Source organism: Podarcis filfolensis (genome assembly GCF_964270895.1).
Source record: "Podarcis filfolensis genome assembly, chromosome: W".
Taxonomy (NCBI): domain Eukaryota; kingdom Metazoa; phylum Chordata; class Lepidosauria; order Squamata; family Lacertidae; genus Podarcis; species Podarcis filfolensis.
Genome location: NC_139619.1, coordinates 25,650,990 through 26,227,705, shown reverse-complemented (window position 1 = coordinate 26,227,705; position 576,716 = coordinate 25,650,990). Strand labels below are relative to the sequence as shown.

At 43.8% G+C, this 576,716-nt stretch overlaps 4 protein-coding genes and 1 long non-coding RNA gene across 5 annotated transcripts; 3 read left to right on the top strand and 2 right to left on the bottom strand.

The window, feature by feature from the left end:
* Positions 1–90,034: 90,034 nt before the first annotated feature.
* LOC310753880 lies at positions 90,035–382,605 on the bottom strand. The gene is made up of 2 exons (XR_014543485.1): positions 382,252–382,605; positions 90,035–91,885 (listed from the first exon to the last, which is right to left on the bottom strand). It is a non-coding gene; the product is annotated as an uncharacterized lncRNA (long non-coding RNA).
* Positions 241,350–286,985, bottom strand: LOC310753851 (E3 ubiquitin-protein ligase RNF4-like; the record flags this gene model as incomplete). Its single annotated transcript, XM_083595212.1, has 3 exons — positions 286,900–286,985; positions 245,382–245,592; positions 241,350–241,840 (listed from the first exon to the last, which is right to left on the bottom strand). Exons 2-3 carry the CDS (start codon positions 245,590–245,592, stop codon positions 241,350–241,352), a joined length of 702 nt encoding a protein of 233 aa, XP_083451338.1. The 5' UTR covers positions 286,900–286,985.
* LOC310753850 (E3 ubiquitin-protein ligase RNF4-like) lies at positions 245,538–291,173 on the top strand (the record flags this gene model as incomplete). The annotated part of the gene is made up of 3 exons (XM_083595211.1): positions 245,538–245,623; positions 286,931–287,141; positions 290,683–291,173. Exons 2-3 carry the CDS (start codon positions 286,931–286,933, stop codon positions 291,171–291,173), a joined length of 702 nt encoding a protein of 233 aa, XP_083451337.1. The 5' UTR covers positions 245,538–245,623.
* Positions 382,230–402,810, top strand: LOC310753841 (uncharacterized protein). The gene is made up of 2 exons (XM_083595201.1): positions 382,230–385,004; positions 400,829–402,810. Exon 1 carries the CDS (start codon positions 382,846–382,848, stop codon positions 383,902–383,904), a length of 1,059 nt encoding a protein of 352 aa, XP_083451327.1. The 5' UTR covers positions 382,230–382,845; the 3' UTR covers positions 383,905–385,004; positions 400,829–402,810.
* Positions 402,811–461,407: 58,597 nt separating this feature from the next.
* Positions 461,408–549,185, top strand: LOC310753860 (serine/threonine-protein kinase Nek6). The gene is made up of 5 exons (XM_083595230.1): positions 461,408–461,535; positions 502,165–502,272; positions 530,057–530,151; positions 542,317–542,430; positions 548,812–549,185. Exons 1-5 carry the CDS (start codon positions 461,508–461,510, stop codon positions 548,920–548,922), a joined length of 456 nt encoding a protein of 151 aa, XP_083451356.1. The 5' UTR covers positions 461,408–461,507; the 3' UTR covers positions 548,923–549,185.
* The last annotated feature ends 27,531 nt before the right edge of the window (positions 549,186–576,716 follow it).

The following is a 576,716-nucleotide window of genomic DNA, read 5'->3' as shown; positions in this document are numbered from 1 at the left end:
TGAAGATAAAACAACTTATGAATTTCCATGTAAATGAGCCCAAACATCTTGCTCACAAAACTCTGCATGTCGTGATATCACAACCCTGCCATGCCCTAGTGCAAAACGATACCCTTTTGACCAACTTTGATAGCCAACAAATCTAAGTCTCTTTGCCTTGGGATCACCTTTCCTTCTCTGTCCTTTTGGGATGTGAACCCAAGCCCAACAACCAAAGGTTTTAACATGGTCCAAAAACGTTTTTTTCTCCCATAAAGCAAAAAATGAGGGGTATTGTTTATGGTAGAATGAAATAATCTGTTCTGTATGTAATTAGCACAGAGAATTGCTTCTCCCAAAAATTTTCTGGATAAGCCAGAATCACATAGCATAGAATCTAGCATTGTTTGCAAAGACCTTATCTGGCAATCTGCAATCGAATTTTCTTCAGGTGAAAAAGGACACGATTTATGTTGACTAATACCATGTTTTTACAACCATATCTGGAGGGCTTCAGACATGAACTCGCCTCCACGGTCACTCTGCAACTGGGTAACTTTGTAGGGAGACTGCCTTTCTATATAGTTGACCCAATTTTTAATCAGTTGACCAGTTTCACTTTTGTGTTTTAACAAGTATACCCAAGTATACCGGCTATAATCATCCACAAGAACCAGAAAAATCTTTGCTCCTACTTCAGATTCTGTAAATGGCCCACAAAGGTCTGAGCGTACTAAAGCAAAAGGCTTCTTGCTAATTCCATTACCTTCAGGATAAGATTCCTGTTTACTTTTAGACTCCTTGCAGGTATTGCAGTCCAGAAAAACTGAACATTTTTTCATTCTAATTCCCTTACTTAATTCTGGCATTTTTGCAATACTGCGGAAATTGGCATGCCCCAAACGACGACGCCACAGATGCTGGCACTCATCATGCAAGGCTCTATTACAGGCTTTAACACATGCCCCAGACTCACTTATTAGCTGGTCTTTCAAAATAATAATAATAATAATAATAATAATAATAATAATAATAATAATAATTTATTATTTGAACCCCGCCCATCTGGCTGGGTTTCCCCAGCCACTCTGGGCGGCTTCCACAGAGACCAAAAATACACTAAAATATTACACATTAAAAACTTCCCTGAACAGGGCTGCCTTAAGATGTCTTCTAAATGTCAGGTAGTTGTTTATCGCTTTGACATCTGATGGGAGGGCGTTCCACAGGGCGGGCCCCACTACCGAGAAGGCCCTCTGCCTAGTTCCCTGTAGCTTTGCTTCTCGCAATGAGGGAACCGCCAGAAGGCCCTCGGCGCTGGACCTCAGTGTCCGGGCAGAATGATGGGGGTGGAGACGCTCCTTCAGGTATACTGGGCCAAGGCCATTTAGGGCTTTAAAGGTCAACACCAACACTTTGAATTGTACTCGGAAACGTACTGGGAGCCAATGTAGGTCTTTCAAGACTGGTGTTATGTGGTCTCTGCGGCCGGCCCCAGTCACCAGTCTAGCTGCCGCATTCTGGATTAGTTGTAGTTTGCAGGTCACCTTCAAAGGTAGCCCCACATAGAGCGCATTGCAGTAGTCCAAGCAGGAGATAACTGTTGGAACGTCGCCTGCCCGGGAGCTGTGCCAGCCTCCCAAAAACATTTCAAAGGCGAATTCCGGTGGCCGAACCCCTGGCTGCCGTTCAGGAATCTTCCTCTCAGTCCAGGGCGACCGGTAACACAAGCAGCCTCTCTCTTATGAGGAAGCATACCAATTTCCCTTATACAGCAACAAAAGGGGGGAAACAGTCTGTAGTTCCATAACTACTTTTATTTACTGCATAACAAACAACAACACGTAAGATTGCATGTCTCAGCAGTCAAGCTCTGGGTTTTGCGACACAACCCTGCTCTATCCTGAGAGCGGAAGGAGGGAGAGAAACTCCTCCCAGCACACACTGAGAACAGCCTGAGAAATAGAGGCTCACTTCCCTTCTCACACTTTGAGATGCCACCTGATGTAAACAGCTCCTGCTGTTTCCTGCCAGCGTGGCAACTGGTGGGGGCTGAAATCCCAACAATAACTAGAGCATGCACCACTCTGGCGAGACAGACCGTGGCCAGGTAGAGTCTCAGCCTGCGTACCAGGTGGAGCTGGTAGACAGCTGCCCTGGATACAGAATTGACCTGCGCCTCCATGGACAGCTGTGAGTCCAAAATGACTCCCAGGCTGCGCACCTGGTCCTTCAGGGGCACAGTTACCCCATTCAGGACCAGGGAGTCCTCCACACCAGGCCGCCCCCTGTCCCCCCAAAACAGTACTTCTGTCTTGTCAGGATTCAGCCTCAATCCATTAGCCGCCATCCATCCTCCAACCGCCTCCAGGCACTCACACAGGACCTTCACCGCCTTCACTAGTTCTGATTTGAAAGAGAGGTAGAGCTGGGTGTCATCTGCATACTGATGAACACCCAGCCCAAACCCCCTGATGATCTCTCCCAGCGGCTTCATATAGATGTTGAAAAGCATGGGGGAGAGGACGGAACCCTGAGGCACCCCACAAGTGAGGGCCAAGGGGTCTGAACACTCATCCCCCACCACCACTTTCTGAACACGGCCCAGGAGGAAGGAGCGAAACCACTGTATAACAGTGCCCCCAGCTCCCAGCCCCTCTGGACGGTCCAGAAGGATGTTATGGTTGATTGTATCAAAGGCCGCTGAGAGATTCAGCAGAACTAGGAAACAGCTCTCACCTTTGTCCCTAGCTCGCCAGAGATCATCAACCAGCACGACCAAGGCAGTTTCAGTCCCATGATGAGGCCTGAATCCCGATTGGAAGGGATCCAAATGGTCCGCATCCTCCAGGTGTGCCTGGAGTTGTTCAGCAACCACTTGCTCAATCACCTTGCCCAAGAATGGAAGATTTGAGACTGGGCGATAGTTGGCCATACTGGCCGGGTCTAAATATGTTTTTTTAAGAAGCGGTTTAATGACCGCCTCTTTCAGCGGATCTGGGAATGTTCCCTCACAGAGGGAAGCATTCACCACCCCGCAGAGCCCATTGCCCAGCCCTTCCCGGCTTGCTTTTATTAGCCAGGATGGGCAAGGATCAAGGAGACAGGTGGTTGTTTCACGCGTCCAAGCAGCCTGTCCACATCCTTGAGAGATTTGATCAGCCCATCTGGAGCTGATATAGCAGAGTTTAGTTCCGCAGACGAAAGGATAAGCAGGTATTGTGCTACATGCTAAAGTTTATTTCTCATCTATACCAAGAACACACAAACATACATCTTTTTTTTAATAAATATTTATTAGAGTTTTCAATTTTATACAAACAAAAAAGAAAAAGAAAAAAAATATTAAAAACAAATCAATTTCAATACCAATTTTCAATAACATATTCCCTTGACTTCCTCATACCTCCCCTTCTTGTTTTCTAGTTCAAATTGTTTATCCAGCAAATCCTAATCTCTTAACATTCCATTTAACTAACACCTTATTTTCCAATCAACTTCTTAAATTTTGTAACTTAAACAATATTTATACCAATTCTTTTTACCATAACAGCTAGAGACCACGTAAATTCAATCCAGCATCTTTCAAAGTTCATTAATTTTGCAATGTTTCTGTAGATAGTCCTTAAATTTCTTCCAATCTTCTTCTGCCGACTCTTCTCCCTGGTCGCGGATTCTGCCAGTCATTTCTGCCAGTCCCATACAGTCAATCAACTTCATCTGCCATTCTTCCAGAGTGGGTAGATCTTGCGTCTTCCAGTGCTTTGCTATAAGTATTCTTGCTGCCGTTATAGCATACATAAAAAAAGTTCTATCCTTCTTTGGCACCAAATGGCCAACTATGCCCAAGAGAAAAGCCTCTGGTTTCTTCAAGAAGGTATATTTAAATACCTTTTTCATTTCATTATAAATCATCTCCCAAAAAGCCTTAATCTTTGGGCACGTCCACCAAAGGTGAAAGAATGTACCTTCAACCTCCTTACATTTCCAACATTTATTATCAGGCAAATGATATATTTTTGCGAGCTTGACTGGTGTCATGTACCACCTGTATATCATTTTCATAATATTCTCTCTTAGGGCATTACATGCCGTAAATTTCATACCGGTGGTCCACAACTGTTCCCAGTCAGCAAACATAATGTTATGTCCAACATCTTGTGCCCTTTTAATCATAGCTGACTTAACCGTTTCATCCTGTGTATTCCATTTCAACAGCAAGTTATACATTTTTGACATGATCTTAGTTTTGGGTTCTAGCACTTCTGTTTCTAATTTAGATTTTTCCACCTGGAAGCCAATTTTCTTGTCCAAATTATAAGCCTCCATTATCTGGAAATAATGAAGCCAGTCCTGCACTTTATTTTTTAGTTTCTCAAAGCTCTGCAATTTCAGTCCACACAAACATACATCTTGCCTCTGTGAGAGCAGAGAAGCAACTCCCTCTCTCCAACAAAGAAATGACAGAACACTGAAAAACAGGAAACCAGTGTACATCACATCCAGTCTCCCATTCCCGTGGGAATCCAACAGTAACTTGGACTGTGGAATGTAAACAATGTCTTGTGACATGCATTTGCTGCTCAGTGAGGGAAATAGAAACCAACATCCTCCCCCTTTCTGTGTACAACATTGGGCAGCGTGTTCGTACAATATCAGTACAAACCCAACTTCTGTACATAGGTACAGTGTTGATCTCTTGATACAATCTTGGTCAATACATCAGCAGGAATTTCATTACCTGGCATATAGGACACTGTTACGAGTCCCTTCTGAACACATTCCCTAGCATGTTGCAGTTTCAATTGCAAGTGCTTCGTGCTTTGCTTACAACCTTCAGAATTCAGCAAAACCAAACATGCTTTGTTGTCTTGATAAACCTGGACTGGACATTTGACAGGAATTTTCATGTCTTTGCACAATTGTAACAACCATTCACAATCTTTAAGTGAATAAGACAGTGCATTCAGTTCAGCTTCACAAGTACTTAAGCTAACTGTTGTTTGCTTCTTCCATGACCAATCAAATAGACCCTGATTGTACATGTAGCAAACTCCAGACGTGCTTTTCCTGTCTGTAGTGTCACCACCAAAACTTGCATCTGCAAATATCTCAAGACCACCAGACTTCTGATTGTTAAATCTCAGTCTGTAATGCATAGTGCCTTTCAAATAGCGAGCTATGTGTTTCAGAGCTTTCCAATCCTTAACAGTAGGATTGTTGACTTGTCTGCTTAGCAAATTACAGCTAACAGCAATGTTGGGTCTTGAACATCTGGCAAGGAAGTTTAGTTTGCCTATCACACTTCTGTACAGTGTAGTGTCAGAAAATGCTCCTTCAGTGTCATCTACCTGATAACCTGTTGTCATCGGTGTGTCTACAGGGTTAGCATCCATCAGGTTTAGTTTGCTTAACACATCAGCAATTTTCCGTGACTGGTGTACTAGAATATTACCATCCTGATCTCTCTCTATTTCCAGAGATAGGTTGTTGGTTACCTCACCAAGATCTTTCATGTCAAAGTGCTCTTTCAGTTGAGCTAGGGCGTTATTGTACATTGTGACATCTTTCCAAAAGAAAAGAATATCATCAACATAAAACAAGCAATACAGCTTCTTTTACCCTTCCTCTTTGACAAATACACATGGATCAGCTTTCCCTTGCTGAAAACCTAGAGAAAACAATACTTCAGTGAGTTTAGTGTGACAACACCGTGCACTCTGTTTGAGACCATAAAGTGATTTCTTCAGAGAACAAACAAATCCCTGTTTTACCTGTACGCCATCAGGTGGAAGCATATAAAGTGATTCACCTAAGGTTCCGTACAAAAATGCTGTATTCACATCGTGATGAGAAATGTGTAGATTCTCTTCTGCAGCAAGTTTGAGCATAAGCCTAATGCTCTCATATCTCACGGTGGGTGAATAGGTCTTGTGATAGTCGTCTCCTGGTACCTGTGAAAAACCTCTGGCTACCAATCTGGCTTTTTGTCTGACTATCTTGCCATTCTGATCTGTCTTTGCTTTGAAGACCCATTTGCTGCTAACCAGCCTCATCCCTGGAAATGTTGGAACTGTTGAATGGTTTCTTTAAATGTAAAGGTTCATCATTGTTCCACCCGATGTGTATGTCTTTAAGGGGCCAGAGCAAGGGCCAGGGTAAATAACGAGACCCGGTCTTACAGCTGTGAAACATAGCAGGTGCTGCTGAGTTGTATTGATTAAGCTGTGTCAGCAATTGGGTGTAGTATATAAGGAGCAGCACCTAGCTCTCCCATTACCTTGGGGGATGGGTTGGTGGTTGGGTCATGTTTGTTTGTAGATGCATTTAGTGTATAAGGAGTTTTTGTTTTTGTAATTAAAACCTTGTTTGAGTTATTTTTTAGTCCCTTTTTAATGCATGGTCTCCCCAGCAAGCTCTCTGCAGCGTTACTATACTACAAATAGCCAACATCTTTGGTTATGGGCCAAGCTGCTGAGTGGATGACTGCATATTTTTGGACTCTGAGAAAGGTTTGAAAACTCCTTCTCCTGTTGGCATAGTTATGTGGGTCTGGAAGAGATCCAGAATGGTTGACCGGGTTCCAGAAGCTGAGAAGGCTCTGGTCTTCCCACAGCTGACAGATGAGAACTATAGTTTATGGTCTTTTCGGGTGGAGGCGCTTTTGACCTCTAGAGAAGTATGGACCTATGTAACTGATGACCCTCCTGACCCTGTAACTAATGCTTGGTCAAAAGGAGATGCGAAAGCCAGGGCAATAATTAATTTGGCAGTCAGCGACCAGCAAGTAGTCTATATAAGAAATAAGAAAACTGCCAAAGAAATGTGGGACAGTCTTGCAGCAGTGCATGTTAGAAAAGAGTCAGCGTCTGCATTGACGTTTTTCAAGCAGCTGTACCAGACGCAGTTGCAGCCTGGTGGTGATTTGGCAGCACACCTGAGACGTCTGGAGGCAATACGCTGCGAATTAATTCGAAGGGACATGGAGATACCTGATATTCAGTATGTTTTTATCATTCTTTGTTCCCTTAATAAGGACTTTGATGGTATAGCTAGCCAGATATCTGCTGTTCCACCAGCACAATTAACTGTGGAAGGGGTAACGGCAAGATTAATGGGCAAGTTGGACAGAAGGGAGGCTTGTGCCATAAGCACTCCTATTTCCAAAAAGAATGAGGAACACCATATGCAAACGTGTGGTGACACAACTGCATTTAAAGCTGCCAAGCGTTGTTGGTTCTGCAATAAGCAAGGACATTTTGCAAAGGACTGCAGATCCAAAAGAAAGCAAAGTACTCCCAAGTCTGTTTCTGTTCATCAGTCACGGTCGTCAGCCCAGCAGCCGACATCGTACCGTAAAGACAGAAACGAGCTGCGAGCTTTTCATGCTCGGACAACAGATCGTAAGAGAATTAAAGGCGCCAAGTGGAATTCTTTTATTGTGGACTCAGGAACATCTCACCATATTTGCAACGATCGAAGCTTGTTTATTTCTTTTGAAGAGGAAATTGGTAATGTACATTTAGCCAATTCACAAGTCTTGCAGTTGCTTGGCAGGGGTACTGTTAAACTTGACTCTTTAAACATTACAATAGCGAACTGCATTTACTGCCCGTCAGTGGACAATTTATTATCAGTAAGGTGTTTTGCTCATCATGGCATAACTGTGTTTCTTAAAGTCAATGTGTGAGTTTTTCGATGGGAACAAACGTCTATTGTATGCCCGGGAATCTGATGGTTTATATAGACTGTATTTTCGCACCTACTCCCAATCGCCTATAAATTGCAGAGCAGCACAGTCAAGCCAGGGGTTGAGGAATGTAAGGCCACATTCCGGGTGTGTCCATGAGGTGCACAGACTTTTAGGACACCTGAATTTTGCTGATGTAATTAAGACAAAGAATATTGTTAATGGCCTCAACTTAAAACCATGTAAATTCTTTATGCAATGTCTATCCTGTTGCAAGAATAAGATTAAGGTTGCACGCAAGGGTAGGTGCTCAGATAGGAAAGTAACTGAGCCATTTGAGCGTGTACATTGTGATTTAGTTGGGCCACTCCCACCATCCTTAGGAGGTTCTAAGTACTGGCTCACTCTGATAGACCAGTATAGTAGATATTGTTGGACTTCTGCAATAGCTGAGAAGTCCCAAGCATTTGAGAAGTACAAAGTTTTTTTTTGTAGCTGGGTAAAAACGCACTTTAACAAACCAATTAAGAACCTGTTTTCTGACTGGGGCGGGGAATTTGTTTCTGAGGATTTTGAGAATTTCCTGGAAGCGCAGGGGACTACTCATGAGTTATCTTGCCCCCGAAGTCCCTGGCAAAATGGGCTTGTTGAAGTTGTGCAGCGTGACCTGCAGGCAGGGGTTAAAACTTATCTGCACGGTGCTAATCTGCCCAAAGACTTTTGGGCTGAAGCGCTTAATGCGTTTTATGTTAGAAATCGCGGCTTTTTGCTGGTTGAAAGACTGGCTACTTCTTGAGAATACAGATATCTTGGATTTAGAAGGGTTCAATAATACTTTTGGGTGGCATGCATATTTGTGGTACGACAAGGTTAAAGCTCATAAAGCTTTTAAAAACCATATTGTCAGGAAAGCACTGTATAATGTCTGGATTAGGTATAAAGACTTGCTGGAGAACAAAACTCCCAGGTGGTTGTCCCCAATGGAGGCAAAGGCTGTGAAAAAACTTAATATGGAGTCTAAATGGCCGAAATATTGGGAAATTTTGGAACAAGAAGGGGATGTAATGAAATTGCAGAGTTATGAGAAATTGAAAGATTGGCTCCATTACTATCAAATAATGGAGGTTTTTAAGTCAGACAGGAAAATTGGCTTCCAGGTGGAAAAATCGAAACTGGAGACAGAATTACTAGAATCCAAAACTAAGAACTTGTCAAAAATGTATAACTTGCTGTTGGAATGGAATACACAGGATGAAATAGTTAAATCAGCTATGATCAAGTGGGCACAAGATATTGGTCATAACATTATGTTTGAGGACTGGGAACGGTTGTGGACCACCGGTATGAAATTTACAGCATGTAATGCCTTGAAAGAAAATAATATGAAAATGATTTATAGGTGGTACATGACTCCAGTCAAGCTTGCAAAAATTTACCACTTGCCTGATAATAAGTGTTGGAAATGTAAAGAGTCTGAAGGTACATTCTTTCACCTTTGGTGGACATGCCCAAGGATTAAGGCTTTCTGGGAAATGATTTATAATGAAATGAAAAAGGTATTTAAATATACCTTTCTGAAGAAACCAGAGGCCTTTCTCCTGGGTATGGTCGGCCAATTGGTGCCAAAGAAGGACAGAACATTTTTTTATGTATGCTACAACAGCAGCAAAAATACTCATCGCAAAGTATTGGAAGACACAAGATCTACCCACCGTGGAAGAATGGCAGATGAAAGTGATAGACTATATGGGACTGGCAGAAATGACCGGCAGAATTCGAGACCAGGGAAAAGAGACGGCGGAAGAAGATTGGAAGAAATTTAAGGACTATCTTAAGAAACATTGCAAAATTATTGAAGGCTAGAACGATGTTGATTCAGAAATTAAGGAGTTAAAAGCTGTAATGATTATGTGATTAAGAAAAGAAAGGTTAAAAAGTATATAGAAATTAGGGAAAGGATTTGCTGAATTGACTTAATTAGAGAATGGAATACAGAAAGGGGAGGTATGAGGAGGTTGGGAAAGTAAGTTTTATGAATATAAGGGATGGAAACTATACCTGTTTTGTATGTGTGTTCTTTCTTTTTTGGATTGTATGTATTTTTATTTTTGTTTTTATTGTTCTATTTATTCTGTTTTATATAAATTCCTAAACTTTAATAAATATATTGGAGTGGAGGCAAGATGGCGGCTGTAACAACTTCTCCTTCATGAACCCTCCGGATTACAAACCTTTTATAGCCTTTTATAGCCTTTTATAGCCGTCTTTTTAGCTGTTTTTATTAGACTTTTAAATCATTTTACCTTTGTTAGAAGTTTTAATCGTTTTACTTCTATGGTTGGCCAATATACGTATCAACAAGGATATTCAAACCTTCTGCTGATTAGTACCGCCGCCTTGAAGATTGGGTTATGCTGAGCAGCGGAGGAGGAGTAGCAGAGGAGTTGCAGCCATAAAAGATAAGTTCTCTTTTGTCTCCGTTTACCTCTACTTTGAACCTCCGTAGTCAGTGAGACAGCGACAAATGGGTCATGGCAAGCGACCAAGATCTGCTGAGAAAGGTTGTTCTCCTCCAAGAGCAAAGCAGTCAAAGCTTGAATCCCCCCACCATCTACTAACAATAACAGCAAAACGGAGCAAGTAACTGTTTCTGCGGTCGAAACATACAACCGCTTCTGGCCTCTGTATGATCAAGGAGAGTTGGAAAAGCTGGCTGATTCAGCGGGGGATGGAAGCCATAGGGAAGCCCTCCTCCCTGACACCTTAATTACCCCTCCGTCACTGAAACGGGAAGCATTAGGGCAAACTGCCCATGATTTAGTACCTGATCAAATACAACTGGTAATCAGGACTTTAAGCTTCATTTTCAAGGAATTGGAGGGGATTTCTTTGTCATTGAACAAACTTTCACGGGCCCTTCTGGCTCATCTACCTTCCTCAACTGAGCTATCTAATTTGCATCAATCTCCTGTGCAGCTTGTAAGTGCCTTAAAGAGACAACTTGATCAGAAATCTCTCCTTAAGGGCCTAAGATGCAGGCTGCCTCTGCTCCAAAGGAATAAGCAATCTTTGATTTTTCAACCTAACAAAATATGTTTATCCATTTTTTCCCGTGACGCCCCCAGTCTTAGGTGGAATAACCTGAGGATGGCTAAAGGGTACCTTCGTGATTTGTTAAATATTCCTTTTTTCCAGATAGATCTTATATCTGTAGCACCCCTAAATGCCACGCCCTGGCCAAGGAAATTTATGCTCTCCTTCCAGTCTGCAAGGATCCCACATCTTCTTGCAAGACAAAAAGATCGGCTGGCACCCTGGGAGATTGTAACAACAAGAGTCTTTAAGGACATGAGTGTTAAACCTCTTTTTGCCAACATCTCAACTGGCAATGAACGCTCGTTTCCTTCTTCTGTTCCTATAATAACGGGAAAAACACCTAGCCGGGTATCCCCTGTTCCACCTGCGACCCCAAGTGCCCATCTAGTTACGTTGAGGAATGATCCAATTGCAAGCGGAGATTGGAATATCCCTGAAGAGAGAAATCTTATCTCCTCTTATGGAAAACTCCCTTCAGAGGAACAGCAGGCTATTCTCGATAGATTGGATCTACTCAAACAAAGACTTCTATCGCAAGGGGACCCCTCTATACCGATGAGAGAGGAGAGCAGGTGCTCCACGTCCCACATGGTGTCTCCATCAAATGCCCTGATAATTTCTCAACCTGAGACCTTGTTACCCCCTAGTGATCTGAATCAGCAGCCACCTGTTGACCAACAGCACCATTCTACCGTGGAGGAAGTCGATAAACTCAATACTCCCGTCTCAGTCCTTATGCCCAATCAAAATATGGAAGTTGATGACTCCTTTGCCTCAATGCCTGAGCTAGAATCTACCCTGCCTGAAGATCACCAGGAAATGACTATGCATGCACCATCCTCACGTTCATGTCCTTTAATACATCTGCGTGATAATTCCTCTCCATCTGCGCAGCAACTACAAGTGATGGCTGGAACACCTCTTAGCGCTACCCTGGTTAAGACTGATAATTCTGACGGATCTACTAGTGTAGCCCACCAAAGACTTGTTACTACTCACCTCAATGAACAGCATCCGACCTCACCAACTTTGCCTAATTCTTCCTTCCCGGCAAAGCCCTTCCTGCCTGTTAATGTTACCAAATCATCGATACAATTAACACGGAAGAAGACCTTATCCGCACAAACTAAAATTACCGATTTCCTTATGGGTCCTCGTTCTACCTCCAAGAACCCATTAAACAACTCAAAGTGACAATTACCGGGACAGCACAAGGACTCGACATTATCAATACTTAGCTGGAACATTGCTGGTTGGAGAACCAAAAAATCAGACCCCGAATTCAGGAAGTACATAAATTCATTTAAAATCATTCTATTCCAAGAAACATGGGATGAGGAAGAGATTACCATAGACGGCTTTGATCTTCTAACACTTCCGGCCTCCCCTTCTTTGAAAGGTGGTCGCCCCAAAGGGGGCCTTTTGATTGGAATTTCACTCCAACTTCGCGCCAAATTCACTCTGGTACGGGCTTCCCCGCCTTTTGCTCTATCTGGACTGATCACAGAAGGGAAGTCCTCATTACTAATTACTAATGTTTATCTCCCCCCCGAAGGCTCAGCGCCTGATCTTGATTGGAGATGGGAATCATTTGAAAATCACCTACTGTCATGTCATACTAAATGCCCTAACTCGTACTCCTTAATTGGGGGAGACTTTAATGCTCGTATTGCCACAAATTGGGACTTACTAACCAAGTCCAAATGGTGGACTCCCCCATGTTTGGACAATTTTGACTTGGAACATGCCAGAATTAGAACTTCAAAGGACAACAGAGTAAACAAAGCAGGAGTGACCCTTTACCAAATGGCCATTCGCCTGAATCTAGTATTTTTGAACGGCACCTTCCCCCCCGATATACCGGGGGAGTTCACTCACCTGGGACTAACATCTAACAGTGTTATCGATTACCTCTTGATCTCCGCAAATCTGGCCGTTAATGTACTTTCCTTTCAAGTTGAAAACCAACATTTCAGTGATCACCTCCCAATAGTGACCACTCTGTCATTGTTCCGGTGCCAGAATGACAATAAACACTCAGTCCTTCTGGAAACCTCATCATCGATCAAAATAAGAGGGATCAAATGGTCGGAGGCTGTGGCCCAAAAATACCAGGTTTTCTTCCATAGGGAAATCAACGCCTACTTACCTCAAATAACTACTGACTTACAAGATTCCAATTCGGTTTTGAAACTTTTTAACCTTCTTATAACAAACCTTACCACTTTTTTTACATCACCTCCTCAAAAGGCAAAAGTGGCGCATTGCAGTGCTGGGGCCCCTTGGTTTAACACCTCTTGCAAACAAGCAAGATCCCTTCTTCGTTCCATCTATAATGAATACAAAAACTCTAATGCTAAGGCTCTACCATCTTCCTATTTACAAGCCAAAAGAGCATACAAACAGACTTTAAAGCTGGCCAAACGCGAGTGGTATCAAAAACGTTGGCGAGCCTTGATTGCGGCCTCGAGATCCCGCAGACCACAGGAATTTTGGGCTCTGATAAACAAAAGAGCAAGGAAGTACCCACTGACGATTATCCCTGCGCCCACATGGGAACAATTCTTGAGTAAATATTTCTCCTTGGCAGAGGAATCCAACTCATCCACGGAACTCCGAGCCGACCATCTACCTTTGTGGCCCTCCACTGACCCAGACCTGATAATGGACTTGATATTAGATCTGAAAACGGGCAAAGCCCCCGGGCCGGATCTAGTCCCTGCTGAGGCTATTGTTGCGCAACCGAGGTGGTGGGCTGAAATTCTGGCCAAAGTCTTTGATGCAATTAATTCTACGGGGCTTATCCCTAGGTCATGGAAGGAGGCCGTGATCGTGCCAGTCCATAAAAAGGGTCCCCCTGCTGACCCGGAGAACTATCGGAACATCAGCCTTTTGTCTATCATCGGGAAAATTTATGCAAAATTTTTGCTGTCCAAGCTGTCCCATTGGGCAAATGACTCAAATTTGATTGGCCATGAGCAAGCGGGTTTTAGGAACAGTTACTCGACCTCTGACCATATGGTAATCATGTATCATCTTGCCAGAAAATATTCTGCCCCGAGTCGGGGGCGCCTATGTGTCGCTTTTATAGACCTAAAGGCTGCCTTCGACAGTATCCCAAGAAATTGCCTATGGAAGAAATTAGAGAGATGGGGCATAGATAGAAGGCTGTTATGGCTTATAACCCAATTACACCATGGGTCGTCGGCTAGAGTGAGACTCACACCGGCGGGAAACCTATCCAACGAGGTCCCAATAAATAGAGGTGTGCGCCAAGGCTGCATTTTGGCCCCACTCCTCTTCAACCTGTTTATTAGCGATATGAAGCTCTTTCTGAACGAGTCTCATGCCAACATTCATGCCCCCCGCCTAGCTGATTTTCGCTGCCCTTTGCTCCTATATGCCGACGATGCAGCGATCCTTTCCTACTCTAGAGTTGGTTTATGCAGAGCTTTAAAGATTTTTGCGGCTTATTGCAAACTTAACCATCTGACAATTAATCATGGGAAATCTAAAGTCCTGGTCTTTTCCAGGTCTCGGAAAACTTACAGCTGGAAGTTAGATGGAGTCCAATTAGAACAGGTTTTTAAATTTAAATACCTGGGAGTCTTTTTTCATTACAATCTAAGCTGGAAGCCACAGATACAGTATTTACTAAACAAAGGGAAAACAATACTTTATACTCTACTCCAATTTCTTGCGGCCGACGGAGCCTCTCACATCCCTTCTGCATTGAAGGTATACCACGCAAAAGTGGTTTCCACCCTCTGTTATGCTGCCCCACTCTGGGCCCCAGGGTCCAATTTAACATCACTGGGGACATTGCAGAATCAGTTTCTCCGTCGCCTTCTGAAACTCCCCATGTGTGTGAGCAATGCAGCCATACGTCTGGAGTTAAGGATTGCATCATTGGAGACTGTCATCTGGAAGCGAGTCTTGGGCTATTGGCTGTCCAGCTGGCATAGGCTTCCCGACCATTACCTTTTTCAGTGCCTCTGGCGGGACGTCTTTGTCAATCCGTGGGTAGGAAAAATCCATGCCAAACTTCTGAGCATCGGAATTTCCCCAGCAGACTCCTTAAAGATGAACTTACGCTCAGCCAAAAGCCTTATTGAGCAAAGATTAGCAGACATTGAAAATCAACACAACCTCGCCAGGGGTGGGGGTGTCTGCTCCCCCAGGTATCACGGAATAACCCCACCACTTGGCCTTCCATCATACATGTCATCTCTTTCATCAGTACCACACCGACGTGCATTTATTCGTGCAAGGTTCAATGTCTTTCCATCAAACCTGCTGAACCACAGATTTTCCAATGGTTTGGTGTCTCCGCTGTGCGTGTGTGACGGGGAAACTGTTGAATCTCTTTCACATATAATGTTCAACTGTCCCCTACATAGCATAGCCAGGGCTAAATTCCTGGGTCCTGCTTTACTGCGCTTGGTTGGCAGGCCTGTTGAGTCACACGCCGCACTGCTTTTGCAGGATACAGATCCTTCTGTAACTCTGCAGGTGGCGAGATTTCTGAATGCGGTTATCTCACACCCAAAAACCACCAAAAAACAACAACAACATCAAAACTAATTGGACTGTTATGTTGAGAGTGCATGTCGGAGTTCGTCTTTAGTTTTCCTTTTCTGTGATCCATCCCTTGGAGCTCTCCTGGCCCCAAGCCGTCACTTGGCTCTGCTCAATGACCCACCCTTGCATCGTGGTGTTCACCTTCTGTTGTCGGATATATCTTTTTTTATGTCCCTGTGTTTTTATGTTTGTACATATTTTATGGGCTAATAGCCGTAAATAAATAAATAAATAAATAAAATAAATAATAAATATATTATTAAAAAAAAGGAATTTGGGAGACTTTTGACCCAGGCGTCCACAGCTTCAGAAACATGCTGCAACCAATCTGCTGCCCATAACCTGCTGGTGTTTCACAACTTTGACCTGTTGCAGGACTTTAGCCAGACCTTAGCAGAGCATACACAGAGTTCTCAAAAGCAATCAGCTGCAGGCAGGATGGACGAAGCAGGAACCAGTAACTTGTAACTTATAGGTGTTTATTATTTACATCGACTGACTTCAAGTTACTATGCACAAGAACAGAACAGAACACGGATCTTAACTAGCTCTCTCTCACCACACGACTCTTAGACTCCAAACTGACCAAACATGAACACATTCGAGTCAGTAGGTCATAAAGCATTACGCCTGTGAGAGACCTTTACCAATGGTAGAGCTGTTTCCAGGCTCCTATCTCCAGGCAGAAATTCTCCTTTCTGCTCAGTCATATTTGGCTGTCGGCCAACTCTTAATTGACTCTGTGTAAAGCTGCACAGAAATGCACATAGTCAAAAACACAGCAAGGGACTCTTCTCTTCTCATGAGGTGGCCAAAGTCTTGGAGCCTCAGCTTCAGGATCTGTCCTTCCAGTGAGCACTCAGGGCTGATTTCTTTAAGAATGGATAGGTTTGATCTTCTTGCAGTCCATGGGACTCTCAAGAGTCTCCTCCAGCACCATAATTCAAAAGCATCCATTCTTCGGCGATCAGCCTTTTTTATGGTCCAGCTCTCACTTCCATACATCACTACTGGGAAAACCATAGCTTGAACTAAACGGACATTTGTCGGCAAGGTGATGTCTCTGCTTTTTAAGATGCTGTCTATTATTTTTTTTAATAAATGTTTATTAAAATTTTCCATCTTAATAAAAAAATCAAAAAAGAAAAAACAAAAAAGATTAAAAACACATAAAGTTTACAATCCGTATTTTCAATAACATATTTCCCTGACTTCCCCTCACCTCCCCTTCTTATATTCCAATTCAAATTGTTAGTTCAACAAGTTCTTATCCCCAATTTTTAACCTTTTTATATTTAGTTCATTTAAAAAAAAACAAAAAAACCCAATTTTAACTTATAAACATCAATATTTGTACTTCAGTGCTCATTCTTAAAACCTTTTTCTAAAGTCGACCCAAATTCCCTTCCACGAATTCCCCAATTTTCATACTAATAACAAAACAAAATAAAAAAAACAGATTATAATTGTACACCCTTTGGATTCCCAAACCCCACCACCCCCTTTCCCGGTTTCGATCCCCAACAGATGTCCATCAGTCATCTACTATCAGCCTGGAGACCTCACGTCCGAGGCTCTTAATTCTCTCTCAATTCCTCTCTGCCGGTTTTTTTGATAGTCTTTAGTATTAAACACCAGATCTCGGAGAAGCTCTGTCCCCATAAGGTCCATGTTTCTTCCAGCCAGACCTCCATACTTAAAAGTGGAGCCCGAATCTTGTTTCTTGCTCCTTTTAAGTCCAATTGTCCCGAAAGCTCCTACTTCCACCTTAATCAAATTTGTAATCCATAGGTCTTCAGATCTCCACATAAGGAGATCTCTCCATTCTTCAATCTCCAATTCAAACCGGATTTTCATCATCCAGTACTTATTTTCCTTTGTGTCCATCATGTCAGGCCTCTGGCTCGATTTCTTATTTTCCTTTGTGTCCATCATGTCAGGCCTCTGGCTCTCCTTTGTCATCTGCAAAATTACAGCTCCTCCTTCCTTTTCCTCAGAAACAACATATGTCTCCTTCTCCACACTCTCAAAACTCTCAAGTTTCTCTTTTTGTCCAGCTGCATGGGCTTCCTGAGTCAAATCCTTATCAAATTCAGTGATATTATTTACTGTTAAGTTCAGAGTTGCAACATTTGTAGCCAAAACATCCATTTGGCCTTGTAGCTTTCCCAAGAGAACAAAAACTCTGTCCAACCCAGCTTGAATTTTCCCTCCTCCAGCCATTCTTGTAATGTCCCAAATCCCCCTCTAGAGGGATTTTGGTAACTTAGTATTCTTTCCAGTTCAAATCCAAAAATCAAGTTAGTTTGTATCAGTTCTTCCTTGTTTTCAACAAAATATAACCAAATTGCAACAAATATATCCAGCAGAGACAGCAGAAACAAAGTTCTCTTTTTCCTTCTTGACAGCTAATTTTGACAGCTGTCAAACTCTTCTATATCTCCTCAACAGGCTCTCTCACGGATCACTCCCGGGTCCGGGGGGGTGGCACTTCAGCTCTCAAAATTAGCTCTTATCCTCCAATAAAATTATTTATGCTTATACTGCCAAATCGTGAAATTAATATCTTTTACCCAATGAAGAAAAAGAAATTCTCTCGACCTTAGTTAACTAGTCCTTGCTTTAAATTATTTACAAGACGGGGAGGCGGACTTCCTGTTTGCACCTTCCCCGATCGTGCCAAATTCAACAAAAAAAATTCCTTTACAGGTCCAATTTCCGTACTACTCACGGGTTGTTACTTTTAGAATCCAATTGTTCACAAGAAGAAGTCAGCGCTCTCCGACCATGGCATGCGGCTTCACTCCGCAGGAGGAGCAGTCAACTCTCAGCACCGCGCCGCTCACCCCGTCCCCCGTTCCGAAGCCTTTAAAAAGGCTCCTTCGCAGGTCGGGGGGGCGCAAATGGTGCCCGCCGAGTCACCAGGTTCACAGGCTTCAGCGCCTGTGATTTCTGAGGGTCCCCGCGTCGCCGCAGCGGCAAGACCCAGCTCCTGCGAAGCCGATTCCCTCCAGAGCTCGGAGGGAATCCGCCATTAGCCGATCGCGCTAACCCGGGAGTTTTTAAGATGCTGTCTAGGATTGTCATTGCTTTTCTCCCAAGAAGCAGGTGTCTCTTAATTTCGTGACTGCTGTCACCATCTGCAGTGATCACGCAATCCAAGAAAGTAAAATCTCTCACTGCCTCCATTTCTTCCCCTTCTATTTGCCAGGAGGTGATGGGACCAGTGTCTATGATCTTAGATTTTTTGATGTTGAGCTTCAGACCATATTTTGTGCTCTCCTCTTTCACCTTCATTAAAAGGTTCTTTAATTCCTCCTCACTTTCTGCCATCAAGGTTGTGTCATCTGCATATCTGAGGTTGTTGATTTTTCCTCCAGCAATCTTAATTCCGGCTTGGGATTCATCCAGCCCAGCCTTTCGCAAGATGAATTCTGCATATAAGTTAAATAAGCAGGGAGACAATACACAGCCTTGTCATACTCCTTACCCAATTTTGAACCAATCAGTTGTTCCATATCCCGTTCTAACTGTAGCTTCTTGTCCCAAATAGAGATTTCTCAGGAGACATATTAGGTGATCAGGCACTCCCATTTCTTTAAGAACTTGCCATAGTTTGCTGTGGCTGACACAGTCAAAGGCTTTTGCGTAGTCAATGAAGCAAAAGTAGTTGTTTTTTCTGAAACTCTCTAGCTTTCTCCATAATCCAGCACATGTTTGCAATTTGGTCTCTGGTTCCTCTGCCCCTTCAAAATCCATCTTACTCTTCTGGGAGTTTTCGGTCCACATACTGCTTAAGCCTGCCTTGTAGAATTTTAAGCACACCCTTGCTAGCGTGTGAAATGAGCGCAATTGTGCGGTAGTTGGAGCATTCTTTGGTGCTGCCCTTCTTTGGGATTGGGATGTAGACTGATCTTCTCCAATCCTCTGGCCACTGCTGAGTTTTCCAAACTTGCTAGCAAATTGAGTGTAGCACCTTAACAGCATCATCTTAAAAAAAAAATAATAGTTCAGCTGGAATATCATCACTTCCACTGGCCTTGTTATTAGCAGTACTTTCTAAGGCCCATTTGACTTTGCTCTCCAGGATGTCAGGCTCAAGGTCAGCAACCACACTACCTGGGGTGTATGAGACATCCATATCTTTCTGGTATAATTCCTCTGTGTATTCCTGCCACCTCTTCTTGATGTTGTCTGCTTCTGTTAGGTCCTTTCCACCTTTGTCCTTTATTATGGTAATCTTTGTATGAAATGTTCCTTTCATATCTCCAATTTTCTTGAACAGATCTCTGGTTTTTCCCATTCCGTTGTTTCCCTCTGTTTCTTTGCATTGCTCATTTAAGAAGGCCCTCTTGTCTCTCCTTGCTATTTTTTGGAACTCTGCATTCAATTCCCTGTATCTTTCACTATCTCCCTCACATTTTGCTTGCCTTCTCCAAGTCCACCTTTCCTTTTGAAGCAAAATGTCATTGAAATGGGGGAGAAATGCCCTGCATGAAGTCTTGGGTTTGCAATTTTGGAAGAGGGGAGACTGTAGTGCTGCGGAGCGGGCAGGCTGGCGAGGCCCCATAGATTTAGAGGCCCGAGTTGTCCTGCCCTCGCATGAAGTCTTGGGTTTGCAATTTTGGGAGAGGAAAGACTGTCTGTGGTGTTGGGAAGTGGGCAGGCTGGCAAGGCCCCCTAGATCTAGAGGCCCTAGGCTTCAGCCTACTTAGCCTATACATAAATCCAGCCCTGCCTATGTCACAGTGATCACAGGCCCATTGATCATGTGCAAGGTATTCCGTGTGTTGGGAAGGAGCCTCCTGTTCTGGGCCAGGTGGAAGAGTGACTCCGCCAGATGGTTGAAAGTGGAGGAATGCCCATCCTCATCTGCTGCAGCAGAAGACTGGGTGGTGGGGTCAAAGCTGATCCCGTGGAGCACGTGAGGAGTCAAGGCTTCCTGCATGAAGGCCTCGCTTCCCCTAGAAGTCCCTGCCTCCTAGTCTGTATTCACTTTCTTCTTCAGGTACAGCTCCAGCATGTTCTGGATGGTGCACCTGCTTTCGGGGGAGAGCTTGTAGAACTGGTCATACTGGAAGAATAGCCATGAGACGGGTGAGACTCCTGCAAGGAGTCCCCAAAGTCAGGGGAACAGAAGCGCATTTGAAGAGCCTTGCTGGGTCAGGCCATGGCCCATTCAGTCCAACATCCTGTTGGCATAGTGGTTCCTTCCAGATGCCCGTTTTTGTCGATTCATGATTGTTTCTATTCATGATAGTAGGAGGGCAGTTATATGCAAGACTGTATTCAGTACTGTTTGTGCCTGCAAAGCTTTCGGGACAGACATACTCTGACACTTCCAACCAGTGCCCCCTAACTTCCAGCTGAAACCAGGTACCTTTTTCATACCAGAAATGTTCTTCAGTGGTGAACCATGGCATCTCAAATTCCAGGGGAGCCCTGTACGATGCCAAAATTCAGTGCCCCCACGCCTCTCAATGTCCATTCAACATCATAGTTGCGGTGTCCCCTGTGGGGCTCGCAAGGCTTCACGCCAGTGTGACCAAACCAGTTGCACTCCCCTAAATCCACCTAAATGTTATGGGGTGGCGGGGGGGGGGGAGAGTTGTCCCACTTAAGTCACACTTTATAGCTCAAGAGGGTCCCTCTGGCTGATAATATTATAGCAGCACAGGGGACGCATCACAGAACAACTTACAAAGCAAAATGACATGTAGTTGGTTCACCACAACTGCAATATTATTGCAGCAGTGACCTGCAAAAAAGTCTGCAACAAGTCACTGGCTGCAGTAATAGTGCCCTGCTATGTCTTTCACACATGGAGCAACTGGGAAGAGCTTTTGGGGGTATCCAAAAATAAGATAGTATAGAATAAATAATTCATATTTATTATAATATACTGCATATGTTCTCCACACATACTGTATAGGAGGACATGCAAACTTGTATGCAGGGGTATACAAGCTTGTAAATTAGAAGAAAAAGTTTTATTTTTAAATAATCTCAAATCCTCGCTGTGGGAGCAGGTAGCCAGAACGGGGGGCCTTGTAAGTGTGCACCATGGCAAGGCAGGCATTAACAAATATTCTTCCCCTCTTTGACTGTGTATTGGTTGAAAGGTGTGCAGCTGAGACTGTAACAAAGGAGGCATTGTGATTCCACAAGCCACCGTTACGGCAATTGGAACAGGCTCTAAAGGCAAGGAGGGAGATACTCGTCCAGTTGTAAATAATTTCTTTATTTTCCAATAAATGCAAGTTCTCCCAAATTGCCAAGTTTCATTCCGACTTCAAAATAAAAAGAATGCAAATATCTATCTGTGTCAGAAGGTGGTGTGATAAGCACCTGGGAGCTTTCAGGGCTTGCAGAAGGTTGAGTTGGCTAGTAGAGGGCAGGGAGAAAGTCAGGGCCCTGCCAGACTGGCTTCCCCTGTGACAAATGCCTCCCCCACCCCAATAACAACAACCCCACTGTAGGGCCTCACATGCTGTTGGCAATGATGTTGGCAAGTGCGTGGCTCAGGAGCCTCTTGTCCTCATAAAGGGGCTGCAAGCCCACTAGAAGGCTGTAGTCCAGGCATAGGCAAACTTGCCCCCCGGCTGTTTTGGGACTACAATTCCCATCATCCCTGACCACTGGTCCTGTTAGTTAGGGATGATGGGAGTTGTAGGCCAAAAACATCTGGAGGGCTGAGTTTGCCTATGCCTACTGTAGTCTATCATGCCAAAATCCTTCAGGAATTGTGTGTCCAGCTCCATGTGAGTCGTCATCCAGGCATGCTGTGGAGCTGCATGGATGAGAGATGGGCATATTCGGCCAGTCAGGGGTGAAGAGCTTGCAAGATCCCCTGTACTGAGCAGAAAAGCAAACTCTTTGGCCTCCGAGATCTCTCCTAACTCTCAGCAGCCCTCACTGTGAGCCATACTAGAGGAATTTTGTCCTGCTTTTGCTGAGCTACAACACAGGAGCTCACCCCCAGGTGGCCATGATGTGGTAACCCCGGCGAAGCATTGCAGAGCAACTGAGAAAGCAGAATGTTTGCATGGACAGTCCATTAGAAAGCTGCACTATTATTGTATCGATAGCACATTGCAAAATAAGGCCCCCCTTCTCGCAAAAAAATAATAATAATCTTCCTATTTATTTATTTATTCAAAATTATTTATTTATTTCATAAAATTTGTACACTACCAGATGATAAGAAACATCAAAGCCGTTTACAGAAAGATAAAACCATAAAATCAGGAAAAACCTACAGTACATTAAACACTGAAGAAGTGAATACCAGAATAGATCAGAACTCACTCCCAAGGTACGGGGAAGAGACGTGGCTAAGATGGCAGGACAGCTTACTCTATGATGTTAACCCCTTCATACACTAATTAGACTGAAACATGTTGGTTATACAGTGGTACCTCGGGTTAAGTACTTAATTCATTCCGGAGGTCCGTTCTTAACCTGAAACTGTTCTTAACCTGAAGCACCACTTTAACTAATGGGGCCTCCCGCAGCTGCCGCGCCACTGGAGCGTGATTTCTGTTCTCATCTTGAAGCAAAGTTCTTAACCCGAGGTACTATTTCTGGGTTAGCAGAGTCTGTAACCTGAAGCGTATGTAACCTGAGGTACCACTGTATGAGACTGGTTATCCCACACAACATGCTCTCACACAACCCATGCCCTCCAACTGAAACCCCATTTCCTGAACAATATCAACATTGTGTTTTGTGCCTGTGAACTGCACAGTGAATACTTTTATTAGAAAAGAAAACAGCCTGGTGTTTCAGCTTCTCACGGTTGTTTTATTCAGTGCACTGCTACAGCTTGTCACACCCAAATCCTCCAAAGGAATTTGCCAAAGTGCTTTTCCAGGCAAAAGGGGGCAGAGGGAGAGAAACCAAGAACCTCAAATTCACTAGACCAGGGATGGGGAATTCTGTGGCCCTCTAGATGTTGTTGGATTCCAGCACCCCTGACCGTCAGCCATGCTGGCTGGGGCAGAAGGCCATTGGATCTGGCAATATCTGGGAGCCCACAAGATTCCCTGCCCCCACCCTACACAAACAACAAGACACTCAGCTGTGAGGCATGCCTCTTACTAGAGGGAGGGTCACTCCAGAGGCAGCTGTGGCATGAGGGTGCTGGATCCCCTAGGAAGCGTGCTTTGAGATCTTCCTTACCACATGGCACTCTGGCAAAAACACAACAGTACTAACAACCATATGGAACCACACCTCAAAGCTGGATCAGACTTCCCAGATCCTGTAGCCTACATCAGGCGGAAGTCTGGGGCAGAGGGGCCTAGAGTGGGAGTCAGAGCTGCTCTTAGGGCTGCATGTCTGTGTTGGGAGCTCCGTTCGACCGAGCCTTTGAAATCGCCTCCTATGTGTTTAATGACCTGAGCCTTTGATAAGGCTCCAGGCACATTCGTCAATCAGCAGAGTTCCCAGCACAGGGAAGGATGAGATCGTATGAGCTACATGTTTAAAGAGTTTTATTTCTAAACTACGCAGAACAGAAAAGACATTCTCTCTCTATGAAAGCAGAGAGCAACTGAACAAAGGAACAAAGGAAACAGGAAACCACTAACGTCACATCCTGTCTCCCTTCCCGTAAGACTCCAATAGCCTGGACTGTCTCTGGAATGTAAACGCAGTCCTGTGGCTCCAAGCAGCTGCACAGTGATAAGAACAGAAACTAACAGTCTGAAGCATGGGCAGAAATCTTTGGGTGTGAGGTTACATGGGGCTGTCTCTTTGTGTTTTGGTACTGCCAAGCCGCCAGCCAGCCAGAGGCAGGCAACCAACTGGATTCAGGGGCAAACTCCTTTGCAAAGCCAGTCTGACTTCACCGAATGCAATGGCAGAGTGACCATTCGCCCCGTGATTTGCTTCGCGGTGAAATGGCGTGTGTTCCTCAACCCAGAGAACCTCTCGTTCAACGTCAAACTGGTCTAAGGAAGAAAAGCATAAGAGTTAGTCTTGAATCCCCACACACATGTGCTGGGAGATGCCTGCACACCGCACATGTAAAGCACATCTCCCACCCACCCACACCCAAAAAGTCCTGGGAACAATGGTTTGTTATGGGTGCTGGGAATCATAGCACTGTGAAAGGAAAACTAAGTTTCTTAGGATTCTTTGGAGGGGGTGGGATGTTGAATACACAGCCCTGCTGAACGCAGAGGGATTTAGCTTTGGAGACAACACATGCATGATGACAATCTTCATGTGAGTCCCTGGTGACCTTCAGCTTAAACACAAACTGCTCTGGAGTGAGAAAAATCCATCACACTCAAACAGCCCAGCTGAAGGATCCTGGAAGTGTGTGGGGAAGAGCATTTATTGCTCGGGGGGGGAAAGTCCAGCAGGCTTCTGTTGCACAGTAAGCTTTCCAGGCTTCTGAGCGTAGCAGAGTCAAAAACACAGCGGTCAAAGCCCTTGGCCTTCTGTATTCTGTGTGTGCAGTTAGTGTGCATAAATCAAGAGCTCACACAGCTTTCCTAAGCTAAAGCGCTTATTTTACAGCAGCATAGATTAGCCAGTGTCGAACAGATCATAACTCATGACTGTTCCATACAAAAGCGAAACCAGAATGAACAAAGAAAATAGACCCCAGAAATGACGCAGGATCCCTCCGCCCCACAGTAGGCAGAACTCATACACTGAGCTGTTTAACCCTGTAAGCTCAGGTTCTCCTCACACCCCCTCTCGTCCTGGGCTACTGGGGGCTAGCAAGTATCACCACTTACCCCAACTTCAGACCACCACAGAACTCCCCATGACGCTGGAAGCTCAAAGGTTTAGTGAACCCATCTGCCAGGTTATCATGGCTCGTACAGTACTTCAGCCACACCAAACCTGACTGGATACTTTGACACACATTTTGGAAACATATGTAAATTGCTTTTATTCCTTCAAGGAATGTGCCCTCTATCCCTGTCTTTTCCAAACATTTTATAAGAAAACGCCAGGATACATTGTCAAAAGCCTTTTCGGCGTCAATGAACATTAAAGCTGCGGGGATTTCATTTTTGCATTCTAAGTATTCAATGATGTTTATTGTATGTCTTATGTTGTCTTTTATTTGCCTATTAGGTAAAAAACCAGCCTGATCGGTATGGATGAGGTTAACTAGACACTTTTTAAGTCGGGTCGCCATTACGTCTGCGAAGATCTTGTAGTCATTGTTCAGTAATGAAATCGGTCTGTAGTTCTTAATGATCTGTCTGTCCGAATCAGGTTTCGGTATCAACGTAATGTATGCTTCTTTCCAGGATGCTGGTGTTCTTCCTCCTCCTAAAATCTCATTCATTACTTCACATAGCACCGGTGTTATAAGTTCTTCTAGGACTTTATAATACTTGGCTGATAGACCATCTGGGCCTGGGGCTTTCCCCAGTTTCATCCTCTTTATCGCCTCTTGAATTTCCTCTACTTTTATGGGTTTGTTTAACAGACTTCTTTCCTCTTCCGATATGTTGTTAATTCTGTTTTCTTCTAGATATTTTTCTATTTCTATGGCATCTTCTTCTTCTCTTTTATATAGGTTTTCATAGAATTTGAGGAAGCTCTTTTTTATTTCATTAGGGTCCTCCAAGATTTGTTCTTCTACTTTTATTTTATTAATAACGTTTTGTTTTTTCCTTTTTCTCAGTTGCCACGCCAGAAACTTTCCAGTTTTATTTGCCGATTCGAAAATTTTTTGTCTCATTAACTTAATTCCCCATTCTACCTCTTGATTTATTAATGTTGAGTATTGTGCTTGTAATATCTTGTACAGTTGCTTGTTCCCTTCATCACTCGGTTTTTCTATCAGATTCTTTTCACATTCTCTCAATTGTGTAATTAACTCTTCTTCTTTTTTTTCTCTCACCTTTCTTCTTTGACTATTTTGTTGTATCAAAAAACCTCTTAGCACTGCCTTACTGGCATCCCAAACTATGTCCATGTTTGTCTCCTTATTGATATTTAAATCAAAGTAGTCTTTTAAGGTGGTTTTAGCCTTTTCAATCACTTCTTCTTTTTCAAATAAATAGTCATTCATTCTCCATCTGTACATACCCTGAGTTTTCCAATTTAAATGTAATACTATTTGGTTGTGATCAGATAGTGTTCTAGGAAGTATCTCACATTTCGACACTCTTATTGTTAATTCTCTTGATACCCATATCTGATCCAACCTGCTCCAACTCTGATGCGGCTCTGAGAAGTGAGTGAATTGTTTTGTCATGGGGTTTTTATATCTCCATATATCTATTAAGTCTAAATTTTCCTCGAGGTCATTAAACGATCTCGGAAGTTTCCCTTGATTTAGATTCTTCCTCTTTGAGCTTCTATCTAGTTCTGGTTTCGGCACTCCATTTAGATCTCCAAGTAGGACCAGTTTATTATTCCCTAGATTTAATAAGACTTGTTCCAATTTTTTGAAAAACTCCAACTTATTTGTATTTGGCGCATAGACTGTCACCACGTTGAGTTTTCCTCCCTGAAAATTGATTTGCACTCCTAAGATTCTTCCTTCCTCGTCCTTACATATCAATTTAGGTTCTAATTTCTCTTTCACATAAATTGCTACCCCTCTTTTTTTCTTGGAATCTGAGTTAATGAATTCTATTCCCAACTTTTTATTTATTAAAATATGTTTGTGTTTTTTGGCAACATGTGTTTCTTGGCAACAGATCACATCAACATTTTTTTTCTTTATAATTTTCTCAAATTTATTTCTCTTGGACTTTTCATTAAAGCCATTCACATTCCACGACAGAAACTTAAGGGTCATTTCAGCTAACAACCCTCTATCCTAATTTCTGATTTAAATTCTGGTGCTTCTGTTTCCAATGGTCTCTACCTCTTCCCCCTCCTTTTCCTCCCCCGATCCTGCACCTTCCTCCTCCTCCTCTGTCTCCCCTCCCCTCCCCTCCAATCCCTCGGCCTCTTTCCCTCCTCTCCCTCCTCTTTCCCCCACTCTCCCCTCTCCTCTTCCAAATCTTTCTTCTTCCCTACCCAGGTCCTTTTCGTATCTTCTCAAAAACTTTCCGGCTTCTTGTGTGTCTATCAGTTTGAACTTTTTATTCTTATAAAAAAAGGAAATCCCTTCTGGGAATTCCCATTTGTACTGTATTGTATTTCTCTTCAGGACATTTGTTAAATGCCTGTATCCTTCCCTCTTGCGCAGAATCCTAATTGGAATTTCTTTATAGATAATGATTGGACAATCTCCAATGATTAACTTTCTTTTATAGCTTGTTCTTAATATAGTATTCTTCATTTCCATTGAATTAAATATTACTAAACAGTCACCAGGGATTTTTTTTGATTTGATTTGTTGTGATTTTCCTCTTATTCTAAACACACTTTCTATCGTGTATGCTACTTGTTCTTCTTTTATTTCCAACCATTTTGCAAGTTCTTTAACCATTTTTTCTCTTATATCTTCATTTACTTCTTCTGCAACTCCTCGGAATTTTAAATTAAGTTGTTTCTGATGCATTTTTGTCATGGCTAAATTGTCCCATAATTGATTTTGCATTTTATTTAAATCTTTTATTTCTTCCTTTAATTTTTCTGTTTCTTTTTTTTTGGGGTCTCTCAGATCTTTTTGAGTTTTTTTATTGGTTTCTTCAATTATTTTTGACTTGGCTGTCAAGTCTTGTACCTTTCTAGAGAGTTCTCCTACAGCACTTTCTATTTTCTTATCTATCTGTTCCCGTATTTCTCCTAATTTGTTTTCCATATGCAATTCATTTTGCTTGAATTCCTCTTTAATCTTTAGCCATAAAATGTCTAAATCTCTAATTTCCTCTTGTCGGGATACCTTTCTCTCTCCTGGTGTCCCTCCTACTTTTTTCCCATTTTCCCCCGACATTTTATGGGTTAATTCTCAGTGGCTGGCTTTACTTTTTTCTCTCTCCCCTAGGGGGCTCACAATCTTTCCTTTACCCTTTCAGTAATTTCAGTACCTTTATTTATATATTCCTATATTATTTTCTTATATCACTTTGCCACTCTTATTGACATATCCTCTTTAATTACCATCCAACCTATATTCCCCAAAGGAAAAGAGAGATCTTTCAATGGCTTATTCAGAGTTATCCAATCCCATTAGCTTTACCAAGAGTCTTTTGTTATCATATATTTAAATTGTGCTAATATGTTAGTATAGCTGTTTCAACAACAAAGAAAGAGAAAGACAGAACGGAGGGCAAAAATCAAAAATAATATTCTCTTTTTACAGTCTAGAAAAGATTGTTCAGTTTCTGTACTCTTCAGCCACTTGTCGGCCTAATCCGTTTCACAGAAAATACGTCAGACTTTCATTGTTTTCTATTACCTCGAGATTTGAATTTATTAGTTCACTTTATGGTCCTAGAAAGGATGTAGATATTTCAGGGAGTTCTCAGTGAATTATATCAAATAGTCTCCAACTTTTCAGAATCTGAAGTTATTCAGCATGTCATTTACTTAAAAAGATGTCTTGGTTTAAATGCTAGTCCTGCTTAGGTTGGTGGAATCAGGGTAAATTTTCCTCAGGGCTAAGGGTAGGGAAGATAGATTATTAGTTATGTTAATTATAATGGGGAGCGAAGGAGAAAGGAAGATATAAGATAAGAGAAGAAAACAGATACATAGAAATAAAGAAAGAGAAAAGAGAGGGACAAAATAACCAGATAATTTTCTAATTCAAATCAAAATGTAAATATCCTAAATACCATAAGAGAACAAGGAGGGAAGGGGAGAAAGTGGGAAGAGGAAAGAAGCCAGGGGTTTATGAGCGGGACATAAATGCAGCCTCTGCGAAAAGTTCCAGAGTTCAAGGGGTCCTAGGGTTCTTTGGACTAAAGTTCAAATAAGCATACGTAAAATAAATCCCAGAAGCGTCGATAAATTCCCAAGGTTGGGGGAAGTTAGAGAAAGTTCTTTTTCCGAGTATTTCTATAATTTCTTTGGGTCGTATTTCCAGCTGTCCTTTTAAGCAGTTCTAAGAAGCTCTGTTTTAAATGGCTCTATGAAGTTTCCTTGCTTGCTCTTTTTTTTTTTTTGTCTGCCTCCCCCGAAAAGAGCAGAGCATGTGTCATAACAGTGGAATGTTTCAAGTTCTTTTAATTCCCCACAATAAATCCCGAAACGTTTACTTTGTATTCACTCAGTCACTCAGTCAGGCGAGGGGATACTTCCTTCCTCCACCTTGCGACTTTGTAGCCTGCGCCATTTTAATCCTCTTCCGAGGTGAATTCCTAAATTAAATCATCTAACATCCGACGTTCTCTTAGTGTATTTTCAAATTTTGTAGCATTAAATAAGTCTACTCACACTAAGGGTTCCGTTCTTACAGTTTTGGAGGTCAGTCGCATTCTTCAGTGGGAGTCAGAGGCATCGTAATACAGGGTCGTTGCTCTCCCTTTTGTGCTAGCGGTTTCGCTGCCTCGAGATCTTCCAAGAAAAAAAAACACCCAAAAAAACAGCTGACCGCATCCACACGGCTGGGTATCTCTCCCCCAAGGGTCTCCCCCTTGAGATTTTTGGGGGGCGCAGTGCCTTTGCGGCACCCCCAAGCCCCTGTATTACTCGGAAAACTCCTCCGGAGATTTTCCTCACTCCCTGTCTGTTCGCGACGAAAACCGGAAACAATCAGACATTCTGAATTTCTCAAGCAACTGCTCAATCTTGCCTTTCTGTCTGAGCAAGAAGCTACCATCCTCAGGGGGCCACTAGGTGGCGCATCGGAAGATGGCTGACAATAACATCTCTCCAACCCACACGAGGTAATTTGGAGGCTATGATGGGGGTAATTAGCCTCCTTAACCCCCCCAGGATTGTGGGGGGGACGGCCCTTGCCTGCTGTGCCCTATACCACCCCCGAATTTGTGGGGGTGGGGGCACTAGGCACAAAGCCCTCCTGTGGGATTTCGGCACTCCTGGACGCCGTCCCTGATTCGCGCCGCTAGTTGCAAGCATCTTCAAAAGAAACAATTTGGACGAGATAAATTGCACATGCTTCAAGGAAAAAGGGGAGTAAAGACTGCTGACAGAAGAGATCTCTGATAACAAGACAAGAATAAAATATGAGAAGATACGTCAAGATACGGTACGACAAATGACTGAGGGGGGAGGGGGGAAAACCTGCCTTCCTTTTTCTTATGTGATTTAACAAGAATCCCCTCCCCTAATGAGTCAGAAACTAAGGACTTAAGCTGTGGATTTAAGGCTGTGTGGAGATAAACTTTCGAACCAAAGCAATGTTTCAAGATGAAGCTGGAAAGCTAAGAGTTTTGGAATGACGCAGTTAAAAATGCCGTCGCCATTTTGGGAGGCATTGTTGGAGCTCTTGGGTCTGGGAGGAGAAAGAGAGAAATAGAGTTGTTTACATATCGTGGATCAACTTCTTGTGGGGAATTAAGAGCGACAAATGCCAAATTTATGATGGAAAGAGCAATGTTATCTACGAAGGAGATATATGGAAACCATCTGGACTTAGTGGAGGAACGGGAAATCCACACAGGATTATTATTTTGCTTATCGGCTTAAGAAGACTAACAGAAGAGATCGTAAAGGAAAAATAGAAATTATATGAACAAGATATGATGTGGAAACACCAAGATAAGACTGGATAGAATTATGAATTTTGTTTGGACTGATTGGGACATTAATGCAGTAATAAGAAGATGATCTGAATCCCCCTTTGGATCTTGAAGTATGGGTTCCCCCAACAAAATTTAAAAATTTGGCTTTGTAATTTGGAATTTATGTGATGTGATTTAATTTGATGTGATTGGCCAGTTAATAAAAATTATTTTTTTTTAAAAAAAGAAGAAGCTACCATCCTCAGTTCTAGCTATCTCCATGCCCAGGTAGATCTTTACTGCACCCAGGTTCTTGAGCTGAAAACGTTTTCCAAGTTCTTTGGCAAACTTCTGCACCTGCTTGTTTGCCCCTGAGGAGTATGTTCAGTTTCTGTTAATTGATTCTCATGAAAACTTACAGATTCTGGCTTCACACAATTAACTCAAGGCAGTGTCAATTTACTCTTGGCAGAAAGCCAAGGTCTGCTTGACCTAGAAACTACTTACTCTGATTGGTTAACGGCCAGCACTCAACTCTGTTATCTAGGAGTGCTAGTACAGTTTGGGTTGGGTGTGTTAGGAGTAGAAGTGCTGTGTATGGTTAAGAGAGAGAGAGAAAGAAAGGATTTATTTTGTTTTGCTTTGTATGCAGAAACTCTGCTGGTTTTATTTTTCCTTTTAATAAATCCTGTAAATAGTTATTCTGAGTCTATCTGACTAGTCATTTCCACCTCAACTAGCTTATTCGCTGTGCAGGAAAACTCTGCTACGTTTGGGCTAAAGCCATTAGAGCTATGCCTGACACTTCAAAGTTCCATGAGGTTATGGGTATTGTGCTGCCAGCCTGAGTTGTGGTGGTGTCAGCATCAACGGTGTTGGTTCCAGTAGTTCCAGAAGTTGTTGTTCCCGTTGGTGCAGCAGATGGACACTGGCTGGTTCCTGACTGTTGTGAGCTGGTGACGCAGTGGACACAAGGACAACAGCTGCAGCGTGTGAGTGCTGGGTGCTGTGGTTCCTGTTTTCTCTCTTGGTGGTCGTGAGTAGCTGGTTCCGGGTTCCAGGGACATCGCTCTCAAGATGGCCTCACAACCAGTTCAGATGGCTTTTGAGCGTCTGAATGACTCCAATTACTTGCTGTGGTCGGAACGCATGCAGGCCGTGCTGCAGAGGGATCGTCTCTGGCAAGTGGTGAGTAAGTTTCCTGCGAAGCCTGATGATGAAGACCTCGATAAAGACCAAAGAGCAAGGGCCACAATTGTCTTGGGGCTGGAAGATTCCCAGTTGCCATATGTGAGGGGAATCAAGACAGCTAGAGGTGTGTGGCAAGCACTTAAAGAACTCCATGTGCGTGAGACAACGGTTTCCAAGCTGTTCATTCGCAAGGCATTGTACAAGGCAATGTTACAGCCTGGGGTTACAATGCAGGAACACCTACACAGTTTACAGTTAAAGTTTGCTGCGCTACAGGAAAGAGACTGTGCGTTAGACCAGCAGGAGAAGGTGGCTATTATTTTGAGTTCTCTCCCGGAAAGCTGGGATAATTTAGTTTTGTCTCTAGAAGGCATACAGGAGCGTGATTTATCAGTCAGTTACGTTACTGGGCGTTTGATTGAAGAATGGCAGAAGAGGCAAGAAAGGTTGTTTGCTGCAGAGGCTTCTACAGGCGGGGGGTTTGGAAGGAGTTCTCATGCCGTGCCAGAGGTGAAGCAAAAGCAGCGTACCGATGAGGAGTCAGCATTTGCTGTTAGGCGTTGTTTCCGATGTGGGTCTTCAGCGCATCTAAAACGACAATGTCCAGAGTTGGTCAAGTCTCAGTGGCCGGTGCAGGAGCAGAGACGAGATCAGCAGCAGCAGCAGCAGCGTAAAAGGAAATTCTTCAAACGAAAACAGTCGGCTCAGCTGGTGACCGCCGAGGTCAAGATTGCTGATGAGAAACAAGCTGTCTGGGTGGTCGATTCGGGAGCCTCTCGGCACATCGTAAATTCAGATGAATTGTTTGTTTCCAAGAACTCAGCACAGCGCAGCCAGGTGGCTCTAGCAGACGGAAGTACTTCCGAAGTGATTTCGGGGGGTGCAGTTTTTGTTCCTTGTCTTCGTGAATGCCTGCAAAATGTACTTTGTGTGCCTTCATTAAGGAGCAATCTGATGTCTGTAGATTGTTTGCTAAAAGCTGGGTTTAAAGTGTATTTTGAAGGAGACAGTTGCATTATTAAGAAGGCTGGTGAGACTTTAGGCACTGCTAAGTCAGAGGGAGGCTTGTTTTGGCTTAAAGCGGGATCTCAAGTTGCAGCAGTAGTCAGTAAATCTCAGCCTGCAGTGAATAACAAAGCTATACATGACAACTGTGTGCATAGGAAAATGGGGCATGCTGGCTGGAAAAGTGTACTAAAAATGTCTGAATTGGCTGATGGGGGTGATTTAAAGAGTTGTAACAAGTACCTTGATTGTAATGTTTGTAAAAAGGTTAAAACCCACAGAGTCTCTTACCCCAGAAGTGACAGAGTTAGTGAGTCACCGCTACAGCTGGTTCACATGGACGTAATTGGTCCATTTGCTGTAAGCAGGGGTGGATCGCGTTTTTCATTAACAATTGTGGATGACGCCACGCGTTACTCTTGGGTTTTTCCCATGAAGAATAAGGGTGACGTGTTCACTAAGTTTAAAAGCTGGGTGGCATCTGTGGAAAGATTTCTGTCCATTAAACTCAGAAGGATTCAGACGGACAGAGGTGGCGAATTTATGTCAAATGCTTTTAGAGATTGGTTACAAAAGCGTGTGTCAGGGAATCAGGAGCAGGAGCAATGGGGAGAGAGGAATGGGAGAGTGAAGGGGAAGAATCCGAGGGCAGCGTAGGGGAGTATGACAGTGGCCCGAGAGATTCCATGAGCTTCTCCAGCGAATCAGAAGATTCCCAGAAGGGGGCGCCAATGGTCAGGGCAAGGGGGGTCCCAGGGGGGACGCACCAGAAGCAAGGAGCCAGAGGGGAACCCCAAAACAGCAGTGGAGGATCGGGACCAGTTTCCCCACCAGAGCGTAGTGGGGGGGAAGAGTCACATGTGTCAGGGCCAGCGTCTCCTCCAGAGAGGGAGTCAGGGCTGACCACGCCTCCATCGGAGAGTGGAGGAACGGAAGGGAGGTCAGTTGCAGCTAGCCCCCCCCCCCAGAGGGGGAAGCAGTGACAGCAGCAGCAGTGAAACGGTCAGGAGGAAAGCTGCTGGCTGGGCACGCGCGCCAAGTTCAAATGTGCAGGCGCGCGGGACAGCAGGAGACCCGGATGGGGAACCAGCTCCTAAAGCCCGCCGGAGGGAGGGGGAAGGCTCAGGGGACTCAGCGTCAGAAGAGTCTAGAAAGGGCGAGACCCCAACGGCCAGGCGGAACCAGAGGCGGAAGGAACTGAGGAAGAGGTGGGGTAAGGCTAGAATCTTAAATTGGTGTCAGGGGGGAGGAGACTCAGACGGAGCATCAGCGGTCTGACAGTTGAGACGTAGAGCTGCGCGCTGCGGCTCTGGAAGTGAAACTGAACTTCAATAAAGACTTTTGTACTTAACAACGAAGCAGCGTTGGTCCTTTGTGAGCTGGGACCTAGGGTAGCTCTGACAGCGTGGCATTGGGCATAGAAAAACGAACGCTTTTTCCCCAGAGGAGAATGGCGTTGCAGAGCGAAAACACAGATCTTTACAAAATATGATGTTTGCCATGCTTGATGATGCTGATTTGCCCATGTCTTATTGGGGGGAGAGCATGCTCACCGCGTGTTATCTCCAAAATAGGCTCTTTCATTAAACAATAGGTACAACTCCGTACTTTAAATTGTTTCAGAAAAAACCCAAAATTGACCATTTGCATGTGTTTGGATCAAAAGCCTGGGTATTAATTCCAAAACAAATGAGAAAGAAGGGAGATCCTAAGACCAAACAGTTAGTGTTTGTGGGTTACCAGGAGCTGGGAAAAGGTTTCCGCTTTGCTGAAGGGACAAATGGCATTGTGATCTCCAGGAATGCCAGTTTTTGTGAACATAGTGGCTGGGAGAGACTACATGCCAATACTGAGGTTTGGTTTGAACCTTCCCAGGAGCTTCATGACTCTGAAGGTAAACATAGAGAATCAGAGTCTGAGGGGGAGGAAAGTTCAGATAAGAGCTCTCAAGAAAGTGGAATTAGCCAGAGACCAGTTGCTAAGCAACAAAAGAGAGGTCGTAGTTCTGAGGAGGAAAGTGGGTCAGAAGAAAAATTTTCTCCCAGAAGATCTAAAAGACAAAACAAAGGAGTGCCTCCGGTGCGTTTTTCTCCAGATACTGCAAATGTGTTTAGTGTAATTGCAGAGCCCAAGAGTTTTCAGGAGGTGTTAAAGTTACCAAAAGAGGAGGCAGAGCTCTGGAAACAGGCAATGGAGGAAGAGATGTCCTCTCTGAATGAGCACAAGGTCTTTACACCAGTAGCAGTGCCTGAGGGGGCAAAGATTGTAGGCTGCAGGTGGGTGTACAAACTTAAACCTCTGGTGACAGGAAAGTACAAATACAAAGCTCGTTTAGTGGCTCAAGGATACTCTCAGAGGCCTGGAAAAGATTATGACGAGATTTTTTTCCCCTACTGCTAAGGGGGACAGTGTAAGGCTGATTCTAACGCTTGGAGCAAAGAGAAAACTCCTGTTAAACCATTTTGATATCCAGACTGCATATTTACATGCATCAATATCAGAAGACCTGTATCTAGCCGAACCGCCTGGTTATGAGACAGGTTCCAATAGAGTGTTGAAATTAAACAAAGCTCTATATGGTCTCAAACAGGCTGCAAGATCTTGGAACAAATGTTTCCACGAGGCTTTAGTGTCATTTGGTTTCAAGCAGAGTACAGCTGAAAATTGTGTTTATGTACGTGGTACAGGCAGTGATCAAGAGTTTTGTCTGATTTATGTAGATGATGTATTGTATGCTTGCAAAACAGATAAACAAACTAAAAGGTTTGCCAAGCAATTGTCCAGTAAGTTCAAAATGAAGGACTTAGGCCCCCGGTTAGGACATATCTAGGGTTGGAAGTGTGCTGGGCCCAAGATGGCAGCTGCCTAATTAGTCAGCAGAACAAAGTTAAACAACTACTGACTACATACGGGATGCAGGATTGCAAAGGGACAGTGGTGCCTATGGATCCAGGTTTCATAAAAACACTTCATATAGATGAGAGTCCTGAATTTGAACATCCTGATGTATATCATTCTGTAATTGGAAGTTTATTGTATCTAGCACAGTGGTCCAGACCTGATATTAGCTACGCAGTAGGCATATTAAGTAGATTGGTCTCAAAACCCACACTAAATGCCTGGAAAGGGGTAAAACATGTTCTGAGATACCTCAAACAGACAATTGGCTATATGTTACAATTAAATTCTTCAGAGGATGAAATGTTGTGTTGCTACTGTGATAGTGACTGGGGAAATTTGCCAGATAGAAAATCTGTCACAGGACTAGTCATAATGGTCGGTGGAGCTTTAATCAGCTGGCGGTCACGCAAGCAAGACGTTGTAAGTGTGTCATCAACGGAATCCGAGTACGCCGCATTGAGTGAATTGTGCAACGAGGTGATTTATTTCAAGCATTTGTTAGCAGATTTAAATGTAAATTGTGGAGAACCAGTACGAGTTTACATTGATAATCAGGCTTGTATAACCTTAAGTAAAACAGAGGGTTTCAAATCACATTCCAAACATATCTCTGTAAAATACCAAAATGTATGTTGCTGTGTACAAGACAATATAATCACATGTACTTATGTATCAAGTGAAGAAAATGTAGCAGATGTATTAACTAAACCATTGGCAAAGATAAAGAACAAGCAAATGTGCAAGGGTTTAGGTTTGCTGGAAAAATAATCTCCTACATAGGTGTTATTTGATGTTAATTGTCCAGCAGAATCTGTGAGGGGGTGTTCAGTTTCTGTTAATTGATTCTCATGAAAACTTACAGATTCTGGCTTCACACAATTAACTCAAGGCAGTGTCAATTTACTCTTGGCAGAAAGCCAAGGTCTGCTTGACCTAGAAACTACTTACTCTGATTGGTTAACGACCAGCACTCAACTCTGTTATCTAGGAGTGCTAGTACAGTTTGGGTTGGGTGTGTTAGGAGTAGAAGTGCTGTGTATGGTTAAGAGAGAGAGAGAAAGAAAGGATTTATTTTGTTTTGCTTTGTATGCAGAAACTCTGCTGGTTTTATTTTTCCTTTTAATAAATCCTGTAAATAGTTATTCTGAGTCTATCTGACTAGTCATTTCCACCTCAACTAGCTTCTTCGCTGTGCAGGAAAACTCTGCTACGTTTGGGCTAAAGCCATTAGAGCTATGCCTGACACTTCAAAGTTCCATGAGAGTATATGATGTCATCAACAAAGACTAAAACCATTTCCTGTGACTCTCCTGACCCTGTGAGGTACAGGCAGCTGTCAGCAAGACTCTTCCTGAAACCTAGCTTCTCTAAGGCTTCATTCAGGCACAAGTTCCAATTTCTGGCTGATTGCTTTAAGCCATAAACGGACTTGTGAAGCTTCCATACAGTATTCAGCTCATTGCCCTCAAACCCTGGAGGAGGAAGTATGTACAGATCCTCCTGGAGGTCTGAGTTCAAATAGGCCACATCCACATCAAAGTGATGCACCTGCAAACTTCTTTGTGCAGCAATGGCTAAGAGCATGTGCAGAGTTTCACTTCTGGAAGTAGGAGCATATACCTCGGTATAATGCAGCCCCTTCCGCTGTGTGAACCCTCTGGCTACTAGCCTAGCCTTGTACTGTGGTTCTCCAGTTGCTGTGGGTTTAAGACAGTAAACCCAGCGGCTGCTCACGGCCTGTTTGCCCACTGTCAACTTCGTGAGGGAGAACACACCTAGAGACTCCATAGAGCTCATCTCCTTCTGTGTTGCCTCATGCCATTTCCTGGCTTCTTCCTGAGGCAAATTCTGAACATCCTCAAAACTCGCAGGTTCACACTGTGCCATACCAACCCACACACTTGTGACTGCAAACCTGTCAGGAGGTTTACCTTTCGTTGTCCGAGTTGAAAGTCTCAACCCAACTTCAGGTACCCCCTCTGACGCAGTAGGACCAGCCAGAACATCCTTGGCATCAAAGAACTCCCCCTCTGACTTACTGTGCCTTCTAGACTTCTCAGCTGAACCTGTGGGTGATGAAGGAGCACTTCTATGTTCAAGCTTCACAGCTTTAGGAGAAGTTTCCCCCCTACCTGCTCTGGGTCAGGACTCTGTGCCTCAGCAGCAGGTTCAACCTCTACCTCTTCCTCATCAGCAGAGTCCAGCAGACTCTCTGAAAGAACATCAGGGTTCCCATGTATGTGTGTCCACCCATTCTGCTCACAGAATTCAGCACTGTTGCTGCGCAGAATCCTGGACTGATTGCCTGTTGGATAGGCAAATCTCCACCCCTTGGTCCCTGTCTCATAGCCACAGAAAACCATCTTTTGGGACCTAGGGCCACCCTTTCTGTGCTTGGCCTTTGGCACAAGGACCCAAGCCTCGCAGCCAAATACATGGAAGAAATGCACCTTTGGCTTCTTGCCGTGCAGCAGAAAATAGGGTGTGTCCCTTACAACAGAGTTGAACGACCTGTTCAACCTGAAATTGGAATTCTGCCAGGCCTCCCCCAAAAGCTCTGAGGGAGCCCGGCATCAAACAGCAATGCTGCAGACATTTCCTGCAGCGTTCTGTTCCGGCGTTCTGCAACGCCATTCTGTTGGGGTCTGTGTGGAACTATCAACCTGTGTTGTATTCCCTTCTGGTGGAAGAAACTTTGCAGCGCAGACCCGGTGGATTCCCCACCACAGTCACTCTGAAAGTTTCACATGCGTGTGGAAAATTGCAGTTCCACTGCCGCAATCCAGTCACTGATCAGTGACGCAGCTTCACTCTTGTGTCTCAATGTGAACAGCCACCCATTTCGCGAAAAACCATCTGTCAGAGTGAGCACAAATTTGGCCCCGCCCAGACTGGCTACTGACATAGGGCCACACAAATCTGCATGCACCAGCTCAAAAGGTTTGGTGGTTACCCTTTCAGACCTTGGGTAGGAGCACATTTTCACTTTTGCATGCTTACATGCTCTGCAATGAAGAAATTTAGCACATGACTTCATTTTACACCCCTCAGTGCACTCTGGGATCTTCTTCATGTAACCCCAAGACACGTGACCCATTCTTCTGTGCCAAAGATGTTGACACGCATCGTGGACTGGAACGTTGGCACATTGTGCTTGAGCTGCTTCCGTGGTACCTGGACCTGCAAGAGAAGCGTCTAGCATAAACAGCCTATCTTTACACTCCACACTGACCAGTTGTTGCCCATCTCTGGAAATAAAACACATGTTATTCTCAAAACAGATGCTGTAATCATCAGCAACAAGAGTGGCAACGGATAACAGACAGCAGGACAATCCGGGGATGACAAACGCCTGTATCGACTCCTGTAAGAAATCACAGAAAAGTGAGCCAGACTGTGTCAATGCATGTTTAGTTCCATCTGCAAGACAGATTTCCCAGATTTTACAGAGATGCAGTTCCGCAAAAGACCACTAGATGGCATGAGGTGGTGTGATGCTCCAGAGTCAATCACAAAGGTCAGTACAGCGTTCTGTTCACAGCTCTTTACTGTTGCCATAGAAGCTGCTAAGTGCCTATGTTCAGGGCCATCCCTGCCAGTCGCCTTTGTCTTTTGCTTCCCATGTTTTGCAGACACAGATGTGCCGTCTCTTATCTGCTGGTTGCTACGGGACATGACCTTGGGTCCTTCTGGAGCTTCTACAGGGCAGTCTCTCACGAGATGGCAGGAGATCCGCATCTGTAGCAGCATCCACTCCTTCCTGCGTTCCCTGCACCCCCACCTTTGGGTGCACAGCCTGGGCCTGCACGCTCCCCAGCTCTCTGCTCATGAGCCTCTGCATCACGTGGCCTCCCGAAGACAAAGCAGCAGCTCCCAGCTGTGATTTCAGGAACGTGGCCTTCAACTCCCACTGGGCCTTCAACTCCCACTCGGCCCTTGGCTCCCGCTATGGTTGCACAAACTGTCTCCAGCGCCTGCCAAGCAGCTTGAGCCATCTTGAGACCCTGCAGGTGGGGCAACAGCAAAGCATCAACACTTGCCCTCAGCATACACAGCTTTCTCTGCTCTCTCTGCAAAGCAGCCTCCACGTCCGCTGCAGCAGCTCCAGCAGCAGCCTGGATCGGAGGGGGGGGCTGGTTCCCTCTGAGAGCAGCTCCAGAACCCTGTGGCCAAAAACCATCCCCTTGCTCTTCTAGACCAGTCCTCCCAATTCTGGTCAGTGAGCTTCTCAAACTGTACATTAAAAGCCTCTTGAAGCTCTGCCATCTCCTCCCCCGGGACTTAGGAGTGCTCACGCGTATCAGCCGTCTTCCGAGGAGAGGCCTCCAGCTTCTCTGCCTCTGCTCCAGCACCAGGAGGATCTCAGAGCTGGGCTTCTCTGCAGCTCTTCAGCACACAGCACAGCACAGACATGAAAGCTCTGCTTGCCTTTACAGTGTAATTCTGCGTCCATAACCTCTGAAGTTTATTGCTCAGGGGGGGAAAGTCCAGCAGGCTTCTGTTGCACAGTAAGCTTTCCAGACCTCTGAGCGTAGCAGAGTGAAAAACACAGCGGTCAAAGCCCTTGGCCTTCTGTATTCTGTGTGTGCAGTTAGTGTGCATAAATCAAGAGCTCACACAGCTTTCCTAAAATGTTTATTTTACAGCAATATAGATTAGCCAGTGTCGAACAGATCGTAACTCATGACTGTTCCATACAAAAGCGAAACCAGAATGAACAAAGAAAACAGACCCCGGAAATGATGCAGGATCCCGCCGTCCCACAGTAGGCAGAACGCTTACTGTTGAACCCTGTAAGCTCAGCTTCTCCTCACACAATAAGAGCCTGGAGTATGGCTGCTTCGTGAGCGATTCAGTGAACAGTAGTGCAGAGTTTCATCTCCCTGAGAAGGGGCACGTGCTCAGCAAAGCTGTCTCTTGCTTCTGGTCCTAAGAGTTGGGGTGGGGGACGTTAGGATATAGTTCCGTTCCACCTTGACTGGTTGTGCAAAAAGCAGACGACAGTAAGCCTAAGTTCCTGTGAAGCAGAACTCAATGCCTTGTCATTTTCACTCATGGATTGTGAATGGTTGATGCAACTGTTTCAGGACATCAGAGTTTCTGTGAAATGTCCTATACAGGTGTATCAAGATAATAGATCCTGTTTGGCTTTGCTGAGCTCAGAGAGTTGCAAACAAAGAACCAAATACATGCAGATTAAGTTACATCGTGCAAGAGAGTGTATTCAGAAAGGACTCATTCAGGTGTCCTACATGCCAGGAAATGAAATTCCTGCTGATCTGTTGTCTAAGGTTGTTAACAGAGAACAACTGAAGGTTTATGTACAGAGGTTGCAATTGGGTTGAACCACAGGTACTACAGGTTATACAGAAAGGGGGAGGATGTTAGGATATAGTTCTGTTCCACCTTAAAAGGGAACAGGCTGTTGTGTGTCACATGCCTGTTTACTTCCAGCTTCTCTCTGGGAACTTCCGTTTTGTATATAGCTTTTGTTCCGGCTGTTTTCTGGACACGGAGGCAAGCAGTCATGTTTATTCTTTGTTTTGAACTACATTGAATAAAGCTGTAAATATGCTCTCCTGTCTGCATCTTTCATTGTGGAGACTCTGCTGAAAGGGTGTGCACGGGTCTTGGAATGTCTCTGAGGCTCGTGTTGCTAATTGACAGATACTGTTCCACGGGAGACTGGTGATTGTCGGGAGACAACTGGGGGCCTGCCTGATGCCTCCGCCTCCCTGGCAGTATCCCAACAGGGACATGGAGGTACAGGGTGCAGCCTTCTGTAGAGGCCGGAGTCTCTCTCCTGCCTCTCTCTGCCACCTCTGAGGTGCCCTAAAAGGCAGATAGCAGAGGAAGCGAACCAATAGTCACGTTCATCTGTACTGGCTCAGTATGACCTATTCTGACAGATGCTGCCTTTCATAGTCACGCCCAAGAGCCTTTCTGCTTCAGAGATCTGGGGCTGAACCCGGGATCTGCACGCCAAGGCTGGAGTAAGAAAGAGCCCTTGCCAGCTGGCCACTTTGGGCGCCTGCCTGGAGAGTGGAGCCCAGGGGTTCAAGGGACATCGTGCTGCTCCTGGCAACCCCCACCCAACCTGACGTCCTCCTCCACCTGAATTCCGCTTCCCCTGGGACACATTTCCTATCCTGGAGCGGCTGGGGAGGATCGCTCCCCACTCCCCTTTCCAGACCCCATTCTCCTTGTTCTTCTTCTTCATGCCCCCTCTTCGCTCCTTCCAGCCTGGTCTCCCTCCCCATGTCCATCGTGCTACGGAAAAATCTAGGTGTGAGGCTGCTCAGTCACCCAGCTTGTCGGGCAGAGCCCGCGGGTCCCTGTGGAATAAAGGAAGGATTCCAGCCACCAACCAGACCAAATAGCTGTAGACCAAAGTTTATTGCGCAACAGGTTCTAAGAGGAATTTTGCACCCCGAGGATGGGGTGACAAAGACTTTTAAAACTTTCCCACCATATCCCAGAATACAGTTCCTACAGTATCATTGCTACATCATTGCTACATCACTGACATGTCACAAAAGGGAAGGGGTAGACAGAGGTTACACTAGTTTAACCTTGGCAAACATGTCCAAACAAGTCCTTGGTACAAGATTAGCATAAGCAGACATGGCAGGGCAAGACTCAGGTATAAGATTAGCATAGGCAAACACCTCTGAAGTCCCACCACCCAAAGTACAATAGAACTTCCTTTGCATGTCTGGCCCCTTGGCAAGTTTGGTGATTAGGCTTTCCTTGGCCAACAATCAGCTCAGCAATTGTCACCTCTGGGAACTTCCTGGAGTTCCGTTCAAGGTGAAAATAGCTTTGGAATGGAGGAAACGGGCAAAGGAGTTGATTTTATATTATTTTTAAAGCTAGGTAACTTCCCTGAGTTGTCAAGTTGAAAGGATACATTCAGGCATAATATTTGTAACATTTACCGTATTTTTCGCACCATAGGACGAACCGGACAATAGGACGCACCTTGTTTTAGAGGGGGGAGAACAAGGGAAAAAAATTATTCCGCTCTCTGCCCAGCGCCCCTTCAGCGAAGTGGCAGGAGGCGCTGCGCAGAGAGTGGGAGAATTTTCCCCCTCTTGTTTTCCCGCTCTAAAACAAGGTGCCGTTTAAGGTGCGTTCAGGCGGCTACCTTGGAAGCCTGGAGAGCGAGAGGGGTCGGTGCGCACCGACCCCTCTCGCTCTCCAGGCTTCAGGTTCCTTTCGACCTGCGCTTTGGGGCTGGCGGGGGGAAGCCCACCACCAGCCCCAAAGAGCAGGTCAGGGAGCAGCGGAAAGGCGCAGCGGAGAGGCTGCTGCCATAGTCACGCGTCACTTCTCCAGCAGGGAGAGGGTCGCGGGGCTATGGCTTCTTTAGCCCCGCGCGCGCTCTCCCGGGTGGAGAGGTGACGCGCGCCTATGGAGGCTCCTGCCATAGGCGCGCGTCACTTCTCCAGCCGGGAGAGGGTCGCAGGGCTATGGCGTCTTCGCTCCATAGGACGCACACACATTTCCCCTTCATTTTTGAAGGGGAAAAAGTGCGTCCTATAGAGCGAAAAATACGGTAACTTTAAAGATGTGCCCCCTCCCGTAATTTCCGTAACAGTTCCCCCCTTTGGAGATAAATTTGCTTAGGTTCCGTAGGAACCGCAAATATTTTCTCCGCACTTAACTACAGTTCAGACATAGACATATTTCCCACCCCCCTTTGGTCCTGTATGTTATATAGATATGCACTAAATAATAACCTGGTATCCACCCTTCCAGATGTGTGGGTTTATGTAAACCTGAAAGGGACTTGCAAGTCACGCCTCTTAAGGTCATTTGCAAGTATAGCAGTGCACATAGCTGGACATAGGATATCACATAAGAATAACACATGTTGCATTTTGTTACTAAATTACTTGTGGCATTCTAGCACTTTGGGAGAAACATTTTCTCAATAGTGGTCTATGCTTTACATTTAGCAAGAAGGTCCACCAAAGACTGAAAAATGCAGTTTTGTTTCTGCCTTTGTGTGTTCTCAGGTGTCAAAGTTAGTTCTCTGGTCTCACACCTCCAACATACCCACAGCAACACCTCCTGGTGAATCCCCTTAGGGCTTTCAACTTGACCATGTTGCCTTCTCCCTGGCACAGGTTTGGACATGTTGTGAGATAAATTTTGCCTTTGCCTTTTTGCCTTTCTATGGGATTGCATCATCATTATTATTGGTGTTGGTCTTGCACTCTAGGAAAGTTGCTCAGTTGTTCTAAGGGGGCCAGAGAAAGTTCAGTGCACCTGGGATACATGCCCAATCAGAACTGAGCCCAATTAGAATCTATTTTGCCCCATGGTTCTCAACATTCCAAACCAATCTGTTAAAACAAAACCATTCTCTAAAAGGGCACTTGTCCAAATTAGTCAATTTAACTCTATAAGGGATTATTCCTGCTAAATCAAGGCATATATACGTTCATGTATTTGGTGTTTTCATGGATCCTGAAGCTTCTCCTTGGTAAAATTAAAATTGGGTAGAGAAGAGTGGGCACACAAAATGAGAGCAATTATGGGGGAAAACCTTAAGATTCACCATGTGCTATCTGAAGAAAAAAACTATATGAAAATGATATACAGATGTTAGCAAAAATATATAAAATAATAATAATGTGTTGGAGATGTAAACAAAGTGAAGGAACCTTATTCCACATGTAGTGGACATGTCCCCAAATAAATAAATAAAATTTGGGACATGATCTACACACATTCCTATTTGGCATTCTAACCAAAACATCCCAAACAATAATAAAGAGTGTTGGTTCAAAACTACCTGATAAAATATGGTTCCAAAAATAATACTTGGTTGTGCTTAGATTAATTTCACAGATATACGGGAAAACTGAGATTAATAAATAAATACAGAACAGTTGCTACTTAAGGACAGTATTGAAACTGCAAGAGATACAGAGAAGTCATAGAAGGGATTCAAAATAGTTTTCTGGAACAGAAAGAAAGTGATTGCAAAGAAGTAGTACAAAAGTAATTTTCTGGGAACTTCGTGTATAGAAAAAACAAATCACGGTTTCCTTTGAATACTTTGGTATACACATTGTAAAAAAAAATTAAATGTGACAAAATTAAAATAAAATAAATAAAAACGGGTAGAGAAGGCTTGCACACTGCAGAATGCCAGGTGGGACAAGGAAATATGATCATCAGTTGACTTAATCTAAATATTGGACTACACTGTAGCCTGTTTGATCGAAAAGCATGTAGTATATGAGAATCCTCCATGGAAAAACTTGGGGTGTAAGTCAAACCCTTCTGTTGTTCATAGTTATGCACCCTACCTTATACAGAAACAATTACACCCAGAAATTGGGTTTCCCCCCCTTTGTGGAAGTAACACATTATCAGACACATTTCAGCTTTCCTACATAATAACACATAATACACAAAACATACAAATTATTAATTCTACACCAGTTGCATATCTTGAGGCAATCATGTGATCTTGAGACAATTCTTGCTGCTTTTACATGTATCTCCAAACTTGGGCACAAGTGCATTTCTTGCCTGCCTTTGAGTCACTGGGAGGAAGTTAACAGCACTTCCAAACGTAGCTGAAATGTTATAGCTTTTTAGGTTCTTTCCTTCTTAGGTTGTGGTCAAAGAGATAAAATGTCCTTCATAATTCAATTATTCAGTTTCTCTTTTATGGGAAGAAATTGTTGTGGCCACTGTGATGCATTGGCAGGCTGCTTAGCTGGTGAGGAGATGGTCTTAACATTTGGTCTCCCTTAAAGCATCCTTTGAAAATAGGCCTGCAGGGAGGTTGGGGTCTGAAGACATAATTAGTTTTTGTTGTTGTTGTTGTTGTTGTTGCTGCTTTTTAAAGGAGGAAGATAATAGTCAAGAAAGGGGAGAATATTCTAGAAATTTCTTCTTGGGAAGCTGTAAATAATACAAAATCATAGTTAAGCATTTTATTCATTTAAATATTATTGTCATTTACATTTAATTTCCTTCACTTAGTTTGGCTGTGGAAGAAACAAAGGGACAAAACCTTTGTTAATTTGAACACAATTGGCAAGTTATTAAACATTTTGCTTATGTGGGTCTGAATTCTCTTAGAGGTTCACGTATCTTGTTCGGAAGGGAAATTTTTTATTTCCTGTGAAAATCTCTGTCAGGAATGATGTTCCTATAATGCATAGGTATATAGTACTCACAAAACAAAACTGGATAAAAGAAGACAAACTCAGTGGGAAAGCTGTGAAAATAATTTTGCATGTTAGATTGGAACTTGGCAGCCTCTTAACACTTGATGGTTCTCAATGGTTCTTAATGGTTCTGTACTAGGGCAAGGATTTTGGGCAACATAAAGAGAAGGGGTAATTCTCACTGCATTTCCCCTTTACAGAAAGAAATTTTATTTTAAGTTTAATGTGCAGAGCATAACTTTGTCACCTCTTAGTTAAAACCTCCCTTTTCTTCTCTCTCTCTCTCTCTCTCTCTCTCTCTCTCTCTCTCTCTCTCTCTCTCCCCCCCCCCTTTTTTTTGGTGCTGTGGGAGAAAAGAAGGGACAAACACTTTGATAGTGGGGTTCACGTATCCTGTTGAAAGGGAAAACTATTTCATGTTGAAAATCTGCCAGGAAATGCTGTTGCTAAAATGCATAGGCATATACACACAAACAAAACCTGTTATAAAATTCATTTAAATCCCTGGGGGGGGGGGACTACTCAAGAGAGGAACTCACAGCGGGAGTGCTCTGATATTTACCTGTGAAAAGAATTTGGCATGTTAGTGTTGTGACGTGGGGTTTGTGATTTCAGCTCTCTTGACATAATATGCTGGAGACAGTTCTGTAGTAACGCTTCTTTATTACAGCAAACAAGACTGAGAACTGAGGAGGGGAGAGCTACATTTATAGGGACAGGGAACTAGCTAGAAAGGATACATTTTGGAGGGAACAATATCAGGCAATCACAGTCCTGCCTTTTGGAGGAAACCAATAAGACAGAGGATCCAAATACAGCAGCTTAAATGAACCAATAGTAGCTGTACCCTCTGGAACCAAAAGGCAGTTACTTTACCCTAATGCAAATACAGACAACAATAATACAGATATAAAATCCTTTGACTCAATACACAACAGTTAGATTTGGAACTTGGCAACTTCTTGACTTTTGATGGTCCAGTACTTAACTCCTTTTGTTTTTCATTAAGTAGCCCCTGGAGCAAAGGACACATAAGGGTGATTTCCCTCAATGGTTCCAAGTTTTACATAAAGAAATTTGGATAAATTTCTTCCTGCAGTCTGCTCTCTCTCCAAACCTCTTTCCCCCCCTTTCTCCCCCTCCTCTTTTTTTTAAAGCTGACATAGCCTCTGTGCATGTGCAGAGTTCAAGTTTCAGCAAATCTTTTATACCATTAAAAGTGTTGCATCTTTTGGCTAAATTACCATTTGAATAAAGGAAGGGAAGGGTAAGGAGTAGATTTAAAAAATAGGGTTAGATTTAAAACAAAGACAGAAACTCAGCAATTCAAGTTTTCACCAAAGCCAGCAATAGAAGTTGGTCAAATTAAATTTCTGTTAACTCAGTTCTAAGAGATCATGTTTCCAGCAGCCCAGGCAAAGAGAGTACCGTCTCCTTTATGTACAGGAAATTAGGGTGCAGGTCTCTATTAAAAAATGTGGGCTATCATTATTTTGTGTGCTCCCCCTCTGGTCATTCACGGAACAAACAAGCCAATCCCTTATGTATGGGTAAAAATGGCCAGAGACTCAGAATTCATAAGATCTTTAACATTCTCAGTCATTTCAGCCCTACCATTTGCAGATAAAATTATCTGCCCTTTATTTACAGGGATGGTCCAGGCTCATTCTGCTTGATTATGAATTTGTATGTGCTTAAACTTTGAAGACTTTGAAGTCTGATTTTTAAATAATAGACAAAATGGTAAAAACTGTTAGATAATCACTCAAATGCTTGTTATCACCAGTTCTACTTCAAAAACATCACGGCTTTCACCTCTCACCTTTTAAACTTTATTCCAAACTCTAAAAACCAATCGTTCCATCTTTCTGTACCAAAACACAAAGCTGGGCTGAACTTCAACCCATCACCATACACCAGAATTTAAAAATTACCCTCCAATGCTTTGCAGACTCATTGTCTTCCACATAGCCATAAAATTGGGAGAGTTGGAAGGGACCCTGGGGTCATCTAGTCCAACCTAAAAGGATACAGGGTTCATAGCAAGACACATAAAATACCCAGGTTGGGCGACGTTTCTAGAGAAGAGTTATAAAATAAAGATAAAGAGTGAACAATTTCCTGACCTTGCATTGTAAGGGTAAGCCTAGTATAAAGGATAGGAGTAACTTAAGGGTTAAAATAAGCACACACAGAAAGTGAGAAGGGGTGAGTACCTTTCACACCAAATGGAGTTCCTAGCAAACATTGCCCCCCCCTTTGCAGTTTCCTCATGAAAGGAAGCTTATTTGGGAGAAAATTTACGTGTTAAGGCACAGAAGTCAGAAGGGGAGGAAAAGGAGGGGGAGCAGCGACATTTTCCAAGAAAAGAGGCCCGGAAATCCTGGCTGATCTTACAGAAACTGATATCAGGAGCCTTACAATAACCCTTCTGTCCAACCGAATCAAAGTTAAAACTGGACCCAGATTGACAATTGCTGGCTATGGAAGCTTCTACCTTTAATAACATTTTTCCTAGAAGGAACACCATATTTTCATAGTCATACAGTAATAATACCTTCAAGGATTCCTCAGAACAACAACATTTTTCTCTCAATAGGAGACCTGCCTAAGGCTTAATGAAATACAGGGAGGCTCTACAGACATTGCATTTTAGCTTGCGAGGGCATTTGTGCTGATTGCAGCAGAAACATTAGGCTAACTTCACAGCACATTCCAAAGTAGACTAGAACACGGCTGCGGACTAGCTCTCTCATAAATGCAAGTTGCAAGGAAACATTTCCCATCAGAGTTACAAATCTCTTTCCTCTTTAGTTGCATAGGGAAGGGGGGGGCAATCCCCCTCTCAGAACACAGGTAAACCCCTGCAGGGGATTTTCTTACCACTTGGAAGGAGACTCTTTTGGAGCCTCTCTTGAATAATAAGCATTTGCACACACCTCCATGAAGTCCATATGAATAGTGTTACGGAATGGAGGGGGGGGGGCATATGAACGAATTCTTACTCCCGAGTAAGAGACGTAGAGCCCGAGGCGATGACCTCAAGGGAACCCTGCCACACTAGGACTCCCCTCGCCCCGTCACAACGTTGCACCAAGCACCACACAAAACTCCAAAACCCCAAGAATAAAGCACCATTTCTGACCCCGTATCCCGATGTTATACACGATTGATATATTTTATGAATGAACAATGTATTTGCATGAGGATGTGCTCTAGCCAATCAGATTGCATTGAATGTAGCCCTTCAGCCAATCACAGCAATGCCATGGCTTTGCAGAGGGAGCTCAGCTTGAGCTGTTTTGCACGCTCCACTGAGCGCTGACAAGGTGATGACAGCTCCCGCTGCGAGAACAATGGACTGAGTCAATTGAAACCTCGTTACCCTGTTAATCCAATCAAAACTAGATACAATGTAGCAATGTCAGGCCAGGCCACTTCCGAAAAGAACCGTCTGTATTAAAAACGCCTAAAAACACTTGGAAATTCATAGCAAATCACTGGTTTCACCGGTTCTCTTCATTCCACCGCCAGTCTGCTTCGTTGGCCAAGGACTTGGGAACCCCTCGGTCCCCACCAGAATTCCCCAAGCGGGAGGTCACGTACTCACAGGAAGGTACTTTACTCGTAGGTGACAATCGCTGGGCAAAAGCTCTCCTCCAGACTCACCCAGGCGGCAGACTATGCAAACCAAAGTTCTATTGTCCTCTTAAGTAGGTGCTTAAAATGTACTTCCCAAGACATATCCTGTATTTGCATGTTACCCCAACACATTCCTCCTATGTTAATCATGTATAACCCTCCCCTTTTCTGATGTAGTAATGATGTAGTGATGATGTTTAGCGAACTGTATGCTGGGATAAGAAAGGAACTTTTAAAAGTCCTTGTCACCCCTTTCTTGGGATTCAATTCCTCTTTGAACCTGTTGCACCATAAACTTTGGTCTACGCTATTTGCTCCGGTTGGTGGCTGGACTCCTTCTTTGTTCCACAGGGACCCACGGGCTCTGCCCGGTGAGCTGGGTGGCTGAGCAGCCTCCCACCTGGATTTTTCCAGAACAACAGAAACTAGACTAACCCTCTTGAGAGAAGAAAGGTTTTGCTCCCACTGCAATGTTGTAATCTAAATAAACACATCTTCCTACAATTGAATAGTAGCCACCTATCTGGGGGAAAATAAAGCGGTATGCTGAGAGACATTGTTACGGTGGAGAGCAAATCTGTTTTCAACAATCTAACATCCAGAGAGATGTCAGCCTTCTTTATGGTCCAGCTCTCACTTCCATACATCACTACTGGGAAAACCATAGCTTGAACTAAACGGACCTTTGTTGGCAAGGTGATGTCTCTGCTTTTTAAGATGCTGTCTAGGATTGTCATTGCTTTTCTCCCAAGAAGCAGGTGTCTTTTAATTTCGTGACTGCTGTCACCATCTGCAGTGATCACGCAATCCAAGAAAGTAAAATCTCTCACTGCCTCCATTTCTTCCCCTTCTATTTGCCAGGAGGTGATGGGACCAGTGTCCATGATCTTAGATTTTTTGATGTTGAGCTTCAGACCATATTTTGCGCTCTCCTCTTTCACCTTCATTAAAAGGTTCTTTAATTCCTCCTCACTTTCTGCCATCAAGGTTGTGTCATCTGCATATCTGAGGTTGTTGATTTTTCTTCCAGCAATCTTAATTCTGGCTTGGGATTCATCCAGTCCAGCCTTTCACATGTTAAATAAACAGGGAGACAATATACAGCCTTGTCGTATTCCTTTCCCAATTTTGAACCAGTCAGTTGTTCCATATCCCGTTTTAACTGTAGCTTCTTGTCCCACATAGAGATTTCTCAGGAGACAAATGGAGAGCTACCTTTGAAAGCAAACAAACAAAGGTGTCTTAGGCACATCAATGAACCCAGTCACAACAACTGTCAACATGCAGAGGGCCGGGAGGCCAGCTGATAAGCCCCAGCTCGGACGTCTCCTTCCATTGGCCCATGCTCCTACGTAAATCAGCAACCCAGACTTCAAAAGCCAGGGCACGCTATTAGCAGAGGGTACTGCGCACACAGAAGTAGGCATGAGGCTTGTGAAGTCATTCTACAGCTACAGATTTATTAAACATAAATCAGGACAAAGAAACATGTTGTCTCTCTCTCATGTCATCTCAGAGAGAAAAGCAAAAGCAAAAGCTATACACAAACGGAAGTTCCCAGCATACTGTGCTGGAGTGTAAACAGGCATGTGGCATGCAACAATCTCATGCCTGTTCCTTAAGGTGGAATGGAAATGTCAAAACACTGTCATGCTGAATCCCCTTCTCAGTGAGAAAAGCCTCAAACTGCTGAGAAGTGAATTCTCCTCCACGGTCAGTAAATAAACACTGCAGTTGCTTTCCATGGGCATTTTGCAGCCAAGCACAGAATTCCTTGAACCTAGGAAACGCTTCTGATTTCTGCTTGAGCATGAACACATGAATGTACCTGGAAAAAGCATCAATCAATACCATGAAGTACTTTGCTCCACCTAGAGAGGTTGCAAGTGGACCAAAAAGGTCTGTGTGGACAATCTGGTAGGGTTTCATAGAATCATAGAATCATAGAGTTGGAAGAGACCACAAGGGCCATCGAGTCCAACCCCCTGCCAAGCAGGAAACACCATCAGAGCACTCCTGACATATGGTTGTCAAGCCTCTGCTTAAAGACCTCCAAAGAAGGAGACTCCACCACACTCCTTGGCAGCAAATTCCACTGTCGAACAGCTCTTACTGTCAGGAAGTTCTTCCTAATGTTTAGGTGGAATCTTCTTTCTTGTAGTTTGGAACCATTGCTCTGTGTCCGCTTCTCTGGAGCAGCAGAAAACAACCTTTCTCCCTCCTCTATGTGACATCCTTTTATATATTTGAACATGGCTATCATATCACCCCTTAACCTCCTCTTCTCCAGGCTAAACATGCCCAGCTCCCTTAGCCGTTCCTCATAAGGCATCGTTTCCAGGCCTTTGACCATTTTGGTTGCCCTCCTCTGGACACCTTCCAGTTTGTCAGTGTCCTTCTTGAACTGGGGTGCCCAGAACTGGACACAGTACTCCAGGTGAGGTCTGACCAGAGCAGAATACAGTGGCACTATTACTTCCCTTGATCTAGATGCTATACTCCTATTGATGCAGCCCAGAATTGCATTGGCTTTTTTAGCTGCCGCGTCACACTGTTGGCTCATGTCAAGTTTGTGGTCAACCAAGACTCCTAGATCCTTTTCACATGTACTGCTCTCAAGCCAGGTGTCACCCATCTTGTATTTGTGCCTCTCATTTTTTTTGCCCAAGTGCAATACTTTACATTTCTCCCTGTTAAAATTCATCTTGTTTGTTTTGGCCCAGTTCTCTAATCTGCCAAGGTCGTTTTGAAGTGTGATCCTGTCCTCTGGGGTGTTAGCCACCCATCCCAGTTTGGTGTCATCTGCAAATTTGATCAGGATGCCCTTGAGTCCGTCATCCAAGTCGTTGATAAAGATGTTGAATAAGACCGGGCCCAAGACAGAACCCTGTGGCACCCCACTAGTCACTCTTCTCCAGGATGAAGAGGAAGCATTGATGAGCACCCTTTGGGTTCGGTCAGTCAGCCAGTTACAAATCCACTGAGTGGTAGCATAGTCAAGACCGCATTTTACCAGCTTCTTTACAAGAATATCATGGGGCACCTTGTCAAATGCCTTGCTGAAATCAAGGTAGGCTACAACCACTGCGTTCCCTTCATCTACCAGGCTTGTAATTCTGTCAAAAAATGAGATCAGGTTAGTCTGACATGACTTATTTTTCAGAAATCCATGCTGACTATTGGTGATCACAGCATTCCTTTCTAGGTGCTCACAGACTGTTTGCTTAATGATCTGCTCCAGAATCTTCCCTGGTATTGATGTCAGACTGACTGGGCGGTAATTATTTGGGTCCTCTCTTTTCCCCTTTTTGAAAATAGGGACAACATTTGCCCTCCTCCAGTCTGCCGGGACTTCACCTGTTCTCCTGGAATTCTTAAAGATGACTGCCAGTGGTTCTGAGATCACATCTGCCAGTTCTTTTAATACTCTTGGATGCAGTTCATCTGGCCCTGGAGACTTGAATACATCTAAACTAGTCAAGTATTCTTGTACTATCTCCTTAGTTATTCTGGGCTGTGTTTCCTCTGCTGAATCATTTGCTCCAAATTCTTCAGGTCGGGCATTGTTTTCTTTATCGGAGAAGACTGAGGCAAAGAAGGCATTGAGGAGTTCAGCCCTTTCTGTGTCCCCTGTTTGCATTTCACCATCTTCTCCTCTGAGTGACCCCACTGCTTCTTTGTTCTTCCTTTTGCTACGAACATACCCATAAAAGCCTTTTTTGTTGCTTTTAACCTCTCTAGCAAGCCTGAGTTCATACTGTGCTTTAGCTTTTCTGACTTTGTGTCTACACGTGCTGGCTATTTGTTTGAATTCCTCTTTGGTGGTTTCCCCCCTTTTCCATTTTTTTGTACACATCCTTTTTTAATCTTAACTCGGTTAAAAGTTCTTTAGATAGCCACCCTGGCTTCTTTAGGTACCTTCCATGTTTCCGTTTCATTGGTATTGCCTGAAGTTGTGCTTTTACTATCTCCCTCTTAACAAACTCCCAGCCATCATGAACTCCCTTTCCTTTTAGTATTACTGTCCATGGGATCTCACCCAGCACTTCCCTAAGTTTTATGAAGTCGGCTTTCTTAAAGTCAAGAAATTGAGTCCTAGTATGCTTGGCTGCTCCTTTCCGCTGTATAGTAAACTTCAGAAGAGCATGATCACTCGCGCCTAATGATCCTTCCACTTCTATCCCACTAACCAGGTCATCATCATTGGTTAGGACCAGATCTAAAATGGCTGTTCCTCTTGTTGCTTCTCCCACTTTCTGGACAATGAAGTTGTCTGCAAGGCCAGTGAGGAATCTGTTTGACCTTATGCTCTTGGCTGAGTTTGACATCCAACAAATATCCGGGTAATTGAAGTCCCCCATTACTACTATCTCCCTTCCTTTTGCATGCTTGGCCATCTGTTCCAGGAAGGCATCATCTATGTCCTCCGTTTGGCTTGGGGATCTATAGTAAACTCCCACAATGAGGTCACTGTTATTCTTCTCTCCCTTAATTTTGACCCAAATGCTCTCACTTTGGCTTTGAGGTTTTAAATCTTGGATCTCTTCACAGGTATACACATCCCTGACATATAACGCCACTCCTCCTCCTTTCTTGTCTGGTCTGTTTCTCTGAAATAGATTGTATCCCTCCATTATTACATTCCAATCATGGGACTTATCCCACCAGGTTTCAGTGATGCCTATTATGTCATATTTAGTTTGCTGTACCAAGAGCTCAAGCTCATCTTGTTTATTTCCCATGCTTTGCGCATTAGTGTACAGACATTGAAGTCCATTAATCATTCCCCCGTGTCTCTTATTTAAGGATTTTTTCCTCCCACCACTAGGTCTGCGTGCTGTTTGCTCCATTTGGTCTATGACATTTGGATGATCATCTTCATCAATTGATAGACTCCTACCTTCAGGAGCACTGTCTCCCTCCCCCACATTAGTCAGTTTAAAGCCCTCCTGATGAGGTTTCTGAGATTTTTGGCAAAAACATTCCTCCCAACCGTTGTGAGGTGCAGCCCATTGCTTGCCAGAAGTCCATCTTCAAGAAACTGCAGTCCGTGATCTAAGAATCCAAACCGTTCCTGTTTACACCATTTGCGAAGCCAGCTGTTCACTTCCACTATTTTTCCCTCTCTCCCTGGGCCACGTCGTTCAACTGGGAGGACAGATGAGATGACAATTTGTGCATTTAATTGCTTCAATTTCCTGCCCAGAGCCTCGTAGTCTCTTTTGATCTTCTGGAGGCTATTGCTTGCAGTGTCATTGGTTCCCACATGAACCAAGAGGAAGGGGTATTTGTCAGTGGGTTTTATGATTCCTTGCAGTCGTTCAGTTACATCTTTGATCTTAGCCCCGGGGAGACAGCACACTTCCCGAGACATCTTGTCAGGCCCACAGATCACTGCTTCTGTTCCCCTCAGTAGGGAATCCCCTATCACCACTACACGCCTCCTCTTAGGTTTGGTCGGGGTTCTTCCGTGAGCTGTCCGTTCCACGGTCGCCTGCACATTCCCTGAGGACTGACTTTGCTGCTCGTCTTCATATACCTGATCGACTGTAATGAGGGAGAGATCCTCAAATGGAGTCTGCTCTTCGTCTTCCATGCTAGGGGAGAGGACCTCAAAGCGATTGTGTATTTCTAAACAATCAGAGCGAACCCTGGGCCTCCTACTTCTTTGAGTCACGTTTCTCCATATATCTGGCTCCTGTGTTGGTGAACTAGCCTCCTTCTCAGGGGAGTCCCCTGTCTCCTCCTTGGTGGAGACGGTGTGCTCTGTTGCTTCCAAGAAGAGCTCCAGCTCTCTAATTCTTTGGAGCGTAGCTACACGTTCCTCCAGTTGCTGGAGATGCCTACCTGCCAGAAACCTTGCCCTTTGGTGCAACCCTCACCTTGTGCTCTGCACATGACTTCCACTTCATGTAAAACCTGCAGGGTTTGATGGTCATGCCTTGAACCATCTCTGGCATCTTGGTCAGTGCCTGCCATCCCAGGTGACCGAACCGCCTGTGGTGAGAATGTATGCAATCGAAATGGAGAATTTTGTTAGTAGTCATAACACAACAAGATTCATCACTCTGCACATTGACAGCATCATCAACATAAGTTATGCTGCACATACCTCAGGCTTGTGGGATTTGATCAGAAATTATTGTTAATGAATTAAACCCAGTCAATGCAATGCGTTCATCGCGGACACAATGGCTTGATGCATATTTTATAATTCCTCATAGTAATCCCATCTGATCACTACATCTCTGGATATTTGCACTCCTACATAGGCTGAGCCTGTGACCTGGCTCAGGAACTAAGTATTTGTGATTACAAAAGACTGGCCAGGCTCCCCAGGGTATCCAGTCAAGTGAGCATTAACAGGTAACTTTCCAGGCAGGAGATAAACAACGCACTCAGATTTCTGTTGTAGACTGCCCTTTCTGTGATGTAAGTACGATGTATCTGGGGGGTGGTCTTGAGCTACACCCCTTCTGTAATGTAGGTATGATGTTTCTGGGGGTGGCCTTGGACTCCAGGGCGGGCAATTTAAAATGTCTATATATGGGCAGGCATACCTTTGTTTGGGGTCCTCCTGTTTCTCCTGCGTGTGGGGGGAGCACCGTGTTGCAACAGTTCAATAAAGATCAGGCTTACTAGCTGCTTTGCTTCTCAATATTCTCTGCTTGGCCTCTCTTATTTTCTCCGACCGATGGAGAACCTACAAAGGACTCTAGAAGGGCTCTTGTGTTCCCCATAAGGGAATAAGGGCAGATTTTTGTTTATTCCAATATGCAGGACTGGGCTGCAAAAGATGGAGTTCGGCCTCATTAGGTCCCCCTACCCCCTCCTTAGGTGGGCCACCGTGCGTCCGCCTCGGCATCGCGCTTCACTATTCTGCAACTCAAGATAACACTGAACTGCTCTGCAGGGTTGTTGTAATGATTGCAAGTCAAGGCATCCGAAGTGCCTTTGAACATTGAAAAGCCCCTAGTCAATGCTTTGAACTACTGTCGCTTTAAAAACGAAACTCTGATTAGTAACAGTTTGGGGAATTAAAAATTGGTTTGTTCTGGGGGCGCTGAAGCTCTGTTCTGGGTTGAAAACCCAGTGAGACCACTGGGCCATCTAGTTCTGTATGGTCTGCCATAGCCAGCAGCTGCTCTCCAGAATTTCAGAGAACAGGTTTTCAGAGCTCTGTTTCCCATGAATGGATTTAAACTGCCACTTTTTGCATAATGTGCCTCTCCCAGTGGGCCATCCAGAGCCATTTGCTGCATAGCGTTCTACATCCCATGTAGTCCTGGTTCTTCTAGTTCAATTCAGTTAATGCTGCAACTCTGCAAGTTTGGCCACATCTGCTTTATACATTCAAAGCACCATCATGCCACTTGACATTATAACAATTGCATCTTTGTATTCAATCCCTTCAGCACGTTGGACTGCAGTCTCTCAAGGCTCATCCACAGTTACCTTGTGCCCCATGCTTCCTAGGCACAGGTCCGTGCTTTAAAGGCACTGTGTCCGAGTGTTTTGTTGTCCCAGGGCTTTCTAATTTTGACTCATTTTCAGCATCCCTTTCCAGGGCAGCTTTATTTATTTCATGTATTTAAGGAGTCCTCTGTGCGTGCCAAAGGCTTGTTGCTGAGACAATAGGAGGCTGCCTTATACTGAGTCCCACTATGGCTCTATCTAGCTCAGTGTTGTCCACAATGGATGGCAAAAACTCTCCAGGGTTTCAGAGGGAGGACATTCTACCTGGAGATACAACAGATTGAACCTGAGAGCTTCTGCATGTAAGCAGGTGCTTTACCACTAAGCTATGGCCCTTCTCCCATTGCTTCTGCCCTGAATGAACTGCAAGCCTCTCCTACAGTCCTCCCAAAACTCTCTTTTGTGGCTACACTCTGCAGGAGGTAATTGGTAGTAGAAGTCGAGCTGTCTGCAAAAGTGACTGAATCAGTGAGAAGGCTGATCTGTAATGAAATGCTGACTTTCAGGCATCTCTTGAAGACCTTTTTTATGCCAACAGCTCTGTGCTATCATTTAAACATTTCTTGAGCACCCAGACATTTTAATTATTTTGACTGATTTTAATGTCCACCATCCACCCGCTTTTGTACATTGCTGTATTTTATGACATGCCCTAGCTTCTGATAAGCCTTTCACTCAAACCAGTTAGACATGACATGAATTAGTAGTTTTAGCCACCCGGCATGTATGGAACAGACCCTGACGAATCAAATGACAAAGCATAATTAATCCCCCAGCTGAACTGAACAAGGAGCAGCAGCTGGGGTAGAACATGCAAACAAGAAATTATTAGTTCAAGGTACAGAAGCCCCAGAACACCCCAGCCACATGGAGTTAAGAATAGCAATTCCAGATTAAAGGGCTTGCATCTGAGACATTTGTTCCTTCCTTCTTTCCAAGACAGGTGATGTTCCTACGAATACATTGGAAATTTTGAAAGGACCGTGGGCATTTCCCCTCCACAGCTGAAGATTCAGAGCTAGCTATCTGAAGAGGGGAAAATACCAGGTCTTGCTCAGCTGGAGATGTCTTATTTCCTTTGAAGATATAAGCTAATGAGAATTTTAGGCTGCCGGGGTGGGGCAAAATCTGAGGATGGGGAAAATGATATCACTGGCAGTCACATGAGAGGCTGCTGAAAATGCACGTGGAGAAACAATGGGTCCTTGTACTGAGGGGACTGTTTGACCTGCAGGAGGAAGCCAGTTGTTGAAATGGAACATGGATCTGAGAAGGAGCTTAGAGGGAGATTTCAACATCCAGCTGGAGCCATCAATGGCAGTTCATCACTAGTTCAGAGTTGGGGAATCTTTTTCAGTTTTAAGGGCCATATTCTCCTCTGGGAAGCCTTCCAGGAGCCGTGTGCCTGTGGTGGGAGGGGCCACAGGTGAAAGTGGGTGGAGTGATGAATGTAAACTTTGGTTTCCTAAGGGAGGCTGGTTTCTACACACATTCAAATCTCCACTCTCTGTCCTTCATGACTCAAGGGTGTGAGGGGAAGGGTAGTTCCTTTGGTGGGGGGCACGTTGTGCTCCTTCTAGGGTAGTTTGTGTGAGGAGAATCAGAACTTACAGGGTTAAACAGTTCTGTGTGTCGTCTCTGCCTACTGAGGCGTGGTTTCTTTCACATGCAGGAATCTTTCTTTGTGTGTGAGTTACTTTTGCTTTTCGCTGATGAACCGGGAGGATGGCTGCTCGATCTCCCGGCTGATTTATTTTGCTATGCTGTACATGATTAAAGCCTTTTTAGATTAGCAAGAAGCTTGTGTGTGGAATATGATTTATTGCACCTACACAAGGCACACACCGCTGCTGAGAAACTCTGTTTAGAGCCAGGAAGAAGTCTTAAGGCTCAGAGGCACAGGGAAGTGTGCTGGATGCCACTCTAATCCACCTTTCGTCACTACAGCTCTCACCTGCGGCTCTTAGAAACTGTCAGCCTGCAGCAGCAGCCACACCCCAGGAACGGCTTCAACTGGCGGGCTAACCAGGTGAGGGGAGTTGATGGGTCTCAAACCCTCAGTGAGTTAGGGGCTTCCCCTGCACGCAAAGATAGTGTCAGGTACTGCCTAGAGGAGGAGGAATGGCGGGAGGCTACAGCCAGGGAAGCATCAAAGTGGGAAGGACGTCATTCGGCAACTTCTCCCTCTAAGAAAAGTTACTCTCAGGCAGATTCAGTCACTGTTAGGCCATTTGAACTTTGCTTGCCGAGTGGTTTCCCCTGGCCGCCTATTTTTGCGGCCGCCTCGCGAGGTTGTCAGCAGGCTTGCGGTCACCCCATCACAGGGTTTGCCTATCCAAAGAGGTAAAATCCAATCTGGAAGTCTGGCTGAAGTTCTTGGAAAGGTATAATGGAATTTCCTTGTGGCAGGATAACATGTCCCTACAAGTAGACTTCCAGGTGCACTCAGATGCATCAGGTTCTCTAGGGTTCGGTGTTTATTTCAGCGGGCAATGGTGTGCCCAGCGCTGGCCCACAGCTTGGCAGGGGGGTCCCATTACCAGAGACTTAACCTTCTTGGAATTCTTCCCGATTGTAGTGGAAGTGCACTTGTGGTCAAAGGAATTCAGTAACCATAGGGTATGCTTTCACACTGACAAACAGGCAGTAGTATCAGTCCTATCCAAGCAAGCCTCACGGTCACCAAGGGTGGGGGTCCTTCTACGTTCCTTTGTCCTCTTGTGCTTAGAGCTCAATATCCACTTTTCCGCCAAATTTGTGCCTGGTGTTAACAATAACATCGCGGATGCCTTATCTAGTTTTCAGATGGACCGCTTCCGCTCGTTAGCACCGGACGCGCATCAGCTGCCGCAGCCATTCCCAGAACACCAGTGATGCAGGGAGTATTAGCCTCAGTGGCGCGTTCCAACTTAAGATCTTACAAGAAAGCTTGGTTAGATTTCCTAAGATTTTGCAATAACTCCAACGCCACCAGAATCAATCCCCCCCCGCCAAGTCCGAGGTTCTTTCCTACTTAGTGCACCTGAGACATCTGGGCCGCGCTGCTAAAACCCTTAACATGAGGCGGCGATATCATTCTGCTGCAAGGCAGCTTATTCTTCCGACCCATGTGCGGACTTTGTAGTGTGAAAGGCTTTGGAGGGCTGGCGTAGGCTGCAGCCTCCCAGTTGTGATAAGAGGAAACCCATATCGTTTGACATCCTTTACCAGATCCACAAAAAGTTGAGAACTGTATGCTGGTCAAAGTACGAGGCCCGCTTATTCTCAGCGGCATATTCCATTGCCTTTTTCAGTGCACTTCGCATTGGGGAGGTGGTATGCGAGGGTGGCCCACACTCCTCTTCCCGGGGTTTACTGTTGAGTGATGTCACGCTATAACGGGAGGATTTAGTCTTGCGGATTCGTAGCTCCAAAACAGACCAGTACTGGAGGGGGGCTTTAATTCGACTCTTAGCGAGCAAAAAATCGGGCCCATGCCCGGTTAAGGACACTAGACGCTTCTTGTTTATGAGATCTAATATCGCAGGGCCACTCTTGATCCATGCCGATGGCTCACTCCTGACACGGCACTAGTTCACCCACGTAAGCATTTAACAATTGCAGCATGCGGCCTGCCCCCCGCGGATTTCGCGGCGAACTCATTTCGTATTGGGGTGGCCACTACGGCAGTGCACCTGGGCCTATCTGCTGAGAGGATAAAAGACTTAGGCCGCTGGAAGTCGGATGCGTATAACCGTTATGTTAGAAAAAAATTATGACTGCTTACCTGTCAGGGATGATTGGTGAGTGCTAGAAGAGATAAGAGTCTGGGAATCCATCCATATTTACAAGATTTATTGGTTTCTTCTTGCTATTTACTTGGAGCTCTGAGAGTCAGCCTGCATCATGGTGAGTCAGTTGCAGAGACTGAAGAAGCTTTCGTTTTCTTCCAGCAGAGCCACTTCCTGAACCCAACCCCCTTCCTTCCTCTGTTACGAGAGTGGCTGGGCCCCGGAAGTTGCTCCCCCCTCTCTGATTCATTGCTTCCTGACAGCCCTTTGTCACCCCCCTCATCTGAGGAAGTACAGCTGCTAAGTAACGGAGGCTTATCTCTATAAGTCCCCATTCTCTCCCCCTTCTCTGCCTCCAATTCCCTGACATCCACCCCCTCCCCAAAGGCCCCCCTCTCCTCCTCAGGAGAGACGGCTGTTTCCGTTTCACCCATATCGGGAGTCGTGGGAGGGAAACCTAGGAAAATCTCATCATCATCTTCTGTATCCGCAAACACATCCCTCCAGCCCTCCCACAAACCCGCAGTTTCCCGGCGACCCTTGAGATGTCCTTTTCCCCAGCCATTTCCACCGACTTCTTCCTGCCCCGCCCCTCATCGTCCGATGGTGGGAAACCCTCGAAGTCCTCTTTGTCATCCATCGGCCCAAACACATGTTTAAAGAACTTACCCGGGGTTTTGGTTTGTCGGGAAATAAATCGTGGAACTCCTCCACCAGATACTCCTCAGTGATGCAACCTTCCGGAACCCATGTGTTTTCTGAACTGGGCGCCCCTTCCCAAGCCACTAGATACTCTAGTTGCTCCCTGTTCCAACGAGAGTCCAGTATTTCAGTCACCTCGTTGCATTGCTCCCTTTCCTCTATTTCGGGCGGTGGAACCTCCCCTTCCCCTCTACCCTGCCGGATGCCCCCTTCCCTGTAAGGCGACAGCAGTGACCTGTGGAAGACGGGATGAATCCTCATGCTCTCCGGCAGCCTTAACTTAAATGCCACTGGATTGATCTGCTGTAGGACCTCGAAGGGCTCCACCCTTTGGGGTTTGAGTTTCTTGCACCCCCCTTTCCAGGGCAACCCTTGCGTGGACAACCACACTCTGTCCCCAACCCGGATGACCTCCCCTGGTCTCCGATGCTTGTCTGCCTCCCTTTTGTATACTTCTTTGGCCCTTTCCAAGTTCAACTGGAGCTGTTGGTGAATCGCCTCCATTTCCTCCGCAAACCGTTCTGCGGCAGGCACACTCCACAACTCCTCCCCCCTTCCCGGGAAAGCCCTAGGGTGAAACCCGTGATTGGCGAAGAAAGGAGTCATCCCTGTGGATAAGTTCTCCACGTTATTGTAAGCAAACTCCGCCAGTGCTAATTTGTCCACCAAGTCATTCTGTCTCTGACTGACATAACACCGCAAATACTGTTGCAAGACAGCATTTGCTCTCTCTGCCTGCCCATTGGTTTTGGGGTGCCTCGCTGTCGTGAAGCTCACCTCTACTTGCAGCAAACTCATGAGCTTGCGCCAAAACAGTGAGGCGAATTGGGTCCCCTTGTCCGAAATCACCTTAGAAGGGATCCCATGCAACCTAAACACATGCTCTACGAACAGCTTGGCTGTTTCCTCCACCGTCACTGCATGTGAACACGCCACAAATTGACACATCTTGGTTAGGAGATCCACCACCACCATAACTGCTGTTTTCCTCTTAGACCTGGGCAGGTCAGTAATGAAATCTACCGATACCACCTCCCATGGCCTCCCTGGTGTGGACAAAGGCTCCAATAACCCTGCTGGAGCAGCCCTCTCCCCTTTGGCCCTCTGGCAGGTGTCACACCCTCTTACATATTCCCTCACGTCCTCCCTCACTTTAGGCCACCAAAATTCCCTAGTAACCAACAACATGGTTTTGTGTTGCCCAAAATGTCCTGCCGTGGAGCTGTTGTGAAGTTGCTTGAGAACTCTGGCCCTTAGGGATTCCCCTGGAATATACAATGCCCCCCGATAGAACAGAAGCCCCCCTTTTTCCTCGAAACCTCCCTCAGCTCCCCCCTTCCCTTAGCTCGTCCATCTTCCGCCGTGCAAAGGCATCGTCTCTGATCAATTGCATCAGTTCATCGTCCTTCACCAATTCCCCCCCACAAGTCCACCTTTCCTCGGGAAACATGAGCCTGGCTACAGGAGGTCCTTCTTCCGCCAGGTACTCTGGTTTGCGAGATAGCGCATCCGCCCTTGCGTTCTGCTCCCCTGGCATGTACTGAATCCTAAAGTTGAAGTTGGCAAAAAACTCCGCCCAGCGTATCTGCCTTTGGCACAGTACACGTGCCATACGCCAGTACTCCAGGTTCTTGTGATCCGTGCACACCTGTATCTGGTGCCTCGCACCAATCAGGAAGTGTCTCCATTGCTTGAACACAGCTACAATAGCAAGCAATTCTTTGTCATAAATACTGTAGTTTAGCTCCGACTTCTTCAGCTTCCGGGAGAAAAAGGCACACGGCCACCAATCCCCCTTGCCATCTTGCTGCATCAGGACCGCTCCGATGGCCCAGTCCAACGCATCAGTTTCCACCCGCAGCGGCAGGTCGGGGTTGACGTGCAGTAGCTGCTCCTCGGATGCAAAAACCTTCTGAAGCCTCTCAAATCCATCTTGTGCCGCTTCAGTCCACATAAACTTCTTCTTCGCACTAAGACAGTCCGTTATGGGCGCCATCAACTGCGCAAAGTTTTTGATGAACTTCCTGTAGAAGTTGCTGAAACCCAGGAACCGTTGAACATCCTTCCTGGTCTTAGGGCTTTTCCATTCCACCACAGCCTTCACCTTCTCAGGATCCATCGCCAGGCCCTTATCCGACAACCTGTAACCCAGGAACTCGACCTCCTTCATGTGGAATTGGCACTTCTCCACCTTCACCCACAGGCGATGCTCCTTTAGCTTGCTCAGGACTTCACGCACGTCCTTCACGTGCTGCCTTTTGTTGTCAGAAAATACCAGAATATCATCCAAAAAAACAAACGCAGTTACGATACAGCAGCGGCCCCAGCACGTGGTGCATGAAAGCCTGGAAGCATGGGCTTCCACATTGCAAGCTGAAAGGCATGACGAGATATTCGAACGCCCCCAGCGGGGTAAAATGGTGGTTTTCCACTCGTCGCCCTCTTGCACCCTGATGAGATTGCACGCCCCCCGGAGGTCCAGCTTAGTAAAAAAATTTCCCTTCCGCACTCTCGCCAAAACGTCGTCGATTCTCGGCATGGGGAAGGCCACGGGTTCCATCAAGGAGTTGAGAACGCGAAAGTCCACGACCAGCCTCTTCTCACTCGTCACTTTCTTGTCCACAAAGAACACCGGGCTGCCACCCACAGCTTTGGATTCCCTGATGAATCCCCTTTTTAAGTTTTTGTCAATAAAGTCTTTCAACTCCCGCAACTCTTGATCAGACATGGAATACAGCTTCCCCACCAGCAGCTTGGCCCCCAGGACCAGGTTAATCTGGCAATCATATGGCCGGTGCGGCGGTAACGTGTTGGCCTCCCTCTCACTGAACACTTTGGGGACCTTTTTCTGGCAGCTTCCTTGCCCCATGGAGTCCACACGCTTCCGTGGCGTGACTCTGTTGAACCCTCCGGGCACCAGCTCCAGTTAGCAGAGATTAACACAGCGTCAGAAGCAAGCAGCCTTGGGTGCAGCAATAATTCAGGCAGACGCTCGGTTTCTTCCTTATCTTACAAGTAGCTTTAATCTCGTACAGATCAACAGATCGTTAATCTCCCGGTGACAGCGCACTCATCTCGTGTGCAGCTAGACCCACACTGCGTGTGTCTTTCTCTCTCTCTCTCAGAGATACTGACCACTCCCAGTGTTCTAAACACGCCTCCGAGAATGTGAAGCGTCACTCAGAACTTCTTAACCCTGTAAGTTCTGACTCTCTCAACAAACACTTCCTCCAAGTCTCGGTATTGTGGAGATTCCGCCTTTCCTTCCCATGCACGTTGCCGCCATCTTGGCCCCCCGACTCGAGGTTCCCCTACTCCCAGGCAGTTCTCCAAACAGTGCGCCGACCCAAAAGTCAGGGACCGCTGGTGCCAGGAAACCACCGGATTCTGCAAGGCCAACCAACTCATACCCAGAATAATGGGCGGACCAGCCAACGTGGCTACGTGGAAAGCAATGGTCTCAGAGTGCGTGGAAATCCGCATCCTCATGGGAGGAGTCTGATGGGTCACTTCCCCTCCCAAAAGTTCCCTTCCATCAATAGTGGTCACTTGCAGAGGAAAATCCAAAGGCCGAAGGTGCAATTGGTGCTGCGCAGCAAAGTCCCTGCTGAAGAAATTGGCACTGGCTCCTGAGTCCACTAGGGCGTGGACCTCCATTGCGTGGCCATTTGGGAGCTCCAGCAACACCCTCACCACTATGCCCGGTTTGGGGTGCCCTGGTCGGGGCTCTTCGCTGCTGCTGCTGCCTGGCTGTTGCCCCGGTTCACCACCAGCCAGGCCCTCCCGTTTCCCTGCACCTGGGGCACTTCCTCTTCTCCCTGTGGTGTAGCCCCCACCATTCCCTGCCAGTTACGATGCTCCGGACACACTCTGGCAAAGTGTCCTGGCTTCTGGCATAAAAAACATTTCTTGGCAGCCTGCCAGTCTTTTCCCTCCTTTTTACTCTGCAGTTGGGCTTTTGAATGTTCCCGCGCGTGGGCTGAGTCAATTTCCATGGGCTCTGGCTGACTCTGACCTTCAGTAGCCTCTGCCGGCATCTCAAGAATGCGATCTCCATGGAAACGCCGCCCTCTGCTCTGCCTTCTCTCCAGCAAACGGGCTTCCTGTCTGAGACCCACTGCTAAGGCAGCTTTGGTTAGCGCGTCCATATCTTGGGGTCGAGGCCCTCTGGCAAGCTCATCTTTCACTTCAGAATTCAGCCCGGCCTTAAACAGAGCCTGCACTGGTTCTGAACTCAAATCCCACCCCAGCTTGTGGACCAGCATTGCGAACTGGGACCAGTAACTGTGCACAGTCAAATTGCCTTGCTTCAAAGCCAAGAGCTCCTGCTGAGTCATATCAACTTGACTCTCGTGTAAACATGACGTCCATTGCCTCAAAGAACTTTGCCAAGTCCCAAAGAGCATCATTATTAGCTGCTATCAGTGGCCTCACCCAATCTCTAGCCAGGCCCGATTAGTGGCTAATTAGAAAAGCAACTTTCTGCACATCGTTAGCAAAATCAGCCCCCTGCAGTTCTAGGGCATATTTCATCTCCTTTTTAAATCTCAAATATTCTTGAGAATCCCTGTTAAATTTACCCACCAGCGTAGGCATCTTTCTTCCCAGGAGGTTCCCTTTTGCTTCTCTTTGATGCGCTCAACTCTCTTCCAATCTGATACGCAGCTTCTCCGCTCGAGACTCCAGACCGGCGTTGCATTGCTGTAAATCAGCCAACTGCTTCTCCATTGCTCTTATCTGCTCTCTCCTACTAGCTCCCGGCATAAGAGTCTCTGCAAGCTGTCAGGGGTGATTGCTGAGTGCTAGAAGAGATAAGAGTCCGGGAATCCAGCCATATTTACAAGATTTATTGGTTTCTTCTTGCTATTTACATGGAGCTCTGAGAGTCAGCCTGCATCATGGTGAGTCAGTTGCAGAGACTGAAGAAGCTTTCGTTTTCTTCCAGCAGAGCCACTTCCTGAACCCAACTCCCTTCCTTCCTCTGTTACGAGAGTGGCTGGGCCCCGGAAGCTGCTCCCCCCTCTCTGATTCATTGCTTCCTGACAGCCCTTCGTCACCCTCCTCGTCCGATGAAGTACAGCTGCTAAGTAACGGAGGCTTATCTCTATAAGTCCCCATTCTCTCCCCCTTCTCTGCCTCCAATTCTCTGACATTACCTTGGGTTACCTGACCTTGGCCTGTCGTTTCAATTCTCTTACAGGAAATATGAGGGCTCGCATCTGGATAATCGGGCACAGCATTGTGCATTGGGCCAGGGCCCGCACAATCAATACCGGTCTCGGGCCACACCTCAACTTACCTTCAAACATCAATACATCCTGGATTTCCCGGAGGGGAATGCGCTGGGCTGAAATGTTGCCCGCAGTAAGGGCCAGAGCAGCAGTGGAGGGCCCCCCAGATGCTTTAGTAATTCAATTAGGCAAAAACGATTTAGCATATCGAAAGGCAGTCGATTTGATGTGGCATATTTTGGGGACTTTGAGGAGCTGAAGGCTTCTTACCCAGACATCATCATTCTTTGGGCCTCATTGATGGAGAGGCGGGTTTGGAGAGATAGCCGGTGCCCAATAGCCATAAATAGGGCTAGGAAAGCCTTGGATCGGGCTGTGGTGCGTAGAGTGGCAGCCCTGGGTGGGCGGGTCATTGACCACCCTGGCATACGTTTCAACAATGAGGCCCTCTACCGGTTTGATGGCGTGCATCTTTCGGATGCAGGAAATGACATTTGGCTGACTGATATAGCAAAGGGGATCAGGGATTGGTTGCAGGTATGAGGGTATTGGCGGCGAGCAGTTGCTCGAGTAGCGGTTAGGCATTGGTAAGGAGGGGTTAAGAGGATGTGGGGGGGAGGAAACGCCATCACCTCCCTCCAAAAGCTAAGGGTAGTCCGATAAAGGATTCCGGGGGGGGGGGGGCGTGGCCTTGTCCGAAGCCTATGGAGGTGTGGGCCTAAGGCATGCCCCTGAGCGGTGACCTGGGGGAGCTCCTAGTTGACGTGCCTCAGCAGGACTCCCCCTTATGGTGTTAACCCTTGCCGGTCTTCATGCAATCGGGCTGGAGCCGGCTAGTCGATAGGACCAATCCCTAAGCCAATACCTCTCATTCCTGAAATCAATAAAGTTGTGGCCTAATTCACCCATTAACCTTAATACTTGGTGTCCTGTGTCTTTATTTCTCCCTGGTGGGAGGCGGGAACTCGCCACACAATAAGCCCAGAGCAGGTAGGCCTTTTTACTCCCAGGGAAATGACCAGCAATTTCATGCCAAATGCAGCAGAGGGGAGAAGCACAGGAGCTGCTATGAAACAGGCGATCCTCAAATCACAGCTGTTTGATACAGGGATGGAATCAATCCTTTTGCTTCAGTAAAAACCTCAAGGGTCGTCGGTTGTGGTTAAATGAACTGGATGGTGTTACGAAGGATCTCAAAATGAAACACTGTTTTTCGATTTGAAAACTGTTGAATGATCTTTACCAATCCTGGGAACAGTACACTGCAGTGGTGGGTAGTTCCACAGACCCTCCTCCTCTGCTCAAAATGCATACAGACCCATCTTTGCATGGGGAAGATCCAGACAAAAGGAGTCTGTTTTCACAGTACCCGCGGAGGGGTTTACACGGCTCCATCCTCTTGCCTCCCTGCCCCCCCCCATCACTGTTTCACTCCGGAAGGTGTCTCAGACCTGGCTGGAGCAGCCACAAATGACAGGCAAAGAGACAAGGTCGTGCCCAGATTCAGGCTTCCTCATGGTCGTGTGGAATCTGTACACGTTTCTGTTGGCTCTTCCACTAGTGATTTAGCTGTACAGGATCGGACTTCATTTCAGCCAACAACATCCTTCCTCTTCCTCTTCCTCTTCCCCCTCCCTCTTCCCCCGACAGCATACTAGAGTTCATATGGATTTCAAAGCATGCTTTTAGAACTTGTATGCTTAGCTTTAAACTCCACAAAATGAGCCTATGGCTAGGATGCTATTTATCAAAGTCTGTGTCCATTAAAATATGTTCAGATACAAGTATGCTTTCCCCCTTGTTATACAATTATTATTTTTAAAATTGCATTTAACTATTTACTATTTAAACAGCTTATACACCACTTTACTATAATCATCTCTGAAGTGACATACGAGAAATACATTGCAGAAAAAGTTAACATTGATGACATCAGACTTCCATTAAAAAGATCTGCTGGAATAAAAAAAGGATTCGGTAGGTGCTGGGTGCTCAACAGGGAGGGGGGTCCTGCCTGATGCTCTCAACTGACAAGATGTAGGTGTGGTTGAATCAAATGGGAACAGTGACCACAGTGCTATCAAATTCAACATACACAGTATGTAAGTGGACAATTGCGAAGGAAATCCAGAACAGTCACATTTGACTTCAAAAGAGGAGACTTCCTCAAAATGAGGGATTGGGTAAAAAGGAAGTTGAAGGGGAAAAGTCAAGGATGGTGAGCCCTTCTGTGCTCCAGAGGGCCTCTTGTTCTGAGCACTGCAGAGGGAGGCAAACATGTCCTTCCTGGGGGCTGGTCCCTCCCCGCCCTGTTCCTGTTCCAGCTGCAGCTGCCTCCTTTTGGGGCATGGCTCACCTTGCCTGCTCCTGTTCTCCTCCAACACAGACAACCTTACTTGTCTCAGCCATCCATGCAGACTGTTTAGGGGGGCTTGAGAGTGTGTGAGCAGACTTTGTAATGGGAGGAGGCAGGCCTTGCAGAGAAGGAATGCTGGGGGCAGGCGTTCAAACTCAGCCCTGAAGCTCACTGGGTGATCATGGGCCAGGCAATCACTCTCAGCCTAACCTACCTCAAAGGGTTGTTGTGAGGATAAAATGGGGGGGGGGGAGAGAATACTGCACACCAACTTGACCTTGCAGGAAATGGGGGCTATAAATGTAATTGTGTTATTTGTACCCCACCCACCTCACTGGGTTTCCCCAGCCTCTCTGAGCGGCTTCCAACACACATAAAAACACAATAAAACAACAAACATTAAAAGCCTCCCTATAAAGGGCTTCCTTCCAGAGGTTTTATAGTTGCTCATCTCCTTGTCACCTGTAGGGAGGGCATTCCACAGAGAGGCTCCCACCACCGAGAAGGCCCTGTGAGGAGAACCTGAGCTTACAGGGTTAAACAGCTCAGAGTTCTGCCTACTGTGGGGTGGAGAGAGACTCTGCATCACTTCTGAGAGTCTCAGTTCTTTGTTCTGTTCTAGTTTCACTTTTGTCCGGGACAGACACAGTTTGTACGATGTTCCGTGATAATGGTTAGAATGCTGTAAATAAAGTGCTTTTAGTTTTAGTAACTCTGTGTGAGAGCCTGATTTATGCACACTGTTGCACAGAAGACAGAAGGCTTTATTCCTGACTGCTGTGTGACTCTGCTTTTGCTAAGAGGTTTGAAATGTGTGCTGCCGCAGCAGAACCCTACCGGACCCTATGTCTCTGAGCAATAAATTATTACAGAGGCCCTCCCTCTGCCTGGTTCCCTGCAACTTCGCTTCTCACTGGGAGGGAACCACCAGAAGACCCTCGGAGGAGGGCTGAATGATGGGGGTGGAGATACTCCTTCAGGTATACTGCGCTGAGCTTCCTGACCTAACATTTGCCTCGCTTAACATAATTAATTAATTAGTAAGTGAAGTTTCCCTTTTCCATTCAAGCAGTACAGGAAGTAAGAAGGTGCAAAAAGGCATACTACTTCTAGAATTCCCAACTCCTGACATAAAACAGCACAAAGGTTGCCTTTTCTTGACCATCAATCAACTGTGCAAAGTTTCTACACCACCCCCTATTGTGCTTAAATACAGCCCCATCGGTCAGCCCGGACACTGAGGTCCAGCGCTGAGGGCCTACTGGTGGTTCCCTCATTGCGAGAAGCGAAGTTACAGGGAACCAGGCAGAGAGCTTCTTGGTAGGGGCGCCCGCCCTGTGGAACGCCCACCCACCAGATGTCAAAGAAATAAACAACTATATGACATTTAGAAGACATCTGAAGGCAGCCCTGTTTAGGGAAACTTTTAATGACTGATGTTTTAATGTATTTTTAATCTTTTGCTGGAAGCCGCCCAGAGTGGCTGGGGAAACCCAGCCAGATGGGCGAGGTAGAAATAATAACAAATTATTATTATTAAATTATTATATGCGTTAGAAACAGAATTTGCAGGAGCAGTCTTTTCTGGCAGTGCCAAATAAAGCTACTGATCCATTTCTAAGTCCTAAAATCCACAATTTCTCTGAATACCTGAAAAACCCAGTGGTGCAGGACCTCCTAGCATGGCATCTGCTGGGGAACATTTCCTAGCACTTGGCTGGGAGCTGCTGCAGCGCTATAGAGTCAGGAAAGGCTTTCTGTATATCGGTAAGTCCCAACAATTGAATATTAACCTTCAAAATCCTCTGTATCAATGTTTGTATTTGTATCCCATATGTTTTTAGCTATTTCACATGTCCATCAAGCATTAGAAAATGTCCCTTCATCTTCTTGACATTTCCAACAAACATTTGGCATATTTTCATATATTCTAAATAACTTCTCGGGAGTTAGATACCAGCAATATATATATATATATATATATATATATATATATATATATATAGTCTATTTTAAGTCATAACTCAATGTATATGTTAACCCTTTAGTCTACATATGTTACCAGTATTCCAACTGTACAGTATAACCAAAAAAATGAAAAAATATTGCTCCTTTAATCATGCATTTTTTTAATCTGTTCCTCTTCCATTTAGGATTTCAACAACAGTTTGTACATTTTTGATATCACATGATGTGCACAATTGTATCTCAAAACCCGTCTTACACTCTTCCATATCCCAAGTCTTCATTTCCAACTAGAATCTCTCAATCAATCAATCAATCAATCATTTATTTGTATGCTGCCTTTCCAAATTTCAAACCATGTGTAAGGCAGCTTACAAAAAAATAAAATATTACATAACTGCAAACATAACAAAACTAGTCATAAACAATGAACAAAATATCAAAAAGTACACAACGAAATTGGAAAAAAATCCACATAAATAATAAGATTCCATGTAAATCATATAATCCAAACTAAAGAAATTAAAAATTAACATCAGCAACATCAAAAATCCCCCCTCCCCGGAAAAAGAAGCCATAAACAACACCCCAGCCCTCTTTTATTAAGTGTAAAAGAAAAAACCCTTGTTTTAATTTTACAATCTCCCCGTTTCCACTTTAAGAACTCTCGATAAGACTTCCTGGCATGGTGCGCTCAGTGACGGGTTGAGGAAAGTGCTTTGCTGCAGTAAGAGTGCTCCCAGTCACGGGTACAGGATAAAAGGACGGGGAAGCGAGGGCGACACAAACCCTGAAGAGGTCTGAGAGGAGGTTCCAGACTGGAAAAAATAGATCCAAGCAGCGCACAAAGGGGTTTTCTGCCATTCCAGCACAAAAGTGGAGGAAGGTGGAAGAACCTCAGCGCAGAAAGATCGCACACCCGACCGTGAGACGCCCCTTAGACCCGAATGAGAAAGCACTAGGCTGCTCCAAACTAAAACTGTAAAATCAAGAGTACTCATGAAGGAAGACGGTAACAACGTCGGTTTAAATTAAAATAAAAGGAGTACGGACTAACTTAATATTATAAAAGACAGTAAAGCTAATTGAGAGAGGAGCTTCAGCGTTCTGAGACTTAGCAAGTTGTGGAAAATAAGCCTTGTAAAGAGGCGGAAAATAAAAACTGAGACATACCGAGTACCTGCTTCTACAGGGTGATGCTCTGTTGAGAGAGACAAGGAGCTGAAACAGCATGCAGCAGCAGCGGTGACAACAAAGCAGTGGCCATTGAGAAGGAGAAGGAGACCAGCGTAAAACAAAGGGGTGAGTGGGGGGAAAAAGAAGGAGGGGGAGGAACGTGTAGGATACAGTGGAGAAGAGAAGGAGTAGGAAAGATTTGAAGACCAGGCAGCGGTGGGAAGATAAAGATAAAGATAAAGAAGTGAAAGGGAAGAAGAAGAGATATATGAAGGGAGAGAAAGAAGGAGGAAAAAGACGCTGGCAGGTTCGTGAGGGAGAACACACCTAGAGACTCCATTGAGCTCATCTCCTTCTGCATCGCCTCATGCCACTTTAGATAATCCCAAGGAAGTTAATAAGTGTTTTATAAAATATTATAATAAGCTATATAAAGCAGGAAATGAGACAGAGGATGAAATAAAAGAGTATTTATGTGGAAAGGCTATACCTAAAATTAAGAAAGAAAAGATTCAAGACCCAAACTCCCCAATAACCACGACAGAGCTACATCAAGCGATAATTAAGATGAAATTGGGAAAATCCCCAGGTCCGGACGGTCTTACCGCAATACATTACAAAAAATTAGAAGAACCACTATTATCACCTATGAAGATACTTTTAAATAGAATACTAGAAGACGGGAAGATTCCCAATACCTGGAAGCAGGCTCACATAGTAGTAATCCCGAAACAAGGACAAAATAAAGAGTTCATAACCAATTATAGACCAATATCATTACTAAATAATGATTACAAGATTTATGCACAAATATTGGCAACAAGATTAAAGACAGTTTTGCAGGATTGTATAAACAAAGAGCAGGCAGGGTTCTTGCCGGGCAGGAAAATGACTGATAATATAAGAACAGTGATCGATATGATCGAGTATTTAGACATGAAACCGAGTAAGAAGGTAGCCTTTGTATTTGTGGACGCAGAAAAGGCATTTGACAAAGTTTCATGGAAATTTCTAAAAATATTATTAGACCAGATGAACATGGGAGACCAACTTATAAGAGGGTTAAAAGCAATCTATGAACAACAAGAAGCAAATATAATAATAAATAATGATATGACTCAAGCAGCAGCTTGAGGGCCTCCATCAAGGCCTCCAGGACACTGCTGCTGCTGCTCTGGTGAGTGCTGGGTGGACCGCCCCCTTTCCTGCCAACTCCATCTGGCCTAGGGGGCGGGGCCTGCACTCACCACCACAGCTTGAGGGCCTCCATCAAGGCCTCCAGGACACTGCTGCTGCTGCTCTCGTGAGTGCTGGGTGGACCACTCCCTTTCCTGCCAACTCCATCCGGCCTAGGGGGCGGAGCCTGCACTCACCACAGTTTAGAGGCCTGAGCAGCTCCCTGCAGCAAGTGACAAAATGGTTTTAAATGTTTTAAGTGCTTTTAATTTGCTGCACTTTAAATGGTGGTTGTTATTTTTTATAATATTCTATAATTTTATTGTTTTAGTTCTGCTTGGGGTTGGATAAGTATTTAGTCAGGGTGGGGAGTAGTTTAATTTTAGCTGACCTTTAAAGCCCTAAACGGCCTTGGCCCAGTATATCTGAAGGAGCGTCTCCACCCCCATCGCTCAGCCCGGACACTGAGATCCAGCGCAGAGGGCCTTCTGGCGGTTCCCTCATTGCGAGAAGTAAGGTTACAGGAAACCAGACAGAGGGCATTCTCGGTAGTGGCACCCACCCTGTGGAACATCCTCCCTTCAGATGTGAAGGAAATAAGTAGCTATCCTTGTCAGCATCGCCCTTGAGCCAGTGCCACCAACTGGACTCATACACTTCAGCCCCGACTGGGCTAGGTAAGCTGAGTAGCACTTCCAGAGACCACCTTCTGCACAGGAACAGGTCTAAGTGCTGTGGACACACAGCTTAGAGTTGTGAGCACCGGATTCACTCCAACAAGAAGACAGTCGTCGCACAGCAGAGTACAGCAGAGTACAGCAGAGCATAAACGACTCGGAGAGCAGCTATGTAGAATATCTTCTTTATTCTATCTATAACTATAATACATAACTATATACAGAGCTAAATGAGGTCTAAACGAAAATGCTGAACTGCACTGAGTGTCTGCAGCTGTTCTTAGCAGCAACCTTATCTATACACACGATCTCTCTCTAACACTGAGTCTCTCTCTCTCTTTGATGTGAGGCTGGAACGGAATCAGTAGAGAGCAGAAACCGCCCCCTCCTCTCTGGAAAATCAGCAGAGAACATCAGCAGATTCTTTGATATGGGAGGGGTGAAATCTCCTCAATCCTATCTTTAGAAGACATCTGAAGGCAGCCCTGTTCAGGGAAGTTTTTAATATTTAATGCTGTATTGTTTTTAATACTTGATTGGGAGCCTCCCAGAGTGGCTGGGGAAACTCAGCCAGATGGGCGGGGTATAAATAATAAATTATTATTATTATTATTATTATTATTATTATTATTATTATTATTATTTTAAATTACAGAAGGGTACCAGACAAGGGTGCCCACTTTCACCATTAATATTCATTTTGGTTTTGGAAATACTAAATCAAGAAATCAGACTAGATCAAGAAATAAATGGAATATCCATAGGGGAGAAAATATATAAAATAAAGGCATTTGCTGATGATTTAGTGTTAATGGTGGAAAACCCAAAGGAAAGCATAGCAAAGGCTCTAGAAAAGGACTTCCGGTGGAGCGCGATCCTGCCACAAGCGAGGATTTTTCTGTGAGGAGAATCCTGCGCTATTTCGGGTGATAAGGGGAGCTACAGGGTGCAGTAGCCCCCAAATTTAATCTCTGGGGGGATATCCGGAGTGACAGGTTCCCAGCAAAGCCAGGAGCAGCCCGCCCGGCCGTAAGGTAACTCCAAAAGGAGCGAAGAGAACGGCAGAGCAGGGCTGCGGGCTACGGGAAGCCATTTTCTACACCCGAATAGCGAAGCCCCGAGCTTGCAAGAGAAGCGCTCCATTCTCAAATAGAAGAAATTCGGACCAAATTGGATTATAATTTTATAGCAACAAAATAAGGAAGGATTCGAAACATAAAGAGAAAAGTTGTTTTTTTTAAAATAATATTTATTACTTTTAAACCTTACAAAAAAGAGGAAAAAGAGAAGGAAAAAAAGGGGGGGAGGAAAAAAACAAAAAAAAGAAAGAAAATACAATACAATATAATATATAAACAATACACAACATTAAGACATTAGGCTAAATAAAACAAAGCAACAACAATTTAAAAACATACATCATACCATTTCAATGCCCTATCTTTCATTCCCTCGTTTCATCGACCTCCTCTCACCTCCCTTTTTGTATTCCACTTCTATTAATTATTTCAGCAATTCCTTTCCATCTTTCACTATTTTCTGTCATATAATTTTCTTAACTTATTTTAACCTTATTTTCCATTAATACTGTAATACTGATTAATGCTTAACTCCTTATAACATTTCTACTAAAGCCATGTAATTTCATTCCAACATTTTTCTAACACTCATTAATTTTGCAATATTTCTATAAATAAACTTTAAACTTTTTCCAATCTTCTTCCACCGTCTCTTCTCCCTGGTCTCGGATTCTGCCAGTCCTTTCCGTCAATTCCATATGGTCCATCAACCTGGTGATCTTCTGTCCGAGGCTCTTAACTCTTATTCCAAGTCCCTTCTGCGGATCTTCTTCATATTTATACATGCACTTTACTTTGTCTTCTGCTGATCTTGTTCTTAATTTCCTTCCTTTGATGCTGAAGAGTAAGTCTCGGGGAAGCTCCGACTTAGCAATGTTTTTATTCCTTCTCGGCAGTTCAGCCAAATCTCCATAGTTAAAACTGAAATCCAAAAGATATTTCAGGACGTGTTTCAAAATCCATCCAAATCTGAAGGTCCCCACAACTCCAATCTCCTCCTGACCCAAGTCCAGGTCCCAAATGTCAATACATCCCTGCATGGGGGGATCTATCCAACTTTCCTTCTCCAGTCCAAGCAGGGCTCCAATCTTCAAAATCTGACTTTCTCTAAATTCAGTCATGGAAAGCAATAACTTATATTCATCAAATTGCCTCTGTGAAGCTGGGGCTCTCTCCTTTTCCACTTGTATTACTTTAGGTTCAACAACAACAACTTTCTCCCTCGCCTTCTCCACAATTTGCCGTGTCAAAGTAGATTCCCGTGTCGATTCCTGAGTAGTTTCTGTATAGATATTCACTTTTTGTCCCAAATTAGTCACTTTTTGTCCCAAGTTATCAATTTTAATAGTCATCGCATCCGTCTTCTTATGGAGCTGTTCCAATGAATCACTTATCTTGCATAATGCAATCACTAAGGCTTCTTCTGTCGACATTCTTACCGATCCAAGGTCAATCCCTGGTTCTCACGATTTTTTATCAATCAATCAATCAATCAATCAATCAAATCCATTTATTGTGAGGACCATGCCTGTGCACAAACATCAACACTACAATAGTTAAAAATATTAAAATTCATTACATACTATGCCAACAAAACCTTCTTCCCACAGAATAGAAAAGGAGGGAAAACGAGCAACGAGTTAAACAGACGATGAAGGGGTCTTTACATTGTCGTCCATAAATCTTTCCCTGGCTTTCATGGCCTTCGTCAGAAAAACCGCTACCACATGGGTAATGCGTGGGTTTGCATCAACTACCAAAAATTTTACTCTATCTTCAGGACTGGTTATAGAATTGGGTATAATTTGCAGCAATGCGTCTCTAAAGCCCGAGTAAATGGGGCAATAGAGGAGGTAATGTGTAAGATCCTCTTTAATTTTCATAAGGCAAGGGCATAAACGGTGTTCTACTGCGGTTTTTGTGTATCTACCGGTCAAATAAGCAGTTGGCAATGTTTGGAACCATGCCATAATAAAAGCTCTCCGAAGGGTGGGATCAGTGATATCCACCAAGTAGTTGGCACAGATTTTGACTGCTTTTACTCGAGGGAACCAGTAGGAAAACCCAGAGTTTTTTATCTTAGTGGAGTCCAAAAAGGCGTCTTTTTCAAAGATCCATTCCCGAACTTTATCAGGGCTCCACAATTTGAGAGTATTAAACTCAGGTAGGTTGTATCTAGATAAAATGTCTAGTAGGTTTTTATGCCAAGTGGTATTATTTTGCAATGATACAAAGGCTTGTGTCAGAGCTACCCTAGGTCCCAGCTCACAAAGGACCAACGCTGCTTCGTGGTTAAGTACAAAAGTCTTTATTGAAGTTCGGTTTCACTTCCAAAGCCGCAGCGCGCAGCTCTACGTCTCAACCGTTAGACCGCTGATGCTCCGTCTGAGTCTCCTCCCCCTTGACACCAATTTAAGATTCTAGCCTTGCTCCACCTTTTCCGCTGCTCTTTCCTCCTCTGGGTCCGCCTGCCCGCCGGGGTCTCGCCCTTTCTAGCCTCCTCTGACGCTGATTCCCCTGAGCCGTCTCCCTCCCTCCGGCGGGCTTTAGGAGCTGGTTCCCCATCCGGGTCTCCTGCTGTCCCGCGCGCCTGCACATTTGAACTTGGCGCGCGCGCCCAGCCAGCAGCTTTCCTCCTGACCATTTCACTGCTGCTGTCACTGCTTCCCCCTCTGGGGGGGCTAGCTGCAACTGACTTCCCTTCCGTTCCTCCACTCTCCGATGGAGGCGTGGTCAGCCCTGACTCCCTCTCTGGAGGAGACGCTGGCCCTGACACATGTGACTCTTCCCCCCCACTACGCTCTGGTGGGGAAACTGGTCCCGATCCTCCACTGCTGTTTTGGGGTTCCCCTCTGGCTCCTTGTTTCTGGTGCGTCCCCCCTGGGACCCCCCTTGCCCTGACCATCGGCGCCCCCTTCTGGGAATCTTCTGATTCGCTGGAGAAGCTCATGGAATCTCTCGGGCCACTGTCATACTCCCCTACGCTGCCCTCGGATTCTTCCCCTTCGCTCTCCAATTCCTCTCTCCCCATTGCTCCTGCTCCTGATTCCCTGACAGCTTGTTTAGCCAATAAGGTGTTCGGGGCATCTATGAGGTTGGTGAAAAAACACAGGAATCTTAAGTGGGCCCTGGCAGACACAGAGGGTAATCCTACTTCCACTCTTAGGAAAGCTGCCGGAGTGCTCTGAGGGAGGCCTAGAATTCTTCTGAGATAAAAATTTTGGAAGATTTCAAGCCGTTCTAACATCTGGGGAATGATTTTTTATCTTGCAGCTGGAGATTCCCCCAGCTCAACACTTGTAACAGTTTCAAAGGCTCCCTCTAGAGGGAAACAATTTCTATTTGTATCAATCCTTTTAAGCACAGTTCAAGCAATAAAATCAGTTTCAATTTTCAGTTACTTTTACTCCTTTTTAAACGCAGAAGGAGACAATGGAAACAATGTATTTCTCTTATTTAACTATCTGTCAACATACGTTTTGTTCACAGTCAATGAACTTTTCCAAAACGTCAAACTTGCTAGCAGCCCGTTTCCAGGTTCAGAGCAGTGGTAATTTAACTTTCTTCACTCTCTCTCCTGCAGGCTTGAGCGGTCCAAAATTCCCCCCCTCTTCTCCTGCCTCCAAGGGGGGTTTACTGATTTTAGCCGATGGAAGTTTAACCCTTTACAAAGGACTTTCCAAGACTTTAGCTTGCAGCCTCTTTGCTTCAGTCTATTTACAAAAGGGGAAGGAGGACTTCCTGTTTAGAACCTCCCCGTTTCGGTGCCAAATTAAGACATTTAAAAATCCAATTTTCTGTTCTACTCACGGGTAGTTGTTTTAAGATCAAATTGTCCACAGGAAAAAGTCAGCGCTCTCCAGCAACAGCAATGCGGCTTCACTCCGTGAAAAAAGCAGTCGATTCAAAGCACCACGCCACTCACCCCACGTCGCTCCGGATCCCCGAAACCGGGTTTCCCTGTGAGTAGGGGAGGTGCAAAAGGTGCCAGCCGAATCCCACGTTCACAGGCTTCTCCCGCCTGTGATTTTTGGTGGGTCCCCGCCTTCGCCGTGGCGGCCAGACCCTAGTTTCCACAAAGCAAATTCCTCCCGATCAGAGGAATTCCACCATTGTCCGGAGGCGCCAACCCAGAAGTCCTTCCGGTGGAGCACGATCCTGCCGCAAGCGAGGATTTTTCCGTGAGGAGAATCCTGCGCTATTTCGGGTGATAAGGGGAGCTACAGGGCGCAGTAGCCCCCAAATTTAATCTCTGGGGGGATATCCGGAGTGACAGTTTCCCAGCAAAGCCAGGAGCAGCCCGCCCGGCCGTCAGGTAACTCCAAAAGGAGCGAAGAGAACGGCAGAGCAGGGCTGCGGGCTACGGGAAGCCATTTTCTACACCCGAATAGCGAAGCCCCGAGCTTGCAAGAGAAGCGCTCCATTCTCAAATAGAAGAAATTCGGACCAAATTGGATTATAATTTTATAGCAACAAAATAAGGAAGGATTCGAAACATAAAGAGAAAAGTTGGAGTTCAGCTGTCATCTGGAATCAGGACAGATGCAACGCAGCGCGCAGAGCTGGAAAGGGAAAGTGAGTTGCCACTGGCAGTTACTGTTTTCTTTCTCTCCCAGAACTTTATTTAAAAGTAACTCTTTAAGAAGCTACAAAGTATTAAGGCTGCTAAAGCTAGAAAGGGAGAGCAGAAAGTTAAGATTGAAGAAGTTTGAGGTCTTTGATGTAACGGAGGGAAACACAGAGGACTAAAGTGCTTGGTTACTTTCACTTTTAAAAGAACAAAGAACTCCGAAGCGGAAAAGGAGCTTCCGACTCCATTATTAAAACTTTGTTGGAACAACGGTAAGGTGGAAACAGCGGACAAAGGTTGTTTTTCTTTTTTTAGACTTTATTATTGGAATCTTTAATACTAAAAAGCATTATAGCTGCCTCTGTCATTTAAGTACATTAATATTTGCAACTGGGAAACCCCTTATTTTTCCCCCTCTTTTTTATGAATTGGGAGCCTCTAAATTTAAACTGCATATACTAAAGGAGGTGTCTGTTATCCTAGTGGAAGGAACGAGTTACTACAATTTGTTTTTCTTCTATTTTTTCTTCCTGGTGAAGGGATATAATACTGAGAAGTGACTTGCGCATCTTTAGTTTGGGGAAATAATCTGCGCTTGTTTTCTTACTGTTTTCTTTTCTTCATTTTTTTTTTGGAATTACGCCTCTGGAATTCTGTCACTTGGACATAATTTATCAATTGGATTATCAATTGGATATAATTTTGGAAAGGGTTTTTTATGGAAAGATCTCTGGGAAGACTCTTGGGAAGATTTTTGGAAATTTTTGGAAATTCCTTCTCCTTTGGGCAAGGTATTGGATTAATTTGGGAAGCAATTTTTTCCGGAGGAATAGCCTAATTGGTGGCAAGAAGATTGTTTTGTTCCGGTTTCTGCTTTGATCTCATACTCCTCATCATCCCAAAATTTCGGTTAAATTATATGCTATAATTATAATCTGGAAAATTGATAAAGTGTAAAAACTGGTTTTAATTAATATTTGAAGACTGTTAGAATATTTAATAAAGATGACACACCAGCAAAAGAAGGGGGCAGATGGGGGGACACCAGCAGAGAGGAAAGGGTCTAAACAAGAAACAGAGTTTAAAGCAGAAATTTTGAAGATGTTTGCTGAAATAAAACAAAGTGAAAAGAATTTAGAATCAAAATTAGAATCAGTAGATATTAAGATTGGGAAAATGGATAAAAAAATTGATGAGACAGTTAATGAACTTAAAGGTCAATTAAAAGAGGTATCTAAGAGAACTCAATCACTGGAGGAGGGATTTAAGAGGACGAAACAAGAAATGAAGGAAGTGAAGCGAGAAGAAGAGAGGATTAGAGTGGAGATGTTGGAATTTAATAGATCACAAGAAGAAATTAAAGATTTGATTGCTATGAATGAACTGCGACAGAGGGAAATCAACCTGAGGCTGAGAGCCGTTCCGGAAATTCAGAATGAAAATATCAAAGAGAGATTGATATCGGAATTAGCCCAATGGATGGAATTACCAATAGAAGAGGTAGCTAAAACAGTACAAAATGCATTCAGAATGAGAGTAAGAACATCTAAAACAAGAAAATTTCCAGGAGACTGTTTAATCACTTTTAAGGATAGGGAAATGAGAAATTTGATACTACAGAAGAACAGAGAGGAAAGACTGTATATAGATGGAAGTTACATAATCATCTTTAAAGACATACCATTAAGATTATTGAAACGAAGAGACCCATACAAACCATTGGTACAGGTCCTTAAGAAAAACAACATTGAATTCAGGTGGGAATTTCCGGAGGGAATTTCATTTTTTTACAAAACTAAAAAGCGCAGATTGACGAGTCCAGAAGAAACAGGGAAGTTTCTGAGAAGGTATAAGGAACTAAAAGCAGAAGATGGAGAAATTGGAGAAGTCAAAGGAGCAGAAAAAGGAGCAGGTGCCAAGGATGAATCAGAATCGGGGGAAGAAGAAGAAGAAGAGAATGGGAAAAAGTCAGAAGAAGAAAAAGAAGAGGAAGAAGATAAATTATAAAAGAGAAAAAAGTAAACAAAATTTATTTAATTGGAAATTGCCATGACACTAAAATTATGGAATTGGAATAAACGGAATAAAATTGAACAATTCTTAAAAAAGAAAAATCTGGACATTATATGTTTACAAGAGACACACATCGCAAGGAAACACAGAAAAATTAGAAAGATTAGGAAACGAATTTGTATCTTCAGATAAAGAGAAAAAAAGAGGGGTAGTTCTATATATTAAAAGTAAAATTGAATCACAACAAATCTTCAAAGATGAAGAAGGAAGGATGATAGCAGTACGGATCAAATGGCAGGGCGAAAACTTGATAATTGTCGGGATCTATGCACCTAATGGAAATAAGACAGACTTCTATAAAACCTTAGAAGAAAAATTGTTTGAGTATATGGACCAGAAAATTATAGTAATGGGAGATATGAATGGAGTGGTCTCATTGGAAATGGATAGACTAAGAGATGGATCAAGCAAAGAAGGAAAACTGCCTAAGACTTTTTTTTCAATGGTCAAGAATTACAATTTGATCGATATTTGGAGACTCAGATATCCATTGGAAAAACAATTCACTTATTTTTCTGAACCAAATCAGTCAATGTCAAGAGTAGATCAAATATGGGTCTCGAACGAATTGACCCCAAGAATTATTCAAATTGAGATCCAACCAAGAATAATTTCAGACCACAATCCAATAAAAATGGAATTGAAAGGATTCGAGGAAAGAACTTTTAGATGGAGAATTAATGATTACCTCTTTGACGATCAAAAAATTATTGAAAAAGCACAAAAGAAATTAACTGAGTATTTTGTGGATAACGGTAATAAAGGAACGAAGATGAGCGTAGTATGGGATGCAAGCAAGGCAGTGATGAGAGGCTTTTTTATCCAACAGAATTCATTGAAGAATAAGAACAGAGAAAAAGGGGAAAAAGAAATTCTAAAGCAGATAATGGACAATGAACAAAAATTAATCAAGAAACCAAATAATTCAAAAATAAAACAAGAGATTAAGACTCTACAAACACAATTTGCAATGATTATAAATAAAGAAATAGAATTGAATATTAAAAGGTTAAGACAGAAAAATTTTGAATTCGCGAACAAATCTGGTAAATGGCTTGCGTGGCAAACCAAAAAAAGAAAGGAGCAAAATACAATTAATAAAATTATCGTAAACGGAGAAGAGGTTGACAATCCGAAAGGAATTAGAAAAGGATTCTTGGACTTTTACAGACAAGTATATAAAAATAGAGAAAGAAATAATATGAGGAAAATAGAGCGATTTTTGAAAGAAAAAAAGGTGCAGAAGATCCCGGCAGGAAAGAAAGACCAACTGAATGCTCCAATAGGAAATGAGGAGATAAAAGAGGCTATAAAGGAACTGAAAAGGGGGAAAGCCCCTGGACCAGATGGATTCACATCAGGCTACTATAAAGAACTGAGAGATGCTTTAATGACACCATTGAAAGAAGTCATGAATAATATTTTAAAAGAAAGAGACATCCCGGAAACATGGAAAGAAGCATTTATTACACTTATCCCTAAACAGGACTCAGACTTAACACAAGTTAAAACTATAGGCCTATTTCACTGCTCAATACAGATTACAAGATATTTGCAGGGATTTTAGCGAACAGACCGAAAAAAATATTGCAAGAAATTATTCACAAAGATCAAGCGGGTTTCCTTCCAGGCAGGCAGATGAAAGATAACATAAGAAATGTAATCAATATTTTGGAATATCTGACTGCCAGGAATGAGAAACAAGCTATATTAATGTTTGTAGATGCGGAAAAGGCCTTTGACAATATTGCTTGGGATTTTATGTTGAAGAATTTGGAGTATATGGATGTAGGGATAGAGTTTTTAATGGGATAAAGGCAATCTATACAGAGCAGAAAGCAAAATTAATTGTTAATAATGTGACTACAGAAGAAAGCAAAATAACAAAAGGAACCAGACAGGGATGTCCACTTTCTTTTTTTTTTTAAAAAAAAAATATTTATTGAAATTTCAAAAAATTACAAAAATAAAGAAAAATAAAACAAAAAATACAAAATACAGAAAAATAAAAACAATTATAAACAAGTCAATCTTTCCATATCTTATCTTTCATTTGCTTATTTCCTTGACCTCCTCACACCTCCCTTTTTTGTATTCTAGTTCAATTAGTTAATTCAGCAAATCCTTTCCATCTTTGTTTTTATCTTAGTAATTTATCTTAATATATTGTAACTTTACATTCTCACCTGTTAACAATCCATTTTTACTTACTCCTTTGTAACATTGCTGCTAAAACCACATAACTTCATTCCAGCATCCTTCTAACATTCCTTAATTTTACAATATTTCTGTAGATAGTCTTTAAATTTCTTCCAATCTTCTTCCACCGACTCTTCTCCTTGGTCTTGGATTCTGCCAGTCATTTCCGCCAGTTCCATGTAATCCATCACCTTCATCTGCCATTCTTCCCGGATGGGTAGATCTTGTGTCTTCCAATACTTTGCAATAAGTATTCTTGCTGCTGCTGTAGCATACATAAAGAAAATTCTATCCTTCTTTAACACCGATTGGCCGACCATGCCCAGGAGAAAGGCCTCTGGTTTCTTCAGGAAGGTATATTTAAATACCTTTTTCATTTCATTATAGATCATCTCCCAGAAAGCCTTAATCCTTGGGCACGTCCACCAAAGGTGAAAGAATGTACCTTCAGTCTCTTTACATTTCCAGCATTTATTATCAGGCAAATGATATATTTTTGCAAGCTTGACTGGTGTCATGTACCACCTGTATATCATTTTCATTAAATTCTCTCTTAGAGCATTGCATACCATAAATTTCATACCTGTGGTCCATAACAGTTCCCAGTCAGCCATCATAATGTCCACAGGGATGTCCACTTTCACCACTACTATTTATAATGGTCCTAGAGGTTTTTTTAAGGTTGATGAGACAAAATGAATTAATAAAAGGGGTAACAGTTGGCCAGAACGAGTACAAAGTGAAAGCCTTTGCAGATGATCTAGTAATTACAATTGAAGAACCATTAGAAAGTGTAAAAGAGGTATTGGATGAGATTGAGAAATTATTGGCTTCCAGGTGGAAAAATCAAAATTGGAAACAGAACTGTTAGATCCCAAAACTAAGATACTTTCAAGAATGTATAACTTGCTGTTAAAATGGAACACGCAGGATGAAATGGTTAAATCTGCTATGATTAAATGGGCACAAGATGTTGGACATAACATTATGTTTGCTGACTGGGAACAGTTGTGGACCACTGGTATGAAATTTACGGCATGTAATGCCAAATCTTTGGCCCAATCAATCAATCTTTGGGCCAAAGATTTTGGATACAATATACAACTGAATGATTGGATAAAATTTAATGAAATTTACTGCGTGTACTACAATAAAAGAAAATGTGATGAAGATGATGTATAGATGGTATGTAACACCAGTGAAGCTAGCAAAGATGAATAAAGTAAGTAATAAATGTTGGAAATGTAAAGAAAAAGAAGGAACATTTTATCATAATGGGAATGTAAAAAAGTAAAAAGCTTTTGGGAGATGATATATAATGAGATGAAAAAAATGTTGAAATATACATTTGTTAAGAAACCAGAAGCATTTTTACTAGGAATAATAGGAAATGAAGTTAATAAGAAAGAATGGAAGTTGTTTTTATATGCGGTAACAGCAGCAAGAATATTGTTGGCCCAAAAATGGAAACAAGAAGAACTGCCTACGATTGAAGAGTGGAGAATGAAATTGACGGACTACGCGGAACTTGATAAATTAACAGGAAGGATCCGGAATCACCGTGACCAGAGATTCACTGAAGACTGGACTAAATTTACAGAGTATATGCAAAAATTATGTGATGATCAGACAACGTTTGTAGGTTTTCAGGAAGTTCTGTGAAAATGTAAGGTAGAAAAAATAAGGTATAAATAAGATATTAAGGTAGTGCAATATTAAGTAAGAAATGTGGAAGAAGTAAATAAAATGGAGAATTTTCAGACAGGCTGAGGGAAGTCAAAAAAGAAGGTGTTGGTGATAAATAAGATGTTTTGTTTTGTATGTTTTTATATTGGAAAATTAATAAAAAAATATTTAAAAAATCAAATAAAATGAATATCTTGTCGGAATCTCCGTTCGACTGAGCTGATAAGGCTCATCTTCAGAATCGCCTCCCGATGATTAATTGACGACCTGATCCTTTGATAAGGCCTCAGGCACGTCGTCCCAGCAGAGCATCAAAACAGCACGCGGAAGGATGAGATAGTATGAGCTACATTGCTATGCTTTATTTTCTAGCTACGCAGAGAGCAAAGAAATATACATCCTCTCCCTGTGAGAGCAGAGAGCAACTGAACAAAGGAACAAAGGAAACAAGAAACCACTAACGTCACATCCAGTCTCCCTTTCCCGTGAGACTGCAAGGTCTCTGGAATGTAAACAGAGTCCTGTGACTCCCAGCAGCTGCTCAGTGAGAAACAGAAACTAACACATCTTGCCAAAACTCCTGTTCCTTTTTCAAATGATTCACATAATAGGTAAAGATGATTATTTTAAAAAATGGAAAACGGACCTAACAAAATTTATATGGCAAGGCAAAAAGTCACAGATCAAGCACAAATTATTAACCGACATAAAAGAGTGGGCCCCTTCATGGATCACTGCCTTGCCGTGGCGAAGGGGCTTGAAGAACTCAGAGAAGCTATGAACTATGCCGAGCAGGGCACCCAAGATGAACAGGTCATAGTGGAGAGTTTTGACCAAACGTGATCCACCTGGAGGAGGAACCGGCAAGCCACTCCAGTATCCCTGCCAAGAAAACTCCATGGACAAAGACAACAGGCATATAAAAGTTATGACGCTGGAAGATGAGCCCCTCAGGTCGGAAGGCGTCCAACATGCTACTGGGGAAGAGCGGAGGACAAGTACAAGTAGATCCAGAGCTGATGAAGCGGCTGGGCTAAAGCCGAAAGGATGTTCAGTTGCGGATATGCCTGGAAGCGAAAGGAAAGTCCAATGCTGTAAAGAAAAATATTGCATAGGAACCTGGAATGTAAGAACCATGAACCTGTTAGGATATTTCCGTTCCACCTTAAATGGGAGCAGGATGTTTGTATAACAGCCTGCGTGTTTCCTGTCTCACAGGATGTTTATGTTGTCTGTTCCTTTCGTTTTCTGCTGTTTTGCCTGAGCAGTCGGAGCAGACGGTCATGTTTTCTTTGTTCTGACCAACGCCAAATAAACTGTAAATATGCTCTCATGCTTGTGCAACTTTTGCTGTGTGAATTCTGCTGTTAGAGTGTGCACTAAGGCCTGAGGCTTAGTGTCGCTAAATTGCTGATACTGTGTGACTACGGGAGGTCGATGGATCGTCCGGCACCGAGCTTGGGGGCTCAGATGGACTTTATCTCCCTGGCAGTATCCCAACAACAGGTTTCGGGCCCAGATTCACGGCACTTGCAGGAGAGTAAGACTGCGACAGACTGCTGAAAGGTATGTTGGAAAAGCGAAAGAAGAGGCTTTTCTGTTTGCCGCGGCAAGAGCTTTTGATGTCCGGCTGGCCTAATTGGCCTGGGAGCCGAGCCAAGCAGGCTTCGTGATTTATGAGAGCCAAGATAAGGAGTCTTTGAAGGCATAAAGGCTCCCGGCTGAAGCAAATAGCTGAGATGGATCTTTTACAATCCTCTGAAGCTGCTCCGTGTCCACTAAAGCTAAATGGCCACAACTATCAGACCTGGGCAAGGTACTGTGAGGGCCAGATGAGAAGGCTTGGTGTGTGGAATACTATTTCTGAGGACCCCCCAGCCCCTGTGACAGATGAATGGAGGGCATGGGACTCGAAAGCCATGGGGGTAATTTTGCTCTCAGTAGCTCCTGAAGAGTTAATCACCCTGGCTGGCAAGGCCAGTGCCCGTGCGATGTGGGACGGGCTTAGAGCCTGTCATCTCCGGCAAGAGGCTGGGTCTGTGTTGCTTTATTTCAGAAAGCTGCACAGGAAGCGTTTGGAGCCAGGGGAAGACCTTAGAGCCCACGTTTTACATTTGCAGCATCTCCGACAGGAATTGACTCAGAGAGGTTTCAATATGCCTGAGTCACTGTTTGCAATTCTCATCCTGGACTCCCTGGATGAAAGCTATCATGCCGTATCAAGTCAGCTGGCGACCCTCCCTGCGCAAGACCTCACTGCTACAAAGGTCTTGGCGACTTTGCAAAACGAATACGACAGGAGAAATGCAGCTGAATCGGCTTGTGCGCTTCAGGGGGAGCAATGTGGGACAGCATTCCAGCCTCCAGGGGGAGCCAAAGCGTTGGCAGCTGTGAAGTGCTGGAACTGTGGGAACCAAGGTCATACTCAGAAGTTTTGTCGAAAGACTGGAAATAAACAAAGGAAAAAGCCTGCAGATGGCCCGAAGCAGAAGGGGAGTGGAAGGCCAGGGAAAAACAAGGCTTTGTTCGCTGGCACAGCTTCACCAAAGGCTAAAGGCACGTCTGATGGCCAGGAGCAGGGGGGCAAGCTGCAAAAGCCCACGCTGGTGGAAAACAAGGTTCCTGCTTCGAAGGAAAAGGCCAGGTTTGTAGTGGATTCAGGGTGCACGCGCCATCTCACCAAAGACCGCCATCTGTTCATCTCCTTCACACCTCAAGATGGAGAGGTCCACCTGGCTGATGGAAGGACTTTGAAAGCTGCAGGAGTTGGGACTGTGAAACTTGCAAGTCTGCATACTACCATCAGAGATGTACTTTTTGTTCCAGGAGCTGCGGACAATTTGCTTAGTGTCCCACAGCTGAATGGGCGTGGTTTTGAGATTACCTTCAAGAGGACTGTCTGTGTCATCAGAAAAGGCAAAGAGGACATTTTGCATGCAAAGTTGTTGGATGGTTTGTTCTGTCTAACTTATGATGACAATGCTGTTATATCTAATGCTGATTCTTGTTGTGTTGCACAAACTAACAAGGTTCTTCATGCAGGATGCATTCACAATGCACATAGAAGATTTTGTCACCTCTCTTGGCAAGCGCTAGCCCAGATGCCTGAGTTGGTTGAAGGTTTGGACATCAAACCTTGTAAATTTCACATGAAATGTGTATCTTGTGCAGAGAACAAGGTGAAGGTTGCTCCAAAAGGCAAGGAGTCTAGCAGGCAGGCTTCCAAACCCTACCAGCTAGTTCACGCAGACCTGGTTGGGCCTCTAGCGCCCTCTTTGGGAGGAGCAAGGTACTTCATGGTTCTAATTGATTCTTTTTCCAGGTACATTCATGTGTTTATGCTCGAGCAGAAATCGCAAGCATTTCCTAGGTTCAAGGCATTCTGTGCTTGGTTGGAGAATGCTCATGGTAAACGTATTGGCTGTCTGTTTACTGATCGGGGCGGGGAGTTCACTTCTCAGCAGTTTGAAGCTTTCCTGACTGAGAAGGGAATCCAGCATGACTTGTCAACGCCTAGATCGCCATGGATGAATGGGCTTGCGGAGAGAGCAAATCAAACGTTGCTGCAAGGAATAAAAACCTTGTTGCATGATGCCAACCTCCCTGAGAAGTTTTGGGGGGAGGCTCTCTCGAATTTTGTTTACACTTTTAATCGCAGACTGTCATCACCTATTGGCTGCACTCCCTATGAGAAAATGTTTGGTAAGAAACCTAACACCAAGCACTTGAGAATCTTTGGTTCTGACATGTGGGTACACACCCCACAAAGCAACAAGCTTGGGAAGCGTGGGGCACATGGTTTGTTCATGGGGTACGAAAAAGGTGCATACAGAGTATGGATGACTAACTCTAAATCCATAAAGTTCACAAGGAGTGTTGAGTACAATCCTAAGTGGGGGGAAAATGTGGGAATTTTCCAGAGTTACCCAGAGGAGGATGAAGGTGATGTGAAGAAAGCAGATCATGCTGAGAAAGCTGAGGAAACTGAGGATGATGATGATGATGATGATGATCAGAGTTCGGATTCCAGTTCAGTGGGCGGCGCTGCTGCTGCTGTCAGTGACAGTGATGACACAGCAGACTACAAGAGCGCAAAGGCCTCAGTCAGACCATCTGATGCGTCTGACAATGAACTGGAAGAACCACTGTTCACCATTGGTCACTTTTCTCCTAAGAAGGAGGAGATGAGTCCAGAAGACTTGCGTCTAGTTCGCAGGTCTGAAAGGGCGACCAAAGGCAGACCTCCAAAGAGATTTGCTGATGAGTTTGCTAAGACGGCAACTGCTGTTCTTAGTAGCTCAGAGAAGGTGTGGGAACCTTCAAGCTTCAAAGAGGTCCAGGAGTTAACCTCTAAAGATGCTGAGCCTTGGCTTAATGCCATGAAGGCTGAAGTTGATTCCTTGAACAGGAACCAAACTTGGGAACTGGTACCGATAGTCCCAGGGATGAGACTGGTTGGCAGCAAATGGGTCTTCAAGGCCAAGACAGACCAGAGTGGCAAGGTTGTCAGACACAAAGCCAGATTGGTTGCCAGAGGTTTTTCACAGGTACCAGGGCAGGATTACCACGAGACCTACTCACCCACGGTCAAATATGAGAGCATTCGGCTGATGCTCAAGATAGCTGCGGAGGAGAAACTGCATGTTTCCCATCATGACATAAATACAGCTTTTTTGTACGGGATTTTGGGGGAGGAGCTGTACATGCTTCCACCTGACGGGATGCAGATACAGAAGGGAATGGTCTGTAAACTGCGGAAATCCTTATATGGTCTCAAGCAGAGTGCCAGGTGTTGGAACACAAAACTCACTGAAACGTTGCTTTCTCTAGGTTTTCACCAGGGCAAAGCTGATCCGTGTGTGTTTGTCAAGGAGGAGGGGCAAAACAAACTGTATTGTTTATGTTTTGTTGATGATCTTCTGATGTTTTGGAAGAATCAGGCTTTCTACCAAAGCACCCTGGCTCAGCTGAAGGAGCACTTTGACATGAAGGATCTTGGTGAGGTATCCAACTATCTTTCTCTGCAGGTGGAGAGGGACCAAGCAGGTAATTTTCTGGTACACCAAACACAGAAAATTGCTGATGTATTAACCAGGTTGAATTTGGTTGATGCAAACCCAGCAGACACACCGATGGTGACAGGTTACCAGGTAGACAGTACTGCTGAAGCGTTTTCTGACACAACGCTGTACAGATGCATTCTAGGCAAGTTGAATTTCATTGCTAGATGTTCAAGACCTGACATTGCTGTAAGCACTAACCTGCTTAGCAGACATGCTAACAATCCTACTGTTCAGGATTGGAAAGCTCTGAAGCGCATAGCCCGGTATTTGAAAGGGACTATGCACTACAGGCTGAGGTTCACCAGTCAGAAGACTGGAGGTCTTGAAATCTTTGCAGATGCTAGTTTTGGAAGTGACACCACGGATGGTACAAGCACTTCTGGAGTATGCTACATGTACAACCACTGCCTGTTTGACTGGTTGTGCAAAAAGCAGACGACAGTTAGCCTAAGTTCCTGTGAAGCAGAACTCAATGCTCTGTCATTTTCACTCATGGATTGTGAATGGTTGATGCAACTGTTTAAGGACATTGGGGTTTCTGTGAAATGTCCTATACAAGTGTATCAAGACAATAGATCTTGTTTGGCTTTGCTGAACTCGGAGAGTTGCAAGCAAAGGACCAAGTACTTGCAGATTAAGCTACATCGTGTAAGAGAGTGTATTCAGAAAGGACTCATTCAGGTGTCCTACATGCCAGGAAATGAAATTCCTGCTGATCTGTTGTCTAAGGTTGTTAACAGAGAACAAATTAAGGTTTACGTACAAAGGTTGCAATTGGGTTGAACCACAGGTACTACAGGTTACACGGAAAGGGGGAGGATGTTAGGATATTTCCGTTCCACCTTAAATGGGAGCAGGATGTTTGTATAACAGCCTGCGTGTTTCCTGTCTCACAGGATGTTTATGTTGTCTGTTCCTTTCGTTTTCTGCTGTTTTGCCTGAGCAGTCGGAGCAGACAGTCATGTTTTCTTTGTTCTGACCAACGCCAAATAAACTGTAAATATGCTCTCATGCTTGTGCAACTTTTGCTGTGTGAATTCTGCTGTTAGAGTGTGCACTAAGGCCTGAGGCTTAGTGTCGCTAAATTGCTGATACTGCGTGACTACGGGAGGTCGATGGATCGTCCGGCACCGAGCTTGGGGGCTCAGATGGACTTTATCTCCCTTACAGTATCCCAACAGAACCTGGGTAAGTTGGATGTGGTCAAAAATGAGATGGCAAGAATAAATATTGACATCCTGGGCATCAGTGAACTAAAATGGACAGGAATGGGCGAATTCAGTTCGGATGACCATCATATCTACTACTGTGGGCAAGAAACCCGGAAAAGAAATGGAGTGGCCCTCATAGTCAACAAAAGAGTGGCGAAAGCAGTACTGGGATGCAATCTCAAAAATGATAGAATGATCTCGATACGAATCCAAGGCAGACCTTTTAACATAACAGTAATCCAAGTTTATGCACCAACTACTGGTGCTGAAGAAACTGAAATTGACCAATTCTATGAAGACTTACAACGCCTTATAGAAGTGACACCAAAGAAGGATGTTCTTCTCATTATAGGGGATTGGAATGCTAAAGTAGGGAATCAAGAGATAAAAGGAACAACGGGCAAGTTTGGCCTTGGAGAGCAAAATGAAGCAGGGCAAAGGCTAATAGAGTTCTGTCAAGAGAACAAGCTGGTCATCACAAACACGCTTTTCCAACAACACAAGAGACGACTCTACACGTGGACATCACCAGATGGGCAGCATCGAAATCAGATTGATTATATTCTCTGCAGCCAAAGATGGAGAAGCTCAATACAGTCAGCAAAAACAAGACCTGGAGCTGACTGTGGTTCGGATCATCAGCTTCTTATAGCAAAATTCAAGCTTAAACTGAAGAAAGTAGGAAAAACCACTGGGCCGGTAAGATACAATCTAAATCAAATCCCTTATGAATACACAGTGGAAGTGAGGAACAGGTTTAAGGATTTAGATTTGCTAGACAGAGTGCCTGAAGAACTATGGATGGAGGCTCGCAACATTATACAGGAGGCAGCAACGAAAACCATCCCAATGAAAAGGAAATGCAAGAAAGCAAAGTGGCTGTCCAATGAGGCCTTACAAATAGCGGGGGAGAGAAGGCAAGCAAAATGCGAGGGAGATAGAGAAAGATACAGGAAATTGAATGCAGATTTCCAAAAAAATAGCAAGGAGAGATAAGAAGGCCTTCTTAAACGAGCAATGCAAAGAAATAGAGGAAAACAACAGAATGGGAAGAACCAGAGATCTGTTCAAGAAAATTGGAGATATGAAAGGAACATTTCATTCAAAGATTGCCATAATAAAGGACAAAAGTGGTAAGGACCTAACAGAAGCAGAAGACATCAAGAAGAGGTGGCAAGAATACACAGAGGAATTATACCAGAAAGAAATGGATGCCTCGTACACCCCAGGTAGTGGGGTTGCTGACCTTGAGCCAGACATCCTGGAGAGTGAAGTCAAATGGGCCTTAGAAAGCACTGCAAATAACAAGGCCAGTGGAAGTGATGGCATTCCAGCTGAACTATTTAAAATTTTAAAAGATGATGCTGTTAAGGTGCTACACTCAATATGCCAGCAAGTTTGGAGAACTCAGCAGTGGCCAGAGGATTGGAGAAGATCAGTCTACATCCCAATCCCAAAGAAGGGCAGTGCTAAAGAATGCTCCAACTACCGCACAATTGCACTCATTTCACATGCTAGCAAGGTTATGCTTAAAATTCTACAAGGAAGGCTCAAGCAGTATGTGGACCGAGAACTCCCAGAAGTGCAAGCTGGATTTAGAAGAGGCAGAGGAACCAGAGACCAAATTGCAAACATGCGCTGGATTATGGAGAAAGCCAGAGAGTTCCAGAAAGACATCTACTTCTGCTTCATTGACTATGCAAAAGCCTTTGACTGTGTCGACCACAGCAAACTATGGCAAGTTCTTAAAGAAATGGGAGTGCCTGATCACCTCATCTGTCTCCTGAGAAATCTCTATGTGGGACAAGAAGCTACAGTTAGAACTGGATATGGAACAACTGATTGGTTCAAAATTGGGAAAGGAGTACGACAAGGCTGTATATTGTCTCCCTGGTTATTTAACTTATATGCAGAATTCATCATGCGAAAGGCTGGGCTGGATGAATCCCTAGCCGGAATTAAGATTGCCGGAAGAAATATCAACAACCTCAGATATGCAGATGACACAACCTTGATGGCAGAAAGTGAGGAGGAATTAAAGAACCTTTTATTGAGGGTAAAAGAGGAGAGCGCAAAATATGGTCTGAAGCTCAACATCAAAAAAACGAAGATCATGGCTACTGGTCCCATCACCTCCTGGCAAATAGAAGGAGAAGAAATGGAGGCAGTGAGAGATTTTACTTTCTTGGGCTCCATGATCAATGCAGATGGTGACAGCAGCCACGAAATTAAGAGACGCCTGCTTCTTGGGAGGAAAGCAATGATCAACCTAGACAGCATCTTAAAAAGTAGAGACATCACCTTGCCAACAAAGGTCCGTATAGTAAAAGCTATGGTTTTCCCAGTAGTGATGTATGGAAGTGAGAGCTGGACCATCAAGAAGGCTGATCGTCGAAGAATTGATGCTTTTGAATTATGGTGCTGGAGGAGACTCTTGAGAGTCCCATGGACTGCAAGAAGATCAAACCTGTCCATTCTTAAGGAAATCAGCCCTGAGTGCTCACTGGAAGGACAGATCGTGAAGCTGAGGCTTCAATACTTTGGCCACCTCATGAGAAGAGAAGACTCCCTGGAAAAGACCCTGATGTTGGGAAAGATGGAGGGCACAAGGAGAAGGGGACGACAGAGGACGAGATGGTTGGATAGTGTCTTTGAAGCTACAAACATGAGTCTGACCAAACTGCGGGAGGCAGTGGAAGACAGAAGTGCCTGGCGTGCTCTGGTCCATGGGGTCACGAAGAGTCGGACACGACTAAACGACTAAACAACAAACAACAAAAGAGCGGGGTGGCTTTGAACTCCCAGACCTGAGAATATATTACGATGAAGAAGAAGCAGAAAAGGAAGACAGACTATAGATAAACAAATAAAATTATTTAATTTGACTGCAAGATGGCGTTAAAATTATGGAATTGGAATGTTAATGGGATGAATGATAAAAGAAAACGAAACAAAATTGAACAATTTCTCAAGAAGAAAAATTTGGACATTATATGTTTGCAGGAAACGCACGTGGCAAGAAGACACAGGAAAATTTTGATAAATAAGAGACTAGGGAACGAATTTATATCATCAGATAAAGAGAAAAAAAGAGGTGTGGTTCTATACACCAAAAACAAAATTGAAGCCAAACAACTCTTTAAAGACGAAGATGGGAGAATTATAGCAGTACAGATCAAGTGGCAAGGCGAAAACTTAATAATTGTCGGGATCTATGCACCTAATGGAAATAAGACTGATTTTTATAAAACTTTGGAAGAAAAACTATTTGAATATATGGATCAGAAGATCATAATAATGGGTGATATGAACGGTGTGGTCTCTCTACAGATGGATAGATTAAGAGAAGGAAGAAACAAAGAAGGGAAACTTCCAAAGTCTTTTTTCTCAATGACTAAGAATTGTAATTTGATTGATATTTGGAGGCTTAGACACCCGCTGGAAAAACAATTCACGTACTATTCAGAACCAAATCAGTCAATGTCAAGAATCGATCAAATTTGGGTTTCAAATGAACTGACTCCAAGAATTCAAAAAATTGAAATTCAACCTAAAGTAATCTCAGACCATAACCCAATAGAATTGGAATTAAAAGGATTTGAGGAAAGATCTTTTAGATGGAGAATTAACGACTATTTACTGGACGACGAAAAGATTATGGATAAGGCACGAAAGAAACTAACCGAATATTTTATAGACAATCTTAATAAAGGCACAAAGATTAGTATTGTTTGGGATGCAAGCAAAGCAGTGATGAGAGGTTTCTTTATTCAGCAGAACTCACTGAAGAACAAATTTAGGGAAAAAGGGAAAAAAGAAATCTTGAATCAGATTATGGAAAAGGAGAAAAAATTAATTAAAAAACCAAACAGCTTAAAGATCAAACAAGAAATTAAGATCTTACAGACGCAATTTTCAATTATTATAAATAAAGAAATAGAATGGAACATCAAAAGACTACGACAGAGAAACTTTGAATTTGCGAATAAATCAGGCAAACTGCTTGCATGGCAAACTAAAAAGAGAAAAGAACAGAATACAATCAACAAAATTACTGTGAATGGAGAAGAGAAAGTCTCCCCAAAAGAAATTAGGAAAGGATTCTTGGACTTTTACAGTCAATTATATAAGGATAAAGAAAGAAATAATGTGAAGAAAATTGAAAGATTTTTAAGAAATAAAAAGGTGCAGAAGATCCCGACAGAACAAAAAGACAAGCTGAACACCCCAATTGAAGTTGACGAGATTAAAGAAGTCGTAAAGGAATTGAAGAGAGGAAAGGCCCCGGGACCAGACGGATTTACATCAGGATACTATAAGGAAATGAGCGAAGTTTTGATGACCCCATTGAAAGAAGTAATAAATAATATTTTAAAAATAAGAGAGATTCCAGATACATGGAAAGAAGCATTTATAACATTAATTCCCAAACAAGATTCAGATCTAACACAAGTTAAAAACTATAGGCCTATTTCTCTATTGAATACAGATTATAAAATATTTGCGGGTATCTTAGCAAAGAGAATTAAAAAGATATTAATGAGTATCATCCACAAAGACCAAGCAGGGTTCCTGCCAGGCAGACAATTGAAAGACAATGTTAGAAATATAATTAACATTTTGGAATATCTGCATGCCAGGAACGAGAAGCAAGCGATACTAATGTTTGTGGATGTTGAAAAGGCCTTCGATAACATAATATGGGAATTTATGTTGAAAAATCTTGAATATATGGGGGTAGGAGAAGAGTTCTTTAATGGTATCAAGGCAATATACACAGAGCAGCGAGCTAAATTGATAGTTAATAACGTGGTTTCCGAAGATATAAAAATATCTAAAGGAACAAGACAGGGATGTCCGCTCTCACCATTGTTATTTATAACGGTTCTGGAGGTCTTTTTAAATGCAATAAGACAAAATAGTCGAATAAAAGGGGTAACAGTAGGTCAGAACGAATATAAAGTGAAAGCTTTTGCCGACGATCTGGTTATAACGATGGAGGAACCTTTAGAAAGTGTTAGAGAGGTACTGGAGGAGATTGAACAATTTGGGATGGTGGCCGGGTTCAGATTGAATAAGAAAAAAACCAAAATAATGGCTAAAAATATGGAGCAGGATAAAACAGAAACATTGCAACAACAAACGGAGATTGAAGTAGTGAAGAAAGTAAAATACTTGGGAATATGGTTAACAACTAAAAATATTGACCTGTACCAGAATAATTATGTTCAAATATGGAAAGGTATAAAAAAAGACCTGGAGGTGTGGAATAGAATGAAGCTGTCCTTTTGGGGCAGGATTTCTATAATTAAGATGAACGTGCTCCCAAGGTTGCTATTTTTGTTTCAGACAATCCCCATAATTAAGGGGAGCGGAACCTTCAAAGATTGGCAAAAAGTGATATCAAGGTACATCTGGCAGGGCAAGAAGCCAAGAATAAAATATAAACTACTCACAGATGCGAAAGAGAGAGGAGGCTTCGCCCTGCCAGATTTGAAACTATATTATGAAGCAGCATGTATTTGCTGGCTAAAGGATTGGATTAAGCTTGAAAATAAGGAATTATTAGATCTTGAAGGTTTCGACAACAGGTTCGGGTGGCACGCCTATTTATGGTGTGATAAAAAAAGGGTTCACAAAGGATTTGGAAACCACATCTTCAGAAATTCGTTAATAGAAGTATGGGACAGGTACAAAAGTCTTTTAGAACCAAGGGTCCCACATTGGTTATCTCCGTTGGAGGTCATGTGTGTAAAGAAAGTGAACATGAGAGGTAATTGGGCTACATACGGAGAATTGGTAACGAAGGAAGGAGGAAAATGGCAACTAAAACCATATGAACAAGTAAAGAACTATGTATATGATTGGTTACACTACTTCCAAGTAAATGAAATGTTTAAGAAAGATGTAAAGGAAAAGGGGTATATAGAAAAAGACTCTAGGTTTCAATTGGATATAATTAATAGTGAAAATAAGACTTTGTCAAAAATGTACAAGATATTGTTGGAATGGTGTACGAAGGACGAAGAAGTTAAATCAGTAATGATACACTGGGCTAGAGATTTTGGACACAATATTCAATTTGATGATTGGGAGAAACTATGGAAAGAAAATTTAAAATTCACTGCATGCATGGGATTGAAGGAAAATGTGATGAAAATGTTCTACAGATGGTATATCACACCGGTCAAGCTAGCCAAAATGTATAAAACGGATAATAAGTGTTGGAAATGCAAAGAAAGGGAGGGAACATTTTATCACATGTGGTGGGAATGCAAGAAGGTTAAGAACTTCTGGGAAGGGATATATAATGAACTAAAAAAAATGTTAAAGTATACTTTTGTCAAGAAACCAGAAGCCTTTCTTTTAGGTATCACAGGAAAAGAGATAAGAAGGAAAGACTTTAAGTTATTCCAGTATGCGGTTGTGGCAGCAAGAATTTTACTAGCCCAGATGTGGAAACAGGAAGAAACACCGACAATTCAAGAGTGGAGATCGAAATTAACAGATTATGTGGAGTTAGATAAACTGACTGGAAAAATAAGATATCTTAAAAATCAAAAGTTCATCGAACATTGGGGAAAGTTTGTAGATTATCTGAAAAACTTATGTGATTCACAAACAACGCTAGTGGGGTTTCAAGAAGCACTGTAAAGGCTAAGATGTACTGTTTGGAAAATAGATATTGGTAAAGGTGAAAGTTAAAAGGCAATGCAAAAAAGGAAATGCGTTATAGTTAAGAGTATATATGGATGATTACCAGAAAAATCGAAGGAAGTCTAAAAAGTATAATCTGTGAAAATTTGGTTAGAAATATATGCTCTTTGTTGTAAACTAATAAAAAGTATATTGAAAAAAAAAAAGAGAATATATTACGATGCAGCATGCTTTAGTTGGATCAGAGACTGGATTAAGTTAGATAATAATGACATTTTAGACTTGGAGGGATGGAATAACAGATACGGTTGACATGCCTATCTAATTTACAACAAAGTGGCTGTGCATAAAGAATTTCTAAGCCATGTAATTAGAAATTCATTATATAAGGTCTAGGTGAGACATAGAAGGCTGTTAGAACCGAAAACCCCATGGTGGGTTTCACCGTTAGAAGTAATATCGGTTAAAAAGAAAAATACGATAGGAAGAATGGCAACATACCAGCAGCTCCTAAAGGAGGAACAGGGCCAATTAAAATTAAGACCATACGAAGAGGTGACCCAATACTGCACCACATGGTTACAATATCACCAAATTGCCCAAATATTCAATCAGAATAAAGCAATAGGATTTGAAAAAGAAGAATCAAAATTACAAAAAGTATTATTACAAAACTCAAAAAAGAGTATATCCAAAATGTCTAATTTATTGTTAGAATGGGAGTTAAAGGATGAAGAAGTAAAAGAAGTTATGACTAAATGGGCATGCAATATAGGATACGTAATTCGGCTGGACCAATGGGAGAAATTATGGAAATGTGATATTAAATTTATGGCATGTTATACAATCAGAGAAAATTTCATGAAAATGGTGTACCAATGGTACTTAACTCTGGTAAAATTGGCTAAAATTTACAAATTAAAATCAAATACCTGTTGGAGATGCAAAAAAGAAATAGGAACAATGTCTCACATATGGTGGGAATGCCGGCCTATTAAACAATTCTGGAATGAAATTAATGAAGAAATCAAAAAGATGTTTAAAATATCTTTCAGTAAAAAACCGGAGGCATTCCTTTTAGGTATAATTACAAACGATATTCCCGACAATCAAAGGAAAGTATTCCTTTATGCAACGACAGCTGCCAGGATGCTTATAGCAAAAAATTGGAAAGGGAGAAAAATACCATCAATGAAAGAATGGCAAATTAAATTTTGTGAATATATAAATCTGGCAAGACTCACAGCATTCATAAGGGGACAATCGGACCAGAAATTATTAAAAGAATGGGGATGTGCTAAAGAGTATATGAAAAAACATTGTTCTGGAGTAAGCATATTGGTATGTAATGAATGATGCTTTACAGGGTTAAAAAAATGAAAAATGGTGTAAAAAAGTACAAAGATGGAAGTAATCTACATTAGACACAACAATACAGTAAGAGTAAAAATTTTGAGGTCTTAGAACAAAGGAAGGAAGTCAATATGTGTATATGTATGTAATGACTAGATTAGAATGGTGTGTGTGTTCTGTTTTTCTTTCTTGTTTGTATAGTATTATTTTGGATTCAATGTTTGTAATTTTTGTTATGATGCTATGATTTTGCATTGAAAATAATATATATATATATATATATATATATATATATATATATATATATGAACTCTCGATAAATTAACCATTTCTTTTTATCCGTCACCCTTTTTTCTATAAAAAGTGTCTTCTGGTGAAACCCAAAATAGAGTCTTTGTGTATAAACTAACTTTATATCTATTTTCAGATTCTTAATACACGTCTAATACAGTGGTTCTCAGGGTGCGGATTTACTCTAACTTTATCTACCACAAATATCCAAGCCCTCTAATACAGTGGTTGCTAACCTTGAGCCTGACATCCTGGAGAGCAAAGTCAAATGGGCCTTAGAAAGCACTGCTAATAACAAGGCCAGTGGAGAGGAGAACCTGAGCTTACAGGGTTAAACAGCTCAGAGTGTGCGTCCTGCCTACTGTGGGGCAGAGAGACTCTGCGTCACTTCCGAGAGTCTCAGTCCTTTGTTCTGTTCTGCTTTCATCCGGGACAGACACGCTTGCATGATTTTCCTTGATTCTGGATAATGTCGCTGTATTAAAGTGCTTTTAGTAACTCTGCGTGAGAGTTTGATTTATGCACATTGACGCACAGAAGACAGAAGGCTTATTTTCTGACTGCTGCTAGCCTCTGCTTTTTCTCAGAGCCTTGGAATGCCTTTGGAATGCGTGCTGCGAAGCAGAGGCCTGCTGCAGCCGAAGTGCGCAGGACTGTTATCTCTTTGAGCAATAAATCATTTCAGAGGTAATTGAGCCGAAGTTTTTACGCTGTCAGAGAAAGCCTGCTTTTATGCGCTGTGTGCTGAAAAGCTTTTGGCTGCTGAAGAAGGAAGCCCAGCTCTGAGACCCTGCCTGGAGGAAAGCAGGGGGTCTCACTGGCTGCAAGCTGTGTGCTGCAAAGTGTCGCTGGAGGCCTCTCCTCGGAAGCCGGCTGGTACGCGTGAGTACTTCTGAGCCCCAAGGGAGGACCAGGGGAGGAGATGGCTGAGCTCCAGGAAACTTTTAATGTGCCGTTTGAATGACTGACTGGGCAGAACTGGGAGGACTGGTCAAGGAGAACACGGGCGTGGCTCACAGGGAAGGGCCTGTGGAGCTGTGTTCAACATGAACCTACCCCAGCGGCTGCTGGTGCTGATGAAGCAGCGAGGGTGCAGGCAGCCACTGCGCTGAGAAGGGACCAGAGAACGTTGGGGCTTTTAATCCTTGCCTTGGATTCCTCCCAACTCCCTCATGTTGACGGTTTAACTACTGCGAAATCCTTCTGGGACGCTCTGGAGTGTGTCCATCAAAGAACGACTGCTGGGGCCAAGATCCATACTACTATTAGTCTTTTTGAGATGAAGCTTATGCCGGGGGGGGGGGGGGTTCGATGAGAGAGCATATAACCCAGATGCTGGCCTCTTTTAATAAGCTTTGACAGCTGCAAGTCCCTCTCTCTGAGGAGCTCAAAGTGTACATTCTCCTGAGCTCATTGGACAGGAGCTATGAGACGTTGTGTTTGACCTTGGAGTCTATGCCGGCGGACCAGCTGAGTCTGGATTACATTGCGGGGCATCTTTGCAACGAGGAGGCTCGCAGACAGAGAGCTGGGGTTCGAACTGCAGACCCAGGCTGTGCTCCCAAAGGTGGGGGTGCAGGGAATGCAGGAAGAGCTGGAGGGGAGACTGTGAGAGCTTTTGCTACACGCCGTTATTATCGATGTGGTTCCCCCTCCCATCTTGTGAGAGACTGCCCAGTGGAGGCACAGGAAGGGCCCAAGGTCGTCTCCCGGAGCAACCAGATAAAGAGTTCTTTGAAATGTGTGAAACAAAAACCAAAGGCAGCTGGCAGAGACGGCCCTGAACATAAACATTTAGCAGCTTCTATGGCAACAATCAGGAGCTGTGAACAGGACGCTGTGCTGACCTTCGTGGTTGACTCAGGAGCTTCGCATCATCTCGTGCCCTCTGGTGGTTTTCTGAGGAACTGCACCTCTGTAGTCTCTGGAAAATCTGTCTGTTTGGCAGATGGGACTAAGCGTGCTTTGACGCAGAGTGGCTCACTGTTTTGTTCTTTCTTACAAGATTTGATACAGGCGTTTGTCGTTCCTGGACTGTCCTGCGTGTTGCTATCCATCGCCGCTCTTGTTGCTGATAATTATAGAGTCTGTTTTAAGAATAACATGTGTTCTATTTCCAGGGATAGGCAACAACTGGTCAGTGTGGAATGTAAAGATAGGCTGTTTGTGCTGGAAGCTTCTCTTGTAGGTCCAGATGCCACGGAGGCAGCTCAGGCGCAATGTGCCAACATTCCAGTCCATGATGCGTGTGCTCATCTCTGGCACAGACGTCTGGCTCACGTGTCGTGGGGTTCCTTGAAGAAGATCCCAGAATGTATTGAGGGGTGCAAAATGAAGTCCTGTGCTAAGTTTCTTGAGTGCAGAGCGTGTAAGCATGCAAAGGTGAAAACGTGCCCATACCCAAGGTCTGAAAGTATGACCACTAGGCCGTTTCAGTTGGTACATGCAGATTTGTGTGGCCCGATGTCAGTAACCAGTCTGGGCGGGGCCAAATTTGTGCTAGTGCTGATAGATGATTTTTCGAGGAATGGGTGGCTGTTCACGCTTAAACACAAGAGTGAGGCTGTGCCGCTAATCAAAAATTGGATTGCGGCAGTGGAAATGCAATTTTCCACCTGCGTGCGGAACTTTCAGAGCTACCGCGGCAGAGAATTCACCGGGTCTGCGCTGCAAAGTTTCTTCCGCCAGAAGGGAATTCAACACAGGCTGACAGCTCCACACAGTCCCCAGCAGAATGGCGTTGCAGAACGCCGGAACAGAACGCCGCAGGAGATGTCTGCAGCGTTGCTGTTTCATGCCAGACTCCCACAGCACTTTTGGGGGGAGTCTTGGCGGACAGCCAATTTTAACTAGAACAGGTCGTTTAATTCAGTGGTAAGGGACACACCCTATTTTCTGCTGCACAGCAAGAAGCCCAAGGTGCATTTCTTCTGTGTTTTGGGCTGTGAGGCTTGGGTCCTCATTCCAAAAGCCAAACGCAAAAAGCGTGGCCCTAGGTCCCAAAAGATGATTTTCTGTGGGTACGAGCCAGGGACCAAGGGGTGGAGATTTGCTTATCCATCAGGGAATCAGTCCAGAATTCTGCTCAGCAACAGTGCTGAATTCTGTGAGGAGAGTGGGTGGACACGCATACATGGGAACCCTGATATTCTTTCAGAGAGTCTGCTTGACTCTGCTGATGAAGAAGAGGAAGAGGTTGAACCTGCTGCTGAGGCACAAAGTCCAGACCCAGAGCAAGTAGAGGGGAGAACTTCTCCTAAAGCTGTGAAGCTTGAACACAGCAGTGCTCCTTCTGCTCCCACAGGTTCAGCTAAGAAGTCCAGAGGACACAGCAAGTCAGAGGGGGAGCTCTCTGATGCCAAGGACATTCTGGCTGGCCCTAGTGGGTCAGAGGGGGTATCTGAAGTTGGGTTGCGCCGTTCAACTTGGGCAACGAAAGGGAAACCTGCTGACAGGTTTGCAGTCACTAGTGTGTGGGTTGGTATGGCACAGTGTGAACCTGAGAGTTTTGAGGATGTTCAGAAACTGCCTGAAGAAGAAGCCAGGAAATGGCATGAGGCGATGCAGAAGGAGATGAGCTCAATGGAGTCTCTAGGTGTGTTCTCCCTCACGAACCTGCCAGCGGGCAAACAGGCCGTGAGTTGCCGCTGGATTTACCGTCTTAAACCCACAGCGACTGGAGAACTGCAGTACAAGGCTAGGCTAGTAGCCAGAGGGTTCACGCAGCGAAAGGGGCTGCATTATACCGAGGTATATGCGCCTACTTCCAGAAGTGAAACTCTGCGCATGCTCTTAGCCATTGCTGCACAAAGAGCTTTGCTGGTGCATCACTTTGATGTGGTTGTAGCCTACTTGAACTCAGACCTCCAGGAAGAGCTGTACATGCTTCCTCATCCAGGGTTTGAGGACCGTGAGCCAAGGTACTGTATGGAGACTTCACAAGTCGATTTACGGTTTGAAACAATCGGCCAGAAATTGGAACTTGTGCCTTCATGAAGCTTTAGAGAAGCTAGGTTTCAGGAAGAGTCTTGCTGACAGTTGCCTGTACCTTAAAGGGTCAGGAGAGTCACAGGAAATTGTGTTAATCTTCGTTGATGACATCATTTACACCGTAAGGGCAGGCAAACAGATACAGAAGTTTGCCAAAGAGCTTGGGAAGCGGTTTCAGCTCAAGAACCTGGGTGCAGTGCACTTCCGGGACTGCTGCGGAAAGGAATGTCAGTGAGCTAAGTGTCGGCTGTGACACGGAGCTGGCAGAACGGCTTTGAGGGCAGCGCCAGAGCTCAGCGCACCCCCAAAAAACCCCCACAGGAGTGTGGGGACCCAAGGGCTCCTGCAGAGCGAAAATTCTCGCCCCCCGGTGGCTGTTTAGCACACGGGAGGAAAGGGGGAGAGGCTTGAGGACGCTTCCAGGCATCATCGTGGCCCCTGCCAAAGCTACATTCCGACACCAGAAGCAGCAGACCTTTCTAATTAGAGGTAAAAGCCAATAAAACAATTTAAAGGTGCAATTAGACCATAAAACTTCAATTTGGCGAGACGGAGATAAAAGAGGAAGTCAGTCTCCGATCTTTGAGGACAGGCTCTGCAAGGGATTATTTTTGCGAATGTGACTCGACTTTGTTTATTGCTATGGAGAATTGCTACAGCTAAATCTGACTGGATTGTTACATTCTAATGTCTTGCAATTTTAACTGTGTCCAGTTACTCAATGAGATATAAGTGGAAATCTACACAGCTGGAGGTTTAAGCAACTTTATAAAAATTTGGAGGAGCTAAAGAAGAAAGGGGGAAGTAGAGACAGGGAGCCTGCAGGGAACTCTTGCACATTTGGGGGGCAACCTCCTAAACAAAGTGGAAAAGAGCCTGGAACAGCTTCCCAAGTATTCTAAAGTACCCCAAAAAGAAGTCGGAGAGCTCTCCAAATAAGAGTTGCTAATCAAAGCCTCAGGGACGCGGGTGGCACTGTGGGTAAAACCTCAGTGCCTAGGACTTGCTGATCGCATGGTCGGCGGTTCGAATCCCCGCGGCGGGGTGAGCTCCCATCGTTCGGTCCCAGCTCCTGCCCACCTAGCAGTTCGAAAGCACTCTTAAGTGCAAGTAGATAAATAGGTACCGCTTTATAGCGGGAAGGTAAACGGTGTTTCCGTGTGCTGCGCTGGTGCCTGCTCTGGCTCGCCAGCTGCAGCTTCATCACGCTGGCCATGTGACCCGGAAGTGTCTTCGGACGGCGCTGGCTCACGGCCTCTAGAGCGAGATGAGCACGCAACCCTAGAGTCGGACACAACTAGCCCGTACGGGCAGGGGTACCTTTACCTTTACCTTTAATCAAAGCCTCAGCTGCTTGCGAATTGGAACTTTAATTGCCTGTGAATTTACAACTTGGAAAACAAGACTACGGTCATGGGATTAAAAATAAGAACGAGCTAAAAGGACCTGCAAGTTTTGGAAATACTGCAAATCACCACTATTTGAGAGACTATAAGTAGATAAGTATAACTTAAAGAATAATCTCTCCCCTGCTGGTTCTTTTTTATCTGCTTTGTGCATTTCCTTTGTTCCAAGAAAATATCGGAAATTGGAAATTGGACTGACCCAATATACTTTTTAAGTTTACCTCCCTTGCTTTTGGAATATTAACTAATTGGCTCCCCCCTTATTGTTAAATATTGCATTGTATATTTATATATTTTATGTTATAGGTTTTATTGAAAGCCTCCACCCCTTTCTTCTTCTTCTTTTTTATATTTTTCTTTGTTCAGGGGATAAAAGTGAATGTGAAAGGGTGACAGGGAGAGAGATAGTTGACAAAAGTGAAAGAGAAACTGGGAGAAAGCTGGGAGGGGGGGATAGCTGTACGATTGAACAGACTTAGAGCTGACAGGTGTGACCTTGAACAACTCATATAACACTGGGAACCAACAGATAAGAAATGTCGGGGCCAGACAGAATAACAACACGGAAAACAGCAGCTTCGGTTGCTGCTGCAGCTGCAAGACGGGCCAGTGTACAGGGTGATAATGGGGGAAAAGGCGACAAAGAACAGTTAGACCCTTTTGCACTGCAGCTTTTAGAATTCAGGAAAGAGATGACGAAATCAATGCAAGAATTTGCACAACAGGTCCGTAGTGACATGGAAAAATCTAATTTATCATTGAAGGAACAAGTACACAGAGATATTGAGAACTCAAACAAAGTTCTAAAGGAACAGTTTGGGATATTGGGAGACAAGGTTAGCAACTTGGAGACGAAAGTAGAAAAAGTAGAAAAATTAAGAGAGGAGGTCACAGAAGTAAGGGAAGAACAAAAAGGGATGTTAGGATTGGTGCAAGGGGTTCAAGAGAAACAGAGTGATTTGGAGGATCAGTTTTTTTACTTTTGCAGCTACGAGAACGGGACAGGATGATCAGAATCAGAGGTTTACCAGACTCTGACTCTGAGCCAGTCCTAGAGACATATGTGACACAGATAATTTCAGAGTGGATGGGGGAAAGTACAGATTGGCTGGATGGTTCAGTTGAAAGCTGTTTCAGAATTAAATCGTTTCAGAGCAGAGAACGGAACCGTCCAGGAGACATTTTGTTAACATTAGTGACAAAAATAGTGAAGGACGCAATCCTTCAGAATAGCTTTGAAAATGATCTCGTGGTTGCTGGACAGAAAGTAGACATCTTTAGAGAAATTCCTCTGAAATTGAGATTAAGAAGAACAAAATACTGGTTTTTGACAACGGCTCTTAGGAGAGCCGACATCAGATACAAATGGGAATTTCCTGAGGGTATCTCCTTTACATACATGAAGAGGAGATATAAGCTGACATCAGAATTTCAGGCGAGAGAATTCCTGGAAAAAAATAGGAGAGACTTAGACCCTAAACAAGACAGGGGAGACCCCCGATCTGAGCAAAAGAAAGCTTTAGAACAACTTGCACTGGAAGAGGCAGCTTCAAGGAAAACAGATATTGTAACTGACTCTGGAAATGGCCAATCTTAAATTACTGAGTTGGAATGTTAATGGATTAAATTCTGGAGCCAGATGACATCAAATTGGACATGTAATAGCAAAACAGAGATCGGATACAATTTGTCTCCAAGAGACACATATTGCAAAAAAGCATAAAAGGGTCTTAATTAACAAAAAAATTAGGTATGGATTTCATCTCATCAGATAAAACAAAAAAGAGAGGAGTTGTTTTTTATATTAATCCTGCACTTGAACCCAAATTGATTCAGAAGGACGAAAAAGGCAGAATTTTAATAATACAAATTAAAATCCAGGGAGAGAAAGTGATACTGGTTGGTATTTATGCCCCTAATGATAAATAAGCAATTTTTTTCAGGAAATTAGAAACAGAACTACTTGAATTTGCAGATCAAAAGATTATTTTAATGGGAGACTTAAATGGAGTTCCAACTTTAGACAAAGACAGATCAGCCAGGAAAAAAGAGACTAAAGAAGGTAAACTGCCAAAAACTTTTTTTGACATGACTCAAAATCTAAAGCTGATAGATATCTGGAGAGTGAGACACATGTTTGATAGAGAGTATACTTTTTACAGCCATGTACATGACAGCAGTTTGAGAATAGACTCTATATGGATTTCCAAAGAATTGGAAACAAGAGCCAAAAGAATTGAAATCAATCCCAGAACCTTTTCAGACCATAACTCCCTGACTATGGAATTACAAAAAGAAAACCAAATCTCTTTTAGATGGAGACTAAATGATGATTTATTAGATGATCACAAATTTGTTGAAAAAGCAAAAAAGACCTTGATGGATTATTTTGAAATAAATAGTCAAGGGCTAACAAAGTTACAGATGGTCTGGGATGCAAGCAAGGCTGTAATGAGAGGACTCTTTATACAACAAAATTCATTTAAAAGGAAATTGAGAGAGAAAAAGAAAAAAGAAATATTAGAGGAAATTAGGAAAAAGGAGAAACAGCTGCCAAACAAAGCAAATAAAGAGGCAGTAAAACAGGCAATCAAAACATTACAAACCCAATACGCAATGATTATAAACGAGGAAATCAGCTGGAAAATAAAAAGAGTAAAACAAAAATATTTTGAGCATGCAAATAAACCGGGGAAGTTGTTAGCCTGGCAGTTGAATAAAAGTGAACAAAGGAACTCCATAAATAAAATTAACATAAATGGCAGAATTACAGACAAGCTGAAGGAAATATGAGAAGGGTTTGTTAAATATTTTTCTGAGTTGTATAGACAAGGGAAAGAAAAAAACATTTAAGATAGAAGAGTACATCAGAAATAGCAATATGCCATATTTAAAAGAAGAACAAAGGAACACCCTTAACTCCCAGATAACAATGCAAGAAATACTTGACGCAATAAAAAACTCTAAAAATGGCAAGTCTCCAGGCCCGGATGGCTTTACGGCAAAATATTATAAGGTATTAAATGAACAATTAGCGGACTCATTGAAAGATGTTGTAATGGTTTCTAAGGGGTTGCTCGTGCGTAAGCAGGTACCTATCTCCCTAGCTGGGTGCAAACACCTGGCTGGGCTGCCAAAGTGAACCTCATCTGTCCGGACCGCCACTCACCCGTGGCTGACTCAGTCGCTGGCAGAATCTGTGAGTGGGAGTTTCTTAAACTTCTTCCAGCAAAGAAGCTCTTTGACGCCTAGTCTCCGCCTACCCTCTCTGCATGAAAGCCTTCTGCGCAGGGAGGGTGTGGGCAACGGAGGACCCCTACTCTCCCCGCTGGTCCCAGGCAAGGAGTCATGGGACCGCCTTGCCACTTCCCCCACCTGCCCCCCTTCTCCACTGGTGCTACGCTGATTCTCTTCCCCAGAAGATGGGCTGCTTCTCCCGATCCCTGGATGCTCTCTGGAATCCCTCTGGCTTTTGTGCTCTCCCTCCAGTACTGATGGCAGTTCCCTGACAGATGTCATGAATGAAATACTGAACACAGGCGAAATCCCAGAAACATGGAAATAGGCCTATATAAAAGTAATTCCAAAACAAGATGCAGATTTGCTGCAAATTAAAAACTATAGGCCCATTTCCTTGTTAAATAATGATTACAAATTGTTTGCAAATATCCTAGCTAACAGATTTTTTTAAAAAAATTAAATGAATATATACATCAAGATCAAGCCGGGTTCCTACCAGGAAGACAAATGAAGGAGAATATAAGGAATATTCTGAATATAATAGAGTATTTGGAGGCTAAAAATGAAAAGAAAGTGGCAATGATGTTTATAGACGCTGAAAAAGCCTTTGATAATGTTTCTTGGAAGTTCATGATAAAGCTGTTAGAACAAATCAGAAGTGGTCCCAAGTTTTTAAATACAATAGCAGCAATCTATTAAGAACAAAAAGCTAAACTAATTATAAATCAGGTGATAGCGGATGACTGTAAGATCCAAAAAGGAACAAGACAAGGATGCCCATTATCACCATTATTGTTTATTCTGGTCTTGGAAGTACTTGTCAAAAACATAAGAGCAAATAAAGAGATTACAGGTGTAAAAACTGGGAAAAGTGAATTCAAGTTAAAAGCGTATGCAGATGACCTAGTGATAACAGTGGAAGAACCTAAAACTTCACTCCCTAAAGTAATAGAAAAAATTCAGAATTTTGGGGAAGTGGCAGGATTTTGTTAAGGTGTGAAACCTAAGACGCTGGCAAGTTAGCAATGTCATGTGACTTTAAGTAGTCAAGCTCGTTAAGTTGTTAAGTTGCTCAGTATATAAAGAGTGTTTGTTTTCTCTGCCTGTGGGGCGTGAAGCAAAAATGTCTGAAAGCTCCGGAGGTGTTTCTGTTATCTTTCTGCAATAAACCTGTCTTTGGAAAGACAGGCTTCCCTGTGTCATTATTTCTTTGCTGCTGAGACTTTGAAGCTTGTACTGCAACAAGAATCTCTGCACTGGACTTAATTAATGCTCTGCAAAGAGAACTGTTGCTGGTGGCGCAGCGGAAGCGTTTACTGGACCAGTACACAGACTCTCTTAGATTTAAGCTAAATAGGAATAAAACTAAATTATTAGTTAAAAACATGAAGGAAGAAGAAAGAACCGAATTAGAACAAAACATTGAGATTGAAGTCCATAAAAAGGTTAAATATTTAGGGATTTGGTTAACATCAAGAAATATAAACCTATTTAAAAATAACTATGAAAAAATCTGGCTTGAGGTAAAAAGAAATTTAAAAATATGGAGCAGAATGAATATCTCAATGTTAGGAAAAATATCAGCGATTAAAATGAATGTGTTGCCAAAAATGCTATTTCTTTTTCAATCAATACCAGTCATCCTGAAAGATGAATGCTTTAAAAAATGGCAGAAAGAGATTTTAAGATTTATCGGGGGGGGGGGGGCAAAAGGCCAAGGATAAAACATAAAATACTTACAGATGTAAAAGGTAGAGGCGGGTTTGCCCTCCCAGACCTTAAATTGTACCACGAATCTGCTTGTTTGGTATGGATCAGGGACTGGATGAGACTGGACAAGCAAGAGGCATTAGAACTAGAAGGACATGACAACAGATTTGGCTGGCATGCATACTTATGGTACGGGAAAGGGAAGATTCATAGAAGCTTTTACAACCACATAATCAGGAAATCATTAATGAGAGTATGGGAAAGATATAAAGACTTATTGGAACAAAAGACTCCGTGGTGGCTTTCACCACATGAAGCATTACTGCTCAAACCACTTGGAAAGAAAGGAAAATGGCTCACATATGTTGATTTATTAAAGGAACATGATGGAAAATGGAAATTAAGAGATTATGATGAGATCAAAGACCATTTTCAGAGTTGGTTGCATTATCGACAACTACATGAAACATATAAAGAAGACAGTAAGAAAGGATTTAGTTATACTAGATCTAGGTTTCAAACGGAAGTGATTGAAGGGAAAGTGAAACTACTGAAGGCCGCATATAGCATATTATTAGAATGGGAGACGAAAGATGAAGAGGTAAAATCAGTTATGATTAAATGGGCACAAGATGTAGGTCACAAGATTACGATGGAAGATTGGGTTAAATTATGGAAAACTGACTTAAAATTTACAGATTGTTCCCTATTGAAGGAGAATTACATGAAGATGATGTACAGATGGTACACAACACCAGTGCAGTTAGGGGAAATGTACAAAACTAGTTCAAATATATGTTGGAAGTGTAAGGAAAAGGAGGGAACATTTTATCATATGTGGTGGGATTGTAAAGTAATTAAAAAAAATTGGGAAATGATATACAATGAATTGAAGAAAATGTTCCATTTAACATTTGTTAAAAAACCCGAGGCATTTTTGTTGGGGATTGTAGGGAAAGACCTGCCAAAAAAGTTGAAAAACATCTTCATGTACGCGACAACGGCCGCGAGAGTTCTGGTAGCACAAGGATGGAAGACTGAAGAAACCCCAACTAAAGAATCATGCCCTCTGCGACTCCCCCACTCCCCAGTAAGCCCTAATAAGGGCTCCGAAAGTGAGTGGGGTTGGAGACGTGGGCACTGTGGAATCGACACGCTTCCTTCACAGCGCGAAGCTCCAAGTCTGGCGATTGTGAGCGGCCAATTTCTCCATGAAAATTTAAATTCGGAAACCGTGAGTAAAGAAAAGAGAGACTTAATTTGGACTGTCAAAATTAGACTAGAAGGGATTTAAACACAGAGGTCGATCCCTTACCACTGATTTAAAAGTGAAAGCAGTTATTGCTGACCGAAGCCGTAAGCTGGAAAAAACTTTTTGAAAACTTCCAAGTAGAACTGTTAAGTCTCCGCTTCCAGCAGGGGGAAGCGGGGGGGGGGGGGGAATCTTTAACGAAGTGAACCCTGCATGTGTGAGATTTGTTGGAAAAGAGACTCTTGCTTTCTGAAGTGGACCTCCCGGCACGGGAAGGCTAGACTCCATTGTGACGTCACAAAGGGAGAGGAAATCTTCAACTTTCATTTTCTTCTTTGGGGGATACAAAGTAAACTGCAGCTGCCTGAACTGGATATTATATTACAAAAAGTATATTTCACCCTCTGCGAACATTTTAAAAGTGTAAAGGAAGTCTGAGGAGTATTCAATAATTTTTTACAAGAGTAAAAAGGAAAAGGGGAGCTGCTGAACTGCCTGCAGGGGGCTGTGGTGGGAAACTGCTTCGTCTCCTTTCTCTCTCATTTGAGTCTGTGACTGACCTTGAAACTGCAGAACAGTTATGAATGGGGAGAAGGGAGAGAAGATAGATAAGAGCAAGCCAAGACGGGGCTCTAGAGCTGTTACCTTTGAGGAAAATGTGGTGCTATTACTAACTGAAATTAGTAATACAAGAATTAGTATACAAGAACTGAGAAATGATTTTGCAGACGTGAGAACTGAATTGAAAGAGGTTAAGACAGATGTCTCAGGCCATGAAACTAAATTGATGCAATTAGAGACAGTTAGAGTCCCTGATGTAGAGAGCTTACAGCAGGAAAATTCCAATGCAATAGCTTTTCTTCAGATGAAAAACGGGAAACCCACTTAAGAGTGAGAGGTGCACCCCAGTTAGAACAGGATAATCTCAAAGACTGGCTAATTGACCAGTTTGTTGCATGTTGGGACCTCCAAAAAGAAGAGTTAACTTCTTGGATTGAAAAGGCTTACAGATTTGGACCCAAAAAAGACTCTAAAATTATACATGATTGTATAGTGGTCTTCAAGACCAAGGAACAGAGAGATAATATCTTGGGCCTTCACTATAAAAACAGTTTTAAAATCAAGGATAAATCAATTGTTCTGTTTAAGGAGATCCCAAAACATTTTTTGAATCTGAGAAGCAATTGCGTGGCGAGATCCCGCCTCCCACCAGTAGAAATAAAGACACAGGACACAGTAATTTAGGTTAATGGGCTAAAATTAGGCCACAACTTTATTGGTTACAAGTAATGAGCGGTATTGGCTTAGGCATTGGTCCTATCGACTATCTGGCTTCAGCCTGATTGCTTAAAGACCGGGAAGGGTTAACACCAGCAGGGGGAGCCCTGCTGATGCACATCAACTAGGGACTCTCCCGGGGTCACCGCTCGAGGGTGCGCTTTAGGCCCTGACCTCCATAGGCTTCGGACGAGGCCACGCCCCCCGGAATCCTTTACCAGACTACCCTTCAATATTTGGGGCAGGTGATGGCGCTCCCCCCCATACATCTACATAGCAATACCCATACCAGTGCCTAACCACCACGCAAGCAAAGCTCGCCGCCAATACCCTCAAACCTGCAACCAATCCCTAATCCCAGCCATCATATCCGCCAACCACACATCGTTTCCCGCATCAGAAAGATGTACGCCATCCTTTCGGTAGAGGGCCACTTTGCTGAACTGGATGTTGGGGTGGTCAATGACCCAGCCCCCCAGAGCTGCCACTCTACACACCACCAAACGTTCCAAAAGCTTCCTGGCTTTGTTTATTGCAATAGGGCACCAACAGTCCGTCCATACATAACTCTCCGGCAGCGGTGACTCTGGCAATGAAGCAATCAGTTCATTGAAGTCATTGTAAATGTTCCACATCAAGCCCACGCCTTTCCGATCGGCAAAGTCATTTTATCCCAGCTAAATAACCAGAGTATGAGGGGACCCTCCAAAGTGGCTCTGGCTTTCACTGCAGGCATAAATTCTGCCCAGCGCATCCCCCTCCGTGAGATCCAGAATTTATTATTATTATTATTATTATTATTATTATTATTATTATTATTATTTTATTTTAGTGGAAGACCAACCTGCACTCTAGGCCACAGTTAACAGCATCGTTTCTAGCCCAGTGGACAATGCTGGGCCTATAATCCAAATGCACACCACAACGTCTCCTGAAAGCAAAAAAAGGTAACAAAGCCAGGTCATCCTTCATCCTTTCAGCTGAGAGTCCCAAATGCACTGCTGTGGTGGCGGCCCCAATCCTAAAGGAGTTAGCCGTGAATTCAGCTGAGGGTAAACCACAGGCAGCAATCGCCCTTCGCATAACGCGCGTGAACTGATGCCGTGCAAGGCGGGAGCCATCCAAATGTATGAGGAATGGACCTGAGACGGTTGGTCTCACGTACCTGAAATGTTTAGTGTCCTTTACTGGGCATGGCCCGTTGTGACTAGTTGCTTGGAGCCGAATAAGGACCCCCTTTCCCTGCTGATCAGTTTTGGAACATTGGACATGCAGGACTAAATTGGATTTGAACAAGGTCAGGTCTCTCAAACTTCCCCGGGCAGCGGAATCTGGATGGCCCTCACAAACAACTTCGCCAACGCGCAGAGCGCCAAAGAAGGCAATGGAGAATGCAGCTGAAAATAACCAGGCCTTGTCCTCGGACCAACAGATACTTCTTAATGTGTTTCCTCTGCTGAATCATTTGCTCCAAATTCTTCAGGTCGGGCATTGTTTTCTTTATCGGAGAAGACTGAGGCAAAGAAGGCATTGAGGAGTTCAGCCCTTTCTGTGTCCCCTGTTTGCATTTCACCATCTTCTCCTCTGAGTGACCCCACTGTTTCTTTGTTCTTCCTTTTGCTACGAACATACCCATAAAAGCCTTTTTTGTTGCTTTTAACCTCTCTAGCAAGCCTGAGTTCATTCTGTGCTTTAGCTTTTCTGACTTTGTGTCTACACATGCTGGCTATTTGTTTGAATTCCTCTTTGGTGGTTTCCCCCCTTTTCCATTTTTTGTACACATCCTTTTTTAATCTTAACTCAGTTAAAAGTTCTTTAGATAGCCACCCTGGCTTCTTTAGGCACCTTCCATGTTTCCGTCTCATTGGTATTGCCTGAAGTTGTGCTTTTACTATCTCCCTCTTAACAAACTCCCAGCCATCATGAACTCCCTTTCCTTTTAGTATTACTGTCCATGGGATCTCACCCAGCACTTCCCTAAGTTTTATGAAGTCGGCTTTCTTAAAGTCAAGAAATTGAGTCCTAGTATTCTTGGCTGCTCCTTTCCGCTGTATAGTAAACTTCAGAAGAGCATGATCACTCGCGCCTAATGATCCTTCCACTTCTCCCTCACTAACCAGGTCATCAACACTGGTTAGGACCAGATCTAAAATGGCTGTTCCTCTTGTTGCTTCTCCCACTTTCTGGACAATGAAGTTGTCTGCAAGGCCAGTGAGGAATCTGTTTGACCTTATGCTCTTGGCTGAGTTTGACATCCAACAAATATCCGGGTAATTGAAGTCCCCCATTACTACTATCTCCCTTCCTTTTGCATGCTTGGCCATCTGTTCCAGGAAGGCATCATCTATGTCCTCCGTTTGGCTTGGGGATCTATAGTAAACTCCCACAATGAGGTCACTGTTATTCTTCTCTCCCTTAATTTTGACCCAAATGCTCTCACTTTGGCTTTGAGGTTCTAAATCTTGGATCTCTTCACAGGTATACACATCCCTGACATATAACGCCACTCCTCCTCCTTTCTTGTCTGGTCTGTTTCTCTGAAATAGTTTGTATCCCTCCATTATTACATTCCAATCATGGGACTTATCCCACCAGGTTTCAGTGATTCCTATTATGTCATATTTAGTTTGCTGCACCAAGAGCTCAAGCTCATCTTGTTTATTTCCCATGCTTTGCGCATTAGTGTACAGACATTGAAGTCCATTAATCATTCCCCCGTGTCTCTTATTTAAGGATTTTTTCCTCCCACCACTAGGTCTGCGTGCTGTTTGCTCCATTCGGTCTATGACATTTGGATGATCATCTTCATCAATTGATAGACTCCTACCTTCAGGACCACTGTCTCCCTCCCCCACATTAGTCAGTTTAAAGCCCTCCTGATGAGGTTTCTGAGATTTTTTGCAAAAACATTCCTCCCAACCGTTGTGAGGTGCAGCCCATCGCTTTCCAGAAGTCCATCTTCAAGAAACTGCATTCCGTGATCTAAGAATCCAAACCGTTCCTGTTTACACCATTTGCGAAGCCAGTTGTTCACTTCCACTATTTTTCCCTCTCTCCCTGGGCCACGTCGTTCAACTGGGAGGACAGATGAGATGACAATTTGTGCATTTAATTGCTTCAATTTCCTGCCCAGAGCCTCGTAGTCTCTTTTGATCTTCTGGAGGCTATTGCTTGCAGTGTCATTGGTTCCCACATGAACCAAGAGGAAGGGGTATTTGTCAGTGGGTTTTATGATTCCTTGCAGTCGTTCAGTTACATCTTGGATCTTAGCCCCGGGGAGACAGCACACTTCCCGAGACATCTTGTCAGGCCCACAGATCACTGCTTCTGTTCCCCTCAGTAGGGAATCCCCTATCACCACTACACGCCTCCTCTTAGGTTTGGTCGGGGTTCTTCCGTGAGCTGTCCGTTCCACGGTCGCCTGCACATTCCCTGAGGACTGACTTTGCTGCTCGTCTTCATATACCTGATCGACTGTAATGAGGGAGAGATCCTCAAATGGAGTCTGCTCTTCGTCTTCCATGCTAGGGGAGAGGACCTCAAAGCGATTGTGTATTTCTAAACAATCAGAGCGAACCCTGGGCCTCCTACTTCTTTGAGTCACATTTCTCCATATATCTGGCTCCTGTGTTGGTGAACTAGCCTCTTTCTCAGGGGAGTCCCCTGTCTCCTCCTTGGTGGAGACGGTGTGCTCTGTTGCTTCCAAGAAGAGCTCCAGCTCTCTAATTCTTTGGAGCGTAGCTACACGTTCCTCTAGTTGCTGGACTTTGTCTTTTGAGAGGGCAATCAACATGCAATTGCTGCAGGTAAAGCTGCCTGCAACCTTTGGCAAGATGGCAAACATTGCGCAGGAACCACAGGCGACTGCAGCTGTTCCCTCACCCTCCATCTTGAGAACGTGTCGTTGGGGCTGACTACAGCGGTCCTCCATCATAAAAAGCGTGAAGACAGGACAAATAAATCCCCCCCAAAAAACCTAGGTCTCCCCCAACAAACGTTTAAGACTACCTCCCCTAAATCTAAAAGATGGATCAAACTGCCCTACAAGCTCTGATAAGCTCCTCCCACAGCTAATCACCTACTTCAACAGAAGCCCTGCCCCCTCTGACCTTTGCACAGGGAGAGCAGCCCAGAATAACTAAGGAGATAGTACAAGAATACTTGGCTAGTCTAGATGTATTCAAGTCTCCAGGGCCAGATGAACTGCATCCAAGAGTATTAAAAGAACTGGCAGATGTGATTTCAGAACCACTGGCAGTCATCTTTGAGAATTCCTGGAGAACAGGCGAAGTCCCGGCAGACTGGAGGAGGGCAAATGATGTCCCTATTTTCAAAAAGGGGGAAAGAGAGGACCCAAATAATTACCGCCCAGTCAGTCTGACATCAATACCAGGGAAGATTCTGGAGCAGATCATTAAGCAAACAGTCTGTGAGCACCTAGAAAGGAATGCTGTGATCACCAATAGTCAGCATGGATTTCTGAAAAATAAGTCATGTCAGACTAACCTGATCTCGTTTTTTGACAGAATTACAAGCCTGGTAGATGAAGGGAACGCAGTGGATGTAGCCTACCTTGATTTCAGCAAGGCATTTGACAAGGTGCCCCATGATATTCTTGTAAAGAAGCTGGTAAAATGCGGTCTTGACTATGCTACCACTCAGTGGATTTGTAACTGGCTGACTGACCGAACCCAAAGGGTGCTCATCAATGGTTCCTCTTCATCCTGGAGAAGAGTGACTAGTGGGGTGCCACAGGGTTCTGTCTTGGGCCCGGTCTTATTCAACATCTTTATCAACGACTTGGATGATGGACTCAAGGGCATCCTGATCAAATTTGCAGATGACACCAAACTGGGAGGGGTGGCTAACACCCCAGAGGACAGGATCACACTTCAAAACGACCTTGACAGATTAGAGAACTGGGCCAAAACAAACAAGATGAATTTTAACAGGGAGAAATGTAAAGTATTGCACTTGGGCAAAAAAAAATGAGAGGCACAAATACAAGATGGGTGACACCTGGCTTGAGAGCAGTACATGTGAAAAGGATCTAGGAGTCTTGGTTGACCACAAACTTGACATGAGCCAACAGTGTGATGTGGCAGCTAAAAAAGCCAATGCAATTCTGGGCTGCATCAATAGGAGTATAGCATCTAGATCAAGGGAAGTAATAGTGCCACTGTATTCTGCTCTGGTCAGACCTCACTTGGAGTACTGTGTCCAGTTCTGGGCACCACAGTTCAAGAAGGACACTGACAAACTGGAACGTGTCCAGAGGAGGGCAACCAAAATGGTCAAAGGCCTGGAAACGATGCCTTATGAGGAACGGCTAAGGGAGCTGGGCATGTTTAGCCTGGAGAAGAGGAGGTTAAGGGGTGATATGATAGCCATGTTCAAATATATAAAAGGATGTCACATAGAGGAGGGAGAAAGGTTGTTTTCTGCTGCTCCAGAGAAGCGGACACGGAGCAATGGATCCAAACTACAAGAAAGAAGATTCCACCTAAACATTAGGAAGAACTTCCTGACAGTAAGAGCTGTTCGACAGTGGAATTTGCTGCCAAGGAGTGTGGTGGAGTCTCCTTCTTTGGAGGTCTTTAAGCAGAGGCTTGACAACCATATGTCAGGAGTGCTCTGATGGTGTTTCCTGCTTGGCAGGGGGTTGGACTCGATGGCCCTTGTGGTCTCTTCCAACTCTATGATTCTATGATTCTATGATTCTATGATTCTAATTTATTTTATTTATTTATATATAGTTTTTATTTTTTTATGTTTTGGAATTGGCATAGAATGTCATAAGTTATGGGCCTTCTACCATCACTGCTAGGAGGCTGCAGTCTGCGCCAGCCCTATAGTGCCCTTCACACTAAGAAGTCCGCTCCAGGGTTTATGGATTAAACAACTTTACAGAAGAAGGAGATTGCCACCTACTGGATGATTAAGAGTCTTTGCTGCACGACCCAGCATCCTCCAATGTACCAAGTATTGCAGAACTTCAGCCTTGGTAGGAGGTGTGTCAAGCCTAGCATTTTTAAATTTGCCTTGAAACTCCATAAAGTCCAGCCAAGCCTTTTTATAAGATCTAAACGTGGACAGGGTTCCTGAAGCTAATACTCCCTTCAGGACATCATGTTCCCAAGGCTCCAAAGGTGCTCCAGGAATGGCTGTGGCAATTGCTGCGCCTGAGCATCCGTGATGTCATTGTTAACCCTAGGTGTCAATTTGGCAGAGAAATAGATGTTTAATTCTAAGCACAAAAGGACAAAGGTCCAGAGCAGATTTGCCACTCTAGGAGAGTGCAATGATTGCTTTGACAGGACACTGACAACCGTTTGATTGTCGGTCCAGAAGCATACCTGGTGATTCCTGAACTCGTCAGCCTGCAAGTGCACCGCAAATACGATAGGAAAAATTCTAAGAAGGTGAGGTCACGCTTGATAGTTATTCCTTGCCAACGCTGAGCACACCAGTGCCCCCTAAAGTAGACACCAAACCCCAGGGAACCAGCTGCGTCAGACTGTACCTGAAAGTCTGAACGCAGCATCAAATTGTCCTGCCACAAAGAAATGCCATTGTACTTATCCAGGAACTTTAACCAAACCTCCAGGTCTGACTTGACCACTTTAGAGAGGCACACTCTGTGTTGAGGAGCACACAGTCCCGCTGACAGCTTAGCCAATCACCCGCAAAAGGGGCGGCCAGGGGACACTACCCAGCATGCAAAGTTGAGGTGACCGAAGAGTGATTGACTCTGGCCAAGGGTGACCTTCTTGAGAGGAAGAAGTTGCAGAATTAATTTCTTAAGTGCTGCTAGCCTCTCCCTTGGTAGGCGGGGTGTCTGTGCAATTGTGTCCAATTCAATACCCAAAATAGGTTATGGTCAAAACTGGACCCTCTGTTTTGTCTGCCACCAAAGGTACCCCAAGCTCCTCAGCCAGGGAGGTGAAAGCCTCTAAAAGAGAAGCACAATCAGGGCTATTACTAATGATAAGAAAAAAGGGGGGGAGTTATCGAGGTAATGGGTTACCCCTTCAGAACCAGTTCTAAAGCGAAGGGCCCAGTCCAAAATTGTACTAAATGACTCAAAGGCTGCACAAGCTACTGAGACCCTATCAGCATAGATTTGTCTATGAAATAAGCCCCCTCAAAACTAAAACCTAGCCATAGAAAGTCCTCAGGGTGAATTGGCAGGAGACGGAAAGCTGACTCAGTGTCGCACTTAGCCAAGAGCGCCCCCCTGCTGAACCTGCAAATAAGCTTTATAGCCTGATCAAAGGAGGCATACTTCACAGAACAAGGCTTCTGTGGTATTGCATCATCGACTGAGCCACCTCCTAGGGTAGGGTAGGTTGTGGATCATAGGATACTCTCCTGGAGTCTTTTGGGGGGACAATGCCTAAAGGTGAAATGTGTAAACCCGCTATAGGTGGCTCCCTGAAGGGGCTGGCCACCCTCCCAGCCAGAATTTCTTTATTTTCTTTTTTGCAATAGCTGGCATTTCCCAAACTGATTCTTTGGTTTGGGGGGGGGGTCCCCTGAGTTAGGGGGTAATGAAACAAGGATCTTGAAGCCATAAGAAAAACTCTTCACTAGGGTACTTTGCTGCCTCTTTTTTAGGGTATTTATCGAGAAGGGTTCTACGAGGTGAGAGCTTAACAGAAGAGAACACCAAAGCCAAGGGCCAAATTCATTCCAGTTTGCGGCTGCTCTTTTGGCAGGCCTGTGAGCATTTCAAGACCCCTGGTGGAAATGCCCCCTACTGCCCGGAAAGGACTGTTTACCTTTAAAACATGAAGACGCCGGGTGGTTACCTAGGCACTTCTCACATTCATGTGCATAATTACAATTTTGGCCCCTGGCACACACCCCTGTTGTATTCCAAGCAAACCTCATGGTGAGGGACTCGCTTAGCTTCAAATTTTCCAACTTAGAGGGATCTGGCTGCTTCTTTTCCACATAGGGACCCACATGCTCCATCCAGTAATTCTGGTTGCTCAGGTCCTAGCAGGTGGTGGGCAGCAGGGAAGCATTTCTGAATTGTCCTCGGCATCAGAAGGCTTACTTCTCTTGCTCTTCTTGGCCGAATGCTGCTTCTTAGACTTCTTTCTCCCTTGTCCATCATTGGTGACCAGGTGCTGTTCTGCAGCCACCGACACTTCCTGTTGCCCCTGCGTCTCTTCCTCCAATGATGTTTTGGAGCCCCCTTCCGCGGTAAAGGCTGAGGTTGTGAATCCTGTAGAATACTGGGAAAGTCTGGGGTAGACTGAGAGGCAGAAAGGTTATAATTGGAAGCATGAGGCCTACCACCTAAGGATCTGGCATTGGAAGCCAGGGGACACGTAGACTGTGATCGTGTGTGAGGATGCATAGATGGATTGCTACCTGAATGTGGAACCCTAAATAAGGAGGCCGAAGTGCAAGGGATCTCCTCATTGCTGGACAGTAGTACTCACTATTTGGGAAGAGGACGCAGTGACCATAGGCCTGAATTGTTGGTAAAAGGTTTCAAAAGCAGAGAAAAAACTGACTAGGCCTGTGGGTTGCAGGGCACAGGAGGCTTCCCTGACCCATCTTGAACACAGGACCCACTTATATTGGGGAGTTCTTGGGGAGGAACAGAAGATTGTGCCTGTTGGGTTCTCTTGGAAGCCATTATATCGCCCGCAACAGTAATCCTTGTACTCTACTCTAAACTTTAATTGTGCAAATTGGTCAAGCAGGCCGGGTACTGTTTAGAACTTTTAACTTAAGCCTTTATTACAAGAGGACACTTTAGCCCAGCCGGCCTAGTTCTGATTGGCTGGCCCGGGGATGACGCGGCTGAGGATTTCCCAGATCGCACGGGGCTGGGAGCCAGACTCCGTGCGCGTGTTGGGGCGTGATGCCAACAACAACAACAACTACAACAACAACAACAACACCTCCTCCCGAGGTTGGAAGTGGCTTTACGCAGACCTTGCTGGCACCTTAAGAAGGAAAAACATCTTTTTTAGGTGGGAATTCCTGGAAGGTCTCTCTTTTAAATTTCAGGGAAGAAAACAAAGAATCAAGACTATTGGAGAAAAGGAAAGGTTCCTGAAAAAAAACGCAGTCAAACTTGGATTGGAAAGTCCACAGCCACTGGGAGCAGGGGCAGCGGCCCCTTAATAAGAAAAGATGGCATTGGGAATCTACTCTTGGAACGTTAACGGATTAAATTCTCGACCAAAAAGGATCCAAATTTATCACGTGTTAGCAAAACAGAATTTGGATATACCGGTAATTTGTCTGCAAGAAACCCATGTTATCAGACTACATAGACAAATTCTTCAGAACAAGAAACTTGGACAGGAATTTATTTCTTCAGATAAAGTTAAAAAAAGAGGAGTGGTTTTTTATGTTAAAGAAAAACAGAATCCAAAATTGATATTTAAAGATGAGGAGGGAAGATACATAGCAGTTGACATTAATGCACAAGGCGAAAAATACTTATTGTTGAGAATTTATGCACCAAATGATGGCAAAGCAGAATTTTTTAAGAACCTGGAAACAAGACTTTTGGATTACAAACTGATTTTAATGGGAGACCTGAATGGAGTTGCATCAACATTAATGGATAGAACACAGAGACAGAAAATAATGAATGCTGGCAGACTACCAAAGACTTTCTTTGAAATGGCAGACAAATTTGATGGCAGACAACAACAACTACAACAACAACAACAACAACACCTCCTCCCGAGGTTGGAAGTGGCTTTACGCAGACCTTGCTGGCACCTTAAGAAGGAAAAACATCTTTTTTAGGTGGGAATTCCTGGAATTCCTGGAAGGTCTCTCTTTTAAATTTCAGGGAAGAAAACAAAGAATCAAGACTATTGGAGAAAAGGAAAGGTTCCTGAAAAAAACCGCAGTCAAACTTGGATTGGAAAGTCCACAGCCACTCGGAGCAGGGGCAGCGGCCCCTTAATAAGAAAAGATGGCATTGGACCGACCTTGGGAACAAAGTGAACTCAAATGCAGAAGCAATTGGGAAATTATTGGAAGATTCATCTACAACACGAAAGATAGCTGAGGAAGCTAAAGAAATCGCAACTGCTGCTGAGGAAAAGTTTCCACCAGTTTATAAGAAACTAGATGAGTATGAACTGGCACTCTCTATGCAGGATATGCAACGTAAGGAGAGGAATTTAAGGATTAGACTTGTGCCGGAAAAGGAAGGAGATAACCTGGTGGACTATCTGACAAAAGAATTTTCGGACTTTTGGAAGCAGGAGTTGGACAAAGAAGAATTTAAGATAGAAAGCGCATTTAGATTGGGAGCAAAGCAGAGGAAGAACAGACCCAGAGATTGTTTAATAACTCTAAGATCAAAGGAGGAGCGAGACACAATATTGAACCTGCATTTCCAAACAACCCTTCGAATTGAAGATTTTCATATTGAGATCTTTAAAGACATTCCCAAAAGTATTTTGGACGCAAGAGGATTCTACAAAGACTTGGTGACACTGCTGAAAAGGAACTACATACCATTCAGGTGGGAATTTCCCCAAGGCTTGTCTTTTAAATATAAGGGGAAGAAAAGAAGAATAAAGACAGTGAGTGATAAAGACAAGTTATTGGGAGAACACGAAGAAGACCTACAGAAAGAGACATTTCCAGGACAAGGGCATCCGTCATTGGATAAGGACACAGAACCACCGACAGACGAGGAACAAAAACAGGGAGCTGTAGGAGGAAGAGGTAAATAATCCCATCATGGCTTTGCAACTTCTAACCTGGAATTGTAACGGTTTGAACATTCCTAGAAAGAGAAAAAACATATTTCACGTTTTAAAAAAAGACCAATTGGACTTGATTTGTTTACAAGAGACTCATGTGACAAGAGCACATAGAAAACTATTAATAAATAAAAGATTGGGACAAGAATTTATATCTTCAGACAGAGTAAAAAAGAGAGGAGTGGTGATCTATGTAAAAGAAAAGTTGCAACCGAAACAAATCTTTAAAGATGACCAAGGAAGATATCTGGCAATTGAAATTCAATCCCAAGGAGAAAAGTATCTGATAGTGGGAATCTATGCACCAAATGAAGGGAAAGCTGAATTTTTTAAGAAGTTGCATGAAATTTTGATGGACTATATGGATTATAACTTAATTTTGATGGGAGATATGAATGGAGTAGTTTCAACAAATATGGACAAAGCACAAAGACAGGTAATAACAAAAGATGGAAGACTACCAAAGACTTTTTTTGAAATGACTGACAATATGGACTTGATTGATATTTGGAGAACAAAACACCCATTAGAAAGAGAGGGAACCTTCTTTTCTGAAGCCAAAATGACATGGACAAGGATTGACCAAATCTGGGTGACTAGCAGTATGGCGCCGAATATAAAGAAAGTGGAAATCTGCCCAAAAACCTTCTCCGACCATAATGCAGTAAAGATGGTGATGAAGCAAACAACAACTGGCTCTTTTAGATGGAGAATGAATGACAACTTATTCAGAGACGAGGAGATTTGCAAGAAGGCCCAAAAAACTTTGAAAGATTACTTCGAAATTAACTTGAGGACTAAAGTAGAAAAAAGAATAGTATGGGATGCAAGTAAAGCCGTGATGAGAGGATTTTTGATACAACAAAATACATTAAAGAAGAGAAAGCAAAATGAGAGGAAGGAAAATTTTTTGGAAAAGATAAAAGAAGGGGAAAAGAAATTAAGATCGAAGCCGAAATCGCAAGAGATTTTAAGAGAGATTAAATTCCATCAAACACAATATATGGAGCTGATGAATCAAGAATTAGAGTGGAAAATCAAGCAAATGAGACAAAAGACCTTTGAATCTGCTGATAAATGTGGCAAGTTACTGGCCTGGCAAATAAAGAAGAGACAAAAACTCAACACGGTAACAAATATAGAAGTGGAAGGAAAGAACATAAGTAACCCAGCGGAAATTAGGAATTGCTTCCAGAACTACTTTAGACAACTTTACACACAAGGGCCGCAGAATGAAATGGACATACAACAATTCCTCGAGAAAAATGGGCTGAAAAAGGTTTCACAGGAAAGTAAGTCAATTTTGAACCAGGAGATATCAGCACAAGAAATAGAAGATGCCATTCAAGGCATGGCGTTGGGCAAATCACCCGGGCCGGACGGACTGACTTCCAAGTACTACAAAGTTTTGAAGGAAGGATTGATACAACCTCTGAAGGAAGTCTGTAATGAGATTATGGAGGGGAAAAGGGCACCCGATACGTGGAGAGAGGCCTACATTACACTTATACCAAAGACAGAGACTGAAAAGACTCAACTTAAAAACTACCGACCCATCTCGTTACTAAATGTGGATTATAAAATTTTTGCTGATATTTTAGCAAAAAGATTGAAAAGAGTTTTGATGGAGGAGATTCATGGGGACCAAGCAGGCTTTCTCCCGAAAAGGCATTTGTCGGACAATGTAAGGAATATAATTGACATTTTGGAAAAGTTGGAAGTGAAGATAAACACTAAGGCTGTTTTGATATTTGTGGATGCCGAGAAAGCCTTTGACAATATTTCTTGGAATTTTATGCTGAAGAACCTCCGGGGGATGGGGGTAGGCCAAGGGTTCGAGAATGGTATAGGTGCAATATATTCTGAACAGAAAGCAAAATTAATTGTAAATAACGTGGTTACAGAAGAGTTCAAGATTGAAAAAGGGACACGTCAGGGGTGCCCTATTTCCCCACTACTTTTTATATCGGTCCTGGAGGTTTTGCTTAATATGATTAGGAGGGACCAGTTGGTTAAAGGGATTCAGGTCGGAGCTAAACAATACAAATTGAGAGCATTTGCAGATGACTTAGTACTTACATTGCAAGAGCCAGAAGCTAGTACGAAAAGAGTTTTGGAAATAATTCAAGAGTTTGGTCAATTGGCAGGATTTAAACTGAATAAGTTAAAGACAAAGGTACTAGAGAAAAATTTAACACAGACTGAAAAAGAAAGGTTTCAGAATGAGACAGGGTTGACCGTGGTTAAAAAAGTGAAATATTTGGGTATAAACATGACAGCTAAGAATGTGAACCTATTTAAAGACAATTATGATAAAACTTGGACAGAAGTGAAAAAAGATTTGGAGATCTGGTCAAACTTAAAGCTTTCCTTGTTAGGTCGAATCGCAGTTATAAAGATGAATGTATTGCCAAGAATGTTGTTTTTGTTTCAAGCATTGCAAATAATGGAGAAAATGGACTGTTTCAAGAAGTGGCAAAAAGATATATCTAAATTTGTCTGGCAGGGCAAGAAGCCCAGAATTAAATTTAAGATATTAACGGATTCAAAGGAAAGAGGGGGGTTTGCCCTGCCAGACTTTAAACTGTACTATGAAGCGGCAGCTTTCTGCTGGCTAAAAGATTGGCTGCTTCTTGAAAATACAGACATTTTGGATTTGGAAGGTTTTAACAATATTTTTGGGTGGCATGCATATTTGTGGTATGACAAGGTTAAAGCGCATAAAAGTTTTAAAAACCATATTGTCAGAAAAGCACTATTAAATGTCTGGACCAGATACAAAGATTTGCTGGAAAACAAAACTCCAAGGTGGTTGTCGCCAATGGAAGCTAAGGCAGTTAAAAAGTTAAATATGGAGTCGAAGTGGCCAAGATACTGGGAAATTTTGGAAAAGGAAGGGGATAAATTGAGATTGCAGAGTTTTGAGAAATTAAAAGGGAAGGTGAGAGATTGGCTGCACTATCATCAAATAAATGAAGCGTTTAAATTGGACAGTAAAATTGGCTTCCAGGTGGAAAAATCAAAATTGGAGACAGAATTGTTAGAACCCAGTACTAAGAATTTGTCAAAAATGTACAATTTGCTGCTGAAATGGAATACACAAGACGAAACGGTTAAATCAGCTATGATTAAATGGGCTCAGGACATTGGTCATAATATTTTGTTTGCTGATTGGGAGAAGTTGTGGACCACCGGGATGAAATTTACGGCATGTAATGCTCTGAGAGAAAACATTATGAAAATGATATATAGGTGGTACATAACCCCAGTCAAGCTTGCAAAGATTTACCATTTGCCTGATAATAAATGTTGGAAATGTAAAGAAAAGGAGGGTACATTCTTTCACCTTTGGTGGACGTGCCCGAAGATTAAGGCATTCTGGGAAATGATCTATAATGAACTTAAAAAGGTATTTAAATATACTTTCCCTAAGAAACCAGAGGCCTTTCTCTTGGGCATTGTCGGACAGGGGGTGTTAAAGACGGATATAACTTTCTTTTTGTACGCTACAACAGCAGCTAGAATACTTATTGCAAAGTACTGGAAGACACAAGAACTACCCACACTGGAAGAATGGCAGATGAAGGTGATAGACTACATGGGCCTGGCAGAAATGACGAGCAGAATCCGAAACCAGGGAAGAGAAGCAGCGCAGGAAGAATGGAAAAAGTTCAAGGACTATTTAAAGAATTACTACAAAATTAATGAAAGTTAGAATGATGTTGGACTGGAAAGTAAACGGTTACTATTAGTAAGGGTTAAGACAAGGAGAATAAGGAAAGATTAAATTTAAATTAAAATAAGGGAAGATTTGCTGAGTAATTGATAAAAATTTGGAATACAGAAAAGGGAGGCATGAGGAAGTCGGGGAAGAAAGGTATAAGAAATTAAGATATGAAATGGTACATGTTTTTTGTTTTGTTTTTTGTTTATGTCTGTTTATGTATTTGTTATATGTTTGTTACTGTTATAAAAACCTTTAATAAAAAAATAATTAAAAAAAGAAAAAAGAAAAGATGGCATTGGGAATCTACTCTTGGAACGTTAACGGATTAAATTCTCGACCAAAAAGGATCCAAATTTATCACGTGTTAGCAAAACAGAATTTGGATATACCGGTAATTTGTCTGCAAGAAACCCATGTTATCAGACTACATAGACAAATTCTTCAGAACAAGAAACTTGGACAGGAATTTATTTCTTCAGATAAAGTTAAAAAAAGAGGAGTGGTTTTTTATGTTAAAGAAAAACAGAATCCAAAATTGATATTTAAAGATGAGGAGGGAAGATACATAGCAGTTGACATTAATGCACAAGGCGAAAAATACTTATTGTTGAGAATTTATGCACCAAATGATGGCAAAGCAGAATTTTTTAAGAACCTGGAAACAAGACTTTTGGATTACAAACTGATTTTAATGGGAGACCTGAATGGAGTTGCATCAACATTAATGGATAGAACACAGAGACAGAAAATAATGAATGCTGGCAGACTACCAAAGACTTTCTTTGAAATGGCAGACAAATTTGATATGTCAGATATATGGAGAATAAGAAATCCAACAGAAAAAGGCTTCACATTTTATTTAGTTGCAAATAATTCATTTTCTCGAACTGATTATTTATGGCTATCCAGAGACTTGGTTCCTAGAATAATTAAAATGGAAATTTGCCCAAAAACTTGCTCTGATAATAATGCAGTGTCTATGGAAATGAAATTATCTCTGCAGGGATCTTACAGATGGAGAATGAACGACGACTTGCTGAGGAATGAGCAAATAATTAGTAAGGCCAAAAAGGCTCTAAAGGACTATTTTGAGATAAATATGAATACAGAGATGGAAACAAGAGTCGTTTGGGATGCAAGTAAGGCAGTAATGAGAGGATTCCTCATACAACAAAACTCAATCAAGAAAAAGATACAGAATGAAAAAAAGACAAGATTTTGTTACAACTAAAAGATAAGGAGAAGAATTTGAGAAGTAATCCAAAGAATCGGCAGATACAAAAGGAAATCAAAGCTTTACAGATCCAGAATTCACAGATTTTAAATCAAGAAACAGAATGGAAATTAAGAATGATGAGACAAAGGAACTTTGAATCTGCAAATAAATGTGGAAAACTGCTAGCTTGTCAGTTAAAAAAGAGACAGAAACAAAGTACTGTCAGGGAACTGCCATCAGCTCAGAGGCGAGAGGTGGAAGGGCAGTTGTGTTATAGGGAACATTCGAAAATCTTGCGAAGCAGTTCCTCCTCCAGCGAGGAGGAAAGCGCCACCTCCAGTGGAAAGCAGGTGCAGTGACCAAGGGATGCTAGGGAGAGCCTCAACACCGAGCCTGAGCAAACCGGAGAGGAGGGAAGTACCCCTTTGCCAGCGCCCATTCTGCGCAGTAGGTTTCGGTGCAGGGAGGGGTGGAGAAGGCTAGGGGTCACGCGACTGTTATGCTGGGGGAGGTACATAGATCGACCACTCCCAGATTCTGCTAGCGATTGAGCCAGACATGAACTAACGACACTCTTCACTGTAAATAGTTTGCACTAAGAATAAAGCCTGGAAAAGTCTTGCCTGTTTACACTCAAGCAACCACACCAGCACCTGACAGCAATCTGGGAATCTTTGAGGTTTCTCGTGACCACTGCTGCTGCTGCACTGTGAGTTGGGGAAGGCCGCTCCCTCCTCAGGCTGATTCCACCTGGCCCAGGGGGCGGGGCCCAGACTGACTCACCACTGCCACAGCTTAAGAGGCCTCATTGAGGCACTGGGACACCACTGCTGCTGCTGCACTGTGAGTTGGGGAAGGCCGCTCCCTCCTCAGGCTGATTCCACCTGGCCCAGGGGGCGGGGCCCAAACTGACTCACCACCGCCACAGCTTAAGAGGCCTCATGAGGCACCAGGACACCACTGCTGCTGCTGCACTGTGAGTTGGGGAAGGCCGCTCCCTCCTCAGGCTGATTCCACCTGGCCCAGGGGGCAGGGCCCAGACTGACTCACCACCGCCACAGCTTAAGAGGCCTCATGAGGCACCAGGACACCACTGCTGCTGCTGCACTGTGAGTTGGGGAAGGCCGCTCCCTCCTCAGGCTGATTCCACCTGGCCCAGGGGGCGGGGCCCAGACTGACTCACCACCGCCACAGCTTAAGAGGCCTCATGAGGCACCGGGACACCGCTGCTGCTGCTGCACTGTGGGGGTTGAGGAAGGCCGCTCCCTCCTGTAAGCCCATTCCACCAGGCCTAGGGGGCGGGGCCCACACTCGCCACCGCTACAGTTTTAAGGACACTGCAGCAAATGTTTAAAATGTTTTTATATATTTTAAAGTGTTTTAAAGGGGTTTTTACTTTTTACTTTGTTGTACCACCGTGAACGGTGGTCTGTATACATGTATTTTTATTTTGTTCCGTTTTATGTTGGTTTGGGGTTGGATAGCGAGTGGGGTGGGGATTTGTTTTGTTGGTACAATTGTTTTTGATTTGATTTGTTTTTATTTTGTAAATGGAGGTTGGTTTGAGGCTTGGGATTGCTACCGTGGAGGGGCGAGGGAGGTATGGCGGTGGGGGCAGATGTTATAGGCGAAGGGGATCGAGATACGGATATGCTCGTACCCCTTCCAATCTGCGCCCCATCCCGAGGGACGAAGGTAGGGTGAGCAAGGATTACTCACCTCCGTCACTGGTGTTGTGCAATGCCAGGTCTATAGGCAACAAAACCACCACCCTGCGAGACTTCTTCACCTCGCAGGGGGTTGACCTGGCTTGTGTGACGGAGACCTGGGTGCGCGAAGGGGAAACTGTTACCTTACGACAGATGGCGCCCCCGGGTTTCTCCGTCCTCCACCAGTCGCGGACTGTGGGCCGGGGGGGGGGAGGGGTGGCATTATTAATCCGGGAAGATTGTTCTTTCAGGGCTCTGATTTCAGGGCTTTGATTTTCAAGATGGCGGCAGGCTAGGCAGTCAGCCCCAGAGCTCCACAAATTTTAACTTAGTTTTAATTGATTTTATCTCGTTTTAACTCGTTTTAGACCAGTATTTTATTTTTCTTAATCACAACTGTTTCTTTTAGCCTGGAGCTTGAGAGCAGAAGATTGTTGAGCTGTGAGCAGAGAAAGTGCCGGATGAGTCAGCGCCTTGTAGATAAGGAACAATAGACGACACCATTAATCTTGAAAGCCTGTGACTCCCACGGCAAAGGAGCTCAGCAATTGGTTTTAATTACTTGCCTAGAGCAGCAGCAACCTTGACGCTGCTCTGCCCCTCCGTCACTCGCTCGCCGGGTCTCTCCACAGTCTCACGACCACTCAAGACTGAAAGAAGGTGGTGAGACAGAAGCAAGGAGGCGACGAGGTAAGATGCATTTGCCGGAGTTCATTTCGAATCCGCCCTAAACTTTGTGTTGCGGCTCCCAGCCCTTCAAGCTCTTGCTGAAGATTGTACCAGGGTGTTGGAGCCCATGCCAGGAGCTCACATTACTGATAACTGATAACTGTAAAGCCTGCATTGTAAATTAGCTTTAATGAGCAGATAACTGTATTCTCCGGCAGTCTTGGAAGCAGCCTTTGTCTCACTGGCTTTGCGCCGGCCCACATCCGGCTGTATTTCTATTTTTACCACTTTTATTACCTTCTAAGCACTGCTATTTTAAAAGACTCACAACGATGGGCCAAGGCAAACGCCGAAGGGATTGTGACGAGGTTTCGCCCTCCCCAAGAACTAAACAATCAAAAACTGACCCCCCCGTGTCTGGCAAATGGAGTATCCCCACTGATCACTGCTATAGGGTGAAAACCCAGAACCGTTTCTACCCTCTAACGTCTCCAGAAACAACGTCAACTCCAGAGGAATTATTTTTACCCCAGACTAAAACTGCGGACGGCAAGCTCGGAGGAAGAGGGAGCCCCCCACTGGGGGTGGTGCAGGACGCCGGAGCCGAGGACTGCGCTAGACAAGAACAACATGAACATCTCCATCTTGTGGTCAGAACCCTTAATTGCATATTCAAGAAGATTGATGTGCTATCCTCCCAGCTATGTAGCCTTGAACAGAAAATTGATAACCTCGGGTCAATGTCTAAACCAACTGTAGATACGGGGGAAATGAAGTGCCAGAGGACCTTACCCTCAACCAAAAAAGGAAGTGAGATCCCTAAATATAAACTAAATACTGCACTGAAACATCAAGCATTGTCCCTGCAACCTAAGAAAATCTGCCTAAATATTGGGGTAGGGTCAGCAAGGTGGCTCACCTTGGGTGGGGTTAAAAAGCAACTAAGCAACCTCCTAAACATAGAAATCACACAATGCGATCTCATTGCAGTATTACCTTTGAACCAGCACCTCAGGCAACAGAGAGTGATGCTTGCGTTTTACTCTCCAAGGATCCCTTCAGCTATCATCAGGCAGAAATCACTCTTGGCTAGGTACGATATCATCCCAACAAGAGTTTTTATGGATAGCATGATCCATCCTCTTCTACTTGCCGACTACAGCACGGAGCGGACCCTGTCGGAGAGGTCGGGAGCATCTCGGGATATTGAGCCTCCTTTTCCGGAGGATACCCATCCATACCGAAACTGGACTTACCCTACGCCCCCACGAGCTCTAAAGGAATCCACTGGCGCATGTAATTCTCTGACCCCGCCGGAGGAAAGAGAGCTTTTAGCCACCTTTGGCAACCTTCCACCGAGGGAACAACAAGAAATAATTGATAGATTAGAAGTACTTAATCATCAGCTCATATATGTCCAGAAGAACGGAAAAGTCCTGCCCACTTCTCAGGATAACCATGCCAGCTTTTCGGAGTCGTGTTCTAAGGAAGCAGGAAGACTTCCACACCTCAGTCCAGCTCCTAAACCCATGCCTCCCCCACTTGTGGGCAAAGCCCATCGACGCTTGGCAGACCCAGGTTTTGCCTCACAAGTTGGCCTTTCATCTCAACTCCTGATAAATTTTGACTCGCCCTCCAAGAGTCCCCCGCTGAAGAGTGTAATTCAGAGTCCCCTCCACCAAAACAATTCCTTACCATCTAATCCATCTATGCCGGAATTGGAATCCTCATATTCCCCTGAGCGGCACAGACCCGACATACAAACGGTATCTGTACGTCGAGCACCCCCAGTACCTTCGCTAGCATCAGGTCAGGGGAGCGTTCCACCTACATCAAAAAATGATCCGGATTTGACTGAAGACCCGGCCGGACATATAAATCAAATGGTTTCATTGGCGACCTTCAGACCTCGCGGCGGGGCAGTCTCTGCAAATCCTGTGGAGTCTCCTACTGAAGTGGCCACCCTTGGGTTAGCCAGCGGGAGACCCGCTCTGTTGTCCCAGTCTGAACACCCCACTACCAACTCCAAGATTAGGTACCTCCAGCAGGTGCCTGCCATGCAAAGTAAAATAACCGACTTTTTTGTGGGGTCTGCCCTGCCTCCAAAGGACCCACTTCTCTCCCTGAAATGACAGCGAATTGAACACAACAGGAACTCCCCCCTATCAGTCCTCAGCTGGAACATTGCGGGCTGGAGGGGAAAAAAACATGAGCCAGAATTCTTGGAGTATATCAATCGGTTTCATATCATCTTGTTTCAAGAATCGTGGGAAGTAGAAAAAATTGTTCTAAATGGCTTTGAGCTTCTAGAACTCCCTGCCTGCCCCTCCCTGAAAGGAGGCCGCCCTAAAGGGGGTCTAATAATAGGCATCTCCCTCAACCTACATTCTAAATTTACTCTAGTACAGGCCTTGCCTCCCTACGCCCTCACCGGGCTGATTGCGGGGGGAAAGATCTCGCTCCTAGTTACAAATGTTTACTTGCCACCTGGGGGTTCTTCCCTTGAACTGGGCTCTAAATGGGGCTCGCTAGAAGAGCATTTGCTCTCATGCTATGTTAAGTTTCCTAACACCCCGGCCATAATTGGTGGCGATTTTAATGCCCGTATGGCAGCAAATTGGGACTCGTTGACCAAAGCCAAATGGTGGGTTACCCCAAACCTTGATAATTATGACCTGGAACACATCATGAAGAGAACTTCTAAGGACCACAGAGCAAATGAGGCTGGAGTACTCCTCTATCAAATGGCCATCCGTTTGAATTTGGTCCCCTTAAATGGCACATGCCCCCCCGATATTCCAGGGGATTTCACTCACCTGAGCGTTAAATCAAACAGCGTCCTCGATTACCTGTTGGTCTCTAGGGATCTATTTAAGTGTATTTCCACTTTTAAGATCGAGAATGTACAATTTAGTGATCACCTTCCCCTTGTTGCTAAGCTTTCCCTGAACTGGCAGCCGGAGGCTCATAGACATGCGACTCAGATGGTAACCAACGAATCTTTCCAAGTAAGAGGAATCAAATGGTCGGAGACACAGGCTCAAAGGTACCTGGAATTCTTTCAAAAAGAAATCCTCGGGCCCCATCCCAACATAGGCTCTGCCTCAGACGAGCATAGCATAGTATTGAAGCGCTTCTACCATCATATGACTGATCTTACGTCCTTCTTCAGGTTACCACCCAAAAATTTAAATCGAAACGAGTATACTTACGGTGCTCCCTGGTATAATTCTCAGTGCAAACAAGCAAGACAGCGCCTCCGTGCTATATATAATGCATACAAGACCTCTGATGCATCTACTCTGCCAGCTAGCTATGCACAAGCCAAGCAAGTTTACAAACGCACGCAGAAAATTGCCAAGCGTGAGTGGCAACATAATCGTTGGCAGGCTTTGATTACTGCTTCAAAACCACACAGATCCAGGGAATTCTGGTCTTTGATTAACAGAAGGGGGAGGAATTCCCCAAGGGCAGTCATCTCTGCACCGACATGGGAACGGTTCCTGAAGAAATGCTTCTCACAGGCAGATGCTCCCTCCGACCATCTGATGCACCTGTTTACCCACCTACCTATTTGGCCTCCCACCGATCCTGACGAAATAGCCAAGTTAATAGCTCAGCTGAAACCGGGCAAAGCCCCTGGGCCCGACCTGATCCCTGCTGAAGCCATCAAACTACACCCACAATGGTGGGCCGGCATCTTGGCCAAAACCTTCGATGCAATCAACGCTTCCGGTCTCATCCCCAAAATATGGAAGGAGGCCATTATTGTACCAATTCATAAAAAAGTTCTCCAACGGAGCCGGAAAACTACCATAACATCAGCCTCCTTTCGATCATAGGGAAAATTTATGCCAGCTTTTTGATGACTAAATTATTGCGATGGGTAGATGAGACTAACCAGATTGGCCATGAACAAGCAGGGTTCAGAACTAAACGCTCTACAACCGATCATGTGATAGTTCTTTATCATCTGGCACGGAAGTACTCCTCCCCCCCCCCCGGGGCTACCTCTGTGCTGCCTTCTTAGATCTAAAGGCAGCCTTTGACAGCGTTCCTAGAAATATTCTTTGGGAGAAACTTGCGAAACAAGGCATTGATAGAAGACTCTTATGGCTCATAAGCCAGCTCCACGAAGGTACCCTTGCCAGAGTGAGATTCACTCCAGCGGGCGACCTTACAAATTTGATACCAATAAACAAGGGAGTGCGCCAAGGATGTATATTGGCTCCCTGCCTATTCAACCTATTCATCAGCGACATGCGAGCACCCCTAGTCAACTCATCTCCAAGTACACACGCGCCTAGACTAGCGGATTACCGCTGCCCACTCCTTTTATATGCGGACGACGCGGTAATTCTATCTTATACACGTGTTGGACTAACCAGAGCTCTGAAGATCTTTGCCACGTATTGTCAACTCAATCAATTAACCATCAACCATGCCAAGTCCAAGATTCTGATCTTCTCCAGAAGCCGGAGATTATACAAATGGAAGCTTGGTGGAGCAAAAATAGAGCAAGTCCTAAAATTTCAATACCTAGGAGTTATTTTTCAATACAATTTGGGGTGGAAAGCTCAAATTCAACACCTACTTAATAAGGCCAAAACCTTGTCATATGCGCTCCTCCGATTCTTCTTTTCGGACGGAGCTTTGCATGTTCCCTCGGCCCTAAAGGTGTTCAAGGCAAAAGTGGTTGCCGTGCTTGCTTATGCTGCCCCGCTCTGGGCCGTGATGACAGATCTTGCTCCCCTTGAGACTCTGCAAAGCCAATTCCTACGTCGGCTCCTAATGCTCCCCCTGTGCGTAAGCAACGCAGCCATGCGACTAGAATTGAAGGTCACATCCTTAGAAACTTGCCTGTGGAAGCAAGTCTTCAATTACTGGTTATCATTGTGGCACAGATTACCAAACCATTACCTTGTCCAATGCTTATGGCGAGATGAATTCTCTAGCCTTTGGACTAGTAGAATTCATGCCAAACTCCTGAGTTATGGAATCTCTCCCTCAAATTCCCTAAAACTAGACCAAATCACTGCTCAAAGACTGATCCGCCAAAGACTGGATGACATCGATTTACAGCGAAATTATACGCTGGGGGGAGGTGTTTGTTCGCCCCAGAACATTGGTATCACTTTAACTTACTGCGTTCCATCATACCTTTCCTCCCTTTCGACTGTTGCCCATAGACTGGCCTTCACCAAAGCGAGGTTTAACGTTTTTCCCTCCAATGTCCTGAGACATAGGTTCTCAAAGGGCCAAGCCCCCGTCGTGTGCGAATGTGATAAGGTGACGCCGGAGTCGCTCCAGCACATTATGTTCACTTGCCCCTTGTTCAATGTGCCACGGGCAAATTTGTTGGGATCAATCATACAGAAACTAGAGGGTACCCCACCAAAATTCCACCTTGCCCAAATCTTGCAGGACAAGGATACCCACACGACCCTGAAGGTGGCTAGGTTCCTAGTTGCTGTCCTTTCCCAAAAGCGACGCCAAGGAGCACTACAAGCAAATTAAGGCGTAGTATGCCTTTCCATTTTATAGTATTTTATTGTTATAGTGGTGTTTTAGCGATTGTTTTTTTATTTCCCTACGGCACAAGCTGTTATTTAGGTGTTGTTTTTACCTGTATGGGCCTATGGCCGTAATAAATTTCTCAAATATGCCAATAAATATGCTCTTTCAGGGCTCTACCATCGCCATCGATTCCTGGCATTGAATGTGTTGGCCTAGTGTGGGGCTCCGAGGTGAGCTTGGCTGTCTGGCTGGTGTACCGGCCACCTAGCGCACCAGCAGCCACCCTGTCAGGCCTGCTGGAGGCGGTGGCCGGCTGGGCCTTGGAGTTCCCTAATCTATTGGTATTGGGGGACTTCAACATCCATGCTGATGCCATTCCCTCCTCACAGGCTCTGGACCTGGTGTCTTCCATGGCGACACTAGGGCTCTCCCAGTTTGTTTCGGGCCCCACACATCAAGCAGGCCACACGCTGGATTTGATCTTTGGCGCCGGTATAGATGTGATCATGTCTCCTTCGATGAAGGTGCCATGGTCTGATCACTACGCTCTGAAAGCCAGGATTGATTTTCCACCCCCACCCTGCTTAGGTGGCGGGCCAATTTGGGCTCGCCCGCAGAGGCTGATGGACCCTAATAGATTCCGTCAGGCCTTGCGGGACCTTGCTCCCCCTGGCGACTCATTGACTGAGCTTGTTGAGGGCTGGAATATCCAGCTCCTAGCAGCCATCGATGAGATCGCACCTATGCGCCCTCTGCGACCCCGCAGAAACCGGGCTCCCTGGTTTACCGAGGAGCTTCGGAAAATGAAGCGGGACCTCAGACGGCTAGAGTGAGTATGGCGGGGTGCCCGTGACGGAGCCTCAAGAACATCTTATAGGGTTTTTATGAAAACCTAAGAGATGGCAGTGAAGGCCGCTAAGAAGTCCTACTTCTCAGCCTCCATTGCCTCCACTAGCTCTCGCCCGGCGCAATTATTTAGTATAATTAGGTCTTTAACATCCCTTGAAGGACAGCCAAATTTAAATAACAATCTGACACACAGCTGTGAGGCATTTGCGAGCTTTTTTGCGGAGAAGGTCCTGTTGCTCCGCCATGACCTCCCTGCCAATTTGGATACAATAAAGGAACTGGAGGCCCCTCGACTGTCCTCGGGTCCAGTATTGGACCACTTTGACTGGATATCCCCAGCCGATGTGGACAGACTCCTCCGAGCTGGAAAGCCCACCACCTGTCCTCTTGACCCGTGCCCGTCTTGGCTGATTAGAGCGTGTCCAGACGAGGTGCGGGCCCCCCTGGGTGATATCATCAATTTGTCCCTTGGCACCGGGATATTCCCAGGGGAACTGAAGGAGGCAGTGGTGCGTCCGTTCTTAAAAAAAACATCATTAGATCCCTTAGATCTATCCAATTACCGCCCGGTTTCGAATCTTCCATTCCTGGGTAAGATGATTGAGAGAGCGGTTGCTGAACAGCTTGGTAGGTTTCTGGATGAAACATCGGCTCTGGATCCATTCCAGTCCGGCTTCCGCGCTGGTCATGGGACCGAGACAGCTCTGGTCGCCCTAACAGATGATCTCCGCAGGCAGCTGGATCGAGGCGGGTCGGGGCTGCTGATTCTTCTAGACCTGTCAGCAGCCTTTGACATGGTCGATCACGAACTCCTAGACCACCGCCTTGCCGACGTGGGGATCCAGGGCACCGTCCTCCAATGGCTGCGCTCGTTTCTCTCTGGTTGGGGACAGAGGGTGGCGCTTGGGGGGGAATTGTTATTGAGAGAGTCAGAACTTACAGGGTTAAGAAGTTCTGAGTGACGCCTCACATTCTTGGAGGCGTGTTTAGAACACTGACTGAAGTGGGAGTGTTCAGTATCTCAGAGAGAGAGAGAGAGACACACGCAGTGTGAGTCTAGCCGCACACGGAGAGGGTCGACATGAGTTGCGTGTCACCGGGAAAGTAACGATCTGTTGTTTTTGTACGAGATTAAAGCTCTTTGTAAGATAAGGAAGACACCGAGTGTCTGCCTGAATTATTGAGCACACAAGGCCTGCTTCTGCCGCTGTGTACTTTACTCTGCTAACTGCAGCTGGGGGCCCGGAGGGAGTAGAGACGCAGGGAAGCGTGTGGACTCCAAATGGGGCAAGCGAAGCTGCCAGTAAAGTTCTCCAAAATTGTCATCGCGCCACTCCTTGGTGTGTGGAGTGCCTCAGGGTGCGATTCTCTCCCCGATGCTTTTTAACATCTTTATGCGCCCCCTCGCCCAGCTTGTCCGGAGTTTTGGGCTGGGTTGCCATCAGTATGCCGATGACACCCAACTCTATCTGTTGATGGATGGTCATCCTGACTCGGCCCCAGACACACTGACCAGATGTCTGGAAGCTGTGGCTGGATGGTTACGTGGGAGCCGGTTGAAGCTAAATCCTTCGAAGACAGAGGTCCTCTGGCTGGGACGGAGCGATATGGGATTGAGGGGGCAACTCCCATCTCTTGCGGGGGTGCAATTAGTGCCAGCATCGTCCGTTAAGAGTTTGGGTGTGATCTTCGATACCTCCCTCTCTATGGAGGCGCAGATTACAGCTATAACAAAGGCGGCATTTTTTCATCTCCGCCAGGCTAAGCAGTTGGCTCCTTATCTCTCTCGCCCTGACCTAGCCACTGTGATCCACGCGACGGTCACCTCCAGACTGGATTATTGTAACTCGCTCTACGTGGGGCTGCCCTTGAGACTGACCCAGAAACTCCAGCGGGTGCAGAATGCCACGGCGAGACTCCTTATGGGGTCTTCGCTGCGAGATCATATTCATCCGGTACTATACCAGCTGCACTGGCTCCCGGTGGAGTACAGGATCAGGTTTAAGGTGCTGGTTTTAACCTTTAAAGCCCTATACGGCCTAGGACCCTCGTACCTACGGGACCGCCTCTCCTGGTATGTCCCACAGAGAAATTTACGGTCTGCAAATAAAAACATCCTGAAGATCCCAGGCCACAGAGAGGTTAGGCTGGCCTCAACTAGAGCCAGGGCTTTCTCGGCTGCGGCTCCAATCTGGTGGAACGCTCTGTCACAAGAGACTAGGGCCCTGCGGGACCTGACATCTTTCCGCAGGGCCTGCAAGACAGAGCTGTTCCACCAGGCCTTTGGTCAGGGCGCAGCCTGACCCCCTCCTCTGGCAATCTGCACAGAATTTTGCTTAATGGTTGCCATCAATTTGATTTTAATTTGATTTTAATTAATTTTATAATGAATGTTTTTAGAATGTTGGATTATTTTGATTGTTGTTAGCCGCGCTGAGCCCAGCTTCGGCTGGGGAGGGCGGGATATAAATAAAATTTATTATTATTATTATTAGCAGCGAAAAGGTAGCACGATGAGCAAGCCAGGGAAAGGCGCTGAGACGGAGGAGGCGAAAACCATAATAGCCCTGGCAGAGAGGAACAGAGAACTGGAGGCTCATATAGCTGATCTGGCAGCCAGGCTTGAGGAACACCGAGCACAGGACCACCAGGTCAGAGTTACTCCAATTGGGAGAAAAGTCCCAGCGCTTGTGAGCAAGTTGGGGGGGAAGCCTCAGGATTACAACGCTTTTAAAGCTGAGATAAAATATGTGTTGGACTTGCAAAAAGGGGAGTTTGCTAATGACCAAGAGAAAGTTGCTTTCGTAATTGCACACTTGAAGGGGGGTGCTAGAGAATGGGTCAGACCCCTGATAGCAGCGGAGAACGATGCCCTGAAGGACCTAGTAAAGTTTTATCAGGTGATGGATGCGATGTTCTCCAGTGAAGTGGAGGGGAGTGTGACGCGACAGGAGTTGCTGAATTTCCGGCAGGGGTATCTAACAGTCCGGAGTTATTGGTCACGCTTTGTGATGCTAGTGCACAAGTTAAACTGGGATTTAGCCTCTGAACCCCTGCAAGCGCTTTTTGAGGCAGGCTTGAATCCAGAGGTGAAGGAGGAACTATCCAGGGGTCCGCGGGTGCGATCGATGGATGAGCTGACCAAGGCAGCGTTAGCCATTGGGGTTTGACAAGAGGTGCGTGCACAGGAGAGGAAGGAGGCCAGAGGGGAGCGTTTCTACGGCAACCACTTTCCTGAAATGCCAGCAGGGGCTTCCCACAGGCTGCCGCCAGCAGAACCTATGGAAATCGATGGAGCCCCCGCGGGGGAGGTTTCAAATGCTGGCGCTCTAAAGAAAAAGGAGGGAAGGGACTGGAAGTCAGCCAAAAAGTGCTTCATCTGCCAACGCCCCAGGCATTTTGCCAAGGCTTGCCCGCAGAAGAAAGCCTGGCAAGGCATGGTGGGGGCCGCGGGCAAAGAGGAGGAGGGAGACATGCCTCAGGTGCAGGGAAACGAAAGGGCCTGGCTGCAGACCAACAGGGGCAGCAGCCAGGTGGGCGACCAGTAGAAAACCCCCGACCAGATCCTCCCAAGGCAAGCATAGCAGTCAAGGCGATACTAGAGCTCCCTAATGGGCACCCAATAGAAGTCCAGGCCTTAATAGATTCTGGTGCGTCAGCCAACTTTTTCAGGAGAGACTTTGCTTTAGAACACCAGCTACACCTGCTGCCACTAGATTTCCCCTTGCATGTGACCACCATTGATGGGAGAGAGCTACTGGGAGGGGAAGTCACGCACCAGACACCCCCGATGAGGATGAGGGTTTCCAAGCTCACGGAAACCATTGCCTTTCATGTGGCCACCTTGGCGGTAACCCCCATAATTCTTTTTTTAAAAAAAATAATATTTATTAACAGTTTAAAGGGTATAAAAGAAAGAAAAATAATTCAACAAAACAATACAATACAAAAACAAAAACACTACATAACACTGACACTAAAAACATTAAATTAACAAAATACAACAAACACAATTTAAAACACATCCATAATTTCAGTATCTTATCTTTCATTCACTTATTTCCACGACTTCCTCACACCTCCCTTTTTGTATTCCACTTCAATTAACTGTTTCAGCAAATCCTTTCCATCTTCCTCAGTTTTCTGTCCTGTATTTTATCTTAACTTATTTTAACCTTATTTTTTTCCCTTTAATACATTGAAAATCTATTTATACTTAATTCCTTATAACCTTTCTGCTAAAGCCATATAACTTCATTCCAGCATTTTTCTAGCATTCATTAATTTTACAGTATTTCTGTAAATAATCTTTAAATTTTTTCCAGTCTTCTTCCACCGACTCTTCTCCCTGGTCTCGGATTCTGCCAGTCATTTCCGCCAGTTCCATATAGTCCATCAACTTCATCTGCCATTCTTCCCGGGTGGGTAAATCTTGTGTCTTCCAATACTTTGCAATAAGTATTCTTGCTGCTGTTGTTGCATACATAAAAAAAGTTCTGTCCTTCTTTGGCACCAATTGGCCGACCATGCCCAGGAGAAAGGCCTCTGGTTTCTTCAGGAAGGTATATTTAAATACCTTTTTCATTTCATTATAAATCATCTCCCAGAATGTCTTAATCCTTGGGCATGTCCACCAAAGGTGAAAGAATGTACCTTCAGTCTCATTACATTTCCAACATTTATTGTCAGGTAAATTATAAATTTTTGCAAGCTTGACTGGTGTCATGTACCACCTGTAAATCATTTTCATTAAATTCTCTCTTAGAGCATTACATGCCGTAAATTTCATACCTGTGGTCCATAACAGTTCCCAGTCAGCCATCATAATGTTATGTCCAACATCTTGTGCCCATTTAATCATAGCAGATTTTACCATTTCATCCTGAGTGTTCCATTTCAACAGCAAGTTATACATTCTTGACAAGTTCTTAATTTTGGGATCTAACAATTCTGTTTCCAATTTTGATTTTTCCACCTGGAAACCAACTTTTTTGTCCGAGTTATATGCCTCCATTATTTGGTAATAATGAAGCCAATCTCGCACTCTGTTTTTCAATTTCTCAAAGCTCTGTAGTTTTATTCTGTCTCCATCTTGTTCTAAAATTTCCCAATATTTCAGCCATTTGGCCTCCATATTGAGTTTTTTCTGAGCCTTCGCTTCCATTGGAGATAACCATCTTGGGGTTTTATTTTCTACCAAATCCTTATATCTTATCCAAACATTAAACAGTGCTTTTCTAACAACATGGTTTTTAAACACTTTATGTGCTTTTACCTTATCATACCACAAGTATGCATGCCAACCAAATACATTATTGAAACCTTCTAAATCCAACACATCAGTGTTTTCAAGAAGCAGTCATTCTCTCAGCCAGCAAAAAGCAGCTGATTCATAGTAAAGTTTAAGGTCTGGCAGGGCAAATCCGCCTCTTTCTTTAGCATCAGTTAATATATTCGAGGCTTCTTGCCCTGCTAGACAAATCTAGAAATATCTCTCTGCCACTTCTTGAAACAATCCTTCTTGTCCAAAATTTGCAATGTTTGAAACAAAAACAACATCCTTGGCAGTACATTCATTTTTATCACAGCAATTCGGCCTAACAATGATAACTTCAAATTTGACCAAATTTCTAAGTCCTTTTTCACTTCAGTCCAACATTTTTCATAGTTATCCTTAAATAAGTTCACATTCTTAGCAGTCATGTTAACCCCTAAATATTTCACTTTCTTAACCAATGTTAATCCTGTCTCCTCCTGAAACTTTTCTCTCTCATTCACAGTTAGATTTTTCTCTAAAACCTTGGTTTTCAGCTTGTTCAACTTAAAACCTGCAACCTGTCCAAATTCTTGAATCAGTTCCAATACCCTTTTAGTACTAGATTCAGGCTCCTGTAAAGTCAATACTAGATCATCTGCAAATGCTTTCAGTTTATACTGTTTAGCTCCCACTTGTATACCTTTTAACCAATTGGTCCCTTCTAATCATGTTTAACAGAACCTCCAGGACCGAAATGAAAAGCAATGGAGAGATTGGGCAACCTTGTCGTGTTCCTTTCTCAATCCTAAACTCTTCTGTCACTACATTGTTCACAATTAATTTTGCCTTTTGTTCTGAGTAAATTGCACCTATACCATTTTCAAAACCTTGGCCTACCCTCATCCCCTGTAAATTCTTCTTCATAAAATTCCAAGAGATATTATCGAAGGCTTTCTCCGCGTCCACAAATATCAGAACTGCTTTAGTATTAATATTCACTTGTAATTTTTCTAAAATATTAATTATGTTCCTCGTATTATCAGACAAATGTCTGTCTGGGAGAAAGCCCGCTTGATCTTTATGATTTTCTTCTACTGACACCTTTTTTAATCTTTTAGCCAAAATGTCTGCAAAAATTTTATAATCCACATTAAGCAACGATATGGGGCGGTAATTCTTAAGCTGTGTCTTTTCAGTCTCCGTTTTCGGTATAAGTGTAATATAAGCTTCCTTCCACGACTCTGGTGCCCTTTTCCCTTCCAATATTTCGTTACAGACTTCCTTCAATGGTTGTATTAAGCATTCTTTCAGAGTTCTGTAATATCTTGAAGTCAAGCCATCCGGTCCTGGAGATTTACCTAATTGCATGTTCTGAATGGCCCCTTCCACTTCCTGGTCCGTTATTTTATAGTTCAACATTAGCTGTTTTTCCTGAGAGATTTTATATAGTCCATTTATTTTCAAAAATCGATCAATGTCCATTTCTTTCTGCTTCTCCTGTGTATAAAGTTGTTTAAAATACCTCTGGAAGCACTTTCTAATCTCCACTGGGTTCTGTATATTCTTTCCTTCCACTTCCAAATTTGTGATAGTGTTAAGTTTTTGTCTTTTTTTCATTTGCCAGGCCAACAATTTTCCACACTTATTTGCCGATTCAAATGTTTTTTGCCTCATCTGTTTGATCTTCCATTCTATTTCCTGATTCATCAATTTCATATACAGTGGTGCCCCGCAAGACGAACGCCTCGCAAGATGAAAAACCCGCTAGACGAAAGGGTTTTCCGTTTTTCGATGCGCTTCGCAAGACGAATTTCCCTATGGGCTTCCTTCGCAAGACGAAAGCCCATAGGGAAATCTCCAGGACAGCGGGGAAGGCTGGCGGTGGGGCGGAGAGACCTCCTTCCGCCGCCAGCCTTCGGAAGGCTGCTCCGAAGGCTGGCGGCGGGAGGAGGTCTCTCCGCCCCACCGCCAGCCTTCGGAAGGCTGCTCCGAAGGCTGGCGGTGGGGCGGAGAGACCTCCTCCCACCGCCAGCCTTTGGAAGGCTGCTCCGAAGGCTGGCGGTGGGGCGGAGAGACCTCCTCCCGCCGCCAGCCTTTGGAAGGCTGCTCCGAAGGCTGTCGGTGGGGCGGAGAGACCTTCTCCCCGCGCCAGCCTTCGGATGGCTGTCCTGAAGACTTGCGGTGGGAGGAGGGTTTTCCTTCCCACCGCCAACATTCAGAATGCTGTTCTGAATGTTGGCGGTGGGGAGGAAAAACCCTCCTCCCACCGCAAGCCCCGGGAAAAGAGGAGAAGCGCTGCGCGCCTTCCCCTCTGTTCCCGGACCTGTCCTGAAGGCTTGCGGTGGGAGGAGGGCTTTCCTCCCCACCGCCAACATTCAGAATGCTGTTCTGAATGTTGGCGGTGGGGAGGAAAAACCCTCCTCCCACCGCAAGCCCCGGGAACAGAGGAGAAGCGCTGCGCGCCTTCCCCTCTGTTCCCGTACCTGTCCTGAAGGCTTGCGGTGGGGAGAAAAGCCCTTCTCCGCACCGCCAGCCTGGCAAGCGGTCTCCATAGGAACGCATTAATTGATTTTCAATGCATTCCTATGGGAAACCGTGCTTCGCAAGACGAAAAACTCGCAAGAAGAAAAAACTTGCGGAACGAATTAATTTCGTCTTGCGAGGCACCACTGTATTGTACTTGATATAACTTTATCTCTTTCAGGATCTCCTGTGACTTTGGTTTTGTTCTCAGTTTCTTCTCTCCTTCCTTTATTTTATCCAAGATTTTATCCTTTTTTTCATTTTGAATTCTTTTCTTGATTGCGTTCTGTTGTATCAAAAATCCTCTCATAACCGCTTTACTTGCGTCCCATATTACTCTCTTTTCCACTGTAGTATTCATATTTATCTCAAAATAGTCTCTCAAAGTTTTTTGGGCCTTCTTGGTCACTTCTTCATTCCTAAACAAAGTATCATTCATCCTCCATCTAAAGGAGCCAATTGGCGTCAATTTCAGTTCCATCTTCAGAGCATTATGATCAGAACAAGTTTTGGGACAAATCTCCACTTTACTGGTCTTCGGAACCAGTCCTCTAGTTACCCAAATTTGGTCAATTCTTGTCCAAGTCATTTTAGCCTCAGAGAAGAAAGTTCCCTCTCTTCCCAGAGGGTTCTTCATTCTCCAAATGTCAGCTAAATCCATATTTTCAGTCATGTCAAAGAAAGTTTTTGGTAGCCTACCATCTTTGGTAATTACCTGTCTCTGTGCCTTATCCATATTTGTAGACACCACTCCATTCATGTCTCCCATAAAAATCATATTATAATCCATATAGTCCATCAGAGTCTCATGTAACTTCTTTCTCTTCTTGGTGCAGAGCTAACAACTTGCTCATAAATACAAGGAAGACAAAGGAGCTTGTGGTGGACTTCAGGAGACAGAAGAGCAATATCCAGCCACTTTTGATTGATGGGGTCTGTGTGGAGAGGGTAACAACGTTCAGATTTTTGGGCATTGAATTACAAGAGGATCTGTCCTGGAGTGTCAACACAAGGGGGCTTGTGAAGAAGGCGCAGCAGAGACTGTACTTTTTGAGAATTCTAAGGAAAAACCATCTTCCGCAGAAACTGCTGCTTGCCTTCTATCACTGTGCCATTGAGAGCGTGCTCACTTATGGCTTATGTGTGTGGTACGGAAGCTGTACTACCCAGGACAGGATGGGGTTGTGCAGAGTTGTTAAGGCAGCAGAGAGCATTGTTGGCTGCCCACTTTCCACCTTAGAGCAGATTTATGCCACAAGGTGCCATAGGAAGGCACTGGACATAGTAAAAGATCCATCGCATCCTGGTCACTGTCTCTTCGAGCTCCTGCCGTCGGGACGGAGATACAGGACGATGAAGACAAGAACGAGCCGTCTTAAGAACAGCTTCTTCTCCAGAGCGATCTCAGCCCTGAATGGGAAGCCTGGACTTTGAAAGTCATCTAATCTTCCTTGCTGTACTATACTGTATTGTTTTAATTAGTGTTTTTATGGAGCAGTCAAGTAATTTCGTTGTCCCTGAGAGGGGGCAATGACAATAAAGATATTATTATTATTATTATTATTATTATTATTATTATTATTATTATTATTATAAAGAATTCTGATTTTCCTTCATTTGGTGCATAGATACCTACTATCAAAAATTTCTCTCCTTGTAGTTGAATTTCAATTGCCACAAATCTTCCTTGATCATCTTTAAATATAAATTTCGGTGATAGGCTCTCCTTTGCATAAAGAACTACTCTTCTTTTTTTTACTTTATCCGATGAGATAAATTCATGGCCCAATCTTTTATTACTTAATATCTTCCTGTGAAGCCTTATCACATGTGTTTCTTGTAAACAAATCAAGTCCAATTGTTCTTTTTTCAATAAATGAAAGACTCTCCTCCTTTTTTCCGGGGAGTTCAGTCCATTTACATTCCAGCTCAGTACTTGCAACGCCATAGTGTAATTACTCTGATTTTCCTCCAACTGCACCCAATGCTTGCTCTTCTTCTATTAGTTGTCACTTTCACTGGGAGATCCAATCCAAAGGTTAGTGTTGCTATATCCACTATTCCTCTTTTTGGTGATCTTCTATCCAATGCTCTTTGCTCTAGTCCTCTATCTGGTGATCTTCTATCCGGTGCTCTTGGCTCTTTTCCAACTTCCTTCTGTAGATCTTCTTCGTAATTATACAGAAACTTTACTTTGTCTTCTACTGATCTTATTTTTATTTTCCTTCCTTTGAAACTGAAAGATAGACCTTGGGGAAACTCCCACCTAAAGATGATTTTATTCCTTCTCAGCAGAGCAACCAAATCTCCGTAGTTAGACCTAAGATCCAAGAGATATTTCGGGACGTCTTTAAAAAATTCCACTCTTGACTGTTGTACTTCTAAGGTCTTCTGGTAATGCCAACCCAAAATTCTGTCTCTCTCTTCTTTAGTTCGGAGGGTGATCAAACAATCTCTTATTCTATTCTTTTCTTTTTTGCCTCCTCTTCCAAGTCTGAAGGCCCTCACAATTCTGAACTCTTCTTGATCCAAGTCCAAGTCCCAAAAATTAGCAAATTCCTGCGTAAGATAGTCTATCAAACTTTCCTTCTCCAATTCAGGTAGTGCTCTGATCCTCAGATTCATCTGTTTTTCTTTGAGCTCAATCATAGAAAGCGTCAGCTTGTGGTCATCAAGTTGCCTCTGTAGGACTGGGACTCTCTCTTTCTCCAATTGTGTTACTTTACCTTCCACAGCAGCAACTTTTTCCTTAGCTTCCTCTGCTGTCTGCCGTATCAAAGTAGATTCCTGTATCAATTTCTGAATAGTTTCTGTGTTGGTATTCACCTTTTGTCCCAAATTATTTATACTATCTGTATTTAGAGCAATTTTAGTGGTTGCAGCATCCACTTTTGCATTTGTCGCATCTGCTTTCTTGTTAAGCTGTTCCAATGAATCATTTATCTTACTTAATGCGATCGCTAGGGCCTCTTCTGTTAACATTCCTCTTGATTTAGAATGTGTTGGCGCAGCCGCAGAAGAAGAAGGGGGCCCTGATGTTGAGGCTCTCCTAGGTTGCTGCCAGGACTTCCCAGACCTTGTTGTTTTTTCCTGGATTGGCTGGTCTATTTTTCCCTTTCCATCTGCCATAACACTTGAAAAAATTCAAGGTCAATCCCACAGTCACACAGTTTTTATCTTGCAGCTGGAAATTCCCCTAATCCAGCTCTTGTAACAATTTCAAAAGCTTTCTCTAGAGGGAAACAGTTTCTGTTTGTATTAATCCGTAATGTCTCCTTTTAAAACACAGTTCAAGCAGCTCAATAAAGTTCAATAAAATTAGTTTCAATTTTCAGTTACTTTTACTCCTTTTTAAAGAGCAAATAGATACAATGAGAACACTGTATCTCTCTTGTTTAGCTAGCTATCACCGAATGTTCTATTCACTGTCAATGAACCTTCCAAAACACGTCGGTCTTACTAGCAGCCCATTTCCAGGTTCGGAGCGGTGGTATTTTAACTTCCTTCACTCACTCCTGCAGGGATACACAGTCCAAAACTTCCACCCTCTTCTCCTGCTTCCAAGGGGGGTTTAGTATTTTTTCCGGTGGAAATTTAGTCCTTTACAATAGGCTTTCCAAGACTTTAGCTTGCAGCCTCTTTGCTTCAGTCTATTTACAGAAGGGGAAGGCGGACTTCCTGTTTTGAACCTCCCCGTTTCGATGCCAAATTAAGATGTTTAAAAGTCCAATTCTTCAGTGGGTAGTTGCTTTAAGATCCAATTGTCCACAGGAAAAAGTCAGCGCTCTCCGGCAACAGCTATGCGGCTTCACTCCGTGGAAGAAGCAGTCGATTCGAAGCACCGCGCCACTCACCCCACGTCGCTCTGGATTCCCGAAACCGGGTTTCCCCGCGAGTAGGGGAGGCGCAAAAGCTGCCCGCCGAATCCCACGTTCACAGGCTTCACCCGCTTGTGATTTTTAGAGGATCTCCGCCTTCGCCGTGGCGGCCAGACCCGAAATTCCACGAGGCAAATTTCTCCCGATCAGAGGAATTCCGCCATTACCAGAGGCGCCAACCCGAAAGTCCCGGTACCCCCCCCCCCATAATTCTGGGAATGAGTTGGTTGGCACTCCATGACCTGGTGGTGTTGTGGCATCAACGATCCCTTACCTTTTGGTTGGCACACTGTGGGAACACTGTTTGGGGGAGGAGGAGCCACGGCTGGCTATGGCCAAGGTCACCGGAGTGACTCTGGAGGAGAGGTAGAGCGTTCCACAACAATATGTGGATTTGAAGGAGGTCTTCATTGACAGGGAGGCTAACAAGCTGCCCCCCACCAGGCCCTATGACTGCCAGATCAATCTGGTCCCAGGGGCCAAGCTGCCGGTGGGTAAGCTGTATTCAATGTCCGACCAAGAGATATAAGAGTTGAAGCAGTTTATTGACAAAAATTTAGAGAGGGGTTTCATAAGGGAATCCAAGGCGGTAGAGGGCAGTAGAGTATTCTTTGTGGACAAGCGAGGGACAAACGAACACCGCTTGATCATGGACGTCAGGGTCGTGAACAGTCTGACGGAACCCATAGCCTTCCCCATGCCCAGAATTGACAATGCTTTAGCGCGAGTCAGGCAGGGGGAAAATTTTACCAAGCTGGATCTCAGGGGAGCGTACAACCTGATTAGGGTGCGGGAGGGAGACGAATGGAAGACGACCATGTTCACCCCCCTTGGGGCATTTGAATATCTCGTATTGCTGTTTGGATTACAAGGGGGCAGCGCCTGCTTCCAAGCCTTCATGCACCACGTGTTGGGCTCCCTGTTGTACAGGAATTGCGTTGCCTTTTTGGATGACGTCTTAATCTTTTCGGAGGACGAGGCACAGCACGTGAGCGACGTCAGGCAAGTGTTGGAGAGATTGAAGGAGCACCAGTTATGGGTCAAGCTGGAGAAATGCCAATTCCATGCTCGGGAGGTCGAGTTCCTGGGGTACCGGCTGTCGGATAAAGGGCTGGCCATGGATCCGGAGAAGGTGAAGGCAGTGCTGGACTGGAAGAGCCCCAAGACAAAGAAGGATGTGCAGCGGTTCCTGGGATTCAGCAACTTCTACAGAAAGTTTATCAAGAACTTTGCACACTTGACAGCGCCTATAACTGATTGTCTCAGTGGGAAGAAGGCGTTTTCGTGGACAAGGGAAGCGCTGCAGGCCTTTGAAAGTTTAAAGAAGGCCTTTGCATCGGAGGAGCAGCTCTTGCATGTGGATCCTGGGAAGCCTTTGAGGGTGGAGACGGACACTTCAGACCGAGCCATCGGAGCAGTGCTGTTGCAGCAAGGTCGGGGGAGGATTGGAGGCCTTGTGCCTTTTTCTCCAGGAAGCTGAGCAAATCGGAGCAAAATTACACTATTTATGACTAGGAATTGCTAGCCATTTAAGCGACTTTTAAGCAGTGGAGACACTTTTTGATCGGGGCGCAACACCAGATCCAGGTATGAACAGACCACAAGAACCTGGAATACTGGAGAACAGAGCGCGTGCTCAACCAGAGACAGATCAGATGGGCGGAGGATTTTTCTCAGTTTAACTTTATTTATTTATTTTTTGTAAAAAATTTATTAGTTTTTATAATATCAACAACAAACAAAAACACAAAACAAACAAAACATAACAAACATAAATCATAACCTTATTGAAAATAAAACTTTTTTACTTTGTAAAATGACTTCCTCATTTCCCCTTAGTTGAATTTCATTGCATATCCTTATAACGGTTTTCCAAATCCCAATTTTAATACCCTTTAAATTAAACATTAACATCTTTAAATCTTCTCCTTCTTGTATTAGACATATTATTTTATCAGTTAACATAAATACAATCCTAAACCCATTAAGTATCTGGAAGCTATTTCCAATTATTTTAGCTTAACAAATTTAGCTAAGTAATCATTAAATTTCTTCCATTCTTCGTGGTGTTCCTCCTCCTTCTGGTCGCGGACTCTTCCGGTTAGATCTGCTAGCTCCATAAAATCCATCATCTTCATCTGCCATTCTTCTACTGTTGGTAATTCTTGAGTTTTCCACTTTTTAGTTAACAAAATACGAGCCGCAGTTGTGGCATACAAAAATCGATTAACATCTTTCTTGGGCAATTCCGAACCTGTTATTCCAAGAAGAAAGGCCTCTGGTTTCTTTATAAATGTATATTTCAACATTTTTTTCAATTCATTATAAATCTTTTCCCAGAAGTCTTTCACCTTGGGGCAGGTCCACCACATATGAAAGAATGTTCCTTCTTTTTCTTTACATTTCCAACATGTATTATCACAATTATGATACATCTTTGCTAATTTTACAGGAGTCAAATACCATCTATACATCATCGTCATAATATTTTCCTTTAACAAAGTACATGCGGTGAACTTAACCCCTTTCTTCCACAATCTTTCCCAGTCCTCAAACATTATATTATGTCCTAAATCTCTTGCCCAGTCTATCATCACCGATTTAACTTGTTCATCTTTCGTATGCCACTCCAGCAAAAGCTTGTACATTTTAGATAAGTTTTTACCTTCAGTATCTAACAACTCCATCTCCAACTTAGATTTTTCCAAGGCAAAACCATTTTTCTTATCCAATTTATACAATTCGTTAAGCTGGTGGTAATGTAGCCAGTTTAGCTTATCTTTAATTTGCTCAAATGGTCTTAATTTATAACCTTCCTCTTCCTCTATTAATAAGTCATAATATCTCAACCATTTGGTATCCATATTTAATTTTTTCTAGGCCTTTGCCTCCATTGGTGAAAGCCATCTGGGCGTCTTTCTTTCTAAAAGGTCTTTGTATTTTATCCAAACATTATACAACGATTTCCTAATTATGTGATTTTAAATGCTTTATGGGCTTTTACTTTATCATACCACAAATATGCATGCCAACCAAACACATTATCAAATCCCTCCAAATCTAGTAAAACTGTATCTTCTAATTTCATCCATTCTTTAATCCAGCAAAGTGCGGCAGCTTCAAAATAGATTTTTAAGTCTGTCAGAGAGAATCCCCCTCTTTCTTTAGAATCCGTAAGTAATTTATATTTAATTCTAGGTTTCCTCCCCTGCCAGATAAATCTAGAGAGAGCTTTTTGCCATTCTTTAAAACATTTCACATTGTCTATAATTGGGAGGGCTTGAAACAAAAAAAGCATCTTTGGCAGCACATCTTAATCACAGAAATCCGGCCCATTAATGACAATTTTAAGTTAGACCATACCTCTAAATCTGTTTTAGTTTCATTCCATATTTTCTCATAGTTATCCTTATATAGATTCAAATTTTTCCCAGACAGGTTCACCCCCAAATATTTAACTTTTTTCACAAAATCTAGGCCCGTTTTTTCTTGTACTATTTTCCTTTCTTCATCATCCAGATTTTTCTCTATTACTTTGGTCTTGCTCTTGTTTAATTTAAATCCTGCTACCTGACCAAACTCATGTATTAGCTCCAGTGCTTTAACTGCACTGGAGTGTGGATCTTGTAATGTCAGAACTAAATCATCCGCAAAGGCTTTTAATTTGTATTGTTTCGAACCTACTGTAATACCTTTAACTTGTTCATCTTTTCTAATCATACTTAGCAAGAGCTCCAGTACCGAGATAAACAGCAGAGGGGACAGTGGGCACCCTTGCCTGGTTCCCTTCTCAATTCTAATTTCCTCTGAAACCACATTATTTACAATAATTTTAGCTTTTTGTTCTTGATAGATCGCTTTAATACCATTTATAAAATCATGACCTATCCCCATACTCTCTAAGTTATGTAACATAAAACTCCAAGAAACATTGTCAAAGGCTTTCTCAGCATTGATAAACATTAACATTGCTTTACAACTCTTTCTTGCTTCTAACTTTTCCAAAAAATCCACAACATTTCTAATATTGTCTTTCATATGTCTTCCAGGCAGAAATCCTGCCTGGTCTTTATGAATATGCTCAGATAAAACCTTTTTTAGCCTATTAGCGAATATATTTGCAAAAAAATTATAATCCACATTAAGTAGGGAGATTGGTCTGTAGTTTTTAACATTGGATCTATCCTGACCCTGTTTAGGAATCAGAGTAATGTAAGCTTGTTTCCAGGTTTCAGGTGCTCCCCCCCCCCCCCCCGTAAAATTGAATTAGATATTTCTACCAGAGGTTGCATAAGCCAATCTTTCAATGTCTTATAATATTTTGCTGATAGACCATCAGGTCCTGGTGTCTTGCCAAGTTGCATTGAATTTATTGCATGTTCCACTTCCTGACTTGTAATTACATCATTTAGTAGATTCTTTTAATCCTTCGGAATCCGTTGCAGTCCGTTGTTCTTTATAAATTGCTCGATTTTCCCTAGATCTTCTTTTTCTTTTTTATACAGTTGCTTATAATATTTATAAAAACATTTTCTAATGTCTGCAGGTTTCTCTACTGATTTTCCTTCTGTAACGATGTTTGTAATAGTACTTTGTTTTTCTCTCTTCTTTAATTGCCAGGCTAATAATTTCCCACATTTATTTGCAGATTCAAAATTTCTTTGTCTCATCCTTCTTATCTTCCATTCAATTTCTTGGTTTACTAACTGTGAATATTGAACCTGTAAGGCTTTAATTTCTTTTTGGATCTGCAAATTATTTGGGTTTCCTCTAAGCTTCTTCTCTTTGTCTTTCAGTTGTTCCATAATTTTGTCTTTTCTCTCATTCTGTGACTTTCTCCTAATTGTATTTTGTTGTATCAGAAACCCTCCCATTACCGCTTTGCTGGCCTCCCAAATCACCCTTATTTCCATTCCTTGAGTCATATTAAATTCAAAATAATCCTTTAGGGTTTTTTGGGCCTTATTTACAATTGATGAATTTCTCAACAAATCGTCATTCATTCGCCATCTGAAGGAACCCTGAACAAACATTTTCAAGTCCATAGAAACTGCACTATGGTCCGATCAAGTTTTAGGGCAAACTTCTGTTTTTGTCACTTTAGGAACCAAGTCTCTGGATATCCATAGATAGTCCATTTGCGAAAATACTTGGTTTGCATCTGTAAAAAAAGTGAAGTCTCTTTCCATTGGATTTCTAATTCTCCATATATCTGACAGATCAAATTTTTCAGTTAGATCAAAGAAAGTCTTCGGTAGTCTGCCAGAGTTCGTAACCTTTGATCTCTGAGTTCTGTGCATCAAAGTAGATGCAACTCCATTCAAATCCCCCATCAAAATAATTTTATAATCCAAGTATTCCAGCAGACTTGCTTCCAGGTTCTTAAAAAATCCCGCTTTGCCATCATTAGGTGCATAGATTCCTAATAACAAATATTTCTCGCCTTGTGCTGAAATTTCAACTACGATATATCTTCCTTCCTCATCTTTGAAAGCAAATTTTGGATTCCATTTATCTTTGATGTAGAAAACCACTCCTCTTTTTTTGACTTTGTCAGAAGAAATAAATTCTTGACCCAATCTTTTATTTATTAGAATTTTTTTATGTAAACTTGTAATGTGGGTTTCCTGTAGACAAATTATGTCCAAATTTTGTTTCTCCAAAATATGATAAAATTTTCTCCTTTTTTGTGGCAGGTTCATGCCATGAACATTCCATGAATAAATTCTCAACGCCATATTGTCTATTTACGAGGAGGCTGCCTCCGCTCCCCTCAGCTGTGGAGTTTGCAATCCAAGTTCTGCTGAGTGCTTCTGCATAAATCTATCCTTCTCCTGAAGATTCTTAATCTTTTGCTTTCTTCCTTCAAATTTGAAGGATAGGCCCTCTGGAAATTCCCACTTGAAAAAAATGTTCTTTCTCCTCAGAATGTCTGTCAAAACCTTGTACTGGGATCTCAAATTCAAAAAAAACTTAGGGATTTCCTTAAAAAGGACCACCGCTTTATCAGAGACTTTGAGGCCTTTTTTATAGTGATGTCCCAAGATGATATCTCTTTGTTCCCTGGTCTTAAAGACCACAATACAGTCGTAGGTTATTTTAGTCTCTTTTTTAGGTCCAAATCTGTAAGCTTTCTCCACCCAGTCTTCAACCTCCTCTTTTTTCAGATCCCAGAATTCAAAAAAAATGTTTTATCACACATTCTCTGAGTTTATCTTGATCCTGTTCCAGATTAGGAAATCCTCTCAATCTCAGATGAGATTGTTTCTCGGCCAGCTGTAAATAAGCTATAGCTATTGCATTTTCCTGTTGCAAGCGTTCCAGGTCCTGGACCCGGACATTCTCCAATTGTATCAATCTTTCATCATGTGTATTAATTTGCTTTTTGACAACTTGCATACCGGTACTTAACTGGTTAATCCTTTCTTCCAATTTATTTACAGCGCCTGTGTTGCGGTCCAGTCCTTCTTTAATATCATTTAACGCTGACAATACCGACTCCTCAAATTGCGTCGGTGCTTTAGAGCCACGTCTAGGCTTTTCTTTTTCTGAAGTCATAACTGAGGAATGTCAAGGTCAATCCCACAGTCTGCCAGAACAATGGAGAAAAACAGTTTCTCTCCTTTCCACCAGCCAAATCGAAAGCAGCTTCCTTAGTCTTTAAAACTGCTCAATCACAACAAAAAATATGGCAGAGAGAAGTTTATCCAAAGCTCTCTTTCTTGAGAGGAAGTAAGACAGTTTTTATCACTTTCTAAACTTACTAGTCAGTGCAGGACAATTTATAAACTGTTCAGTCGAGGTGGAGATTAAGTTTATTCACTTTCATTATAAAATTACCATGGAGACTAGCCTTTCCTCTCGGCTGGTCCGCTGCCAAAAGAGGATATCTCAGTCTAATTAGGCAAGTTTCCAATTGTAAGAAATCATTCACACACCCCTATGTTCCCAAAGAAGGGAAAGGGGGAAATTCGCTTCCAGTTTTAAAACTTTTTCTTTATTTTTAGGCTTTGGTCTTTGCACGCCGATTCATATTTTTGTTCAACAGAAGGGGAGCGACCTCCTTTTTCAATATCTCCCTTATCCTCTCAGATAGCTCTAAGATTGATTTAGGAGTACTTACAGTTCCGAATTGCTTATTCTTTTTTATGGAGGAATTGATCACTGCTGGTTGCCAGTCTCAGAGCTTCGCAGCTTTGAAGCGAGCAGTCGTTTCCGCTGAGCCGCGTCTCTACCCCACTCATCTCGGAGCTCTTACGAGCTTACCGGGGACTGGAGGAGTCGCAGATAAGGCTTGCCAGATAAACCAAGTCCTCAGAACGCCTGATCTGAGGTTTTTATTGGGGAACTGTGTCGCTCTCACAGTCTCTCCCTTCTTCAAAGTGCTGGAATTCTTTCAGCTGAAAGAATCCATGACTGCCAACCAGGAAGTCCTTTCTCAGTTTAACTTTAAGATACAATATGTCCCTGGGGGGGCAAAACGTGAGGGCGGACGCACTTTCCAGGAAACCAGAGTACATGGAAGAGGAAGGGCCACCCGTGGCCAGACAAATGTTCCAAGAGGACAAATGGTCATGTGGGGGAGCACTGACAGGGGAGGCAGAACTGGTTGGGCCCACCAGACACGATGAGTTTGCTAAAACTAAAATTAGGGAACTTAAGGATGGTCAGGGAGCAAATGGGGGTTTTGAGGAGAAAGGGGGGCTGTTGTTCTACAAAGGGGCACTATATGTACCGGGAGAGCCAACGAGAGCCAAAATCCTCAAACAGCTCCATGACAACCCCACAGCCGGGCATTTTGGGCAACATAAGACCATGCTGCTAGTCACCAGGCAGTTCTGGTGGCCCAAGGTAAGGGAGGATGTACGGGAATATGTCCGAGGGTGTGACAGGTGTCAGAGGGCCAAAGGGGAAAGAGTAGCACCGGTTACCAGAACCCTTACCAACACCGGGGAGACCCTGGGAGGTGGTGTCTATAGCCTTCATGACGGATCTGCTCAAGTCATGAGGTAAGATGGCGGTCATGGTGGTGGTGGTCGATCTGACCAAAACGTGTCACTTTGTTGCATGCTCCCATGCAGTGATAGCCGAGGAGACTGCCAAGCTGTTCACGGATCATGTTTTCCGGCTGCATGGGACCCCATCGCAGGTGAGCTCGGACAGCGGAAGGCAGTTCACCTCGCGGTTCAGGCGCAAACTCATGAGTTTGTTACAGGTAGATGTGAGCTTCTCAACGGCAAGACACCCAGAAACCAACAGGCAGGCCGAGAGAGCTAACGCCATATTACAGCAGTACTTAAGCTGCTACGTCAGTCAGAGACAGAAGGATTGGGTGGAGAAGTTAGCGCTGGCTGAGTTTGCATACAATAATGCTGAACATGTGTCCACGGGGATGAGTCCCTTTCTGGCCAACTACAGGTGTCACCCCAGGGCCTTCCCAGGACGGGGGGAGGAGGAATGGAGTGTTCCGGCTGCAGAGCAGTTTGCAGAAGAGATGGAGGCTTTGCACCAGCAGCTCCAGTTGAACCTGGAGAGGGCCAAAGAGGTGTATAAAAAGGAGGCAAACAAGCATTGCAGGCCAGGGGAGGTCATACGGGTGGGGGACAGAGTGTGGTTGTCATCTCAGGGGTTGCCCTTAAGAGGGGGGTGTAAAAAACTGCAGCCCAGAAGACTGGGGCCCTTTGAGGTGATCCATCAGATCAACCCAGTGGCATTCAGGCTAAAACTGCCAGACAGCATGAGAATTCACCCGGTGTTTCATAGATGCTTCCTTTCACCTTAAGGGAGGGACACAGCTTCCCGGGAAGGGAGGAAGGGGCGGCCACCCACCGCCACATAGAGGAGAGGTGCCCGTTCCACCTGGAGTGAAATATTTCCGTCACTTCATTACAGGTGAAACTCGGAAAATTAGAATATCGTGGAAAAGTTCATTTATTTCAGTAATTCAACTTAAAAGGTGAAACTAATTGTCAGGGTATCAGGAGCAGGAGCACTAGGGAGAGAGGAATTGGAGAGCGAAGGGGAAGAATCCGAGGGAAGCGTAGGGGACTATGACAGTGGCCCGAGAGATTCCATGAGCTTCTCCAGCGAATCAGAAGATTCCCAGAAGGGGGCTCCGATGGTCAGGGCAAGGGGGGTCCCAGGGGGGACGCACCAGAAACAAGGAGCCAGAGGGGAACCCCAAAGCAGCAGTGGAGGATCGGGACCAGTTTCCCCACCAGAGCGTAGTGGGGGGGAAGAGTCACATGTGTCAGGGCCAGCGTCTCCTCCGGAGGGGAGGGAGAGTAAGTCAGGGCTGACCACGCCTCCATCGGAGAGTGGGGGAATGGAGGGGAGGTCAGTTGCAGCTAGCCCACCCGAAGGGGGAAGCAGTGACAGCAGCAGTGAAACGGTTAGGAGGAAAACGGCTGGCTGGGCGCGCGCGCCAAGTTCAAATGTACAGGCGCGCGGGACAGCAGGAGACCCGGATGGGGAACCAGCTCCTAAAGCCCGCCGGAGGGAGGGAGAAGGCTCAGGGGAATCAGCGTCAGAGGAGGCTAGGAAGGGCGAGACCCCGGCGGGCATGCGGACCCAGAGGAGGAAGGAGCAGCGGAAAAGGTGGAGCAAGGCTAGGGTCTTAAATTGGTGTACAGGGGGAGGAGATTCAGAAGGGTCATCAGCGGTCTGACAGTTGATAAACAAGGGAGTGCGCCAAGGATGTATATTGGCTCCCTGCCTATTCAACCTATTCATCAGCGACATGCGAGCACCCCTAGTCAACTCATCTCCAAGTACACACGCGCCTAGACTAGCGGATTACCGCTGCCCACTCCTTTTATATGCGGACGACGCAGTAATTCTATCTTATACACGTGTTGGACTAACCAGAGCTCTGAAGATCTTCGCCACGTATTGTCAACTCAATCAATTAACCATCAACCATGCCAAGTCCAAGATCCTGATCTTCTCCAGAAGCCGGAGATTATACAAATGGAAGCTTGGTGGGGCAAAAATAGAGCAAGTCCTAAAATTTCAATACCTAGGAGTTATTTTTCAATACAATTTGGGGTGGAAAGCTCACATTCAACACCTACTTAATAAGGCCAAAACCTTGTCATATGCGCTCCTCCGATTCTTCTTTTCGGACGGAGCTTTGCATGTTCCCTCGGCCCTAAAGGTGTTCAAGGCAAAAGTGGTTGCCGTACTTGCTTATGCTGCCCCGCTCTGGGCCGTGATGACAGATCTTGCTCCCCTTGAGACTCTGCAAAGCCAATTCCTACGTTGGCTCCTAATGCTCCCCCTGTGCGTAAGCAACGCAGCCATGCGACTAGAATTGAAGGTCGCATCCTTAGAAACTTGCCTGTGGAAGCAAGTCTTCAATTACTGGTTATCATTGTGGCATAGATTACCAAACCATTACCTTGCCCAATGCTTATGGCGAGATGAATTCTCTAGCCTTTGGACTAGTAGAATTCATGCCAAACTCCTGAGTTATGGAATCTCTCCCTCAGATTCCCTAAAACTAGACCAAATCACTGCTCAGAGACTGATCCGCCAAAGACTGGATGACATCGATTTACAGCGAAATTATACGCTGGGGGGAGGTGTTTGTTCGCCCCAGAACATTGGTATCACTTTAACTTACTGTGTTCCATCATACCTCTCCTCCCTTTCGACTGTTGCACATAGACTGGCCTTCACCAAAGCGAGGTTTAACGTTTTTCCCTCCAATGTCCTGAGACATAGGTTCTCAAAGGGCCAAGCCCCCGCCGTGTGCGAATGTGATAAGGTGACGCCGGAGTCGCTCCAGACATTATGTTCACTTGCCCCTTGTTTAATGTGCCACGGGCAAATTTGTTGGGATCAATCATACAGAAACTAGAGGGTACCCCACCAAAATTCCACCTTGCCCAAATCTTGCAGGACAAGGATACCCACACGACCCTGAAGTTGGCTAGGTTCCTAGTTGCTGTCCTTTCCCAAAAGCGACGCCAAGGAGCTCTACAAGCTAATTAAGGCGTAGTATGCCTTTCCATTTTATAGTATTTTATTGTTATAGTGGTGTTTTAGCGATTGCTTTTTTTCCCCCCTACGGCACAAGCTGTTATTTATGTGTTGTTTTTACCTGTATGGGCCTATGGCCGTAATAAATGATATTCTGACAGTTGAGACGTGGGGCTGCGCGCTGCGGCTCTGGAAGTGAAACTGAACTTCAATAAAGACTTTTGTATTTAATTAGAAAGCAGCGTTGGTCCTTTGTGAGCTGGGACCTTGGGCAGCCTTGACACTAATATATGAGATAGACTCATGACATACAAAGCGAGATATGTCAAGCCTTTATTTGTTATAATTGTGATGATTATGGGGTACAGCTGATAAAAACCCCAAATTAACAATCTCAGAAAATTAGAATATTGTGAAAAGTTGCAGTAGCTATTCAATCCATAAAACCTGCAGTGGGTTCAGTAGGAAGCACAATCATGGGGAAGGCTGCTGACCTGACAGTTGTGCAGAAAGCCATCATTGAGGGGGGCCACCAGGGGGCGCGTTGGAAGATGGTCGATAATAACATCTCTCCGACCCACACTAGGTAATTAAGAGGCTGATATGGGAGTATGCAGCCTCCCTTGCCCCCCAAGGGAATGGGGGGCACTGCCTTGCCTGCTGTGTCCATAATTCACCCCCGGATTCAAAAGAAGGGGGTGAGGGCACTAGGCACGAAGCCCTCGGGTGGGGTCGGCTCTCCCGGACGCTGTCTCTGATCGCGCACTGGTTTGCATCAGCTTGAAATATATAATTGGAAAAAGAAGCAAATGCACATACTTCAAGTGAAGATCGGGAGTAAAGACTGCTGATTAATGGGATCTCTGTGATGCGGAGCCACGGGCTGGACAATAAATTAAGTGAAGACTCATCATTGAAAGATCGGTATGTCGGAGCGAAACGGAAAGGGGGGGAGGAATTTTTTTTTCTTTTTTGTCTTATGTGAGTACCCAATAACCCTCCCCCCCCCCCAGAGAGAAAGAATCGTTGCAAATTACTAATCACAAGCAGGAGATTAAGAACTGTGTGGAAATGAATTACTGATCAAAGAGAGGACTGGTGGGAATCATCGGGAATGGAAAGAAAGCTTTGTGACGCAGTTACAAATGGAGATTCGTTAAGACAGGCCTGCCCACAGAAGGACGAGGGGGAGGAGGACCATGGTCATCGGAATGTGAATGTATGGTTATCGGAATGTGAATTTGACCTGGCAGGGCCCCCTGAGATACAGATTGGCAGTCCTGTGGAAATCAACGGACAGACTGTGGGAATGTCCTTTACGGAGGTGTGGAAATGGCGTCTGTCCTTTATGTGATATGGCTCTTGGAGAGTGTAAAATCCACACAGTATATGTTTGTTTTCAACCCGCTTGTGAAGATTATCAGAGATCACAAAGACAGGAATATATGATAACAAGAAGATGAGGAAAATAACAAAGAGACTATCTGGACAGAACTGGACAGAACTGTGTAATTAAAGCAGTAGCAAGAGTGATGTTTGGATCCCTTTCGGAGCTCGAAGTATGGGTACCCCCAACAAAATTTTAAAAATTTGGCTGTATAATTTGGAACTAATGTGATTTGGAATTAATGTGATTTGATTGGCCTGTTAATAAAAATTAATTTTTTTTAAAAAAAGAAAGCCATCATTGAGACCCTCCATAAGGAGGGAAAGCCTCAAAGGGTAATTGCAGAAGAAGTTGGATGTTCCCAAAGTGCTGTATCAAAGCACGTTAATGGAAAGTTATGCAGAAGGGGAAAGTGTGGAAGAAAAAGGTGCACAAGCAGCAGGGATGACCACAGCCTGGACAGGATTGTCAGGAAAAGAACATTCAAACGTGTTGGGGACTTTCACAAGGAGTGGACTGAGGCTGGAGTTAGTGCATCAAGAGCCACCACACACAGAAGGATCCTGGAGCTGGGCTTCAAATGTCATATTCCTCTTGTCAAGCCGCTCCTGAACAAGAAACAACGTCAGAAGCATCTTGCCTGGGCTAAAGGAAAAAAAAGAACTGGTCTGTTGCTCAGTGGTCCCAAGTCCTCCTTTCTGATGAGAGCAACTTTTGCATCTCATTTGGAAACCAAGGACCCAGAGTCTGGAGGAAGAATGGGGAGGCACACAATACCAGATGCTGGAAGTTCAGTGTGAAGTGTTGATTTGGGGAGCCATGCCATCAGCTGCTGTTGGTCCACTGTGCTTCATTAAGTCCAGGGTCAACGCAGCAGTCTACCAGGAGATTTTGGAGCACTTCATGCTTCCTTCTGCAGACAAGCTTTATGGGGATGCTGACTTCATTTTCCAGCAGGACTTGGCACCTGCCCACACTGCCAAAAGTACCAAAACCTGGTTCAATGCCCATGGGATTACTGTGCTTGATTGGCCAGAAAACTCGCCTGACCTGAACCCCATAGAGAATCTATGGGGCATTGCCAAGAGAAAGATGAAAGACATGAGAATGAGCAATGCAGAAGAGCTGAAGGCTGCTATTGAAGCTTCCTGGTCTTCCATAAAACCTCAGCAGTGCCACAGGCTGATAGCATCCATGCCACGCCACATTGAGGCAGTAATTGATGCAAAATGGGCCCAAACCAAGTACTGAGTACATATGCATGCTTCTACTTCTCAGAGGTCCAATATTGCTCTATTTGCAGTCCTTGTTTTGCTGATTTCATTTAATATTCTAATTTTCTGAGATTGTTAATTTGGGGTTTTCATCAGCTGTACACCATGATCATCACAATTATAACAAATAAAGGCTTGACATATCTCGCTTTGCATGTCACGAGTCTATCTCATATATTAGTTTCACCTTTTAAGTTGAATTACTGAAATAAACGAACTTTTCCACGATATTCTAATTTTCCGAGTTTCACCTGTAATGAAGTGACGGAAATATTTCACTCCAGGTGGAACGGGCATCAGCTAGAGTACTTGGTTGCCTGGGAGGGGGAGCCCAGTTCAGAAAACGCGTGGGTTCCCACAGAATCTGTCACAGATGTTAGAGGGGGATTTTCCACTGGTGGCAGATGACAGAGACTGTGACACCATGAGACTGGTGTAAAACCAAATTAAATAAAGGTTTTATTTCAAAACAACAAACAGCAAAGCTTGTGGGTATTTTTCCTGCAGGCAGAGTTCAAACTGCAGGTTTTTTCCTTTTGTAGTCATAGCCAGCTGCAACCAATCAGCCCAGAGCTCACAAAAACTGTTCTTAAAGGTACAAACATGTTTCTGTGCAGAATGATTGTTTTCCAACACCCCTTCTCATTCAAACAGAAACAGAAACAACAGTACTTTAAACATATACAAAAACGTATTTACACATCACGCACAACAATTCCTAATTTTGTCACTAGTTGTGCATGTTTTTCAAAAGTTAGGGCTTTTGTAAATATATCAGCCACATTTTGCATACTCTCACAGTACTTTAGCATTATCAGGTTTTGCTTCACATTTTCAGTTACATTTTGATACTTAATTTCTAAATGTTTGGATTTATTTTTAAACTGCTCAGATCCAGCCAAAGTTTTTACAGTTTGATTGTCTTCCAATATATAATAATAATAATAATAATAATAATAATAATAATAATAATAATAATAATAATTTATTATTTATACCCCCCCCCCAATCTGGCTGATTTTCCCCAGCCACTCTGGGCGGCTCCCAATCAAGTGTTAAAAACAGTACAGCGTTACATATTAAAAACTTCCCTGAACAGGGCTGCCTTAAGTTGTCTTCTGAATGTCAGGTAGTTGTTTATCTCTTTGACATCTGATGGGAGGGCGTTCCACAGGGCGGGCACCACTACCGAAAAGGCCCTCTGTCTGGTTCCCTGTAGCCTCACTTCTCGCAGTGAGGGAACCGCCAGAAGGCCCTTGGCGCTGGATCTCAGTGAACGATGGGGGTGGAGACGCTCCTTCAGGTATACAGGACCGAGGCCATTTAGGGCTTTAAAGGTCAGCACCAACACTTTGAATCGTGCTCGGAAACATACTGGGAGCCAATGCAGATCTCTCAGAAACGGTGTTATGTGGTCCTGGCGGCCACTCCCAGTCACCAGAGTAGCTACCGCATTCTGGATTAATTGGAGTTTCTGGGTCACCTTCAAAGGTAGCCCCACGTAGAGCGCATTGCAGTAGTCCAAGCGGGAGATAACTAGAGCATGCACCACTCTGGCGAGACAGTCCGCAGGCAGGTAGGGTTTTAGCCTGCGTACCAGGTGGAGCTGGTAGACAGCTGCCCTGGACACAGAGTTAACCTGCGCCTCCATGGACAGCTGTGATGGACAGCTATTTGAACTGGATAATCACATTGTATATCTAAATCATTGAGAATTTGAACGTAAAATTTTATTTCATTACACAACTCCGATAAAGCACAGTATTCAGCCTCTGTTGAAGATGTGGCCACGATACCTTGCTTTTTGGACTTCCAACCTATCAAGGAATCCCCAAATTGAAACACCATGCCAGAAACTGATTTTCTATCTGGCAGGTTGGCCCAATCGCTGTCAACGTAACACTGCAATTTTGTAGACCCTGAGCATGGTAATCTTAAACAATAATCAAGTGTATGTTTTAAATACCGGAAAATACGTTTTAAACCCTTCCAGGCATTTTCTGTGGGATAGCTTACTAGTCTGCTCAGTATTCCAACTGCATAACTCAAATCTGGTCTGCTCCACAATGAAATGTATAATAAACTTCCAACTATTGAATAGTACATTTCAGGATTTACTGGTTCTGTGCATTCTCCTTCATTCTTGAAAAAAACTATTTCCATTGGGGTTTTTACTCCCTTGCTGTTTTGCATATTGTTTCTTTCAAGTACCGGTAACTCCATTATTTTATCTTTTTGACTCAACAAAAAACTTCCCTCGTTTGTCCTTTGAATTTCTAGACTGAGATAATTTTTTACTGGACCCAAATCTCTTACTTTAAATTCCTTTCTTAGTTGTTCTGCAAATTTTTCCACTTGCTTGTCATTTTTTGTAGAAAAAAGCAAATCATCAACACAAGACAAACATATTTCTTGTTTATCACCCTTTCCTTTAGTGTACAAGCAATTATCAGCTAAGCTTCTTTTAAAGTCAAGATTTTTTAAAGCATTATCAAGACACTCGTTCCAATTTCTAGCTGATTGTTTGAGCCCATAGATTGCTTTATGTAACCTATATACAGAATTCTGTTCACCTGCCTCAAAACCTGGTGCTTGATTCATAAAAATTTCTTCATGCAGATTTGCGTTAAGGTAAGCTGTTTCAGTATCAAAATGATTTACCTTAAACCCACGTTGTGCTGCAGTAGCTAGCAATAAATGTACACTTTCGCTCCTTGCAGTAGGAGAAAAGGTTTCATCAAATTTTTCACCTTTTCTTTGCGTAAAGCCTCGTGCTACCAGCCTAGCTTTGTACTTAACACTACCATCTGCCAAGTGTTTTATTTTATACACCCATCTACAGTCCACTGCCTTTTTTCCTTCTGGCAATGGCTCAATAGTGAACACATTATGTTCTGCCAAAGATTTCATTTCTGCTCTCATTGCATTTTTCCACATTACTGTTTCCTGGTGTGGTAACTTTAAAACCTCCTCATAATCACGAGGTTCTTTCTTCACATCAACAGTTTTAACTTCTTGTATAGTAAACCTTTCTGGAGGTACCCCCTTATTGCTTCTTTGTGATCTTCTAACTTGAACACTCTCCCCCTCTGAACTATCTTCCCCTTCTGATTCATCTTGCTCAGGAGAAATTGGTTCAGCTTTAGGAGATTGTGTACTGGGACCCTCATCCCCTGATTCCTCATCACTATCACTTTCAGAACTTTCTTTAATTTGTGGCTTTTCTTCCTCAGATTTCACAAATTTATCTATCATTTGAAGATAAAACAACTTCTGAATTTCCATGTAAACGAGCCCAACCATCTTGCTCACAAAACTCTGCATGTCGTGATATCATAACTCTGCCAAGCCCTAGTGCAAAACGATACCCTTCTGACCAACTTTGATAGCCAACAAACCTAAGTTTCTTTGCCTTTGGTTCTCCTTTCCTTCTCTGTCCTTTTGGGATGTGAACCCAAGCCCAGCAACCAAAAGTTTTAACATTGTCCAAAAAGGGTTTTTTTCCATAAAGCAAAAAATGAGGGGTATTTTTTACGGTAGAATGAAATAATCTGTTCTGTATGTAATTAGCACAGAGAATTACTTCCTCCCAAACTTCCTGGATAAGCCAGAATCACATAACATAGAATCTGGCATTGTTTGCAAAGACCTTATCTTGCGTTCTGCAACTGAATCTTCTTCAGACGAAAAAGGACACGATTTACGGTGACTAATACCACGTTTTTTCAACCATATCTGGAGGGCTCCAGGGTCACTCTGCAATTGAGTAACTTTTTAGGGAAACTACCTTTCTATATAGTTGACCTAATTTTTAATCAGTTGACCAGGTTCACTTTTGTGTTTTAACAAGTATACCCAAGTATAATCATCCACAAGAACCAGAAAAAACTTTGCTCCTCCTTCAGATTCTGCAAATGGCCCACAAAGGTCTGAGTGTATTAAAGCAAAAGGCTTCTTGCTAATTCTATTACTTTCAGGATAAGATCCCTGCTTACTTTTAGACTCCTTGCAGGTATTGCAGTCCAGAAAAACTGAACATTTTTTTCATTTTAATTCCCTTACTTAATTCTGGCATTTTTGCAATACTGCAGAAATTGGCATGCCTCAAACGACGATGCCACAGATGCTGGCACTCATCATGCAAGGCTGTATTGCAGGCTTTAACACATGCCCCAGACTCACTTATTAACTGGTCTTTCAAAACAAACAAACCATTTTTTAGTGACGCTGTAACCACTTTTCCTGCTTTCTCTATTTTACAGCCTGAACCAGAAAAGGTTACCTTAAATCCCTGTTTAACAAGACTTGTAACTGAAAGCAAATTCTTTTCTAAACTTGGTACACAGAAAACATTGGTAAATTTGGTGCTTAAACAGTTAATATTCACACTACCCTTTCCAGCTGACTCATGCACTGTTCCGTCAGCTAGTACTACATTTACAGATTTACAAGGTTGCTTTTCTACAAGGGCTTGTGCAGACTTAACAAAAATGTTTGTCACTGCTGAGTCTAAAATCCAGTCCTGTCCAACGTTGTGACTGGTGCCTCGAACTGCTGCAGAAACATACTGGACTCGACTCTCCTTGTCTCCTCGCTTCCCAACAAACGCAGGTCGCCCTTTTCCTGTGCTTTCTCCCACAGACACAGCGCACTGTGGTACTAAATGCTTGGTTGATCCACAACGATAGCATCTTCTGACAGTGAAAGCTGCTTCCTCTGCGTGGTCAACACCCTCTTTAGGTTGCCGCTCGTCATCGGCTGCATATCGTTTACTGGACCACCTCCCATTTCCGGAGCTATGGTGAGGTGTTGTTGCCTGCCTCTAATGGGGTCTTTCCTCCTCATCAAGCAAACGCCCAGTTAAGAAATGCATCGTTAATTGGCTTTCTGGAACTGCCTCCAGGGTCATCACTTAATTTCCCCATTACTCAGGAAGTGAAGACAGCACAATTTAAACCTTCCTCTGCTCAGAAAAATGTTCCCCAAGTTCATTTAACTGTGAAAATAAATCACACATTTTTTGAAGGTGTTTTGAAACACATTCACCCTCACTTAGTCTGGCTCGGTACAGAGCTCTCAGAGTAATTTTGCTGCCAGCAGTATCTCTAATGTGTATCGCTCTCAGTGCTTTCCAAATCTCACTTGCTGTTTCAAGGTCTCGCAAATGAGATAACGGAGACTTCTCTAAACTCAAAATTAAATTGGCATAGGCTTTGTCCTCCAGCCTTTGGTCTGCTTCATCTACCACTTCATCCTCATCTTTTACAGGAGGGTTAACAATAACAGTCCAAACATTGTTCTTTCTTTTAAAATGCCCGCATCTGTGAACTCCATGACATATAATTGGATTCTCCCAGTTTCTCTACTGTAAAATATGATGCTCCCCCTTGAGCTCCAGCTCCAAGTCCAGTCATGGCTTCACCGCTCAGTCTTTACTCACACGTGGCTTGAAGAGTTGTTCGGCTCCTGGTCTCAAACAGACACTCTGCCAACGCCTTCACCTTCCCACAGCCAGCTGCTTGAGAAACGCTGAGTTGCTTCCAGTCTCTGGGTTCTTTTCCACAATCTGTCTCTGCGCACTCAGAACTGGGCCCATAACCTGTTAGAGGGGTTTTTTATCCTCTGGTGGCAGATGACAGAAACTACGACACCACAAGACCAGTGTAAAACAAATCAAAAAAAGGTTTTATTACAAAACAACAAACAACAAAGCTTGTGGGTGTTTTCTCCCTGCAGTCAAAGTTCAAACTGCAACTTTTCTTCCTTTTGTAGTCATGACCAGCTGTACCCAATCTGCCCAGAGCTCACAGAAACAGTTCTTAAAGGTACAAACATCTTTACTGTTTCTTTGCAGAATGACTCCCAACAACCTGCTTCTGGCGACTAAGTAGCTGGCATCCCTCTCCAGACTTGTGCTCAGAGCAAGACTGTTGGAGCAACGGTATGACCATGCCTCCACTCAAACCTAAGTACTCTCCCCTGATTGGATGCCTGCAAGCAACCTGTGAGTTCTCCTACATGGACATTGCTGCTGTGCCTGCCTCTTCAAGCCCCTCTGGTGCTGGAGGACAGCAGAGAAGAGGACAGAGGAGATTCTTCCGCTCTGCCCATCTCTGACGGCTCAGACTGTATCCATTCTTGCAGCTCCTGCCTTGCAGGAGGCACAAACTCTCATAAATCCCTTCCCTCTCCCCCTGGATCTGACTCTGGCCCCACGGCCTCCGCCACACATTCCTTGGACGCTTGCTAGTCCCTGTTCACTGCATTGCTTTGCTTCAATTTTTCTTAAAGCCAATGCTTTTTAGGTATGCCAACTGCAAAGATGCAAAACAGAAAGAAATGAAGACAATGAGAAATCAAATCAAAACAAAATAAATACAGCAAAAAGGCACAGCCATACCATTTGCTTTTGTGGGGTTTTTTTTTGTTTTTTTAGTTTTTGTTTTTCCATGTATACATCCGCTAACAGTATTTCTCTAACAATTTTCCATATTTCCCCCCTCCTCCCCTGGACTTCCCTCATATTCCCATTTTGTTTTATTTCCATATTACTCATCCTGCGTGTTGTTTCCCAAAATTTCCCCAATACTTATAGTCTTACTTTTTGTTATATGCAATTGTGTTTCTTTATTCAAACCCTGCCAGTGAGTCCAATTCTTTATGTTGCCTCTTCTTATATGTTGCAAATGGTTCCCATTCTCTTTTTAAATCTTTGTTATTATTTTCATGTAATTTATCTGTTAATTTTGACAGTTCTGCATATTCCGTAAGTATCCCTTGCCATTGTTCTTTTGTTGGTATTTCTTCTGTCTTCCAAGCTTGTGCTAATATAATTCTTGCTGCTGTTGTTGCATATTTAAATAATTTCAGGTTTTCTTTTTTTAAATCTTGATCTATAATTCATAGGAGGAATGCTTCTGATTTCTTAACAAAAGTCTTTTAAAACATTATTTTCAATGCATTATATATCATTTCCAATAATTTCTAACCCTTTTGCATTCCCACCACATATGATAAAATGTACCATCTTTTTCTTTACATTTCCAACAGGTGTTAGATCCCTTTTTATACATTTTTGCCACTTCCTCTGGCATAATATACCATCTATACATCATTTTCATATAATTCTCTTTCAATAAAATACAATCTGTAAATTTTAAATTCACCTTCCACATCTTTTCCCAATCTTCAAGTTGTGTATTGTGACCTAAATCCTGAGCCCACTTTATTTGTGCTGACTTTACCATTTTGTCCAGCGTTTCCCCATATAACAGATTATACATTTTTTGAGTAATTTTGTATCACTCTCAATTATCTCTTTTTGAAAGTTTGACACTGTGTAGCTGAAACCTTTCTTATTGTCTTCCTTAAACTGTTCATTTAATTGTCTATAATGTAACCAACTTTGTAAAAAAATCTTTAGTTCCTCATATTCTTTCAGCTTTAACCCTTTTTCTGCCTGCCCTGAAGGCAGCCCTGTTTAGGGATATTTTTAATGTCTGACGCTGTATTGTTTTTGATATTTGGTTGGAAGCCGCCCAGAGTGGCTGGGGAGACCCAGTCAGATGGGCGGGGTATAAATATAATATAATATTATTTATTTATTTATTTATTTATTTATTTATTTATTTATTTCTCTGTATGTTGGCCATTTCCTCTCTTATTAAGAGGTTTTAATGCTAATGCTTCCACTGGTGAAAGCCACCATGAAGTTTTGAGTTCTAAAAAATCTGTTTATTCCACACTTTTATAAGCGTTTTTCTTATTATATGATTATAAAAACCTTTGTGTTTTTTATCTTTCCCATACCATAAATATGAATGCCAACCAAATCTATTATCATGTCCTTCCAAATCTAATATTTCATCTCTCTCTAATTTAATCCAGTCCCAAATCCACATGATGCAAGCTGCTTCATAATACCATTTTAGGTCTGGAAGGGAGAAGCCTCCTCTATCTTTAGTATCTATAAGTATTTTGTATTTTATTCTAGGCTTTTTCCCATTCCAGACAAACTTTGAAATATCTTTCTGCCAGTTTTTGAAGCAGACATAATTACTTATTATCGGTACTGACTGAAATAAAAATAACATATTTGGTAGTGCATTCATCTTTATTGCTGCTATCTTTCCCATCAGAGAGAGATTACTTCTGTTCCAAATTTCCAAATCTTTCTTAATCTCATGCCAAACTTTCTCATAATTATCCTTATATAAATATAATTTTTAATTGGTAAGCCAAATTCCTAAATATTTGACTTTTTTGTGAATTTCTATTTTTGTGATCTCCTGCAATTCCTTTTTCTCCTATTCCTTCATGTTTTTTGTTAATATTTTTGTCTTTCCTTTATTTAATTTAAATCCTGCTACTCGCCCAAGCACTTGTATTTTTTCTAAAACTTTAGGGAGACATAATTTTGGTTCCTCAACTGTAATTACCAAGTCATCTGCAAATGCTTTCAACTTAAATTCATTTTTCCCTGTTCTTATTCCCACAATCTGTTTATCTGCTCTTATGTTTCTGTTCAAAACCTCCAGGACCAGGATGAATAATAAAGGTGATAACGGACATCTGTTGTGGTTCTGAACAGTTAAGAGTTAACACTCCAGGAGTGTTCTTATCAACTGGGTGCACTGCCCACATGACCAGGGCATTTTCCTTTGATCTGTGCTCTCTGGGGGCTGCTGAGAACAGTCTGTCTGAGAATGAGAGCAAGGTGACTTCCAGTGGCGCGCGATCTTGCCGCAAGCGAGGGATTTCTCAGAGCGAGGAATCCCAGCTATTTCGGGTGGAAAAGGGGAGCTACAGGGTGCAGTAGCTTCCCATCAAGCCTCTGGAGGGTGTCCAGGGCATCAGGTTCCCGGCAGTGCCCTAAAACTGCCCGTCCAGCCGTCAGGTAACCCCCAAAAGGGTGAAGAGTACGGCGCAACGGGTCAGTGGGCTATCGGGAAGCCATTGCTGCATCCGAATAGCGAAGCCCCGAGCTTGCGAAGAACAGCGCTCCGCTCTCAAAACTAAGAAATTTGGACCCAATTTAAAGCGTAAATTCTAAGATGTGGAACTAAGGAAGGCTCCAGATTAATAAGGACTTTTTTTTTCCGAGTTCAGCTGTCATCTGGAATCAGCTTTGACGCAGCAACTTATGCAGAGCTGGAAAACGAAAGTAAGTTGCCACTAGTGGCTATTGTTTCCGTTTCCCCGTAACTTTTAGAAACAAAATAAAGAAGTTAAAAGTAACTTTGTGGGACTTTGAAGAAGGGAAAGAAGTAATTGGATTAAAAGGGGAACAGAATGTAATTATGGTGGCGAATAGAGATCTTTGATGGAACGGAGGACATTTAAAGAGTGAAGTTCTTTGTTGTTCCACCTTCGCTTTTAAAGACAAAAGACAGAGAACCAAGCGGTTTCTGACTCCATTGTCAGTAATAGAGAAGTGCAACCTGAAAAGGCTACAGTTGCAACGATTTAGCATATCCCCTTTGTTTCTTCTCTTTTTTATTTTTTTTATTAATTGGACATAAAATTCAGACATCAAAGTAGCAGACGGAATTTGGTTATTGGGATTTATTAATTTATACTTTTTTTCTCTTAAATTTGGCCATTGACTCCCTAGTGGACGGAATAAGCTATTACAACTTGTTTTTCTGGGCTCCTTTTCAAGTCAGTGGAAAATTTTTCTGAAGTGACCTTGGCTCATCTCCTGCTCTATACTGCTTTCTTTGTGGATTTTCTTTTTTTGGATATTTTTGGATAGCAACGGTAGACATTTATTATTATTATATTATCATCCCTGGGGTGTTCAAAGGAAACATAATTTGAATTTGGAATCAAGTCCCTCATTTATTTTTTTCTTTTTGGACTTCAATTTTATTTGGACCCAATTTTTGTTTGGATGTTAACTTTATTCCTTTGGATCTAAATTTTACCTGGATTTTATTGGATCTAAATTTTATTTGGATTAATTATAATACCCCATTTGGATTACAAGTATAAAGGCAGAAGGAAGAACCCAATTAAGGATTAGTCCAATTGGGGGCAAGAAGATTGTTTTCATTTGTGCTTGTGGTGGTGGAGGGTCCTCTATTTCCCCCCAAATCATTGAGGGATCAAGTATTTTTGTTTAATTTCTATTTTTCTTTTTTCTGGATTTATAAGATACTTTCATTTGCAAAAAGATCTTGATTTTATATTTTTGTTATTTCTCTGAATTTAAATTTGTAAATTAGGTATATTTGTGATTTGATCAGGTGGGGAAGTATTAAAGGATAATTTTGGGAAATGGCACATCAACAAAAGAAAGGGGCGGAAGGGGGGACACCAACAGATAGGAGAGCATCCAAGCAAGAATCGGATTTTAGAGAAGAAATATTGAAAATGTTTGCAGAAATTAAACAAAGTCAAAAGAATTTGGAAACAAAATTAGAACAAGTGGATAATAAAATGGAACAAGTAGATAATAAAGTTGGGAAAATGGACAAAAAAAATGATGAGACAGTTAATGAATTGAAAGGGCAAATAAGAGAGGTTTCTAAAAGAACACAATCAGTAGAAGAGGGGTTGAAAAAGACAAAATCGGAGGGAAGTGAAGCGAGAGGAAGAAAAGCTGAGGGTGGAGATGATTGAAATATCCACAACCTATGGGGTGATTGATTAGAAGCTTTGCTTGCCCCCGGAGTCCACACGCTTCCCCTGCGCTGCTCTTCTCCCAAGGGCTCCTCACAGCTTTAGCAGAGTGAATACGCAGCGTTGAAACAGAAGCTGTTGCCGTGTGTGCGTAGTAAATCAGGCCTGACGCACGGTGCCTTCTTATCTTACAAATAGCTTTATTCTCGTAGCAAAACAAACAGATCATAACTTTCCCGGTGACACAGCACTCATTTCTGCTCCTCTCCCGGAACGGAGCAACACACAGTCTCTCTCTCTCTCTGAGAGACACAGTAGAACACTCCCCTCAGTATTCTACACCACGCCTCAGAATGTGAGACGTCACTCAGAACTTCTTAACCCTGTAAGTTCTGACTCTCTCCATATGAAATAAATAAATCCCAGGAGGAAATCAAAGATGCAATTGCTATGAATGAAATGAGACAGAGGGAAGTTAACCTGAGGCTGAGATCAGTACCGGAAATACAGAATGAAAATATTAAAGAGAGATTGATAGCAGAAATTGTGCAGTGGCTGGAGTTATCAGTAGAGGAAGTTGGAAAAACAGTACAAAATGCATTCAGGATGAGAGTAAGAACAACAAAGGCAAGGAAATTCCCAGGTGATTGTTTAATCACGTTTAAAGATCGAGAGATGAGAAATTTGATATTACAAAAGAATAGAGAGAAAAGACTATACATAGATGGAAATTACATAATCATCTTTAAAGATATACCGATAAGGCTGTTGAAACGAAGAGACCCCTACAAGCCGCTGGTACAGATTCTGAAGAAAAACAAGATTGACTTCAGATGGGAATATCCAAAAGGAATCTCCTTTTTTTATAAAACTAAGAAACGCAGGTTGACAAGCCCAGAAGAAATAGGGAAATTTACGAGAAGATACAAGGAACTGCAAGTGGAAGAAGAAGAAGTAAAAGGCGCAGGAGGGGGAGCAGGATCTAAGGATGAGTCAGAATCGGCAGAAGAGGAAGAAGACCAAGGAAAGAGATCTGAAGAAGAAGGAGGAGGAGGAGGAGGAGGAGGAGGAGGAGAAAAAGAAGGAGGAGGAGAAAAAGAAGGAGGAGGAGGAGGAGGAGAAAAAGAAGACAGGTTATAATTAAATTAAAGTAAATTTATTTAATTTGATTTTAACATGGCTCTAAAATTATGGAATTGGAATATAAATGGGATGAACGATAAAAGAAAACGAAACAAAATTGAACAATTTTTAAGAAAGAAAAACTTGGACATCATTTGTTTACAAGAAACACACGTGGCAAGGAGGTATAGAAAAATTTTGATTAATAAAAGTCGAGGGAATGAATTTATATCTTCGGACAAAGAGAAAAAAAAGGGGGTTGTGTTATATATCAAAAACAAAATTGAATCCCAACAAATTTTCAAAGATGAAGAAGGAAGAATTATAGCAGTTCAGATCAAATGGCAAGGCGAAAATCTAATAATTGTCGGTATCTATGCACCTAATGGAAATAAGACTGATTTTTATAAAGCTTTGGAAGAAAAACTATTTGAACATATGGATCAGAAAATCATAATAATGGGAGATATGAATGGAGTGGTGTCACTGGAAATGGACAGACTAAGAGAAGGATCAAATAAAGAAGGGAAATTACCAAGGACCTTTTTTTCAATGACCAAGAACTGTAATTTGGTTGATATCTGGAGACTTAGACACCCATTAGAGAAGCAATTCACTTATCACTCAGATCCGAATCAGTCAATGTCAAGAATTGATCAAATATGGGTCTCGAATGAATTGACTCCAAGAATCCAGAAAGTAGAAATACAGCCTAAAGTAATTTCAGATCATAACCCAATAAAACTAGAACTTAAAGGTTTTGAAGAAAGAACTTTTAGATGGAGAATTAACGACTATCTGTTGGATGATCAGAATATCATAGACAAAGCACAAAAGAAATTATCAGAATACTTTATAGACAACATCAACAAAGGTACAAAGATGAACATCGTTTGGGACGCAAGCAAAGCAGTTATGACAGGATTTTTTATACAACAGAACTCACTGAAGAATAAACACAGAGAAAAAGGGAAAAAGGAAACCTTAAAGCAGATTATGGACAATGAGCAGAAATTAATTAAAAAACCAAATAATGTAAAAATCAAACAAGAAATCAAGACTCTACAAACCCAATTTGCAATTTGCAATGATAATAAATAAAGAAGTGGAATGGAATATAAAGAGGCTACGACAGAAAAACTTTGAGTTCGCTAACAAATCAGGGAAATTGCTTGCGTGGCAAATCAAAAAGAGAAAAGAACAGAACACAATTAACAAAATTATTGTAGATGGCGAAGAGATAGTTAATCCGAAAGAAATTAGAAAAGGATTCTTGGACTTTTATAGGCAATTATATCAAAATAAAGAGAGAAACAACACATAGAAAATAGAAAGATTTTTAAAAGATAAAAAGGTGCAGAAGATCCCGACAGAACAAAAAGACCAGCTGAATACTCCAATAGAAGTGGAAGAGATCAAAGAGGTGATAAAAGAACTGAAGAGGGACAAAGCCCCAGGACCAGATGGATTTACATCAGGATATTATAAAGAAATGAGAAATGTTCTGCTATTTCCATTGAAAGAAGTTATGAATAATATTTTAAAAGCAAGAGAAATCCCAGAAACGTGGAAGGAAGCATTTATTACTTTGATTCCGAAACAAGATTCGGATTTGACTCAAGTTAAAAATTACAGGCCTATCTCTTTATTGAACACGGATTACAAAATATTTGCGGGAATTTTGGCGAAGAGATTGAAAAAGATTTTGACAAATATTATCCACAAAGACGAAACAGGATTTCTGCCAGGCAGACAAATGAAAGATAATGTAAGGAATTTAATCAATATTTTGGAATATTTGACTGCCAGGAATGAGAAACAAGCGATATTGATGTTTGTGGACGCTGAAAAGGCCTTTGATAATATCATATGGGAATTTATGCTGAAAAATTTAGAGTATATGGAGGTGGGAAAAGAGTTTTTCAATGGAATCAAGGCAATATATACAGAGCAGAGAGCCAAACTGATTGTCAACAATGTTGTTACAGAAGATATAAAAATATCTAAAGGAACAAGACAGGGTTGTCCGCTCTCGCCATTGTTATTTATAATGGTCCTGGAGGTTTTTTTAAATACGATTTGACAAAATAAACTAATTAATCTGTTTACAAGAAACGGAAGGCGGACTTCCTGTTTACACCTTCCCATTTTCGGTACCAAATTAGTGCTTTTTCTTCCCTTATTTTCAAATCTTTAAATTCAACCTACTCACGGTAGTTGTTTTGCTGGCCGAATTGTCACAGGAAAAAAGTCAGCGCTCTCCTACAACAGCTGTGCGGCTTCACTCCACGGAAGAAGCAATTGACTCTCAGCACCGCGCCACTCACCCCGTTTCGCTCCGGAGCCCGTAACTGGGCTCCTTTGCAAATTGGGGGGGGGGGGGCGCTGAAGGTGCCTGCCGAGTCCCACGGTCACAGGCTTCACCCGCCTGTGGTTTTTTGAGGGGTCCCCGCTTCGCCGCAGCGGCAAGACCCGATTTCCGTAGAGCTATCTCCCTCCGAGTTAGAGGGAATCCGCCATTGCCGATGGCGCCGACTCCGGAAGGTGTAAACAGGAAGTCCGCCTTCCGTTTCTTGTAAACAGATCAAAGCAAAGACTATTTAAACTAAGACCTGGAAAATCGCTTTAAAAGGACTTAAATCCTAACATCAAGACAAAAGATCTCCCTCCCTGAATTGCAGGAGAGGGGAGGGAAGAGGGAGAAGTATTTTTGCCTGCAAAAAGAGAGGAAAAAGAAACAAAGACCACCGCTTAATGCCTGGGAACGGGCTGTCAAGTGCTAATAAGATTGCCGTACTGTGAATCGCGCTGTTTATGGACATTGTAACCTTTTGACAGTTAACTCTGCAAGAGAGATACTTTTGATTCTGACTGGCTTCTCCGGACTTTAAGGAACTGTAAAGTAACTGAAATTGAAATTGAAACGGTTGTTTACTTTGTTAAATGGGGGATTTGGAAAAGTTACTTTAATGCAACAAGAATTGACTGTTACTGTGTCCCCCTAGAGGAACTTTGCAATTGTTACAACTGGCCAGGGAATTTTCCACTCCAAATTGGCCAGGGGAATTTTCCACAGCAAAATAAACTCCGGCCGTGGGATTGACCTTGAGCTTCAGATAAAGTGTTATGGCAAACTTGCCTCAGGAAAAAACAACAAGATCTGGGAAAATTCGGCAGCAGCGAAGAGCATCAGCATCTGGCCCTTCTGCACCATCAGGGGCAGCACCTGTTCAAGTTGATCCAAAAGGAATGGCATCTGAAGATGTTTTAGCTGTGGCATTAGGCAAAATTAATGAATCTCTGGAAAAACTGAGTAAACAAGTAGCTGAAGCATCAACTATAATTGATCAGAATACTACAAGCATCAATAATTTGGGACAGAAGGTGAATTCTAACACAGAATCTATTGAGAAATTGCTGCAGGAATCTACTTTGACCCGAAAGACAGCTGAAGAAGCAAAGGAAAAAGCACTGGCCGTAGAGGAAAAGATACCACCGATATGCAGGCAACTTGAGGACCACAGGTCAATGTTATCTATGATTGAACTGAAGGAAAGACAGAGAAATTTAAGGATCAGGGCGGTACCTGAACTTGAGAAAGATAACCTAAGTGACTTTCTTATGCATGAATTTGCAGACTTCTGGAACTTAGATTCAGAGAAGCAAGATATCAAGATAGTAAGTGCTTTCAGGCTCGGAAGAGGGGGGGAGAAAGAACAGGGTGAGAGACTGTTTGATTACCCTCCGAACAAAAGAGGAGACAAAATATTGAGTCTGCATTTTCAGAAGACCTTGGAAATACATCAATCAAGAGTGGAGATATTCAAAGACATTCCGAAATACCTTCTGGATCTTAGGTCTAACTACGGAGACCTGGTGACCCTGTTGAGAAGTAATAGAATTGTTTTCAGGTGGGAATTCCCTCAAGGCCTATCTTTTACTTTCAAAGGAAGAAAGTTAAAAATAAGATCAGTGGAAGATAAAGAAAGATTTTTGAAAGATCACGGAGAAGATTTGCAGAAAGAATCTGAAGAAGAGCTAAGAGCACTAAAACCAGGAATATTAGACATATCATCACTATCATTTGGATTGGACAACTTAGAGAAAGTGATACCACCGACAGAACAAGAACAATTGCTGGGTGCAGTTGGAGGAAAAGCAAAGTAACCACGCCATGGCTCTGCAACTATTAAGCTGGAATATTAATGGTTTTAACTCCCCGGAGAAGAGGAAAAAAGTCTTTCATTTATTGAAAAAGGAACAATTGGACTTGATTTGTCTGCAGGAAACACATGTGATAAGGCTGCATAGGAAAGTATTGATCAATAAAAGATTGGGTCAAGAGTTTATTTCATCGGACAAGGTGTAGTTATCTATGCAAAAGAGAGCCTATCACCGAAATTTATGTTTAAAGATGAACAAGGAAGATTTGTGGCAATTGAAATTCGAGCACAAGGAGAGAAATTTCTGATAGTAGGAGTTTATGCACCAAATGAGGGGAAATCAGATTTTTTAAAAAAGTTGCATGAGACATTGCTGGACTATATGGATTATAACATTATCATGATGGGAGATATGAATGGAGTGGTATTCACATATATGGACAAGGCACAGAGACAGGTAGTTACTAAGGATGGCAGACTACCAAAAACCTTTTTTGAGATGACTGACAATATGGACTTAATTGACATTTGGAGAACAAAGAATCCCTTGGGTAGAGAGCGAACTTTCTTCTCTGAAGCCAAAATGACATGGACAAGAACTGACCAAATCTGGATAACTAGAGGACTGGCTCCTAAGACTCGAAAAGTGGAAATTTGCCCTAAAACTTGCTCCGACCATAATGCTGTGAAAATGGAGATGAAACTAACACCAACTGGTTCCTTCAGATGGAGGATGAATGACACCCTGTTTAGAGATGAAGAGGTTACTAAGAAGGCCCAAAAAACCTTGAGAGACTATTTTGAGATAAATATGAACACTACCATTGAAAAAAGAGTAATCTGGGACGCAAGCAAAGCAGTTATGAGGGGGTTTCTAATTCAACAGAATGCAATAAAGAAGAGAACTCAAAATGAGAAAAAAGATAAAATTTTGGAAAAAATAAAAGAGGGTGAGAAGAAACTGAGAGCGAAACCAAAGTCACAAGAGATTCTGAGAGAAATAAAGTTATATCAAGTTCAATATATGAAAATGATGAATCAGGAAATAGAATGGAAAATTAAACAGATGAGACAAAGGACATTTGAATCGGCTAATAAATGTGGAAAATTGTTAGCTTGGCAAATGAAAAAAAGACAAAAACTTAACACCATTACTAACTTGGAAGTGGAAGGAAAGAATATTCAGAATCCAGTGGAAATTAGAAAATGTTTCCAGAGGTACTTTAAACAGTTATATACACAAGGGCCACAGAAAGAGTTCGATATAGACCAATTCTTAAAAACAAATGGACTACAAAAAATCTCTCAAGAAAACAAGTTAATGTTGAACTATAAAATCACAGAACAGGAGGTGGAAGGTGCCATCCAGAATATGCAGTTGGGCAAATCTCCAGGGCCGGACGGCTTAACCTCAAAATACTATAGATCTCTGAAAGATTGGATAATTCAACCACTAAAGGAGGTTTGTAATGAAATTTTGGAGGGGAAAAAAGCGCCAGAGTCGTGGAAGGAAGCTTATATTACACTTATACCGAAAACTGAGTCTGAAAAGACACAACTTAAGAACTACCGCCCCATATCCCTGCTTAACGTGGATTATAAAATTTTTGCAGACATTTTGGCTAAAAGACTAAAAAAAGTATTAGTGGAGGAGATACATAAGGACCAAGCTGGCTTTCTCCCGGGCAGACACTTATCTGACAACACGAGAAATATAATTAATATTTTGGAAAAATTGCAATTGAATATTAATACTAAAGCAGTCTTAATATTTGTAGATGCGGAGAAAGCCTTCGACAATATTTCTTGGAGTTTTATGAAGAAAAATCTTCAGGGGAAGGGGGTTGGTCAAGGTTTTGAAAATGGTATAGGTGCAATTTACTCAGAACAAAAGGCCAAATTAATTGTTAACAATGTGGTAACAGAGGAATTTAAGATAGAGAAAGGGACATGACAAGGCTGCCCAATTTCCCCATTGCTCTTTATTTCGGTCCTGGAGGTTTTGCTAAATATGATCAGAAGGGACCGTTTGATTAAAGGTATACAGGTTGGAGCTAAACAGTACAAATTGAAAGCTTTTGCAGATGACTTAGTACTGACGTTACAGGAGCCAGAATCTAGTACGAAAAGAGTATTAGAATTGATTCAAGAATTTGGTCATGTGGCAGGATTTAAGTTGAACAAGTTAAAAACTAAGGTTCTTGAGAAAAATTTAACACCGATTGAGAAAGAGAGGTTTCAGAAGGAGACAGGTTTAACATTGGTTAAGAAAGTAAAATACCTGGGGGTTAACATGACCGCTAAGAACTTGAATTTATTTAAAGACAGTTACAGATAGGTAGCCGTGTTGGTCTGCCATAGTCAAAACAAAAATTTTTTTTCCCTTCCAGTAGCACCTAAAAGACCAACTAAGTTAGTTCTTGGTATGAGCTTTCGTGTGCATGCACACTTCTTCAGATACACTGAAACAGAAGTTTCAGTGTATCTGAAGAAGTGTGCATGCACACGAAAGCTCATACCAAGAACTAACTTAGTTGGTCTTTAAGGTGCTACTGGAAGGAAAAAAAAATTTTTTATTTTATTTAAAGACAATTATGAGAAATGTTGGTCAGAAGTGAAAAAGGATCTAGAAATATGGTCAAATTTGAAGCTTTCCTTGTTAGGTCAAATTGCTGTTATAAAGATGAATGTATTGCCAAGAATGTTATTTTTGTTTCAATCATTGCAAATTTTGGACAAAATGGACTGTTTCAAGAAGTGGCAGAGAGACATTTTTAGATTTGTCTGGCAGGGCAAGAAGCCCAGAATAAAATTTAAGATATTAACTGATGTAAAGGAAAGAGGTGGATTCGCCCTGCCAGACCTTAAACTCTATTATGAATCAGCAGCATTCTGCTGGTTGAAAGAATGGCTGCTTCTTGAGAACACAGACATTTTGGATTTAGAATGTTTTAATAACGTTTTTGGGTGGCATGCATATTTGTGGTATGACAAGGTTAAAGCGCACAAAGCATTTAAAAACCATATTGTCAGGAAAGCATTGTTTAATGTTTGGATAAGATATAAGGACCTACTTGAAAATAAAACCCCAAGGTGGTTGTCACCAATGGAAGCAAAGGCCCAGAAAAAGCTCAATATGGAGGACAAATGGCCGAAATATTGGGAAATTCTGGAACAAGAAGGAGACAAACTGAAATTGCAGAGTTTTGAGAAACTAAAAGATAAAGTGCGAGATTGGCTTCATTATTATCAAATAAGGGAGGCTTACAATTTGGATAAAAAAATTGGTTTCCAGGTGGAAAAATCAAAACTGGAAACAGAACTGCTAGATCCCAAAACTAAGATACTTTCAAGAATGTATAACTTGCTGTTGAAATGGAACACTCAGGATGAAACGGTTAAATCTGCTATGATTAAATGGGCACAAGATGTCGGACATAACATTATGTTTGCTGACTGGGAACAGTTGTGGACCACAGGTATGAAATTCACGGCATGTAATGCCTTAAGAGAGAATATTATGAAAATGATATACAGGTGGTACATGACACCAGTCAAGCTTGCAAAAATCTACCATTTGCCCGATAATAAATGTTGGAAATGTAAAGACAATGAAGGTACATTCTTTCACCTTTGGTGGACGTGCCCAAGGATTAAGGCTTTCTGGGAGATGATATATAATGAAATGAAAAAGGTATTTAAATATACCTTCTTGAAGAAACCAGAGGCCTTTCTCCTGGGTATGGTCGGCCAATTGGTGTTAAAGAAGGATAGAACTCTTTTTATGTACGCTACAACAGCAGCAAGAATACTTATTGCAAAGTATTGGAAGACACAAGATTTACCCACTCTGGAAGAATGGCAGATGAAAGTGATGGACTATATGGAATTGGCGGAAATGACTGGCAGAATCCGAGACCAGGGAGAAGAGTCGGTGGAAGAAGATTGGAAGAAATTTAAGGACTATTTACAGAAACACTGCAAAATTAATGAATGTTAAAATGATGTCGGAATGAAATGAAGCGGTTTTAGCAACAATGTTAAAAAGGAGTATGTAAAAATGATTTGTTAATAGATGAAAATATAAGGTTATAATATGTTAAGATAAAGAACTAAGATAAAAACAAAGAGGGTAAGGATTTGCTGAACCAACTACTCGAAATGGAATACAAAAAAGGGAGATGTGAGGAGGTCAGGGAAACAAGTGAATGAAAGGCAAGACATTGAAAGATGGACTTATTTTTTACTGTTTTTTCTTTTTTCTTTTTTTCCTACTCTGTATTTTGTATTATTTGTTTTTTTCCCTTTATTTTCTTATTATTTTTGTAATCTTTTTTTGAAATTTGAATAAAATATCATTTAAAAAAACAAAACAAAATAAACTAATTAAAGGGGTGACAGTAGGTCGGAATGAATATAAAGTAAAAGCCTTTGCCGATGATCTGGTTATAACGATGGAAGAACCAAGGCAGAGTGTTAAAAAAGTATTGGAGGAGATTGAACAATTTGGAAAAAGTGGCCGGTTTTAGGTTGAATAAGAAAAAAACTAAAATAATGGTGAAAAATATGGAGTATAATAAGATAGAAATAATGCAACAACAGACAGAGATAGAGGTGGTGAAGAAAGTAAAATACTTAGGAATTTGGTTAACTCCTAAAAATATTGACATGTTCCAGAATAATTATGTACAGGTGTGGAAAGGAATAAGGAATGACCTGGAGGTGTGGGGTAGAATGAAACTGTCCTTTTGGGGCAGAATTTCTACGATAAAGATGAATGTGCTTCCAAAGATGTTATTTTTATTTCAGACTATCCCCGTTATTAAGGGGGTAGGGATTTTTAAGGATTGGCAAAGAGTGATTTCAAGGTATATTTGGCAGGGCAAAAAGCCGAGAATAAAATATAAATTATTAACAGATGTGAAGGAAAGGGGAGGCTTCGCCCTGCCAGATATGAAATTATATTATGAAGCAGCTTGTCTTTGCTGGTTAAAGGAATGGATTAAATTAGAAAATACGGAATTATTGGACTTAGAAGGTTTCGATAACAGATTTGGGTGGCACGCCTACCTATGGAGTGACAAGAAGAAAGTCCATAAAGGATTTGGGAACCACATTTTCAGGAGTTCATTAATAGCAGTATGGGACAGGTATAAAAACCTTCTGGAACCAAGAGTTCCACATTGGCTATCTCCGTTAGAGGTTATGTGTGTAAAGAAAATTAATATGAGAGGGAAATGGGCTACATACGGAGAATTAATAACTAAAGAAGGAGGAAAATGGAAACTAAAACCATATGACTATGTTAAAGATGATGTGTATGATTGGTTGCATTATTTTCAGGTAAATGAAATGTTTAAAAAAGATATAAAGGAAAGTGGTTATGCAGAAAAAGATTCAAAGTTCCAAACAGATAATAAATAATGAATATAAAACTCTGTCAAAAATGTATAAGATATTGTTAGAATGGTTTACGAAAGATGAAGAGGTTAAATCGGTAATGATACAATGGGCCAAAGATTTTGGATACAATATTCAATTTGAAGATTGGGGAAAATTATGGAAGGAAAATTTAAAATTTACTGCATGCATGGGGTTGAAGGAAAATGTTATGAAAATGTTCTATAGATGGTACATTACACCGGTAAAATTGGCAAAAATGTATAAAACGTAATAAGTGTTGGAAATGTAAAGAAAAAGAGGACTTCCGGGTTAGCGCCATCGGCAATGGCGGAGTTCCTCTGACCGAGAGGAACCCGCTCTGCGAAAATCGGGTCTTGCCGCCGCAGCGAAGGCGGAGACCCTTCAAAAATCCCAGGCGGAGGAAGCCTGGGAACGTGGGATTCGGCTGACACCAGGAGCGCCTCCCCTACTCGCAGGGAAACCCTTTTTCGGGGATCCGAAGCGACGTGGGGTGAGCGGCGTGGTGTTTTGAATCGACCGCTATTTTTACGGAGTGAAGCCGCACAGCCGTTGCCGGAGAGCGCTGACTTTTTCCTGTGGACAATTGGACTCTAAACAAGTACCCGTGAGTAGAACGGAAAATTGGATTAAGAAACACTTTAATTTGGCACTGAAGCGGGAAGGTTCTAAACAGGAAGTCCGCCTTCCGCTTTTGTAAATAGACTAAAGCAAAAATTGTGCAAGCTAAAGTCTGGAAAGTCGTATATAAAGGTCTAAATTTCCTTCAGTTTTAACCACCAAAACCCCTCTTGGAAGCAGGAGAAAAGAGGGGGAATTTTGATTGTTCAAGCCTGCAGGAGAGAGAGTAAAGAAAGATAAATTTCCACCGTCTCAAACCTGGGAACGGGGTGTCAGAGACAGAAATTTTTGGGGAAGTTCATTAACTGTGAATGGAAACCATTCAGGAACCAACCCAGGAACCTGTTTTGACAGGGCAAGTGCAAATGCAGAAGACAATGGAGGAGGTTGCTGTTGAACCTCAAGTAATACAAATGGAGAGACCCGAGGCCCTGCAGGAGCATAAGCCGCTGTTCTTGAAGATTGAATCTGGAGTGGGCCAGGGGGGGTCTGGAGTTGTGGGGGCCCTTACTTTTGGAGGGACTTTGAAACATGCTTTTAAATACTTTCTGGACTACACTTCTGACTGTGGGGAATGGGACTGTGGGGAATGGGCTGATCTGCTGAGGGGAGATGGAGATATTTTTGGGTTGGAGTCTCCCCGAGACCTACTCCTCAATGAGAAAGGAAAGAAACTAAGAAAGAGATCAACAAAAGACAAGGTAAAGTGCAGGTATAAACAAGAAGAAGATCTGCAGAAGGGACATGGAAAAGACTTAAGAGCCTCGGCCATAAGATTACCAGGTTGATGGACTAGATGAAATGGACAGTAAGGACTGACATAACCCGAGACCAGGAAGAAGAGACGTTGGATGAAGATTGGAAGAAAGTTTTTAAAAAATTATTTTGGGAATTAGTGTAAAATTAACGAGTATTAGGAAAAATGTTGGAATGAAGCTATTTGGCTTTAGTAGAAATGATATAAGGAGTTATGTATAAATAAGTATTAAGTTTTAAGCTTTAAGGTATTTTATGGTAAGATAAGGTTAAAATAAATTAAGGTAAATTGAACGACAGAATATAGTGAAAGATGGAAAGGATTTGCTGAGTTAATTAATAGGTTAGACTGTTAAGATAAATTACCCAATAAAAATTGAGAAAGATGGAAAGAATTTGCTGAAACAAATAACTAAACTAGAATACAAAAAGGGAGGTGTGAGGAGGTCGATGAAACAAGTAAATGAAAGATAAAGATATGGAAAATTGGATGTGTGTTTTTTATTGTTATTGTTATTGTTGTATTGGTTTTTATGTTTTTTTCCCCTTTGTTTTTTATGTATTGTAATGTATGTTTTGTTAATTTTTTGTTGCTTTCTTTTCTTTTTTTTCCTGTAATTTTTAAACTTCTAATAAATGTCATTAAAAAAAAAAGGAAATGTAAAGAAAAAGAGGGAACGTTTTACCATATGTGGTGGGAATGTAAGAAAGTAAAGAGTTTCTGGGAAGCGATATATAATGAAATGAAAAAGATGTTAAAATACACTTTTGTTAAGAAACCAGAAGCTTTCCTTTTACGGATTACAGGAAAATAAATAAGAAGAAAAGACTGTAAACTATTCAAGTATGCAGTTACGGCAGCAATAATTTTATTGGCCCAGAAATGGAAACAAGAGGAAATACCGACGATACAAGAATGGAGAATGAAATTGACGGACTATGCGGAACTGGACAAATTGACTGGGAAAATAAGATATACTCGAAACCAAAAGTTCATCGAGGATTGGGGAAAATTCGTAGATTATCTGAAAAATATATGTGAGGTGCAAACAACGCTTGTGGGGTTTCAAGAAGCACTGTAAAATTTTAAGAGATATTGTTAAAAGAAAATAGAAAAGGGAGGGAAGACAAATCGCAATGCAATTAAAGGAATGCGTATTGAAGGGCAAATACGGATGATTACCAGAGAAGCTGAAGGAAGACCAAAAAGAGTACTTTGTTAAAATTTGTTAAAATTTGGACAAAATTGTATGACTATTTTGGAAAATTAATAAAAAAATATTTTTTTAAAAAAAGAGAATGTGAGCAAGGTAGTTTTGTTTTGTTAGAGACAGAAAGCTGCAAGCATGCAGCTAGATTCTGTAGGTCTTTCTTTTCTGGTTTTGTATGCTTCTAAAAAAAGAGTGATAGAATAGAAGCACTGCTGTAGAGCTGAGTTATTGAAGATACCACACAGACACAGACACAGACACAGACAAAGCCATTTTACGCTGTGTGTGAACTCTGCTAACGTCCGACAACTGAGAAGAGTGGCGGCGCGCGAGTGGAAGCGTGTGGGCACCGTTGAAGTTTGTCGGAGTGGCAATAAATCAAATTTATTGCAGTGCCGTTGCAGCAGACTCCGTGGGTCAAAGGATTTACAACCCACAAACTTTAACAACATCCTTGTCTCATTCCTTTTTCTATTTTAAATTGATTCGTTATCACCTGCTTAATAATTAATTTTGCATTCTGTTCTGTATATACAGCTTTTATCCCTTTTATAAACTTTTCTTCATATTCCATTTCTTCCATCACTTTCTTCATAAAATCCCAAGATATATTATCAATTTTTTCCCCCGCATTTATAAACATCATTGCTGCTTTATTCTCATTTCTTCCTTCTAAATATTCTATTACATTTAAAATATTTCTTATATTATCTTTCATCTGTCTACCTGGAAGGAATCCCGTTTGATCTGGATGTAGATAAAAATTTAAGACCTTTTTCCATCTATTAGCTAAAATATTAGCAAATCTCTTGTAGTCATTATTCAGTAATGAAATGGGTCTATAGTTTTTGATCACTTTCAGATCTCTATCTTGTTTTGGAATCAAGGTAATATAAGCTTCCTTCCATGTCTCCGGAATTTCCCCTTTTGTTAATATTTTGTTCACTATGTCTTTCATTAGGTTTGCAAGCTGTTCTTTAATTTTTTTATAATACTTTGCTGATAGTCCATCTGGTCCTGGTGATTTACCCACCGTTTTTGACTTATTGCATCGAAGATTTCTTGGTCTGTTATTTGTGTATTTAAGAGTACTGTCTCTTCTTGTTTTATCTTTGTCAAATGACTCTTTTTTATATATTCCTGTATGTTGGTTATCTTTTCATTTCCTTTTTTATATAAATTCTGAAAATATATTTTAAAAGCTTCCCTTATTTCTTTTGTTTTATTCAAAACTTTTCCATTGGAATTAATTTTACCCATATAATTCATTTGTTGATTTTTCCTTAGTTGCCATGCTAACAACTTTCCTGGTTTATTTGCATGCTCAAAAAATTTCTGTTTCATTTTTTTAACTTTCCATGCTATTTATCATTAATTATCATTGAATATTGTGATTGTAATAATTTTATTTATTGTTTGTTTGGATTTTTTCCTAATTCGTTTTCCTTCTTTGATATGGCACCCAGGGGCAGAGGAAGGCATCGTGACACCTGGGGCGGGTATCACAATGTAGGGCGCATGTGCAGCAACGCTATGAACGATGCATGTGCCGTATGTAGCAACGCCGCACATGTGTTGTATAGAGGTTTGCCGCTGGCGCCACTCCGGCCCCTTACAGACGGTGCCGGGACCCCTCCGTCGCTGCTAGAGCAGAGTATCTCATCACTGTCTCCAGGATTGACCATGGAGAAGTTGAAAGCTGGCATCTTTGACGGGCCTCAGATCCGTCAGCTCATCAGAGATCCAGAGTTCGGAAACTCAATGAATGAAGTGGAACTGGAAGCGTGGAAGGCATTTGTTCTGGTAGTGAAGAACTTTCTTGGCAACAATAAGGCCAGAAACTATACAGAACTTGTCAACAACATGCTGACTGCTTTCAGAAACCTGGGCTGCAACATGAGCATCAAGATGCACTACCTATTTTCACATATGGCCCGGTTTCCTGAGAACCTGGGTTCAATGAGTGACGAGCAGGGGGAGAGATTCCATCAGGACATGAAAGAGATGGAGACCAGGTCTCAGGGTCGCTGGGATGCAGTCATGATGGCTGACTACTGTTGGACTCTGAAGAGAGACCTCCCTGCCGCTGAGCATTCCAGGAGTTCCAAGAAACGGAAGTTCAAGCCCTGAAGTTTGAAAAATGGTGAAGCAACATGCAATTTACGTGTACTTACCTTTATCAATGCCCACCATTCAGTTTACAGTAATCGATGTTTCTATCAGGTAATCAATATATGTTGTTGGAAAAACATTTTTTTCTCTTAAAACATATTTAGGATGATATGTGTTGACAAAAATCAGCTGATAATGCCACAAAAATGTAATCGATTTTGTCACGAGATCTGATTTTTTTCAAATCAACAGAACACAAAAACCTGACCTGATGGAGAGAAACGGATGCCATTTCCTGATTCAGTAGTGCAGAAATACAGTGGTGCCTCGCAAGACGAAAAGAATCCGTTCCGCGAGTCTCTTCGTCTTGCGGTTTTTTCGTCTTGCGAAGCAAGCCCATTAGCGGATTAGCGGATTAGCGCTATTAGCGGCTTAGCGGGCTTAGCAGATCAGCTGTTAAGCGGCTTAGCGGCTTAGCGGATCAGCTGTTAAGCGGCTTAGCGGATCAGCCGATAAGCGGCTTAGCGATCAGCTGTTAAGCGGCTTAGCGGCTTAGCGGCTTAGCAGATCAGCTGTTAAGCGGCTTAGTGGCTTAGCGGATCAGCTGTTAAGCGGCTTAGCGGCTTAGCGGATCAGCTGATAAGCGTCTTAGCGGCTTGGGAAAAAGGGGGGAAAAGGAAAAAAAAACCACAGGAACTCGCAAGACATTTTTGTCTTGCGAAGCAAGCCCATAGGAAATTCGTTTTGCGAAGCACCTCCAAAACGGAAAACCCTTTCGTCTAGCGGGTTTTCCGTCTTGCGAGGCATTCGTCTTGCGGGGCACCACTGTACCCTAAATCAGTTGTAGAAATCTAGACAACATTCAAAAAGTAAAAAATTGTTGCCCAGTGATTAAGTCTCCATCTCAAGGTTGACCGTTCTTCCTTTTGCATTTCCATAACCACTGGGTTATGATCTGACATAATCCTCTGCTCTATCTCAACTTTCTTGACTGAATTCTAATTCTTTAGTAATCCAAACTGCATCAGTTCTCGTACTGCTCTCATGGACACCAGAATAATACGTGAACTGTTTCTCCATTAAATGCCTTACTCTCCAAATCTCTACCAAGTTCAAAGTTTTAGTCATATCAAAGAAAGTTTTTGGAAGTTTCCCTTCTTTTGTCTCTTTTTTCTGATGGTTCCAACCACTTCCAATGATCCCACTCTGCTCAAATCTCCCATTATGATAATTTTTTGATCTGTAAATTCCAACAGGTCTGTTTCTAATTTTTTAAAATAAAATTCTGCTTTATTATTGTTTGGGGCATAGACTCCTACCAAATATATATTCTCTCCCTGAATTTTAATTTAAACTATTATCATTCTCCCTTTTTCATCCTTTTTAATCAGTTTGGGCTCCAGTGCAGGTTTAATGTAAAAGACTACACCTCTTTTTTTGCTATCGCCAGCAGTAATTAAATCCATCCCTATTTTTTTATTTGTCAGAATTCTTTGGTGTCTTTTGGCTATTTGTGACTCTTGTAAACAGATTATATCTAAATTGTGTTTGAGAATTATGTGTTGCACCCTATTTCTCTTTGTTTTAATATTTATCCCATTCACATTCCAGCTGAATATCTTAAGGTTTGCCATTGTCTGTTTTTCTTAAGATAGGTCTACCCCCTACTACACCTTTTTCTTCTTCATGTGCCAACAGTTCCATTGCCAGCCTTTGCTGTTCCAGAGGACTCTTCCCATGCCTATCTGCTGTTTGTCTTTCTAAGTCTCTGCCTTGTTTGTCAAAAAAGTCATATGCCTGTTTTTCTGTTGTAAATCTGTATCTTTTGCCTTTATATATAAATAAGAGTCCTTCTGGAAACTCCCATTTATATCGTATGTCTGCTTTTTTAAAGGCCTCTGTCAAAAATGTAGTTGCGAGAACCGGGTCCCGGCAGGAGGAAAGAACGGATTCCGCAGGACCAATTCGAAGCCCTGCTCTTCTGCAAGGTTTTTTTTAGGGGGGTACCTATTCTTGGCAACCTCCCCTCTTCGCTCATCAACACCCAAAGCGCTCGTCTTTAACGGGGCAAAGCGCCGGGCGCTGCCATTCCTCTCCTCGACATCCAGAAGTCTCATACATACCATTTGCTTTTGAACAGCTACATGTATTTACTTCTGTGGTGTTCTGCCTCTTCTAGAGGTTCAGATAGTTTGATTTCAGGATATGGGAGAGAAGTTAAGGATGTTTATGGAAGGTGTCTGCAAAATAAGAATAAACTTTTATGGATGTAATACAGGCATCCCCAAACTCGGCCCTCCAGATGTTTTGAAACTACAATTCCCATCATCCCTGACCACTGGTCCTGTTAGCTAGGGATGATGGGAGTTGTAGTCCCAAAACATCTGGAGGACCCAGCTTGGGGTTAGGCTAAGCACTTGAGCCTATAAGAAAGGGTATTTCGATTATTGTCCTTAAAAAAGGAAGAAAATGGTTTTCTTTTGGAAACAGTTCCGTACAGAGAAAACAAAAACAAACTTAGCCCATCTTGTTTTTCAAAACTATTTCCTTCATACCTTTTTACAATGTGATCCACACCTAGAGATAGGTTCTGTCCTGTTACAAAATCTTTATATGAAATAGACGTCAGATTTCTGTCCATCTAGCCAATTTCACAGCTTAAGATTTATTGCTCAGAGGGATAAAGTCCAACAGGCTTCCCTGCTGTGCAGCAGACATTTCCAGACCTCCGAGCAAAGCAGAGTAAAAAACCACAGCGGTCAGGTCCTTGGCCGTCAGGTGCTGTTACGATTGCTCGAGAATAACCAAGCAAGACTCCGACCTGTCTTTTACAGGCTTTATTTTGGTGCAAACTATTTACAGTGAAGAGCGTCATAAGTTCATGTCTGGCTCAATCGCTAGCAGAATCCGGGAGTGGTCTGTTTTTATACCTCCCCCAGCATAAAAGTCTCATCACCCCCAGCCTTTTCCGCCGCTCCCTGCACCAAAGACTACTGCACAGGATGGGCGATGGCAAGGGCGTGCTCCCCGCCTCTCCGGCTTGCTCAGGCTCGGTGTTAAGGCTCTTCCTAGCATCCTCTGGTCCTTGCACCTCATCTATAGTGGACGTGGGGCTTTCCTCCTCGCCGGAAGAGAAACTGCTTCGTAAGATTTTCAGAGGCTCCCTATAACACAACTGTCCTTCCATCTTTCGCCTCTGAGCCGATGGCAGTTCCCTGACACACACACACACCCTCAAGACCCCCCTCCCCACTGGGGAGGTCTCTAGCAGCATCCCCCTCCTGGGCGTTGGTAGGAGAGGGGGGAAAACCCAGGAAATAATCGTTGTCTTCCTCTGTGGATTCAAAAACTGCTTCCCATCCCCCCGTTTCCCCCCTCTCTGGTGGGAAGCCCCTGTCAGGTCCCCCCCCCATCAGACAGCTCAGTGACTTTGTCCCGGAGTCCCTCCTCCTCCCCTGAGGATGTAAATCCTACGAAGTCCCCCTCGTCCTCCGTGGGTCCAAACACTCCCCCAAAGAACCTCTCCTGGGGTTTTGGCTTTCATGGGAAAAGAGCATGGAACTCTTCTACAAGATACTCCTCTGTCACGGCCTCTGCAGGAACCCACGCATTTTCTGAACTGGGCTCCCCCTCCCAGGCAACCAAGTACTCTAGCTGATGCCCGTTCCACCTGGAGTGAAGTATTTCCGTCACTTCATTACAGAGTTCCCTCTCTTCTACGCTAGGATGGGTGGATACCCCCTCCTCCCTTCCCGGGAAGCTGTGCCCCTCCCTGTAAGGCGAGAGCAAGGATCTGTGAAACCCCAGATGTATTCTCATATTGTCCAGCAATTTCAGCCAGAACGCCACTGGGTTGATCTGATGGGTCATCTCAAAGGGACCCCGTCTTTTGGGCTGCAGTTTCTTGCACCCCCCTCTTAAGGGCAGCCCCTGAGATGACAACCACACTTTGTCCCCCACCTGTATGACCTCCCCTGGCCTGCGATGCTTGTCTGCCTCCCTCTTATACACCTCTTTGGCCCTCTCCAGGTTGAACTGGAGCTGCTGGTGCAAAGCCTCCATCTCTTCTGCAAACTGCTCTGCAGCCAGAACACTCCATTCCTCCTCCCCCTGTCCTGGAAAGGCCCTGGGGTGACACCTGTAGTTGGCCAGAAAGGGACTCATCCCCGTGGCCACATGTTCAGCATTATTGTATGCAAACGCAGCCAGTGCTAATTTCTCCACCCAATCATTCTGTCTCTGACTGATGTAACAACACAACTAATGCTGCAATATGGCGTTAGCTCTCTCGGCCTACCTGTTGGTTTCTGGGTGTCTTGCCGTCGAGAAGTTCACCTCTACCTGCAACAAGCTCATGAGTTTACACCAGAACCGCGAGGTGAACTGCCTTCCGCTGTCTGAGCTCACCTGCGATGGGGTCCCATGCAGCCGAAAAACATGATCCACAAACAGCTTGGCAGTCTCCTCGGCTATCACTGCATGGGAACATGCTACAAAGAGACACATTTTGGTCAGCAGATCGACCAGCACCCTGACCGCTGTCTTACCTCGTAACCTGGGCAAGTCCGTCATGAAATCTATGGATACCACCTCCCAGCATCTCCCCAGGGTTGGTACTGGTTCCAGCAACCCCGCCGGTGCTGTTCTTTCCTCTTTGGCCCTCTGACACCTGTCATACCCTCGGACATATTCCCGTACGTCCTCCCTTACCTTGGGCCACCAGAAGTCCCTGGTGACTAGCAGCATGGTCTTATATTGCCCAAAATGCCAAGCTGTGGGATTGTCATGGAGCTGTTTGAGGATTTTGGCTCTCGTTGGCTCTTCCGGTACATATAGTGCCCCTTTGTAGAACAACAGCCCCCCTTTCTCCTCAACCCCCCCCCCCGTTTGCTCCCTGACCTTCCTTTACTTCCCTAATTTTAGTTTGAGCAAACACGTGTCTGGTGAGTCCAACCAGTTCTGCCTCCCCTGTCAGTGCTCCCCCACAAGACCATTTGTCCTCCTGGAATATTTGTCTGGCCACGGGCGGCCCTTCCTCTTCCATGTACTCAGGCTTCCTGGAGAGCGCGTCTGCCCTCTCGTTTTGCCCCCCCCCAGGGACGTATTGTATCTTAAAGTTAAAATTAGCAAAGTACTGCGCCCATCTGACCTGTCTCTGGCAGAGCACGTGCGCTGTCCACCAATATTCCAGGTTCTTGTGGTCTGTTCGCACCTGGATCTGCTGCTGTGCCCTGATCAAAAAATGTCTCCACTACTTAAAAGCCACATAAATGACCAACAATTCCTTTTCATAAATGGTGTAATTTTGCTCCAATTTGCTCAGCTTCCGAGAGAAAAAGGCACAAGGTCTCCAATCCTCCCCTGCACCTTGTTGCAACAGCACTGCTCCGATGGCCCAGTCTGAAGTGTTCATCTCCACCCTCAAAGGCTTCCCAGGATCCACATGCAAGAGCTGCTCCTGCTGCACTTCCCTTGTCCATGAAAACTTCTTCTTCCTCCTGAGACAATCTGTTATAGGTGCTGTCAAATGTGCAAAGTTCTTGATGAACTTTCTGTAGAAATTGCTGAAGCCCAGGAACCGCTGCACATCCTTCTTTGTCTTGGGACTCTTCCAGTCCAGCAATGCCTTCACCTTCTCCGGATACATGGCAAGCCCTTTATCCGACAGCCGATACCCCAGGAACTCGACCTCTCGAGCATGGAATTGGCATTTCTCCAGTTTGACCCACAACTGATGCTCCTTCAATCTCTCCAACACTTGCCGCACGTCTCTCACATGCTGTGCTTCATCCTCTGAAAAGTTTAAGACGTCATCCAAACAGGCAACACAGTTCCTGTACAGAAGGGAGCCCAACACGGGGTGCATGAAGGCCTGGAAGCATGTGCTGCCCCTTTGTAATCCGAACAAGATATTCAAATGCTCCAAGGGGGGTGAACATGGTCGTCTTCCATTCGTCTTCCTCCCACACCCTAATCAGGTTGTACGCTCCTCTGAGATCCAACTTGGTAAAAATTTTCCCCTGCCTGACTTGCGCCAAAACATTGTCAATTCTGGGCATGGAGAAGGCTATGGGTTCCGTCAGACTGTTCACGACCCTGACGTCCATGATCAAGCGGTGTTCGTTTGTCCCTCGCTTGTCCACAAAGAATACTGGACTGCTCCCTACTGCCTTGGATTCCCTTATGAAACCCATTTTCAAATTTTGTCAATAAACTCCTTCAACTCTTGTATGTCTTGGTCAGACATTGAATATAGCTTACCCACTGGCAGCTTGGCCCCTGGGACCAGATTGATCTGGTAGTCATAAGGCCGGTGGGGGGGGCAGCTTGTTAGCCTCCCTCTCACTGAAGACCTCCTTCAAATCCGCATATTGTCGCAGAATGCTCTTCCTCTCCTCCAGAGTTGCTCCGGCGACCTTGGCCATAGCCACCTGTGGCTCCTCCCCCCCAAACAGTGTTCCACGCAGTGTGCTGACCCAAAGGTAAGGAATCGTTGATGCCACGACACCACCAGGTCATGTGCCAACCAACTCATTCCCAGGATAATGGGAGGTCCCGCCAGAGTGGCCGCATGAAAGGCAATGGTTTCTGTGTGTTTGGAAACCCTCATCCTAATCGGGGGTGTCTGGTGCGTGACTTTCCCTCCCAGTAGCTCTCTCCCATCAATAGTGGTCACTTGCAAGGGGAAATCTAGTGGCAACAGGTGCAGCTGGTGCTCCAAGGCAAAGTCTCTGCTGAAAAAATTGGCTGACGCACCAGAATCTATTAAGGCCTGGACTTCTATTGGGTGCCCATTAGGGAGCTCTCGCATCGCCTTGACTGCTATGCCCGCCTTGGGAGGGTCTGGTCGGAGCTTTTCTACTGTCCCTGTTGGTCTGCAGCCAGGCCCTTTCGTTTCCCTGCACCTGAGGCTTGTCTCCCTCCTCCTCTTTGCCCGCTGCCCCCACTATGGCTTGCCAGGCTTTCCTCTGCGGGCAAGCCTTGGCAAAATGCCTGGGGCGTTGACAGATGAAGCACTTTTTGGTTGACTTCCAGTCCCTTCCCTCCTTTTTCTTGGGAACGTCAGTGTTTGAAATCTCCCGCATGCGGGCTCCATTGATTTCCATAGGCTCTGCTTGTGACACCCTGCCTGAAGTCCCCGCCGGAATTTCAGGAATGCGATTGCTACGGAAACGCTCCTGCCTTTCCTGTGCACGCGCCTCTTGCCTCACCCCAATGGATAATGCTGCCTTGGTCAGCTCATCCATCGATCATGACCGCGGACCCCTGGATAGTTCATCCTTCACCTCTGGATTCAAGCCCACCTCAAAAAGCACTTGCAGGGGTTCAGAGGCTAATCCCAGTTTAACTTGTGCACTAGCATTGCGAAGCGCGACCAATAACTTTGGACTGTCAGACTTCCCTGGTTAAGACCCAACAAATGCTGCCGAGTGACATCCCCCTCCACCTCGCTGGAAAACATCGCGTCCATCGCCTGATAAAACTTTGCTAGGTTCTGCAGGGCATCGTTCTCCGCTGCTATCAGGGGTCGCACCCATTCCCTTGCAGATCCCTCCAAGTGTCCAATTACAAACGCCACTTTCTCCTGGTCATTTGCAAACTCCCCTTTTTGCAAGTCCAACGCGTATTTTATCTCAGTTCTAAAAGCTAGGTAATCCTGGGGTTTCCCCCCCCAAACTTGCTCACAAGCAATGGTACCTTTCTCCCAATTGGAGTAGCTCTGATGTGCTGGTCCTGTGCTCTGCGTTCCTCAAGCCTGGCTGCAAGATCTGTGACATGAGCTTCCAGTTCCCTGTTCCTCGATGAAAGGGCTGCTATGTCCTTCGCCTCCTCCGTCTCAGCACCTTTGCCGGTCTTGCTCATTGTGCTACCCCTTCGCTGCTACACGCAAGCAACCTCAAAGACTCCCGGATTGCTGTCTGGCGCTGTTGTGGTTGCTCGAGAGTAACCAGGCAAGACTCCGACTTGTCTTTTACGGGCTTTATTTTGGTGTAAACTATTTACAGTGAAGAGCATCATAAGTTCATGTTCAACCCATCTGCCAGGTTATCGTGGCTAGCACAGTACTTCAGCCGTATCAAACCTGACTGGACACTTTGACACACATTCTGGAAACGTATGTCTAGATGCTTGGTTCCGCCTTAAATTGCCCAGATTCTTCCAGGACTTCCACCCAATAAGAGATCCCCCAAACTTTATTACCATCCCAGATACGGACGTCCTGTCATCCAGATTCGCCCAGTCGCTGTCTGCCCAGCACGTGAGATTCGTTTCACCTGCAGCTGACAGTTTGAGACTGAAGTCCTAGGTATCCTGCAGGTAACACAGTACCCTCTTGACACCATGCCAGGCATTTATGCTGGGCTTTGTAGCTTCCCTACTGAGCAAATTGGTAGCAAAAGCAATGTCTGGTCTGCTCCATTGGGACAGATACAACAGACTTCTAGGGCTGACTGAAAGAGCTCAGCATTCTCGAACTCAGTGCGTTCTGCTAGCTGACTGTCTTTCACATAGCTTCTCTCCATGGGTGTTCTGACTCCTGCACAATCAGCCATTCTGAACTTCTCAAGCAACTGCTCAATCATGCCTTTCTGACTGAGCAAGAAGCTTCCATCCTCAGTCCTATCTATCTGCACACTTAGGTAGATCTTTACTGCACCCAGGTTCTTGAGCTGAAAACGTTTTCCAAGTTCTTTGGCAAACCTCTGCACCTGTTTGTTTGCCCCTGAGGAGTATACGATGTCATCAACAAAAACAAAAACTATTTCCTGTGACTCTCCTGACCCTTTGAGATACAGGGAGCTGTCAGCAAGACTCTTCCTGAAACCTAGCTTCTCTAAGGCTTCATTCAGGCACAAGTTCCAATTTCTGGCCGATTCTCTCAGCTCGTAAATTGACTTGTGCAACCTCCATACAGTACCTTGCTCATTGCCCTCAAACCCTGGAGGAGGAATCATGTACAGCTCCTCCTGGAGGTCTGAGTTTAAATAGGCCACATCCACATCAAAGTGATGCACCAGCAAACCCCTTTGTGCAGCAATGGCTAAGAGCATGCACAGAGTTTCACTTCTGGAAGTAGGAGCATATACCTCGGTATAATGCAGCCCCTTCCGCTGTGTGAACCCTCTGGCTACTAGCCTAGCCTTGTACTGTGGTTCTCCAGTTGCTGTGAGTTTAAGACGGTAAACCCAGCGGCTGCTCACGGCCTGTTTGCCCACTGGCAATGTTGTGAGGGAGAACACACCTAGAGACTCCATAGAACTCATCTTCTGCATAGCCTCATGCCATTTCCTGGCTTCTTCCTGAGGCAGTTTCTGAACATCCTCAAAACTCTCAGGTTCACACTGTGCCATACCAACCCACACACTAGTGACTGCAAACCTTTCAGGAGGTTTCCCCTTTGTTGTCTGAGCTGATCGGCGCAACACTACTTCAGGAACCCCCTCTGACTCACTAGGGCCAGCCAGAACGTCCTTGGCATCAGAGAGTTCCCCCTCTGACTTACTGCGCCTTCTGGACTTCTCAGCCAAACCTGTGGGAGAAGATGGAGCACTGCGTTGCTCCAGCTTCACAGCCTTGGGAGAAGTTCTCCCCTCTGCCTGCACTGGGCCTGGACTCTGGGCCTCAGTAGCAGGTTCAACCTCTTCCTATTCTTCATCAGCAGAGTCAAGCAGACTCTCTGACAGGATGTCAGGGTTCCCATGAACCCATTCTCCTGTCGCTGTGGGTTTAAGACGGCAAACCCAGTGGCTACCCACGGCTTGTTTGCCCACCGGCAACTTCGTGAGGGAAAACACACCTAGCAACGCCATTGAGTTCATCTCCTTCTGCATCGCCTCATGCCATTTCCTGGCTTCTTCCTGAGGCAGTTTCTGAACATCCTCAAAACTCTCGGGTTCACACTGTGCCATTCCAACCCACACGCTAGTGACTGCAAACCTTTCAGGAGGCTTCCCCTTCGTCGTTCGAGCTGATCGGCGCAACACTACTTCAGGTGCCCCCTCTGACCCACCAGGACCAGCCAGAATGTCCTTGGCATCAGAGAGACTCTGTGCCTCAGCAACAGGTACAATCTCTACCTCTTCCTCATCAGCAGAGTCAAGCAGACTCTCTGAAAGAACATCAGGGTTCCCATATATGTGTGTCCACCCATTCTGCTCACAAAATTCAGCACTGTTGCTGAGCAGAATCCTGGACTGATCGCCTGTTGGATAGGCAAATCTCCACCCCTTGGTCCCTGGCTCATCCCTACAGAAAATCATCTTTTCAGACCTAGGGCCACCCTTTCTGCGTTTGGCCTTTGGCATAAGTACCCAAGCCTCGCAGCCAAATACATGGAAGAAATGCACCTTGAGCTTCTTGCCGTGCAGCAGAAAATAGGGTGTGTCCCCTACAACAGAGTTATACGACCTGTTCAACCTGAAGTTGGCCTTCTTCCAAGATTCCACCCAAAAGCGCTGGGGGAGCCCGGCATAAAAACAGCAACACTGCAGACATTTCCTGCAGCGTTCTGTTCTGGCATTCTGCAACGCCATTCTGTTGGGGTCTGTGTGGAACTGTCAACCTGTGTTGTATTCCCTTCTGGCGGAAGAAACCTTGCAGTGCAGACCCGGTGAATTCCCCACCACAGTCACTCTGAAAGTTTTGCACGTGTGTGGGAAATTGCAGTTCCACTGCCGCAATCCAGTCTCTGATCAGCGGTGCAGCCTCACTCTTGTGTTTAAGCGAGAAGACCCAGGCATTCCTCGAGAAATCATCTATCAGAGTGAGCACAAATTTGGTCCCGCCCAAATTGGCTACTGACATAGGGCCACACAAATCTGCTTGCACCAGCTGAAAAGGTCTAGTGGTCACCCCTTCAGACCTTGGGTAGGTGCACGTTTTCACCTACGAATGCTTACACGCTCTGCAATCAAGAAATTTAGCACATGACTACATTTTGCACCCCTCAGTGCACTCTGGGATCTTCTTCACGTAACCCCACGACACGTGAGCCATTCGTCTGTGCCAAAGATGTTGACATGCATCATGGACTGGAACGTTGGCACATTGCGCTTGAGCTGCCTCCGTGGTACCTGGACCTGCAAGAGAAGTTTCTAGCACAAACAGCCTATCTTTACATTCCACACTGACTAGTTTTTGCTCATCCCTGGAAATAGACTCAACTTAAGAACTACCGCCCGATATCCTTACTAAATGTGGATTACAAAATTTTTGCTGACATCTTGGCTAAGAGACTGAAAAAAGTACTGATGGAAGAGATTCATAAGGACCAAGCGGGCTTTCTCCCGGGAAGACATTTGTCTGATAACTTGAGGAACGTAATTGATATTTTGGAAAAACTAGAAGTGAATATAAACACTAAAGCAGTTCTGATATTTGTGGACGCGGAGAAAGCCTTTGACAATATTTCTTGGAGTTTTATGAAAAAGAACTTACAGGGTATGGGGGTAGGCCAAGGTTTTGAGAATGGTATTGGTGCAATATATTCTGAAAAAAAGGCTAAACTAATTGTAAATAATGTGGTTACAGAACAATTTAAGATAGAGAAAGGGACATGACAGGGATGCCCAGTTTCCCCACTGCTTTTCATTTCGGTCCTGGAGGTCTTGCTGAATATGATTAGAAGGGTTGGTTAAAGGTATTCAGGTCGGAGCCAAACAGTATAAATTGAGAGCATTTGCAGATGATCTAGTCTTGACGTTACAGGAGCCAGAATCTAGTACCAAAAGAGTTTTAGAACTAATTCAAGAATTTGGTCAAGTGGCAGGATTTAAATTGAATAAGTCAAAAACTAAGGTTTTGGAGAAAAACTTAACACCGATTGAAAGAGGGAAGTTTCAGAATGAAACAGGTTTATCTATTGTGAAGAAAGTGAAATACCTTGGGGTTAACATGACAGCAAAAAATGGGAACTTGTTTAAAGATAATTATGAAAAATGTTGGGCGGAAGTGAAAAAAGATTTAGAAATTTGGACAAATTTGAAGCTTTCCTTGATGGGTCGAATTGCAGCTATAAAGATGAATGTATTGCCTAGAATGTTGTTTTTGTTTCAAACATTGCAAATTGTGGACAAGATGGACTGTTTCAAGAAGTGGCAGAAAGATATTTCTAAATTTGTCTGGCAGGGCAAGAAGCCAAGAATAAAATTTAAGATATTAACCGATGCAAAAGAAAGGGGTGGATTTGCCCTGCCAGACTTTAAACTTTACTATGAATCAGCAGCGTTCTGCTGGTTGAAAGATTGGCTACTTCTTGAGAACACAGACATTTTGGATCTAGAAGGTTTTAACAATGTTTTTGGATGGCATGCATATCTGTGGTATGACAAGGTTAAAGCTCATAAAGCATTTAAAAATCATATTGTCAGAAGAGCATTGTTTAATGTTTGGACAAGATATAAAGACTTACTTGAAAACAAAACCCCAAGGTGGTTATCACCAATGGAAGCGAAGGCTCAGAAAAAGCTCAATATGGAGGCCAAGTGGCCAAAATACTGGGAGATTTTGGAACAAGAAGGTGACAAATTGAAATTGCAGAGTTTTGAGAAACTAAAAGATAAGGTGTGAGATTGGCTTCATTATTTTCAGATAATGGAGGCTTACAATTTGGACAAGAAAATTGGCTTCCAGGTGGGAAAATCCAAACTAGAAACAGAACTTTTAGAACCCAAAACTAAGATACTATCAAGAATGTATAACTTGCTGCTGAAATGGAATACTCAGGATGAAACGGTTAAATCCACTATGATTAAATGGGCACAAGATGTTGGACATAACATTATGATGGCTGACTGGGAACAGTTGTGGACCACAGGTATGAAATTTACGGCATGTAATGCCTTAAGAGAAAATATTATGAAAATGATATACAGGTGGTACATGACCCCAGTCAAGCTTGCAAAAATTTACCATTTGCCCGATAATAAATGTTGGAAATGTAAAGAAATTGAAGGTACTTTTTTCCACCTTTGGTGGACGTGCCCTAGGATTAAGGCTTTCTGGGAAATGATTTATAATGAACTGAAAAAGGTATTTAAATATACCTTCCTGAAGAAACCAGAGGCCTTTCTCCTGGGCATGGTCGGCCAATTGGTGTTAAAAAAGGATAGAACTTTCTTTACGTATGCCACAACAGCAGCAAGAATACTCATTGCAAAGTATTGGAAGATGCAAGATCTACCCACTGTGGAAGAATGGCAGATGAAATTGATTGACTTTATGGGACTGGCAGAATTGACTGGCAGAATCCGTGACCAGGGAGAAGAATCGGCAGAAGAAGAATGGAAGAAATTTAAAGATTATTTGCAAAAATATTGTAACATTAAGGAATACTGAGTGATGTTGGATTGAAATTAAGGGGTGGTCAGCTGTAATGGTACAAAAGAATATGAAAAAATAGTTCTTTTTTGTACATAAGTTAAAGTATAAGTTACAATAATTTAAAAAGATGGATAGAAAATAAGGTTTATAGCTGTAATGCTATGAGATAAGGATTTGCTGGATGAACAATTTGAACTGGAATACAAGAAGGGGAGGTATGAGGAGGTCAGGGAAATATGTTATTGGAAAATATGATATGAAATTTATGTGTTTTTAATATTTTTTCTTTTTATTTTTTTTTCTCTTTTTTTTCTTTGTGGTTTGTATAAAATGGAAAATTTTAATAAATATCTTTTTTAAAAAAAAAAAAAGAGAGAGAGAAATCATCTATCAGAGTGAGCGCAAATTTGGTCCCACCCAAATTGGCTACTGACATAGGGCCACACAAATCTGCTTGCACCAGCTGAAAAGGTCTAGTGGTCACCCCTTCAGACCTTGGGTAGGTGCACGTTTTCACCTACAAATGCTTACACGCTCTGCAATCAAGAAATTTAGCACATGACTACATTTTGCACCCCTCAGTGCACTCTGGGATCTTCCACACTGACTAGTTTTTGCTCATCCCTGGAAATAGAACACATGTTATTCTCAAAACAGACTCTATAACTGTCAGAGTGATTAATGGCTGCTTGCGGAGATAACAGCTCAGGACTCCAGCCTGTCTTTTACAGGATTTATTGAGTGCAAATACTATGTACAGTGCAGAGGTTCCAAAAGCATGTCTGTCTCAATTGCTAACAGAATCTGGAAGTGCTCCACGCCTGTTCCCCCTCCAGCAGAGAAACCCCGGAAGCCCCCCTTCTTTTCTTTTCCTTCCGTGACAAACTAAGTGAGGCACACTGCTCTTTTTGCTCTCTGATAGCAGCCTTTGGGTTCCTCCCTCTCTCATCTTCCGTGTCTCCTGACGGCCTCTCCTCCCCCGACTCTGATGAAGTACAGCTGCTCAACAGAGGAGGAGGCTCTCTGTACATTCCTGCCTTTCCCCCCTCCCCTGCAAACCGATCCCTGACAATAACCATCAGCAACAAGAGCGGTGACGGATAACAGACAGCAGGACTGTCCAGGAATGACAAACTCCTGTATCAAATCCAGTAAGAAAGAGCAAAACAGTGAGCCAGACTGTGTCAGAGGACGTTTAGTCCCATCTGCAAGACAAACATATTCCCCAAAGTCTACAGAGGTGCAGTTCCGCAAAAGACCACCAGAGGGCACGAGGTGGTGGGACGCTCCAGAGTCTATCACGAGGGTGAGCACAGCGTCCTGTTTACAGTTCTTGACTGTTGCCATGGAAGCTGCCAAGTGTCTATGTTCAGGGCCATCTCTGCCAGTTGCCTTTGGCTTTTGATGGCCTGGGATCCGGATTCGGATGCTGAACCTGAAGAATCCCAGCCTGCACAGGATTCCCCACCTCCAGAACCAGCTGAGCCGGGACTGGGGCTTGAGCCTGAAGGGTCCTCATCTGTGCTGGATCCTCAGGTGCAGGTACCAGCTGAGTCTGCTTGGGCTCCTGAGGGGGTGGAGGACCCATTGCCTGCAGGTGCTCCACTCTCAGCCCCGGCAGAGGAAGCTGAGGTTGCCTCTGGGTCCGGTAACCCTCCAGCCTCTCCTGAGCTGCAGAGGCTCAGGGCAGAGAGGCGGAGGAAACTAAGTTCCCGCAGGAGGAGTGCTCGCCTCCAGGCCAGGAGAGGCGAGTTATCTGAGGATCGGAGCCGCCCTGTGCCTCTGGGCGGATAAAAGCCAACCAGCCCCAGTCCCAAGTTGTGGGAGCAACTTTGTTGGTTGACAGGTCCTGCCTGAACCCTGTCCTGCTATCCTGCCGGAGCTCCTGACCTTACCCGACTACCTGCCCTGCATCCAGCTTCAACTTTTATGGACTGCCTCCATACTGCACCTTTGACCTCGGACTGGACTTGGACCTCACCTCTCGGTTAGCACACAGGACCAGCACAGTTTGCTCCTGCCACACCCACACTCCCCCTTCATCGGGGCGCGTTTGGGAAGAACCAGAAGCCATGGCTAACCAGGCGGCTGCGCTGGTGGCATTGGCCCAGGAAAACCAGGCCTTGACCCACACCGTTCAGCAGCTAAGCAATGCTGTTACGGCGCTTCAGCAGCGTTTGGGCGCCTTACTGGCTCCTGGGGCCGACGCCCCAGCTTCTGGCAAGTACCCAGTGGCCCTGCCAGAGAAGTTCAGTGGGACTCCAGCCAGCTTTCCCACGTTTCTCGTCCAGGCCAAACTATATATTCAGGGGCGAGCCTGGAATTTCCCTGACGACCGCACCAAGGTGCACTTCTTGATCAGCTTGCTGAAGGACCAGGCGGCCAAGTGGGCATTGCCGCTGCTCCGGCAAGACTCTCCCTTCCTGACAGACTATACGGGGTTTTGCAACCATCTGGAGACCGTGTTCGGCAACCCTCAGAGGGGAGTCAAGCCAATCGGGTGATTTGGCGGTTGAAACAGGACAAGTCCACAGAATTTCAGCTGTTGGCACAGGACTTGTCCTGGAATTACTCTGCACTTCGGGACCAGTATCTCGAGGGGCTCTCAGACAAGATACAGGACCAGCTGGCCACAATGGATCACCCCGCCGTGCTGGACGCCCTCATTCAACGGAGCCTGCAGATAGACGATTGGTTGAAGGACCGTCGTCAGGCCCGGGACCATCGGCACTCCCGGCTCCCAGCTCCGGTCCTTCTCAGCAGTTCCACAGCCACAGCCGAGTTGCCGGAGGAGCCAATGCAGCTTGGGGCAGCGCGGCCTCACCTCTCCCCCTCGGAGAAGATGCGGCGATGGGAGGGGAACCTGTGTCTCTACTGCGGCGGGAGTGGACACTACGCCCGAACCTGTCCCGAGAAACACCGGCCGCAGGGAAACCGCCAATCCCCAGTAGCCGTTGGCCCAGGCTACCTGGGGCCCCAAACATCGTATGATGGGTCCTCACCGATGGAATTGCAACATCTCATGGTTCCGGTGCGTCTATACCCCCTGGCAGGCCGTGGATTCTCACCTACGCTCTGGTGGATTCTGGGGCAACCCGCTCCTACATGGACTCTGCCTTTTCCGCCCATCATCAGGTGCCACTCCAGGATAAGCCAGAACCGGTACAGGTGGAGGCAATTGACGGACAGCTCCTGCGCTTGGGTGCTGTTACTCAGGAGACCCAGCCCTTGGTTCTATGTCAGCAGCAGCACCGGGAGGTGCGAACCTTGGACACTGCTACCATGTCCTGGTTCCCCCTGGTGCTCGGGATGGACTGGCTGGAGTCTCACAATGTTCAAATCAACTGGGTCAATCGGACTGTGCGCTTCCCAGACCCGTGCCCCATGCTCGGTTCCAGATGCTAGCGGCCGCCCCCACGGGGGAGGCCGCATCAACGTTTCCCGCTATTTACCAGGACTACCAAGATGTGTTCGAGGAACAGGGGGCAGACCAGCTGCCGCCTCATCAATCTTTCGACTGCGGCATAGACCTCCAGCCCGGGGCGCCTCTGCCTATGAGTCGCCTATACTCCCTTACGGAGCCAGAGCGCGAAGCTTTGCAGGGCTTCCTTCGCAAGAACCTGGAGCACAGGTTCATTCGGCCCTCTACCTTGCCCACCGCCGCTCCAGTACTCTTCATTAAGAAGAAGTGTGGGGAGCTTCGCCCTTGCCACAATTACCGGGCCCTGAACAAGATTACCATCCCAGACCGGTATCCCTTGCCCCTTATTGTGGAGTTGCTGGAGCGGGTGCAAAGGGCGCAGATGTTTACCAAGCTGGACCTCCGGGGAGCCTACAATTTGATTCGGATCCAAGCCAGGGATGAGTGGAAGACAGCATTTGGGAACCGGTATGGGCAGTTTGAATACCTGGTCATGCCTTTTGGGTTGTGGAATGCGCCCGCCGTGTTCCAACGGTACATCAACCACGTGTTCCAGGACTTGCTAGACAAGTACATGGTGGTGTACCTAAATGATATTCTGATTTACTCCCGCGACCTGGAGCGCCACGAGGGTCAAGTCCGGTCTGTGCTGCAGCTCTTGTGGGAGCACCGCATGTATGCTAAGCTCAGCAAGTGTGAGTTCCACCAGCGGTCAGTGGTCTTTCTCGGTCACCGACTCTCCCCTGATGGGGTACAGATGGATCCCGGAAAGGTGGCTGCGGTTTGGGAGTGGGAGGCACCCCAAACCGCAAACACCTACAGCAGTTCCTGGGGTTCGCCAACTATTACCGGACCTTCATTGCGGATTATGCTCATCGCACCACCCCATTGACTAGACTGCTGTGCCCCAAGACGCTGTTCTCCTGGGACAAGGAGGCAGAGGTGGCGTTTCAGGGGTTGAAAGCCTGTTTCCAGTGGGCGCCGATTTTACAGCATCCTGATCCCTCTCGTCCCTTCGTGGTGGAGACCGACGCCTCCAGCACAGCTCTCGGTGCTGTCTTGTCCCAGCAGCACGGACCTGATGCACCGCTGTTGCCCTCTGCTTACTATTCCCGCCAGCTCCTTCCAGCAGAGCGTAATTATACCGTGTGGGAGCGGGAACTACTGGCCATCAAGGTGGCCTTTGAGTTCTGGAGCCATCATCTTGAGGGGGCACAACACCCGGTGGAAGTGACAACTGACCTCCGGAACCTGGAGTACCTTCAGACCACCCGCAAGTTGAACCAAAGACAGATCCGGTGCGCTGTTCTTCTCTCAGTTCCAGTTCCGGATCCGCTACATCCCTAGCTCCCAAAACCGGAAGGAGGATGCCCTGTCTCGGAAATCCGAGGACGTCGCAGACACGGTACAGCAAGCAGTACCAACAACGATCTTACCATTGGCCGCGTTCATGGCCACTCAGGAGGCTGAGCCACTGTGGGCTCGGGTGCGGGAACAACAACGGGTCGAAGCTTGGGCTTGAGAACTGCTCTGGGAACTGTCCGAAGGGTCATGCCCTCACTATCCGGGGCTGGTCTTGCATCAGGGCCTACTGCTGCACCACGGCCGTCTGTACATCCCGCTAGGACCACTGCGGGCTGAGGTACTCCGGATGTCCCGCAATGCCCCAGCAGTGGGGCACTTTGGGCGGTATCGGACCACCCATCTGGTAAGCCAGGAGTTTTGGTGGCCCCGCCTGAAGGCTGATGTGGCACACTACGTTGCCAGTTGCGACGTCTGCCGGCAGGCCAAGGGTCCTACCGGGCGACCCCCCGGCCTACTTCAGCCGTTGCCGGTCCCACCACGTCCCTGGCATATGGTCTCGCTGGACTTTGTGGTGGACTTACCCCTGTCTCATCACTGTACCTGCCACCTGGTTTTCACAGACCATTTCACCAAGATGGTGCACTGTGCCCCCTGCCCATCCATACCCACGGCCAAGGAAACTGCTCAGCTATACCTTCAGCACATCTTCCGCCTGCATGGCCTTCCCGAGCGTGTGGTTTCCAACCGGGGTGTCCAGTTCACATCCTGCTTCTGGCGAGCTTTGCACCAGGCCCTCAGGACAGAGGTCTGTCTATCTTCGGCCCACCACCCGCGGACCGATGGCCAGACGGAACAGGCGAACGCAGTGCTGGAGCAGTATCTCCAGTGTTACTGCAGCTTCCAGCAGGACGACTGGGTTGACTACTTAGCATTGGTGGAGTTCACTTACAACAATGCGGTGAATGCCTCCTCCCAGCAGACCCCGTTACAGGCCAATTACGGTTACCATCCGCATTTGTTCCCGGATGTGCTGCCGGCAGTCGCAGTCCCCGCAGTGGTAGATTGGCTCCAGGAGCTCGTGTCTTAGCAACAACTGTTGATGGAGCAACTGCGCCAGGCCAAGGACACATACAAGGCCCAGGCAGTGGCATTGGTGGAGGGAAATTGTTTTTCTCCTCCACTGTGCCAGACTGTGGGACTGACCTTGACATTCCTAAGCCATTATGAGTTCAGAAAAAACAAGACATGGCTCTAAAACCCAGCAATTTGAAGAGTCGGTGATGGCAATGTTGAGCAACATTAGAGAAAGTTTAAATCACAATACAGCAAGCATTGATAAATTGGACAAAAGGACTGAACTTTTAAGCACTGACTTAAAGGAAGTGAAATATGAGATAATCACGCATGACACAAGGTTGGCACAGCTGGAGACTGTTAGAGTGCCAGATTTGGAACGGTTGCAATATGAAAATGCTAATGCAATCGCCTTTCTCCAGTTGAAGGAAAAAGAATCACATTTGAGATTGAGGGGGGGGGGTCCCTTTTCTGGAAGAGGAAAAACTCAAGGAGTCTTTGATAGGTTTTTTTGTGGAATGTTGGAATCTGAAAAAAGAGGAAGTGGAAGCTTGGATAGAGAAAGTTTATAGATTTGGTCCTTAAAAGGATATTAAAATAACTTATGACTGTATAGTGATTTTTAAGGCCAAGGAGCAGAGATATTATTTTGGTACACCACTACAAAAAAGGCCTAAAAATCCAGGATAAATCTGTGGTGCTCTTTAAAGAGATCCCACATCAATTTTTGAACCTGAGATTGCAATACACGGATTTGACAACCATCTTGAGGAGGAAGAACATCTTTTTTAGGTGGGAATTTCCAGAGGGCCTATCCTTCAAATTTGAAGGAAGAAAGCAAAAGATAAAGACAGTTGGCGACAAGGACAGATTTCTGCAAAAACACTCAGTGGAACTTGGATTACAAAGCCCACAGCTGTCGGGAGCGGAGGCAGCATCCTCTTAATTTGGCATTATGGCGTTGAGAATTTATTCATGGAATGTAAATGGTTTGAACTCTCCTCAAAAAAGGAGACAAGTTTATCATGTTTTGGAAACTTCTTTATTCCTTTTCAGCTAATGCAAAACTAAAATAAACTACTAAAGACTATCGGAGACGCTGGACTGCATGAGTGTTATAGTTGCTTAAGCAGTCATCTTATCTCGACACAGATAACACTCAGACTCTTTGAAGAGAGTCAGGCTGGAGTGGAAGAAACAGTGAGCAGATTCCGCCCCTCCTCTCTGTAAACATTGTCAGTAGAGTCTTGCAATGGGAGGGGTGAAATATCCAGATCCTCCCCCTTTTCATGCCAATCATTGCAGAATCTAACACAACCACAATTTATGTACATACACCGGAAGTTGTTCCTTGTTAACTGTTGGAATCTTCAAAGCCATATCAGTCAGAGGAATTGGCCACTCTCCAGGTGCCCGGCTTGATTCCTTGTTGATCTCCCCCGTCAGCGACTCCCGGCAAGACAAGGCGAGATCTCTATCGGCCGATCCTTCCCAACGTGAGAAGAACACAACCATCCCTCCTCCCTCATCCCCAGGGAGGGGAGAGAGACAGACAGAAATTTATTTACATGCCTTTATTTCTGTCTTTCCAGCAGTGCAGAGGAAACATGTCTGCACCCTCTTTACAGCAATAGCAGAGAGGGAATAACACCACCCATGTACTTCTGGTACAGGGTCATGTGACACTCTGAGCTAACATCCGGTGCTCAGTGCACATAATAGACTGTTCCTTGTTCCCACGGTACAGTCCCATAACATCAACATCCTGTTTGGCTTTCCAGCCATCTGGAGCACTCAGCAGCATTGCTCCTTTTTCGTAACAACCTCCCCCAAAAGAATCAATGCGTGTTGCGGCAAGCAAAGCGTGATCCAGAGAAGAAAACAAACAGTTGTTATACACATAACACTCCCCTGTTGTTTCAGTTCCACCATTGGAACTACCCGCCACTGGTTTCCCCAGTGTACCTCTCTGGTTGTCTGGCTTCCAAGGAATGAGTGCATCTGCATTACCTTGGCTAGCAACTCTCTGTTGTGTCTTTGTCTCTGACTTAGACACAGCTCCAACCTGTCCCCGGTTGGGTACAACAGCAACACATGCAATAGCTAAGTTAGCAAACTCTTCTGAGTACCTTTTGGGTTCACCCTTTGTGACTCTCTCAGACCTGCGTAAAAGGTGCTGATCCTCTCTGCTCACTGGTTCAGTCTCAGGACTCTTAGGAGAACCAGTTCCAATAGCAAACAGTGGTTCATCCTTCACCTGTGAAGGTCTATCCATTGTGTGAGATTTCCTCTCAATGACTGTGACAACAGAGCTCTCTGAGCTATCACTGTCACTCTCAGTACCACTGTACTCTGTGAAATCATCATTGCGTGGCAAGTCCCCTCCCCCATGTGAAATGAAGACACCGGACACAGAATTTTAGGTTAATGGGCATAACAAGGCCACAACTTTATTGATTACAGAATTGGAAGGTATTGGCCTTAGGCATTGGCTCCTGTCGTCTACCCGGCATGGGGACCGGGAAGGGTTGTCCACAAACCGTGGGAGTCCTGTTGAAGTACGCCAACTAGGATCCCACGGGTGTCACCGCTCTGGGGCGTGCCGGAGGCCCTTACCTCCCTAGGTTTCGGACAAGGCCACACCCCTCGGAGTCCTCTACCGGACTACCCTTACTTTTGGGGAAGGTGATGGCGCTTCCTTCCCCCCTTCATTTGCATAACAATTGACCCCTGCCAATGCCTAACCGCCAATACCAAAATAAGTTGTGACGTTTGCTACGAGGTAGGCGAAAAAACCAAAAGGCTTGAAGTGCGCCAACTTGGAAAAATTCCTACCAGGCCCCTTGCGGCGACCAACCGAAGTCCATAGCAAGGTCAAGGCTAGCTAAACCTAAAGGGAGGGTGGGATGGGAAAACCGCTCAGCTGGAAAGGGGGCAAAGAGGGCGGTCCCCGGCCGTGCCTAGTCTTAAATAGGCTAGGCTACGCCTCCCCAGCCCGCTGATTGGCGGGCCGGGTCGCTGACACGCCCGGGGATTCCCTAACCACGCGGGGGCAAGGGCCAGCCCCCGCGTGTGAGATGTGGGAGGGATTTCTGCCCGCAACCCCCTCTCCTCCCAGGTCGGAAATGGCTTCATCATCTGAATCGTCCTCTGTGGGAAATGTGTGTACTATCACTCTCTCCTGTTCAGGAGCACTCTCTAGAAATTTTGTGAGAATCACCTGACCAGATTCAGACAAAATTACTCTGTAGAGACCCTTTTCATATCCCACAAAAATGCCTCTGGCATTCTTTACTCCACCTGGAGCTTCTGTCCTCACATGAGACCCAAAAACCTTGAAATGGGCAACAGAAGGTTTTCTCTGGAACAGTTTCTCAAAAGGAGAACTTCCCAACTCTTTTGAAACCTTTCTCACCCACGCATAACAAAACGACATGAGTGACTCCGCCCAGAACTCATGTGGCAGATGTGAACTAAGCAATTGCGCATTCATCCCCTTTTGCAATTCTTTGTTCACCCGTACACAGACACTCTTGTTCCACGCTTCCGCTGAAACAGCAACCTTGTGTCTTATCCCTTTCTTGTGCAGGAACCTCTGGAAATCCTGTAAAAGAAAAATTTGCTTCTCATCTGTCAAAAGACAATCAATGTTAGCATCATGCATCTTTTCAACCTTGTCATAAAACTCCTGAAACCTTTCCAAGGCTTCCTGTGGCCTCTTTAACACATAAAGCCAGACAAAGTTAGAGAAATGATCCACACACACAAGATAAAATCTTGCATTGCCTCTAGATGGTTCTAGAGGACCAATCACATCAGCATACACCCGCTGAAACGCTCTGTCGACCCTGGCCACCTTCTTGGCGCTCGTTTTGGTCACACCTGCAAGAGAAATCAAGTTAGACTCAGAATTACATTCCATGTAATCACTTTGCTCAAAAGTCAACAAATACAGTCCATCTTTCTCTCTGGCAGAAAGATACAACTCTCCATCTTTGAAGATCTTGCAGCTCTCAGCATCATAGGACAGTTTCAGTCCTTTCTTTGCAATCTGCGAAACACTCAGCAGATTGAACTTCAATTCAGGAACCAAGTAAACATTGTGTATAGTCAGGTTCAGACTCCTGAGATACACAGTTCCAATCCCGGTCGCTTCCAGCTTCTGACCGTTGGCTTGTTCCACAGCGAAGCTTTGCTTCTTAAACGTTGAAAAGAGCGCCTTGTGTGGGGACATATGAAAATTACAGCCCGTATCGATTATAAAAGAGTTTTCAACCTCTGGCGTGGTTCCTTTCGCCATTAGGGCCTTTGCAGGTTTCACCGAAGACTTGGTATGACCTTTGCCTGCTGCCTCAGGCTTTGCTGAGCGGCCCTTCGCTCCTTTCGGCTGGCGTGGCTTCTTGCCGTTCCGCTGAAGATGCCCAGCCTGTCCACAATTGTAACATCGGACAACGTTCAAAGCTACAGCATTCTCTCCAGTAGCAACATCAGTGGGGGAATTAGAACTCCGTTCTTCCCTCCCCCTGTCCTTGGCATCCATTTTGAATCCAAGTCTCAGCTCTTCACCCTCGAGCTAGTAAAATCCAAAAGCTCTTTTGGGCTGTTTTTCTGCCTCTCTCAGGCAGGCAATCTCCAAGCTGTCTCACAGTCCTTGCAAAGCAGTGAAGACAAAACAACTTTGCTTTCCCAGTGCTCTGACTGAGCCAGCCCCAGGTGTCAGTAACTTTCCAAGCCGACTGACGGTCATTGCCTAGCAACTGTGCATACCTCTCTCTTATCTAGCCACAAATATGCCTGGTATGCAAGCCTAGCTCTCAGAGCTGTTTTTCCAAACGCAGCTCTCCCGTGAACCAGCTTCAATCTGCATTCACACTTTTAGCCCGATATTCAGCATACCTTTTCGGGGCTCCGATGCTTGGAAAACACCCCCTCTTGGTGTCCAGCCGTCTGTTCAGCTTCTGGCTGCAATGCAGACGTTATCTTCTTTCCTTGGTGCAGAGGATGGCACACGATCCATCAACCTCTCACCTCTCATGCTGATTCCCATGGATCAGATAACCAGCAGCTTCTGCTACCATATGTTGGAATCTTCAAAGCCATATCAGTCAGAGGAATTGGCCACTCTCCAGGTGCCCGGCTTGATTCCTTGTTGATCTCCCCCGTCAGCGACTCCCGGCAAGACAAGGCGAGATCTCTATCGGCCGATCCTTCCCAACGTGAGAAGAACACAACCATCCCTCCTCCCTCATCCCCAGGGAGGGGAGAGAGACAGACAGAAATGTATTTACATGCCTTTATTTCTGTCTTTCCAGCAGTGCAGAGGAAACATGTCTGCACCCTCTTTACAGCAATAGCAGAGAGGGAATAACTCCACCCATGTACTTCTGGTACAGGGTCATGTGACACTCTGAGCTAACATCCGGTGCTCAGTGCACATAATAGACTGTTCCTTGTTCCCACGGTACAGTCCCATAACATCAACATCCTGTTTGGCTTTCCAGCCATCTGGAGCACTCAGCAGCATTGCTCCTTTTTCTCCACCCTCTTTACAGCAATAGCAGAGAGGGAAAAACTCCACCCATGTACTTCTGGTACAGGGTCATGTGACACTCTGAGCTAACATCCGGTGCTCAGCGCACATAATAGACTGTCCCTTGTTCCCACGGTACAGTCCCATAACATCAACATCCTGTTTGGCTTTCCAGCCATCTGGAGCACTCAGCAGCATTGCTCCTTTTTCGTAACAACCTCCCCCAAAAGAATCAATGCGTGTTGCGGCAAGCAAAGCGTGATCCAGAGAAGAAAACAAACAGTTGTTATACACATAACACTCCCCTATTGTTTCAGTTCCACCCTTGGAACTCCCCGCCACTGGTTTCCCCAGTGTACCTCTCTGGTTATCTGGCTTCCAAGGAATGAGTGCTTCTGCATTACCTTGGCTAGCAACTCTCTGTTGTGTCTTTGTCTCTGACTTAGACACAGCTCCAACCTGTCCTCGGTTGTGTACAACAGCAACACATGCAACAGCTAAGTTAGCAAACTCTTCTGAGTACCTTTTGGGTGGTTCACCCTTTGTTACTCTCTCAGACCTGCGTATGAGGTGCTGATCCTCTCTGCTCACTGGTTCAGTCTCAGAACCCTTAGGAGAACCAGTTCCAATAGTAAACAGTGGTTCATCCGTCACCTGTGAAGGTCTATCCATTGTGTGAGATTTCCTCTCAATGACTGTGACAACTGAGCTCTCTGAGCTATCACTGTCACTCTCAGTACCACTGTACTCTGTGAAATCATCATCATCATCTGAATTGTCCTCTGTGGGAAATGTGTGTGCTATCACTCTCTCCTGTTCAGGAGCACTCTCTAGAAATTTTGTGAGAATCACCTGACCAGATTCAGACAAAATTACTCTGTAGAGACCCTTTTCATATCCCACAAAAATGCCTCTGGCATTCTTTACTCCACCTGGAGCTTCTGTCCTCACATGAGACCCAAAAACCTTGAAATGGGCAACAGAAGGTTTTCTCTGGAACAGTTTCTCAAAAGGAGAACTTCCCAACTCTTTTGAAACCTTTCTCACCCACGCATAACAAAACGACATGAGTGACTCCGCCCAGAACTCATGTGGCAGATGTGAACTAAGCAATTGCGCATACATCCCCTTTTGCAATTCTTTGTTCACCCGTACACAGACACCCCTGTTCCAGGGATGTCTGTGTACGGGTGAACAAAGAATTGCAAAAAAAAACTTTGGTTTGATTCCAACAGGTTTAACTTTGGTTAAAACATCTGCAGGTATCTCTTTCCCCGGCATATAGGACACTTTTACAATATCGTTTTGGATACATTCCCTAGCTCGATGAAGTTTGATTTGCAGATACTTCGTCCTTTGCTTGCATCCTTCTGAGTGGAGCAACGCTATACATGCTTTATTGTCCTGATAAACTTGAACAGACAAGTGACCTTTACTTTTATATCATCAAACAGGTGCTGTAATCACTCTATGTCCATGAGCGAAAGAGTTAAAGCATTAAGTTCTGTTTCGCAAGAACTCAAGCTTACTGTTGCCTGCTTCCTACAAGACCAATCAAATAGGCATTGATTGTGCAGATAGCACTCACCTGATGTTCTTTTGCCATCAATTGTGTCACTGCCAAAACTGGCATCGGCATAGATCTCAAGACCTCCAGGTTTTTGACTAGTAAGTCTCAATCTGTAATCCACAGTTCCTTTTAAATATCTCGCTATTCGTTTCAGCGCTTTCCAATCTTGAACTGTGGGTTGGTTCGCATGTCTGCTGAGCAGATTTACACTCACAGCAATATCTGGTCTTGTACACCTTGCTATAAAACTGAGTTTGCCTAATACACCCCTGAAAAGTGTTGTATCAGGAAAAACATCAGCATCAGCATCATGTTGATAACCTGAGACTATGGGGGTGTCTACAGCATTAGCATCGCTCAGGTTCAACCTTTCGATGACATCAGTGATTTTACATGTCTGATGCAGCAAAACATCACCTTGTGCATTTCTTTCTACCTCTAGTGAGAGATAATTGCTGACTTCTCCAAGATCTTTCATATCAAAATGTTTCTGCAGCTTTGCTAGAGTGCTTTTGTAGATATTCTCCACAAAAATAAGATATCATCTACAAAGCAAATGCAGTAGAGCGTGTGCTGATTGGACTCTTTCACAAAAACACAAGAATCAGCCTTCCCTTGCTGAAAACCTAGGGAAAACAGAACTTCAGTCAGCTTGGTGTGCCAGCATCGTGCACTATTTTTTAAGCCATACAGGGATTTTTTCAGCTTACAAACCATTCCCTGTTTTATCTGCACACCATCTGGCGGTGACATGTAAATATTCTCAGTGAGAACTCCACACAAAAATGCAGTATTTACATCATGATGAGAAATGGTCATACCTTCCTCAGCAGCAATTTTCATCAACAGCCTAACACTCTCAAACTTTACTGTTGGTGAATATGTCTCATGATAGTCCTGATCAGGTATTTGAGAAAAACCTCATGCCACTAGTCTGGCTTTGTACCTGACAATTTTTCCATTCTGATCAGCTTTTGTCTTGTAGACCCACCTGCTATCAACACACTTCATGCCTGGTTCTGCTGGAACCAATTCCCAAGTATCATTTTGCTTTAGGGACTTTAACTCGGCTTTCATGGCGTTCAGCCAAGGTTCGGCATCCTTTGCGGATAGATTTTGAACCTCTTTGTAGTTGGCTGGTTCAAAAACCGCATCAGAGTTGCTAGTAACAGCAGCTTTAGCAAACTCTTTGGAGAACCGCTTAGGTGGTATGGCCTTAGTAGTTCTTTCAGATCTACGCAAAACTCTCTGGTCCTCTGGGTCTGGTGTCTCCTCCTCCTCGGGAGAATGACGACCTAATGTAAATGAAGGTGCTGTGTCTGAATCAGTGTCAGACTCTGTAGAGTTTGGTGGTTATAGAGTTAACCTCCTTGTGTTCTGCCCTGGGGGAGGGGCGTCCATCCAATGCTGCACTGTACGTCACGGTTCTTTGTTTTTTTGAGAGTTGGTCTCACTTTTCTCCGAGAGCGAAAGGAGAAAGGCGTGATGGGTTTAAGCTCTGATGGAATGTGTTGCTTTTGCTTGTAAATAAAGCTTTTAGATAGAAGAAGCCGTGCCTGGACTATTTTCACTCCCTCTTCTCTCACACGAAGACTGCTGCGTCTCTGCTCTGCAATTTGTTTTCCTACCTAGGCTGTTTTTCCTCAGAGTGTGCGCGCAGGAGGAAGCGGCCCGACAGGAGGAAGACATAAATCCTGAAAAGACTCATCTGATCGTTTAAGAGAGGCTTTTGGACTTTGATAATCTGTGTCATCATCAGAATCTATGTTGGCATCAGCATTATGATCAGCAACAACAGAATCTGCCTCTTTCTTAACTGCTTTTGCACCATCATCATCTGAAATGGGATGACATTGAAAAATGCCAACTCTTTCCCATTTTGGATTACAATCCATGCTTCTGGTCAACCTAATCACCTTTGTGTCAGTGATTAACACACAATAGGAACCTTTTTCATAACCCAAAAAAATACCATGTTCACGATGTTTGCTCAATTTGTTGTTCTGCAAAGTGTGCATCCATACCTCTGAACCAAAAATTTTGAAATGTTTTACATATGGCTTCTTTTTGTAAAGCATTTCATATGGGGTGCAATCAACCGGACTGATATCTACAATTGTACACATAAGAAAAACAGGATAGAGCCTTGACCCAAAAGGGATGGGGTAGGCCCGAATCGTGCAACAGAGTTCTTATACCTTGTTGCAAGGTTTGGTTCACTCGTTCACACAAACCATTTTGCCAGGGAGATCTGGGCATGGCAGTCATGTGCTCTATGCCCTGTTCAGTAAGAAAACTCTTAAACTTTTCTGAACAAAATTCTCCACCCCTGTCAGTAAACAAACAATGTATGTTCTCATTGTGTACATTCCTAAGCCATGCACAAAATTCTTGAAACTTAGGAAAAGCATCAGATTTCTTTTGCAGCACATAGACCCAAACATATCTTGAATAGGAATCTATCAGCACCATGAAAAAACGTGAGTTGCCTCTAGAGGTCCCACCAAGTCAGCATGTATGACTTCATAAGGTTTCTTGGCTTCTCTCCCAGATTTTACACCTTTGGGAGCTTGCTTAGCCTTATTTTCAGCGCAAGAAACACATTTCATATGGTAAGGACAATTTTTCAATTTCATGCCCTCAGCCATGCTTGGCATTTTAGCTACTGCCTGGAAATGCAAATGACCACAGAGACGGTGGTACTCATGAATACATTGGTCATGCAGCTTCTCATTCTTATCTACAGAAATGTTACAACATATCTTCTCAGTTGCTTCAGCAGCTGTACTTGTAACAAAAGGCAATTGATATAAACCGTTAACACATTTGGCATACAGAATGAGCTTGCCATCTTGACGAATTTCACAACGAGATCCAGCAAAAACCACCTTGAACCCTGGATAATCAAGCTGAGAAACACTCAAAAGATTGTCCTGAAGATGAGGAGCATACAGGACATTCTTAATTGTTGCATTAAGGCTCTTTAAAAACACATTTCCTTGAGCCAAACTTCTGAAAACAGTCCCATCTGCTTGATGAATTGCTTTCTCTTGCTTCTCAAGATGAACAAAGAGATCTTTATATTTACACAAGTGGTTTGTACAGCCAGTGTCTACGACAAAAAATCTCCGTCCACGTTGATTGGAGCAGCGCGAGATCAAAGCCTTTGATGTAGCTGGCACTTGGGGATTTCCTCCCCCTCCCCCTCTGCCTTTGAAGTTGCCCTCCTTCTTTGAAGTTTTTTTACACTGGAAACTCATATGGCCTTGAGCTCCACGTGAAAAACAACGCTGCAATTTTAGAGCTTTAGCAGCATTTTCACTTTCCCCTGCTGGAGACTTAGGCACATTTTCAACAGCATTGTCCCGACTTTCTCTAACAGCCTGTCTGCTATCCCACTCATTCAAGAGCACACTAGACACATAATCTTCTGTTAGCCGGTCAGAAGGCAAGAAATTTGGGCAGCTACTCCGTCGAAAGAATCGTCTATGCTATTTATCACTAACATTGCAAACACAGCCTCCGAAATATTCAGATCTCGCTGAACAAGGTCCTGTCTGAGGCATTTTAATTGGGACAGATGGCTGGGCAAATCACCATCTTTCTTTAATTGCAACCTGCACAGCTTCTTGAAGAAAATCACGCTGGAACCGGCACCTTGTCTCAAATGCATATCTCTCAGTTTATGTGCACAGGCCATGTCTGCTGTTAATTAAAGCAAGACACTTCCCTACGTGCAACACAATAAAGCCTTAGACTCCTTCAGCCACTCTTTCTCCCACTCAGAGCCCAATTAACAGGCAAACAGGGACGCTATCTTCTTTTCTTGGTGGACAGCAACATACCTCCATAAATCAAGCAGCAGCAGCTGCATGGAAAACAGCTCAGAAAACAGCTCAGAAAACTCTGCTTCTGGGCACCGCAAATAAATCCAACTTGCAGCTTCTGTTCTGCCGTCCGGCATCAGCGTCAGAAGCCACTGTGTGAGTGTCTGGAGGCGGTTGGAGGATGGATGGCGGCTAACAGATTGAGGTTGAATCCTGACAAGAGAGAAGTACTGTTTTTGGGGGACAGGAGGCGGGCAGGTGTGGAGGATTCCCTGGTCCTGAATGGGGTAACTGTGCCCCTGGTGTGCAGCCTAGGAGTCATTTTGGACTCACAGGGGTCCATGGAGGCACAGGTCAAACCTGTGTCCAGGGCAGCTGTTTACCAGCTCCACCTGGTACGCAGGCTAAGACCCTGCCTGCCCGCGGACTGTCTCACCAGAGTGGTGCATGCTCTAGTTAACTCCCGCTTCGAGTACTGCAATGCGCTCTACGTGGGGCTACCTTTGAAGGTGACCCAGAAACTAAAACTAATCCAGAACGCAGAAGCTAGACTGGTGACTGGGAGCCGCCACCGAGACCATATAACACCGGTCTTGAAAGACCTACATTGGCTCCCAGTACGTTTCCGAGCACTATTCAAAGTGTTGGTGCTGACCTTGAAAGCCCTAAATGGCCTCGGTCCAGTATACCTGCTGCAGCCGAGACTCCTCCTCTTTTCCTCTGCTGCTGCAGCTGACCCGGTTTTTTGACCCGGTTTGTATTTCCTTCCATGTGGTCTTCTCCCTGGTCTCGGCTCGATTTTTCTTTCCCTCCCACTATGTCTCCTCGTCTACCCATCGTCGGAGGCTCCTGCAGCTCTCTTCCAGCGTTGGGCAGCAGGTCCAGGGGTTTTTCCCAACAGCGCGCTCTCCTTTTTGCTCACAAAGACCTAGGATTACAGCTCTCCTCACAACTGAGGGGATTTGGCTTTGACTTCGTAACGCACGTAGCTTCAGCACTGCGTGAGGTTGGTGACTTTGGGGGGAGGGCGCTGATCTGGGCTTTTGCTTTAAACTCTTGCGGCTGCGCATCTTGGGCATCTGAGCGATTGCAGGGACGTTTGTTTAAATTCTGGCAGCTTGTGACCCTCGCGCGTCGGAGCGAACGCGAGATCGCCGGCGTTTTTTTAGATAGCTGGCAGCTTGTTTATTGAGCAGAATAGGGCACTTGAGCCATTTTTCCTAAGAAAATAACGTGTAGAGAAGCGGCTGCTTCTTTGCGGGCGTGCGATCGCAGGGCTATTCTAGCTGTGTCTGCAAAAGTGTTTACCTGTTGCCTAGGTTACCGCAGCTAGCGGCCGCCATTTTAACTCGACCACGTGGCTGGGGGGGGCCACCCGCCATCTTAGGTGAGGCGTTTGCCCTCTGCGAGGTTATGTGCCTTTGGATATAGAACCTTTCCTTGAATCTTAAGCTGTGTCTTCGCTGTGCAAGGGGTTGCAACATTGTTGTGTATTCAAATAAAGCTGCCACCTTTTTTTGTTATCACAGTCTGCCAAGTAACTCGGACTGCTATTAACTTGCAACTTTGTTAGCCTACTATTCAGCAGCTGCACGCACGCTCATTAAAATTTCTGTGCCGGGGGCTGCTACTTTGTAGCTTCACTGGTAGTATTATTCTGTTGTTTGAGTTAGTACACCGGGGCTTTGTATGGGGAATCGCTACTTTTGCAAACTGCTGGGAGCAAGTGCCTAAAGTGTATAAGTTAGTAAAGTGCTGTGTGCTGTCTCTAAAGTGCGATAGCTGGCAAAATTAATTGGTGCAATTAGCAAACGCTGCTGCTTGCATAGTATTTAGCGCTGCTTTTAAAATTAATTGGTGCAATTAGCAAACGCTGCAGCTTGTATGTTATTTAGCGCTGCTCTTAAAAGCCCTAACTCATAAAGGCAATTAAAGGACTTGCTTACACTGCGGTTGGTTCTGGCAATTGAGGACTGCTTTTATTCACAGAGGCAGTTAAGGTGCTTCTTAATTAAACCTTCCTGGATATTCCCTCAATCTTACACGTAGGCTGATAGTGGCTCACTTACTTCTTGTATATCACATAGAGTGTAGGACTGCAGGTTTATAGGTAGTGTGTTTAGTGCGGGATTGCTGCATTTTACCATTGTAATCAAGCGCCTGGCAAAGGGTATATTCATACACAGCCCATTATATTCATGTATATACTCATTGCATAGTCATCTCATACAACTCAATTCATCCCATTTAGCATGATTCATTACTCATATTGAGTGCATATAACGCGGTAAGATCATGGGATACCCTTTGTCCAAATTGGGTTTCCTGCTGCTGGCGTAGTTACTACTGAACAGTTCGGAACTGGTCTAACCATACTTTTGGTCAGTCAGCCTAGGAAATACTGAACTAGGCTTAGGGGTCTAGTGACACATGCATTATATAAACAAATTCTTAAATTACACAATTAACAAATAAAAAATATTATTATTATTAATAATAAAATAATTAAAACATAATAATAATAAATAAAGAATTAATTAAGTTTTATTTTCATTTAAAACAGTAAATAAATAAATAATAAAAAATCAATAGTAAGTAAGTAAATAAATGAATGAATGAATGAATGAATGATTGGGATTAGGATTAGCTGTGGCATGGTTGCATACTAGTTCTTGCCAGACCAGGTCACCTAGCTAGGTGCTGGTGGTGTACGCTCCTTCCAACATGCCTTCTGGTAAAAAACAACAGGCATCTTTCCGCAAGGGGAACAAGGAAGCCACTCAAACCAATTCACTGGTGCCCGTCATGCCGTGTAACCCGCAAGCATTCGCTCAGTTCTTTGCGGCATTTGAAACCTTTTATAGGCAGTGTCGGCCAGGGGCCATACCACTCCCAGCGCCACCGCCGGCCTCCCAGGATTACATTCCTGACACCCTACCCAGTAATCAGGAACAACCGAGTACCTCTGCCTCTGGTTCGGGCATAGCTCCACTGGGACCCACCGCTGGGTCACCACGTATAACCCGCTCTCAGTCTGCTCGCTCCCTTGGGTCTAATTCAGGTTCCTCTGGTGGCAGAGCGCCTCCTGAGAGATCCAGCAATACTAATTCTCATCAGGACATAGGTGTGCCCAGTTTCTTTCAGGAATCAGCGCAGCAGCTCACGGCGGTGGATGGAGATTCCGGATCATCATACAAGGAGGAACAACAGGGACACCAAGACGACCCCCCGGCCGCTGCCCAGACTGTTGCTGACGTGGAGCAGCAGGGTGGGAAACGGAAGTCCAAGAAGAAACACACTTCAAAAAAAGGCAAGAAAAGCAGGAAGGCGGATTCCGAGGACGAGTCAGGTACGTCTTCTTCCGATTCAGATAGCGAAGCCCCCATGGAGGATTACTGGGGCTTGGGCAAGGATAATTCTGGGCTTCCTTTGTGGGTACATGAAAGGAGGGCTAACTCCCACCGTAAGTCCTTTAACGGGTCCCTGGATTGGAAAGGGGGGGCATTGGTGGAAGACGTAAAAACATCCACCAATGTGTCGACCAATTTTATATTGGGAAATCATTTATCTAAGAAAAAGAAGACCAAAATACTCAATAGGGACTACATCGACATATTTACGCTCCTCCCCCCGACAAAAATGACAGGTAAAGGGGAGACAAAACGTATTTATGGGAAGCGGAGATACAGAACCCCGCGGGCGGAGCATACTTTTGAAAATTGGTTAGATGGCTACCAGGTCTTCATGGGGGTAGTTTCCGCAGCTTATCCAAAATGTGCGATGCATCTCATAGCACACATGGCACACATTAGAAGGGCCTTTACGCTAGCAGGGGAGAATGCCGCCTTATCTTATGACGAGGACTTCCGTAGAAACGCGTCACTTCTGCCATCCACTTGCTGGGAACTGAGGGACCAGAACTATTGGATGGATCATGTAGGTCCATATGTGGAGAAGAAATCCCAGGATTCTCCAAAGGTGGGAAAGGTGGAGCCAAAACACCGTCGGCAATGCTGGGATTTCAACAGGGGGGTCTGTTCCCGTCCCACGTGTAAGTATGCACATGAATGCGAAAGGTGCCTCGGTAATCACCAGGGCTCCGCCTGCCCCAAAGGAAAGCAGCCCTTTTGAGGCGGCAGGGGGTACTCTCACCAAGGTCCTAGGGGTACCTCCGGACACCCACAGGGGACTTCCGGGAACCTCAGGCTAGCTCACACACCTATCAAATTGCACCCGTTGAAAGCCCTATTAGATCTATACCCCAATAAAATAGCAGCGAGGTACCTTTGGGAAGGGTTTTCCTCAGGCTTTAGAATCCCAGTCTCCTTTCCACCAAACCCGGGCGATCCACCCAACCAAAAATCAGTGAGGGAAATGCCAGAGATAGCCAGAAAGAAAATTCAAAAAGAAATTGCAGCGGGAAGGGTGGCCGGTCCCTTCAGCCAAGCCCCTATCGAAGGCTTACACATCTCCCCCCTGGGCATTGTTCCCAAAAACGCCCCTGGGGAATTCTGTATGATTCATAATCTCTCATACCCAAGGGGAGGCTCCGTCAACGATGCCATTCCCCAAGAACTCTGCTCAGTGAAATACGCGTCATTTGACCAAGCGGTTAAACTGATTCATAAATTTGGTAAGGGGGCACTGCTCGCAAAATGTGATATAGAATCAGCCTTCCATCTCCTCCCAGTGCACCCTGAGGATTTTCGTTGGTTAGGCTTTAAATTTGAAGGTTCTTACTTTGTTGACAAAGCTATGCCTATGGGCTGTTCGGTGGCTTGTGCAGCCTTCGAAACTTTCAGTACATTCCTGGATTGGGTGCTTCAATTTAAAACCGGCTCCATCGGGGTCTCACATTACCTCGATGACTTTATTCTCATTGTAGCTACAGCACCCCAGTGCACCTCTTTGCTGACGTCATTTATCTCTTTAGCTGAGGAACTCGGAGTCCCATTGGCGGTGGACAAAACCGAGGGGCCCGCCACCAAAATGGTGTACCTAGGCATTGAATTGGATACAATTGCACAGACTTCCAGGTTGCCAAAGGAAAAATCCAGTCTCTATTAGGTCACCTGAATTTCACCTGCCGGGTGGTATCTCCTGGGGCCCCTTTTGCGCCCGCCTAGCTAGATTGTCTGCGGGCCTACGCACTCCTCAGCACAGGGTACGCCTTTCCAAGGCAGTTAAAGCCGACTTAGAAATATGGCTTCATTTCCTGGACAATTATAATGGTATATCTCTGTGGCAAGACACCATGCTGCTTCACGCCGATTTTCAGGTGCAGTCCGATGCCGCAGGTTCGGTAGGATTCAGGGTTTTCTTTTTTTTTAATAATAAATTTTTATTGGTTTTACAACATATATTAACAGACAAGAACTGACAATTCACAACATAGCACGTTAACAAACAAACATATAAACACGTATAATTTCATCACCTTTTTTTCTTAAACCTTATTTCAACGACTTCCCCATACCTCCCTTTTCTGCATCCCTGTTTTAAACTTTTTCAGCAACCCCTAATTTCAGATACTTATGATTCAATTACTTTAATCATTTTTCTCTAACCCAATCGTTTATCATTGCAATTCTGTTTTACATTACCCATGACATTTTAGCACTCATTAATTTTACAACAGTTCTTAAGGTAAACTTTAAATTTCTTCCAATCTTCTTCCACCGTCTCTTTCCCTTGGTCACGGATTCTGCCAGTCATCTCGGCCAGTGCCATATAGTCAATCACCTTTGTCTGCCACTCTTCCAGCGTGGGTAGTTCTTGTGTCTTCCAATACTTTGCTAAAAGAACTCTTGCTGCTGTTGTAGCATACATAAAAAACGTCCTATCTTTCCTTGACACCAATTGGCCTACCATGCCCAAGAGGAAGGCCTCTGGTTTCTTGTGAAAAGTACACTTAAGTACCTTCTTAATTTCATTATAGATCATTTCCCAAAAGGCCTTGATCTTTGGGCACGTCCACCAAAGGTGATAGAAAGTACCTTCAGTTTCCTTACATTTCCAGCATTTATTATTGGGCGTATGATAGATTTTTGCAAGCTTGACTGGGGTCATGTACCACCTATAAATCATTTTCATAATGTTCTCTCTTAAGGCATTGCATGCCGTAAACTTTATACCGGTAGTCCATAACTGTTCCCAGTCAGCAAACATAATGTCATGACCAATGTCTTGTGCCCATTTAATCATAGCTGATTTAACCGTCTCATCCTGTGTATTCCATTTCAACAGCAAGTTATACATTCTTGACAGATTCTTAGTATTGGGTTCCAAAAGCTCTGTTTCTAATTTTGACCTCTCCACCTGGAAGCCAATTTTCCTGTCCTGTTTGAAGACTTCATTTATCTGGTAGTAATGAAGCCAGTCTCTTACTTTAGACTTCAATTTCTCATAACTCTGCAATTTCACTTTTCCCTCCTCATGCACTGTAATTTCCCAATATTTTGGCCATTTGGATTCCATATTAAGTTTTTTCACTTCCTTAGCTTCCATTGGTGACAACCACCTAGGGGTTTTGTTTTCCAACAAATCTTTGTACCGAATCCAAACATTATATAGTGCTTTCCTGACAATATGGTTTTTGAAACCTTGGTGAATTTTAACCTTGTCATACCATATATATGCATGCCAGCCAAACCTGTTATTGAACCCTTCCAAATCCAAAATGTCTGTGTTTTCAAGAAGCAGCCAGTTTTTCAGCCAGCAAAAAGCCGCTGATTCATAATACAATTTTAAGTCCGGCAGGGCAAACCCCCCTCTTTCTTTTGCATCAGTTAGTATCTTAAATTTTATTCTGGGCTTTTTGCCCTGCCAGACAAATCTAGATATGTCTTTTTGCCACCTCTTGAAACAATCCATTTTATCCACAATCTGCAATGTTTGAAACAAAAATAACATTCTCGGCAAAACATTCATCTTAATAACAGCAATTCGGCCTAACAACGAAAGTCTCAAATTTGACCATATTTCTAAATCTTTCTTAACTTCTGTCCAACATTTCTCATAATTATCTTTAAATAAGTTCACATTCTTAGATGTCAAATTAATCCCCAGGTACTTCACCTTCTTTGCTACCATTAAACCAGTTTCGCTCTGGAACTTCTCTCTTTCAGCAACTGTTAGATTTTTATCCAGTACTTTTGTTTTCTGTTTGTTCAACTTAAAACCTGCTACTTGACCAAATACTTGTATTAGCTCTAGAACTCTTCTTGTACTAGTGTCTGGCTCTTGTAAAGTTAATACTAGATCATCTGCAAACGCTCTCAATTTATATTGTTTAGCTCCGACCTGAATCCCTTTAACCAGCTGGTCCCCTCTGATCATGTTTAATAAAACCTCCAAGACAGATATAAAAAGTAATGGGGATATTGGGCACCCCTGTCGTGTCCCTTTTTCAATAGCAAATTCTTCAGTAACCACATTATTTACAATCAATTTTGCTTTTTGTTCAGAATAAATTGCACCTATACCATTCTCAAAACCTTGGCCTACCCCCATCCCTTGAAGATTCTTTTTCATGAAGCTCCAAGAAATATTGTCAAAGGCTTTCTCCGCATCCACAAATATTAATACTGCCTTGGTATTAATATTAACTTTTAATAACTCCGTAATATCTATTATATTTCTCACATTATCTGATAAATGTCTTCCTGGAAGAAAGCCCGCTTGGTCTTTATGAATCTCCCCCACCAAAACTCTTTTCAATCTTTTTGCCAAAATGTCTGCAAAAATTTTGTAATCCACATTAAGTAATGACATAGGACGGTAGTTCTTAATCTGGTTCTTCTCAGTCTCTGATTTTGGTATAAGTGTAATGTACGCTTCTTTCCACGATTCAGGTGCCTTCTTCCCCTCTAAAATTTTGTTACAGACCTCCTTCAAAGGTTGTATAAGCCATTCTTTCAGAGCTTTGTAATATCTGGAGGTCAGTCCATCAGGTCCTGGAGATTTTCCCAATTGCATATTTTGAATGGCTCCCTCAATTTCTTGATCAGTTATCTTCTGGTTCAAAATCACTTTACTTTGTTCAGAAATTTTTTGTAATCCATATTTTTTAAGAAATTCTTCTATTTCTTCTTCATTCACCGGCCCTTGTGCATAAAGTCTCCTGAAATAACTCTGAAAACAGTTTCTAATCTCATTTGGTTTACAAATATTCTTTCCCTCAACTTCTAGATTTGTAACCGTGTTCTGTTTTTGCCTCTTCTTCAGTTGCCATGCCAGAAGTTTCCCACATTTATCTGCCGATTCAAATGTCTTTTGTCTCATTTGTTTTATTTTCCATTCTATCTCTTGATTCATCAATTCCATATATTGTCTCTGATAAAACTTAATTTCTCTCAAAATTTCATGTGACTTTGGTTTAGATCTCAATTTTTTTCTCCTTCTTTTATTTTTTCCAAAATCTTGTCCTTCTTCTCATTCTGTCTCTTCCTTTTTATAGCATTCTGTTGTATTAAAAATCCTCGCATGACGGCTTTGCTTGCGTCCCAAATTACTCTTTTTTCCACTTCTGTTCTCAGATTTATCTCAAAGTAGTCCTTTACCACTTTCTGGGCCTTTTTATACACCTCTTCATCTCTAAACAGGGAGTCATTCATCCTCCATCTAAAGGAACCAGCTGTTGTTGAATTCATCTCCATCTTTACAGCATTATGGTCGGAGCAAGTCTTTGGGCAGATTTCCACTTTCTTTATCTTTGATGCCATCCCACTAGTTATCCATATTTGGTCAATTCTGGTCCAAGTCATTTTTGCTTCAGAAAAGAAAGTTCCCTCCCTCTCAAGAGGGTTCCTTATTCTCCAAATGTCAATCAGGTTCATATTGTCTGTCATTTCAAAGAAAGTCTTTGGTAGTCTCCCATCCTTGGAGACCACCTGTCTTTGTGCTTTGTCCATGTTTGTAGAGACCACTCCATTCATATCTCCCATCAAAATTACATTGTAGTCCAAATAATCCATTAATGTCTCATGCAATTTCTTGAAAAATTCTGACTTCCCTTCATTTGGTGCATAAATTCCTATTATCAGTAATTTTTCTCCTTGAACTTGAATTTCAATTGCCAAATACCTTCCTTGTTCATCTTTAAAAATTAATTTAGGGGCCAACTTTTCCTTTGCATAGATCACCACTCCTCTTTTCTTCACTTTGTCCGATGAAATAAATTCCAGTCCTAATCTTTTATTAATAAGTAATTTTCGGTGTACTCTGGTCACGTGGGTTTCTTGTAAACAAATCAAGTCCAATTGTTCTTTTTTTAGAATATGAAAGACCTCACGTCTTTTCCTAGGAAGATTCAGTCCATTACAATTCCAACTTAGAAATTGCAGAGACATCTTGTTGTTTACTTAATTGTTCCCCCAACTGCTCCAAGCAAGTCTTCTCCTGTTGGTGTTTTAAGCCCAAAAGATAAGTTTGAGATGTCTGGTACTTCTGCTAGATCTGTAGGTTCCGCCGTTTCCTTCAAAAGGTCCTCCTCGTTCCTTCCCAAAAATTGTTCTTTATCTTGCACTGTTTTTATTTTAATTTTCTTTCCTTTGTAGTTAAAAGACAGGCCTTGTGGGAACTCCCATCTGAATAGTATGTTATTCTTTCTCAATAGAGTGACCAAGTCCTTGTAATGAGTCCTCACTTCCAAAATATATTTAGGAATGTCTTTGAATATCTGCACACGGGAATCTTCAATCTCAAGAGCTCTTTGAAAATGTAAATTTAATATCTTATGTCTCTCCTCCTGAGATCTCAAAGTTATCAAGCAGTCTCTTGGGCTCTTTCTGTTTTGTCTCCTGCCCAGTCTGAAAGCGGTTACTATCTTGAATTCCTCTTCTTTCAAATTGTCCTGCCAAAATTCCAGAAACTCTTTTGTAAGAAAGTCTATCAAGTTATCCTTTTCACTTTCTGGGATCAATCTCAATCTCAAATTCCTATTTTTCCTCTGTAGTTCCAACAAAGACAGGGCCGCATCATGTTCTTCCAGCTTTTTGCAGACTGGTACTAACTTTTCCTGTGTAGTTTCTGCAGAAGTTTTTGCCTCTTCTGCAGAAGTTTTTGCCTCTTCAGCGATCTTTCTGGTTGTCTCATTTTCTTGAACCAATTTGTTTATTGACTCTGTATTTAAATCCAATTTTGTTGACAGTTCTTTCAGTTGTTTAGAGTTTTCCGTGCTCTGCTTTGTAAGCGTTTCCAAAGCTTCATTTATTTTAACTAGTGCCTGTGTCACTGAATCCATAGATAAAGTTGTAGTCACGCCTGCTGCAGCTGAACTTGAAATAGAGCCTCTTTTTTTCTGAGCAGCTTTACTCTTAGCTCTTGTTGTTATCTCTTCTGCTGGGCCACTCATGTCCCAAGGTCGTTCCCACGGTAATTACTTTCAGATGGAAAACTCCACAAGCCTGTTCCTTACAGTGAAAATAATAACTGTTTCCCTGCAACCCTCTAGAGGGAGCAGTCCAAAGTTCCGATTACAAAGAAACAAGGGTTCCCTTCAAAGGTAACAAAAATAGCAACCAATTGTCCAATTTTTCCCAAATGTTGTCAATTTGTAACTTTCCAGAGTGCCAGACTTGTAGCAAATAAGGTCTTTACTTGTTGTAAAAGGCAGAGCACCAACTTTGTATCAAGTCTCTAATGACAGTTCTTAGCCCCGGTAGCTCACTTTCCAGGCAGTCCTCCCCAAGGGTTCAAAACGGCAGAAAATTCCCCTTCTATGCTTCTTTCATGCAGGTAATACCAATCAAAAGTCTTCCCCCCCCCTGCCCCTGCCTGCTAAGGGGGGGATTTAAGTCCAATGTCTGAGTCCGTCAATTTTAAAGCTGCTTCCTGTCAAATTGCAGCTTCCTATTTCGTTGCTTTAGTTAACATGCAGTCCGGGGAAGGCAGACTTCTTTACTTTTTGCCTTCTCCGTTTTCAGCCAATTTCCGGGTATTTTCTTTTAAAGTTGTTGTTCAGTCTTACTCACGGATAATCCAATTAAGTTCCAAATGTCAGGAAGGAATCGGCGCTCTCCGTCAATGGCGACGCGGCTTCACTCCACAGGCTGGGTAGCGACTCTCAGCACCGCGCTCCCCGATGCCGCTCCGGAGCCTTTAAAAGGGCTCCTTTGCAGTGAGGGGGGGCGCTTAAGGTGCCCACCGAGTCTCCGTGCTCTCAGGCTTCCGCGCCTGAGATTTTAGGGGTCCCCGCTTCGCCGTAGTGGTCAGACCCGAACTCGTGGAGCAGTCTCCCTGAGCAGAGCTCAGCGGGAGACCGCCATTGAGCGCTGGCGCCGACCGGAAGTCCGGATTCGGGGTTTTCTTTAAGGGTCAGTGGTGCGACCAATGCTGACCCCCCGGTTGGCAAGGAAGACCCATCTTGAGTGATCTTACTTTTTTAGAATTCTTTCCCATCGTGGTAGCGGTTCACTTATGGGGAGAGGTATTTAGTAACCACAGGGTGTGTTTCTGGACCGACAATCAGGCAGTAGTAGCGGTCCTGTCGACGCAATCTTCATGATCCCCAAGGGTGGGAAGCCTCCTACGTTCCTTTGTCCTGTTATGTCTTCAGCGTAACATCTATTTTTCTGCCAAGTTTGTGCCAGGCGTTAATAATGACATCGTGGATGCTGTCTCGTTTTCAGATGAACCGCTTCCGCTTGTTAGCGCCAGAGGCGTGACAATTGACACAGCCTTTCCCGGAGCACCTTTGGAGCCTTGGGAACACGAAATTATGAAGGGAGTATTGGCCGCATTGGCGCCATCCACTCTGAGATCATACACAAGGGCGTGGGTGGACTTTCAAAAGTTTTGTAACAGAGGAGGCAACTTGAACATCGCATCCCCCCCTCAAAAGTCCTAAGATACTTATTACACCTGAAAAACTTAGGGAGAGCATCAAAGACCTTAATTATACAGTCGGCCACTATATCCTTCTTTTCAAAAGCTGTTTACTCCATAGACCCCTGTGCAGACTTCATAGTGTGCAAAGTGCTGGAAGGTTGGCGCAGGCTAGAGCCCCCCAGTAAGGACAATAGGAAACCCATTACATTCGATATCCTTAGCCAAATTCACAGGAAATTAAGAACCATATGTTGGTCAAAATTCGAAGCTCGATTATTCTCAGCGGCCCTTTCCATTGCATTTTATGGAGCACTTCAGATAGGGGAGGTGGTATGCGAAGGAGGCCAGGAAAAAACTCAGCATGGTATATTGTTGAATGACTTGACCCTCTCGCGCTCAGATTTGATTTTACATGTGCGCAGTTCAAAAACCGACCAACGGGGAAAAGGGGCCCTCATTAGGTTACTACCAACGGGGAAGGAAGGGCCTTGTCCGGTAAAAGATACCAGGCGTTTCCTATACTTGAGACCTAAGTTGCCCGGGCCCCTATTAATTCATAACGATGGTGCTCCTCTGACTGGGCACCAATTTACACGGGTGATGCGTATGGCAATTGCGGCTTGTGGCCTCAACGCTGCAGAGTTTGCAGCCCATTCTTTTAGGATTGGGGCGGCTACTACTGCCGTACACATGGGCCTCTCAGCGGAAAGACTTAAGGACATGGGGCACTGGAAATCCGATGCTTACAAGACCTATGTTAGAAAGACTCAATGATTGCGGCCGCACTCCTGATCTTTCCATGTCATTTCATTCCCCTCCTAGGAGACACGAGAATTCGGATATGGATCATGGGCCACAGTATCGTGCATTGGGCTGCAAAGCGGGCTGCCATGACGGGCTTAGGGCTAAGACTCGGCTTGCCGCCAAGCACAGATGTGATATGGATGGCACGGAGAGGGATGCGATGGGCCGAGTTCATGCCGATCATTAAGAACAGAGTGGCAATTGAGGGCCCTCCAGACGCTTTGGTGATACAGCTTGGGGAAAACGATCTTGCTTATCATAAAACTATTGATCTGCAATAGAATATATTCAGCGACTTTGAGGAGCTACTCACCTCTTACCCCAGCATTAGCATTCTGTGGTCATCCTTACTAGAAAGGCGCACATGGAGAGATTGTCGCTCCCCTGCTGCGGTGAATAGAGCCCGAAAGATCTTGCAACGTACTGTGGCACGTAGAGTGGCGGCTCTGGGGGGATGAGTCATTGACCATCCTGAGATCCAGTACACCAAGGTGGCCCTCTACAGAGATGATGGCGTACATCTTTCTGATGCGGGAAATGATGTTTGGTTGAGCGATATTATATCAGGGATTAGGGATTGGTTACAGGTTTGAGGGTATTGGTGGTGAGCCTGGGCTTGAGTGGCGGTTAGGCATTGGTAGGGGTACTGTCCTATTGTTATGCAAATGAAGGGGGAAGGAGCGCCATCACCTTCCCCCAAGCAAGGGTAGTCCGGTAAAGGATTCTGGGGGGCGTGGCCTTGTCCTAAGCCTAAGGAGGTGTGGGCCCATGGCACGCCCCCACGTGGTGATGCCCGGGGGAGGTCCTAGTTGACGTGCCTCAGCAGGACTCCTCCTGGTGATTAATCTGGTGATTAACCCTTCTGGCCTCGACTTCCGGGTTAGCGCCAACGACGAATGGCGGAGTTCCTCCAACCGGAGGAACGGGCTCTGTGGAAATTGGGTCTTCCCGTCCCGGCGAAGGCGGGGACCCACTAGAAATCCCAGGCGGAGAAGCCTGGGAACGTGGGGTTCAGCAGAGCACCAAGAGCGCCTCCCCTACTCGTGAGGAAACCCCTTTTCGGGGCTCCGGAGTGAAGTGGGGTGAGCAGCGCAGTGCTGCGAACCGATCACTATTTCCACGGAGGGAAGCCGCATAGCCATCGCCGGAGAGCGCTGACATTTTCCTGATGACAATTGGACTCTAAATCAAGTACCCGTGAGTAAAAACGGAAAATTGGATCAAGAAATCTGTAAAATTTGTGAATTAGGCAACGAAGCGGGAAGGTTTAAACAGGAAGTCCGCCTTCCGCTTTTTGTATATAGACTGAAGCAAAGACCTTGCAATCTAATAGCCTGGAAAACTGTTTTAAAGTTGGAAATTTCCTGCATCCACAACCAATAAAACCCCCTTGGAAGCAGGAGGAAAGGGGGGGGGGATTTGACTGTTTAATCCTGCAGGAGGAGAGTAAAGGAATTTAAGTTTCCATCGTCCCAAACCTGGGGACGGGGTGTCTGGACAGAAATTGTTTGAGACGTCCATTGAGAGTGTGCAGAGGGGTGCAACTTTAAGGGATTTGATAAGTTCTTAGATTGCAGGGCCTGTAAGCAATCCGAGGTAACAACATGCTCATATCCCAGATCGGGCAGAAAAACTAGCAAGCCCTTTGAGCTAGTTCATGCAGATTTGTGTGGACCCATGCCAGTGGCATCTCTGGGTGGGTCTAAACACGTTTTGCTGCTTATGGAGTGAGCCATCCTCACCCACAGGTCCAGCTGTAAGGTTCAAAAGATGCAGCAGGTCAGAAGGGGAGTTCTCTGACACTGGGGATGGTCTGACTGGCCCTAGTGGGTCAGAGGGGGTACCAGAGTTTACGCTGAGGAGATCAGCGAGAACTACGAAGGGGAAGCCACCTGACAGGTTTGAAGCCACAAGTGTGTGGGTTGGTGTGGCTAGGTGTGAACCTGAAACCTTTGAGGATGTCCAGAAGCTGCCTCAGGAAGAAGCCAGCAAATGGCATGAGGCGATGCAGAAGGAGATGAGCTCAATGGAGTCTCTAGGTGTGTTCTCCCTCGCAACGTTGCCAGCTGGCAAACAAGCTGTGAGTAGTAGTTGGGTTTATCGCCCTAAACCCACAGAAGCTGGAGAACCACAGTACAAGGCTAAGTTAGTTGCCAGAGGGTTCACGCAGCAGAAGGGAGTGCATTTCACAGAAGTGTATGCTCCGACTTCCAGAAGTGAAAATCTGTGCATGCTCTTAGCTGTTGCTGCACAAAGAGTTTGGAAGGTAAACCACTTTGATGTGGATGTCGCCTACTTGAACTCAGACCTCCAGGAGGAGTTGTACATGCTTCCTCCTCCAGGGTTTGAGGCCAAGGGGCGAGGCATTGTGTGGAGATTGCATAAATCTATTTATGGTTTACGTCAATCTGCCAGAAACTGGAACAGGTGTCTGAATGAAGTCTTAGAGCAGTTAGGTTTCAGGAGAAGTGTTGCTGATAGCTGTCTGTACCTTAAAGGGTCAGGAGAGACACAGGAAGCGAGCCTGGTCTTTGTTGGCGATATTCTTTATATGGCCCAGACAGGTAAACATGTGGAGAAGTTTGCTAAGGAGCTTGGTAAACAGTTCAAGCTCAAACACCTGGGAGCTGTTCGATCTTACCTTAGCGTAGAGGTAGCTCGAACTGAAGATGGAAGCTTTTTGCTCAGCCAGAAGGGTAAGATTGAGCAACTGCTTCAGAAGTTCAGAATGACTGAGTGTGCAGGAGTTAGGACACCCATGGAGACGAGCTACGTGAAAGATAGTCAGCAAGTAGAACGCGCTGTGTCCGGCCTAGTGGTGAAGTTTGGGAACTCCTTGGTTGGGTGGATGTCCCAGAAGCAAAGTCTCATAGCGCTCTCATCTACTGAAGCTGAGTTCAGTGAGCTTTCTGAGGTTTGCAGAGAGTTGGAGTTCTATGTGTGTTTGGTTCAAGAGATCTGCTGGGAGAGCTGTTTGCCTGTCGTTGTTTTTGAAGACAATCAGCGCTGCCTGAAGTTGGCAGAATCTGGGCAGTTTAAGGCCAGGACCAAACACCTAGACATCCGTTTTCAGAATGTGTGTCAGAGCGTTTGAGAGGGATTAGGTGCGCTGAAGTACTGTCCCTCGGCCAAGAACCTCGCTGATGGTTTTACGAAACCATTAACCTTCCAGCGTCGTGGAGAGTTCTGTGAAGGTCTGTGTTTGGGGTAAGTGGTGATGCCTATTCCCCCAGATGCAGGACAAGAGGGGGTGTGGAGTGTGGTGGTTAAGGGTTAAACCTCCTGAGTGTCCTGTATCTGGGGAGGAACTTCTAATGGAAGCTGCAGTTTCTTTGTCTGTGTGAAGTTAGTTTCACTTTTCACCAAGAGCGAGAGAGATCGAGATGTGTTCAAGTTCGGGTGGAAAATTTGGGTTGTAAATAAACGCTGTTAGAGAACAAGAACAGTGTGTGGACTTTCCTTTCCTTCTTCTCACACGGCGGCAACTGCTGCTCAGCTCTGCTACTGCCTGAAGACGTCTTCCACAGAGGATTCGCGCAGAGAAAACGTACAGAGGTTTTGCGCAGAGGAAACGTACTGGACAGGCAGATATTCCACAGCATTAAAACATGCATTCCCTACGAAATGGTGATTTGTTATTATGCAGATCAGTCTAAGTTAAGACTGTGATTGATTCCATGCAAAGCAGCTTCCTAGACACTGTAAACATACAGCGGTCATAATGAGTAATTTTATAATGTATTATGTAGCACATGCTGCCCAATTGCTCCTCATTCTGTTCTGTTTTGGAGCAAGCAGGAGAAGCTGTGGCCTTATCATAATAAGCAACAATTGCCAGCCAATCTTAAATCACTGCTTATGGTTGGCCTGCCGACTGTGGCTTGTTAGGGAGCAACAAACCATGACCAGATGTAATGGGGAAAACAAAGCTTCCTGTGCCAGGATCAAAGTGGGAGAAATGAAGCAATGGTCACAAGCATCTTGCAACCGTAAGTCAGAAAGTCAATGATGATGTGTGAATACATAGATTACAACATAATCTATGCACACCCTTGCACTCACCATGATTAAGGGAGTTCGGCAATGTCTTCTAGTGCAAGCAAAAATAGACCCACTGGGTTTGGGTCACCGCTTTCAAAACTGGTTCCTACTGGAATCCTGATGGGAGTTTTGTTTAAGATACAAAGTGTGTTTTGTTTATGCAGAAAAGTGAACTAGATTAACTAAGCAAGGGAATTCAGAGTAGAGTAACTAAACAGGTAACGTTGAATACCAAGAGCTGTTGTGTTTTTCTTAAATCTGTTCAGACAAAAAGTGTTCAGTACCAGATACACCTGCCATGTGGTGCTGAAGATTTCTGTGTGAATTACAGAACATTAACTCGTTACTTGACTAGGAGCTAGGAGCAAGTAAAAAGGGAGGGGGCACCTCACAAACATTAATTATATATACATCACCAAATGAAAACCTCAAATAAACACTGACAGCCCTTTAAGAACTTGTTTCTTATTAAATGCAGGTAAATTGTGTTCAGATGTCTGTGACCCTGTCCTTGAGAAATGGTAGAGGTCACAAAACCTAGCAGAGAATTCTGCCAATTTTTCCATCTGTTATTCGCATAGCCTATGGCTTTATTTATTTAGTTTTTTAAATGATATTTATTAGAAGTTTCAAAAGTTACAGAAAAAAGAAGAAAAGAAAACAACAAAAAATCTAACAAAACATACATAACAATACATAAAAAAGGGAAAAAAAACATAAAAACCAATACAACAATAACAATAAAAAAGCACACATCCAATTTTCCATATCTTTGTCTTTCATTTACTTGTTTCATCGACCTCCTCACACCTCCCTTTTTGTATTCTAGTTTAGTTATTTGTTTCAGCAAATTCTTTCCATCTTTCTCAATTTTTATTGGGTAATTTGTCTTAACAGTCTAACCTATTAATTAGCTCAGCAAATCCTTTCCATCTTTCACTATATTCTGTCGTTCAATTTACCTTAATTTATTTTAACCTTATCTTACCATAAAATACCTTAAAGCTTAAAACTTAATACTTATTTATACATAACTCCTTATATCATTTCTACTAAAGCCAAATAGTTTCATTCCAACATTTTCCCTAATACTCATTAATTTTACACTAATTCCCAAAATAAATTTTTTAAAATTTTCTTCCAATCTTCATCCAACGTCTCTTCTTCCTGGTCTCGGGTTATGTCAGTCCTTACTGTCCATTCCATCTAGTCCATCAACCTGGTAATCTTATGTCCGAGGCTCTTAAGCCTTTTCCATGTCCCTTCTGCAGATCTTCTTTTTGTTTATACCTGCACTTTACCTTGTCTTTTGTTGATCTCTTTCTTAATTTCTTTCCTTTCTCATTGAGGAGTAGGTCTCGGGGAGACTCCAACTCAAAAATATCTCCGTCTCTCCTCAGCAGATCAGCCCATTCCCCACAGTCCCATTCCCCACAGTCAGCAGTGTAGTCCAGAGAGTATTTAAAAGCATGTTTCAAAGTCCCTCCAAAAGTAAGGGCCCCCACAACTCCAGACCCCCCCTGGCCCATTCCAAATTCAGTCTTCAAGAACAGCGGCTTATGCTCCTGCAGGGCCTCGGGTCTCTCCATTTGTGTTACTTGAGGTTCATCAGCAACCTCCTCCATTATCTTCTGCATTTGCACTTGCTCTGTCAAAACAGGTTCCTGGGTTGGTTTCTGAATGGTTTCTGTATAAATATTTGCTGTTTGTCCAAAATTTTTGACTGCAACAGTCATCAAATCCATCTTCTCATGCATCTGCTCCAACAAAGCGCTTGTCTTGCAAAAAGCAAGCACCAAAACTTCTTCCAAACACATTTTTATTCAAGGTCAGAGTCTGGTCCGACGATCCTAATCTCCACAACTGTGAAATCCCCAGATCGACTCCAGCAACAATTTAACAAGCTCCCTCTAGAGGAGACAATTTCTATTTGTATCCATCTTTTGAAAGCAGGTCCAACAAAAGAAAATTACTTTCATTTTTCAAATTTTTTGTTTCTTTTAAATGCAAAAGGCAACATTGTAATCAATTTGTTTCTCTTCTTTAACTATCTGTCAAAAGACGTTCCATTCACAGTCAATGAACTTCCCCAAAAATCTCTGTCTCTGACACCCCGTTCCCAGGTTTGAGACGGTGGAAATTTATCTTTCTTTACTCTCTCTCCTGCAGGCTTGAACAATCAAAATTCCCCCTCTTTACTCCTGCTTCCAAGAGGGGTTTTGGTGGTTAAAACTGGAGGAATTTTAGACCTTTATATATGACTTTCCAGACTTTAGCTTGCACAATTTTTGCTTCAGTCTATTTACAAAAGCGGAAGGCGGACTTCCTGTTTAGAACCTTCCCGCTTCAGTGCCAAATTAAAATGTTTCTTAATCCAATTTTCCGTTCTACTCACGGGTACTTGTTTAGAGTCCAATTGTCCACAGGAAAAGGTCAGCGCTCTCCGGCAACGGCTGTGCGGCTTCACTCCGTAAAAATAGCGGTCGATTCAAAACACCGCGCCGCTCACCCCACGTCGCTTCGGATCCCCGAAAAAGGGGTTTCCCTGAGAGTAGGGGAGGCGCTCCTGGTGTCAGCCGAATCCCACGTTCCCAGGCTTCCTCCGCCTGGGATTTTTGAAGGGTCTCCGCCTTCGCCGCGGCGGCAAGACCCGATTTTCGCGGAGCAGGTTCCTCTCGGTCAGAGGAACTCCGCCATTGCCGATGGCGCTAACCCGGAAGTCCGCCTATGGCTTTATTTATGTACCGCAAAAGTAATAGTGTCCTGTGGGGGAGGTGTCCAGTCTCAAGTCAAACAATAGCATGTAATAACCCATCTGAATATGGCAATTGTAAGTTCTGACTCAATTGCTAAATATTCTCCTATCCTTGTCATGGTATCACATGGCAATTGCTGCCTACCATCATGAACAGTCCATTATGCAGATGTAATTTTTGTTACTGCATTTTGCTAACTTGGGTGCCGTTTTTCATCTGCCACTAGACAACCCACCCCCATCCCCATAAAAAACCTATCAATGCAAGGATTCAGGAAACTGTGTAAGGGCCGAGGCACCCTAACACATAGTTTTGATAGAACTTTTATGCAAAGACTAGATTGGTGAAGTGTTAGGTTCCATACAGCATCGTCCAACAGTAGTGATTGCTGTACCCCTCCAGTCTGGTGCACATTAAGGATTCTGCACAGGAATTCAGATTTTCCCATCATGACTCAAATAAGTGACCTCAAAAATACATTGTGCAACTTTCTCCAATGGGTAAAATGCCTTAATGGTAACTGATACAAGAGGCAAAGCAGAGGTGGAGTTAGGGCAGTGAAGCTGTTCCCCTGCACAGGATGTGGGGGCCAAAAGGGAGCCTTCCTGCCTCCTTCCCCAAGCCTAGTTAGCGCTTTCCCAACTTTGGGAATGAGATGAGAGGGCTCTAGGACCCACCAGAGCCTTGTGCATCCTTCCCAAAGCCTGACACCTCCCTTGCCTGGCTTTTGGAAGGCACCAGGAGGGCAGGGGCAGGGTGTGTGACAAATTTTGCACCCCCCAGGGCACCATATTACCAAGGTCCATCCCTGGGCAAAGTGTAATTTGTTCTTCAATAAGAGTGTCTGTGCAAACAAAACAGAAACGGTGATGGTAAGGATGAATGGAAATGACATTCCGTTTAGCACTTTGTCTTAACCTCCACTCGAAAGCTGGGGGATGCATATAGGTTTTGGTAACACCAGATGCATTTGCACAGAGTATTTGATCCCCACAGCCCATGTTCACGGAGACAATTCCATCTGTGGAAGTCCTAACCATGCCACATGATTGACAGGCTATGTGCAAGTCTAATATGGGGTGTGTGCAGCTAGGCCCCTGCAGCAGGCTGAGGGGAGACTAAGGAAGCCTCCCTTTTAAAAAAAGGTGTTCAATCCAATGCTGAACTAGAAGCATAACACTGGCCCTCCAAGCTGTAATGGGTGAGGTTTCACTATGTTACGAGACTCATTAAAATGGAATAAAAAAGAAACATGGGGGGAAATATTATGAGACTCACCGCAGCCCATATACCTCGCAGATTAAGGCCTGGTAAGATGCTGCTGATTAGCTGGATATCCCATGTTTTCTACCAACGGAAGATTGGATGGCATACATTTAAGATACAGGTAGGTAGCCGTGTTGGTCTGCCGTAGTTGCAACAAAATTAAAAAATGCCTTCCAGTAGCACCTTAGAGACCAACTAAGTTTGTTATTGGTATGAGCTTTTGTGTGCTCATGTATTTGAAGAAGTGTGCATGCACATGAAAACTCATACCATTAACAAACTTAGTTGGTCTCTAAGGTGCTACTGGAAGGCATTTTTTATACATTTAAGAGAAAGTCTTTAATTTAAGACTTATCAACATAAAACTTTTTAAAGCAATTAGACCTATTAGTACAGCAGCATCTAAAAGTTTAACATGTCAAGCCATTCATAGTTCCACTATGAATACGTAACAGGGCTGAGAAAGTGAGATGCTGCAACTCAAGTTGACTTTATCATGCGAGGTTCAAGTCTTACATGCTTGCTGCTTGAAACATGGCCCTATGGATGCAGCTTCCCCACAGCAAAGCGTTTACGAAAAGCAGATAATTACTTTATCCTCTTCCAACCATTTGAGGAGTGTTTCACATAAATGGCTTAGCTCATCTCGATTTGATTCTGCCCCAAGTGGCAACCTTGGTACGGAGTCCATTATGAATTGCTCCATAAGCATATGCCTGGACAGGAAAAGCTGTTCAGATCTAACATGATGGCTGTATTCTATTAAAGAGAAGACTCAGACCACCAAGAGTTATTTGTAATAAATCATTTATGCATGCAGCGTTAGAAATGAGCCACAGTGTTTTATAAACCTTGGTCTTTATTAGGGCTACATCAACAGAAAGAGGTGTTTGCCACTAAAAAACAAGTAGATGTGGAAAAGACTTCCATCGGTGAGTGGTTGGCTTTGGTTTTTTACAAGGCAAATTGCAAAAAGAAGCTGCAGGTTGTATTATCATAGATGACTATGAATTGCCTAGTCTTGAATAAGTGAGTTCACTAGACATCAGTCTTTTCTCAAAGCAGCAACAGAACTAGAACAGAAATGAGATATCTGCACAAAGCAATGTGGCAACAGCAGACATATCCTCCAAGCTGTTCTTCAAACTTCTACAGACCTCAAAAAATGTGAGCTGCAAAAACCTTAAAGCAAAATGAAGCTGAAACAGTACAACTGGACTATAAGGAGGCCAACTGGGAAAAAGTGAAATTGCTAACTGTCATATTTAAGTCATATATACTTTGTGTTTTCTTTGGAGTACACTCATGCTTATGAAGGCCACATTAGACTGTGTTCAGGAACACCCATGTCTTCACATATAAAGTGGATGATACTTCTTTGGAGTGAGTTTCCTCCTTCAAATTGGGCAAAAGTTAGCATGCCTAAGAAAATTGCTGAGGCACTGACTACAGAAGATGTAGCCACATGTTGTTGACACTATAAGCCGTCCGCTTTGCACAATCTCTGCAAAGCTGTCTATGCAAGTTCGGCAACTCAAAGTGCCTGAGGATCTTGCAAATTCCCTCCTTCCCACTTCTCTGGGGAGCTTTCTAGTGGCAAGAGCACCACTCTGTGTGTGTCTGCTATCACCATCACCACTAAATATGAGGCTGTCAGACAATGGTTGACATCTGAACTCTCTATTGGGCTGCTGCCCACTCTCTCCAATAAGCACAACAGAATCGTCTTGCGTAAGATCAACAACTATAGATTCTGAAGTTTCACAAGTGAGGTCAACTACTTCCACATCAATACTTCTATCATTAAGGCTGCGTGGTTCTACTTGTGCAGCTGCAGCAGCTATTTTCCTTTGATTACAGGCTTGCACAGAGCGAGTCTTTTGGAGAACTTTATTGGCAGCTTCGCTTGCCCCATTTGGAGCCCACACGTTTCCTTGCGTGTCTCTGCTCCCTCCGGGGCCTCCAGCTGCAGTTAGCAGAGCGTAGCACAGCGACAGAAGCAGCCTTGTGTGCTCAATAAATCAGGCAGACGCTCGGTGTCTTCCTTATCTTACAAAGAGCTTTAATCTCGTACAAATCAACAGATCGTAAATCCCGGTGACACGCAACTCATTTTCCCGGTACGTTGCAAACCGGAGCTGAGCGCACACTGTGTCTCTCTCTCTCTCTCTCTCTCAGAGATACTGAACACTCCCAGTGTTCTAAACACGCCTCCAAGAATGTGAGGCGTCACTCAGAACTTCTTAACCCTGTAAGTTCTGACTCTCTCAATACCCCCTCTCGCATCACATTCTGAGAGGACTTGTGAACACACCTTTACAGACCTCTGTGTGTCCCACACCTTCCCACCTGCCTGTTGAGTCTCCTCACAAATCTCTGGTTCGCACTGTGCGAGACCAACCCACGCATTTGTGACTCGAAACCTCTCAGGTGGAATTCCCTTTGTTGCCCGTGAAGACCGCCTGGGCACAAACTGGGGTTCTTCTTCTGACCCACTGGGGCCAGCAAGTGTGTCTTCTTCATCAGACGACTCCCCCTCTGACTTGACCCGTCTGTGAGCTTTCTCCATCACTCTAACAGGAGATGAGGGCTCACTCTTGGACACTCCTTTCACAACCTGTGGAGACGCCTCCCCCTGGTGCTGATCCTGATCATCGACCAGATCACCATTACCTGGCTCTCCCTCCTCCTCAGATTCAGATTCAGTCAGACAATCTGAGACAATGTCATGGCTGACTTTGCGCCTTGACCTACTTCCCTGCTGCTCTTTGAACTCAGCATGCTTACTGACCAGAAGCTTGGTCTGATCACCTTCTGGGTATGCAAATCTCCACCCCTTGGTCGCGGGTTCATACCCACAGAAGATCATTTCCTGGTACCTTGGACCACCCTCTTGCTTCAGCCACTTTGGTACAGGCACCAAGGCTCTGCAACCAAACGAACGGAAGAAATGCACCTGCGGCTTCTGTCCGTTGAGCAAGAAATATGGGGTGTCACCTACCACTGCATTGTAGCACCTGTTCATCGTGAAATTGGCCGTTTTTACTGCCTCCACCCAGAAACTGTGAGGCAACCCAGAGTCACCCAATAGGATCTCTGAAACCTGAACCAGAGCCCTACTCCTCAGCTCTGCCACGCCACTCTCCTGAGGCGAAGTCACCTTGTGACGTATCCCCCTCTGGCGAAAGAAACTCTTTAGAGCAGACCCAGTGACCTCTGAACCACGGTCACACTTGAATCCCTGCACCTTGGTGGAGAACCTCTGTTCCACCGCCGCAACCCAATCCCTGATCAGTTGCGTTGCTTCCTCCTGCGATTTCAGCGAAAAAGCCCAGGAGTTCTGCGTAAAATCATCGAGCAAAATCAGCAGAAACCTGGCTCCGCCCAGACTTGGCTGAGGCATAGGCCCAAACAGGTCTGCGTGCACAAGCTCAAAAGGCTTTGTGGTTACTCTCTCCACCCTGGGATAACTGTATCCCTTGTTCTTGGCTTTCCTGCAAGCCCTGCAACTTAGGGTTTCACCACATTCTCTTACCTTGCACCCTTTGGTGCATTCTGATAACATCTGCAAGTCATCACAAGACCCATGTGCAATCCTCTTGTGCCACACGCATGCACATGAAACATGAGTGTGAATGTTTGCTTTCCCAGCATTCCCCACTCCCTTTTCCTCCAGTGGTGATTCCAGAACAAAGAGGTTGTTCTGATTTTTCTCAACACGTACCAGTTGCTTCCCCCCCTGGAAATTGTACAGACATTGTTCTCAAAACAAACCATATACCCCTCCTGTAAAAGACATGTTACAGACAAAAGACAACAATTCAGTCCCGGCGCCACGTAGACTTCCAGCTGCGCCTGCAGGAAAGAAAGATAAACATTCCCAGACTTTTTTACAAGCCTTTGTGACCCATCAGCAAAACACACTGATTTCCCAGCTGAAACAGCTCTGCAGTTCTTTATCTGGACACCAGGTGACTCAGGCACGAGATGTCTGTTAGCAGCAGAGTCAATGACCCAACGTTGCACACTGTCCTTCGTTGCCTTAGCAACAGAGTTCCTTCTGCCCCCCTCCTTGGGGCCTTTACAGGTGTCTTTCAAAACAGCCATTGACGCAAACAGATGATAAGCACCTCCTTCCCCTTCCGGCCGTCCCTGCGACTTCCCACGCTGGCCTCTTCTCCCGGGCTGGTTCCCATGGGAAATGTCCTTGGGACTTTCCTGCCCTTTCTCTCTCTGTGGACAACAGCGGCGCAGGTGTTCAGGGGAACCGCAAACAAAACAGCGACGAGTGGAAAACTTTACAAACTTGCCTTTGGACTTTAGTGCCCCCCCACTCTTGCCAGCAGCACTCCTTGAGGCTTTTCTGCAACAGGGGACATGGCTTTTGGCTTCCAGCTTGGTGGTTTCTCTGCAAACCTTCTCGAGCTCCTGCCAAACAGCCTTGGCACTTTCAAGACCCTTGGACTGGCCTTTCTGGCCTGCACCCCCAACCTTGGGTGCACAGCCTCCAGAGGAACAGCTTGCCTCTGCTTTCCTCTTCCCAGCTTTCAGCAGCTTTCCAGCACATAGCTGCCCATCGCTCTGGCGTGTCGAAGCATTGCAGCAGCTTCCAGCCCCCCTTGAGCTTCCTGGGCGTGCCACAGCCCCTGCTGGACTCTCTGGGCGTTCCCCAGCTTCTGCAGCGTCTGTGCAGCATCTGGCCCCCTCTGGTGTGGCTCCCACTGCAACCTTCAGTGCCTGCCACGCGACCCAGGGCTCCTTCCCGTCCACCTCTTCAACAGGGACTGCACACGATTCATGGCTCTCTGCCATCTTCTCCCCCGGGGCCCAGCTTACTTACAAACAGTAGTAGCTCTCCAGCACCCGGTACAGCACAGCTCCTCCCAGCTGGCTTCTTGCCTCACGATCAAAGGCACAGCTCCCCAGCTAGCTCCAGCTGGCTTCAGCTTCTCCAGCGTCTCTTCTTTCAGCACACACCGGCACGGACTTGGCTTGCTTCACAGCGTCAGCTGACCTTCCATAACCTTTGGAGAACTTTATTGGCAGCTTCGCTTGCCCCATTTGGAGCCCACACGTTTCCTTGCGTGTCTCTGCTCCCTCCGGGGCCTCCAGCTGCAGTTAGCAGAGCGTAGCACAGCGACAGAAGCAGCCTTGTGTGCTCAATAAATCAGGCAGACGCTCGGTGTCTTCCTTATCTTACAAAGAGCTTTAATCTCGTACAAATCAACAGATCGTAAATCCCGGTGACACGCAACTCATTTTCCCGGTACGTTGCAAACCGGAGCTGAGCGCACACTGTGTGTGTGTCTCTCTCTCTCAGAGATACTGAACACTCCCAGTGTTCTAAACACGCCTCCAAGAATGTGAGGCGTCACTCAGAACTTCTTAACCCTGTAAGTTCTGACTCTCTCAATAAGTCTTGCATCCACAATACTTTCTCTGAATCTTCTGCTGCTCAGTTCCTTTGCTATCACCGAAAGGAGTAGATTGTTCCATAAAACTCAGCCCTGAATCAGGAGGGGAGCCAGCAAGGGCAGTTTGTAATAAAGGTAAGGCCAGGGAGGAAGTAGATGGCAGGGAAGAGGAAGAGGAGGAGGAGGAGGAGGGGATACAGGGTTCAGAAGCAGTTCCCACTATCATCTTGTCCAGAGTATTATGAGGTCTTGCTTAGGTGTTGCGACGGCCCCTCTTGCTTTTGCTGTGCTTGGTTGCATTACATTCTGTACTTGTTGAACTCATGATGCACAGGGATGGGAGAGGCACAAGCTGCAGAGTACTTGCTTTCCCCCTTATCTCCGTGTGCTGCTCACTGCTTAGTCGCCAAGCAATTCTGTAATGTGATAATGATGATCATGAATGCTCTCTCTAAAGCAACTTTATGCAACTGGTGACGCTTTGGAGCACTGTGACTTTTTTAGAGTTGTCTCTTTTATACCAGGTACTCCGAAGCTGGGAGCAAGTTCAACATCTCGAGGAGTGATACGGAGGGGGGGGCATGCCTTCCTTCACCCTTCCGCCGGTCACCAGAGGGTCTGAGGCGATGACCTCAAGGGCACCCAGCCCCACGTGGACCCCTCAGCCCCCACACCGTTACACAAGCACCACACTCTACCCCAAGCCCCATAAATAAAGTGCCTTTTCCCTTTCCTACACCGATCCGCTATTACGGGCAAAATAAGCCCAAATTCTTATGCCTCTTTCCCGATCTATCTTTACTGTGGGTTGACCGTACGAAGCTGTATTCCCTATTCCTTTCAATGGCTGTGTTCTACCCAATCAGAACCATGCATTCGCTTGGCAGAGCTAGCTCAGCGAGCTCCTGCACGCCTCATTTAACCTCTTGACAAGCTGCTGACGGCTCCCCGCTGGGAGAACAATGGAACCGAAACTTGTGAACTCATAAAAGTGTCAAATCTTGCTACAATGTATCTATTTTGTTTCCGACTTCAATTACCAATATAAACTGGACTAAAAAGGACTAAAATCTTTAGAAATTTGTATAAAATCAACCACAACTCCGATTTCCTTGCTTTTGGTGCTGATCGGCTCTGTCTCTTCAGGACTCCATGACACCTCCCCTGCCTCCATGATCCCTCGAGCGAGGTGTCACATACTCAGGAAGACCCTAATCTGGTCAAATCGCTCTGCCAAGCCTTTCATCCGGGCAATGCCAGGCGGCAGACCATACATACATGGACCATTGTCTTCTCATCACCGGTACTCAGGAAGTGCTTATCTGCGCATATCTCCAGCTCTGCATATTCCCCCTCCCTCTTCTATATGTTAATCCGGTGTAACCCAACCTCTCTTTAATGTATTCATGATGTAACTATGATGTATTTTGCACTGTATTCTGGGACATGGAGGGAAGTTTTAAAAGTTCATGTCACCCCTTTCCCACTGTTCAATCTTGCCTTGAACCTGTTGCGCAATAAACTTGGATCTTCTGCAGCTTGCTCCTGTCTCCGGCTGAGCTCATTTTCCTCTGCAGGGACCCGCGGACTTAGTCCGACGAGCTGGGTGGCAGAGTAGCTCCACACCCAGATTTTACCATAACAAGGAGTTAGGGCAGGCTTCCTCAACCTCGGCCCTCCAGATGTTTTTGGCCTACAACTCCCATGATCCCTAGCTAGCAGGACCAGTGGTCAGGGATGATGGTAATTGTAGTCTCAAAACATCTGAAGGGCCGAGTTTGAGGAAGCCTGAGTTATGGTGTCTTTCGTGTTACTCTACAGAACTGCATTAAAGTGGGAAGAAACATGATTAGGCTAAGAAGCAGGCACACAAATATTAATTTTCTATCTTTCAGCCAAGAGATTAGCTAAAACAATTAGGATTATTACGCGGTGGAGTATCTTTCCCTACCTTGACAGTCCTCTTTATACAAGAGTCTGATAAGGAGAAGGGAAGAATTCATGGAAGACTGATGAATGCCTCTGATTCAAGAAGAACCAGGGCACATAGCCAAGCTGAGGATGATGGGAAATATTAAATGAAATTCATTTGAGTTGCCTCTACTAGAGCGCACCTCCTATGGCTGCTCTTGCAAGAGGTATTTTTCAGGTATGACACATTCAATGTGTACACCCAACAGGGTGGATAAAAATCAATGATTTTTTTAAAAAATAATAATATTTAAAATCTGTTGTTTTTAAAATTTAAATTGATTTTTTTTTTAATTTAATTTAAATTTGATTTTTTTTTAAGTAAAATGCTTTTGGAGGAAAGATCATTTCTATTTAAGTTACATTATAGTCCAAAGGCTATTCATCAGGAAAGAAGTATTTGTTTTAAGTTTTTCATGTGTGCTAAAACTCATTCTAAGGATTTGGGGGGGGGGGGTAACAAAAAAACAACACTTTTAACCACATCAGTTAACAAACATGGATACATATGCTATAATTTTATTGTTTAGTTAAATACACTGTTTAAATTGTTATTAAGAAAATGATAATTTTTCTCCTTCAGCTGTCCACGGAGGCGCAGGTCCATTCTGTGTCCAGGGCAGCTGTTTACCAGCTCCATCTGGTACGCAGGCTGAGACCCTATCTGCCCGCAGACTGTCTCGCCAGTGCATGCTCTAGTTATCTCCCACTTGGACTACTGCAATGCGCTCTACGTGGGGCTACCTTTGAAAGTGACTCGGAAACTGCAATTAATCCAGAATGCAGCAGTTAGACTGGTGACTGGGAGCAGCCACCGAGACCACATAACACCAGTCTTGAAAGACCTACAAGATAAAATCCTGGAAAAAATAAAAGAAGGAGAGAAAAGACTAAGAGCGAAACCAAAATCCCAAGAGATTCTGAGAGAAATTAAGTTATATCAAGTTCAATATATGAAAATGATAAATCAGGAAGTGGAATGGAAAATTAAGCAGATGAGACAAAAGTCCTTTGAATCGGCCAATAAATGTGGGAAACTGCTAGCATGGCAGATGAAGAAAAGACAGAAATTAAATACTATTACAAATTTGGAGGTAAATGGAAAGATCATACAGAATCCATTGGAAATTAGAAACTGCTTCCAGAGATACTTTAAACAACTCTATACACAAGGGCCACAGAAAGAGGCCGAGTTAGACCAATTCCTGAGGAAAAATGGATTACAAAAAATTTCTCAAGAAAAAAAGACATTGTTGAGTGACAAAATTACAGAACAGGAAGTGGCGGGTGCCATTCAAAATATGCAGTTGGGCAAATCTCCAGGACCAGACGGTTTAACCTCCAAATATTATAGAGTTTTGAAAGATTGGTTAATTCGGCCACTAATGGAAGTGTGCAATGAGATATTAGAGGGGGAAAAGGCACCGGAGTCGTGGCAGGAAGCTTACATTACACTTATACCGAAAACTGAGTCTGAAAAGACGCAACTTAAGAACTACCGCCCCATATCCCTTCTTAATGTGGATTACAAAATATTTGCTGACATTTTGGCTAATAGGTTAAAAAAAGTGCTATTGGAAGAGATCCATAAGGATCAAGCTGGCTTTCTCCCGGGTAGACACTTATCGGACAATACAAGGAACATAATTAACATTTTGGAGAAGTTGCAAGTGAATATAAATACTAAAGCAGTTCTAATCTTCATAGACGCGGAGAAAGCCTTTGACAACATTTCTTGGAGTTTTATGAAGAAAAATCTTCAGGGGATGGGGGTGGGTCAAGGGTTTGAAAATGGTATAAGTGCAATTTATTCAGAACAAAAGGCTAAATTAATTGTTAATAACGTGGTGACAGAGGGATTTAAGATAGAGAAAGGTACACGACAAGGCTGCCCAATTTCCCCATTGTTGTTTATATCAGTCCTGGAGGTACTATTGAACATGATTAGAAGGGACCGTCTGATTAAAGGCATTCAGGTCGGAGCTAAGCAATATAAATTGAAAGCATTTGCAGATGACTTAGTCTTAACATTACAGGAGCCAGAATCTAGTTCGAAAAGAGTTTTGGAAGTGATTCAAGAATTTGGGCAGATGGCTGGTTTTAAGTTGAACAAGTCAAAAACTAAAGTTCTCGAGAAAAATCTAACACCGATCGAGAAAGAAAGGTTTCAGAAGGAGACAGGCCTAACAATAGTAAAGAAGGTCAAATATTTGGGGGTCAACATGACTGCTAAGAACTTAAACTTATTTAAAGATAACTATGAGAAATGTTGGTCAGAAGTGAAGAAAGATTTAGAGATATGGTCAAACCTGAAGCTTTCCTTGTTGGGTAGAATTGCGGCTATAAAAATGAATGTATTGCCAAAGATGTTATTTTTGTTTCAATCTTTGCAAATTTTAGACAAAATGGACTGTTTCAAGAAGTGGCAGAGAGATATCTCTAGATTTGTCTGGCAGGGCAAGAAGCCCAGAATAAAATTTAAAATACTAACTGATGCTAAAGAAAGAGGTGGATTTGCCCTGCCAGACCTGAAGCTTTATTATGAATCGGCCGCATTTTGTTGGCTGAAAGAATGGCTGCTTCTTGAAAACACAGACATTTTGGATTTGGAAGGTTTTAATAACGTTTTTGGGTGGCATGCATATCTGTGGTACGACAAGGTCAAAGCTCATAAAGCATTTAAAAACCATATTGTCAGGAAAGCATTGTTTAACGTCTGGTTAAGATATAAAGACTTACTGGAGAATAAAACCCCAAGGTGGTTGTCACCAATGGAGGCAAAGGCACTCAAAAAGTCCAATATGGAGGCCAAATGGCCGAAATATTGGGAAATACTGGAACAAGAAGGAGATAAATTGAAATTGCAGAGTTTTGAGAAATTAAAAGATAAGGTGCGAGATTGGCTACACTATTTTCAAATAAGAGAAGCCTTTAACATGGATAAAAAAATAGGTTTCCAGGTGGAAAAATCAAAATTGGAAACTGAGTTGTTAGAACCCAAAACTAAAATACTTTCAAGAATGTATAACTTGCTGCTAAAATGGAATACGCAGGATGAAACGGTTAAATCTGCTATGTTTAAATGGGCTCAAGATGTTGGTCATAACATTATGTTTGCTGACTGGGAACAGTTGTGGACCACAGGTATGAAATTTACGGCATGTAATGCCTTAAGAGAGAATATTATGAAAATGATATACAGGTGGTACATGACCCCAGTCAAGCTTGCAAAAATCTACCATTTGCCCGACAATAAATGTTGGAAGTGTAAAGAAAATGAAGGAACATTCTTTCACCTTTGGTGGACATGCCCAAAGATTAAGGCTTTCTGGGAGATGATATACAATGAAATGAAAAAAATATTTAAATATACATTTCTTAAGAAGCCAGAGGCTTTTCTCCTGGGCATGGTGGGCCAATTGGTGCCAAAGAAGGACAGAATTTTCTTTATGTATGCAACAACAGCAGCAAGAATCCTTATCGCAAAGTATTGGAAGACACAAGAGCTACCCACCCTGGAAGAGTGGCAGATGAAGGTGATGGACTATATGGAATTGGCAGAAATGACTGGCAGAATCCGAGACCTGGGAGAAGAGTTGGTGGAAGAAGACTGGAAGAAATTTAAAGACTATCTTCAGAAATACTATAAAATTAATGAATGCTAAAACTGTGCTTGGGTTGGTAATAAGTGGTAATTAGTGATAAAAGTTAAATAAGATTATGCAAAAAAAAAAGGCATTGATGATTGGCTGAAAATATCGATATAGAATGTGTCATGGTATAAAGTTTAAATATTTGAAAAAGGGTAAGAATTTGCTGAATTAAATATCTAAACGGGAATACAAAAGGGGGGAGGCGTGAGGAGGTCAAGAACATAAGCATATGAATTTGAGGTTATTGGGAATAATGGATTTGTTTTTATTTTTTTGTCCTTTGTTTAAATTTAATTTTTCTTAATTAGTTGTGATTTTTTTTTCTTGTATCTCTGTGTGTTTCTTTTTTCTGTAACTTATGGTTTTTTTTTATTCTGAGAATTTCTATTTTTCCTTTCTGTAAAACTTTAATAAAAATTTATTTAAAAAAAAAAAAAGAAACTGCAATTAATCCAGAATGCAGCAGTTAGACTGGTGACTGGGAGCAGCCACCGAGACCACATAACACCAGTCTTGAAAGACCTACATTGGCTCCCAGTACGTTTCTGAGCACAATTCAAAGTGTTGGTGCTGACCTTGAAAGCCCTAAACGGTCTCGGTCCAGTATACCTGTAGGAGTGTCTCCACCCCCATCGTTCTGCCCAGACACCTGGGTCCATCTCCAAGGGCCTTCTGGTGGTTCCCTCCCTGCGAGAAGCCAAGTTACAGGGAACCAGGCAGAGGGCATTCTCGGTAGTGGCACCCGCCCTGTGGAACGCCCTCCCACCAAATGTCAAAGAGAACAACAATTACAAGACTTTTAGAAGACATCTGAAGGCAGCCCTGTTTAGGGAAGCTTTTAATGTTTGATGGATTACTGTATTTTCATATTTTATTGGAAGCCTCCCAGAGTGGCTGGGGTAGCCCAACCAGATGGGCGGGGTATAAACAATAAAAAATATTATTATTTCTTAGATTATCTTAGATTGATTTATTGCTCAGATAAATCCTGGAGCCCGGCGCGCTCCCTCTGTGCAGCTCTGCTGCCAGGCCTCGGCATTCTCCAAGCTCCGCATTCCAATGCTCTGAGCAAAAGCAGAGTTCAGCAGCGGTAAGAGAAAGCTGTAAGCTCCAGTGCTTACTTCAGTGTGCTTAAATAAAGTCCACTCAGGATCTTAGCAGCTAAAAGCAGTTTATTTACAGCAGAAAATTATCCATTATCTATCACAGCGGACATTGTGAAAAACACGTCCACTCTCTTCAAAAGTGAAAGTAGAGAGAGACAAAAGGTTGAGACTCTCGGATATGACGCAGAATCCCCCCCCTCCCCACAGTAGGCAGGGCGTACACTCTGAGCTGTTTAACCCTGTAAGCTCAGGTTCTCCTCACACCCCCTCTCTCCCTGCACTACTGTGGGGAAAGTAAGTACAGAACTTACCCCAACTCCAAACCATCACAAAACTCCCCATGACTCTGAAAGCTTAAAGGTTTGGTAAATCCATCGGCCAAATTATCATGACTAGCACAATACTTCAGCCGTATCACACCTGACTGAACACTCTGACACACATTTTGGAAACGTATGTCCAGATGCTTGGTTCTGGCCTTAAATTGCGCAGATTCAGCCAATTTCAAACAGGGTTGATTGTCTTCCCAAACCGTGACGGGTAAGCTACAATCCCCAAACACCAAACATCTATAGAACTCCAGTTCCCGGCACAAATCTGACAGTGCACTGAATTCAGCATCAGTAGAAGACAGCACAATGAGACTTTGCTTCCGGGACTTCCACCCAACCAGTGACTTCCCAAACTTTATCACCAACCCAGACACAGACTTGCGGTCCTGCGAATTCGCCCAGTCACTGTCCGCATAGCATGTGAGCTTCACCTCACCTTCAGCTGGCAGCTTAAGACAGAAGTCTTTGGTATCCTGCAGGTAGCGCAGTACCCGCTTGATACCGTGCCAAGCACTCACACTAGGCTTGGACGCTTCCCTACTTAGCAGATTGGTAGCAAAGGCAATGTCTGGTCTGCTCCATTGGGACAGATACAACAGACTACCCAGAGCTGACTGAAAGAGCTCAGCATTCTCGAACTCAGCACTTTCTGCTTGCTGGCAATCTTTCACGTAGCTCGTTTCCATGGGTGTCCAAACTCCTGCACAATCGGACATTCTGAACTTCTCAAGCAACTGCTCAATCTTGCCTTTCTGACTGAGCAAGAAGCTACCATCCTCAGTTCTAGCTATCTGGACGCCCAGGTAGGACTTTACTGCACCCAGGTTCTTGAGCTGAAAACGCTTACCAAGCTCTTTGGCAAACTTCTGTACCTGTTTGTCTACCTTTCCTATATGGATGATGTCATCAACATAAAATAACACCATTTCCTGTGAGTCTCCTGATCCTTTAAGGAACAGGCAACTGTCAGCAAGACTCTTCCTGAAACCTAGCTTCTCCAAAGCTTCATTCAGGCACAAGTTCCAATTCCTGGCTGATTGCTTCAGGCTGTAAATTGACTTGTGAAGTTTCCACACAGTACCTTGCTCATTGCCCTCAAACCCTGGAGGAGGAAGCATGTACAGATCCTCCTGGAGGTCTGAGTTCAAGTAGGCTACATCCACATCAAAGTGATGCACCAGCAAACCTCTTTGTGCAGCAACGGCCAAGAGCAACCGTAGAGATTCACTCCTACAGGTGGGAGCAAAAACTTCCATATAATGCAATCCCCTGCGCTGCGTGAATCCTCTCACTACTAATCTGGCCTTATACTGCAGTTCTCCTGTCGCTGTGGGCTTAAGACGGCAAACCCAGTAGCTACCCACGGCTTGTTTGCCCACCGGCAACTTCGTGAGGGAAAACACACCTAGCGACGCCATTGAGTTCATCTCCTTCTGCATCGCCTCATGCCATTTCCTGGCTTCTTCCTGAGGCAGTTTCTGAACATCCTCAAAACTCTCAGGTTCACACTGTGCCATTTCAACCCACACGCTAGTGACTGCAAACCTTTCAGGAGGTTTCCCCTTTGTTGTCCAAGCTGATCGGCGCAACACTACTTCAGGAACCCCCTCTGACTCACTAGGGCCAGCCAGAACGTCCTTGGCATCAGAGAGTTCCCCCTCTGACTTACTGCGCCTTCTGGACTTCTCAGCCAAACCTGTGGGAGAAGATGGAGCACTGCGTTGCTCCAGCTTCACAGCCTTGGGAGAAGTTCTCCCCTCTGCCTGCACTGGGTCTGGACTCTGGGCCTCAGTAGCAGGTTCAACCTCTTCCTCTTCTTCATCAGCAGAGTCAAGCAGACTCTCTGACAGGATGTCAGGTTTCCCATGAACCCGTGTCCAGCCACTCTGCTCACAGAATTCAGCACTGTTGCTGAGCAGAATCCTGGACTGATTCCCTGACGGATAAGCAAACCTCCACCCCTTAGTCCCTGGCTCATACCCACAGAAAATCATCTTTTGGGACCTAGGGCCACCTTTCTTGCGTTTGGCCTTTGGTATGAGGACCCAAGCCTCACAGCCAAAAACACGGAAGTAATGCACTTTCGGCTTCTTTCCGTGCAGCAGAAAGTAGGGTGTGTCTCCTACCACTGAATTGAACGACCTGTTCAGAATGAAGTTGGCTGTTCGCCAAGACTCCCCCCAAAAGCGCTGTGGGAGCCCGGCATCAAACAACAGCGCTGCGGACATCTCCCCTAGCGTCCTGTTCCGCCTTTCCGTAATCCCGTTCTGTTGGGGACTGTGTGGAGAAGTCAACCGGTGTTGAATCCCCTTCTTGCGGAAGAAACTTTGCAGTGCAGACCTGGTGAACTCCCCACCGCGATCGCTCTGAAAGTTTTGCACCCATGTGGAAAACTGCAGTTCCACAGCCACAATCCAGTCTTTGATTAGCGGCGCAGCTTCACTTTTGTGTTGGAGCGTGAAGAGCCAGGAGTTGCGCGTGTGGTCATCAATCAGAACCAGCGCATATTTGGCTCCGCCCATACTGGTCACAGACATCGGACCACAGAAATCTGCATGAATTAACTGAAAAGCCCTAGTGGTCACCCTCTCAGACCTTGGGTATGTGCACGTTTTCACCTTTGCGGATTTGCACGCTCTGCAATCTAGAAACTTAGCACATGATTTCATTTTGCACCCTTCAGTGCATTCTGGGATCTTCTTCACTGACCCCCACGACACGTGAGCCATGCGTCTGTGCCAGAGGTGGGCACACGCATCATGGACTGGAACGTTGGCACACTGTGCTTGAGCCACCTCCATGTCATCTGGACCTGCAAAAGAAGCATCTATCACAAACAGCCTGTCTTTACATTCAACACTGACTAGGTGCTGTCCATTCTTAGAAATATGACACATATCGTCCTCAAAACACACTCTGTACTTCTCAGCAAGGAGGGCGCTGACAGACAGCAAAGCGCAGGACAGTGCTGGAACAACAAAGGCCTGGATTGAATCCTGTAAGAAAGAACAAAACAGTGAGCCAGTCTGCGTGAGAGCATGTTTAGTCCCATCTGCTAAACAGACAGTCCTTCCAGAAGTTACAGAGGTGCAGTTCTCCAGGAATCCACTAGATGGCACGAGATGATGGGAGGCCCCACTGTCTATTACAAAAGTCAGCACAGCGTCCTGTTGACAACTCTTGACTGCTGCCATAGAGGCTGCTAAATGTTTATGTTCAGTGTCTCTGCCAGCTGCCTTCGGCTTGCCTTTCCCACGCTTCGAAGAAGAGCCCTTTATCTGGTTGCTAAGGGAGACGGCCTTCGGCTGTTCCTGTGCCTCCACTGGACATTCTCTCACAAAATGGGAGGGGGAGCCACAGCGATAACAGCGGCGACGTGTAGCAACAGCTCTCACAGCGTCCTCTTCAGCCATTCCTTTGTTCCCTGCACCCCCACCTTTGGGTGCACAGCCTGGGCCTGCACGCTCCCCAGCACTCTGGTTGTGGGCCTCTACATCACACGGCCTCTCAGAGACAAAGCAGCTACTCCCAGCTGTAACTGCAGGAACATGGCCAGCAGCCTTCGGCTTCCCCCCTGCTCTCGGCTTTCTCCCGGCCCTTGGCTCCTGCTGAGCTTTCACACAGACTCCTCAGCACCTGCCAGGCGGCCTGAGCCGACTCAATGCCCTCCAGGTGGGGCAACAGCGAAGCGTCTACGCTTGCTTTCAGCATGCAGAGCTCTCTTTGCTTTCTCTGCTCTCTATCTTCCAGCAGAGCAGCCTCCAGGTCTGCTGCGCCATCTTCAGCAGCAACTTGCATGGGTGGAGCCGGCTCCTTCTGGACTGGACTCCAGAGCCCTGTGGCCACAAACCACCCCTTCACTCTTCTAGACCAGGTTTCCCAGGTCTGGCTTGTGAGCTTTTCAAATGGGACATCATAAAAGTCCTGGAGCTCAGCCATCTCCTCCCCCGGTGCTCCCATTGGGGCTTTGAAGTACTCACGCGTACCAGCCGGCTCCGAGGAGAGGCCTCCAGCGACTCTTTGCAGCACACAGCTTACAGCACACAGCTTGCAGCACACAGCTTGCAGCACGACTCCCTGCTTTTCTCCCAGGCAGAGCCTCAAAGCAGGTCTTTTCTTCCGGCAGCCAAAACAGCAGCTTTTCAGCTTTTCCAGCCTTTTTAAGCACACAGCACTTCAAAGCAGGCTTCCTCTAATTGCGTATTTCTGTCACCCATAACCTCTTAGATTGATTTATTGCTCAGATAAATCCTGGAGCCCGGCGCGCTCCCTCTGCGCAGCTCTGCTGCCAGGCCTCGGCATTCTCCAAGCTCCGCATTCCAATGCTCTGAGCAAAAGCAGAGTTCAGCAGCGGTAAGAGAAAGCTGTAAGCTCCAGTGCTTACTTCAGTGTGCTTAAATAAAGTCCACTCAGGATCTTAGCAGCTAAAAGCAGTTTATTTATAGCAGAAAACTATCCATTATCTATCACAGCGGACATCGTGAAAAACACGTCCGCTCTCTTCAAAAGCGAAAGTAGAGAGAGAGAAAAGGTTGAGACTCTCGGATATGACGCAGAATCTCCCCCCTCCCCACAGTAGGCAGGGCGTACACTCTGAGCTGTTTAACCCTGTAAGCTCAGGTTCTCCTCACAATTATTAGGGAGAGCATTGGTGCCAAAATGAGTTTGGCAAAGAATGGATTCTTAAGGGAGTCTTTCTAGTGAGCACAGTGCACTGGTGAGGCTGCACAGAAGCAGCGTCAAATGCTGAGGCACAACATGGGGAAACTTACTGAATTTGCAAATGGGATTTAAAAAAAAATAAAAGTCTTGAAGTGCAAACTTTGAAAAGAATAAAAAGTTGCATGATCCCTCCATAGCTTCTTGTTTGCCGAAGGTGGCAGTGCACTGTTGTGCATCTTGATCGGGCTCACAGTCAAAGCGACTGCACGGAAGCAGCGTCGATATTGTCCACCTCTTTTGCAAAGACTTTAAGTAAAACAAACTTACCCAGTAGCTTCTTTGGAAGCCGCCCTCGGACCTACAGCAGGAGGAGAGACACAAAAAGGAGTTCGATCTCCAGTATGGACCATGATCAAATATCCAAGGAAGCATCCTGGCTCTTTTACTGCACCTGATACCCTACATGTAGCAGCATTCTGCAGTCATTAAACCGTTTCTTTAAAAAACATATTTAGACCCGGCCAATGTGGCCAATTATCGCCCAGTTTCAAATCTTCCATTCTTGGGCAAGGTGATTGAGCGCGTGGTTGCTGAACAACTCCAAGCATGCCTGGAGGATGGGGACCATTTGGATCCCTTCCAATCGGGATTCAGGCCTCGCCATGGGACTGAAACTGCCTTGTTCTCACTGGTTGATGATCTCCGGCGGGCTAGGGACAAAGGTGAGAGCTGTTTCCTAGTTCTGCTGGATCTCTCAGCGGCCTTTGACACCATCGACCATAACATCCTTCTGGACCGTCTAGAGGGGCTGGGAGCTGGGGGCACTGTTATACGGTGGTTCCGCTCCTTTCTCCTGTGCCGTGTCCAGAAAGTGGTGTTGGGGGATGAGTGTTCAGACCCCTGGGCTCTCACTTGTGGGGTGCCTCAGGGTTCCGTCCTCTCCCCCATGCTTTTTAATATCTCTATGAAGCCGCTGGGATAGATCATCAGGGGGTTTGGGCTAGGTGTTCATCAGTATGCAGATGACACCCAGCTCTACCTCTCTTTCATTTTTTATTTTTTTTTATAAAATATTTATTGAGTTTTTACAAAAACATAGGTTTAGAAAATACAAAGAGAAACATAGTAAAAGAAAAAGATAAAAAAACAAAAACATACAAAAATTCATAAAAAATAAAAAATAAAAATAAAAATACAAGATACAAAAAAACAGATAGATAAAAAAGAATTAAAAACAAATCCATTTTTATAACTTTAAATTCGTTAGCTTGTTTCTTTGACCTCCTCACACCTCCCCTTTTTGTATTCCCATTTAAGTAATCAAGTCAGCAAACCCTTACCCTCTTTCGTTTATCTTAACTCTATATCTTAACATATTGTACCTCTATATTTTCATCCTTTATCAATTCATTTTTGCATATTCTCATAACTTTGTTGCTAATGCCACTTATTTTCAATCCAACATCATTTTTAACATTCATTAACTTTACAGTGTTTCTGAAGATAGTCTTTAAATTTCTTCCAGTCTTCTTCCACCAACTCCTCTCCCAGGTCTCGGATTCTGCCAGTCATTTCCGCTAATTCCATATAGTCCATCACCTTCATCTGCCACTCTTCCAGGGTGGGTAAATCTTGTGTCTTCCAATACTTTGCAATGAGTATTCTTGCTGCTGTTGTTGCATACATAAAGAAAGTTCTGTCCTTCTTTGGCACCAATTGGCCGACTATGCCCAGGAGAAAGGCCTCTGGTTTCTTCAGGAAGGTATATTTAAATACCTTTTTCATTTCATTATAGATCATCTCCCAGAAAGCCTTAATCTTTGGGTATGTCCACCAAAGGTGAAAGAATGTACCTTCATTGTCTTTACATTTCCAGCATTTGTTATCGGGCAAATGATAGATTTTTGCAAGCTTGACTGGTGTCATGTACCACCTGTATATCATTTTCATAATATTCTCTCTTAAGGCATTACATGCCGTAAATTTCATACCGGTGGTCCACAACTGTTCCCAGTCCGCAAACATAATGTTATGACCAATATCTTGTGCCCATTTAAACATAGCAGATTTAACCGTTTCATCCTGCGTATTCCATTTCAACAGCAAGTTATACATTCTTGAAAGTATCTTAGTTTTGGGATCTAACAATTCTGTTTCCAATTTTGATTTTTCCACCTGGAAGCTGATTTTTTTGTCCAAATTATAGGCCTCTCTTATTTGATAATAATGAAGCCAGTCTCGCACTTTATCTTTTAATTTCTCAAAACTCTGCAATTTCAATTTGTCTCCTTCTTGTTCCAAAATTTCCCAATATTTCGGCCATTTGGCCTCCATATTGAGCTTTTTCTGAGCCTTCACTTCCATTGGTGACAACCACCTTGGGGTTTTATTTTCCAATAAGTCTTTGTATCTTACCCAGACATTGAACAATGCTTTCCTGACAATATGGTTTTTAAATGCTTTATGTGCTTTAACCTTGTCGTACCACAAATATGCATGCCATCCAAAAACGTTGTTAAAACCTTCTAAGTCCAAAATGTCCGTGTTCTCAAGAAGCAGCCAGTCTTTCAACCAGCAGAATGCTGCTGATTCATAGTAAAGTTTAAGGTCTGGCAGAGCAAATCCGCCTCTTTCCTTTGCATCAGTTAGTATTTTAAATTTTATTCTGGGCTTCTTGCCCTGCCAGACAAATCTAGAAATATCTCTCTGCCACTTCTTGAAACAGTCCATCCTGTCCAAAATTTGCAATGATTGAAATAAAAATAACATTTTTGGCAATACATTCATCTTTATAGCTGCAATTCGGCCCAACAAGGAAAGCTTCAGATTTGACCATATTTCTAAGTCTTTTTTCACTTCTGTCCAACATTTCTCATAGTTATCTTTAAATAAGTTTAAGTTCTTAGAAGTCATATTAACCCCCAAATATTTTACTTTCTTAGCTAATGTTAAACCAGTCTCCTTCTGAAACCTCTCTTTCTCAATCGGTGTTAAATTTTTCTCAAGTACTTTAGTTTTTGACTTGTTCAATTTAAGTCCTGCCACATGACCAAATTCTTGAATCAGTTCTAATACTCTTTTCGTACTAGATTCTGGCTCCTGTAACGTCAAAACTAGGTCATCTGCAAAAGCTTTCAATTTATATTGTTTGGCTCCGACCTGAATACCCTGAATCAGACGGTCCCTTCTAATCATATTTAACAGAACCCCCAGGACCGAAATAAAGAGCAATGGGGAAATTGGGCAGCCTTGTCGTGTCCCTTTCTCTATCTTAAATTCCTCTGTCATCACCTTATTAACTATTAGCTTAGCCTTTTGTTCTGAGTAAATTGCACTTATACCATTTTCAAACCCTTGACCCACCCCCATCCCCCGAAGATTTTTCTTCATGAAATTCCAAGAAATATTGTCAAAGGCTTTCTCCGCATCTATAAAAATTAAAACTGCTTTAGTATTAATGTTCACTTGCAACTTCTCCAATATGTTAATTATGTTCCTCGTATTGTCAGACAAGTGTCTACCTGGAAGAAAGCCAGCTTGGTCCTTATGTATCTCTTCCACTAATACTTTTTTTAATCTATTAGCCAAAATATCAGCAAAAATTTTGTAATCCACATTAAGCAGGGATATGGGGCGGTAGTTCTTAAGTTGTGTCTTCTCAGACTCCGTTTTCGGTATAAGTGTAATGTAGGCTTCCTTCCACGACTCTGGCGCTTTTTCCCCCTCCAAAATTTCATTACAGACCTCCTTCAGTGGCTGAATTAACCAATCTTTCAAAGATCTATAATATTTTGAGGTTAAGCCATCCGGCCCTGGAGATTTACCCAACTGCATATTCTGAATGGCACCTTCTATCTCCTGTTCTGTGATTTTATAATTCAGCATTATCTTATTTTCTTGAGAGATTTTTTGTAATCCATTTGTTTTTAAAAATCGGTCTATATCAAACTCTTTCTGTGGCCATTGTGTATATAGCTCTTTAAAATACCTCTGGAAGCATTTTCTAATTTCCACTGGATTCTGAATGTTCTTTCCTTCCACTTCCAAATTAGTGATAGTATTGAGCTTTTGTCTTTTTTTCATTTGCCAAGCTAGCAATTTTCCACATTTATTAGCCGATTCAAATGTCTTTTGTTTTTTTTTATAAATATTTATTAAGTTTTCCAATTTTATACAAACACAAAAAGAAAAAAAGAAAGAAAAATATTGAAAACAAATCAATTTCAATAACAATTTTTCAGTAACATGTTTCTTTGACTTCCTCATACCTCCCCTTCTTGTTTTCTAGTTCAAATTATTAATCCAGCAAATCCTAATATCTTAACATTCCTTTTAATTAACACCTTATTTTCCACTCAACTTTTTAAATTTTATGACTTAAACAATTTTAATCCCTGTTATCTTTATCATAACAGCTAGAGACCACAAAAGTTCAATCCAGCATCTTTTCAGAGTTCATTAATTTTATAGTATTTCGGTAAATAGTCCTTAAATTTCTTCCAATCTTCTTCTGCCGACTCTTCTCCCTGGTCACGGATTCTGCCGGTCATTTCTGCCAGTCCCATACAGTCAATCAACTTCATCTGCCATTCTTCCAGAGTGGGTAGATCTTGAGTCTTCCAGTGCTTTGCTATAAGTATTCTTGCTGCCGTTGTAGCATACATAAAAAAAGTTCTGTCCTTCTTTGGCACCAAATGGCCGACTATGCCCAAGAGAAAAGCCTCTGGTTTTTTCAAGAAGGTATACTTAAATACCTTTTTCATTTCATTATAAATCATTTCCCAGAAAGCCTTAATCTTTGGGCACGTCCACCAAAGGTGAAAGAATGTACCTTCAACCTCCTTACATTTCCAACATTTATTATCGGGCAAATGATAGATTTTTGCAAGCTTGACTGGTGTCATGTACCACCTGTATATCATTTTCATAATATTCTCTCTTAGGGCATTACATGCCGTAAATTTCATATCTGTGGTCCACAACTGTTCCCAGTCAGCAAACATAATGTTATGTCCAACATCTTGTGCCCATTTAATCATAGCTGACTTAACCGTTTCATCCTGTGTATTCCATTTCAGCAGCAAGTTATACATTTTTGACATAATCTTAGTTTTAGGTTCTAGCACTTCTGTTTCTAATTTAGATTTTTCCACCTGGAAGCCAATTTTCTTGTCCAAATTGTAAGCCTCCCTTATCTGAAAATAATGGAGCCAGTCTCGCACTTTATTTTTTAATTTCTCAAAGCTCTGCAATTTCAGTCTATCTCCTTCTTGTTCCAAAATTTCCCAATATTTTGGCCATTTGGCCTCCATATTGAGCTTTTTCTGGGCTTTCGCTTCCATTGGTGACAACCACCTTGGGGTCTTATTTTCCAGTAAATCCTTGTATCTGATCCAAACATTAAGCAAAGATCTCCTAACAATGTGATTTTTAAATGCTTTATGAGCTTTAACCTTATCATACCACAAATATGCATGCCATCCAAAAACATTGTTGAAACCTTCTAAATCCAAAATGTCTGTGTTTTCAAGAAGCAGCCAGTCTTTCAACCAGCAGAATGCTGCTGATTCATAGTACAGTCTGAAGTCTGGCAGGGCAAAGCCACCCCTTTCTTTTGCATCATTTAAAATCTTATATTTTATCCTGGGCTTCTTGCCCTGCCAGACAAATTTAGAAATATCTTTCTGCCACTTCTTAAAACATTCCATCTTGTCCACAATTTGTAATGTTTGAAACAAAAATAACATTTTAGGCAATACATTCATCTTTATAGCTGCTATTCGACCCATCAAGGAAAGCTTCAAATTTGACCATATTTCGAGATCTTTTTTCACTTCTGACCAGCATTTCTCATAGTTATTTTTAAATAAGTTCCCATTTTTAGATGTCATATTAATCCCCAGATATTTCACTTTCTTCACCACAGTCAAACCTGTTTCATTCTGAAATTTCTCTTTTTCAAACAATGTCAAATTTTTCTCTAAAACCTTAGTTTTGGACTTGTTCAGTTTAAATCCTGCCACCTGACCAAATTCTTGAATTAATTCTAAAACTCTTTTAGTACTAGATTCTGGCTCCTGTAACGTCAAAACTAGGTCATCTGCAAATGCTCTCAATTTATACTGTTTGGCTCCAACCTGTATGCCTTTAACCAACCGGTCCCTTCTAATCATATTCAGCAGAACCTCCAGGACCGATATAAAAAGTAAAGGGGAAATTGGGCACCCTTGTCGTGTCCCTTTTTCAATCTTAAATTGCTCCGTAACTACATTATTTACAATTAATTTAGCCTTTTGTTCAGAGTATATTGCACTTATACCATTTTCAAAACCTTGGCCTACCCCCATACCCTGTAAGTTCTTTTTCATAAAACTCCAAGAAATGTTGTCAAAGGCTTTCTCCGCGTCCACAAATATCAGAACAGCTTTAGTATTTATGTTCACATCTAACTTTTCCAAAATATCAATTACATTCCTCAAGTTGTCCGACATGTGTCTTCCCGGCAGAAAGCCCGCTTGGTCCTTATGTATCTCTTCAATCAATACTCTTTTCAGTCTCTTGGCCAAAATATCAGCAAAGATTTTGTAATCCACATTTAATAAGGATATGGGACGGTAGTTTTTAAGTTGGGTCTTTTCAGTCTCTGTTTTCGGTATAAGTGTAATGTAGGCCTCTTTCCACGATTCTGGTGCCCTTTTCCCTTCTAGAATCTCGTTGCAGACTTCCTTCAGAGGTTGGATTAACCAGTTCTTCAGAGATCTATAGTATCTGGAAGTCAACCCATCCGGTCCCGGAGATTTGCCCAATTGCATATTTGAAATGGCACCTTCTATCTCCTGATCTGTTATTTTACAGTTCAACAATATTTTACTTTCCTGTGAAATTTTTTGTAATCCATTTGTTTTCAAAAATCCATCAATGTCCCTTTCGTTCTGTGGCCCTTGTGTGTATAGTTGCTTGAAATACTTCTGAAAACAGTTTCTGATCTCATTTGGATTATTTATGTCTTTCCCTTCTACTTCCAGGTTTGTAATTGTATTTAATTTTTGTCTTTTTTTCAGTTGCCAAGCCAGTAACTTCCCACATTTGTCCGCCGATTCAAATGTCTTCTGTCTCATTTGTTTAATTTTCCATTCTATTTCCTGATTCATCAATTCCATATATTGTATTTGATAGACCTTTATTTCTCTCAAAATCTCTTGTGACTTTGGCTTGGCTCTCAATTTTTTCTCACCTTCTTTAATTTTCTCCAAAATTTTATCTTTTTTCTCACTTTGCCTTCTCTTTTTTAATGCATTCTGTTGTATCAAAAACCCTCTCATCACGGCTTTACTAGCATCCCAGATTACTCTTTTTTCCACATTTGTTGGCAGATTTAATTCAAAGTAGTCTTTTAGAGTCTTTTGGGCCTTGTTGTATACTTCTTCATCTCTAAGTAAGGTGTCATTCATCCTCCATCTGAAGGTGCCGGTTGTTGTTGGCTTCATCTCCATCTTTACAGCATTATGGTCAGAGCAAGTTTTAGGGCAGATCCCCACTTTTTTTATCTTTGGTGCCATTCCTCTAGTAGTCCAAATTTGGTCAATTCTGGTCCATGTCATCTTGGCTTCAGAGAAAAATGTTCCCTCTCTCTCCAAAGGGTTCTTAGTTCTCCAAATATCGATCAAGTCCATATTATCAGTCATTTCAAAGAAAGTTTTTGGTAGTCTACCATCTTTGGTGACTACCTGTTTTTGCGCCTTGTCCATATTAGTGGATACAACTCCATTCATGTCCCCCATCAAAATTATATTATAGTCCATAAAGTCCATCAAAGTCTCATGCAACTTCTTGAAAAATTCCGACTTCCCCTCATTTGGTGCATACACACCTACTATCAAAAATTTCTCTCCTTGAAACTGAATTTCAATAGCCAAATATTTTCCTTGTTCATCTTTGAGAATAAATTTCAGTGAAAGTTTCTCCTTTGCGTAGATCACCACTCCTCTCTTTTTAACTTTATCAGACGAGATAAATTCTTGCCCTAATCTTTTATTAACAAGTATTTTCCTGTGTAGCCTCGTAACATGTGTTTCTTGTAAACAAATCAAGTCCAAATGTTCTTTCTTTAATATATGAAAAATCTCTTTTCTCTTTCTAGGAGAGTTCAGTCCATTACAATTCCAACTTAGAAGTTGCAGAGACATGATTAGTTAATTAGTTTTCCCTCCTACTGCACCAAGTTGTTGTTCTTCTTCTGTCGGTGGCTTGTCTCTCCCTAAGCCGGAGCGTCCAGATATCAAATTTGCTATCTCCAAGAGTCCTTTTCCTGGCACCAATAAGTCCTCACCAGATTCCACTTCCTTCTGTAGGTCCTCTTCGTGATCTTTCAAAAACTTGTCCTTATCGTTTACTGTCCTTATTCTTATTTTCTTTCCTCTATATTTAAAAGATAGGCCTTGGGGGAATTCCCATCGGAAAATTATTTTATTTTTTCTCAGCAAGGCATTTAGGTATTTAGGTATGTCTTTGAAGATTTCCACAAAGGTATCCTCAATTTCCAAGGTTCTTTGATAATGTAGGTTCAGTATTTTATCCCTTTCTTCCTTTGTTTTTAAGGTAATCAGACAATCTCTTGCTTTATTCTTTCCTTGTCTTCTGCCGAGTCTGAATGCACTCACTATCTTAAATTCTTCCTCCCCCAGATCCTTCTGCCAAAATTGTGACAATTCCTTTGTGAGAAATTCTGCCAAATTATCTTTCTCACTTTCTGGCACACCTCTTATTCTTAAATTTCTCGCCTTTCTTTCAAGGTCTATCATGGACAGTGTCAAATCATGCTCTTCTAGCTTTTTATATACCGGTGGAATCTGTTCCTGAACAGCAGTTGCAATTTCCTTGGCCTCTTCAGCCAGTTTTCTAGTTGAAACCGATTCTTCCAGTAGTTTTTCAATAGACTGTGTATTAGAGTTCACCTTTTTCCCTAGTTCATTAATACTTGAGGTATTCAAATTAATACTTGAGGTGTTCACATCAATTTTTGCAGAAGCCTCAGCTACTTGTCTATTTGTCTCTTCCACCTTATTGGCCAACTTCTCCAAAGATGCATCAATCTTACCCAATGCTTGGGCCAAAAGTTCATCAGTTGATATAACCTTTAATTTTACCTGTGGGGCAACAGCTCCTGCTGTGCCCGCTACACCCCCTGTTGAAGGCCTTCTTGTAGTGTCAGCTTTGTAATGTCTACCAGACCTGGTAGTTTTTTCCTGTGTCAACTCTGTTTTTTTATCATCTGCCATAACACTCACATACACTCCCAAGGTCAGTCACACACTTGGAGAATTTGTTTTGGGAAAGGAGAAATTTTCCCACAGCAGTACTTATTGTCCAGAATGTCATTGCAACATAGTCACCTCTAGGGGTCACAAATCCAACTTCTTATTGCAACTTTATAACAAATAAAGTTCTAATAAAGTCCCAGTATCTTAGTATCAAGTTTTCAGTCTCAAAAGGTTACTTTCGTTTCCAAAGTATTTTATCCACACTGTATCCTTTGCAGAGCTAAATCAAACTTTTTTTTCCACTCTCCGTTTGACAGTTCCCTCTAATCGGCTTCCCTGTCATAGGCAGTCCGTTCCCAGGTTTTAAAGTCAGCAGATATATTTTAAAATTCCCTTTCCTTGCAGGGCAAATATCTTTCAAGTGTCTCCCCACTGTTCCTGCCAACAGTAGGGGAATTTTCCTTTTTAATGCTGGATTTTAATCCTTCCAAAAACTCATCTTTCTTAGTCACAGCTTTACAGTCTCTTTGCTTTTGATCTGTTAACAGTCCGGGAAGGCAGACTTCGTAAAGAAATCAGCGCTCTCCGACCCTTTGCAGCGGGGCGGGGCGCAAATGGAGCCCGCCGAGCCTTCAGTTCACAGGCTTCCCCGCCTGTGATTTTTTTCGGGTCCCCGCACAGCCAGGGTCGGAGAGCGCTGATTTCTTTACTGGATAATTGGACTTGAAAACAACTACCCGTGAGTAGGATTTTGACATACATTCGGAAGAAAATTATTAAAGAATTCGGCCGAAACGGGAAAGGTAAAAACAGGAAGTCTGCCTTCCCGGACTGTTAACAGATCAAAAGCAAAGAGACTGTAAAGCTGTGACTAAGAAAGATGAGTTTTTGGAAGGATTAAAATCCAGCATTAAAAAGGAAAATTCCCCTACTGTTGGCAGGAACAGTGGGGAGACACTGTTTTTTCATATATTAAAGAAAGAACATTTGGACTTGATTTGTTTACAAGAAACACATGTTACGAGGCTACACAGGAAAATACTTGTTAATAAAAGATTAGGGCAAGAATTTATCTCGTCTGATAAAGTTAAAAAGAGAGGAGTGGTGATCTATGCAAAGGAGAAACTTTCACTGAAATTTATTCTCAAAGATGAACAAGGAAAATATTTGGCTATTGAAATTCAGTTTCAAGGAGAGAAATTTTTGATAGTAGGTGTGTATGCACCAAATGAGGGGAAGTCGGAATTTTTCAAGAAGTTGCATGAGACTTTGATGGACTTTATGGACTATAATATAATTTTGATGGGGGACATGAATGGAGTTGTATCCACTAATATGGACAAGGCGCAAAAACAGGTAGTCACCAAAGATGGTAGACTACCAAAAACTTTCTTTGAAATGACTGATAATATGGACTTGATCGATATTTGGAGAACTAAGAACCCTTTGGAGAGAGAGGGAACATTTTTCTCTGAAGCCAAGATGACATGGACCAGAATTGACCAAATTTGGACTACTAGAGGAATGGCACCAAAGATAAAAAAAGTGGGGATCTGCCCTAAAACTTGCTCTGACCATAATGCTGTAAAGATGGAGATGAAGCCAACAACAACCGGCACCTTCAGATGGAGGATGAATGACACCTTACTTAGAGATGAAGAAGTATACAACAAGGCCCAAAAGACTCTAAAAGACTACTTTGAATTAAATCTGCCAACAAATGTGGAAAAAAGAGTAATCTGGGATGCTAGTAAAGCCGTGATGAGAGGGTTTTTGATACAACAGAATGCATTAAAAAAGAGAAGGCAAAATGAGAAAAAAGATAAAATTTTGGAGAAAATTAAAGAAGGTGAGAAAAAATTGAGAGCCAAGCCAAAGTCACAAGAGATTTTGAGAGAAATAAAGGTCTATCAAATACAATATATGGAATTGATGAATCAGGAAATAGAATGGAAAATTAAACAAATGAGACAGAAGACATTTGAATCGGCGGACAAATGTGGGAAGTTACTGGCTTGGCAACTGAAAAAAAGACAAAAATTAAATACAATTACAAACCTGGAAGTAGAAGGGAAAGACATAAATAATCCAAATGAGATCAGAAACTGTTTTCAGAAGTATTTCAAGCAACTATACACACAAGGGCCACAGAACGAAAGGGACATTGATGGATTTTTGAAAACAAATGGATTACAAAAAATTTCACAGGAAAGTAAAATATTGTTGAACTGTAAAATAACAGATCAGGAGATAGAAGGTGCCATTTCAAATATGCAATTGGGCAAATCTCCGGGACCGGATGGGTTGACTTCCAGATACTATAGATCTCTGAAGAACTGGTTAATCCAACCTCTGAAGGAAGTCTGCAACGAGATTCTAGAAGGGAAAAGGGCACCAGAATCGTGGAAAGAGGCCTACATTACACTTATACCGAAAACAGAGACTGAAAAGACCCAACTTAAAAACTACCGTCCCATATCCTTATTAAATGTGGATTACAAAATCTTTGCTGATATTTTGGCCAAGAGACTGAAAAGAGTATTGATTGAAGAGATACATAAGGACCAAGCGGGCTTTCTGCCGGGAAGACACATGTCGGACAACTTGAGGAATGTAATTGATATTTTGGAAAAGTTAGATGTGAACATAAATACTAAAGCTGTTCTGATATTTGTGGACGCGGAGAAAGCCTTTGACAACATTTCTTGGAGTTTTATGAAAAAGAACTTACAGGGTATGGGGGTAGGCCAAGGTTTTGAAAATGGTATAAGTGCAATATACTCTGAACAAAAGGCTAAATTAATTGTAAATAATGTAGTTACGGAGCAATTTAAGATTGAAAAAGGGACACGACAAGGGTGCCCAATTTCCCCTTTACTTTTTATATCGGTCCTGGAGGTTCTGCTGAATATGATTAGAAGGGACCGGTTGGTTAAAGGCATACAGGTTGGAGCCAAACAGTATAAATTGAGAGCATTTGCAGATGACCTAGTTTTGACGTTACAGGAGCCAGAATCTAGTACTAAAAGAGTTTTAGAATTAATTCAAGAATTTGGTCAGGTGGCAGGATTTAAACTGAACAAGTCCAAAACTAAGGTTTTAGAGAAAAATTTGACATTGTTTGAAAAAGAGAAATTTCAGAATGAAACAGGTTTGACTGTGGTGAAGAAAGTGAAATATCTGGGGATTAATATGACATCTAAAAATGGGAACTTATTTAAAAATAACTATGAGAAATGCTGGTCAGAAGTGAAAAAAGATCTCGAAATATGGTCAAATTTGAAGCTTTCCTTGATGGGTCGAATAGCAGCTATAAAGATGAATGTATTGCCTAAAATGTTATTTTTGTTTCAAACATTACAAATTGTGGACAAGATGGAATGTTTTAAGAAGTGGCAGAAAGATATTTCTAAATTTGTCTGGCAGGGCAAGAAGCCCAGGATAAAATATAAGATTTTAAATGATGCAAAAGAAAGGGGTGGCTTTGCCCTGCCAGACTTCAGACTGTACTATGAATCAGCAGCATTCTGCTGGTTGAAAGACTGGCTGCTTCTTGAAAACACAGACATTTTGGATTTAGAAGGTTTCAACAATGTTTTTGGATGGCATGCATATTTGTGGTATGATAAGGTTAAAGCTCATAAAGCATTTAAAAATCACATTGTTAGGAGATCTTTGCTTAATGTTTGGATCAGATACAAGGATTTACTGGAAAATAAGACCCCAAGGTGGTTGTCACCAATGGAAGCGAAAGCCCAGAAAAAGCTCAATATGGAGGCCAAATGGCCAAAATATTGGGAAATTTTGGAACAAGAAGGAGATAGACTGAAATTGCAGAGCTTTGAGAAATTAAAAAATAAAGTGCGAGACTGGCTCCATTATTTTCAGATAAGGGAGGCTTACAATTTGGACAAGAAAATTGGCTTCCAGGTGGAAAAATCTAAATTAGAAACAGAAGTGCTAGAACCTAAAACTAAGATTATGTCAAAAATGTATAACTTGCTGCTGAAATGGAATACACAGGATGAAACGGTTAAGTCAGCTATGATTAAATGGGCACAAGATGTTGGACATAACATTATGTTTGCTGACTGGGAACAGTTGTGGACCACAGATATGAAATTTACGGCATGTAATGCCCTAAGAGAGAATATTATGAAAATGATATACAGGTGGTACATGACACCAGTCAAGCTTGCAAAAATCTATCATTTGCCCGATAATAAATGTTGGAAATGTAAGGAGGTTGAAGGTACATTCTTTCACCTTTGGTGGACGTGCCCAAAGATTAAGGCTTTCTGGGAAATGATTTATAATGAAATGAAAAAGGTATTTAAGTATACCTTCTTGAAAAAACCAGAGGCTTTTCTCTTGGGCATAGTCGGCCATTTGGTGCCAAAGAAGGACAGAACTTTTTTTATGTATGCTACAACGGCAGCAAGAATACTTATAGCAAAGCACTGGAAGACTCAAGATCTACCCACTCTGGAAGAATGGCAGATGAAGTTGATTGACTGTATGGGACTGGCAGAAATGACCGGCAGAATCCGTGACCAGGGAGAAGAGTCGGCAGAAGAAGATTGGAAGAAATTTAAGGACTATTTACCGAAATACTATAAAATTAATGAACTCTGAAAAGATGCTGGATTGAACTTTTGTGGTCTCTAGCTGTTATGATAAAGATAACAGGGATTAAAATTGTTTAAGTCATAAAATTTAAAAAGTTGAGTGGAAAATAAGGTGTTAATTAAAAGGAATGTTAAGATATTAGGATTTGCTGGATTAATAATTTGAACTAGAAAACAAGAAGGGGAGGTATGAGGAAGTCAAAGAAACATGTTACTGAAAAATTGTTATTGAAATTGATTTGTTTTCAATATTTTTCTTTCTTTTTTTCTTTTTGTGTTTGTATAAAATTGGAAAACTTAATAAATATTTATAAAAAAAAACAAAAGACATTTGAATCGGCTAATAAATGTGGAAAATTGCTAGCTTGGCAAATGAAAAAAAGACAAAAGCTCAATACTATCACTAATTTGGAAGTGGAAGGAAAGAACATTCAGAATCCAGTGGAAATTAGAAAATGCTTCCAGAGGTATTTTAAAGAGCTATATACACAATGGCCACAGAAAGAGTTTGATATAGACCGATTTTTAAAAACAAATGGATTACAAAAAATCTCTCAAGAAAATAAGATAATGCTGAATTATAAAATCACAGAACAGGAGATAGAAGGTGCCATTCAGAATATGCAGTTGGGTAAATCTCCAGGGCCGGATGGCTTAACCTCAAAATATTATAGATCTTTGAAAGATTGGTTAATTCAGCCACTGAAGGAGGTCTGTAATGAAATTTTGGAGGGGGAAAAAGCGCCAGAGTCGTGGAAGGAAGCCTACATTACACTTATACCGAAAACGGAGTCTGAGAAGACACAACTTAAGAACTACCGCCCCATATCCCTGCTTAATGTGGATTACAAAATTTTTGCTGATATTTTGGCTAATAGATTAAAAAAAGTATTAGTGGAAGAGATACATAAGGACCAAGCTGGCTTTCTTCCAGGTAGACACTTGTCTGACAATACGAGGAACATAATTAACATATTGGAGAAGTTGCAAGTGAACATTAATACTAAAGCAGTTTTAATTTTTATAGATGCGGAGAAAGCCTTTGACAATATTTCTTGGAATTTCATGAAGAAAAATCTTCGGGGGATGGGGGTGGGTCAAGGGTTTGAAAATGGTATAAGTGCAATTTACTCAGAACAAAAGGCTAAGCTAATAGTTAATAAGGTGATGACAGAGGAATTTAAGATAGAGAAAGGGACACGACAAGGCTGCCCAATTTCCCCATTGCTCTTTATTTCGGTCCTGGGGGTTCTGTTAAATATGATTAGAAGGGACCGTCTGATTCAGGGTATTCAGGTCGGAGCCAAACAATATAAATTGAAAGCTTTTGCAGATGACCTAGTTTTGACGTTACAGGAGCCAGAATCTAGTACGAAAAGAGTATTAGAACTGATTCAAGAATTTGGTCATGTGGCAGGACTTAAATTGAACAAGTCAAAAACTAAAGTACTTGAGAAAAATTTAACACCGATTGAGAAAGAGAGGTTTCAGAAGGAGACTGGTTTAACATTAGCTAAGAAAGTAAAATATTTGGGGGTTAATATGACTTCTAAGAACTTAAACTTATTTAAAGATAACTATGAGAAATGTTGGACAGAAGTGAAAAAAGACTTAGAAATATGGTCAAATCTGAAGCTTTCCTTGTTGGGCCGAATTGCAGCTATAAAGATGAATGTATTGCCAAAAATGTTATTTTTATTTCAATCATTGCAAATTTTGGACAGGATGGACTGTTTCAAGAAGTGGCAGAGAGATATTTCTAGATTTGTCTGGCAGGGCAAGAAGCCCAGAATAAAATTTAAAATACTAACTGATGCAAAGGAAAGAGGCGGATTTGCTCTGCCAGACCTTAAACTTTACTATGAATCAGCAGCATTCTGCTGGTTGAAAGACTGGCTGCTTCTTGAGAACACGGACATTTTGGACTTAGAAGGTTTTAACAACGTTTTTGGATGGCATGCATATTTGTGGTACGACAAGGTTAAAGCACATAAAGCATTTAAAAACCATATTGTCAGGAAAGCATTGTTCAATGTCTGGGTAAGATACAAAGACTTATTGGAAAATAAAACCCCAAGGTGGTTGTCACCAATGGAAGTGAAGGCTCAGAAAAAGCTCAATATGGAGGCCAAATGGCCGAAATATTGGGAAATTTTGGAACAAGAAGGAGACAAATTGAAATTGCAGAGTTTTGAGAAATTAAAAGATAAAGTGCGAGACTGGCTTCATTATTATCAAATAAGAGAGGCCTATAATTTGGACAAAAAAATCAGCTTCCAGGTGGAAAAATCAAAATTGGAAACAGAATTGTTAGATCCCAAAACTAAGATACTTTCAAGAATGTATAACTTGCTGCTAAAATGGAATACGCAGGATGAAACGGTTAAATCTGCTATGTTTAAATGGGCACAAGATATTGGTCATAACATTATGTTTGCGGACTGGGAACAGTTGTGGACCACCGGTATGAAATTTACGGCATGTAATGCCTTAAGAGAGAATATTATGAAAATGATATACAGGTGGTACATGACACCAGTCAAGCTTGCAAAAATCTATCATTTGCCCGATAACAAATGCTGGAAATGTAAAGACAATGAAGGTACATTCTTTCACCTTTGGTGGACATACCCAAAGATTAAGGCTTTCTGGGAGATGATCTATAATGAAATGAAAAAGGTATTTAAATATACCTTCCTGAAGAAACCAGAGGCCTTTCTCCTGGGCATAGTCGGCCAATTGGTGCCAAAGAAGGACAGAACTTTCTTTATGTATGCAACAACAGCAGCAAGAATACTCATTGCAAAGTATTGGAAGACACAAGATTTACCCACCCTGGAAGAGTGGCAGATGAAGGTGATGGACTATATGGAATTAGCGGAAATGACTGGCAGAATCCGAGACCTGGGAGAGGAGTTGGTGGAAGAAGACTGGAAGAAATTTAAAGACTATCTTCAGAAACACTGTAAAGTTAATGAATGTTAAAAATGATGTTGGATTGAAAATAAGTGGCATTAGCAACAAAGTTATGAGAATATGCAAAAATGAATTGATAAAGGATGAAAATATAGAGGTACAATATGTTAAGATATAGAGTTAAGATAAACGAAAGAGGGTAAGGGTTTGCTGACTTGATTACTTAAATGGGAATACAAAAAGGGGAGGTGTGAGGAGGTCAAAGAAACAAGCTAACGAATTTAAAGTTATAAAAATGGATTTGTTTTTAATTCTTTTTTATCTATCTGTTTTTTTGTATCTTGTATTTTTATTTTTATTTTTTATTTTTTATGAATTTTTGTATGTTTTTGTTTTTTTATCTTTTTCTTTTACTATGTTTCTCTTTGTATTTTCTAAACCTATGTTTTTGTAAAAACTCAATAAATATTTTATAAAAAAAAATAAAAAATGAAAGAGAGGTAGAGCTGGGTGTCATCTGCATACTGATGAACACCTAGCCCAAACCCCCTGATGATCTATCCCAGCGGCTTCATAGAGATATTAAAAAGCATGGGGGAGAGGACGGAACCCTGAGGCACCCCACAAGTGAGAGCCCAGGGGTCTGAACACTCATCCCCCAACACCACTTTCTGGACACGGCACAGGAGAAAGGAGCGGAACCACCGTATAACAGTGCCCCCAGCTCCCAGCCCCTCTAGACGGTCCAGAAGGATGTTATGGTCGATGGTGTCAAAGGCCGCTGAGAGATCCAGCAGAACTAGGAAACAGCTCTCACCTTTGTCCCTAGCCCGCCGGAGATCATCAACCAGTGAGAACAAGGCAGTTTCAGTCCCATGGCGAGGCCTGAATCCCGATTGGAAGGGATCCAAATGGTCCCCATCCTCCAGGCATGCTTGGAGTTGTTCAGCAACCACGCGCTCAATCACCTTGCCCAAGAATGGAAGATTTGAAACTGGGCGATAATTGGCCACATTGGCCGGGTCTAAATATGTTTTTTAAAGAAACGGTTTAATGACTGCAGAATGCTGCTACATGTAGGGTATCAGGTGCAGTAAAAGAGCCAGGATGCTTCCTTGGATATTTGATCATGGTCCATACTGGAGATCGAACTCCTTTTTGTGTCTCTCCTCCTGCTGTAGGTCCGAGGGCGGCTTCCAAAGAAGCTACTGGGTAAGTTTGTTTTACTTAAAGTCTTTGCAAAAGAGGTGGACAATATCGACGCTGCTTCCGTGCAGTCGCTTTGACTGTGAGCCCGATCAAGATGCACAACAGTGCACTGCCACCTTCGGCAAACAAGAAGCTATGGAGGGATCATGCAACTTTTTATTCTTTTCAAAGTTTGCACTTCAAGACTTTTATTTTTTTTTAAATCCCATTTGCAAATTCAGTAAGTTTCCCCATGTTGTGCCTCAGCATTTGACGCTGCTTCTGTGCAGCCTCACCAGTGCACTGTGCTCACTAGAAAGACTCCCTTAAGAATCCATTCTTTGCCAAACTCATTTTGGCACCAATGCTCTCCCTAATAATTGTGAGGAGAACCTGAGCTTACAGGGTTAAACAGCTCAGAGTGTACGCCCTGCCTACTGTGGGGAGGGGGGAGATTCTGCGTCATATCCGAGAGTCTCAACCTTTTCTCTCTCTCTACTTTCGCTTTTGAAGAGAGCGGACGTGTTTTTCACGATGTCCGCTGTGATAGATAATGGATAGTTTTCTGCTATAAATAAACTGCTTTTAGCTGCTAAGATCCTGAGTGGACTTTATTTAAGCACACTGAAGTAAGCACTGGAGCTTACAGCTTTCTCTTACCGCTGCTGAACTCTGCTTTTGCTCAGAGCATTGGAATGCGGAGCTTGGAGAATGCCGAGGCCTGGCAGCAGAGCTGCGCAGAGGGAGCGCGCCGGGCTCCAGGATTTATCTGAGCAATAAATCAATCTAAGAGGTTATGGGTGACAGAAATACGCAATTAGAGGAAGCCTGCTTTGAAGTGCTGTGTGCTTAAAAAGGCTGGAAAAGCTGAAAAGCTGCTGTTTTGGCTGCCGGAAGAAAAGACCTGCTTTGAGGCTCTGCCTGGGAGAAAAGCAGGGAGTCGTGCTGCAAGCTGTGTGCTGCAAGCTGTGTGCTGTAAGCTGTGTGCTGCAAAGAGTCGCTGGAGGCCTCTCCTCGGAGCCGGCTGGTACGCGTGAGTACTTCAAAGCCCCAATGGGAGCACCGGGGGAGGAGATGGCTGAGCTCCAGGACTTTTATGATGTCCCATTTGAAAAGCTCACAAGCCAGACCTGGGAAACCTGGTCTAGAAGAGTGAAGGGGTGGTTTGTGGCCACAGGGCTCTGGAGTCCAGTCCAGAAGGAGCCGGCTCCACCCATGCAAGTTGCTGCTGAAGATGGCGCAGCAGACCTGGAGGCTGCTCTGCTGGAAGATAGAGAGCAGAGAAAGCAAAGAGAGCTCTGCATGCTGAAAGCAAGCGTAGACGCTTCGCTGTTGCCCCACCTGGAGGGCATTGAGTCGGCTCAGGCCGCCTGGCAGGTGCTGAGGAGTCTGTGTGAAAGCTCAGCAGGAGCCAAGGGCCGGGAGAAAGCCGAGAGCAGGGGGGAAGCCGAAGGCTGCTGGCCATGTTCCTGCAGTTACAGCTGGGAGTAGCTGCTTTGTCTCTGAGAGGCCGTGTGATGTAGAGGCCCACAACCAGAGTGCTGGGGAGCGTGCAGGCCCAGGCTGTGCACCCAAAGGTGGGGGTGCAGGGAACAAAGGAATGGCTGAAGAGGACGCTGTGAGAGCTGTTGCTACACGTCGCCGCTGTTATCGCTGTGGCTCCCCCTCCCATTTTGTGAGAGAATGTCCAGTGGAGGCACAGGAACAGCCGAAGGCCGTCTCCCTTAGCAACCAGATAAAGGGCTCTTCTTCGAAGCGTGGGAAAGGCAAGCCGAAGGCAGCTGGCAGAGACACTGAACATAAACATTTAGCAGCCTCTATGGCAGCAGTCAAGAGTTGTCAACAGGACGCTGTGCTGACTTTTGTAATAGACAGTGGGGCCTCCCATCATCTCGTGCCATCTAGTGGATTCCTGGAGAACTGCACCTCTGTAACTTCTGGAAGGACTGTCTGTTTAGCAGATGGGACTAAACATGCTCTCACGCAGACTGGCTCACTGTTTTGTTCTTTCTTACAGGATTCAATCCAGGCCTTTGTTGTTCCAGCACTGTCCTGCGCTTTGCTGTCTGTCAGCGCCCTCCTTGCTGAGAAGTACAGAGTGTGTTTTGAGGACGATATGTGTCATATTTCTAAGAATGGACAGCACCTAGTCAGTGTTGAATGTAAAGACAGGCTGTTTGTGATAGATGCTTCTTTTGCAGGTCCAGATGACATGGAGGTGGCTCAAGCACAGTGTGCCAACGTTCCAGTCCATGATGCGTGTGCCCACCTCTGGCACAGACGCATGGCTCACGTGTCGTGGGGGTCAGTGAAGAAGATCCCAGAATGCACTGAAGGGTGCAAAATGAAATCATGTGCTAAGTTTCTAGATTGCAGAGCGTGCAAATCCGCAAAGGTGAAAACGTGCACATACCCAAGGTCTGAGAGGGTGACCACTAGGGCTTTTCAGTTAATTCATGCAGATTTCTGTGGTCCGATGTCTGTGACCAGTATGGGCGGAGCCAAATATGCGCTGGTTCTGATTGATGACCACACGCGCAACTCCTGGCTCTTCACGCTCCAACACAAAAGTGAAGCTGCGCCGCTAATCAAAGACTGGATTGTGGCTGTGGAACTGCAGTTTTCCACATGGGTGCAAAACTTTCAGAGCGATCGCGGTGGGGAGTTCACCAGGTCTGCACTGCAAAGTTTCTTCCGCAAGAAGGGGATTCAACACCGGTTGACTTCTCCACACAGTCCCCAACAGAACGGGATTACGGAAAGGCGGAACAGGACGCTAGGGGAGATGTCCGCAGCGCTGTTGTTTGATGCCGGGCTCCCACAGCGCTTTTGGGGGGAGTCTTGGCGAACAGCCAACTTCATTCTGAACAGGTCGTTCAATTCAGTGGTAGGAGACACACCCTACTTTCTGCTGCACGGAAAGAAGCCGAAAGTGCATTACTTCCGTGTTTTTGGCTGTGAGGCTTGGGTCCTCATACCAAAGGCCAAACGCAAGAAAGGTGGCCCTAGGTCCCAAAAGATGATTTTCTGTGGGTATGAGCCAGGGACTAAGGGGTGGAGGTTTGCTTATCCGTCAGGGAATCAGTCCAGGATTCTGCTTAGCAACAGTGCTGAATTCTGTGAGCAGAGTGGCTGGACACGGGTTCATGGGAAACCTGACATCCTGTCAGAGAGTCTGCTTGACTCTGCTGATGAAGAAGAGGAAGAGGTTGAACCTGCTACTGAGGCCCAGAGTCCAGACCCAGTGCAGGCAGAGGGGAGAACTTCTCCCAAGGCTGTGAAGCTGGAGCAACGCAGTGCTCCATCTTCTCCCACAGGTTTGGCTGAGAAGTCCAGAAGGCGCAGTAAGTCAGAGGGGGAACTCTCTGATGCCAAGGACGTTCTGGCTGGCCCTAGTGAGTCAGAGGGGGTTCCTGAAGTAGTGTTGCGCCGATCAGCTTGGACAACAAAGGGGAAACCTCCTGAAAGGTTTGCAGTCACTAGCGTGTGGGTTGAAATGGCACAGTGTGAACCTGAGAGTTTTGAGGATGTTCAGAAACTGCCTCAGGAAGAAGCCAGGAAATGGCATGAGGCGATGCAGAAGGAGATGAACTCAATGGCGTCGCTAGGTGTGTTTTCCCTCACGAAGTTGCCGGTGGGCAAACAAGCCGTGGGTAGCTACTGGGTTTGCCGTCTTAAGCCCACAGCGACAGGAGAACTGCAGTATAAGGCCAGATTAGTAGTGAGAGGATTCACGCAGCGCAGGGGATTGCATTATATGGAAGTTTTTGCTCCCACCTGTAGGAGTGAATCTCTACGGTTGCTCTTGGCCGTTGCTGCACAAAGAGGTTTGCTGGTGCATCACTTTGATGTGGATGTAGCCTACTTGAACTCAGACCTCCAGGAGGATCTGTACATGCTTCCTCCTCCAGGGTTTGAGGGCAATGAGCAAGGTACTGTGTGGAAACTTCACAAGTCAATTTACAGCCTGAAGCAATCAGCCAGGAATTGGAACTTGTGCCTGAATGAAGCTTTGGAGAAGCTAGGTTTCAGGAAGAGTCTTGCTGACAGTTGCCTGTTCCTTAAAGGATCAGGAGACTCACAGGAAATGGTGTTATTTTATGTTGATGACATCATCCATATAGGAAAGGTAGACAAACAGGTACAGAAGTTTGCCAAAGAGCTTGGTAAGCGTTTTCAGCTCAAGAACCTGGGTGCAGTAAAGTCCTACCTGGGCGTCCAGATAGCTAGAACTGAGGATGGTAGCTTCTTGCTCAGTCAGAAAGGCAAGATTGAGCAGTTGCTTGAGAAGTTCAGAATGTCCGATTGTGCAGGAGTTTGGACACCCATGGAAACGAGCTACGTGAAAGATTGCCAGCAAGCAGAAAGTGCTGAGTTCGAGAATGCTGAGCTCTTTCAGTCAGCTCTGGGTAGTCTGTTGTATCTGTCCCAATGGAGCAGACCAGACATTGCCTTTGCTACCAATCTGCTAAGTAGGGAAGCGTCCAAGCCTAGTGTGAGTGCTTGGCACGGTATCAAGCGGGTACTGCGCTACCTGCAGGATACCAAAGACTTCTGTCTTAAGCTGCCAGCTGAAGGTGAGGTGAAGCTCACATGCTATGCGGACAGTGACTGGGCGAATTCGCAGGACCGCAAGTCTGTGTCTGGGTTGGTGATAAAGTTTGGGAAGTCACTGGTTGGGTGGAAGTCCCGGAAGCAAAGTCTCATTGTGCTGTCTTCTACTGATGCTGAATTCAGTGCACTGTCAGATTTGTGCCGGGAACTGGAGTTCTATAGATGTTTGGTGTTTGGGGATTGTAGCTTACCCGTCACGGTTTGGGAAGACAATCAACCCTGTTTGAAATTGGCTGAATCTGCGCAATTTAAGGCCAGAACCAAGCATCTGGACATACGTTTCCAAAATGTGTGTCAGAGTGTTCAGTCAGGTGTGATACGGCTGAAGTATTGTGCTAGTCATGATAATTTGGCCGATGGATTTACCAAACCTTTAAGCTTTCAGAGTCATGGGGAGTTTTGTGATGGTTTGGAGTTGGGGTAAGTTCTGTACTTACTTTCCCCACAGTAGTGCAGGGAGAGAGGGGGTGTGAGGAGAACCTGAGCTTACAGGGTTAAACAGCTCAGAGTGTACGCCCTGCCTACTGTGGGGAGGGGGGGGATTCTGCGTCATATCCGAGAGTCTCAACCTTTTGTCTCTCTCTACTTTCACTTTTGAAGAGAGTGGACGTGTTTTTCACAATGTCCGCTGTGATAGATAATGGATAATTTTCTGCTGTAAATAAACTGCTTTTAGCTGCTAAGATCCTGAGTGGACTTTATTTAAGCACACTGAAGTAAGCACTGGAGCTTACAGCTTTCTCTTACCGCTGCTGAACTCTGCTTTTGCTCAGAGCATTGGAATGCGGAGCTTGGAGAATGCCGAGGCCTGGCAGCAGAGCTGCACAGAGGGAGCGCGCCGGGCTCCAGGATTTATCTGAGCAATAAATCAATCTAAGATAATCTAAGAAATAATAATATTTTTTATTGTTTATACCCCGCCCATCTGGTTGGGCTACCCCAGCCACTCTGGGAGGCTTCCAATAAAATATGAAAATACAGTAATCCATCAAACATTAAAAGCTTCCCTAAACAGGGCTGCCTTCAGATGTCTTCTAAAAGTCTTGTAATTGTTGTTCTCTTTGACATTTGGTGGGAGGGCGTTCCACAGGGCGGGTGCCACTACCGAGAATGCCCTCTGCCTGGTTCCCTGTAACTTGGCTTCTCGCAGGGAGGGAACCACCAGAAGGCCCTTGGAGATGGACCCAGGTGTCTGGGCAGAACGATGGGGGTGGAGACACTCCTACAGGTATACTGGACCGAGACCGTTTAGGGCTTTCAAGGTCAGCACCAACACTTTGAATTGTGCTCAGAAACGTACTGGGAGCCAATGTAGGTCTTTCAAGACTGGTGTTATGTGGTCTCGGTGGCTGCTCCCAGTCACCAGTCTAACTGCTGCATTCTGGATTAATTGCAGTTTCTTTTTTTTTTTTTAAATAAATTTTTATTAAAGTTTTACAGAAAGGAAAAATAGAAATTCTCAGAATAAAAAAAAACCATAAGTTACAGAAAAAAGAAACACACAGAGATACAAGAAAAAAAAATCACAACTAATTAAGAAAAATTAAATTTAAACAAAGGACAAAAAAATAAAAACAAATCCATTATTCCCAATAACCTCAAATTCATATGCTTATGTTCTTGACCTCCTCACGCCTCCCCCCTTTTGTATTCCCGTTTAGATATTTAATTCAGCAAATTCTTACCCTTTTTCAAATATTTAAACTTTATACCATGACACATTCTATATCGATATTTTCAGCCAATCATCAATGCCTTTTTTTTTTGCATAATCTTATTTAACTTTTATCACTAATTACCACTTATTACCAACCCAAGCACAGTTTTAGCATTCATTAATTTTATAGTATTTCTGAAGATAGTCTTTAAATTTCTTCCAGTCTTCTTCCACCAACTCTTCTCCCAGGTCTCGGATTCTGCCAGTCATTTCTGCCAATTCCATATAGTCCATCACCTTCATCTGCCACTCTTCCAGGGTGGGTAGCTCTTGTGTCTTCCAATACTTTGCGATAAGGATTCTTGCTGCTGTTGTTGCATACATAAAGAAAATTCTGTCCTTCTTTGGCACCAATTGGCCCACCATGCCCAGGAGAAAAGCCTCTGGCTTCTTAAGAAATGTATATTTAAATATTTTTTTCATTTCATTGTATATCATCTCCCAGAAAGCCTTAATCTTTGGGCATGTCCACCAAAGGTGAAAGAATGTTCCTTCATTTTCTTTACACTTCCAACATTTATTGTCGGGCAAATGGTAGATTTTTGCAAGCTTGACTGGGGTCATGTACCACCTGTATATCATTTTCATAATATTCTCTCTTAAGGCATTACATGCCGTAAATTTCATACCTGTGGTCCACAACTGTTCCCAGTCAGCAAACATAATGTTATGACCAACATCTTGAGCCCATTTAAACATAGCAGATTTAACCGTTTCATCCTGCGTATTCCATTTTAGCAGCAAGTTATACATTCTTGAAAGTATTTTAGTTTTGGGTTCTAACAACTCAGTTTCCAATTTTGATTTTTCCACCTGGAAACCTATTTTTTTATCCATGTTAAAGGCTTCTCTTATTTGAAAATAGTGTAGCCAATCTCGCACCTTATCTTTTAATTTCTCAAAACTCTGCAATTTCAATTTATCTCCTTCTTGTTCCAGTATTTCCCAATATTTCGGCCATTTGGCCTCCATATTGGACTTTTTGAGTGCCTTTGCCTCCATTGGTGACAACCACCTTGGGGTTTTATTCTCCAGTAAGTCTTTATATCTTAACCAGACGTTAAACAATGCTTTCCTGACAATATGGTTTTTAAATGCTTTATGAGCTTTGACCTTGTCGTACCACAGATATGCATGCCACCCAAAAACGTTATTAAAACCTTCCAAATCCAAAATGTCTGTGTTTTCAAGAAGCAGCCATTCTTTCAGCCAACAAAATGCGGCCGATTCATAATAAAGCTTCAGGTCTGGCAGGGCAAATCCACCTCTTTCTTTAGCATCAGTTAGTATTTTAAATTTTATTCTGGGCTTCTTGCCCTGCCAGACAAATCTAGAGATATCTCTCTGCCACTTCTTGAAACAGTCCATTTTGTCTAAAATTTGCAAAGATTGAAACAAAAATAACATCTTTGGCAATACATTCATTTTTATAGCCGCAATTCTACCCAACAAGGAAAGCTTCAGGTTTGACCATATCTCTAAATCTTTCTTCACTTCTGACCAACATTTCTCATAGTTATCTTTAAATAAGTTTAAGTTCTTAGCAGTCATGTTGACCCCCAAATATTTGACCTTCTTTACTATTGTTAGGCCTGTCTCCTTCTGAAACCTTTCTTTCTCGATCGGTGTTAGATTTTTCTCGAGAACTTTAGTTTTTGACTTGTTCAACTTAAAACCAGCCATCTGCCCAAATTCTTGAATCACTTCCAAAACTCTTTTCGAACTAGATTCTGGCTCCTGTAATGTTAAGACTAAGTCATCTGCAAATGCTTTCAATTTATATTGCTTAGCTCCGACCTGAATGCCTTTAATCAGACGGTCCCTTCTAATCATGTTCAATAGTACCTCCAGGACTGATATAAACAACAATGGGGAAATTGGGCAGCCTTGTCGTGTACCTTTCTCTATCTTAAATCCCTCTGTCACCACGTTATTAACAATTAATTTAGCCTTTTGTTCTGAATAAATTGCACTTATACCATTTTCAAACCCTTGACCCACCCCCATCCCCTGAAGATTTTTCTTCATAAAACTCCAAGAAATGTTGTCAAAGGCTTTCTCCGCGTCTATGAAGATTAGAACTGCTTTAGTATTTATATTCACTTGCAACTTCTCCAAAATGTTAATTATGTTCCTTGTATTGTCCGATAAGTGTCTACCCGGGAGAAAGCCAGCTTGATCCTTATGGATCTCTTCCAATAGCACTTTTTTTAACCTATTAGCCAAAATGTCAGCAAATATTTTGTAATCCACATTAAGAAGGGATATGGGGCGGTAGTTCTTAAGTTGCGTCTTTTCAGACTCAGTTTTCGGTATAAGTGTAATGTAAGCTTCCTGCCACGACTCCGGTGCCTTTTCCCCCTCTAATATCTCATTGCACACTTCCATTAGTGGCCGAATTAACCAATCTTTCAAAACTCTATAATATTTGGAGGTTAAACCGTCTGGTCCTGGAGATTTGCCCAACTGCATATTTTGAATGGCACCCGCCACTTCCTGTTCTGTAATTTTGTCACTCAACAATGTCTTTTTTTCTTGAGAAATTTTTTGTAATCCATTTTTCCTCAGGAATTGGTCTAACTCGGCCTCTTTCTGTGGCCCTTGTGTATAGAGTTGTTTAAAGTATCTCTGGAAGCAGTTTCTAATTTCCAATGGATTCTGTATGATCTTTCCATTTACCTCCAAATTTGTAATAGTATTTAATTTCTGTCTTTTCTTCATCTGCCATGCTAGCAGTTTCCCACATTTATTGGCCGATTCAAAGGACTTTTGTCTCATCTGCTTAATTTTCCATTCCACTTCCTGATTTATCATTTTCATATATTGAACTTGATATAACTTAATTTCTCTCAGAATCTCTTGGGATTTTGGTTTCGCTCTTAGTCTTTTCTCTCCTTCTTTTATTTTTTCCAGGATTTTATCTTGTAGGTCTTTCAAGACTGGTGTTATGTGGTCTCGGTGGCTGCTCCCAGTCACCAGTCTAACTGCTGCATTCTGGATTAATTGCAGTTTCCGAGTCACTTTCAAAGGTAGCCCCACGTAGAGCGCATTGCAGTAGTCCAAGTGGGAGATAACTAGAGCATGCACTGGCGAGACAGTCTGCGGGCAGATAGGGTCTCAGCCTGCGTACCAGATGGAGCTGGTAAACAGCTGCCCTGGACACAGAATGGACCTGCGCCTCCGTGGACAGCTGAAGGAGAAAAATTATCATTTTCTTAATAACAATTTAAACAGTGTATTTAACTAAACAATAAAATTATAGCATATGTATCCATGTTTGTTAACTGATGTGGTTAAAAGTGTTGTTTTTTTGTTACCCCCCCCCCCCAAATCCTTAGAATGAGTTTTAGCACACATGAAAAACTTAAAACAAATACTTCTTTCCTGATGAATAGCCTTTGGACTATAATGTAACTTAAATAGAAATGATCTTTCCTCCAAAAGCATTTTACTTAAAAAAAAATCAAATTTAAATTAAATTAAAAAAAAATCAATTTAAATTTTAAAAACAACAGATTTTAAATATTATTATTTTTTTAAAAAATCATTGATTTTTATCCACCCTGTTGGGTGTACACATTGAATGTGTCATACCTGAAAAATACCTCTTGCAAGAGCAGCCATAGGAGGTGCGCTCTAGTAGAGGCAACTCAAATGAATTTCATTTAATATTTCCCATCATCCTCAGCTTGGCTATGTGCCCTGGTTCTTCTTGAATCAGAGGCATTCATCAGTCTTCCATGAATTCTTCCCTTCTCCTTATCAGACTCTTGTATAAAGAGGACTGTCAAGGTAGGGAAAGATACTCCACCGCGTAATAATCCTAATTGTTTTAGCTAATCTCTTGGCTGAAAGATAGAAAATTAATATTTGTGTGCCTGCTTCTTAGCCTAATCATGTTTCTTCCCACTTTAATGCAGTTCTGTAGAGTAACACGAAAGACACCATAACTCAGGCTTCCTCAAACTCGGCCCTTCAGATGTTTTGAGACTACAATTACCATCATCCCTGACCACTGGTCCTGCTAGCTAGGGATCATGGGAGTTGTAGGCCAAAAACATCTGGAGGGCCGAGGTTGAGGAAGCCTGCCCTAACTCCTTGTTATGGTAAAATCTGGGTGTGGAGCTACTCTGCCACCCAGCTCGTCGGACTAAGTCCGCGGGTCCCTGCAGAGGAAAATGAGCTCAGCCGGAGACAGGAGCAAGCTGCAGAAGATCCAAGTTTATTGCGCAACAGGTTCAAGGCAAGATTGAACAGTGGGAAAGGGGTGACATGAACTTTTAAAACTTCCCTCCATGTCCCAGAATACAGTGCAAAATACATCATAGTTACATCATGAATACATTAAAGAGAGGTTGGGTTACACCGGATTAACATATAGAAGAGGGAGGGGGAATATGCAGAGCTGGAGATATGCGCAGATAAGCACTTCCTGAGTACCGGTGATGAGAAGACAATGGTCCATGTATGTATGGTCTGCCGCCTGGCATTGCCCGGATGAAAGGCTTGGCAGAGCGATTTGACCAGATTAGGGTCTTCCTGAGTATGTGACACCTCGCTCGAGGGATCATGGAGGCAGGGGAGGTGTCATGGAGTCCTGAAGAGACAGAGCCGATCAGCACCAAAAGCAAGGAAATCGGAGTTGTGGTTGATTTTATACAAATTTCTAAAGATTTTAGTCCTTTTTAGTCCAGTTTATATTGGTAATTGAAGTCGGAAACAAAATAGATACATTGTAGCAAGATTTGACACTTTTATGAGTTCACAAGTTTCGGTTCCATTGTTCTCCCAGCGGGGAGCCGTCAGCAGCTTGTCAAGAGGTTAAATGAGGCGTGCAGGAGCTCGCTGAGCTAGCTCTGCCAAGCGAATGCATGGTTCTGATTGGGTAGAACACAGCCATTGAAAGGAATAGGGAATACAGCTTCGTACGGTCAACCCACAGTAAAGATAGATCGGGAAAGAGGCATAAGAATTTGGGCTTATTTTGCCCGTAATAGCGGATCGGTGTAGGAAAGGGAAAAGGCACTTTATTTATGGGGCTTGGGGTAGAGTGTGGTGCTTGTGTAACGGTGTGGGGGCTGAGGGGTCCACGTGGGGCTGGGTGCCCTTGAGGTCATCGCCTCAGACCCTCTGGTGACCGGCGGAAGGGTGAAGGAAGGCATGCCCCCCCCTCCGTATCACTCCTCGAGATGTTGAACTTGCTCCCAGCTTCGGAGTACCTGGTATAAAAGAGACAACTCTAAAAAAGTCACAGTGCTCCAAAGCGTCACCAGTTGCATAAAGTTGCTTTAGAGAGAGCATTCATGATCATCATTATCACATTACAGAATTGCTTGGCGACTAAGCAGTGAGCAGCACACGGAGATAAGGGGGAAAGCAAGTACTCTGCAGCTTGTGCCTCTCCCATCCCTGTGCATCATGAGTTCAACAAGTACAGAATGTAATGCAACCAAGCACAGCAAAAGCAAGAGGGGCCGTCGCAACACCTAAGCAAGACCTCATAATACTCTGGACAAGATGATAGTGGGAACTGCTTCTGAACCCTGTATCCCCTCCTCCTCCTCCTCCTCTTCCTCTTCCCTGCCATCTACTTCCTCCCTGGCCTTACCTTTATTACAAACTGCCCTTGCTGGCTCCCCTCCTGATTCAGGGCTGAGTTTTATGGAACAATCTACTCCTTTCGGTGATAGCAAAGGAACTGAGCAGCAGAAGATTCAGAGAAAGTATTGTGGATGCAAGACTTATTGAGAGAGTCAGAACTTACAGGGTTAAGAAGTTCTGAGTGACGCCTCACATTCTTGGAGGCGTGTTTAGAACACTGGGAGTGTTCAGTATCTCTGAGAGAGAGACACACACACACAGTGTGCGCTCAGCTCCGGTTTGCAACGTACCGGGAAAATGAGTTGCGTGTCACCGGGATTTACGATCTGTTGATTTGTACGAGATTAAAGCTCTTTGTAAGATAAGGAAGACACCGAGCGTCTGCCTGATTTATTGAGCACACAAGGCTGCTTCTGTCGCTGTGCTACGCTCTGCTAACTGCAGCTGGAGGCCCCGGAGGGAGCAGAGACACGCAAGGAAACGTGTGGGCTCCAAATGGGGCAAGCGAAGCTGCCAATAAAGTTCTCCAAAGGTTATGGAAGGTCAGCTGACGCTGTGAAGCAAGCCAAGTCCGTGCCGGTGTGTGCTGAAAGAAGAGACGCTGGAGAAGCTGAAGCCAGCTGGAGCTAGCTGGGGAGCTGTGCCTTTGATCGTGAGGCAAGAAGCCAGCTGGGAGGAGCTGTGCTGTACCGGGTGCTGGAGAGCTACTACTGTTTGTAAGTAAGCTGGGCCCCGGGGGAGAAGATGGCAGAGAGCCATGAATCGTGTGCAGTCCCTGTTGAAGAGGTGGACGGGAAGGAGCCCTGGGTCGCGTGGCAGGCACTGAAGGTTGCAGTGGGAGCCACACCAGAGGGGGCCAGATGCTGCACAGACGCTGCAGAAGCTGGGGAACGCCCAGAGAGTCCAGCAGGGGCTGTGGGACGCCCAGGAAGCTCAAGGGGGGCTGGAAGCTGCTGCAATGCTTCGACACGCCAGAGCGATGGGCAGCTATGTGCTGGAAAGCTGCTGAAAGCTGGGAAGAGGAAAGCAGAGGCAAGCTGTTCCTCTGGAGGCTGTGCACCCAAGGTTGGGGGTGCAGGCCAGAAAGGCCAGTCCAAGGGTCTTGAAAGTGCCAAGGCTGTTTGGCAGGAGCTCGAGAAGGTTTGCAGAGAAACCACCAAGCTGGAAGCCAAAAGCCACGTCCCCTGTTGCAGAAAAGCCTCAAGGAGTGCTGCTGGCAAGAGTGGGGGGGCACTAAAGTCCAAAGGCAAGTTTGTAAAGTTTTCCACTCGTCGCTGTTTTGTTTGCGGTTCCCCTGAACACCTGCGCCGCTGTTGTCCACAGAGAGAGAAAGGGCAGGAAAGTCCCAAGGACATTTCCCATGGGAACCAGCCCGGGAGAAGAGGCCAGCGTGGGAAGTCGCAGGGACGGCCGGAAGGGGAAGGAGGTGCTTATCATCTGTTTGCGTCAATGGCTGTTTTGAAAGACACCTGTAAAGGCCCCAAGGAGGGGGGCAGAAGGAACTCTGTTGCTAAGGCAACGAAGGACAGTGTGCAACGTTGGGTCATTGACTCTGCTGCTAACAGACATCTCGTGCCTGAGTCACCTGGTGTCCAGATAAAGAACTGCAGAGCTGTTTCAGCTGGGAAATCAGTGTGTTTTGCTGATGGGTCACAAAGGCTTGTAAAAAAGTCTGGGAATGTTTATCTTTCTTTCCTGCAGGCGCAGCTGGAAGTCTACGTGGCGCCGGGACTGAATTGTTGTCTTTTGTCTGTAACATGTCTTTTACAGGAGGGGTATATGGTTTGTTTTGAGAACAATGTCTGTACAATTTCCAGGGGGGGAAGCAACTGGTACGTGTTGAGAAAAATCAGAACAACCTCTTTGTTCTGGAATCACCACTGGAGGAAAAGGGAGTGGGGAATGCTGGGAAAGCAAACATTCACACTCATGTTTCATGTGCATGCGTGTGGCACAAGAGGATTGCACATGGGTCTTGTGATGACTTGCAGATGTTATCAGAATGCACCAAAGGGTGCAAGGTAAGAGAATGTGGTGAAACCCTAAGTTGCAGGGCTTGCAGGAAAGCCAAGAACAAGGGATACAGTTATCCCAGGGTGGAGAGAGTAACCACAAAGCCTTTTGAGCTTGTGCACGCAGACCTGTTTGGGCCTATGCCTCAGCCAAGTCTGGGCGGAGCCAGGTTTCTGCTGATTTTGCTCGATGATTTTACGCAGAACTCCTGGGCTTTTTCGCTGAAATCGCAGGAGGAAGCAACGCAACTGATCAGGGATTGGGTTGCGGCGGTGGAACAGAGGTTCTCCACCAAGGTGCAGGGATTCAAGTGTGACCGTGGTTCAGAGGTCACTGGGTCTGCTCTAAAGAGTTTCTTTCGCCAGAGGGGGATACGTCACAAGGTGACTTCGCCTCAGGAGAGTGGCGTGGCAGAGCTGAGGAGTAGGGCTCTGGTTCAGGTTTCAGAGATCCTATTGGGTGACTCTGGGTTGCCTCACAGTTTCTGGGTGGAGGCAGTAAAAACGGCCAATTTCACGATGAACAGGTGCTACAATGCAGTGGTAGGTGACACCCCATATTTCTTGCTCAACGGACAGAAGCCGCAGGTGCATTTCTTCCGTTCGTTTGGTTGCAGAGCCTTGGTGCCTGTACCAAAGTGGCTGAAGCAAGAGGGTGGTCCAAGGTACCAGGAAATGATCTTCTGTGGGTATGAACCCGCGACCAAGGGGTGGAGATTTGCATACCCAGAAGGTGATCAGACCAAGCTTCTGGTCAGTAAGCATGCTGAGTTCAAAGAGCAGCAGGGAAGTAGGTCAAGGCGCAAAGTCAGCCATGACATTGTCTCAGATTGTCTGACTGAATCTGAATCTGAGGAGGAGGGAGAGCCAGGTAATGGTGATCTGGTCGATGATCAGGATCAGCACCAGGGGGAGGCGTCTCCACAGGTTGTGAAAGGAGTGTCCAAGAGTGAGCCCTCATCTCCTGTTAGAGTGATGGAGAAAGCTCACAGACGGGTCAAGTCAGAGGGGGAGTCGTCTGATGAAGAAGACACACTTGCTGGCCCCAGTGGGTCAGAAGAAGAACCCCAGTTTGTGCCCAGGCGGTCTTCACGGGCAACAAAGGGAATTCCACCTGAGAGGTTTCGAGTCACAAATGCGTGGGTTGGTCTCGCACAGTGCGAACCAGAGATTTGTGAGGAGACTCAACAGGCAGGTGGGAAGGTGTGGGACACACAGAGGTCTGTAAAGGTGTGTTCACAAGTCCTCTCAGAATGTGATGCGAGAGGGGGTATTGAGAGAGTCAGAACTTACAGGGTTAAGAAGTTCTGAGTGACGCCTCACATTCTTGGAGGCGTGTTTAGAACACTGGGAGTGTTCAGTATCTCTGAGAGAGAGAGAGAGAGAGAGACACAGTGTGCGCTCAGCTCCGGTTTGCAACGTACCGGGAAAATGAGTTGCGTGTCACCGGGATTTACGATCTGTTGATTTGTACGAGATTAAAGCTCTTTGTAAGATAAGGAAGACACCGAGCGTCTGCCTGATTTATTGAGCACACAAGGCTGCTTCTGTCGCTGTGCTACGCTCTGCTAACTGCAGCTGGAGGCCCCGGAGGGAGCAGAGACACGCAAGGAAACGTGTGGGCTCCAAATGGGGCAAGCGAAGCTGCCAATAAAGTTCTCCAAAAGACTCGCTCTGTGCAAGCCTGTAATCAAAGGAAAATAGCTGCTGCAGCTGCACAAGTAGAACCACGCAGCCTTAATGATAGAAGTATTGATGTGGAAGTAGTTGACCTCACTTGTGAAACTTCAGAATCTATAGTTGTTGATCTTACGCAAGACGATTCTGTTGTGCTTATTGGAGAGAGTGGGCAGCAGCCCAATAGAGAGTTCAGATGTCAACCATTGTCTGACAGCCTCATATTTAGTGGTGATGGTGATAGCAGACACACACAGAGTGGTGCTCTTGCCACTAGAAAGCTCCCCAGAGAAGTGGGAAGGAGGGAATTTGCAAGATCCTCAGGCACTTTGAGTTGCCGAACTTGCATAGACAGCTTTGCAGAGATTGTGCAAAGCGGACGGCTTATAGTGTCAACAACATGTGGCTACATCTTCTGTAGTCAGTGCCTCAGCAATTTTCTTAGGCATGCTAACTTTTGCCCAATTTGAAGGAGGAAACTCACTCCAAAGAAGTATCATCCACTTTATATGTGAAGACATGGGTGTTCCTGAACACAGTCTAATGTGGCCTTCATAAGCATGAGTGTACTCCAAAGAAAACACAAAGTATATATGACTTAAATATGACAGTTAGCAATTTCACTTTTTCCCAGTTGGCCTCCTTATAGTCCAGTTGTACTGTTTCAGCTTCATTTTGCTTTAAGGTTTTTGCAGCTCACATTTTTTGAGGTCTGTAGAAGTTTGAAGAACAGCTTGGAGGATATGTCTGCTGTTGCCACATTGCTTTGTGCAGATATCTCATTTCTGTTCTAGTTCTGTTGCTGCTTTGAGAAAAGACTGATGTCTAGTGAACTCACTTATTCAAGACTAGGCAATTCATAGTCATCTATGATAATACAACCTGCAGCTTCTTTTTGCAATTTGCCTTGTAAAAAACCAAAGCCAACCACTCACCGATGGAAGTCTTTTCCACATCTACTTGTTTTTTAGTGGCAAACACCTCTTTCTGTTGATGTAGCCCTAATAAAGACCAAGGTTTATAAAACACTGTGGCTCATTTCTAACGCTGCATGCATAAATGATTTATTACAAATAACTCTTGGTGGTCTGAGTCTTCTCTTTAATAGAATACAGCCATCATGTTAGATCTGAACAGCTTTTCCTGTCCAGGCATATGCTTATGGAGCAATTCATAATGGACTCCGTACCAAGGTTGCCACTTGGGGCAGAATCAAATCGAGATGAGCTAAGCCATTTATGTGAAACACTCCTCAAATGGTTGGAAGAGGATAAAGTAATTATCTGCTTTTCGTAAACGCTTTGCTGTGGGGAAGCTGCATCCATAGGGCCATGTTTCAAGCAGCAAGCATGTAAGACTTGAACCTCGCATGATAAAGTCAACTTGAGTTGCAGCATCTCACTTTCTCAGCCCTGTTACGTATTCATAGTGGAACTATGAATGGCTTGACATGTTAAACTTTTAGATGCTGCTGTACTAATAGGTCTAATTGCTTTAAAAAGTTTTATGTTGATAAGTCTTAAATTAAAGACTTTCTCTTAAATGTATAAAAAATGCCTTCCAGTAGCACCTTAGAGACCAACTAAGTTTGTTAATGGTATGAGTTTTCATGTGCATGCACACTTCTTCAAATACATGAGCACACAAAAGCTCATACCAATAACAAACTTAGTTGGTCTCTAAGGTGCTACTGGAAGGCATTTTTTAATTTTGTTGCAACTACGGCAGACCAACACGGCTACCTACCTGTATCTTAAATGTATGCCATCCAATCTTCCGTTGGTAGAAAACATGGGATATCCAGCTAATCAGCAGCATCTTACCAGGCCTTAATCTGCGAGGTATATGGGCTGCGGTGAGTCTCATAATATTTCCCCCCATGTTTCTTTTTTATTCCATTTTAATGAGTCTCGTAACATAGTGAAACCTCACCCATTACAGCTTGGAGGGCCAGTGTTATGCTTCTAGTTCAGCATTGGATTGAACACCTTTTTTTAAAAGGGAGGCTTCCTTAGTCTCCCCTCAGCCTGCTGCAGGGGCCTAGCTGCACACACCCCATATTAGACTTGCACATAGCCTGTCAATCATGTGGCATGGTTAGGACTTCCACAGATGGAATTGTCTCCGTGAACATGGGCTGTGGGGATCAAATACTCTGTGCAAATGCATCTGGTGTTACCAAAACCTATATGCATCCCCCAGCTTTCGAGTGGAGGTTAAGACAAAGTGCTAAACGGAATGTCATTTCCATTCATCCTTACCATCACCGTTTCTGTTTTGTTTGCACAGACACTCTTATTGAAGAACAAATTACACTTTGCCCAGGGATGGACCTTGGTAATATGGTGCCCTGGGGGGTGCAAAATTTGTCACACACCCTGCCCCTGCCCTCCTGGTGCCTTCCAAAAGCCAGGCAAGGGAGGTGTCAGGCTTTGGGAAGGATGCACAAGGCTCTGGTGGGTCCTAGAGCCCTCTCATCTCATTCCCAAAGTTGGGAAAGCGCTAACTAGGCTTGGGGAAGGAGGCAGGAAGGCTCCCTTTTGGCCCCCACATCCTGTGCAGGGGAACAGCTTCACTGCCCTAACTCCACCTCTGCTTTGCCTCTTGTATCAGTTACCATTAAGGCATTTTACCCATTGGAGAAAGTTGCACAATGTATTTTTGAGGTCACTTATTTGAGTCATGATGGGAAAATCTGAATTCCTGTGCAGAATCCTTAATGTGCACCAGACTGGAGGGGTACAGCAATCACTACTGTTGGACGATGCTGTATGGAACCTAACACTTCACCAATCTAGTCTTTGCATAAAAGTTCTATCAAAACTATGTGTTAGGGTGCCTCGGCCCTTACACAGTTTCCTGAATCCTTGCATTGATAGGTTTTTTATGGGGATGGGGGTGGGTTGTCTAGTGGCAGATGAAAAACGGCACCCAAGTTAGCAAAATGCAGTAACAAAAATTACATCTGCATAATGGACTGTTCATGATGGTAGGCAGCAATTGCCATGTGATACCATGACAAGGATAGGAGAATATTTAGCAATTGAGTCAGAACTTACAATTGCCATATTCAGATGGGTTATTACATGCTATTGTTTGACTTGAGACTGGACACCTCCCCCACAGGACACTATTACTTTTGCGGTACATAAATAAAGCCATAGGCGGACTTCCGGGTTAGCGCCATCGGCAATGGCGGAGTTCCTCTGACCGAGAGGAACCTGCTCCGCGAAAATCGGGTCTTGCCGCCGCGGCGAAGGCGGAGACCCTTCAAAAATCCCAGGCGGAGGAAGCCTGGGAACGTGGGATTCGGCTGACACCAGGAGCGCCTCCCCTACTCTCAGGGAAACCCCTTTTTCGGGGATCCGAAGCGACGTGGGGTGAGCGGCGCGGTGTTTTGAATCGACCGCTATTTTTACGGAGTGAAGCCGCACAGCCGTTGCCGGAGAGCGCTGACCTTTTCCTGTGGACAATTGGACTCTAAACAAGTACCCATGAGTAGAACGGAAAATTGGATTAAGAAACATTTTAATTTGGCACTGAAGCGGGAAGGTTCTAAACAGGAAGTCCGCCTTCCGCTTTTGTAAATAGACTGAAGCAAAAATTGTGCAAGCTAAAGTCTGGAAAGTCATATATAAAGGTCTAAAATTCCTCCAGTTTTAACCACCAAAACCCCTCTTGGAAGCAGGAGTAAAGAGGGGGAATTTTGATTGTTCAAGCCTGCAGGAGAGAGAGTAAAGAAAGATAAATTTCCACCGTCTCAAACCTGGGAACGGGGTGTCAGAGACAGAGATTTTTGGGGAAGTTCATTGACTGTGAATGGAACGTCTTTTGACAGATAGTTAAAGAAGAGAAACAAATTGATTACAATGTTGCCTTTTGCATTTAAAAGAAACAAAAAATTTGAAAAATGAAAGTAATTTTCTTTTGTTGGACCTGCTTTCAAAAGATGGATACAAATAGAAATTGTCTCCTCTAGAGGGAGCTTGTTAAATTGTTGCTGGAGTCGATCTGGGGATTTCACAGTTGTGGAGATTAGGATCGTCGGACCAGACTCTGACCTTGAATAAAAATGTGTTTGGAAGAAGTTTTGGTGCTTGCTTTTTGCAAGACAAGCGCTTTGTTGGAGCAGATGCATGAGAAGATGGATTTGATGACTGTTGCAGTCAAAAATTTTGGACAAACAGCAAATATTTATACAGAAACCATTCAGAAACCAACCCAGGAACCTGTTTTGACAGAGCAAGTGCAAATGCAGAAGATAATGGAGGAGGTTGCTGATGAACCTCAAGTAACACAAATGGAGAGACCCGAGGCCCTGCAGGAGCATAAGCCGCTGTTCTTGAAGACTGAATTTGGAATGGGCCAGGGGGGGTCTGGAGTTGTGGGGGCCCTTACTTTTGGAGGGACTTTGAAACATGCTTTTAAATACTCTCTGGACTACACTGCTGACTGTGGGGAATGGGACTGTGGGGAATGGGCTGATCTGCTGAGGAGAGACGGAGATATTTTTGAGTTGGAGTCTCCCCGAGACCTACTCCTCAATGAGAAAGGAAAGAAATTAAGAAAGAGATCAACAAAAGACAAGGTAAAGTGCAGGTATAAACAAAAAGAAGATCTGCAGAAGGGACATGGAAAAGGCTTAAGAGCCTCGGACATAAGATTACCAGGTTGATGGACTAGATGGAATGGACAGTAAGGACTGACATAACCCGAGACCAGGAAGAAGAGACGTTGGATGAAGATTGGAAGAAAATTTTAAAAAATTTATTTTGGGAATTAGTGTAAAATTAATGAGTATTAGGGAAAATGTTGGAATGAAACTATTTGGCTTTAGTAGAAATGATATAAGGAGTTATGTATAAATAAGTATTAAGTTTTAAGCTTTAAGGTATTTTATGGTAAGATAAGGTTAAAATAAATTAAGGTAAATTGAACGACAGAATATAGTGAAAGATGGAAAGGATTTGCTGAGCTAATTAATAGGTTAGACTGTTAAGACAAATTACCCAATAAAAATTGAGAAAGATGGAAAGAATTTGCTGAAACAAATAACTAAACTAGAATACAAAAAGGGAGGTGTGAGGAGGTCGATGAAACAAGTAAATGAAAGACAAAGATATGGAAAATTGGATGTGTGCTTTTTTATTGTTATTGTTGTATTGGTTTTTATGTTTTTTTCCCCTTTTTTATGTATTGTTATGTATGTTTTGTTAGATTTTTTGTTGTTTTCTTTTCTTCTTTTTTCTGTAACTTTTGAAACTTCTAATAAATATCATTTAAAAAACTAAATTAATAAAGCCATAGGCTATGCGAATAACAGATGGAAAAATTGGCAGAATTCTCTGCTAGGTTTTGTGACCTCTACCATTTCTCAAGGACAGGGTCACAGACATCTGAACACAATTTACCTGCATTTAATAAGAAACAAGTTCTTAAAGGGCTGTCAGTGTTTATTTGAGGTTTTCATTTGGTGATGTATATATAATTAATGTTTGTGAGGTGCCCCCTCCCTTTTTACTTGCTCCTAGCTCCTAGTCAAGTAACGAGTTAATGTTCTGTAATTCACACAGAAATCTTCAGCACCACATGGCAGGTGTATCTGGTACTGAACACTTTTTGTCTGAACAGATTTAAGAAAAACACAACAGCTCTTGGTATTCAACGTTACCTGTTTAGTTACTCTACTCTGAATTCCCTTGCTTAGTTAATCTAGTTCACTTTTCTGCATAAACAAAACACACTTTGTATCTTAAACAAAACTCCCATCAGGATTCCAGTAGGAACCAGTTTTGAAAGCGGTGACCCAAACCCAGTGGGTCTATTTTTGCTTGCACTAGAAGACATTGCCGAACTCCCTTAATCATGGTGAGTGCAAGGGTGTGCATAGATTATGTTGTAATCTATGTATTCACACATCATCATTGACTTTCTGACTTACGGTTGCAAGATGCTTGTGACCATTGCTTCATTTCTCCCACTTTGATCCTGGCACAGGAAGCTTTGTTTTCCCCATTACATCTGGTCATGGTTTGTTGCTCCCTAACAAGCCACAGTCGGCAGGCCAACCATAAGCAGTGATTTAAGATTGGCTGGCAATTGTTGCTTATTATGATAAGGCCACAGCTTCTCCTGCTTGCTCCAAAACAGAACAGAATGAGGAGCAATTGGGCAGCATGTGCTACATAATACATTATAAAATTACTCATTATGACCGCTGTATGTTTACAGTGTCTAGGAAGCTGCTTTGCATGGAATCAATCACAGTCTTAACTTAGACTGATCTGCATAATAACAAATCACCATTTCGTAGGGAATGCATGTTTTAATGCTGTGGAATATCTGCCTGTCCAGTACGTTTCCTCTGCGCAAAACCTCTGTACGTTTTCTCTGCGCGAATCCTCTGTGGAAGACGTCTTCAGGCAGTAGCAGAGCTGAGCAGCAGTTGCCGCCGTGTGAGAAGAAGGAAAGGAAAGTCCACACACTGTTCTTGTTCTCTAACAGCGTTTATTTACAACCCAAATTTTCCACCCGAACTTGAACACATCTCGATCTCTCTCGCTCTTGGTGAAAAGTGAAACTAACTTCACACAGACAAAGAAACTGCAGCTTCCATTAGAAGTTCCTCCCCAGATACAGGACACTCAGGAGGTTTAACCCTTAACCACCACACTCCACACCCCCTCTTGTCCTGCATCTGGGGGAATAGGCATCACCACTTACCCCAAACACAGACCTTCACAGAACTCTCCACGACGCTGGAAGGTTAATGGTTTCGTAAAACCATCAGCGAGGTTCTTGGCCGAGGGACAGTACTTCAGCGCACCTAATCCCTCTCAAACGCTCTGACACACATTCTGAAAACGGATGTCTAGGTGTTTGGTCCTGGCCTTAAACTGCCCAGATTCTGCCAACTTCAGGCAGCGCTGATTGTCTTCAAAAACAACGACAGGCAAACAGCTCTCCCAGCAGATCTCTTGAACCAAACACACATAGAACTCCAACTCTCTGCAAACCTCAGAAAGCTCACTGAACTCAGCTTCAGTAGATGAGAGCGCTATGAGACTTTGCTTCTGGGACATCCACCCAACCAAGGAGTTCCCAAACTTCACCACTAGGCCGGACACAGCGCGTTCTACTTGCTGACTATCTTTCACGTAGCTCGTCTCCATGGGTGTCCTAACTCCTGCACACTCAGTCATTCTGAACTTCTGAAGCAGTTGCTCAATCTTACCCTTCTGGCTGAGCAAAAAGCTTCCATCTTCAGTTCGAGCTACCTCTACGCTAAGGTAAGATCGAACAGCTCCCAGGTGTTTGAGCTTGAACTGTTTACCAAGCTCCTTAGCAAACTTCTCCACATGTTTACCTGTCTGGGCCATATAAAGAATATCGCCAACAAAGACCAGGCTCGCTTCCTGTGTCTCTCCTGACCCTTTAAGGTACAGACAGCTATCAGCAACACTTCTCCTGAAACCTAACTGCTCTAAGACTTCATTCAGACACCTGTTCCAGTTTCTGGCAGATTGACGTAAACCATAAATAGATTTATGCAATCTCCACACAATGCCTCGCCCCTTGGCCTCAAACCCTGGAGGAGGAAGCATGTACAACTCCTCCTGGAGGTCTGAGTTCAAGTAGGCGACATCCACATCAAAGTGGTTTACCTTCCAAACTCTTTGTGCAGCAACAGCTAAGAGCATGCACAGATTTTCACTTCTGGAAGTCGGAGCATACACTTCTGTGAAATGCACTCCCTTCTGCTGCATGAACCCTCTGGCAACTAACTTAGCCTTGTACTGTGGTTCTCCAGCTTCTGTGGGTTTAGGGCGATAAACCCAACTACTACTCACAGCTTGTTTGCCAGCTGGCAACGTTGCGAGGGAGAACACACCTAGAGACTCCATTGAGCTCATCTCCTTCTGCATCGCCTCATGCCATTTGCTGGCTTCTTCCTGAGGCAGCTTCTGGACATCCTCAAAGGTTTCAGGTTCACACCTAGCCACACCAACCCACACACTTGTGGCTTCAAACCTGTCAGGTGGCTTCCCCTTCGTAGTTCTCGCTGATCTCCTCAGCGTAAACTCTGGTACCCCCTCTGACCCACTAGGGCCAGTCAGACCATCCCCAGTGTCAGAGAACTCCCCTTCTGACCTGCTGCATCTTTTGAACCTTACAGCTGGACCTGTGGGCGAGGATGGCTCACTCCATAAGCAGCAAAACGTGTTTAGACCCACCCAGAGATGCCACTGGCATGGGTCCACACAAATCTGCATGAACTAGCTCAAAGGGCTTGCTAGTTTTTCTGCCCGATCTGGGATATGAGCATGTTGTTACCTCGGATTGCTTACAGGCCCTGCAATCTAAGAACTTATCAAATCCCTTAAACTTGCACCCCTCTGCACACTCTGTTTTTTCATAAAATATTTATTGAAGTTTTCAAAAGAATTTAAAAAAAAACAAAAAAACAAAACACACACACACACAAAAAAAAGAACCAAAAGCAAACATATATCTTTCATTAACATTTTTCCTTGACTTCCCCACATCTCCTCTTCTTGTATTCCAATTCAATTTTTAGTTCAACAAGTTCCTATCCCCAAATTTTACCTTATTATATTTAAATCCTTTTGTTTAACCAATTTTGATATAAATCTCAATCTTGATACATCAAATCTTATTCTTAATACCTTTTTCTAAAGTCGACCCCAATTCCATTTCACGATTTCCCCATTTTAATCTAAAATAGCAAAACAGATTATTTACAAAAAAGAATATATTTATACCGCCTTTGGATACCCAAAACCCCACTCCCCACTTTTCCCGGTTTCAATCCCCAACCAATGTCCATCAATCCATCTGGTATCAGCCTGGTGATCTCACATCCGAGGCCCTTAAATCTCTTTCCTTTCCTCTCTGCCGGTTTTTCTGATAGTCCTTTATGTTAAACGCCAGATCTCGGAGAAGCTCTGTCCCCATAAGGTCCATACTTCTTCCTGCCAGGCCACCATATTTAAAATTGCAATCCAAATCTTGTTTTTTACTTCTTTTAAGAGCAAATGTCCCAAAAACTCCTGCTTCCACTTTGGTCAAATTTATCTTTCCCTTTAAGTCCATCTTTACAGGCCTCTGGCCTCCATATTTATGATTGTAATCCAAATCTTGTTTTTTGCTTCTTTCTTTGATCCTCTGCTGCATTATAGCTCCTCCTTCCTTTCCCTCTAAGTTGTCATATGTAGCTTCTTCAAATTTCTCAAGTTCCTTTTCTTGTTCAGCTGCAAGAGTTTTTAGTTCAAGGGCACAGTCTTTTTGTTCTGGTACAGAGACTTGAGTCGAGTCCCTTCCAATTTCCACAGGTTTGTTTGCTTTTTCATTCAATATTATGACATTTTTAGCCAAAACAATGCTTTGTTCATGAAGTTTTCCCAGGCTTCGAAATATCTTCTCGAGTGCCGTCTGTATTTTTCCACTTACAGCCATTCTGTAATGTCCCAGAGCCCCCTCTAGGGGAGTGCTGGTTACTTAGTATTCCTTCCAGTTGTAAATCCAAAAGTCCTTTATTTTCCTTGGTTTTCGACAATTTGTTACCTATATGTAACCAATATAACCAGCCGAGGCAATAGAAACAAAGTTCTCTCTCTTTTTTCCCTCTCAGCTTTGACAGCTAATTTGACAGCTGTCAAAGTCTTTTAAATCTCTCCAACAGGCTCCCTCGCGGATCGCTCCCGGGTCCTGGGGGAGGGGTATCAATCCACTTTCAAAATTAATTCTTATCCTCCAGCACATTCACTTATACTGCCAAAACGTGAAATTAGTTACTTTTGACTTCCCACAAGAAAATGTTCTTTTCAACCTTAGTTATCTAGTCCTTGCTTTAAAATGTTTACAAAAGGGGGAGACGGACTTCCTCTTTACGCCTTCCCCGCTCGTGCCGAATCAAAAAGGGGTGATTTTTAATGTCCAATTTCCGTAATACTCACGGGTTGTTACTTTTAGTCCAAATTTCAAAGGAAGAAGTCAGCGCTCTCCAACCATGGCATGCGGCTTCGCTTCGCGGAGACGGGTAGACAGCTCTCAGCTCCGCGTCGCTCACCCCCGGTATGTTCCGGAGCCTTTAAAAAGGCTCCTTTGCAGCGGGGGGGGGGGGGCGCAAATGGAGCCCGCCGAGCCTTCAGTTCACAGGCTTCCCCGCCTGTGATTTTTTTCGGGTCCCCGCTTCGCCGTAGCGGTAGAACCCTAGCTCCACGAAGCAGATTTCCTCCGGAGATCGGAGGAAATCCGCCATTACAGTTGCTGGCGCTAACCGGAAGCACACTCTGGGGCCTTCTTGACATAGGACCAATTTGTGTGAGCAAATCTTCTGTGCCATAGATGGGAACAGCCATCATGTGGTGGCACGTTTGTGCACTGCACCTGTGTTACCTCAGGGGGGGTCATCACCAGCAATAGGCATCTCAACCACGAACAGCCTATTCTTACATTCAACACTGAACAGTTGTCTCCCATCCCTGGAAAAAGAACACATGTTATTTGCAAACTTTACACAGAAACCGTCAGCTACTAAAGGAGACACGGATAAAAGGCAGTTGGCAATCTGTGGAACCACAAAAGCCTGGACCTCATGGTCTAGGAACGAACAATATAAAGCCACAGACTGAGTCAAAGGTCTCTTGCTGCCATCTGCCAGCGACACAAATCTTCCACTTTGCACAGACTTGCAGTTCTGAAGAAGCCCACTTGATGGCACTAGAGTGTGCGTCGCTCCTGTATCGACGATAAAAGAGAGGCTGGCTGCTTGTTTGGGTTGCTGCAACATTGCCATGGACGTAGCCAGGTGGAACAGAGATGTTTTCTCCTTGCTTTCACCATGGCCAGGGCCTTTGGTGGCTTTCCCATGCCTCTGCGCCTGAGAACCGTCTCTTATCTGCTTTCCCTGCATTCCTTTCCGGCCGTCCCTGGACTCCTGGGCCTCTACAGGACAGTTTATGATGAGATGGCTATTACTTCCACACCAAAAACATCTTTTGGACACAAAGGCTTTTACAGAGCTCTCACAGCTGCTGCCTGCACCCCCACTCCTGGGTGCACAGCTTCCAGAGGAACAGCCTGTGACTGCTTTCCTCTCAGCTCTCTGCCTCTCTCCCTGTCCATCACACAGATGTGTTGAAGCATAGAAACAGCTTCCAGGAACTTTGTTTTCAGCCCCCACTAGGCTCACAGCTCCCTCTCGGTCTTTGGCTCCCACTGTGGCTTCACACACCCTCTGCAGTGCCTTCCAAGCGACCCGGGCCTCCTTGGTCCCCTGAAGGTTCGGCAAAAGCCAAGCGTCCACGCTTGCTCTCAGCATGCCCAGCACACTCTGCTCTGTTTCCAGAGCTGCAGCCACGTCTGCCTCAGAAGCACTCTCAGCAGCCTGAGGTGGCGGGGGTTGCATGCAAGACCAGAGCTGTTCTCCCAACAGCCAGTACTTCATTCTGACAGACCACTCAGTCCAATTGGGGCCAGTTAGCTTCCCAAAGGGCACTTTGAAAGCCTCTTGAGCCTGCGCCATCTTTCCCGGGGCTATAAGCTTACTCACACTTTCTGCTGGCCGGTGCTCCAAAGATGCTTTCTGCATCAAGCTCCGCTTTCACCAGCGAAATCATGACTGCCTCATCCTCAGGCAGGATTTCAGAACTGGCCTGTTCCCTTTGTTCCCTTCTCACACCCAGCAAACAGACGTACGGCCATAACCTGTGGAATATCTACCTGTCCAGTACGTTTCCTCTGTGCAAAACCTCTGTACGTTTTCTCTGCGCGAATCCTCTGTGGAAGACGTCTTCAGGCAGTAGCAGAGCTGAGCAGCAGTTGCCTCCGTGTGAGAAGAAGGAAGGGAAAGTCCACACACTGTTCTTGTTCTCTAACAGCGTTTATTTACAACCCAAATTTTCCACCCGAACTTGGACACATCACGATTTCTCTCGCTCTCGGCGAAAAGTGAAACTAACTTCACACAGACAAAGAAACTGTAGCTTCCATTAGAAGCTCCTCCCCAGATACAGCACACTCAGGAGGTTTAACCCTTAACCACCACACTCCACAAATGCTCCCTAATGGCAAACTCCTTGCTTGAAGAAATATCTTTTAAATTAGAGAGAGATGAAATATTAGATTTGGAAGGGCATGATAATAGATTTGGTTGGCATTCATATTTATGGTATGGGAAAGATAAAAAACACAAAGGTTTTCATAATCATATAATAAGAAAAACGCTTATAAAAGTGTGGAATAAACAGAGAGATTTTTTAGAACCCAAAACTCCATGGGGGCTTTCGCCGGTGGAAGCATTAGCATTAAAACCTCTTAATAAGAGAGGAAATTGGCCGCCGTACAGAGAAATAATAATAATAATAATAATAATAATAATAATAATAATAATAATAATAATAATAATTTATACCCCACCCATCTGACTAGGTCTCCCCAGACACTCTGGGCAGCTTCCAACCAAATATCAAAAACAATACAGCGTCAGACATTAAAAACTTCCCTAAACAGGGCTGCCTTCAGGTGTTTTGTAAAAGTAAAATAGTTGTTTATTGCCTTGACATCTGCTGGGAGGGCGTTCCACAGGGCAGGCAGGAAAAGGGTTAAAGCTGAAAGACTATGAGGAACTAAAGATTTTTTTTTACAAAGTTGGTTACATCATAGACAATTAAACGGACAGTTTAAGGAAGACAATAAGGAAGGTTTCAGCTACACAGTGTCAAACTTTCAAAAAGAGATAATTGAGAGTGATACGAAATTACTCCAAAAAAATGTATAATCTCCTGTTATATGGGGAAACGCTGGACAAAATGGTAAAGTCAGCACAAATAAAGTGGGCTCAGGATTTAGGTCACAATATACAACTTGAAGATTGGGAAAAGATGTGGAAGGTGAATTTAAAATTTACAGATTGTATTTTATTGAAAGAGAATTATATGAAAATGATGTATAGATGGTATATTATGCCAGAGAAAGTGGCAAAAATGTATAAAAAGGGATCTAACACTTGTTGGAAATGCAAAGAAAAAGATGGTCCATTTTATCATATGTGGTGGGTGTCAGGGATCGGTTGGCAGAGGAAACTGAACTGGTGCAACTGATCAGAGACAATGCTTTTGCTCAGCGGAAGCTGAGCAAACTCAAGGGGTGTGTGGGAGCTGAGGGAGGTTTCCGTGAGGAGAATCAGAACTTCCAGGGTTAAACAGTTCTGTGTGATGTCTTACATTCTGAGGCGTGGTTTTGTTCACATACGGGAATCTTTCTTTGTGTGTGAGTTACTTTCGCTTTTAGCTGTCGAGCCGGAGAGAATGTCCACTAGATCTCCGGGCTGATTTATGATGTTTTTCTGTACGATAATAAAGCCTTCTTAGATTAGCAAGAAGCCTGCGTACGGACTTTGATTTATCACCCACACAAGGCACTAATCGCTGCTGCGAAACTCTGCTTGGAGCCAGGAAGAAAGCTTAATGCTCACATTTGGCACAGGGAAGTGTGCCGGACGCCATTACATTCTTCAGAGTTTTGAGGAGAAAGGCGGGCTGTTTTTCTACCGGGGGCATTGTATGTGCCAGGGGCATTGTATGTGCCAGGGGAGTCCCTAAGGGCCAAAATTCTCAAACAGCTCCACGACAACCCCACTGCGGGGCATTATGGGCAACAAAAGACCATGCTGTTGGTTACAAGGGACTTTTGGTGGCCCAAATTGAGGGAGGACGTGTTGGAATATGTGAAAGGTTGTGTCACATGTCAACGGGCTAAGGGGGAGAGGGCTGTTCCAGCAGGGTTACTAGAACCTTTGCCCACACCAGGGAAGCCATGGGAGGTGGTGTCTATAGATTTCATAATGGACCTGCCCACATCCAGAGGTAAGACGGCAGTCATGGTGGTGGTGGATCTACTGACCAAGATGTGTCACTTTGTGGCATGTTCCCATGCAGTGACCACGGAGGAGACCGCCAAGTTGTTCGTAGAGCACATGTTTCAACTGCATGGGGTTTTCTGACCGGGGGGGGGGGGGCGGCAGTTCACCTCACACTTTTGGCGCAAGCTCATGGGTTTGCTGCAGGTAGAGGTGAGCTTCGCGTGGGGAGGTGTTGTGGAGTGTGCCAGATGCAGAGCAGTTTGCGGAAGAGATGGAGGCCATTTGCCAACAGCTCCAGTTGAACCTGGAGAGGGCCAAGGAGGCGTACAAGAGGGAAGCAGACAGGCATCAAAGACCAGGGGAGGTCATCCGGGTGGGGGATAGGGTATGGTTGTCCACACAGGGGCTGCCCTGGAGGGGTGGGTGCAAGAAGCTCAAGCCTAGGAGTGTGGGGCCCTTTGAGGTCCTCCGACAGGTCAATCCCATGGCATTTAAGTTGAGGTTGCTGGACAATATGAGGATCCATTCTGTCTTGCACTGGTCACTGTTGTTGCCCTATAGGGAGGGGGGCGGCCATCCGGGGAGGGGGCAGGTGGTGACTTCAATACCGAACCTAACGGAGAGGGAGAAATGCAACGAGGTGACGGAGATACTGGACTCTCGGTAGAGCGGGCAGCAACTAGAGTATCTAGTGGCCTGGGAGGGGGCGCCTAGCTCAGAAAACACATGGGTTCCAGAGAGTTGTATCACAGAAGAGTTTCTGGTGGAGGAATTCCACGCCCTATTCCCTGACAAACCAACCGCCCCCCCGAAAGTTTATTTAGGGAAATCTTCAGGCCAATGGAGGACGAGGGGGATTTTGAAGATTTCGCACTATCCAAGAGTGATGAGTGGGCACCGGAGGAGGGGGGTCACTGAGAACTTCACTGCAGAAGAACACCCTGAGGATCGCCCCAAAACAACGGGGTTGGGGGAGGGCTGGAAGGATGTTTTTGAGGACACAGAAGAGGACGACGACATCTTTCTAGGATTCTCCCTCTCGCCTCGCGAGATCAGTGAGGGAGAGGTAGCCAACTGTCCTGAGGACAGGGAGGGGTTTTTTTTTGGGGGGGTGGATGTCAGGGATCGGTTGGCAGAGAAGGTGGGAGAGACCGGAATGTACAGAGAGCTGCCTCCTTTGATGAGCAGCTGCACTTCGTCAGAGGGAGAGGAGGAGAGACTGTCAGGAAACATGGAAAATGAGAGGGAGGGAGATCCAAAGGCTGCTATAGTACAGAGAAAGGAGCAGCCTCCGGTGCTTAGGTTTTCACATAAGGAGAGGAGGAAAGGGGGGGTTCAGGAAGCTTTTCTGCTGGAGGGGGAACAGGCGTGAGCCACTTCCAGCAACTGATAGCGATTGAGGCAGACATGCTTTCAAGAGCTCCGTACTGTACATAGTTTTGGACTTAATAAATCTTGTAAAGACAGGCTGGAATCCCGGGCTGTTATCTCGGCAAGCACCCACATATCACCCTGACAGTGGGAATGCAAAAGGGTTAGAAATTATTGGGAAATGATATATAATGAATTGAAAAAAAATGTTTTAAAAGACTTTTGTTAAGAAACCAGAAGCATTCCTCCTAGGAATTCTAGATCAAGATTAAAAAAAAGAAAACTGGAAATTATTTATGTATGCAACAACAGCAGCAAGAATTATATTAGCACAAGCTTGGAAGACAGAAGAAATACCAACGAAAGAACAATGGCAAGGGAAACGTATGGAATACGCAGAACTGGCAAAATTAACAGATAAATTACATGAAAAGGATAACAAAGATTTTTAAAGAGAATGGGAACCATTTACAACATATATGAAGAGGCAGCATAAAGAATTGGACTCACTGGCAGGGTTTGAATAAACAAACAATTGTATATAACAAAAAGTAAGGCTATATGTATGGGAGAAATTTTGGGAAACAACATGCAGGATGAGTAATATGGAAATAAAACAAAATGGGAATATGAGGGAAGTCCAGGGGAGGAGGGGGGAAATATGGAAAATTGTTAAAGAAATACTGTTAGCGGATGTATACATGGAAAAACCAATAAAAATATTTTTTAAAAAAAACAAAAGCAAATGGTATGGCTGTACCTTTTTGCTGTATTTATTTTGTTTTGATTTGATTTCTCATTGTCTTCATTTCTTTCTGTTTTGCATCTTTGCAGTTGGCATGCCTAAAGAGCATTGGCTTTAAGAAAAATTGAAGGAAAGCAATGCAGTGAACAGGGACTAGCAAGGGTCCAAGGAATGTGTGGCAGAGGCCGTGGGGCCAGAGTCAGATCCAGGGGGAGAGGGAAGGGATTTATGAGAGTTTCTGCCTCCTGCAAGGCAGGAGCTGCAAGAATGGATACAGTCTGAGCCATCAGAGACGGGCAGAAGGTGCAGGATGTGGGGAAAGAGCCAGGGCTGGAGGAAGAGCAGGATGTGCCAGGAGCAGAGGAGGAGACCATGTTGGGGGAGGAGAGCGGTAGAATCTCCTCTGTCCTCTTCTCTGCTGTCCTCCAGGACCAGAGGGGCTTGAAGAGGCAGGCACAGCAGCAACGTCCATGTAGGAGAAGTCACAGGTTGCTTGCATGCATCCCATCAGGGGAGGGTACTTAAGTTTGAGTGGAGGCATGGTCACACCGTTGCTCCAACAGTCCTGCTCTGAGCACAAGTCTGGAGAATCCTATTATATGTCATGGAGTTTACAGATGCAGGTATTTTTCAGGAAAGAACAATGTTGGACTGTTATTGTTAACCCTCCTGTAAAAGATAAGGATGAAGAAGTAGATGAAGCAGACCAAAGGCTGGAGGACAAAGCCTATGCCAATCTAATTTTGAGTTTAGAGAAGTCTCAATTATCTCATGTGCGAGACCTTGAAACAGCAAGTGAGATTTGGAAAGCACTGAGAGCGATACACATTAGAGACACTGCTGGCAGCAAAATTACTCTAATGAGAGCTCTGTACCAAGCCAGACTAAGTGAGGGTGAATGTGTTTCAAAACACCTTCAAAGAATGCGTGATTTATTTTCACAGTTAAATGAACTTGGGGAACATTTTTCTGAGCAGAGAAAGGTTGATATTGTGCTGTCTTCACTTCCTGAGTCATGGGATAATTTAGTGATGACGCTGGAGGCAATTCCAGTAAGCCAATTAACAATGCATTTCTTAACTGGGCGTTTGCTTGATGAGGAGGAAAGACGCCGTGAGAGGAAGGCAACAACACCTCACCGTAACTCTGGAAATGGGAGGTGGTCCAGTAAGAGATATGCAACTGATGAGGAGTGGCAACATAAAGAGGTTGTTGACCACACAGAGGCAGCAGCTTTCACTGTCAGAAAATGCTATCGTTGTGGGTCAACCAAGCATTTAGTACGTCAGTGCACTGTGTCTGTGGGGAAAAACACAAGAAAAGGGCGGCCTGCGTTTGCTGGGAAGCGAGGAGACAGGAAGAGTCGAATCCAGTATGTAGAAAAGCAACCTTGTAAATCTGTAAATGTAGTTCTAGCTGACAGAACAGTGCATGAGTCAGCTGGAAAGGGTAGTGTGAATATTAACTGTTTAAGCACCAAATTTACTAATGTTTTATCTGTACCAAGTTTAGAAAAGAATTTGCTTTCAGTTGCAAGTCTTGTTAAACAGGGGTTTAAGGTAACCTTCTCTGGTTCAGGCTGTAAAATAGAGAAAGCTGGGGAAGTGGTTACAGCGTCACTAAAAAAATGGTTTATTTGTTTTGAAAGACCAGCTAATAAGTGAGTCTGGGGCATGTGTTAAAGCCTGTAATAGAGCCTTGCATGATGAGTGCCAGCATCTGTGGCATTGTCATTTGGGGCATGCCAATTTCTGCAGTATTGCAAAAATGCCAGAATTAAGTAAGGGAATTAAAATGAAAAAATGTTCAGTTTTTCTGGACTGCAATACCTGCAAGGAATCTAAAGGTAAGCAGGGATCTTATCCTGAAAGTAATAGAATTAGCAAGAAGCCTTTTGCTTTAGTACACTCAGACCTTTGTGGGCCATTTGCAGAATCTGAAGAAGGAGCAAAGTTTTTTCTGGTTCTTGTGGATGATTATAGCCGGTATACTTGGGTATACTTGTTAAAACACAAAAGTGAAACTGGTCAACTGATTAAAAATTGGGTCAACTTTTCAGAATGAGACAGGTTTAACTGTGGTTAAGAAAGTCAAATATTTGGGCATTAACATGACAGCTAAAAATGTGAACTTATTTAAAGATAATTATGAGAAATGTTGGATAGAAATGAAAAAAGATTTAGAAATCTGGTCAAATTTGAAGCTCTCCTTGTCTGGTCGGATTGCAGTTATAAAGATGAATGTATTGCCTAGAATGCTGTTTTTGTTCCAAACATTGCAAATTGTCGACAAGATGGATTGTTTCAAGAAGTGGCAGAAAGATATTTCTAAATTTGTCTGGCAGGGCAAGAAACCCAGAATAAAATTTAAGATTTTAACTGATGCAAAGGAAAGGGGGGGGTTTGCCCTGCCAGACTTCAAACTATACTATGAATCGGCAGCTTTCTGCTGGTTGAAGGACTGGCTGCTTCTTGAGAATACAGACATTTTGGATCTAGAAGGTTTTAATAATATTTTTGGATGGCATGCATATTTGTGGTATGACAAGGTGAAAGCTCATAAGGCCTTTAAAAATCATATAGTCAGGAAAGCATTATATAATGTCTGGATAAGATATAAAGACTTGTTGGAAAATAAAACTCCAAGGTGGTTGTCCCCAATGGAGGCAAAGGCTGTGAAAAGTCTCAATATGGAGTCCAAATGGCCGAAATATTGGGAAATTTTGGAACAAGAAGGTGACAAACAGAAATTGCAGAGCTTTGAGAAACTAAAAGATAAAGTGCGAGACTGGCTTCATTATTATCAAATATTGGAGGTTTATAAGTTGGACAGGAAAATTGGCTTCCAGGTGGAAAAATCAAAATTGGAAACAGAATTGTTAGAACCCAATACTAAAAATCTGTCAAAAATGTATAACTTGCTGTTGAAATGGAATACGCAGGATGAAACGGTGAAGTCAGCCATGATTAAGTGGGCACAAGATATCGGTCATAACATCATGTTTGCTGACTGGGAAAAGTTGTGGACCACCGGTTTGAAATTTACGGCATGTAATGCCTTAAGAGAGAATATTATGAAAATGATCTATAGGTGGTACATGACCCCAGTCAAGCTTGCAAAAATTTACCATTTGCCTGATAATAAATGTTGGAAATGTAAAGAAAATGAAGGTACATTCTTTCACCTTTGGTGGACGTGCCCAAAGATTAAGGCTTTTTGGGAGATGATCTATAATGAACTGAAAAAGGTACTTAAGTACACCTTCCCTAAGAAACCAGAGGCCTTTCTCCTGGGCATGTCCGGCCAATTGGTGCCAAAGAAGGATAGAACTTTCTTTATGTACGCTACAACAGCAGCAAGAATACTCATCGCAAAGTATTGGAAGACACAAGACCTACCCACTCTGGAAGAATGGCAGATCAAGGTGATTGACTATATGGGACTGGCAGAAATGACTGGCAGAATCCGGGACCAGGGGAGAGAGACAGCGGAAGAAGACTGGAAGAAATTTAAGGACTATCTTAAGAAATATTGTAAAATTATTGAATGTTAGAAGGACGCTGGTTTAGAATTTATGTGGTTTTCAGCTGTAATGGATAAGTAAAAGAAAAAGAAAGGTCAAAATTTGAATGAGAATGAAGGGAAAGGATTTGTTGAATCAAATAAATTAGAAATTGGAATACAGAAAGGGGAGGTATGAGGAAGTCGGGGAAGTAAGTTATAAGAAAATAAGGGATTGAAAGTATACTTGTTCTTATTTTTGTTTGTGTGTATTTTTTTTCTTGTATTGTTCTGTTTTTATATAATTTTTGAAACTTTAATAAAAATCTTTTAAAAAAAAATGGGTCAACTATATAGAAAGGCAGTTTCCCTACAAAGTTACCCAGTTGCAGAGTGACCGTAGAGGCTAGTTCATGTCTGAAGCCCTCCAGATATGGTTGAAAAAACGTGGTATTAGTCACTGTAAATCGTGTCCTTTTTCACCCGAAGAAAATTCAATTGCAGAATGCAAGATAAGGTCTTTACAAACAATGCTAGATTCTATGTTATGTGATTCTGGCTATTCTACATGCTACCTCCTCCAGGGTTTGAGGGCAATGAGCTAGGTGTTGTGTGGAAATTGCACAGGTCCATTTATGGCTTGCGACAATCGGCTAGAAATTGGAACACGTGTCTGAATTAAGCTTTGGAAAGCATGGGTTTCCAAAGGAGTCTTGCAGACAGTTGCCTGTACCTGAAGGGGTCAGGAGAGACACAGCAGGCGGTCCTGGTGTTGGTGGATGACATCTTATACACGGCACAGACAGGTAAACAGGTGCAAGGTTTTGCCAAAGAGCTTGGAAAGCGTTTTAAGCTCAAAAGCCTTGGTCCAGTTCAGGTTTATCTGGGAGTTAAGATAGACAGGTCTGAGAACAGAAGCTTTTTGCTCAGTCAGAAAGGCAAGATTGAGCAGTTGCTTGAGAAGTTCAAGATGTCTGACTGTGCAGGGGTCAGAACGCCCATGGAGACAAGCTACGTGAAGGACAGTCAGCTTGGGGAGCATTCTAAGTTCCAAAACCCTGAGGTGTTTCAGTCAGCGCTAGGGAGTCTGTTGTATCTCTCTCAGTGGAGCAGACCAGACATAGCGTTTGCTGTGAATCTGCTCAGCCGGGAGGCTACAAAGCCCAGTGTGAGTGCCTGGCTTGGTATCAAGAGAATGCTGAGGTATTTGCAGGATACCAAAGAGTTTTGCCTTACGTTGTCAGCTGAAGGTGACGCATGGCTCACGTGCAGGACTGAAAGTGGCTGAGCAAATCTTGGAGACAGGAAATCCGTGTCTGGACTGGTAGTAAAGTTTGGGGAATCTCTGGTTGGGTCAAAGTCCCGGAAGCAAAGTCTTATTGCACTTTCCTCTACCAAAGCTGAGTTCAGTGTGTTGTCTGATTTGTGCAGGGAATTGGACTTCTACCAGTGTTTGATCCAAGAGATCTGTGGGGATTTTTGCTTGCCCATCACTGTTTGGGAAGACAATCAACCTTGTCTTAAGTTGGCAGAGTCTGGACAGTTTAAGTCCAGAACCAAACATTTGGACATACGTTTCCAGAATGTGTGTCAGAGTGTCCAGGCAGGTTTGATACAGCTCAAGTACTGTCCAAGCAAGGAGAACCTAACTGATGGGTTTACTAAACCCTTGAGTTTCCAGCGTCATGGGGAGTTCTGTGAAGGGTTGCATTTGGGGTAAGTGGTTATTCTTACAGTTTCCCTCAGGATGCGAGATGAGAGGGGGTGTGAGGAGAATCAGAACTTACTGGGTTAAACAGTTCTGTGTGACGTCTCACATTCTGAGGCGTGGTTTTGTTCACATACGGGAATCTTTCTTTGTGTGTGAGTTACTTTCGTTTTTAGCTGTCGAGCCAGAAAGAATATCTGCTAGATCTCCGGGCTGATTTATGATGTTTTTCTTTTCTTTTTTTTAATAATATTTTTTATTAAGTTTTCCATTTTAACAATCCAATCAAATCACATTAAATATTCCAAATTATACAAATATATATCATAAAGTCAAAATATTTTGCCAAATTATAAATTTTTTGTTGGGGGTTCCCATGCTTCAAGTTCAGTGGGGTCCAATCATCTCATATTTCTACTGCTTTGAGTGTCCACTAGTCCTATCTTTAAATCTTCTTGTTATTATCCTTCTTCTTTCATAGCCTCTGAGTTGTTTCCACAGGCGAGCTGAAATGAGCAATATTATGCTTCTGTGTGAACTTTATATGACTCTCCCTTCTTCTTCTTCTTTTTTTTTTAAGCTGGTAAGTCTTTTATTTGTAGTGTGTCCTCACACGCTGGTATTTATGCCGAATCCATCCAAAAATCCTTCTCGGGTGGCAGACGCCATCTTTTCTCAGTTCCGATGAAATAGAATCTAGGGGTTTGCTCATTAATTTTCTCGGACAGGTTGCACCAAACATTAGTCTTTCCAGGGGAGGTTTGCCAAATAGAACTTGAGATACAGATATAATAACAAAGTAAGAGCTCGCCTCCCCCTATGACTATTAATCTCTGCAGCACAGTCTGCCTCATAATGGCGGATCCCGATTAAATAGTGTGTCACAAGAGAGTCTATTATCTTCTTCCAAATATTTTGAAAAACAAAGGCTTTAGTTAATATTATTATTTCCACACAGTTTATATTTTACGATCTCACGTGCTATAAGTAGTATAGACGGTTCTTCGGGGGGGGGGTGTTGTTAGGTAGTATCGTAGTAGAAAAAGAAAAAGTTTTATCCCACCTCCTTTCCGTTCCGTTTCAACATACAGGCTTAGATGTTATTCTTTGATGTTATCTTTCTTCCAATCCGTCACTCTTAGCATCTCAGTGGCTGGCTTAATTAGCAGATAAAATACCCTTTCTTCACTCGAAGCATGACCATAAATCTTATATCCAATCTTTTATCTTAAGAAATGGAACTTGGAGCGCTCATAGAGACAGCGTCCAGGAGATCCGAGCTCGCTCGAGGGCTTTCCATCCAGTACCCCCACCCCCTCCTTCTTTTCAAACTCAGGGGTGGTTTGTGGGCAGCCGCGGATGAGACTGCATCTTCCCTTCCACCAGGAAGAACCTGGGAGGCTGATTACTCCCATCTCAGCCTCTTAATTACCTCGTGTGAGCTGGAGAGATGGTATTGTCGGCCATCTTCCATGGCGATCCTAGCGGAGCCCCGATTTATGATGTTTTTCTGTACAATAATAAAGCCTTCTTAGATTAGGAAGCCTCCATACAGACTTTGATTTATCACCCACACAAGGCACTAACCGTTGCTGCGAAACTCTGTTTGGAGCCAGGAAGAAAGCTTAGGGCTCACATTTGGCACAGGGAAGTGTGCCGGATGCCATTACATTCTTCAGAGATCTTCCTTACCACGTGGCTCTCTGGCAAAAACACAACAGTACTAACGGCCATAAGGAACCACACCTCAAAGCTGGATCAGACTTCCCAGATCCTGTAGCCTACATCAGGAGGAAGTCTGGGGCAGAGGGACCTAGAGTGGGAGTCAGAGCTGCTCTTGGGGCTGCATGTCTGAAGCATGGGCAGAAATCTTTGGGTTTGAGGTTGCATGGGGCTGTCTCTTTGTGTTTTGGTGATGCCAAGCCGCCAGCCAGCCAGAGGCAGGCAACCAACTGAGTTCAGGGGCAAGTTCCTTTGCAAAGCCAGTCTGACTTCACCGAATGCAATGGCAGAATGGCCCGTGTTCTGCTTTGCTGTGAAATGGCGTGTGTTCCTCAACCCATGGACCAGAGCACACCTAAACTTTAACAAAAAGTCTTCAGCCAGATGGCATGCAACCCTTTGGCAGGGGCAACTTATCATTTTATTGATTTTCCATAACAAACAATTAAAAAGGCGCACAAAGATGCCTTCTTTCCACGGAGCCAAGGAAGAAGGGTGGAATTTGTTATACCCCCAAACCTTCCCACGTCAGAGATGCAGGAGTTGCGTCACCTCCAACTTCCTCAGGCCTCAGGGATGAAACAGCTACGAAAAATGAAACATCCCACCTGGGCTCCCTTCATGGTACTCACAGCCACACCGCTTCTAAGATTATACAAATTTAAAATATCAATAACAAATAAACACAATAACGCTATAATGATACAATCTGAATCATTAGGGGTGCATTGCAGCAGTCATTGCAAATTTCCATGAGTTGCCTTTCAGCCAGAAACTCTGCAGCACAGGTGGTTCTGATGATTCCCCTGTAAGGAAGGCTAACAATGTAGGAGGCTTTGGGGCTTTGCGAGAGGGGGGAAAGTGGGGACATCATAGAAGTATGCATGATGTGGGAAAGGTGCAGAGCGATGTTTTCTCCCTCATAATATCAGAACCTGGAGCTCTTTAAGGAAGCAGAATGTTGCCAGCTTCAGGCCAGACACAGAGTGCCTAGTGACACTGAAATTTCCTCCTTCCAGAGGCACTGATGGGGATGGCTTTAAGAGAGGATTAGTCAAATTCATGGAGGGTTAGACCATGTTGCACCTCCAGCCACAGAGGCAGTCTACCTCTGCATACCAGTTGCAGGCGTCCCAAGTAGGGAGAGTGGGGCTGCATTTGGAGTCTGCTTGGGGCTTCCCTTGGACATCTGCTGGGCTGCTGAGAGCTGGACTAGATGGGCCTTGGTCTGATCCTGCAAGGCTGTGACAATAAGAGCCTGGAATATGGCTGCTTCATGAGCAATTCAGTGAACAGTAGTGCAGAGTTTCATCTCCCTGGGAAGGGGCACGTGCTCAGCAAAGCTGTCTCTTGCTTCTGGTCCTAAGAGTTGGGGTGGGGACATGGAGGTAAGGGGTGCAGCCTTCTGTAGAGGCCGGAGTCTCTCTCCTGCCTCTCTCTGCCACCTCTGAGGTGCCCGAAAAGGCAGATAGCAGAGGATAGCAGAGGAAGTGAACCAATAGCCACATTCATCTGTACTGGCTCAGTATGACCTTTTCTGACAGATGCTGCCTTTCATATTCATATGGTGTGTCTTGTGCCGTTGAACCAATCATGCAACATTCCTTCCCTACTAATAAATCTACAACACTTAAAATATAAATCTGGGGACCTTAAATGAAATCCAGGGACAGGACATTCCGGGGACGGATTTTGTCGGGGACAGATTTGTAAATCCGGGGACTGTCCCCGGGAGACGGGGACATCTGGTAATCATTCCGCAATAGGGCTTCTCCTGCCTTTGCCAGTATGTCAGCCTTCTCAGCTTCGTTAAAGAGGGCGTTCGGAAGCATTTGTACGTCTGGCCATATGGGATTGTGAGTGGAGAAGGTGGCGCGGTCTGGATGAGTCCCTCTGTCTTGCTCTTTGGTCACTGTGACCGAGCACCATTTTGGGCCAATCAGGATCTATGGGGAAGGGGATCAACCCAGAAGTTTTGGAGGGAACAGGAAGAGAAGCTTGGTCAAGAGACTGGCTCATGTCAGAAGGAGGCCTGAATGCATCCTTGGTGAAGCCCAGGGCAGGGCAGGAAGGCAGCATTGCCCAGCGGGAAGGCATTCGGAGGCAAATCATCAGCAAGGAGCAGAAAATCCCCTCCCCTTCCATCAAGAAGACTGAAGAATCTCTAGTCGGCATTCAGGTGAGTTCAGCATCCCAGGTCTCTTGGGTGTTCCTGTCCATTACAAACCTGACTAGAGGCTCCGTCACCTGAGCCCCTACACTCCTTGCATACATGAAAGGGGCACAGAAAGGATGGGAGGCAGTCTTTTCCTGGAGCCTTGGGCTGTTCCTGCTGTCGGAAAACAAGCCTATATCAGTAGTAACTGGCAGAACTCCCAGGCACCCGGCTTGCTTTCCTGTTGACCTCCCTGGCTGCATTCCCCAGCAAGATCCAGGCTAGGTCGCGATAGGCGATTCTTCTCAGCGTGAGAAGAACACCCCCCCTCTTTCCTGCCCCCCCCGGCAGGGGAAAGAGATAGACAGAAACGTATTTACATGCCTTTATTTCTGTCTTTGCAGCAGTACAGAAAACATGACTGCTCTCTTCAAGCTCCAGCAGTCGAGAGACAAACACCTCCTGTACTTCCTGTACAAGAGCAAGAGGAAGAGCTCGTATTACACTCTGAGCTAATTCCGGTGCTTCGCACTGTGAATTGACTGTCCCTCTATTTCCCACAGAACAGTCCCAACATTCCATCATGTGATGTTTTCAAGCTAGCAGCTCGCAGCTGCATTGCTTCTATATCGTAACACCTGCCACCATCTTACCTGCAGCAGTTCACTCGCTGGCTGCTGACCCTTTCCCTCCATCTCCTGGATAATCCTCTCAAGAGAGGAGAGTTTCCTGGAGTGTCTGGCCAACTGCTCATCCCTTCTCCCTGCAATCTCCTTCTCCACCTCTTCCACATCATCATCATTCATCATTTTTAATTTGTATACTGCCTTTCTATCTTACAATACTCAAGGCGGTTTACAAGCCAAAGAAACAAAAAATGTACATCTTATAACAATCTAATGCAATACAAAAATGTGATAATAAAACATAACTTTAAAATAGGCAACCTCCATCAAAAAAGTAACATTCAACAATAATTAGAATAGTATAAAATAATATCAACATACAAAAGTTAAACAGAAATCCACTCAAGAGTTACGATAATATCTAAACTATAGTCAATAAAACAACGGCAAAACACAGTACATTAAACAATACAATACAATACACATTGAGAAGCAGAGGGTGGGGCAAAGAAGGTGGAAGGAGGCCTTGCCTGATGGAGTCTCTCCCCTCACATGATTCAGCAGACGCTTTTCTTCTTCTTCCAGGAACTGGCACAGTTGTCTGAACTTCTCCACAGTCTCCAGCCTCTCTGTTTCTGTTAATTTTTGCAAGAAAAGAGGAGGTCTGAGTGAGGAAGATGGTCAGCCTTCAAAACATCAGCAAAAGAATTATGATTTGAATTGAACTGCTTCCACCCTCTCAGCTCACAAGTCCTCAGACGTCTCCTTGACTGCTTTTCACATAATAAACAACAATGGGAAACAAACTCTGTTAAGTTGTGGGCGAACATATCAGACGACACAGCGATTCTTCGAAGCAGCTCTTTATTTGTAAGCTGGAACTGAACTGAACTGAACTGAGGAGCTCAGTCAGCCTGCTTATATAGAGCTCCACTAGAATGCAACAGTAACCATTTTCTGTAACTATCCAATCACTGAACGTCACTTTCGATCCTTCATTTGCATAACTATCTACAGAATCCCCCTGCTGGCCCAGGGTGAGAACTTCAGTACATAACAAACTCCATTTAGCTGCATTCAAAGGTGAACTTACCTAATTCGCAATTCTTGGAAAAATATGGAGACCAAAACAGTAATCTTTTGAAATTCACACCTCTGAATTTTTCAAGGTTGACCCAGCCAGGTAATGTTCACAAAAAAATGTATTTATGAGGGTAAAGCACGTATCAAAATATTTATACGAGAAGGTAGCCACCCTAGCATTTGATTCATTTTCAGAATAATAAATAAATAACAAACCAATATGGGAAAAGGAGAAATAGGGAGAAGTTGAAATGGGCAGATTTCCCCCTCCCTCCTCAGTCCTGACTTGCTTCTTGAAGTGCTTGTTCCCTCAATAGTAACAATAATGACACTTACAAGGAGGTCTTTGCTTTCCTTGTCCAGGTCTGCTTGATAGGCCAGAATTTCCCCTCTCTCTTTCCTCCAAATCTCCAGGCGGCGACAGATCTCTCCCTGACAAGAAAAGGGAAAACTCAGCTTTGATTGAGACACAAAGAGAGGAGATGAATATTATACTGGCTTCTTGGGTCCAGTGGCCTTGCTATAATAGCAAAGTAATTGACTGGAGGAAATAAAAGTACAGAGGATTTCAACCCTTTTGGGTCCATGGCTCCCTGGACCAACTCCCTTCTTTCTGCGGCACCCCTGTGGGGCTCAGGAGACCAGTTAGGTCCCCCCTTGCTTGCCTCCCCTCCCCCTTTCTCGAACAGCCTCCCTTGTGGAGTGCTCTCTCAGCCTCCTCTCCCCTCTCCTTAGGAGTCCTCCTCTTGGTCTCTGAGCTGCCCCCGCTGCCCCCCAGGGGCCTGGGACTTGCCTGTCCATTCCCAACAGCAAGGGCCCCTCGCCAGTTTGCTTGCTTACTCTGAGGCCGCCTCAGCTCCTGGCAGCCCACACCCCCTGGCCAGCCCCAGAGGCACCATTCTCTGGGGGAGAACAGCTGGGCAAGCCTTGGGGAGGCAGAGATGGCATCCAAGGAGGGAGGGAAGGAAAGAGGGACAGAGGCGAGTGTCTCCCGTGGCACCCCTGACCATCATTCAAGGCACCCCAGCTGCCACAGCACACTGCTTGAAAACCACTGCAGAACTGGGATAGGAAAGTTTTCTAGTCCAACTAACTGGTCTGGAGAAGAGTAAAGGCAGCCATGCTTGCTCCTTTGTCTTCTCCGAGGAGACTTCCAGCCTGATTTCTCATCTTGAGGCCCCAGGGAGAAGTGGGAAGAGGAGGAGGAGGAGGAAGCATTCCCAGAATAAGTGTGCTCCCCACCAGTAGGTGTTTCCACCCCCCACTCCTAAATCTGCTTCCAACAGATACTTGGGTGGGGGGGCATCCTGCACCATCTGGTCAATTCCTCTTGTTAGGAGAATTAGAAGATCTAAGATATAAACACATACATAAATACCGTAAGTAGTTATCATCACAAAAGAATATCCAGGTAAACCCATGAACAGCCAGGTAAACCCATCAACAGGTTTCCTGCCAGACAGGATTCTGTTGTAGACCGCCCCTTCTCTGATGTATGTATGATGTATGTAGGGGTGGTCTTGGGTTCCAGGGTGGGCAATTTCAAATGTCTATATAAGGACTTGCGCGCATGGTTCGGGGTCTCCTCCTCCCTTCTGCGTGGGGGTGGTGGGGTGGTGGTGAGCACCCTGTTGCAACAGTTAATAAAGATCTGGCTTACTAGCTGCTTTGCTTCTCAATATTCTCTGGTTGGCCTCTGTTATTTTCTCCTACTGATAGAGAAGCTACAAAAGGACTCTATATGGGCTCTGAGGTACCCCATAAGAGAAAAGGAGCAGTTTTTCCCTTACAACACTGGCCACCAGTCCCCACCCCCTTGCAGCTGATCCCTTGCTGCTATCTGCTTTGCAGGGTATTGAGGAGGCATCCTGCTAGCCAAAGGAAACATGTACTTAGTTGTGTATGTGCAATTCACATTTGTAGTGTTCTAAATATGTACAAAGCAACCTTGCTGGGGGATGTGGATGAGGTTAACCCTTTCTCTCCCTGCCATGGTCCCAACCCAAATCTTTGAAGCTGCTGTATTTCATTTTTTTAAAAAAATATTTTTTATTGAATGATTTTATGTTACAAAAAACAATACAGCCATACTACCACTAAATATAATTAAGAAATAAAAATTACATTCATCGATATTTAGTTTGTTATTTGTTATTTACCGTCTTATTTCCTCCCAAACATTGCATACAACAACACACATATGTGCAGACACTCACACACCCACACCCGCACACAAAATGATAATAATGAAAGTAAATATTTTTTCCACTTTTATCTTACAAAATCTTTTCTTCAACTTTGACTTCCTGTCAAGTCCCTTTGCATATATTTTATCTTACATTTGAATGTACACAAAACAATAAACATTTTTATATGATTTTTCCAATACATTCTGAAAACATAATAAATCCTTAATTGTTGTCCACCTCCTTTTAGTTCCTTTATCACTCGAATGCTAGCACGGGGTCAAAACTATTATTGTATTTTTGAACATGACTTCTATAATCATCCCATTTTTCTGCAAATTTTTGCTTTGAGTTTCCTCTGAGTTTACTAGTCAGTTGAGCCATCTCCACCAATTCCTGTAATTTGATTTGCCAATCTGTTATTTTTGGAGCCTCGTGATCTTTCCATCCCTTGGCCACAAGTATACGAACCACTGCGGTTGCATACAAGAATACCTCTCTTAGATTTTTGGGATCTCTTTATCTAAAATACTTAATAGAAATGCCTCCTTTTTTTAGTAAAAGTTATCCCCATCATCTTTTTTAATTCATCGTATATTTCCCCCCAAAAAATCTTAATCTTTTCACACGTCCACCACATGTGGATCATGTCACCGTTATTTCCTCCACATTTCAACAAGCATTCGCCAAATTTTTATACATTCTTGATAATCGGGAAGGAGTGAGGTACCACCTATGAGCCATTTTCATCATGTTCTCTCTTATATTATAGCTGGCTGTAAATTTCAAATTTACATTCCATCAGTTTTCCCCATCTTTTAGCATAATTGGACGGCCCACATCTTGGGCCCACTTTATCATTGAAGCCTTAACCTCCTCATCCATTACTTCGTAGTCTAAAAGAAGTCTATACATTTTTGCGATTATTTTGGTTTTACTATTCAGTAGTTCTCTTTCAAATCTTGAAGGCTCCTTTTCAAAACCTATCTGCTTATCCTGTCTGAACACTTCATTCACCTGGAAGTAATCTAGCCAACTAGAAAAGTGATCTTAATTAACAAAAGGGTCTTAATTAACAAAAAATTACGTATGGACTTTATATCGTCAGATAAATAAATAAAAAAAAAGAGTAGTTTTTTATATAATCCTGCACTTGAACCCAAATTGATTCAGAAAGATGAAAAAGGAAGAGTTTTAATAATACAAATTAAAATCCAGGGAGAGAAAGTGATATTGGTAGGTATTTACGCACCCAATGATAAAAAAGCAGCTTTAAAAAAAAAAAAACTAGAACCAGAACTACTTGAATTTGCAGATCAAAAGATGATCTTAATGGGAGACCTAAATGGAGTTCCATCATTAGAAAAAGATAGATCAGCTAGAAAAAAAGAGACAAAAGAAGGTAAACTTCCAAAGTCCTTTTTTGATATGGCTCAAAACTTAAATTTGATATAATAATAATAATTTATTATTTATACCCCGCCCATCTGGCTGGGTTTCCCCAGCCACTCTGGGCGGCTTCCAACTGAATATTAAAAACAGTACAGCATCAAACATTAAAAACTTCCCTAAAGAGGGTTGCCTTCAGTTGTCTTTTAAAAGTAAAATAGTTGTTTATTGCTTTGACATCTGCTGGGAGGGCGTTCCACAGGGCAGGCGCCACTACCGAGAAGGCCCTCTGCCTGGTTCCCTGTAACCTTACTTCTCGCAATGAGGGAACCGCCAGAAGGCCCTCGGCGCTGGATCTCAGTGTCCGGGCTGAACGATGGGGGTGGAGACGCTCCTTCAGGTATACAGGACCAAGGCCGTTTAGGGCTTTAAAGGTCAGCACCAACACTTTGAATTGTGCTCGGAAACGTACTGGGAGCCAATGCAGATCTCTCAGAACCAGTGTTATGTGGTCCCGGCGGCCACTCCCAGTCACCAGTCTAGCTGCCGCATTCTGGATTAATTGCAGTTTCCGGGTCACCTTCAAAGGTAGCCCCACGTAGAGTGCGTTGCAGTAGTCCAAGCGGGAGATAACTACAGCATGCACCACTCTGGCAAGACAGTCCGCGGGCAGGTAGGGTCTTAGCCTGCGTACCAGGTGGAGCTGGTAGACAGCTGCCCTGGTCACAGAATTAACCTGTGCCTCCATGGACAGCTGTGAGTCCAAAATGACTCCCAGGCTGCGCACCTGGTCCTTCAGGGGCACAGTTACCCCATTCAAGACCAGGGAATCCCCCACACCCTCCCGCCCCCTGTCCCCCAAAAACAGTACTTCTGTCTTGTCAGGATTCAACCTCAATCTGTTAGCCGCCATCCATCCTCCAACAGCCTCCAGGCACTCACACAGGACCTTCACTGCCTTCGCTGGTTCTGATTTAAAGGAGAGGTAGAGCTGGGTGTCATAAATTTGATAGATATATGGAGAACAAGACATATGTTTGATAAAGAGTTCACTTATTATAGCCATGTTCATGACAGCAGTTCAAGAATAGACTCCTTGTGGATCTCTAAATAATTGGAATTAAGAGTCAAAAAAATTGAAATCAATCCCAGAACCTTCTCAGATCATAATTCCTTGATAACAGAATTACAAAAAGAAAGCCAAATTTCATTTAGATGGAGATTAAATGAAGAATTAATAGATGATCAAAAAATTATGGAAAAAACAAAAAAGGCCTTGATTGATTATTTTGAAATAAACAGTCAAGGACAAACAAAATTACAGATTCTCTGGGATACAAGTAAGGCAGTGGTGAGAGGACTGTTTATACAACAAAATTCATATAAAAGGAAATTGAAAGAGAAAAGGAAAAAGGAGATTTTAGATGAAATCACAGAGAAGGAGAAACAACTGTTAAGTAAAGCAAATAAGGAGGCAGTTAAACAGGCAATTAAAACTTTACAAACTCAATATTCAATGATAGTTAATGAGGAAATTAGCTGGAAAATAAAAAGAATGAAACAAAACTATTTTGAGCATGCAAACAAACCAGGAAAACGGCTAGTTTGGCAGTTAAAAAAAAGTGAACAAAGGAACTCCATAAATAAAATTAATATAAATGGAAAGATCACAGACAATATGAAAGAAATAAGAGCAGGATTTTTCTTTTTCTTTTTTCTCCTTTTTATTTTTATTATTAAAATAATTCAACATTAATACATACATGCTGTGAATATATAAACATACAAACATACATTTCATACAATCCTTAAGAATATTCATACATACCCACACTCAATCCCACAAATACTTCATTTTCCCACCACCATCCCTCACCCCTCACCCGACCCTTGTGATAAACTTCCAATCTACTCAATTGCAATTTCTTTCCACTTCTATTACTTTCTTTCACATACTTTTAAACCAATTTTCTGCTTCTTTTTCTGTTACAAATTGTTATCCATCTTATTTAGTATTTCGGTATTTATAATGGAACTTGTTTATTCTAATAGGAGTTCTGATTTTTCAATATAATTTTGCAAGTATCCTTTAAACACCTTCCAGTCCTTGTCTATCTTCTCTTTTGAGATCCTTCCGATTTCTCCCATTGTTTTGGATATATTGTAATACTCCAATAATTTGGCAAGCCACTCTGTTTTTGTCTGTATAATACCACTTTTCCAGTTTTTCTCAATCAATAGCTTTGCAACTACTGTTGTGTATAAATATAATGTCTTGTCTTCTTCCTTTAGACTTCCTGGTACTATTCCCAATAGAAAACCTTCTGATGTTTTCCTAAATGAATATCTGACTATTCATTTCATTGTATATTGTTTCCCAAAATTGTTTGATGTTTAAACAATTCCACCATATATGCATCATAGTACCTTTTTCAGTGTTGCATCGCCAGCAGACATCGCTACAATTTTTATTCATTTTTGCTATTCTTTCAGGTGTTAAATACCATCTATGTTGTATTTTAAGGTAATTTTATTTCAGTATATAACACAGTGAATTTCATATCTTCTTTCCACAGTTTTTCCCATTGTTCGAGCATAATATTTTTCCCAATATCTTGCGCCCATTTAATCATGGATGCTTTAAGCAGTTCATCCTTGATTTCCCACTCTAAGATCAGATTATATAATTTAGATATATATTTTTATTTTTCTTGTATTAAGTATTTATCGAATTTTGATATTTCTTTTTCAAATCCTATCTTTTTGTCTTTCGCTAATCTATACTTAATTTGAATATATTGGAACCAATCACTAATATGAGCTTTAATTTCTGTATAATCCTTTAATTCCTATTCTCCATTTTCTTCCTTTAATACAGTTTTATAAGTAGCCCAATTTTCTTTCATATTTAATTTTTTCACTGCAACAATTTCTGCCGGTGATGCCCACCAAGGAGTTTTCGGTTCTCGGAGTCTTTTATATTTCTCCCATATTTTAGACTTTCTGACTATATGCCCTAGGAAGCCTTTATGTACTTTGACTTTCTCATCTATTAGATAGGCATGCCATCCAAATCTTGTCTCTACTCCCTCTAAATCCAATATATCTGAATCGTCTAATTTAATCCATTCTTTTAGCCAGGTCAGACCCACCGCATCATGGTATAACTCCATGTCAGGGAGGCCAAATCCTCCTCTTTCCTTCTTATCTATCATTATTTTATGTTTTATTATTGAGTTTTTCCTTGACCACACGAATTTGGCCAAATCTCTTTTCCAATTATTAAAACATTTCTCTCCTCCTAGTATTGGGATACTTTGAAATTAAAACATCATCCTTGGTAGTATGTGTGGAGTGTGGTGGTTTAGGGTTAAACCTCCTGAGTGTCCTACATCTGGGGAGGAGCTTCTAACGGAAGCTGCAGTTTCTTTGTCTGTGTGAACTTACTTTCACTTTTTGCTGAGAGTGGGAGAGAGCGAGATGTGTCCAAGTTCGGGTGGAATTTTTTGCTTGCTGATGTAAATAAAACGCTGTTAGATAGAAAGAACAGTGTGTGGACTTTTCCTTCCTTCTCAAACGGAAGCAATTGCTGCTCAGCTCTGCTACTGCCACAGAGGAAACGTGCCAGACAGGCAGAAATAACCACAGGTTATGGACCGTTCATCTGTTTGCTGAGTGTGAGAAGGGAACAAGCCAGTTCTGAAATCCTGCCTGAGGATGAGGCAGTCATGATTTCGCTGGTTGTGAGGGAGAACGCACCCAGAGACTCCATTGAGCTCATCTCCTTCTGCATCGCCTCATGCCATTTGCTGGCTTCTTCCTGAGGCAGCTTCTGAACATCCTCAAAGATTTCAGGTTCACACCTAGCCACACCAACCCACACACTTGTGGCTTCAAACCTGTCAGGTGGCCTACCCTTAGTGGTTCTAGCTGATCTCCTCAGCGTAAACTCTGGTACCCCCTCTGACCCACTATGGCCAGCCAGATCATCCCCAGTGTCAGAGAACTCCCCCTTTGACCTGCTGCATCTTTTGAACCTCACAGCTGGACCTGCGGGCGAGGACGGCTCACTCTTTGGCTCAGACTTGACAGTGGCCTGTGGAGGGGTTCTGGGCCGCCCCCTTGGAGGGGTTCTGAGCCGCTCCTGCTCTGGACTCTGTTGCTCTGGACTCTGTTCCTCAGCAACATGTTCAGTTCCTTCCTCTTCCTCTTCCTCCTCATCTGAGTCAAGAAACTGCTCTGAAAGAACATCTGGGTTACCATGTATGCATGTCCACCCACTTTGCTCACAGAACTCAGCACTGCTGCTTATAAGCAGCCGGGACTGGTTGCCATCAGGATATGCAAACCGCCAAGCTTTGGACCCAGGTTCATATCCCACAAAGATCATCTTCTTGGACCTTGGTCCACCCTTTCTGCGTTTGGCCTTTGGAATGAGGACCCAAGCCTCACAGCCAAAAACACGTAAGAAATGCACTTTGGGCTTCTTACCGTGCAGCAGAAAATATGGCGTGTCCCCTACAGTTGAATTAAACACGCGATTCTGCACAAAAGCCGCAGCTTTCCAACATTCAGCCCAAAAGCGTTGTGGGAGTCCTGCGTCAAACAGCATGGCAGCCACAGCCTCTTGTAGTGTTCTGTTCTTACGTTCAGCAACACCATTCTGTTGAGGACTGTGTGGTGCTGTCAGCCTATGACTGATTCCCTTCTGACGGAAGAAATTCTGCAGCGCAGACCCAGTAAACTCCGCCCCTCTATCGCTCTGAAAGCTAACCAATTTGGTAGAAAATCTCTACTCTACCGCTGTGATCCAATCTTTAATTAGTGCAGCAGCTTCCCCTTTGTGTTTTAACGTAAAAATCCAAGAGTTTTTCGAAAAATCATCCAAAAGAAGCAAAACGTGTTTTGACCCACCCAGAGACGCCACTGTCATGGGCCCACACAGATCTGCATGGACTAGCTCAAAGGGCTTGCTAGTCTTTCTGCTTGACCTTGGATTGCTTACAGGCCCTGCAATCTAAGAACTTATCACATCCCTTCAATTTGCACCCCTCTGCACACTCTAGGACCTTCTTGACATAGGACTAATTCGAATGAGCGAATCTGTGGTGCCATAGATGGGCGCAGCCATCATGTGGTGGGACGTTTGTGCACTGCACCTGTGTTACCTCAGGGAGGTCATAATCTGCAATAGGCATCTCAACCACGAACAGCCTATTCTTGCACTCAACACTGAAAAGCTGTCTCCCACCCCTGGAAAAAGAGCACAGGTTATTTTCAAACTTTACACAGAAACCATCAGCTACTAGAGCAGACACAGATAAAAGGCAATTGGCAGTTTCTGGAACCACAAAAGCCTGGACCTCATGGTCTAGGAACGAACAATATAAAGTTCCAGACTGAGTCAGTGGTCTCTTGGTCCCATCTGCCAGCGACACAAATCTTCCACTTTGCACAGTCTTGCATTTCCGAAGAAGCCCACTTGATGGCACTAGAGTGTGCGTCGCTCCCGTATTGACGATAAAAGAGAGGCTGTCTGTCTGTCTGGGTTCCTGCAGCGTTGCCATAGAAGCAGCCAGGTGGTACAGAGATGTTTTCTCTTTATTTTCACCACGGCCAGAGCCCTTGCCGGCTTTCCCATGCTTCTGCGTCTGAGAACCATCTCTTATCTGCATTCCTATCCGGACGACCTTGGGCTCCTGGGCCTCTACAGGGCAGTCTCTGATAAAATGGCCATGTGACCCACATCGAAAACATCTTTTGGAGACAAAGGCTTTTACAGAGCTCTCACAGCTTCTGCCTGCACCCCCACTACTGGGTGCACAGCTTCCCGAGGAACAGCCTGCGACCGCTTTCCTCTCAGCTCTCCGCCTCTCTCCCTGTCCATCACACAGATGTGTCGAAGCATAGAAACAGCTTCCAGGAACGTGGCCTTCAGCCCCCACTGGGCTCACGGCCCCCTCTCAGTCTTTGGCTCCCACTGTGGCTTCACACGCCCTCTTCAGTGCCTGCCAAGCGACCCGGGCCTCCTTGATCCCCTCAAGGTTTGGCAACAGCCAAGCATCCACGCTTGCTCTCAGCATGCCCAGCACACCCTGCTCCCTTTCCAGAGCTGCAGCCACGTCTGCCTCAGAAACTTTCTCACTAGCCTGAGGTGGTGGGGTTTGCATGCAAAGCCAGAGCTGTTCTCCCAACAGTCAGTACTTCATCCTTACAGACCACTCCTCCCAATTGGGGCCAGTTAGCTTGCCAAAGGGCACTTCGAAAGCCTCTTGAGCCTGCGCCAACTTTCCCGGGGCTATAAGCCTACTCATGCTTTCTGCCGGCTGGTGCTCCAAAGATGCTTTCTGCAGCAAGCTCCAGAAACTAGTCAGAGCAACGCGTCATGAGAGACGGATCGCTTTGTTTATTCTGCATGTAATCTTGTCAGAAGGAAATAAAGAAAGGAATTTATGGCTGGCTGCCAGGAGTGTTTCTTCTGCTAAGTGCAGCAACGCGTGCAGCTGGCTAGCTGACAGTTTGCTCTGACTCCCAGACCCAGCTAATGAGCACTCGAGAGGAGAGGCTCGGCAAGGAGAAAAGCAGGATGGAAGCTTGCCTTGCACAGCTGGAAAAAGAGAGGACTGATTTATTGGCCACATCACAGGAATTAAGAATTTGTTTGCAAGAAGCCAGGGCCAGATCCAAAGGGGCTTCTGGAGGCGGCTTACTGAACCGGTCTTTGACGCTGGTAAGCAAATTCAATGGGGACCCCAGACTGTACATGGGCTTCAAACTTGACATGCAGTACGCTCTTGAACTGCAAGGAGCTGCTTTTGCTGGGGATGCTGACAAGGTGGGCTACCTTATAGGCCATTTGACTGGGGCAGCACGAGACTGGGTACGCCCACTGCTTGCTAGCCATAATGCTGCGCTCAGCGATCTCAAACAATTCTGGGAAGCATTGGACGCTATGTTTTCATTTGGATCTGAGGAGGATGTAACTCAGCAGCAGCTATTGGATCTACGGCAGGGGAACTCGACTGTGAGGGAGTACTGGTCCCAATTTGCTATGCTGGTGCACAAGCTGGATTGGAGCTTAGACTCAAAGCCTGTGCAAGCTCTATTTAAGGCCAGACTGAATTCTCAGGTGAAAGCTGAGCTTGCCAGGGGCCCCCGACACCAGGACTTGGATTCCCTCGTTAAGGCTGCTCTGGCGGTGGGCAGCAGGCAAGAGCTGAGGCAGCTGGAGAAGGCTGAGAGCAGAGGCCGGTGTTCCCATGGTGATCGCATTCCTGGCATACCAAGTGAGGGAGAGCAAGGTCACTCTCGCTCGGAGCTGATGGAAATTGACTCTGCCCGCGCGCGGGAAGATTCAAAGGCTCAACGGCCAACTCACAAGGCGGCAAAAGACGGGCAGGCTGCCAATAAATGTTTTATCTGCCAGAAACCAGGGCACTTTGCCAGAGTGTGTCCTGAACGTCGCAACTGGCAGGGAATGGTGGGGGCTTCCTCCCAGATGGGAGAGGGGGGAGTCCAAAAGCAGGGCAACGCCAGTGCCTGGCTGGGAATGGGGCGGGGCAGCAGCCAGGCAGGAATGGAACAGAACCAGAGCCCCGACCAGGACGTCCTCAACCAGGCATAATTGTGAGGGTATTGCTGGACCTCCCCAATTGACAGGCTATGGAGGTCCATTCACTGTTGGACTCGGGAGTGAGTGCCAATTTCTTCAGCAGGGACTTCGCTGCACAGCACCAATTGCATTTACTACCTTTGGACTTTCCGCTACAAGTGACCACCATTGATGGGCGGGAACTTTGGGGAGGGGAAGTGACCCATCAGAACCCCCCCATGAGAATGAGGATTCCAACGCATTCCGAAACGATTGCTTTCCATGTGGCCACGCTGGCGGGCCCACCCATCATTTTGGGCATGAGTTGGTTGGCCCTGCACGATCCGGTGGTCTCCTGGGATCAGCGTAACCTGACATTTGGATCAGCGCATTGCTTGGAGAACTGTTTGGGAGTAAAGGAGCCGCGAGTTGGTAGTGCCAGAGTGGCGGCTATGTGTGCAGGAGAGAAAGGCGGCATTCCTCCAGAATATATGGACTTGGCAGAGGTTTTCAGCGAAAGAGAGGCGGACACGCTGCCGCCGCACAGGCCTTACAATTGTCAGATCAACTTGGTCCCGGGGGCCAAGTTACCGGCAGGAAAACTGTACTCTATGTCCGATCAGCAGATGGAGGACTTAAGAGCTTTTATAGAAAAGAACTTAAGGAGAGGTTTCATTAGGGAGTCTAGGGCAGTAGGCGGAAGCCCCGTGTTCTTTGTGGACAAAAAGGCCACGCGAGAGAAACGTCTCGTCGTAGACTTCTGGCAAATCAACGCCCAGACACTCCCCATGGCCTTCCCGATGCCAAGGATTGATGACGTATTGGCGAGGGTGCGAAAGGGGAAAATTTTCACCAAACTGGATTTGAGAGGAGCCTACAATCTCATCAGGGTGCGAGAGGGGGACGAGTGGAAGACAACCATGTTCACACCACTAGGGGCATTCAAATATCTCGTTATGCCTTTCGGTTTACAGTGTGGCAGTCCCTGCTTCCAAGCCTTCATGCACCACGTGTTGGGATCTTTGCTCTACAAAAACTGCCCTGCATTTTTGGATGACATACTTATTTACTCTCCAGACGAAGAACAGCACATTAAGGACGTGCGGGAAGTTCTAGCTAGGCTCAAGGAGCATCGCCTATGGGTAAAACTGGAGAAGTGTCAGTTTCACACGAGAGAGGGCGAGTTCCTGGGCTATAGGCTGTCGGAAAGGGGTCTGGCAATGGACCCGGAGAAGGTCAAGGCGGTGGTGGAGTGGAAAAGCCCAAAAACGAGGAAGGATGTTCAGCGGTTCCTGGGCTTCAGTAACTTCTACCGGAAGTTCATCAAGAACTTCGCACAGCTGGTGACCCCCATAACGGATTGCCTCAGTGGCAAGAAGAAGTTTGAGTGGACGGAGGCGGCGCAGAGGGCCTTTGAGAGTCTAAAGAGGGTCTTCGCCTCCGAGGAACAACTGCTGCATGTCAACCCTGAACTACCACTGCGGGTGGAGACAGATGCGTCTGATCGAGCGATTGGAGCGGTTCTCATGCAGAAAGATGGGGAGGGGGAGTGGCGTCCCCGTGCTTTCTTTTCCCGGAAGCTCAATAAATCGGAAGTGAACTATAGTATCTATGATAAGGAATTGCTTGCTATTGTGTCTGCGTTCAAGCAACGGCGACATTTTTTGATTGGAGCGAAGCATCAGATACAGGTGTGCACGGATCACAAGAATTTGGAGTACTGGCGGATGGCGAGAGTGATGTGCCAGAGGCAAATATGCTGGGCACAGTTCTTTGCCAACTTTAACTTCAGGATTCAGTAGGTGAGCAGAACGTGAGGGCGGACGCTTTATCCCGTAAACCCGAATATTTGGCAGAGGAAGGACCACCGATAGCCCGGTTCATGTTCCCCGAGCAGAGGTGGGCTTGCGGGGCGACATTGGTGAAGGACGACAAACTGCTATGCTTGATGCGGGACAATGCTTTTGCCAGAGGAAAGTTGGATGAACTTGGGCAAGGGAGAGGGGCTGAGGGAGGTTTCGAGGAAAAAGGGGGGCTACTGTTTTATCGGGGGGCTTTGTATGTACCAGGGGAAGCTCTCCGGGCCCGAATCCTCCGACAACTTCATGACAGCTCGACGGCAGGGCACTTTGGGAAACACAAAACCATGTTGTTGGTCACCAGGGAATTTTGTTGGCCCAAGATGCAGGAAGATGTGAAGGAATATGTGTGAGGGTGTGAGACCTGTCAGAGAGCCAAAGGGGAGAGGGCAGCTCCGGCAGGGTTATTAGAGCCTCTGCCAACACCAGGGAGGCCATGGGAGGTGGTATCAGTAGACTTCATCACTGACCTGCCCCGGTCCAGGGGGAAAACGGCGGTGTTGATGGTGGTGGATCTACTCACCAAAATGTGCCATTTTGTGGCATGTTCTCATGCGGTAACTGCGGAGGAGACAGCCAAATTGTTTGTGGAGCACGTGTTTAAGTTGCATGGGGTCCCTTCGAGGGTCATTTCGGATAGGGGGACACAATTTACCTCAAGGTTCTGGCGCAAACTCATGAGTTTGTTGCAAGTTGAGGTGAGTTTCACCACTGCCAGACATCCCAAAAGCAATGGGCAGGATGAAAGGGTCAATGCAGTATTACAGCAGTACCTGCGTTGTTATGTGGGGGAGAGGCAGAACGATTGGGTGGACAAATTAGCGCTGGCAGAGTTTGCATACAACAACTCCGAGAATGTTTCCACAGGGATGACTCCGTTTTTTGCTAATCACGGGTGCCATCCTAGGGCTTTCCCTGGGAGGGGGGAGGAGTCGTGGAGTGTGCCAGCCGCTGAACAGTTTGTGGAGGAAATGGAGGCAATTCAACAACAACTGAAGTTGAACTTGGAAAGGGCCAAGGAGGTATACAAGAGGCAAGCAGACAAGCATCGGAGGGAAGGGGAAACCCTTCGGGTGGGGGATAAGGTGTGGTTATCGACGCAAGGCTTGCATTGGAAAGGGGGTTGTAAGAAACTCAAACACAGGAGGGTGGGTCCCTTTGAAATCATACAGCAAGACAACCCGGTGGCCTTTAGGTTGAGGCTGCCAGAGAGCATGAAAATTCATCCCGTGTTCCACCGGTCGCTATTGTCAGCTTACCGGCCGGGCAGAAGGGAAGGGGAGGTGCCACCGCCAGAAGTCGAGGAAAGGGAGCGGGGACACCAGATAGAGGAAATATTGGACTCGCGTTGGAAGGGTAATCAGCTGGAGTATCTTGTAGCTTGGGAGGGGGCTCCCAGTTCGGATAACACATGGGTACCGTCAGATTGGGTCACGGAGGAGGGTTTAGTGGAGGACTTCCACGAGCTATTTCCCCATAAGCCACAACTCGCGGGGAGGTTCGCTGAGAGGGCGTTTGGGCCGACGGACGATGAAGAGGATTTTGAAGGGTTCTCAACCTCGGACCAACAGGAAACACAGTGGGGGGAAGGAGTGAGTGAAGAGCGTCCGGGTCCATCAGGGGTTAGCGGTTGGGGTAACGTTTTTGATGATACCGAAGAGGAGGAGGAGATTTTCCTAGGATTTACCCCTGAGAAGCATGAGGAGGATGCATCGGGTGAGGCTCCTTCTCAGGAAAGGGAGGTGAGGGGGGCCTTTGAGGAGGGGGTGGATGTCAGGGAACTGCAGGCAGCGATCGCTTCTCGGCCTTTTGGCTAAGATCAAGTGCAGGCAGCGAGGCAGGAAAGAATTAGAGGATACAGGGAACGATCTCCACTGCTCAGTACTGAGTCCTCCTCAGAAGACAGAGAAGAGGATAGTGTGTCTGGGGAGGAAGGGGTGCTTCAGAGAGAGGGGGATCCACGTCACAGGGAAAAAAGGAAGGGGCTGAGCCGTTGGTGGTGTTGGTCTCGAGGGAGAGGGAAAAGAGAAACTAGTCAGAGCAACGCGTCATGAGAGATGGATCACTTTGTTTATTCTGCATGTAATCTTGTCAGAAGGAAATAAAGAAAGGAATTTATGGCTGGCTGCCGGGAGTGTTTCTTCTGCTAAGTGCAGGAACGCGTGCAGCTGGCTAGCTGACACTGCCTGAAGAGGTTTTGCACAGAGGAAACGTGCCGGACAGGCAGAAATAACCACAGTATGTTCATCTTCATTACTGATATTTTCCCTAATTAGGAAAGATTTAATTTCCCCCATACTTGCAAATCATTTTTTATTTCGCTCCATGTTTTCCCATAGTTCTCATTACTTAAATCCATAGTATTTGTTGTTAAATTTATTCCAAGATACCTTATTTTCTTTTTAATTTCCAATCCTGTAATTTCTTGTAATTTCACTAATATTTTTCTTTTCCCATAGTTTAATTTGAATCCTGCTAATCTGCCATATTTGTTTATACATTCCAATATTCTAGGTGTGCATTGTAGGGAATTTTCTGTTGTGATCATAACATCATCTACGAAGGCTCTTAACTTATATCTTTTTTCACCAACTGCTATTCCTCTTATTTGGTTGTCCTGTCTTATTTTCTTTAATAGAACCTCTAATACTATTATAAACTCTGAATAATTTATTGCTCAGAGAGATAAGGTCCGGCGGGCTTCTGCTGTGCAGCACACATTCCAAAGCTCTGAGCAAAAGCAGAGTCACACAGCCTTCAGGAGCTCAGCTTTCTGTCTTCTGTGCATAAATCAGGCTCTCACGCAGTTACTAAACTAAAAGCAGTTTATTTACAGCAGAAACTAGCCGTTATCCAGCAAAGTATAGAACATCGCACAAATGTGTCTGTCCCGGACGAAAACGAGAACAGACAGAACAAAGAACTGAGACTCTCGGAAGTGACGCAGAGTCTCTCCGCCCCACAGTAGGCAGAACGCACACACCAAGCTGTTTAACCCTGTAAGCTCAGGTTCTCCTCACACCCCCTCTCGTCCTGCACTACTGGGGGAAAGCAAGTATCACCACTTACCCCAACTCCAAACCACCACAGAACTCCCCGTGATGCTGGAAGCTCAATGGTTTCGTGAACCCATCAGCCAGGTTATTGTGGCTGGCACAATATTTAAGCCGTATCCAACCTGACTGGACACTTTGATACACATTCTGGAAACATAGGTCTAGATGCTTGGTTCTGGCCTTAAACTGCCCAGATTCTGCCAGCTTCAAACAGGGTTGATTGTCTTCCCAAACAGTGATGGGCAAGTTACAATCCCCACAGATGTATTGAGAGAGTCAGAACTTACAGGGTTAAGAAGTTCTGAGTGACGCCTCACATTATTGGAGGCGTGTTTAGAACACTGGGAGTGTTCAGTATCTCTGAGAGAGAGAGAGAGAGACGCACAGTGTGAGTGTATCCGCTCACGGGAGAGGATCAAGATGGGAGCCGTGTCTCCAGGATTTACAATTTGTTGTTTTTGTACGAGATTAAAGCTCTTTGTAAGATAAGGAAGACACCGAGCGTCTGCCTGATTTATTGAGCACACAAGGCTACCATTGGCTCTTGCTTCTGTTGCTGTGCTAAGCTCTGCTAACTGCAGCTGGGGGCCCGGAGGGAGCAGAGACGCAGGGAAGCGTGTGGACTCCGTGGGCAAGCGAAGCTGCCAATAAAGTCCTCCAAAGGTTATGGAAGGTCAGCTGACGCTGTGAAGCAAGCCAAGTCCGTGCCGGTGTGTGCTGTGTGATCTCCTGCCAAGAAAGAGGGCAGTGGAGGAAAGCTGAAAGCCGAGACGCTGAAGCCAGCTGGGAGCTGTGCCTAGATCGTGAGGCAAGGAGCTCGCTGGAGGAGCTGTGCTGTACCGGGTGCCGGGAGAAGCTACTACTGTTCGTAAGTAAGCTGGGCCCCGGGGAAGAAGATGGCAGGCAGCCATGAATCGTGTGCAGTCCCTTTTGAAGAGGTGGACGGGAAGGAGCCCTGGGTCGCGTGGCAGGCACTGAAGGTTGCAGTGGGAGCCACACCAGAGGGGGCCAGACGCTGCACAGACGCTGCAAGTTCAGCAGGGGCTGGGGAACGCCCAGGGTGCCCAGGAAGCTGCTGCAATGCTTCAACACGCCAGAGAGATGGGCCGTGTGCTGGAAAGCTGCTGAGAGCTGGGAAGAGGAAGGCAGGAGCTAGCTGTTCCTCTGGAAGCTGTGCACCCAGGAGTGTTGGGGGTGCAGGCCAGAAAGGCCAGTCCAAGGGTCTTGAGTGCCAGGCTGTTTGGCAGGAGCTGGAGAAGGTTTGCAGAGAAACCACCGAGCTGGAAGCCAAAAGCCACGTCCCCAGTTGCAGAAAAGCCTCGAGGAGTGCTGCTGGCAAGAGTGGGGGGGCACAGAAGTCCAAAGTCACTTTGTAAAGTTTTCCACTCGTCGCTGTTTTGTTTGCGGTTCCCCTGAACACCTGCGCCGCTGTTGTCCACAGAGAGAGAAAGGGCAGGAAAGTCCCAAGGACATTTCCCATGGGAACCAGCCCGGGAGAAGAGGCCAGCGTGGGAAGTCGCAGGGACGGCCGGAAGGGGAAGGAGGTGCTTATCAGCTGTTTGCGTCAATGGCTGTTTTGAAAGACACCTGTAAAGGCCCCAAGGAGGGGGGCAGAAGGAACTCTGTTGCTAAGGCAACGAAGGACAGTGTGTTACGTTGGGTCATTGACTCTGCTGCTAACAGACATCTCGTGCCTGAGTCACCTGGTGTCCAGATAAAGAACTGCAGAGCTGTTTCAGCTGGGAAATCAGTGTGTTTTGCTGATGGGTCACAGAGGCTTGTAAAAAAGTCTGGGAATGTTTATCTTTCTTTCCTGCAGGCGCAGCTGGAAGTCTACGTGGCGCCGGGACTGAATTGTTGTCTTTTGTCTGTACCGTGTCTTTTACAGGAGGGGTACATGGTTTGTTTTGAGAACAATGTCTGTACAATTTCCAGAGGGGGGAAGCAACTGGTACGTGTTGAGAAAAATCAGAACAACCTCTTTGTTCTGGAAACTCCACTGGAGAAAAAGGGAGTGGGGAATGCTGGGAAAGCAAACATTCACACTCATGTTTCATGTGCATGCGTGTGGCACAAGAGGATTGCACATGGGTCTTGTGATGACTTGCAGATGTTATCAGAATGCACCAAAGGGTGCAAGGTAAGAGAATGTGGTGAAACCCTAAATTGTAGGGCTTGCAGGAAAGCCAAGAACAAGGGATACAGTTATCCAAGGGTGGAGAGAGTAACCACAAAGCCTTTTGAGCTTGTGCACGCAGACCTGTTTGGGCCTATGCCTCAGCCAAGTCTGGGCAAAGCCAGGTTTCTGCTGATTTTGATCGATGATTTTACTCAGAACTCCTGGGCTTTTTCGCTGAAAACGCAGGAGGAAGCAACACAACTGATCAGGGATTGGGTTGCGGCGGTGGAACAGAGGTTCTCCACCAAGGTGCAGGGATTCAAGTGTGACCCTGGTTCAGAGGTCACTGGGTCTGCTCTAAAGCGTTTCTTTCGCCAGAGGGGGATACGTCACAAGGTGACTTCGCCTCAGGAGAGTGGCGTGGCAGAGCTGAGGAGTAAGGCTCTGGTTCAAGTTTCAGAGGTCCTATTGTGTGACTCTGGGTTGCCTCACAGTTTCTGGGGGGAGGCAGTAAAAACGGCCAATTTCACGATGAACAGGTGCTACAATGCAGTGGTAGGTGACACCCCGTATTTCTTGCTCAACGGACAGAAGCCGCAGGTGCATTTCTTCCGTTCGTTTGGTTGCAGGGCCTTGGTGCCTGTACCAAAGTGTCTGCAGCAAGAGGGTGGTCCAAGGTACCAGGAAATGATCTTCTGTGGGTATGAGCCCGCGACAAAGGGGTGGAGATTTGCATACCCAGAAGGTGATCAGACCAAGCTTCTGGTCAGTAAGCATGCTGAGTTCAAAGAGCAGCAGGAAAGTAGGTCAAGGCGCAAAGTCAGCCATGACATTGTCTCAGATTGTCTGTCCGAATCTGAGGAGGAGGGAGAGCCAGGTAATGGTGATCTGTTCGATGATCAGGATCAGCACCAGGGGGAGGCGTCTCCACAGGTTGTGAAAGGAGTGTCCAAGAGTGAGCCCTCATCTCCTGTTAGAGTGATGGAGAAAGCTCACAGACGAGTCAAGTCAGAGGGGGAGTCTGATGAAGAAGACGCACTTGCTGGCCCCAGTGGGTCAGAAGAAGAACCCCAGTTTGTGCCCAGGCGGTCTTCACGGGCAACAAAGGGAATTCCACCTGAGAGGTTTCGAGTCACAAATGCGTGGGTCGGTCTCGCACAGTGCGAACCAGAGATTTGTGAGGAGACTCAACAGGCAGGTGGGAAGGTGTGGGACACACAGAGGTCTGTAAAGGTGTGTTCACAAGTCCTCTCAGAATGTGATGCGAGAGGGGGTATTGAGAGAGTCAGAACTTACAGGGTTAAGAAGTTCTGAGTGACGCCTCACATTCTTGGAGGCGTGTTTAGAACACTGGGAGTGTTCAGTATCTCTGAGAGAGAGAGAGAGAGACGCACAGTGTGAGTGTATCCGCTCACGGGAGAGGATCAAGATGGGAGCCGTGTCTCCGGGATTTACGATTTGTTGTTTTTGTACGAGATTAAAGCTCTTTGTAAGATAAGGAAGACACCGAGCGTCTGCCTGATTTATTGAGCACACAAGGCTACCATTGGCTCTTGCTTCTGTTGCTGTGCTAAGCTCTGCTAACTGCAGCTGGGGGCCCGGAGGGAGCAGAGACGCAGGGAAGCGTGTGGACTCCGTGGGCAAGCGAAGCTGCCAATAAAGTCCTCCAAAAGATGCACCAAGCATCTATAGAACTCCAGTTCCCAACACAAATCTGAAAGTGCGCTGAACTCAGCTTCAGTAGAGGACAGCACAACGAGACTTTGCTTTCCGGACTTCCATCCAATAAGAGATTCCCCAAATTTTATTACCATCCCAGATATGGACTTCCTGTCATCCAGATTCGCCCAGTCACTGTCTGCCCAGCATGTGAGCTTCGTCTCACCTGTAGCTGACAATTTGAGACTGAAGTCCTTGGTATCCTGCAGGTAATGCAGCACCCGTTTGAAACCATGCCAGGCACTTACACTGGGCTTTGTAGCTTCCCTACTGAGCAGATTGGTAGCAAAAGCAATGTCCGGTCTGCTCCATTGGGACAGATACAACAGACTACCCAGAGCTGACTGAAAGAGCTCAGCGTTCTCGAACTCCGCGCGTTCTGCTTGCTGACTGCCTTTCACGTAGCTCGTCTCCATGGGTGTCCTAACTCCTGCACAATCAGACATTCTGAACTTCTCAAGCAACTGCTCAATGTTGCCTTTCTGACTGAGCAAGAAGCTACTATCCTCAGTTCTAACTATCTCCACACCCAGGTAGATATTTACTGCACCCAGGTTCTTGAGCTGAAACCATTTTCCAAGCTCTTTGGCAAACTTCTGTACCTGTTTGTCTGCCCTTGAGGTATAAATGATATCATCAACAAACACTAACACCATTTCCTGTGACTCTCCTGACCCTTTGAGGTACAGGCAGCTGTCAGCAAGACTCTTCCTGAAACCTAGCTTCTCTAAGGCTTCATTCAGGCACAAGTTCCAATTTCTGGCCGATTGTTTTAGCCCGTAAATCAACTTGTGAAGCCTCCATACAGTACCTTGCTCATTGCCATCAAACCCTGGAGGAGGAAGCATATACAAATCCTACTGGAGGTCTGAGTTCAAGTAGGCCACATCCACATCAAAGGTGTTGCACCAGCAAACCTCTTTGTTTAGCAATGGCTAAGAGCATGCGCAGAGTTTCACTTCTGGAAGTAGGAGCATATACCTCAGTATAATGCAGCCCCTTCCGCTGTGTGAACCCTCTGGCTACTAGCCTAGCCTTGTACTGTGGTTCTCCAGTTGCTGTGGGTTTAAGACGGTAGACCCAGCTGCTACTCACGGCCTGTTTGCCCGCTGGCAACTTTATGAGGGAGAACACACCTAGAGACTCCATTGAGCTCATCTCCTTCTGCATCACCTCATGGAATTTCCTGGCTTCTTCCTGAGGCAGTTTCTGAACATCCTCAAAACTCTCAGGTTCACACTGTGCCATACCAACCCACACACTAGTGACTGCAAACCTATCAGGAGGTTTCCCTTTCGTTGCCCGAGTTGACCTCCTCAACCCAACTTCAGGTACTCCCTCTGACCCACTAGGGCCAGCCAGAACGTCCTTGGCATCAGAGAGTTCCCCCTCTGACTTGCTGCGCCATCTAGACTTCTCAGCTAAACTTGTGGGAGAAGAAGGAACACTTCTGTGTTCAAGCTTCACAGCTTTAGGAGAAGTTCTTCCTTCTAGCTGCTCTGAGTCTGGATTCTGTGCCTCAGCAGCAGGTTCAGCCTCTTCCTCTTCTTCATCAGCAGAGTCTAGCAGACTCTCTGAGAGAATATCAGGGTTCCCATGTATGCATGTCCACCCACTCTGCTCACAGAATTCAGCACTGTTGCTGAGCAGAATTCTGGACTGATTCCCTGATGGATAGGCAAATCTCCACCCCTTGGTCCCTGGCTCATACCCACAGAAAATCATCTTTTGGGACCTGGGGCCACGCTTTCTGCGTTTGGCCTTTGGTATAAGGACCCAAGTCTTGTACCTTTATATATATTAATTTCTTCTCCAAACTCTCCATTAATAATAATTTTTGCCTTCTGTTGGTTATATATTGCATTTATACCTTTTTGGAATTTTTCGCCTAGACACAATTCTTTTAATAGTGTTTTCATAAATTCCCATGAGATTTTATCGAAAGCTTTCTCTGCATCAATTGAAATCAGGGCTGCTTGTTTATCTCTTCTTACTTGTACATATTCCATTATGTCTATTATATTTCTAATATTGTCCTTTATTTGTCTTCCTTCCACAAATCTGGCCTGATTTTTATGTACTATTTTTCCTATCCCCCCCTATTTTTTTCCTTCCTATTATTAGCTAATAATCCTGCATAAATTTTATTATCCTAATTTAACAACAAAATGGGTCTACAGGTGAAACTCAGAAAATTAAAATATGATGGAAAAGTTCATTTATTTCAGTAATTCAACTTAAAAGGTGAAACTAATATATGAGACAGACTCATGACATGCAAAGCGAGATATGTCAAGCCTTTATTTGTTATAATTGTGATGATCATGGTGTACAGCTGGTGAAAACCCCAAAGTAATAATCTCAGAGAATTAGAATATGAAATGAAATCAGCAAAACAAGGACTGCAAATAGAGCAATATTGGACCTCTGAGAAGTAGAAGCATGTATATGTACTCAGTACTTGGTTTGGGCCCCTTTTGCATCAATTACTGCCTCAATGCAGCGTGGCATGGATGCAATCAGCCTGTGGCATTGCTGAGGTGTTATGGAAGACCAGGATGCTTCAATAGCAGCGTTCAGCTCTTTCGCATTGCTCGGTCTCATGTCCCTCATCTTTCTCTTGGCAATGCCCCACAGATTCTCTATGGGGTTCAGGTCAGGCGAGTTTGCTGGCCAATCAAGAACAGTAATCCCATGGGCATTGAACCAGGTTTTGGTACTTTTGGCAGTGTGGGCAGGTGCCAAGTCCTGCTGGAAAATGAAGTCAGCATCCCCATAAAGCTCGTCTGCGGAAGGAAGCATGAAGTGCTCCAAAATCTCCTGGTAGACGGCTGCGTTGACCCTGGACTTAATGAAGCACAGTGGACCAACACCAGCTGATGACATGGCTCCCCAAATCTCTTTTCTGATGAGAGCAGCTTTTGGATCTCATTTGGAAACCAAGGACCCAGAGTCTGGAGGAAGAATGGGGAGGAACACAATGTCAGTTGCTTGAAGTCCAGTGTGAAGTTTCCACAGTCTGTGTTGATTTTCCATGATATTCTAATTTTCCGAGTTTCACCTGTATAATTTGAGACAGATTCCAAGTCCGTACCTTGTTTTGGCAGGAGCGTTATATACGCTTGAGTCCAAGAGTCTGGAATATTCCCCTTCTCTACCGCTTCCTCTATTACTTCTTTTAGTGGGTCGATTAATTCATTTAACATTTCTTTATAGTATTCTGCTGGTATGCCGTCTGGACCTGGGGACTTTTCTATTTTTAATTTTTGAATTAATTCCTTGATTTCTACGGTTGATATTGGTTCATTCAATAGTTTTTTGTTTTTTTAAAAAAGATATTTATTGGAGTTTTACAAAGATATGAATTTAAAAGATCATATAAAAAGAAAGAAATACAATAAAAGAAACATAGAAAAATACATAAAGTAAGAAAAGGAAAATAAAAACAAATCGATTTTTGTAACCTTAACTTGTTATCTTATTTCCTTGGCCTCCTCACACCTCCCCTTTTTGTATTCCCATTTAAATAATCAAGTCAGCAAATCCTTACCCTCTTTCGTTTATCTTAACTCTATATCTTAACATATTATAACTCTATATTTTCATCCATTTGTCAATTCATTTTTGCATATTCTTATTAACTTTGTTGCTAATGCCACTTATTTTCAGTCCAACATCATTTTAAGATTCATTAATTTTACAAAGTTTCTGAAGATAGTCTTTAAATTTCTTCCAGTCTTCTTCCACCAACTCTTCTCCCAGGTCACGGATTCTGCCAGTCATTTCCGCCAATTCCATATAATCCATCACCTTCATCTGCCACTCTTCCAGGGTGGGTAGCTCTTGTGTCTTCCAATACTTTGCAATAAGTATTCTTGCTGCTGTTGTTGCATACATAAAGAAAGTTCTATCCTTCTTTGGCACCAATTGGCCGACCATGCCCAAGAGAAAAGCCTCTGGTTTCTTCAGGAAGGTATATTTAAATACCTTTTTCATTTCATTATATATCATCTCCCAGAAAGCCTTAATCTTTGGGCACGTCCACCAAAGGTGAAAGAATGTACCTTCATTTTCTTTACATTTCCAACATTTATTATCGGGCAAATGATAAATTTTCGCAAGCTTGACTGGGGTCATGTACCACCTGTAAATCATTTTCATAATATTCTCTCTTAAGGCATTACATGCCGTAAATTTCATACCGGTGGTCCACAACTGTTCCCAGTCAGCAAACATAATGTTGTGACCAATATCTTGTGCCCATTTAATCATAGCAGATTTAACCGTTTCATCCTGCGTATTCCATTTCAACAGCAAGTTATACATTCTTGAAAGTATCTTAGTTTTGGGGTCTAACAATTCTGTTTCCAATTTTGATTTTTCCACCTGGATGCCAATTTTTTTGTCCAAATTATAGGCCTCTCTTATTTGATAATAATGAAGCCAGTCTCGCACTTTATCTTTTAATTTCTCAAAACTCTGCAGTTTCAATTTATCTCCTTCTTGTTCCAAAATTTCCCAATATTTCGGCCATTAGGCCTCCATATTGAGCTTTTTCTGAGCCTTCGCTTCCATTGGTGACAACCACCTTGGGGTTTTATTTTCCAATAAGTCTTTATATCTTATCCAGACATTGAACAATGCTTTCCTGACAATATGGTTTTTAAATGCTTTATGTGCTTTAACCTTGTCATACCACAAATATGCATGCCACCCAAAAACATTATTAAAACCTTCTAAGTCCAAAATGTCTGTGTTCTCAAGAAGCAGCCAATCTTTTAACCAGCAGAATGCTGCTGATTCATAGTAAAGTTTAAGGTCCGGCAGGGCAAATCCACCTCTTTCCTTTGCGTCAGTTAGTATTTTAAATTTTATTCTGGGCTTCTTGCCCTGCCAGACAAATCTAGAAATATCTTTCTGCCACTTCTTGAAACAGTCCATCTTGTCCAAAATTTGCAATGACTGAAACAGAAATAACATTTTTGGCAATACATTCATCTTTATAGCTGCAATTCGACCCAACAAGGAAAGCTTCAAATTTGACCATATTTCTAAATCTTTTTTCACTTCTGTCCAGCATTTCTCATAGTTATCTTTAAATAAGTTTAAGTTCTTAGCAGTCATATTAACCCCCAAGTATTTTACTTTCTTAGCTAATGTCAAACCAGTCTCCTTCTGAAACCTCTCTTTCTCAATCGGTGTTAAGTTTTTCTCAAGAACTTTAGTTTTTGACTTGTTCAGTTTAAATCCTGCCACATGACCAAATTCTTGAATCAGTTCTAATACTCTTTTCGTACTAGATTCTGGCTCCTATAACGTCAAAACTAAGTCATCTGCAAAAGCCTTCAGTTTGTATTGTTTGGCTCCAACCTGAATACCTTTAATCAGACGGTCCCTTCTAATCATATTTAACAAAACCTCCAGGACCGAAATAAAAAGCAATGGGGAAATTGGGCAGCCTTGTCGTGTCCCTTTCTCTATCTTAAATTCCTCTGTCATCACATTATTGACTATTAGCTTAGCTTTTTGCTCTGAATAAATTGCACTTATACCATTTTCAAACCCTTGGCCCACCCCCATTCCCTGAAGATTTTTCTTCATAAAATTCCAAGAAATATTGTCAAAAGCTTTTTCCGCATCTATAAAAATTAAAACTGCTTTGGTATTGATATTCACTTGCAGCTTCTCCAAAATATTAATTATGTTCCTCGTATTGTCAGACAAATGTCTACCTGGAAGAAAGCCGGCTTGATCTTTATGTATCTCTTCAGTTAATACCTTTTTTAATCTGTTAGCCAAAATATCAGCAAAAATTTTGTAATCCACATTAAGCAGGGATATGGGACGGTAGTTCTTAAGTTGTGTCTTTTCAGACTCAGTTTTCGGTATGAGTGTAATGTAAGCTTCCTTCCATGACTCTGGCGCCTTTTTCCCCTCCAGAATTTCATTGCAAACCTCCTTTAGTGGCTGAATTAACCAATCTTTCAGAGGTCTATAGTAATTGGAGGTAAGACCATCCGGCCCTGGAGATTTACCCAACTGCATGTTCTGGATGGCACCTTCAACCTCCTGTTCTGTAATTTTGTGATTCAACATTATCTTATTTTCTTGAGAGATTTTTTGTAATCCATTTGTTCTTAAAAATTGGTCTAAATCAGTCTCTTTCTGTGGCCCTTGTGTGTATAGTTGTTTAAAGTATCTCTGGAAGCACTTTCTAATCTCCAATGGATTCTGTATGTTCTTTCCTTCCACATCCAGGTTTATAATGGTATTTAATTTTTGTCTTTTTTCATCTGCCAAGCTAGCAGTTTCCCACATTTATTAGCTGATTCAAATGTCTTTTGTCTCATCTGCTTAATTTTCCATTCAACTTCCTGATTTATCATTTTCATGTATTGTACTTGATATAATTTTATTTCTCTCAGAATCTCTTGCGACTTTGGTTTCGCTCTTAATTTCTTCTCTCCTTCTTTTATTTTTTCCAAGATTTTATCTTTTTTCTCATTTTGTATTCTCTTCTTTAATGCATTCTGTTGAATCAGAAACCCTCTCATAACCGCTTTGCTTGTGTCCCAGATTACTCTTTTTTCAACCGTAGTCTTCAAGTTTATCTCAAAATAGTCTCTCAGGATTTTTTGGGCCTTCTTAGTGACCTCTTGATCTCTAAATAAGGTGTCATTCATCCTCCATCTGAAGGAACCGATTGGTGTTAATTTCATCTCCATCTTCACCGCATTGTGGTCGGAGCAGGTTTTTGGGCAAATTTCCGCTTTTCGAATCTTAGGTGCCAGTCCTCTAGTTATCCATATTTGGTCAATTCTTGTCCATGTCATGTTGGCTTCAGAGAAGAATGTTCCCTCTCTTCCAAGGGGGTTCTTGGATCTCCAAATGTCAATCAAGTCCATATTGTCAGTCAGTTCAAAAAAGGTTTTTGGTAGTCTGCCATCTTTAGTTACAACTTGTCTCTGCGACTTATCCATATTTGTAGATACCACTCCATTCATATCTCCCATCAGGATAATATTATAGTCCATGTAGTCAAGCAATGTCTCTTGCAATTTCCTAAAAAAATCAGATTTCCCCTCATTTGGTGCATAAACTCCTACAATCAAAATTTTTTCTCCTTGTGATTGAATTTCAATTGCCACCCATCTTCCTTGTTCATCTTTAAAAACAAATTTCGGTGATAGGCTCTCTTTAGCATAAATAACAACTCCTCTCTTTTTAACCTTGTCCGATGAAATAAACTCTTGACCCAATCTTTTATTAATCAGTACTTTCCTGTGAAGCCTTATCACATGAGTTTCCTGTAAACAAATTAAGTCCAATTGTTCCTTTTTCAATAAATGAAAGATTTTCTTCCTCTTCTCCGGGGAGTTAAATCCATGAATATTCCAACTTAATAATTGCAGAGACATGATGTAGTTATTCTATTTTCCTCCAACTGCTCCCAAAAGTTCTTCTTGTTCTGACGGTGGTATCACTTCTTTTTGTTTTTCCAATCCCAAAGGTGGTGGTGCTATGTCTAGTACTCCTGCTCTTAAAGCTCTTAATTCTTCTATCACTTCTTTTTGCAGGTCTTCTTCGTGGTCTTTCAAAAAAATTTCCCTATCTTCCAACGATCTTATTTTGAACTTTTCCCCTTTAAAGTTAAAGGATAATCCCTGGGGGAATTCCCACCTGAAAACAATTCTGTTTCTTCTCAGTAGGGTCACCAGATCACCGTAGTTAGATCTAAGGTCCAATAGATGTTTCGGTATATCCTTAAAAATCTCCACTCTCGAGTCGTTTATCTCCAAAGTCTTCTGGAAGTGCGCACTCAGTATTTTATCTCTCTCTTCTTTCGTTCGAAGGGTAACCAGACAGTCTCTCACCCTGTTTTTCCTTCCTCCTCTTCCAAGTCTAAATGCACTTACTATCTTAAAGTCTTTCTCCAACTCCAAATTCCAAAATTTTCCAAATTCCTGCGTAAGATAGTCACTTAAATTATCCTTTTCAAGTTCTGGTACTGCCCTGATCCTTAAATTAATCTGTTTCTCCCTCAGTTCAATCATAGACAGAAGTGACTGATGATCCCCAATCTGTTTACGCATACGTTTTATTTCTTCCTCTACAGCCACTGCTTTTTCTCTTGCTTCCTCAGCTATTTTTCTATTAGATGCAGATTCTTCCAACAGTTTTTCAATAGATTCTGTATTGGAATTCACCTTCTGTCCCAAATTGTCTATTTTATTTGATTGTTCCGTAACTTGTTTGCTTAGGCCTTCCAATTTTTCAAAAATTTTATTTAGTACAGAGGTAAAATCCCCTTCTGATGCCATTCCTTTTGGCTCAGCTTGTGCAAAGTCTTCCCCCTGTGTCACAGGAGGGCCAGGAACAGATGGTCTGCGTTGCTGGGAAACTGTGCTGGGCTGCTGCACTCTGGCCTTTCCCGAACATGTTGTTCTATCCATCATCCCACCTTTGTCTATGCGTCAAGGTCGTTCCTACAGACAGATCTTGCCGTGGAAAATCCCCAAAGTCCAGAGTGGAAAAATCCCCCAGCTGGATGTACAACTTCAGTATTCCTCTAGGGGGATACTGTAGCAGTCCTTCAATTTACAATAGTAAAAAAGTCTTTTCCAACTTTCTTAAACCCCCTCAAGAAAAAAAAGAAAAAGCAAGCAAGAGTTTCAAGTCCAGAGAAGACCTTCAACAAGTATCTCCTTTGCAGAGTTAACCATTAAAAAGTTACAATGTCCATAGAAAGTGCAACTCTCAATGCAACAGTTCTAATGCACCTGGCAGTCCGTCCCAGGAGTTAAGCAATTGTCTCTATTTTCCCCAGAAGAAACAAAGCTACTTTCCCCTCTCCCCCCCCCTCCACTATCCTGGGGGGGGGGGGGAGTTCTTTCGCTTTAATATCTGGATTTAGAAGTTTAAAAGCTCCGCTCTCCAGGTCTTAGCTTAGAAACGTCTTTGCTTTGATCTGTGTACAAAAACGGAAGGTGGACTTCCTGTTTACACCTTCCCGCTTCAGTGTCAAATTTATCCCCTTTTTCCCCCTTTAGTCCCAATTTCTTAAGCTTCACCTACTCACGGGTAGTTGTTTAGCAGCCAAATTGTCACAGGAAAAAGGTCAGCGCTCTCCGGCAACAGCTGTGCGGCTTCGCCCCACGGAAGTAGCAATCGACTCTCAGCACCGCGCCTCCCGTTACGCTCCGGGACCCCTTACGGGGTTCCTTTGCCAATTCGGGGGGCGCTAAAGGTGCCCGCCGAGTCCCACGCTCACAGGCTTCTCCTGCCTGTGATTTTTGGAAGGGTCTCCGCTTCGCCGTAGCGGACAGACCCACTTTCCGCAGAGCTTCTCCCTCCCGGTTAGAAGGAGACCGCCATTGCCGTTGGCGCCGCCTCCGGAAGCCTCATTCAATAGTTTTTGGTCTTCTTCTGCTATCTCTATTAATTTATTTTTCTTTATATGTTCCTCTATTTCTTCTATTGACACTTCATCTTTCTGATATAATTTTTTATAATATTTTTCAAATTCTTTTTTAATTTCTGCAATATCCCTTATTGTCCTCTCTTTTACTTTTATCTTATTTATTAATTTTTCATTTCTTTGTTTCTTTAATTGCCAGGCAAGGATCTTGCCTGGTTTATTTGCCCATTCAAAGTTTTTATATTTCCAGAATTTAATTTGTTGTTCTACCTCCTGTTCTATAATTTTATTATATTTTACTCTCAGTAATTTAATTTCTTGATTTAATCTCTCTTTATTTTTGCTTGCATAGGCTATTTTTTCCTTCCTTTTAATTTCTTCTAAAAGCTCCCTTTTCTTTTTTTCTTTATTCATATATGCTATTGAGTTTTGTTGTATGAAATATCCCCTAACAACTGCCTTCCCACCATCCCACACTGTTTTTACATCTGTCCCTTTCCTCCAATTGTTTTCAAAATGTTTCTTCATCGATTTTCTGGCTCCTTGTATTACTTTTTGGTTTTTTAATAGGAAAACATTCATTCTCCACCTTTTTTCCCCTTTCTCCTCTTTTCCTTTAAGAGTTAATGATACTGGATTGTGATCTGTAAGTGTTTTTGGTAATATTTCGGCATTCTCTGCTTTAATTGTCATATCCTTAGTAATCCATATACTGTCAATTCGGCTATACAAATTTTTTGGTTCTGAGAAATAAGTGAACTCATTTTCAACAGGATATTTATATCTCCATATATCAACTAAATCAAAAATCTTTACCATTTCCACAAAACTTTTTGGCAGCTTCCCTTCATTGCCCCCTCTCTTCTTCTGCGATCTGTCCAATTCCGGTTCCATTACTCCATTTTAATCCCCTAACACAATAATTCTCATATCTATATATTCCATTAATAATGATCTTACTTTAACATAGAATTCTGATTTTCTTTTGTGTGATCCATAGATTCCCGCTACCACAATTGGTTCTCCCTCTAGTGATATTTTGACCATTACAATCCTCCCCTCTTTATCTTCATATAGCAATTCTGGTTCGTATTTGCTTTTAACATACATTACAACCCCCCTATTTTTTCTTACATCACATGCGATGAATTCTTCCCCTAACTTTGGTTTTACCAATAATCTTTTATGCTTAATATTAGAAGTAGCGATCTACAACAAATAAAAGAAGAACAAATGAAGACTTTAAATATCCAAATAGTAGTGCAAGAACTGCTAGAGGTAAAAAAAAGTGACAAAAAATGGAAAGTCACCAGGCCCAGATGAACTTACGGCAAAATATTACAAAAAATTTAGCGAGCAATTAGTGAACCCATTGAAAGGTCATGAATGAGATATTAAATACAGGTGAAATTTCAGAAACATGGAAAGAGGCCTTTATTACAGTAATTCCAAAGCAAGATTCAGATCTGCTGCAAATTAAAAATTATAGGCCTATGTCCTTGTTAAACAATGATTACAAACTGTTTGGAAACATATTAGCTAATAGACTGAAAAAAACAATAAATGTGTATATACATCAAGATCAGGCAGGATTTCTCCCAGGCAGACAAATGAAGGAGAATATAAGGAATATTCTGAACATGATAAAATACCTGGAGGTCAAAAATGAAAAGAAAGCAGCAATGATGTTCATAGATGCTGAAAAAGCTTTTTGATAACACCTCTTGGAAATTCATGACTAGGTTACTTGAAGAAATAAAATGTGGTCCCAAATTTTTAAAAAGAATATTAGCAATTCACTCAGAACAAAAAGCAAAATTAATTATAAATCAGGTGATAATGAACGAATGTAAAATACAAAAAGGAACCAGACAAGGATGTCCACTATCACCATTGTTGTTCATAGAATCATAGAATCATAGAGTTGGAAGAGACCGCAAGGGCCATCGAGTCCAACCCCCTGCCAAGCAGGAAACACCATCAGAGCACTCCTGACATATGGTTCTCAAGCCTCTGCTTGAAGACCTCCAAAGAAGGAGACTCCACCACACTCCTTGGCAGCAAATTCCACTGTCGAACAGCTCTTACTGTCAGGAAGTTCTTCCTAATGTTTAGGTGGAATCTTCTTTCTTGTAGTTTGGATCCATTGCTCCGTGTCTGCTTCTCTGGAGCAGCAGAAAACAGCCTTTCTCCCTCCTCTATGTGACATCTTTTTATATATTTGAACATGGCTATCATATCACCCCTTAACCTCCTCTTCTCCAGGCTAAACATGCCCAGCTCCCTTAGCCGTTCCTCATAAGGCATCGTTTCCAGACCTTTGACCATTTTGGTTGCCCTCCTCTGGACACGTTCCAGTTTGTCAGTGTCCTTCTTGAACTGTGGTGCCCAGAACTGGACACAGTACTCCAGGTGAGGTCTGACCAGAGCAGAATACAGTGGCACTATTACTTCCCTTGATCTAGATGCTATACTCCTATTGATGCAGCCCAGAATTACATTGGCTTTTTTAGCTGCCGCGTCACACTGTTGGCTCATGTCAAGTTTGTGGTCAACCAAGACTCCTAGATCCTTTTCACATGTACTGCTCTCAAGCCAGGTGTCACCCATCTTGTATTTGTGCCTCTCATTTTTTTTGCCCAAGTGCAATACTTTACATTTCTCCCTGTTAAAATTCATCTTGTTTGTTTTGGCCCAGTTCTCTAATCTGTCAAGGTCGTTTTGAAGTGTGATCCTGTCCTCTGGGGTGTTAGCCACCCCTCCCAGTTTGGTGTCATCTGCAAATTTGATCAGGATGCCCTTGAGTCCATCATCCAAGTCGTTGATAAAGATGTTGAATAAGACCGGGCCCAAGACAGAACCCTGTGGCACCCCACTAGTCACTCTTCTCCAGGATGAAGAGGAACCATTGATGAGCACCCTTTGGGTTCGGTCAGTCAGCCAGTTACAAATCCACTGAGTGGTAGCATAGTCAAGACCGCATTTTACCAGCTTCTTTACAAGAATATCATGGGGCACCTTGTCAAATGCCTTGCTGAAATCAAGGTAGGCTACATCCACTGCGTTCCCTTCATCTACCAGGCTTGTAATTCTGTCAAAAAACGAGATCAGGTTCGTCTGACATGACTTATTTTTCAGAAATCCATGCTGACTATTGGTGATCACAGCATTTCTTTCTAGGTGCTCACAGACTGTTTGCTTAATGATCTGCTCCAGAATCTTCCCTGGTATTGATGTCAGACTGACTGGGCGATAATTATTTGGGTCCTCTCTTTTCCCCTTTTTGAAAATAGGGACAACATTTGCCCTCCTCCAGTCTGCCGGGACTTCGCCTGTTCTCCAGGAATTCTCAAAGATGACTGCCAGTGGTTCTGAAATCACATCTGCCAGTTCTTTTAATACTCTTGGATGCAGTTCATCTGGCCCTGGAGACTTGAATACATCTAGACTAGCCAAGTATTCTTGTACTATCTCCTTAGTTATTCTGGGCTGTGTTTCCTCTGCTGAATCATTTGCTCCAAATTCTTCAGGTCGGGCATTGTTTTCTTTATCGGAGAAGACTGAGGCAAAGAAGGCATTGAGGAGTTCAGCCCTTTCTGTGTCCCCTGTTTGCATTTCACCATCTTCTCCTCTGAGTGACCCCACTGTTTCTTTGTTCTTCCTTTTGCTACGAACATACCCATAAAAGCCTTTTTTGTTGCTTTTAACCTCTCTAGCAAGCCTGAGTTCATTCTGTGCTTTAGCTTTTCTGACTTTGTGTCTACACGTGCTGGCTATTTGTTTGAATTCCTCTTTGGTGGTTTCCCCCCTTTTCCATTTTTTGTACACATCCTTTTTTAGTCTTAACTCAGTTAAAAGTTCTTTAGATAGCCACCCTGGCTTCTTTAGGCACCTTCCATGTTTCCGTCTCATTGGTATTGTCTGAAGTTGTGCTTTTACTATCTCCCTCTTAACAAACTCCCAGTCATCATGAACTCCCTTTCCTTTTAGTATTACTGTCCATGGGATCTCACCCAGCACTTCCCTAAGTTTTATGAAGTCGGCTTTCTTAAAGTCGAGAAATTGTGTCCTAGTATGCTTGACTGCTCCTTTCCGCTGTATAGTAAACTTCAGAAGAGCATGATCACTCGCGCCTAATGATCCTTCCACTTCTACCCCACTAACCAGGTCATCAACATTGGTTAGGACCAGATCTAAAATGGCTGTTCCTCTTGTTGCTTCTCCCACTTTCTGGACAATGAAGTTGTCTGCAAGGCCAGTGAGGAATCTGTTTGACCTTATGCTCTTGGCTGAGTTTGACATCCAACAAATATCCGGGTAATTGAAGTCCCCCATTACTACTATCTCCCTTCCTTTTGCATGCTTGGCCATCTGTTCCAGGAAGGCATCATCTATGTCCTCCGTTTGGCTTGGGGATCTATAGTAAACTCCCACAATGAGGTCACTGTTATTCTTCTCTCCCTTAATTTTGACCCAAATGCTCTCACTTTGGCTTTGAGGTTCTAAATCTTGGATCTCTTCACAGGTATACACATCCCTGACATATAACGCCACTCCTCCTCCTTTCTTGTCTGGTCTGTTTCTCTGAAATAGATTGTATCCCTCCATTATTACATTCCAATCGTGGGACTTATCCCACCATACTGGTACTGGAAGTACTTGCCAGAAATATAACAGCAGGTAAAGAGATCATTGGTGTAAAAACTGGGGAAAGTGAGTTTAAATTAAAAGCATATGCTGATGATTTAGTGATAACTGTGGAAGACCCAAAAAACTCACTTCCTAAAGTTATAGAAAAGATTCAGAAATTTGCGGAGGTGGCAGGATTTAAGTTAAATAGGAATAAAACAAAACTATTCCTTAAAAATCTAAAAGAAGAAGAAGAAAAAAGAATTGGAGCAAAATATTGAGATAGAAGTCCATAAAAAGGTTAAGTATTTAGGGATTTGGTTAACATCAAGAAATATAAATCTTTATAAGAATAATTACGAAAAAGTTTGACTTGAGATAAAAAGAAATTTAGAAATATGGAGCAGAATGAATCTCTCACTGTTAGGAAAAATAGCAGCGGTTAAAATGAATGTGTTGCCAGAAATGCTATTTCTTTTCCAGTCAGTCCCAGTAATTGTGAAAGATGAATGTTTTAAAAAATGGCAGAAGGAAATTTCCAAGTTTATTGGGGGTGGGGGGTGGGGAAAGGCCAAGGATAAAACATAAGATACTTACAGACATCAAAGAAAGAGGCAGTTTTGCCCTCCCAGACCTTAAATTATATTACGAGGCTGCATGTTTGGTATGGACTAGGGACTGGATGAAGTTGGAAAAGCAAGAAGCATTAGAATTGGAAGGACACAATAACAGATATGGATGGCATGCATACTTATGGTATGGGAAAGGGAAAGTACACAAAGGTTTCTATAACCACATAATTAGGAAATCACTAATGAGAGTATGGGAGAAATATAAAGATTTGTTAGAACAGAAGACGCCTTGGTGGCTTTCACCACATGAAGCTTTACTGCTCAAACCACTTGGTAAAAAAGGAAAGTGGCTCATGTATGTGGACTTGTTAAAGGACCAAGAAGGAAAATGGAAATTAAAAGATTACGAGGAAATAAAAGACCATTTTCAGAGTTGGTTACACTATCGGCAATTACACGAGATATACAAAGAAGACAATAAGAATGGGTTTAGTTACACGACATCTAGATTTCAAAAGGAAGTTGTGGAACGGAAGGTAAAGCTGCTGAAGGGTGCATATAGTATCCTGCTAGAATGGGAAACAAAAGATGAGGGGGTGAAATCAGTCATGATTAAATGGGCACAAGATATAGGTCATAATATATTGTTTGAAGACTGGGAAAGACTGTGGAAAACTGATTTAAAATTTACAGATTGTTCTCTGTTGAAAGAGAACTACATGAATATGATGTATAGATGGTACATAAAACCAGTACAGATAGCAATAATGTATAAAACTGGCTCAAATAGATGCTGAAAATGCAAGGAAAAAGAATGGACTTTTTATCATATGTGGTGGGATTGTAGAGAAATTTTAAAAATTTGGGAAATGATATATAATGAGTTGAAAAAAATGTTTAGATTAACATTTGCAAAAAAGCCCGAAGCATTTTTGTTAGGGATTGTAGGGAAAGACCTGCCAAGGAAAATGAAGAACATATTTATGTATGCGACAACGGCGGCAAGGGTCTTAATAGCACAAGGATGGAAGAGCGAAAAAACCCCGACAATAGAACAGTGGCAAGAGAAATTGGGGCTCGGGAGCAGGAGCACAGGGGAGAGAGGAAATGGAGAGCGAAGGGGAAGAATCCGAGGGCAGCGTAGGGGAGTATGACAGTGACCCGAGAGATTCCATGAGCTTCTCCAGCAAATCAGAAGATTCCCAGAAGGGGGCGCCGATGGTCAGGGCAAGGGGGGTCCCAGGGGGGACGCACCAGAAACAAGGAGCCAGCGGGGACCCCCAAAGCAGCAGCGGGGGATCAGGACCAGTTTCCCCACCACAGCGTAGTGGGGGGGAAGAGTCACATGTGTCAGGACCAGCGTCTCCTCCAGCAGGGAGAGAAGATGAGTCAGGGCTGACCACGCCTCCATCGGAGAGTGGGGGAACAGAGGGGAGGTCAGTTGCAGCTAGCCTCCCCGAAGGGGGAAGCAGTGACAGCAGCAGTGAAACGGTCAGGAGGAAAGTTGCCGGCTGGGCGCGCGCGCCAAGTTCAAATGTACAGGCGCTAGGGACAGCAGGAGACCCGGATTGGGAAACAGCTCCTAAAGCCCGCCGGAGGGAGGGGGAAGACTCAGGGGAATCAGCGTCAGAAGAGTCTAGAAAGGGCGAGACCCTGACGGACAGGCGGAACCAGAGGAGGAAAGAGCAGAGGAAGAGGTGGAGCAAGGCTAGAGTCTTAAACTGGTGTCTGGGGGGAGGAGATTCAGACGGAGCTTCAGCGGTCTAGAGTTTGAGACGTAGAGCTGCACGCTGCGGCTGTGGAAGTGAAACTGAACTTCAATAAAGACTTTCGTACTTAACAACGAAGCGGCGTTGGTCCTTTGTGAGCTGGGATCTCGGGCAGCTCTGACAGTAAGCTCCGTCTCCCATAGAATTTAACCCTCGCAGCGTGAGTTGGCGCAGCGAGGGGCAAAACTTGGTGTTTTGCGAGTTCACGAAGATAGGCAAAGATGACTACAGAGGAGAAGGTGACAGAACTGCAAAACGCAGTCACGATGCTTTACGCAGAAGTAGCAGCATCCAGGAAAAGAGAAGAAGAAGCAGTAGCGCTCTGCCGGGATCTGCAGACCAGGTGGGAACGTTTGGGCAAGGAGGGGCTGCCAGGACCCAAGCCGGAGGGAGTTGGCCTCGGGAAGAGGGGGGGCAGCATAGTAGCCCACTTCGACGGGAACCTGCAGCAGTATCCTAACTTCAGAGCCGACATAGTCTTCGCGCTCAATTTGCTTCGGAAAGACTTTAGAGATGAGGAAGAGAAAGTAGGCTTCATAATTACTCATCTGCATGGGGAAGCTAAATCGTGGCTGCGGAATTTATGGCGCGAAAATGATCCCGCCCTCCAAGATTCCAACGCATTTATCAAAGCTATGGACGCTTGTTTTAAATCAACGGTAGATGTGGATGTGGCCAGGAGGGAAATGCATGGGCTACAGCAGGGCAAAGCCACGGTGAGACAATATCACTCCCGCTTTTTTGCGTTAGTGAATGTGCTGGGCTGGCAGAAGGACTCCGTTGCCGTCAGGGATCTGTTCTGGGAGGGACTAAATGGGGCCGTGAAAGATGAGCTGGCAAGGGGAGAAAGACCTAAAAGCACCACAGAAGTCGTCCAGAGAGCGCTGGCGATAGGGGTGCGCCTGGAAGACCACCCTTGGAGCAGGGAGGAGGGACGTAGGGCAAGCACACCAGCCAGAACAACTCCCTTCCTACCCAGAGAGACAGGGCGTGCGTTATCCACGCCTCCACTGGGGAGGGGAGAAGAGCCGATGGAGATAGGTGGTGCCAGGGCTCAGACAGCAAGCAGAGCCCAAACACCAGGAGCAGTCAAGGCGAAGGCTCCTAGAGGGAGCAGGAAGTGTTACATCTGCGACAGTGCACAGCACATGGCCAAAGAGTGTCCCCAGAGGATCCAGAAGCACACTGCAGCCTCAGCAACAGTAAGGGGAGCAGTTCAGCAGGGGGAACAGCTGCAGGGAAACGAAGAAGCCTGGTTGGAAGCAGAAGCACTGGGGCCCAGCCAGGCGAGTCAGTGAAGCAGTCCCCAGAGATTTTACAGCCCACAGACCCCCTCCCACCCAAACCAGTGGTGCAACTCACCGCATCGCTCCAGCTGCCCAATGGGCTCACCCTGGAAGTCCCAATTACCATTGACTCTGGTAGCAACGCAGACTTTGTAGGAGTGGACTTCATCAAGCAACATCGCATAGCACTCCTACCAGCCATGATGCCCCTAAACGTCGTCACGGTCGATGGCAGGAAGATACTGGGAGGAGAGGTGGTACAGCAAACACCGCCTATGGTAATGCAAATTGGAAACCACCGCGAAGTCATCAGCTTCAACGTCACCCACCTGTCGGACACGCCCATAGTGTTGGGCATGAGTTGGCTGGATAGGCACAGCCCGGCATTAGCATGGTACCAGCGGCAATTGACCTTCTGCTCTTCCTACTGCGCAGAACACTGCGTCCGGACCCGCCAGGAAGAGGAGGGGCAAGAGGATGAACCGCAGCTACACCTAGGCATGGTGCAAGTGGTACCCAACAAGTACAAGGAGTTTTTGGAGGTCTTCTGCGAGAAGGAAGCGGATAAGATGCCTCCCCACAGGCCTTACGTCTGCAAGATTGACCTCCTGCCGGGGGCGACGCTGCCGACTGGAAAACTGTATTCCATGTCTGAGGACGAACTGCAAGAACTCAGGGAGTTCATAGATCACAACTTGAAGCGGGGATTCATCCAAGAATCCAAAGCAGTGGGGGGCAGTCCCGTGTTTTTCGTGAAGAAGAAAGACACGCCCCAACGGAGGCTCGTAGTTGATTATAGAATCATCAATTCCAGGACGAAGCCCACAACATTCCCCATGCCCAAGATCGACGACCTGCTCGCGACGATGAGGAAGGGACGACTCTTCACCAAGTTGGATCTACGAGGGGCGTACAACCTTATACGCATGCGGGAGGGCGATGAGTGGAAGACGGCCATGTTTACACCTTTAGGCACCTATGAATATCGTGTAATGCCGTTTGGTCTGCAAAATGGCTCCCATTGTTTCCAAGCCTTCATGCATCACGTGTTAGCGGGACTCCTCTACAAGAAGTGCGTCTGCTTCCTGGACGACATCCTGATCTTTTCGGAATCGCAGGAGGCTCACGAGGGGGACGTCAAGGAGGTCCTGCAGAGGCTACGGGAGCACAGACTTTACGCCAAACTAGAGAAGTGCCAGTTCGACATGACGGAGGTGGATTTCCTGGGCTACAAGCTGTCCGACAAGGGACTCGCCATGGACAGCACCAAGGTCCGCTCGGTGTTGGACTGGAAGAGCCCGCGCAATCGGAAGGAGGTCCAGAAGTTCGTCGGATTCGCCAACTTTTATCGCAAGTTCATCAAGGGGTTCGCGAAGGAGACGGCGGCCATCACGGACACCCTCAGCTCCAAGAAGAAGAAGTTCACCTGGACGGACCAGGCGGAGCAGTCCTTTCGGAGACTCAAGCGTCTCTTCGCGTCCGAAGAACAGCTGCTACACGTAAACCCCAGCAAACCAATGAGGGTTGAGACGGACGCCTCGGACAGAGCGGTGGGGGCGGTCCTGTTGCAGCAAGATCCGCAAGGGGACTGGAGGCCATGCGCATTCTACTCCAGGAAACTCAGCAAGTCGGAACAGAACTACACCATCTGGGACAGGGAGTTGCTGGCCATTCATGCAGCCTTCAAGGCGTGGCGGCACTTCCTCGTCGGAGCCAGACACACAGTGCAGGTCCGCACGGACCATAAGAACCTGGAGTACTGGCGCACGGCGCGGTTCCTGAACCAGAGACACATCAGCTGGGCGGAGTTCTTTGCGGATTTCGATTTCCGGATAGAATACGTCCCGGGAGACAACAACGTCATGGCGGATGCACTATCCAGGAAGCCGCAGTATCTCGAGGAAGCGGCACCGGTGGCGGCCAAACACATTTTCGCACCGAAAGTGTGGGCGTGCGCTTCAGCCGCCGTGGACCTGGACGCGGTGCGTCGAGCGCTGCAGACGGATTCGTTCGCACAATCCAAGATGGAGGAGGTGCGAAGAGGCACAGCGAAGGACGACGAGTTCCAGATACGAGACGGACTGCTCATCCGCAAAGGGGTTCTCTACGTACCCGGAGACGACCTCCGCGCGAAAGTCCTGCAGCAGTTACACGACGTGCCCAGCGCTGGGCACTTCGGCAAGGACAAGACGGCGGAATTAGTAACCAGAGACTTTTGGTGGCCCAAGATGAGGGGAGAAGTCGCGGATTACGTCTCCAGGTGTGACACCTGCCAAAGGGCCAAGCCAGTACACAGGAAGCCGGCGGGTCTGCTAGAACCTCTACAGACGCCGCTCGAACGGTGGGAGAAAGTGGCCCTGGACTTTGTCACAGATCTGCCCAGCTCGCGAGGCAAAACAGCGGTACTCGTGGTCGTAGACATGTTCACCAAGATGGCGCACTTCATTCCTTGCGCGAAGGTGGCCACAGCGGAACAGACCGCCAAGCTGTTCATAGACCACGTGTTCAAAGCTCACGGCTTGCCGCGGTCCATCCTGTCCGACCGGGGTTGCCAATTCATCTCGAGCTTCTGGCAGAAGCTGCTGGGCATCCTGAACGTCAAGATCAACTTAGCGTCGGCACGACACCCGCAGACCAACGGACAAGCGGAGAGGGTCAACGCCATCATGCAGCAGTACCTGCGATGCTACGCGAATCAACAACCCTCGACCTGGGTGGACTACCTACCGCTGGCCGAGTTTGCCTACAACAACACGAAGCACGGGTCTACAGGGGTGTCACCGTTCTTCGCCAACAATGGGCGGAATCCCAGAACCTTCCCGGGGTTAGAGACGAAGGGGGAGGGGGAGCCACGGGGAGCAGAGCACTTAGCAGCAGAGTTACAGGAGGTCCACGAGCAACTCCGAAGGCACTTGGAACTGGCGAAACACGCCTACAAATTGCAGGCAGACAGGCACAGGAGAGTCGGGGAAGACATCCAGGTGGGGGACTGGGTCTGGTTAGCAGCCCAGGCAGTGCCGGCCAGGACGTTAGCTAAGAGGAAGCTCAAACACAAGCAGCTGGGGCCTTACCAGGTCGCGGCACAAATCAATCCAGTGGCCTTCCGGTTGACACTCCCGGAGGGCTCCAGAATGCATCCAGTCTTTCATAGGTCAGTGCTCACACCCTACAGGGCACCCCACAGGTTTCAGGCACCAGGGAACGCGCCAGACCCACTTAACAAATCGCCAACAGGGGAGGGGTCACAGAGGGCGACGCCACTCAACGAGGTCACGGAGATTTTGGACTCGAGGTGGGGGGAAGAGGGAGTGGAATATCTCCTCGCCAGGGAAGGTACCCCAGCCAGCGCCAACAGGTGGGTACCGTGCTATGCCGTGGAGGAGCACTATCTCGAGTTCCATGCACTCTTCCCACACAGACCTATGCCGGCAGAGTATTTCGACGACTGGCTTTTCACACCCACACTTTCAGCCAGTACGTTCCAGGGTTTTTCATCAGCTGAGGAGATGACGCCGGAAACAAGCTCCCCGGAGGTGTCACTCTCGGGGTTTGTCACAGACCGCTCCTATTGGTGGGACAATCAACCGGAGGTGGGGTGGAGCAGGGAACTGCTGCGGGGACCCTTACACGCAGCCTCACCCGAGGTACCAGGGGGAGGGAAGGACATGGACGTGTTGGGGGAGGATCCTGGATTCGAGCACAACAGCAGAGAGATGGAAGCAGAAGAAATCGACGTCGACGAGCCCATTGCGGTCTGGCCGGATCCCGCTGGCCGGCTGCACACCAGGGGGGAAGAACGGTATCCCGCACTCACACCCACAGCACTGGAGCACCCGGAACCCACACCCGAAGAGGGGGAGGGGGAAGGGGGGGCTTCGAGGGGGGGATGGATGTCAGGGGCTCGGGAGCAGGAGCACAGGGGAGAGAGGAAATGGAGAGCGAAGGGGAAGAATCCGAGGGCAGCGTAGGGGAGTATGACAGTGACCCGAGAGATTCCATGAGCTTCTCCAGCGAATCAGAAGATTCCCAGAAGGGGGCGCCGATGGTCAGGGCAAGGGGGGTCCCAGGGGGGACGCACCAGAAACAAGGAGCCAGCGGGGACCCCCAAAGCAGCAGCGGGGGATCAGGACCAGTTTCCCCACCACAGCGTAGTGGGGGGGAAGAGTCACATGTGTCAGGACCAGCGTCTCCTCCAGCGGGGAGAGAAGATGAGTCAGGGCTGACCACGCCTCCATCGGAGAGTGGGGGAACGGAGGGGAGGTCAGTTGCAGCCAGCCTCCCCGAAGGGGGAAGCAGTGACAGCAGCAGTGAAACGGTCAGGAGGAAAGTTGCCGGCTGGGCGCGCGCGCCAAGTTCAAATGTACAGGCGCGAGGGACAGCAGGAGACCCGGATTGGGAACCAGCTCCTAAAGCCCGCCGGAGGGAGGGGGAAGACTTAGGGGATTCAGCGTCAGAAGAGTCTAGAAAGGGCGAGACCCCGACGGACAGGCGGAACCAGAGGCGGAAAGAGCAGAGGAAGAGGTGGAGCAAGGCTAGAGTCTTAAACTGGTGTCTGGGGGGAGGAGATTCAGACGGAGCTTCAGCGGTCTAGAGTTTGAGACGTAGAGCTGCACGCTGCGGCTGTGGAAGTGAAACTGAACTTCAATAAAGACTTTCGTACTTAACAACGAAGCGGCGTTGGTCCTTTGTGAGCTGGGATCTCGGGCAGCTCTGACAGATGGACTATGCAGAACTGGCAAAACTGACGCACAAACTACGTGACAAGGACAACTGTGACTTTAAAGAGGAATGGGAACCGTTTACAAAGTACTTAAAAAACAACAAAATGAATTGGACTCCTTGGCAGGTTTTGAATAAACATACACAAATTTATTTGTTAACATAATAGATGGATAACTTAGAGATTTTTACAATCTTATAACATGCGGAGAACAATATATGCAAATAAATCAGAAAGAGGAACTGAGGGAAGTCGTAGGGGGGAGTGGGTATGTGGGGGGGAGGAGAAAATGGGGGGGAAATACAATTTTTGAAATAATTTGTTATGTGAAAATAATCAATAAAAAGCTTTATAAATAATTGAGAAGCGGAATGCTCACTTCCAGGTTTGCGACATTCGGGTTCTATAATAAGAATAATAAATTTTATTTATATCACGCCGTCCCTGGCCAGAGCCAGGCTCAGGGCGACTAACACCAGTAAAATTACAGTAAAAACATAATGGGGGGGGGGGGACCAACAATTTAAAATACAGGTTAAAATGCAATTTAAAATGCAGCCTCATTTTAAAAGTAGCCGATAAATCAAGACCAAGGCGGTGGATCCATGGTTTTTTTGTGTGCATGCTGTGCCCATGGACATGATGTGTAATTCAACAGTGAGTTTGGGGTGACCCAATGCAAAAACCCTGAGGATCCATGAGGATCCATGGTTTGGAACCATGTTTTTGTCCCACGGTGTTGCCAGGAATAATAATAATAATAATAATAATAATAATAATAATAATAATAATATTAAAGTACTTAATAATAAATATTAAGTACAAATTAGAAAACATACATATTCACTACAAAAGAAAATACAAAAGAAAAAGAAAATACATCTAACCAAGGGGAAAAAAATAGAGAATATTTTGTCTCTTTTCATATTTACAGTTATTTATACCTCTATAAAATGCTATTCACAATAACTTCCGGTCAGCGCCAGCGGAATTAATGGCGGATTCCCTCCGAGCTCCGGAGGGAATTGGCTTTGCGAAGAGAGGGTCTGACCGCTGCGGCGAAGCGGAGACCCGAAGAAATCACAGGCGGTGAAGCCTGTGAACTTGGAGGCTCAGCGGGCTCCATTTGCGCCCCCCTCCACTGCGAAAGAGCCTTTTTAAAGGCTCCGGAGCGGAAAGGGGGTGTGTGGCGCGGAGCTGAGAGCCGTCTACCTTCTTCGCGGAGTGAAGCCGCAAGCCATAGCCGGAGAGCGCTGATTCCTTTCTGGACAATTGGATGCTAAAACAACTACCCGTGAGTAGGATCAAGTAAATATTTGGAGGAAATTTGACACAAATTCGGCCGAAACGGGAAAGGTACAAACAGGAAGTCTGCCTTTCCGTGCTTGTAAATAGATCAAAGCAAAGAGACTGTAAAGCTACAACTTTGGAAGAGGTTATTAAAGACTTAAAATCCAGCACCAAAAGGGTGATCCCCCCTCTGTTTGCAGGGACAGAGGGGTGAAATTGAGCAAGATTTATTCCTGCAAGGAAAAAAAAAGGAGAAAAGGTTTAGCTGCTGCTTCTAAAACCTGGAAACGGACTGCCTATGATAGGGAAGCTGATGAACTGTCAACACTTTAAGGGTAAAGAATTTTGACTTAACTCTGAAAGAAAGATACAATTACTATTGAAAGTAACTTTTTAAGGACATTGAAAGAGTGACTTTTAAGAGATATTAGAGACTTATAAGGATTATTTGTTTGAAAAGTTACAAAGTGAAGTTGGAAGTGTGTCCCCCTAGAGGAGACTTTGTTGCAATAACAACTAAGCCAATAAGTAACTAAGTTGTGGAAAATTCCTCTTGAAAACAAATCTTCCCAGGCGTGTGACTGACCTTGGGCTGTGCATGAGAGTGTTATGGCAGATGGACAGGAAAAAACCACTAGGTCTGGGAGACAATACAAGACAGATATTACACAACAGAGAAGGGCCTCAACATCTGGAGCAGCAGGCACAGCAGGTGCCGCTGCTTTACAAGTTAAGCCAAAAGCTATGACATCTGATGACTTGTTGGCCCAGGCACTTGGTAAAATAAATGCATCTTTGGAGAATTTAGCTAAACAGGTGGCAGAGACAAATAAACAGGTTGCAGAGACAAACAAACAAGTAGCCAAGGCCTCAGCAAAAATAGACTTGAACACTACAAGCGTTAATGAACTGGGAAAGAAGGTGAATTCAAATACTCAGTCCATAGAAAAGTTATTGGAGGAATCGGCCTCGACTAGGAAACTAGCGGAGGAAGCTAAGGAAATTGCAACTGCTGTCCAAGAGAAGATACCATCAGTATATAAGAAACTTGAGGAACATGACTTGACACTGTCTATGATTGAATTACAAGGAAAAGAGAGGAATTTAAGACTCAGAGCAATACCTGAAAGTGAGAAAGATAATTTGGCAGACTTCCTTACAAAGGAATTTGCAGACTTTTGGCAACAGGACCTGGGGAAGGAAGAATTTAAGATACTGAGTGCATTTAGGCTTGGTAGAAGACAAAGAAAGAACAAGGTAAGAGACTGTTTGATTACCTTAAGAACAAAAGAAGAAAGAGACAAAATTTTGAATTTGCACTATCAAAGAACTCTGGAAATTGGAGATTCATCTGTGGAGATCTTTAAGGACATACCTAAATACATTCTGGATGCAAGGGCCTATTACAGAGATCTTGTTCTTTTATTGAGAAGAAATAAAATACTTTTCAGGTGGGAATTTCCCCAAGGTCTATCTTTTAAGTATAAAGGAAGAAAAATAAGAATAAGGACAGTAAATGATAAAGACAATTTTTGAAAGGCCTTTCTCTTGGGCATGGTCGGCCAATTGGTGTTAAAAAAGGATAGAACTTTCTTTATGTATGCTACAACAGCAGCAAGAATACTCATCGCAAAGTATTGGAAGACGCAAGATCTACCCACTCTGGAAGAATGGCAGACGAAGTTGATTGACTTTATGGGATTGGCAGAATTGACTGGCAGAATCCATGACCAGGGAGAAGAATCGGCAGAAGAAGAATGGAAGAAATTCAAAGACTATTTGCAAAAATATTGTAATATTAAGGAATATTGAGTGATGTTGGATTGAAATTAAGGGGTTATCAGCTGTAATGGTATAAAAGAATATGAAAAAAATAGTTCTTTTTTGTATATAAGTAAAAGTATAAGTTACAATAATTTAAGAAGATGGATAGAAAATAAGGCTTTTAGCTGTAATGCTATGAGATAAGGATTTGCTGGATGAACAATTTGAACTGGAATACAAGAAGGGGAGGCATGAGGAGGTCAGGGAAATATGTTATTGAAAAATAAGTTATGAAATTTATGTTTTTAATATTTTTCTTTTTAATTTTTTTCCTTTTTTTCTTTGTATAAAATGGAAAATCTTAATAAATATCTTCTTAAAAAATAAATAAATAAAATGCTATTCACAATAAAGCAGTGAAATGAAAGATAAGATATCGAAAAAAAGAACAAAGAAAAAAGAAAGAAGTAAAAGAAAAAGATCATAAGTACTCACAATACATAGCCGTTTCCCATCAATATTTATATTCAATTGTATAATTTCATCTTGTCCTTATCTACCTTAAATAAAGTGTGTTTAAAAAAAAAAAGACTTCTACCATTTACCTCAAGCATTTTTAATAATCCGTTCGTCAGAACCTCTGTTCTTCATATTTTCCCTTTGGATTTCCTTAATGTCTCACTTTGCATTTTTTATATTATGCACAAGATTATTCTAAACACAACCAGATTTTTGTAGTTGAGCCCTGGTTTTGTAAATAATCATGCTTCATAACCATAGTTTTGGATTTTCTCCTTATTATATCCATCAATTTTGCTAATTCCAGGTACTCGCAAAGTTTCCCCAACCATTCTCTTTTTGTTGGGATGCTGTCTTTTTTCCAATAGCTAGCAATCAAAATTCTTGCCGCTGTTGTCGTGTATAGAAATAAGTTAGTTTTATCTTTTGGGATATATTTATCTAGAGTTCCTAATAGATATACCTCTGCCTTTTTTTGTGTGATGCCCTTATCAATTTTTTTATTTCGTCGTGGATCATGTCCCAAAAGGTTTTAATCTTTGGGCAAGTCCACCACATGTGGTATAACGTACCTTTTGTTCTGTTACATTTCCAACATTTGTCGTTGTTCCTTTTATTTATTTTTGACAATCTGTCAGGGGTTAGGTACCATCTGTGGTGAATTTTTCTGAAATTCTCCCTTAATAAATCACACGCAGTAAAATTTATGTTTTTCTCCCAAAAAGTTTTCCATCTTTCCAGATCTATCTCATATCCCAAATCGTGCTCCCATTTTAACATGTCCTTTTAACATCCCTTTCGTCTCTTGTTCTAAGGTGGTTTTCATTAATAATCTATACATTTTTGCAAGTATTTTTTGATCGCTTTGCTATATTTCCTTTTCTAATTTTGAGGTTTTATTTTCAAATCCCCCCTTTTTATGTCTTTTTCATATGTTGCTTTTAATTGATAATATTGTAACCAATTTATTCCAAATGTTTGTAATTGTTCGTGAGTTTTTAATTTAATATTTCCGTCTGCATCCTCTAATATTTCCCTATATGTTGGCCAAGTCTCTTTTGCATTACTCTTTAATGTTGTGGTTGCCTCCACTGGCGAAACCCATTGGCGAGTTTTCTCAATAATTTTTCCTTTTGTTCTTTCCCAGACATCCAATAGAGCCTTTCTTACTATGTGATTTGTAATTTTTTTATGTTGTTCTTTTTTGTCATAGAATAAATAGCCATGCCAGCCGTATATTTTGTCCCAAACCTCTAGTTCATTATCTTTTAATAATATCCATTTTTTTATCCAACACCAACACGCTGCCTCAAAATACTTTCTTAAATCTGGCACTGCGAATCCTCCACTTTCCTTTGGGCCCGTCATTACTTCTAATTTTATCCTTGCCTTTTTCCCCTGCCATATAAAATTTGCAAGATCTCTTTGCCAGCTTATAAAATATTTAGTTCCTATTACAACTGGAATCGTTTGAAATAAAAATAGAATTTTGGGGAGTATCATCATTTTAAACATAGATATTCTTCCTCCTAATGATAATTTTAGTTTTCCCCATTTATCCATACTTCCTTTAATTTCTTTCCATTTTTTGATATAATTATCCTTAAATAAATTTGTATTTTTATTTGTAATCCATATCTCTAAGTAGTTCACTTTATTTTCTATTTTTAGTCCTGTTGTTTCCTCTAATTCCTTTTTCCCTTTCTCGCCTATATTTTTAGTTATCAATTTTGATTTATCTTTGTTCAATTTGAATCCTGCTACTTCGCCAAATTCTTTCATTCTTTCTAATGCTTTTTTATACTTTCTTTTGGTGTTTTGGTTGTAATGATCACATCATCTGCAAATGCTCTTACTTTGTAGCACTGTGTACCAAGACATATGCCCTTTATTTCTTCGTCCTTTCTCAGAGCTATTAATAGGGTTTCTAATATTGTTATAAATAGGAGTGGGGATAATGGACATCCCTGTCGTGTCCCTCTCTCGATGTCGAATTCTTCTGTAATTTCGTTGTTTAGGATTAATTTGGCTCTTTGTTTTTTGTAAATTGCTTGAATTCCATTCATAATTCTTTTCCTAAATTGAAGCTTTCGCAGGTTTTGATCATAAATTTCCAAGAGACACTGTCAAATGCCTTTTCAGCGTCTACCAAAAGCATTGAAATTTCTTTACTTGGATTCATTTCGGCATATTCTATTAAGTCTATAATTATTCTAGTGTTGTCCTTTATTTGTCTGTCTGGCAAAAATCCTGCCTGATCTTTTTTAATTACCCTTTTTAGCAGAGTTTTCATTCTATTTGCAAGAACTCCAGTAAATATTTTATAGTCTATATTCAATAAAGATATTGGCCTGTAGTTTTTTATAAGTCTCAAATCCGTACCTTGCTTTGGGATAAGGGTTATCAATGCTTCTTGCCATGAATTGGGTATTTCTCCTTTGTCTAAAATTTCATTCATAATTAATTGTAATTTGGGTGTTATTATTTCCTCTAATTTTTTATAATATGTTACTGAAATTCCGTCTGGTCCCGGCGATTTCCCATCCTTCATATTTTTAATCACTTTTTAATCTCTTCAAGTTCAATATTTGAATTTAAAATTGCATATTCTTCTTCTTCTATATCTGGTAATCTATTTTCTAATAGGTATTTTTGGATTTTCTTTTCCTCTTTCAATTCTACTTTATATAAATTTTTGTAATATTTCATAAATCTTTCTTTGATTTGTTTTGGGTCAATAATTTCTTTTTCTTCGTCGATAATTCTATTTATTACTCTTTCTATCTGTCTTTCCTTAATAAACCATGCCAGCATCCTACCTGGTTTATTTGCCTATTCAAAATATCTTTGTTTTGTCCATGTAATTTTTTTTCTCAACTTCTCTATTTATTAAATTCGATAGGTGGGTTTGTAAGTTCTTTATTTGTTGGAGGATATCTTCATTTTTTGGGTTTTTCACTAAATCTTTTTCTTTCTCTCTTATTTATTTATTTCCATAATATTATTATATTTATTTCTCCTTATCCTTCCCATTTTTTGTATTACATACCCTTTCATATAGGCTTTACTCGCTTCCCAAATCATTTTTTTATCCGTTTCCTGATTTTCATTTATTTCATAGAATTCTTTCAATATTTCCTTAGCCCTTTTAACCCTTTGATCATCTCTCCATACCTCCTCATTCATTCTCCACCTTCCCTTAGTATGATTTTGAAATTTCATATATACCATTACTGGATTGTGATCTGATATCGATCTATTCAGTATCTCTGCGTTTTCTAAACTCAACATCAACTTTTTTGATAGCCATATTGTGTCGATTCATCCCCCAGATTTTTTCGCCTCCGAGTAGTGGGTTATGTCTTTAGCACTTGGATTTTTTGTTCTCCAGGCATCATATAAATTAAAATTCTCAGTTAAGTGGGAAAAGGAGAGTGGTAATCTACCTGAACTCGACGTTTTGTCTCTTTGCGTTCTGTCCATTTCTATCGATGTCACCCCATTAAAATCTCCCATAATTACTATATTTTCGTTCACATAATCCCATAATTTCTCTTCCAATTTTCTAAAGAAATCATCTTTTTTACTATTCGGAGCATATATTCCCACCACTATGATTTTCCCTTCTTTTGTTTGTATTTCTACTCCTACTACTCTACCTTCATCATCTTGAAATAACATTTGAGATTTCAACATTGTATTTACATAGATGACCACTCCCCTCTTTCTTTCCGTTCCAGATACTATATATTCCTGTCCTAGTCTCGTATTTTTTAACACCCTTACATGAGTTTTGGATATATGTGTTTCTTGTATACATATGACATCCCATTTTTTCTTCTTTAATATACATTCTAACCTATTTCTTTTAAGTTTGGTGTTCAATCCATTTATATTCCATGAAATATATTTCAGCCTCATAATCCTTTATTTGCTTAAAATACGCACAACTTTACTATTATTGTATGGTTATAGTCCGGAGTAAACCAATGTCCAAAGGTCACGTTGAAAAGGGAATAAAAGTTTCCGTCTTGCCCTTCTTGCTTCACTCTACCAGTTTTTCTCCTCCCAATTCCTCCCAGTACTTCCTCCAAAAGGTTTTTGTAGCTTCTACTGATCTGAAGGATCTCCTCCTGTCTTTATATGTAAATGACAGTCCCTCTGGGAATTCCCATTTAAACCTTATTTTGTTTTTCTTTAGCGCTGATGTCATGAATCTATAATTGTCCCTCCTCCTCAACAGGCGTGTTGGGATCTCTCTCATAAATTCTACATAGCTCCCTTCTATGCAGAGTGGGTCTGTCCTGCCTTTCAATAGTAGTTTATCTCTAAGCAGGCTTGAATTTAAAAACATCAAGCAGTCTCCAGATCCTTTCCTTGTTTTGGTCTTGTTCACCTTTATTCTAAATATTTTTTTCAATGTCCAATATCATCTCTTGTTCTTGAACCCCCAGCCATTCTGCTATTGCCTTTGTTTTTTGTTTGTTTGTTTGTTTGTTTTTTGCCTTTGTCAATTTTGTCAATATGTCTTCATCTTGATTTTCCTTGACACCGCGTATGCGAAGAATCATTTCTTTTTGTTTCATCTGTAAGATGGCCAAGGAATCCCAAGTGTCTTCCTGTATCTTCCTCAGTTCATCTATTTCTTCTTTAATTTTTTCTTGGTGTCTTTTCATTTCTCTTTGTTCTTGCAAGCTCTTTTTCATACTTTCGTCCTGCTTCTGTACTTTTATTTTGGTCTCCTGGACTGTTTGATCTAAATTTTGGTGTTTCACTGTCAGTTGGTTCACTTGGGTTGAGAGGTCCATTATCACTTTGGAATTCTTTTCTATTTTCGCCCCCATACTTTCCATCTTCTCGTCAAGCATTCTTATATTTCCTTCCAGAGCTGTTATTTTTTCTCCTAGATTTTTCTCCATTCTTTCCATTGCTGCCAATATTTCTTTCCTGTCCATGTTATTTTCACTTTCTGCTAGTGATATTCTTCTTTGGTAGCTTTGCGATGTGCTGGCACCACTCAGATTTGATATTTTCTTTGATCCCATCAGGCTGTTGTATTTTTTTATTCTTTCTTTCTTTATAATTTTTCCTTATTTCAGCGTTTTCTTTCCTGGGAATTCCCTTAATTTTTTGTTTATGTGTCCATTTCGTTATATGTCCCTTTGGTTATAAAATAGATTGGTAGTTTCCTCAGAATTAAAATTATTCTTGTCTTTCTATTTATATCCAATAGTTGGTGCTGTGGTCTCAATTAGTGTATTCTTCTAGTAGTAATTCCTCTTAACAGCCACACGCATCACTGTTTCCTCCTTCAGTGTGCCTTCCTTCCCTGTGCTTCTTTCTCTGGGATCTTTAGAATGTCCTCTTTGTCTTCTCTTCCTGTCTTTGTTCCCAGTAATCTTCGTCAATGGTGGAGGGCCCGTGACTCAGCAATCGCCCTCCACACCTCTCTCTCCCCACTCTCACACAGGTATGTCAGTTTTCTCAAGTTATTTTTCCCCAGCGGGTCTGTTTTTTAGTTGTTTATTTTTGCTACAGTTTTTAGTCCATTATAAAGTCCTCCAGTAGTTTACTCTTCTAGTTTCTTCTAATTTCTAGTTTCAGTTCATTTATTTTTGCTCAATCTGGTGTATCTAGGCATGCTTTTCTTAAAACACCTTGTGCAATTATTAACAGAGGGTTTTCGTGTGAGGAATACGGCCCCCTTCTCTGTTGTCTGTTCGGTTCTGTAGTTCCCTTCACAAACTGTTTTCTTCCTGCCTCCCCTTCCCTCCACTGAACAGGCAGAGGTTTTTCAATTGTTTTCTTTCAATTTTATTTTACAGGGGAGGCATTTGCTTTTAACAGTCTCCTTTTTATAGGAGAGTTCAGCGCTGCCGTGCCGGGGAATTGGGGCGTTTGTACCAGAGAGTGGTTTTGCCTCTTTGCGCAAAGGTCTTCCCCACGTCTTTTATGACAGTTTTCTTTGTTATATAATATTGGGAAACCTCTTCTTTTGCGCTGCCTTAGGCTTCCGCCCTCAGGTTCCCCCCCTGAGGTCGAGGTGACTTACGCCTAGTCCCTCGTTTCTCTCTCTCTGGCACCAGGTCCGCCTCGAGATTGCAGGAGCGCGGATCTCCACCCGTCTCTCTGGCGTGCTGCTCTGGAAGTCTCCATACTCTGGTTTCACCTCAGATTGTATAAATCTTTCGCCTTTTTAATAAATTTTATGTATACACTGCCCTCCCTGGCCAGAGCCGGGCTCAGGGCGGCTAACGCCAATAATCACAGTAAAAAAACAAACAAACATGATAGGGGAATAATAAAAAGGGGGAAAAAACCAATTAAAATACAGGTTAAAATGCAATTTAAAATGCAGCTTCATTTTAAAAGTAGCTGATAAATCAAGACCATAAGGGGAGGGAAACATAAGGGTCAGACTGAGTCCAGACCAAAGGCCAGGCAGAACAGCTCTGTCTTGCAGGCCCTGCGGAAAGACGTCACATCCCGCAGGGCCCTGGTCTCTTGGGAGAGAGCGTTCCACCAAGTCGGGGCCAGTACTGAAAAGGCCCTGGCCCTAATTGAGACCAATCTAACCACCTTGTGACTCGGGACCTCCAAACCGTTGTCATTTGTGGACCTTAAGGTCCTCCGCGGGGCATACCAGCAGATGCGGTTCCATAGGTACGTGGGTCCTAGGCCACATAGGGCTTTAAAGGTCAAAACTTGCACCTTAAACCTGACCCTGTGCTCCACCGGGAGCCAGTGCAGTTGGTAAAGCACTGGATGAACGTGACGCAACTTTTGCGGTCCATTGCAACTCTGATTTTTGTTCTGAAAGGCAAAATATGCAGGGAAATTTTAACTGTCACATTGTTCACCAAACATACATCACAAGAACATAGACTTCTTGCATTCTAAAGGATTATGCAAAAGTGGGAGCAGTAGTTCTTTTGCGGGCTTTCATACATAGGGGTGGGGAACCACTTTTGGGAAAGTGAATAAAGTTGCAACATTGACATAGTCAAATTGTGCAAGTACTTGGAGCTCGCGAAGCTGACAGATGCAATAAGAGATAAACCAAAAAAGATGGTGAAAGAAGAATGGGAATGTTTAAATAATTATCTAGGGGATAAGGGTTCAGCAATGAAGACCTGGTGTTGTTTAGAATGATACTGCATAGGGAAATGTTCCCTGATACCAAGATGAGGGATTCTATGGAATGCAGATAGAGAGAATTGATAAGAATAATGATCTGTTGTGACCTTGACGGAAGGGTACAATAGACGAGCCTTCTTGTGTTTTGGCTCATTTTCTTCTTTTTCTCTCCCCCCCCTTTTTTTTTCTTCCCTCTGTCGCGAATTCTTCACGGCGCTTTAGCAGAAATGCTCAGAGTTCCAGGTTCTTCAGTGCAGTATATTTACTGTGAGCTATATATACAAATATCTACAGGCTATAATACATGAGCAGTTCATACAGTCAAACAGAGTACCTGGCTGCACCTTAAGGCAAATAGGCAGACTCTAACTCTCTCTCTCTGACCACACTCCTCTACACCACCACCATTACTGCTGGAAAGGTTTCCCTTTTAAACCGATGACAGCCAATCAACTGACAGCACATTATTGCTGAGTCATTCTGACCCAGCACCTCCATAAAAAGTATTGCAGGCTGACTGCATCAGCCAGTTGCATCAGCTAGCAACCTCAAGCCTGCAGACTTACTATCTCACACAGCATTCTGTGAATCCCAACACTCTTCCTTAAGTCAAAGGCTTGAGACCGAACAATTCTCTTAAGTCTCAAAATTTAGGAGCATCCAAACATTTGGTATACAAATCTGCCACATTACATCGTGTGTTACAATGCTGTACTTTTAACACATTTCTTTCCAAAGCATTTTTTACATTTCCATATCTTATCGCAATATGTTTGTTTTTACAGTGGTACCTCGGGTTACATACACTTCAGGTTACATACGCTTCAGGTTACAGACTCCACTAACCCATAAATATTACCTCGGGTTAAGAACTTTTCTTCAGGATAAGAACAGAAATCGTGCTCCTGCGGCGCGGCGGCAGCAGGAGGCCCCATTAGCTAAAGTGGTGCTTCAGGTTAAGAACAGTTTCAGGTTAAGAACGGACCTCCAGAATGAATTAAGTATTTAACCCGAGGTACCACTGTACTCTTAAAGTTCTGTTGGTTGGCAAGCTGTTGTGCTGCCATGTTGTCACTGAGCACAGTGATTGGCATTTCAGAAGGTATTCCTAGTCCTTTTGTTAGGCAAGCAAACCACTCTATTTGTGACACACATTCACTTATGGCTGAGTACTCTGCTTCACAAGTACTTGTGGCAACAAATGTTTGTTTCTGGGATTTCCACTGAACCAGGGCATTTCCAGGACTTCCGGTTGATCGCGGAGCGGGCGCAAGTGGGATTCAGCTCTTCAGAGAGAATCTGGCTTTCCAGAGGAAAAAGGGGGTGCTGCAAGGGCGCCGCAGCCCCCCAAAATACCCCTGGAGGAAGATCCAGGGGACAGGTTCCCTGCAAAGCCATTTTGAGGTCTCTCTGCCGTCAGGTAGCTCCTTTTAGGAGCGAAGAGAACGGCGAGATTGAGACGCTGGCGCGGGACACCATTTTCTGACTCCGGAAAGCGCAGTCTCAAGCTTGCACGTCTTAGCGATTGATTCTCAAACAGTAAGAAACCCGAATTTAATTGGCAATATTTAACGGGATTAAGTAGATTTGGAATGATTCGGACGCAGCGGGGTGTTAAAAAGGAGGTCAGCCCCGTCTGGAATCTTATTTTCATGCAAGGAGTACCCACGGAATGGAAGAAATAGTGAGTTACCTCAAACGGAGTATTTTGATTTAAATAAAACACTTAACTTAAGAGGGTGGATTTAAGCTGTGAAGGGGTAAAACCCTTGATAAGGATTTCTTTTTTCGTCTTTTCGGTGGATTTCTGGGATCGCGGGAAAGGAACCTTCTCTGTAACTTTTTACTTTCGATTTTAAGGGACTGTGTAACCTATTGTTTAGAAGCCTTCTTGGAACTACTATTTATTCTTTTTGTTTGTTTGTTTTTGTGCCAAAAGCAGACGTGTGGAGAATTTATAAGCCCAAACTTAACTGAACTGTTATTTATGTTACGTCTTTGAACTCTTTTTGACAAAGAAATGAGTGGGGGGAAGAAGTTATTTATCCACCCCTCAACATCCCCTGCTTCTGTCTTTTGATGACGTGGAATGTGGAAGTCATAGTGCGCGTCGCCATTTATTTTGGAAGCGCCAGACTGTACTTGCTAAAATAATTTATTTTGTTCTTTCTTCTCTTTTTTTGTTTTTGTTTGTCCCTGGCTCTTTGCTTTTGTTTGGGCTTAATTGCTTTGGTGAAGGAAAATTGACTGTGTTTTTTTATACTCCCCCCCTTTATTATTTATTTAAAAATTCCTTTTCTTTTTCTTCTTGGATTTTTATGAGGACATATGATTTTTACTCTCCTTCTGATTTTTACTCCTTTCTTCACCTCTTTATGTTTTTTCTCTTTTACTTTCTGATTATTTTTTATATCTTACTTACTTTTATATTTTATTATTTATTCTTTTCTTGCCCCTCTTTGAGCTACTTCTGTACTTATTTCTTCCTACCTGTCTTTTCTTCTTTTTTATTCTTTCTTTTTCTTCTTTATTATTTTTTGGCTTTGTATTTTTTTATCATTTATTATTATGCTCAAATATGGAATATTGGATAATCTGCAAAAGTAAAGACTATTTTACCAGACTAAAAGTGGATTGGCCAGTCAAGAGGCAGAAAAGTGTTGATGTTACTCTGGTGGATTCCCTTCTTCCTCTTTGTGGATTATCGTTATATTTGGTGGATTAGCCAAGCAAGTGGCAGGAAGATTTAAATTTTATTTTTTGGATATTATAAAGTTAAATTGGGAATTGCAAAGATAAGAGAATGTCTCACTCACAGAAAAAAGTGGGTGAAGGCGCGACACCAGGGGAAAGAAGAGGATCCAGGCAAGAAACGGAATTTAAAGGAGATATATTAAAGATAAGTGTCAGCTAGGCAGCTGCATGCGTTGCTGCACTTAGCAGAGAAACACTCCCGGCAGCCAGCCATAAATTCCTTTCTTTATTTCCTTCTGACAAGATTACATGCAGAATAAACAAAGCGACCCGTCTCTCATGACGTGTTGCTCTAACTACTTTCTCTTTTCCCTGTCCCTCGAGACCAACAGAGCCAACGGCTCAGCCCCTTCCGTTTTCCCCTGTGACGTGGATCCCCCTCTCTCTGAAGCACCCCTTTCTCCCCAGACTCACTATCCTCTTCTCTGTCTTCTGAGGAGGACTCAGTACTGAGCAGTGGAGATCGTTCCCTGTATCCTCTAATTCTTTCCTCCCTCGTTGCCTGCAGTTCCCTGACATCCACCCCCTCCTCAAAGGCCCCCCTCACCTCCCTTTCCTGAGAAGAAGCCTCCCCCGATGCATTCTCCTCATGCTTCTCGGGGGTAAATCCTTGGAAAATCTCCTCCTCCTCCTCTTCGGTATCATCAAAAACATTACCCCAACCTCTAACACCTGATGCACCCGGACGCTCTTCACTCACTCCTCCCCCTCCCCGTGTTTCCTCTTGGTCCGAGGCTGAGAACCCTTCAAAATCCTCTTCATCATCCATCGGCCCAAACGCCCTCTCAGCGAACCTCCCTGAGGGTTGTGGCTTATGGGGAAATAGCTCGTGGAAGTCCTCCACTAAACCCTCCTCCATGACCCAATCTGACGGCACCCATGTGTTATCCGAACTGGGAGCCCCCTCCCAAGCCAGTGGCGTAGCGTGGGTTGTCAGCACCCGGGGCAAGGCAAGTAATTTGCGCCCCCTAACCCTGAGTGAGCCAGGTAGGGGCAGAGAGCTGAGAGTGCGAGCGCGCCCCCCCCCAGATGTTGCGCCCGGTGCGGCCGGCCCCCCTGCACCCCCCACGCTACGCCACTGTCCCAAGCTACAAGATACTCCAGCTGATTACCCTTCCAACGTGAGTCCAATATTTCCTCTATCTGGTGTCCCCGCTCCCTTTCCTCGACTTCTGGCGGTGGCACCTCCCCTTCCCTTCTGCCCAGCCGGTAAGCCGACAATAGCGACCAGTGGAACACAGGATGAATTTTCATGCTCTCTGGCAGCCTCAACCTAAAGGCCACCGGGTTGACTTGCTGTATGATTTCAAATGGACCCACCCTCCTGTGTTTGAGTTTCTTACAACCCCCTTTCCAAGGCAAGCCTTGCATTTATAACCACACCTTATCCCCCACCCAGAGGGTTTCCCCTTCCCTCCGATGCTTGTCTGCTTGCCTCTTGTATACCTCCTTGGCCCTTTCCAAGTTCAACTTCAGTTGTTGTTGAATTGCTTCCATTTCCTCCGCAAACTGTTCAGCGGCTGGCACACTCCACGATTCCTCCCCCCTCCCCGGGAAAGCCCTAGGATGGCACCCGTGATTTGCAAAAAACGGAGTCATCCCTGTGGACACATTCTCGGAGTTGTTGCATGCAAACTCCGCCAGCGCTAGAGACTTCCGGGTTAGCGCGATCGGCTAATGGCGGATTCCCTCCGAGCTCCGGAGGGAATCGGCTCCGCAGGATCTGGGTCTTGCCGCTGCGGCGACGCGGGGACCCTCAGAAATCACAGGCGCTGAAGCCTGTGAACCTGGTGACTCGGCGGGCACCATTTGCGCCCCCGACCTGCGAAGGAGCCTTTTTAAAGGCTTCGGAACGGGGGACGGGGTGAGCGGCGCGGTGCTGAGAGTCGACTGCTCCTCCTGGGGAGTGAAGCCGCATGCCATGGTCGGAGAGCGCTGACTTCTTCTTGTGAACAATTGGACTCTAAAAGTAACCCGTGAGTAGCACGGAAATTGGACTTGTAAAGAAAAATTTTTTTTGTTGAATTTGGCATGATCGGGGAAGGCGCAAACAGGAAGTCCGCCTCCCCGTCTTGTAAATAATTTAAAGCAAGGACTAGTTAACTAAGGTCGAGAGAATTTCTTTTTCTTTATTGGGTAAAAGACATTAATTTCACGATTTGGCAGTATAAGTATAAGTAATTTTATTGGAGGATAAGAGCTAATTTTGAGAGCTGAAGTGCCACCCCCCCGGACCCGGGAGTGATCCGCGAAAGAGCCTGCTGAGGAGACATAGAAGAGTTTGACAGCTGTCAAAATTAGCTGTCAAGAAGGAAAAAGAGAACTTTGTTTCTGCTGTCTCTGCTGGATATATTTGTTGCAATTTGGTTATATTTTGTTGAAAACAAGGAAGAACTGATACAAACTAACTTGATTTTTGGATTTGAACTGGAAAGAATACTAAGTTACCAAAATCCCTCTAGAGGGGGATTTGGGACATTACAAGAATGGCTGGAGGAGGGAAAATTCAGGCCGGGTTGGACAGAGTTTTTGTTCTCTTGGGAAAGCTACAAGGCCAAATGGATGTTTTGGCTACAAATGTTGCAACTCTGAACTTAACAGTAAATAATATCGCTGAATTTGATAAGGATTTGACTCAGGAAGCCCATGCAGCTGGACAAAAAGAGAAACTTGAGAGTTTTGAGAGTGTGGAGAAGGAGACATATGTTGTTCCTGAGGAAAAGGAAGGAGGAGCTGTAATTTTGGTTTTTTTTTTATGAAATATTTATTAAGATTTTTCAAATTCAATACAAAAAAAAACCAAAAAGAACAAAAAATACAAAAAAAAGAAAAGAAAAATTTAAAAACACATAAAATTTGCAGTTCCATATTTTCATTGCCATATTTCCCAGACTTCCCCACACCTCCCCTTCTTGCATTCCAATTCAAATTGTTTGTTCGACAAGTTCCTATCCCCAATTTTTAACCTTTTTATATTTAATTCATTTTTTAAACTTATTTTAACTTATAAACATCAATATTTGTACCTCAATACACAAACCTTTTTCCTAAAATCGACCCTAATTCCATTCCACGAATTTCCCAATTTTCATATTAATAACCAAACAAAAAAAAAATAAGACAGATCATAATTATACACCCTTTGGATTCTCAAACCCCACCACCCTCTTTCCCGGTTTCGATCCCCAACAGATATCCAGTCTTAATCTTCTATCAGCCTGGAGATCTCACGTCCGAGGCTCTTAATTCTCTCTCAGTTCCTCTCTGCCGGTTTTTTTGATAGTCCTCAATATTAAACTCCAAATTTCGGAGGAGCTCTGTCCCATTAAAGTCCAAATTTCTTCCAGCCAGACCTCCATACTTAAAAGCAAGGTCCAAAAGTCCAATTTTCACAAAAACTCCAGCTTCCACTTTAATCAGATTTGTAATCCATAGGTCTTCAGGTCTCCACACAAAGAGATCTCTCCATTCTTCCGTCACCAATTTAAACCAGAATTTCATCATCCAGTACTTATTTTCCTTTGTAGTCATCCTGTCAGGCCTTTGGTTTGATTTCTTGTTTCCCTTTTTGAGCATGATATCAGGCCTCTGGCTCTCCTTTGTCGTTTGCAAAATTACAGCTCCTCCTTCCTTCTCCTCAGAAACAACATATATCTCTTTCTCCACTTTCAGAATTCTCAAAGTTCTCTTTTTGTCCAGCTGCATGGGCTTCCTGAGTCAAGTCCTTATCGAGTTCCGCCATGTTATTTACTTTTAAGCTCAAGATTGTTACATTTGTAAACAAAACCTCAATTTGGCCTTGTAACTTTCCCAGGAGAACAAATACTCTGTCCAGCCCAGCCTGAATTTTCCCTCTTCCAGCCATTCTTGTAGTGTCCCAAATCCTCCTCTAGAGGGATTTGGTAACTTAGTATTCTTTCCAGTTAAAATCCAAAAGTCAGGTTAATTTGTATCAGTTCTTACTTATTTTCAACAAAATATAACCAAGTTGCAGCAACTGTATCCAGCAGAGACAGCAGAAACAAAGTTCTCTTTTTCCTTTTTGACAGCTAATTTTGACAGCTGTCAAACTTCTCTATATCTCCTCAGCAGGCTCTCTCGCGAATCGCTCCCGGGTCCGGGGGGGGGGGTGGAACTTCAACGCTCAAAATTAACTCTTATCCTCCAGCACAATTACTTATACTTGTATCGCCAAATCGTGAAATTGATATCTTTTATCAAAAAGACAATTCTCTCGACTTTAGTTAACTAGTCCTTGCTTTAGATCTTTTACAAGGCGGGGAGGCGGACTTCCTGTTTGCGACTTCCCCGATCGTGCCAAATTCCAAAGAAATTTCCTTAAAGAGTCCAATTTGCGTACTACTCACGGGTTGTTACGTTTAGGGTCCGATTGTTCACAGGAAAAAGTCAGCGCCCTCCGACCATGGCTCGCGGCTTCACTCCCCAGGAGAAGCAGTCGACTCTCAGCACCGCGCCACTCACCCCGTCCCCCGTTCCAAAGCCTTTAAAAAGGCTTCTTCACAGGTCGGGGGGGCGCAAATGGTGCCCGCCGAGTCACCAAGTTCACAGGCTTCCGCGCCTGTGATTTCTAAGGGTCCCCACGTCGCCGCAGCGGCAAGACCCCACTCCTGAAGAGCCGATTCCCTCCGGAGCTCGGAGGGAATCCGCCATTAGCCGTTCGCACTAACCCGGAAGTCCTGTAATTTTGCAGATGACAAAGGAGAGCCAGAGGCCTGACATGATGGTTACAAAGGAAAATAAGAAATCGAGCCAGAGGCCTGATGTGATGGTTACAAAGGAAAATAAGTACTGGATGATGAAAATCTGGTTTGAATTGGAGATTGAAGAATGGAGAGATCTCCTTATGTGGAGATCTGAAGACCTATGGATTACAAATTTGATTAAGGTGGAAGTTGGAGCTTTCGGGACAATTGGACTTAAAAGGAGTAAGAAACAAGATTCGGGCTCCACTTTTAAGTATGGAGGTCTGGCTGGAAGAAACATGGATCTTATTGGGACAGAGCTTCTCCGAGATCTGGTGTTTAATACTAAGGACTATCAAAAAAACCGGCAGAGAGGAATTGAGAGAGAATTAAGAGCCTTGGACGTGAGATCTTCAGGCTGATAGTAGAATAAGACTGATGGACATCTGTTGGGGATCGAAACCGGGAAAGGGGCTGGTGGGGTTCGGGGTTTGGGAATCCAAAGGGTGTACAATTATAATCTGTTTTTTATTTTGTTTTGTTACTGGTATGAAAATTGGGGAATTCGTGGAAGGGAATTTGGGTCGACTTTAGAAAAAGGTTTTAAGAATGAGCACTGATGTACAAATATTGATGTTTATAAGTTAAAATTGGTTTTTCTAAAATGAATTAAATATAAAAAGGTTAAAAATTGGGGATAAGAACTTGTTGAACTAACAATTTGAATTGGAATATAAGAAGGGGAGGTGTGCGGAAGTCAGGGAAATATGTTATTGAAAATACGGATTGTAAACTTTATGTGTTTTTAATTTTTTTTGTTTTTTTGTTTTTTGATTATTTTTTATTAAGGTGGAAAATTTTAATAAATATTTAATAAAAAAAAAATCAAACTCCGCCAGCGCTAATTTGTCCACCCAATCGTTCTGCCTCTCCCCCACATAACAACGCAGGTACTGCTGTAATGCTGCATTGACCCTTTCATCCTGCCCATTGCTTTCGGGATGTCTGGCGGTGGTGAAACTCACCTCAACTTGCAACAAACTCATGAGTTTGCGCCAGAACCTTCAGGTAAATTGTGTCCCCCTATCCGAAATGACCCTCGAAGGGTCCCCATGCAACTTAAACACGTGCTCCACAAACAATTTGGCTGTCTCCTCCGCAGTTACCGCATGAGAACACGCCACAAAATGGCACATTTTGGTGAGTAGATCCACCACCATCAACACCGCCGTTTTCCCCCTGGACCGGAGCAGGTCAGTGATGAAGTCTACTGATACCACCTCCCATGGCCTCCCTGATGTTGGCAGAGGCTCTAATAACCCTGCCGGAGCTGCCCTCTCCCCTTTGGCTCTCTGACAGGTCTCACACCCTCGCACATATTCCTTCACATCTTCCCGCACCTTAGGCCACCAAAATTCCCTGGTGACCAACAACATGGTCTTATGTTTCCCAAAGTGTCCTGCCGTCGAGCTGTCATGAAGTTGTCGGAGGATTCGGGCCCGGAGAGCTTCCCCTGGTACATACAAAGCCCCTCGATAAAACAGTAGCCCCCCTTTTTCCTCGAAACCTCCCTCAGCCCCTCTCCCTTGCCCAAGTTCATCCAACTTTCCTCTGGCAAAAGCATCGTCCCGCATCAAGAATAGCAGTTCGTCGTCCTTCACCAATGTTGCCCCACAGGCCCACCTCTGCTCGGGGAACATGAACCAGGCTATCAGCGGTCCTTCCTCTGCCAAATATTTGGGTTTACGGGATAAAGCGTCCGCCCTCACATTCTGCTCACCCGGTACGTACTGAATCCTGAAGTTGAAGTTGGCAAAGAACTGTGCCCAGCGTATTTGCCTCTGGCACATCACTCTCGCCGTCCGCCAGTACTCCAAATTCTTGTGATCCGTGCACACCTGTATCTGATGCTTCGCTTCAATCAAAAAATGTCGCCATTGCTTGAACACAGACACAATAGCAAGCAATTCCTTATCATAGATACTATAGTTCACTTCCGATTTATTGAGCTTCCGGGGAAAAAAGGCACACGGACGCCACTCCCCCTCCCCATCTTGCTGCATGAGAACCGCTCCAATCGCTCGATCAGACGCATCTGTCTCCACCCGCAGTGGTAGTTCAGGGTTGACATGCAGCAGTTGTTCCTCGGAGGCGAAGACTCTCTTTAGACTCTCAAAGGCCCTCTGCGCCCCATCCGTCCACTCAAACTTCTTCTTGCCACTGAGGCAATCCGTTATGGGGGTCGCCAGCCGTGCGAAGTCCTTGATGAACTTCCGGTAGAAGTTACTGAAGCCCAGGAACCGCTGAACATCCTTCCTCGTTTTTGGGCTTTTCCACTCCACCACCGCTTTGACCTTCTCTGGGTCCATTGCCAGACCCCTTTCCGACAGCCTATAGCCCAGGATCTCGACCTCTCTCGTGTGAAACTGACACTTCTCCAGTTTCACCCATAGGCGATGCTCCTTGAGCCTAGCTAGAACTTCCCGCACGTCCTTAACGTGCTGTTCTTCGTCTGGAGAGTAAATAAGTATGTCATCCAAAAATGCAGCGCAGTTTTTGTAGAGCAAAGGTCCCAACACGCGGTGCATGAAGGCTTGGAAGCACGGACTACCACACTGTAAACCGAAGGGCATAACAAGATATTCAAATGCCCCTAGTGGTGTGAACATGGTTGTCTTCCACTCGTCCCCCTCTCGCACCCTGATGAGATTGTAGGCTCCTCTCAAATCCAGTTTGGTGAAAATTTTCCCCTTTCGCACCCTCGCCAATACGTCATCAATCCTTGGCATCGGGAAGGCCATGGGGAGTGTCTGGGCGTTGATTTGCCAGAAGTCTACGACGAGACGTTTCTCTCGCGTGGCCTTTTTGTCCACAAAGAACACGGGGCTTCCGCCTACTGCCCTAGACTCCCTAATGAAACCTCTCCTTAAGTTCTTTTCTATAAAAGCTCTTAAGTCCTCCATCTGCTGATCGGACATAGAGTACAGTTTTCCTGCCGGTAACTTGGCCCCCGGGACCAAGTTGATCTGACAATTGTAAGGCCTGTGTGGCGGCAGCGTGTCTGCCTCTCTTTCGCTGAAAACCTCTGCCAAGTCCATATATTCTGGAGGAATGCCGCCTTTCTCTCCTGCACACGTAGCCGCCACTCTGGCACTACCAACTCGCGGCTCCTTTACTCCCAAACAGTTCTCCAAGCAATGCGCTGATCCAAACGTCAGGTTACGCTGATGCCAGGAGACCAGCGGATCGTGCATGGCCAACCAACTCATGCCCAAAATGATGGGAGGGCTCGCCAGCGTGGCCACATGGAAAGCAATCGTTTCGGAATGCGTTGAAATCCTCATTCTCATGGGGGGGGGGGTTCTGATGGGTCACTTCCCCTCCCAAAAGTTCCCTCCCATCAATGGTGGTCACTTGTAGTGGAAAGTCCATAGGTAGTAAATGCAATTGGTGCTGCGCAGCGAAGTCCCTGCTGAAGAAATTGGTACTCGCTCCTGAGTCCAACAGGGCATGGACCTCCATAGCCTGTCCATTGGGGAGATCCAGCAACACCCTCACAATTATGCCTGGTTGGGGACGTCCTGGTCGGGGCTCTGGTTCAGTTCCCTTCCTGCCTGGCTGCTGCCCCGCCCCATTCCCAGCCAGGCACTGGCATTTCCCTGCTTTTGGACTCCCCCCTCTCCCATCTGGGAGGAAGCCCCCACCATTCCCTCCCAGTTGCGGCGTTCAGGACACACTCTGGCAAAGTGCCCTGGTTTCTGGCAGATAAAGCATTTCTTGGCAGCCTGCCCGTTTTCTGCCGCCTTGGGAGTTGGCCGTTGAGCTTTTGAATCTTCCCGCGCGCGGGCAGAGTCAATTTCCATCGGCTCCGAGCGAGAGTGACCTTGCTCTCCCTCACTTGGTATGCCAGGAATGCGATCACCATGGGAACGCCGGCCTTTGCTCTCAGCCTTCTCTAGCTGCCTCAGCTCCTGCCTGCTGCCCACCGCCAGAGCAGCCTTAATGAGGGAATTCAAGTTCTGGTGTCGGGGGCCCCTGGCAAGCTCATCTTTCACCTGAGAATTCATTTTTTTAAAAAAAATAATTTATATTAACTGGCCAATCACATCAAATTAAATCACATCACATAATTCCAAATTACAAAGCCAAATTTTTAAATTTTGTTTGGGGAACCCATACTTCAAGATACAAAGGGGGATTCAAATCATCATCTTATTACTGCGTTAATGTCCAAATCAGTCCCATTCCACTGTTAGGATATTTCCGTTCCACCTTAAAAGGGAGCAGGCTTTGTGAGTCACAGAGTCTGCGTATTTCCTGTTCACAGGATGTTTATGTTTTCTGTTGCTTCGTTTCTCTATTGGTGTCGAAGACACTGAAGCAGGCAGTCATGTTTTTTTTGTTCTGATCAACGCTGAATAAAACTTGTAAATAATGCTCTCCTGAGTGCGACTTTTGCTGTGCATTATCTGCTGATAGAGCGTGCATCAGCCCAGGAATGTCGGAAGCTATTTTCTGGAGCTCATGTCGCTAATTGCTGATACTGCGTGTCTACGGCAGATCGGTGGACGTCCGGAGTCGACGTGGAGTCAGGATGGCCTTTGTCTCCCTGGCAGTATCCCAACAACAGGTTATGGGCCCAGATTCATGGCACTTACAGGAGAGTAAGACTGCGACAGACTGCTGAGGTATGTGTGGGAAAGCAAAAGCAAATGAGGCTTTTCTGTTTGCCGCGGCAAGAGTCTCTGATGTCCAGCTGGCCTAATTGGCCTGGGAGCCGAGCCAAGCAGGCTTCGTGATTTAAGAGGAGCCAAGATAAGGAGTCTCTGAAGTGAAAAAGACTCACGGCTCAAGTAAAGAGCTGGAATGGAGTTTTTCCAAGCCTCTGAAGCTGCTGAGTGCCCAAAGTTAAACAGGCACAATTATGAGACCTGGGCAAAATGGTGTGAGAGTTTGCTGCGTCAGTTTGGAGTGTGGCATACTGTGAGTGAAGCCCCTCCAGTTCCTCTGACAGAGAGATGGAAGGCTCAGAATTCGAAAGCCGTAGACGTAATAGTCTTGTCCGTCTCTCTGGAGGAAATTGCTACGCTAGCTGGCAACACGACTGCACGTCAGATGTGGAATGCTTTGAAAGTAGCTCATCTGCCAGTCATCCCAGCCCAGAGTTTGACTGCATCGGAGGTCCTGGCTGTTTCCCAGAATGCGAGTGAATGCAGGGATGCCGAGGGCACCGGTTGCAAGCTGCAGGGGGAGCTGACTGTGATGTCATCCCAGGCAGCATTCCAGCCTCCAGGGGGAGCCAAGGAGTCGGCACCTGAGAGCTCTCTTTCCCATGAGAGCCAAGATCATCTTTGCAGAGGCCGGAAGGCCAGAAGTAAACAGAGACAGATGCCTGCAGATGGCCCGAAGCAGAAGGGGGGTGAAAAGCTCACGCGAGTGGAAAACAAGGCTTTGTTTGCTGGCACAGCTTCACCAAAGGCTAAAGGCAAGTTTGATGGCCAGGAGCAGGGGGGCAAGCAGCAAAAGCCCACGCCGGTGGAAAACAAGGTTTTGCTTGCTGGAAAAGCTGCTCCAAAGGCCAAGGCCAGATTTATTGTGGACTCTGGTGCGAGCCGCCATTTGTCAAAAGATAAGCACCTGTTTATCTCCTTCACACCTCAAGACGGAGAGATCCACCTGGCTGATGGAAGGACGTTGCAAATTGCAGGAGTAGGGACTGTGAAACTGGCAAGTCTGCACACTACCATCAGAGATGTACTTTTTGTTCCAGGTGCTGCGGACAATTTGCTTAGTGTCCCACAGCTGACTGGGCGTGGTTTTGCGATTTCCTTCAAGAGGAGCGTCTGTGTCATCAGGAAAGGCAAAGGGCAAAGAGGACATTTTGCATGCAAAGTTTATGGATGGCTTATTCTGTATAACTTATGATGACAATGCTATTATGTCTAATGTTGATTCTTGTTGTGTTGCACAAGCTAACAAGGTTCTTCATGCAGGATGTATTCATGATCAACATCGAAGATTTTGTCACATGTCTTGGCAGGCGCTGGCCAAGATGCCTGAGTTGGTTGAAGGTTTGAACATCAAACCCTGTAAGTTTCACATGAAATGTGTATCTTGTGCAGAGAACAAGGTGAAGGTTGCTCCAAAAGGCAAGGAGTCTAGCAGGCAGGCTTCCAAACCCTACCAGCTAGTGCACGCAGACCTGGTTGGTCCACTTGCGCCCTCTTTGGGTGGAGCAAGGTACTTCATGGTTCTAATTGATTCTTTTTCCAGGTACATTCATGTGTTTATGCTTGAGCAGAAATCGCAAGCGTTTCCTAGGTTCAAGGCATTCTGTGCTTGGTTGGAGAATGTTCACAGTAAACGTATCGGCTGTTTGTTTACTGATCAGGGCGGGGAGTTCACTTCTCAGCAGTTTGAAGCTTTCCTGACTGAGAAGGGAATCCAGCATGACTTGTCAACGCCTAGATCGCCATGGATGAATGGACTTGCGGAGCGAGCAAATCAGACTTTGCTTCAAGGCCTGAAAACCTTGTTGCATGATGCCAACCTCCCTGAGAAGTTTTGGGGGGAAGCTCTGTCGACGTTTGTTTATTCCTATAATCGTAGACTGTCATCACCTATAGGTTGCACCTATACCTAATGTCAAGCACATGAGAATCTTTGGTTCTGACATGTGGGTACACACCCCACAGAGCAACAAGCTTGGGAAGCGTGGGGCACATGGTTTGCTCATGGGGTACGAAAAAGGTGCATACAGAGTATGGATGACTAACTCTAAGTCCATTAAGTTCACAAAGAGTGTTGAGTACAATCCTAAGTGGGGGGAAAATGTGGGAATTTTCCAGAGTTACCCAGAGGAGGATGAAGGTGATGTGAAAAAGGCAGATAATGTTGAGAAAGCTGAGAAAGCTGAGGATGATGATGACGATGGTGATGATCAGAGTTCGGATTCCAATTCAGTGGGTGGCGCTGCTGCTGGTGTCAGCGACAGTGATGACACAGCAGACTACAAGAGCGCAAAGGCCGACTTCCGGTCAGCGCTAGCGACCGTAATGGCGGATTTCCTCTGATCTCCGGAGGAAATCGGCTTCGTGGAGCTAGGGTTCTACCGCTACGGCGAAGCGGGGACCCGAAAAAAATCACAGGTGGGGAAGCCTGTGAGCTGAAGGCTCGGCGGGCTCCATTTGCGTCCCCCCCCCTGCTGCAAAAGAGCCTTTTTAAAGGCTCCAGATCGGACCGGGGGTGAGCGGCGCGGAGCTGAGAGCTGTCTACCCGTCTCCGTGGAGTGAAGCCGCATAGCCAGGGTCGGAGAGCGCTGATTTCTTCACTGGACAATTGGACTCGAAAATAACTACCCGTGAGTAGGATTTTGACATACATTTGGAAGAAATTTCTAAAGAATTTGGCACCGAAACGGGAAAGGTAAAAACAGGAAGTCTGCCTTTCCGGACTGTTAACAGATCAAAGCAAAGACACTGTAAAGCTGTGACTGAGAAAGACGTGTTTTTGAAAGGATTAAAATCCAGCACCAAAAAGGAAATTTTCCCCTCTGTTTGCAGGAACAGTGGGGTGAGATCTGAAAGATATTTGTCCTGCAAGGAAAGGAAAATTTAAAGTATATCTGCTGACTTTAAAACCTGGGAACGGACTGCCTATGACAGGGGAGCCGATCAGAGGGAACTGTCAAACTGCAAGAGTAAAAAAAGTTTGATTTAGCTCTGCAAAGGATACAGTGTTGACAGAACTATATTGGAAATTAAAGTAACTTTTTAGGACTGAAAATTTGATATTAAGATACTGGGAATTTATCAGGACTATACTTGTTATAAAGTTGCAATAAGAAGTTGGAACTGTGACCCCTAGAGGTGACTATGTTGCAATGACATTTTAGTCAATAAGTAACTGCTGTGGAAAATTTCTTCTCAAAACAAATTCTCCAAGCGTGGGACTGACCTTGGGAGTGTATGAGAGTGTTATGGCAGATGATAAAGGGAAAACAGAGTTGACACAGGAAAAAACTACCAGGTCCGGTAAGCAATACAAGACTGATACTATACATCAGAGAAGGCCTTCAATAGCTGGTGCAGCGGGTACAGTAGGAGCTGCTGCCCCACAGGTAAAACCAAAAGTTATGTCAACTGAAGACCTTTTGGCTCAAGCATTGGGCAAGATTGATGCAACTTTGGAGAAATTGGCTAATAAGGTGGAAGAGACAAATAGACAAGTAGCTGAGGCTTCAGCAAAAATTGATTTGAATACTTCAAGTATTAATGAATTAGGAAAAAAGGTGAACTCTAATACAGTCTATTGAAAAACTACTGGAGGAATCGGCCTCAACTAGAAAGCTGGCTGAAGAGGCTAAGGAAATTGCAACTGCTGCCCAGGAAAAGATTCCACCGGTATATAAAAAGTTAGAAGAGCATGACTTGACACTGTCCATGATAGAGTTACAAAGAAAGGAGAGGAATTTAAGAATTAGAGGCATGCCAGAAAGTGAGAAAGATAATCTGGCAGAATTTCTCACAAAGGAATTGTTACAATTTTGGCAAAAGGACCTGGGGGAAGAAGAATTTAAGATAGTGAGTGCATTTAGACTTGGCAGAAGACAAGGAAAGAACAAAGCAAGAGATTGTTTGATTACTTTAAAAACAAAGGAAGAAAGAGACAAAATTTTGAACTTGCACTATCAAAGAACTCTGGAAATTGAGGACACCTTTGTGGAAATCTTCAAAGATATACCTAAACATATTTTGGATGTAAGGGCCTACTACAGAGATCTGGCTGTTTTGTTGAGAAAAAACAAAATAATCTTCAGGTGGGAATTCCCCCAAGGCCTGTCTTTTAAATACAGAGGAAAGAAAATAAGAATAAGGACAGTAAACGACAAGGACAAGTTTCTGAAAGACCACGAAGAGGACCTACAGAAGGAAGTGGAATCTGGTGAGGACCCATCGGTGTCAGGAAAAGGACTTTTGGAGATAGCAAATTTATTATCTGGACGCCCCGGCTCAGGGAGAGACAAGCTACCGACAGAAGAAGAAGAACAACTTGGTGCAGTGGGAGGGAAAATTAATTAACTAATCATGTCTCTGCAACTTCTAAGTTGGAATTGTAATGGACTGAATTCCCCTAGAAAGAGAAAAGGTGTTTTCCATATATTAAAAAAAGAACAATTGGATTTGATTTGTTTACAGGAAACACATGTAACGAGGTTACACAGGAAAATACTTGTCAATAAAAGATTAGGGCAAGAGTTTATTTCATCTGACAAAGTCAAAAAGAGAGGAGTGGTGATATATGCAAAGGAGAAATTTTCACCGAAATTTATCCTCAAAGATGAACAAGGAAGGTATTTGGGAATTGAAATTCAGTTTCAAGGAGAGAAATTTTTGATAGTAGGCGTGTACGCACCGAATGAGGGGAAGTTGGAATTTTTTAAGAAGTTGCATGAGACTCTTATGGATTTTATGGACTACAATATAATCCTGATGGGGGACATGAATGGAGTTGTATCTACTAATATGGACAAGGCGCAAAAACAGGTAGTCACCAAAGATGGTAGACTACCAAAAACCTTCTTCGAAATGACTGACAACATGGACTTGATTGATATTTGGAGAACTAAGAACCCTTTGGAGAGAGAGGGAACATTTTTCTCTGAAGCCAAGATGACATGGACCAGAATTGACCAAATTTGGATTACTAGAGGAATGGCACCAAAGATAAAAAAAGTGGAGATCTGCCCTAAAACTTGTTCTGACCATAATGCTGTAAAGATGGAGATGAAGCAAACAACAACCGGCACCTTCAGATGGAGGATGAATGACACCTTATTTAGAGATGAAGAAGTATACAACAAGGCCCAAAAGACTTTAAGAGACTATTTTGAATTAAATTTGCCAACAAATGTGGAAAAAAGAGTAATCTGGGATGCAAGTAAAGCTGTGGTGAGAGGGTTTCTGATACAACAGAATGCATTAAAAAAGAGAAGGCAAAATGAGAAAAAAGACAAAATTTTGGAGAAAATTAAAGAAGGTGAGAAAAAATTGAGAGCCAAGCTGAAGTCACAAGAGATTCTGAGAGAAATAAAGATCTATCAAACACAATATATGGAATTGATGAATCAGGAAATAGAATGGAAAATTAAACAAATGAGACAGAAGACATTTGAATCGGCGGACAAATGTGGGAAATTACTGGCTTGGCAACTGAAAAAAAGGCAAAAATTAAACACAATTACAAACCTGGAAGTAGAAGGAAAAGACATAAACAATCCAAATGAGATTAGAAACTGTTTCCAGAAGTACTTCAAGCAACTATATGCACAAGGGCCACAGAATGAAAGGGACATTGATGGATTTTTGAAAACAAATGGATTACAAAAAATTTCACAGGAAAGTAAAATACTGTTGAACTGTAAAATAACAGACCAGGAGATAGAAGGTGCCATTTTAAATCTGCAATTGGGCAAATCTCCGGGACCGGATGGGTTGACTTCCAGATACTACAGATCTTTGAAGGACTGGTTAATCCAACCTCTGAAGGAAGTCTGCAATGAGATTTTGGAAGGGAAAAGGGCACCAGAATCATGGAAAGAGGCCTACATTACACTTATACCGAAAACAGAGACTGAAAAGACTCAACTTAAAAACTACCGTCCCATATCCTTATTAAATGTGGATTACAAAATTTTTGCTCATATTTTGGCCAAGAGACTGAAAAGAGTATTGATTGAAAAGATACATAAGGACCAAGCGGGCTTTCTACCGGGAAGACATATATCTGATAACTTGAGGAATGTAATTGACATCTTGGAAAAGTTAGATGTGAACATAAATACTAAAGCTGTTTTGATATTTGTGGACGCGGAGAAAGCCTTTGACAACATTTCTTGGAGTTTTATGAAAAAGAACTTACAGGGTATGGGGGTAGGCCAAGGCTTTGAAAATGGTATAAGTGCAATATACTCTGAACAAAAGGCTAAACTAATTGTAAATAATGTGGTTACGGAACAATTTAAGATAGAAAAAGGGACACAACAAGGGTGCCCAATCTCCCCTTTACTTTTTATATCGGTCCTGGAGGTTTTGCTGAATATGATTAGAAGGGACCGGCTGGTTAAAGGCATACAGGTCGGAGCCAAACAGTATAAATTGAGAGCATTTGCAGATGACCTAGTTTTGACGTTACAGGAGCCAGAATCTAGTACCAAAAGAGTTTTAGAATTAATTCAAGAATTTGGTCAGGTGGCAGGATTTAAACTGAAGAAGTCCAAAACTAAGGTTTTAGAGAAAAACTTAACATTGTTTGAAAAAGAGAAATTTCAGAATGAAACAGGTTTGACTGTGGTGAAGAAAGTGAAATATCTGGGGATTAATATGACAGCTAAAAATGGGAATTTATTTAAAAATCACTATGAGAAATGCTGGTTAGAAGTGAAAAAAGATCTTGAAATATGGTCAAATTTGAAGCTTTCCTTGATGGGTCGAATTGCATCTATAAAGATGAATGTATTGCCTAAAATGTTGTTTTTGTTTCAAACATTGCAAATTGTGGACAAGATGGATTGTTTTAAGAAGTGGCAGAAATACATTTCTAAATTTGTCTGGCAGGGCAAGAAGCCCAGGATAAAATATAAGATTTTAACTGATGTAAAAGAAAGGGGTGGATTTGCCCTGCCAGACTTCAAACTTTATTATGAATCAGCAGCATTCTGCTGGTTGAAAGACTGGCTGCTTCTTGAAAACACAGACATTTTGGATTTAGAAGGTTTTAACAACGTTTTTGGATGGCATGCATATTTGTGGTATGACAAGGTTAAAGCACATAAAGCATTTAAAAATCATATTGTTAGGAGATCTTTGTTTAATGTTTGGATCAGATACAAGGATTTATTGGAAAATAAGACCCCAAGGTGGTTGTCACCAATGGAAGCGAAAGCCCAGAAAAAGCTCAATATGGAGGCCAAATGGCCGAAATATTGGGAAATTTTGGAACAAGAAGGAGACAAAATACTCTCAAACAGAATTGAGTGACGGCCGCCCTTTGGATTATTCCCTAGCAATAAGAACTGATCTAGCCAACATAAAAAATTATCTAACAATAACAAATGGGCTACTGCTGACGTTAGTAGAAAATTTCATACCTCAATTAAAAGAGATAAAATTAAATGATATGCCCCAAGAACATAAAACAGTTGAGCTAGTGGGGACGAACAAACCAGTAATAAATAAGAATCTGCAAAGACATAACTCAAGGGTAAAAGTGAAGAAAAGTAAAAATATCAAAACAACAAGGAAAGCCAAGCATACTTGCAGTAATCGAAGCATACATTGGCAGAAATTGTTTAAACTTCTTCCCTCGGCCCCAAATAAATCGACCACACGGGGCAGCAAAAAGAAGGGTAAAAAGAGAGAAACAAAGATAGTTACACAGCAACCGGCTAAGGAGGACTCGCCAAGGCTGACTCCAGTAGCAAGTGAGAAGGCAGAAGTAACAATTCAGTCCCTGGATAACCAACTATTTAACAAACCTGATGCTGCGGAAGTAGAGGCCTCTACCTATGAAGGCAATAAAACACCTAGCAAATCGAACAGCGGGGAAGAGGAAGCGTTCAGTAGAGATGATACCCCCCTTCAGACCTGGCAAGCCTCCAGTCAGGAAAGAGATTGGAATTTGATCCTAAATCCCCAAAAATTGGTACTCACGAACTTCCCGAAGCCTAAGGGCTTCCTTACAGGGAAACAGCGAATAATGAACTTTGTATCTAGCCTAATCAAGATGAAGATTCTAATCAAGAATCAAAATGAAGAATCTAATCAAGATGAAGATTCGAGATAATTGATCTCCAGACCCTCATAGGATTTGGTTCAGGGTTCTGTGATCTCTTGCTTTCAGAACTCAGAGCAAAGAATTGCCCTCTAAATCATCGTTATATTAAGCTTAATGTATCAAAGTATGCCCCTTCATGGATCACTGCCTTGCCGTGGCGAAGGGGCTTGAAGAACTCAGAGAAGCTATGAACTATGCCGAGCAGGGCACCCAAGATGAACAGGTCATAGTGGAGAGTTTTGACCAAACGTGATCCACCTGGAGGAGGAACCGGCAAGCCACTCCAGTATCCCTGCCAAGAAAACTCCATGGACAAAGACAACAGGCATATAAAAGTTATGACGCTGGAAGATGAGCCCCTCAGGTCGGAAGGCGTCCAACATGCTACTGGGGAAGAGCGGAGGACAAGTACAAGTAGATCCAGAGCTGATGAAGCGGCTGGGCTAAAGCCGAAAGGACGTTCAGTTGCGGATATGCCTGGAAGTGAAAGGAAAGTCCAATGCTGTAAAGAAAAATATTGCATAGGAACCTGGAATGTAAGAACCATGAACCTGGGTAAGTTGGATGTGGTCAAAAATGAGATGGCAAGAATAAATATTGACATCCTGGGCATCAGTGAACTAAAATGGACAGGAATGGGCGAATTCAGTTCGGATGACCATCATATCTACTACTGTGGGCAAGAAACCCGGAAAAGAAATGGAGTGGCCCTCATAGTCAACAAAAGAGTGGCGAAAGCAGTACTGGGATGCAATCTCAAAAATGATAGAATGATCTCGATACGAATCCAAGGCAGACCTTTTAACATAACAGTAATCCAAGTTTATGCACCAACTACTGGTGCTGAAGAAACTGAAATTGACCAATTCTATGAAGACTTACAACACCTTATAGAAGCGACACCAAAGAAGGATGTTCTTCTCATTATAGGGGATTGGAATGCTAAAGTAGGGAATCAAGAGATAAAAGGAACAACGGGCAAGTTTGGCCTTGGAGAGCAAAATGAAGCAGGGCAAAGGCTAATAGAGTTCTGTCAAGAGAACAAGCTGGTCATAACAAACACGCTTTTCCAACAACACAAGAGACGACTCTACACGTGGACATCACCAGATGGGCAGCATCGAAATCAGATTGATTATATTCTCTGCAGCCAAAGATGGAGATGCTCAATACAGTCAGCAAAAACAAGACCTGGAGCTGACTGTGGCTCGGATCATCAGCTTCTTATAGCAAAATTCAAGCTTAAACTGAAGAAAGTAGGAAAAACCACTGGGCCGGTAAGATACAATCGAAATCAAATCCCTTATGAATACACAGTGGAAGTGAGGAACAGGTTTCAGGATTTAGATTTGCTAGACAGAGTGCCTGAAGAACTATGGATGGAGGCTCGCAACATTATACAGGAGGCAGCAACGAAAACCATCCCAATGAAAAGGAAATGCAAGAAAGCAAAGTGGCTGTCCAATGAGGCCTTACAAATAGCGGGGGAGAGAAGGCAAGCAAAATGCGAGGGAGATAGAGAAAGATACAGGAAATTGAATGCAGATTTCCAAAAAATAGCAAGGAGAGATAAGAAGGCCTTCTTAAACGAGCAATGCAAAGAAATAGAGGAAAACAACAGAATGGGAAGAACCAGAGATCTGTTCAAGAAAATTGGAGATATGAAAGGAACATTTCGTTCAAAGATTGCCATAATAAAGGACAAAAGTGGTAAGGACCTAACAGAAGCAGAAGACATCAAGAAGAGGTGGCAAGAATACACAAAGGAATTATACCAGAAAGAAATGGATGCCTCGTACACCCCAGGTAGTGGGGTTGCTGACCTTGAGCCAGACATCCTGGAGAGTGAAGTCAAATGGGCCTTAGAAAGCACTGCAAATAACAAGGCCAGTGGAAGTGATGGTATTCCAGCTGAGCTATTTAAAATTTTAAAAGATGATGCTGTTAAGGTAATACACTCAATATGCCAGCAAGTTTGGAAAACTCAGCAGTGGCCAGAGGATTGGAGAAGATCAGTCTACATCCCAATCCCAAAGAAGGGCAGTGCTAAAGAATGCTCCAACTACCGCACAATTGCACTCATTTCACACGCTAGCAAGGTTATGCTTAAAATTCTACAAGGAAGGCTCAAGCAGTATGTGGACCGAGAACTCCCAGAAGTGCAAGCTGGATTTAGAAGAGGCAGAGGAACCAGAGACCAAATTGCAAACATGCGCTGGATTATGGAGAAAGCCAGAGAGTTCCAGAAAGACATCTACTTCTGCTTCATTGACTATGCAAAAGCCTTTGACTGTGTCGACCACAGCAAACTATGGCAAGTTCTTAAAGAAATGGGAGTGCCTGATCACCTCATCTGTCTCCTGAGAAATCTCTATGTGGGACAAGAAGCTACAGTTAGAACTGGATATGGAACAACTGATTGGTTCAAAATTGGGAAAGGAGTACGACAAGGCTGTATATTGTCTCCCTGGTTATTTAACTTATATGCAGAATTCATCATGCGAAAGGCTGGGCTGGATGAATCCCTAGCCGGAATTAAGATTGCTGGAAGAAATATCAACAACCTCAGATATGCAGATGACACAACCTTGATGGCAGAAAGTGAGGAGGAATTAAAGAACCTTTTATTGAGGGTAAAAGAGGAGAGCGCAAAATATGGTCTGAAGCTCAACATCAAAAAAACGAAGATCATGGCCACTGGTCCCATCACCTCCTGGCAAATAGAAGGAGAAGAAATGGAGGCAGTGAGAGATTTTACTTTCTTGGGCTCCATGATCACTGCAGATGGTAACAGCAGCCATGAAATTAAGAGACGCCTGCTTCTTGGGAGGAAAGCAATGACCAACCTAGACAGCATCTTAAAAAGTAGAGACATCACCTTGCCAACAAAGGTCCGTATAGTAAAAGCTATGGTTTTCCCAGTAGTGATGTATGGAAGTGAGAGCTGGACCATAAAGAAGGCTGATCGTCGAAGAATTGATGCTTTTGAATTATGGTGCTGGAGGAGACTCTTGAGAGTCCCATGGACTGCAAGAAGATCAAACCTATCCATTCTTAAGGAAATCAGCCCTGAGTGCTCACTGGAAGGACAGATTGTGAAGCTGAGGCTCCAATACTTTGGCCACCTCATGAGAAGAGAAGACTCCCTGGAAAAGACCCTGATGTTGGGAAAGATGGAGGGCACAAGAAGAAGGGGACGACAGAGGACGAGATGGTTGGATAGTGTCTTCGAAGCTACAAACATGAGTCTGACCAAACTGCGGGAGGCAGTGGTAGACAGAAGTGCCTGGCGTGCTCTGGTCCATGGGGTCACGAAGAGTCGGACACGACTAAACGACTAAACAACAACAACATCTAGCCTAAATGACATACTGCCAGGAATGGTTAATTCTAATGATATCATCTCGGTGGAATATCTACATTATGATGGTCACTCAGTGAGAGCACTGACCACTTTTAGGGATCAGAACCTGGCCAAGTTTATTTTTAGGTCAAGACCTGCCTTTTTAAAAGCACGGATAACAATTCTTAGGCTCTTTGAAAATAAGGCTCCTTTGAGCCCCCTTTTGAAAACTAAGCAAGCAAATCTTAGAAAGGGGAAACAACTCTCAAAATTCTGGCCTGACAAACAGAATCCGCAATGCCTTGCGAGCAAAGGTGAGGATTTCTTTACTATGGAAGAAAATATCCTAATCGACCAATTCTGGATGTTCCCACCATTAATACAAACTGACATCTTGGGAAGACTAGACAAGCTAAGAGATAAGCTGGCCGAGAGAGCTTCAGGCAACGAGGTTAGTAAGGGGGACCAAAAAAAGACCACAACACGTAACCTACAGATCAAAGCGGAGATTAACTTTCCACCAAGAGAGAATGTGCCACCCTTTAAGGAGAGTACTCCATCACCCCCTCGAAGGAGAAATATCCCCAAGGTGACCCCACTAGACGTATGGGACAAAATGAGATATCTAGATGAAACAGAATTGGGCCAAAACCAGGCCGCAACAGAATATCCACAGAAGGAATTTATGCATAATAAAGATCCGGTGTTCACAAACGTGAGCACTTTGCATCCACCTATTGAAATCATAGAGCGGCTGTATAGCCCGCCATACAAAGACGATAGGCGACCGATACATAAAGCGACAAACCCTAAAAGTACGTTAGCTAATAATTGACAAAGACTCGACTGTGATAAAGCCAGTCTTAAATTTTTATCATGGAACATTGCTGGTTGGCTTAACAAGGCGACTGACCAATCATTTGTCAATTTTATTCAAGATCATGATATAGTCTTTCTGCAAGAGACATGGCTAACAGGGGATTTAGATGTAAATGGTTTTGCCTCATTTTCGCTCGCAGGTTCACCAAGCAACAAAGGGGGACGAGTTAAGGGTGGGCTAGGCATTCTAATATCCACAAGGCTGAGAGCATCTTTCGTCGAGCTGGAGCCTCTGAGCAGTGTGGCCATGGCATTATTAATGAAATGCAGATATTGCACACTTCTACTGATTAATATATATGCCCCTCCCCAAAGAGGCAAGCAGCTTATCAAAAATATCTGGCATAGGCTAGAATCATATGTCGATGAGCTAATGAATCAAACTCCTGCAGCGGCAGTGCTGCTGGCTGGGGATTTAAATGCCAGAATTGGCCAATCAGACGAAGCGTTATATGCTCATTTCCATGACGTACCTCCCATTTCTGAAGAAGCCCTTTCTATTCCCCCAAGGCTCTCAAAAGACAAGGGCTGCAACTACGCTGGCCTATGCCTTCTACGTTTTTCCAACAATCTGGATCTGACTGTATTAAATGGTCGTGTTGACAGAGAACCCAGTGGGGAATTTACATTTACCGTATTTTTCGCTCGATAACACGCACCTGACCATAACACGCACATCGTTTTTAGAGGAGGAAAACAAGGGAAAAAACATTCTGAATGAAACAGTGGATGTATCATTTTTGTGCTTCATGCTGTGGCCACAGACATGTGATCTGATGGTGAATTTGGGGTGACCCAATGCAAAAATCCTGAGAATCCCTGTGGATCCATGCTTTGTAACCACGTTTTTGCACCATTGCAGCCCCAGGCAACAGTGGGTGCGTGATTTGGGGGGGGGCAGGCTGTAGCCATGGACATGCTATGTGATCTGATGGTGAATTTGGGGTGACCCAATGCAAAGATCCTGAGGATCCATGTGGATCCATGCTTTTTAACCACATTTTTGCACCATTGCAGCCCCAGGCAACAGTGTGTGTGTGATTTTTGGGGGGCAGGCTGTAGCCATGGACATGCTATGTGATCTGATGGTGAATTTGGGGTGACCCAATGCAAAGATCCTGAGGATCCATGTGGATCCATGCTTTTTAACCACATTTTAAGTGGGGAAGGAAGGAAAAATACAGAATGGACAAGGAGCACGAGAGGGGTGTGCAGAGAAGCAGCTGGCTAAGAATGCAGGAGAGGGTTATAACGGGAGGGAGGAAAGGAAGGCAAAAGTTTTCCCTCACCTACCCACCCAAGCCAGCCAGCTCTCTCTCTCTCTCTCTCTCTCTCTCTCTCTCTCTCTCTCTCTCTCTCTCTCCCTCCTGCATGTTTTCAGCAGCACCGGAGCACAGAGACGACACTCTGCTTTCCCCTCTGCTTGCCTGGAGGGGAGGGGCTTTCCCTGCTCTTTGTTCCGTTTGAGCAAACACAGCAAGGAAACAGAGGAGGGTGGGCAGTAAGACCCTGAGGCAGAATGCAGGAAAGCAGCCACTTCCTCTTTTCAGGTTTCCCTTCTCCGAGACGCGCGATTTGATTTTTGCCTGATTTTTTTTGCCATTTGGCTCCAGGGACCACACATTCGCTCAATAACACGCACAGACATTTCCCCTTCCTTTTTAGGAGAAAAAATCTGCGTGTTATAGAGGGAAAAATACGGTATATCCAACATGGGAGCCTCCACTATCGATTACGTCCTGGTGTCATCTAACCTTTTGAGCAGAGCACAGGAATGTAAAGTGGTGGAGAGGGTTGACAGCGACCATCTACTGCTTTGTTTAATACTGGATGTAAGAAAAGATTTATTTTGCTCTGATAAACTTGTAGCCCCATGTTTCAAAAACATGGAGATAAGATACTCACTTATTAAATGGTCCAGCAAATTGAGTGATGAAATATCGGAAAGACTTCACTCAGATACTTTTCTTGCTAGAAAGGAGAACCTTGTTAATTCCCCAACTCCTGAGGCTAGATTAGACATGTTCCGGGAACTGATTTCGTCTCTGCAAGCTTATCTGACCAACAGAAGAACGCCACGGCAATCTCTACACTCTAATAGGTCCAAGCCTTGGTTTGACCAGGAATGCATGGCTATGAAACGCCTCATGCTGGATAAGTATAGGAACTATAGATCAGCGAACTTACCTTCGCTTCCATTAGACTGGTTTGAGTTAAAACACAGTTATAAAGCTCTGATTAATAAGAAAAAGCTCCAGGCACAAAGGGAGGAATGGCAGTGCCTGGTGGAGGCCTCCCGAAGGAAAGATTCTGCCACGTTTTGGAAAACAGTTGCAAAAAGCTGGAGAGACTCCCCGATTGAAATCGAATACTCTATACCTGTTGGAGCATGGGAGGCCTATTTCCTCTCATTATATTCATCAAATCAACTGGTCCCAGTTCTGCTTCCTGCTTCAAGTGAATTTGGCAAGGAATGGCCCCCTGTAACCACAGAAGAAATTACTGGCCTTATTCAATCTCTTAAATCAGGGAAAGCCCCGGGTGCTGACAATATCCCACCATAAATTCTTAAGGCAAATGTTGAATGGTGGGCCCCTGTGCTAGCCGCCTTGTTCACTAGTATAAATCAAACGGCTATTATCCCCGAGGACTGGGGTTTAGCCATCATCATTCCAATATTCAAGAAAGGAAACAGAACTGAGCCAGCTAACTACAGACCAATCAGTCTATTAAGTATTATTAGCAAACTGTACGCTGCTCATTTATGTGATAAATTAGTGGAGTGGATGGAAAGAGAGCATATTCTATCAGAAGCTCAAGCTGGGTTTAGAGCAAAGCGTTCAACTATAGACCAGGCCCTTATCCTTCAACACCTGGCAGACAAATACTCTAGAAAAGGGGGGTCTTTATATGCAGCTTTTGTGGATTTTAAATCGGCTTTTGATCTAATACCAAGGGACAGACTCTGGGAAAAGCTTGGCGCTACAAACATAGATAAACGCTTATTACGCCTTATCCGTGGTCTATACGAAAACACCAGGGTGAGGGTAAGATGCGATCGGTCAGGCCATCTAACTAAAGAAATTCAAACGCACTATGGGGTTAAACAAGGATGTGTCCTCGCGCCAACGTTATTTAATTTTTATATCAACTCTCTAGCAGTAAATATGGCGAAAGAAAATGCCCACCCTCCCAATCTGGCAGGTATGCCCCTCCCGGTGCTTCTGTATGCGGACGACGCAGTCCTACTCTCCTTTTCCTGCGTTGGCTTGAGGAAGCTTTTGAGATCACTTGCTGACTATTGTCAAGCGGAACAACTATCAATAAATTACAGCAAATCTAAAATTATGGTGTTCTCAAAAAAAAGAAGGAAACACAAATGGAGAATTAATGGTCAACCTATTGACCAGGTAGCAACTTTCAAATACCTGGGAATAACTTTTCAGGAAAGGGTCTCGTGGCACCAACAGATGAAAAATGCCATTGCCAGCGCAGGAAGGGCCAATAAAGCCCTTACAAGATTTTTTCACGGGAAAGGGGGTAAATACGTTCCGGCGGCCTCCCAGGTTTTTGCTGCAAAAATACTCCCACAACTCACTTATGGATCCCAGGTTTGCAGTTTTAAAAATTTTGCGCCTATGGAGGCATTTCAAACAAAATTCTATCGGTGTTTATTGGGGATCCCCCCCTGTGTATCTAATATAGCTGTCCGCTTAGAAGTTGGACAACTACCCGTTAACGCGCGGTTGTGGATTCTAAAGATACACTACTGGTTAAAACTTATTTTTTCCCCGGCCGGTTTGGCTCCTTTAACACTCTTAGACACCTTTCATTCTACCTGGAAAGCTTCCCTGTTTGAAAAGATAAGAAGCTTGGGATTCTCCCCGCAGATCTTGATAGCGGCAGGATATGAGAGAGCCAGAAGTCAAGTGCTTCAACGCATTAGGGACATAGAGCTGCAATGTCATATGGGCAAAATGGATAAACATGCCACAATTAGAGACTTTGGGAGAGGGTTCTCACCCGCAAATTATCTGGCTGATTTACAAATACCTAAGTACAGACACTCCTTTACCCTGGCCAGATTTAACGTTCTGCCCTCTGCCCTGCTGCTAGGCAGATATGAGGGCAAACCATATGAGTCACGTGTTTGCCCATGTGGCTCATCGGAAGTGGAAACAAGTCTGCATGTATTGCTGCACTGTAGTTACTACGAGGATCTACGCCTGACCTTTATTGCCCCAGTTCTACAAAAGCTTAAAAATGAACCAGAACTCCAACGTATGAGAGCCTTGGTAGAAGATAAGGTTCCTGAAATTACGATCAATGTTGCCAAATTCTGTGTAGCCGCTATTAGGCGCAGGAAACAAGAGCTTTCCAATGCCAATATGCAGGCGAAGGTAAATACTTAATTTTATTTATGCTGTCTAATTTTAAATTGCTGTTATGGCCTAATCTGTATTGAAATTGTCCTTTGTTTTTTCCGGTGTTATGCTTTGCTGACTAGCTGTACGAGTTAATCTGGTCTGTGACCGTTTAATAAAATTTGATTTGACCCCAAGGTGGTTGTCACCAATGGAAGCGAAAGCCCAGAAAAAGCTCAATATGGAGGCCAAATGGCCGAAATATTGGGAAATTTTGGAACAAGAAGGAGACAGACTGAAATTGCAGAGCTTTGAGAAACTAAAAAACAAAGTGCGAGATTGGCTTCATTATTTTCAGATAATGGAGGCTTACAATTTGGACAAGAAAATTGGCTTCCAGGTGGAAAAATCTAAATTAGAAACAGAAGTGCTAGAACCTAAAACTAAGATCATGTCAAAAATGTATAACTTGCTGCTGAAATGGAATACACAGGATGAAACGGTTAAGTCAGCTATGATTAAATGGGCACAAGATGTTGGACATAACATTATGTTTGCTGACTGGGAACAGTTATGGACCACCGGTATGAAATTTACGGCATGTAATGCCCTAAGAGAGAATATTATGAAAATGATATACAGGTGGTACATGACACCAGTCAAGCTTGCAAAAATATATCATTTGCCTGATAATAAATGTTGGAAATGTAAGGAGGTTGAAGGTACATTCTTTCACCTTTGGTGGACGTGCCCAAAGATTAAGGCTTTCTGGGAAATGATTTATAATGAAATGAAAAAGGTATTTAAGTATACCTTCTTGAAGAAACCAGAGGCTTTTCTCTTGGGCATAGTCGGCCATTTGGTGCCAAAGAAGGACAGAACTTTTTTTATGTATGCTACAACGGCAGCAAGAATACTTATAGCAAAGCACTGGAAGACGCAAGATCTACCCACTCTGGAAGAATGGCAGATGAAGTTGATTGACTGTATGGGACTGGCAGAAATGACCGGCAGAATCCGCGACCAGGGAGAAGAGTCGGCAGAAGAAGATTGTAAGAAATTTAAGGACTATTTACAGAAATATTGCAAAATTAATGAACTTTGACAGATGCTGGATTGAATTTATGTGGTCTCTAGCTGTTATGATAAAAAGAACTGGGATAAATATTGTTTAAGTTATAAAATTTAAAAAGTTGATTGGAAAATAAGGTGTTAGTTAATAGGAATGTTAAGAGATTAGGATTTGCTGGATAATCAATTTGAACTAGAAAACAAGAAGGGGAGGTATGAGGAAGTCAAAGAAACATGTTATTGAAAATTGATATTGAAATTGATTTGTTTTTAATATATTTTTTTCTTTCTATTTTTTGTCTGTATAAAATTGAAAACTCGAATAAATATTTATTAAAAAAAAAACAAGAGCGCAAAGGCCTCAGTCAGACCATCTGATGCGTCTGACAATGAACTGGAAGAACCACTGTTCACCATTGGTCACTTTTCTCCTAAGAAGGAGGAGATGAGTCCAGAAGACTTGCGTCTGGTTCGCAGGTCTGAAAGGGCGACCAAAGGCAGACCTCCAAAGAGATTTGCTGATGAGTTTGCTAAGACGGCAACTGCTGTTCTTAGTAGCTCAGAGAAGGTGTGGGAACCTTCAAGCTTCAAAGAGGTTCAGGAGTTAACCTCTAAAGATGCTGAGCCTTGGCTTAATGCCATGAAGGCTGAAGTTGATTCCTTGAACAGGAACCAAACTTGGGAACTGGTACCGGTAGTCCCAGGAATGAGACTGGTTGGCAGCAAATGGGTCTTCAAGGCCAAGACAGACCAGAATGGCAAGGTTGTCAGACACAAAGCCAGATTGGTTGCCAGAGGTTTTTCACAGGTACCAGGACAGGATTACCACGAGACCTACTCACCCACCGTCAAATATGAGAGCATTCGGCTGATGCTCAAGATCGCTGCAGAGGAGAAACTGCATGTTTCCCATCATGACATTAATACAGCTTTTTTGTACGGGATTTTGGGGGAGGAGCTGTACATGCTTCCACCTGATGGAATGCAGATACAGAAGGGAATGATCTGTAAACTGCGAAAATCCTTATATGGTCTCAAGCAGAGTGCCAGGTGTTGGAACACAAAACTCACTGAGACATTGCTTTCTCTAGGTTTTCACCAGGGCAAAGCTGATCTGTGTGTGTTTGTCAAGGAGGAAGGGCAAAACAAACTGTATTGTTTATGTTTTGTTGATGATCTTCTGATGTTTTGGAAGAATCAGGCTTTTTACCAAAGCACCCTAGCTCAGCTGAAGGAGCACTTTGACATGAAGGATCTTGGTGAGGTATCCAACTATCTTTCTCTGCAGGTAGAGAGGGACCAAGCAGGTAATTTTCTGGTACACCAAACACAGAAAATTGCTGATGTATTAACCAGGTTGAATTTGGTTGATGCAAACCCAGCAGACACACCGATGGTGACAGGTTACCAGGTAGATAGTACTGCTGAAGCGTTTTCTGACACTACGCTGTACAGATGCATTCTAGGCAAGTTAAATTTCATTGCTAGATGTTCAAGACCGGACATAGCTGTAAGCACTAACCTGCTTAGCAGACATGCTAATAATCCTACTGTTCAGGATTGGAAAGCTCTGAAGCGCATAGCCCGCTATTTGAAAGGGACTATGCACTATAGGCTGAGGTTCACCAGTCAGAAGACTGGAGGTCTTGAAATCTTTGCAGATGCAAGTTTTGGAAGTGACACCACGGATGGTACAAGCACTTCTGGAGTATGCTACATGTACAACCACTGTTTGTTTGACTGGCTGTGCAAAAAGCAGACGACAGTTAGCCTAAGTTCCTGTGAAGCAGAACTCAATGCTCTGTCATTTTCACTCATGGATTGTGAATGGTTGATGCAACTGTTTAAGGACATCGGAGTTTCTGTGAAATGTCCTATACAAGTGTATCAAGACAATAGATCCTGTTTGGCTTTGCTGAACTCAGAGAGTTGCAAGCAAAGAACCAAGTACTTGCAGATTAAGCTACATCGTGCAAGAGAGTGTATTCAGAAAGGACTCATTCAGGTGTCCTACATGGCAGGAAATGAAATTCCTGCTGATCTGTTGTCTAAGGTTGTTAACAGAGAACAACTTAAGGTTTACGTACAAAGGTTGCAATTGGGTTGAACCACAGGTACTACAGGTTACACGGAAAGGGGGAGGATGTTAGGATATTTCCGTTCCACCTTAAAAGGGAGCAGGCTTTGTGAGTCACAGAGTCTGCGTATTTCCTGTTCACAGGATGTTTATGTTTTCTGTTGCTTCGTTTCTCTCTTGGTGTCGAAGACACTGAAGCAGGCAGTCATGTTTTTTTTGTTCTGATCAACGCTGAATAAAACTTGTAAATAATGCTCTCCTGAGTGCGACTTTTGCTGTGCATTATCTGCTGATAGAGCGTGCATCAGCCCAGGAATGTCGGAAGCTATTTTCTGGAGCTCATGACGCTAATTGCTGATACTGCGTGTCTATGGCAGATCGGTGGACATCCGGAGTCGACGTGGAGTCAGGATGGCCTTTGTCTCCCTGGCAGTATCCCAACATCCACATCATATCTTGTTCATATAATTTCTATTTTTCCTTTACGATCTCTTCTGTTAGTCTCCTTAAGCCGATAAGCAAAATAATAATCCTGTGTGGATTTCCCGTTCCTCCACTAAGTCCAGATGGCTTCCATAAATCTCCTTCGTAGATAGCATCGCTCTTTCCATCATGAATTTGGCATTTGTTGCTCTTAAGTCCCACCGAGGAGTTGATCCACGATATGTAAACAACTCTATTTCTCTCTTGCTCCTCCCAGACCCAAGAGCTCCAACAATGCCTCCCAAAATGGCGACGGCATTTTTAACTGCGTCATTCCAAAACTCTTAGCTTTCCAGCTTCATCTTGAAACATTGCTTTGGTTCGAAAGTTTATCTCTACACAGCCTTAAATCCACAGCTTAAGTCCTTAGTTTCTGACTCATTAGGGGAGGGGATTCTTGTTAAATCACATAAGAAAAAGGAAGGCAGGTTTTTTCCCTCCTCCCCCCTCAGTCATTTGTCATACCGTATCTTGACGTATCTTCTCATATTTTATTCTTGTCTTGTTATCAGAGATCTCTTCTGTCAGCAGTCTTTACTCCCCTTTTTCCTTGAAGCATGTGCAATTTATCTCGTCCAAATTGTTTCTTTTGAAGATGCTTGCAACTAGCGGTGCGAATCAGGGACGGCGTCCAGGAGTGCCGGAATCCCACAGGAGGGCTTTGTGCCTAGTGCCCCCACCCCCACAAATTCGGGGGTGGTATAGGGCACAGCAGGCAAGGGCCGTCCCCCCCCCACAATCCTGGGGGGGTTAAGGAGGCTAATTACCCCCATCATAGCCTCCAAATTACCTCGTGTGGGTCAGAGAGATGTTATTGTCAGCCATCTTCCGATGCGCCACCTAGTGGCCCCCCATGGCCTTACATTTTCAACTGTTATCAACCCATTTTTACATACTCCTTTATGACATTATTGCTAAAACCACATAACTTCATTCCAGCATCCCTCTAGCATTCCTTAATTTTACAGTGTTTCTGTAAGTAATCTTTAAATTTCTTCCAATCTTCTTCTACCAACTCTTCTCCCTGGTCTGCATGTCAAGTTTGAAGTCCATGTATAATCTGGGGTCCCCATTGAATTTGCTTACCAGCGTCAAAGACCGGTTCAGTAAGCCCCCTCCAGAAGCTCCTTCAGATCTGGCCCTGGCTTCTTCCAAACGAATTCTTAATTCCTGTGATGTAGCCAATAAATCATTCCTCTCTTTTTCCAGCTGTGCAAGGCGAGCTTCCATCCTGCTTTTCTCCTTGCCGACACTCTCCTCTCGAGTGCTCATTAGCTGGGTGTGTGAGTTAGAGCAAACTGTCAGCTAGCCAGCTGCATGCGTTGCTGCACTTAGCAGAGAAACACTCCCGGCAGCCAGCCATAAATTCCTTTCTTTATTTCCTTCTGACAGAATTACATGCAGAATAAACAAAGCGACCCGTCTCTCATGACGTGTTGCTCTAACTACTTTCTCTTTTCCCTCTCCCTCGAGACCAACAGAGCCAACGGCTCAGCCCCTTCCGTTTTCCCCTGTGACGTGGATCCCCCTCTCTCTGAAGCACCCCTTCCTCCCCAGACTCACTATCCTCTTCTCTGTCTTCTGAGAAGGACTCAGTACTGAGCAGTGGAGATCGTTCCCTGTATCCTCTAATTCTTTCCTCCCTCGCTGCCTGCAGTTCCCTGACAATAAGGGATTAAACCACAGAGCCTAGGGCTTGCCGATTGGAAGGTCTCGGTTCGAATCCCCGTGATGGAGTGAGCTCCCGTTGCTCAGTCCCTGCTCCTGCCAACCTAGCAGTTCGAAAGCATGTCAAAGTGCAAGTAGATAAATAGGAACCGCTCCGGCGGGAAAGTAAATGGCGTTTCCGTGCACTGCTCTGGTTCGCCAGAAGTGGCTTAGTCCTGCTGTACGCCGGCACCCTCAGGCAATACAGCAAGATGAGCACCGCAACCCCAGAGTCGGTCATGACTGGACCTAATGGTTGTGAGGAGAATCAGAACTTACAGGGTTAAACAGTTCTGTGTGACGTCTCACATTCTGAGGCGTGGTTATGTTCACATATGGGAATCTTTCTTTGTGTGTGAGGTTTCCTTTCGTTTTTGGCTGGGAGACGAAAGGATGCCTGCTCTCTCGCCGGGCTGATTTATGATGTTTTTCTTCTCATTAAAAGGCTGTTGGAGATTAGCAAGAAGCCTGCATTCAGTCAGATTTATTATCCACACACAAGGCAACAGTTTCTGCTGCTGCAAAACTCTGCTAAGGACTTTGCCAAGAGAGCTAAGGGAGCTCAAGTTTTTCTATCGGCACAGATGTCCATCGGCACAGCAGAAGCGTGCCGGGCGCCATCTTATCTCACAATGGTCAGGGGTCCCTTTACCTTTACTTTTATATTAAAGATGTTTGCTGAAATAAAGAAAGACATTAAACTGTTGCAAAGATTTTTAGTAATGGTACCAACTCAAATGGAGTCAAAAAATTGACAGACGCAGCAATGGAGAAAAAGAAGGTGAGGTTTTATTGCTGAGCAATAAATGGACCCAGTTGGAATCCTTTCCAAAAGACTGGGGCCCAGAGCATTGTAGCTCTGGGGTTATATACCTGAGTACAGCATCACAGATCATGACATAATCAAATACAATCGCAAACGCCAGCAAAAATAAACTAATGAGCGCATTCAGCCAGGCTCCTGACCGTGTAAAGAGTTCTGTTACCAACTTCTGCTTTTTCAGTCTGAACATGCAGTCCGACCTTTCCCCCAGATTTAACGGTGCACAAAAAAACCTTAAGGCAAGGAGGAACTTCTTAACTGTACTCCCCTGCAACTTCTGTTCATTTAAGGACATTGTGGTTAGCACTTTCCTGTTTTGTGTACAGACTTACACAAAGTAAGTACCAGCATCTCCTGATTTATCGCTTCCTCTTTTATAGAGAGCAAGAAAGTACTGGGGCAGAGTTCATTCCTGGAAACTTGCAAATTTCAGGCAATTTTGCTGTTAAGCTAAGCAAAAGCTTTTATGATTCAAATGGATTATAAAATCACTGTAAAACTCTGGTTATGTGTGAATATATGTGAATATATTGATAACTGATTACATGGATAACTGATTATATGAATAGCATAAGGGTAAAATTCCTCCAGATCCTGCTTCAAAACAAAGTGAGAAAAATTTAGAGACAAGGTTGGAGCAGATGGATAAAAAATTTGATGTGATAGTTAATGAACTGAAAGGACAAATGAAGGATATGACAAAGAGAACACAAAGCTTAGAAGAGGGAATGAAAAGAACAAAATTGGAGGTGAGGGAGGTGAAGAGGCAGGAAGAAAGAATGAAGGCAGAGGTTTCTGAAATTAATAAAATGCAAGAAGAACTTTGGGATGTGATTGCTATGAATGATTTGAGGCAAAGAGAGATGAATTTGAGATTGAGATCGCTGCCTGAAGTACAAGGAGAAAACATAAAGGAGAAATTGATATTGGAGATTGCTCAATGGTTAGGTATGGAAGTGGAAGAAGTCAGGAAAACAATCCAAAATGAGTTTAGAATTAAGACAAGATCTGTTAAAGCAAAGAAATTTCCAGGGGACTGCCTAATTATTTTGAAAGATAGAGAAATGAAGAATTTGATATTACAAAAAAACAGAGAAAAAAGATTGAGTATTGATGGAGCTTTTATAATCATTTTTAAGGACATTCCACTTCGTTTATTGAAAAAATGAGGTCCTTACAAACCATTGACACAGACTTTGTTTTTTTAAAAAATAATATTTATTAAAGTTTTAAGGGGTACAAAAAGAAAAAGTAAAAAACATCATTTTAAACAAAAAACAATACAACACATCACAAAAGGTAAAGAAAAAAGGATAAGATACAAAGGGGAAAAAACAGAAAAATAAAATCCATTAAACAAAAAAGACAAAACAAAGAAAAATAGAACAAATCTTCCCATTACTTATCTTTCATTAGCTTATTTCCTTGACCTCCTCACACCTCCCTTTTTTGTATTCTAGATCGATTATCTATTTCAGCAAATCCTTTCCATCTTTTCAAATTTTAGTCCTGTAATTTATCTTAGTATGATGTAGCTTTACTTTCCCTCCTTTCACCAATTAACAGTCAGTTTTTCCCAAATCCTTTATATCATTCCTGCTAAAGTCACATAACATCATTCCAACATCCTTCTAACATTCATTAATTTTACAATGTTTCTGTAAATAGTCTTTAAATTTCTTCCAATCTTCCTCCACCGACTCTTCTCCCTGGTCTCGGATTCTGCCAGTCATTTCCGCCAGTTCCATGTAGTCCATCACCTTCATCTGCCATTCTTCCCGGGTGGGTAGATCTTGTGTCCTCCAGTACTTTGCAATAAGTATTCTTGCTGCTGTTGTGGCATACATAAAGAAAGTTCTGTCCTTCTTTGGCACCAATTGGCCGACCATGCCCAGGAGAAAGGCCTCTGGTTTCTTCAGAAAGGTATATTTAAATACCTTTTTCATTTCATTATAGATCATCTCCCAGAAAGTCTTAATTGTTGGTCATGTCCACCAAAGGTGAAAGAATGTACCTTTGGTCTCTTTACATTTCCAACATTTATTATCGGGCAAATGATAGATTTTTGCAAGCTTGACTGGTGTCATGTACCACCTGTATATCATTTTCATTATATTCTCTCTTAAGGCATTGCATGCCGTGAACTTCATACCTGTGGTCCATAACTGTTCCCAGTCAGCCATCATAATATTATGTCCAACGTCTTGTGCCCATTTAATCATAGCAGATTTCACCGTTTCATCCTGAGTATTCCATTTCAACAGCAAGTTATACATTCTTGACAAATTCTTAATTTTAGGATCTAGCAGTTCTGTTTCCAATTTTGATTTTTCCACCTGGAAGCCAATTTTTTTATCCAAGTTATATGCCTCCATTATCTGGTAATAATGAAGCCAATCTCGCACTCTATTTTTTAATTTTTAAAAACTCTGCAGTTTTAATCTGTCTCCCTCTTGTTCCAAAATTTCCCAATATTTCGGCCATTTGGCCTCCATATTGAGCTTTTTCTGAGCCTTCGCTTCCATTGGTGACAACCACCTTGGGGTTTTATTTTCAAGCAAGTCCTTATATCTTATCCAAACATTAATCAGTGCTTTTCTGACAATATGGTTTTTAAACGCTTTATGTGCTTTGACCTTATCATACCACAAATATGCATGCCACCCAAAAACATTGTTGAAGCCTTCTAAATCCAGCACGTCAGTGTTCTCAAGAAGCATCCATTCTCTCAGCCAGCAAAAAGCGGCTGATTCATAATAAAGTTTTAAGTCTGGCAGGGCAAATCCACCTCTTTCTTTAGCATCAGTTAATATCTTGAATTTTATTCGAGGCTTCTTGCCCTGCCAGACAAATCTAGAGATATCTCTCTGCCACTTCTTGAAACACTCCATTTTATCCAAAATTTGCAATGTTTGAAACAAAAACAGCATCCTTGGCAATACATTCATTTTTATCGCAGCAATTCGGCCTAGCAATGATAGCTTCAGGTTTGACCGTATTTCTAAATCCTTTTTCACTTCCATCCAACATTTTTCATAGTTATCCTTAAATAAATTCACATTCTTAGCAGTCATGTTAACCCCTAGGTATTTCACTTTCTTAACCAGTGTTAATCCTGTCTCCTTCTGAAACCTTTCTCTCTCCGTCACTGTTAAATTTTTCTCTAAAACCTTAGTTTTCATCTTATTCAACTTAAATCCCGCTACTTGTCCAAATTCTTGGATCAGTTCCAGTACTCTTTTGGTACTAGATTCTGGCTCCTGTAATGTCAATACCAAATCATCAGCAAATGCTTTCAGTTTGTACTGTTTAGCTCCAACTTGTATACCTTTAACTGTTTGGTCCCTTCTAATCATGTTTAAAAGAACCTCCAGGACCGATATAAAAAGCAATGGAGAGATTGGGCAACCTTGTCGTGTTCCTTTCTCTATCTTAAATTCTTCCGTCACTACATTGTTCACAATTAATTTAGCCTTTTGTTCTGAATAAATTGCACCTATACCATTTTCAAAACCTTGACCAACCCCCATCCCCTGTAAATTTTTCTTCATAAAACTCCAAGAAATATTGTCAAAGGCTTTCTCCGCGTCCACAAATATCAAAACTGCTTTGGTATTAATATTCACTTGTAACTTTTCTAGAATGTTAATTATGTTCCTCGTGTTGTCAGACAAGTGTCTGCCCGGGAGAAAACCAGCTTGGTCTTTATGAATTTTTTCTACTAATACCTTTTTTAATCTTTTAGCCAAAATGTCTGCAAAAATTTTGTAGTCCACATTAAGCAAAGATATGGGGCGGTAATTCTTAAGCTGTGTCTTCTCAGACTCTATTTTCGGTATAAGTGTAATATAAGCTTCCTTCCACGACTCTGGTGCCCTTTTCCCTTCCAATATTCCATTACAAACTTCCTTTAATGGCTGTATTATCCATTCTTTCAGGGATCTATAGTATCTTGAAGTCAAACCATCCGGTCCTGGAGATTTACCCAACTGCATATTCTGGATGGCCCCTTCTATCTCTTGCTCCATTATTTTGTAATTCAACATTAGCTTATTTTCTTGAGAGATTTTTTGTAATCCATTTGTTTTCAAGAAACGATCAATGTCCATTTGTTTCTGGGTTTCCTGTGTATATAGTTGTTTAAAATACCTCTGAAAACACTTTCTAATCTCCACTGGATTCTGTATATTTTTTCCTTCTACTTCCAAATTTGTGATAATGTTAAGTTTTTGTCTTTTTTTCATTTGCCAAGCCAGCAGTTTTCCACATTTATTTGCCAATTCAAATGTCTTTTGTCTCATCTGTTTAATTTTCCTTTTTTTTAAAAGAAGATATTTATTGTGGATCGAGGGCCCGACTCCCGCTAAGTGAAATAAATACACAAGGACACGTGATATAAGGTTAATGGGCAAGGAAAGGCCACAACTTTATTGATTACAGCAGTGAAAAGGTATTGGCTTAGGCATTGGATGACTATAGGAGGTGGGTTTATTCAACAGTAGGTGGAGCCTGTTGATGCTAATCCAACTATAGGCTCACCCCCTGATGTCACCGAGGGTCGTGCCATGGCCTCCCGCCAAGCAGGCATCGGACGGAATACACGACCGCCAGATTCCTTTAACGGAATAACCCACGGTAGATAGCATAGGCGATGGCCACACCTAGCCCTTGACACAGCACAACACATGAATCCAATGCCTAACCGCCACCCGAGCCGCAAAGGGGCTCGCCGCCAATACCCTCACAGCTGCAACCAATCCCTAATGCTACTAATAACGCTGTCCAACCAGATGTCATTCCCAATGTCTGTTAGATGAACTCCGTCATTCCGGTATATGGCTTGGTCGCCGATCCGGATACGGTCATGATAAATGACTCGGCCATTCATGAAGCGTACCCAACGGGCTACCGCCCGATTCAAGAGTTTCCTGGTTTTTTCAATGGCCATACAGCTCTGCGCACCGCGCCAAACGATTCTTTTCAAGAAGGAGGACCAGAACACCATTGTTCTGGGGCACAAGGCCGCGATCGCCTCCAAGTCTCTTTTTATGTTCCACAACAAGTCCACGCTTCTCATATTAGCAAGGTCATTCTCTCCCAAGTGAATGATAAGGATGTCTGGAGGGCCAAACGTGGCTACTCTGCCAATCAGCAATGGCATAAGCTCTTCCCACCGCATGCCGCGTTTCGAAAACCAGGAAACTCGCATCCCAGGTGGCAAACCAAGATGGTGGGTAAGGCCGCAGCTGACCGCCCGAACGCAGGCCCAATGGACTATACTGTGGACGAATGAGGAGGAGGCGGAGCTGGTGCCACAGCATTAAGCTGCTACACACGCCCCCCGGAGGCACCTGGTTGGCTGCCTCCGGTGGGCGTGGGCACCAGCCAGGTAAGGAGGGGAGGGGGCTAAGGCCCCCTACCAGGGGCGGAGCTCGGTCTCCCGCCCACAACCACTCCCCTCTCTTCCAGGGAGGAGAGTCTTTAAGATTTTCCATTTTATACAAACCAAGAAAAAAAAGGAAAAAAATTTAAAAGAAAAAATATTAAAAACACATAAATCTCATGCCTTATTTTTCAATAACATATTTCCCTGACCTCCTCTTACCTCCCCTTCTTGTATTCCAGTTCAAATTGTTCATCCAGCAAATCCTTATCTCATAGCATTACAGCTAAAAGCCTTATTTTCTATCCATCTTCTTAAATTATTGTAACTTATACTTTTACTTATATACAAAAAAAGAACTATTTTTTCATATTCTTTTGTACCATTACAGCTGATAACCCCTTAATTTCAATCCAACATCACTCAGTATTCCTTAATATTACAATATTTTTGCAAATAGTCTTTGAATTTCTTCCATTCTTCTTCTGCCGATTCTTCTCCCTGGTCACGGATTCTGCCAGTCAATTCTGCCAGTCCCATAAAGTCAATCAATTTCATCTGCCATTCTTCCAGAGTGGGTAGATCTTGCGTCTTCCAATACTTTGCGATGAGTATTCTTGCTGCTGTTGTAGCATACATAAAGAAAGTTCTATCCTTTTTTAACACCAATTGGCCGACCATGCCCAAGAGAAAGGCCTCTGGTTTCTTCACAAAGGTATATTTAAATACCTTTTTCAATTCATTATAGATCATCATAAATCATTTCATTATAAATCATTTCCCAGAAAGCCTTAATCCTAGGGCACGTCCACCAAAGGTGGAAAAATGTACCTTCAATTTCTTTACATTTCCAACATTTATTATCGGGCAAATGGTAAATTTTTGCAAGCTTGACTGGGGTCATGTACCACCTATATATCATTTTCATAATATTTTCTCTTAAGGCATTACATGCCGTAAATTTCATACCTGTGGTCCACAACTGTTCCCAGTCAGCAAACATGATGTTATGTCCAACATCTTGTGCCCATTTAATCATAGCAGATTTAACCGTTTCATCCTGAGTATTCCATTTCAGCAGCAAGTTATACATTCTTGATAGTATCTTAGTTTTGGATTCTAAAAGTTCTGTTTCTAGTTTGGATTTTCCCACCTGGAAGCCAATTTTCTTGTCCAAATTGTAAGCCTCCATTATCTGAAAATAATGAAGCCAGTCTCGCACTTTATCTTTTAGTTTCTCAAAATTCTGCAATTTCAATTTGTCATCTTCTTGTTCCAAAATCTCCCAATATTTTGGCCACTTGGCCTCCATATTGAGCTTTTTCTGAGCCTTCGCTTCCATCGGTGATAACCACCTTGGGGTTTTATTTTCAAGTAAATCTTTATATCTTGTCCAGACATTAAACAATGCTCTTCTGACAATATGATTTTTAAATGCTTTATGAGCTTTAACCTTGTCATACCACAGATATGCATGCCACCCAAAAACATTGTTAAAACCTTCTAGATCCAAAATGTCTGTGTTCTCAAGAAGTAGCCAATCTTTCAACCAGCAGAACGCTGCTGATTCATAATGAAGTTTAAAGTCTGGCAGGGCAAATCCACCCCTTTCTTTTGCATCAGTTAATATCTTAAATTTTATTCTTGGCTTCTTGCCCTGCCAGACAAATTTAGAAATGTCTTTCTGCCACTTCTTGAAACAGTTTAATTTTCCATTCTATTTCCTGGTTCATCATTTTCATATATTGTTCTTGGTGTAGCTTTATCTCTTTCAGAATCTCCTGCGACTTTGGTTTCACTCTCAGTTTCTTATCTCCTTCCTTTATTTTCTCCAAAATCTTATCTTTTTTCTCATTTTGGACTCTCTTTTGAATCACATTCTGTTGTATCAAAAATCCTCTCATAACCGCTTTGCTTGCGTCCCAAATTACTCTTTTTTCTACAGTGGTGTTCATATTTATCTCAAAATAGTCTCTCAGGGTTTTTTGGGCCTTCATAGTCACTTCTTCATTCCTAAACAATGTGTCATTCATCCTCCATCTGAAGGAACCAGTTGGTGTTAGTTTCAATTCCATCTTTACAGCATTATGGTTGGAGCAGGTTTTAGGGCATATTTCCACCTTTCTAGTCTTTGGAGCCAGCCCTCTAGTTACCCAAATTTGGTCAATTCTTGTCCATGTCGTTTTGGCCTCAGAGAAGAAGGTTCCCTCTCTTCCCAGAGGGTTTTTTACTCTCCAAATGTCAACTAAATCCATATTGTCAGTCATATCAAAGAAAGTCTTTGGTAGTCTACCATCCTTAGTGACTACCTGTCTCTGTGCCTTGTCGATATTTGTAGACACCACTCCATTCATATCCCCCATCAAAATCATATTATAGTCCATATAGTCCATCAGAGTCTCATGTAACTTCTTGAAAAATTCCGATTTTCCCTCATTTGGTGCGTAAATGCCTAATATCAAAAATTTCTCTCCTTGTGATTGGATTTCAATTGCCACAAATCTTCCTTGGTCATCTTTAAAAAGAAATTTCGGTGATAGGCTCTCCTTTGCGTAAAGTACTACTCCTCTTTTTTTAACTTTGTCTGATGAAATGAATTCATGTCCCAATCTTTTATTTGTCAATATTTTCCTATGTAGCCTTATCACATGTGTTTCTTGTAAACAAATCAAGTCCAATTGTTCTTTTTTTAATACATGAAAGACTCTTCGTCTTTTTTCAGGGGAGTTCATCCCATTAACATTCCATCTTAATATTTGCAGTGCCATGATATAGTTACTTTACATCTCCTCCAACTGCGCCCAGTGCTTGCTCTTGTTCTGTCGGTGGTGTTGGTATCCCTTTCACTGGGCAGTCCAGTCCAAAAGATAGCTTTGCTATGTCCAGTATAGGCGATCTTCTGTCCAGTACTCTTTGCTCTAGTCCTCTATCTGGTGATCTTCTGTCCGATGCTCCTGGTTCTTTTCCAAGTCCCTTCTGTAGATCCTCTTCGTGATTGCTCAGAAATTTTTCTTTGTCCTCAACTGATCTTATTTTTATTTTCCTTCGTTTAAAGCTAAAGGATAGGCCTTGTGGAAATTCCCACCTGAAGATGATTCTGTTCCTTCTCAGCAGAGCAACCAAATCTCCATAATTGGACCTAAGGTCCAAAAGGTATTTCGGGATATCTTTGAATATTTCCACTCTTGTCTGCAGTATTTCCAAAGTCTTCTGAAAGTGCCAACCCAAAATTTTATCTCTCTCTTCTTTAGATCGGAGGGTAATCAAACAGTCTCTTACTCTATTCTTCTTCCCTCCTCTTCCAAGCCTAAAAGCACTCACGATTTTCACTCCTTCTTGTTCCAAATCCAGATTCCAAAACTCTGCAAATTCCTGCGTAAGAAATTCTATCAAACTATCCTTCTCCAATTCAGGTACAGCTCTGATCCTCAAGTTCATCTGTTTTTCCTTGAGCTCAATCATAGAAAGAATCAACTTATGGTCCTCAACTTGTCTCTGTATATCTGGGACTCTCTTTGTTTCCAATTGAGTTACCTTGACTTCCACAGCAGCAACTTTTTCCTTAGTTTCCTCTGCAATCTGATGGGTCGAAGCAGATTCCTGTATCAATTTCTGTATGGCTTCTATGTTGGTATTCACCTTTTGTCCCAAACTATTTATACTTTCTGTATTTATATCAATTTTGGTATTTGCAGCGTCCACCTTCGCATTTGACGCATCCACTTTTACATTTGTCGCATCTACCTTCCTGCTAAGTTTTTCCAAAGATTCATTTATCTTACCTAATGCAATCGCTAAAGCTTCTTCTGATGACATTCCTCTTGGTTTAGCTTGTGTTGGTACAGCTGCAGGTGAGGCAGAAGGACCAGATGCTGACGCTCTTTGCTGCCAAGACTTCCCAGATCTTCTTGTTTTTTCTGGGAGTGACGAATCTACTTTTTCTTTCCCATCTGCCATAACACTCAGAAAGTCCAAGGTCAATCCCACAGTCAGGCAGTTTTATCTTTCTAGTGGAAAATTCCCCTGATCCAGCTCTTATAACAGTTTCCGAAACTTCCTCTAGGGGGAAACAGTTACAATCCGTACTTGTATTGATCCAAAATAACTCCTTTTAAAACATAACTCAAGCAGGAAATTTAGTTTCAATTTTCAGTTACCTTTTTCTCCCTTTTAAAGTCAGAGGGGGACAGTTAAAAACAGTTAAAAACAATGTATCTCTCTTTGACAGCTAGCAGTCAGAGCTCGTTTCAGATACGGCAGCCTTATTGTCCTATTTGCAGCCCATTCCCAGGTTCTGAGCAATGGAATTTTAGCTTCCTTCCCTCTCTCTCGCAGGTATATATAGTCCAAAACTCCCCCCCCTTCTCCTGCTTCCCAGGGGGGGATTTACTATTTTTTGAGGTTGAAATTAATCCTTTCCAATCGGCTTTCCAAGAGTCTAGCTTGCAGCCTTTTTGCTTTGTTCTATTTACAAAAGCGGAAGGTGGACTTCCTGTTTATGCCTCCCCGCTACAATTCCGAATTGATTCTTTCTTCTTTTGTAAGTTTCCAATTTGTTCTACTCATGGGTAGTATCTTTTAGAGTCCAATTTTTCACAGGAAAAAAGTCAGCGCTCTCCGGCAATGGCTGTGCGGCTTCACTCTGTGGAAAAGCAGTCGATTCACAGCACCGCGCTGCTCACCCCACTTTGCTCCGGAGCCCCGAAAACGGGTTTCCCCGCGAGTAGGGGAGGCGCAAAGGGTGCCCGCTGAATCCCACGTTCACAGGCTTCACCCGCCTGTGATTTCTGAAGGGTCTCCGCCTTCGCCGTGACAGCTAGACCCGATTGTCACGGAGTAAATTCCTCTTAGTCAGAGGAATTCCGCCATTACCGATGGTGCTAACCCGGAAGTCTCCATTGACACAGACTTTGAGGAAAAATGAAATTGAATTCAAATGGGAATTCCCGGATGATGTATAGATGGTATTTGACACCTGTAAAATTAGCAAAGATGTATCATAATTGTGATAATACATGTTGGAAATGTAAAGAAAAGGAAGGAACATTCTTTCATATGTGGTGGACCTGCCCCAAGGTGAAAGACTTCTGGGAAAATATTTATAACGAATTGAAAAAAATGTTGAAATATACATTTATAAAGAAACCAGAGACCTTTCTTCTTGGAATAACAGGTTTGGAATTGCCCAAGAAAGATGTTAAACTATTTTTGTATGCCACAACTGCGGCTCGTATTTTGTTAGCTAAAAAGTAGAAAACTCAAGAATTACCAACAGTAGAAGAATGGCAGATGAAGATGATGGATTTTTTTGGAGCTAGCCAATCTAACCGGAAGAGTCCGCGACCAGAAGGAGGAGGAACATCACGTAGAATGGAATAAATTTTACAAAGTAACTAACTGTTATTTTCAATAAGGTTATGATTTATGTTTGTTATGTTTTGTTTGTTTTGTGTTTTTGTTTGTCGTTGATATTGTAAAAACTAATAAAATTTTTGAAAAAAACAACAAAAAAACACAAATGGCAATTCCCGGAAGGGATTTCCTTTTTTTATAAAGGGAAGAAGTTTAAATTTACAAATGTAGATGAAACACATAAATTTCTGACAAGATACAAGGAATTGGGAAAGGGAGAAGAAACGGTTGGAGCAGGAGCAGGAGCAGGTGGTCCAATAGGATTGGAAGAAGAGGAGAAAGACCGTAAGGAGGAAAAGGGAGAAAAGGAGGAAGAAGAGGAAGAAGAAGAAGAGGAAGAGGAAGAAAAGCAGGTTTAAGACTCTAAGACTTTAGTTTATACATAAAAACAGTACAAAATGGCGCTGAAATTATGGACTTGGAACATTAATGGAATGAATGATAAAAAAAACACAATAAAATTGAACATTATTTGAAGAGAAAGAATTTGGATCTTATTTGTTTACAAGAGACTCATGTGGCGAGAAGACAGAGAAAAGTATTGATTAACAAAAAATTAGGAAACGAATTTATTTCATCAGACAGAAGCAGGAAGAGAGGAGTGGTTTTGTATATAAAAAATAAATTTGAAGCCCAACAGATTTTTAAAGATGAGGAAGGTAGGATAATTGCAGTTCAAGTCAAATGGCAAGGCGAAAAATTGATAATAGTTGGGGTATATGCACCGAATGGAAACAAAACTGATTTTTACAAAGATTTGGAGGAAAAGTTATTTGAATTTATGGACCAGAAGATTATAATAATGGGTGATATGAATGGAGTGGTGTCAATGGAAATGGATAGGTTGAGAGCAAGTGGTAAAGTTAGGGATGGAAAACTACCTAAGATTTTTTTTTCTATGATAGAGAACTGTAATTTGATAGACATTTGGAGATTAAGACACCCATTAGATAAACAATTTACTTATTTTCAGAACCAAATCAATCAATGTCAAGAATCGATCAAGTTTGGATTTCCAGCGAATTAACACCAAGAGTTTCAAAAATAGAAATACAACCAAAGATACTTTTGGATCATAATGCAATAAAGTGTGTAATGGAAGAAAAATCCTTTCGATGGAGAATAAATGAGAGTTTATTCGATGATCAGAAAATAATAGAAAAGGCATAGAAGAACTTAACAGACTATTTTGTGAACAATTGTAATAAGGGTACAAAAATGAGTACAGTATGGGATGCCAGAAAAGCAGAAATGCGAGGTTTTTTTATACAACAGAATACCATTAAAAATAGATTTAGAGAAAAAGGGAGAAAAGAAATTTTAAAACAAATAATGGAAAATGAGAACAATTTAATTAAAAGACCAAATAATTTGAAAATAAAACAGAATATTGCTGTTACGGTACCAAGGGGTTGCTTGTGAGCAAGCAGGCAAATATCTCCCTGGCTGGCTGCGAATACCTCGCCTGGCTGCCAAAGTAAACTTTATCTGTCCGGAGCCCCACTCACCCGTGGCTGACTCAATCGCTGGCAGAATCCGTGAGTGGGCGTTTCTTGAACTTCCTCCAACAAAGAAGCTCCTTTACGCCCAGTCTGCCTCTCCCCTCTCTGCGCGAATGCCTTCTGCGCAGAGAGGGCGTGGGCAGCGGAGGACCCCTTCCCTCCTCGCTTCTCCCAGGCAAGGAGTCCTGGGACCGCCTCGCCATTTCCGACGTCTGCGCCTCCTCTCCACTGGACCTGCATTTATCCTCTTCCCCGGAAGAGGAGCTACTTCTCCCGATCCCTGGAGGCTCTCTAGAATCCATCTGGCTTTTGCTCTCCCCCTCCGGCACTGATGGCAGTTCCCTGACAATTAAGATACTACAAACTCAATTTGCAATTATAATAAATAAGGAAGTAGAATGGAACATTAAAAGAATGAGACAAAACAACTTTGAATATGCAAATAAATCTGGAAAGTGGCTGGCATGGCAGATTAGAAAAATAAAGGAACAGAATACAATTAATAAGATTATTTTAGAAGGAAAGGAAATAGATAATCCGAAAGAAATCAGAAAAGGATTTGTGGATTTTTATAGACATTTATACAAAAAAACTGGGAAAAGTGATGTTAAAAAAATAGAAGATTTCTTGAGACAGAAGGAGGTGCAGAAAATCCCGACTGATAAAAAAGACAGACTGAACGACCCAATTGATGTAGAAGAAATTAAAGATGCCATAAAGGAATTGAAAAGCGGAAAGACACCGGAACCGGATGGATTTATTGCAAGATATTACAAAGAAATGAAACACACCCTACTTGTGCCAATGAAAGAAGTTATGAACAATATATTAAAGAAGGGAGAATTACCAGAAACATGGAAAGAAGCTTATATTACACTCATTCCGAAGCAAGATTCGGATTTAACACAAGTAAAGAATTATCGGCCGATTTCTTTGTTAAATAATGATTATAAGCTATTTGCAGGTATATTAGCAAACAGGATGGAAAAAATATTGAAAGAAATTATACATAAAGACCAGGCAGGTTTTCTTCCTGGCAGACAGATGAAAGACAATATAAGAAATATAGTTAATATAATTGAATATCTGACAGCCAGGAATGAAAAACAAGCAATGTTAATCTTTGAGGATGCCAAAAAGGCTTTTGATAATATATCTTGGGAATTTATGTTAAAAAATTTAGAATTTATGGATATGGGTCAATTCTTCCTAAATGGAGTAAAAGTGATATATACTGAGCAGAGAGCAAAATTGATTCTAAATAATATAGTAACAGAAAATATTGCAATTACTAAAGGCACAAGACAAGGGTGTCCTCTTTCACCACTATTATTCATATCGGTACTGGCAGTCTTTTTAAGATCAATAAGGAGAAATCAGTTAATAAAGGGTGCTACAGTCAGTCAAAATGAATACAAGGTAAAAGCCTTTGCTGATGACTTGATATTAACAATTGAAGAATCATCTACAAGTATGAAAGAGGTATTAGAGGAGATAGAACAGTTCGGGCAACTGGCTGGTTTTAAATTGAACAAAAAGAAAACTAAGATAATTGTTAAAAATATGAAACAGGACCTGGTTGAAACATTGCAGCAACAAATAGGTATAGAAGTGGTTAAGAAAGTTAAATATTTAGGAATTTGGTTAACTCCCAAAAATATTGATCTATTTCAAAATAATTATACACCAGTGTGGAACAGTGTTAAAAGAGATCTAGAGGTATGGGGAAGGTTGAAGTTATCATTTTGGGGTAGGATTTCAGCAATAAAGATGAACGTGCTACCAAGGATGTTATTTTTGTTCCAGACAATTCCAATAATCAAAGGGGCAGCAATATTTAAAGAATGGCAAAAGATAATTTCAAGATATATCTGGCAGGGTAAGAAGCCGAGAATACAATTTAAACTATTAACAGATGTTAAAGAAAGAGGAGGCTTCGCCCTGCCAGACTTGAAATTGTATTATGAAGCGTCGTGCCTCTGTTGGTTAAAGGAATGGATGAAATTAGAAAGTACTGAATTGCTGGACCTGGAAGGTTGTGATAATAGATTTGGTTGGCACACATATCTATGGTATGATAAGAAAAAAGTCCATAAAGGATTTGGAAACCACATATTTCGAAGATCTCTTATAGAAGTTTGGGATAGGTATAAAAACCTATTGGAACAAAAAATACCACATTGGTTATCTCCATTAGAAGCGATGAGTGTAAAAAAGGTTAATATGAGTGGGAAATGGATAACATATGGGAAATTAATAATTAGAGAAGGAGGAAAATGGAAATTGAAGCCATATGAAGAAGTGAAAGAGTATGTTAATGATTGGTTACATTATTATCAGGTTAATGAAATGTTTAAACAAGATTTTAAAGAAAAAAGTTTTTATGAAAAAGAATTGAAGTTTCAACAAGAGATATTGAATAATGATTTAAAATTTTTGTCTAAAATGTATAAATTGCTGCTTGAATGGCACTTGAAAGATGAGGAGGTTAAGTCGGTTATGATTCATTGGGCCAAAGATTTTGGGTATAACATACAGTTGAGTGATTGGATAAAACTATGGAAGGAAGGTTTAAAATTTACTGCATGTAATGCACTAAAAGAAAATGTGATGAAATTGATGTATAGATGGTATATTACACCAGTGAAGTTAGCAAAAATGTATAAAGTTAGTAATAAATGTTGGAAATGTAAGGAAAAAGAGGGAACATTTTATCATATGTGGTGGGAATGTAAAAAGGTGAAATGCTTCTGGGAGATGATATATAATGAGTTGGAAAAAATGTTGAAATATACATTTATAAAGAAACCAGAAGCATTTCTCTTGGGTATTGTTGGAAATGAAATAAATAGAAAGGAATGTAAGCTTTTTCTATATGCAGTAACAGCAGCAAGAATACTATTGGCCCAAAAATGGAGGCAAGAAGAATTACCAACGATGGAAGAATGGAGGATGAAATTAATGGACTATGCGGAACTTCACAAACTAACGGGAAGGATCCGAAACTGGCGGGACTGGCAGAAATTTACCGAAGACTGGAGTAAATTTACAGACTATTTGAAAAGTATTTGTGATGACCAGACGACGTTTGTAGGTTTGCAAGAAGTTCTGTAAGGAATAATATTAGAAATATTGTAAAAATGGAGAAGGAGAGATGATATGTTAAGAGATGTAAAGGCAATATTAAGTTAGGAAATGCGTAAGAAGTGATTAAAACGGAGGACTGTCAGAAGTGCTGATGGAAGTCCAATAAGAATGTATTTGTGATAAATTGTGTGGTATGTTTTATAATTTTGTATGTTAAAAACCAATAAAAATATTTTTTAAAAAAGAACCAGGGCATTTCTAATATATATGGCATAGCCAGTGATAGATTTTCCATTTTCTCTGTCTCCCCAGCTGGCATCAGCATATGCATACACTTGCTGATCATATCCTGTATTCAGCACTAGTTTGTAATCTTTTGTGCCTTTCAGATACCTTAGGATTCTTTTAAGTGCTACCCAGTCTCTTTGAGCTGGGTCTGCACTTCTTTGGCTTAACATGTGCACTGCCAAAGTTATGTCGGGTCTTGTCCAGCAACCTAAATATAACAGAGAACCTAACAAATAATGAAATACTGTTGCATTCTCACATTTTTGTCCTTCTGGTTCATTTTTGTACTGTTTAGTTATGGGAGTGTCAACCGGTTATTTTCTCTGACTGATGGAGACCCTGCAAAGGACTCTATAAGGGCTCTTGTGTCCCCCATAAGGGAAGAAGGGCAGATTTTCGTTTATTACAACTAAATCAGAAGGCAACTGAAGCAGAGCTCTTTCACTAGACCAAACCTCTCCCAGCAAAAGTATTTCAGAGCCACCTATATCAGGCTGACCTGTGCACGGAAGATAGATACCTATAAAGGTGAGCTATAGTGCTATATGCTTGTAAGAGTGGCTTGTGGCATTGTTTCTGGGAGGGGCCATAGACAAATGGTAAAGCATTCTGCAAGCAGGGTTTCAGGTCAACTCTATGGTACCACTATGCAAAAGGGATCACTAGAAGGAGACTCTGGAAAGACTTGTGCATGAGACCAGGGAGAGCTGCAAGCTAGAGTATACAGTGGTACCTCAGGTTAAGAACTTAATTTGTTCTGGAGGTCCGTTCTTAACCTGAAACTGTTCTTAACCTGAGAACCAATTTAGCTAATGGGGCCTCCCGCTGCCGCCACACGATTTCTGTTCTCATCCTGAAGCAAAGTTCTTAACCCAAGGTACTATTTCTGGGTTAGTGGTGTCTGTAACCTGAAGCGGCTGTAGGCTGTAACCCGAGGTACTAGTCCAGAAGTTACTGGATTACAACTCTCTAACCACTGGGACCGATAGGAGTGGGAGTCCAATATCTGGAGGGAACCACTTTGGCTACCCTGGGATCAACCAACCAACCAAGACAGTTTCATATGTTGCCTCCACAGAATCATTCAGTGGCTATTTATTTATTTAGCTGTAATCCCAAACCGGAATTAAGATTGCCGGAAGAAATATCAACAACCTCCGATATGCAGATGACACAACCTTGATGGCAGAAAGTGAGGAGGAAATAAAGAACCTTTTAATGAGGGTGAAAGAGGAGAGCGCAAAATATGGTCTGAAGCTCAACATCAAAAAAACGAAGATCATGGCCACTCGTCCCATCACCTCCTGGCAAAGAGAAGGGCAAGAAATGGAGGCAGTGAGAGATTTTACTTTCTTGGGCTCCATGATCACTGCAGATGGTGACAGCAGTCACAAAATTAAAAGCCGCCTGCTTCTTGGGGAAAAAGCAATGACAAACCTAGACAGCATCTTAAAAAGCAGAGACATCACCTTGCCAACAAAGGCCCGTTTAGTTAAAGCTATGGTTTTCCCAGTAGTGATGTATGGAAGTGAGAGCTGGACAATAAAGAAGGCTGATCGCCGAAGAATGGATGCTTTTGCATTATGGTGCTGGAGGAGACTCTTGAGAGTCCCATGGACTGCAAGAAGATCAAACCGATCCATTCTTAAGGAAATCAGCCCTGAGTGCTCACTGGAAGGACAGATCCTGAAGCTGAGACTCCAAGACTTTGGCCACCTCATGAGAAGAGAAGGCTCCCTGGAAAAGACCCTGATGTTGGGAAAGATGGAGGGCACAAGGAGAAGGGGACGACAGAGGACAAGATGGTTGGATAGTGTTCTCGAAGCTACCAGCACGAGTTTGACCAAACTGTGGACGGAAGTGGAAGACAGGAGTGCCTGGCGTGCTCTGGTCCATGGGGTCACGAAGAGTTGGACACAACTAAACGACCAAACAACAACAACAACTGCAAAAGATGTCCAGAGGCAACTGCAGATCTCCCTGTGCCAAGCTTACCAGGGAGCCAGATGTTAAATTGTGAATGCTATATTAGTTGGGCTGTGAAGACAAAAATGAGGAAAGATGATACACTGGGATAATTAGCACTTTCTTCTCTGCTTCCCTGTGTATTTTCCAAAGGCATTTTTCTTCCTTCTCTGGCTTCGCCTGCATTCCCTAACATTGTCCTTGTTTGGCCAAGGTTCCACTGCACAAAGTGGGAGTTAGGCTGAAAGCTGACACTTCAAGGCATTGCAGAATGATGATTTTTGAACTATGAAAAGAATGTGTATCTTATTTTGAGTTAAATAATTTACACCCTACTTTTCCTGCATATATTTCCAAAGCAGTTTAATTCCTACAGCTTCCTATTATTTTTCACTCGGGCATCAGGACAGCTTGTGTACAGGTGATGGGTTAAGTTGCTGGCATGCTGCCAGGTTTTGCAAGGAAGGAGTCTAAACTGAATTGAGAATAGTGCTTACAAAAAGATCTAGGTAGTGCTAGTGGAATTTACCAGAGCAGCATGCAGAAAAATTGGTCAGTGGCAGTAATAGTAATACAGTGGACGTTCGGGTTGCGAACATGATCCGTGCGGGATGCACGTTTGCAACCCGCAGCATTCGCAACCTGTTTCTGCACGTCTGCGCACTCATGGGTTGCGATTCAGCGCTTCTGCACATGCACAAAGCGTGATTTAGTGCTTCTGCGCATGCGTGACTGCCAAAATCCGGAAGTAACCCGTTCCGGTACTTTCCGGTTTTGGCAGTCCGGAACCCAAAAAAACGCAGCCTGAAGCGGACAAAACATGAGGTATGATTGTAATAATAATAATAATAATAATAATAATAATAATAATAATAATAATTTATTTATACCCCGCCCATCTGGCTGGGTTTCCCCAGCCACTCTGGGTGGCTTCCAACAAAATATTAAAATACCATAGTGCGTCAAACATTAAAAGCTTCCCTAAACAGGGCTGCCTTCAGATGTCTTCTAAAAGTATGGTAGTTGTTTTTCTCTTTGACATCTGGTGGGAGGGCGTTCCACAGGGTGGGTGCCACTACTGAGAAGGCCCTCTGCCTGGTTCCCTGTAACTTGCCTCCTCGCAGCAAGGGAACCGCCAGAAGGCCCTCGGCACTGGACCTCAGTGTTCGGGCAGATCGATGGGGGTGGAGACGCTCCTTCAGGTATACTTGGCCGAGGTCGTTTAGAGCTTCAAAGGTCAGCACCAACACTTTGAATTGTGCTCGGAAACGTACTGGGAGCCAATGTATGTTTTCAAGACTGGTGTTATGTGGTCTCGGTGGCTGCTCCCAGTCACCAGTCTAGCTGCTGCATTCTGGATTAGTTGTAGTTTCCAGGTCACCTTCAAAGGTAGCCCCACACAGAGCGTATTGCAGTAGTCCAAGCGGGAGATAACCAGAGCAATCACCACTCTGGCGAGACAGTCCACGGGCAGATAGGGTCTCAGCCTGCATACCAGATGGAGCTGGTAGACAGCTGCCCTGGACACAGAATTGACCTGCGCCTCCATGGACAGCTGTGAGTCCAAAATGACTCCCAGGCTGCGCACCTGGTCCTTCAGGGGCACAGTTACCCCATTCAGGACCAGTAGTGAATGGAATGGAATAGACCCAGCATAGTTGGAGGCACATGGGAGTCAGAGGGATTCAGGTTATGAGAAGGAGGCAGGCAATCTTTGAGCACTGGCATCTGTAGAAACAGGGTGCTGTGGAGTTGTATGGCACAGGCAGCTAGTTCTTGTTGTGTAGGACTGATGGGATGACTTGTCATTGATCTCCAATCCTGGCTCATCATTTCTTGAGCTTGGAATTGAGAGGTCAGCTTCGCCTGAAGAAGGCAGTTTCTGATGGATGGAAGTTGCTGTACTAGGAAGACACCCGCTTGATCTGCAGCATCCTTTTCTTCAATACCCAAGACTCCTGGTACCAAATTTGATCATTTTTCTTTTCTAGAATCACTGACAAGGACTTGGTTTGTGGTACTTGCCTTGCAGGACATTGGTGGATTTGTAGCTGTCTACGCTCTGGTCTAAACCACAGAGCCTAGAGCTTGCCGATCGGAAGGTCGGCAGTTCGCATCCCCGCAACGAGGTGAGCTCCCGTTGCTCGGTCCCAGCTCCTGCCCACCTAGCGGTTCAAAAGCATCACAAAGTGCAAGTAGATAAATAGGTACTGCTCTGGCGGAAAGTTAAACAGCGTTTCTGTGTGCTGCTCTGGTTCGCCAGAAGTGACCAGTGGCGTAGCGTGGGTTGTCAGAACCCGGGGCAAGGCAAGTAATTTGCACCCCTAACCCGTGGATTTGCGCCCCCTAACCTGTGGATTTGTGCCCCCTAACCCTAACCCCCAGATGTTGCGCCCGGTGCGGCCGGCCCCCCCTGCACCCCCCACGCTACGCCACTGTAAGTGACTTAGTCATGCTGGCCACATGACCTGGAAGCTGTCTGCGGATAAACGCCAGCTCCCTCAACCTATAGAGTGAGATGAGTGCGCAACCCCAGAGTCGTCTGCAACTGGGCCTAACGGTCAGGGGTACCTTTACCTTTACAAACTCGTTTTACTGCGTAATACACTTTGCTGGAAAGCATTGTGAAAAATTACAGAGAACAATCACTGCTGGTCAAACACTTGCATGCATGCTGCTCAAAGCATGGTAGAAAGTCATTGTGATAAATAATATTGTGTTGCAAAGGCATGAGGGATCTATTAGTAGTTGTTGCCTATCGGGCATTCCTTTCAAATGTATCAAAGTTTTTGACTGAAAGTTCCAACCAAATCTGACAGATTTTGCCCAAGATGTATATAATTTCAGCTCGGAAGAGATGAACGTACCACAGCAAAGATTGAAATGTCAACTTGAGATGCAGTTTTTAATGGCATGATGCAGGTCAGCGTTTTTTGATAATTTGGTTCAGGTGCCAGATTTTTCCCACAGTGTCTAGGAGGGCAGAGTTGTTCAAGGATTTGTTTAGAGGCAAGGGGAGTGCTTCAGTCTGTCTGTCAGCATCAGCAATTGGAATGAGCTTTGATTGGTCCTGCACAGCTAATAACATGTCAAATAAATACCTGCAACCCCTTTCTTATCAATTGATGGCTCCCTGGACAATTGCTCTTACAAATATATGCAGAATGAAGGCTGTTTTGTTACGCTGTACAAAAGCAGAGGTAGGGATAATGTATACCTATGCAAAAATTTCATACTTGTGCAGTTTATCCAAGAGAAAATAAGTTAGCTTATGTTCTGCAGTCTTTGGGATGTATTGCAGGGTTGCTCTATGGAAACAAGTAAAATTTTTCATCTGTACAATTAAACAAGTTGGGTATTATTTGGTTTCCTTTATTTGCTATTGTTTCAGGAAATGCCTCTCTCTTCAAATACAGGCCCCATCAGATAGAGATAGTTAAGTTTACAATAAGAGCAATCATATTTATGATTGTTACTTGTGGTAATATATAAAGTTGCAGCTTTTGTCACAAATGAAGAAACATATTTTTTCAGCTGTTTAAAAGGAAATATACCATTTTTAAGCATTCAGAAGGGGAAGAAGTGGAGGCAGTGAGAGATTTTACTTTCTTGGGCTCCATGATCACTGCAGATGGTGACAGCAGTCACAAAATTAAAAGACCCCTGCTTCTTGGGAGAAAAGCAATGACAAACCTAGACAGCATCTTAAAAAGCAGAGACATCACCTTGCCAACAAAGGCCCGTTTAGTTAAAGCTATGGTTTTCCCAGTAGTGATGTATGGAAGTGAGAGCTGGACAATAAAGAAGGCTGATCGCCGAAGAATGGATGCTTTTGCATTATGGTGCTGGAGGAGACTCTTGAGAGTCCCATGGACTGCAAGAAGATCAAACCGATCCATTCTTAAGGAAATCAGCCCTGGGTGCTCACTGGAAGGACAGATCCTAAAGCTGAGGCTCCAATACTTTGGCCACCTCATGAGAAGAGAAGACTCCCTGGAAAAGACCCTGATGCTGGGAAAGATTGAGGGGACAAGGTGAAGGGGATGACAGAGGACGAGATGGCTGGACAGTGTTCTCGAAGCTACTAACACGAGTTTGACCAAACTGCGGGAGGCAGTGGAAGACAGAAGTGCCTGGCGTGCTCTGGTCCATGGGGTCACAAAGAGTCGAACACGACTAAACGACTAAACAACAACCATTACAATAGATAGAGCCATTCCGATACAATCTAAACATATTAGTCAGAAAATGTGAAGACCTCATCTCAGTGAAGTAGTAAGCCTGTGGTTCATGTCTGGGGTATTTGGGCGTGTGGGTGGTTCAGAGAGGTGTACATGAATCTATTTTGGTCTGTAAGCTTGCCTTGTAGCCACCTCTCCTTCTGGGAATGTTATCCCTGCAAGGCTCTTCATTCTGTGTCCCTGGATTCCACCTCTTCACGCACCAAACCTGTATTTACATTTTCTATGCATTGTACTTAGAACAAGATTGTCATTTACAAAAGAAGAAGAAGCAAGGGCTGCTTTAATTATTGTGTTACAACATATTGTTTCTTATTTGGAGACAGGGGAGAAGAAATTTAGATAGCTCAGTTGGTAGAGCATGAGATTCTTAACCTCAGGGCTGTGGGTTCAAGCCCCACCTTGGGCAAAGTATTCCTGCATTGCAGGGGGTTGGACTAGATGACCCTTTTGGCCCCTCCCTTCCAACTCTACAGTATTCTACGATTCCGTGAAAGAATAACCAGTTTTAAATTTTGCATTAAATTTCTATGCTTACTACATTAATCGAGGAAACCTTAGTCATTGGGAATTAGTCCTATAAAAAGTCATGTCTGCGGGGGTGGGCTGGGGGAATGTGGTAAGGTAAAGGTAAAGGTACCCCTGCCCGTACGGGCCAGTCGTGTCCGACTCTGGGGTTGTGCATCCATCTCACTTAAGAGGCCGGGGGCCAGCGCTGTCCGGAGACACTTCCGGGTCACGTAGCCAGCGTGACGAAGCTGCTCTGGCGAGCCAGCACCAGCGCAGCACACGGAAACGCCGTTTACCTTCCCGCTATAAAGCGGTACCTATTTATCTACTTGCACTTAAGTGTGCTTTCGAACTGCTAGGTGGGCAGGAGCTGGGATCGAAAGACGGGAGCTCACCCCGCCGCGGGGATTCGAACCGCCGACCATACGATCGGCAAGTCCTAGGCGCTGAGGTTTTACCCACAGCGCCACCCGCGTCCCACGGGGGAATGTGGAGCACTTTCTAAACAGCCAGGAGAGTAAAAGCAGCTAGTAATGTGGCTCTAAACATCAGCTGGCCTGCCAGCATCACTCTGTCCCATTAGTGGCCACTTGAATTTTTGCATGCCTGTCGCTGACAGCGTTGCTCTGCATATACATCAGACATTTGCTTCCATCAAACTTTTCAGCAGCATTTACAAAATGAGAGGATAGCAGTCGTCTGAGCCAGAGTGTTTATGTGCATTAGAGGATGAAGCTGGAGTGAAGGTTCTGCAGGTTTTTCCCCCCATGTCAAAAGGCAGAAATTTCAAAGAACCCTATTAGTATACAAATGCACTCGCTGGCATTGTTTCTTGTGGGTGCAGGAATTCCAGATAAATGTGGTACTTGGAAAGAACATTAGTCTGAGCGGGGAGCTCTGGAGGCAGAGTTTGGTCCTGAATGCCTGGATGGGAAAGCTGCATTTAATGAAGCACACAATAACGGGAAACATAATAAGGAGCTGGCCAGAATTGTGACTGGAAAGGAAGGCACTTGGATGCATAAGACAGCACTTAAAGTGTTCTTGGTAAAATTGTAGTTTCATAGCTGCTCAGTGAGGATTTATTTTAGTCTTTCATTTTCTGGGCAGTATCCAAAAGGTCAGAACTTGCCTTTTTGGTTTGGTTTAATATTGTGATGCTGCTTTATAACAAGCAGGTTCATAAAAGTTAACAGCAAAAATAACAACAAATAGAAATTCAAAGCTAGAACCAATTTCAGTTAACAGATTTATTTATTTTTTAAAGGCAAATAATATACCAATCAACATAACCATTTCCAATTGTTTATGCAACTGACTCTCCAATTCCTCTGTGGTAGCTGTTTGACTGGAGGAATCTCTCCATACCGCGTCCAACTAATGGTTGCTGCTGCTCACTCTGGACACCCCAGAGTTGTGCATTGGGGTTTCTGTAGGAGAGTTCATTCTTTTGAAACTTTCCTTCCAGAAGACCAGTGAAAGATTTCATCCTAACTTTGAGGGAGTTGGTGACACTGAGGAGTCCACCATCAGACTCTTGCCTTCCCTGCTTCATGCATACCTGTGAGCCATTATTACACACTGGTGTTCTGTACATTCATATAGTATTGTCCTTCTACTCTGTCTATTTGCAGCAATTGAACCACCCCAACATAATCAAGTATTTGGATTCATATATTGAGGACAATGACATTGTATTGGACATTGTATTGGAACTGGCAGATGAATGAATGAATCTTTATTAGCATCAGCCATAGCAATAAAACAACAATACGATATACAGTGGTACCTCTAGATGCGAACGGGATCTGTTCCGGAGCCCCGTTTGCATCTAGAAGAAAATGTAACCTGTGTCCACGTGTCTGCGCGTGCGCGGGTCACGTTTTGGCGCTTCTGCACTTCATTTTGAATGCTTCATTTTGAGCATCTGTGCATGCGCAAGCGGAGAAACCCGGAAGTAACGCACTCCATTACTTTCGGGTTGCTGCGGAGCGCAACTCGAATGCGCTCATCCTGAAGTACATTCAACCAGAGGTATGACTGTACAAAGAATAGAAGTAAAAAGTCAGTTATATAAAATACATTTTAGGGTTTTGAATCAATAGTCAAATAGTGGATCTTATTCTAATTGCCCCAGCTAAAAGCCTTGCAACATTTGCTGTCACCTGCTCATCTTGATCTGCCAAGAGAAAGGGCAGTGTGGCAGTGGCTGGGCGACCTGGAATGGACAATAAAAGAGGGGTGATAACCTCATTCCTCAAGTCTTTATAAAGAGTGTAAGCCAGAAGGGCATGTACCACTGATTCAGTACTGCCATCTCCACAGGGATGCCATCTCCAAAGTACTGCCATCTCCACATAAGTGTTTTTTGTGTGGAATCTGTTGGAATCATCGCTGACAAATTAGACTGTATGCTTTACTAAAACCCAAAGTGAGTAGCTGTTGTTTTAGTCCAGGCGCTCTTGTGACAATCTTGCAGCACTAGGGATATTAGACTGGGGAAAATCTGAGCTTAGGCGAAGCCAATAGTTAAGTGTCCTATGCCAGATCCATAATTCTACCGAGCGAAGATTAACCTCTAGGCGCAATGAGGCATTTGGGACACAGGGTGGTACAGAGAAAATTTGCCTTAAGAACTTTGATTGGACAGCTTCCGTAGACCCAAGGTGAATGCCTGTCCAAATCTGGGCCCCATATAATAACTATGCTAGGGGGTTAGCTTGGAACACTTCCAGGACTGATGGTATATGTTTACCACCTTTTGTGTAGAAGAAGTGTGTCAGAATATTGGCGCTTTGGGATGCTTTTTCTTTTGCACATTTCTGGTGTGCTCCCCATGACCCTGTAGACTGGAAAATAAGGCCAAGATATTTGAAAACTTTGACCTGTTCAATTAGCTGGTTGTCCATGCGCCATCTATAGTTTCTTGAGAAAACCATGACTTTGGTTTTCTTGTAATTCACGGTCAGCTGTTCTCTCTGACAATATCCTGAAAATGCTCTCCTCAGTCTTTTTAGGCCTACTTTTGTTTGGGATAGAAGAACCGCATCATCTGCATATAATCGAATTAAGATGGGTTTTGTGGCCAATTTAGGGGCGTGATACTCTGGAGATGTTAGACACTGGACAATGTCATTTATGTATAAGTTGAACAGTGCCGGGGCTAGGATACACCCTTGCTTGACTTCCTTTGTGGCTGGCACAGATCCTGTAAATTGTCCATTTGTGGAGCAGCGCACTTTCAGCACAGTATCTTTATATAAGCATTTAATCAAGTACAGTAGTCTTTTGTCTATACTTGAGGAGTTAAGCTTATTCCGGAGTCTTACTCATGAAATTGAGTCAAATGCAGCTTTCAAATTGATGAAGGCTGCGTAAAGCACACCATGTGGTTACATAGCATACTTGTCTCTGAGATGTGCTAGAATAAAGCAGTGGTCTAGGGTGGATCTGTTGGGAAACTGTGTATGTGCAGCTACTCACACAGAGTCAATTAAGGTTTGGCAGACAGCCAGAAGGCAATCTGAAGGAGTAAGTCTGCCTGGTGATAACAGAGGCATGGAGACAGCTCCCTGATTGGTCAAGCTCTCTCAAGGGAGTGATAATTAATGGCCTACTAACTGGAATGTGTCATCATTAACCTTTTATTCGACCGTCAGTCAGAAAAAAGTACATTTGTCAATACACAGTTAAAACATCCAGGAAGATTTTAGAACTTAGCCAACACTAAAATGGGCTAAACAGATAGCCCCATATCAATACAGTCAATTATAGTCTTGCGACGCTTAAAAGCTAAAAAAAGAAATTTGGCCACCAAGGAAGGTATAGCTCTAGTGACATTATTCAGCAAGTGTAAAACCTGGTTTTCTCCGGGTAGGAAGCTAAATTGACATAGGTGTGGGTCTATAAAATTTTGTCTAAGCTCTGCATAAGAAGGGCAAGTCAAGAGAATGTGTTCGGTGGACTCAACCACACCCATGGCACAATGACAGGTTCTCTGGGCGTATGGTACTCCCCTGTACCTTCCCCACAATATCGCAGAGTCAAGGACATTTAATCTAGCCGCTGTAAGAAGTCTGCGGTATTCAACATAGTGGATTTCTGCAAGGTAGGGGGCTGGTATGGTCCGATAAATCTGGTCCCCTAGGAACATCCCTGGTTTTACCAGGGCTATGTCCTCTTGTCTGGCAATGTCACTCAGTCTCCGGGAGATCACAGCTCTAGCTTGATTGTACATCATAGACTCAAAGTAAAGGTGAGACAATCCGCAGGATTGAACCTCGTTAATGACCTCCCTTTCCCACGATGATTGGAAATCGTCCCTCAATATCAAGGGGGCAATACCCACTGGTTTAAAACAAAGCTTGAGCCATAGCCAGAGCTTCGTCTTCAAGGCCACATACCGTAGAGCTTGCCAGCCGACCTCTAATCTCATAACCGCACCCGCTACCGAGGGGGGAATCCTAAGGATGGCTCTAAGGAATCGCGTTTGGATAGAATCCAGTTTCAAAAAATCCCTATGGGAGCCTAAAGAGATGCCCACCAAAAGAAGGGGGAGGACTTTCATTTGAAAGAGTCTCAAAGCTATCTTCACTGATTGAGCCTGATTCTTAGCATATAGAGATCTAATATGGATGGCTGCTTTAGATGCATTAGTTGTTATATAGTCTCTATGGGCCAGAAAATACCTATTTGACCGTATTACTTGTCCCAGATATTTAAAGCAGTTAACCTGCTCTAGGGGGATCCCGTTCATCGACCATCGATGGAGTCTCGGTCGGGCAGAGAAGACCATGATCTTGGTCTTAGCATAGTTGGGTTGGAGCTCATGCTGATCACAGTATTCATGTAGAGCTTGCAACATTCTCCTCAGTCCAATAGGGGATCTGGCAAGAAGTGTGGCGTCATCCGCATACAGAAGAACATTCAGAGATCGGCCTGCTAATTTGGGGGGGTGAAAAGCATCATTGGCCATGTGAGTCACCAGTGAGTTAATGTAAAAGCTAAACAATGCTGGGGCCAATAGACAACCCTGTCTTACCCCTCTAGTGGTGGTAACAGGGTTGGAGACTAGGCCTTTATTGTCTAGCCTGATTCTCAGAAAGATGTTTGTATGGAGGCTGATAATCAGATGAAGGAGACGACGATCGATCTTTGTAGCAGCCAGTTTTGTCCATAGCTGCTTTCTAGAGATTCGATCAAATGCCTGCTTAAGGTCAATAAAAGCCACATGAAGAACCTTTGGGGCTTTGCCGGCATACTTTTCCGCCAGGTGATTCAAGATTAATATTTGGTCTGTGGTAGATCTTCCAGGGCGAAAACCCGCGTGTTCATCGGCAATGATATTGTCGTCCTCCATCCATTTCAATAGTTTGTTTAGCAGGTACCCCGAGTAAATCTTCCCAATGACATTTAGCAAGCTGATTGGCCTAAAGTTGCTCGGCTCTGTACGTGGGCCTTTCTTATGTATTAATACAATCAACGCAGAGCTCCAGCTTGAGGGAAATTTTGCTGTTTTGTTTATATGTGTGTAAAGTGCTGCTAAAAGTGGGATCCACCAATCTTTATTTGCTTTGATGGCATGAATGGATATAAGGTCATCACCAGGGGCCTTGCCTGCTTTAAATCGATCTATGAGAGTTTCAACTTCAGGGCATGTAACTGGGTCCCAATCGGGCAGTACTTCCGGCTCCACCGTATCTCCGCAGGCATCATGGGCTGCATACAGATCGGCGAAGTATCTTTCCCAAGTGTCCGCTGAGATGTGGGGTTCTATTCTTGCAAGCAGCCTACCCAGGTATCTGGAAATTAACTGCCAAAAAGAGGCTGGATTTCTATTCTCTGCAGCTATCAAAAGGTTGTTCCAATTGTTTCTTTCTGCCTCGAGCTTCTTTTCTTTTAGTAGGACTTTGTAACTTCTCCTGAGGGTGATAAGGCGGTTATTTGGCATGGGGTCATTTGATGCTCTGTATGCCAACCATTCATTATACAGATGATTCTTGAAGTTTTTGCATTCCTCATCGAACCATTTTTTGTGGAAAAACTGTTTACCATGCTTTGTGGGGGACCGAGCTAATGTTGGTTTTAGAAGTTCTACTAAATCGTCATATATTGGTAGAGGCTCATCCGCCTGCATAAGGGAAGCCCTTTTTATTTGGAGCTGATCAGACCAGAGAAGTTCGTTCAACTGCTGGGCCGAGTTGGAGGTCCATTTAAGGGCTGTAGGTCTTATCTCCAGATGATCATTTGATAGGTGCACAAAGGAGTGCCTATCAAGTTCGTCAGCCAGAGTCAAGGAAATTTCTAGAGGGAAGTGATCACTCTCCAATCTTGTAGCCACCTTAAAGCTGGATATTTTTGGGGTAAGGTCGGGAGATATCCATACAAAATCAATAGTGGATGCACGTGAAGCTGACCAATAGGTGAATTCGGCAGGGTAGTCCGAGCTGACTGCCCCATTTAGCAGAAGGAAATTGAGGGCCAGCAAGGTTTGCCTGCATTTGAAACCTGCGTAAGTGGCTATGTTATCTTTGAATTTCCTTGGTAAAAGATCTGTAGTCATAAGAGGTGAAGAAGGGTACTTGTTAAATTTAGAGAATAAGATTTGGTCAGTATGTGACAGGCGTCCATTAAAATCTCCCGCCAACAGAAAAGTGGCTTCGGGGTATTTATCAAAAAGCGTTTCCAATGTCACTTGGATTTCCTGCCATCTCAGATCAACCAAATTTCTCTTATAAATTGGACATAAGTAGATATTGATCACTACTATCGTTTCCTCTGCTGTTTGCAACTTTATAATCAGCATGAGTGACGACTGGATGTCGATTTTTTTGGCCTGAAGATTTATGGCTAAGGAAACAAAAGTAGCCAAGCCTCCTTGCGGTCTACCATGTGATAACGAGTTCTGCGTAGCATTCAGGTAGAAGCCCTTGTATCCTGTTAGATAGAAGTCCTCACAGGTCCATGACTCTTGGAATAGAAGGATGTGGCTGCCATTTATATAAGCAACAAATGATGGATCTGTCAGTTTGGCTTTAATACCAGCCACATTCCATGATAGTAATGTAAGAGGCCGCTTTGTGTTTCCCTCAAGTCATGATTTCTCTTGCGTGGTTAATCCTGGAGAATCCAAATGGGGGTGTACGCTGCGTGAAGGGGCAGTAGGGTGAAAAAAGGCATTGATTTTTGATTGTTTGCATTTCAGGTTCAAGTTGTCACATGTCACAGGAACAGCCAGTGGCTGGGGCGAATTTATAGATCGCTGTAAGAGAGAATCTTGATACGAGGGGGTGTTACTAGCCGACAAGTCCATAGACTCGTCGTTTGCCGTATGCTCTGTAGTTGCAGGAGTCGTGCCTTGAGGATCGAGGCTTGTTGATGGGAAAGCACTATGTAAGACAGAAGAAAGACATCCTTTTCGGTTAGCTTCCAGTAGCTTGTTTAGCCTTGCCACTGCCTCAGTGTTTGTCCAAAGGGCTACTGGATCTCCCAGTGTCTCTTGCATCGTCATGGTATCAGCACAAGGAATGCAGCCATTTTGAGGATTGGAGATCGTTATCACTGCAGGGGGGTCCACATGGGCTTGTGTCTGCCAATCTTTAGGAGCATCTATAATGGCCAAGGCTGGACCCGTCAAAGCTCTACCCCTTAAGGCAGTCCCTTCTTGCCGGTGGGATGGTCGGCTAGTAAATCGTAGGGAGGGGTTCATAGGAAGGGTCCGTTGCTGCGAATTCTGGTCATAATCCTCAATCCTCCTTGTAGGCCGGCTAACCAAATTTGCTGAGTTTGGGATTTTCCTAATAATGCCCCTACAGTTGTTAAAGAAGCATCTTTGTGGGAAGATTCCATACCAGTTGAGGTGATTTTGAAGTTTGCTCAAAAGTGCAGGAAGCCTGGGAGAGTCGAACTTGAGCAACAAGCGCTTAAATTTTGGAGTCTCTGGCAGCCATTCTAATGATAGGAGACCACCCTGGGCCAAATAGGACCTGGTCAACATTCGCAATGAGATCACAGCAGCTTTACAATTTCTCCAGGCATAGTAGGGGAAGCAGGAGTGAGTGATGTTCAAGCATATATTGTTAGGGGTGAGTTGGAGGTTTACCAGCTGCTGCCCCCTACTTAGGCTCTGTGCCTCATGATTATCAGGTCCCTGATGATTTAATGGCGGATTCAAAATCGAAGCAGGGGTTTTGGTGAAGGAATTTAGTTTTCCCTCTAACATATTGATGGAAGCTGATAGCACCTTTATTTCGTCAGCCAAGTGCAGGCAATATTTCTGCAAAGTCCTCAGCTCCGCTGATTGTACTATATCACATAAAGATTTACAATGAGGGTCGGGGTGGGGAGAGAGGCCATCTGGGCTGGAGGTTATATCCAACAGCGATTTGTCTCCTGGTGAGGGAGTATTTGAAGTTGTTGCGGGGTCATATGGACAGTCTACCTGCTTGGAGGTGTTTAAAAGGTTGTTTGGAGTCATTGCAGGATCATGTAGGCAATCTAACTGCTTGGAGGTAACAGGCGAAGGAGGCACAAGATTGCAGAAAAACTCCTCCAATGATGAGATAGAAGGCTCTAAGGTCTTAGGTGGTGAATCCAGCCCAGTAGGCTTCGAAACCTTAGACATAGGTTCTGAGGCATTAAAGGAAAGGTCTTCCACAGAAGAGGTACGACCACGTTTTAGGTTCGTCATGCTAAACCCCTTGAGCGGCTCGGTTATCTAAGAGTCCTCCAAAGGCCAAGCAAGAGCTGGTGGAAGGCCAAGGAAGCGCGGCCGGTGGCTGCCCAAGTTATAGCTAATCAGGTTGTTAGTGAAGCTCATTAGGGAGATTTATGGTGCTGACTTTGCAAGCTTCCACAGGGTGAGTTCCTGGCGTTATCATCAAAACATTATTGTGCCAACTTCCAGAGAAAAATAGGAGCGGAGTAACTTACAGCATGAACTGGAAAGGGGAGCTCCGGCAAGCCACTGGAATGTGTTAGTTTGAAGTTCAGCAGAGTTCGGTGTCCAGTGGTTCAGTGTGTCAGTGAGTGTAGGAGTTGTGAGTCGTGTCAGAGAGAGCTAGCAAAAGATCCGTGTTCTATTCCTGTAAATAGTCCACTTTATATAATAAAGACCTAACTACAAGTTCCTGGTTCCTGCTTCGTCTATCCTGTCTGCAGCCAAGTTGCCAATTGCTTCCATGGATTCTGTGTGTACTCTGCTAGGTCTGGCTAAGGTCCTGCAACTAGTCAGAAAGTTGCGAAACACCAAATAGGTTTTGCCAATAGGATCTGCCTTGCCTAAATTCTGCTTGCTCTTCTGCAAGAATAACCTCATCATCTATCCTCGTACCTATGGGACCTCTCCCGCTATGCCCCGCGGATGACCTTAAGGTCCATAAATAGCAACACCCTAGAGGTCCCGGGCCCTAAGGAAGTCAGATTAGACTCAACCAGAGCCAGGGCCTTTTCAACACTGGCTCTGGCCTGGTGGAACGCTCTGTCTCATGAGACCAGAGCCCTGAGGGATCTGATTTCTTTCCGCAGGGCCTGTAAGACAGAGCGTCTGGCCTTTGTTCCGCCTGTCCTTTGGCTTGGAATCAACTTGATCCCCTTCCCCTCTTTCCTTTCTCCTTCTGTGATGGAACTCCTATTTGGGGACTTCCCTGGCTTTTTTATGGCCCATGTAGGACCTGTCTGGATAGTTGGCCTTAGTGAAGATTTGACATTTTCATCCCCCAAAAGTTTTTGATTTGAGTTTCTACCGAAATGAGGCTGCATTTTAATGTTGTATTTTAATCTTGTTTTTAAGTTGTATTTTAATCAATTGTTTTTATACCTGGTGTTAGCCACCCTGAGCCCGGTCTTGGCTGGGGAGGGCGGGGTAAATAAAATTTATTATTATTATTATTATTATTATTATTATTATTATTATTATTATTATTCAGTTGGCTAGTTTGTTATAGAGGTGCTTTCCAGCTTATATTTTTATAACTATGCTTGGGCAAAGCCAGGTCAGTTCCACTAATGTAGTATCCCATCCCTATTTCATCAATGAAGGAGGATAACCATTTGGTGCTTCAAAAAATAATGATGATGTGTGCACACGTAAATGAAAACTACTAAATCACCTTTTTAAGCTGCATCACTTGTTTTAGCACTATTTTTTCCCATTTCCCGGAAGGAAAGCCCTTCATCAAGGATGTATGATATTGGAACAGGCTCTTAGATCCCACTTGGGCTTAGAACATCTGATTCTGTGAGAATTTCTAGAGAATTTCTTAAGGCTCTGATCCTAGTGAGGCATGTATTGATTATGTTGCTGATCTGCTGGTCTTCCCCACAGACTAAGTGCAGTACAACTTCTCTGTTTTGAGTTGGCTTTCGGTGACCCAAGCAAGTCCCAAGGTTCATGTTAGCACAATGTTTTCTTAATATAATCCATTCCAAGATTTTGAGACGATGTGGTCTAAAAGAGCTTTTGGTGTGGCGAAGTGCTTTGCATAGAAGCATTCTCTTTTCTTTTGGGCAGTGCTGTGTTTCCCAGGCAGGCAATGGCTTATTTCGGACCTGGGCTTCTTACCTTTACATTTCTTAAATTTATTTCTTTATATACCACCTTTTCCTCTTAAGTTGTTCAAAGTGATGTACATGGTTCTCTCATCCCCATTTTATCCTCACAAATACCCTGTGAAGTAGGCTTGGCTGAGGGACAGTGACTGGCCCAAGGTCACCTAGGGAGCTTCGTGGCTGAATTGGGAGTTGAACCCTGGTCCAACACTCTGACCCCTCTAATCAGTACACCACACTCGTCTAATATTTGTCTGCTCATAATTTCAGGACACACTGTCAGGGAGGGATTAAAGTGAACAGTTCACAGAACATTAATATGTGTAAAAGAATTTTAACATGGGCATGAATAATAAGAAAAGAGAGCTTAATGTGGAAAATAGCATAATGGGCTCTTTATTATTATCAGCAGGACTTGAGCTCCGTCTGCCGTTGTGATTCTGGGTTATTGATTATTTTCTTATTTATTACATTTATATCAATTTATATCAATATCAGCTTTCAAACAAGGCATAAACACAACACCAGCTTTTGAAATAGCTCTCTTGGTTGTATCAGCCAATGTGACTGTTGTCCCATCTGGAATCTGCCAGCAGTCTCGCCACCAGGTGGAGCTAGATGCTTGCTGGTCCCACTGCCAATTATCCAACACTGTTTGCAGTTGGCTGCAGTCTGTCCAACAAAAGCATACATAGCAGCCTTTTGATGTGTTGCTGGTTCTCCGCCTCTGCCCCCTCTCGCCAGGCCTCTCCTCCCACGACGTGGTCGGCCTTTGATCTCTCGGTTGCTATTGGAGATGACCCTGGGGCAATTTCTCTGCAGATGTTGGTCTGAGTTGCAAATGTAGCATCTCCTTGCTGCAAAGGCTTGCACAGAGCTCCCAGCCTCTTCTGCACTCCCACTCCTGGGTACAAAGCAACCCCCCTTCGCATCCTCTCCTTTCTCTCTCAGCCTTTTATCCTGCTCATCTTGCAGTCGACCCAACACATATTCAAAGTTAAGCTCCTGAGCTGGAATAGCTTCCAACGTGAGAGAAAGAGTCTGATAGCTAGAGTCTAAAGAACTCAGCAATATGTAGACTTTTTGCTGTTCAGTGAAGGGAATCTGTAGTTGCCTCAAACGGTTCAACAACGCCAGCATCTGTGAAATGTGCTCTTTGACGCAGCCTCCAGGTTGCAACTGTAAATCAAATAGCTGTCTGGTGACGTGAATCCGGGCCCCATCCGTGTCCTGCTGATGCACGCGTTACAGGGCCCCCCAGACCTCATGAGCGTAGGTGGCGTGGTCAGTGTGAACCATCTGGGCTTCATCTATGGCCATGACCAAGTGAGCAACAGCTCTCTGGTCCCTCCTCAGCTCCTCGGCTGCAGCAACTACAACCCCAGCTGCGGCCCCATCCTGGGCCTGCATAGGTGGGTTCTGTGTGCAAGTCCAAAGGCCTTTAGCAGTTAACAAAACCTGCATTTTCTTGGACCAGTCCGCCCAGTTCTTTCCCGTCAGCTTTGGGAAAGCCGCCATAAAATTTTCCTGCACCTCTGCCACCCCCCCCCCCCGGGGCTTTTGTTACTCACACGGCTGCCACTATCTCCAGCTCCCAGCTCTCAGCTCCCAGCTCCAGAAAAATGGCTTGCTTCACCAGTGAGTCTCTACTGTTCTGTGCCTCCAAGCATGGCACAAAAACAGGGCTCCAGCTGGACTTTCAAGCTGCCGACTGCAGCAGAGACACAGACCTCCAGTCCTGGCCATCAATCACCTCAGGACACTCAGCCATTAGCGCATTACTGCTGCCCATAACCTGTTAAAGTTTGTGGGTCGTAAATCCTTTGACCGACTGAGTCTGCTGCAACGGCCCTGCAATAAATTTGATTTATTGCCACTCCGACAAACTTCAATGGCACCCACACGCTTCCACTCCGCGTGCTGCCACTCTTCTCAGTTGCCGGCTAATAGCAGAGTTCACACGCAGCATAAAATGGCTTGTCTGTGTCGACGTGGTGTCTTCAGTAACTCAGCTGGACAGGTGAGTTGCCTGGTGCCTAAAAATAAGCAGAGAAGACAAGACGCCAGGCAAGCCTCCTTGGGGAGAGCATTCTGCAAATGGGAAGCCTCCGCAGAAAAGGTCTGTTCTCATGTTGCCATCCTCTGGACCCCTCATTGAGGGGGACATGAAGAAGGGCCTCAGATGATGACCACAGGATCCAGGTAGGTTCATATGGGGAGAGGTCATCCTAGAGGTATTGCGGTCCTGAGCCACAGCATTGTAATGCAGCATTTTATGGACTTCCTGTTTAGTTGCAGCCACCAAAGAAGTGCGGAAAAACCCCTCTGGGGATTCCGAACAGCTGGGGGAGCTTTTAGAGGCTCCGCAAGGACTCTGAGGACCTCAAAACCTCAAGGGTGTTTCCTTGAGGGACGGGGGCACCCAGCAGCGTTAAAGCATGCTCTCCTGCTCTCTGGGTTTTTTATTTAAGACCCGAGGATGGGATAGAGTGGCAGACACGAAAGGGAAGGCACCTACCAGCTCCCTGCTGTGCTGTCTCAAGCTTCAGATGAAAGCAGCAAACTTCCAAAGGAATAAGAAAAGAATTTAAAACGCCTACAGGATATATTTATCCTGAGAAAACTGGAATACAAGTAAAGAAAATTTGGATGCTGAGGGATGTAAAAAGGGAGTCCGTCCCGGCAGCGGTGAGAAAATGGCACAGAGATCAAAGCCACAAGAACAAAGAAGGAAGTGAAAGTTCCTGCTGAGTAAGTACAAAAGGGAAAAACCTCAGAAACAATGTACTGAGGCAAAAGACATTCTGAAACAAGCTATTAGAGAAGAGTTAAAAAGGACTTTGTAACCCTTTCTTGGGAATATTTTTGAGGTGGAGGGAAAGTAACTAGTCAACACTCCAGTTTAAAGAGTAAAATCTGGTCTGAAAAGGCTTGAAGCAGAAAGGGGGGGGAGAACCCATAACGTCTTCAGAGACTGCAATAAACCCTTTTACAACATTGTTTATCTTTGACTAAAACCATCTGCCTGTGGAGGTTTTAAGGTTGCATTCTTGGTTTTTTGTTACGTCCTTGCCGGTAAAAGACTGAGTCTGGGGAAAGAGAAAGAGAGTTTATTACTTATCCCTTCTTTGATATATTAGACCGGCAAAGGGGGAGAAAGAGATTGAACCTTAGGTGAAGAAGAAACAGACTTGGCAGTCTCATTTTTTGTGGACTTTTAAGCTCTTAATTATTAGAAGCGTTGTCACAGCCATAAGCACTTCAAAGGCTGTGCTGCTACCATTCGCTGGAATTTCCCCCAGGAAAAAACAATCCCACTCCCCTCCTGAAATTTGGCTGTTTGATACAGTCCCCTTCCTGCACATTTTTTGTGGATTAAGCAAGCAAGAGGCTAGAAAAAACTGAGTTTTTAGTAAAGGGAGGGTCTGTTCCCTAGCATCTGATAAGTCTACATCTCCTTGTGGATTAAGCCAGCAAGTGGCTAGAAATAAAGACTGAATTGGGATACAAGAATAAAAAGTGCTTCCTGTATTTACACTCTGGTGGATTAGGCCAACAAGTGGCTGAAGACCGGCGGAAACTTCATCAAAGGACTGAGTTGACAAGTTGCAGAAGAGCAGAAGAGGAGGACCCCTGATGGACTTACAGTTGGACTAATATTTTAAGCAGTTATGTACTATTGACACTGGTGCAACCTGAATTAGGAACAAAAAGGGATAAAAAGTGAAAGTCGTTGTGGGGGGTGGGGGAAAACTGAGGGCGACACCTAGAGTGAAATTGCAAGTAAGGATTATATTTTATACTGCTTATCTCTACTCTGTTGGCTCTTTTGGACCTAATCACAGTTTGAATTATATATCCCCCCAGTGGACAGAATATTTTACTGCAGTAATTAATCTAAAATGGCAGGGAAAAATTGGGAAAAAATTGGGGGGACACCAGGAGAAAGGGAAAATTTCCAGACAGGAAGAGATCAAGGATTTGGATATTTTGTGGTTAAAAATAAAGGAAGAATTTAAACAAAATGAACAACATGTGGAGAAAAAAATAGGAGAGGTACAAGAAACACTGGATAAGAAAATAGAGGGAGTAGTAGGGGAGCTCTCAATTAAAATTAAAGATCTCACAATTAGAACAAAGACAGTTGAAGAGTCAACGAAAAGAATTCAAAAAGAAGTTAAGGAAAATAAGAAAGAGATGGACCGAATCAAAGATGAAGTAACAGATTTTAATAAAACCCAGGAGCAGGTCTGGGACAATTTGGCCCTATTAGAGATGTGTCAGAAGCAGATGAATCTGAAATTTAGGGGAGTAGGAGAGGAGATGCATGAAAATATAAAAATAAAAATGATTAAGGAATTGGCAAGATGGTTGGATATGAAAGAAGAAGAAATTGAATATAAAGTGGAGGATGTATTTAGAATTAAAGTAAGATCTTTAAAGGCAAAATCAAAAAAATTACCAGGAAATGTGCTGATGATCTTTAATTCCCTCGATATGAGAAATGCAATTTTGAGAATGAGTTATCAAAACAAATTGATAATTGACAGAAGGCCAATTATCATATTTAAAGAGATCCCCACTAGATTCCTACGAAAAAGGGACGGATATAAACAACTGGTGAACCTGCTGAAGAAGAAGGGGATACAACATAGATGGGAATTCCCGGAGGGAATTTCCTTCTTTTATAAGGACAAAAGATTCAGACTAACTGATATTCAGGAAGTGAAGAAGTTTACTAGAAGATATGAGAAGGAGCTAGGAAAGCTGAAGGGAAACAGAACTGACCACAGACCCGCCGGAGCGGAGTATGATTTAGAAGTAGAGAGAAAAAAGAAGAAAAAGGAAAGAAACAAAGAAGAGGAGGAAGAAAAGGAGGAAGGGGAAGAGGAAGAAATAGAAGATGAGGAAGAAGAAGTAGCAGAAGAGGAAGAGATCTTAGAGGATAAAAACCACCCAAATCAAATCTAAAGTTTAAGTTTGAGTTTGAGTGTTTTTCATTATGAATTTGAAATTGTTAACTTGGAATGTAAATGGGCTAAATGAGAAATCTAAGAGAAATAAAGTGGAAAATGTTTTGAAAAGAAGACATTTAGACGTGATTTGTTTGCAATAAACTCACGTTGCAAAGAAACATAGACATATTTTGAAAAATAAGAGGTTGGGTATGGAGTTTATATCCTTGGATGTTAATAAGAAAAGAGATGTGGTAATGTATATCAAAGAGAAATTGGAACCTAAATTAATCTTGAAAGACGAGGAGGGGAGAATAATTGTGGTGCAAATTACATTCCAGGGGGAGAAACCGATAGTGGTGGGAATTTACGCGCCTAATGTAAATAAGGCAGATTTTTATAAAAGGTTGGAAGAAAGATTGATAGAAACTGTAGACCAGAAAATAACATTAATGGGGGACTGTAACGGAGTGGTGACGCCGAAAATGGATAGATCAGCAAAAAAGAAAAATTCCAAACAGGGAAAACTCCCAAGGACGTTTTTTGACTTAGTTGATAATTTTGACCTAATAGACATCTGGAGGCTGAAACACCCAACCACAAAACAATACACTTTCTTCTCCAAGCCACACCAAAGTTTGGGAAGAATTGACTATATGTGGACATCAAAAGAACTGGCACCAAGAGTACTGAGAAGCGAGATCACACCACGAACATTATCAGATCATAACCCTGTGATGGTGGAATTAAGGAGTAAAGAACAAAACTCTTTTAGGTGGAGAATGAACAAAAATCTGTTCGAGAATCAAGAAGTAGTGGAAAAAGCAAATGAGGTCTTAAAAGAATACTTTAAATGGAATCTACATAAGGAAACGAGATTAGATATAGTATGGGATGCGAGTAAAGCAGTTATGCGAGGCTTCCTGATACAGTAAAATAGTTATAAGAAAAAGATGAGAGAGAAGAAGAAACAAGAAATTCTGACCCATCTTGCAGAAAACGAGAGAAAATTAACATTAAAACAAAAAGACAAACAAATAAAACAAACAATTAAAATGTTACAAACTCAATTCTCCATACTGGTGAACGAAGAAGTTGAATGGAAGATCAAATTTATGAGACAAAAATATTTTGAGTCGGCCAACCAAACAGGGAAATTACGCACGTGGCAACTAAGGAAAAGACAAAACCAGAACATAATAAATAAAATAAGGATAGGAGAACATCAAACGGAAGACCCGAAAGAGATAAGGAAAGCATTTCAGGGGTTTTACACAGAATTGTACAGGAAAGAGAAATATGATGTCAGGGAACTGCCATCGGAGCCAGAGGCGGAGGCAAGGCTCCCAAGCGATGCTGGAGAAGGGCCCAGCAGGGAGAGAGACAGCTCATCGGCTGGGGAAGGAAATCAGCGTAACACCAGGGATAAAGGGGGGCAGATGGGGGAATCGGCGAGGGGGCTCCAGGACTCCTCGCCGGAGACCAGCGGGGAGAGCACGGGTCCTCCGCTACCCACACCCACCCTGCGCAGAAGACTTCCGCGCAGGGAGAGTAGGCGGAGACTTGGCGTCAAAGAACTTTTGTGCTGGAAGAGGTTCAAGAAACGCCCACTGACGGATTCTGCTAGCGACTGAAACAGCCACGAAGTGAAGGGCTGTCCAGACAGAAAAGGTTTAACCAGGCAACCTAGCCAGGAGTGGCGGCAACTTACGCACGAGCAACCCCTATAACCATTACAGCAATCCGTCAGTCTCTGACGTTGCTTGTGCGCAGCGACAGGCAGGCACCATAATGAGCCAAACCGGAGAAGCCGGCGCAACGGAGCAAGCAGCTGGAGTGCAAAATCTGGTGGAGAGGAACTGAGATTTGGAACAGCATGTGGCTCTCCTGACGGCGCGGCTGGACGAAAGGCAGACTCAGGATGCACAGGTCAGACCCACCCCCGTCGCAAGGAAGGTACCGGGACTGGTACACAAGTTTGTGTTGAGAGAGTCAGAACTTACAGGGTTAAGAGTTCTGAGTGGTGACGCCTCACATTCTGAGGGCGGGCAGAGAACACGGAAGGGGCGTGGATCTCTGTGTGTTTTGCCAGTCTGTGTGTTACGCTCCACGGAGAAAGGAGCCATGAGCTGCGTCTCACCGGGAAGATTTACGATGTGTTGAACTGTACAGCAATAAAGTCTTTAAGATAAGGATTGCTGTGTTTCAAGCCTGAGTTATTGCCACACGACAGAACGTCCAAGCTTCTACTTCTTGCTGTGTTTACTCTGCTGGAGTCAAAGGTTCCAGGGGGCAAAAGCAAAGCTGCGCAGCGGAAGCGCGCCGGACCCCCTGGTCAAATTTGACCCCCCCGCAACAGGTTATGGGCATCAGCAATAAAGATAAGCAACGTTCGTGCGTGTGAGAGGGCTGCAGCCAAAGGCCAGCAAGGAGAAGCTGGTGCCAGCAGAAGCGAAGGGAGCTCGCTGGGAAGTGAAAGCTGCAGGCAGAATCGGCTGAGGAGCAGCCAAAGGCCAGCTGATGAGACGCTGGGAAAGGGAAACTGCAGCCAAAGCCAGCCAGGAGTTCGCTGGGAGGAGCTGAGATCTACCGGACCGGGAGGTACCTGTAAGTACGCTGGGCCCCCGGGGAGAGATGGCAGACAGCCAGGAATCGCGTACAGTCCCTTTTGAAGAGGCAGACGGGAAGAAGTCCTGGGGAGAGTGGCAGGCACTGAGAGGAGTGGGAGCCACATCAGAGGGGGCCAGACGCCAGCTTGAGGAACGCCCAGAAAGCCCAAAGTGGGCTAAAGCCGTGTCTGAAAGCTGCTGCGATGCTTTGACACGCCAGAGAAATGAGCAGCCGTGTGCAGGGAAGCTGCTGAAAGCTGGAAAGAGGAAAGCAGTGGCAAGCTGTTCCTCTGGAGGCTTTGCATCCAAGTTTGGGGGTGCAGGCCAGAAAGGCCATTCCAAGGGTCTTGAGAGTGCCCAGGCTGTTTGGCAGGAGCTGGAAGCCAAAAGCCATTTTCCCAACGGCAGGAAAGCCTCAAGGAGGAGGGCTGCTGGAAAGGTTGGGGGGGCAGAAAAGACCAAAGGCAAAGTTGCAAAGTTTTCCACTCGGAGATGTTTTGCTTGCGGTTCTCCGGAGCACCTGCGCAGAAGCTGTCCACAGCAAGACAAAGGGCAGGAAGGTCCCAAGGACATTTCCCATGGGAACCAGGCGGGTTTCCATGGCAACTGGGCCTGCAGAGGGAGCAGGCGTGAGAAACAGAAGACGTTGACTGCTTCGATGGCTATTGTGGAAAACACCACCTGCATCGAGAGCTCCAAGGTCGGGAGGAGCAGGAAGTCAGTTGCTAAGGCAACAAAGAAGGACAACTCCAGTGGGGAAAGGGTCCTACGTTGGGTTGTTGACTCAGCTGCGAATGCCCATTTGGTAACAGCGCCACCTGATGGACAAATGTGGAACTGCAAGGCTGTTTCCACTGAGAAAACAGTTAGATTTGCTACAGGTGCACAGGGCCGTGTAACACATATTTCTAACTTGTTTGTCCCTTTTTTACAGGCTGAATTGAAGGTTTATGTTCTCCCTGAGTTAAAGCATTGCTTGCTGTCTGTACCTTCTCTTTTACAGGAGGGATATTCTGTGAGTTTTGAAAAGGATGTTTGTACAATCTCCAGAGGTGGAGAGCAGCTCGTAAGTGTTGGAAAAGATCAGAACAACCTCTTTGTTCTGGAATCACCTCTAGAGGGAGGGGGGCACACTCATGTGTCGTGTGCTTGCGTGTGGCACAAGAGGATGTCACATGGGTCCTGCGAGGACGTCCAGATGTTATCAGAGTGCACCAAAGGTTGCAAGGTAAAAGAGTGTGGGAAACCTTTGAATTGCAAGGCTTGCAGGAAAGCCAGAAACAAGGGATTTGATGATCCCAGAGTGGAGAGGGTGACCACAAAGCCTTTTGAGCTTGTGCATGCAGACCTTGTAGGTATGCCACAGCCAAGTCTGGGCAAGGCCAAGTGTCTGCTGGTGCTGACAGATGATTATACTAGGAACGCATGGGCTTTCACGCTGAAAGCTAAGGAGGAAGCAGCGCAACTGATCAAAGATTGGGTTGCAGAGGTGGAACAGAGGTTCTCCACCAAGGTGCAAGGTTTCCAGTTTGACCGTGGTTCAGAGGTCACTGGGTCTGCTCTAAAGGGTTTCTTTCGCCAGAGGGGGATACGTCACAAGGTGACTTCGCCTCAGAAGAGTGGCGTGGCAGAGCTTAGGAGTAAGGCTCTGGTCCGAGCATCCGAAATTCTACTGGATGACTCTGGGTTGCCTCACAGTTTTTGGGGGGAGGCGGTAAAAACGGCCAATTTCTCGATGAACAGGTGCTACAATGCAGTGGTAGGTGACACCCCGTATTTCCTGCTTCATCGGCAGAAGCCGCTTGTGCATTTCTTTCGCACTTTTGGTTGCAGGGCCATGGTGCCTGTACCAAAGTGGTTGCAGCAAGAAGATGGTCCAAAGTACCAGGAAATGATCTTCTGTGGGTATGAACCCGCGACCAAAGGGTGGAGGTTCGCATACCCAGAAGGTGATCAGACCAAGCTTCTGGTCAGCAAGCATGCTGAGTTCAAAGAGCAGCAGGGAAATAAGTCAAGGCGCAAAGTCAGCCATGACGCTGTCTCAGATTGTCTGTCTGAATCCGAATCTGAGCAGGAGGGAGAGCCAGGTAATGGTGATCTGGTCGATGATCAGGATCAGGACCAGGGGGAGGCGTCTCCACAGGTTGTTAAGGGAGTGTCCAAGAGTGAGCCCTCATCTCCTGTGCGCATAATGGAGAAAGCTCACAGACGTGTCAAGTCAGAGGGGGAGTCTGATGAGGAAGACACACTTGCTGGCCCCAGTGGGTCAGGAGAAGAATCCCAGTTTGTGCCCAGGCGGTCTTCAAGGGCAACAAAGGGAATTCCACCTGAGAGGTTTCAGGTCACCAATGCGTGGGTTGGTTTCGCACAGTGCGAACCTGAGGTTTGTGAGGTTCAACAGGTGCCTAACAACGATGCCAGGAAGGGGCGGAAGGCAATGGGGAAGGTGTTGAACACTCAGAGGTCCCCTCAGAACGTGATTCGAGAGGGGGTGTTGAGAGAGTCAGAACTTACAGGGTTAAGAGTTCTGAGTGGTGACGCCTCACATTCTGAGGGCGGGCAGAGAACACGGAAGGGGCGTGGATCTCTGTGTGTTTTGCCAGTCTGTGTGTTACGCTCCACGGAGAAAGGAGCCATGAGCTGCGTCTCACCGGGAAGATTTACGATGTGTTGAACTGTACAGCAATAAAGTCTTTAAGATAAGGATTGCTGTGTTTCAAGCCTGAGTTATTGCCACACGACAGAACGTCCAAGCTTCTACTTCTTGCTGTGTTTACTCTGCTGGAGTCAAAGGTTCCAGGGGGCAAAAGCAAAGCTGCGCAGCGGAAGCGCGCCGGACCCCCTGGTCAAATTTGACCCCCCCGCAACAGTTTGGGGGGAAGCCCCAGGACTATAACGCGTTCCGAACGGAAATAGAGTACGCTTTGGAACTGCAGTATAATGACTTTGCTGATGATGGGGAAAGGGTGGCCTATATTGTCGGGCATCTACAGGATGCGGCCCGGGAATGGATCAGGCCCCTAATGGCGACGCAAAATGCTGCCTTGAAGGACCTTAGTAAATTCTATCAGGCGATGGATGCAATGTATTCCAGTGAAGTGGAGCAAAATGTGACTCGACGGGAATTGATGGGGTGCAAGCAGGGGAGCCAATCAGTTAGAGACTACTGGTCGCGCTTTGCGATGTTGATCCACCGGCTAGGGTGGAATCTCGACTCTGAACCCATTCAAATGTTGTTTGAGGAGGGGTTGTCCCCAACTGTGAAGGACGAGCTTTCCCGCGCGCCCCGCCCGCAGTCGATGGATCAGCTGACCAAGGCTGTGCTTGCGATTGGAGTAAGACAGGAAGCGTGGGCTCAGGAGAAGCGCGAAGGGAGAGGGGAACGTTGCCATGATTACAGCATTCCTGAAATACCGAGGCAGCCTTCCCCGCCGGCTGAGCCAATGGAAATAGATGGCGCGCGCGAGACAGAGAGAGAGGTTTCAAACTCCAGTGAAGGTCGCAAGAGGGAGGGAAAGGATTGGAAAACCAACAAGAAGTGTTTCCTCTGCCAACGGCCAGGACATTTTGCCAGGGTCTGCCCTCAAAGAAAGGCCTGGCAAGGGATGGTGGGAGCTGCTGGCTGTGAGGAGGAGGGGGAAAAGGGACAGGCACAGGGAAACGCCAACGCTTGGCTGCCAATCAGCGGGCACAGCAGCCAGGCCAGCAACCAATAGAAGTGTCCCAGCCAGACCCTCCCAGGGCAGCTATAGCCATAGAAGTGGTGCTGGAACTCCCGAATGGGCACCCAGTCAAGGTGAAGGGGCTGTTGGATTCAGGCAGCTCCTGCAATTTCTTCAGCAAGGACTTTGCTCTAGAGCACCAACTCCACCTGCTGCCCCTGGATTTTCCCTTGCAAGTGACCACCATCGATGGCAGGGAACTTCTGGGAGGGGAAGTGACGCACCAGACCCCACCAATGAGAATGAGGGTTTCCAGGCACACGGAGACCATTGCCTTTCACATAGCCACACTGGCAGGACCCCCAATAATATTAGGGATGAGCTGGCTGGCACTACATGATCCAGTAGTGGCATGGCATCAGCGGTTGGTCACCTTTGGGTCAGCTTACTGCTTGGAACACTGTCTAGGGGGGGGGAACCCAAGGATGACCGTGGCCAGGGTGGCTGGGATGGCTGTGGAGCCAAAAGGGGAGGTGCCACCACAATATGCTGACCTGCAGGAGGTCTTCAGCGAGAAGGAGGTGGATAGACTACCCCCCCATAGGCCCTTTGACTGCCAAATCAACTTACTCCCAGGGGCTCAGCTGCCGGTGGGTAAGCTGTATGCCATGTCGGACCGGGAAATGCAGGAGTTGTGGGAATTTATTGACAAGAACCTGAAAAGAGGTTTCATAAGAGAATCAAAGGCGGTGGGGGGCAGTCCGGTGTTCTTTGTGGACAAAAACGATACTAATCAGCCTAGATTAGTCGTAGATTTTAGGGCCTTGAACCTTGTATCAGAACCCGTGACCTTCCCAATGCCCAGGATTGACGACATTTTAACACGGGTGAGGCAGGGGAAAATATTTACTAAGCTGGACCTCCGGGGAGCGTACAATTTGATTAGGATGAGGGAGGGGGACGAATGGAAAACCACCATGTTCACCCCCCTGGGGGCCTTTGAGTACTTAGTTATGCCATTTGGATTACAGTCGGGCTCCGCCTGCTTTCAAGCATTCATGCACCATGTGTTGGGGTCCTTGCTGTACAAGAACTACGTAGCCTTTTTGGACGACGTCTTAATCTATTCTGACAATGAGGAGCAACATGTCAGGGATGTCAGGGAAGTGCTAAAGAGACTGCAGAAGCACCAGTTGTGGGTCAAGCTGGAAAAATGCCAATTTCACGCAAGAGAGGTTGAGTTTCTGGGGTACAAGTTGTCAGACAAGGGCCTAGCTATGGACCCCAGCAAGGTGCAGGCGGTGCTGGAATGGAAGGCCCCCAAAACCCGGAAGGACGTGCAGGGGTTCCTAGGGTTCAGCAACTTCTACAGGAAGTTCATCAAGAACTTTGCCCACTTGACAGCGCCCATCACAGATTGTCTCAGTAGCAAAAAGAAGCTCGTCTGGACAGAAAGTGCCCAGCAATCCTTTGAAAGACTGAAGAAGGCGTTCGCTTCGGAAGAGCAGGTCCTGCACGTGGATCTGCAGAAGCCCATGAGGCTGGAGACCGACGCGTCAGACCGAGCCATCGGAGCGGTACTGTTGCAGCCAGGGGCCCAGCAGAGCTGGAGGCTGTGCGCCTTTTTCTCGAGGAAGCTAAGCAAGTCGGAGCAAAACTACACAGTGTATGACCGCGAACTGCTTGCAATTTATGCAGCATTTCGACGATGGAGACATCTGCTAATAGGGGCGCAGCACAAGATCCAGGTGTGTACGGATCACAAGAACTTGGAATACTGGAGGACTGCACGAGTACTCAACCAGAGACAGATTTGATGGGCACAGGAGTTCTCCAAGTTTTCCTTCGAGATCCGGTACGTGCCGGGAGAGGAAAACGTAAGAGCAGATGCTCTCTCCCGGAAGCCGGAGTACATGGGAGGAGAGGGACCGCCGGAAGTCAGACACGTGTTCCCGAGAACCAATGGGTGTGTGGGGGAGCATTGGTTGGGAAACGAGAACTGGCCGGGCTTACTAGAAACGACAAATTCGCTCAAACTAAAATCAGGGAACTCCGGGACGGAAGGGAAAACCATGGAGGGTTTGAGGAAAAGAAAGGGCTACTGTACTACAAGGGGGCGCTGTACGTACCGGGAGAGACCTTGAGGGGAAGGGTACTCAAACAACTCCACGACAACCCAACAGCGGGGCACTTTGGTCAACACAAAACCATGTTGCTTGTCACCAGGCAGTTCTGGTGGCCAAGGGTAAGGGAAGATGTATGGGAATATGTACGGGGGTGCGACCGCTACCAGAGGGCAAAGGGGGAGAGGGCTGCCCCCGCAGGGTTACTGGAACCCTTACCCACGCCGGGAAGACCCTGGGAGGTGGTGTCCATCAATTTTATGACAGATTTGCCCAAGTCAAGGGGGAAGACAGCAGTCATGGTAGTAGTCGATCTACTGACAAAAATGTGCCATTTCATAGCTTGCTCACATGCGGTGACGGCAGAGGAAACAGCCAGGTTGTTTGTGGATCACATCTTCAGGCTGCATGGGGCTCCCTCAAGGGTCATCTCGGATCGCGGGAAACAATTTACTTCCCGGTTCTGGAGGAAGCTCATGAGCTTGCTACAGGTCGAGGTGGGCTTATCGACGGCGAGACACCCGGAAACCAGCGGGCAAGCAATAAGAGCGAATAGTATACTCCAGCAATACCTACGCTGCTACATCAGCAAGAGACAGAACGATTGGGTAGAGAAACTAGCGCTGGCTGAATTTGCGTACAATAACGCTGAACATGTGTCCACGGGAATGAGCCCGTTCATGGCCAATTATGGGTGTCACCCCAGGGCCTTCCCGGGGAGGGGGGAGGAAGGGTGGAGCGTACCTGCGGCAGAGCAGTTTGTGGAAGAAATGGAGGCCTTGCATCAGCAACTTAAGATGAACTTGGAACGAGCCAAGGAAATTTACAAGAGGCAGGCAGACAAGCACCGTCGGGAAGGGGAGACCATTCGGGTGGGAGACCGGGTGTGGTTGTTAACCCAAGAGCTACCCTTTAAGGGAGGGTGCAAGAAGTTGCAGCCAAGGCGGCTGGGACCTTTTGAGGTAACACAGCAGGTGAACCCCGTGGCATTCAAGCTCAAGTTGCCTGACAGCATGAAGATACGCCCGGTGTTCCATAGGTCCCTACTCTCACCATACAGGGAGGGGCGGGAATTCCCGGGGCGAGAGGGAGAAGTCACCACACACCCGCAGGTAGAGGAGAGGGAACACCACAACCAAGTCACGGAAATACTCGATTCAAGGTGGCGAGGGCGCCAGGTGGAGTACTTGGTAGCTTGGGAGGGATAACCCGGGTCAGAAAACACGTGGGTTCCCGCGGAGGCTATCAATGACGGGTATCTTGAGGAGTTCCACAGCCTGTTTCCAGATAAACCAAAACCACTAGCGAGATTCTGGGAGGAGCAATTTGGTACCACAGACAATGAAGAGGATTTTGTGGGTTTTCCTGCCTCCGAAGAGGAGGGAGGAGAGGCGTCAGAGGGAGAAGAATCAGACTGGGAGGCCCACCCCGCGGGAAGAGATGGGAGCAGGTGGGAAGCAGGTTTTGAATCCTCAGAGGATGGCAACAGCTCCTTCTGGGGATTCCCCGCATCGTCGGCCGAGGAAAGGGACGAAGTTGGATCAAAAGGTCGGGCCGGGGGTGGAGGGGGTCCTGGGGGGGAGGTGGATGTCAGGGAACTGCCATCGGAGCCAGAGGCGGAGGCAAGGCTCCCAAGCGATGCTGGAGAAGGGCCCAGCAGGGAGAGAGACAGCTCATCGGCTGGGGAAGGAAATCAGCGTAACACCAGGGATAAAGGGGGGCAGATGGGGGAATCGGCGAGGGGGCTCCAGGACTCCTCGCCGGAGACCAGCGGGGAGAGCACGGGTCCTCCGCTACCCACACCCACCCTGCGCAGAAGACTTCCACGCAGGGAGAGTAGGCGGAGACTTGGCGTCAAAGAACTTTTGTGCTGGAAGAGGTTCAAGAAACGCCCACTGACGGATTCTGCTAGCGACTGAAACAGCCACGAAGTGAAGGGCTGTCCAGACAGAAAAGGTTTAACCAGGCAACCTAGCCAGGAGTGGCGGCAACTTACGCACGAGCAACCCCTATAACCATTACAGATGGGAGACATGAATGGAGTAGTATCTACTAATATGGACAAAGCACAAAGACAGGTACTTACTAAGGATGGAAGATTACCAAAAACTTTTTTCGAAATGACTGACAATATGGACTTGATTGACATTTGGAGAACAAAGAATCCTCTTGAAAGAGAGGGAACCTTCTTTTCTGAAGCCAAAATGACATGGACCAGAATCGACCAAATCTGGGTTACTAGAGGAATGGCATCAAAGATAAAGAAAGTGGAAATCTGCCCAAAAACCTGCTCCGACCACAATGCAGTAAGAATGGAGATGAAGCAAATAACAACTGGTTCCTTCAGATGGAGGATGAATGACACCTTATTTAGAGATGAAGAAGTGTACAAAAAGGCCCAAAAAACTTTGAGAGACTATTTTGAAATAAACATGAACACCAATGTGGAAAAAAGAGTAATCTGGGACGCAAGTAAAGCCGTTATGCGAGGATTTCTGATACAACAAAATGCAATAAAAAAGAGAAGCCAAAATGAGAAAAAAGACAAGATTTTGGAGAAGATAAAAGAAGGGGAAAAGAAACTAAGATCAAAACCAAAGTCCAAAGAGATTTTGAGAGAAATTAAATTGTACCAAATACAATATATGGAACTGATGAATCAAGAAATATAATGGAAAATTAAACAAATGAGACAAAAGACATTTGAATCAGCAGATAAATGCGGTAAACTATTGGCTTGGAAAATGAAGAAAAGACAAAAATTAAATACGGTTACAAATTTAGAAGTGTAAGGAAAGAACATATATAAGCCAAATGAGATTAGAAATTGCTTCCAGAGATATTTTAAACAATTATATACACAAGGGCCGCAGAAAGAGATGGACATAGACAAATTTCTCAAGACTTATGGATTACAAAAAAATTCTTATGAAAGTAAAATAGGTTTGAATCAGAAAATAACTCTCCTGGTGTGCCCCACAAAGAAACCTACGGTCTGCAAATAAAAACATCCTGAAGGTCCCAGGCCTCAGAGAGGTTAGGCTGGCCTCAACTAGAGCCAGGGCCTTCTCGGCAGCGGCTCCAATCTGGTGGAACGCTCTGTCACAAGAGACTAGGGCCCTGCGGGACCTGACATCTTTCCGCAGGGCCTGCAAGACAGAGTTGTTCCACCAGGCCTTTGGTCAGGGCGCAGCCTGACTCCCTCCTCTGGCAACCTGCACAGAGTTTTGCTTAATGGTTGCCTTCAACTTGATTTTAATTAATTTTTATAATGAAATATTTTTAGAATGTTGGTTTATTTGATTGTTTGATTATTTGATTGTTGTTAGCCGCCCTGAGCCCTGCTTCGGCTGGGGAGGGTGGGATATAAATAAAATTTTATTATTATTATTATTATTATTATTATTATTATTGAACAGGAAATAGAAGGTGCCATTCAAAACATGCAACTGGGCAAGTCCCCGGGACCGGATGGGCTTACTTCCAGATACTATAAAATGTTAAAGGAGTGGCTACTACAACCTATGAAGGAAGTTTGTAATGAAATTTTGGAGGGGAAAAGGGCACCAGAAACGTGGAAAGAAGCTTATATTACACTTATACCGAAGACTGAGACTGAAAAGAACCAACTTAAGAACTACCGCCCTATTTCGTTACTAAATGTGGATTACAAAATCTTTGCTGATATTTTGGCTAAGAGACTGAAAAAAGTTTTGATGGAGGAGATTCACAGGGACCAAGCGGGCTTTCTCCCGAGAAGACATATGTCAGATAATGTAAGGAATATAATAGACATTTTGGAAAAGCTAGAAGTGAACATAAATACTAAAGCAGTTTTGATATTTGTGGACGCGGAGAAAGCCTTTGACAATATTTCTTGGAGTTTTATGAAGAAGAATCTCCAGGGGATGGGGGTAGGCCAAGGATTTGAAAACGGTATAGGTGCAATATACTCAGAGCAGAAAGCAAAGTTAATTGTAAACAATGTGGTTACGGAAGAGTTTAAGATAGAAAAAGGGGCACGTCAGGGGTGCCCAATTTCTCCATTACTTTTTATATCAGTCCTGGAGGTCTTGCTGAATATGATCAGAAGGGACCAGCTGGTTAAAGGGGTACAGGTCGGAGCTAAACAATACAAATTGAGAGCATTTGCAGATGACTTGGTACTTATGTTACAAGAGCCAGAATCTAGTACTAAAAGGGTTTTAGAACTAATTCAAGATTTTGGCCAGGTTGCAGGATTTAAATTGAACAAATCTAAAACTAAGGTATTGGAGAAAAATTTAACACCTATGGAAAGGGAGAGGTTTCAGAATGAGACAGGTTTAACTGTGGTTAAGAAAGTGAAATATTTGGGGATCAATATGACAGCTAAAAATGTGAATTTGTTTAAAGATAATTATGAAAAATGCTGGATAGAGGTAAAAAAAGATTTAGAAATCTGGTCAAAATTGAAGCTTTCCTTGTTGGGTCGAATTGCAGCTATAAAGATGAATGTATTGCCTAGAATGTTATTTTTGTTCCAAACATTGCAAATTGTTGATAAGATGGACTGTTTCAAGAAGTGGCAGAAAGATATTTCTAAATTTGTCTGGCAGGGCAAGAAGCCCAGGATAAAATTTAAGATATTAACTGACGCAAAAGAAAGGGGGGGATTTGCCCTGCCAGATTTTAAACTTTATTATGAATCAGCGGCTTTTTGCTGGTTGAAAGACTGGCTACTTCTTGAGAACACAGATATCTTGGATTTAGAAGGGTTCAATAACACTTTTGGGTGGCATGCATATTTGTGGTACGACAAGGTCAAAGCTCATAAAGCTTTTAAAAACCATATTGTCAGGAAAGCACTATATAATGTCTGGATTAGGTATAAAGACCTGCTGGAGAACAAAACTCCCAGGTGGTTGTCCCCAATGGAGGCAAAGGCTGTGAAAAAACTTAATATGGAGTCTAAATGGCCGAAATATTGGGAAATTTTGGAACAAGAAGGGGATATAATGAAATTGCAGAGTTATGAGAAATTGAAAGATAAAGTGCGAGATTGGCTCCATTACTATCAAATAATGGAGGTTTTTAAGTCAGACAGGAAGATTGGTTTCCAGGTGGCAAAATCAAAAATGGAGACAGAATTGTTAGAATCCAAAACTAAGAACTTGTCAAAAATGTATAACTTGCTGTTGGAATGGAATACACAGGATGAAATAGTTAAATCAGCTATGATCAAGTGGGCACAAGACATTGGTCATAACATTATGTTTGAGGATTGGGAACGGTTGTGGACCACCGGTATAAAATTTACGGCATGTAATGCCTTAAAAGAAAATATTATGAAAATGATCTATAGGTGGTACATGACCCCAGTCAAGCTCGCAAAAATTTACCACTTGCCTGATAATAAGTGTTGGAAATGTAAAGAGACTGAAGGTACATTTTTCCACCTTTGGTGGACATGCCCAAGGATTAAGGCTTTCTGGGAAATGATTTATAATGAAATGAAAAAGGTATTTAAATATACCTTTCTGAAGAAACCGGAGGCCTTTCTCCTGGGTATGGTCGGCCAATTGGTGTCAAAGAAGGATAGAACATTTTTTATGTATGCTACAACAGCAGCAAGAATACTCATCGCAAAGTATTGGAAGACACAAGATCTACCCACCGTGGAAGAATGGCAGATGAAAGTTATAGACTATATGGGACTGGCAGAAATGACCGGCAGAATCCGAGACCAGGGAAAAGAGACAGCGGAAGAAGATTGGAAGAAATTTAAGGACTATCTTAAGAAACATTGTAAAATTATTGAAGGCTAGAACGATGTTGATTCAGAAATTAAGTGGTTAAAAGCTGTAATGATTATGTGATTAAGAAAAGAAAGGTTAAAAATTATATAGAAATTAGGGGAAGGATTTACTGAATTGACTTAATTAGAGAATGGAATACAGAAAGGGGAGGTATGAGGAGGTCGGGAAAGTAAGTTTTATGAATATAAGGGATGGAAATTATACTTGTTTTGTATGTGTTTTGTTTGGTTTGTATGTATTTTTATTGTTTTTGTTTTTTATTGTTCTGTTTTTTCTGTTTTATATAAATTCCTAAACCTTAATAAATATATTATATATATAAAAAAATAACCATTACAGATGATATAAGAAAAGTGAAAAAATATTTGGAAGAGCATAAAGGAAAACAAATATCTGCTGAAGACAGAGAACAACTAAATAACCCAATAACAATACAAGAAATTCAAAATGCAATTAAAAGAATGAAATTAGGTAAAGCCCCAGGACCTGATGGACTCTCTACTAAATATTATAAAACTCTGTGTGGATAGCTGACTCCAGTTCTCTGTGAGGTAATGAACAATATCTTACAAGGAGGAAATATCCTGAATACTTGGAAAGAGGCATACATAACACTAATCCCAAAACAGGAGGCTGACCCTTTAAATGTTAAGAACTACAGACCAATATCTTTGCTGAATAATGATTATAAGTTATTTTCAGACATACTAGCAAATAGATTAAAGCAAATTCTAAAGGAGGTAATTCACAAAGATCAAGTGGGGTTCTTACCCGAACGTCAGCTAAAAGATAATGTAAGACACATTGTAAATGTAATAGAATACTTAGAGGTTAGAAATGACAAACCAGCGGCATTAATGTTTATCGACGCAGAGAAAGCTTTTGATAATGTGTCATGGCAATTTTTGAAGAAAAGTATGGGATTAATGGGAGTAGAGGGAGCCTTCATGAAAGGTATAGATGCAATCTATTCCAAACAGAGAGCTAAATTAATTGTAAATAATGTCTTAACAGAGTCATTTGATATAACCAAGGGCACAAGACAGGGATGCCCTTTATCCTCATTACTGTTCATAATAGTATTGGAGGTCTTAACAAACTCGCTGAGAAAGACATCAGAAACAAGGGGTATAAAAATTGGAGTAAAAGAATTCAAACTAAAGGCTTATGCCGATGATTTAGTACTAACCTTAGAGGAACCACAAATAAGTGTTATGAAAGCAATGGAGGAAATGGAAGGATTCGGCAGATTATCAGGATTTAAATTAAACAAAACAAAGACAAAATTGGTGGTTAAAAATATGGATAGAAAGGAGAAAGAACTGTTGGAACAAAAGTGCGGAATCAAAGTGGTGAAGAAAGTGAAGTATTTGGGAATCTGGTTAACGACTAAAAATATTAATTTGTTTAATGACAACTATGTACCGATATGGAGAGGAAATCAAAAGAGATTTAGATATTTGGAATAGTCTAAAATTATCCTGGAGTGGCAGAATGGTGGCGATCAAAATGAACATATTACCAAATATGTTATTCTTATTTCAAACGATTCTAATTATTAAAGGTTTATCACAATTTTGGGACTGGCAAAAAGTATTATCAAGATTCATATGGCAAGGGAAGAGGCCCAGGATAAAATTTCAACTACTAACTGACAAGAAAGAGAGAGGAGGATTCTCTGTGCCAAATTTAAAACTTTATTATGAAGCCTCCTGTCTGTGTTGGATGAAAGAATGGATAGTATTGAAAAATACAGATTTGCTGGATCTAGAGGGGCATAACAATAGATATGGGTGGCACTCCTATTTGTGGTATAACAAGGTAAAGATACATAAAGGATTTGTAAACCACATTATTAGGGGTGCCCTATACGAGGTATGGGATAGAAACAAGAACCTATTAGAGAGACATACGCCATGGTGGTTATCCCGGCAGAAGTGCTAACAGTGAAAAAATTGAATATGGAAGGGAGGAGAGCAACCTATGAAGAAATATTAATGAAGACTGATAAAGGATGGAAGTTAAAACCCTATAATCGCATAGTGAACGCCTTCACGGGATGGTTACAATACAACCAAGTAAACGAAATACTCAAAGAGGATAAGAAATTAGGATTTAGTGGGGGAAAATTAAGATATCAAATTGAAATTATAGAGGGTAGGACAAAACTTCTATCAAAAATGTATGAATATTTGTCAGAATGGAATACAAAAGACGAACTGACAAAGGAAGTTATGATAAAATGGGCAGTTGATTTTGGTTATAATATTGATTATGATGATTGGGTAAAATTATGGACAGAAGGTTTGAGGTTCACGGCATGCTCCACTCTAAAAGAAAATTTAATGAAAATGATGTACCACTGGTATATCAGCCCGGTTTAACTAGCAAAAATTTATAGAGTAAGTAATAAAATGTGTTGGAAATGTAAAACAAAAGACAGTGAATTTTTTCACATGTGGTGGACGTGTGAAAAAATGAAAAAATATTGGGACATGATATATAACGAAATGAAAAAAACTATTTAAATACACTTTCCCAAAGAAACCAGAAGCATTTTTGCTAGGGATAACAGGGGATGAATTAAAAAAGGAAGATTACAAACTATTCATGTACGCAACAACCGCCGCTAGAATCTTAGTGGCTCAGAAATGGAAATCCCAAGAAATCCCAACTTTAATGCAGTATCAGACAAAAATGTTTGAATACATAGAATTGGCAAAATTGGCTTAAAAGATTCGGAACCAAAAATAAGCAAAGTTCAAAAAGGATTGGAGTAAATTTGTTGAATATATACGGAGTAATTGTAAGAATTTAAAAACTGTAGCAGGATTAATGTAAATCTTCTGATGTGGATGGAGTGTAAATAAGAAACTGTAAGAAAAGATTTGAGACATGAAAACCGTTGAAGGGATGGAAGGAAGTCTGGGCACAATAAGACGCAGGGTAAATAAGAAGACATATAAATTTTTGAATGTAAGAGTATTTGTTTTATTTGTTGTTGTTACAAAAAAGCAATAAAAAGTATTTGGAAAAAAAGTAAGACAGCATTTTATGAACACTCACAGCCTTAGTTACTGCAGTCTATTTGTTTCGATCAGTAGTATGCAACAAGTATGGAATCACAAAATTCTAGAGTTAGAAGGTATCCCAAAGGTCATCTAGTCTGACCCCCTGCAATACAGGACTAGCAGCTAATGTAATCTGGCATCTTGTCTGTTTTTGGGCATCCCAACTTTCTGGGGCGTTTTATCCATGTGCAAACTGTTGCAAAAGTGCTGCCATACCTGATATTAGAGGAGCATTCAGTAGCTTGTTTACTAAAGGGAGAATGCTTTTATAATGATGCTTCTGATGAACACCTTCAAGATGCTGGGTTTAAAAAAAACAAAAACAAAAACAAAGCAACACACCCCTAACAAATCCTTTTGTTTCTTAAGGCAAAGCACTCCAGACATTTGTTTTGTTTTGAGGCATTAAATATGTTCTGCAAGGTAATTAATGAGATTAATGCTGATTATAATTGGTGTCCATTCAAAAATGTCAAACCTATTTAAGCATATTTTTCATAATGCTGTTAATTAGTGAATTGCATTGAAGTTTCTATACATAGGCAAGGAGTTAAATGGGAAGCAGAGGCCGAACTACTTTGCCTGATGGTCTTGAGGACAACAGTAAGGTGGCAGCTGATGAACACATTAGCCATGACTGAAGGAGGGAGAGAGAGAGAGCTTGAGATTCAGTGCTGTCTTGTTCATCTTTTTGTTTGTTTTCCCTTCACAGTATTTTAAAAAGCAGAAGCGGCTAATCCTAGAAAGGACAGTTTGGAACTATTTTGTGCAGTTGTGCAGTGCAGTTGAACACATGCACTCCCGCAGGGTGATGCACAGAGGTAACATTAATTCACTCTCTTTTCATATAATGTTCCAATTCTTTTCATATAATGTTCCAATTAGTAAGCGTCTACATTCAAAAACAATTATGCTGATGTTCAGTCATTGCATACTTAGAGACAGTGGAGCTTGCAAGATGGATTTCTCCTTGTGCCTGATTGTAAAGCATTCAGTCTGAGCTGATCAGCAGGATTATGAAGACGAGGTGCCTCCAGTTGCCACAACTGAAATTTGGTAGAAGTGTCACAGCATCTATTTGTGGTTCGAGGACCCGACCCCCGCGATGTGAAATGAATACACAAGGACACGAGATATAAGGTTAATGGGCAAGAAAAGGCCACAACTTTATTGATTACAGTAGTGAAAAGGTATTGGCTTAGGCATTGGATGTCTAAAACGGATGGGTTTATTCACCAGTAGGTGGAGCCTGTTGATGCTCATCCAACTATAGGCTCTCCCCTGACGTCACCGAGGGTCGTGCCATGGCCTCCCGCCAAGCAGGCATCGGACGGAACACACGACCGCCGGATTCCTTTAACGGAATACCCAACATATTGAAGGCATAGGCGATGGCCACACCTAGCTCTTCTACACCACAACACATATTTCCAATGCCTAACCGCCACCCGAGCCCAAGAGGCTCGCCGCCAATACCTTCACGGCTGCAACCAATCCCAAATACTCCTGATTACGCTATCTAACCAAATGTCATTCCCCAGGTCTGATAAATGCACACCATCATTCTGGTATAAGGCTTGGTCACCAATCCGGATACGGTCATGATAAATGACTCGGCCATACATGAAGCGCACCCAACGGGCCACCGCCCGATTTACGAGTTTCCTGGTTTTTTCCATGGCCATACAGCTATGCGCACCGTGCCAAACCAGCCTCTTCAGGAAGGAAGACCAGAACACCGTAGTCCTGGGGCACAAGGCAGCAATCGCATCCAAGTCTCTCTTTATGTGCCACGACACATCCGCACTTCCTTTGTCAACCAGGTCGTTCTCCCCAAGCTGAATGATAAGGGCATCGGGGGAACCGAACGTGGCTACTTTCTGCACCAGCAAAGGCATGAGTTCCTCCCAACGCATGCCTCGTCTCGAAAACCAGGAAACTCGAACTCCCGGTGGCAAACCAAGATTAGCCTTGAGGCCAGAGCTGACCGCCCGGACGCGGGCCCAATGGACTATGCTATGGCCGCAGATCCACACACTTCTCCCGAAGACAGCTGGGAATGAAAGGAAAGAGAAAACCAGTGAGTAGGGTAGCATAGAAGAGCGCATGCTAGCGAATATAACCCTTATAAGCGTTGGATCTCCACCGGCCCATTTCCTTGATCCTGTCAGCCGGCAGACCCAACCGCGCCGCCGTTGTAGCAGCGCCAATCCTGAATGAGTGTGCAGCGTAATCCTGTGAAGGTAGACCGCAGCTGTCAATGGCTTTGCGGAGTACCCTCGTGAACTGATGCCTCAGTAAAGGAGACCCGTCCGCATGCACCAGGAGCGGACCCGGGCCGGGTGGCCTTAGGCAGAGGTATCGTCTAGTATCCTTGACCGGGCATGGGCCCCGTTGCGCAGACGCTGTCAGTTTAACCAAGACACCCCTACCGGCCTGATCAGTTTTGGATTGACGTATCCGTACCGTCATACCTGACTTGGACAACTGCACGTCTTCCATAAGGAGACCGCGCGTAGCCCCACTACCGGTAACCTCGACCACAACTTCGCCCACTCTTAATGCGCCAAAAAAGGCGATGGCATACGCCGCGGAAAAGAGGCGGGCCTCGAACTTGGTCCAACAAATTAACCTAAGCTTTGTACGGATCTGAGATAGTAACCCATAAGAGATCGGCTTACGGCCCTCGGCCCTCGGGGGTCGCAATCTGCCCCAACCCTCGACAGCCCTGCGGACCAGGAAATCACTGCACGGATCAGAGGAGAACGTGGCTTTGGCGAAGAAGCTGATGGCGGCTACATGTATCTTCAACGTTTTGGGGGCACGGCCTAAATCATCTAGATGAGACAGGTATTGCAGCACGTCGTCAGTTGTGGGTGGCACGCTAGGTGAAATTCCCGATACCCCAGACCTGAAGCTCTGGAAGTCGCACCAGGCCTTCTTATAAGACCTGAGGGTGGAAGGTGCGACAGACGCTAATACTCCCTTGATCACTTTGCGTCTCCAATGTTCCACAGGTGCTCCGGAAAGGGTTCGGGCAACAGTTGTGCTCCAGGGGCAAGCGACCGGAAGCGGGACATCTGAAAGCGAGACAAAGCATCAGCTATATCGTTCTTAACCCCTTGAACAAATTTGGCTGAAAAAATTATGTTGTACTCAAGGCATCGGAGAACGAACGCCCGCAGAAGGGAGGAAACCCTTGCAGATCGCGAGGACTGCCTAGCCAGGATGTTCACCACCGCTTGATTGTCGGTTCTGAAGCACACCCGGCGATCTCGAAACTCCTCAGTCCAGATATGAACGGCAACTACTATTGGGAAAAACTCGAGAAAAGTGAGATCCCAGGTGATGGCCTCCCCACGCCACCCAGCTGGCCACCGTTGAGCACACCATCGACCCTTAAAGTACACGCCAAAGCCCAGGGACCCTGCTGCATCCGACTGAACCTGGAAATCCGAAGACAGGTTAAGGACATCCTGCCAAAGGGACACCCCATTGTAGTTTCCCAGAAATGATAACCAGACGTCTAAATCCGCTTTAACTGACTTGGGCAGTCGAACCCTGTGGTGCGGGTGTTTAAGCCCAACTGAAAGCTTGGCCAGTTGGGCGCAGAAGGGGCGTCCGGGGGAAACCACTCTGCAAGCGAAATTGAAGTGGCCCAGAAGGGATTGAATTTGCCTAAGGGTGATCTTCCGTAGCATAAGGGTAGTTCGGATTACCTCCGTGAGGGCGTCAATTTTATCCTTCGGGAGTCTGGATGACTGCGCGATTGTGTCTAATTCTATGCCCAGGTAAGTGAGGCATGTAGCGGGGCCTTCAGTCTTATCGGCTGCGAGGGGAACACCCAGCTCCTGGGTCAGCGCTGAGAAGGCCCCAAGCAAGGAGGCACATTCACCAGTGTTGGGCTTTCCCACGAAAAGAAAATCGTCGAGATAGTGTGTGACCCCCAAGGCATTGGTCCTAAAGCGTAAGGCCCAGTCCAAAAAGGTGCTGAACGTTTCGAACGCCGAACAGGCTACTGAACAACCCATTGGCATGGCCTTGTCAACGTAAAATCTCTCCAGAAATTTGAAACCCAGCAACCAGAAATCATCGGGGTGCACTGGCAAAAGGCGGAAGGCTGATTCTATATCGCACTTCGCTAGCAGCGCCCCAGGGCCGAAATTCCTTATTAATTTAACTGCCTGGTCAAAGGTGGCGTATTTTACTGTGCATAATTCTGGTGGGATGGCGTCATTCACTGACCCGCCCTTCGGATAAGAAAGATTGTGAATGAGCCTAAATTCCCCTGGAGTCTTCTTAGGGACGATGCCTAACGGTGAAATGTGTAAGTTGGGAATAGGAGGGGTGAAAAATGGACCCGCTACCCTGCCTGCGCCCACCTCTTTGGCTATCTTTCTTTCGGCAATCTCAGGCCTCTCCCTAACAGACTTTTGGTTGGGGGAATCTTTTGCTATTAAGGTACCCGCAACCGGGATCCGAAAACCGTTGGAGAAACCCTCGCGGAGGTAAGAGGCTGCCACTTTGTCAGGGTAGACGGCCAAAAGGTCGGAAAGAGGGGCTAGTTTGATAGGGGAGTAAGCCAATCGCCCAAAATTCTCATCTTCTGTTCCCGGCCGCGGGGGCTCCTCTGGAACTGGAATGGTGGAACCCCCGGCCCCCCCGAAAGGGCTGTTTCCCCCCTTTAAAGCAAGTCGCCACCGGGTGGGCCCCGGCGCATCTCTCGCATTCATGAGGGAATTTACATGAAGGCCTCTGGCACGAACCTCTATTGTACTCCCAGCATACTTTCCTTCTGAAATCTCTCTTTAAGTCAGCCCTGGTCGCGCGATATGGCTCAACCGGCTTTCTTTCTACGTAAGGACCCACTGCCACCGACCAGATGCCATTTTCGATCTGATCCCAGCGCGCCAACGGAACCCTAGAAGCTTTCCTGCGAAACTTCTTATCGTAGCTTATGGCGGCTGCTTCCCCAGAGAGGGCACATTCCGTACGAATATGTGAAAGGTAAGCCACTAAGTGAACGGCTCTCTTAGGATAGGCAGCTACAATTGTTCCCATAAAAGCCTGGTAACCGTCAAGCCAGTTCTCGAATGTCCGAGGCACGGAGGGGTACCTGCTCTTGCGCTTCCCATGTGATGGTCTCTTTTCACCTCTACCTAGCTCCTCAGCGGGGGGAACCAACTTGAACATATCAACAAACTCCCCATTTAAGATTTTTGCCCTCAACTTAGGGGAAAGATGATCACCTGGGATCACGTCTGAAGTTGAGTAGGTGGAAGTGGATATATCTTTCACTAACGCCCCATCCTTCCACTCCTGGGTCCCGCCGAATTTTTTACGGTGGGAATTGGCCCTCCTTGTGAGAGCCCAGTCCGGGAGACCAGATACTTCCTCTCCTTTACCCCAGTAGGAGCCCAGGGAGGCATCGCTATCATACTCTGACGAAGAGGTACCTGATTCCTCGTCCGTGTCACTCTTCCTTGATTTACTCTTCTTACAAATGTGTTTTTTCTTCTCTCGCCTTTTCCCCGATGGCTTCTCAGAAAGCACTGCGCTGGGAGCCTCCTCGGTGGCGACCACCTCCGGCTCCTGCTGCTCATCCTCCGATGCGGATGAAGAAGCTGATTCTTGCACCCGCGCCCTGGGCCGCTTGTCCTGCAAACGACTGGAAGAACTAGAAGCGACAAGGTTATTAGTGCGAACAGACTTAGAAGTCGCCTTCCCCCCCCCCCCCGAGCGCTGGAGGTGGATGCAGACGCCTTAGCTCGGGACCTGGTCCGGACTGGTTCTGACCTAACATTTGCACCCGCCCTCGCCAATTGAGAATCACTGAAGAGGGCGGCGGAGGTACCAGGTAGTTCATCCCGTTGAGAGGAACGCGGACTCTCTGGCACTACCTGCGTATCGGGAATGACGTCAGGAGATGAGGAAAGGCTGGAATTATCTTCAGGAAAACGTTGTTCATAATCATCTATAAATGACCTAAATGCGTTGAGGAAATGCGAGATGGGTTTCTGATTATGACCTCTGTCCCGCTGCCCGCGAGGTGTGTCCCGAGCTGCGCTGCGTGCCTGCTGAGGCGCGCGCTTCCTCTTAGAAGCCATGAATTTCACCTCGCACGAAATGCAACCGCTGCTTGTTAATTGAGGTTACTTAATCTGCAAAACTTTTATTTATTTATTTATTTATTTATTTATTTTAATTTTTTATTTATTTATTTATTTATTTATTTATTTTGTTTATATATATATATATTTATTTATTTTTGTTTTTTTGTTTTTTTGTTTTTTGTTTTTTTGTTTTTTTTTAATTATTATTTAAATTTTTTATTTATTTATTTATTTATTTAATTACTTGCTTATTATTATTTATTTATTCTAATTATTCAATTACTTATTGTTACTATTATTGTTATTAATTAAATAATGAATTTCTTATATTATTATTAATCTAGTTAATTTAAACTAATATTTATTTGTTTGATTACTACTATTTATTTAAACTATTTATTCAATTAATTATTAGTATTATTATTGTTATGTAATAACTAATGAATTTGTTATGTTATTCTCAATTCAATTGGTTTATTACCAATTTATCGCTGTTATTACTGTGGATAGCTAATGATCACTAATATTAGCTACTGGACACTATTGTGTAAAATAAATTGCCTGCGATATTCAAATTAACTCACTGTTAATCTAACTAATCAAAACTGTTAACTTAAGCTTGAGTTCACCAAGTAAAATGAAGTCGCTAAACCCGCTTGTGCAGAATTGGATATTAATAATGCTAATTAAAAGGTGCTATGAAACAATCTGCTTCAACTTAAGATACTAGATCAATTATGTTGTCGCTGTGCTGTTAAATCCAATATAATAAAACACTTCTTGAATGATAATTTCACTGCACCAAAGAATCAATTGTCCCACGGTTAGACCCCCAGCTGCACAGCCCGAAGTAAATCAATCAGGGCAAGGAAGATCCAGCCCCTCCCGCTTAATGGGTAATATCCAGGGAAACAGGAACTTGAAGCTGCAGCAAAACAAGTGAGGCAAAATAAACACTGGCTCCTCACCGCTGCAAGGCTTCCACGTTTTAAAACCAGGAAGACACCAATGGCTCTGTTGCCAGGCGCCCACGCAACAAAAGCCTGTCAATACCAGAGCTGCTCAGAATTCAAAAGATATCCCTGGGGGAGCCGGAGGCCACACTGACCCTTTAGCAAAAGGCAAGCCGGGAACAAAGCCTTAATCTATCGCTCGTTAGCTGCTTTGTCTCCTGCCGGCCAGCAGCACAATAGTGCTACTACGGCAACAATATGAGCCGCTCACAAACAAATGCAAGCTGCTGTACCCAAAGCGGGGAAGGGGGAATGAAGCAGAGAACCCCGCTGTTTTGAACGGCCAGCAGCACAATAGCGCTACTGTGGCAACAATATGAGCTGCTCACAAACAAATGCAAGCTGCTGTACCCAAAGCGGGGGAGGGGGAATGAAGCAGAGAACCCTGCTGTTTTGAACGCAGCACAGGCAGTGGAAATAAGCTCCCGCAGCCTAGTAAAGCCCAGCTACAAACACCGTCCCTTAAGAGAATAACAAGCTGGAGATTAAAGAGAATTGCGAGCTGGTGAAGGCACGAAGGCTGCCCACACCAATGCCCCTTGCTAGAGCAGTTTTAAAGCACGGTTGAAGGGGGGGGGCCCTGACCAAACTACACGTAAATGTCCCTACAACAGCAGTTATAAAGGAAAATTAAGGGAACCTCTGTCCAGCCGCAGTGCAATAGGTCCAGGGAATGGGGGAGGGGGTAGAAGCAAGCAAACCAAGCAAACAGCGGGAGGAGAACGAACAGGGCAAATGAAACGAATGGGGTAGAGAGGAACCACGGGGGGGAGGGGCGGAGGACGATGGAGAGTGTCCGTGAAAGGCAAGCAGCAGTCAGCACGCTAGCTAGCAGCTGACGCAAGCACGCAGCGGGCGTCTGCCGAACCTAACTCCAGTAAACCTACCAAGTGAGACACCACTGAGGGGGGGGGGACGGAACAGAACCCACGCACCCAGGGAACACACTCGGGAAAAAAAAAAATCCAACGCCCCCATCAACACTCACAAAAACAAAACGCACTCAGAAACACACTCTAAACGCAACGCCCCCCACGTGCACAAAAGGGGGGAAACACACAGGATCCAAAAGCTGCAAGCAACAAGTCCGATTGGGGGGGGGGGTCAGCCCACAAGCCCAGCCTCTCAGCAAACGGGGGAAAACCAGACCAAATTGGGCAACCACCCGCCCTGTTGCTGACTCCGAGGGTTACTGGGGAGCCCTTGCACACCAGCCCCTAGCGTAACGTAAGAGGAGCCCACGCCAATTACAAACTGAGAGCAGAAAAGTCACAATGGCAAGTTTTGAGAATCAGGAGGAAGCAGGGAAAAGATTAATGAGGCCACAAGGAAGGCTAGAAAAGAAAGAAAGGTCTCCAAAACAGCAGGAGAAATAGACGTAAAAAAAAAAAAAAAACTTCCCTCTTTAACGTCCTCCACAAGGCTAGCTCCACGTGGTCGCTCCTCGGTCCTGAGTCCACAGAAAGGAGTTGACTCGCGACGGGAGAACGGTGAATGAGGCCGAGGAGGGGGCTGGCACCGCAGCATGTAGTATGCTAAAGGAAACGCCCCCCGGTGTCACCTGGTTGGTTGCCCACCGGCGGGGGCGGCGCCAGCCAGGTGAGGGAGGTAGGCGGGGCTCGGGCTCCCGCCCACAACCACTCCCCTCCCTTCCAGGGAGGAGAGTCTTTAGAACAGCATCAGAAGCATAATGCCGGGACCAGTGGGCACAGGGAATGCTAAGCCAAGCTCTTTTTCCTTTTTGAATGCATAGCCACTGTTCTGAAAGAGAGATTATTATGTACTGAGGTTCTCACCCTGGGCCAGCAGGGGGATACTGTAGATAGTTATGCAAATGAAGGATCGAAAGTGACGTTCAGTGATTGGATAGTTTTAGAAAGTTGCTCTATATAAGCAGGCTGACTGAGCTCTTCAGTTCAGTTCTGTTCTGGCCTCAGAATAAACAAGAGCTGTTTGAAGAATCGCTGTGTCGTCTGATATGTTCACCCACAACTTAACACTGGCGACGAGGATGGGATCGATGGACATCAGAGCACAGCCAGATGCGGCCACCCTCTGAACTGAGCTGAATCACTGAGCTGAATCACTGAGCGAAATCACTGAACAGAACCAATTCAGAGCTGGCTGTTCTGGCTAGAGCACGGTGTTCCATCCATCGCCCTTCTCGCCGGCATCGGAATCATGGCTTCACTTGTGCCTCACCAACTGCCGCTGCTCGTCTGGAACCACGATTGGCCAAACCGACTCGCCTACGCAACGCAAGCTGAACGTCACGGTGCTCATTGAAGGGGCTCCATGCGACATGGAGATCGACACCGGGTCTGCCCTGGACATCGTGTCTTGGAGCACCATCAAAAGACTGGTACCCAGAGTGTCCAAAAGGCAACTCGACTCTCACCGCGTACACCTGAGAGACTACCAGGGAAACGACATTCCCGTGGTAGGCGTTGGCCGGTTCCGGATCACCTTCAAGGATTTTTCGGGCCTGCTCCGACTGGTGGTGATCGAAGGTCAGCGGCCAAGCCTCCTAGGGCTAGACTGGTTTGATGCCCTCGGCCTGGAAGTCACCGGCATCAACTGCATCTCTAACGCAGAGACTGAGGGTCTGGTCAAAGACTTTGCCGAGGCTTTTGACAGCACTTTAGGGCAATATACAGGTACACCCATCTCGTTTAGCCTTGATCCACAAGTCGCCCCCATCAAGCTAAAGCCACGCCGGGTTCCCTTTGCTCTCAAGGCTAAGGTGGACGAACAACTGGACAAGCTGATTGCCCAAGGAGTTTTGGAGCCGGTTAACCACGCCAAGTGGGAAACCCCCGTCGTCATGCCTGTCAAGCCAGATGGGTCGGTGAGAATCTGCACCGACTACAAGTGCACGATCAACAAGGTACTTCAGCAGCATGCTTACCCGATTCCTGTTGTTCAACACCTGCTGCATTCCTTGGGTGAGGGTAAGGTCTTCGCTAAGCTGGACCTTGCCCAAGCCTATCAACAACTGCCCGTCGATGATGCCACTGCTGAAGCCCAGACGATCATCACCCACCGAGGGGCATTCCGTTGCCGCCGTTTGCAGTTCGGGGTGAGTGTGGCTCCTGGCATCTTCCAAAGTCTTATGGAGCATCTCCTGCAAGGGCTTCCGGGCGTGGTACCATATTTTGATGACGTCTTGGTGTCCGCAGACTCACACCAGCAGCTGTTCGAGCGCCTCTGTGCCGTGCTGACCAGGTTCCAGGAGGCCGGGCTCAAGGTAAAGAGGGAGAAGTGCCAGATCGCCGTTCCACAGGTGGAGTTCCCGGGCTATCTTATCGACGCCTCCGGCCTTCACCCGAACACATCCAAGATCCGCGCTATCCAGCAGGCCCCCATCCCAAAGAACAAGACGGAGTTGCAGGCGTTCCTGGGACTGCTGAACTTTTATAACATGTTCCTGCCCCACAAAGCCACGGTGGCTGAATTGACTTCCGGGACGCCGCAGCCACGAGAAGGAGCGCGAGGCTGCCCTCCGGGGGGGTCTCGAACAACATGGAGGTTTAGAGGGGTTACGAAGGCTCCGTGAACCCCAAAACCTCGGGAGGATTATCCTGGGGGACAGAGTACCCAGCGAAGCTGCCTGTGCTCACCTGTGTTGCCGGCGTTTAACAGGGCTGGAGCAGCAGCATGAAGGGGAAGCAGCAGCCTCCATGTTGTGAATTCTCAGGCTCCGTGTGAAAGCGGCGAACCTCCGACAGCAGTTTAAAAAGCTGGGAAATAGCGACTAAGGAAAATATTGGAAAAACAATGTAAGTTACGGAGGTGAAAATGTGCAAATAAAGTCTAATTAAAGAACTCAGCAGAAAAGAACAACGGGGCGAAGGAGAAGGAATCCACTACCGGCGGTAAGAGAAAATGGAGTATAGCGGAAGACTGGGAGAGAGAAAGTAAGAAAGCAAGAAAGTTGCCGCTAAGTGGGTGTGGAGGAAAGACCTCAGATACAAAGTATAAGAGTGTCTGAGGCAAAAGTAATATTGAAATATTGAAATATCTTATTGGACTAGAGAGGAAAAGGAAATTTTCTGCTTCACCTGGTCGGAGAGCGTTGTGCCAGCGACCGGTTTGGGAACATATCAGCGGATTTCCTACACTTAACTTTACTGCCTGCTGCATTTGAATGGGGACTGATTTAAATAGTACGTAAATGGTGTTTTAGTTTACCCTTTCTATCTGTTGTTTTGTATAAAGGACAGAGGCTGGTAAACATCTAAGCCAGTTTAAGGGTCTGAAAAGTTAACGGAAAACAGGAGGAGGGGAGCCGCGGACAAATAGCACTGGTCAAACACAGCGGCGTTTACGGCGCCATTTCGATCCACGTCTCTTCCTGTTTAAAAGAGGACTAACCCACTGTTCAAGCAGGAATATGGAGGCTAAACTCTAGAGGGAACTATCGCTACAGAGAAAAGTGATTGGGACAGCTTAACAGGACCCCCCGTGACATACAGAAATCTCTCTCCGGGGAACGTATCTCGGTTCGACTCTGCTTAACTCGCCTGTGCTTGCTCTCGGACTGAGACTCGCCTCATACTTCCTCCAAAAGGCCAGAGCTTCAATCTGGGACTTTATACATTTGCACCCATAATTTGGGCAGCTATTTTTGGCAGCTATTTCCCTCCTGCATCTTTCTCCCCTACTCTCCTCTAATCTCCTCTATTTTTCTGCCCCCTTAGGGGTATATTTCTTGATATCCTTGGAGACGTAGGATTTATATACGTTTCCCTTTATCCTGTTCTTTACTGTCTCCTTCCCTCTTTTTCTTTCTTCGTTTGTATTTAGGTTTTGTGTATCCGCTCTTCTCCCCCCCCCCCCCAAAAAAAAGTGTGAATATTGATTATAAAAGAATAGCTGCTTGAGTTAGTGAGGAAGGAGACTCCCGGCTGAGGAACCAAAAAGAAAGAGACTTGGAAGCTTAACAAGGTGCCACCGTGTGGAAACAAAGGAAATTGCACTAGAAGAATTTAAGAAATTAACGGGAGGAACAGAGAAATCCAGCAGCTTCCTTAAGAGACTGTTAGGGGGGGGGGAGAGACTTTAATTAACAGTTAAAGTAAGTGGATATACAAGATGAAAAAGGGTGCGGGAACGCCAGTAGAAAGGAGGCCATCTAGACAAGAAGAGGGGAAGGAGGGGAAAGAAATTAAGGACTATGACAGTTTAATGGCGGAAATAAGGAAAGAATTTAAACATAATGAACAGTATATTGAGAGAAAGCTATTGGAAGTACAGGACACTTTGGATAAGAGATTGGAGGGGGTGGTGGGAGAACTGACAGGGAAAGTTAAAGACTTATCGGTAAGAGCCAAAGTACTTGAAGATTCAATGAAAAGGGTGCAAAAGGATATAAAAGAAAGTAAGAGGGACCAGGACAGGATTAAAATAGAAGTTAAGGAGATAGGAAAGGTGCAGGAAGAATTGCTGGACAGTATGGCAATGACTCAGATGAGACAAAACCAATCAAACTTGAAATTTAGAGGAATTCCGGAGGAACCAAGTGAGAATATAAGATCTAAAATGGTTAAAGAGTTAGCAATTTGGCTAGATAGGAAAGAAGAAGAGATAAGCCACTGTCTAGTAAATATCTTCCGGATAAAAACAAAATCGGCTAAAGTCAAAGGGAAAAAACTGCCAGGAGATGTACTAGCCATGTTTAACTCCTTGGATCTAAGGAATGAAATACTGAAACAGAATTATAGCAAAAGGTTATACATTGAAGGAAATTCAATTATCATATTTAAAGAGATCCCTTTGAGGCTTCTTCGAAGGAGAGACATTTATAAAAAATTAACAAACCAGCTGAAGAAGAACGGGATCTTATATAGATGGGAATTTCCGGAAGGTATTTCATTCTACTTTAAAGAAAAAAGATTTAAACTGTCCAGCTCCTCAGAATTGGAAAAATTTGCGAGAAGATACGAGAAGGAACTTGGAAGGATGGCGGGGTGGGGGGAAGTGGGGGAGCGGCTGGGGGAGGGGGGCGGGGGCGGAGGGAGTGAAGAGGAAGAGAAAGAAACAAACACAACAGAAGAGAGGGAAAGGCAAGAAATAGAAGACAAAGAACAGTAGGCTTAATAAAGACTAGAGAACTTTTACATATAGCATAGCAGATGGCTTTAAAAGCACTGTCTTGGAACGTGAATGGGTTAAACAATAAAAATAAAAGGAACCAGATTATGCATATATTGTTAAAAAAGAATCTTGATTTAATCTGCCTCCAGGAGACTCACGTAACGAAAAAACATAAGAGAGTTTTAAGTAATAAGAGACTGGGGTTGGATTTTGTGGCTTCAGATAAGGTTAAGAAAAGAGGGGTGGTACTCTATATAAAGGAAAAATTTGATCCAAAACTTTTGTATAAAGATGAACAAGGGAGACTGATAGTAGTACAGATAGTGTTTCATGGAGTAAAAATAATTGTTGTTGGAATATATGCACCCAATGAAAAAAAGTCAGCTTTTTTCCTTGAATTAGGCAATAAGCTACTAGAATGGATGGATCAAAAAATGATACTGATGGGTGACTTTAATGGAGTGGTATCACCAAATTTGGACAGGTCAACAAAAAACCAAGTGACAAAGGAAGGTAAGCTACCTTGTACCTTCTTCGATCTGGTAGATAATACGGGCCTAATAGATGCATGGAGATTTAAAAATCCCACAACAAAACAGTATACATTTTTCTCAAATCCAAACCAGAGTTGGGGGAGAATAGATAATATTTGGATCTCGAAGGAATTGGCACAGAGCCTAATTAAGTCTGAAATTCTCCCGCAAACTCTATCTGATCACAACCCGGTATTTATAGAAATAAAGGGCAAAGACGTTACAGCAGGTAGATGGAAAATGAACGAATATCTATTTAATGACCAAACAATAGTAAACAAGGCAAAGGAAACAATTGAAGAATACTTTAAGTGGAACTTAAACAAAGAAACAGCGGTAGAAACGGTTTGGGATGCGGGAAAAGCAGTTATGAGGGGCTTCCTAATTCAGAAAAATTGTCACCTGAAAAAAGAAAAAGAGAAAAAGAAAGAGGAGGTCTTAATACAACTTATGGAAAACGAAAGAAAATTAGCCATTAAACCTGGGGAAGAGACTGTAAAACAAAACATAAAAATATTACAAGCTAAATTTTCCATGATAGTTAATCAGGAGATCGAATGGAAAATTAAAATGATGAAGCAAAAGAATTTTGAATCAGCCAATAAAATAGGGAAATATTTAGCATGGCAACTTAGAGAAAGGAGGAAACAAAATACGATCTGTAAGATAAGGGAGGGAGATAGGGTAGTGGAAGAGCCGAAAGAAATAAAAAAGATATTTCAGAAGTATTATAAGGATTTATATAAAAGAGGAAAGGAAACAGATTATGAAATAGACTGCTACCTGCAAGAACATCATCTGCAACAGATTACAAATGAAGAAAAGGAATTACTAGACCAAACAATTACACAAGAAGAGATAAAGAAGGCTATAAAAAAGATGAAAACTGGAAAAGCGCCGGGGCCAGATGGCTTACCGGCAAAATACTATAAAACACTAAGTGACCAATTATGCCCAATCTTATGCGAAGTGATGAATAATATTTTAAAAGAGGGAAGGATTCCGAACACCTGGAAAGAGGCTTTTATTACAGTAATTCCTAAAAAAGATGTAGATTCTCTGGATGTCAAGAACTATAGACCGATCTCGTTACTAAATAATGACTATAAATTGTTCGCAGACGTAATGGCAGAAAGATTAAAAAGGGTATTAAATAATAGAATTCATAAAGACCAAACAGGCTTCCTACCAGGGAGACAACTGAGGGACAATGTAAGGAATGTGATAGATATAATTGAATATTTGGATACTAGAATAGATAAACAGGCGGCATTGGTATTCATCGATGCTGAAAAAGCATTTGATAACGTCTCTTGGCGTTTCTTGATGAAAAACATGAAAATGATGGGGATAGGAGAAAGATTCAGGAGAGGTATAGAAGCTATTTATTATGAACAAAAGGCAAAACTTATAATAAATAATACTACATCAGAAACCTTTGACATATGTAAAGGAACTAGACAAGGCTGCCCGCTGTCTCCTTTATTATTTATAACAGTCTTGGAAGTGTTTAATAAGAAATTGAGGGAGGCAACGGAAGTGAAAGGAATTAAGGTAGGGTTGAAAGAATATAAAATCAAGGCCTTCGCGGATGACATAGTACTAACATTAGAAGACCCCAAACATAGTGTAAAGGAAGCTTTGCAAAAATTCGAAGAGTTTGGTGCTGTGTCAGGCCTCAAGGTTAATAGGAATAAGACCAAAATGCTGGTAAAAAATTTAACTAAAGAAGATACCGCAGATATAGAACAAAGGTCGGGAATTATGTCAGCGAAGAAGGTGAAGTACCTTGGAGTGTGGATTACGGCTAAGAATATCAATCTGTTTAAGGACAACTATGAGGTCACCTGGAAGAAGATTAAGAAAGATATAGAAATTTGGGAGAGAATGAAATTGTCTTTTCTGGGAAGGATAGCGGTAATTAAAATGAACGTCCTGCCCAGAATGTTATTCTTATTTCAAAACATTCCGGTACTTAAAGGAGTAAAGCAATGCAGAGAGTGGCAAAGAGCCCTGGCGAGATATATCTGGCAGGGAAAAAGACCGCGAATAAAAATGAAAATACTAGTGGATAGAAAAGAAAGAGGGGGATTCTCCCTACCAGATTTAAGTCTATATTATGAAGTGGCATGCCTACTGTGGCTAAAAGATTGGATAAGACTAGAAAACAGGGACATGTTAGATTTGGAAGGCTTCGATAACAGGTACGGGTGGCACTCGTACCTGTGGTATGAAAAGGTAAAAGTACATAGAGGCTTTCGAAATCATATTTTTAGAGGACCAATTTACCAAGTATGGGAAAGAAACAAAAACCTTCTGGAAAGGAAGACACCTTGGTGGATTTCACCAGTAGAGGTGTTAACTATTAAAAAAATTAATATGGAAGAGAAGAATGCCACATATGAAGAGCTTACAAGGAAAACAGAGTATGGCATTAAACTTAGATCATACGATGAGATAAAAAACTTATTTACTGGTTGGCTGCAATACCATCAGGTAAATAATCTGTTAAAAGAAGATAAAAAGAAAATAGGATTTGAAGACAAAAAATCTAAGTTTAATGTGGAAATTATTGAAGGCAAGAATAAAACTCTGTCTAGGATGTGGTCTAACTTGAAGCTTTCCTTGTTGGGTCGAATTGCAGCTATAAAAATGAATGTATTGCCTAAAATGCTATTTTTATTTCAATCCTTGCAAATTTTGGACAAGATGGATTGTTTCAAGAAGTGGCAGAGAGACATCTCTAGATTTGTCTGGCAGGGCAAGAAACCTAGAATTAAGTTTAAAATTTTAACTGATGCAAAAGAAAGAGGTGGATTTGCCCTGCCAGACCTTAAATTGTACTATGAATCAGCAGCATTCTGCTGGCTGAAAGACTGGCTGCTTCTTGAAAATACAGACATTTTGGATTTGGAAGGTTTTAATAATGTTCTTGGGTGGCATGCATATCTTTGGTACGACAAGGTTAAAGCTCATAAGGCATTCAAAAACCATATTGTCAGAAAATCTTTGTTTAATGTCTGGATAAGATATAAAGACCTGCTGGAAAGTAAAACCCCAAGGTGGTTGTCACCTATGGAAGCTAAGGCTCAGAAAAAGCTCAATATGGAGGCTAAATGGCCAAAATATTGGGAAATTTTGGAACAAGAAGGTGACAGATTGAAACTGCAGAGTTTTGAAAAATTAAAAGACAAAGTGCGAGATTGGCTTCATTACTATCAAATAAGAGAGGCCTATAATTTGGATAGAAAAATTGGCTTCCAGGTGGATAAATCGAAATTGGAAACAGAACTGTTAGAACCAAAAACTAAGATTTTGTCAAAGATGTATAACTTGCTGTTGAAATGGAACACGCAGGATGAAACGGTCAAATCAGCAATGATCAAATGGGCGCAGGATCTAGGTCATAATATTATGTTTGCTGATTGGGAGCAGTTGTGGACCACCGGTATGAAATTTACGGCATGTATTGCCTTAAAGGAGAACATTATGAAAATGATTTACAGGTGGTACATGACCCCAGTCAAGCTTGCTAAAATTTATCACCTGCCTGACAATAAATGTTGGAAATGTAAAGAAGCTGAGGGAACATTCTTTCACCTCTGGTGGACTTGCCCAAGAGTTAAGACTTACTGGGAAATGATATATAATGAACTTAAGAAAGTATTTAAAAGTACCTTCCCTAAGAAACCAGAGGCCTTTCTCTTGGGCATAGTTGGCCAATGGGTGCCAAAGAAAGATAGAACATTCTTTATGTATGCAACAACAGCAGCAAGAATACTTTTAGCTAAATATTGGAAGACACAGGATCTACCCACCGTGGAGGAATGGCAGACGCAAGTGATAGACTACATGGAGATGGCTGAAATGACTGGCAGAATCCGTGACCAGGGAGAAGAATCGATGGAACAGGACTGGAAAAAGTTTAAGGACTATCTACAAAAACACTGTAAAATCTTTGAGTGTCAATAGGATGTGGGAAGTAAAAGCAACAGGGTTTGTGTGACTTTGGTCAAAGGTGTGTGAAAAGAAGAATCTAAGAAAAAAAGGATAAGGGGTTATGAACAGAACAATATTATGTCATATTTTATAAGATGAGGTACAGATTAAAAAAATGGAAAATGGGGACATAATAATTAGAATATAACATTAAGTATGGTTGAAACAAGGTTTTGAATTTGCTGAATCTGATTGGAGTAAAGTGGAACACAAAAAAGGGGGATGTGAGGAGGTCAAGACAGAGGGGCATGGAACTTTATAAATTTAAGAAAGAGTGTTTTTCTTTTTTCTGTTTTTCTATTTTTCTTCTTTTCTTTTTTTCTGTCATATATTTTTTGTTTTTCTTGAGCTTTATGTATGGAAATGATACATTTTGAAATGATGAATTCTTTGTTTTGTAAAACCTTAATAAATATGTATTTAAAAAAATAAATAATAAAACTCTGTCTAGGATGTATGATATCTTATTGGAGTGGCATACGAAGGATGAGGAGGTAAAGGAGGTCATGACCAAATGGGCGATAGATATAGGCTACAATATAGATTTTGAAAGGTGGACTGAATTATGGAAAAACAATATGAAGTTTACGGCATGTACGGCATTGAGAGAAAACCTCTGGAAAATGATATATAGATGGTATCTCACGCCAGTGAAACTGGCCAAGATGTATAGGTTAAAAAACAAAAGATGCTGGAAATGTGGAGAAGCAGAAGGCGATCTATATCATATGTGGTGGTCATGCAGCAAAGTGAAAGGCTTTTGGGAATCAATTTACAATGAACTTAAAAAAAAATTTAAATACACGTTTCCCAAAAAGCCTGAAGCTTTTCTGTTAGGAATGATGGGTAAAGAAATTAAAAAAGAAGATAAGACTCTGTTCCTTTATGCCACGACAGCCGCAAGAACTATGCTAGCACAAAACTGGAAAACGAAAATTATACCTAATATAAGTGAGTGGCAGGTTAAAATGGTAAACTATGCTGAGCTTGCCAGAATAACAGCAAGGATAAGGGACCAAGATGAACAGAAATTTCATGATGACTGGAATAAATATTGGATGTATATTGGAATCAATTTGTAGATAGCACTAGCGGGGGTAGAACAACTCTAACAGTAAGAGATTATTATTTAAGAGCGAAAATAAAATACGTGACTACAGAAGTTATTTGACACTTATCAAAGGGGTGGAGGGAAGTCAAAAGCTCGGCAGAGCCTAATATAAGGTGTTTGCGTTTGTATAATTTGGTGGACATAATATGTAAAAAAATATTCAAATGAACTTTGTATACAGTTATCTGTTTATTTGTGAAAATTCCAATAAAAACTTATTTGCAAAAAAAAAAAAAAAAAAGCGCCACGGTGGCTGAGCCTCTTCACCGACTCCTCAGCACAAAGACGCCTTGGTCCTGGGGTCATCGGGAGACAGCGGCCTTCAACGCATGCTGCAATGGACTGTTTTTCTGGCTGTCTACCACTACCGGCTCGTCCATCGCCCGGGGAAATCACTGGGCCATGCCAACGCCCTCAGCCGTTGCCCTCTTCCAGCTTTTGTGGAAGACCCGGCTCCTGATTCATCGCTCCTCCTAATTGAGGATCTTCCGGCAGCGCCTGTATCGGCTGCCACTGTGGCCTCCGCATCTGCCCAGGATCGCACCACCAGCCGTGTGCTCAACTGGGTGTGGAGGGGGTGGCCACAAGGGCCGTTTGCATCGGAGTTCCAGCTGTTCGCAACCAGACAACATGAACTCTCGGCTCATCGCGGCTGTCTGCTGTGGGGAGACCGTGTCGTGATTCCCCAAAGACTCCATCAACGTGTCCTGGAGTCTCTGCATGTTGGCCACCCGAGAATCGTCAAAATGAAGGCGTTGGCTCGGTGTTACGTCTGGTGGCCTAACATGGACGATGCCATCACTGCCTGGGTTTCCGCCTGTCAAGCGTGCCAAGAATCGAGGCCTGTGCCACCGGCAGCTAAGGAACACACCTGGGAGACACCAAAGACACCCTGGTCGAGGGTGCACATTGATCTGGCCGGCCCCTTTCATGGCCGGACCTTTATGGTAGTGGTGGAAGCCTATTACAAATGGCTGGAGGTGGCCCTGATGTCCTCCACCACTACCAAGGCCGTCATCCGGGTGCTGCGAGGCCTTTTTGCGACACATGGGTGTCCTGATGTCCTTGTCTCCGACAATGGACCGCAGTTCACGTCAGGCACTTTTGAGTGGTACCTTTTGGGACTGGGCATCCGCCATTCCCTAACGGCACCATTTCATCCATCCAGCAACAGGCAAGCGGAGAGAATGGTGCGCTCGGCAAAAGAGGCACTGGGGCACCTGGACCGGGGAGACTGGCATGAGCGGGTCGCCGAATACTTGCTCGTGCAACACATCACCCCTCATGCGGCCACAGGGCGGAGTCCTGCCGAACTGCTTATGGGCCGCCGCCTCAGGTCCCCGCTCAACCGGCTGCACCCGGACTTTGCCGTGGCCGAACCCCCAGGCTGTGCCAACGTGCCACGGTCATTTGTTCCAGGAAACCAGGTCTCAGTCTCAGTCAGTTTTATTGCACATAGCCAAAGGCTGCCGCAATGTACACAGAATTATTTGACAATTAAAAGAAAATAAGCTGAATTGATAAAAAAAGACTTAAAACATTTATATTATTAAAACATTACGTACTCTAAACAAAGCTATAAAAATACCCCAATGTACAAATAAAAACATTAAACAATAAAATTCATAAGCTAAAATCATCACATGGTCACTAATGTTAAAAACAATATCAATTAATACAGTGTGCAATTTATACTCAGAGTGTGGTGACAAAGATAGAGCATAGCCTGAGGTAGATAGATGGGATCAAATAAATTCATCACCTTTACAGTTAATGGCTACCTTGGCTATATAATTTGCTCTAATTTTCCTAGCAGCAGTTGCAAAAAGTGCTACCCGCCAGGTCACATACTTATCTGTGTCTGCAAGGAGATATAAAATCATGTCAAGGGGGTTCTGGCCAGGGGACCCTGTCATTATAGGTACCCAAAATATTTTCCTTGCATCATTATATAACGGACAGTGCAAGATATAATGCATAAGGTCCTCTACTTCAGAACATCCCCTAATGCAAACACGTTCGTTTTTTTGGTATGCCTCTGTGTCTCCCATCTCTATAAGCAGAGCTTATTGTATTTAGTCGTAGCTCTGTAAAAGCTTTTCAAAGCTGTGCAAAAGTCAATTCATTAAAATAAGATATGTGTTCATCGACCTCTCTAAGTTTAAAATACAATGGGGCGCATGTAGATGTGCACATAGAGTTTAGATCGTTTTTAGTTGCCACTGCCCTTATGGTTCGTTTAAAAATATTTTTCTGTGAATATAAGGGGAGTTCTTTAATCTCAGTCACTGAGAGGTCATATTTGCCCATCAGTTGGGCAGCATGATGTACCCAGTTTTTAAGGGGTAATCCATTTGAGAGCTCAATCAGGCATTTTTTTGGTAGCCTAGTGTTGTCCATCTGTTGAACTCTAAACCAGTAACAGAGAATTCTTTTATCTATTTGGCTCTCTATGCTCAACATGCAAGTTTCCAACCTGACCATGGCAGATTGCACGTCTTTGGGTAAACCTAAAAGAACTCTTAAAAAATAATTCTGTGGGGGTTCCAGACCGGAGACCTTTGAGGTACCCCAAACCTCTGCACCATATAAAATCTGGGCCATTGTTTTTGCTTTATACACAGATAGAGCTGGGTTGACCAGATTTCCACCTTTACAGGCAGCGAATTTCAGAATGGCTTTTGCTGATTTAAAGGCTTGCAATTTAATATTGGATAGCTGTGTATTCCAAGATGCCGTTTCTGAATAAATCAATCCCAGATATTTAAACGTATTTACTTGGTTTATGATGTGTTCATCCAGGTTCCAAACATGCTTTTTAGAATGCTTCCAAAATACAATGACCTGCGTCTTATCATAGTTTATAGATAAAGCATTCCTCATGCAATATGAACTTAATTTTGCAAGCAGCCGTCTCAGGCCCACCTGGGTTCTAGATACAAGTACTAGGTCATCAGCACATAGCTGTCAACCTACAGATTTGAAAATAAGGGACCAGCAGCCAAAATAAGGGACCTGCAGCCTCACCTATTCCAGGCACTCCAGTCTTCCTGTCCTCCTGCAGTCTGGTCAAACTCATGCTGGTAGCTTCGAGAACACTGTCCAACCAACTTTGTAACCAGAGGTTCAACTGAATAGAATCTGAATCACATGCACCACAAGGCCTATGCAGCCTCAACTTAAGATGGCTCCCCGGCCTGGCTTTGCACTGCAAAGTTTGCAGCAGCACATGCAACAAAATGGCGTCCAGCATTCAAAAAACCCCTCAGCTTGCATTAACTAGCCACACACAAGGCAAGCAAGCTCCACCCCCCCAGTCGTTCTTAGACTTCTTATTGGGTGAGCAACACAGCCAAGCAACACAGTTGGAGCCTCCCTCCTCCCTGGCTGGCAGGGAGGGAGGGAGAGGAGCTGCTTCCTTTGAAATTTAAGGGACATCATTTAAGGGACATCCATCAATAAGGGACAGCAGCGGGACATGGTGCTGGAATAAGGGACTGTCTCTTCAAATAAGGGACACTTGACAGCTATGCATCAGCATACATTAAAACTGAGAGTTTTTGGTCGAGAATTGTGACAGGGGCAAACTGTAGGCCCTCCAGTTCTTTAACCATGTCATTAATATAAAAATTGAACAGGAAAGGTGCCAAAATGCATCCCTGTTTGACTCCAGTAATGGTCTTAATTCTAGAGGTGAGATGGCCAGCCAGATCCACCTTTACTTGTATTGATGTGTCAGTATATAATGTTTTGATGAGAAATAATAGACGGAGGTCTATATTTGTCTTTTCCAATTTTTGCCACAATGCGTGTCTTGGGACCGTATCAAAAGCTGACTTTAGATCGATAAAAGCAACATATAATTTTTGCTTCAAATTATGGATGTATTTACATAGCAGAAAGTTCAGCACAAAGCACTGGTCCAATGTGGATTTCCCTCTTTGGAAACCTGCCTGGACTTCAGATATCACCTTATTTGTATCTGCCCATTCTTCTAGTCTCCCAAGAAGGAGCCTGGCATATAGTTTGGAGGCTACATCTAACAAACTAATGGGTCTATAATTGGCAGGGTTTTTCTTATCACCCTTTTTATATATTGGGGCAATTATACTCAACTTCCACCCTTCAGGTATGCGACCTGAGCTGTTAATGTATGAAAACAAAAATGGGAGACCAGAAATCAGGTCTTATCTTATAGATCTCCATTGGGATCATGTCTTCTCCTGGAGCTTTATTAGCTAGTTGGTTTGCGATTAGCCTCTTAATCTGATTGGCAGTTCTGATAACTGAGTATAGTAAACTTGTGGGGGTGGGTCAGGACAGGGGCCATATATTTCTGTAAAATATGTCACCCAATCCTTTCCTTGGACAGATGCTTCTAACGAGTAGCCCAGCTCATTTGTGCCTTGGGCAACTAGATGCCAAAATTTCCGTGAGTCCTTTTGAAATGCTGCAACTCCCAATTCTTTCCACTGTTGTTCATAATATATTTGTTTCTTGCTTTTAAGTAATAATTTATAATTGTTTCGTAACTGGGCTACCTCAGCTTGTAGAGCAAGATTGTGCTTATCCTGTTTTAACTTCAATTTTCTAAGTACCCTAGCTAGGCATTTTTTGCTATTCTGACATTCCTTATCAAACCAAGTCTGTCTCTTAAAGTTTTTGTTTTTTATCACACTAGCTGTGGTCATCAGTGGGCGCATTCGGTTGATTATGTTCTCATAAAGTCCAATTATGTTTCCTGTTTCTAACAACATTTCCCCCTTTAATAAAGCAAATTCATGGGAATCCAGGATCTGAATCATTTTTTCTTGAACCTGTGCATTCCATTTTAACCTTCTGTTTCCAAGTATCAGATATTCTGTTTCATCCAATAATTTAGGAAAGGCAGGAGAAAAGAATGATATCAAAGATAACTCAAGTGGAAAGTGGTCACTTTCAGCTCTGGGAATTATCCTGAAGGTATCTCGGTTAACTGGCACATTATTAGATGTTAGGATATAATCTATGGTGCTAGTAAATCCTCTGGGGGAGATAAAAGTAAAATAACCCTCTTGATCCCCTTGACCATGCCCATTGCATAACAAAAGGTTATGCTTTATTATAAGTTCACAAAGATATTTCCCAGCGCGATTAGAGGTGGTGTCCATTGCTGCCCTCTGACAGATTTCAGGTTCGTCCTCCAAGTTTAGACCAGATAATATTGTATTTTGTGGGGAAACAAGGCCGATCCGGGCATTGAAGTCACCTCCCAAGACAAGCCGAGGGTTAGGTGACAGAGAGTCTATACTTTCGAGTAGTTGGTCAAGTTTATCCCAATATGATCTCAGTTCCCCACAAGACTTTACTGGAGGTATGTACACACAGATGCAATAAGTATTTCTCAGGAGACTATCAGAAAGGGACAACACTAAAAAATTAGGGTTGGTCAGCGAGGGACACTGTTGAATTGATACATTAAGAGAGGTTGACACCAGCACCGCCAGCCCCCCACTAGGCCTTCCATACTTTACAGTTTTAAGAGCTGGTTGAGTGTAACTTGTAAAACCCTGTAATTCAACCATAGTGCCCACTTTTGCCCAGGTTTCTTGAAGAAAGATGATATCATGTGTTTGTAGATAAGAACAGAAATCACTGTCTTGGATCTTGTTCATCCACCCTGTTACATTCCATGAGAGAAGTTTAATTGTTTTACAGTGATTTACTCTGTCAGTTGTTGGCCAATGTACTCTCGGAGTTTACCAGTTTTTGAGGCAACAGAGTATTGCTAATGCTAGTGGAATAATCCAGATATTCGATTATTTCAGTCGTCGTACATAAAGTACTCACATTTGTAATCACTGGGCCTTTTCTTTGCAAATTGCTTGCCAATGGGGATTCCTTGGGTGTATTTCCTGACTCTGTTAGGATATTTCCGTTCCACCTTAAAAAGGGGACAGGCTGTTGTGAGTCACAGCCTACGTATTTCCTGTTCACAGGATGTTTCTGTTTGTCTATTGCTTTCGTTTCGCTCTCTGTGTCTGAGACACTGAAGCAGGCAATCATGTTTTTTCTTTGTTCTGACCAGCGCTGAATAAACTTGTAAATATGCTCTCCTGAGTGCATCTTTCGCTGTGCGAATTCTGCTGATAGAGCGTGCATCAGCTCTGGAATGTGGCAAGCTATTTCTGGAGCTCGTGTCGCTAATTGAATGATACTGCGTGTCTACGGGAGATCAATGGATCGTCCGGAATCGACGTGGGGTCATGATGGCCTTTGTCTCCCTGGCAGTATCCCAACAACAGGTTTCGGGCCCAGATTCACGGCACTTACAGGAGAGTAAGACTGCGACACACTGCTGAGGTATGTGTGGAAAAGTCAAGGCTTTTCGTTGCTGCGGCAAAGTCTCTTTGAGCTCCGGCCGGCTAATTGGCCTGGGAGTCGAGCCAAGCAGGCCTCAAGATTTATGAGTAGCCAAGATAAGGAGCCTCTGAAGTGAAAAAGGCTCACGGCTCAAGTAAAACCCTGGAATGGAGTTTTTACAAGCCTCAGATGATGGCACTGAGTGCCCAAAGTTAAATCAGCACAATTATGAGACCTGGGCAAAATGGTGTGAAAGTCTACTACGACAGTTTGGAGTGTGGCATACCGTTTGTGAAGCCCCTCCAGTTCCTCTGACGGATAGATGGAAGGCCCAAGATTCAAGGGCCATAGACGTAATTGTCTTGTCCGTCTCTCTGGAGGAAATTGCCACGCTAGCTGGCAACACGACTGCACGTCAGATGTGGAATGCTTTGAAGATAGCCCATCTGCCAGTCATCCCAACCCAGAGTTTGACTGCATCGGAGGTCCTGGCTGTTTCCCAGAATGAGAGTGTATGCAGGGATGCCAAGGGCACCGGTTGCAAGCTGCAGGGGGAGCTGACTGTGATGTCATCCCAGGCAGCATTCCAGCCTCCAGGGGGAGCCAAGGAGTCGGCACCTGAGAGCTCTCTTTCCCATGAGAGCCAAGGTCATCTTTGCAGAGGCCGGAAGGCCAGAAGTAAACAGAGACAGATGCCTGCAGATGGCCCGAAGCAGAAGGGGGGTGTAAAGCCCAAGCCAGGGAAAAACAAGGCTTTGTTTGCTGGCACTGCTTCTCTAAAAGCCGAAGGCAAGTTTGATGGCCAGGAGCAGGGGGGCAAGCAGCAAAAACCCACGCCGGTGGAAAACAAGGTTTTGCTTGCTGGAAAAGCTGCTCCAAAGGCCAAGGCCAGATTTGTTATTGATTCGGGATGCACCCGCCATCTGGCAAAAGATAAGCATCTGTTTATCTCCTTCACACCTCAAGATGGAGAGATCCACCAGGCTGATGGAAAGACGTTGCGAATTGCAGGAGTCGGGACTGTGAAACTGGCAAGTCTGCACACTACCATCAAAGATGTACTTTATGTTCCAGGTGCTACAGACAATTTGCTCAGTGTCCCACAGCTGACTGGGCGTGGCTTTGAGATTTCCTTCAAGAGGAGCGTCTGTGTCATCAGGAAAGGCAAAGAGGACATTTTGCATGCAAAGTTTATAGATGGATTGTTCTGTATAACTTATGATGACAATGGTGCTGCTGTGTCTAATGTTGATTCTTGTTGTGTTGCACAAACTAACAAAGTTCTTCATGCAGGATGTATTCACGAGGCACATCGAAGATTTTGTCACATGTCTTGGCAGGCACTGGCCAAGATGCCTGGATTGGTTTAGGGTTTGAACATCAAACCCTGTAAGTTTCACATGAAATGTGTATCTTGTGCAGAGAACAAGGTGAAGGTTGCTCCAAAAGGCAAGGAGTCTAGCAGGCAGGCTTCCAAACCCTACCAGCTAGTCCACGCAGACCTGGTTGGTCCACTTGCGCCCGCTTTGGGTGGAGCAAGGTACTTCATGGTTCTAATTGATTCTTTTTCCAGGTACATTCATGTGTTTATGCTCGAGCAGAAATCGCAAGCGTTTCCTAGGTTCAAGGCATTCTGTGCTTGGTTGGAGAATGTTCACAGTAAACGTATCGGCTGTCTTTTTACTGATCGAGGTGGGGAATTCACTTCTCAGCAGTTTGAAGCTTTCCTGACTGAGAAGGGAATCCAGCGTGACTTGTCAATGCCTAGATCGCCATGGATGAATGGACTTGCGGAGCGAGCAAATCAGACTGCTTCAAGGCCTGAAAACCTTGTTGCATGATGCCAATCTCCCTGAGAAGTATTGGGGGGAGGCTCTGTCCACATTTGTTTATACTTATAATTGCAGACTGTCATCACTTATTGGTTGTACTCCCTATGAGAAGATGTTTGGTAAGAAACCTTACGTCAAGCACATGAGAATCTTTGGTTCTGACATGTGGGTACACACCCCACAGAGCAACAAGCTTGGGAAGCGTGGGGCACATGGTTTGTTCATGGGGTACGAAAAAGGAGCATACAGGGTATGGATGACTGACTCTAAGTCCATTAAGTTCACAAAGAGTGTTGAGTACAATCCTAAGTGGGGGGAAAATGTGGAAATTTTCCAGAGTTACCCAGAGGAAGATGAAGGTGATGTGAAAAAAGCAGTTGGTGCTGGGGTAGAAGAGGAAGCTGAGGATGATGATGATGATCAGAGTTTGGATTCCAGTTCAGTGGGCGGTGCTGCTGCTGGTGTCAGCGACAGTGACGACACAGCAGACTACAAGAGTGCAAAGGCCTCAGTCAGACCATCTGATGTGTCTGACAATGAACTGGAAGAACCACTGTTCACCATTGGTCACTTTTCTCCTAAGAAGGAGGAGATGAGTCCAGAAGACTTGCGTCTAGTATGCAGATCTGAAAGGGCGACCAAAGGCAGACCTCCAAAGAGATTTGCTGATGAGTTTGCTAAGACGGCAACTGCTGTTCTTAGTAGCTCAGAGAAGGTGTGGGAACCTTCAAGCTTCAAAGAGGTTCAGGAGTTAACCTCTAAGGATGCTGAGCCTTGGCTTAATGCCATGAAGGCTGAAGTTGATTCCTTGAATAGGAACCAAACTTGGGAACTGGTACCGGTAGTCCCAGGAATGAGACTGGTTGGCAGCAAATGGGTCTTCAAGGCCAAGACAGACCAGAATGGCAAGGTTGTCAGACACAAAGCCAGGCTGGTTGCCAGAGGTTTTTCACAGGTACCAGGACAGGATTACCACGAGACCTACTCACCCACCATCAAGTATGAGAGCATTTGGCTAATGCTCAAGATTGCTGCAGAGGAGAAACTGCATGTTTCCCATCATGACATTAATACAGCTTTTTTGTACGGGGTTTTGGGGGAGAAGCTGTATATTCTTCCACCCGATGGGATGCAGATACAGAAGGGAATGGTCTGTAAACTTCGGAAATCCTTATATGGTCTCAAGCAGAGTGCCAGGTGTTGGAACACAAAACTCACTGAGACATTGCTTTCTCTAGGTTTTCACCAGGGTAAAGCTGATCCATGTGTGTTTGTCAAGTAGGAGGGGCAAAACAAACTGTATTGTTTATGTTTTGTTGATGATCTTCTGATGTTTTGGAAGAATCAGGCTTTGTACCAAAGCACCCAACTCAGCTGAAGGAGCACTTTGACATGAAGGATCTTGGTGAGGTATCCAACTATCTTTCTCTGCAGGTAGAGAGGGACCAAGCAGGTAATTTTCTGGTACACCAAACACAGAAAATTGCTGATGTATTAACCAGGTTGAATTTGGTTGATGCAAACCCAGCAGACACACCGATGGTGACAGGTTACCAGGTAGATAGTACTGCTGAAGCGTTTTCTGACACTATGCTGTACAGATGCATTCTAGGCAAGTTGAATTTCATTGCTAGATGTTCAAGACCTGACATAGCTGTAAGCACTAACCTGCTTAGCAGACATGCTAATAATCCTACTGTTCAGGATTGGAAAACTCTGAAGCGCATAGCCCGCTATTTGAAAGGGACTTTGCACTACAGGCTGAGGTTCACCAGTCAGAAGACTAGAGGTCTTGAAATCTTTGCAGATGCTAGTTTTGGAAGTGACACCACGGATGGTACAAGCACTTCTGGAGTATGCTACATGTACAACCACTGTCTGTTTGACTGGCTGTGCAAGAAGCAGACGACAGTAAGCCTAAGTTCCTGTGAAGCAGAACTCAATGCTCTGTCATTTTCACTCATGGATTGTGAATGGTTGATGCAACTGTTTCAGGACATCAGAGTTTCTGTGAAATGTCCTATACAAGTGTATCAAGACAATAGATCCTGTTTGGCTTTGCTGAACTCAGAGAGTTGCAAGCAAAGAACCAAGTACTTGCAGATTAAGCTACATCGTGCAAGAGAGTGTATTCAGAAAGGACTCATTCAGGTGTCCTACATGCCAGGAAATGAAATTCCTGCTGATCTGTTGTCTAAGGTTGTTAACAGAGAACAACTTAAGGTTTATGTACAGAGGTTGCAATTGGGTTGAACCACAGGTACTACAGGTTACACGGAAAGGGGGAGGATGTTAGGATATTTCCGTTCCACCTTAAAAAGGGGACAGGCTGTTGTGAGTCACAGCCTACGTATTTCCTGTTCACAGGATGTTTCTGTTTGTCTATTGCTTTCGTTTCGCTCTCTGTGTCTGAGACACTGAAGCAGGCAGTCATGTTTTTTCTTTGTTCTGACCAACGCTGAATAAACTTGTAAATATGCTCTCCTGAGTGCATCTTTCGCTGTGCGAATTCTGCTGATAGAGCGTGCATCAGCTCTTGAATGTGGCAAGCTATTTCTGGAGCTCGTGTCGCTAATTGAATGATACTGCGTGTCTACGGGAGATCAATGGATCGTCCGGAATCGACGTGGGGTCATGATGGCCTTTGTCTCCCTGGCAGTATCCCAACAGACTCCTCCTCTTCTAAATATCTCATCTTTGTCCAATACTCCGGTGGTTCTATAGTTATCATTCTGTTGTGGCCATTGGGTCTATTATCAATCTCTGCCTCCGGTTCTTTAATCTCTTTAATCTCTTTCAACCTCATAAGATCAAGCCTCTTGATAACTGTTTGTTACTCTTCCTGAGGGAGATTCCTAATGGAGCTGAGAAAATCCTCTTCCAAAGGATTTACAGAGTGCACAGATTCCTGAAGATGATTGTCTAGAGGAATCGGCTGTTGCTTTTGGCTCACCTGGTTATTTTGATGTTGGGCATGATCCTGCGAGTTCAACTCAGGCATGTCTGTTTTCTCCCCACCTGTCAAGTTTTTTTGTGATGTCATTACTTCCATTGGGGATCCAGGCTTTGGTTTTGTGAGCCTCTCTGAAGCACCAGTCCTCATCTTACATAAGGGTGCAACAATAGAATTGTGAAATACCCGGGTTGGAAAAACTCCTCTGCTTGACAATCTGAATTTCAGCTTGTGAATCAGTGAGGGCAGTCTAGTAGAGGAAAAAGTTAACATAATTTTTTGGCTTTGATTTGTGGTATTCAAGAGTTCAGTCCTAACGAGGTCGATCTCTGTAAGTCCAATGCCAAGTAAGTCTGATAAATGTCATTTGGAACGCTGGGCACCTTTCCAGCTAGGAGTTTGATCTGGCCTTCCACAAATTGTCATGCAGATCTTTTTTGGTTGGAAGATTAAATAAGAAGAGTTTGTTTTAAGAGCCTCTGCACATTCTATGTTGAGCTTAGGGGTCTGCTCTTGTTGTCGCCAATTTCCTTTGGTACTATGGTGTTCTGTTGATGCCTGCTTGTTATTAACTGATAAACTGTGGACCTCTTTGGATAATTGGGTTATTTGAGAGGCAATACCTCTAATTTGTTGGAAGATATTCTCAACCGTTCTTGCAATTAGAGTTAATTGGGTCCTCTCCCTACTTGTTATTCCTTCCTCTCTGAGGAGCACAGGATCAACTTGCCCCATTGCTGGATCCAGTTCCACGCTCTCACCTTGAATACTCTCCCCACAGAGGGGCCACTAGGGGCGCATCGGAAGATGGCTGACAATAACATCTCTCCGACCCACACGAGGTAATTAAGAGGCTGTGATGGGAGTAAACAGCCTCCCGCCCCCCCCAAGCGTGTGGGGGGGACTGCCCTTGCCTGCTGTGCCCTATACCACCCCCGAATTTGAGTGGGTGGTGGCACTAGGCAGAAAGCCCTTGTCCGGATTTCGGCACTCCTGGACGCTGTCTCTGATTCGCGCCTCTAGCTGCAGCAACTTCAAAAGAAACAATTAGGAGGAAGCTAATGCACATATTTCGAGGAAGAATGGGGAGTAAAGACTGCTAACTGAAGAGATCTCTGATAAACAAGACGGGTCGGAGGAACAGGAATAAATCATGAGAAGACGCACCAAGGCTTGGTATGTTCGGCAACGGGACTGGATGGGGGGGGGACTTTCCTTTCTTTTCTCTATGTGATTAACCAAGAATCCCCTCCCACAAGTCACAAGTCAGAAATGCCGTTTAAATGATTTAAGCTGAGGATTTAAGACTGTGTGGAGATAATTTTCTAACCAAAGCATGTTTGTTTTCCCTTATAAATTTTTTATTAGTTTTCCATTGATTATACATATATACAGTCTAGATTACATAAGTTGCATATAACATACCTGTTACATGAATCATATATATAGTACACAGTTATTTTGGGCTCCGCCGAGCCTCGGACTTCCCTTCACTTCATTGGTAAGTATCAGATAATTTCTGAAGTTACGTGTTTTATCTCCTTTACATATTTGCCAAACACTGTTAGAGTTATTCTAACCCTGCCAGAGTCATCAAAGTTCTATACTTGTCTCTTATATACGTCAGATATTTGTTCCAATTTTCATGAAACTTCTGGTCATCCTGGTCTCTTAGTCTTCCTGTTATTCTAGCTAGTTCAGCATAATTTATCATCTTGATCTGCCAGTCATTTATAGTAGGTATTAATTCCATTTTCCAGCTTTGGGCTAACATAGTTCTAGCGGCCGTTGTGGCATATAGAAACAGATTTTTGTCCTCTTTTTTGATTTCCTTGCCAACTATTCCTAGCAGGAAAGCTTCAGGCTTTTTGGGGAAAGTATATTTTAAATTTTTTTAAAGTTAGTTGTAAATCAGTTCCCAAAAGCCTTTTACTTTACTGCATGTCCACCACATATGATAGAACTCACCATCCCCCTCTCCACATTTCCAGCATTTCTTAATCTTCAGTTTGTAAATCTTAGCCAATTTCACTGGTGTGTGATACCACCTATAAATCATCTTCCAGAGGTTCTCCCTTAGTGCCGTACACACCATGAATTTCATATTTACATTCCACAATTCTTGCCACTTTACAAAGTCAATGTTGTAACCAATATCTATGGCCCATTTTATCATGGCCTCCTTCACCTCTTCGTCTTTTGTATCCAGTAAGAGGTCATACATCCTAGATAATGTCTTGTTTTTACCTTCTATGACTTCCACATTAAATTTAGATTTTTTATCTTCAAATCCCAGTTTCTTTTTATCATCTTTTAACAGATCATTCACTTGATGGTATTGCAGCCACCCCGTGAGTACATTCTTTACCTCCTCATAGGGCTTGAGTTTTATGCCCTGATCAGTTTTATTGATAAGTTCTTCATAGGTAGCTTTTTTCCCTTCCATGTTAGTTTTTTTGACAGTTAAGACATCTAGAAATCTAAAAGACATTCAGGGAAGTTTTTAACGTGTGATATTTTACTGTATTTTTGGTTTCTATGGAAGCCGCCCAGAGTGGCTGGGGAGGCCCAGCCAGATGGGCGGGGTATAAATAATAAATTATTATTATTATTATTATTATTATTATTATTATTATTATTATTACTACTACTATTGGTGAGATCCACCATGGGGTTTTCTTTTCCAGCAGGTTCTTATTTCTTTCCCATACTTGAAATAATGGTCCTCTAATTATATGATTTAGAAAGCCTCTATGAACTTTCACCTTTTCGTACCACAGGTACAAGTGCCACCCGTACCTATTATCAAAGCCCTCTAAATCCAAGATATCAGTATTCTCTAGCTTTATCCAGTCTTTCACCCACGTTAAACAAGCCGCTTCGTAATATAAACTCAAATCTGGTAAAGAAAAACCCCCTCTTTCTTTTTTATCTACCAGTATTTTCATTTTTATTCGTGATCTTTTTCCCTGCCAAATGAATCTCGCTAAGATCCTTTGCCAATCTTTACACTGTTTTAGTCCTTTCATTACTGGTATAGTTTGAAACAAAAATAACATTCTGGGCAGGACATTCATTTTAATAACCGATATCCTCCCTAAGAAGGAAAGTTTCAATCTCTCCCAGATTTCTAAATCTTTCTTGACACCCTTCCAAGTAGCCTCGTAATTATCTTTGTATAAGTTTATATTTTTTGCTGTGATCCACACTCCTAAATATTTTACCTTCTTAGCAACCATCCCGTCCTTTGTTCTAGCTCTACTATATCTTCCTTGGTTATATTTTTTGTTATCATTTTAGTCTTATTCCTGTTAAGCTTGAGACCTGCCACTTTTCCGAATTCTTCTAGTTTCTGTAGGGCTTCTTGTAGACTGTTCTTAGGATCTTCCAATGTTAATATCAGGTCATCTGCAAATGCTTTTATTTTGAATTCCTTACTTCCTACCTTAATTCCTTTAACCTCCGGTGTTTCCCTTAACCTTTTATTAAACACTTCCAACACTGTTATAAATAACAAAGGGGATAAGGGACAGCCTTGCCTAGTCCCTTTGGCAATATCAAAGGCCTCCAATATATTGTTGTTTATTATAAGTTTGGCTTTTTGCTTTTGATAAATAGCCTCAATACCTTTTCTAAATCCTTCACCAATTCCCATAGTTTTTAAATTTTCCTTCATGAAACGCCAGGAGACGTTGTCAAATGCCTTCTCGGCATCAATGAAGATCAGCGCCGCCTGCTTGTGTATTCTACTATCCAAATATTCAATAATGTCTATCACATTTCTTACGTTGTCTTTCAATTGTCTCCCCGGGAGGAAACCCGTTTGGTCTTTATGGATTCTTTTATTTAAGACTTTTTTTAACCTTTCCGCCAATACGTCTGCGAATAGTTTATAGTCGTTATTTAATAATGATATAGGTCTATAGTTTTTTACCTCTAAGCCATCTGTATCTTTTTTAGGGATTATGGTGATATACGCTTCTTTCCAGGTGTTTGGAATTCTCCCTTCTTTTAATACATTGTTCATGACTTCACATAGCACTGGGGAAAGTTGATCACTTAATATTTTATAATATTTAGCCGAGATACCATCTGGCCCAGGCGCTTTTCCTGTTCTCATTTTTTTTATTGCTTTCCTAATTTCTTCCTCTGTAATTGTCTGATTTAGATCTTCTCTTTCTTCAGTCGTGATCTGTTGCAGTTGGTATTTTTTTAAGTAATCTTCTATCTCATTATCTATCTCTTTTTCTCTTTTGTATAATTCCTTATAATATTTCTAAAATATATTCTTTATCTCTTTTGGGTCCTCCACTATCCTTTCTCCATCCCTTATCTTACATATCGTGTTTTGTTTTTTCCTCTCTCTTAATTGCCACGCCAGGTATTTTCCTATCTTATTTGCTGATTCAAAGTTCTTTTGTTTCATCATTTTGATCCTCCATTCAATCTCCTGGTTCACTATCATAGAAAATTGAGCTTGTAGCATCCTTATGTTTTGTTTTATTATTTCATCTCCTGGTTTAATGGTTAATTGTCTTTCATTCTCCATGAGATGTAATAAGATTTCTTTTTTCCTTTTCTCTTTTTTCTTTTTTGAGATGCTATTTTTCTGGATTAGGAAACCCCTCATGACGGCCTTCCCAGCGTCCCACACCGTTTCTAGAGATGTTTCTTTATTCAAATTCCACTTAAAATATTCCTCAATGGTCTCTTTTGCTTTATTTACTATCTTTTGATCATTGAATAAATTTTCATTCATTTTCCATCTTAATGTTCTAAAGTCTTTTCCTTTTACCTCCATATATACTGGATTGTGATCAGATAAGGTTTGTGGGAGGATTTCAGTCTTAATTACTCTTTGCGTCAATTCCTTCGAAATCCAAATATGGTCTATTTTTCCCCAGCTTTGATTTGGGTTTGAAAAGAAAGTAAATTGTTTTATCGTGGGGTTTTTAAATCTCCAAGCATCAATTAGTCCCAAATTTTCCACTAATTCGAAGAAGGCTTTCGGTAGTTTGCCCTCCCTCACTTCCTGTTTTCTCATTGATCTATCCAAGTTTGGGAGAACCACTCCATTAAAGTCCCCCATCAATATCAATTGTTGGTCCATCCATTCTAACAATTTGTTACCTAGTTCAGAATAAAATGCTGACTTTTTGTCATTGGGTGCATATATCCCAACCACAATTATCTTTTCTCCTTGATGGGTGATCTGTACTACTATCGTTCTCCCCTCTTCGTCTTTATGTATTAGTTTTGGATCAAGTTTTTCTTTTATATATAATACCACTCCTCTTTTCTTGACATTATCCGATGCTACAAAGTCCAACCCTAATCTCTTATTACTTAAAATTCTTTTATGTTTTCTTGTTACATGAGTTTCTTGTAGACAGATTATGTCAAGGTTCTTTTTAAGCAATACATGAGCAATTTGGTGCCTTTTATTTTTATTGTTGAGCCCGTTCACATTCCACGAGGTTATTTTTAAAGTCATTTTTAATGTACAATCAGTAAGTGGTCGAATCTAAGTTAGATCTACTGTTCCTTGTTATCTGTCTCTTCCTCTTCTTTTTCTTCGTCTAGGTTTTCCTCCCCTTCTCCCTCTCCACTTCCTTCACCTCCACCCCTCTCTTCCCCCATCTGCTCCCCTTCTGGTTCCCACCCTCCCAACCTTCCCAGTTCCTTCTCATATCTTCTTGCAAATTTATCCAATTCCAGAGAGCTGGATAGTTTGAATCTTTTTTCCTTGAAATAGAATGAAATCCCTTCCGGGAACTCCCATCTATATTGGATCCCGTTCTTCTTCAGTTGGTTAGTTAGTTTTTTATAAACATCTCTCTTACAAAGAAATCTCGAAGGAATCTCTTTAAATATAATAATTGGCTTTCCCTCAAAACATAGTTTTTGTTTATAGTTTAACTTTAGTATTTCATTTCTCATATCCAGAGAGTTAAACATAACCAGGACATCTCCTGGCAGTTTCTTCCCTCTGGCTTTGGCTGATTTTGTTTTTATTCGAAAAATATTTGCAACTGAATATCCTATGTCTTCTTCCTTCATATCTAACCAAACTGCCAATTCTCTAACCAATTTAGATCGTATATTTTCATTTGGTTCCTCAGGGATCCCCCTAAATTTCAGGTTTGATTGCTTCTGTCTCATTTGAGTCATCGTCACACTATCCAGTAACTCTTCCTGTATTTTATTTATCTCCTTCACCTCTGTCTTAATCCTGTCCATATCTTTCCTATTTTCTTTGATATCTTTTTGAACCCTTTTCATTGAGTCTTCAAGTACTTTGGATCTTAGAGATAAATCTTTTACTTTTCCTGTTAGTTCTCCCACCAGCCCCTCTAATCTCTTATTCAATGAGTCCTGTACTTCCAATAATTTTTTCTCAATATACTGTTCATTGTGTTTAAATTATTTCCTTATTTCAGCCATCAAATTATCATAGTCCTTAATTTCCTTCCCCTCTTTCCCATTTTCTTGTCTGGATGGTCTCCTTTCAGCAGGCGTTCCTGCTCCCTTTTTCATTTTGTATTTCTATTTGTCTTAATTAACTAAAAAAAAAAATGAAAATGAAAAACAAAGAAGAAAAGAAAGAAAAAGTTTTTTCCCACCCCTAGGGGTCGCTCAACTGTAATTTAGGAAATTTCTTTCTTTTCCCAATGTAGTTCCTTTCTGGCCCCACACAGTGGCGCTTTACTTGCATTCACCCTTTTAGTTCTTCAGTATAAAGTCTCTCTCCACTCATAGCTAGGGGACCAGTTAGATGGATCGTTTACAGTCACAAAAAGCAAATGAAGGGGGAAGAAAGTTCTCGGGATTTAAGTCCTAGAAAGTAAATAAAGTAGGGAACATCAAGACACAGGGGGGAGAAAAGGAGGTGGGGAACATCCAGCTCAATACTTTCCAGGAAGTAGGGATGAAGTACAAGGCGGGTTTTGAAGCCGGAACAGAAAAGGTGGGGGGGAGTCAAAATTAAACCGAGAGATTGCCACGGGAAGGCAGCAGGATCTAGAGGGAACATAAAGTCTTGCCAAGGTACTGTGTTTAAGTCTTCTTTTCTTTTCTTTCGACTTAGCCGTTTACTCCCCGTTTTCTGTAGCGATAGATTAAATGTTTAAGGCGCCAAGGTTATCTTCTCCTAGATGATTACAGCTGTGTGCCGCTTTAAGAGAAAAACAGGAAATGGAGCACACAATGGCGGAGAGAGGTTCCGCTGTTTTCCAAAGTTCTCCTCTTACGGTTCACTTTCTCCTCCCAAACCTCTCGTCGTATCCGCTCCTCTCAATAACAAACTCAGCTTTCAGTCAATTAAGCACCCCAAATAATAAAGAGAAACAGTTTCAGCTTGAACACATTATGCGGGGGGAGGTATATACAAAATGCAATAACTCGGAACAAAGTCTCACTTATATATCCTAGACTGGGTGAAAAATTACAGTCCCTTTTGGTCGCTGGCGTAGCGCGCTCCAACCAGGGCAGAGCAGAAATGTTTCTATCCGCTTTTCAAATATTCAACTGTTTTCAATCAGTCCATTGCCTCAGATTTTTACACTTTGTATCTGAGGTCTCTCCGCAACGCCCACTCGGCAGTTACAGTCTTACTCCCTCTCCTCTCCCAGTCTTCCATTACACGCCGATTACTCTTACCGCTAAAGCGAATTCCTTCTTCTTTCATATCATAGTATCTTTGTTCCGCTGGTTTCTTTAACTTAAATTCAGTCTGTTATTGTTTTAGTTATGACCCAGCTTCTTAACTGTTGTTGGAGGCTTGCCGCTTTCACTCGGAGCCTGAGGCTTCACAACACGTGGTCTGTTGCTTCCCTTTCGTGCTGCAGCTCCAATCCTGTTCTCAAACTTGATTTAAAATGTCCGAAAAACAGGGGAGTGCCGGCAGCGCCGCCAGGTACCTGTCCCCCAAGATAATCCTCTTGGGGTTTTGAGGTCCACGGAGCCTTCGTGACACCTCTAGACCCCCGCGTTGTTTGAGAGCCCCCCGGAGGGCAGCCTCGCGCTCCTTTCCTGTGGCTGCGGTTCGCCGGAACTCCGGGTCCTAACCAAAGCATGTTTTAAGGAGATCGTGGAAAGCATAAGAGCTTTGGAATGACGCAGCAAAAAACAGCGTCGCCATCTTGGCAAGTTCTGTCGAAAGACTTATGTCTGGGAGGAGGAATAGATCTGTTTTCATATTGTGGGTGAGCCTCCTCAGAGGGACTAATGAAGGCGACAGATTTGCGAGACTAATGATGGAAAGAGTGCTTTTATTTATGAAAGTGATGATATATGGAAACCATCTCGACATGATGATTGGACGAACGGAAAATTCACACAGGATTATAACTGGTGTTTACCTGCTTAAGGAGATTATCAGAAGAGATCATAAAGGAAAAAAAGAAAAATATACGAACAAGATGAGATGTGGGAACAGCAAGATAGGACTGGATAGAATTATGAACATTATTTGGACAGATTTGTGGATATTAACGCAGCAGCAAGAAGATGATTGGAATCCCCTTCGGAACTTGAAATATGGGTCCCCCAACAAAAAAATTAAAATTCGGCTTTGTAATTCGGAATTTATGTGATGTGATTTGATTTGATTTGATTGGTCGGTTAATAAAAATTATTTTTTTAAAAATGAATACTCTCCCCACACTCACAATCATCTTCAAGAGGAGAAAACTGTTTTTTTGTTGGAACTATAAAAGTAGATTTGTTTAAAAAGTCCTCTATTTTAGATTGTTTGGGAACCGGTGAGAGAGCTACATCCTCTGGGTCCCTGTGGCGTTTACTAGCAGGCATAGCATCACCGTGAGGAGTAAACAAGGAGAGGTTTCACCAACCAAAAAAGAGAGAAAAAATAGAAAGTGCTCAGTTTGTTCAATTTAAGAGCTTCTCTGTGTGGAGACTGCCAGGAGTTTCAGGAACAAAGTATAGAAGGGAGTTGGCGGTTAATAGCTAGCAGCTGGCGGCCTGCCCAGGATGCTTCACAGAACTTGCCCAAGATGTTTCTCATAGCATAGACAAGAAGGTGCTGTTAGAATCTCAGTAAGTTGGTACCGTATTTTTCGCCCCATAGGACGCACTTTCTCCCCTCCAAAAATGAAGGGGAAATCTGGGTGCGTCCTATGGGGTGAATGCAGGCTTTCGCTGAAGCTTGGAGAGCGAGAGGGGTCGGTGCGCACCGACCCCTCTCGCTCTCCAGGCTTCAGGAAGACATCCGCAGCCTAGGCAGCCCTGAGGGAGTTCCCGCAGGGCTGTCTAGGCTGTGGATAGCAGCCTGCTTCCCGCAGCGCTGGGTGCGTTGAAAGCAGTGCGCCCGGCGCTTCGGGAACACATCCGCAGCCTAGGCAGCCCTGCGGGAGTTCCCGCAGGGCTCCCCACGCTGCGGATAGCAGCCTGCCACCCGGCACGCGGTGCACCCTGAAGCAGAGCGCCCCGCGCGCCGGGCAGACATCAGCCAGCCCCACAAGCTCGGGGGACAGCGGGGAGGCGCAGCGCTGCCATCCCGCTGTTCCCCGACCTGGTTTTGGGGGAGAAATAAAGGAAAACATTTTTTCCTTTATTTCCCCCCCAAAAAAACTAGGTGCGTCCTATGGGACGGAGCGTCCTATGGGACGAAAAATACGGTAAGTTAAAAAGTAGAGAAGTAAAAAGGAAAAATTACTTCCCTGGGTGGCAGTCAATGCTAATTACAGTCCTGTTATCTGCGGAGCTCCGAAGCCTGCTTGCTAAGCCGTCGCCATCTTAGACCGCTCCGAAACCAGGTCTTTGCCCGGAACTTTGTGGGGGACATTCCTTGGGTGCCAGCCACAGTAGTGGGAGTCACTGGACCTCGCTCGTACCAGGTGGCACTCGAAGACGGACGCTTGTGGCGCCAGCACATAGACCAGCTTAGGCGCAGGGTTGGGGACTTGGACACTACCGTGGTGCCCCCAACTGCGCTCGTGGCTCCGGAACAGACACTTACAGATGGTGAGGCTCCACCTACACCTCTCTCGCAAACTGCCGGCATGGAGCCGAACCAAGCCACTTCAGAGGGTCTGCCAGACTTACCACAGACTCAGACCACTGCCGTGGCTGACATTCCGCCAACTCCACTTGCGGAGGTTCCACCCACAGCAGCAGATCCAGGGGACTTGGTTTCAACGCCACCTAGGGTCGCACCACAGCCTCAGCAAGAATTGGGTGGCCCCCCGGACTTGGCTACTAGTCCCCGGCGGTCTGGCAGAGTTTCCAAGCGCCCAACTTATTTAAAGGACTATGTTGTTGGACATGTATCACTGTTGGTCTAAGTATGTGAAATGTAACCGATATGCTTTTGTGCCTAATTGAACCATTACGTGTAGTGCTGTATATAAGGAAACCGTTACGATTGTAACTAACGCCTTATCTCAGTGGGGAGGGGTGTTATGTACTGAGGTTCTCACCCTGGGCCAGCAGGGGGATACTGTAGATAGTTATGCAAATGAAGGATCGAAAGTGACGTTCAGTGATTGGATAGTTTGTATGCAAATGAAGGATCAAAAGTGATGTTCAGTGATTGGATAGTTTTAGAAAGTTGCTACAGTTACGTTGTTCTGGAGCTCTATATAAGCAGGCTGACTGAGCTCTTCAGTTCAGTTCAGTTCAGTTCTGGCCTCGGAATAAACAAGAGCTGTTTGAAGAATCGCTGTGTCGTCTGATATGTTCACCCACAACTTAACACAGATGGTTCAGGAAAACACAAATGTGTAACAACAGTTGCTTGCCCTGATGCTGTCCTCAAATTGGTTTTCCTTGCAGTGTAGCAAACACCGCTCTTGTCCTGCTCTTCCAAATTCTTTTGCTTCATCACCAAGTTCATGAGGATTTTCCTTTCATCCCACTGCAGGCCCATGAGGCTGTTGTTCCTTTCTCTATTTTACAGATGAGAAAGCAGCACTAGGGAGTCTCATCAATCCTTCCTGGCTATGACGACACCCTCACCAAATACCATACTAATATTTCTAGAATTAAGAGGCTGCAGTGGTCTTCCTATGAACTCATTCCAATTTGAATGCAAGCAATTGTAATCTGGAAAGAGAAAATATTCTTGCTAATATTAGTATTTTGTCCAGGTGCATGTTTATTTTTATTGCTATTTTCCTCCAAATGTTCAAAATCCTTAAAAAATAAAATTACCCTTCAAGAGCATAATGGCGCTTTATGCTTTTGCAGTGTTTTAAGCCAGACTCAATTTTCATTTGTTTGTTGTGGGAAAATATGTTTATCCTTCCCCACAAACTTCCTTTCTCCTGATGTGTAAAATAGACTGGGAAAGCATCAATACTATGGCTTAGGAAATTCAGTTTTCAAAGTTCTGTACATGCATACCTAGTCACTCATCCTTGGGGAGGAGGTTGTGGGCCGTGATGGAGCCCAAAAAAGCCCTCTTGGTTTGACTTACTTTCTCTCTTCTGTCTTCCAGACATAAAGCCAGCCAATGTGTTCATAACAGCCTCTGGAGTTGTGAAACTTGGAGATCTTGGACTGGGCCGCTTCTTTAGCTCTAAAACTACTGCCACACATTCCTTAGGTTAACATCCCTCATGAAATTGTGCCTGAGTGACAGTTACCCAATTCACCTGACTCAGTCAGAAATTTCTTGGTCACATGGTAGTTGCTTTTTTTTACCTATTAGTGATGAAATTATATATTTTATGATCACCAGCTAAGATGTGCAATATGCTATTCTGCAACATTGCCCCTGTCAGCCAATATTTATTACCTTCTACTTTGAGTGCCTTGCTTTTTGTTTTGTTGGAGATCTGAAACACCATTTAGAAGGTAAATGCATAATTTGCTATGAAGGCTCAAAAAGGAAAAAAAAAAATCTCTTCTTATTCCTGAATTGTGGAATGGTTGCTGGTGTAATTGCTATTGTTCTTCACAAAGGAATTCTGAAATCACAGGCGGACCTCTGACTATCTGGTGTGATGCAAGTAATATAGCAGCCACCTTCAGACACACCATGGAAAGGACTATTTACTGTGGCCAAGCAGTAGGTTAGATCCTAACAACTTTCTGTGGCCTCTGATGGCTCTTCCTTTGTTTACATGACATTCTTCTACAGTTTAAGATCAAAATGGTTAAAGGAGTCTGAGCAAGTCTTCTGCATGCGCTAGGCATGCTTATAGACTATAAGGAAAAACAGGTTGTGACTCTTCTTTCAGATAGTGGCGAGGAGATGCAACTCAGAAATTGGACTGCTTCATATAAAGTTTTTTGTGCATTATTCATAAAGCCACAGATACCTATTTGGTTCATACTGTATAACTTTAGAAGACTTAATTTATTGGCTATCAAGGATTTGCTGTTTTCAGTTACCTGCTTCCACTTATCCTGTGGGAAAATGCTCTCTGAATGATCCCATCCTTGTGTCACTTGCTCCCAGTGCAAACTCACCTGGCATAAAAGGGCATTAGGCAGTACCACAACTTGTCTGACAGGTGTACTCCTGGCTCTGGCAGCACAGACGCCTCCATGTCAGAAATGGAAGCCATAATTAGAGCAAGGAACAGAATGAACGTCAAATGAATTACCCAGCAGCAGATCATATTTGTCAGGAAGGATTGCATACATAAAAATTAAGTGACAGTACATGTTGAGTCCTTAATGCTAGTAAACCCCAAACCTTATTCAAACATGGGAAGGGAACGTGTCGGTCTCACTGGAAAAAATGTGACATTGGCTCATTGCAAGCAGTTAGAAAACCCTTAGCAAAGGCTAGGCCGTGTTCTACAGATGCTCCCCCTTTGACCATCTGCCTTTTGCTGTTGGAAGGTGAGACGTTCTCCTTCATATGTCAGGATTGCCCAGTTCAGCTGTAGTTCAGTGGAATGCACTTAACAGTTTGCTGGGAGATACTTGACTTGCAAATTCTTCCAGGAAATAATTGTGGGATATGGGGACCATGTAATACAGTGACCAGCTATAGAAGCTTTCCAAACTAAGGATTTCATACATTTGGTTGCCTACTCTCCTCACAGCCTGTGTTTATTCTGTACCAGGAACATTTAATTACTATACATTCAGACTTGCACAGGTGGGCACCTGGATTTTCATGGGATGCTGTTGGAATAGCTTACGAGTAACTATGTTAACATTGCAACCCAGTGTTGAAATATACAATGAGTTGTCACTTTTATGAAATTACTATATGAGGCACAGACCACAACTGCATTTTTTAAAGAGTCTTTTTTCAATAATGGCATTCTTTCTTTGTTTTGAGGAAACCTGATGTATGGCCTTATTTCCCAAATGGCAGAAACTGCTCTCATGCCACAGATACCTTACAGGGTTTGGTCTTGTGTATTTACTCTCTTAGAGGACAACTTTTGTATTGGTAGTGTAGAAAACTGCAGAGATGTGGGATTGGGGAAATGATGTGTGGTAAAGAGAGTCTTGGTAACACAACATATACTAAGGGCCTCCCTAGTCCAGCATTTTGCTCTCCTGGCAGTCAACCAGATGTCCATAGGAAGCCTGCAAGCAGGATCTAATGGTCGTAGCACACGCCCATTCGTGTTCCCCAGCAGCTGGTATTCAGACTGTCTGATACTGGAAGTAATATGCAGCCATTGATAGCTGATGGGCAGCAGATTCAAGATGGAATCTGTACAGTATTATTAACCAGTGGGCGGGGCTGGACAGCATCATCACAGACTGCTTGTGGACTTCCTAGAAGCACCTGGCTAGTCAGTGCTGGAAGCAAGACCCTGGATTGGGCACACACACATTGATCTGATCCAGACTTATGCCCCTTAGGTTTTGTTTCTATTTCTGTCCAAAGAGAACATCAAGGTGTAAACATCCTGTTGCTCCTCATGCCAGACCAGCTTTGTACTGTGGATGGGGCCCTAGCTAGAACAGGAAGACTGAAGGTGCCTCTTTGTCGGTGCATGAGCCCACATGTGTGAATGGCGGTTCTGTGTAGTGAAGCCTCCCTTGTGCCATTAGCGTTTGGGCTGAGGTCAGGAGGAACCATGGCTTTTCCGTCCTGTATTTAGGAACATAGGAAGCGGTCTTATGCCAAGTCAGATGATTGTTCCATCTAGCACAGTCTTGTCATTGCTAACTGGCAACCGTTCTCCTGCGCTTCAGGCAGGAGTCTTTTTCAGCCTGACCTGAAGGTGCTGGTAATTGTACCTAGGATTTCCTGCTTGCATGGTGGGTGCTCAGCCACTGAGCTGAACTCCTGACTTCTAATCAGCAAAATACCTTTTGAATAGTCTTGACAGAGAATTCACTATGCTTGTTCTGTTCAAGTCAGTCATGTCACAGGAGTTAAGATGTAATATCTTTTAAAAGAAAAAATAAATATTAATGGTTTAATAATAATAATAATTTTTATTTATTTACTAGAATAGATGAATTGTAAAATATTAATTTACTAAAATATTTTGACACAGTCTTTTTTGTAGACAAATTTAAAAGTACCAGATGATTTACAGTAGGGAGGTGAAAAAATTGAAGATTTTATTTTTGCAACATACGCCCCAAGAAACTTATTTTTTCAATTTATACCTGAAGTAAACTGAGTGTTGCTGAAGAAGCAGCACTCCTCGTAAGAAGCAGGCCATGTGTCTTATTTGCCTGGAGGAGAATGTTCAGGCTTAAATGACCCTGAATGTAGCTCTCTAGCTTTGGAGTTATATCATAACTGAACCAAGATGCAAGTGATACTCTAAAACTCAGTATTCCTAAAAAATTGTTATTTTGAATAGCTGGAGCTTTGCAGCAGTTAGGCATCTTCTGAAGGGAGCATTCTTTGCCTTTTTCATAGGTCATGAACATGCTTCAAAACTTGCAGGGTTTGTCTTGAAAGAAGCAGAGCATCTCTGGAACGCACTGCTGCCTTAAGCGGCGTTGCCCCTTCAAGGCCCTCTTGTATCTTGGTTTGAAACTGGGGAAGATCAGAATTTAGGGCTGCCTTAGGGTGGTGATTCCTGGGGAGAAACTACATTTTTTTGCATGGTGAGGGTAGATAACCGTTGATTTAAATAATAAAAATAATTATAATTATTATTTCATTAATGTTTTAGTTATATACGTTTTTAAAGCATGGTTTTCAAACAGAATTTAATGCAAATATATAATTGAATTGAATTAAAATTGAATTTATGATTTTCTTACAACTGTTTTTCTTGGGAAAGAAAGAGCTATTTTGGCTTGATACTATTAGAGGCTGAGGACTAGCGGCATCCACAGATTCCCTGCATGATCTTTCACTTCCATTTTTATGTCTAGTAACTATCTGATCTCTGCAATTGGCTCACAGTCAATAGTCTAATTATTTATTTTTTTAAAAAAAGTTTCTATAGTTTTCGCAACAAATTAGCATGCATTTCTAATCAGGAAGTTTTTGTCTAATTAATAAACAGGATTTTAGAATTCTAAATCAGCATTTTTGTGATCTAAATTGCCTTGAATTAAACTATCCCAGGCAGGATATATAGTAATAGTATATAGTATAGTAATCATTTTTACTGTGTGGGAAAATGAAGACTCATCTCCTGCTCCTCAGCCTGCGTATATATTTGGAGCTAATGCTGTGGTTTAAACAATCGGCAAGAGTAGGAAAAAGTACTTCTAAATTTTGAGTGTATCTGTTCAAAGGAAGCAAACATCAAATTGATGTTCTTTTTATAGAAGTCATTTGGAGCTACATCTCTTCATGCATGTTTCATGTCTAGACCTCTGTGTCAGCATTTAGTTTCTGACTATGTGGATAGGTGTTTTAAAATGAAGTTGCATAGTATAAGTAGTAGCTCCCCTTTGTGTGCAAACTGTGAAGTAGGTCAGCCATACTGTTCCTATCTTGCAACAGGAAGCCTGAGACCATCTTACTGGCCCCAGTGAGTGCATAGCAGAGATGTGTGTATTGAACCCAAGTCTCTTATCTGGTTACCCACATGGCTGCCTATCATTTGTATTGCCCATTAAAGTACATAAAGCATAAATATGGCTCTTCAGCCTTAAACATTTTATTTAGTAAATGTATGAACAACCCTTTTTGCCCAAATTGGGCCTTCGCAATAGCTTATGAATAGCTATGGAAGCAATTGAAAATGCATTGGCTAATTATCTAAAAACTAAATTAGCTATGTGTATGGCAGTCTTTCGTGTAGCCAAATGGATTGTAAATCTTTACTTATTTTTGTTGTGGCATGTGGAGTGTGCCAGTGGAACAAAAACACCAGACAGTCCCAGGTAGAGTCAGTTCCTTTACTGACAGTATAGTGCAGATCCACAGCTTGCCTGGAGACACCTAGTTTGGTTGTCCTAGGGGATTTTAACATCCATGCCGACACAACCTTACAAGGGGCCACTCGGGACTTCGTGGAAAGCATAGCCTCCATGGGGCTGTCCCTGAATAAGTTTGGCCCAACTCATAGTCACGGACATATCTTAGACCTGGTGTTCACCTCTAGTGATGTGGGTGATCTGACACTAAGTAAAAGTGAAACAAAAGAAGTGCCATGGTCAGATCACTTCCTGCTGCAACTGGACTTCTCTGCGACCCTTCCCCTCTGCAGGGAGGTGGGACCAATTCAGATGGTCCGCCCCCGCCACTTAATGGATCCAAATGGTTTCCAGAGAGTGGTAGGGGATGCTTTATCCCATGTTGATGGCCTTTCAGCTGATTCCCTGGTGGCCTGCTGGAATGCGGAGTTAACCAGGGCCATCGACTGTCTGGCTCCGAAGCGCCCTCTCCGATTGCATGGAGCCCGGACAGCCCCGTGGTTTTCTTTGGAGCTGAGGGTGAGGAAACAATCACTGAGACGGCTAGAGCGTCGGTGGCAGTAAACTCATTCCAAATCTGACCGGACACAGGTTAGAGCTCAACGTCGAGCCTACCAAGTGGCGATAGCGATGGCGAAGAAGACTTTCTTCACCGCCTCTATTGCATCTGCAGAAAATAGTAGCAGGAGACTCTTTCAGGTGGTCCGCAATTTAATGGAACCACCTTTACCACCGGGGCCTTGTAAAGACCCCAAGATCTCCAGCAACGATTTTGCAAAGTTTTTTGCAAATAAAATCACTCATATTCGGAAGGAGCTAGACACCACCGTGGGAGCAGGGCTGGGGCGGGAGAGTGCTAGAGCCCTGTCTGGTCAAGTTGCATGGAATCAATTTCAATCCGTTACCCCCGAGGATGTGGACAGGCTGCTTGGACGCGTGGAACCAACCACCTGTCTCCTTGATCCTTGCCCATCCTGGCTAATAAAAGCAAGCCGGGAAGGGCTGGGCAATGGGATCTGCGGGGTGGTGAATGCTTCCCTCTGTGAGGGAACATTCCCAGATCCGCTGAAAGAGGCGGTCATTAAACCGCTTCTTAAAAAACCATCTTTAAACCCGGCCAGTATGGCTAACTATCGCCCAGTCTCAAATCTTCCATTCCTGGGCAAGGTGATTGAGCGAGTGGTTGCTGAACAACTCCAGGCACACTTGGAGGATGCGGACCATTTGGATCCCTTCCAATCGGGATTCAGGCCTCATCATGGGACTGAAACTGCCTTGGTCGCGCTGGTTGATGATCTCCGGCGAGCTAGGGACAAAGCTGAGAGCTGTTTCGTAGTTCTGCTGGATCTCTCAGCGGCCTTTGATACAATCGACCATAACATCCTTCTGGACCGTCTAGAGGGGCTGGGAGCTGGGGGCACTGTTATACAGTGGTTTCGCTCCTTCCTCCTTGTTATGTACTGAAGTTCTCACCCTGGGCCAGCAGGGGGATACTGTAGATAGTTATGCAAATGAAGGATCGAAAAGTGACGTTCAGTGATTGGATAGTTTTGTATGCAAATGAAGGATCGAAAAGTGACGTTCAGTGATTGGATAGTTTTAGAAAATGGCAACAGTTGCATTGTTCTGGAGCTCTATATAAGCAGGCTGACTGAGCTCCTCAGCCTAGTTCTGTTCTGGCATCTGAATAAAGAAGAGCTGTTTAAAGAATCGCTGTGTCGTCTGACAAGTTCGCCCACAACTTAACACCGGCGACGAGGATGGGATTGATGGACATCAGAGCACAGCCAGATGCAGCTACCCTCTGAGCACAGCTGAATCACTGAGCGAAATCACTGAACAGAACCAATTCAGAGCTGACTGTTCTGGCTAGAGCACTGTGTTCCATCCATCGCCCTTCTCGCCGGCATCGGAATCATGGCTTCACTTGTGCCTCTACCGCCGTTTGCGCCAGCCTCTGAATCATGGGACTCCTACCTCGCTCGGTTTGACTGCTACCTCCAAGCCAACGAGCTGGCAGAAGTATCAAAGGAGCGGAAGCGGGGCCTATTCCTCAGCCTCTGTGGGCCTGAGGTGTTTGAGACGGCCCGAGCATTGGTTGCGCCTGAAGCAGTCCAGGCAACACTGTGGGACACGATCCAAGAGAAGCTCCGCAACCACTATGCACCAAAGCCATCCAAGATTGCTGCCCGCCATGCGTTTTACCACCGGAACCAGGCAGAGGGGGAGTCAATCAACAACTACACCACCGCCCTGCGACAGGCTGCAATGCACTGCGAGTTCCGAGACTTAGATGATGCCCTGATGGATCGAATCGTCTGCGGGGTCTGGGACATCCATCTGCAATGGCGTCTCCTCGCCAAGCCAGACCTCACGCTGCAGAAAGCCATTGAGGAGGCTGTGGCCTCGGAAGCTGCTGAACGCTCGGCCCAGGAGATCCGCAAGGCCAGCAGCCCGCGTCTTGCTAGGGAGCCAGTTCCAGTGCATCACGAAGAGGCCAGCAGTGATGAGGCATCCTCCAGTGAAGACAATGATGTGCACCAGACAAAGCGGGAGCGCAGGAAGTTCAAACATGCGCCGGCTGTGGAGGAAACCATTCCCGTGCCAAGTGTCGATTCAGAGACGCCATCTGTCGGACGTGTTCCAGAAGGGGCCACATCGCTAAGGTCTGCCGATCGGCTCCGTCTGACACCCCCCCCTTCACCGACTCGCAAGTCTAAGTCTTCACTCCAGTCTGCCAAGGAAAGCTGTTTCGCTCTCACCAACTGCCGCTGCCCGTCTGGAACCACGATTGGCCAAACCAACTCGCCTACGCGACGCAAGCTGAACGTCACGGTGCTCATTGAAGGGGCTCCATGTGACATGGAGATCGACACCGGGTCTGCCCTGTCCATCGTGTCTTGGAGCACCATCAAAAGACTGGTACCCAGAGTGTCCAAAAGGCAACTCGACTCCAACCGCGTACACCTGAGACTACCGGGGAAACGACATTCCCGTGGTAGGCGTTGGCCGGTTCCGGATGGCCTTCAATAATTTTTCGGGCCTGCTCCGACTGGTGGTGATCGAAGGTCAGCGGCCAAGCCTCCTAGGGCTAGACTGGTTTGATGCCCTCGGCCTGGAAGTCACCGGCATCAACTGCATCTCTAACGCAGAGACTGAGAGTCTAGTCAAAGACTTTGCCGAAGTTTTTGACGGCACTTTATTTTTTTTAAAATAAATTTTTTATTAATTTTCCAACATATATCAAAACACAACACAACTGACAATACACAAACAAACAAACATACAAACACGTATAATTTCATAACCTCTTTTTCTTAAACCTTATTTCAACAACTTCCCCATACCTCCCTTTTCTGCATCCCTGTTTTAAACTTTTCCAGCAACCCCTAATTTCAATTACTTATAATTCACTTTCTTTGATCCTTTTTCTCTTACCCAATTATTTGTCACTGCAATTCTGTTTTACATTACCCATAACATTTTAGCACTCATTAATTTTACAACAGTTCTTAAGATAAGTTTTGAATTTCTTCCAATCTTCTTCCACCGTCTCTTTTCCTTGGTCACGGATTCTGCCAGTCATCTCAGCCAGTCCCATATAGTCTATCACCTTCGTCTGCCACTCTTCCAGTGTGGGTAGTTCTTGTGTCTTCCAATACTTTGCTAAAAGAACTCTTACTGCTGTTGTAGCATACATAAAAAACGTCCTATCTTTCCTTGACACCAATTGGCCTACCATGCCCAGGAGAAAGGCCTCTGGTTTCTTATGAAAGGTACACTTAAGTACCTTCTTGATTTCATTATAGATCATTTCCCAGAAGGCCTTGATCCTTGGGCACGTCCACCAAAGGTGGTAGAAAGTACCTTCAGTTTCATTACATTTCCAGCATTTATTATTGGGCGTATGATAGATTTTTGCAAGCTTGACTGGGGTCATGTACCACCTATAAATCATTTTCATAATGTTCTCTCTTAAGGCATTACATGCCGTAAATTTTATACCGGTAGTCCATAACTGTTCCCAGTCAGCAAACATAATGTCATGACCAATGTCTTGTGCCCATTTAATCATAGCTGATTTAACCATCTCATCCTGTGTATTCCATTTCAACAGCAAGTTATACATTCTTGACAAATTCTTAGTATTGGGTTCCAACAATTCAGTTTCTAATTTTGATCTCTCCACCTGAAAGCCGATTTTCCTGTCCTGTTTGAAAACTTCATTTATCTGGTAATAATGAAGCCAGTCTCTTACTTTTGACTTCAATTTCTCATAGCTCTGCAACTTCACTTTTCCCTCCTCTTGTTCTATGATTTCCCAGTATTTTGATTTTTATAATGGTATTTTATTGGATTTTAACAAAACAGAAAAAAAGTTTACAAAATCTTAAACAATAAATTCAACACAAAAAACATAGAAAAAACATAGAGAAGAAAAACAAAAAAAAGAAAAAACAAGAAAATCAAAAATCTCTCTTTTCAATTTCTCACCATTTTTCCCTTTTTAACTTATTTTCCTGACTCCCTCCCACCTCCCTCTTTGTATTCCAATTAACGATATGTTCAGCAAATTCATACCTCTTATCTTACCCTTGATTATATATCCCCATATAATATCCTCATATTTTCATTTTTAATCAAACCGTTTTTGCCAATTCTTATTTCACAAACCACTTCTTTTTTACAATAATTTCATTAATTTCATTAATTTTATCTTGTCCTCAAATCATTAAACTTTCAAAATTTAGACTAAATTTTGCTAGAGCCGATTACATCCTTTCCAACATCTTTTAATATTTCATTAGTATTAAACTAATTCCATAGATATAGATTAATTACACAAGACATTTCTCATTCTAGATTAGTCCAGCGCCCCTTTTCCTGGTTCACGGCAATGTCAGTCCATATATCATTATATCCATATCAGTCAGGTGTCCTAATATCCGAGGCTTTCAAATCATATCCAAGCCCCTTCTGCGAGTTTTCTTGTTCCTGTTTGTAGTTACATACATCCTTGATCCCTGTTGAGTTCTTTCGCCTTTCCTTCTCTTTCTCCTTGGGAGTCCAATCACCGGGTGATTCCGTACAGTAACATTCTTCCTTTCCTTTTCTCCAATTGTCCAATTCCCCGGTGTTGCACTCCCCAGTGTTTAGTTTGTAATCCAAGAAGTAATTGTTCCAAAAAAATTCTTCCACTCGTTTCACAGTCCCACCAAAGATAAAAATTTTCTTAAATCCAAAGTTTGGCCAGTGTCCTCCAAAATCCATCCTCTGTATCTCCATCTTTCTCTGACCTTGCAGTTGCCCTGTTAAATCTGTCTCCTGCATAGATTGCTGTACAATTTCTGTGGCATCTTCCATTGGCACCTCTTTACTGACTTTAGCTGTATTGTCCCTCTTTTGATTCATCAAAATCATTTTCTCCTCCAGCTGTCGCAGCCCATCATATATTTTGTTCAGAGCAGATAAGACTTCCTCTCTATTCATTTCTGTCAAGGTCAGGGAGCTGATCCCACGCTCTAGTTTTCCCTGATACAATGTTCTCTTTATAACTGAAAGACAGGCACACTGGCTGGCTTCCTCTAGGGGGTGTAGTTACTTTTTAGCATCCATCTTTAAATTGTATCCAACAAGGAAAAATTCATTTCGATTTCCAGATACTTTATTTCCTTTCAATATAAAACAAACAGGCAGAAAGCGGCTTTGGAATTATTTTTCCCTTTTCCAATTCTGTATATCAATTTTTCTATTTTCAATTTGTAAATATCACCGACCGTTTCTTTCCTTCTTTCCTGCCATTCCGTCCCCAGGTTAGGGACAGTGGAAACTTATTTTCTTAAATTTCTCTCTGCAGGCTTAAAAAGTCAAATTTTCCCCCCTTTCCTCCTGCTGTCAAGGGGGGTTTTGATGGTTAAAAATGCAGGAACCTTCAGGCTATCTGTTTTCCCGGCTTTTAGCTTGTAAAATCTTTGCTTTGATCTTTATACAAAGGACGGGAGGTGGACTTCCTTTTTACACCTTCCCATTTCAGGTCAAATTCCAAGCTGTATTTTCATGCAAAATTTTCAATTGTCCTACTCACAGGTTGTTGTTTAGAATCCGAATTGTCTTAGGAAGAAGGAGAACGCTCTCCGACAACAGCTGTGCAGCATCGCTCCGCAGAGTTAGCGATTGACTCTCAGCACCACACCAACCCCCGTCTCCTCCGGAGCCCTTTATAGGGTTCCTTTGCCAAACGGGGGGGCGCAAACGGTGCCCGCCGAGTCCCAGGTCCGCAGGCTTCTTCCGCCTGCGGTTTTTAAAGGGTCCCCGCTTCGCTGCAGCGGTAGGACCCGATTTCCACGGAGCTGTCTCCCTCTGAGTTAGAGGGAATCCGCCATTGTCGGAGGCGCCGCCTCCAGGAAGTATGATTTCCCAGTATTTTGGCCATTTAGATTCCATATTAAGTTTTTTCACTTCCTTAGCTTCCATTGGTGACAACCACCTAGGGGTTTTGTTTTCCAACAAATCTTTATACCGAATCCAAACATTTTATAGTGCTTTCCTAACAATATGGTTTTTGAAACCTTTGTGAATTTTTACCTTGTCATACCATATATATGCATGCCAACCAAACCTATTGTTAAACCCTTCCAGATCCAAAATGTCTGTGTTCTCAAGAAGTAGCCAGTTTTTCAGCCAGCAAAAAGCCGCTGATTCATAATACAGTTTTAAGTCTGGCAGGGCAAACCCCCCCTCTTTCTTTTGCATCAGTTAATATCTTAAATTTTATTCTGGGCTTTTTGCCCTGCCAGACAAATCTAGATATGTCTTTCTGCCACCTCTTGAAACAGTCCATCTTGTCCACAATCTGCAGTGTTTGAAACAAAAACAACATTCTCGGCAACACATTCATCTTAATAACAGCAATTCGGCCTAACAAGGAAAGTCTCAAATTTGACCATATTTCTAGATCTTTCTTAACTTCTGTCCAACATTTCTCATAATTGTCTTTAAATAAGTTCACATTCTTAGATGTTAAATTAATCCCCAGGTATTTCACTTTCTTTGCTACCATTAATCCAGTTTCACTATAAAACCTCTCTCTTTCAGCAACTGTTAAATTTTTCTCCAATACTTTCGTTTTCTGTTTATTCAGCTTAAAACCTGCTACTTGACCAAATACTTGTATTAGCTCTAAGACTCTTTTTGTACTAGTGTCTGGCTCTTGTAGAGTTAGTACTAAGTCATCTGCAAAGGCTCTCAGTTTATATTGTTTAGCTCCGACCTGAATCCCTTTAACCAGCTGGTCCCCTCTAATCATGTTTAATAAAACCTCCAAGACAGATATAAAAAGTAATGGGGACATTGGGCACCCCTGTCGTGTCCCTTTTTCAATAGCAAATTCTTCAGTAACCACGTTATTTACAATTAATTTTGCTTTTTGTTCAGAATAAATTGCACCTATACCATTCTCAAAACCTTGGCCTACCCCCATCCCTTCAAGATTCTTCTTCATAAAACTCCAAGAGATATTGTCAAAGGCTTTCTCCGCGTCCACAAATATTAATACTGCCTTAGTATTAATATTAGCTTCTAATAGCTCCATAATGTCTATTATATTTCTCACATTGTCAGATAAGTGTCTTCCTGGAAGAAAGCCTGCCTGATCTTTATGAATCTCTCCCACCAAAACTCTCTTCAATCTTTTTGCCAAAATGTCTGCAAAAATTTTGTAATCCACATTAAGTAATGATATAGGGCGGTAGTTCTTGATCTGGTTCTTCTCAGTCTCAGATTTTGGTATAAGTGTAATATACGCTTCTTTCCACGATTCGGGTGCCTTCTTCCCCTCTAAAATTTCATTGCAGACTTCCTTCAGCGGTTGTATCAACCATTCTCTCAATGCTTTGTAGTATCTGGAAGTCAATCCATCTGGTCCTGGAGATTTCCCCATTTGCATATTTTGAATGGCTCCCTCTATTTCTTGCTCAGTTATCTTCTGGTTCAAAATAACTTTACTTTGTTCAGAAATTTTTTGTAATCCATATTTTTAAAGAAATTCTTCTATCTCTTTTTCATTCACCGGCCCTTGTGCATAAAGTCTCCTGAAATAACTCTGAAAACAGTTTCTGATCTCATTTGGTTTATAAATGTTCCTTCCTTCAACTTCTAGGCTTGTAACCATATTCAGTTTTTGTCTCTTCTTCAATTGCCATGCCAGAAGTTTCCCACATTTGTCTGCCGATTCAAATGTCTTTTGTCTCATTTGTTTTATTTTCCATTCTATCTCCTGATTCATCAGTTCCATGTATTGCCTCTGATAAAGCTTAATTTCTCTCAAAATTTCATGTGACTTTGGCTTTGATCTCAGTTTTTTTTCTCCTTCTTTTATCCTTTCCAAGATCTTATCCTTCTTCTCATTCTGTCTCTTCCTTTTTATAGCATTCTGCTGTATTAAAAATCCTCGCATAACGGCTTTACTTGCGTCCCAAATTACTCTTTTCTCCACCTCTGTTCTCAGATTTATCTCAAAATAGTCCTTCACCGCTTTCTGGGCCTTTTTGTACACCTCTTCATCTCTAAATAGGGAGTCATTCATCCTCCATCTGAAGGAGCCAGCTGTTGTTAAGTTCATCTCCATCTTTACAGCATTATGGTCGGAGCAAGTCTTTGGGCAGATTTCCACTTTCTTTATCTTTGGTGCCATCCCACTAGTTACCCATATTTGGTCAATTCTGGTCCAAGTCATTTTTGCTTCAGAGAAGAAAGTTCCCTCCCTCTCAAGAGGGTTCCTTGTTCTCCAAATGTCAATCAGGTTCATATTATCTGTCATTTCAAAAAAAGTATTTGGTAGTCTCCCATCCTTGGAGACTACCTGTCTTTGTGCTTTATACATGTTTGTAGAGACCACTCCATTCATATCTCCCATCAAAATTACATTGTAATCCAAATAGTCCATTAATGTCTCATGCAATTTCTTTAAAAATTCTGACTTCCCTTCATTTGGAGCATAAATTCCTATTATCAATAATTTTTCTCCTTGAACTTGAATTTCAATTGCCAAATATCTTCCTTGTTCATCTTTAAAAATTAATTTAGGGGTCAACTTTTCCTTTGCGTAAATCACCACTCCTCTTTTCTTCACTTTATCTGATGAAATAAATTCCTGTCCTAATCTTTTATTAATAAGTAATTTTCGATGTACTCTGGTCACGTGGGTTTCTTGCAAACAAATCAAGTCCAATTGTTCTTTTTTTAAAATATGAAAAGCCTCACGCCTTTTTCTGGGAAGATTTAGTCCATTACAGTTCCAACTTAGAAATTGCAGAGACATCTTGTTATTTACTTAAATTGTTCCCCCGACTGCTCCAAGCAGTTCTTCTCCTGTTGGTGTTTTAAGCCCAAAGGATAAATTTGAAATATCTGGTACTTCCTCTAGATTTGTAGGTTCCACCACTTCCTTCAGAAGGTCCTCCTCGTTCCTTTCCAGAAATTGTTCTTTATCTTGCACTGTTTTTATTTTAATTTTCTTTCCTTTGTAGTTGAAAGACAGGCCTTGTGGAAACTCCCATCTAAATAGTATGTTATTCTTTCTCAGCAGAGTGACCAAGTCCTTGTAATGAGCTCTCACTTCCAAAATATATTTAGGAATGTCTTTGTATATCTGCACATATGAATCTTCAATCTCCAGAGTTCTTTGAAAATGTAAATTTAGTATTTTATCCCTCTCCTCCTTAGATCTTAAAGTTATCAAACAGTCCCTTGGACTCTTTCTATTTTGTCTCCTGCCCAGTCTAAAGGCGGTTACTATCTTGAATTCATCCTCTTTCAAATTATCCTGCCAAAATTCCAAAAACTCTTTTGTAAGAAAGTCTATCAAGTTATCCTTTTCACTTTCTGGAATCAATCTCAGTCTCAGATTCCTATCTTTTCTCTGTAGTTCCAATAAAGACAGGGCTGCCTCATGTTCATCCAGCTTTTTGCAGACTGGTACTAGCTTTTCCTGTGTAGTTTCTGCAGAAATTTCTGCCTCCTCAGCAATCTTTCGGGTTACATCATTTTCTTGAATTAATTTATTTATTGTCTCTGTATTTAAATCTAATTTTGTTGACAGTTCTGTCAGCTGTTTGGAGTTCTCTGTGCTCTGCTTTGTCAGAGCTTCCAAAGCCTCATTTATTTTGACTAGTGCCTGTGTCACTGGCTCCATAGGTAAAGTTGTAACTACGCCTGCTGCAGCTGAACCTGATATTGAGCCCCTTTTTCTCTGTGCAGCTTTACTTTTAGCTCTTGTTGTTATTTCTTCTGCTGGGCCACTCATGTCCCAAGGTCTTTCCCACGGGAATTACTTTCAAATGGAAAACTCCACCAGCTTGTTCTTTACAGTGTAATTAATAACTGTTTCCCTACAACCCTCTAGAGGGAGCAGTCCAAAGCTCAGAATACAAAGAAACAAGGATTCCCTTCAAAAGTAGCAACCAATTTTCCAATATATTTCCAATAGTAGTACTGTCAATTTGTAACTTTTCCAGAGTCCCAAACTTGTAACAAATAAAGTCCTCACTTTGTAATAAAAAGGCAAAGCACCAACTTTGTAGCAAGTCTCTAATGACAGTTCTCAGTCCCGGTGGCTTACTTTCCAGGCAGCCCTTCCCAAGGGTTTAAAACGGTAGAAAACTCCACTTCTATACTTCTTTCATGCAGGTAGTACAAATCAAAGTCTTCCCCCCCCCCGCCCCTGTCTGCTGGGGGGGAGGTTTAAATCCAAAGTCTGAGTCAGTCAGTTTTAAAGTTGTTTTCTGTCAAATTGCAGCTTTGTGTTTCGTTGCTTTAGCTATCATGCAGTCCGGGGAAGGCAGACTTCCTTACTTTTTGCCTTCTCTGTTTTCAGCCAATTTTCAGGTATTCTTTTAAAGTTGTTGTTCAGTCTTACTCACGGATAATCCAATTAGGTTCCAAATGTCAGGAAGGAATCGGCGCTCTCCGTCAATGGCGACGCGGTTTCACTCCACGGGCTGGGTAGCGACTCTCAGCACCGCGCTCACCCGATGCCGCTCCGGAGCCTTTAAAAAGGCTCCTTTGCAGTAAGGGGGGCGCTTAAGGTGCCCACCGAGTCTCCGTGCTCACAGGCTTCCGCGCCTGTGATTTTAGGAGTCCCCGCTTCGCCGTAGCGGTCAGACCCGAACTCGTGGAGCAGTCTCCCTGAGCGGAGCTCAGCGGGAGACCGCCATTGAGCGCTGGCGCCGACCGGAAGTCCAGTTTTTGACGGCACTTTAGGGCAATATACAGGTACGCCCATCTCCTTTAGCCTTGATCCACAAGTCGCCCCCATCAAGCTAAAGCCACGCCGGGTTCCCTTTGCTCTCAAGGCTAAGGTGGACGAACAACTGGACAAGCTGATCGCCCAAGGAGTTTTGGAGCCGGTTGACCACGCCAAGTGGTAAACCCCCATCGTCACGCCTGTCAAGCCAGATGGGTCGGTGAGAATCTGCGCTGACTACAATTGCACGATCAACAAGGCACTTCAGCAGCACGCTTATCCGGTTCCTGTTGTCCAACACCTGCTGCATTCCCTGGGTGAGGGTAAGGTCTTCGCTAAGCTGGACCTTGCCCAAGCCAAGCCTATCAACAACTGCCCGTCGATGATGCCACTGCTGAAGCCCAGACGATCGTCACCCACCAAGGGGCATTCCGTTGCCGCTGGTTGCAGTTCGGGGTGAGTGTGGCTCCTGGCATCTTCCAAAGCCTTATGGAGCGTCTCCTGCAAGGGCTTCCGGGCGTGGTACCATATTTTGATGACGTCTTGGTGTCCGCAGACTCACACCAGCAGCTGTTCGAGCGCCTCTGTGCCGTGCTGACCAGGTTCCAAGAGGCCGGGCTCAAGGTAAAGAGGGAGAAGTGCTAGATCGCTGTTCCACAGGTGGAGTTCCTGGGCTATCTTATCGACGCCTCCGGCCTTCACCTGACCACATCCAAGATCCGCGCTATCCAGCAGGCCCCCATCCCAAAGAACAAGACAGAGTTGCAGGCGTTCCTGGGGCTGCTGAACTTTTATAACATGTTCCTGCCCCACAAAGCCACGGTGGCTGAGCTTCTTCACCGACTCCTCAGCACAAAGACGCCTTGGTCCTGGGGTCATCGGGAGACGGCGGCCTTCAAAGCGGTCAAGGCTCTTCTGTCATCGGACAGTCTGGTACAGTACAGTGAAGCTAGGCCGCTGGTCCTTGCCTGCGACGCCTCACCTTTTGGCATTGGCGCTGTCCTTAGTCACCGTTTTCCAGACGGAAGAGAAGCACCTCTCGCCTACTTTTCCAGGACGCTATCTCTGACTGAACGGAATTACAGCCAACTCGACAAGGAGGCACTGGCGCTTGTGGCTGGAGTGAAGAGGTTCCATGAATACCTCTATGGCAGGACTTTTGACCTCATCACTGACCACAAGCCGCTCCTGGGCCTCCTCGCCGGTGATCATCCAACTCCACCGGTCCTCTCGCCGTGCATGCTGCGATGGACTGTTTTCCTGGCTGCCTACCACTACTGGCTCGTCCATCGCCCGGGGAAATCGATGGGCCATGCCGACGCCCTCAGCCATTGCCCTCTTCCAGCGTTTGTGGAAGACCCGGCTCCAGCTTCATCGCTCCTCCTGATTGAGGATCTTCCGGCAGCACCTGTATCGACTGCCACTGTGGCCTCCGCATCTGCCCAGGATCGCTCCATCAGCCGTGTGCTCAACTGGGTGTGGAGGGGGTGGCCACAAGGACCGTTTGCATCGGAGTTCCAACCGTTGGCAACCAGACAACATGAACTCTCAGCTCATCACGGCTGTCCGCTGTGGGGAGACCGCGACGTGATTCCCCAAAGACTCCGTCAACGCGTCCTGGAGGCTCTGCACGTTGGCCACCCGGGAATCATCAAAATGAAGGCGTTGGCTCGGTGTTACATCTGGTGGCCTAACATGGACGATGCCATCACTGCCTGGGTGTCCGCCTGTCAAGCGTGCCAAGAATCGAGGCCTGCACCACCGGCAGCTAAGGAACACACCTGGGAGACGCCAAAGACACCCTGGTCGAGGGTGCACATCGATCTGGCCGGCCCCTTTCACGGCCGGACCTTTATGGTAGTGGTGGACGCCTATTCCAAATGGCTGGAGGTGGCCCTGATGCCCTCCACCACTACCAAGGCCGTCATCCGGGTGCTGCGAGGCCTGTTTGCGATGCATGGGTGTCCTGATGTCCATGTCTCCGACAACGGACCGCAGTTCACGTCAGGCACTTTTGAGCGGTATCTTTTGGGACTGGGCATCCGCCATGCCCTAACGGCACCATTTCATCAATCCAGCAATGGGCAAGCGGAGAGAATGGTTCTGTCAGAGCTGCCCGAGATCCCAGCTCACAAAGGACCAACGCCGCTTCGTTGTTAAGTACGAAAGTCTTTATTGAAGTTCAGTTTCACTTCCACAGCCGCAGCGTGCAGCTCTACGTCTCAAACTCTAGACCGCTGAAGCTCCGTCTGAATCTCCTCCCCCCAGACACCAGTTTAAGACTCTAGCCTTGCTCCACCTCTTCCTCTGCTCTTTCCTCCTCTGGTTCCGCCTGTCCGTCGGGGTCTCGCCCTTTCTAGACTCTTCTGACGCGGATTCCCCTGAGTCTTCCCCCTCCCTCCGGCGGGCTTTAGGAGCTGGTTCCCCATCCGGGTCTCCTGCTGTCCCAAGCGCCTGTACATTTGAACTTGGCGCGCGCGCCCAGCCGGCAACTTTCCTCCTGACCGTTTCACTGCTGCTGTCACTGCTTCCCCCTTCGGGGAGGCTAGCTGCAACTGACCTCCCCTCCGTTCCCCCACTCTCCGATGGAGGCGTGGTCAGCCCTGACTCATCTTCTCTCCCTGCTGGAGGAGACGCTGGTCCTGACACATGTGACTCTTCCCCCCCACTACGCTCTGGTGGGGAAACTGGTCCTGATCCCCCGCTGCTGCTTTGGGGGTCCCCGCTGGCTCCTTGTTTCTGGTGCGTCCCCCCTGGGACCCCCCTTGCCCTGACCATCGGCGCCCCCTTCTGGGAATCTTCTGGAATCTCTCGGGTCACTGTCATACTCCCCTACGCTGCCCTCGGATTCTTCCCCTGCGCTCTCCATTTCCTCTCTCCCCTGTGCTCCTGCTCCCAAGCCCCTGACAGGTGCGCTCAGCAAAAGAGGCACTGGCGCGCCTGGACCAGGGAGACTGGCACGAGCGGGTCACCAAATACTTGCAACACATACTACGTGCAACACATCACCCCTCATGCGGCCACAGGGCGGAGTCCTGCTGAACTGCTTATGGGCCGCCGCCTCAAGTCACCACTCAACCGGCTGCACCTGTACTTTGCCGTGGCCGAACCCCCAGGCTGTGCCAACGCGCCACGGTCATTTGTTCCAGGAAACCAGGTCTTTGCCCGGACCTATGTGGGGGACATTCCTTGGGTGCCAGCCACAGTAGTGGGAGTCACTGGACCTCGCTCGTACCCGGTGGCACTCGAAGACGGACACTTGTGGCGCCGGCATATAGACCAGCTTAGGCGCAGGGTTGGGGACTTGGACACTACCGTGGTGCCCCCAACTGCGCTCGTGGCTCCGGAACAGACACTTACAGATGGCGAGGCTCCACCTACACCTCCCTCGCAAACTGCCAGCGTGGAGCCGAACCAAGCCACTTCAGAGGGTCTGCCAGACTTACCACAGGCTCAGACCACTCCACTTGCGGAGGCTCCACCCACAGCAGCGGATCCAGGGGATTTGGTTTCAATGCCACCTAGGGTCGCACCACAGCCTCAGCAAGAATTGTGTGGCCCCCCCGGACTTGGCTACCAGTCCCCGGCGGTCTGACAGAGTTTCCAAGCACCCAACTTATTTAAAGGACTATGTTGTTGGACATGTATCACTGTTGGTCTAAGTATGTGAAATGTAACCGATATGCTTTTGTGCCTAATTGAACCATTACGTGTAGTGCTGTATATAAGGAAACCATTATGATTGTAACTAACGCCTTATCTCGGTAGGGAGGGGTGTTATGTACTGAAGTTCTCACCCTGGGCCAGCAGGGGGATACTGTAGATAGTTATGCAAATGAATGATCAAAAAGTGACGTTCAGTGATTGGATAGTTTTGTATGCAAATGAAGGATCGAAAAATGACATTCAGTGATTGGATAGTTTTAGAAAATGGCAACAGTTGCATTGTTCTGGAGCTCTATATAAGCAGGCTGACTGAGCTCCTCAGCCTAGTTCTGTTCTGGCATCTGAACAAAGAAGAGCTGTTTAAAGAATCGCTGTGTCGTCTGACATGTTCGCCCACAACTTAACACTCCTGGGCCGTGTTCAGAAAGTGGTGGGGGGGATGAGTGTTCAGACCCCTGGACCCTCACTTGTGGGGTGCCTCAGGGTTCCGTCCTCTCCCCCATGCTTTTTAACATCTGTATGAAGCCGCTGGGAGAGATCATCAGGGGGTTTGGACTGGGTGTCCATCAATATGCAGATGATACCCATCTCTACCTCTCTTTCAAATCAGAACCAGTGAAGGCGGTGAATGTCCTGTGTGAGTGCCTGGAGGCGGTTGGAGGATGGATGGCGGCTAATGGATTGAGGTTGAATCCTGACAAGACAGAAGTACTGTTTTTGGGGGACAGGGGGCAGGCTGGTGTGGAGGACTCCTTGGTCCTGAATGGGGTAACTGTGCCCCTGAAGGACCAGGTGTGCAGCCTGGGAGTCATTTTGGACTCACAGCTGTCCATGGAGGTGCAGGTCAATTCTGTATCCAGGGCAGCTGTCTACCAACTCCACCTGGTACGCAGGCTGAGACCCTACCTGCCCGCAGACTGTCTTGCCAGAGTGGTGCATGCTCTAGTTATCTCCCGCTTGGACTACTGCAATGCGCTCTACGTGAGGCTACCTTTGAAGGTGACCCGGAAACTACAACTAATCCAGAATGCGGCAGCTAGACTGGTGACTGGGAGTGGCCACTGAGACCACATAACACCGGTCTTGAAAGACCTACATTGGCTCCCAGTACGTTTCCGAGCACAATTCAAAGTGATGGTATTGACCTTTAAAGCCCTAAACGGCCTCGGTCCTGTACACCTGAAGGAGCGTCTCCACCCCCATCGTTCTGCCCGGACGCTGAGATCCAGCGCCGAGGGCCTTCTGGCGGTTCCCTCATTGCGAGAAGCAAAGCTACAGGGAACCAGGCAGAGGGCCTTCTCAGTAGTGGCGCCCGCCCTGTGGAACGCCCTCCCACCAGATGTCAAAGCGATAAACAACTACCTGACATTCAGAAGACATCTTAAGGCAGCCCTGTTCAGGGAAGTTTTTAATGTGTGATTGTTGAATGGTTTCTTTAAATGTAAAGGTTCATCATTGTTCCACCCGATGTGTATGTCTTTAAGGGGCCAGAGCAAGGGCCAGAGCAAGATAACGAGACCCAGCTTTACAGCTGTGAAACATAGCAGGTGCTGCTGAGTTGTATTTGATTAAGGTGTGTCAGCATTTGGGTGTAGTATATAAGGAGCAGCACCTAGCTCTCCCATTACCCTGGGGGATGGGTTGGTGGTTGGGTCTGGTTTGGTTGTTAATGTATTTAGTGTAAAAGGAGTTTTTGTTTTTCTTATTAAAACCTTGTTTAAGTTATTTTTGAGTCCTTTTTTTATTATTCAAGGTCTCCCCAGCAAGCTCTCTGCAGCGCTACCATACTGCAAACAGCCAACAGTGATTTTACTGTATTTTTGGTTTCTGTGGAAGCCGCCCAGAGTGGCTGGGGAAACCCAGCCAGATGGGCGGGGTTTTTGTTGTTGTTTAGTCATTTAGTCGTGTCCGACTCTTCGCGACCCCATGGACCAGAGCACGCCAGGCACCTCTGTCTTCCACCGCCTCTTACAGTTTGGTCAAACTCATGCTGGTAGCTTCGAAGACACTATCCAACCATCTCGTCCTCTGTCGTCCCCTTCTCCTTGTGCCCTCCATCTTTCCCAACATCAGGGTCTTTTCCAGGGAGTCTTCTCTTCTCATGAGGTGGCCAAAGTATTGGAGCCTCAGCTTCAGGATCTGTCCTTCCAGTGAGCACTCAGGGCTGATTTCCTTAAGAATGGATAGGTTTGATCTTCTTGCAGTCCGGCGGGGTACAAATAAATTATTATTATTATTATTATTATTATTATTATTATTATTATTATTGTAGGCATGTTGCACAATTCTTCCAGCAGCTCACAGTCTCCTTGCCGGGTTCCAACAGGCTAGGCTCTGGCCAAGGGCAGGAGAGACCAAGAGCAAACTGACTTCAAGCCAGTGCCTTTTTTTCTAAAAGAATATCTATGGGTACTCTCATTTTGACTCAAGAAAATCACTTTTTTATAGTTCTTTTTTATAGTTCTTTTTTATAGTTTTTTTATAGTTCAAAGCGGGGAAAATAAATACAGTAAATGGACAAAAGTACGAAGAACATGCATTACCTCATATTACACAGCTGACAGCTGACTGTAACTTCCACATTGGTATGAGGTTGTGGGGATTAACATCTTCCGCATTCCTCTGCTTGCTATTGTGCCATCTTTTGTTTTTACAGAGGTCATCAGTAACTATACACTTCTTTGGTGGCTGTGATGATGAAAAATACTAATTTACCTACTCAGATTTAAATACTGCCCCTCAATGAGGCCAAACTTTCATCAGTAAAACATCACACATCCACATTCCACACTGCTTCACATATTAAACACCCGCTTCTGTCTGAGACTCAGGAAACACCGGGAAAGGAAATGAAGCCGCCATGGGAGGGGGGAGCAGTGGAACTGACGATTCACCGTGCTTGAGAAGAAACTTTTAAAGTTTTAGTTTCTTCTCCTGTTAGATTCACAAAACATTTAGGGGTATGCGTACCCCTGCACCCCCCAAAAAAGCACTGCTTCAAGCACAAGTAACCATGCTTTAGATTGTGCTGAGTCACTCTCACATGCTTAACTAGTTGCAGGTGCAGGAGAAAGGCACCCAGATGAACCAGCACACCCTTGATGTCAGTATATGGAAACATCGCAGCTGCAAACAGCCAGATTGTTGACATCACATGATGCGGCTATCTGTGGGAAGGAATTTCCCCAGAAGTTCACAGGCTTCTCAGAGCTCTGTGAAGAGTGTAATTTGAAACCTTCCGTGTGTGCATGTACAGGAAGTTCGTCAGACGTGCTGGAAGAACTGAACTGAAAGGACGTGTTTTTCTCTAGTGCTGTAGACAGAAATAAAAGAATGTAAATAGACGTTTCTGTCTGTCTCCTTTTCCCTGCTAGGGAAGAAGCAGGAGGAGGGTGTGTGCATTTTACCCACGCTTGGGAAAATGTCGCCTATCAAAATCTCCCTGGTCTGTCTCGATGTCAGCCAGAGGAGGTTACTGGTATGCAAGCTCCGAGGACAGTGAGAGGGGCCAGCCTCTGTGGAGGGGGCTTGCAAACCGACACTTATACATTAACAATTTATACATCTTATTTAATTAAATTTATAAACTACTTGATTGTACAAAACTTCAACAGGGTTTACAAAGAGAATAAAAGAATAAAACTATCAGCAAAAACTTAAAAACAAATATTTAAAACATTTTTTTAAAAATGTGATCAGAAAAACTGAAAACAAAACACACATTAACATTTACATATCTAGGTAGACTTACCTAAACAAAAATGGTTTTAGCAGGTGCTGGAAAGAATACAGTGAAAGCACCTGCCTAATAGGCAGGGAGTTCCAAAGGGTGACTGCTGCCACACTAAAATATTGTGTCTTACAAATGTGGAACACGTCTTATATGGCACCTGTATCAGCAACAGCTCCACAGATCAAAGTGTTTGAGTGCACCATATGTGGTTGAGTGCAATCTGAAAGGTAACTGGCCCCAATTTGTTAAGGTCTTTCTATGCTAAGAGCAACACCTGGTAATGAACTGGCAGCCAGTGCAGCATTCTTTGCTGACTGCAACTTCCTCATGAAGCGCAAGGGAAGCTCCACATAGAGCGCATTGCAGTAATCCAGTCTTGAAGTAACCAGTGCATTAACTATTGTAGCCAGACTTTTCCAGTCCAGGAATGGCCGTGGCTTCATACCAATTGCAGTTGGTAAAAGGCACTTCTAGCCTCTGAGGCTACCTGAGCCCCCAGTGACAAAGGTTGATCCAGAAGCTCCCCAAAACTGTGAACCTGCTCCTTCAGGGCAAGTGCCACCCCATCGGCTCTACATGCAGAAAAGGCTCCAGGTTCAATTCATGGCAGCCTTTCCAGGTGGGTCTGGGATTGTTCTCTGTCTGAAGCCGTGGACAGCCACTGCCAATCAGTGTAGATGAAGCTGTGCTAGATGGGCCAATAGCCTAACCTGGTGTATGGCTGCAGCCTATGTCCCTAGAGTCCAGCCATGCCTGGAGCATGCAGCAGCAGTGTCTTCTTTTCCTGCTTGGCAGGGGGTTGGACTCGATGGCCCTTGTGGTCTCTTCCAACTCTATGATTCTATGATTCTATGATTCTTATGTTCCTGTGAAGTTTCCCCTCTCAGCCTGGGAGGATTGATGGTAAAGCTCTGATTGCACACCAGCCCTGCATACATGACATAACCCATAAAAGGTGCTTTCAGCAGCCCAGCCCAGAGTAGCCACCTGTCCCTCAAAAGAACCCATACATGAAATCTGACAACTGGCTCCCAGGTCTTCATCCCAAGCCTTCTTGTTCCATAGGCTGTTCTTCCACTCCCAGGATTCTTGTCTTCTCTGCCATGGAAACTTTCTGGTTAATAGCCTCCTCTTGTCAAATTGGCTGATGTGATGCGTTGCTGAGTCCTGGCTGATTAAATCGGAAGTCTTGTGCACTTTCCTGGAAGATGCTCATTACAAGAGATTCCCACTTAATGCTGGACAGGCCAGGAAGACAGTTGGGCTTGTCAGTCTTTTATCTTGGCATTTATTTAAAAAATAATACATTTTTCCTTCTCCTCCTTTTGAAGCTCAGAGATCTGCCTGTTCATTTCTTTGCTGACAGCACCACCACCACCGCGATAGGCAAATGCCCAGGGTAGCCTTAGCAGGCCAGGGTGACAAACAGGCTGTTCCACAAACCTACTTCCCGTAATAGTACAATTTAATGTGCAGAAATCAAATTAGGAATATGGCACACTCACCCGTAACATAAACACTGTCCTTCTGCTTTGATTGAATGTCATTTTCAGGCATTATTTGGAATGACAATTTTATATTGAACAAAGGATTGCACAACTGCAGAATGCAAAGCAGCAACTTTCCAAGTCTCCTCATGATCTGCTGCAAAAGGACTCTGTGGTGACCCAAGACTTGTGTTCTGATTTCATGAATGCCAGAGGCTCTGCCTTTGCCCCCAGAGTGCTCTGGACTCCCCAAGGTTTGGGTAGGTGTGTGTGCCCTCACACACATTTTCTCACTTCCACTGTTGTGCACAGGTTCACTCAGGGCTCAGGGCCTTTGAGCGTGTGCAGAGTTACTTCACTAAGGATACCGCAGGAAAGGGTTATAGAATGTGCGTCTTCTGGATAACAAAATCTGGTGTTCAGTGGGCCCATCTCCATCCTCTCCTTCAAAATTAAGCATTCCCATGAATGTGAGAGTCCTGCTGGGCCAAGGCTGCTTTAATTTCAATACAGAAAAATGTACCTAGTAGGACTTGAAAATAGGAGGGGGCAGGAAAGTGATAAGTAGGTTTTATGGATAGAGCTGTAAACCTCCATCGAGGAGGCCAAGAATCAAGGGTCTTCTTCACTGTCTGTGGGTGGTGTTAAGCAGATCATTCTCAGCCTCTTAAGAATTTTTGTGGATATGAATAAGAGGATGACTGTAAGATCAGCACAATAATAAAAAGTGCTACATACACAGTTAATGCTTAGTATTTTGGAGCCATTGGGAATGTTCAGTATTAGTCATGCTGGGTATCCAGGTTCAGAAGAGACCTTGGGTGTTGCCTTCTGGAGAGGCTTCAGATAATTCATTTCTTCTGTAGCAGTTGACTTTAACTTTTTTAATTTTAGAAACCATCAGGTTGGGAGGGGGGACCTGTGGCCCCCTAGATGTTGCTGCACACCCATCATACCTGCCTGTTGAGTATGCTTACTGAACCTGATGGGAGTTGACGTCCAACAACACATGGAGGGCAATGATTAGAGCATGATTAAATGATCTAATTGAATGCATTTTTGAAGGAGACAACAAAATAGTCATTGATTATATGCTTCCCTTTCCTGAAGTGTGCAGTTAAGAACCTAGCCAGACAAGGATTTCAAAAGCCAGCACCCAGCCTTGCCTCCTCTTAGTATTCTGCTGTCCTGACTTGTGTCTCCCTGTGTAGTTCATTAAAAGAAGTGCTAGCTAATGAGCACACAGACATGCATCCCAAATCCAGTTTCTGCACCGCTGCACAGTCAGAGCAGACCTGGGTCAAGGGCTCAGATGAAGTAGACCTCGACTGAGTATTTTATCTCACTTGAAATGCTGGTGTGGGCACAGGAGGGAGAAATGGAGGTAGGCATGTTATACAGTGTAGCTTTTTTATTTTAAAGGCTGCTCTTCACAAGGAATGAGCCTCCCTCTTTGTTAACCCAATTCCAAACCAGAAGAGATGCTCCTTAAAATCAAACAACTTTGTACTGAGACTAGGATATTGATAATTGGTTCCCAGCCGCTGTCAAAGGCAAAAGCCCAGTAGCAGGCAGCTGGAAGGGATAGCCCTTGTTCCTCTATTACTTTAGTATATTCCAGCTGTCCGGAGGAGCCAGCGAGCTTAGCTTAGTATATTTCTCCTCTGTACTCCAGGCTGGGTTTTGGTGGTCTTGGAGCTCACACTGATCTGGTATCTCCTGTGTTTCCAACATCAAATGTCTTGCTGCACTGAACTTGTCAAATCCTTGAGAGTTTTTACTGCACTCTGACTGCCTATGTTATCAGAGGTGGGGCTAACTGAGGCTATCATGCTTTGCCTGAAGCAGTGGCAATGTCCCCTCTTTAATGGGCTTAAACGTTGAACTGCTCCCTGCTGTGTCAGTCCTTAATTGTTCTGTACTGCAGGCTCCCAAGAATGGCATGTGTGAGTGGTTTGATGCAGGGATACCAAAGGAGGATTTCAAAAAGACCAAAATGGCCAGTTCTATTGCTTTATAAAGAAAGGTGTAAGCTTACACCACCATGTGCAGAGCCTCACTGCCTTTACAGACATGTGTCCACACCCAAGCAACCATTCATACAGCCTTTATGCACAAAGCAGTATACATCATTTTGCCCAGAACCCCTTATTACATCTGAGTGGCGGCTGTCCAAAGCTTCTCCCCACTCCAGCCCTAGAGTCCAGCATCCCAAGGCTGACAGGTAAGCATAGCATCAAAGCTAGCCAATTAACATATCAAACCAAGTGAATATAAACATACATGAGCTCATTCTTGCAACAATTACTAATTAGTTTGTGGTTATCTTAACTAGGAAGATGGCATTTGCAGGCCTTCCAGAACATTTGACCTTTGGTTCAACATATGATTCCAATCCTATTCATACTGCAGATGGACACTGGGCAGATCTGGAACAAAGTTTTTTTGGGGGGGGCCAAATCACTGAACCCATTGTCACCTTTGGCTTTGGATTAATGAGGACCGGAGAAGCCATTTTAATCTGTGCATTGTCCTCAACAGTCTGGCAGAGACATCTTTTATTTAATGGCAAATTGAGGCTGTTAACTTTTAGCAGTTGTGTTGCTGAATGTGGTCAGTAGGAAAACGTGACCTTTGGTTTTGAGATGGAGTCTTCCTCAGAGTATGTGTTTTTCTTAATTTATCCATGTTTTCATTTTCTAGTCTTTTTAATGTCAAGTATCCTGTTGCTCCCACAGCCTCTGGTCCTTTAGTTTGCTTACAGATCATCACACAAATTGTGCTCTCTCTTCAGAGAGTGATCCCTCTTTCTGGGCTTGTCTCTTGCAGTGGGCAAAACAAACAAAAATTTTTTTCCTTCCAGTAGCACCTTAAAGACCAACTAAGTTAGTTCTTGGTATGAGCTTTCGTGTGCATGCACACTTCTTCAGATACACTGAAACAGAAGTGGGAACACCCTACTATATGTCCCCAGAAAGGATACATGAAAATGGCTATAATTTTAAATCAGACATCTGGTCCTTGGACTGCTTATTGTATGAGGTAAGTCTCACTTTCATGTTTATGCACAGTGTGGAAAAATGGAAATAAGCGGAAATGAATAGTTCAGAGAATAAAACTTGCCTTCCATTCTGAATATCACAAGTTAGTAGACTGTTGGATGAGCACAGACCTGGGGAAATGCCAAATTTTGAAGATTCCATACAGTGCCTAGGATTACTGGAACTTGACCAAAGAAGGCAAGAATTAAGGACAAAGTCAGATTCCTGTTTTGCAAATCAGTAATTACGTTGCCCAAAAAATTTGGTTCTGACACAGCGTTTAAATTCATGCTGTTTAGTTTGTGTGATAGTGAGTTTCAGAAACTTAAACTGCTTGCATCTTTGGGTTGGTCACAGAGGATTCATGCTCCATCAATACTTAGTTTATTACTTAGTCCTGGGCTGTTCTCAAAATACTCTGTTGCAACTATGCTGCTGGCATAAAAGTGTAACTTGTTTTAAACTATAATTGTCAACATGAGTACCATGTAAGCTTTGATACTGGATGTTATCAAAGAAGGAAATTATGTACGATTTGTGATGTGGTCTGAGAGCTGCAATGCTCAAGCAACCAGTGGTGTTGAAAGTACATGTCTGACCCTGAGCATTGATGGCAAGAGCAGAGGAACATCCCAGGGGGTTGCCTCTTGGGTGCTCTTCTGAAGCTTCCTGTGCATAAATGTGAGCTGCTTTTAAAACTCAGTTAGAGACTTGGTGCCAAGAGCCCTGGAAGAGCAAGCTGCTTGGGAACCCCTGGGGTCTGCCTGCCTGCAGATTGTGGTCAGGGTAGCCTGTAGGGTATTACTTTGGAAGGTAGAGTTCCAGTGGTCCTTGCATTGTGTTGTGTTGTGTTTGTATTGGAATTAGCCAATGATGGAATGAATTGCAATAGTTTTGCCTTTAAAACAACAACAACCTGGAGAGAAGGGGAAAGGAAACAGTCTCCGTTAGGAACTCAGGTGCTGCTGACTCTGCTTTGAGGTCCAAGGGCAGATGAGAGAGACCTAAGGAGACCCATTTCCCCAGAACACAGTCTTCCTTGCTGGGTTTTGAGGTGAAGAATCTCAAAAATATTGGGTGCAGGAGGCCTTCCTAAGTCAGATAAGAGCCGTGGGGATAGTGCTGTTCCTTCCGGGGGGGGGGGGGAGCTTGGCTGACAAGGTGTAATGAGATGCTTGTTGGACCAGGCAGTGTCCTGTTGTTGGGGTTTCAGGTCTGAGTCATCCAGCAGCTCAATAGGTGCTGATTAATTTGTTGGCAGTGTGCAAAAGCACCATGCAGGGTCCATCAAGAGGGAGAGAGAAATATTGGTGTGGAGAAGTCAATAAATGAAATCAATGAGATGCCGTGGTAGGGATTGAGTAGCCTTTGAGAGAGCAGCACAGCGTGACTCGTAACAGTCCTCTGCTCCTCTTGCAAGAGCTCTGCTGCCACTGACTTTGAAGTCGTGGGTGATGGGAGGGATTTCCCTTAAAACAGACCTAATCAAGGCAAGCCATCCAGTTGCTCCTGATGTGTCCAGAGTGAGCCCTCAAGCAGAGGCCCTGGTGCACGGGGGGGGGGGTTCCTCAAGGGAGCCTCTGCTTCCTTTTTTATGCCCCCCAAGGAGACACTGCTTGCTTCGGAGGAGTGGACCCTGCAGTTCGTCTTATCAGACATTGGCCTGGGAATCATGAAACCCCAAGGATCTCCTGGTCCACACCTGCATGGATCACCCCAGCCCACGTCAGGAAGGCCTTCAGGGCCACCATAGCAAGGAGAAAGAGTTTTGCTGTTGCTCTGGTGGAGAGAGAGGGCCTTTGGCCAGGAACGAGCCTTGGCATTGATTGCTGCCAAGCAAACAGCAACAGGACTTACTGAGGTTGGTTCTCTGACTGAAATTGTTAGTTTGTATGTTTTTTTCTTAAATTTATATACCGCTCTTTGTCCCAGGATCACAGGGCAGTTTACAGTATAAAAGCACGAAAATACGTAACATAATAACAAACAAATCAATAAAAAACCCACAGTTTAAAAGGCCATAGATTGTTTAAACAAAGGCTTGGGAGAAGAGGAATGTTTCCATCTGGTTCCATGATGGTACCAGGCAAACCTCCCAGGGAGAGTACTGTATATACTTGAGTATAAGCTGACCCGAATATAAGCCGAGGCACCTAATTTTACCACAAAAAACTGGGAAAACTTATTGACTTGAGTATAAGCCAATTCACCACACCACAAACCTCCTGGTGGGCCGGAGTGCGTGTGTGCACATGTGCACACGGCAGAGGGGGCTTCTCTCCCCCCCCCAGCCCCTCCTGTCCCCCTGCCTACCTAGGGTGCTGCTGAGAGGTAGAGGCTGGTGGCGGCGGCGGAGGAGGAAGAACAAGCAGCCCAAAAGGGCTGCTTTCAGGCTGCTCGTTCCTCCTCTGCTGCTGCCGACAGCCACCGACAGGGACCCTCACTCGAGTATAAGCCGAGGGGGGCTTTTTCAGCATAAAAAATGTGCTGAAAAAGTCAGCTTATATATGGTATTCCACAAAAAATGGGGAGCCCTTCAAATGGTTCCTTTCTCATGTTGCCACTCTTAGCCACATGAGAAAGGACCTTTCATGGAGGGGGCACATGAAGAAGGGCCTCAGATTATGATCACAAGATCCAGGTTGGTTCATACTGCAGTCCTGAGCCATTTAAGGCTTTATAGTTCTAGGCAAGCACTTTGAATTGGGCCCAGAAAATAACTGTCAGCCAGTGCAGTTGGGCCCAGATTGGTGTAATATGCTCAAACTACCTTGCCTTGGTGATTAGGCTTGCAGGTGGAGGACAGCAGTACTCAAGCTGAGTGTTACTGACAAAGAAGTAGGTATGACTCCTTGGAAGATGAGTTTTAACTATATTTTACTTTTATCTCCTGCCTTATTGAATTGCTATCTCAGAGATAGAGCCGCTACTAATTTCTGCTGTAAATCAGGAAGCTCGGCGTCTTCCCACGATAGGGTGTCTAATCTCCACTCCTGCTGATAAGTATTTGGTTGGTTTAGTTGAGCTGGAGCTAATTAAGGCTTTCTCCGGGACTTTCCAGACCTTCTCTAAGACTTTTAACTCAAGCCCTTGACTCAAGCTTTGTAAATATAATAGCTGCCAAATGACAAAGATAAAAAACAGGGATGAACGAGAAAAAGTCCAGATACCAGGTGGAAATATTAGAAGGAAATACCAAACTTTTATCCAAAATGTATAATCAATTATTAGATTGGGATACCAAGGATGAAGAGATAAAGGAGGTTATGGTCAAATGGGCCATAGACCTTGGATATAATCTAGATTACGACAGGTGGGTGAAACTTTGGAATAAGGATATGAAATTCACAGCATGTGTGGGACTCCGAGAAAATATGGAAAAAATGATGTACAGATGGTACATCACCCCCGTGAAATTGGGAAAAATGTATAAGACCAGGGACAAATCATGCTGGAAATGCAAAACAAAAGAGGGTGACTTTTACCACATGTGGTGGGCCTGTGAAGAAGTGAAGAGGTTTTGGGGATTTATTTACGACGAACTAAAAAAAATTCTAAAATATACCTTTCCCAAAAAACCCGAAGCCTTTCTTCTAGGAATGGTTGGAGAGGAGATCAGGAAAGAAGACCAAACAATGTTCCAATACGCAACGGTAGCCGCCAGGATATTGCTAGCGCAAAATTGGAAAACCCCTAATATCCCAACTGTTAGAGAATGGCAAACCAAGTTATTTGAATTTATAGAATTAGCAAAGATGACACAAAAAATCAGGCATCAAAAAAACGTAAAATTTATTAATGATTGGAATAAATTTATAACATACATAGAAACAAATTTAGGAAACAATAAAATCACAGTAGGTGTAATATAAAACCGGCGATGTATAGATAGAGGTTGCAAAAAGATATTGTGGTGATATAGCTCAAAACTGAAATGGAGGGAAGTCAATCAATGTTATGTTGTAATTTGATATGTGGCTTGTTTTGTGTTGGTTTTTTTTTTCTTTTCATGGGATGTAATGTCTTTTTCTTTTCGTTTATAAGCTTTTGTTCTTTTACTTTGTATGTTTTTGGTTATGTTGTTTTTTTTGTCTTAAAAAAAAGAATTCAATAAAAAGAAATAAAAAAAAAATAAAATAAAATTATCCCCCTTCTCCAGTATTGTTATCTCTGAAAGGAAGAACCCCCACAGCCAGTCTCTGCCATTCCCACCAGTGATCCACCTCTTGCCTCTGTACCTCAGGTGGAACTGCAACCTTTGTGGTTCACTCTTCTGGGAAAGCCACAGTCAAAGGTGACACTGCTTTCCCACAGGTGGCTCTATCCTTGGTGTGCCTGAAAAGGACCTTCCAGTTGCCAGAGATTATGTTTGTCTCAGAAGCAGCATCAGAAGAGGGTTGGCTCCCTCAGAGTGTGTTTTTTCTTTCCCCACATTTTTCACCTTCCATAAATGGTGGCAGTTTGTAATTAAATCAGGCTCTCTAGTCAGGCCTTGATCACATTTATGTCAGCAACCAGGAAGAGTGTTCCTTATTTTTATGTGTATATATTATTATATTAATTCATAATTGCCTGCTTTTCCATGGCTCAGGCCCAAGTCAGTTCAAAGCCAGCCATGGCACTTCCAGCTGTAATCTTGAGGTTTCAGTTCAGCGGAGATAAGCATATCTGCAGATATTGTTCCAAGGAAGCATCTTCGCAAATGTGGCCAGCCCTGAACAAGCTCCGTCCTGCCCTAGCTCAGCTAAGGAACCCTGCCCACTGCTTAGTGGCAGTGGAGGCCACCGAAGATGTCAGTGTCAATACTCTGTTCTCATGCCTCTGCTCTTGCTTTGTGAAAAATAGGAAAAGCAGTGGTGGACTGGGTGGAAGCTTTCTCTGTGCTTTTTGTTTTTGATTATGTGCAGATAAACTGGGGGAATTTTGTCTCCAAGTAGCCTAGAGGCACACATGCCAGCTGGAATTCACTTTAACATTATTTGGGCTGGTGTGTGTGTGTGTGTGTGTGTGTGTGTGTGTGTGTGTGTGTGTGAAGCCAGATAATGCCACTTAAACTTGACATTTACAATCTCACATTGATTTATATTAAATCTTATCAAAATAGTGGGAAGGCTTCACCATCTCCCGAGGATCTGTCATCAAGATAACTTGCAAGGGATAAAAATAAGTTCTCCCTCTCCTATAAATAGCTGCAAGTAATGGCTTTAGCAGTTCTAACAAGATAATCAATTTAAACACAGGGAGCAATTTTTATTTTCTTAGACCAGTTGTAGAGCATGGTGGTCAGTTTGAAACGGGGATCCAGCCATTCCACTACAATTTTTCTAATCCAGATGTCAAAACGAAACCTTCAAATGTGTCTAAGCCACAGACCTCAGCCAGCCACCTTGGCCATTCCAGTCACAGGAGTGAGGAGGGATCTTGCTCAGTGCCTCAGATAGGCTGCCCTTGTCCGTAGATGACAAGAATGGGGAAACAGGGCTGACTAGAACTGCTGGGAGTCTTGCGGTTGTGTTTTCAGATTTGCCACTGCAGCCATCTCTCAGGATACGATCCCCACATAAAGTGGGGCTGGCTGGGGATTTGGTGCAGGCCCCTGTTTGGGCAAAGGGGTTTTGAATAGCTAGTCTGCACTGGAGGGGTTGGAGAGCTGCCTGTGTTCAGTGGGCCTCAGTGGAGTCAATGGCTGACTCCCCATTCCCAACACATCCCTGGGGTGGGTGCCTCCCCCCCCACACACACACATGGAAGGGTGTATTAAGCAGAAGTCAGGCCCGTGACTAAAGCTGTGCTGTTGAGGAAACAAAGTTTTAATATCATGGAAATCCAGTTTGATTTGGGCACCTTTTCTTAATGGATAAATCAAGGGACCTCTGCCTCACTGCCAAATTTCTAAACTGCCCAAATGGATATTGGTAATTTGTCTGTGTTCTCAATATTTTTTATAAAAGTATAAAATGAGTGAGAAGTGCCTTGGAGTAACTTCTCCCTCCTCCTCCTCACTGCATTAAAAACAACAACAACCACAACCACAACAACCTTTGCTGGGAGATTGCTGATCGCCTGCCAAGAGGCAGATTTCTTTAGGTCGCTACCCCCTGTGCATGATAATGAGCAAAAGACTTAACACTTTTCAAATAGACCCTCCCTATTAAAACAGTGGCTCAGAGCTGAGGCTCCGCAAACACAAATAAAAAGAACGGTGGCTTTGCCGATCTGCCGTAGCATGCGGCAAAATGGTTTTTAAAAGATCTTCTAACCAGAGTAGATAATATCCACAATTATCCAATAGTGCTTCATTAGGAGGAGGATTATTTCATTGTGGAGGGGCAGCTTGTGACAGCGTGAGTGCCAGGGAGCCCTTGAATTGCATTATGGATTAATAAGCAGCTGGGGCTCCATGGGGGCCGCATGCTGAGGTGACGCCGCTCTCGCTTGCCGAGCCTCTGTGCCACTCGCTGGCGGCACTCGCTTTGAAGACCAACCTTATTAGAGCCGGATGTAAATGGGGAGCGGGGTGTGTGTGTGTGTTTGGCTCTCTTCCTGGAGATGGAGGCGAATGGGGCTGGCCTCATGCTTCTGCTGAGCGTGTTGTTGGGCCCACGTTGTGTGTGTGCGTGTGTATTTGCTTGCTCCCATGCCTGAAGAAGAAAAGGTAGTGGGGTGCACAGTGGCTTCTTATTGCTGCTTTTGTACTTTCGTGAAGTTGAGCAAATGGCTGAGCTGCTTTTCTGTCCTGCTGAAGTTCAGGTCAACTTCTAGAATTTACATATTTTTTGGGGTTGGGAAAGAGTTTCAAATAGGAAGCAGGATTTGACTGAAGAGACATGGGGCTGTATGTAATGCTAGTCCTACTCAGAGTTGACCTATTGAAGTTGATGAGCATGGTTAACTTGGATTCATTAATTCCAATGGGTTGACTCTTGAGTAGGGCTTAGTTGGATGCAACCCATTATTTGTTTGTTTTGAAAGGCCCTTTCATGCCATTAGCCTTGTTGCTTGACTCTTCTGCGTGTGTTTACAGTCAGCCACACTGCTTGTTTTTAGTGGTTGGGTTTGTGAATGAAAGAAGCAACCCCAGAATTTTTAAAAGCTGCTGAGGGTGAATTAACAAAATATCCAGCTGGATTATCCTCTGCCATATCTGATGTTGTAAGTTATAAATTGCTTTGAATGTATAAGGGCTGCGGGATTGGCTGTCCAGCAGATACTTGCAATGCTGCATTACATTTCTGCCAAGCCTGCATAAAATGTTTCACGTGTGCAAGTGTCTCTTCTGCAACCAAATGGACCAAAAAAGTGACAGGGCTGTTATGTAAGAAGCTGGATCTCTCTGTACAGTAAACAAGGTTATAATTGTCGGAATTCAAGCCTTAGTCAGAGGAATTGGCCACTCTCCAGGTGCCCGGCTTGGATTCCTTGTTGATCTCCCCCGTCTCGGCTCCCGGCAAGACAAGGCTAGATCTCTTTCGGCGATCCTCCTCAAACGTGAGAAGAACACACCATTCCTCCCCCCTCATTCCCAGGGAGGGGAGAGAGACAGACAGAAATGTATTTACATGCCTTTATTTCTGTCTTTCCAGCAGTACAGAGAAAACGTGTCTGCACTCTCTCAACATCAACAGCAGAGAGAGAATAACTCCTCCCATGTACTTCCAGTACAGGGTCATGTGACACTCTGAGCTAACATCCGGTGCTCAGTGCAAAGAATAGACTGTCCCTTTGTTCCCACGGTACAGTCCCAAAACATCAACATCCTGTTTGGCTTTCCAGCCATCTGGAGCACTCAGCTGCAGCATTGCTCCTTTTTCGTAACATCCTCCCCCAAAAGAATCAATGCGTGTTGCGGGAAGCAAAGCGTGATCCAGAGAAGAAAACAAACAGTTGTTATACACATAACACTCCCCTGTTGTTACAGTTCCACCCTTGGAACTCCTCACCACTGGTTTCCCCAGTGTACCTCTCTGGTTTTCTGGCTTCCAAGGAATGAGTGCATCTGCATTACCTTGGCTAGCAACTCTTTGTTGTGTCTTTGTCTCTGACTTAGACACAGCTCCAACCTGTCCTCGGTTGTGTACAACAGCAACACATGCAACAGCTAAGTTAGCAAACTCTTTTGAGTACCTTTTGGGTGGTTCACCCTTTGTAACTCTCTCAGACCTGCGTATGAGGTGCTGATCCTCTCTGCTCACTGGTTCAGTCTCAGGACTCTTAGGAGAACCAGTTCCAATAGTAAACAGTGGTTCATCCTTCACCTGTGAAGGTCTATCCATTGTGTGAGATTTCCTCTCAATGACTGTGACAACTGAGCTCTCTGAGCTATCACTGTCGCTCTCAGTACCACTGTAATCTGTAAAATCATCATCATCATCTGAATCGTCCTCTGTGGGAAATGTGTGTACTATCACTCTCTCCTGTTCAGGAGCACTCTCTAGAAATTTTGTGAGAATCACCTGACCAGATTCAGACAAAATTACTCTGTAGAGACCCTTTTCATATCCCACAAAAATGCCTCTGGCATTCTTTACTCCACCTGGAGCTTCTGTCCTCACATGAGACCCAAAAACCTTGAAATGGGCAACAGAAGGTTTTCTATGGAACAGTTTCTCAAAAGGAGAACTTCCCAACTCTTTTGAAACCTTTCTCAACCACGTATAACAATACGACATTAGCGACTCCGCCCAGAACTCATGTGGCAGATGTGAACTAAGCAATTGCGCATTCATCCCCTTTTGCAATTCTTTGTTCACCTGTACACAGACACCCCTGTTCCACGCTTCTGCTGAAACAGCAACCTTGTGTCTTATCCCTTTCTTCTGCAGGAACTCCTGAAAATCCTGTAAAAGAAAAATTTGCTTCTCATCTGTCAAAAGACAATCAATGTTAGCATCATGCATATTTTTAACCTTGCCACAAAACTCCTGAAACCTTTTCAAGGCTTCCTGTGGCCTCTGTAACACATAAATCCAGACAAAGTTAGAGAAATGATCCACACACACAAGATAAAATCTTGCATTGCCTCTAGATGGTTCTAGAGGACCAATCACATCAGCATACACCCGCTGAAACGCTCTGTCGACCCTGGCCTTCTTCTCGGCGCTCGTTTTGGTCACACCTGCAAGAGAAATCAAGTTAGACTCAGAATTACATTCCATGTAATCACTTTGCTCATAAGTCAACAAATACAGTCCATCTTTCTCTCTGGCAGAAAGATACAACTCTCCATCTTTGAAGATCTTGCAGCTCTCAGCATCATAGGACAGTTTCAGCCCTTTTCGATTACAAACGAGTGTTCAACATCTGGCGTGGTTCCTTTCGCCATCATGGCCTTTGCAGGTTTCACCGAAGACTTGGTATGACCTTTGCCTGCTGCCTCAGGCTTTGCTGAGCGGCCCTTAGCTCCTTTAGGCTGGCGTGGCTTCTTGCAGTTCCGCTGAAGATGCCCAGCCTGTCCACAATTGTAACATCGGACAACGTTCAAAGCTACAGCAGTCTCTCCAGTAGCAACATCAGTGGGGGAATTAGAACTCCGTTCCTCCCTCCCCCTGTCCTTTTCTTGCAGTGCAGCAAGCCGGTCGTGTTCATCCAGAACCACGGCACTCAGGGGAGGTGGACAAGGTAAGCCTCCCCCCTCCTTGGAATCCATTTTTGAATCCAAGTTGGTAGCAGAGGATGGTTCACGATCCATCAACCTCTCACCTCTCATGCTGATTCCCATGGATCAGATAACCACCATCCTCTGCTACCAGTTGTCGGAATTCAAGCCTTAGTCAGAGGAATTGGCCACTCTCCAGGTGCCCGGCTTGGATTCCTTGTTGATCTCCCCCGTCTCGGCTCCCGGCAAGACAAGGCTAGATCTCTTTCGGCGATTCTCCTCAAACGTGAGAAGAACACACCATTCCTCCCCCCTCATTCCCAGGGAGGGGAGAGAGACAGACAGAAATGTATTTACATGCCTTTATTTCTGTCTTTCCAGCAGTACAGAGAAAACGTGTCTGCACTCTCTCAACATCAACAGCAGAGAGAGAATAACTCCTCCCATGTACTTCCAGTACAGGGTCATGTGACACTCTGAGCTAACATCCGGTGCTCAGTGCACAGAATAGACTGTCCCTTTGTTCCCACGGTACAGTCCCAAAACATCAACATCCTGTTTGGCTTTCCAGCCATCTGGAGCACTCAGCTGCAGCATTGCTCCTTTTTCGTAACAATAATTTGCCCTTTGAATGAATCAAACACAAAATGTTTCCATCAGCATGAAGCATGAGTCTTTACCATTGGCAGTAAAGTTTGCACTTGCTCTTCTCAGACCAAACCTGTGGCTCAGAGATACTTACAAAGTCTGCATATGAAGCAATTTGGAGGAAGGTGCACATAGAGGTGGGAAAAATGTTATTTGTAATGTCAGAGCCAGAAAGATGTTATGGGAGGCAGTCATAGTTGATGGCATCTGGCTGAGCATGAGCTACCCTACCAGGATGCTCTGTTGTGAGACGGCAGCCGCAGGACCTTTTCCTGCTTGTCAGAGCCAGTGGTGGTCTCTGTCTCGAGAACAGAGTGGCTGCAGATCCAGCTCTCTGAAGAGGGGACAGCTGCTGGAGGTAAATAGTTTTCACTAGAAAACGACTAGTTGTCCTCCCTGCTTTTTGGATGGCACTGTGGGGTTTTTTTGTTTTTTTTGAAAATAATTTTTATTAACAGGCCAATCAGATCACATTAATTCCAAATCACATCAATTCCAAATTACATAGCCAGGAATTTTTAAATTTTTGTTGGGGGTACCCATATTTCCAGCTTCGAACAGGATCCAAAGATCTCTCTTGCTGCTGCTTTGATGACATAGTTCTGTCCAAATAATAGTCACAGTTCTATTCAATCTTCTCTTTGTTGTTTTCCTCATATATTTCCTCTTTGTTGTTATCATATATTCCTTTCTTTGTGATCTCTGATAGTTTCCACAAGCGGGTTGAAAACAAACATTGTTATATCCTGTGTGGCTTTTACGTTCGTCCAAGAGCCATATCAATATAAACAGACATCATTTCAACACTCCGTACAAAACAATTCCCACAGTCTGTTCTGTTTTCCACAGACCTGCCGCTCTCATAATTGTTTTTCAGGGGGCCCTGCCAGGCCGAACTCACATTCCGATATAGTTACAAGCCATAGTCCTCCTCCCCCTCCTTCTGCGGACAGATCTGCCATAACAGCCTCTTTTTCTAACTGCGTCACAGAGAACCTTCTTTCTTTTCTCGATGTTCCACAAGCCATATCTTTGATTAGTAGTTAATTTCCACACAGTTCTTAATCCTCCTACTTGAAATCAGTAATTTGCAACAATTCTTTCTTAGGAGGGAGGGTTATTGGGTACTCACATAAGACAAAAAAAGAAAAGTCCCCCCCCTTTTCAGTCTCGCTCCGACATACTGATCCTTTGATGAGACGACTTCTTGATTTATTATTGAATCCAGCCCGTCGCTCCACATCACAGAGATCCCTTTAGTTAGCAGTCTTTACTCCCGATCTTCACTTGAAATATGTGCATTTGCTTCTTTTCCAATTATATATTTCGAGCTGATGCAAACCAGTGCGCGATCAGAGACAGCGTCCGGGAGAGCCAGACCCAACCGAGGGCTTCGTGCCTAGTGCCCTCACCCCCTTCTTTCGAATCCGGGGGTGAATTATGGACACAGCAGGCAAGGCAGTGCCCCCATTCCCTTGGGGGGCAAGGGAGGCTGCATACTCCCATATCAGCCTCTTAATTACCTCGTGTGGGTCGGAGAGATGTTATTGTCAGCCATCTTCCAATGCGCCCCCTGGTGGCCCCCCCTTCCGGATGGCGCTGTGGGTTTTGTACTGTTCCTGCTTCATGACCTTGGTTGGTTGAAGGATGGGGAGCTAGTAGGAGGTAAAGGTAGCAATGGCCCATCCCAATGCAATGCTGGGGAGTAGCCAAGGACACCTCAAGAAGTTCATTTGTAATGGTTTAGTCCTTAGAACCTCCTGGAAGAGCCAACCGTTTATTGGCAAGTTTCCAAGTTGTGCTTGTGGAAATGGTCACAACCAACTTGGGTACAACTGCCAAGCAGCAGACCCATGCGAACTTCAGTTGGTTCTCCCTGAACATTTCTCCTGTGTCACTCATTTTCCAATATTTTCTTTCTAGATGGCAGGTCTCCAGAGACCCTTCTATGGTGATAAAATGAACCTGTTTTCGCTCTGCCAAAAGATAGAGCAGTGTGATTACCCCCCTCTTCCAACCGAACATTATTCTGACAAGGTAACTTCAGCTGTACAGTCTCTTGGGCCCTGAATGGAAGGCACACCCTGTTGGTTTCTGTGTGTTGCCACTGTGCAGTGCTTTGGAGTCACAAGACTCTGTTTACATTCCTGGGATTCCATACTGTTGGAAGTCTCACAGAAGACAGGAGATGGATGTGGCGTTACTGGTTTCCTGTTCCTTTGTTTGTTCCAGTTGCTCTCTGCTTTCACAGAGCGAGGATGTATTTCTTTTCTGTCTGCGTAGCCTAGAAAATAAAACCTGGGGATGTAGCTCATACTATCTCGTCCTTCCTCATGCTGCTTTGAAACGCTGCGTAATGGGGAATGTGCCTGGAGCCTTATTAGAGGCTCAGGTCATTAATCACGTCGCAGGCAATTCCAGAGGAGCTCGGAGGAGCTCAGTCAAATGCAGGTTCCGACATCCCCCCCCCACACACACACACAAATGGCAGGGAGCTCAAGATTGGAGCATCTTCTTTTTTTATATAAAATTTTTATTGGTTTTTCAACACTTATTAAAAGACAATACAACACAATACATAAACAAACAAACATATAAACACGTATAATTTCTTAACCTTTTTTCCTTAAACCTTCTTTCAACGACTTCCCCATACCTCCCCTTTCTGCATCCCTGTTTTAAATCTTTCCAGCAACCCCTAATTTCAATTACTTATAACACTTTCTTTAAATCTTTTTTCTCATATCCAATTGTTTGTCACTGCAATTCTATTTTGCATTACCCAAGACATTTTAACACTCATTAATTTTACAACAGTTCTTAAGATAAACTTTAAATTTCTTCCAATCTTCTTCCACCGTCTCTTTCCCTTGGTCACGGATTCTGCCAGTCATCTCAGCCAGTCCCATATAGTCTATCACCTTGGTCTGCCATTCTTCCAGTGTGGGTAGCTCTTGTGTCTTCCAGTACTTTGCTAAGAGTACTCTTGCTGCTGTTGTAGCATACATAAAAAACGTCCTATCTTTCCTTGACACCAATTGGCCTACCATGCCCAGGAGGAAGGCTTCTGGTTTCTTCACGAATGTGCATTTAAGCACTTTTTTCATTTCATTATAAATCATTTCCCAGAAGACCTTGATCCTTGGGCACGTCCACCAAAGGTGGTAGAAAGTACCTTCAGTTTCCTTACATTTCCAACATTTATTATTGGGTGTATGATAGATTTTTGCAAGCTTGACTGGGGTCATGTACCACCTATAGATCATTTTCAATGTTCTCTCTTAAGGCATTACATGCCGTAAACTTTATACCGGTAGTCCATAACTGTTCCCAGTCAGCAAACATAATGTCATGCCCAATGTCTTGTGCCCATTTAATCATAGCTGATTTAACCGTCTCATCCTGTGTATTCCATTTCAACAGCAAGTTATACATTCTTGACAGATTCTTAGTATTGGGTTCCAATAGCTCTGTTTCTAATTTTGACCTCTCCACCTGGAAGCCAATTTTCCTGTCCAATTTGAAAACTTCATTTATCTGGTAATAATGAAGCCAGTCTCTTACTTTGGACTTCAATTTCTCATAACTCTGCTATTTCACTTTTCCCTCCTCATGTTCTATAATTTCCCAATATTTTGGCCATTTGGATTCCATATTAAGTTTTTTCACTTCCTTGGCTTCCATTGGTGACAACCACCTAGGGGTTTTGTTTTCCAACAAGATTGGAGCATCTTCAGGCAACTGCCTTGGCACATCCTCAAAGCCTTTTCAGAAGGGAGAAATGCCTTCCTGCTTACACAGCTGCATATTCAGATACTTTTTCTAATCAGATACCATAAAGCAGCAAGTGAGATGCTCAGGAAAAGCAGAGCAGTGCTGAGGCAGCAGGATGAGCAGCACCTTGATGCCTAAAGCTTGGTTTTCCTTCTCTAGTGCACAGCATCGTGTGACTGGGCTAAAATGTGCTGCAAGTTGCCCCATGGCATCTGCTAAAAACTAGCCTGTCAAATGCTGGACCACTTTAGACCAAGTATAGCCCTCAGGGGATCTCAGCATAAGCTTTGAGCTTTATCATTTGTGAAATGCAGTGTTTTAAGAATGAATGGAAGGAGCACCTCGTGGGAGAGGTTCGTCAACAGTGTTCCTTCCTGCCAGTTTCCCAGAGGCATACCTAGGGTCCCCTGCACCCTTGGCAAGGAGCTGTATTGGCACCCACACACTGAAAAGAATCACTTTACTGCAATAGCCACATTAGAAATTACTACGTTTTATGCAACCCACGTACTTGAAGTGTCCAGTAGGAGGGCAAAAAAATCCACATGCCTTTGTACTGCGGTGCAAGGACGGGAAGCTCCTCTGTTGTTTGATCTGTCGGAGGTTCCGTACGACCGAGCTGTAATGGCTCTCCTCTTCGCCGTTCTTCGGAATCCATCTAGGCTCTCCTCCGACGTTGATTAACGACCTAAGTCTTTGATGAGGCTTAGGCACGCTCCCCCATTACGCAGAGTATCCAAACAGCAGAAGGAGCCTAGAAATGTGCTACATTGCTACGTTTATTCCTAACTACGCAGGAGAGAAAAGAATATGCGACTGCTCTCTCTGTGAGAGAGAAACAACAGGAACAAAGAAACAGGAAACCAGTAACATCAACATCTGTCTCCCGTCTCCAGTGAGACTTCCAGCAGTCTGGAATGTCAATAGAGTCTTGTGACTCCAAAAACTGCACAGTGGCACAACAGAAACCTAACACTCACCACAACAGCAGCAGTGCATCACCACACACATATTCACCATACATTCTGTAGTCAGATAGGTGTTTGTGCGCCTCTGCAGCTTTTAAACAAATATATTAACCCTTTGGAGTTGGAAAGCAAGTGATGAAATCAGGGCAGATGAAAGACCTGCTTGTTGAATGTCCACTCATCAAGCACAGGTGCCAAGTGTGCTTTCAGAAGTCTGCTGCCTCCTGCACACCAATAGCTTCTGTAGTCTTGATTAAAATTTTAAGGAAATGTGAACCTGCTTGTTTGGCAATGGAAGTGGAGGTGGGCATAAATGCCAGAGAAGGGGCACAAGGAACAAGCTCTGAATTTCTCTTTCTCTCTCTCTCTCTCTCTCTCTCTCTCACACACACACACACACACACACACACACACACACTTTATGGGTAGCAAAGTGACCAGTCTTCCAGCAAGTTTTTTTCTCTGAGTGTGTAAAAAGCAGATCACCATGAATGCACTGGGATCTTGTGTATAGGTTGCTGAGAGTTTGATGTGGAGGTGTGGGGTGAAATGAGTTGTGGCAGGCTTTGCACCAGGAGCAGGCAGTCTTGAGCATTCCAAAACAAAAAATTTTTTTCCTTCCAGTAGCACCTTAAAGACCAACTAAGTTAGTTCTTGGTGTGAGCTTTCGTGTGCATGCACACTTCTTCTGAAGAAGTGTGCATGCACACGAAAGCTCACACCAAGAACTAACTTAGTTGGTCTTTAAGGTGCTACTGGAAGGAAAAAAATTTTTTGTTTTGACTATGGCAGACCAACACGGCTACCTATCTGTAACTTGAGCATTCCAATCAGCTTGTTGCAAAATTTGCAGTTATTTGCACTGCTTCTCTTGGCTGCTAAGTCAGGAGTATTGCTTAGCTGGAAGGCTGACCCTTTTGCTAATACAGAAACTGGGAGGAGCTGGGGGCAGAGTGTGCCTGAGCAGGGTTTCCAGTAGGCAAGGAGAGGAGGTTCCAGTGCTGTGTCCTCCTCTTCAGAACAGAAGGAACATCAATATGCACATTGGCCCAGGTCTTGGACAGTGTCCAAGTTGTAGGCTGTGGCATTTTTTGGCACAGAGTTTCCACCCCGGCTGTCATACGCAGCTCCTTGGCTGCCTCTCTGAGGAAACTGGTCATGCACATCTCTTTCCACACTGGAAGGCTTATGCTAAATGACCCTGGCTGCTGGTGGTCCTACTTTGGACAAGTGCCTGCATTTCCTCTCCCCTTCCCGGTGTTAGATTGCTGATGCGCAGGAGTGTTGATGCAGCCATGCCGGCCCCTCCTGGCAACTTTCTGGCTGCTTGAGCACAATTCCTTCTTGCAGACCACTCCTGTGGCCCAGCCAGGTTCATTGTCTTCCCCTTTGCCTTGCTGCTGCTCCAGCTTCTTGGAATCTGCCTTCTGGCAGCAGGAATTAGTGCAAGTTGACAGATATGTTTCCTGTCTTTCCAATTACTGTCGGTTTGCCTCCCTCTGGCAGTGCTAAAGAGAGTGTGCAGTCTAGTGATACAATTCAGCGCAAGGAGGATGGTTGAGAGCTCAAATAAAAGTGGCAGGTCCCAGAGAACTCCGTTCCAGATGGTGCATTTGCATGCAACAGGCCAGCACACTGGGTGAATTGTCGTTGTGTGAAACTGCACCAGTACACACACACACACACACACACACACACACACCCCCCTACACACATTCCTAGCCATGTCAGTAAACATTTAGTCTCTGGAGTACTGAGTTGGCACTCCATAATGATTCAGTCTGTGTGGGCCAGGAAAATGCTTCATGGGGGGAGTCTGTGCTGTGAAGTTGTGGTGCCTTGCTGAAGAAGAGGCAGAGGAGACTGGGAAGTGATATTTGGCGGTGGCTATAGGGTCTTGTCTTTGTGAGGGGCAGTGGTGCAGGTGACCTACCTTTCAGGCGATACGTTGGATGAGCGGAGCAGAACAAGACAAGGCAGCCCTGTCTGGAGTGGCTCCTTAATTCCTGACAAAACTCCTTCCATGCCAGCAGTTTCTCCCTTCCTAGTTACATGAATGGCTTCCTTTGAGGACATGCAGACGGGGGAGGGGGAGGCGCTTGGTTATTCTCTTTCAGTATTGTAGAAAGTCTCATGACTGGTTTGCATTTGACAAAAGTACAGAAGGCATTCTGCAACCATCAGAAACCATCTTCAATTGACCCTCTTCCTGGCTGGAAACCGCCCTTTTTACTCCTGCGTGGATCTCTGTCTGATGCATGGGGCCTGATTGTGGGATGGACTGAGTCTGTTGCTACTGGCAGGATGCGAGAAGTTCAGAGGCTCTCTCTTTCTTTCTTTCTTTCTTTCTTTCTTTCTTTCTTTCTTTCTTTCTTTCTTTCTTTTTCTTTCTTTCTTTCTTTCTCTCTTTCTCTCTCTCTCTCTCTCTCTCTCTCTCTCTCTCTCTCCCTCCCTCCCTCCCTCCCTCCCTCCCTCCCTCTCTTGCCATAGGGTGTCTAAGCTGCTTTCAGGGGCTGTGCAATTAAACGCTCGTCTTTCAAATGCAAAGTGAAAAGGGGTGGGAACTGGAGCTGTTTTCTACACTTCGCTGTCAGGATATCCAGTCTGATTCAACCTTTGCCAACTTGATGCCCTCCAGATGTCTTGAACTGTAACTCTCATCAGTCCCAGCCAGCATAGCCTGGCTCTAAGCTAACAAGCAAAAAGCTTTGATATAGGGAGGAGCGCCTGCAAGAGTGATTCATTCTCCTGTGCTCTACACAGCCTCCACCGCCAGGGACTGGCTCAGTGAGATTATCTGTAGACTTCTCTATCTACCCCGTCCTCTGGTATGCAAGTGAGATGTCTATGTGAGATTCCATTAGGCTGCTTCACCCTCCTGAATAATTACTTCTGCATTGTAATTCATTCTCACTTTCAGGTGGGTTTCACTGCCATAGCTTGGTGCCTTCTAGGACTACAGTTGTCAACATCCCTGGCCATTGGCATTGTTGGTTGGTTGGGATTCCATCAACATCGGGGAGGGGGGGCTGCTCTGAGTTTGGCATATACCCAGCTATTCCAGTTGTACATACAGGAAGGTTAGCTAAATATTCATTAGGTCCTGGCTCGGCTTCCTCTCGAGCCAGAACCTCAACATGCCATTCTCTTCACCACCAAACACAGAATATTAATGAAATGGCAATTATTGCTAATGAGGGCTTTCACATTGACCTCTCCCGGTAGATATATACTTCTTTCATAGGATATTTTCCAATACTGTCAACTACTGCAAAACCTGAATGCCTGAGCCATTTTCTGATGGTATGCCCAGGCCCATTAGAGAGGGAAATGGAGGTGAGGTTGGACTAATAAGTATTGAACAGTGAGTGTGGGAATTTTGAAACCTGCATCTAAAATGTTGGTATCCCCAGTCAAGTGTGCTACTCTCTAACTTGAGCATCTGTGAGTGCGTGTGCATGCATATATTTTGTCTTTAAACTGTCTTAAAATCCATGGAGCTGATCAAGTTCTACTCTAGAACTCAAGGATGTTAGAATACTTTATTCATAGGCTGGCAGTGGAAGGCTTTGGGTGCCTTCAAATGGGAATGGCCCCCTCTTGCACCACCAGGCAGGTGCGCATGGTGATGGGCGGCAGGGTGTGTCTCACGGTCCTCTTGTTTTCCCCCTTGCAGTTGCGAGAGCTGGTCAGCATGTGCATATACCCAGATCCTGACCAGAGACCTGACATTGGTTATGTGCACCAGCTAGCAAAACAGATGCATGTGTGGACCTCCAGCACTTGATCGACATGCTCCCAGAAAAGCCATCCCAGCGTAGTCTTACTTGAACCTTCTGTCTCGGACGAAACCAAGAGGTGCCTCGTCAACTTAAATGGGAGAGTTAGGTCTTCCTAGGAAGACGCTTCATGATTTCTGCTGGCCATTTGCAGGGGCGCTCACAGAGTGGATCCGCTCTAAGTGAAGGCTGTGAGATGCTGCTGCAAGTGTGTTACTTTTTAAAATAACACGTTACAGATATAGATCTCTTAAAAGATCCTTTCTTAAAACTGTTGTGTGTAATCTAGGTTAGGTTATTATAGCAAGGGTTTCTCATTTGTGTATTTGACACACCCCTTGTATCTTAACTAATGTGAAATATTGAAATAATTCCTTTGGTGAAATCACTTTATACTAATGTAAGAATTACAGTAGAAGATAGAAGATAAGGTTGGTAGAAGATAAGGTTGGTACCTTGGTAGAAGATAAGGTTCCTGAAATTACGATCAATGTTGCCAAATTCTGTGTAGCCGCTATTAGGCGCAGGAAACAAGAGCTTTCCAATGCCAATATGCAGGCGAAGGTAAATACTTAATTTTATTTATGCTGTCTAATTTTAAATTGCTGTTATGGCCTAATCTGTATTGAAATTGTCCTTTGTTTTTTCCGGTGTTATGCTTTGCTGACTAGCTGTACGAGTTAATCTGGTCTGTGACCGTTTAATAAAATTTGATTTGAGATTTTGTGTAATTTGTATAACTGCTACTTCTGACTCTTTTGCAAACTGTTAATAGCAAATTCAGTTTTTTGTTTTTCCCCCAATTTTTTTTATTGATTTTCCAATTTTTATAAACACACAAACAAACATAAATCCTAACTATACTTAGTCCACTCTTAGTAACATTGTTAAGTGACTTCCTCATATCCCCCTGGCTGAATTTCAGTATATATAATTGTAACAGTTTTCCAAAACAAGTTTCTCATAAAATTTACTTACTTGCATAACATCTTTCTTTCTTTTCATCTTTACTTTAAACATATTATTCTATAACATCACATGTTTAAATCCTAAACCTATCTGTTATTTGCAAGTATTTCTGTTTAAATTATCTTAGCATATTTAAGTAAATAGTCTTTGCATTTCATCCATTCCTCCTAGTGCTCCTCCTCCTTCTGGTTGCGGACTCTTCCAGTCAGGTCAGCTAGCTCCGAAAAGTCCATCAACTTCATCTGCCATTCCTCCCCTGTTGGCACTTCTTGTGTTTTCCAGTTCTTAGCTAATAAAATTCTAGCTGCAGTTGTGGCATACAAAAACAATCTAACATCTTTTTTTGGGAATTCCAAGCCTGTTATTCCAAGAAGAAAGGCCTCTGGTTTCTTAATAAATGTATATTTCAACATTTTTTTCAATTCATTATAAATCTTCTCCCAGATGTCTTTCACCTTGGGACAGAGGTCCACCACATATGATAAAAGGTACCCTCTTTTTCTTTACATTTCCAGCATAGATTATCACTAATATATCTTTGCTAATTTTACAAGGGTTAAGTACCATCTATACATCATTTTCATAACATTTTCCTTTAACTTAATAATTTCCTTAATAATGTTTTCCTTTAACACCGTGCATGCAGTGAACTTGACCCCTTTCCTCCACAACCTTTCCCAGTCTTCAAACATTATATTATGTCCCACATCTCTTGCCCAATCTATCATCACGGATATAACTTGTTTGTCCTTTTGTATCCCATTCCAACTATAGATTATACATTTTAGACAAATTTTTAACTTTAGAATCCAACAACTCCGTTTCCAACTTAGTTTCTTACGAAGCAAAACCATTTTTCTTATCTAATTTATACAGTTCATTAATCTGATGGTAATGTAATCAATTTATTTTATCTTTAATTTGATCAAATGGTTTTAATTTGAATCCTTCTTTATCTTCCGATAGCAAATCTGAATATCTCAACCATTTGGTTTCCATATTTAACTTTTTCTGGGCCTTTGCCTCCATTGGCGAAAGCCATCTGGGTGTTTTCCTTTCTAAGAGATCTTTGTATTTTATCCAAACATTATATAAGGATTTTCTAATTACATGATTTTTAAAGCCGTTATGGGCCTTTATCTTGTCATACCATAGATATGCATGCCAACCAAACACATTGTCAAATCCCTCCAAATCTAAAACATCCGCATTATCTAGTTGTATTGAAGGAATGGGTTTATACAGCTGTGTTCTTGTTATGCATTCTGCTCAACAGCTCAAGTTAATGCATTTTAGAAATGCTCCCTTGGAGAAAGAAGAAAAGGGGGGTTTGGGGTCCGTTTCAAACTGACTACACAGAAACCCATTCCTTCAGTATCCATTCCTTAACCCAGCAAAGGGCTGCGGCTTCAAAATACTGTATTTTTCGCTCCATAGGACGCACTCCCCCCCTTAAATAGTAAGGGGAAATGTCTGTGCGTCTTATGGAGCGAAGCCAGCAAGAGCCGCTGCTGTCGACAAGCTCTGCGCAGCTCTCCCTTTAAAGCAAGAGCTGCGTAGAGCGTGTCTGCGGCTCTGGCTGGCTTTACAAGGAGGCGGAAAGAGGGACTGCCGTCTGTCCCTCCTTCAGGCTCATTGTAAAGCCAGTAAGAGCCGCGGCTGCTGAGCTGAGCCGGGGAGGAGGGAGGGAAAGGGATTCTGTTGGTCCCTCCCTCCTCCGTGGCTCGCTTTGAAGCAGCAAAGTGGGAGGGGAGCCGCTTACACCTGTGTAAGCAGCTCCTCTCCCACTTTCGTGCTTCAAAGCAACCACGGAGGAGGGAAGGAAGGGGACCCATGGATCCTCCTCGCTGCTCGAGGCTGCAGCAGATTCCCTCCTCCCAGGCTCCCTTTGAAGCAGCAAAGTGGGAGGGGAGCAGCTTACACTCGTGTAAGCAGCTCCTCTCCCACTTTCCTGCTTCAAAGCAACTACGGAGGAGGGAAGAAAGGGGACCCATGGATCCTCTGCTCGAGGCTGCAATGGATTCCTTCCTCCCTGGCTCCCTTTGAAGCAGGAAAGTGGGAGGGGAGCAGCTTACACTCGTGTAAGCAGCTCTTCTCCCACTTTCCTGCTTCAAAGCGGAGGGAATCCCCTCCATGGCTTGCTTTGAAGCAGGGTGCAGGGGTTCAGTGGGGAAAGAGGGCAGGAAATAGATGCCGGGCAGGAAGACTTTGACCACTGGAAAGTCCACCTCAGCCTCCCCAGATTTCCACTGAGACAGCCAGGCATGGGCTGTTTATTTAAAGACGAAAACATGCACACATGTGAAAGAAATCCTCCCAGGTTCCTGGACACAACACACGTGTGATAGTCACACAGGTTACATGGATGGCATTGGCAACTGGAGGAGCAGCATGGTTAAAGAGCAAGTCCTGGTTTCAAGCTTAAGATCAGCTCTTTCGTGGTGGCCTCAAACTATCCTTTGGCTACAAGGGGAATCCCTCCCTCCCTTAATTCAGGATGCTACAGTCTACAGATGCTGTGGCTGGCTGCCCTTTTCCCTGAGCTGTAAAAGCACTTTCAATAGGGTGATGGGAGGTGACACAGTCGTCTTCCAGATGTGCAAAGAACCACCCCCTCGACACTAAACGTGACAGCAAGCCTCACGCCCAGATCTGAAGCATAAATGGGAACCTAGGAAGTTGCCTTATACGTATAAAGACTTGTTGGAAAATAAAACTCCAAGGTGGTTGTCCCCAATGGAGGCAAAGGCTGTGAAAAGGCTCAATATGGAGTCCAAATGGCCGAAATATTGGGAAATCTTGGAACAAGAAGGTGACAAACAGAAATTGCAGAGCTTTGAGAAACTAAAAGATAAAGTGCGAGACTGGCTTCATTATTATCAAATATTGGAGGTTTATAAGTTGGACAGGAAAATTGGCTTCCAGGTGGAAAAATCAAAATTGGAAACAGAATTGTTAGAACCCAATACTAAAAATCTGTCAAAAATGTATAACTTGCTGTTGAAATGGAATACGCAGGATGAAACGGTGAAGTCAGCCATGATTAAGTGGGCACAAGATATCGGTCATAACATCATGTTTGCTGACTGGGAAAAGTTGTGGACCACCGGTTTGAAATTTACGGCATGTAATGCCTTAAGAGAGAATATTATGAAAATGATCTATAGGTGGTACATGACCCCAGTCAAGCTTGCAAAAATTTACCATTTGCCTGATAATAAATGTTGGAAATGTAAAGAAAATGAAGGTACATTCTTTCACCTTTGGTGGGCGTGCCCAAGGATTAAGGCTTTTTGGGAGATGATCTATAATGAACTGAAAAAGGTACTTAAGTACACTTTCCCTAAGAAACCAGAGGCCTTTCTTCTGGGCATGTCCGGCCAATTGGTGCCAAAGAAGGATAGAACTTTCTTTATGTATGCTACAACAGCAGCAAGAATACTCATCGCAAAGTATTGGAAGACACAAGACCTACCCACTCTGGAAGAATGGCAGATTAAGGTGATAGACTATATGGGACTGGCAGAAATGACTGGCAGAATCCGGGACCAGGGGAGAGAGACAGCGGAAGAAGACTGGAAGAAATTTAAGGACTATCTTAAGAAATATTGTAAAATTATTGAATGTTAGAATGACGCTGGCTTAGAATTTATGTGGTTTTCAGCTGTAATGGATAAGTAAAAGAAAAAGAAAGGTCAAAATTTGAATGAGAATGAAGGGGAAGGATTTGTTGAATCAAATAAATTAGAAATTGGAATACAGAAAGGGGAGGTATGAGGAAGTCGGGGAAGTAAGTTATAAGAAAATAAGGGATTGAAAGTATACTTGTTCTTTTTTTTGTTTGTGTGTATTTTTCTTTTTTTGTTTGTTTTTTATTATTTTTTGTTTTTTCTTGTATTGTTCTGTTTTTATATAATTTTTGAAACTTTAATTTTTGAAACTTTAATAAAAAAAATTTTTTTTTTAAAAAAGGAAGTTGCCTTATACGGAGTTGGACCCACTACTCCATCTAGCTCAATAATGTCTACACTGACTGGCAGCAGTTTGCCAGAGTTTCAGGCCTGGAGAAGCCGGGGATTGAACGTGTGGTGTTCTGCATGCAAAGCCACTGAGGTTATAGATGTTCCCTTTAAAAACAAACTAAGATTGTAGTCCTCATGGTTCTGAAGAAATGGCTAATTTAAACAGGAACAGAGGGACCTTCCTGTACCACGTCAGGACCCCTGAGCCCACTGAGCTCAGTTTGTCTTCACTGATGGGCAGAGGCTCACCAGGGTTTCAGGAGACACACCCTCAGCCCTACCTGGAGAAGCTTTCAAGGACTGGACTTGGGATCTTCTCCATGCTCTCCCCATTGAGCTATGATGGCTCCCTCCCCTCCTCCTCTGCAGGAGGCCTGTCTCGGCTTGTCATTATAATGTATATATGTCAAAGGCTTTCAGTTGCATATAAAGTCAGGCTCAGCATTATTAAATGGACTTAGATAAGCCATGGTTTCCCTTCCTTCCCTCCTCTGAGGCTCGCTTTAAAGCAGCAAAGCGGACAGGAGCCACCCGCTTTGCTGCTTTAAATAGTTTAGTACAACATTTGATTCAGAATATTTTTTTTCGTGTCTTCCTCCTCTAAAAACTAGGTGCGCCTTATGGTCAGGTGTGCCTTATGGTGCGAAAAATACAGTAAATTTTCAAATCTGGCAGGGAGAATCCCCCTCTTTCTTTTGAGTCCGTTAGTAGTTTGTACTTAATTCTGGGGCTTTTTCCCCTGCCAGATAAATGTAGATAAAATTTTCTGCCATTCTTTAAAACATTTCACACTGTCAGTAATTGGGAGGGCTTGAAACAAAAACATCTTTGGCAATACATTCATCTTAACCACAGAAATCCCGCCCATTAATGACAATTTTAAATTCGACCAAATCTCCAGATCTCTTTTAATTTCATTCCATAATTTCTCATAATTATCTTTAGATAAGTTCAAATTTTTCACCAACAAATTAACCCCCAGATATTTGACTTTTTTCACAAAGACTAGGCCCGTCATTTCTTGTAATAATTTCCTTTCTTCATTGTCCAGATTTTTCTCTAATACTTTGGTTTTGCTCTTATTTAACTTAAATCCTGTTACCTGCCTGAACTCCTGTATCATCTCCAGTGCTTTTATTGCACTGGAGTCTGGATCTTGAAGTGTCAACACCAAGTCATCAGCAAAGGCTTTTAATTTATACTGTTTGGATCCTACTATTATACCTTTAATTTGTTCTTCTTTCCTTATCATACTTAACAAGACCTCAAGGACAGAAATAAAAAGCAGAGGGGAAAGTGGGCACCCTTGCCTGGTACCCTTCTCAATTCTAATTTCCTCCGATACCACATTATTTACAATAATTTTAGCTTTTTGTTCGTAGTAGATCACATTGATACCATCTAAGAACTCCTGACCAACCCCAACACTTTCTAAATTTTGTGTTATAAAATTCCAAGATACATTATCAAAGGCCTTCTCCGCATCAATAAACATTAACATTGCTTTACAATTTTTTCTTGCTTCCAATTTTTCCAAAATATCTACTATATTCCTGATATTATCCTTCATGTGTCTTCCAGGCAGAAAACCTGCCTGGTCCTTATGTATATATTGTGACAAGACCTTCTTGAGCCTATTGGCCAATATATTGGCAAAAATTTTGTAATCCACGTTAAGTAGTGAAATTGGTCTATAATTTTTAACATTCAATCTATCTTGATCTTGTTTTGGAATCAGAGTAATATAAGCTTCCTTCCAGGTTTTGGGTGCTTTGTCCCCTCCTATAATCTTAATGCAAACTTCTAACAATGGCTGAATAAGCCAGTCTTTCAAAGTCTTATAATATTTTGCTGATAACGCATCTGGTCCCGGGGCCTTGCCAATTGCATTAAATTTATTGCGTTTTCAACCTCCTGTCTTGTAATTAGTCCATTTAATAGGAACCTTTTACCTTCTGGTATCTTCTGCAAACCATTAGTTCTAGTAAATTGCTCAATTTTAGCTTTATCTTCTTTACCCTTTTTATACGGTTATTTGTAGTATTTCTGAAAGCATCTTCTTATGTCCACAGGGTTCTCTACAGACTTTCCTTCTGATACAATATTTGTGATAGTACTTTGTTTTTGCCTCTGTTTTAATTGCCAGGCTAAAAGCTTCCCGCATTTATTTGCAGATTCAAAATTCCTTTGTCTCATCATTCTTAATTTCCATTCTATTTTTTGGTTGATAATCTGTGAATAATGGGTCTGTAAAGCTTTGATTTCCTTTTGTATCTGCAAATTCTTTGGATTGCCTCTAAGGATCTTCTCTTTATCTTTTAGTTGGTCCAAAATTTTATCTTTTTTTCATTCTATATCTTTCTCCTGATTGAATTTTGTTGAATGAGAAAACCTCTCACTACTGCTTTGCTAGCATCCCAAATAACCCTTGTTTCCATTTCCTGGTTCATATTAATCTCAAAATAGTCCTTTAGGGCTATGGGGCCTTATTTACAATTTGTTCACTCCTCAACAAATCATCATTCATTCTCCATCTGAAAGATCCCTGTAAGGATCTTCCATAAAAACTGCATTATGATCTGAACAAGTTTTAGGGCAAATTTCGACTTTTGATACTTTAAGAACCAAGTCTCTGGATAGCCATAAATAATCAGTTCTCGAGAATGATGGATTTGCATCTGCATAGAATGTGAAGTCTTTTTCAGTCGGATTTCTGACTCTCCATATGTCTGACAGATCGAATTTATCAGTTATTTCAAAAAAAAAAAAGGCTTAGGTAGTCTGCAAGCATTCAATATTTTCTGTCTCTGAGTTCTATCCATTAAAGTAAATGCCACTCCATTAAAATCTCCCATTAAAATTAATTTATAATCCAAATGTTCCAAAAGACTTGTTTCCAAGTTCTTAAAGAATTCTGCTTTGCCATCATTGGGTGCATAGATTCCCAGAAAGATTTCTGGAGAAAAACGCAAAAGAGCTTGGACTGGAAAGTTCTCCTTCATTGGGGGCAGGGGCAGGAGGCCCCTAATAAATCAGGATGCTATTGAAATTTTACTCCTGGAATGTAAATGGATTAAATTCACATCGGAAAAGAAATTAAGTTTATGTATTGGCAAGGCAGAATTTGGATATAATCTGTTTACAAAAAACACATGTTATAAGACTTCATATTCTCCAAAATAAGAAAATTGAGCAGGAATTTATTTCATCCGACAAAGTAAAAAAAAAAGAGGTGTGGTTTTTTTATGTTAAAGAAAAATGGAACCCCAAATTGCTGTTTAAAGATGAGGAAGGGAGGTACATTGCAGGTGAAATTACGGCAGAAGGCGATAAATTTCTTTTGCTGGGAATTTATGCACCAAATGACGGTAAAGTGGAATTCTTTAAGAATCTGGACTTAAAACTCATGGATTATATGGATTACAAATTGATTTTAATGGGAGATTTGAGTGGAGTAGCATCAACATTAATGGATAAAACACAGGGACAGAAAAATCCAAATTCCGGCAGATTACCAAAGATTTTCTTTGATATGACTGATAAATACGATTTGTCGGACATATGGAGGCTACGAAATCCAATGGAGAGAGACTATACTTTTTTCTCAAATTCAAATCAATCTTTCTTGAGAACCGCTTATTTATGGATATCCAGAGACTTGGTTCCTAGGGTCACTAAAACAGAAATTTGCCCTAAGACTTGCCCAGATCATAATGCAGTGTTTTTTGAAGATGAAATTATACCTGCAGGGCTCCTTTAGATGGAGGATGAATGATGAGTTGTTGAGGAATGAACAGATGATTAGTAAGGCCCAAAAGACTCTAAAAGATTATTTTGAACTAAATATGAATACAGAGGAAGAAACAAGTCATTTGGGATGCAAGTAAGGCAGTAATGAGAGGTTTCCTCATACAACAGAATTCGATAAAGAAAAAGATACATGTCAGGGACTCAGGAGCAGGAGCACTGGGGAGAGAGGAATTGGAGAGCGAAGGGGAAGAATCCGAGGGCAGCGTAGGGGAGTATGACAGTGGCCCGAGAGATTCCATGAGCTTCTCCAGCGAATCAGAAGATTCCCAGAAGGGGGCGCCTATGGTCAGGGCAAGGGGGGTCCCAGGGGGGACGCACCAGAAACAAGGAGACAGAGGGGAACCCCAAAGCAGCAGTGGGGGATTGGGACCAGTTTCCCCACCAGAGCGTAGTGGGGGGGAAGAGTCACATGTGTCAGGGCCAGCGTCTCCTCCAGCGGGGAGAGAGAGTGAGTCAGGGCTGACCACGCCTCCAACGGAGGGGAGGTCAGTTGCAGCTAGCCCCCCCAGAGGGGGAAGCAGTGACAGCAGCAGCAGTGAAACGGTCAGGAGAAATGTTACCGGCTGGGCGCGCGCGCCAAGTTCAAATGTACAGGCGCGGGGAACAGCAGGAGACCCGGATGGGGAACCAGCTCCTAAAGCCCGCCGGAGGGAGGGGGAAGGCTCAGGGGACTCAGCGTCAGAAGAGGCTAGAAAGGGCGAGACCCCAACGGCCAGGCGGAACCAGAGGCGGAAGGAACTGAGGAAGAGGTGGAGTAAGGCTAGAATCTTAAATTGGTGTCAGGGGGGAGGAGACTCAGACGGAGCATCAGCGGTCTAACAGTTGAGACGTAGAGCTGCGCGCTGCGGCTCTGGAAGTGAAACTGAACTTCAATAAAGACTTTGTACCTAACAACGAAGCAGCGTTGGTCCTTTGTGAGCTGGGACGTTGGGCAGCTCTGACAATACAGAATGAGAAAAAAGAGAAAATTCTGACTCAAATAAAAGACAAAGAGAAGAGTTTAAGATTAATGCCAAAGAGTCAACAGATTCCAAAACAAATTAAAGCATTGCATATTCAATTTTCTCAAATTATTAACCAGGAAATAGAATGGAAAATTAAAATGATGAAACAGAGAAATTTTGAATATAAATGTGGGAAATTGTTGGCCTGGCAATTAAAAAAGAGACAGAAGCAAAGCACTATTACAAATATTGTATCTGATGGAAAATATATGGAAAACCCTGCAGATATAAGAAAATGTTTTCAGAAATACTTTAAACAGCTGTATAAAAAAGGTAAAGAAGAGAAGGATAAAATTGAGCAATTTCTTGAGGCAAACAAAATGCAGAAAATTCCTGAGGATAAAAGGTTCCTACTAAATGGCATGATTACAAGACAGGAGGTCGAGATGGCAATAAATAAGATGCAGTTAGGCAAAGCCCTGGGACCAGATGGTCTTTCTGCAAAATACTATAAAATATTGAAAGATTGGTTAATTCAACCGTTGGCAGATGTGTGCAATAATATTCTAAGAGGGGACAAAGCTCCCAAAACATGGAAAGATGCATTTATTACTCTGATTTCAAAAACAGATCAGGATAGATCTGATGTAAAAAACTATAGACCAATCTCATTACTTAATGTGGACTATAAAACTTTTGCAAATATTTTATAATGAAATGAAGAAGGTGCTTAAATGCACATTTGTGAAGAAACCAGAAGCCTTTCTCCTGGGCATGGTGGGCCAATTGGTCTCAAAGAAAGATAGGACGTTTTTCATGTATGCTACAACAGCAGCAAGAGTACTTCTGGCAAAGTACTGGAAGACACAAGAACTACCCACACTGGAAGAATGGCAGACCAAGGTGATTGACTACATGGGACTGGCGGAGATGACTGGCAGAATCCGTGACCAAGGGAGAGAGACGGTGGAAGAAGATTGGAAGAAATTTAAAGTTTATCTTAAGAACTGTTGCAAAATTAATGAGTGTTAAAATGTTTTGGGTCAGGTAAAACAGAATTGCGGGGATAAACAATTGGATATGAGAAAAAGGATTTAAAGGAAAAAAAGTGTTATAAGTTGACATTGGGGCTTGCTGGAAAACTTTAAAATAGGGATGCAGAAAAGGGAGGTATGAGGAAGTCGATGAAAGAAGGTTTAAGAAAAAATGTGAAGAAATTATACGTGTTTATATGTTTGTTTGTTTTTGTATTGTTTTGTATTGTCTATTATTATGTGTTAAAAAACCAATAAAAATTTTATAAAAAAAATAAAATAAAACTTTTGCAAATATTTTGGCCAACATATTGAAAAAGGTTCTATCAGATTATATACATAAGGACCAGGCAGGATTTCTGCCTGGGAGACATATGAAAGATAACATTAGAAATACAATTGATATATTAGAAAGACTGGAAGCGAAAAGAAACTGTAAAGCAATGTTAATCTTTATTGATGCTGAAAAAGCCTTTAATAACACTGGGCAACAATTTTTTACTTTTTGAATGTTGTCTAGATTTCTACAACTGATTTAGGGTATTTTTGCACTGCTGAATCAGGAAATGGCATCCGTTTCTCTCAATCAGGTCAGGTTTACTGTAAACTGAATGGTGGGCAATGATAAAGGTAAGTACACGTAAATTGCATGTTGCTTCACCATTTTTCAAACTTCAGGGCTTGAACTTCCGTTTCTTGGAACTCCTGGAATGCTCAGCAGCAGGGAGGTCTCTCTTCAGAGTCCAACAGTAGTCAGCCATCATGACTGCGTCCCAGCGACCCTGAGACCTGGTCTCCATCTCTTTCATGTCCTGATGGAATCTCTCCCCCTGCTCGTCACTCATTGAACCCAGGTTCTCAGGAAACCGGTCCATATGTGAAAATAGGTAGTGCATCTTGACGCTCATGTTGCAGCCCAGGTTTCTGAAAGCAGACAGCATGTTGTTGACAAGTTCTGCGTAGTTTCTGGCCTTATTGTTGCCAAGAAAGTTCTTCACTACCAGAACAAATGCCTTCCACGCTTCCAGTTCCACTTCGTTCATTGAGTTTCCGAACTCTGGATCTCTGATGAGCTGACGGATCTGAGGACCGTCAAAGATGCCAGCTTTCAACTTCTCCATGGTCAATCCTGGAAAAGCCTGGCACAAGTAAGTGAAGCAGTCACCATCCTTGTCCAGAGCCTTGGTGAACTGCTTGATTAAGCCGAGCTTGATGTGCAGCGGTGGGAAGAGTATTCTGTCTCTGTCCACCAGAAGAGTATTCTGTCTCTGTCCACCAGAGGGTCGTTGATGACGTTCCTTTCTTTGCAAGGCACCAGTTCCTTCCGCACAGGCCAGTCCTTCTTCGTGTAATGCTGAGCACGGTCCCTACTATCCCACATGCACAGAAAACATGGGTACTTGGTGAAGCCAGACTGTTGTTCCAACAAAAAGTTCACCATCTTCAGGTCAACACAAATAAACCACTTATGCTGATCATAACCAATTTTCTCCAGCACATACTTCACCACTTAATAGTTCTCCTTCAGTGTACTCGAGTGAGCCAGGGGTATAGAGGCAAACTGGTTGCTGTTGTGTAGCAGAACACATTTCAGTGATCGCTTGCTGCTGTCAATGAACAGTCTCCAGTCTTTGGGTTCGTACTGTGGCACTCCAAGCTTGAGCAGAAGCTGTGCAATATCTGCACAGTACACCAAGTCCTTCTCTTCCGAGAAAAAACGGAGGTACTCTTGATGCCTGTTGCAGAAGAAGCTGATGCGATCACTGTCAGAGAGGAGGTTTTTTTCCCTTCAATCTGGATGCCAACAGTTCGGCAGAGTCCTTTGACAAGCTGAGGTCGCGAACTAGATCATTCAACTCCTTTTGGGAAAATGGATGTGGAGCATCATCTTCAAGAACCACTTCTTCTTCATGTCCTTCAACACTGGAGGCATCTTCGTCACTAATGTCAGGAAGTTCTCCGAAGATAGGCACTGGAATTTCATCACAATGAGCTACAGGACGACGTGCTGATTGAAGATCAGGATACTTCGTGGGGTGGCTGCCCCATTAACTTAGTTTTGATCCCCCAACTTTATGCTTTGCCGCACCAATTTATGGAAGATTTCGAGGTTTTATGACTTAAAACTGATCCCTTTTCGACGTAGTCACCCAGAACTATTGGACCTGAATACTTCTTGTCATTAAAATAATCATTTCCAATCAAAACAATTATTCGACATGGCATTTTACCCCCACCAACGTCTTCTAAAATGCTCCACACAGGCGTACATGTGAACAAAAACCTAAAAAACGACATGTGGCCATAGCTCAAAAACTTGACCTGATTGAGCAAAACCAATGTGATTTTTGGATTCAGTGCATCAGATTCGTCCTAAATCAACTGAAAAAACGCAGACAACAAATTTGTTGTTGACCAGTGTAATATTTCTTGGTTATTTATGATGAAAAATATAGAAAGAATTGAGGTTGGCCAGGAATTTCTAAATGGTATTAATGCGATCTATTTTGAGCAAAAAGCAAAAATCATAGTTAATAATGTGGTCTCAGAGGAAATCAGAATTGAGAAAGGAATCAGGCAAGGGTGTCCACTTTGTGAGATAAGATGGCGCCTGGCACACTTCTGCTGCGCCGATGGACGCCCGTGCCAATAGAAAAAACTTGAGCTCTCTTAGCAGAGTCCTTAGCAGAGTTTTGCAGCGGCAGGAAGTGTTGCCTTGTGTGTGGATAATAAATCAGACTGGATGCAGGCTTCTTGCTAATCTCCAACAGCCTTTAATGAGAAGAAAAACATCATAAATCAGCCCGGCGAGAGAGCGGACATCCGTTCCTTCAGATGGAGGATGAATGACTCCCTATTTAGAGATGAAGAGGTGTACAAAAAGGCCCAGAAAGCGGTGAAGGACTATTTTGAGATAAATCTGAGAACAGAGGTGGAGAAAAGAGTAATTTGGGACGCAAGTAAAGCCGTCATGCGAGGATTTTTAATACAACAGAATGCTATAAAAAGGAAGAGACAGAATGAGAAGAAGGATAAGATTTTGGAAAGGATAAAAGAAGGAGAAAAAAAAACTGAGATCTAAGCCAAAGTCACAGGAAATTTTGAGAGAAATCAAGTTTTACCAGAGGCAATATATGGAACTGATGAATCAGGAGATAGAATGGAAAATAAAACAAATGAGACAAAAGACATTTGAATCAGCAGACAAATGTGGGAAACTTCTGGCATGGCAATTGAAGAAGAGACAAAAACTGAATATGGTTACAAGCCTAGAAGTTGAAGGAAAGAACATTTATAAACCAAATGAGATTAGAAACTGTTTTCAGAGTTATTTCAGGAGACGTTATGCACAAGGGCCGGTGAATGAAAAAGAGATAGAAGAATTTCTTAAAAAATATGGATTACAAAAAATTTCTGAACAAAGTAAAGTGATTTTGAACCAGAAGATAACTGAGCAAGAAATAGAGGGAGCCATTCAAAATATGCAATTGGGAAAATCTCCAGGACCAGATGGATTAACCTCCAGATATTACAAAGCTTTGAAAGAATGGCTTATACAACCGTTGAAGGAGGTCTGTAATGAAATTTTAGAGGGAAAGAAGGCACCCGAATCGTGGAAAGAAGCATATATTACACTTATACCAAAATCAGAGACTGAGAAGAATCAGATTAAGAACTACCGCCCTATATCATTACTTAATGTGGATTACAAAATTTTTGCAGACATTTTGGCAAAAAGATTGAAGAGTTTTGGTGGGTGAGATTCATAAGGACCAGGCGGGCTTTCTTCCAGGAAGACATTTATCTGACAATGTGAGAAACATAATAGATATTATGGAACTACTAGAAGCCAATATTAATACTAAGGCAGTATTAATATTTGTGGATGCGGAGAAAGCCTTTGACAATATCTCTTGGAGCTTTATGAAAAAGAATCTTGAAGGGATGGGGGTAGGCCAAGGTTTTGAGAATGGTATAGGTGCAATTTATTCTGAACAAAAAGCAAAATTGATTGTAAATAATGTGGTTACTGAAGAATTTGCTATTGAAAAAGGGACACGACAGGGATGCCCAATATCCCCATTACTTTTTATATCTGTCTTGGAGGTTTTACTAAACATGATCAGAGGGGACCAGCTGGTTAAAGGGATTCAGGTCGGAGCTAAACAATACAAATTGAGAGCGTTCGCAGATGATCTAGTATTAACTTTACAAGAGCCAGACACTAGTACGAAAAGAGTTTTAGAGCTAATACAAGTATTTGGTCAAGTAGCAGGTTTTAAGTTGAATAAACAGAAAACGAAAATACTGGATAAAAATCTAACAGTTGCTGAAAGAGAGAAGTTTCATAGTGAAACTGGTTTAATGGTAGCAAAGAAGGTGAAATACCTGGGGATTAATTTGACATCTAAGAATGTGAACTTATTTAAAGACAATTATGAGAAATGTTGGACAGAAGTTAAGAAAGATTTAGAAATATGGTCAAATTTGAGACTTTCCTTGTTAGGCCGAATTGCTGTTATTAAGATGAATGTCTTGCTGAGAATGTTGTTTTTGTTTCAAACATTGCAGATTGTGGATAAAATGGATTGTTTCAAGAGGTGGCAGAAAGATATATCTAGATTTGTCTGGCACGGCAAAAAGCCCAGAATAAAATTTAAGATACTAACTGATGCAAAAGAAAGAGGGGGTTTTGCCCTGCCGGACTTAAAATTGTATTATGAATCAGCGGCTTTTTGCTGGCTGAAAAATTGGCTGCTTCTTGAAAACACAGACATTTTGGATCTGGAAGGGTTCAATAACAGGTTTGGCTGGCATGCATATATATGGTATGACAAGGTTAAAATTCACCAAGGTTTCAAAAACCATATTGTTAGGAAAGCACTATATAGTGATTGGATTAGGTATAAAGATTTGTTGGAAAACAAAACCCCTAGGTGGTTGTCACCAATGGAAGCTAAGGAAGTGAAAAAACTTAACATGGAATCTAAATGGCCAAAATATTGGGAAATTATAGAACATGAGGAGGGAAAAGTGAAATTGCAGAGCTATGAGAAACTGAAGTCAAAAGTAAGAGACTGGCTTCATTATTACCAGATAAATGAAGTTTTCAAACAGGACAGGAAAATTGGTTTCCAGGTGGAGAGATCAAAACTAGAAACAGAACTGTTGGAACCCAATACTAAGAATTTGTCAAGAATGTATAACTTGCTGTTGAAATGGAATACACAGGATGAGACGGTTAAATCAGCTATGATTAAATGGGCACAAGACATTGGTCATGACATTATGTTTGCTGACTGGGAACAGTTATGGACTACCGGTATAAAGTTTACGGCATGTAATGCCTTAAGAGAGAACATTATGAAAATGATTTATAGGTGGTACATGACCCCAGTCAAGCTTGCAAAAATCTATCATACGCCCAATAATAAATGCTGGAAACGTAATGAAACTGAAGGTACTTTTTACCACCTTTGGTGGACGTGCCCAAGGATCAAGGTCTTCTGGGAAATGATCTATAATGAAATTAAGAAGGTACTTAAGTGTACCTTTCACAAGAAACCAGAGGCCTTTCTCCTGGGCATGGTGGGCCAATTGGTGGCAAGGAAAGATAGGACGTTTTTTATGTATGCTACAACAGCAGCAAGAGTTCTTTTAGCAAAGTATTGGAAGACACAAGAACTACCCACGCTGGAGGAGTGGCAGACGAAGGTGATTGACTATATGGGACTGGCTGAGATGACTGGCAGAATCCGAGACCAAGGGAAAGAGACGGTGGAAGAAGATTGGAGGAAATTCAAAGTTTATCTTAAGAACTGTTGTAAAATTAATGAGTGTTAAAATGTCATGGGTAATGTAAAATAGAATTGCAGTGATAAATAATTGGTAAGAGGAAAAAGATTAGAAATTGAATTATAAGTATTGAAATTAGGGGTTGCTGGAAAAGTTTAAAACAGGGATGCAGAAAAAGGAGGTATGGGGAAGTCGTTGAAATAAGGTTCAAGAAAAAGAGGTTAAGAAATTATACGTGTGTATATGTTTGTTTGTTTATGTGTTGTTAGTTGTTAGTTGTATTGTGTTTTAATATATGTTGGAAAATCAATAAAAATTTATTAAAAAAAAAAAGAGAGAGCGGACATCCTTTCTTCTCTCAGCCAAAAACGAAAGGAAACTCACACACAAAGAAAGATTCCCATATGTGAACATAACCACGCCTCAGAATGTGAGACGTCACACAGAACTGTTTAACCCTGTAAGTTCTGATTCTCCTCACACCCCCTCTCATCTCGCATCCTGAGGGAAACTGTGAGTATAACTCACCCCAAACACAACCCTTCACAGAACTCCCCATGTCGCTGGAAGGTCAAGGGTTTGGTAAACCCATCAGCTAGGTTCTCCCGGCTCGAACAATACTTGAGCCGTATCCAACCTGCCTGGACACTCTGACATACATTTTGGAAACGTATGTCCAAATGCTTGGTTCTGGACTTGAACTGTCCAGATTCTGCCAACCTAAGACAAGGTTGATTGTCTCCCCAAACAGTTATGGGCAAGTAACAATCCCCACAGATCTCTTGGATCAAGCACCGGTAGAAGTCCAACTCCCTGCACAAATCTGACAACGCACTGAACTCAGCCTCAGTGGAAGAAAGTGCAATAAGACTTTGCTTCCGGGACTTCCACCCAACCAGGGATTCCCCAAACTTTACCACCAGCCCAGACACAGACTTCCTGTCCCCAAGAGATGCCCAATCGCTGTCACTCCAGCACGTAAGCCGTGCGTCACCTTCAGCTGACAACGTGAGGCAAAACTCTTTGGTATCCTGCAAATACCTCAACACTCTCTTGATGCTTTGCCAGGCATTCACACTGGCCTTTGTAGCCTCCCTGCTGAGCAGATTCACAGCAAACGCTATGTCTGGTCTGCTCCACTGAGAGAGATACAACAGACTCCCTAGCGCTGACTGAAACACCTCAGGGTTTTGGAACTCAGAACGCTCCCCAAGCTGACTGTCCTTCACGAAGTTGGTCTCCATGGGCGTTCTGACCCCTGCACAGTCAGACATCTGGAACTTCTCAAGCAACTGCTCAATCTTGCCTTTCTGACTGAGCAAGAAACTCCTGTTCTCAGACCTGTCTATCCTAACGCCTAGATAAACCTGAACGGGACCAAGGTTTTTGAGCTTAAACTTCTTACCAAGCTCTTTGGCAAAACCTTGCACCTGTCTACCTGTCTGTGCACAGCTCACGGCCTGCTTGCCCTCTGGCAGCTTCGTGGTGGAGAACACACCTAAGGACCTCATTGAGTTCAACTCCTTTCCCATTGCCTCTTGCCACTTCCTGGCTTCTGCTTCAGGCAACTGTTGAACCTCCTCAAAACTCTCAGGTTCGCACTGCGCTAAACCAACCCACACGCTGGTGACCTCAAACCTCTCAGGCGGTACCCCCTTTGTAGTGCGTGTGGAACGTCTGAGCACTGTCTCAGGTGCTCCCTCTGACCCACTGGGGCTAGCAAGTGTGTCCTTGTTATCAGAAGACTCCCCCTCTGACTTACTGCATCTTCTGGCCTTCTGCACTTGACTAACGGGAGACGAAGGCTCACTCTTGGGCTCTCTTTTAACAACCTGTGGAGATGCCCCTCCCTGTTCTTGACCCTGGTCAGAGACCTGGTCTTCATCAACAGGTTCAGCTTCTAACTCTCCCTCCTCATCAGAATCAGACAGACACTCTGAGAGAACGTCAGAATTCGCATGGATCCTTGATCAACCACTCTGCTCACAGAACTCAGCACTTCTGCTGACTAGAATCCTGGACTGATCGCCTTCTGGATAGGCAAACCTCCACCCTTTTGTCCCAGGCTCGTACCCAGAAAAGATCATTTTCCGGGACCTCGGGTCACCTTTCTTGCGTTGAGCCTTTGGCACAAGCACCCAAGCTTCGCAACCAAACACACGGAAGAAATGCACCTTGGGCTTCTTCCCGTGCAGCAGAAAATAGGGCGTGTCCCCTACAACAGAGCTATAGGACCTGTTCAACGTGAAGCTGGCAGCTTTCCAAGCTTCGGCCCAAAAGCTCTGAGGCAAACCAGAGTCAAACAGTAGAGCGTCAGCTGCCTGTTCCTGCGTTCTGCTACGCCATTCTCCTGAGGAGAAAAAGCAACCGTCAACCTGTGACTTATTCCCTTCTGGCGGAAGAAACTCTGCAGAGCAGACCCGGTGAACTCTCCACCTTGATCACTCTGAAAGCTCTGCACCTTGGTGGAAAACTGTAGTTCCACCGCCGCAAACCAGTCTTTGATCAGTTGCGCCGCCTCGCTTTTCCGTTTCAGCAAGAAAACCCAGCCGTTCCTAGAAAAATCATCTGTCAGCGTGAGCGCATACCTGGCCCCGCCCAGACTCGGCACTGGCATGGGTCCACAAAGGTCTGTATGCACAAGCTCAAAAGGCCTTGTGGTTACCCTCTCCGAACTGGGATAACTGCACCTTTTTATCTTTGCTCTTTTGCATGCCCTACAATCCAAGAATTTATCACATGCTTTCATCTTACAACCTTCAGTGCATTCGGGCAACTTCTGGATATATTTCCAACAGCTGTACGACATTCTCCTGTGCCACAAGTGAGCATACGAATCATGTGTGGGAACGTTAGCACACGGCGCCTGTGCTGTCTCAGCGTCCCCCTTACCCTCCAGAGGTGTCTCCAGAACAAAGAGGTTGTTCTGACATGCAACATTGACCAGTTGTTTCCCACCCCTGGAAATAGAACAGACATCATTTTCAAAGCAAACCTTATAACCCTCCTTTACAAGAGCAGATACAGATAAAAGACAACATTTCATTCCTGGCACAACATAGACCTCCAGCTCTGCCTGTAAAAAAGAAACAAACACATTGCCAACAGTGGTTAATTGTCTCTGTGAGCCATCAGCAAGAGTGACTGTTTTTCCAGTTGAAACAGCCCTGCAGTTCCACATTTCACCACTAGATGGCGATGGTATCAGGTGATGGCTGGCTCCTGAGTCGATGACCCAACGCAGCATGCTGCCCTCACTGGAGTTGTCCCTTAGCGTTGCCATAGAGGCAGCTAGGTGATAAGAAGAACCGTCCTTCTCACTTCCTCTGTCACGTCCTCCCGTCGCATTCCCACGCTGGCCTCCTCTCCTAGACTGGCTGCCATGGAAACCTGGCTGGCTGCCACAAGGACTTGGCTGACTGCCATGGGAAGCGACCTTGGAGACATCCTGCCCGGCCTCTCTGGCTCTTCTTGGACAGGACCGACGCAGGTGGTCAACAGACCTGCAGACAAAACAACGACGAGTGGAAAAAGCCTGAACTGTGCCTTCTGGCTTGCCCCCCCCCCCCTGCTACTGGCAGGGCACCCTGCGCCAGCTCGGCCCTCTCTGAGACGGCGTTCCTCCTCGTCACACAAACGACCAGTCACATACTGCAGCGTAAGATCCGCTGGATTCATCGATTCCAAAATTTGACACAAATTGTCATAACTTTTGTCCAAAGAGCTGAGCAAAATATAAACTTTCAGTTCCTCAGTAAAGCTGACTTGCAACAGTCTCAGCTTGTTGAAAACAGAGAGCATCTTAGTCACATGCTGTCTGATGCTATCACCAGGATGCAGCTTCAGCTCAAACAAGCTTCTGGTGGTGTGGATCTTTGCCCCAGCTGTGGTCCTGTGGTGCACTCTCTCTAGCGCCTGGTAGGCCTCATGAGCAGTCTCAAGACCCTCCACCAAAGGTAGCTGTGAGCCCTCCAAACTGAGCACTATAGCTCCTAGGGCTTTCTGGTTTTTCGTCTGTGAGGCTTGGGCAGCTGCAACATCCGCTGCTGCAGCTCCGTCTGCAGCTTGCTGTGGGGGCCCTCGGATCGCCTCCCACAGACCCTTGGCTACCAGCCAGGCCTTCAGCTTCCTTGACCACTTCTCCCAGTTTCTCCCATTTAATTTTTCGAAGGGGACGGAGTATGACTCCCGGCCATCTGCCATCTTCTCCCCCGGGGCTGAGCCTACTCACGTAACAGCAGCTCCTCTTGGCACCCGGTCCTGAAGATGAGATCCTCCCCAGCAAGCTTCACTGCCTCAAACGTTAGGCAGGAGCTCCAGCTGGCTTCTCCCACACACACTGGCACGACGTGGCAACAGCTTCCAAAGCTTGGCTAGCTTCCATAACCTGTGAGATAAGATGGCGCCTGGCACACTTCTGCTGCGCCGATGGACGCCCGTGCCGATAGAAAAAACTTGAGCTCTCTTAGCTCTCTTAGCAGAGTCCTTAGCAGAGTTTTGCAGCGGCAGGAAGTGTTGCCTTGTGTGTGGATAATAAATCAGACTGAATGCAGGCTTCTTGCTAATCTCCAACAGCCTTTAATGAGAAGAAAAACATCATAAATCAGCCCGGCAAGAGAGCGGACATCCTTTCGTCTCTCAGCCAAAAACGAAAGGAAACTCACACACAAAGAAAGATTCCCGTATGTGAACATAACCACGCCTCAGAATGTGAGACGTCACACAGAACTGTTTAACCCTGTAAGTTCTGATTCTCCTCACACGCTTTACCCTCTGCTATTTATTTCTGTTCTGGAGGTTTTGTTAAATATGTTGAGGAAAGAGGAGGAAGTTAAAGACATTGTAGTAGGATCCAAGCAATATAAATTAAAGGCCTTTGCTGATGACTTGGTTTTAACTTTACAGGATCCAGAAACCAGTGCAATAAAAGCACTGGATTTGATTCAGGAATTTGGGCAGGTAGCAGGATTTAAATTAAACAAGAGCAATACCAAAGTTTTAGGGGAAAAAATTGATAATGAGGAAAGAAAACCCCTTTTTGAAAGGACAGGCCTTGTTTCTGTGAAAAAAGTTAAATATTTGGGTGTGAATTTATCGGTAAAGAATTTGAATCTGTATAAAGATAACTATGAAAAAATATGGAATGAAATCAAGAGAGATCTTGAGATATGGTCAAATCTAAAATTTTCATTGATGGGCCGAATATCGGTGGTTAAGATGAATGTATTGCCAAATATGTTGTTTTTATTTCAAGCTCTACCAATCATTGATAATGTTAAATGTTTTAAAGAATGGCAGAAGACATTGTCTAAATTTATCTGGCAGGGGAAAAAACCTAGAATCAAATATAAATTACTTACAGATATAAAAGAAAAAGGGGGTTTTTCACTACCAGACCTGAAGATATACTTTGAAGCTGCTGCCTTCTGCTGGATCAAGGATTGGATTCAATTAGAGAATGATGATGTGTTAGACTTGGAGGGACTGGATAATCGATTTGGATGGCATGCATATCTATGGTATGACCAGATAAAGGCCCACAGTGGCTTTAAGAATCATGTAATTAGAAAGGCATTATACAATGTATGGACTAGATACAAAGATCTCTTAGTAAGAAAAACACCAAAACGGATTGCGCCAATGGAAGTACAGGCCCCAAAAAAGTTAAATATGGAAAATAAATGGTTGAGGTACTCAGATTTGTTGTTAGAGGATCAGGAAGGTTTTAAATTAAAACAATTTGAACAAATTAATGATAAAGTGAATTGGTTGCAATATTATCAAATTAATGAATTATATAAGATGGATAAGAGAAATGGTTCTGCAACAGAAAAAACCAAATTGGAAACGGAGTTGTTAGATACTAAAGTTAAAAATATGTCTAAAATGTATAATTTTATACATTCAGGAAAACCACAGGTGGCAGAAGCCTGTGGTCTCGGGACCCGGCGGGCGCCAGAAGCAGCCCCCAAAACGCTGAAGGGACCCCGTAAGGGGCTCCGGATCGCGGAGGGGGTAGCGGCGCTGTGGGTCGTTGCGCAAACAGCGAAGTGAAGCCGCGTTGCTGTTGCCGGTCAGCGCTGTCCTTTCTGCCTGCAACTTTTCTGAACTTTGGAAACTACAACCCGTGAGTAAATTTGGACATTGAAAACTTTCTGAAACTTTTGTCAACTTTCTGAAACTTTTTGAGAACTTTATGAAACTTTTAAAACTTTTTTAAAAAGTTGAAATCTGGCTGAAAACGGAGTGAGGATAAGCAGGAAGCCCATCTCCCGCTATACTGAACTTTAAGCAAAGAGCAGGAGGAGTGGAGACAAAAAGTTATGCGTTAACTAAATGCTGGCACCCTGTTAAAGCAGTTTTCTGAGTGAAAGACTTTGAGCTATTGACTTTTGCTGGTCATATTCGGGGTGCATTGATATCCTTCTTCTGTGGCACCAGTGGATTATAAAATAAATAAGAATCTCTGGTGCTGGAGCTGCCTGGATGAGCACCAGTTTGCAACTTTGGATACATTGAATTCAGGTTTTGAAACATTCTGAGTTGGAACTGGATACTTTGAAACTGTTGCAGTCAAGGCACTGTAAGAAACACTGTTTTGTTTTAAGTTTTACTCTGCTAAAAATAATACATTGTGGAGGCGATAGACATGGATTTAAATTTATAAGTCTAACTTGGATTTGATCTTTTCCCTGAAGACGTATTAAGCTCCCTCTAGAGGATTTTGGACTTACAGCAGTGACTTTGTTTTACTTTCCCTTTCCCGGCCTCTGTTTGACTATTGTATCTGGGACTCTGCTTTCTCATGGGAACAACTTGGATTGACCTTGGATTACAGATAACTTTGGAATGAGTGGCGCAAGGAGAAGAGGAAGGACTAAACAAACAACTCTAACTTTATCTGCAGCCTCACAGCGTAGATCTTCTGTGCCGGCCTTGCCTTCCACTTTGCCTCCAGACATAGAGGCGGCCTCCCTAATACAGGCAGGGGAGGGTGAGACAGAGGAGCTGCACCTGGGAGATATGGCTTCAGGGACAAGTAGCTCTGTCTTGGAGAAAATTTTGGAGAAACTGGAGGCTCTGGACAAGAAGGCTGATTTGCATACAGCTAAAATTGAACAGAACACAGAAAGCTTGAATAAGCTGACTGGACAAGTTGCACAGAATGCCCAGTCTATTGGAGAATTAAAGGAGGCTGTAGGTGAAAATCGTAAACTGGCTGAAGATACTAGTCAAAGATTGGAAGAACTTGAGAAAGAAGTAAGACCACTCAGCAAACAAGTTGGAGAACATCAGATTTACTTTTTGATGACAGAACTGCGAAACAGGGAGACCAACTTGAGGATACGGTCAATACCAGAGGTGGAAGAAGATAATTTTATTGAATTTCTAACTAAGGAATTTGCCAAGTTTTGGAAGTTAGAGGAAAAAGACTTTAAAATTGTATCTGCTTTTAGGCTTGGCAGAGTCAGAAGGACAGAGAAGCCCAGAGATTGTTTGATAACACTGAGATCAAAGGAGGAAAGGGACAAGATTTTGGGCCTGCACTACGAAAAGTCACTAGACATTTTGGGCAAGAGAATTGAAATCTACAAGGACATTCCTAAGCAGTTGCTGGACCTTAGATCTAACTACACGGAATTGGCAAGACTGTTGAGAAGCAACGCAATTATCTTCAGGTGGGAGTTTCCACAAGGATTATCCTTTACCTACAGAGGGAGAAAGATCAAAATCAAAACAGTGGAAGATAGAGACAAGTTTTTGGGAGCACACGGAGAAGACCTCCACAAAGGACTTGGATTGCCAGCGCCAGAACTTCCAGGGGAGCCCGCCCCCTCGGATCCTCAAGGATCGGAGAACAAGGTACCACCCCAGAAAGAATAACCAGATCTATCCAGGATGTCTCTGCAGCTTTTGAGCTGGAACATAAATGGCTGTAACAGTCCCGAAAAAAGGTCTAAAATTTTTCATATTTTAAAAAAGGAACAATTGGACATTATATGCTTACAAGAAACACATGTGATTAGGCTCCATAGAAAGGTGTTAATAAATAAAAGGCTTGGTCAAGAATTTATATCATCGGATACAGTTAAAAAGAGAGGTGTAGTGATCTATGCAAAAGAGAGCCTTTCACCAAAATTTCTCTTTAAAGATGAAAGTGGAAGAATCCTCGCAATAGAAGTACAGTATCAAGGAGAAAAAATTTTGATATTAGGAATTTATGCTCCAAATGAAGGAAAATCGGATTTTTATAAGAAGTTGCACGAGACCATGCTGGATTATCTGGATTACAACAACGTCATCATGATGGGGGACATGAACGGGGTCGTATCAACAAATATGGATAAGTCACAGAACCAGAACATTACTAAAGAGGGAAGACTACCTAAGACCTTTTTTGAAATGACTGACAATATGGACTGGGTTGACATCTGGAGAGTTAGAAACCCCCTGGGAAGAGAAGGAACATTCTTTTCTGAAGCTCAACTGACTTGGACACGAATCGACCAAATATGGATAACTAGAAGTCTGGCACCTAAGGTGAGGAAGGTGGAAATCTGCCCCAAAACATGCTCCGACCATAACGCCTTGAGAATGGATATGACATTGATCCCAATCGGCTCCTTTAGATGGAAGATGAATGATGGCCTGTTTAGAGACCAAAGAATTGTAAAGAAGGCCCAAAAAACCTTAAAGGACTATTTTGAGATTAATTTGAACACTACGGTGGAAAAAAGAACTATCTGGGATGCAAGTAAAGCTGTGATGAGAGGGTTCTTGATTCAACAGAATTCCTTAAAGAAAAGACTGCAAAATGAAAAGAAAGATAAAATTCTGGAAAGTATCAAAGAGTTGGAGAAGAAGTTAAGATCTAACCCGAAGTCCCAACCGATTCTGAGAGAAATTAAACTTTATCAGGCGCAATATTCCAAGCTGATAAATCAGGAAATAGAATGGAAGATTAAAACAATGAAACAAAAAACTTTTGAATCGGCAAATAAATGTGGGAAACTGCTAGCTTGGCAGTTGAAAAGGAGACAAAGATTAAATACAGTAACAAACTTAGAGGTTGAAGGAAGGAACATTCAGAACCCGGGAGAGATTAGAAAGTGCTTCCAGAGGTATTTTAAAAAGTTATATACTCAAGGGCCACAAGATGAAATAGAGATTACACAATTTTTGGAGAGAAATGGATTAGCAAAGCTGTCAGAAGAAAATAGAACAATTTTAAATGGCAAAATAACACGACAAGAGATTGAACAGGCCATCCTGAGTCTGAAACAGGGCAAATCACCAGGGCCAGATGGACTGACCTCTAACTACTATAAGACATTGAAGGATTATTTGATACAACCTTTGTTGGAGGTCAGTAATGAAATAATGGAGGGGAAGAAGGCGCCTGAATCGTGGAAAGAAGCATTTATCACATTGATTCCAAAGTCAGAAACTGAAAAGACACAACTCAAGAATTACCGTCCCATCTCCCTTTTAAATGTGGATTACAAAATATTTGCAGATGTTTTGGCACGAAGATTTAAGAAAGTTTTAAGTGAGATAATCCATAAAGACCAGGCAGGCTTTCTCCCGGGCAGACATATGTTTACTAACACAAGGAACATCATAGACATATTGGAACTTTTACAAACAAACATAAACACTAAAGCAGTTTTAATTTTTATAGACGCGGAGAAAGCCTTTGACAACATATCTTGGAAATTTATGAAGGGGAATTTAAAAGAAATGGGAGTGGGACGGGGGTTTGAGAACGGGATTGAGGCAATATATTCAGAACAAAAGGCTAAACTGATAGTTAACAATGTGGTTACAGAAGAGTTTAAAATTGAAAAAGGTACACGACAAGGCTGCCCGATTTCCCCATTACTGTTTATTTCGGTTCTGGAAGTGCTCCTGAATATGATTAGGGGGGACCGGTTGGTGGAAGGGATTCAGGTCGGAGCGAAACAATATAAACTTAAAGCTTTTGCAGATGACCTAGTTCTGACATTACAGGAGCCGGAGTCTAGTTTGAAAAGAGTACTACAACTGATTCAAAACTTTGGTCGAGTGGCAGGATTTAAGTTAAATAAGCAAAAAACTAAAGTTTTGGGGAAAAACGTGACAGATATTGAGTTGGAACAGCTTCAGAAAGAGACAGAACTAAATGTGGTTAAAAAAGTTAAATACCTAGGGGTAAACATAACAGCAAAAAATCTGAGTTTATTTAAAGATAATTATGAAAAATGTTGGTCAGAGATTAAGAGAGACTTGGATAGTTGGTCAAGACTAAAACTTTCTTTGTTAGGCCGAATAGCTGCCATCAAGATGAATGTATTGCCAAAAATGTTATTTTTGTTTCAGACACTGCAGATTGTAGACAAGACAGAGTGCTTCCGGAAGTGGCAGAAAGATATTTCTAAATTTGTCTGGCAGGGCAAAAAGCCCAGAATCAAATTTAAAATATTAACAGATGCGAAAGAAAGAGGGGGCTTTGCCCTGCCAGATTTAAAGTTGTATTATGAAGCTGCAGCTTTCTGCTGGTTAAAAGATTGGTTACTTCTTGAAGATACGGATGTCTTGGATTTGGAAGGTTTTAATAATGCGTTTGGATGGCATGCATATTTATGGTATGATAAAGCTAAGATAAATAAGGCCTTCAAGAACCATATTGTCAGAAAATCAGTTTTTAATGTCTGGACAAAATATAAAGACTTACTGGAGAATAAAACTCCGAGGTGGCTGTCACCCCTGGAGGCTAAGGCTCGGAAAAGAGCCAATATGGAGGCCAACTGGCCAAAATATTGGGAGATAATAGAAAAGGATGGTGACAACTGGAAATTGCAGAGTTTAGAAAAGATGAGAGACAAAGTGCGAGACTGGTTACACTATGCTCAGATTAAAGAAGTGTTTAAAAATGACAAAAAGCTAGGATTCCAAGTGGAAAAGTCAAAGTTAGAAACTGAACTGTTAGAACCTAAGACTAAGGTACTTTCAAGAATGTATAACTTGCTGCTGAAATGGAACACACATGACGAAATGGTAAAATCAACAATGATAAAATGGGCGCAGGATATTGGGTATAATATTATGTTTGAAGATTGGGAAAGGTTGTGGACCTCTGGGCTGAACTTCACTGCATGTAATGCGTTGAAGGAAAATGTGATGAAAATGAAGTATAGATGGTACATGACCCCTGTTAAACTGGCTAAAATATACCATTCGTCTGATA

Excerpts from the sequence above, each read along its gene's own strand:
- LOC310753841 (XM_083595201.1), top strand. The coding sequence starts at position 382,846 with ATGGAGTTTTTCCAAGCCTCTGAAGCTGCTGAGTGCCCAAAGTTAAAC.
- LOC310753860 (XM_083595230.1), top strand. The coding sequence starts at position 461,508 with ATGCACTCCCGCAGGGTGATGCACAGAG. Across the intron at positions 461,536-502,164 it reads CCGCAGGGTGATGCACAGAG|ACATAAAGCCAGCCAATGTG; the intron begins GTAACATTAATT and ends TCTGTCTTCCAG. Across the intron at positions 502,273-530,056 it reads TACTGCCACACATTCCTTAG|TGGGAACACCCTACTATATG; the intron begins GTTAACATCCCT and ends CTGAAACAGAAG.